The sequence below is a fragment of the Calliphora vicina genome, chromosome 1, assembly GCF_958450345.1.
Source record: "Calliphora vicina chromosome 1, idCalVici1.1, whole genome shotgun sequence".
In the NCBI taxonomy this organism is placed as follows: Eukaryota; Metazoa; Arthropoda; class Insecta; order Diptera; family Calliphoridae; genus Calliphora; species Calliphora vicina.
The window spans coordinates 26,999,670-27,576,385 of NC_088780.1; the positions used below are offsets into that span (position 1 = coordinate 26,999,670).

At 29.7% G+C, this 576,716-nt stretch overlaps 4 protein-coding genes across 4 annotated transcripts; 2 read left to right on the forward strand and 2 right to left on the reverse strand.

The window, feature by feature from the left end:
* Window positions 1-92,371: 92,371 nt before the first annotated feature.
* side-VI (sidestep VI) lies at window positions 92,372-219,801 on the reverse strand. The gene is made up of 9 exons (XM_065513607.1): window positions 219,771-219,801; window positions 205,668-205,798; window positions 174,353-174,512; window positions 158,137-158,345; window positions 116,621-116,783; window positions 110,763-110,984; window positions 102,552-102,857; window positions 96,528-96,652; window positions 92,372-93,313 (listed from the first exon to the last, which is right to left on the reverse strand). The coding sequence occupies exons 1-9, from the start codon at window positions 219,799-219,801 to the stop codon at window positions 92,480-92,482; spliced, it is 2,181 nt and encodes a 726-aa protein (XP_065369679.1). The 3' UTR covers window positions 92,372-92,479.
* A 2,717-nt stretch (window positions 219,802-222,518) lies between these two features.
* On the reverse strand, window positions 222,519-424,301 carry LOC135962012 (hemicentin-1-like). The gene is made up of 9 exons (XM_065513735.1): window positions 424,124-424,301; window positions 271,324-271,447; window positions 267,351-267,474; window positions 267,102-267,186; window positions 259,967-260,077; window positions 240,500-240,709; window positions 222,835-222,986; window positions 222,613-222,757; window positions 222,519-222,562 (listed from the first exon to the last, which is right to left on the reverse strand). Exons 1-9 carry the CDS (start codon window positions 424,215-424,217, stop codon window positions 222,519-222,521), a joined length of 1,089 nt encoding a protein of 362 aa, XP_065369807.1. The 5' UTR covers window positions 424,218-424,301.
* LOC135948836 (uncharacterized) lies at window positions 383,764-385,639 on the forward strand. Its single transcript, XM_065498291.1, has 2 exons — window positions 383,764-385,364; window positions 385,429-385,639. Exon 1 carries the CDS (start codon window positions 383,764-383,766, stop codon window positions 385,222-385,224), a length of 1,461 nt encoding a protein of 486 aa, XP_065354363.1. The 3' UTR covers window positions 385,225-385,364; window positions 385,429-385,639.
* Window positions 424,302-555,455: 131,154 nt separating the features above from the next.
* Window positions 555,456-560,588, forward strand: LOC135962080 (uncharacterized). The gene has a single exon (XM_065513853.1). The coding sequence runs from the start codon at window positions 555,456-555,458 to the stop codon at window positions 560,586-560,588; it is 5,133 nt and encodes a 1,710-aa protein (XP_065369925.1).
* Window positions 560,589-576,716: the final 16,128 nt, after the last annotated feature.

A 576,716-nucleotide genomic window follows, 5' to 3' on the forward strand; every position in this document is an offset into this window, starting at 1 on the left:
TTTTTTTTAATTAGCAATGTTTGGATAAGTCTGGAGGCGACTAGGTCCACATAAGTGAGCCAAGTTTTACTTTCTACGCTTTTGCATTAGGTTCTCTTTTCGAATCATGTACAAATTTTATATAGTCCCGAATAAATTTTTTTTCTACAAAAGAAAATATATAGGGATTTTTTTGGGAACAAACGTAAAAAAATACGGCCATTTTTATATGTACCAATTTTGGATGTTTATAACTTTTTAAAGGGACGACATGACTGTTATTAAGTTGTTTTTATAGTAATCGAATTTTTTTCGCGAATATAGGTGATATTTTAAAAAAACAATTTCGAACCACCCGACACAAACTGCTTTGTTCAATGGACAAAATTCAAAAACAAGATCATGTCTTTGATGTTAATGAAATTAATATTTTTCAATAGACAACTAAATAACTCATTCGTGTAAAAAAGACTTTTTTATAAATATCTCTTTTTGTCGTCACTAGAGTTCGCTAAAGTTAGTACATTTTCAACATAAATTTTATGGAGAAAAATATATTTTTTTTAAGGTTAACTAAAATCATTGTTAAAAGTTCGTTTTAAAAGATATAAACTCGCTATTGGCTGCAAATGAAAGAATATGAATGTAGAATTATGTTTTTCCCAAAAAAGGTTTAACAGTTTAATCTGCGCAATTTTTAATAATTAACATTTTTTTTATTGTAAGCCTGAAATTCTAGAACTTTGTTGGAATATTAGTAAAATATATGTTAATCGATTTTGATTATGTTTCACTACAGAATAGCCTTAATTATTATCTATAAGAAAATGTAAGCATTGGTTGTCATTTCGTATGAAAACTATTAAAATTTTGTTTTTGTTTAAATGTATAAATTACCATTTCGTAAATTTTCAATTTGATGGTTTGGGGAAATAGCTGCAGATTTTTGGGTTTTTATAAAATAATACCGTTTTTTCTTCTAAATAACTAAGAAATATTTCTTTATTTAACAAAAGTAGTTTAATGGCATAAAGTGTATTAATAGGTCTCTATTTGGTTCTTGATGTTGTATGTTTTTTTGCTGAAATCAAAAAAAAATTCCAAAGTTTGATTTAATTTTGAAAAAAAACATGTTAATCAATTTTAATTTTTCTTTAATTTTATCTAATGCCTATCTCTTATTTATTATAATGTGAAATCATTATTTGTCCGTTTTGACTAGAACTTTAAAAAAAATTTTGTTTTTGATGGCACCCATAAATAATACATTTTTACCGTAAATGTAAGTAACTCAATAATTGAATATAACCTACATATCCTTAGATTGAGATATTAATATGAGCTTCTGCTGATATTAGGAACACATAAAGTATAATCCAACATCCAGTTTCTAATATTACAGCTGAACCATAAGTCTATCAACATTTGAAAATGTCCGTCCATCCGTTCTTCCGAATTTAGAAAATATATACAATATTTCAGTATTTTTTTAAAAAAGGATATATGGCAGTTATGTAAATCCTTGCTAGAATTGAAATGTTAATAACTAAATTAATCTGATATTATAAGAGAACAATAATTTCTGAAAATGAATAATTTTATTCAGGTTTATAGGTTTTTTAAGGAAAAGGATGTATGGCAGCCACCCAAATACTTGCTGCGATTGTAATAAAAATTTTTCCAAACAACAATAACATTATTAAAATGATTATAACCAAATTGGTTCCAAAATAAGAAACGATTTTTACGAATTTTTTTAAAAAAAAAACTAGATGTTATACAGGATATTGAAATCTTGATGTCTTGGAATTATGAATATCCTTCCGATAAAATTTACATAATTTTTCATCTACTATTATAAGAGAACAATAATTTCTGAAAATTAATAATTTTGAAAACAAAGTACTGTGCGACATACCTAAAAAACTAAAAAAAGATCGAACAAAATTAAAAAAAGGAAATAAATAAACCTAAATAACTCTTGACCTCAAAGCGATAATCTACATATGTATATATATTTTTGTAGACCTTCTCTAGGGCTATTTATATTTTAAATATCCGCTCATTCGGATTATAAATAGATTTTTGGCCATTTTTTTAAAAAATGTGAGACCCAAGGTGTTGTGCAATTTTGCTAATTAAGCGTAAACTGCTTTACACAGAAAAAATTATATTTCAATTCAAAAATTTATCCCATATTGAACTGGTTTCAATTATTTCATAATTAGATCAGGTATTCATTTGCTCAAAAACAAATGAATACCTGATCAAAAACAAATGAATACCTGATATTTTCTATTAAATTTTGAATTTTGAATTTGATTATTTTGACAATTGAATATACAATTTTCGTTATTGGTTGAATTTCAAATACAAAAATTATTGAATAGATAATTTTCAATAATGATACACAAAAAATAACAAAAATGTGTTTTCAATTACGAAAATTATCTATTCAATAATTTTTGTATTTGAAATTCAACCAATAACGAAAATTGTAGATTCAAATTCAAAACTCAAAATTCAATAGAAAATATCAAGAAATTTAGTTTTTGAGCAAATGAGTACTTGATTTAATTATGAAATAATTGTAACCAGTTCAATATGTGACAAATATTTGAATTGAAACGGTTTAAGAAATAGTTTTTTCTGTGTTATCTACATCTTTGGTATCTTTGGTGACCCCCACTGAAATTTTTCGGCAAAAATTTTCGTCGAATATTTTAATCCTTAAATGTCCTTTTTGATTTTTTTTTCAAAATGGGCTCTAAATTTTTAGATGCGAGTTGGATATCTATCAAAATAAATATTTTGTAACGCAAAACATAAAACTTTTGACTTTATTTTGCAAAATCAAAAACTTTGTTGACTTTATTTTTTTCAAAATGTACTCTTTTTTATTTTTTTTTTTTGCTGAAAAGAAAGCTTAGGTCTTTTCATCCCGATCGGAAGACATCAAAAGTTGGTTAACTTGACATAAAATCTTCCATATATATTATTTGTCCTCATAAGATTCTAATACGCTCTTGCTATGTCCATCCGTCTGTTGAAAATACGATAGGGCTCAAACGAAAGGAGCTAGCTAGTAGAATGAGAAATTTTAGTTGTATGTATGTGTGGGTAAAAACTAAAATATCAGCAATACACCTACTTCGTTGAATTTCAAGCAACTGAATTGGAGTTGTGTAGTTCATGAATGACCTAGTTCAATTAAACTATTCACTCAACTGAGCGTTTTCAGCTCAGTAGTGCGATTCACTAACTTTTAACGAACCGACAATCGTAATGTTTATCGACATAAATAATCGCTTGCAGTAACGATAGTGTGATTCAGTAATTTATTTTTAACGATTGTTTAAGACATGACATCACTGTCTACAAAATATCAAAATAAGCGAAAAGTAGAAAACCATTATTTGACACACAATAAAATAATTAACCAGTGGTGTAGTGAGTACAACGTTGACTAGCAATCGGAAGGTTATTGGTTCGACACTTGGCTGCGACTTACTTTTTTTTATTTATTTTTTTTAGTAAATACATATTTTTATAAATAATTCTACTAACAAAACAACTTATTTCCTTCCAAAATGTAAAGGATTACTTTTGGGAAATCGCGAGCAAAAATAAGTACTTCTTCCAGGTGAATAATTAGTAGTATAATCTTAAAATTCCCCTATTTTTCAGCTTATTTTTTATATTTTATTGTAAATATTAATAAGTTAAGTAAACAAAATTGTGTTTCCATTATTTTTACGATAGTTCCAGCTACAAAAGATGAAGATGACGAAGAAAAAATTGTAAATACACTTTATCGATTAAATAAACACAACTTAAATTATTGTCGCTAACATAACGAAAAAAAACTGCTTTAAGTAACAGCTGACTTCAACCGACAGCGAATGTCGTTAAAAATGTTACTGAATAGCAAATTCGATAAATTTTCGTTATATTTATTTTAACGATACGATTATCGTTATAAAAGTTAGTGAATCGCACTACAGCACTGAGCGGTTTTGTAGTATGCACATAATCTTTTCAGTATTCATTAAAGGAAGCACTCGTCAATACTGTAAAATTCCTTCGCTTGTCTATATCATTTACTCCGTTCATAGGCAGAAAGAGAAAATTTAGCTGAAATAAAATATCAGCAACACACCTACTTCGTTGAATGCTGTCAAGCAACTGAATTACATATCTGTATTATTTACGCTCTTGTTGTGAGTATTGTATACGATCGTGTTGTGTACGTGTAAATTGCCGAAAGTCTTCGTAGTTTGAACAATATGATCGCGCATTACTGCTATAAAGCATGGCGAAAATCCTTAGTTCTCATATACTAAATTCTCCCTCAGAAAATGACTCGAACATTCGTAATTGTCTTACACAGAGAAAACAGATTCGTAGTAGCAACCGAATTTGTAGACAATCAAATTTTATACCTCAGTTTTTTTTTTTTTTTTAGTATCTTTTTTCTTTATTGAATCTTTCCTTTCAGAAATTTACAAATAAGTATTCAAATATTTACCTAAACTAAAACTAAAGTTAAAAGGTTATTCGGGAATACAAAATTAGAATTTAAGTAAGGGCAACTTTCTCGTCTTAACGTAAATGTAACGTGAATATATTTTGTTGCATTGACCTTAATTTTCCATTTGTCCAGCCATTTTTCCAAATCGCCAATGTGAGACTGGAGTTGTTCAGAAGCTATTACGGTTTTCATGTGTACTTAAAAAAGCGGTATCATCCGCAAATGTAGATGTGTGAGTCAGTGCGCTGATAGGCATATCTGCAGTATATAAAATATATAGCAATGGCCCTAGAATACTTCCCTGTGGTACACCAGCGGATATTTTTCGACGTGTTGAGATCACATCCTTTGATCTGATTTGGAAAGATCTTTCTTGTATGTAATTTTTAAGCAGTTTATGTACGTTCGCAGGTAGTAATCTAGTAATTTTGTGTATTAGTCCATCGTGCCAGACTTTATCGAAGGCTTGAGATATGTCAATAAATAATGCGGAACAATACTGCTTGCTCTCGAAGGTTTTCCGAATAAGTGCAGTTATCCGATGTACCTGTTCGATAGTACTATGTTTCCTTCTGAAACCAAATTGATGGTCAGGAATAATGCAATTTTCGTCAAGATGCACTATAAGTCTCTCAAGTAACAACTTTTCAAAAAGTTTTGAGAATATTGACAATAGGCTAATGGGACGGTATGATGTTACTTGAGTGACATCTTTTCGCGGTTTCGGTATCATAACTATATCAGATATTTTCCATGAGGATGGGAAATATCCAATACGTTGTATTGAGTTAAATATGAACAAAATAATTCTCAGTGCTGAGTTGGGCATCGTGGTAGTAATTTTATCTATACCAAGTGATTTTCCAGCCTTAAAACCTTTGACCGTCGTCCTCACGGCAGAGAACCGGAATTTTTGTGGGGCTGGCACCACATTATTTATGACATTATCTCTAATATATGAATTTGTATCATTTGGGGTAAATACATTCTCCAAGTGATTGGCAAATGTTTCGATTTTTTCTGAAGTATTCTCCGTTCTGAAGGCGTATGGGCGACTCATATACAATAGGGCATTGCATATTTTTTCACAGCTTTCCAGAGACTATATTCTGTGTTCTTAGTAGGGTCTAAGTTTTCTCAGGTTAGATTCTTTATTAATCTTTAAGGCGACGTGAAGTCTACCTCAGTGACCAAATTTCATGGGAGCAACGAAAATCCAAACATTTTTATTTAAGTCCACCCTAATACACACTTATATTTATGATAATTTATAAAGATATTTTCTTGGCTTTTTGACTTAATTAATATGCTTTCTCATATTGCATATATGCCTGTCGTTTCATGATGCCGTTGTCTTTTAATGCTGTTGACATTTTATTATTTCCCGTATTTTTATACCCTACACCATAAGTGGCAAGGGTATATATAAGTTTTGTCATACCGTTTGTAATTATAACTTACAGCAACACAGTGGGAAGGGTATTTTGCGTTTTTTCTGATGTTTTTAACCCAATTTATTTATAATTCTAACACTTTCTGAGTTTCGACCAAACTTGGGACATGCTTTTTTTCGGTCCAAGGGCGAAGCCTATTGAAATTAGTCCATTGTTTCACCTAGCCCCAATAAAAATTTCCTCCCGAAATAGGAATTTATTGGTAATAAATGTTTAATTTATACAGGTATCTATATAAATTACGTTCCAAATACATTTTATATATACAGAAGTCATGTCACCTAATTTTATGATGATCGGTCCATAACTAGTCATAGCTCCTATGTCCATGGACATTATATCACTCCATGGACATTATGTCACTCCAAAAGATGACATTATGTCCATGGACATTATGTCATTTTGGTAGTGTCATAATGTTCATGTGTAAAGTGTCGTAAAGTCCATGGACATAATGACACTTTTGGAGTGACATAATGTCCATGATATTTAAAAATTAATTTAAGAATTTATGTTTTAATTAACTTCTATCGAATTTACCGTTGTAAATTTAAAGTAGTAATAAGACGATAGCTGCGATTTTTAGTTATCTGTTATCTGAATTTTGTGGAGTTCAGACGTATGAAAGTTTAAAAAAGTAAAAGTGTTAAAGTTAAAGTGGGTAATGTAAAATATAAATATGAATTTAGGAATGAATTTGACAAAAAAATAGAAAGTTCAATCAAAAATTTAAGAACTTTCACTACAAAAAAAAAACTTTTTAATAATTTATTTACAAGAAAGGCTTTATTTATCGAAGCCACCTGTCGCGTTCTATGAAGGAGAAAGTTCCTAAGACCGGCCGTAGGCCTCCACGCAGAAAAACTTTATTTGCAAAGACAAGTTTTTTTACACTCAGAGCATGGCGAGCAACTATTCGGTAACGCAGAAAAACGTTTTTCTTATTAGCAGCCTGTGGCCGGTCTTAGAGAATGTCTCCTCCATGGAACGCGGCAGGCGGCTTCGCTACATGAAGTTTTCTAATATATGAAAATATAAACTGTTACCAGGATCATGATTTCTTCCAAAAATTTTATAAAAATTAGTTTTTCTAAAAAAAATTAATGTCCATGGACATAATGTCACTTTATGGGGTGTCATAATGTCTATGGACATTATGTCAATGGACACTGTGACATGCCACCAAAAAAAACTATCATATAGAAATAAATCACATGGCCTAATATCATGGTGGTCGGTCCATAAATACTCATAGCTCCCATATAAGGCCCACTTCCGAAAATCCCTCACGAAAATAAATTATTGAATTTTTAAAAGAAAAATGTTTATGCTCATTGACTCAGTGTAGATTATTATATGGTCCGGTTCGAACGGCTATATTTTCTTACTTGTTTCTATTCTGTCCGTATGTATGTTGAAATCAACTTTCCGAAAAAAACTTTCATTCATGATTATTACATAAATGTATCCGCTATAGTCCAACTTAGGTTGCTGTGTAAAATCAAGAGAATCGGCCCACAAATAGCTGAGCTATAAGTAAAGAATCGTGACTTAATCGATTTGTTCACCTGTTTTTAAATTTTTGTTTCCTTTCACCTAAATTAATTTGACCAATTTGTTTTTGACCAAATTTAGTTTTTTCACCAATTTCTATTTTGTCCGAATATAGTTTTTAATATTTATCTTAACCATCATAGTGTCTTCGGGTCAAATTTGATCCATTTTGAAATTGAAATTGAATTTTTCTAAGGCCCTAATTTTTATTATGGAAAGCAAAAACAAAATTCAAAAATTTGTTTTTGTTTTTTATAAAAATTCTCAACAGAACAAACGCACACAAATCCAAGCGTTGATTCGCCTTTAATAATTTGAAAAAAAAAAAACAAATTTTTAAAATTTTTGAAATTTTGTTTTTGCTTTCCACATAAATATCACTTTGGTGACGTGATTTACAAAGTTAAGGCCTAAGAGTGAGTGCTTGATATTTTTTATATTTTATGACTTGTATTTAATTTAAAATATCAACAAAAAAAAAAATATTTTCTATTTGGGTTAAATTTGACCCGAAGATCCATAACGTCAGTGATTTTGAAGACCTTATGAGGGTTAAAATATACTTTCATGAAGGGTATACGATCTTCGTTACAGCCGAATATATTTCTTATTTTATGTTGCTTTCATTCTTCCTACCAAAGACTTGCATGGTGTCGGTCTAATTGTTGCTGTTGCCGGAGCTACTGCTGCAACTGCCGCTACACTTGTGACTCCGGCTTCTGTGATATTTTTCATCTTTTTTTAAAAACAGCAATTTAACAATACATCAACACATTCATTAAGTAGATGCATGTTTAAATTGTAAGTAAGTGTGTCTGTATGGTTGAAAAGTGTTTTAACTTTATTTTCTTGCTGCTGCTGTTATTATTGTGTCTTTTTGTCACTATTTGACAACAGAAAAGTATATAAACATTAAATGTTGTTTTTAAAACAATGAGGCCAACAAATGTTGGCTCAGGGTGGAATTCATTTCGACGAAAAACTAGGCTTTTGCAGCAGGTCTCTGCTGATTGGTTACGATAATATAATAAAACAAGTAAGAAAGTATGGTCGGTCAAGCCCGACCATATAATACCCTACACTAAGTAAAAGAGCAACAAAATTTGTTTTTAAAATTTCAATAATTTGTATTTTTGAGTGATTTTCTGAAGTGGGCCTTATATGGGGGCTATGACCAATTATGGACCGATCACCATGAAATTAGGTCGTGCGATTTGTGTCTACATGAAAGTTTACTATGTTGAATTTTGTGAGTATACCAACATTTAAGCGATTTATGCACGTTAAAGTGTTTTTCGGAAGCGGGTCTATATGGGCGCTATGACTAAATATGGACCGATCGTAACAAAATTTGGTGACATGAATTTTGTATATACAAAACTTATTTGGAACCCAATTTGTGGAGATACATTTATAAATTAAACATTTATGACCGATAAAGTCTAATTTCGGAAGGACATTTGTATGGGGGCTAGGTGAAATAATGGACCGATTTCAGCCAGTTTCAATTGGCTTGGTCCTTGGCCGAAAAAATAATATGTACCAAATTTTATCGAAATATCTTCAAAATTGCGACCTGTACTCTGCGCACAAGGTTTACATGGACAGCCAGCCGACCAGACGGACGGACGGACATCGTTTAATCGACTCAGAAAGTGATTCTAAGTCGATCGGTATACTTTAAGGTGGGTTAGACTAATATGGTGGAGTAGGGTATAAATAGCATACAGAGTAGTATTACTTTAGGGCATTTTTGGCTTGAAAGGTAATAACAACATTTTCAACCCATTATGAATTATTAGGACATTATGACAATATGACATGATATGAGACCTTATGAGTTGACCATATAAGTATTTATTAACAATTATGTGAAACAGCTGAAAAGTGAAGAAAATTTTAGTGGTTATATTTCATCTCTATAGAATATGGTATTTTCCCCTAACCAATACACATATTAATATACATTTTATCAAAAAACAATGGCAACAACAAATGAGCATGAGCATCTTTCTTTATAAATTAAAAACAAAAAAAATAAAAGTATTTAATATAACGATTGCAAATAAAATCATAAGGATGAAAAACTTTTTTATTTTTACTTTTCTGCGAAACAAAAATGAAAAAAAAAATTATTACAAAAGTGAAAATAAAACGAACTGAACATAAAACAAACTTTTTATATGAATTCATTATTATTTGTTTGTTTGCAAAGGTCCTTATCATTTAACAACCACATTCAAAAATTATAAACAATTTTACGAAATTTTGTTTTTCTTGTTTTCTTGTTATAAAGGAAAAGTTCTTCTACAGCTGCTAACACACGGAAGTACGAGTGTAATAACCATTGAATTGCTGAGTTAAACCAAACCGAACACATTTATTTCAACTTCTTTTGCTTTTTATTTTTTCTTCAGTTATCTTTTGTTGTATTCAATTTTAATTGAAGTCTGCGTTTAATGTTTTTAATAATTTTCTCGGTGCGTGCTTACTTTTTAATTATTTTAACAGTACAATACATATGTATTCATACATTTACTCAAATATACACATACATGCTTCAACGCCTTCTAAATACGAGTACATACAGAGAGACACACAAAACAATTACAAATACAAATGTAAGTAAATACACAAATAAAACGCATACATGCTTTTTAATATTCGTAATAAAATATTCATATGTGTTTGTGACTTAAACACATTTACACATAAGCATGAAGAAAGTAGACAAAAGTACACTCCTCTGTATCTATAAATACAAACACATGATGACTGCCACTGATGCATGATGAGTTGAAGTTTATGGGGCATCCAACTTCTTGTTTGGTTGACTAAATGTGTTAAACGAGGGCAAACGGAAAGTTATTAGCAGAAATACGATAAATATATCTGGCAAGCCAAAAATCAAGTTCACTCGATGGCCTATTGTGATACTCTTAGAAAACTCAAAGCCTCTTCCCAGTAAAGTGGAACGAATTAATCAAAAATTTACAGAACTTTTAGCACTTTAACCCATTAACGCCAAATGGGTAAAAAAAATATCAAAAAATAGAGCAATATTAGGAAACATCTGTATTGAGTCCTTGTCGAGCTGCTGGTGGTGCAAAAAATTTTTCTGTCCTTTGGGTGTGTACGATTATGTTATATTTATTATCAATCAAAGACGACATTTTTCCATTCCTCATCAATTTGTTATTCATTTATGAAAATTTTACCAGTGCTCCATCCGCTTCAATGTGCGAGAGATAGTTTCATCGGTTCAGAAGTTTTAAGACCAAAATTGGAGACATTACTAAATAAAGAATGTTGTCAAACTCAACAAGAGCTTGCGAAATCATTGTCAGCTACTCAAGAAGCAACGTTTGAGAGCAGTAGGATTCATCCAAAAATAGGGAAATTGGGTACCATACGAATTGAAGCGGAGAGACCTTGAAAGACGATTTTGCATGTCCGAAATGATATTTGAACGTTTTAAAATAAAATAATTTTTTTAAATTTTGTTTCAATAGAAAGAGAAGGTTCTCTCTGGGATACGCTTGTCTTAGGAACTAATTTGAATAAATTTATGTTATACAAATGTTTCAAAATGAAAGCTAAAATTTTTAAAATATACCGCATTCTTAAGTCCCATACACCCATATAAACAAATTATTTATAGCATCTAGCTTATTAGAATAGAATACAGACAAGGTATCATTCAACACTGATGGCTCAAAGGTGGAAATGGGCACTGGTTTGGAAATTTTCTATGATGAAGTCGGACTCTCAGACACCCTCTTCCCGACAGTGGTCTACGCCATGGACACAGACGTGAGAAGATTTCGTGAAATCACATGCCCAACTTAGCTAATATTTGTTATATGTTATGTTGGCATATAGAGAAATTCAATCGTTGATGACTGCGCAGCAATCAGATTAAAGTTGAACGTGACCCTTGCGCAAAGGAACACCTCCTTGGCTGCGGAATTCAATTTGATAGATGAATGCGACGAGACTGAACTCAGAAGTTCCACTTTGGAAATTAAGCTTCTTAAAAGTACTATTAACTATGTGCATTGAAATTTACATACGTGGACACCATTTTATCAATTAAGATCTTCAGTTTCAACGTAATATTTTTTTATCAGCTTCACCAGTCGAAAATGCGTTGAAAGACAGAAATACTCTTGCACGGGGCTTTGGGTTGTAGTTCGAAGTAGAGTAATTGAACATTGTAGGAACATTGAGATCTCTATTAATGTTACAATTTCTAATATACCAAACTATCCGTTTTATAGTTCTTTTGACTGTCTTTTTGATATTAGAAGAGATGATGCTCTCCATAGCTGGCTGTCATACGACGATACTACATTTTGCCGAAGGCTAACTGAATATACACAGAGAAAACAGATTCACGATAGAAACCGACTTTGTTGCCAATCGAATGATTCTACCTTAGAAACCCAATTTTTCAGTTGTAGCACAGTGGGGGATCTGAAAAAAAGTGGAAATAAATCTGTAACTTCTAAACGAATAGCCCGATTTTAATAAAATTTCCAACGGCGATAAAGGAGGATTGACAAGATTAAGTTTTGAATTTGGACTTATAACAGCAAGCCGCCCCGACCCACAATGCCCCAAAGTGGGGCAACTTGGGTATATCAAAAATTTAAAATGATGCCAAAAATTTGTTTGCGATCCGATTTGAAAGACTTTTATATATATGGAATCTTCTAGACGAGATATACAAAAAGCATTGCTTTAGCCATATATTATCTCTTATAGTTTACGAGTGATTCGCATTTGAAAAGTAAAATTTTATTTTATTTGCCTACCTTGGTCTGGTTTTTTGCTAATAACGGATCCAATTCTTTCCCGATTTTCTGAAATATAATTTTTTGAATTAACAAGACATGTATTAATATTATTTAGAAATAATTGTTGAAAAACCTATACTGTGTCAAAAGTTATGTACATTCAAACTTAAAAAAAATAAAAAAGTAGATTTTTCGCCATTTTTTTTTTCGAAAAAAGGACTACATTAATTTTAAATTATACAGAAAATAAGAAATATATAAATAGTGTATTTATATTTTTCTGAAAGACAATATTTTGGGAAATATTATAAAAGCAAAACAATATCAAAATTCGTATTATTGCGTGGTCCAGAGCCTTCCGAAGTAGACCTATTTATACCCTACACCACCATAGTGGGGAGGGTATTATGCGTTTGTGCAGATGTTTGTAACGCCCAAAAATATTAGTCTAACACCCACCTTAAAGTATACCGATCGACTTAGAATCACTTTCTGAGTCGATTAAACGATGTCCGTCCGTCCGTCCGTCCGTCTGGTTGGCTGGCTGGCTGTCCATGTAAACCTTGTGCGCAGAGTACAGGTCGCAATTTCAAAGATATTTCGATCAAATTTGGTACATATTACTTTTTCGGCCCAAGGACCAAGCCTATTGAAACTGGCTGAAATCGGTCCATTATTTCACCTAGCCCCCATACAAAGTCCCCTCGAAATTGGACTTTATCGGTCATAAATGTTTAATTTATCTATGTATCTACACAAATTTCACTCCAAATAAGTTTTATATAAACAAAATTCATGTCACCAAATTTTGTTACGATCGGTCCATAATTAGTCATAGCTCCCATATAGACCCGCTTCCGAAAATCACTTTAACGTGCATAAATCGCTTAAAAATGTTGGTATACACACAAAATTCAACATAGTTAAATTTAATATAGACATAAATCACGCGACCTAATTTCAAGGTGATCGGTCCATAATTGGTCATAGCTCCCATATAAGACCCACTTCCGAAAATCACTCATGAATATAAATTATTGATATTTTAAAAGAAAAATATTTTTACTCATTTACTTGGTGTAGGGTATTATATGGTCGGGCTTGACCGACTTTCTTACTTGTTTTTATATAAATATCAACTTAAGACAACATTTTCTCAAATCGCATAGCTGCTTTCAAAAAATTAAGACTTGTTTTGTGTGTCCCAATATGTTCTTCAATATTGTGCAAAGGGATTTCATAGCCTTCAATAAATCAAAAAATCTAAAAAATCCCAATTTTGGGATAGTTGTGGAAAGTTTTTTGGGATTGTGGGATTGTCATTAACAATTCGCAAATATCTTTTTCACTTTTGGATTTGGATCGAAAGTTTCTATATAAGTGCAAAATTTAAAACGATTTATAGACAAAACTTTTATTGTATTTTAAAATTTAAAATTTTCCAAAAAAATCAGCTATAATTTTTTATTCGCATATTTTTGAAAAAAGTCTTCTATAATTTTTTTAATTCCTAAAATGTTTGTACCATAGCTGTAACTTGTGAATAAAATACAAAATATAAATATTTTTTATATTATTTTAGTTTTTGTTTCCAATTATAAATATTTATTTTCCAAATTATTTATTAGTTAAATAAAGTAACTGTCTAATTTATTAATAATATTTACAGTTAAATTTATGCATATTTATATATTTTAAAACCAAATAAATTATAAATAAAATCATTTTATATTAGTTTAATTAAATTATATTGATATTTTTTTAGAAAATATTAAAATTTTATATATTCAAATAAAATAAAGTTGAATAAAATTTAAATTTATTTCATTTAGATACAAACAAAATCAACTAATTTATTTAGAATATTTATTCAAACAAAATACAAAAAACTAAAATTATTCAAACAAAAAATTATTGAATAGAAATAATTCGAATAAAACTTTAGAAATATTTTTATTTCTCACAAATTTGAAACAAATAAATTTATTTTTCCAAAAATTACTGAATAGAAATAATTCTAATAAATATTACGGAATATTTTTATTTTATAATAATACTGATGTAAATTGTCTTCTGATGGCATTCTGAGTTGAAAAAGTTATTTTCGAAACAAATTAGAAATTTTTTCAGATTTAACTTGTTTTTTTCTTAGTTTGGGAATGGAAAAATTCCGGGAAATTCGGAACCCAAATTCTCTGATATCTATTATTATATTTTTAGAAACTACTACTTAATCATTGATTATCACTAGAATATGAAAACAGATTTATGGTTTCAATTGAAGGTTTATTATTAATTTAAATTATGAAGAACAAAATACTGTTTTTAAAGTAACTAGTTGTTAAAAATTATCCTCTGACATGTCATTCCTCCTAGGGCTATTTAATAATCCCACAAGTGATAATAGACGTTCAAAATATGGTTGAATTATTTTTGAGCATTGTTTTTGTTTTTCCATAGCAAACGAAGGATCTTTTTCATAATCATCGGAAGAAAAATCTTCGTCCGATCTCATTTTCACACACAAAAATATTTTTCTATAAAATTGTTCAAAAATTTGTTGTTAAATATTTGACTTTATTTTCACAAATAAAATTATTCAAAGAAAATTTCTATGAATAAAAGTATTAAAAAATTTTTTGTTGAATATTTAAATATCTTTCTTTTTTTTGGAGAAATATTATTATTCAAAGAAAATTGCTTTGAATAAAATCTATCAACAAATTTTCGAATAAGTAAAATAATATTTTATTCATAACTAGTTGAATAAATTAAATTAATATTTAATTTTAACTATAAAAATACAATTTGAAAATAATTGCATGTTTTCAAATTGATTAGAATATTTTCAAATCTATTCATTACATAATAAATAAAATACAACTTATTGTTACTATAATACAAATACTATTAGTATAATTTTATAAATGTTTATTAAAAACTTTTAAGTATAATTTATTTAATATCGTATTGTATTGAAATCGAATAATATTTAATGTTTTATATTCTAAATAGATATATGTTAATTAGTATCCTATTTTGAAAAATATAGAATGATATCAATATAAATATATTTTTTCAAATATAATTAAAATTCAAAAATAATTAAGTTTTTGGAAATATTTCGAATAAAAATATTCACAATTTACAGCTATGGTTTGTACATTTTTGAAAAGAGGACACGCTGATATATAATATGTATATCTTTTCTTTTCCGCTAATCGCATTAATGGCTTCAAAATACATAACTCACAGTAATTAGCTTCATCTTGTAGAGTTCACCGGTATTTGGTTATGCAGCAGTCGGCAAGTCAGTGCAAAAAAATGTATTACAAAACGGCAAGATTTTATAATTTTCGGTTTGTTATTGATTTTGAATCCATAAATGTGAAACAAGTTTTTAATACTGAACAGGGACCTTCAGTCCCTGTTCTATAAGGAGCGACTTATAGGCGAATTATAGTCGTTCCTTATAGAACGGACTTCTGTTATTGCATTTCCTGTGAAGTGTCTTCAAATCGCCTTGCACTAACTAACAAACCTAGCCAATTGTTAAGAGCTGCATTCTTGAGACTCTTTCCCCAAAAAATACAGTTGTTTGTATCCGTACAATTTCCGTATTAAAAAAAATAGTTTTTTGCTTCTACTGAACATTTTTAAATTTTGAGTTAACTCTCTTTAGAGGAACCAGTGCGATATATTATTTGCCGATTCATATTCCTCTTTTTTTAAATTTCGCTAGAAAGTATTTGTAAAGGTCTTCCAATAGGGTCTTCCGAACTTTGACAGTTGATAGATGCCTTATTGTTGAAGATACGTCGAATTGGGCGTCATTCATTCAATTTATTTTGTTAAATCACCGAAAATTGATATAGCGCTCAACAATAATGATGTCGATTCGATAATTGGGCCATGGATCAGTTGGTAACTGACCCAAAATTTTCATTCAGCGCCCATTTTAAAAACTGTTCAGTCTGACCTCCTATACATTTCAGTATGTATTTAATGCCAGTGACAATGACGTTGAAGTTTTTAATGATGTTTCGTATAAAATTGTCAAAGAGCAGAAAAATGCTGTAACAATATACTTAACTGAAAAAAAAACAAGTAAGAAAGTAAGACTGTCAAGCCCGACCATATAATACCCTATAATGAGCAACAATATGGGTATCATAATTTTGAAGAGTTTAATCTTCGATAAAGTAATTTTCGGATGTGGACCATATATGGTAGATTTTTCAATGACGATCCGATCGCAATGAAATTGGGTCGCATGACTTATTTCCATATGAAACTTCTTTCGTTAAATTTTATTACGAAACGAACAATTTTATTAGTTTTATGCTCGTTAAAGTGATTTTCGGAAGTGGACCTTATATGGGAGCTATGGTGAATTAGGAATCGATCTGCACAAAATTTTAGGTGTGATTTATTTTAATATAGAACTTATTTTTGGAAAAATGTGTGTGGATATCTAAGTAAATCATGCTATCTTGACCGATAAATACATATTTCGGGAGGATATATGTATGGGCACAAGCTTACATGGACAGCCAGACAGATGACAGATTTAATTGATTCAGAAAGTGATTCCAAGACGATAGGTTCACTATAAAGTGGGTATTAGAATAATATTTTTGGGCATTACAAACATCAGGACAAACACATAATACCCTCCCAACTATGGTGGTTTAGCGTATAATAATAAATACACATCCATGGTTGTGAATGTATTTATATCTTTATGAGTTTTTTTTATATGTGCTTTTATTTATAAGATCCCATATATAGCAAATCATAAAAATTCATTTATTATATTTTGTATTAAACGAGGAATATCGTCCTTAATATGTAAGTATGGGATTTTCATTATTTTAATCTCTTTTCTTTTTATTTGCTAATAAATTATGGCAATTAACTAAATGCGTAGGAGTGATTACAAATTATGACGTATTTTATGAGAGTTTCTGTTTTTTTTTTTCGTTTCCATAAATACATTTATCAAATGGAAACTTTCAAATGAAAAACGTTTATCATTAAGTTAGCTTAGCAGCTGAGTCTGTCTGGTTGGCATTAGTAATGTGTGATTAAATGTAACTTAATGAGAAAACTTTAAAGTAATATTAATTTGGAGAACTAAAGCTTGAAATAAAACTATTATAGGGAGGAATCCAAAACCAAACTATGGAGAACATGTACACCAAATATTATGGAAATCATAAGAATAAAGGTTAGAAAATTAATTTGTTTGTTTAAATGTTGGAGATAAATATAAATAGAGGTTATAGTAAGAATAATACAACCAAGATCCTCAGCATTAATTGCATTGGAATATGTAGAATCTACCCATTCCAAAAATGGAAATTAACCCCCAAATTGGTTAAATTGACCCCAAACTTTTAAAATCATAAAAACCTTGTCTATTTCAATAGTGTTGATCAAAATTTCATTTTTAAAGGAAGCAAACTTAAGAATATTGTAGTGTGTATTAGAAAGTAGTAAGTAAAACCATTTTAAATTTGTTTTTTTTTTCACAATTTTGTCCAGGCATTTTTTAAGCGACAAGACATTGTGTCTATACCTGATTTTTCCTTAATAAAGTAATTAATATTTTATTGAGGATTCTTGGATACAGACAAGATATCATTCAACACTGATGGCTCAAAGGTGGAAATGGGCAATGGTTCGGGTATTTTCTATGATGAAGTCGGACTCTCAGACACCGTCTTCCAGACAGTGGTCTACGCCATGGACACAGACGTAAGAAGATTTCGGGAAATCACATGCCCCACTTAGCTAATATTTGTTATATATTATGTTGGCATCCATAGAAATTCAATCGTTGATGACTGCGCAGCAATCAGATTGAAGTTGAATGTAACCCTTGCACAAAGGAACACCTCCTTGGCTGAGGAATTGAATTTGATAGATTTTAACCCTTTTGTGTACTTTTGACTTATTAAATATAAAAAATAACTTGAATGCTTCAGTTTATTTAATTATAAAAGGCATTTAAATTATCTTCATTCATATGAAGTGCCGCAGAAAAAAAGGTAGGTACTTTTTTGAAAATTTAAAAATTTTGGGAAATTGATTTTTTCTAGAATATTTCAACCCAAATATTATAAAAAAAGTAAAGTACATTTTGTTCTGCGGCTCCTCATATTGACTGTATTTTTAGTGATTTTAAAAGTTGAGTGTCAGTTTAACCCCAAGTGCCATTAAGGGTTAATTTCCATTTTTGAGCTATTATTATAAATACTAGACTTCGTGTTATATTTTTCTTAAGTTTCATCAAAATTGGTCCAAAAATATATAACATATTGAAAAATTTGATCTTTATGATTTAAGGTTTATCGTTCTTTAATTTTAGTAAAACTTTCAGAGTATATTTAGAATCATCTTGACTATAATATTCTGAATAGCTAGAACCTAATTCAAAACAGTAATTAAAATGAGTTTTTCTCGAAAATATCTAAATTTCCGCAGGTACGGAAAAACTGGTGAAGGTATTGACATACCTTTTTCACCCGGTGCGCTTGGCTACCCCTGCCTTAGTAAAATAAAAAATTATAAAAGGATTCTATACAAAAATAAATTAATATAATTAATACCGGAATTTCTTGTCTGTCTTTGAATGTACATTAGGCATATAACTAATTTTGGCGATATTTTTGGCATACCACCACGTGATGGCCAATGTTGTATAAGTAATGAAAATCATTTTTTAGGTCATTTGGAATCAAAAACATCACGCACCAACACCAATTTCTAAAATAAACCAAATTTTTTTCCTCTGAAAAATTATATAAATAATTTCATATTTTTTTTGCAAGTGTGTGGGATACTTCCCTTATTTAAAAATTATCTTTTGAAGTATGTCGGCAGTTATTAATAAAATATATTGTATTTCAAAATAATTGAAAAAATTTAATGAAAAACTTTATTGCGTTTGGTGCGTGAACTTTTTTAACAACCGCGAAAAAATAATACCGTAGTTTTTTTTTTATTTTTTAATACTCTATATGACTATGCTATGCCAATTTGCATATTTGCAAAAATTGTCAATAGTAATATCCCTAATGTACGTGTATATGTACAAATCTTGATAATTTTATTAAAACATTCGCTTTCAGTGATATGAAAGCAATTTATAAAAATTTATAAGACTCTACATATAACAGTTGTTTAGATATTCGATACCACAGTTACAAATGATCTGATACCACAAATTTGTAACTGTAGTAACGAAATAAATCCTTCAAAGTTTTACGACTTTCACTAATAAAGTTCATCAGATATTCGATAACATGTCTAGTTCCATGTCAACTATTAATAATTTTCAGCCAGACTATGTAAAACTATAAATGAGATATTCGGACAATGTTTGAAGTATATCGTTTGAATATGTTTGAAGTATATCGTAATTATAGTTCTCAAAATATTTAGAAATAGCTGTTTACTTTTTATGGAAGGTGACTTACCCCCAGTTCCGATCCATACTAATTTTCGTTGAACTTCATGCAGTGATAAGAAATTGATTCGTATGAAATTTGAAGACTTTCACAATTATAGTACTCCAGATAATCGAAAATAACTATTTATATTGTTTGATTGTGACTAATAATACAATCAGCCAAATTCCGTATAGTGATAAGAAATTAATGTGTTCAAAGTTTAAATACTTTTGCAATTATAGTTCTTCAGATGTTGGTAATAAACAATTTACATTGTATGGGAGGTGCCATGCCCACTAATTCAATACAGCCATGTAAAATGCTAAAGGTGCTCTTCGGACAAAGTTTAACGACTTCCACAATTATAGCTTTCCAGATATTTGAAAATAATAATTTACTTTGTATGGGTGATGTACACCCCCTGTTCCGATCCGTGCCGTTTTCGGTTAAACTTCATATAGTGATAAGAAATCGATTTCTACAAATTATTGAATATTGTCACAATTATAGTTCTGCAGATATTTGAAAATAACTATTTGCTATATATGGGTGGTGCTACGCCCATTTATACAATCCCGCCCATTTTAAGGAAAGCCGTACACATTGGTATCAAAGTAAATCCCGCGAAGTTTTGTGACTTTCACAATGTTAGTTCACCAGATATTCCATAATAACTTGGAGGTGCCACAGCCACTTAAAATTTTGAAAATAAAAGATAGTCTATTGGTCGTTTAAAACATATAAAAATATAGAGTAAAAATGTCAAGAGGGTTGGACTAGTGGTTTAGGCTCATATAAGGTACAAACAAACAATTAAATAGACATGAATATGGATCAACACAAAATTCCTAATTTTACCCGTTTTTAACCCCCTGCAGGTAGACTTTTGAAAAGGTACTTTCTAAATACAAATTTTTGTAACTATAGAGAGCTAAATTAAACGTTTTCCTTTTAAACAATTACAGCCATATGCATAAAAATTTAAAAAAGGTGTTTCCACATAGAAATTCATAAAATTTTGTTAAAATTTAACAAAATGTCAATAAAAATAAATTAATAAAACAAATTATAAAACAGTGATGCTTATTTTATCACAGAATATTCGTCATTCGAATACTTTTAATAATAATTGAAATGACCTATATAAAAATGTTTGTATATTAATATATTTTAACTTAATATTAATTTACTAGAATCAAATATAGATTTTTTTTCTCTAAATTTAGTTGTTATCTTCAAAAATGTATTATTACTCAATGAAAAAAAGAAAATTAACGAATATTTTATCCTAATTGAAAGCAACACTAACAACGAAAAAGGGGAAATAATTGAGAAGCATTGCCAGCTTAGACAAAAATCAGTACATTAGTTATTGTGCCTTTAACAAACGTTTATGAATACAATACTTTTATAACTGATTTTTAAAGCTAAAGTGTTCGTTAACAAAATTGTGTTTTAAATCTACAATAAGGTTTTTTTTATGCATATAGCCGTTATTCAATATTTCAAAATTAAAAACACCTATTTTTCCCGTTTTTCCCCTTTTTATCCCTTTATGGTCCAAGTTATGAAAAAGGGTATGGCATATTGATGCTCCAAGTAATAATCTATCTATGTTCGAAATTTCAATAAAATCCGTTCAGCCGTTTAGTATTTATTGTTTAAGAACTAAAGGTACAAATTTTACCGTTTTTCCCCCTGTTTATCCCTTTCTGGTCCAAATATTGAAAAGAGAAATATCCTATTGACGCTTCTAAGTAACGGTCTATCTATGTTCCAAATTTCAGTAAAATCGGTTTAGCCATTTAGGCGTGATGCTCAAACAAACCAACAAACAAACTTACAAAGACATTTATATATTTATATGGATATATGGATATGGATAAATCACAATATTATGATAAAAAAATTCTGAAATTTGTTTAACAAAATTTTTAAAATATAGTTTTGATACTGCGGTTAAACAAATTACATTTTTTGGTCATCCCTGAGAGTAGTTTACCGGTATTGTACAAATACAAAAACTCATATACAATTAAATATGGGTATGTTTTTTATAATGGTTCATTAGAACGACCATTATGTCCGCATTTCTATTCTTTAAAATTTTTTATTGGCAAAATTTTTACAAAAAATCAAAAAATTGCATTTTTCCCCTTATAAATGCATCTTAAAACCTCGGAGGGCTGGCGGCACGTCTTAACCCCAACCGATTTACCTAAAATTTGTTCAGGATAAAACACCAAACTGGGAGTTGAGACTGGCAAAAATTAATTAATCAAACACAAATTTATGAGAATCGATGTTTAGATTATTTAATTTGACTTAAATTTTCTGTTTTGCAGTTTTTTTACCAAGTATCATATTTACTCGACCTGTATTCCTCAAAATTCGATAAAGTAAAACCAATCTACCTAATATTTTTATTTACCTCTATACACGTTTTCCAAGTACATATTGCAGTCATTATTTAACAGAATTATGTCTAGACTTTGACAAATTTCCTTTTGCTACAGTTTAGTTGGACTTTCTCTTTGTAGTCGTTTAATTATTAAGTAAATTATCTTATGAAAATGTTTGTAAACGGCAGTTATCCCCCAAAAAAACGTAACTGCCATTGACAGCAACGTTGTTTATAAAAGAAACAGCAAACAACATAATTTCGAAAAATTTCAAACATTATTGTATATTTATCGTTTTTATTACAAATTAAGTCATTGACGAAAAGCGTGCAAATAAAATAAATGGTTTTATTTTCAATTTTATGCTCTTTATAACTTTGGTTTGTAATGTTTCGTTTTATTTTTGTTTGACTTCGAAGATGAATAAAAATAGCGATTATTTGTTGATTCTAATGGGGAAAAGTTAAATTAAGCAGCACAAAATACCCTCCTTAAATGCGTAGTTTTTTTACAAATTTTTTTTTTGGGTTCTTTCTTTCAAACAATTGACAAAATGCAAAAGTAAAAGCTAAAAAAATTGAAATTTTAACAAGAACTTTTTTTGCCATTACATGTTTTGCCCAATTAAGCAAAAGACCACATTTACATAAGGCATAACATATAAAATAATAAGATTACACAAGTTAAATTGTAAACAAGTAAGAAAGTATGGTCGGTCAAGCCCGACCATATAATACCCTACACTAAGTAAAAGAGCAAAAAAAATTTTTCTTTTAAAATTTCAATAATTTATATTTTTGAGTGATTTTCAGAAGTGGGGTTATATGGGGGCTATGACCAATTATGGACCGATCACCATGAAATTAGGTCGTATGATTTATGTCTATATTAAAGTTAACTATGTTGAATTTTGTGTGTTTACCAACATTTTTAAGCGATTTATGCACGTTAAAGTGATTTTCGGAAGCGGGTCTATATGGGAGCTATGACTAATTATGGACCGATCGTAACAAAATTTGGTGACATGAATTTTGTGTATATAAAACTTATTTGGAGCGGAATTTGTGGAGATACATATATAAATTAAACATTTATGACCGATAAAGTCCAATTTCGGGAGGACATTTGTATGGGGGCTAGGTGAAATAGTGGACCGATTTCAGCCAGTTTCAATAGGCTTGGTCCTTGGGCCGAAAAAATAATATGTACCAAATTTGATCGAAATATCTTCAAAATTGCGACCTGTACTCTGCGCACAAGGTTTACATGGACAGCCAGCCAGCCAGCCAGCCAACCAGACGGACGGACGGACGGACGGACGGACGGACGGACATCGCTTAATCGACTCAGAAAGTGATTCTAAGTCGATCGGTATACTTTAAGGTGGGTGTTAGACCAATATTTTTGGGCGTTACAAACATCTGCACAAACGCATAATACCCTCCCCACTATGGTGGTGTAGGGTATAAAAATGATACTCGTACGTTGTACGTACACAGTGGGAGTAATCCAAATAGTAAGAAGACAAAAAAAAAGAGGAAAACCAGCATTGTACAAGTGAAAATACCGGGCTAAGAATAACAAAGATGTAGAGGAGACAAATGATAAATTGTTGCAAATAAATTATAGTTATATATGTAATAAATATTCAAATACAGTTTCTGTTCTATTTCATCATCATCATCATCATTGGAATCATCATTATCAGAGCACCATCATCAGTGTATTCTATTTTTGCAACAAGCTTTGCATATGTTAAAATAACAACAACTCCATATATACAAGAACAAAAAGAATAACAAGTAATAGTGCTGTATTAGGCTAGGACGAATCTTATATACCCTGCACCTATGTTTGCATATCAGGAAAATACGTCCCAAATTTGTGGTATTTTTGGGACGATTTTCGTAGCGAAATAGGACTATAGCCCAGCTATGGTTAATCTTATATACCCTTCAACAAAGTATTTAAGAAAAATATTAAAATTTGGGGTGAAAAATTAATTTTTTTAAATTGCAACTGAACCGGATCTATAGCGGATATATTGATGTATCCATCATGTATATAAGTTATTTCGAGGCTTCGGAAATTTAATTTCAACAGACAGTCAGACATGGCTATATCGACTCTGCTATCTACAAGGATCCCGTAAATATGAAATTTGGAAATTACAAACGCAATGACAAACTTATATATACCCTTGCCACTCATGGTGAATGATAAAGGAACACAAACACAGACCTAGTCCTTTCTATGGCATCAATATGCGAATGTAAAACATTATAAGGGGATGATGTTTAAGCCGAAGAAATATGAGATAGTGTATGTTTTACATACACAAAAAAAAATAATAGGAAAAAATAACAAGTTACAATAATATTATTTTATACTCCAATAATAGGGGTGGTTCCATAACTAAATGAACAATTGCTTGTAGAATGATTTTCTCACATATCTAATACATAAGTAAATTATGTTTTAAATCAAAATTTAGAAATTTAAATATTTTATTGGAAAATTAACCCCTGTCAATACCTGATAAATTTTTATCATAATAAAAGTAAAAATGGTTGTCAAGATAAATAATTATCAGTTAGAGTCTCCATTTATTAGTATTATTGCTTCGTTATGACAAAATTGTTAGTGCTTTTGCTCAGACAACTTTGTCTACAACAAACGTAAATAATAAATATTTGTCAAGTATAGACAGGGGGTTAAGATTGACAAGAGAAAGAAATTAAAGTTATATAAATAAACCGTAGGGTGCGCCTTTTTTTGCATTTTTTGGATTTTCGATGATTTAGGATTAATAATTGTTCTTAGGGCCATTTTTTGAGATCGTATTTAAATATGAATTATTTTTAAGTTCTATTTAAATACGAAAATAAGTTTCTCTGTGATTTTTTAAATGATACTTAAATGGCCATTTAAATTCTATTTAAGTTTCATAAACTACCATTTGTTTTTGACAGCTGACTTTTGTTGTTTGTTTTTTTTCACTCTATTGCACTATAGGAAATTTTCCCCATTTCTTGGCCAAAATGTAAAATTTAAATTTTTGGAAAATAATTTTGAAAGTGAGTACTTTATTAATATATAGAGAAATCTTGGTGAACTCGGCTATTAGACCGATTAAATGGGAAAAATTACGATGAAATAATAAAATTATGAAACTGAATTTTATTTGGACTTACAAAAAAATGTTAGCAGATGTTATTTATAACATCATAACAGTTCTTTAGGACAGTCAATTACCTACAGAATTTTTCATATTTCAGCTGCATATATTTGCATACTTTTTCAAAAAACGAATTTTTTCAGGTAAATACAGTGTGAAAAACTCAGAATTATTTAATATATGGCATGAGAAATATGGTGAAAATGAAAAAAGAGCCGCTATATATGCATATTTCTTGTCACATATTGATGAAAGTGATTGTTCAGAAAATCTAAATCAATGTTTAGAGGAGCAGTCACGAATGTTTTGTGCATTCAAGGCAAATTATTGAATCAACTGTGCTTCCCGTTGGATGCTTCGGTGAAGACGCCTCTGAATCGCGTCATAAAATATATAAATCTGATAGATTGTTGCATGCACGAAAAAGCAGCCGTGTGAATAATTTGACCGACGTTTTTAATAGAGCATTGGATACATCTGATCCTTTCATTTCCAGTATTTCTCTGAACAAACGGATTAAAAAACAGAAGAAATTAAAGCTTCCTACAGAAGTAATCAATATGCTGAAATCTTATACTATTTCTTTAGCAAATTACCAAACAGATGAAGAGCAATCGGAAAGTGAAGATGAAGAAATAGAATCGAGCGTTCTTTTGAACCCTTTTTTTTAAATATGGTTGATAATTTAGAATTAGAAAATCAAATTGATGAATAAATTAAAATTGTAAACATAACTAAGTTTGTTTTATTATCAAAAGTTAGTTTACACTCAAAAAACAAAATAGAAGAAAAGAGTTTAGGCAAATACCTAAGAATTACAGGTATGGACTGGATCCAGGAACATACAACCCGGTAAACACAGTTTGGAAGAAATATTTAGTTAATTTTATTTTTATCTTTGAAATTTTTTTTTTCAGTGTATGGAAAGTTTTAATGGTCTCTCCCACTCTTTTAAGAGTCTTCAAAAATTCGAATCCAAAAAATTATTTAAATCGGTCCAGCAGTTTGGCTGTAATTAATTATTTTTTTAAAGCTGCCTAAAAGTATGCTTTAGTTTATAATAATTTAATAGTTTATGGCCCAAAACAATTAAATCTCTTATTTTTTCACACTAACTTTTATTGACCTACCTAAATAGTGTTAAGAATCGGTACCGTGAAATAACTCCCAAATGAAATAACTCCCCACGAAAAGATGAAATAACACCCAACAAATTTTTCATACAACTTAGGACTTATTTCATTATGAAACAACTCCTAACGCATAGGAAGTTATTTCATAATTTTTTGTTGGGATTTATTTCATAATGCAATAACTCCCAATGAATTTTTTGTTGGGTTTTATTTCATTTTATTTTGAGAATTAGGAGTTATTTCACCGTATTGGGAGTTATTTAATTTTTTTTGGGTTCTACTTTGCAAAAGCAGAACTCATAAATATCAAAAACTGGCTTCACTCAGAAAAGTTTTTTGCATTGCGGGCCTTTGGCCGGGCACAAAGGTTTTTCCTCTGGGGTGTATCAAAAACCGGCTTCGCTCAGAAAATATTCTTTTTACATCGTCGGCCTTTGTCAGGTTGCAACGATTTCTTAATCTGGTGCGAAATGAAAATCGGCTTTCTGAAATATTATGAAACCTTTATGCAATGAAAGAAATCTTTTCTAAGCGAAGCCAGATTTTGATACACCCCAGAGGAGAAAACATTAGCGCCCGGCCGAAGGCCGTTAATGCAAAAATCTTTTCTAAGTGAAGCCAGTTTTTGACACATCCCAGAGGAGTAAAACTTTGCGCTACGCCATATGCCCGCAATGCAAAAAATGTTTGGTAAGCGAAGAATAATTGCACTTCTGAAGTTCCTTATTTTAGATTACATAAATAAATTGCTTCGGATTGGGAATTATTTCATTTCTATTGGGATTTATTTCATTTGGAGTTATTTCGCTTTTTTGGGAGTAATATTTTTAAAATCATGAAACCGCCGATTATTGGGAGTAATTTCATTTTACCCTTTGGTAGTTATTTCATTTTTCAAGTTTGGGAATTATTTCATTTTTGATGAGAATTATTTCATAGGGAGTTATTTCATTGGGAGTTATTTCATTTGGGAGCTATTTCACGGTACCTTAATAATCATTCCTAGGAAGTTCATATGTTCCAGAAAGTTGTTTATTGAGATCTTGGGTATATTTTTGTAGTTGATTGTTTCCTTGAATTTTGAACAGACGTAAGACGTAAAAATAATCGAATTTTTTTAACTTTTTTGCGATTTTTATCTTGAAGATAAAGTTTTTTTGATCTTATATGTTCACAATTCTTTATGTTCACAGTTCTTTATGACTAGGGCTCAGAGAGTAAATCAAAATTCCGAAGTGTTTGCAAGATATGAGGCTGAGAAAATTATCACCTTTTTGCAAAAATTATACCGAGGCCACAAATCGTTGGCGGCCCTTAAAAAGTGCATGACTTTGGGCAAAACTAGGAGAAACGGGTCTTTTTTTTGGTCTTTTATAACGAAGTGGTGTCCGTATATGGTTGCAATGTGTTATTATGTTTAATGTCAATTATATTCACTTGTTATAAATCTGATTAAAATGAGTGACGAGAAAAAAGTGCATATTAAAATTATTAAATATTTTCAACAAAACCCAACTTAGTCCTACAAATAGTAGGCCAAACGATCAAAGGTCTGCCGTAAAACTGATTCCAATGATATTAAACAGTATCGGGAGAACTTGTATGTTGATAGAATACATGGTCCATGTAGGAGGAATGGAAATCATTTTCAAAAGAGCTCCCGAAACATCCGGTAGGAAATCGGTCCGGTTAGCTCAGTACTCTGAATATTTGGTACGAAAAGTTAAAACAAATGCAGGTTTAAAAACATGCAAGGAACTCTTCTAAAAAATTAGAGGATAAAGCCAGAGCACGGAAATTGAAGTCAAATTTTATACAAAAAATGTACCTGCTCCATAATGGATGACGAAAAATATGTTCTGGAAAATTTTTCGCAGCTTCCGGGTCAATATTTTTATATTGGTGATGCTCGAGAGAATGTTTTATAAAAGTTTAGGACCCAAAAGCAGACAATTTTACCAAAAAGTTCTTGGCATGGCAAGCAGTATGCACTTGCTCAATAAAAACCGTAATGAAAGGGTTTCCGGAAAAGGTTCATAAATTCATCACTACTGATTAGAACTATAAAAATAATATTTTTTGGGGAATTGAAATAATAGTAATAGCTTAGTGGTTTAATTTTTATTAAAATTTATGTTTGTTAAGATTTTTTCGATCTCACTTATAAACAAATTTTATTCGGAATTTTATCAAAATTATATTTAAAGAAAAATTGGCCTTCCGTATGTCCTTCATATCTAAAAAACGAGCAAAATAAAAAAAAAATTAACCTAAATTTCTCTTGAACTAACAGATATATCTAACTTTTATATGTATGAATGTTTTTATGTGGATCTTCTCACGGACTATTCACATTTTAAATTTTTGGCGATTGTTTTTTAAAAATGTCTTTCTTGACCTCCACTGAAATTGTCCGGCAAAAATTTTATTTTTGGAATATCTTAATCTTTAAATATCCCTTTTGAAAGTAATTTTTTTGATGTTCTCGAAAAAGGGGTCAAATTGTAGCCTAAAGAGAGCATGTGGAAGGTTAAGATCTTTCACAAAAATTATCCCAATAAAATTCCATAATATAATTCTGATAATAAGAATTCTCTCAGACATTGACTTACAACATTTTTTTCATTTGATATAATGCTGACTTCGATCAAAAAAATTAAAAATTTTACCCGCTGTAAAAAATCTCGGTCCAGCTAATCAACATCCGCTTTCAGTATCTATTATAGGGTCGATATTCTGTTCCAATCAAAAATTCTTAATTTGTTGGTTAGTTTAATTTATTTCAGATCAAATTTATTTTTATAAAATAATTGTCTTTAACAGTATGCCACGCCCATTATAATCAATATTTTGATCTAATATATAGGCATCCTTAGTTTCAATTTGTTTACTATTGAATGGTATTAACATTTTGGAAATCGGTATTAACAAAAATTTGGACATTTGGCCAAATGAATTAATATTAATAAAATAATAAAAACAAAAATACGAAAAGCTTCGAACATCAAAAAAGTTCTAAAAAAGTACCACCCTAACAAGCAGTATACAATGTATATATTTTCAAAATATTCTAAACAGCATCATTTTCCCAACTAATTTATATGAAACACCCCTAACATTATTTTGAAATACACACACGTATATTTAACATTCTATACATCCATATGGGTTTGCATGTAACATTTTTTTTCTATTCCAACTAAACATTTATCTTACTTTTATGTTGTTGTATACAGTTGGTTGTTTTTTAAAATATTTTGTTGTATTTTCTTTGTTTTTTTTCTATTTTAACAATTTTATTTTTTCTATTTTTAATGCACTCTTTTTGCATGCCAATGAACATGATGATAAGGATAATGACAATAAGCTGCTTGCTGGTTTTCTTTCTGATTACAATCAATTTGTCTTTTTACTAATGAATCCAATTTACTAAAGAATTATAATTTGAAATAAAAGCACCGAGTTAACCAACCAACTTCTATGGACTGGCTGACTGACTTACTAACATACCAAACAAAAACACTTATTTTAACAAACATTTGAAGCACAATAATAAATTGTCTAAGAATTCAAATAATTTACATGAATTATGGCTTAACATAAGTTCTATTTGAATTTAATGTCTCAAATTGTTAGCTCTCCAAATAGCTGGTATTTTCAATTGTATGATTAGGACAAGTTATATTGAAGTGCCAGATTTTATTACTTTGCTTACTAAATATTTATGGTCAGGTTTATGGTGGACTGACCTTGATAAATTAGTTAATCAAAATTTAATGAAAAAACAAATAGGCTAATATAGTGTCCTTTACAATTCTTTATTCCATGCATTAGGATAATTATAATTGGTTCATTTATTTGCAGATTTGTTTTATGTAATATATTCAATTATAATGTTCTAAATATATTAGATTATTTTAAGAATCCTACTAAAATATAATTATGCAAGTGTATTTTTAGAGAATTGACAGAATTTGCAACAGTAATAGAAATTACAACAAATAATTTGTTTGCAGCATTTATAAGCATTTAAGTGACTATTGCAAATCTAAAATTAAAAAATGGGTTTGCAAAATTTATCAAGCAGATAGCCTAGTAGATGAGAACGATGACATCCGAAATAATAACCTCACGACCCAAGAATCGCAAAGCTGAACAGTGGTATCAGCAGATGAGGAAAAATGAAACAAAGGGCTGGATCAGTTCTGCAACTTGAGTTCAGGCGTTGGAAAGTTGTGGCTTACAATCCGGTTTCTCACTGACTGAAGTTACAGTTGCAATAACCGTTGACAAGCCTATAGGAGTCGAATGCATGTTTGCGGATTTTAACCTGCCAGTAAGAAACTGGCAAACTGGCGAAAAAAATAAAATTTTGTACAAGGCGGCGCAAAAGAAGTCCTCCTATCAGAAAATGCTATAAATTTTGCGATTGGCTCCTAATGTCAGTTCTGTTTTGACATTTGCGTAGTAAACACATTCGAAATACACGTTAATAAACAATGTTACGCTACACTGATCCAGAACGCGGAATATTGCTGACTATTTATTTGACCAATAATCGGTCGGTGACTTCATCAAAAATAATCATGAGTTATGAGGCCCATTTCCATCTTAGCGGGGTAAATAAGCAAAATTTACGCTTCTGGGTCACTGAAGATCCGCGTGTAACCTACGAAGAGACATTACACTCGCTCAAAGTCACTGTATGGTGTGCTGTTTTCGCTGGACTCCTCCTTCGAAGACGTCGCGGGCCCAAACGGTTACTGTGAATGGTGAGCGCTACAGAGCAATGATCAACGAGTTCTTTTTGCCGCAACTTGATGAATTGGGATTGGAAAACATGTGGTTCCAACAGGACGGTGCAACGGCACACACTGCACGTGCCACAACCGATATGCTGAAAGATGCATTTCCCGGGCGCCTAATCTCCCGTTTTGGCGATTTGCACTGGCCAGCAAGATCGCCTGATTTGACCGCTCTAGACTTCTTTTTGTGGGGCTTTTTGAAGTCGCGGGTTTATGTCAACAAGCTTTAGACTCTTGCAGCTCTTAAAGACAATATACGTCAAGAATGTGAGGACCTTCGCCGGAAGTTTTGCCCAAAGTGATGGAAAATGTCATAAAAAGGGCAAAAAAAACATCGGAAGTTTAATTTTGCGCCACCTTGTATAAAAAGAGTGTGGTAAAGTTATTTAAATATTATGCAACGAAAACTGATGAAAACTTTACTACATTTCAGTTGTTTATACAATAAATATGGTTCAACTACAAATAGTTTTAGAGCATTTTTATTAAAATATAGTATTTAGAATTTAATAGGAAAGAACAAATAATTAAATTACATATATAGTTTAAGAGATCTGAGCAAATCAAAATTGCTCCAAAAAATTTAGCATTTGCAGTTTTCATTAGAAAAAAAATAAGTTAGCTCGGTCTACCTTCGTATTAATACTACAACTAAATGAAAGTTTGGAACATTTTCTTTCATTTTATGTAAAAAAATTCTGCGACTTTTTGCGATCGCTGAACAAACTTATAAATTTTGTGATAAAACTCACGTATTTTTATGAATATTTACAATAAATTGCAATGCATATTAATAATATAAGGTTTTGCATACTTATGGGCTTTTACTTTTACTTTTTATATGGGGGATATGAGCAATTATGCTCCTATCCTTATGAAACTTAACATATAAATTTGGGTTTATATAAATATTGTTTATGTCGAATTTCATAACGATGCTATTATTTTTATGGGAGTTTTGAACTATAAAAATATTTTCTGAAAGGGACCTATATGCGGACTAGGTTCAAATATGGACCGGTTTTCTTCATACTTTGTAGTATGATATCTGGGCACTTGGAAGTAACATATGCAAAATTTAAATAAGATCGCTGCATTATTTAAGAATTTATGACTATTACAACGTTATTTAGGAAGGACCCTTGTATGGGAGGTACCCCTTGGGACTATCCCATATGAACCATATTTAATATTTAGCTTTCCTATATGAAACTAGCCATGTGTACCAAATTTTATTATCATAGGAGCACTTCTTCTACTTTTTGCAAACAAATATATAAACCCATACCACTGTGCGGCATGTTGCTTAACAATTTCTTAAATAAACAGTTCATCTGCTTAAGAAAATAACTATAACTTTTGACATTTTTGATCCAGTTAATAAAAAAAAAACAATAATTAAAGTTAATTATAAATGAATATTGAAAATAAATTTATTATTATATAATAATAGTTCATAGCAGTAACTAGATGTCATTGACATAACTTAAATATTCTTGTTTTCAATATATACATATAAAAAAATGGCATTTTAATTAAAATTTTTTAGTAAATTTATGATGAAAAATATTTATGGAAATATTTTCATCATTATAGTAATACAAAGCTTTTGAGAAATATAAAAACTCTCGTACAACAAAAAAAAAGCAATACTATGTGCCACAGAAATTGTCACTTTTTTTTAACCATCTACAGAGACAGACATTTACAAATTCATGCACTTTGTGGCCCTCATAAAATGAAACGTTGAAAATGTCAAATAACAAAAAAAAAAAAAAAAAATGCAACGAATGAGATTCTACTGCAGTAACAGAAATAAATAATAATTTTTTTACTTTGCTATATATAGATGTATTTTACAGTGGCTGTAAGAGGTATATTTTATAGAAAATTCTAGCAGTTATGGGATATTAAAGTGTTTATATTAAATATAACGAATTCTGGATGAATTGATTGTGTGATTCCGTTTGTCACACTTTACAATGTTAATAATGTAACATACCTTGGTATTCATTTCGCGACGAAGAGACTTTACATGAATATAAAAGCCTCTAGCCTTCACTGGTTAATCAGTGACCAATCAAAATTCATCCCTGACTATAAAGTCATTCTATATAAAAGCGTTTTAAAAACATATCGAATGGGTAACGCCAAATAACACCAGTATTGATCTTATACAGAGGATCCAATGTAAAATTGTTAGTACATATCATGTCGGGTGCACCATCGTACATAAGAAGTGAAAACATCCACAGGGACTTGGAAGTATTACTAGTGAAGGATGAGTTTAAGAATATCCGTGATAAATATACGGGGCATTTCAATTTGCACCAAGGTTAGTTCTATTGGATAGTAACTCAGACACAATTTTTCAACAAGATCGGTCGAGAACTCTCTGAGTTATAGGGGGTCAAATTTTGACATTTTGGTCAAACAGGTGTTTTTTCGTATCCATGTAACTTATTACCTATTGTTCTTAGCAAAATGTGTCCCAAATGTGTCCCAAATATGTCCCAAATAGCCCTTTTTTTTTTTTTCTTAAAATAAATCTTAGATATTTTCCTTGCACACCTATTTGGTCGCTTAGTGGGATGCGAGTGGGATATCTATCAAAATAAATATTTTGTAACTCAAAACATACAATTTTTGACTTTTTTTGCAAAATCAAAAACTTTGTTGACTTTTTTTTTCAAAATAGACCCTTTTTTAATTTTTTTTTTTTAGCTCAAACAAAAGCTTAGATATTATCCTTGAAGACCCTTTTGGTCGCTTAGTGGGATGCGAGTGGGATATCTATCAAAATAAATATTTTTTAACTCAAGACTTACAATTTTTGACTTTATTTTGCAAAATCGAAATTTTCCAATATGGGCCCTTATTTTAAATTTTTTTTTTTCAAAATGGGCCCTTTTTTAAAAAATTTTTTTTTAGTCAAAAGAAAGCTTAGGTCCATTCCTTTAAGATATTTTTAGTCCCTTAGTGGAATGCGAGTGGGATATCTATCAAAATATGTAAATATTTTATAACTCAAGAAATACAATTTTTTACTTTTTTTTTGCAAAATCGAAATGGGCCCTTTTTTAAATTTTGTTTTGCTCAAAAGAAAGCCCATTTTAAAAAAAAGTCAAAAAAGTTTTTGATTTCGGAAAAAAAAATATTAAACTTTTTTTTTTTTAAATATTTTTTTTCGAAAGATTGAAGAAAGAGCTATCTAAACTATTTGGGACACATTTTGGTAAGAACAATAGGTAATAAGTTACATGGATAAGAAAAAACACCTGTCTGACCAAAATGTCAAAATTAGACCCCCTATAACTCAAAGGGTTCTCGACCGATCTTGTTGAAAAATTGTGTCTGAGTTACTATCCAATAGAACTAACTTTGGTGCAAATTTCATCCCGATCGGAAGACATCGATTTCAAAAGTTGGTTCACTTGACATGAAATGCCCCATATACTTAAACTAAAATGCCAACCGAATCCGCTTGATCGAATTCTCGCACAAAACCAAACCATATCAAGGCTTCGTAGAGCCGATATAACAACCCGCTAATATGAGGTTCATTTATCTCGTATGGGAGCAATTAGTTTTAATTTTAGTTATTTAAATACTTATTGTTAGGCATAATTATATAAGGCCTCACCCGCCTTATGGTCCAGACTAGAGTTTTCAAAAAACCGAAGAATTTTAAAACCGCGGTTTCGGTTTTAAAAAATTGAAAACCGATCGGTTGCGGTTTTATTTTGGTCTTGGGATAATTTGTTAATTATTAATAACATTGGAATCAGTTTGACGGCAGACGTTTGATTGTTTGGCCAACTTTTTGTAGGAAAGTTGTCGGGTTGTTTTATTGAAAATATTTAATAATTTTAGTACGCAATTTTTCTCGTCATAATTGACAATAAACATAATAACTGACATGCTTTATAAAAAAAATCAAATAATATTTGTGTTAAAAGTTTTAATGAAAATCGTGTGTTTAGGTTTTTGGCGATCTCAGTCTTTAGTATATTGTTTGATGCCTTCATGGCGTCAAAAAATTATCCTCTCTTTTGGCTCTGAATACATATGTTGCTAGAAAGATGGGAAAAGTTCATAGCTAACAATGACCAATACTTTGAATAAATTTATATGGTACAAATGTTTCAAAATAAATGCTAAAAAAATCCGCAATTTTTAAGTCATACATCCAATAAAGATTGTGTTTTAAATTCCGTTTGTAATGACCTCATAAAGTATAGACCTGTCTGTATGTTGAAATCATTTTTTCATAGCCCTCAAATAATTTACATACGTGATTCTTACTTCAATCTAACCGCTATAGTCCCGGTTCGGTTGGTATTTCAAATTGAGAAAATCGGCCCACAAATATCTGAGATATAAGCAAAAAACCACGAGTAGCTTTTTAAAACTTTAGAAAAATAACAAGAGATTCGTTTATGTATAAATACGGCAGTTTAATATGTTTCACTAAAGACTATGAATTCCCGTTTCTGTACCTTATCATTTATAATAAGAACATACTTAAAACGAAAATCTTCTAACACAAAACTATCCTTTGCGTGTGTGGGGCCATATCTCTATTGTTACTTTAACCATCAAGAAAAGTAAAAAACTAATGACAACTTCGTTCGCCCACACTTTCCAATTAACAATACTGTATGATTGTCCTTATAAAACTTTGTGAAAACAAATACAAACATTTAAACATTAAAAATTTTTTATGTTAAAATTGTTTACAAAAAAAAATGCATACTTTTATATAGATATCCATATTTTGCACTGCTGACTGCTACCGTTTAAAACAAATTCTACGAATTGTGTCATTGTAACATTTTGTTTGGTGTCCCTTTTTTACTATTTGCTCAATTTTTTATTTTATACCCTTCACCATGACTAGGTCTATATAAGTTGTCATTCCGTTTGTAATTTCTATTATTTCTATATTCTGGATCGTTATAGATAGCGGAGTAGATATAGCCATGTCCGGCTGTCTGTTGAAATCAACTTTCGAAAGCCCCCAAATGATTGATACATCAATATATCCGCTAAAGTCTAACTCAGGTTGCTATTTAAAATCAAGAAAATTGGGCCACAACTATTTTTTACCAAAATTTGTTTTAAATTTTTTTCCCCAAATTGTTTGTTGAAGGATTCATAAGATTCTACACAGCCGAACACAGTACTCTTACTCTTTTTTATTTATTTTTTTGTTGAAGAACACAAAAATGATGAAAATATCATCATGAGTACGAACGTATCTATAGCCATTCTTGTCGTCATCATCAGCAGCATCAAAACTGTCGCAAAATAACTTTATTGTAATAAAAATAAAAAGAATTCAACATTAAAAGAGCGCAGAGAAAGTGTAATGAAAATGCTTAAAAAAAATAAAAATTTGTTACTATAGAATCGAAAACATTTTGTAAACGATGACAATGTCCTCCTCTTCACTTTAGCTAAAGCTGATGTTCATCGTTCAACTTCCGTTTTTGAGTGGCATTTGTTATTGGCACATATCCAGGTCAAAAAGTTTTTTGCTTTTTTATTTTGCTCGATTTTTATAACAACTTATTTTTAAAGCCTTTTTTGTGTGTGATTTCTTTTTCATCATTTGCTTAACGTACAGAGAGATCAATCAAAATCAATGCGATTATTATATACAAACTTTTAATTCAACATAGGCAGACATAGTAATACAAATACACCTGCCTACATAGAGTCATTTATATGTAGTAATACGATTCTTCATACAGTGATTTCCTGATATGTAAGGAAGGTAATCAGTTAAATATAAATCGAAATAAAGTTATCATCCTATTCTTAAATACTCTACAACTAAGCCAATAATTACACACTAGATAAGCAAACCTATAATGTTAAAAATTATTTTCATTAAACTCAATTTTTAGCTTTTGTATATTATCTACAATATGGCTTCTAAATTTTTTTCTATATAACCGATTTGGCTGATTTTCAATACCCATCTGACTAGGACATAAACTAATATTACGGGATAATTTTATTCGTTTCGGATTTCTATTTTGTCAGTAGGAGTGTTTTACACAGACTAACTCGTATAGCCCGACTGATTTTTGATATAAAAAATATTTTGTTAAGCATTTTTTTTTCCACACAAAACCTGACTAATCTCAGTCCTTTTTAATACCTTTTTTCATACCAAATACATATGCCTACATATATCAACACACTTGAACATTACTCAGTATCATCAAACATACAAAAAAACCATCATTGTATTCATATGCCACATCATAAATGCCAACATCATCATCATTACTTTAAACCTCATAATCGTTGTTCAACAAAAATAACCACTCAATAGAGTATTAACACTTTAAGTAAGTGTTGGAATTTATTTGACGTTTTTTTTTTGTTGCATAAAGTAGGTTGTGTTGCAAGAATGTTTAAGTGTACGTAGGTTTTACTGGCAATACCCAGCAGTTAAGCAAATAGTCAATGTATCCCTTATATACAGTAATTGTCACTAATGCCTGATCACTTGGCTGACTCCAATTAATATATTTTAGGTAATTTTACACGTATGTGACTTTCTAGAGGGAAGTCAATTGATTACTTTACTTATGTGTCCCTAAGTAATCCAGAGTATAGTCACGTTAAACGTAATAGTTTACTGCATTTTTATACCATTCACCTTTGTGAGAAAGGTAATTTCCACAATAAAATTTTCCGACCCTATAAAGTATATACATATATTCTGGATCCTTATAGATAGCGGAGTCGATTAAGCCATGTCCGTCTGTTCGTCCGTCTGTTGAAATCAACATTTCGAAGCCCCCAAATAACTTACATACACGATTCATACATGAATATCTCCGGAATTCTTCCGCCTCGGTTACTATTTAAAATCGAGAAAATCGGTCCACAAAGGAAAACAATAGGACAGCCTCGATTTTTTACGTATATCTTGATTACTAAGTCATTAATATGGACAATAAGGATATTTAATGATAGGTATTTCAAAGACCTTTGCAACGACGTATGTACATAAGAGCATCATAGTAAGTTGCACCTACAAAGGGTAAAAATCGGAAAAAAATATTTTTTGTCCCGATTTTTTTTTCGCTAACAAATTAAAAAAAAAAAATTTAACTTTAAAAATTAAATTTAAAAAAAAAACAATTCGAAAATATTTCATTTCAAATAAATATTGTTTACCTTTAGGTCAAAAAAATAATCCTGAAAAAATTTTAGCCCTCTGAAGTTTTGAGATGCATTTACAAGGGGAAAAAATTAATTTTTTTTAGTTTTTGTAAAAATTTTGCCATTAAAAAATTACTTTTGTAATTTAATGTAAAAGAATAGAAATGTGTATGTAATTGTCGTTTTAATGAGACATAAAAAACTGAAATTTGTCAAAAAATGTTAAAGAAATGTTAGAACAAAAAATGTAGGAACAAAATTAACATATTTTGATAAATATTGAAATAAAAGCTAATTTTTACTTAAAAACAACTAAGAGTGTATGGTCGGTCAAGCCCGACCATATAATACCACTACACTAAGTAAAAGTACCCTACACGGAAGCGGGTCTATATGGGAGCTATGACTAATTATGGACCGATCGTAACAAAAATTTGATGACATGAATTTTGTGTATATAAGACTTATTTGGAGCGGAATTTGTGGAGATACATATATAAATTAAACATTTATGACCGATAAAGTCAAATTTCGGGAGGACATTTGTATGGGGGCTAGGTGAAATAATGGACCGATTTCAGCCAGTTTCAATAGGCTTGGTCCTTGGGCCGAAAAAAATAAGGTTTACATGGACAGCCAATCAGCCGACCAGACGGACGGAAGGACGGACGGACGGACATCGCTTAATCGACTCAGAAAGTGATTCTAAGTCGATCGGTATACTTTAAGGTGGGTGTTAGACTAATATTTTGGGGCGTTACAAAAATCTGCACAAACGCATAATACCCTCCCCACTATGGTGGTGTAGGGTATAAATATCCATATTTACTTGTATAAGAGTTTTTGTATTCGTAGGACACCGTTAACCTATTCCCAGGTATGACCAAAAAAATAAAATTTTTTTAACGGCAGATTCAAAACTCCATTTTCAAATTTTCAAAATTTTTTTTTAAACAAATTTCATCATCTCATTGAGATTTATTGAGAATATAATAGGGAATAAAACTGTGAAAAAATTATGAAAATATCTCTTATAGTTTTTTAAATTTTGAAATTTTCGAGAAAAACCAATTATTTGGCCATTTCTTGGCGAATGAGCTCTATTTTCTTACCGTTATGAATTTTAAGTATAACCTATTCGGAATATTATAGTCCAGATAATTCTAAATATATTCTTAAAGTTTTACTAAAATTGGAAAACTCTAAACCTTAAATCGTGAAGGTCAAAGGTCAAATTTTTCAATATTTGGAATTTCTCATGGAAAGATATCGAAATGTTGTATATTTTTGGCCCGATTTTGTTGAAACTTAACAAAAATATAACACAAAGCCTATTATTTACAAAAACAGCAGAAAAATTTAAATATACCCTATATAGCACTTGGGGTTAAAATGACCCCAAACTTCTAAAACCATAAAGAAAATTATGATTTTAAATGTTTGGGGTCATTTCAACCCCAAGTGTCATTAAGGGTTAATTTCCATTCTTGTGTTGTTATTACAAACCCTAGAGTTTATGTTATATTTTTCATATATTTCGGCCCAAAACTAAGTAACAAATCTATATATTAAAATTCGAAATTCCAAATTTTGAAAAATTTTACATTTGACCTTCACGATTTAAGGTTTAACGTTTTCCAATTTTAGTAAAACTTTCAGAGTATATTTAGAATTATCTGGACTATAATATTTTTAATAGGTTTTACTTAAAATTCATAACAGTAAGGAAATAGAGCTCATTCGCCATAAAATGGCCAAATAATTGGTTTTTCTTGAAAATTTCAAAATTTAAATCACAGGTACGGAAAAACTATAAGAGATATTTTCATAATTTTTTCACATTTTTATTCCCTATTATATTTTCAATAAATCCCAATGAGATGATCAAAAAATTCAGAAATTTTGTTTAACAAAATTTTTAAAAATTTAAAAATGGTGTTTTGAAGCTGCCGTTAAAAAACATTATATTTTTTTGGTTATCATTTTGGTCATGATAGGTATAATCACTAGTTCGAGACAGTCTCCTAGAACTGTTGGGTTTATATGGTTGCATATATTATTTATTATTTGTATGACTTAAACTTTGAATAATGCTGTTTTCTGCCATTGTTTGTCAGATGTACATTGATGAACATGTATGGGATTTTGTGTATGTGAATGTTGTTATATACAAATCATCATTAAAAATTATTATAGACATCATTCTATAGTTATTTACATATAATTCTGTATGTTTGTACACACATAACTACTGATACTTACTACAGAAAACGTGGGTTGTTTCAAAACTAAATGACTGTTTGGTAACAAAAGCATTAAACAAACTACTCAGAGTGGATAAGTGTATAAATTGTTGTTCCATCGGATGAACTTAAAAAAGTTTTAGAATTTTTCTTCAAACTTATGAAATCCTCTTTTAATACTTCACGTTGTCTGTATAAAAAACTCTCACGTCCAAAATACAAAACCGAAACTTCAGAGATAAACTTATGCTTTTCTATTTCCTAGAATTTTTGGTATTGCAAATTAACAAAAAGGCTTTAGTAGAAAATCTTATTTATTAACCACCAATATAAAATGATAACCAATTTTTGTATACATGAGGATTTTTGATGTCGAATTTCAAACTGATATGAAAGTCTACAGAGACCTGCTTGTACCTCCCATGGTTAAGAAATCCGGATCGAAAATTTCATCGTCGACTTCGTTAATATCGTCATAGTAATTTAATAAAAGAACAAGAAGTTCTATGAAAATATTACGTTAATTTTGATGTGGGGTAAATTTTTTTTCTACTAAATACTAACGCTAACTCTGACGTGGTGGTAAAATATTTTTAAAGGTAAGATTACATAAATGATGATGAGTAGAAATTCTTACACCAGCATATGCATAACTCCGCTCGTGATATGTCTAGCTCTGCCAAAACAGAACTTAGTTGGATGGTATGTAAGATCCAGTACAGTGAAATATAATCTTCATAATTATTTTACTGCAAATTCTAACTTATTCTTTAGACAAATCCACAAATTTCCACCATTTTTGTCTTACAATTATGAAACGTCCCTCTAACTTAATAAGGTACTTATACATTCCATTGTATCTTCGTTAAACTCAGAATGGAATTATGGTATTACTTATATTTAAAAAAAAGCACATTAAACAGAACTTAAAATTTGTGAAAAATATATCTTATTGCCGTTAGTGAAAAGATGTACACGAAATCATAAAAATAAAAGGAATTATCATTATAACTTAAAGGCTGACATCCCATCCTGAAGTCAGAACTATTGTTTCTATCTAGCCCGCGAAACAAATAATAATGTAAATATGGATAATGTATATATGAACGTTCTTGTTTTATTAAAATGTCTTAAGTCGTTCATCATATTGTCTCTTAACGCTTACTGCTCTCAGTTGGCCACTTTATTATGGAATATAATATAATTAAAAGAACCAACTGAGGTATATAAAAACATACGAGCTAGAAAAATCTTAAATCTTCTACTAATGACAGCAGTCTATTCACATTTAAATATGTGCAGGAGAGACAAAACACACAATTTTTAATCTAATATTTGATTAATGTTTAATAACACTGTCCAACTGCATTTTTGAAACAGATTAGTGACCCTATAATTGTGATTTAGGGTCAATTTTACCCTTTTTTCAAGAAAATCAAAAAAAAAATCCTTTTAAAATGGACATCTAAGGATTAAAATGTTCTACGGAAAGTTTTGCCGGAAAATTTCGTTGGGGATCGCCAAAGATACCAAAGTTGTAAATAAAGCTCTTTACTCGATTTTTTTTTTTGGGTTCTGAGATATGTCGGGCCTACAGAGTTTCGAATTTTTTTTTAAATATCATCCATATTTGCGATAAAATTTCGAATACAATAAAATCAACTGGCTAACATTTATCTCGTCAATATAAAAATTTACAAGCATCCAAATTTGGAACATGAGCAACAATCATATCACCATCGACAATCACCGAATAGAATACGTTGACTGCTTCTGCTTCTTAGGGTCCAAAATGTCATCAAGCGGTGGCATTAACGAGGACATCACGAAGATGCTCAATAATGCTAGAAGTGCATTTGGCAGACTAAAATATATATGGCGGGCACCACAAATCACGAGAACAACAAAGATCCGTATTTTGAACGCATGTGTCAAGTCGACCCTTTTATAGGGAAGTGAAACATGGCTGACCAGTGAATCGATCAGGCAGTGGTTACAAGTTTTTATAAATAAAAGCCTTCGCATTATATGTGGCATATACTGGCCCAACACTATAACAAACGAAAACTTCTGGATCTTGGCCAAAGAAAAGCCCATACACATACAGATAAAACGCAGAAAGTGGAAATAAATAGGTCACACCTTAAGAAAGCCAGTACATAATGTAACCAGGATGGCGCTGGAATGGAACCCACAAGGAAGCAGACAAAGAGGAAGACCCAAAAATACGTTGCGTAGGTCAGTAAGGAAGGAACTAGCTGACATCAATAAATCATGGGATGAGGCAAAAATAATTGCGAACAATAGATTAAGTTGGAAATATCTTGTTGAAGCCCTATGTTCCCCCGAGGAATAAATAAAGGAAAAAAAATGGTTGTATTTTTTAAGTTTTTCCCAAAACACATTTTGCATGGAATATATAAACAAACGTTAAATTTTTTTTCAAAAGTAAGCAAGGTTTGTAGTGCTCCCGATGAATACATATAAGATTTTTGTAGTTGGTATTGGTGAAAACTTAGGACTTGAGGATTAAGACTTTAGTGAAATTAAATAATTTCATGAATTTTTTGATGGTATTTACCTTAAGGTAGGGTTACACATGACAAATATTTGACGAAAAAGACGTAACCACTTAATAAAATATATTTGAATTCTTTTATTTATTCCAAAAACTTTCTTTACATTGGATGATTCAAAACTAAACAAAATTTTTTGGTTTATTTGATGCTGTTTGATCTTACAAAACAATTGTAAGAGTAAACACGTCAAACAAATTTGTGCTAATAAAAGTGGTTACGCTTTTTTGAGCAAATATTTGCCATGTGTGACCCTACCTTTAAAAACTAAATAATTACAGTATAGGGATTTTCCATGAACAAAAATATAAAATTTGAATTAATGTACAATTTAAACAGTTAAAGATATTATAACAAAATTTCGGTAATAATGTAGATGAAATTGTCCTAAGTCAATGGCATTATAAATTTTGAAATTTTTTATTTTCAAATACCGAAATTCCTAAAACGGGGAAAATGTGTTCCAAACACTGAGTCTTTTAGAAAAGTGCTGTGGCGTTATTTACCAAGAGATAGTAAAATTGCTTTGTAAATATGGTATAGGGTTATACAAATATGGAGTTCTTTTTTTTACTCAAACCTAATATTTTTTTTATTTAAATTGGCAAAATTTAGATAAGAATGGGGTCGACTAGGTCCGCTCAATTGAGCCAAGTTTTTCTTTACACGCTTTTGTTTTAGGTTCTCTTTTCTGAACATATACAAATTTTATATAGTCCCGAAAAAAAAATTATACAAAAGAAAAACAAGTACGAAAGTATGGTCGGGCTTGACCGACCATACTTTCGTACCCTACACTAAGTAAATGAGCAAAAACATTTTTCTTTTAAAATATCAAAAATTTATATTCGTGAGTGATTTTCGGAAGTGGACCTTATATGGGGCTATGATATATTATGAACCGATCACCATGAATTAGGTAGTGTGATTTATGTCTATTTGAAAGTTATTTATGCTGAATTTTGTGTGTATACCGACAGTTTTAAGAGATTTATGCAATTTAAAGTGATTTTGGGAAGCGGGTCTATACGGGAGCTATGACTAATTATGAACCGATCATAACAAAATTTGGTGACATGAATTTCGAATATATAAAACTTATTTGGAGCGAAATTTGTGTAGATACATATATAAATTAAACATTTATGACCGATAAAGTCCAAATTCGGGAGGACATTTGTATGGGGACAAGGTTAAATAATGGAGCGATTTCAGCCAGTTTCAATATGCTTAGTCCTTAGGCCGAAAAACCTATACGTACCAAATTCTATCGTAATATGTTCAAAATTGCGACTTGTACTTTGCGCACAAGGTTTACATGGACAGACACCCAGCCAGACGGACGGACGGACATCGTTTAATCGATTCAGAAAGTGATTATAAGTCGACCGTATACTTTTGGACTAGGTATACTGTTAGACTAATATTTTTGGGCGTTACAAACATCTGCACAAACCTATAATACCCTCCCCACTATGGTGGTGTTGGGTATAAAAATATAAGGACTTTTTTGGGAAAAATACGGCTATTTTTACATGTTCCAAACTTTTAATAGATACAAGATAACTGTTAGCAAGTTATTTTGATTTTGTTCAGAATTTGTTTTTTGTATATCTCCTTAAAGACTATTTATATTTTAAATTTCAGCTTATTCGGAGCATTCTTGGTGGCTTGTGATTTTGCTAATTATGCGTAAAGATCTTTATTTACAACTTTGGTATCTTTGGTGACCTCCACTACAATTTTCCGGCAAAATCGATAAGTTTATTCTACAAAAATAATCTACTCAACATGCACTTTCAGAATTATAGGGTCGCTATTCTGTTCCAGTCGAAAAGTCTCAATTTGTTAGACAGTGCAATTTAATAATTTCTTTGTGTTTATAAATAAATATTTCTGCATTCATTATTAAATTGTGAACACAATAAATAATATTATGCGATTAAGCTGATATTTATAACACCCAAAAGCATCCTTAAATTATACCTATCGACTCAGAATTATGATTCGATTTAAAGATGTCCGTCCCAGGGTTGGCAAACATGGTACAATTGTACTTTTTTTGGTACATTTTAGACTCAGTTGGTACCGTGGTACTACCGCGAGCCATTTGGTACAATTTTAAAATAGTCCACTTTTTATTGATATATGTTCATTAATGTTTTCTCTTAATTTGAAACATTTTCAAATACACAAACTGATGTATATTAAATAAATTATACATTTATGAGGGATTTAAATTACCATTTTTGTAATAGTTCAAGACAAAGAAATGATTTTATTAAATTTGAAGGATATTTTGGAACTGATGTCCATATCGTATTTTAATATCCATCTACAAGAAAGTTATCAGGGTAAGAAGTCGTTGGATGAATTATCGAGTGGGAGCCTTTTTCATATTAAATGATTTTGAGGCTGATTCCAAAAACGTGAGGTTGATTTTGTTCATTAGGACTTTCTATACAATCTAGTAAATTAGGAAATCTCATCGGAGGGACATAGAAACAAAGGCTGTAATCTGCTCTTTTTATAGTTTCTGTAATAAATAACAAAAACCAGTATCTCAAAAAATATCATATTTATGATGATATTGTTGTGTATGTTTGAGTGGATCCCTGGATGGGTTAGATTCACAATTGATCTATATAGGTACAATGGGCGTGGCACCTCCCATACGAAGTAAAAATTTATTATTGCATATCTGGAGTACTATTATAGTGGGAGTCTTCAAACTTTGTGTAATATATGGCACAACAACGTTAGCCGAGGCAGCTAGTTATATTATAAGTTTTTTAGAATTAAATTAAGATATGAAGCAAGTTTGAATCAAACTCATGTAGAGGCTTTCGGGCAAATACGATAAGAAGAGATTGCTTCAACCAAATTGACATTGCCAGGTTTTAGACAATTTAATTAGCTCTAAAATTAATAAAACAAAATCAATGTTTGTTTAAATTATACACATTTGATTCTAACATGGACAAAATATAAAAAACAAATATTATTCATATAACTATTTAACAAATACATACAGTAGTTTTCGCTTATAGTCCACAACAACAGTTGCACAATTTTTGTGGACTATAAGCGAATTAGAACTATGACCGAATTTCTTTTTAAGCCACTTTATGGATTATAACTGAATCCTGATATAATACACATTTTCGACTATATACAAATTATGTAATTTCTTCAATAAAACCACTTTTTAAACAAAATAAAATTTTATTTAAAATAAAATCAAATATTGATTTAAATATTTTTTCAAAAATTAAATTTTGCTCAATTTCCTTATTAGAACAAAATTTTCGCCATCAGAGAGGACTATATGAAATTTTTTTCTATACAATATTAGTTATGCATGCAAAGAAAATTGGGCCTTTAAACGAAAATGGACTATAGGCGAAGTGGACTTTAGAACAAATAATTTGTATGAAATTTGAAAAAACCTGCAAGTGAATAGTACTGTTTTGGCTTACATCCGTTTTTGGCCTTTAAGCGGAATGGACTATAAGCGAAAAGTACTGTAGTTACAAATATAACATTTGGCAAAATTAAGCCTTTTTAAAATTGAAATCAAAACTTTTTCAAAATACTTAGTAATATATAATTAGCAAAATGTGCAATTTTTTAAAATATGGTAAAATTGTTGATAGAATGAGCTATCTGTAACTATGTATATAAGGAGTGAGATCGAAAAATTCTTAACACACGTTTTTCATTACATTTTTTAACCCAAGTATTATTTGAATTTTTTTTTGATCAAGTTACCTTTGAAAAACATGTCAGTTATTATGTGTAATGTCAATTATATTAATTTTTTTGTTAATCTGATTAAAATGAGTGACCAGAAAAAAGTGCGTACTGAAATTATTAAATATTTTCAACAAAACCCAACTTGGTCTTACAAAAAGTTGGCCAAGCATACAAAGGTCTGCCGTCAAACTGTTTCCAATGTTATTAAACAGTACCGGGAGAACTTGTCAGTTGATAGAAAACCTGGTTCAGGTAGAAGGAATGATCCACATGATGTTTCTAAAGCCAAAAAAATAGAACGCATTTTCAAAAGAGCTCCCAACACATCCGGTAGGAAAGCAGCCCGGTTAGCTCAGTGCTCGGACTATTTGGTACGAAAAGTTAAAGCTAATGCAGGTTTAAAAACATACAAGGCTCAAAAAGTTCCTGACAGGAACGCTACTAAAAATTTAGAGGCCAAAAACAGAGCACGGAAATTGAAGTCAAGTTTTATAAAAAAATATTCTTGCTGCATAATGGATGACGAAACGTATGTTCTGGCAGATTTTTCGCAACTTCCAGGTCAAAAATTTTATGTTGCTGATGCTCGAGGGAATGTTGAAGAAAAGTTTAGGACCCAAAAGCAGACAAAATTTCCCAGAAAGTTCTTGGTATGGCAAGCAATATGCAGTTGCGGCAAAAGAAGCCACTCATTTGTTACAACGGGCTCTATAAATACCGAAATTTACATCAAGGAATGTTTACAAAAAAGGCTGCTTCCATTCATAAGACTTCATAATGTGTCCACTTATTTTTGGCCTGACTTGGCATCCTGTCACTATGGCAAACAAGCCCTTGAGTGGTACAAGAACAATAATGTGGTATTTGTACCAAGAGAGGCAAATCCTCCAAACTGCCCGGAGCTAAGGCCAGTGGAGAGATATTGGGCTCTTGTTAAAAGAGAATTGAAGAGTACAAAAAAGGTGTCCAAAAGTGTGGTAGATTTTAAACGGAGATGGACTACATGTTCGAGCAAAGTGACAGAAAGCACTATAAAAACGTTAATGGAAGGGTTTCCGAAAAAGGTTCAAAATTTCATCACTAGTGATTAAAACTATAAAAATAATTTTTTTTGTAAATTGTAATAATAATTTCAATCAAATAAAAAAAAATTAAAGCTGTAAGTTTAGTGGTTTCTTTTTTATAAACATATATGTATGTTAAGAATTTTTCGATCTCACTCCTTATATTTACATTGTTGTCAATGCATTAATCGGTAGCTTTTGGCAATTTTTTTGGGTATTTGTTATTGGCATATTGACTGATCGCGAGCATTCATCATTATACAATAATTATATGGAATTATTGACAAAGCCATTCAAAGAAAATACAAAAAAATTTACACTTCAATTTTTTATAAGTTTTTTTTTTTTGTTAAATTTTATTATTATTAAAAATGGTACAGTGAAGGTCCAAAAAGTACATTTTATTTATATAGTTGATACAAAATCGAAACAGCTATTTGCCATCACTGGTCCGTCCTTTGGGTTGGCTGATTGTCTACGTAGTCATTGAGCGCAAAATCTAGGTGGGAATTTTGAAGATATTTGGACCTGAATTAGATGTCCTCCCAAAATAGGACTTTATTGGCCATAAATATTTTAATTATGTGACCTTAAAATGGCATTAAAAAATGTCGATTTAATTTTGAAATATTTGTACAATCTAAATTTATTTGAAGTATTTCCCATTGTTAGCTACGAACTGTTCCCATCTTTCTGACAACATATGGATGCCGAGCCAAATGAACTGGTCATATTTTGAGGCCAAGAATGAATCAAACCAATAACGGATACTTTCTTCCAAAGTACAGCGTATCCCAGTCAGCCGGGCCACGGTGTGGACTATAAAGCGGGTGAAGAAAACCTTATCAACCACTTCATTCTAAATACTTTTTGACAGGTATTTCAACATGTAGCCGATAATTGTTATGATGGAATATTATTGTGTCATGTAACGGACGTTTTTCGTTTCATGATCGCTTCAAACGAATCAATTGGATACGGTACAGGTTCCCTGTGATAGTCTGTCAGATTTCAGCAGCTGATAATGGAATGGACTATTCTGTTCCCATCTCATACAGAGCATTATTTTTTCGCCATGGATATTTGGCATTGTTGTCGATTCGTCTGATTTGATTTGACTTCACATACGATCTCTTACGCTTCGTGTTATCGTAAGTGTTCAAAGTCTGTCAGATTCAGTTTGTATGATACCCAATTTCTCGCATACTTTGTGTAATAGCTATTTGCGTTGCTCCCAATGATTGTGCAAGCTCTTATTCAATCATGGTTTTCAAAATTTTTTGGCTGGCCTGGGCGATCTTTGTCTTCCGTGTCAAAATCACCACTTCTGAACTGCACAAACCATCTCTCGCACATTCAAACCGACTGAGCATATTCACCATAAGCTTTGGTGAGCAATCGGTGTGCTTCAGCTGTACTTTTTTTGCAAATTAAAGAAATAAATCAAAACTTCCCGCATATGATGATGCGTTTTTTTGCTTCGACATTTTTGAAGTAAAAAAAACTTTGTTTACTATATAAAATTCAATAAATAAGTAAAAATAAATGGCAGATATTTACCCTTCAATATGACATGTAAAAAAACCATACTACTAAATTTGTTTGCGATCGATCCATAATTCGCTAATATACTGCAGAATTTTAATTATCGACTATAATTTCCTACTTGTTTTTCATTTAAAAATATTTATTTAAAGCTGTTTAAATTATTTACATATCTTTCTATAATCATCGAATTTAGCATTCCAATCCATGCAGACACAAAAAACGTTAAAAATTAATTATTATTAAAAGTTGCCATTTCTGAATTTGAATATTTGACAGCACAAGTTTATTTATTTTCCTAACATTTCAATCGATCTGAGTGCAGTACGGGCAATAATATTATTTTCTTTTTCTACCGAAAATACAATATTATCTCTAACAGCAACAGCAAACAAAAAATAAATAAAAATAACCAAAAACAATGCTCATTATATTAAATGTTCCCAAGGCTATAAATTATGTATAAAACAACAACAGTTACAGCATTTGCAACAGCAAAAGCAACAACAAACAATATTAACAATAACACAACTGTCTGTATTTGTTTATCATTCTCAACCTCCCGGTCTTTCACTCTTTTCCTGCTCTGAACTCTTATTACCTTGATAAACATGACATATCTATGAGTAACTACAACAACAGCAACAACAATCACAACAAAATAGCATGATGAGCTTCAACCTCCAGCTTCTAGCACATTTCCTAGTACCTTCAATAAATTCACATCTATTTCCATTACATGCACCATCCTTTCCTTTCCCTTTTGCTTTCCCCGCTTGAGTGTTTTCCTCTTCCTTTTTTGCTGAGAATTTGTCAAAACATATGACAGTATGGGTAACGAGTGTGAGTGTATGAGTACGAATGAATGACTGACTGCCTGACTGAATGTCAGTCAGTGTGTGCTGGTCGTCGTATTTGAAAATAATTTAACATGTCACTTTTTGTGTTAGATGTAATATAAACACATGTAGTTGTACTGCTTGAATCTATGTTTGTACGTCGGTTGAAGTATTTACAAAATATTACCAAGTACTGCATTAAAAACAAAAATATAAAATAGGAAAGAAAATATAAAAATTTCTCGAGTAAAAAAAAAGAAACAAAATAAAATAAAAACTGAGAGAATGAACAAAATTACGAGACATCTTTAGATCTCTGGTTGGTTGAACATGTTAACGTTAGCGAAGCATAAAGTCACACAGAAAATAGAAAGTCCCTCTGCAGAACTTGACATACTCATCATCTTCAAATGTCTCCATATTTTTACGGCAACATACATCTTACTGAACATCACATCATACAGAATGAAGAGTTGAAAATATTTATGTTCGAGTATGTTTGTAATATTGTTATCACTACAGCGTTAGTGATGGCAAAGAATCGAATATAGTTTGGGAAATTTTTCTAATACACAGAAAAAACTATTTCTTAAACCGTTTCAATTCAAATATTTGTCACATATTGAACTGGTTTCAATTATTTCATAATTAAATCAAGTATTCATTTGCTCAAAAACAAAATTTCTTGATATTTTCTATTGAATTTTGAGTTTTGAATTTGATTATTTTGACAATTGAATATACAATTTTCGTTATTGGTTGAATTTCAAATACAAAAATTATTGAATAGATAATTTTCGTAATTGAAAACATATTTTTGTTATTTTTTGTGTTTCAATTACGAAAATTATCTATTCAATAATTTTTGTATTTGAAATTCAACCAATAACGAAAATTGTATATTCAATTGTCAAAATAATCAAATTCAATACTCAAAATTCAATAGAAAATATCAAGAAATTTTGTTTTTGAGCAAATGAAAACTTGATTTAATTATGAAATAATTGAAACCAGTTCAATATGGGTTAAATGTTTGAATCGAAATATAAGTTTTTCTGTGTACAAGTAAGTATCAAGAGTCAAGTGCCCTCCAGTGACAAACCCAATATCAGTATTTTTCATTAATATTTAACTAATAAATCTGATTAGTATTTTAAATATTCTAACACACGATTTAACGATTTAGTCATCCGATAATCTAGGTTAATTAAATTCGCTGTTGATCGTCACGACTATCCTATTCTTGGAAAGGTTACAGACTTCCTGCTGCAACCTCTATCTGATAATTGATGGTATGAAAGTTGAATTGATGACCTCAGCTGATATCAATCAATACACACTTTTGGGCAGAAGGACATTTTTTTGGAAATAAATCTTGCATTTCCAAATGTCTGGTCCGATCGGGATAACATTTGACTTGGGCATAGACATGGAGTATTGTGCAAAATTTTTGAAGGACGGACTTTTAAAGTGGCATATTTTTGAATCTAATTGAGATTGGTTAGGTTAGGTTATAAAGGCAGCTAATATCAACCGACTCACTTGGGTCCATAAATTGGTCCCTTTGTGTTACCCTAAAGGAGCATGATCAGGACCTCAAGAGGTCCTTCACATGTCAGAACTGGGTTCAATGCCGAACCAACCTGTCGCACGAATGAACGAATCCATCTTCCTGACATCCAGATAAGATAGATCCGTTAGGCCGTGCAAAAATGGACTACCTATTGTCGCAGTCCGAGCCCCTGCTAGGGAAGGGCAAAGGCAGAGGAGATGTTCAATCGTTTCATCCTCGTCTTCATCATGGCAACTCCTACAGAAGTCATTATATGGAGTATTCAGTCTCCTGGCATGTGCACCTATCAAGCAGTGCCCCATGAGCACTGATATCAGAGCTCGTAGCCTAGTCCGAGGTAGCGCCGTGAGGGACATTGACCTATTATGGTCAAAAACGGGCCAATCTAATTGAGATATTGACTAGACATTTTTTTGTAAGACCAAAAATTAACTTATCTAAAGTATTGTCGGTCAAGCCCGACAAAAACATCAAAAATTAATATTCGTGAGTGATTTTCGGAGGTGGCCCTTATATGGACCAATTATGGACCGATCACCATGAAATTAGGTCGTGTGATTTATGTCTATATGAAAGTTTTTTATGTTGAATTTTGTGTGTATACGTACACATCTGCTCAAAATAATAGATACACCAAAATTTATTTTTTAAAAACGAAAAAAAATAATGGTATATTGTAAAATTATAAAAAAAATTCAGTCGATTTTTATTTATAGTTAAAAGGAGAGTAAAAAACAAAAACAAAATATTTCATAATTAATAATAAATATTATAAAGTATATTAAATTTTTTAAATTTCGAAAAATTTGGTGCTCATAATAATAGATACATTTTTAAAAATTTTTATTAAACAAAAGCTAATAAATTTTATCTTAAAAAAATTTGTTTATTATTAAAGTAAAGCTAGTATCCAGTATATCCATCTTTGTTTTGTAAAACTTTCTCCACTCTTCTGGGCATACTGGATATCAAGTTCTGACACTTCTCCAATGGAATCTCGTACCATATTTTTTGCGTTTTCTCCCATAAATCGTCCTGCTGGAATGTCCATATTAATGGCATATTTTCCGATGCATATGGAAGCATTACGTTTTCCAATATGTCTCTATACCCACTAGCATTCATGGTATCTTCTATTCGGAATATCGGACCAACACCATTCCATGAAAAGCAACCCCAAACCATTATGTTTCCCCCGCCATGTTTTACCGTCTTTTTTGTAAATTTAACGTGGAATTCTTTTCCTTTTGGTCGGCGTACATTTCTTTGGCAGTCGTTTCCAAACAAATTTATTTTTGTTTCGTCGCTCCATAAAATATTTCTCCATTTTTTTTCGCCTTCACACCCGGACCATTGTAAGTGCTCTTTAGCAAATTCTAATCTTGTCTTGATATTTTTTTGGCGCATTAGTGGCACTTTTCTGGCAATTCTTCCCGGCAATTTAGCTTGTAAAAGACGACGACGAACTGTTTGTGGACTGATTTCGTTACATAGCTCCGCAGAAAAAGCTTTCGATGATATGAAAGGGTCTTTTTTAACCATAAGGACGATCCGCCTATCTGTTTCTGGACTGGTTTTCTTTGGTCTACCGCGAGTTTCTCTTTTTTGTTTTTTAGATAAAGCATTTTGGACAAAATGTAAAGATCTTCCTATGCTCTTTGCTATTTCTCGTAATGATTTTCCTTGATTTCTCATCGTTTGAAAAATTTTTTTCTCATCTTCGGTACAATGATGATTTCGTCCCATTTTCTTCAAAAGAGTCCTATTTTTTATAAAATTGTTGCTAAAATTTAAATTATACTTACTGTTTCACGTAAATAGGAACAAAAAATTGCACAAAAAAAAAATTGTATATAAACAAATTACAAATTACTGATGTGTATCTATTTTTATGAGCAAATAATTTTTTGTAATTCAAATAAATTCGTTTTTAAAAATCAACATGAAAGCAAATAGTTGCCAGATTTTTGACTGACATGACATTGCCAGATAGAAATTTTAATAATATGATGTATTCTTAACGCTTGCGAGGAAATTTTCAATTTAAATTTTTTCCAATTAGGTGTATCTATTATTTTGAGCAGATGTGTATATGTTTAAGAGATTTATGTTAAAGTGATTTTTGGAAGCGCGTCTATATGGGAGCTATGACTATCACAATTTGGTGATATGAATTTTGTATATATAAAACTTATTTGGAGCGGAATTTGTGGAGATACATTTATAAATTAAACATTTATGACCGATAAAGTCCAATTTCGGGAGGACATTTGTATGAGGGTTAGGTGAAATAATGGACCGATTTCAGCCAGTTTCAATAGGCTCGTTTGAAATATCTTCAAAATTCCGACCAGACAACCAGCCAGCCAGACCGACGGACATCGTTTAATCGACTCAGAAAGTGATTCTAAGTCGATCGGTATACTTTAAGATGGGTGTTAGACAAATATTTTTCGGCGTTACAAACATCTGCACAAAATTAATTCGGAATAAATGTGGATAAAATTTTTCCTACTATTTGCAATTCAATTAAAATTTTAGTTTCACAAACTCAATAAATATGTATTTTTTGAATTTCCCATTCTAAATAAAAATGTTTAAAAAAACTTGTCAAAAGACATCCCGCAATTCCTAAAAATTTGAGCAAAAATCCCAAAAATGGTATTTTTTAAAATTTTTCCATAGGGTCCACATATCTTTCGGTACTGGGAAAATACGTAGAGGATAAATAGAGAACACATCAAGGTTTTTAAAGCTGTTTTCCGTTTTCTGATCCCAGTTTTTAAATTTTAGAAAATGTGGGCCAAATTTGAAATTGATAAAAAATAGGTCAAATTCCAAAGGGCATATAACATGTTTTTTATACTAAAATGTTGTCCGTAAAGATACCTTACAGAAAATCATAAAATTGTTATAGATATATTCTTAAAGAAAGTTTTTTTTTATCAGAAAATAGCTAAGTCACCTCCTAGCCCAAAAAACAGCATAAATCTACTATTTTTTGAGTTTTTAAATTGAAAATCGTTTATTTTTGGATCCATAATTGATATTGCTTTGTTGTTGGTAATTTAGTTGTCTAACCAACATAAAAACGAGTCCATTCGTTTCAAAAGTAAGACCTATAAAAATTTTAAAATTTAAATTTTGAAATGCCTATAACTCGGAAATTGTAAGCGATAAATAGCACATGCAAACTTGTTTTTTCAAGACCTAGTAGAGCGTTTTTCAAAAATATAAATAAATACCTTTGAAATGGAATGAGAAAAAAAAAACATTTTACATGTCTTTGAGCCCCCAAGCGCCACCCCTGGATCATTAGTAGGGGCCATTTTAATAACTTAAACTCGAATAATCCTTGGCTATGCTCCAATGAAGAAATGTAAGATTTATTTAAAAAAAAAATATTTTGCCCCACTGTGCAACATTATGGGCCACATTGATCGAGTAGAGATTGAAATATCACTGACCTGGTTGATCTAATAATTCATAGGCTAATCTTGATAAATACTGTGGGAACTCTGCACGATATATTTCAATGGTAAAAAGTGACACGGAAGATGCCAAATGTTCTAGACGCCCAGTTGAGGCATGTCTACTGTAGAGATGTATCTACAGAGGAAACAATTGAAAAAATTCTCGATATGCTGCTGGACGATTGGAGATTGAAATTGAAAGAGATTGTGGAAGGCATAGGCATCTCGCATGACTCAGTAGTTTCAATGATCATGAGAAAGATTTCCCCGCGTTTGCTCACAATCGACCACAAACGCAATCGTTTGCCAACTTCTCAGGAGTATTTGGCGTTGTACAACCGCAATATGGAAGTATTTCTGTGCCGTTTCATAAATGTAGACGAAACGTGGATCTACCACAACACAGAAGAGTAACCAAACAGCAGTTTAACAGTGGGTTTATCGGTGTGAAACGGTTATCAAATGCCTATTTTGATGACCTCGATAAATATTATTTTTTAAAGGGAAAAACAAGTTGGAGAAACATTGGAAAAATTTTGTACACCTGAAAGAAGACATTGTTTAAAAATAAAATGATTTAAAATAAATGACCCGCTTTCGTAATAGTAGTAAAACTAGTGATGAAAATCCTGGGGTTTGTGAATTTGATATAGAATTCCGAAATCCCAATGCGCGAAATTACAAAAGACATCTCCAAGTTGTTCCATGGCGATATTTAATGGGGATCGATTTTTAATAGGGTTAATGACTAACAAATGGTATAATTCAACCTAAACAACTCTGAAATCTTCGAATTTTCTGACGATCGTGGCAACATTTGAATTTTATTACAATCTTGATATTGTTGTTATAAGGGAAATATATTTAGATATTATACTCAGTATCCATTTCCCTAACTGTACAGACGTAAATGATGATGGCTTGATGATGACAGTGATGTTGTAGAGAAACAAAAAAATCCTTCATTCACCCCGGTCCATAGAATATATAAACTCATTTCGTTTGATTTGCCAAGAATGGCAAAAATAACTCATGAGAATGCACAAGACTTTCGCCAAATAATCCTTTCCTTGGCTGGAATGCTCCTCACACTTCTCCAGCTCTCATCATGATTACCTCAAAGAGTTGTTAAACTTGCTTTTCAAGAGGTTGTAAGGACGATTTAGAGATGAAATAAATTTTAAATTAATACTATGAAATCTTTCTGGATATAGAAATAACTATTCTGACAATTCAAGAGACTCTAGAAGATCTACGTGTTGAAATATAGATCATCTACATGAAATCGAGAATTATCACTGAGTACCTTGGAAACAGCGAGAATTTGATATGAAATGGAATAAACTTTCCTCTACTGTAGCTAATTGTTGCTAATTCGAATCTTGTAGGGAAGAGCTTAGGTACCTAGCTTAAGACTACCACAGCCTTGGTAGGATCTTGAATTTGTTCTTAAATCAAAACTTCTCCTTACGGACTTTGATAGAATGTTTAAAGTTCTTATGCTGTCCAGGCTACAACGTCTATCTGATATCACCTAGTTTGGGTTAGACGGTCACCTAGTTGGGTACTACGGTAATAAGCAGCAGGCTGAGCTGGCCAGTGAAATATCCAGTATCTCTCACAATACTGATTGGTACTACTTATGGAAAAACTTCAAGCACTAACTACAGAAGGTTGACAATAGATGGTGAAAAATGAAAATATGAAGGACTGCCAATGAAAATCATAGTACAAAACTCCAGAATAGAAACCGGATGAAGATTTAAAGGCTAACAACAGTGTTGAAGGGTAATTGGGAGACTGGAAAGCATGTAAACAGGCTTTGTCTCCTTTTTGCTTTTAAATAACCAAACTAAATACTTGCGAATACTTCTATTGCCTCAGAAGTTATCAAACACATTTGTGTGTAGTTTTATAAACTAATTTTTTTACTTTCCTGAAATCTTGCTGAAAAACATATAACATTTATATTGGCTCAGCCATGATATGAATATATACCAGTTCCTGTCATTAACCAAATACCCTGGCAACTAAACACACAAATATTCTCAATACTTAACGGATGTAATAAACCGGAAGTGTATACAATTATAACTAACATTCTTGGTACTCACCCAATTAGCATCACTGACACAAGCCAAAAATTTTGTTTGGGGGGAATTTCGACAGCACTATAAAAGGGAAGAGTAAGTAAGAGTGCCTGTAGCTCTACTAGCACGAGTACATCTTCCCTGTCATCTACTACTTGCTATAAATACCAAAAATATTGTTGCTATTTAAAGAAAAAAAACTATATGTACATCTAACATTTAGGTGTTTTCTTCCAAGAACCATAGAGAAAGAGACAAATCAAACAAAACTGCAAATGACATTGTAATGTCTATAATTGTAAATGATTATGTTGTCAAAGACGTGAAAACATTTTGTTTCTTTAGAGATTGTCCAAAAACGAAGCGACCCAACGAACGAAATCCAATATTAAACGCAGGACATGAAAAGCAGCAAAATTGAAGAAAAATAACATAAAAGCCACACAAAATTACCTATAAATTTTTCTAAAGCTTTATAGCTGATAGAAAACAGTTGAGGGTAAATAAGTAGTAAGTACTCAATAAGCATTTTCGCTGGAATTCAAGTGTACAACTAATTGAATTCCAGTCATACACTTTTATTACGCTTTAATTCAATAGAATTCTCCAGTGAAAAGGAAACTTGAACATTACCGTGTTAATTTTTAAAGCCAAGTAAGAAAATCAATAATTATTTTCAATAGCAAAATTCATGGAAGCATACATTTTTCTTATGAGGAAAATTAACAATTTTGGAGAATCGTTCAAACTAAATTCAGATGGATTGTATATCATTTGAGTTTCGAAATAAAAAAAAAGTAAGAAAGTATTGTCGCTCAAGCCCGACCTTCACTGAGTAAATGAGTAAAAGCATTTCTCTTTTAAAATTTCAATAAATTATTTTCGTGAGTGATTTCGGATGGGAGCTATGGCCAATTATAGGAGGTATGACAAATTATGTGTCCATCGTCATCAAATTAAATCACGTGCATTATCTCTATATGAAACCTTTTTGTGTTGAATTTTATTTACAAACCAACATTTTTGCTCATTGAAGTCAATTTCGAAAGTTGACTATATATGCGAAATATGATTAACTCGAACAGTTTTTGCATACTCAAGTATCGGTATATAAAACTAAGAGACTTCTATTAAGCGCTTCCAATCTTTAAATTTAGATAAATCAAAGTGTGTATGTGACATTTTGTTTTCGTTCGAAAGAACTATTAATACGCTGGGTAGCGAAATGCCCAATTTCCCATGAATAAGGACGAATGTGAACAATAACATGGGTTTATTGCCTTTAAGAGCCGCTGTGGGTGTGGAAAACGTCGTTCTCAAAGATCAAAATATACACCAAACACATGTGAATTGGTATCGTCTCAAACCGATAATTTTGTTTGTTGACATACTAATTCATTCACTTCCATTTTGATAAAATAATTTAAAAATTTGCACGCTATATACGTCCATGGTGATTTGGTAAAACAAACTGAATAAATGACAGCCGATACTACAGATGTAGCTTCAACAATATTCGCTTCAACAAAACCCCTTACAAAAGAGCGTGCGTGTCATAGAAAAAAACGTGGAAAAATATTAATACCCTACACCATCATATTGGGAGGGTATATTGCGTTTATATTGATGTTTGTAACGCCCAAAAGTATTTTTCCAACACCTACCTTAAAGTAAACAGATTGACTCAGAGTAACTTTCAGAGTCTGTCCATCTGGCGGACAGGCTGACTCACAGCGCTTTAGAAACTTTTTTTGTTTTGGAAATAATTCGGTATCTCGGGAACTATTGGAGATACTGTTTCAAATGGTTAGAGCTGAGGTGTTTTCGAGTTGATTTACAGTTGTTAGCTTCCTAGGTGCGTGGCCCCTCAAAATTGGCATATTTTTTTAAAAAATCGTTTATGATCCGCAAGAGCTGAAATTTATACATGTGCAGTATCTATCTCTATTAGTTGAAGAGATATTTAGGTCTATTTATTTACAGTAGTTTTCCGATTTAACGAACGTATATGTTGTCAGCCCAGTTCGTTAAAGTGAATTGTTCGTTATATGCAGTACTAACTTAAAAGTGGGTTTTTGTCATGTGAATAATTAAAAAAATCATAAAATTGTTTATAAAAGTATATTTTATAAAAAAATGTATTTATTTAACAAAAACAAAAAAAGGAACAATTCATGTCACATTTAGAGTTACATATACAAAAAACATAAATAAAAGGCAATTCTTTTATAAAAGTAAAAAAATCTATTTAAAAAAACGATTTATCAATGTTTGTTTTATTTGCTTTTTAATAGCCTCTTCTTGAAGCTCTCTTAAAACCATTGCTTTTGAGAAATCTATATTATTTTGCTCTGTCCATTTAATGCAGGCTTCAAAATGTTTGACTGCATCAGCATGATTTATTTTTGGATCTAAGTTTTCGGCTTCGACAATATCCTCATCATTTTGAATTTCATCTTCATCGACGTCTTCAGGTGAGGTAATGTTTTCAACCCAGCTGTTTAAATCATCTATGTCTACCTGTAATTGTAAATCATAAAATTTTGTTATGGTTTGAGAAACTTTTTTAAATCTATGACTTACTGTAGGAAAAATTGATCTTAACAATTGAGCTCCAGTTCATCTTCGTCATGGCGTAAATACGAAGCTAAAGGGAGATCATCTTCTTCATCAAAGTGGTCATTTTCCCTTAAAATCTTGTTCCAGCATTTTGCCAAAGAGGACTCGACACACTTTTCCAAGCTGATGCTAATGTAATCGTTGCTTCAAATAAATTAAATTGCTTTAATAACAAGGATACATTTTTCTCCGGTGTTTAAAAGAGTCGAGACAATAGATTGTTTTTATAATGTAATTTAAGCAAGCGAATTGCATTCTGATCCATGGGTTGGATCAATGGGGGGCATATAATGCGCCCAAATTTTGCCACTCTGAGTTTGTTTTACCAATTCCTCTGCAGGAGATGAGAAAAGGAGAATAGCATTTAGAGGCAAATTGTTTTGTGCTAGAAACTCTTCTACCTAAAATTTAAAATAAAATAAGACTAAGTTATAAAAATGTATGTATCCAAGCTTTTTTCGAGTGGGTATAATCCACAGGCAACGTTTTATTCCGAAATGCATGAGGATTTCGTGATTTTCGAATAGAAAGGTTTAATTTTTTCGAACCACTGGCATTACTACAAACCAAGACTGTGATTCGTTCCTTTGATATTTTTCGGCCCGGCGCACATATGTTCATTCCTTTCTCCGGAATGAACATATGTTTTGTCAGGTAAAACTTTCTAAAATAACCCGGTTTCATCTGCATTGATAATTGCGTCTTTTAGCAAGTTATTTTCTAGAATAATTTTGTTTAATTTTCTTTTAAATGGCTCCACTTCTTGTGCATCTGACGAAAGTTTCTCTCCACTTTGTTTTAAAAGCCAAATGCCATACCTGTTTTTAAATCTGGTCAACCACCCGTGGCTGGCATCGAAATTGCCACCATATAATTTTTTATGAATTTCCTTGGCTTTGAATTGTAAAATTGCACCAGTTATGGGATTATGACAACGCCGCTGTCTTTGAAACCAAGAAAAGAGCCGGTTTTCCATTATGGGGAATTCACCCTGTTTAATAGTCTTTCTATTTTTGCTACCAAAATTTGTAGTTTCCGCATTTTTCAGAAGATTCTCCTTAGATTTTAAAATGGTACAAATTGTGGATTTTTTTATACCATACTTTTTATACAAATCTGTTACACGTTAACCATTTCGATGATCATCCACAATTTTTAATTTATCTTTTAAACAGAGTCTTTTTCTTGTACTCATTTTGATGTTTACCTTAGAAAGGAATACACATAACTAATCATCATATTTTAAAAAATAAACAAAAACATCAAAAGAAAACAAAAAAAAAAAACACCGCTTAAAACAAAGGTAAATTTTTTTTGCAACATAGTTTTTTTTTGGTAATTTTGTAAAATGTTCATTCAATTAATTTTATTAGTATTTGTTCGCTAAACTGAGTACAAAAAATAATTTTTGTTCGTTATATAAGGAGCTCAATAGAAAAAATTGGTCTGTTCGTTAAACGCGATTTTCGTTAAAACGAATGTTCGTTAAACCGGAAAACTACTGTATTTATTTTTTTTTAAATTTTTCCCGAGGTTTCGAAATTTTTTTAAAGTTGTTTAACCCGAATTTTTTTTCACCAAAAGTGTTTTTGGTTTTTAAAAAAAAAATTTAATTTAACAAAAAAAATATTTTTAAAATTTAAAAAAAAAATTTAAAGATAAAAACTTTTTTTTTTTTTGCTAAATGTTAAAAAAAATGAAAACACGAAAAAAAAATTGAAAATTTAAAAAAAAAAAAATTTTAAATTTTAAAAAAAATTTATTTAATTTAAAACAAATTTATTTAAATTTAAAAAAAAAATTTTTTTTGTTAAATTTTCAATTTTTTTTCGTGTTTTAAATTTTTTTTTAATATTTAGCAAAAAAAAACTTTCAATCTTTAAATTTTTTTTGTGAAATTTAAAATTTTTTTTTTCGTTTTTTAATTTTTTTTTTTAATATTTAGCAAAAAAAAAAAACTTTTGGTGAAAAAAAAATCGGGTTAAACTATTTATTTTCCGAGGAATTGGGGGGTACGGAGGGTCGAAATTTTTTTATTAAAAAATTTGTTATATTGACGATATACATAATTCTAAATAAACAAGTAAGAGAGCTATAATCGGCTGTGCCGAATCTTATATTCACCAAATTATACTTCCAAATAAAAATTATAAATATTTTTAGGTAAACAAAATTTATTTAAATTTTAAAAAAATTTTTTGTTAAATTTAATTTTTTTTTTCTTTTTTTTAATTTTTTTTATAGTATTTAGTAAAAAAAAACTTCCAAAGTTGATTTTTTATTTTTTTTTAAATTTTTTAAACTTACAAAAAAATTTTTTTGTAAAATTTTAATTTTTTTTTTAATATTTAGCAAAAGAAAACTTTTGGTGAAAAAAAAATTCGGGTTAAACAATTTATTTTCCGATTTTGACTCATTGTAGGTCCAACTTACTATGGTCTTATATTTTCTCCATTTTAAATAGCAACCGATCCAGAAAAATTCCGGAGATATTGATGTATGAATCGTGTATGTTAATTATTTGGGGTCTTCGGAAAGTTGATTTCAACAGACATGGCTTAATCGCCTCTGTTATCTTTTCACGAAGGGTATAATAAAAACAATATAATTTTTCCCATTTTTTTCGGTATTTGAAAATACAAAATGTCAAAAATTGCAATGCCGTTGATTTAAAGATATTCGAGTCTATATTAGTTTCAAATTTTGTTACGATATCTTTTTACATTAATTCAAATTTTATATTTTTCTTCTAGCTCTCCAAGTATTTTGTGCTGCTTCTCATCACTGAACTGTGGTTTTTAGCTTTGTTAGTTGAATAGTGATGCTCTGCTTGGCTTCTTCACTGCTCACAAATATTTTGTTAGTTAACAACCAAAATGATTGGTTTTAGCATTTCAATTTCGGGTTTTTTCTCTACTTTGGACTTTTTCCCTTCATTTCCTTTTCCGTCGAACAAAAAATGGAGTATGTGATATTCTACTATTGGAGTTAAACGAATTTTATAGGTCCTCTACTAAATTTCCTATATTTTTCAGTTACCAGCATTCAATTTCTGTCATAGTCCATGATGATGTATGATGATCCATTTAGGTAACATTATATTTTAAAATATTCCAAATTTCATTGATCATTGTAATAATGTAAGAAGCTTAGTAAATTAAAATGAATTTAGAAAACAGTATTAATTACAGTAATTTCAAATCAAGTGATGGAATACTTTAGGTTTTAGTCACAAGACATGTTTAAACATGCAGACAGATTTTATAAATTTTTCTTAGAAACATTTAGTAACAAAATTGAACTGTATCATACACGTCTTTTCCACCTTTCTTCGCAACCTAATATTGAAAATCATTCAAACATAAAAATTCGATTATGTCTTACAAACACCAGCCACCAACACTTGAGCATTATAATCTTTATTGTCTGTTATAGGGTATTGAAAAAAAAATCTTGAGATTAGTGTCCACTTCATTTCTATGTTTTGTATCTTCTCCTGCTTACTCTTTATAATCTTTGGCTGGTCGTGTTTTTTTTTCTCTAATTCCGTTCATTCATTCCTTCGATACTTTTCATTTTTTTTTTCATGTTTACTTGTCAACATACCTTTTGGTAAGTTTGCTTGTGACATTCCATACGTTACGGTTTACTTAACACATTATTTCATCATCTTTTCTTGAAGTCGACATTATAGTTGTCGTTGTCATCGTCATCATCATTATCATCGTAGTTCCTTTTAAAATGTGCTGAAATTCCTACGTTCTTTCAATTGTTTCTTTCTTTTGGCTGCAAAGAAATACTCACTCCTTCACATACACTTCTGTGAAGGAAATAATACCAGAATCCATTTAAATCTCACTATAGCACTTAAGTGGCATAATACCAGCACGTTAGGAATTTGTATACATATTTTTACACTGATATTTAAGTAGTATTGTAATAGACATTTTGCTTACCTTTAGTTATTCAGTCAGTCAGTTAGTAAGCCAGCCAACCAGTCAGACTTTATTTTAATATTTTGTGTATAAGTTTCTTTTATGACTACAAATCGTATACAAATGAAATTACGGACATTTTTGAAATTATTTAAGATTTAAGTTATGAATGGCTTTAAAAACTGTCTGCGTGTGAATATGATTTCATTTATTTAATTGTAATTTCAGTATGACTAGACTTACTCACAAACAAGTATTACAAATTGAATTTTGAATTCGAGTAGCTTCCAAACACCAATTCTAAGCTTGGTAACTTGGGTCCTTAACACGTTAATCGTTCACACGTTCATCTCCCCCAGACTTTTTAAAAATGGTCATCTCCTGGCCTCTAGTCTACAAATGTAGACACCATAGACAATGTATGAAAGTTCACATCACTCTTCTACTCAACTCAAATTTTTTTGAATGCAGGATATCGAATATGCCTTTCAGTATTTTGTTCTACTCTTTGAACGGCGTCTTGACGCGTTGGTTTCAAAAGACCTGGCCTACCAATCTGCCTAATCAAGCAATTCGAATGGATGCTCATAATATGTTTCGCGGATCATCTCCGGCTCATCGAGTCAGGCGTATTTGATTTAATTTTGAACTCATCGATGCTCAAACAAGTTCTGATAATAAGGTGACAAAAATAGAATTGAATGTATTCATTGGTCTTTTATTTTTGGCAGGCGTATATAAATCAAATGATATAGATGCAGATGTATTGTGGAGTACGAAAGTAGTTTGTTATTACCGTGCAGTAAGGCCGAAATCTCAGTTTAAGGAAATTTTACTATTTATTCGGTTTGATAGTGAGCGTACTAGAGCTGCTCGACTGGTTAACAATAAAGCTGCTCCAATTTCTGCACAATGGGCGATCAACAGTATTCGCCGGTACTATCAACCATCGGGAGAAATAACAGTTGACGAACAACTATTTGCATATCACGGAAGATCTAGATTTACGCAGTACATCATGTCCAAGCCTGCAAAGTATGGCATAAAATTATGGTTCTCATGTGTTGCAAAGTTTATCCTCTCAACTGCGAGATTTATACAGGAAAGTGTTCAAATACAAGTCGTGTAACCAATGAAGGAAAGAGTCCCGTACAAAGACTGGTCTAACTTTACTAAAAACACCGGAGAACCATAATCGCAATCAAAGGAGGAGACGATTCGATGGACAAAATGCTTTCTGCATATTAAACTAAACGTAAAACTTTGCGCTGAACTATGTCTTTTAACATGCTAGATATAAGTGCTAGATATTACTGGCTTCATGCCAGTAATTGAACAGCGCTCTGAAAATCCATGGATATTAGGTAATTCTTCAACACGCCTGGCTATTGAAATGGCACTCGCTAGTTCTCCTGTTTTTGGAACTAGTGGTAAAAAGTCGAGCGATTCTTAACGCAACCGTGTAAACTTTGATAATGTTTCATATCGCAAAATGTATGAAAAACAGGCAGTATGATAAGTTTCTTTTAAATTTTAACTATATGGGAGCAATGACTAATTATAGACCGATCGTCATGAAATTAGGTCACATTGTTTCCATAGTATAAAGTATTTCGGGAGGTTATTTGTATGGGAGTTAGGGGAAATAATGGACAAATTTCAGCTAGTTTCAATAGGCTTCGTCCTTGGGCCTAAAAAAGTGTATATACCACATTTTATCGAAATGTATTCAAAATTAATCGACTCATAGTGATTCTGAGTCTATCGGCATAATTTAAGGTGGGTGTTAGACTAATATTTTTGGGCGTTACAAACATCTATACAAACGCATTATAGCTATGTATATTCGGCTGTACCGAATTTTATATACCATTCACCAAATTGTACTTTAAAATACAAATTTTAAATATTTTTAAGTACACAAAATTTAAAAAAAAAATTTTCAAAATTGTTTTTTAAAATTTAAAAAAAAATTTTTTTTCCAAATTCTTTTTTTTCTATATCGTTTTTTTCAAGTTTTTATTTTTTTTTTAAAACTTTTTGTGAAAAACAAGAGCTATATTTGGCTGTGACGAATCTTATACATCCGTATTAAAAAAGTTTTTTCCAGTTTTTTTTAATTTTTTTTCCAATTTTTTTAAATTTTTTTTAATTTTTTAATTTTTAAAAAATTAAAAAAAAAATTTATGGCAAACAAATTTTTTGAAGAAAAAAAATGCTGGTTAAAATATATTTTTCCCGAGTTTGACCCATTGTAGGTCGAAATTACTGTAGCCTTATATACATCGTTGCAATGGACTTTGAAATTTCTATCATTAGATACCCATATTGTCTATATTAATGACTAGTAATCCAGATATACAAACTAGTAAATAAGAAATGAAAGACAAGTTCTAAGAAAAAGACCTTAGTCCTTAAACAAAATACAAACTAAGCAATAGAAAATGCTCTAAGTCCAAAAAACCTTTTATATCGGCAAATACTTATGTTATAATTTTGCTTTTCCGCACATAGAAAACAAAGAAAAATACAAAAAAATACTGAAAAATTTTAAAAAATGGACTTAGAGCCTTTGCTTGTTAAGCCAGCGATATGGTTTTGTGATTTATTTTGACATGAAACTGAAGTTGGTATGCACATTGCTATTCTATATGCATTTATGTACCAAATATCCTTATTCCGGGAAGAAATTTGTATGGCGGCTGAGAGAAATCATGGACCGATTCTTACCATTTTCATCAGAGCTTGTCTCTTTAACATCAATATATTAAAAGAAAATAAGCAAACAAATTTGGAGAAATATCAACTTTTTGGAGGTTGTCTTACACTTTTGCTCCATTTTCAATAACAAATATTTCTGATTCTCCCTCATGTCTCCACCGGACGAACGGAGAATGTTAGATAGTAGGGTATTCAATCGATTAACCGTTAATCGGTTAACCGATTAATTTTGGACGGTTAACTGTTCGAATAATTTAAAATTGACGATTTTCAAATAACAAATAAACCGATTAATTTGTGTCGATTAACCGATTAACCGAAATTCCTTTTTTTTTGCACTTTAACATATTTTTTTGTATTTATTTTTCCGTTTCAATTCAAATACAAATTAAAATTACATATTTTTTCGAACATCCAAAAAAATGTTTAGTGAGTCATATTTAATTTACATGTATTTGAAACTTTGTTTATATTTGTATTTTGAAATGAGTCTTTTATCAGAACTTAACAAAACTATTAAAAGTATTCACAATCTAAAACAATCCAAAAAGGACTCGAATAGAAAAAAATAAAAAAAGAACTGAGATTCTTTATCATGCTTTCGATTTCTCCAACATCTACAATCAGCAAGAAAGTTTTTTCCAAGTGAAGTTTTTTTAAATCTAAAGAAAAGATCATTTAATTTATATTCTTTTTTTAAAAAAAGATTATTTCAGAAGATCTTACTATAATCCTAAAAAACTCATATGTGTGTTTTGGTTCTCAAATACCATATTTGCTATTATTTTTTGGTAAAATTGTTTTTTTATTCGTGGTTGTATTTTCAATTTAATATTAAAATAGAGATTATTCGGTTAATCGAATAATTTTTAATTAACCGATTATTAACCGAATAAATCTAAGCCCCGATTAATTATTTGCTCGATTAACCGATTAAACCAGTAACCCGATTAATTGAATACCCTATTAGATAGTCTTTGAATTTTATACCTACAATATATGTAATTTTTGGTTCTACGACCAATATATCGATAAGTTACAAAGCCCCCATATAAAAATTATTTTAAAAAAAAGTAATGATCGGAATTTAAAGGGGGGGGACTAGGTAATCACTTATTGTCATTACCACAATATATTCATAATTGTTCATCTTGATATAAATTGTAGCTTGCTTTATCCAATTTAAACACAATAATCTATAATACATAATAATTGTATTTCCCAAAAAATATTTGCTCAAAACTAATTTAATCTTAAATACAATACACTTCCGAATATAAAACACTACAAATCCTACAAATTTCAAATAACATCCGGCAAAGATATTTTACCTTTAAAATGTTTTTATTAAAATTTCAATTTTTATATTTAAAATTTCCTATTTCAATAGAGCTCATCAAAACAAAACATAAAAAATGCAACTTCCTTTAGTAAATTGTCTACAGATTTTATTGTTGTGCAGCAATAATCAAGATGCTGACGATGATGATGACATGAAATGAAGAAAAAAAAAAACTGCTGATGTCTCGTCTTGATGCATCAAAAGTAAACAACCAGAAATTGTAAAAATATACAGAGAACAAAAAAAACTTGAAATAATAACAAATAAAATTTGGTTTTGTCAAGAAACAACGAATTTTTCGGCACTCTATACAATTTTTTAGGAAATTTAATTTAAACGTTTAAAAAAATAAATTGTTATAAATATTGCCCAACTACTCATTATCAAACTAACGTATGGTGAAAGAAATACGAACAAATATAAAATTAACGAAAACAGTTGAAAAAAAATTTATTAAAATTCAAATTGTAATTGTAATTAATATTTAAGCTTACATACTAAAGTATATTTACAAAAAAAATTAGCTCCTTCGCTATTTGCTTTTCTTATTTTTTTGGGAAGATTACACATTGAATCCTGAATTCCTTCTGTATTTATACTTTTCAGCTCCTTTTTTATTTTCAGAATTAGGGAATCAACTTTTTTGGCTCTGTATCCTCTTTCATAAACTTTTCGTTTCAAATTAGCCCAAAAAGTTTCAATAGGTCGCAATTGTGGAACATTTGGAGGGTTCATTTCCTTTGGGACAAATTCGATTTTTTTATTTTTCAAGTTTCCTATTGTGGATTTGGCATAGTGAGAGGACGCCAAATCTGGCCAAAAAATAATTTTTTGTTTTCGATGATATTTTTCGATAAAATTTTTAAGTGCTGGCACACATTTTTCATTGTAAACTTGGTCATTCACAGCTAATCCACCTTTAAAAAAAACTGGTTCATTGATACCACTTTCACTTATGGCTAACCATAACAAAAATTTTCCTGGGAACTTTGTCTTACGAATAAATTTAACTTTTTCGGTGGCGGCGTGACTAGAAGACTCAAAATAATGTTTTGGTTGCCATTCATTTCCTTCAACGGTAAAATATGTCTCGTCGTCCATTACACATTTGTACTCTGATGAGCAAAAAAAGTAATTTCTGGAAAGCTCCCGTAGTCTATGTTTAATTACCTTTTGTTGAGCTTCGGTGGTAAATGGTGCCGTTCTTTTCTTCCTTTTCTGTACTCCCATGGATTCTAAATATTTCTTAATTGTGTTTTTGTCACAATTATATTTCCTACCCAATTGACGATATGATTTTGCACTGGCACCTAATACTTCATTTTTTAATTTAGAGCGTAGTTTGGAGTCTTGTAAACTGCATTTTCGACCAGATCCACTTTTTCTTTCAATTGGCATATTGTTCTCATATAGGTTTACTGTCTTGTATATAAAGGTTTTTTGGAATCCCATGTCCTTAAAGTGCCAAAAAATTTCATTTTTGGTTTTATTTGGGTTTTCTTCACAAAATTTAACAATTAATTTTCGACGGTTCAGTTCGTTTAGTGCCATTTTCGAAACAAATATTAAATTGATCCGAACAATTTTATGTTTGATAAATAAAAAGACAGTACTCTTGAATTTACCGTATGTAATTTTTTTGTTAATGTCATGTGTCATTTTTAAATAGAGTGTTTTACTTGTTCGTATTTTATTCACCATACGTTATATAAAAAAAATAAATTTTGAGAACCTCAGTGTTACAAATTTTACAATTTGTATTCTGTGAGTCCCTCAATTTGTGAAGGGTACAACAAGAAACAAGCTAAAGTCAATATGACGAGACACTGTAAAGAACACAGAAATTATAAACAATAGTCAACAGCAACAAAGGCAGTAGCAGCAGCAAAATATAACAACAGTAAAACATACAAATAAACAACATTTTAGTATGCATTAATGTTGCACAAAATAGCAAAAAAAAAAAATCACAACCAAAACAATACACTCTGAACGATGAGGGATACCTTTATTCAAAAATATATGCAAATCAGCAGACAGACTGACAGACAGACGAAACACAATCCTTATACAAACAACATCAACCCTTTTCATTTTTAACATGAAAAAACAATAAACAGGGACCATCAAATAAAATAGCATTGTTGCCCACCCCTGTTGCTATATTATTTTTACAAAATATTCCTCGGGTGCGTTGTTCTCTTGCATAGAGTGAACAACTGTGAATGGAGCAGCACCCTCAGCAGTTTTACAGTGTTTTGTTTCACAACAAAAAAAAAGTTTATGCATCATAAAAATCACTAATATTAACACAAATTGCTTGTTTATAACATACTTTAACTTATAATATAAACAAAAAAAATTGTAAAATAAAATTGTAATAATAATAAAAACTACCAGCGAAATTTTAGAATAAAATACTCAACAACTTTCACAAGAAGAGAGCAAATGTCAATGAGTATGAAGCTATGGCGGGTACTCATATCAGCGCTATAGTTTACAAAACAATTTGCATGCAGATGCTTTGTGCAAATCCCAGAATAAATTAAAAGTTTTTAGAAACCTTTTTAAACTGAAATTATTTACAATGTTATTAAATAACGGAAAATACATAAAGTCCTTAAAATAGCAGCAATTATTATTAATATTAATGAGAATTAAAGTTCAAGGATTTATTGTTTCTATCGTAATTAATAAAATGTATTTTAAAATGTTAAAACAACTAACAACTTTTAAATGTTTGCAGATGCAGAGAAAATACACCAAATATAGTATAGATAACACAGGGCAACAAAATCAAAAAAATTTTGAAGGCTTTTTAAAACACTACACAATTTTGATGTATTGTGGTTTCAGTAGTACAAATATGGTCCAAATTATAAATTCTATGGATTAGTTTTTTTTAAAAAATTGTTTTTCTAAAAGTAAGAATTTTTGTAGATGCGTATCCACATAATTTATGATAACTCAAAAAGGGTTAGTACGATATTACTGAAATAAACTTGGAAAAGTTCAAATTTACATAACCTTTAATCTGAAAATAAGCGAATTCACTTAATTGTGAATTAATTCGAAAAGAATCCATCGATTTTTATAATCGATATCTTATTTTGTTCCTATTACACGTGGCTTTTCGACAATGTAATATATCTGAACCATTTCTGCCGATTTCGATTTTTCATGATTTTTTTAAAACAAAAAAATGCATTTTCAAAAAAAAGTAACATTTTGTAAAAATGAGCGAATTCACTTAATTGTGAATAAATTCGAAAAGAATCAATCGATTTTAATGACCGATATCTCATATTGTTGCTATTATATTTGGATTTGCGATAAAGCAATAAACCTGGCTCATTTCTGCTGTTTTCGATTTTTCATGAGTTTTTTAAAAACAAAAAAATTTGCTATTTTCACGCAAAAAATATATTATTTGCTTCAATTTGTTATTATATCTCCAAAACTACTAAGCCGATTAAAACGCAATATATAATCAGATTAAAGGCTATGTAAATTGGAACTTTTATAAGTTTACTTTAATAATATCGGACGTACCCTTTTTGAGTGATCATAAATTATGTGGATTAACATCTACAAAAATTCGCAATTTCATAAAAAAAAATTTAAAAAAAATCTATCCATAGAATTAAAAAATTTTACCATTTTTGTACTTAGGTTACCATGGTGCATCATATCTATATAGTGGTTAAGTTATAAAGGCAGCTAGTTATCAACCAGCTCACTTGGGTCCTTGAAATTGGTCCCTTTGTGTTACCCAAAGGATCATGCTCAGGACCTCAAGAGGTCCTTCACATATCAGAACTAGGTTCAATGCCGAACCAACCTGACGCACAAATGAACGAATCCATCCTCCTGACATCCAGAGTAGATAGATCCGCTAGGCCGTGCAAAAATGGACTACCTATTGTCGCAGTCCACACCCCTGCTAGGGCAGGGCAAAGATAGAGGAGATGTTCAATCGTCTCATCCTCGTCTTCATCATGTCAACTCTTACAGAAGTCATTATATGGAGTATTCACTATCCTAGCAGGTGCACCTATCAAGCAATGCCCCGTGAGCACTGATATCAGAGCTTGTAGCCCCGTGAGGGACATTGACCTATGATGGTCAAAAACGGGCCAAGTAAGTCTCCATATCAAGCAATTTGTGAGCTGAGCAGACTCAAATAATTTACGCTGTATGATTGACTTACAGCAATATAGCGGTAAATCGACCAAGTGATCAATCTCGTCAATTTGTAGACGTGAGCCTCTTTTGGCAATAGCATTGCCAGGTACACCAGAGTGACCAGGTACCCAGAATAACTCCAGGTTAGAATGTCTCGCCATCTCATTAAGAGATACACGGCATTCATGTACCAATCTGGATGTCGAGTAGACACCAGATAGGGATATTTACACCAAATAGCCTATAGTACTTCATCCAGTGTACCGCCCTTTTAATCGCTGAAATCTCAGCTTGAATTACACTACATTGATCATGTAGCCTGAAACACACTCTCTTCTGAAGAAGGGGAATATGAAAGACACCACCCACCCCAACCGCAGACTTGGAGCCATCTGTATATATGACAAACGTGTCCATAGGAGAAGGAGACTTGCCCGATAACGACACAGAGAATCGTCTGTCAAAAAGGGTAAGGGAGTGCAATAGTCAATGTTAACAGGGAGATAATATATACTTCCCAGAATAGACGCATGTCCAGTACAAATAGACCTCCATGCTCCTACAGTACTTAACCTAACCGCCGAATTTGAGGCCAATTGTTGGACCATTAGATTCCTAGGGCATATTCCCCAGCTACTCCCAATGGCCCTTCTGCAGGCATAAATGGCGATAGCCGCCTTGGACGCTCTCGCATGAATATTCTGGCTTCAGGATAGCGTAGGGTCTAGAATAATTCCCAGATACTTAGCACTATCCGAGAGCTTAAGTTCTACTAAAATTAAGGCGTGGTAGTGGGAACGAGGTGATTTTGTACCTTCTGGAAAAAAGCACAAGCTCCGTTTTCCCAGGATTCACACCAAGTCCACTAGCAGTGCTCCACTGGCTGAGTGTACTAAGTGAAGTTTGTAGGCATTATGATAGTGTGTCCAGGTGTTTCCCAGAAACAGCTACAGCAGCATTATCAGCATATGCAACAGTTTTGCACTTCATGGAATCTAATTTGATGAGTAATATATTTACAGCAAAATTCCACAAGAGTGGAGATAAAACCCCTACCTGTGGAGTGCCTCAGTTCGCTAATCTAAAAATAGTAGCAGTTCCCATAGAAGAGATAATAACTCTATTGGTCAGAAGTCTACCTATGAAGCAGATAATAGACTGATCTATATCCAGACCGCTTAGAGCCGAAAGGATCGTCTCTGGCGTCACATTATTAAAGGCCGCCTCAATATCCATGAAGGCCACCAATGCATATTCTTTGTGCTCGGGTGATTTCTCTACGAATCCCACAAGCGAATGTAAAGCCGTCTCAACAGATCTGCTCTTCATGTAGGCATGTTGAGATAAGGTCAATCGATGAACGAAGGTGCAGATCAATTAACCTTTCCATGGTTTTCAAGTGGAAGGACGATAGACTAATAGGCCTAAAGTCCTTGGGTCTAGTATGAGATGTAGTGGTTAGTAAAGTTTTTTTTGCTATTAGTGGATTCACAAGTTATCGTATCAGGTCATATTGTCATAATGTTCTAATATTTCGCAATGGTTTAAAAATTTGTTTTATTGCCTTTCAAGCAAGAACTGCCCTAAAATAATACTGCCCTGTATGTTTATTGTGCTATTGTAACCCAGCAGCAGAGACCTGCACCGAACGCCTGAGAGTCGGTTAAGCCGAGCCGCCGAGTCGTGAAATAATAGTACATTATTGACCACATATGTTTATTTTGGTGTCGTAACCAACCAGCAGAGATTTGCCAGGAACGCCTTAGAGTCGGATAAGCCAATCCGTCGAGTCGTAAAATATTAGAACATTATGACATGATGTGATACCTTGTGAATTCACTAAATATCTGCGGACTAGGTTAGGTTTCAAGGGCAACCACTCGTCAAGCAGCTCACTTGGGTCCATTCAAAACTGATCCCATTATGATACCCAAGGGGTAATAATACCTCCTTAGTCTCCGAGTTAAACAAACCAGATTCCCTGATGAAGGTGTATATTCGTCTAAGATTTATCATTGATAGCTCATCCAAGCATGATAGGAATGATATTCCGATGGTGCGTTCCCTCAGGTTTGTCAGAGACGGGCATTGGCGGAATAGGTGAGACAAAGTGTCCTCCTCTTCTACAGTAGTCGTTGTACCGTAGACCCAGTCTTATAGCATGTGTCCCAATTATACAGTGTCATGTAATAAAGGATACAATTAGCCTTATTTGATCATGACGTTATCCTAGAATGTCTCGCTATCCCATTTTGGGATACACGGCATTCCTCAGTTATCCTAGATGTCGCGGGGACACCAGTCATTCCGTTAACGGCAGCCTTGCTATCAGTAAATATACATATATCACCAGATATTTGTGAATACCTCAGCCAATTGGATGTACGTTTAATGGCAGTTATTTTCGCCTAAAGATCAGTACAAAAGTTAGGTAGCCCAAAGTAAGATTTTATACCATATCTCTTAATATAGAAACCACCAACGACTCTATTGCCCTATGACATTGTCAGGCGGGAATAGCCCGCGCTGCCATAAATCCCTGTTCGGGATTATAATATGGAAATGCCTATCGAAAAAGATTTTGCTATGGAATTATCGAAATTACTACTTATGTAAGTGTCCATAGTAATTCAGTATCTTAGAGTGCCCACGATCCTTACTAGAGCACGAACAGGAAGCATTCTGTCTCGCAGCAGAGTTTAGATCCATAAAATCAACTGGTAACCAGTTTAAATAGTAAAAAGTGCCTTAGAAGAGGTAGACCCTATAGTGCCTGTAATCAGTATCGCTATTGTCCTTAGAACTCGTTCTTCCGGTGTGTAGTATTCTCCAAGGCGTGCCACAACACCAGTGCTCCATAGAACATTATTAATCATATTATAAATATTTAGATTCCAGGATAATCTTTTATCTAGAATAATGCCAATGAACTTAGCTTTATCCCTGATTTCAAGACAAATTCCATTCAGTCTAGATTGTCTAAAGTCATCGATCTAGTACATCTTAGTGAACAGAACCATAGTATACCTCCACTTTTGGAACACTAATGCCACCTAAGGTACCACATATGACTCTACAATCGAATATCTTGCCGACTATTCGGCGTATACAAAGATCAATCCCAAGTTCATCAATCGCAGATAGGCAAAAAAGCTCCTTCATTGCAAAAAAGCTCCTTCAATATCGAGGAAGGCGAAAAATTAATACTCCTTATAACAAAGGTAAAGCTGTTTCCACAGATATGCCTTGGTATAGGCATGTTGGGACGGAATGGTCATTCTTGGGTATACGTCAATCGCCATTTCTAGGGATTTCAGCAGAAAGGATACAAGACTAATTGGTCTATAATTCTTTGGTTAAGTAGTTACCTTACATCCTTTCGGAATGAAGAATACTCTACACCTCGTCCACCATGTAGGAATATAAGTCCATCTGATACATGCTGTGTATATATTAGTGAGCCATGGTACAATAATTTCTTCATTCTTCTGAAGATCAGCAGAAATGATGACATCCGTCCTAGGGCATGTAATGCTTGATTGCCCACTGGACCAAGGACAATGAAACTTGGCACATAGGCATTTTTTGTTTGAATCAAGAAACAAATTGAAAAATCAAAATGATCCTCCCTTACAAAGTGAAAATTAAATTTTGACCTACGGCATTGATTTTTGGCACATGGCAATTTTAAACACTCAGAATCATTTGTGTGAAATTTGAAAAATATCCGCCCACTTTTACGCCCACTTCCCATACAACTTGTATTGAAAAAGTTTCAAAACTCTGATTTTTATTGCATCAACTCAATTTTCTCAAAAAATAAATATTATAATTGTAGAATGGGCTCCTGAAAATATATACTTGATCCGCCCTTTTTTATGCCCACTTCCTATACAACTTGTATTGAAAAAGTTTCATAACTCAATGATCTTTTGTTTTTCTTTGTCTCACCCTTTTACTTTCGTAATAACTCATGTTATCACTCAACTCTCATTTACTTCTTAAAATACCGTTAATCCTGTATTATTTTATTGATTTATTTTGAAGCTTAGCTATAAATATTTTTTAAATAAAATTCATTCGCTTATGAACTGTCCACTGGTAATGTTGACCAAATTAAAAAGCGGCGTTTTTTTAAATAATAAAAAATAATACTAAAGAGTACAAATTAAGACTTTTATAGTCCGATTTGTCCCTTTAAACAAATAAATAAATAAAATGTATTACCCACCTTTGACGTTGATCGACTGGCTTGGGTTTACTTAATAATTTAAGTATAAAAAATAATAAAATAACAAAACTCCCAGGAAAGGAGTTTTTTCCTTCCTACAACTAAAGAATTATGGCAACAACAACATGCATGAACGAAAATTCATGTTTTGTTACTTTATCACTATATCACTTTATAGTTTTTACTGTTTTTTTTTTGGAAAGGAGCAGGTAAGAGCAGCTGAATTTTTTTTAACTTTTAGCTGTAATTTGAAATCTTTCTTTAAACAGCGCTCCACAGCGCTAAAAAGATGCAGTCCACTGAAGATGATGAACATTGAATTCTTGATGTTGTTTATATTTTGTTCTACGAAATTTTTTATATGACAATTTTTCCAACTTTTTTTAATGCAAATCTCATCTATGGCAAATGTCATTTACGAAAATATACAACAAAGTCAAATGATAAGTTTACTGTGATTGTGCCAAAAGATTGAATATACAGTAAATTTGCATGCCATTTTAAACAAGCGAACAAATATGAACTTCGATCGTGTCTGTCCAAACAAAAAATAAATATATCAGCCTAATATTACGGTATCATAATACTCAGATATCTGACAACAAAATACCAAAAAATTATCCAAATCGGCGAACATGAAAAAACTTAATTTCGGCCACTCTTTAACCAATGTGCAACGTCCTCTTAAAATCACATTACGTTGGTGGACATATCATCAAATTCAGGCTAAAAGAAATTTGAAAGCATCGACCTATAGCGCTCGCCACTTTGATGGCCAGACCAATGTCGTTGGCCTTACCAATGTCGGTGTTTGGCAAAACAAACTGAATAAATGAAAACCAATTAAACAGATGTAATTTCAACAATATTTATTCTCAAAGTTCAGATGTCCCTACTGCCGACTATATTCCAGCGGAATTCTTAAATTGTTGCAGCATATCGAATTCTTTAAAAATAAAACACATTCCTTTATTTTTTTAATTATTAAATTTTTGTTATCATTTTTTATTTCATCTTTTTTGTTTTCCTCTTCTTCATTTATAATCTCAAATTATTCCTTGTTTTCCAGTTTTTTTTTTAAATTTATTTATTTTTATAATTATTATTCTTTAATTATTAACTTAACTAGTTTTATTATTAATATTAATTAATTAATTATTAATAAAGATGTGTGAGTGTTTGGTTTTTAAAATAACATTTACTTTTATTCATCAATTTTTTTAAATTTTTAAACATGAGTTTTTCCATTTTTTTTGTTTGTTACAGTTTTTTTATTCTTAAAGTGTTGCTTTTGTTTTTCAGTTTGCAATATTTATACATTAATTTAAATTATAATACAATTTCTGTTGTTTTGTCTTTTTTTTATCATTTAGTCTAAAATTGTTTTATTTATAATGAAATTTGATTTAATATTAAAAACTATTCTTTTATTAATTAACTAATTTTAAAACTAGAAATAGTTTAGCTTAAAAAAGTATTGATTTATTTAAATTTTATACATTGATTTGAAAAAGTTGAGTTTGGTTGTTTTGCAGGTTTTTTTACAATTTTTTTTTTGTTGTTGATTTTTAATTATTTTAATGATTTTTTTTTTTGTTGGAGAATAACATTTAAGAAAAAACATTAACATAAAATCAAGTGTATCTTAAATTGTAATTTGCTAAAAATTAGTTAAACATTGTTTTTTGCTTGTGGTGATTTATTTATAATACAATTATTTATATAGAGAAAAAAAGAAATAAATTTATAACAAACAAAAGAAAATATTAGCCTAAATTTATTTTAATTTTAAATAAGAAATTTCTAATTTTTAATTAATAACAAGTTTTATATTTATAGTGTTTCGGTTTTAATCAGTAGTTTTTTTTACAAAGTCTTAGATTTTTTGAGGAGAGTAAGAGAGAGTTAAAGAGATGTTCTTGTTAAGGTCCCAAAATAGTTTTACAAAATTATTTAATTGTAAAGAGAAAATATATGGTTTTAGAAATCATTGTTGCGTATACGATTTGGAATTTTAGTTTCTATTTGGTATTTTTAATTTTATTTGTCTTTTGCAAATAACTTAGTCAAAGGAAATTTGTTTAACAAAGACTCGGTAATTATCAATACATTTTTAAATGAATTTGAATCTGTCTGAAATATAATTTATATGAACTTTATGTTAGACTCTCTAGCACGTGGTACAATATCCGGCCTTTTTGCCCAGCAAGTTTGTTCAATAATATAACAAGTCTATAACTCCGATTGCAGTCTGCCTAGTTTGCACCACACAAATTATCAAACTCGAGCAAACACTTCCACGAGTTAATATGACTTAAATCTCCCAAAATATCGTTGTTATAATGTCATAAAGTTAGCATTTACTGGATTGGAACCACTTAATCAAACATGTCTACACTCGTTTTGACATCGATAACCATTTACACACACTTAATCCTAAATATTGTAAAAAATACAACAAAAATTAAAATCACAAAAACATATTTGATTATGTTGAAACGTTTGACTTATACACACATTACAACAACAAGTCAAGCATCAGTAACAATGTTGAAAATTATCATTGCTAAAAAATTTAAAAACATATGTTGGATTTTGATCGGTTAGTTATTTTCTACTTCACCGATTTTACTGGTTTTCAATACCAAACGATCTAGATATTTGTTCAATATTATACATGAATTTTATTAATTTTGGTTTTATATCTTGGAAGGGAGAATGTTTTAAACACACAAATTGAAGGAAATAGTTAAACTGACTCTACAATGAATCGAGTGACAGCTTATATAGGCCTATAGTACTTAGAAAAGGATTAAGTGTCAAACGAATTGTCATATTACACTCACTATTTGACATTTATGATCAGTATATTCTGTAAAATCATCATAAATAGATTGACACTTGAGCAATGCTACCAAATAATCCTAATTGACTTCGAAAATCAGTCATCGATTCGCACAAATTTTTTACAACTGTTTTATCGCAAAATTGTGTTCAGCCTGGTTTGTAATAAACAAAATTGACGCAACAACAGATCCTAAGGTCTCAATTACATCCAGAAAATATACCCCTTGGTGCAGTTTAGATGCTGGTGGAATCATTGGAACTTATTTCTTCAAAAATTAAGCTGGAGCTCGCGTTACGGTCAATTAAGGTCGTAACCACTTCATGATCAATGATTTTTTGTTCGAGAATATGGATGACATTGTAAAAATGGATCCACAACAGATCCTACAGACATAATTACATATATTTGGTGGAGTCTAAATGCTGGTGGAATCATTGGAAGTTATTTTTTCAAAACTTAAGCACGATCAATTGAGATCATTACCACATCATGATCGATGATTTTCTGTCTGAGAATATGGATCCACAGCAAATTCTACAGACTCAATTACATCCAGAAAACAACTAAGAACCATATAATACCCTACACCAAGTAAATGAGTAAAAATATTTTTCTTTTAAAATTTCAATAATTTATATTTTTGAGTGATTTTCGGAAGTGGGTCCTATATGGGGGCTATGACCAATTATGCACCGATCACCATGAAATTAGGTCGTGTGATTTATGTCTGTATGAAAGTTATTTATGTTGAATTTTGTGTATATACCAACATTTTTAAGAGATTTATGCATGTTAAAGTGATTTTCGTAAGCGGGTCTATATGAGAGCTATGACTAATTATGGACCGATCGGAACAAAATTTGGTGACATGAATTTGGTGTACATAAAACTTATTTGGAGCGAAATTTGTGTAGATACATAGATAAATTAAACATTTATGACCGATAAAGTCTAATTTCGTGAGGACATTTGTATGAGGCTAGGTGAAATAATGGACCGATTTCAGCCAGTTTCAATAGGCTTGGTCCTTGTACCAAATTTTATCGAAATATTTTCAAAATTGCGACCTGTACTCTGCACACAAGGTTTATATGGACAGCCAGCCAGCCAGCCAACCAGACGGACGGACAGACATCGTTTAATCGACTCAGAAATTGATTCTAAGTCGATCGGTATACTTTAAGGTGGATTTTAGGGCGTTACAAACATCTGCACAAACGCATTATACCCTCCCAACTATGGTGGTGTAGGGTATAAATACAACGTTTGGTCCTGTTTACACGCTGGTGGAATCATCGGTTTAGTTCTTCAAAAATGATACCGAAGCTTGCATAATGAGCAATGGTGATCGTTATCGCATCATGAGCAATGATTTTATGTTTAAAAATTTTGCACGAAATTGATCCGGGCGAACTGTGGTTTCAACAGGATGGCGCTACATGCCAAACAAAGATGTATTGAAATCAAAATTAACCTCTATATTATTTCCTGTGGGGCCACGTGATGTCACTGGTTTATGCTGACAATCCATCAACAATTGACGCCTTGGTGGTCAACATTGTTTGTGTTATTCGTCATTGATCGAAAAAGTGGCCCAAAATAGGACTGCAGAATGCTCGAAATTATTTTGAAGTCTTTTGAATAAAAATAATTTTTTATTAAAATTTACTTCTTTGTGTTAGTTTTTACAATTTCAAGTTCTATCGGGCTTAAAAAATACACTCCATAAATTACAATTAGTCCCGGTCCACACTGTGAAACATTTGCTGCAAAACATTTTTAAATTCTCCTTTGAAACTACATTCGTGTCCACACAGTGAAGTTTTTGCTTTTCAGTTTTTGACATTTCTGTACAGAACGAATATGAACGAATAAATGTGGATGACATACTCAACAAAAACTTCATGTACATGAAACAGAGTACCCTTTTCCATCCCTCTTTCCCCTTTCATCAACAAACTCAAATGTTTTGCAGCAAATGTTTCACAGTATGGATGGGGACTTACAATACTTAGGTTTTATGATATTCGATCATCGCTAACATCATAGATAAGAACTAGATAGGAAACTGAGAGTCAAAAACCTAAGTCTGTTGTCATGCTTTTTCTTATTATTTCACTCATATGTTTTAAAATAGAGTAAATTTGTCTAGTTTTTCTCATTGACATTACTCTCCCTTCCCTTCTAAGTATTTATTCCATTCCTGATATAAACATGGATGCGTATACTTAATATTGATAATTACAAATTAATCATACGTTCAGAATTTTTGCATTGATGTGCTTAAAAGTGGGCTAATTGGATTTGCAATTAATTTGTTTATGTTTATATAGAAGCTCTTTTGGGATCTCTTTTAAGAGCTTCTATAGAGTTTCAGTCATTTGCAACAAAAATAATGTTTTGAAAACTTTGATTTTATACACTAGTGATTTAAAGATCTAAAAACAAACATATTTTTGCAGTTTGTGGAAAAATTCTACAATTTCTTTACTAAATCATTTCTATAATTCACTTTAAAAATTTATATTCCTTAACATTTCTTTACAATAATTTCAATTCAAAAATAGAATGCAACAAACTAACAACAAAATTTCACCTTGAAAACAATGAAGATATGATTTTAATTATTTACTTTTGCTTTGTTTACGTAGCATTTAATCTATGTTATCAGGTCTTAAGAAATCATATTACCCACGTTTCATTTATTAAATCAATTCCTTTTAATTATATTTAATCCTGCTTTCTACTACTCCCCTAGTTTTTGCTTGATTCTTCTTATTATAATTATTTAATATTATACAAATATACTTACAAAGGATTTTAATTATTTAATAGTTAATACATATTTACAATAATAATTTACATTGCTATTTAATAATTTACAAAAGTTTATAAGGGGTTTGTGTTATAATTTATTTTAATAATATCTTTAGTTAAATTAAATTATTTTCAGTCTGGCATAAATATTTTGAGGAGTTGTTTGTTTATTTGTTTCTTTGTTGTTGCTTAAGGATTTTTGGAAATATTTAAACTCTTATATCGAAATTAATAAATAATAGTTATTTTAATAATTCAAGCAGATTAAAAGTTTATTGAAATATGTAAACTAACAAAATTTGTAAATGAAATGATTATGTAGACAAATTCTAGTTAACATTTTAAAAGTTTCTGGAAGCACCTTAGAAAAAAAGGTACATATTCTGGATCATTATAGATAGCGAAATCGATATAGCGATGTCTGTCTATTCAAATAACTTACATACATGATTCATATATCAATATATCCGCTAAGGACGCGGTTCTGTTGCTATTTAAAATTTAGAAAATCTGCCCTCAAATGACTGAAAAAAATTCGATTTTTTACAAATTTTTGATCTATGTCTGGATTACTAAATTCGGAATGTGTATCTAATGATAGTTATAATAAGGACCATTGCAAAGACCTTTATTAGGAAAATAATATGTATATAATTGTACTGCTGATTGATTTGTATTTGTCCAGGTAAATCGATATTTACCAACTATCAATTTTTTTAAATATTTCTCATCTTTGATGGAAAATAAAACAAGTAAGAAAGTATGGTCGGTCAAGCCCGACCATATAATATCCTACACTAAGTAAAAGAGCAAAAACATTTTTCTTTTAAAATTTCAATAATATATATTTTTGAGTGATTTTCGGAAGTGGGCTTAATATGGGGGCTATGACCAATTATGGACCGATCACCATGAAATTAGGTTGTGTGATTTATATCTATATTAAAGGTAACTATGCTAAATTTTGTGTGTATACCAACATTTTTAAGCGATTTATGCACGTTAAAGTGATTTTCGGAAGCGGTTCTATATGGGAGCTATGACTAATTATGGACCGATCGTAACAAAATTTTGTGACATGAATTTTGTGTATATAAGACTTATTTGGAGCGGAATTTGTGGAGATACATATATAAATTAAACATTTATGGCCGATAAAGTCCAATTTCGGAAGGACTTTGTATGGGGGCTAGGTGAAATAATGGACCGATTTCAGCCAGTTTCAATAGGCTTGGTCCTTAGGTCGAAAAAATAATATGTACAAAATTTGATCGAAATCTCTTCAAAATTGCGACCTGTACTCTGCGCAAAAGGTTTACATGGACAGCCAGCCAGCCAGCCGACCAGACGGACGGACGGACATCGCTTAATCGACTCAGAAAGTGATTCTAAGTCGATTGGTATACTTTAAGGTGGGTGTTAGACTAATATTTTTTCGCGTTACAAACATCTGCACAAACGCATAATACCCTCCCCACTATGGTGGTGTAGGGTATAAAAAAAACTATCAATTTCTATATTTTCCATATTTTAAAAATAATGAGGTAAAATTTTGAACGAAATATATGTTCCAAAAATGTGCTATTTTGGGCAATTTATGACATATAACCGTGAAAACCATTTTTCTAAGGATTATGAGCAATATTTTTCAAAAAATTTAAAAAGAATTTGTTTTTTAATCTGCTCTGGAATATTTTACAAAAAATTTAAAATCAAACTTGGAAAAAAAAATTAAATCTTTTCTGCAATAACACTGTGCAACACGATCATGACTGTATAGATTCAACTCTACTACCAAAGGGTAGTAAAACCCTATACTCAGTTTGTCCATTTTGGTGACCGATTTTTTTTATGGCCCCCAAAGTTTTTGAAAATCAGTGGGACCTCTAAAAAACGTGTCATCAGTTTTTGCTTAACAGCTAATTCAGACTTTGTAATACGGCTGAACGTTATATGGCAACAATATAGCTAAGAGCCCGCCAAATAAATTTTGTTAATTTTTTTTTTTTCAAAAAATTGCTTTTCCGTGATCTTTAGTTGAAAAAATACACGTAAAAATTTTTTTTTTTATTTTTTTTTGGAATAACTTCCAGGTCTCCTAATTTTTCACTAACAATATTTAGTAAAGTTGTAGCTACGGTAAAGTTGAACAAGTCTTGAGAACATATCAATACATTCTGAACGTGTCACTCTAAATAGCACATAAAAATCACTTTGTACCTTAACAATTTTCATTTTTACTATTTTTTGACGCTAAAACAAAGATTATTTTGTTAAAATAGTATGATCAAGTCCACACTTCTATGTTGTGCTGTATTATTTACTCGGCTGAGGTGTTCGGAATGGCGATCAGTGGGTGGACCCTCAATGTCACACATTTAAAAAAAAATCGACAAAAAGCCATTTGTGATCCCAATGAGCTGAAATTTAAAATATAGATAGACCTTGAGAAGGTCTATAAAAAATATGCTTTTATCTGTAAATTATCTCTTTTAGTTCAAGAGATATTTTGGTTTAATGTTTTTTTTAAATTTTGCTCGATATTTTTTTCGTATTTAATATATGATGGTCCTACGAAAGGTCGAACTTTTTTTTATATATGACGTATATTTGCGATAAAATTCTAAAGGAAATAAAACAAACCTTTTAACAATTATTTCGTCACTATAAAAAGTTACACGTATCCAAAGCTGAAGCATATTTTTATATATTTCAACTTTGCATGCGTATGTTTTTTAAGTTTTTTCCCAAAAAAAATTTCTTCGGGACTATATACATTTTTTTATGGACTGGAAAGAGAACTTAATGCAAAAACGTATAAAGTAAAATTTGACTTACTTGAGTGGACATTGTACCCCCCAGCCCTATCCAAACTTGCCCAATTTTAAAACAAAATTTTAGGTTTGAGTAAAAAATTCTAAAAACGCAAATCACCGATCCTCACAAATATGTCATATTTGTATAGCCCTATATGTTTTTACTATCATACTGTAAATAACGTCAAAGTGGGATATTTTCTAAAAAAAAAAACTCAGTTTTTGGAACACATGTTCCCCGTTTTAGGAATTTCGGTTTTTGAAAACAAAGAATGGCAACATTAGTGATTTGGTTGACTTAAGAACATTTAGATCTATATTACTTCCAAATTTTATTGTGATGTCTGTAACTGTTCAAATTTTACATTACTTCAAAGTTTTTATTTTTCTTGATGGAAAATCACCATTTTAAAATATTGTTAGTTTTTAAGTAAATGACGGCCGAAAAAGCACAAAATTAATGCATTTCACTAAAATTTCAATCTTCAAGTCATAGGGTCTCCACCGATATCAAAAACTTATATAAAATGCTTATATTTACTCATCAGCAGAAATCATAAAAAGAAACATAAAAAATCAAAAATTTTAAAAAAATATTTTATTTTACTTCCCATAAAATTGATTTTTCCACAAATTCCAACGTTGCTAACCCATAAGTAGGCAACTAAAAGGCACAGAACTATTTTCAAACACTCTTTTCATAGGTTGATCAATTGTCTATCATATGCCTTTTACATTTTTGGATTATCTCATTTCATTGCAACGAAAAAACGCCATAGTTCAAAATGGGGAAAAATAATTTTGAACCCATGTTTTTTTTTCTATAAAATTTTTTCACTATCAAATTAAAAAAAAAAAGATTTTAAAAAATTTTTAATTTTTTTTTCAAAATTTTAAAAATTAAAATTTTGCGGACCTGAAAATTATTCCCATAAAATTTTTTCACGATCAAATTAACAAAAAAAAACATTTTTTAAAAAATTTTTAATTTTTTTTTTCAAAATTTTAAAAAATTGAAATTTTGTAGGCCTGAAAATATTGATTTTACCTAATTTGGGAGTTATTTCATAATAAAATAAAGCCCAATTTTATTAGGACTTTTTTAATATTCCAAATTGGTCGTTATTTCATTAGGTGTTATTTTATGTCGCCGTTTGGATTTGCTAGGAATTTGTTCAGGATTTTAATATTCCTTTTAATGAATTGTAAATGAGTATTTACAACAAATATTGTATGAGGCCAAATGGAAAACTCGAAAATTTTACCCTGAAAATAGTGAAGAATCAAAAGTTTAAAATAATTATTAGTTTTCAATTCTATGGAAGTTCTTTTTAGTTATTACATAATACTGAGGAATATATTAAACAAATTAATTAGTGATCACTTCTTTTGATGATGTTTTTTTTTGTTGCTGATCATAGAACACAATGTCATTGGTTTTACTAATTTCTTTGAGAAAAATTTATTTTATAGTTGCTTTTAAACAATTCGTTCTAATTATTCTTTATTCATTACTTTGCCATTTCAATTAGTATATTTCATAATTTGTGATATAATTCATAATTGTATTTTTTTTTTTCGTTATAAATTTTTCTGTTGTATTGCCATATATTTTTATAATTGATTTTTATTAATTGCTCTTTAGTTAGTACAATAAAAAAAATATAACAATTTGTTTCTCTTTGTTGTATATTGTATTGTTTCAATATTATTTCATTTTTTTTTCGTAGCATTTTTATTAATTTTCAATAAAAATTTTATTCTATTTTGTTAACATTGCTTGAAATTTTTTGTGTTGCTGTGTTGCAGCAGCAGTAAACAAATATAAAAAAAATGAATTCATATAAATTAAATTTTTCTTGCTATATGACATGTGTTGACATTTTATACATTTACGTTGTTCAATCGTTAGCTAGCATATTTCATTTGCCTAAAGACACTGAAAGAAATATTTGTAAGACAAATAACGTAAATATTTAAAACTGCTTTAATTTGAAAATTTAAATTTGTTTAACAATTGGTATACATTTTTGGTTTTAAGTTGTTTATTTATTTTCACTAACAATATTTCTTTCAGTGTATTTTCTGTTTTATTTTTTTTTTGTTGTTTTTGTTTCATTGTTTTATTTCTGTTCTTTCTTGTTGCTTTAAAATTAATCATTATTGATTTATTGTATTGTATTGAGCCACAAAAAACAACCAACAAATGATTTTGATTGCTGGGATTTATGTATAAAACAGCAGCAAAATGTTTAAAGACAAATTTAAATTTTTTTATTTATCATGTCACTGTGTTTAAACACCATTATGTCATTTTATAAAATACTTGCGATTTAATATTTAAAAATTTTGCATAAAAATAACTACAAAAGAAAGAGTTTGTTGCTAGGGAAGCAAACAGAAAATATAAACTATGGGAATTAGCGCAATTGTTGTTGAGTAAATTGTAAGCAATAATAACAAAATTAACCGATTTCATTAAATTAGTTTGAAAATCATTTGAACGTTTTCCAGATTTCTTTAAAAAATTTTAACTTGTAATTTTTTCCGCATGAATCAACTCAGCGTATGAGTAATATTAAGAAATTATATATTACTCATACTTTCTGTTAACAAGAAAATGTTTAACCTGTTTAGTTACACAGGCCGACAACATTTGAAACAAGTCGAAACTTAGGGACCAGAGTTTACTTTTTAATGGTTTGAGTTGCGCTATGTCTTAATATAAAGTTTGAAGAAACTCAGTGTTTCACAAAATTCGAATATAGCTGTTTTTATAAAATGTGTTATGTTGTCTGAAGGTCCTACCTATTGGGTTCAAAATAATTGTTTAACTTCTATATATATTTGTTAAAAAATCCTAGTTTTTCACTATATTCTTGGTGTTTTCGCTATGACTGCAAAAATGTATATTTTTCGATACATTTTATAACAATCTTGCAGTCACGTGTATATTTCCATCAAAATGCTTTTCGAATTATATAGATACCTCTTCTATTCTCTTATATATCGTCTGTGAAATGTTCACGGTAAACACAGGACCACAATAAACAAGTAAGAGTGCTATATTCGGCTGTGCCGAATCTTATATACCCTTCACCAAATTATATTTCAAAATAAAAATTTTAAATATTTTTAGGTAAACAAAATTTATTTTTTTTCTAAAGTTGTTTTTTTAATTTTTTGGAAAAAAAAATTTCTAATTGTTATATTTTTAAAAATGTTTTTAAAATTTAAAATTTTAAATTTTAATTTTTTTTTTTTTTTTGTTTTTGTTTTTTCAATTTTTTTTTTGGTGAAAAACAAAAATTCGGCTTCAAAATTTTTTTCCGATTTTGACCCATAGTAGGTCCAACTTACTATGGTCTTATATAAGTCGTTGCAAATGTCTTCGAAATATCTATCATTAGATATCCATATTGTCTATGATAATGCCTTAGTAATCCAGATATAGGTAAAAAAATAGGTCAAAAATCGAGGTTGTCCTGGTTTTTTCCTCATATCTCAGCTATTTGTGGACCGATTTTGCTGATTTTAAACAGCAAACTTCTCGAAAGTATGTCTGACAGAATTATTGAAGATTTGGATCCCGAAGATATTTGGATCCCGAAGATAAAAATGTATTTCATTTATGTTTTATATTATTATTTTTTAATGAATCGTCAATGACTCAAACAAGTAAGAGATCTATATTCAAATTATACTTTAAAGCCATGGTAGGCGTTCATATTGTTCAGGTTACGATGATTTTCGTCAAACAACCCGAATGTGAACAAAAGAGCGTAATAGAGCGTAAAAATTCACACAATTCATTCAGTTTCTTGATGTTGTTGTGAATATTTTTTTTTTTACCCAAAAGAGCACACAAATTAAATGCCTCTTTTTGCCTACTAATGCTTTAAAATATAAATTTTAAATATTTTTAGGCAAACAAAATTTAAATTTTTTTTCGAAATTGTTTTTTAAAATTTTTTTCAAATTTTTTCAAAATAATTTTTTTAATATAAAAAAATATATATTTTTTTTAAATTTATTAGTGAAAAAAAATTCGGGTTACAAAATATTTTTCATGATTTTGACCCATTCCTGGTCCAACTTACTATAGCCTTATATACACCGTTGCAGTGGACTTCGAAATATCTATCATTAGATATCCATATTGTCTCAATTAATGACTTAGTAATCCAGATATAGATAAAAAATTGGCCAAAAATTGAGGTTGTCCCGGTTTTTCCGATTTCAAATAGCAACAGAGCGGGAGAATTCCCGATATACTGATGTTTCACTCATGTTTGTAAGTTATTTGGGGGCTACGGAAAGTTGATTTCAACAAACAGACGGATCGACGGACATGGCTATATCGATTCTGCTATCTACAATGATCCAGAATAAGTATACTTTGTGTCGCCAGTAAAAAAAGTAGAAATTACAAACGGAAAATAATAGAGTATTCAATGTAGAGATGGCTAAATGTTTCCATCAGCACTTTAAAGAAAAATAGCGCTGCTATCAAGGCAGATGTTACAAAATTTTGATGGACTATTGCTGATACCAACCTTCGGACTATATTACTCCATATACAGTTTTTTATAGGTTTTCCAAAGACCTGGTTCCCTACAGGAGTGAGTGCTGTAGGGATAATCTCGTATATGAATACGATACCAGGATATATACAGATAGATCTAAAATGAGCTGCGGTGTTGGCTCTAGTGTTTTCTGTGAAGGACATGGGACATGTATCTCATACCATCCTTCGAATGAATGTTGTGTTTTTCAGGCTGAAAGTTTTGGGATTACGGTAGCTTTTAGTACAGGCTGGCTAAGTTAATTTGACACTCTTTTAACAAAAAACTAATTATTCAACCGATAATCCGTTATAGAAGGGATATATCAAGGTTTCTGGCAGTATTAACGGGATTATTAACTCGGTGCTAGGTAAGCATGCATATCTTCTTGGACTACCCTTTAACGATCATTGTCGTAGCTGTAAGGATAAGGAAAAAATGATTTTCCACCTTCTCTGAGATATTTAACGGCAACAAGTTGGTTCTAAAAACTTCTTGTCGAAACACTGCCGTTTCAGCTCTATCACATAAACAAACCAATCTTAAAAAGAAATAATTGGGGTATTCACATGGTCTGCTATTAGTCGTATTTTCATAATGTCCTAATATATTATAATAGTTGTTGTTGTGTTTTAAACAAAAAAAGTATTATTTTATTATATAACAATAAACTTAGTTTAAATAGTGTTGTTAGTTTGAAACATTTTTGTTTGAAACACAACAAAAATTTGTTTAAACTACACAGAAAAAAGAAATTCATAATTGGAATGAATTTTGTAATAAATATTATTAATCGAACATGACATTTTTTTCCCAAACTTTTTCATTCAGAATAAGAACATGTTCATAAATATTATAAAATTGTTCATGACGGAAATTTTTGCTTTTTTTCCATAAATTTAATAATATTTTATAATAAATTGCATTATATTTGCATTACCTAATAAATTAATTCAAAACTATTTGCATAATAGCCATATATTGGCCAATATTTTAAGATGAATCAACAATATCTGAAACTTAAAAAAAATATCATTAAACATAATAAAATATCCATAAACATTAAGCATACATCCCCTTAAACAAATGTAATAAATTTCGCGCATATTTTCTCAGTTTGTATCTGAAAATCATAAAAATAAATAAAAAATTTTCCAAGGAAAATTTCTAACATTTTTCAATAACATAAAAATATAAATGAAATTGAAATTATATTTTTCAAGACTTCTAGATTTATTCAAAACATAAAATATGAAAAAAATCTTAATATTATTTATAAATGTTATGAATTGAAATCAATGAAATCAAATCATAATATTTATGTTGAAACTTTTTTCTGTGTATCATAATATATTAGAACATTATGACAATATGACCAAATAGTAGACCGTGTGAATACCCCAAAAAAATCTAGTAGTCATAAGCGTAAGTCTCTCCAACGACCATTTAAAACGATAATTTCAAATGAACTCATAAAACATATAATTTTAATAAATTTGAACGCATGATATCTCAGCAAATAGAAGAGAGGTCTTTTTAGCAATTCAGAAAACATGATAACTTCAAGTTGTGACTTAAAAGTTTTTCGTAAAATAAAGCCGAACAAATTTTAGGTTAAGATATCTTAAAGAATAATATATAACGGAAGGCAATTGTTAGAACTTTCAGACGACACAAAACAATTTTATAAATAACTTTGAACTTGAGCTGTAACGTCACGGATATTGTGAAGAATGCCGTTTCTTCAAACTTTAGGCTAAGATATCTCAAAAATCTGATGTGAGCAGCTCAAGACTTTAGACAATTATAAAATACTCTGGTCGCAGAATTAAAAAAAATCTGTTGTCCTGTATAATCTATGTACTCCAATTTCAATGTTAGTCGTAGGGATTTATGTATGTTGTCTTATATTAGCTTCAATGATAGGTTTTTGTGTTGTCCACTTTCAGCTTCAATCGTAGTTTCTTATTTTATTAAATCTTATATTCAATCGTAGTTGTTTATATTGTATAATTTTAACTTCAATTGAAAGGCTTAAATACTTAAAATTTAGCATTTCAATTACTTTTGGTGCCCCGATAGACTAGACGCTCGAGTTCTGGACTATCAATTTGAGGGTTGCGGGTTCGATTCCCGCAAGAAACTCTGGGTGTATCTGCATACAAGCAAAACGCTTCGCAGTTAGTGTGTCTATGCATAGCAAATTTAATATTAAAATTCTAGCAAAATTTTATATCTAAAAAAAAGAAATAATAGTGATTCACTCTCAAAAAAGACTAAAATGTGACTCCAATCAATTAATCGCACACTATAAATTGATATACTAAACGCAGGAGAAAACTTATAAAATGTCATTTCAACCTTTATTCAAAACTTAAATATGAATCTTAGGAAATATAAATGAATAAATCACAACTCTGAAACTCATGCCGAATCTTCTATTTTATACAAAATATTTAAATATTTAGAAAAAAAATTTTTAACTTTAACTTTAATAGAACCTTATAAAAAATCATAATCATTTTTATTACTCTTTAAACAATAATTTTATTTCTATGAAATATCAAATATACTCTGTGACAATTTTTTAGTTTTCATTTGCTTTTAATACTCTTTTAACTATTTTTACAACATCATCATTATCTTCGCCCCCCGCCATTAATCTTGTACTCTTATACTCTCTACTCTCACTCTTATATGTTTACTTACGCTCTAACTCTTAGCCTTAATAACTAAATTTCTATTATTCTTTTCCTTTTTACACTTAAACACAACTCTCCTGCTGCGAGTACATTAGTGGGGTGCGTACAGTGACGATTTCACGCGAGTACGATTTGCCCACGGCTGAAAGACCTGATATGGAGCTGGTGGGACTGGTGACAGCGGCAGTAGCTAAGCCACTGCTATTGCTGGACACTAGAATCTGTCCCAACTGAGCGGAGTTTGGATGCACTTGATGCAGCTGTTGCTGCTGCTGATGTTGCTGGTACGATGGAGGCATGGGCAGAGTGCCGTGATGATAAGCAGACGCTGATGTTGTGCTACTACTGCTGCCACTGCAGGTGGGCTGAGCATTAGCCATCATTTGCATCATGGATGTTGAGCTGTGTGGAGGCACATTTTGTGTTTGATGATTATGGGGCAGGGTGTGATAACCGCCGGGATGTGAAGGTAGCGTATACATTTGTACGGTGCCCGGCGACACGGTGGAAGGTGTGCCCTGGGACGCTGGTGAGGATATACAAGGCGGGAATGGTGACACAGAACTGGAATTGCTGGCGCTTGTATTTGTGGTCTTGTAATGATCTATTTGAGCATATATCGTCGGCTCCTCAAAGTAGTCGTACGAGGGCGGAGGAGCCATGGGTTTGTTGCGTTGCAGTGTACTCGTTGCCGGTATGGTAGGCAACAGTTTGCGCACACTGGAACCATGAGGTAAGGTACCAGCTGTCATGCCACTTAGATTGGGATTAATGCCGGCTCCCTGCAGCAACATGCTGCTGCTACAATCGACTGATATGGCTTTTTTAGGATTTGTGGTGCTGGCAACACCACCCCCCGTTGGCAAGGTAAGTTCAGCATAATGTAGTTCTTCATCCTGCAACGAAAGCAAAAACAAAAAATTATTATAAATTAAAAAATTCATTAGTATTTTTTTTTAAAGTTTTAATATTATTAAAATTTACACCTTGTTGTTAAATAACAGCAACAACAAAAACTTATCAAATAAAATAGTATTACACGTTGCGCTGCCAACTTGGCAATGGGGATGTTAAAAATGTTAATAATATCGTAGTGATGATGATAATGATGATGATGTTGTTATAATTTTTTTTTTTTTTGCTGATGTTGACAACACAACCTGACACAATAGGTTGCTTGTAAATTTGTGTTTATTTTAGTAAAACTTGTAGTTGTTTTTGGTTGTTTGTTTTAAGTATACAAAAAGTTAAGTCAGCACATTAAGCAAAACAAACTTTAAGCAATTAATGCAAAATAATTCCACAAAGTTATTAAACATTCAATTTCATTGTAAAACAAAGTAATCAAAACTTTTTTTTGGATTTTATTTTTGCTACATCTTCTTTATTTTGTTCTTGCAATATTATATTTACAAGGAAGCAACAACAACAACTGTAGCAGCAGCACAACAAAACAAACAAACATTGTCATCTTTGTCAAACTCATCATAAATATCAACATCATCATCACCAGCAACATTGTTGTCTCAATGGTTATGCTTCAAGACAGCCACTTTTTTAAAGCCTGCTCATCATCATCGTTGTCATCTTTTTTTTGTTTTGCACTTTTCCAACTAAAAACTTTTGTCTTAATTCATTGTTAAATTTTTTTGGGGCTGCCTTTTAAAAAGTGTGCTTAAGAATGTAACAGATGTGTTGTGGAGTTTTTCGCTGTGGTTTTATGTTTGCAAGCTCTTTTCTATTTAAAATTTTGTTTCAAGGTTTTCTTGGAAGAAATGTTTATTTCGATGAATATAGTGAATATAGTGAATTTGAGTTTTACTAGATTTACTAGACTTTGACAATTAATTAAATTAGAGGAACTGGTTTGTAGGCAAATCGATTTGAAAATTCCTATCGCTAGACTTATGTAATTATGTCAGAAATATAAAAGTGTATATACTTGGTTAAAAGAAACTTTAAGATGCAAAAACCTAATCGTAGGACTTTATTAAGTCAAATTTAATCTTCAATCATGGGTATTGATCAAGACAAATTTCATCTGCATTCGTGGGTCTAAAACAAGTTAAACTTTGACTTCAAAAGTAGGTCTTTCTTAAGTCAACTTAAATTTTCAATCGTGGATCCTTATCAAGTCAAATTTTAGCTTCAATCGTGGGTATTTACAAGTCAAATTTTAACTTCAAACATAGAACCTTTTCAAGTCAATTTTTAACGTGAATCATGGGTCCTTATCAAGTCAAATTTTAGCATCAAACGTTGGTCTTTATCGAGTCAAATTTTAACTTCAATCGTAGGTCTTTATCAAGTCAAATTTTAAATTCAATCGTAAAACTTTTCCAAAACAAAATTTCACTTCAATCGTAAGTCTTTATCAAGTCAAATTTTAACTTCGATCTTAGGTCTTTATCATGTCAAGTTTTAACTTCAATCGGATTTCTTTATCATGTCAAATTTTGGCTTCAATCATAGGTCTTAATCAAGTCAAATTTTAGCATATATCGTGGATGTTGATTTAGTCAAATTTTTACTTCAATCGTAAGGATTTTTCAAGTCAAATTTTAACTTCAATCGTGGATATTTACCAAGTAAATTTTAACATAAATCGCATGTCTATATGTTGTCAAATTTGAGCTCCAACCGTGGGTCTTTATGTTGCCAAATTTCAGATTCTATCGTGGATCTTTATGTTGTCAAATTTGAGCTTCAATCGGGGGTCTTTATATTGTCAAATTTGAGCTTCAATCGGGGGTCCTTATGTTGCCAAATTTCAGATTCAATCGTGGATCTTTATGTTGTCAAATTTGAGCTTCAATCGTGGGTCTTTATCAAGTCAAATAAGAGCTTAAATCATGGGTATTTATGTTGTCAATCATGGGTGTTTACGTTGTCAAATTTGAGCTTCAATCGTGGGTCTTTATCAAGTCAAATAAGAGCTTAAATCATGGGTATTTATGTTGTCAATCATGGGTCTTTATGTTGTCAAATTTGAGCTTCAATCGTGGGTCCTTATGTTGTCAAATTTGAGCTTAAATCGTGGGTCTTTTTTTTTGTTCTTATGTTGCCAAATTTTAGCTTCAATCGTGGGTCTTTATCAAGTCAAATTTGAGCTTCAATCATGGGTCTTTATGTTGTCAAATTTGAGTTTCAATCGTGGGTCTTTATGTTGTCAAATTTGAGTTTCAATCATGGGTCTTTTTCAAGTCAAATTTGAGCTACAATCGTGGGTCTTTCTCAAGTCAAATTTGAGCTTCAATCATGGGTCTTTATCAAGTCAAATTTGAGCTTCAATCATGGGTCTATATCAAGTCAAATTTGAGCCTCAATCATGGGTCTTTATCAAGTCAAATTTGAGCTTCAATTATGGGTCTTTATCAAGTCAAATTTGAGCTTCAATCATTGGTCTTTATGTTGTCAAATTTGGGCTTCAATCATGGGGTTTTATGTTGTCAAATATGGGCTTCAATCATGGCTCTTTAGCAAGTCAAATTTAAATTTCAATCGTAGGTCATTATCAAGTTATATTACAACTTCAGTCGTAGGATTTAGACCTTCAATCGTGGGTCTTTATCAAGTCAAATTTTAATCTTAATTGTGGGTCTTTATTAAGCAAAGTTTGAGCTTCAATCGTTGGTCTTTATCAAGTCAAATTTGAGCCTCAATCGTAGGTTTTTATGTTGTCAAATTTGAATATCAATCGTGGGTCTTTATCAAGTCAAATTTGAGCTTCACTCGTTTGACTTTATAATGTTAAATTTGAGCTTCAATCGTGGTCCTTTGTAATGTTAAATTTGAGATTCTATTGTTGGTCTTTATAATGTTAAATTTCAGCTTCAATCGTGGGTTTTTATAATAATAAATTTGAGCTTGAATCATAGGTCTCTATCAAGTCAAATTTTAACTTCAATCTTGGATCTTTATCAAGTAAAATTTTGGCTTCAAGCAAAGTTATGTTGTCAAATTTTATTAGATTTACCTTAACCTAACTCATGTGAAGCTTTAACTGATATCATTAAATATAATCTCCAAAGAAAATTATTTCAAATTATCTTATTTCACATATTTGAAAAAACAAAATTTATCATCTTTATAAACATTTGCTAAACTTACCTTACTGCTTTGATATAAAACACGTTCATCGTTTGTCGGTTTACAGCTGATTTCCGCTTCACTGGTAGTCGATAAATGACCGGATGGTGTTTGTGTTGCTGATTTTTGTTTGTATTCACCATCAACTGCATACATATATACAAAATTTATTTGATTTGGTGGATCATTAAAAACGTTAGCAATTAGTGTTGGCAAAATGAAAATAAAGAGAAGAGAAGAAAATTAAATCAATATTATTAGCACAATTATTGAAGAGTTTTTGTTTTCTTTCTACTAAAATTTACACAAATTATTTTAAACAATCTAAACTATTTTTTGTTTTTATATATTTTTAAGAAAATTAAGTAAGGAATACTTTTGTGTAGTGAAAATAAGCAATAAGTTATAGCTGTTAAATTTGTGTTTCAATTTTAAACTTTTAGGTATCGTAAATTCTATTGAATGCTTAAACTAATTAGCTTGTTATAAAAAAAAGTTCAACATATTCTTAAACTCTCATTAAACTATTTTCCTTATAGTTTAATTTTGTCAAAAGTAAAATCTTAACAATTGTTCTAGGAAAACTTTTATTCAAATCCTTTTGGTTCTTGTTGCTGTTTAGTTTTTGTTACACTGTAAGGTTTCATTCAGCTATGCTGCAGCCTGCTTTTGCAGCCTGTATTTAATTCATTTCTCAATTTAAACCAATTAATCTAAGTCTTTGGCTGTTGCTGTTGGTGTTGCTATTGCCGTTGTATGCATTTTAGTATGTGTTTTACTGCAATGCAATTGCTTGTTATCTTTAATTTCCCCAAATACCACATTAATTCCCACATGTTTATGCAAGATTTGTGCAAATATACCCTAAATTCATTCCCATTTAAATTTACTTTGAGTTTTTTTTTTTTAGTTTTGCAAACAACACCATATTCATTACAAAGATTTTTAAGGATGTGCATACATAGGTTCACATACCTACATTAACTATCATTATTTGACATACATACATTTAAGGTATTTGAGTGAATAATGTATAATATGTTTTTTTTTTTTGGGAACACATATAATTTTGAGGTGGCTGCATTGAAAATGGAACGGATGTTTTGTTTTGCTAAAAAAAACTGGGTTAGATTTGAATATGTCCAACTCACGACAAACAATTACATCTTGGAATGAAAATTTCATTTGAAAATCGAAAAAGTGTCAAACAAGTGTCAAACACCATGAAAAAAAGGGGGTGTATTGATTTTGTCATTAATATTATGTAACAGATCGAAGTATTCATCATAGATCCACATAAGTATATATATTTTGGGTGTTCATAAGATTCTAAGCTATGTTCGTCCGTCTGTCCGTCTATTGAAAACACGCTATAGCCCAAATACAAATACTGTCTGTTGATAAGGATTGAAAATGTCGATTTTGGTTCATGATTTTATCTAGCCCCCATACAAAGGTCCCCTCAGAATACTGTTTGAGCAGCCATAAATATGTTGATTATGCGGCAATCCTGATAAAATTGTGTACAGTTAGAAATACAGACGGACATAACTAGATCATTTTAGGATCTTATGAGGAGCCAGAATATATATGATAGTGTAGGTCTGTGACAAATAAAAATATGTGTGATAAACGGAAAGACAAAAACAGTATACTCCCATTTTTTTGTTGATGGTGGGTAGAAAAGATGTGTGAAAATTTTGAAAAGAATTTAGGGAAAATTCGAAATATTTTTATTGAAAATTAGTAGAAAATTTAGTGAATATTCAGAGGAATTTTTTAAAAAATTGGATACAAGTTTTTTGTAAAGATTTGAAGGGAATTTTGGTAAAAATGGTAATCAATTTGTAGTAAAAATAAATAAAGCAATTTGTAGTGAAAATTGAAGCAATCGATAATTGGAAATTTTTGTTAAAAATTGGAATAAATTTTTACTAAAAATTAGAATAAATTTTTACTAAAAATTGGAATAAATTTTTACTAAAAATTGGAATAAATTTTTACTAAAAATTGGAATAAATTTTTGCTAAAAATTGGAATAAATTTTTACTAAAAATTGGAATAAATTTTTACTAAAAATTGGAATAAATTTTTACTAAAAATTGGAATAAACTTTAACTAAAAATTGGAATAAATTTTTACAAGAAATTGGAATAAATGTTTACTAAAAATTCGAATAAATTTTTACTAAAAATTGGAAACTATTATTAGTGGAAATTGGCAAAAACTTTAAAACGAAATTTTTAAATTTTTCGTATGAAAATTTAAAACAATTTTAATTGAAAATTAAAAAGATAGTGAAATTGGAAAACAACTTTTAGTGAAAATTGGAAACTATACTTAATAAAAATCTAAGACAACTTTTAGCAAAAACTGGAATTAATTCTAAGTAAAAATTGCTATAATTTTTTAGTGAACTAAAGCCACTTTCTTTCTATACAAAAGTAGAAGACATTTATGGCGAAAATTTTAATAAATTTTATGTAAAAATTGAAATTGAATGCATATTTTATTGATAATAAATTGTAAAATAAAAATTTTTTCATTGACAATTTTTGGTAATGAAAAATTGTCTTTGAAAGATTTTAGTAAAATGGTTTCTTGTTGAAAAAACAAATTCTTAGTAAAAACAATATTTCAATTGTGTTAAACATTTCTTTAATACAAATAGAAAATAAATTTGCCTAAACGGGGATTTTTAAGTCCGATAGAACTGTAAAAATAACACAGAAAAGTGAACTTTTTTCAATACTTTTTCTTTATTCGAAATATTAACATTCGAAAATGATTTCAGGTATATGGCCGGCTGTTCTTGACGAAACGCAATCTGGGCGTCCAATTTTGGGCCAATTTTACGAGCATTTCTGACCATATGTCACAAATAACACAAACATTATTGGTCTTAATTGTTTATCAGAATAAACCAGTGACTTCACGTGGCCCTACAGGAAATAATCGAGAGGTATCAAATCGTACACCTTAGAGGCCAATTAACAGTTCCATTTGTCACAATAAAGTTTTTCCAAATTTTGATTTAAAAAAATCGATGGTTGCGGTCGCCGCGGCGCGCCGTATGGCACGTAGCACCATCCAGTTTAAAAGATATATATCCCGGATGAATGTCAACATTGATCGTGGTGTGCTAAAGATCTCTATTGACCGCAAGATGAACTCCGACTTTAGTTTTGAATAAATAAGATCCGATGATGCAACAAGCGTGTAAATTGCAACCAACTGTACATTCTGGATGTAATGGAGACTGACCCTACATTCTCCATTACATCCAAAATGTTGTGACTTGGTCTCATTCTTTAAACGGCAATTTTTTTTAACAAACCAGTTAAGCCAAAAATTAGCCATATCGCTGAACACAATTTTGCGATAAAACAGACGTCTATAACTGATTTTCAATGTTAATTTGAATAATTTGATAGTTTGCCAGAATATACTGATCATAAATGGCAAAAAGTGAGCGCTTTATGACAAATTGTTTGACAATTAACCCTTTCGTAAATTCTGTAGAGCTATATTGGAAACAGATTTTGGGGAGAATTTTTATTGAAAATTGCAGGTACTTTCTGATAAATCTTAAATATATTTTTACTACAATTTTGAGACAACCGCTTGGACAGTTGGATGCAGTCACAACAATTTTAGAGAAACCCGTTTTCAGTAAATATTTTATAAAAGAAAATTGTTGGTGAAATAAATTTTCATTGAAAATGTTTGTTGAATAAAATTTGTCATAACAAAGATATTTTTCAGTAATATTGATTGTTAAATTATTTTCATTGGATTTCGGCAAAGTATATTTATATACTTTGGATTTCGGGAACCGACAGTTTCAGTAAAATATGTTGTTGGTACAAAATTTCAGAAATAATTTTCAGCAAAAATTGCTTTTTTCAGTGATTTTTTTATACCCTACACCACCACAGTGGGGAAGGTATATTGGGTTAGTGCTGATGTTTATAACATGCCTAAATATTGTCCCAACACCCACCTTAAAGTATGCCAATCTACTCAGGATCACTTTCTGAGTCGATTTAGCGATGTCCGTCCGTCCGTAATCAAACTACAGTTCGCAACTTGAAAGATAAATTTGTAAAAATTTGGTACAAGCTCTTCTATTGACCCAAGGACGAAGCCTATTGAATTTGGTTAGAATCGGTATATTATTTCTCCTATCCCCCATACGATTGCATATCTGAAAATAGTTAAGCTCTCATAAATACCTCAGTTATAAAGATTTCCAAACCAAATTCCGCAAAAATAAGTTTTATATAAGTCAAACTCCCCTCACAAAATTATGTGCTGATCGGTCCACAATTAGTCATAGCTACCATGTAGACCCACTTCCGAAAATCACTTTAATTAGCATAAAACTCTTAAAAATATTGGTATTCTCATAAAACTCAACACAAATAATTTATATATATACAAAAGTCATGTCACTAAATTTTATAATGATCGGTCCATAATTAATCATAGCTTCCATATAATGCTCACTTCCGAAAATCGTTTTAATGAGCGTAGATTTCTTAAAAAAGTTGGTATTCAAACAAAATTTAATACAAATAGCTTTTATATACACAGAAGTCATGCCACCTAATTTTATGGCGATTAGTCCATATTTAGATTGGTGTAGAGTATCACATGGTCGGGCTTGAACTTTCAATGCAAAGTTTTAGTAAACATATTGTTGATGATTGAAAAGTTTTAGTGAGAAAAAAGATGTACAGTATAAGTTTTAAGTGAAATGAAAATTCGCAGTAATAGTTGCTGATGAAAATATTTTTTTTAAGTGAAAGTTTTTGAAGAAATAAATTTTTAGTGAAAATTTTTCGATGGTGGCCAAATTTTGAGCGAATTTTTTTTTTTGTGATACTCAAAATTGTATTGATTTTTTATTTAGGGAAAAACGAAGGGAAAATGTTTACTTGAATATAAATATTAAATCGTAGTAGAGTCATTATAATTAAAAAATGCTATATATTTTAAGAAAAAGATTGAAAGATTTTTGGAGAAAAAATTTTTTCTCTTTCTGAATAAAATTTTATTATTGAAAAATAATTTGGTGAAAAAAAAATGTAACCCATTTTAGGTCAGAACTAGTATGGCCTTATATAAATACTTCACTTCAAAGTTCTTAGAAATATCTATTATTAGATATCCATATTGTCTTCATTAATGACTCAGTATTCCAGATATTGATCAAAAATATATATCTCAGTCACTTGTTATCCGATTTTCCCAAATTTAAATAGCAACTGAAACGGGACTATAGCGGATGTATGAATCATGCATGCAAGTTGTTTGGGGGAAAGTAAGTTGTTCGTAAATTTGACTTCAACATACAGATAGATATAGGGATATGACTACATCGACTGCGCTATCTACAACGATCCGGAATATGTACAATTTAAGGGGTAGCTAAAGAAAATGTTTTAAATTATAAACGAAATGACAATCTTATAAAGTATTTTTCAATAACTTATAAATTTACCCGCTCTCCTTCTAACATCCTTTACATAGTTTGTCTACTAAATGTTAAAATATGTCACTTTAAGTTGGCTGCCTGCATATTTGCATAACCTCAGGTATAACGAAATGTAAAATAGAGAAATTGAGAGACACCGAGCAAACGAAAATAAAACACAAACACATTTCCTGTAGATCTTTCAAATAGTACCTACATAAATACAACAAAAACATTTCTACAAACAACACCATACCAGCAATTTAACAGCAACAAATACCTTTCACTAAGGCATCTCTCTAACTAATTCAGCATCTAACACACAAACAATGGCACAAAAAGGTGCTAGAGGTAAGGCGAACAGGAAGAGGTGAATAGAGCTGAATGTGGTAAAGGTAAAGCAAAAAGGGAATATGAAAGTAGAACAGGATTTGCTAAGGGTTAAAGTAATATTTGTCAAATAAATTCGACTGCACTTTTACCATGTAGTTTACAAGGAAAGGTAAAGAGATACATATATATATAAAAAAAGAAAGTTTGTATAGTATGAGTTTTGTATACATTACCGTCTTTGTAGGGCACCACATCTGGATTCTTTTCATCATTTTTCTTTTCATCGTATCTGGTATCCGTATCTGTATGACTTAATGGCAATGAGCTTTTATCTTTAATTTGCAAATTGTCAGGACGTGAGAATCTTTGATTTTGATGTTGATATTTTTGTTGCTGTTTGTGTGAGCGCAATTTCAATGCCGCAATTGTACCAATACCAATGCAAACTATTGCCACTAATATGCCCACAAATATGCCAACCGAGAGTATTGGTGTCAATTCAATATTTGTCTGTGATCCCTTGTACGAAGTCAAAGCCACTAAGGAATAAACCGAGAAAGAGAGAAAAGTTGAAATAGAAAAATGTATTAAAGTTGAGAATATTTCTTCTTTTTTTTTTTGCAAAATCAAGATGGATTTTTTATCTAAAAAAAAACAAAACAAACGAATGAAAATAGAAAAGAAAATAATTGAATTTTATTTTGTTTTAAGGCTAAAAAAGTATTCGTTTTATATTTTGAAGCATTTTCCATTTTGCCTTTAAGTATGAAAAATTAAATTCTTGTTCTTCGTTTTCCCCATATACAAGTATTTCTGTGTTTGTAGCATAATTGTGATTAGGGTGGCCTTAATTTTGTACTTTTTTGATTTTCGGTTCTGTAAAGTAGCTTCGTTTATAGGTTGCACATTTGATTTGAAATTTCGAGATTTGGATCAAAGTAGAAAAATTTTCCAAAAAAAAAATTAAAAGAAATAAATGTTGAAAAATAATTCCTCAAAAATTGTTTTTTATTTTATTTGCTCATAGTCTATACCTGATCAATTGTTATCATCATAAACGTCAAAATGGTTGTCAAGATATAAAATTAACAGGTATAGTCTTCATTTATTAGTATTATTGCTTTGTTATGACAAAACTGTTAGTGCTTTTGCACAGACAATTATGTCTAGACAACAAACGTCATTAATTGTTATGATAAATATTTGTCCAGTATAGACAGGGGGTTAAATTATAAAATAAAACATAACTTATTATAACATGCTACCAAAAAAAATCATAAAGTTTCAAATTCCAAAATTTCCAAAAAAAAAAAAAAAATTTGAAGAAAATTTAAAAAAATAAAAAAATTGTTTTCGATTTTATAATGCTGAATTAGGAAATTTCGTTTTTGGTCACAAAATTTTTAAATTTGTCCTTAACAACTTCAGATTGTTTCTTAGGATTGGTTTAAGGTGTTCGTAATTTTCCATTTCTAGGGAGTCAAATTTATCCAATACACCAAAACTAGACCTCTATTCTTTTTGATTTATAATTAAAAAATCACAAAATTTCAAAATCCAAAATTTCCAAAAAAAAAAATTTTAAGAAATTTTAAAAAATAAAAAAATTGTTTTCGATTTTATAACGCTAAATTAGTAAATAGGTTTTGGTCACAAAATTTTAAAATTTTTCCTTAACAACTTCAAATTGTTTCTTAGGATTGGTGTAAGGTGTTCGTAATTTTCAATTTCTAGGCGGCCAAATTTGTCCAATACACCAAAATTAGACCTCAATGCTTTTGGATATATGAAAATGCTCGATTTTTTAAAATTTGTATACCCTACACCACCATAGTGAGGAGGGTATAATGCGTTTGTGCAGATGTTTGTAACGCCCAAAAATATTGGTCTAACACCTACCTTAAAGTACACCGATCGACTTAGAATCACTTTCAGAGTCGATTAAACGATGTCCGTCCGTCCTTCTGGCTGGTTGGCTAGCATGTAAACCTTGTGCGCAGAGTACAGATCGCAATTTTGAAGATATTTCGATAAAATTTAGTACGTGTAATTTTTTCGGCCCAAGGACCAAGCCTATAGAAACTGGCTGAAATCGGTCCATTATTTCTCCTAGCCCCCATACAAATGTCCTATCGAAATTGGACTTTATCGGTCATAAATATTTAATTTATATATGTATCTCCACAAATTAAACTCCAAATAAGTTTTATATATACAAAATTCATCTCACCAAATTTTGTTACGATCGGTCCATAATAAGTCATAGCTCCCATATAGACCCGCTTCCGAAAATCACTTTAACTTGAAAATGTTGGTATACACACAAAATTCAACATACTTAACTTTAATATACACATAAATAACACGACCTAATTTCATGGTGATCGGTCCATAGTTGGTCATAGGTCCCATATAATGCCCACTTCCAAAAATCACTCAAAAATATAAATTATTGAATTTTTAAAAGAAAAATGTTTTTGCTCTTTTAGTAAGTGTAGGGTATTATATGGTCGGGTTTGACCGACCATACTTTCTTACTTGTTAGCTTTCATTTTGAAACTCTTATACAATTATTCAAATTATTGGCTATTGTAAGCTATAATCTTTTCCCAACTTTCTGTCAAAATATGGAGTCCGATCCCAAATAACTGCTTTCTTTTGAGGTCTAGAAAGTATCAAGCTAGTTTTGGATACTTTGTTCTGAAGTGAGAGGGCGTTCTGCTTCGATCAAAACAAATAGCATTCAACAGGGAAAGGTCTGGACTATAAAGCGGGTGAGACAAATGCAAATTCGGCCAATGCTCAATTCAAACAAATCAATTGCGTTCGGTACAGGTTCCCTGTGATGGTCTGGTCAGATTTTAGCAGCTCATAAGAGCATTAACTTAGCACTATAGATATTTGGCTTTGGTATCGATTCGGCTGGTTTACCGGTCTTCACATAAAATCTCTTACCCTTCGGGTTATCTTATAGGATCCATTTATCATCGCAAGTAATGATTCGGTGTAAAACTTATTTGCTTTTATAAAGTTCAAGCTGGATTTCAGACATATAAAGTCGTCTTTCAAGGTCTCTCGGCTTTAATTCGTATGGTACTCAATTTCCCTTATTATGGATGAATCTGGCTTCTCGCAAACATTTTAGAATTGCCGCTTGAGTAGCTTCCAATAATTTTACAAACTCTTGTTGAGTTTTGCAACAATCTTCATGGAGTAATATGCAAATTCTTGGCTGGCCTATGTGATCTTGGTCTTCCGTGTCAAACTCACCACCTCTAGCACGTCAAAACCGATGAATTCACCATAAACTTCGGTGAGCAATCGACATGCTTCAGCATCACTTTTTTCAAATTAAAGAAGTAAAACAAAACTTCCCAAATATGACGATACGTTGGTAGAAAATTCGATATTTTCGAAGAAAAAAAAAACATTGTTGTTTATGCTATAATATTCAATAACTAAGTGAGAATAAATGACAGATATATACCCTACAAAAAGATATATAGGTTATAAAAGATACGCCATCTTTCTAGTCTTGGAATTTTGTTTGGAAAATATTGACCCAAAACTCGAAACTTCAAATAAAATGGGCATCCTCTAACCGATGTTGCTCAAATTTTCAGCATTTGGTTTCTAGATGAAGGAAAACAATTTTGAATCTTGATAGTATCAAAACTCGTAAAAGTTTTAATTAAGTGCCACCCTAATGTAAGAGTGAATGGTATTATTATTCCTTACAATTGCCTTTTTATGTTAATTATTTGCTTTTTAAATGCTTGGCCTGTTTTTCTTTAGCTGCTTCATCTTTCTGTATATTTTGCTTGTTTTCTTGTTTTATTTTTTTCATTTTAATTTTTCGTTTCATTTCTATATTTTTTAGGTTGTGTTGATTGCTTTGCCTTAACAGCTTTTAAGCTAAATATCATTTTTTTTTTTCTTATGTTTGTAGCTTGCACAATTAGCTAAAGTGTGTCTAGTCTTCATTATAACCCTCCTGCTATCCTTTCGTTTCTCTAAGCTAGATACATTTTTATTCCTTAATGTCTTGGGGTAAGCAGTTAAATGCGAGTATGTATGTATTAGCTTGAGGATTTTGCAAAATGTTTCAGTTTTTAGCAATTTTTTTTTCCTTTTTGCTTTAACAAAATATGCTAATTTATCTTATTTTGCCTCTTGTGCTGCTTATTTTGATAAATTTTTGCTTTAAATTGTTTATAAAGTTTTCGTTGAAACAAATTATATTATATTTTTTTTTAAAGCAATTTCTTAAATAAATTTTATTTTTTCACATTCTTATACAGTAATTAACAACAGAAATTAACCCTTTAGTTTGAAATTTTTCTTAAATTGAAATTTTCAACAATTTCTTATATAAATGAATTAAAGTCGGTAATAAGAAGTTTTTCTAACAGGTTTTTCTTTTTGTTTAAAATCTACACCACTTTATAGTCTTTAATTTTCAACTTTCCCTCTTAAAGGGTTAAAAGGTCTTTTGCCTTAAACTGTCTTCTTTCATTATCTATTAGCTGTTTGCTTCCTCCCCCTTTTTGTTGCTTAGCTGCTGCCTTGTATTTCAATTTAATTTAATTATTTCAAATTTTTAGCATTATTTTGTATTCGCTTGTTAGATCTCATTTAACTGGCTGATTATTAAAAACAAGCTGAGAGAAAACAAAAAAAAAATGGTTAATAAATGGCAGCTAAATATAGCGCTAAATTCATAAAATTATTAAGAAACTTAAAAGGAAACAATTAGATATTCTTTTAGAAAAAATTAAACTTGTTTTAACACGCTATTTTGTTGTGGTAATGAATCCTTTAGTGGTGTTGGACAAACAGGATGTTTTAGTCCATGGAATTGAATTGTTGCCGGTATTTTTTTAAATACGGGACAGTATGTGTATATGTGTGGTAGAATTTGAACACTTGTGGGTAGGCTTTTTAAATTAATACAATATATTTTTTAAATTCACAATTTAAACTAAGAACTTCCACATAAATAAATTTAAATAATTGAAGTGATGAAAACTGTGCAACACGAAAATATATTTGCCCAATTCACAATTGATGTCGTAGTGTTGTAGCATTGTATGTCATAAATATTATTCAATTAATAAAAAAAATTACGACATACAACGACACCAATTGTGAATTGGGCAAATATATTTTTTAAATTCACAATTTAAACTAAGAACTTCTACATAAATAAATTTAAACAATTGGAGTGATGAAAACTGTAATTGGTTTAATAACACAGTGCAACACGAAAAAAAATAACCATATACGGACATCACTACCAAAGACCAAAAAAAAGACCCATGTCTCCCAGTTATTTCCAAATTCATGCACTTTTTCTATGGGCCCCCAAAGACTTGGGGCCTCGGTGTCATTTTTGGAAAAAAGTGATAATTTTCTCAGGCTCATTCTTGCGAACAGTTCGGAATTTTGATTTACTCTCTGAGGCAAAGTTGTAGCACTTGTCATAAAGAATAAAAATTGTAAACACATAAAATAAAAAACACTTCATCTTCAAGATTAAAATCGCAAAAAACTTAAAAAAATCTATTTTTTTAACCTTTTTTTACTGTTCAGGGCCATAGGTAGCAAACCGTTTAAAATTCAAGGAAACAATCAACTACAAAAATGTACCTAAGATCTCAGTAAACAACTTTCTAGAACATATGAACTTTCTAGGAATGATTCTTAACACCACGGTGCACCGTTTAGGTAGGTCAATGTAAGATAGTAAGAAAAAACTAAAGGAATTAAGTGTTTTTGGCCATAAACTGTTATTATAAACTAAAGCATACTTTTAGGATGCTCTAAAAAAATATATTTCTAAGGGCTTCATTTTATAAAACGAAAAGTTTGTAAGCGAAAACTATTTGTATGAAGAATATTGGGAAAAGGGTTTAAAACTTGAATATTTTCCATAGAATTTTATTTTAACGTTTGTCGTTTCGTTTTATAAAATTAGATCCTAAATTTATTTCGAATTTTTTAAAGTTTTTTGAGATTTTGATCTTGAAGATGAAGTTTTAGTTTTTTTAAATTTTTTGCGATTTTGATCTTGAAGATGATGTTTTTGTTGATATTATATGATCACAATTTTTGTTCTTTATGACATTTAGTTTGTGTTTGATAGTCGTATATAGCAGACTATCTAGTAAATTGAGGAGAAATTGGAAAATAGTGAATTTCGTTTGTTTTGTGGAAGAAAACCATCACTCGCATAAAGGCCAAGCTTGATAAATACTATGCGAACTCTACATCATAAAATAAATTTCAATGGTAACAAAGTGGTTTTCTGAATTTCGTTGTGGCCCAGTTGAGGTTACTACACGCGAAACAATTGAAAAAAAAAATCACGATATGGTGTTGACCGAGCTGAGATTGAAAGTTCGAGAGATTGTGGTAGCCATAGCAAAATCTGAAGGTTCAAAGGTTTCAATTTTGAATGATCACTTGGGTATGAGAAAGCTGGATGCCGCGTTTGCTCACAATCGGGTGCAAAAAAGGGTACGCAGATGTGCAGTTTCCAGGGCCAAAATCCACGAATTTGGCTACGAAATGCTCCCTCTTCCGCCCAATTCTCCAGATTTAGCCCCGAGTGACTATTACTTGCTTCCTAACCTGAAGAAGTGTCTCGACGGAAAGAGATTTGACACGAACGATGATGCAGTTTCCAAAGCCAAAATCCACGAATTAGGCTACGAAATGCTCCCTCTTCCGCCCTATTCTCCGGATTTAGCCACGAGTGACTATTACTTCTTTCTTAACCTGAAGAAGTGTCTCGAAGGAAAGAGATTTGACACGAACGATGAAAGCATCGCACAAAAAAAATATCTATTGTGATGACCTCGACAAATCTTATTCTTTTGGAGGGGATACAAAAATTGGAGATACGTTGGACAAAGTGCATAGAGATAATATTTTGAAAAATAAAATAATTTTTTTATCCAAAAGTCAGTGTTTTTCATTCAAAAAGGCACAGGTTATTTGACCCACCCTTTAAAATATATAAAAATTACTGAACATTTTTAATTGAATCACTTTATTTCAATACCGGATAATCTACGGACTGTCAAAGTCTCTAATTTTTCCTGAAAATAATTGTCTTGTAAACTATCAGTATGAGGATTGCGGGTTCGATTCCTACCAAAAGGTTTTGCATACAAAACTAATATCTACCCAGTTTGTGTATGTTTACAAAAAAAAACAAATTATAATTTTTAAAATACAATGAAAATATTTTTATTTTAAAATTCAATAATTTTTTTTAGTGAGTTATTTTCGTAAGTCGGCCTTTTATGAGAGCTATGTCTTTAGACACTGTACGAAGCGCTAATATGTTTAAAATAGAATGCATTTTAATGCTTCAAATTTACTCTTTCTGAGAGTAATGATTATTCCCCAACAAAGCTGTTCAAGATCTTGATGGGTGACTTTAATCCTCAGCTAAATTTATCGACTTGATAAAGGCCGTATATTGCGGCTCTATGATAACACTTATATTTGTCACCAATTTTCTGTGAGATAATCAAAAGAGACTCGTTTTAACAGGGGATACATATGGAGATTTCATAGAAAATTGTATTAAATTGTTTGTACCCTGTTAAGAAACTTGGATTTTCTCACATTTTCAACATACAGTAGACTTTTTTCATATAATTTCCCAAAAAAAAAAAAAACTTGTTAACCTTGTTCTACAAAAATGCTAGTTCTTCAAAATTAGCCAGCTACTCATCACTCCTATGCCTCAGGCCACCATTTCACAGCTTCATTTTTCTTTTCAATCAGCATACACAAAGATGAATGTCTTTAATAGTGAATTTCTTTTAAAATATATGCTTAAGGAAAATTATCAAGCAAAAAAAAAAAACCTAGAAATTTCCAAAAAATATGTTGACTTGAGAACAATTGAAATGTAAATAAAATATTATTTAACATATTCTAAAATGTTTTTTTTTTCGTTCTCTGCTTTGGTTCCTATTATTATTATTTGGGAAGCTCATGAAATATTCATAATTCTAAATTATATGCAAAAGAATAAGTCAGAGAAATTCGTTTTTCTCAAGAAACTTTTACAGAAATAAAAAAATACATACACACATACATACATATAAAATTATCTTCTACTTTACTCTGCACACATTTAGCTTTAAGCCTAAATGTATGCTATACACTATATCACTTAAAAGTAAGTGTACCAGCATATTATATGCTAAATTTTATGCTTGGTTTTAGCCCATCCTCACTAACCTAAAGGCCATAAAAATGTTGTTTAAAATAAAATTATTATTTCTTTAAAGTATCATAATAAAAATTCTTTGACAAATTTTCTATTTTATTATTTACATTTGGCTTCTGTGAAATAAAAATAAAATTTATTTTTAAGAAATAAAAACAGAATTTGTTTGTAGGTTATAAAAATGTAAACCGACCTGTTTGCTTTTCTGCGGCCTTTAAGGTGTAACCTTCCAGCAGCACTGGCTCACTGCGACCTCTTAAATTCACCGCATAAACAAAGATTTTGAAAAAACGTCCAGAATCCAAAGCATTTACACTTAAAACAGGATATTTGGAGGATATATTGGCCTGTAAAGTGGCAGTTTGTTGATCAAAGATTTCCAATAGAAACCATTGACGTAAGCCGCCATCGAAACCTGAAAAATAAATTAAATATATATTTTTTTTGTTAAACGTTGAATAAATATTTACATGTTTATTAATTTTATTATAATCACACAGATTTTTTCTTATGGCTGTATGCGTTTTGTTAAACAAACAAGTGATTTATAAAATGCTAATCTGTTTTGTTTATTTAAATAATAGAAATTTTAATTTGTTGAATTTTTATTGTTATTGACATAAATATTTCATTGTTTTTTATTCACCTTTTGTATTAAATATTTGTGTAGTAGTTTGTAAATAAATTCAGTTTGTTTTTTAAAATTTAATAAAAACAAAATAATTTATTGTTCCAACAGGAAATGTCGTGGGCTTATCTTTACATGCGTCATGTTGTCATGTCAAAAACAATAGCTTTCAGCACATTTTACTATGTATACGTGTGAGTGCTACTACGCTTAAATATATGCAAAGTCCACTTTGTGCGTCAAAAGAAGAAAATTATTTACATCAGAATGTTGAAGATAAAAATAGACTTTTCTGCTATTGCTGCATCAACAATGGGAATTGAATATTTTAAAAATTTATTTGAAATAAATTTGATGAAAACAAATTTTTATCCGTAGAGGATTTTTGTAACAAAAATTATATTCAAAAATTTGATTTCATTAAACCTACGTATTTGAGAGTTTAAATCTTGTTAAAAATGAGCAATGTATAAATCTCTGATGCATTGCAGAAAAATGAGTAAATGCTTATTCTTATAAGATAATGAAACACACTAGAGGCCGATCTAAAACTTTTTTTCAGAACCGAATCTAATATGTGGCCTAATTTGCAAGAAACCGAAACTTTTAAATTTTAGTCAATGAATGGATTTTATGATTTTCGTTATCTTAAAAAATTCAAATATTTACTGGTATTTACTTATTTTTGCGGCTATTAGCATGACTTACGGATTTATATTTTAGAAAAATCTAGCAATTGTACTCGGCGAATTATCGTTAAGGAATTGGAGAAAAATTGCGCTGAGATATAAAAGATTTAAAAAAAAAATCATTCAAATAAAAATACTTTTCTATGAAAAAGGCTTTTTCAAGCTTTCACAAAGTTTTTTGTTTAAACACAAACTGTTTTCAAAATTAAAGCTTTTTGCTATACTTTTACTATGCTATTCTATGAAAAAGACTTTTTTCATTTTCTTTTCACAAAGCTTTTTGTTTAAAAACAAAGTATTTTCATAATTAAAGCTTTTTTGCTACAAGAGATCGTTAAAAACTATTTTGACAAAAAATTTACTGAGATCTTTCATACAAAAATAATTTTAACCGACAGTATAGCAGCTAATTAACAAATAACCAGAATTCGTGTTAATGGAGGTTAGTTGGTTTTACGTAAACAAAGCTTTTTCTCAATAAAAAACAGCTTTTTACTTTTTTCTCAAAAATTATGTTATAAATAAAATTTTATTCTCAAAATACTTATTTTTAACAAAAATTCTTTTAAATTGTTACACAAAAAAAATATATTTTACGAAAGCCCTTTTTCTTGAAAAAGCTTTTGTACAAAAATACCATTTTCACCATTTTATTTACGAAAATATTTTTTTCACAAAAATAGAGCTTTGTTATCAAAAAACAATAACGACTTTTAAAAAATTGCTATCTTAACAAGCTGCTAGAACGTTATTTACAAAAAAGGTTTTTTTATGTGGACACTTTAGCAAGTCCTAGGACTGGAAGCATCCTCTATTGTAAACATTCCTTGATATAAATTTCGGTATTTATAGAGCCCTTTGTAACAAATGTTTCGCTTCTTTTGCCGCAACTGCATATTGCTTGCCATACCAAGAAATTTTTGGGAAAATGTTCTGCTTTTTGGTCCCAAACTTTTCTACAATATTCCCTCAAGCATCAGCAACATATAAATATTGACCCGGAAGCAGCAGGTATATTTGTTGTATAAAATTTGACTTTAATTTCCGTGCTCTGTTTTTGTCCTCTAAATTTTTAGCAGAGTTCCTGTCAGGAACTTTTTGAGCCATATACGTTTTTAAAACTACATTGGCTTTAACTATTCGTACCAATGCTTTCCTAATGGATATGTTGGGAGGTCTTTTGAAAATTCTTTTATTGACTTCAGAAACATCATGTGGTCCATTTCTTCTACATGAACCAGGTTTTCCATCAACGGACAGGTTATCACAAAACTCTTTGACAGCAGGCCTTTGATTGTTTGGCCAAGTTGGGTTTTGTTGAAAATCTATCTATTTATACAACAAATAAGAGAGCTATATTCGGCTGTGCCGAATCTTATATATCCTTCACCAAATTATACTTCAAAATAAAAATGTTAAATATTTTTAGGTAAACAAATTTTTTTTTTTCCAAATTGTTTTTTTCATTTTTTTTAAAAAATTTTTTTTCGAATTATTTTAGATTTTTTTTTTTTAAATTAAAATTAAATTAAAAAATTTTTTTTTTTTCAATTTCCTTTTTTTTTTGGTGAAAAAAAATTTCGGGTTAAAAATATTTTTTTTCGATTTTGTCACACTGTAGGTCCAACTGACTATGGTCTTATCGTCGTTACAAAGGTCTTTGAAATATCTATCATTAGATATGGATATATTATCTATGTTAATGTCTTAGTACTCCAGATATAGGTTAAAAATAGCTCAAAAATCGAGGTTGTCCTGGTTTTTTCCTCATATCTCAGCCATTTGTGGACCGATTTTGCTGATTTTAAATATGAAACTTCTCGAAGGCATGTCCGACAGAATTATTGAATATTTGTATCCTGAAGATATCTAGGGTCTTCAGAAAATTGATTTCAACAGACAGACAGACGGACATGGCTTAATCGACTCCGCTATATATAAGAATCCAGAATATATATACTTTATAGGATGGGAAAATTATATTGTGGAAATTACAAACGTAATGACAAAATTATATATACCCTTCTCACGAAGGTATAAAAATTAAATGGTCCATGTATGTAATGGCATAATGTGAGAACGGCTGGATCGATTTGGCTGATTTTTTTTATTCGATTCGAAATATTCAGGAGATGGTTTGTAAAGAAAAACAAGTAAGAAAGTATGGTCGGGCTTGACCGATATATAATACCCTGCACTAATTAAAAGAGCAAAAACATTTTTCTTTTAAAATGTCAATAATTTAAATTGTTGAGTGATTTTCGGAAATGGGCCTTATATGGGAGCTATGACCAATTATAGACCGATCACCATGATATTAGGTCGTGTGATTTATGTCTATATGAAAGTTATTTATGTTGAATTTTGTTTATATACCAAAATTTTTAAGAGATTTATGCATGTTAAAGTGATTTTCGGAAGCGGGTCTATATGGGAGCTATGACTAATTATGGACCGATCGTAACAAAATTTGGTGATATGAATTTTGTATATATGAAACTTATTTGGAGCGAAATTTGTGTAGATACATATATATATGAAACATTTATGACCGATAAAGTCCAATTTCGAGAGGACATTTGTATGGGGCCTAGGTGAAATAATTAACCGATTTCAGCCAGTTTGAATGGGCATGGTCCTTGGGCAGAAAAAATGATATGTACCAAATTTTATCGAAATATCTTCAAAATTTCTACCTGTACTCTGCGCACAAGTTTTACATGGACAGCCAGCCAGACGGACATCGTTTAATCGACTCAGAAAGTGATTCTAAGTCGATCGGTATACTTTAAGGTTTAAGGATTATACCCTCGTCACTATGGTGGTGTAGGGTATAAAAATTCAAAAATTCCGTGTGAAACTCTGAATTTTGTTTCTGGGTCCAGTCAACTGTAATAAAAAAGCTCCCTAAAGTATGCAGTACAAATTTAGATATTTTATTTGCAAATAAATAAGAACAGGCAGGTGTATGTGGGTTGGAAGAACTAACATTAGTAAATGCTACCGGGCGAAGCCTGGGCGGTCAGCTTGTATTTAATAAAAAAGCTTTTATATGTTTTACAAAAAAAGCTTTCGTTTTTATAAGAAAAATATTCTCCTTTATTATAAAAAATATTTGTTTTTATTTAGAAAAATAACATTTTCATAAAAAGGCTTTTATTAAAAAAAGTCCAGTTTTCACAAAATTCTATTTTTTGGCTAAAAAGCTTATATAAAAAAAGAAAACTTTTTTCACTAACAAGCTAAAACTTTTTTCAAAAAGCTTTTGTTTTTATAACATATTTCGTAAAAAAAGCTATTTTCTACAAACAAATTTTTTCACATAAAAATATTTTTTTCATATAAAATCTTTTAATTCTAATTTATTGAGCTTGAGGTCAGGTTTACAAAGTTTATTATTAGTTATTTATATCCGATATCTCTTCACTTCTTTTCAAATAATGTTGCCCTAAAACCCCGAAAATATGCTACGCGTTTCAGCCTCAAGTTCATCAAAGGATTTGAAAGGCAGCACTTTGCTTGTTATTGTTTTTGAAGCTCGTTTGTGATAATGAAATAGTTCATGTATTTTTTGATTAAAAATGTTGAAATGGAAGGAAGAATTATAGTTCCTTCAGGAATGATTCAAAATATGTTGACAACATTTTGTGTCAGACAAGAAAATGTTTTTCTTCTAAAAAAAACACTACTCTACAAATTTTAAATTACTCTTAGAAATTCCCCTGTAAGTCAACTTTACATTTCACTATTTTCACATACATAGCTTTTTTAGATCATAAATCCGGAGAGCTCACAAGTTTTTCTTTAAGCTTTGTCTTTGATATCATAACATTTATCAAGCAACTATACATTTCTCTCAACTAAACCTGGCTCACTACGCCATCATATACATTTCCTAAAATTCTTCTAAATTTATGTAATTTAAAAAATTCAATAGAATACTTACAGTATTTTTTTCTTGTTATATAAGCAATTGTTTCTATTTATCCCTTAGATTTAATTTTGATTTAATTTTGATTTAAAATTCATTTGGCTTCTCAGGAAAAGCAATGCTAAGTTCTCACCACCCTCTTAGCTTACTGTCTGCCATTTTAATCTACAACACAAAATTTGGAATTTTTATTAAATTATTCTATTAAGCCAATATATCTATTTTTGACATGTCTACCAGGTATCAAGAGAAATTTTTTGTTGTTTTGGGAATGAAGGTGACTCTTTGTAAACAAAACAAAAATTATTAACCGACAATTGTTTGGGTGTTTTTCTTTGGCAGAATAGACAAGAACATAGATAAAAAAAGGAAAACAAAAAAGATGAGAATTGATTGTTAGATAGAGAGAAAAACCACTAAACAAAAAATGTCAATCAACTTGTTAGAAGAGATTTTTATAAGCATAATTTTCACCCAACCATTTGATTTTCAGTGCAACGTTTTTTTTTTATTTTATTTGCTTTTCTATGGAGTGTGTTGGTAATAGGAGAAATAAAAAATAAAATTCCTAAAAAAGGTCACTTATTTATTGTGCTGCTTTTTCTTTTTTTTGCGTTGTATAGTTATTGTTGTTTTTTTATCAGATTCTATCCAAAATTTTATGAACTTGACTTGTTTTTTTTTTTGTGTTAGGTTTGGTTTATTTCTTATTATTATATTCATTTTGAGCTATTGTTGTTGAAGTTTTTTGTTGTTGTTCCCTTCATTATTATTTATTTTTTTGCTTTATTTTAAAAACTTACCTTCAATGCAGTAGACCTCCAGAGAATCTGATGTTTGATTTACTACCGTACAATTGGAAGGCATTTCAGGTTTGCCAGCTGCTATTAAATGAAAAACACAGGGTTCCTTTTGTTGTCCAACATTATTATCAGCCCAGCACATTATAGTACCAAAGTCCATTTCCTATAAAAAATGAACAATAACACACACATTTATAAAAACTCAGAACAATGAAAATTAAAAAAAAAATGTTAAAAAAATCATATTAAATTTTTGTTATATTTTTGTAAAATTTATTTAAGTATGGTTGCTTTTCAAAAAGTTATTCATGTAGAAATTGTTTGTGTTGTCGTATAATTATATTATTAAAGAGTTTATATTGAAGTTTAGACGGATATGGTTTTTATTGAAGCATTAAGTCCCAGCACGTGCTGAATGAAAAAAGAACGTTCCTAAGTAAATTAAATAAATAAAAGAAATTGTGTATGTTATGCAGTTGATTACTGGAGAGTTGTTTGTTTTTTGAACGGAAGTCGTTCTCATTTTTGTGGGATAACAACTCATTAAAAATTTTTGCAGTAATAAAATTTTAATTGGTCAGTAATTTGTGAATACAATTTATTAAAAATATCTACTAAAGAAATATTTTATCATTTCTCAAGGTGAAAAGTTCTATCCTGGAGAAAGAACTTCACAACAAGAAAAAAGTGCGTACTAAAATTATTAAATATTTTCAACAAAACTCAACTTTGTCCTACAAAAATTTGGCCAAACTATCAAAGGTCTGCCGTTAAACTGATTCCAGTGTTATTAAACTGCTAAAAATGTAGAGTCCAAAGACAGAGCACGGAAATTGAAGTAAAGTTTTATAATATATTTTTTTTTGCATATTAGATGACGAAATGTATGTTCTGGAAAATTTTTCGCTGCTTTCGAGTCAATATTTTTATGATGCTCGAGGGAATATTGTGGAAAAGTTTAGGATGCAAAAGCAGAAATTTTCCCAAAAAGTTCTTGGGAAAACTAACAAAAACATTTGTTACAAAGGGCTCTATTAATACCGAAATTTACATCAAGGAATGTTTATAAAAAATGATGTTTCCATTTGTAAGACTTCTTAAGGTGTCCACTTATTTTTGGCCCGATTTGGCATCCTGGCACTATGGTAAGCAAAGTCTTGAATGGTACAAGAATAATAATGTGGTATTTGTATCAAGCTGCCAGCAAACTGCCTGGAGCTAAGCCCAGTGGAGATATTTTGGAATCTTGTTAAAAAAGAATTGAAGAGATGTCCAAAAGTGTGGTAGATTTTAAATGGATATGGATTACCTGTTCGAACAAAGTGACAGAAACCACTATAAAAACCTTAATCTTGGATGGATTGTTTAGATGGCGGTTAATTTTAAAAACTCAAAAACCATTATGAAAATTTTTCGTCCTCTGCCAGCGATCGAACCTGGGCTGCTTTAACTGCTACAACATATCGTCATTGGCGATATTTTAATTATTCTTAAACAAAATGTTCATGTAATTTTCTGATGTGGATTTTGTATGGAACTTCGTCCGATTTTCGCCATACTTTAGAGTATAATTTCAGAGTACTTAGAAGTGATTTGTGCAAAATATTATCAGGATTGCGGAGTAATCAAAAATATTTATGACTGCAAAAACAGTATTAAGGTGCTCAATGCCAAACAAATCCTATCATTAAAAAGTTTTTGTGGAAAATTTCAGCCAGCTAGCTCCTTTTGTTTGGGTCCATCCTATTTTCAACAGACAGACGGACGGCCATAGCTAGATCGTCTTAGAATCTTATGAGGACCCAAGATCCACATTTTGGTTCTACGACCAACATTTATGTTACAAAAGTAATGTCAAATATTATCAGATTCACAAGAGTAAAAGTTCAAAAATTAATTTTTATCCCAATTTTACATTCCGACCCTATATTTTGTACTAGTTGTGGCAATTATGTTGTCTAAATGTTTATGAAGATTTTGTCAAACAATATACAATGTAGCGAGGTGCTAAATATTTCTTGAATTATCATTCAAGCATTGAAAAATTCTCACAGTTTATTCTGGTAACTTTGATTATTTATGATTTATCATAAATTTTACTCAAAATATCTGACATTTTGCTAAATTTCCGCAAGTCATCTGGCTCATTTAATTTTAAATTATTATGTTTAATGCACACAATTTGATCTATATATTTTATAACAAAACATATATAAAAAAAAACTTTTCCAAAATAAAAAAACCAACACAAGGCCAGTTTGTATTGTTAATTTTATATTTTACGAGTGTTAGAAAAACTTATTGACAGTTGACAATCAATCAATGAGACAATGGATGTCAAACAATGTTTTTAATAAGCTATAAACAGAAAAATTGTACATAAATAGTATATAGAGCCACAAATACAGAAACACGACACCAATATAAAACATCTAAAACCACTAAAGTTTTTTGTTTGGATGTGTTGCAACAATCTGTACAAAGTTTTTACTTACGCTTAACAAAACACAAACTTACGCACAAATCTATAATAGGGTGGCCTATAATTTTAAATTTTTGGATTTTCGATGGTCTAAAACGGTTAACCGTTTACTGAATTTAGTAAAAGAAAAACTGGATACAAAATTATACTAATAGGAATACATATTACATACTAACATATCCTTTAAATTTATTTTGATTTTAAAGTTACAGCGAAAATTATATTTTTCCGAAAAACAAAAAACAGGTAAAAAATTTTTTTCCATTTTTTTTAAAGCTGTGTTTTTATGTATTTATGATTATTCATTACAAAAATTTATAATATTCTCTTTTGTGACTTTTTTAAAAAAAATATACCATTTATAAAAATTTGTGAAAAACAAAAATTAAAATTTAAATTAAATTTATACTAATACACCGTACGATACTCATTATTAGACACGAACCTCATGATATACGTCTGAAACAATAAATTAGATGGAGAAAAACTGCGTTTTAAAAGGACTTAAAATTTTCAGAGGAGTACATTTTTAAAAAAATGTTTTAAAATACTTCTGATCATCCTACTATGTCAAATTTGGCGTCAAATGATTAAGAAGAGTTATTAAATATTTCGTATTATTTATATTTTATCCTGTAAGGATCAAAAAATGTCCTTTAAATTTTTTTTCCTTGAATATCCTTTTAGATTTCCAATAATTTTTTTTTTTAAAAATAGTGAGTTAAAGATCCAAATATTGAATACCACATGCCAAAATTTCATTCTTCTATCTTAACTACTGAAGTGTTAAAAAGTATTTTAAATTTGAATTATTTGATTTTTTATATTTTATTTTAATATTTCATTATTTCACATAGTTGGGCAAGCCCTACCTTATGATACCCTACACCAGGTATATGATTATAAAGAGTTTTCTTTTGATATGAAACTTATTTGTGCTGAATCATATTTGAATACACACATTTTCAGTAGTGGGCCTTATATGGGAGCTATGACTATTTATGGACCAATAGTCACAAAATTTGGTGGGATGAATTGCGAAAATATGAAACATATTTGTGTTGATTTTTGTTTGGATACTGACATATTTCAGAGTTTTATGTATATTAATGACATTTTCGAGAATGTTGCTTATATGGGAGCTATGGAATATTGTTGACCGATCGTCACTTAATTGTGCTGAATTTGGTTTTAATATGTTTATAATTAAGATATTTATGAGAGCTTAACTATTTTCAAATAGGCCAATTGTATGGGGGCTAGGATAAATAATGGGCTGATTATAATCAAACTCAATAGCCTGCAACCTGCAGTTTCATTACAAGGTTTAAATGGATGGACGGACAGACGGACGGACATCGCTTAGTCGACTCAGAAAGTGACCCTGAGCAGATTGGTATACTTAAAGGTGGGTGTTGGGACAATATTTTTGTATGTTGCAAACAACAGCACTAATCCATTATACCTCCCCCACTATGGCGTTGTAGTTTATAAACAAGCACTTTTCTTAATAAAACTTTTTTGGTTACTAATAGATTTTTTTTTATACTTTAATTTGACCTTTATATATATATATAAAGGATGACATTTTTACATTTAGTATAGAATATTTGGGTATTTATATTATTTTTTTAAAAGGAATTTATTGGCAAAGGATATTAAAGGATAAACATTTTAAAGGACATTTTTGACATCTTTTGATCCTTACAGGATAAAATAAAGATAATACAAGATATTTTACAACTCTTCTTGTTCTTTTGACATACAATTTGTCATTGTTGGAATAGCAGTAGTATTTTTAAATATTTTTTGAAAAATGTACTTCTTTGAAACTTTGAAGTCCTTAAAAAAGGACACAGGATTACGAAATGAAAAACTGAAAACACAGTTTTTCTCCATTAAATTTATAGTTATAGACGTACATATATCATTTAGTTCGTGTCTAACGAATTTTTACACTATTTGTCGGACGGTGTATTCTGGGTTCTTACTAAATTCTAACATGATTTAGCTTTGTCCTTCTGTTTTTTCATGATAGGTCTTTGAGGGAATGACCTGAAATGTTTGATATTGAAAATGGGAAAAAATCTTTTTTGTTTTTGTGAACATTGAAAATCTTAAAAGCGCAAAATACGGATCTCCCTAATGTACATTTATACACACATTTAGGTTTTATATGAAATCAAGTTGGTTGGCATGAACTTCCTGTGTAAATTTTCGCTTTTTCTCTCATTTTGATTTGGCCATACATGACATCAGTGTAAATAGATATTGATTGTTTTATTTCATTGTCTGTCTGTCTGTTTTTGTATGTAGAGATGGTGGGTAAGGTGGTTAGTAGCTTTATAAATAGCACGTTTTCATTGTAAAATATATGTATTTGTCTTTTTGGAATTTTTTCTTTTTACCATTATGATGATGATGAATTGTAATGCTAATTAAATAATGGTTTTCGTGTGAAAGAGATTGTTAAATAATATCTACCATATGCTGCAAACAACTAAAATTCTATGTGTGAAGGATATATAGTTCAATGCATAAATATTATATTTAGAACATCATCGTTTAGTATTTCCAATATCGATATTTATTGCCTGAATGAAACGTCGAAATAAAGATGATAGGCAGTAAAAACTTGCAAATTTATTTATTTTTTTTAGGGAAAAATTAATATTCCACATAATAAAACACTTTAATTGTTTATTATAAGGTTTTTTATAATTATTTTATCTATCCTTAATATCTAACCTATATTTGTTTGAATTAAATAAAAAGTTTTCTAAAGCTTGTTCTTAGGCATAAATTTTGTTCACAAGTTTGAATTTTTGTTTCCATTTCTTTTAATCCAACAACCCATTTTCTCTACCAAGCTCTTTTCATTAATAAATATTTAATGTTAAGCTAATCTTTACTACAAGCAAAAAACAAACATCATATAAACATTTTAATAATTTACAACATTTAAATAAACTTTATTTGAACCCATCAATTTTTAACTAAATAAATAAATAATAATAAAAAAACAGCAAACAAAAAAATACATTTAATGCATGCTAATTTGTACAGGATGTGAAAAAGTCAACAAAAGACAAGCATACTAAAAGCAACTCTTGTCAGCAGCAAGATTTTCGAAAATAATTTATAACACAACTCAACTCGTCTTCATTTTCTTTGGCAATTCTCTATGACGACTAACCATTTTAGTTGCAGCTACTTACTACAGCCAGGCTGATGTTCAACTTCTAGTTGATTTTGTTAAATCAAGATGAGAGACTTCAAATGAGTTACATTTAACATTTTTAAAACAAACTTAAGGACGAACGTGGCTAGAAGCAATGGAGATGGGAAGCCTAGAGATAGTAGAGGGTGAGGGAGAGAGAGTGTGATTGAGAGTGAGCAGCGGGTGGTGTAAAAGGCGAAACAAATAAAGTTTTTCTTTTCGGAAAATATATAAACACATACAACAGGCATCTATCAAGTTGAATAATATAACAAAAAGGACAAATTTTGTTTAAAAAGTGATGAGAGGAAACAGTGAATAACAAATTAAATAATTTAAACAAATTTAAATATTGTTTAAGATAAAGATATTCTGAGAAAAAAGCTCATCTTTTTCAGAACAAAATGTATTTTAGAAAATTTTTGTGAACGAAAACCTTTCCTAGAAAACTATTGATTTTTCTCTAAAAAAAGTTTGTTTTTTTTTAGAGAAAAATCATTTTAAAAATGTTTTTATGAAAAGGTACATATTTGAATATTATAATGTAAACTATAAAGCATTTTTTGCTTCGAAAATGTCGAATTTTGTACCAAACAAACCGTCATATGTAAGAAGTTTTGCTTTTTTGCACACCGATTGGTCACTAAAGCTTATGGTGTATGTGGTTCATCGGTTTAAGCGTGCGTGATATGGTTTGTTCGCTTTAGAAGTGGTGATTTTTATACGGAAGACAAAGACCGCCCAGCCCAGCCCTGCCAAAAAGACTGAAGCGCACGAATTGGAGGCATAACTCCATGAAGATTTTTGTAAAACTAGACTAGAGCTTGCAAAATCATTGGGAGCTACAGCAATTTCAAAATGTTTTCTAGCAGCAAGATTCATCCAAAAGCAGGGAAATTGGGAATCTAATTGAAGCAGAGAGACCTTGAAATACGATTTTGCATGTCCGAAATGCTGCTTGTACGATATAAAAGAATATCATTTTTGCACCGAATCATTATTTGCGATGAAAAATGGCTCCGTTACGATAAACCGAAATGTAAGAGAGCGTATATGAGCCAAATATCCAGGCGCTAAGGTAAGTCTCTGTATTTGGTGGGAGTAAAACAGTCCAAACTATTATGAGCTGCTGAAATTTGACCAGACAATCACAAGGAACCTGTCCCGAATGCAACTGATTCGTTTGAATCGAAGCCCAGAATATGCCGCCAGACATATAATCGTAATATTCCACCATAACAACGCTCGACCGCATGTTTCAATACCTGTTAAAAATTCCCGTATTTAAAAAAAAATTGTTTTGGTGAATAACGCTTTTGCTTTTCGTGAAAAATCATGTAAGAATGTTTCTGATGAAAACAGTTTTTTGAGAATTTATTTTCTGTATAATGATTTGCACAGTATTTTTAAAACAAAAAAGTTTTATAATTTTTTTTTTGGGGAAAACCAATTTTTTTTTATTTTCTGATCTGCAAAAAGCTTTTTCAGATTTCTTTAAGTTTTAGTAAAAGCTATTTTGTTTTTTTGGAAAACCATGTTTTTGGTTAAATTTTAGTCGGTTTTAAATAAAATAAAAAAAAGCTTTTCATAAAAACATTTTTGGTTTTATTTTTATTAAGGAAAAAACTTTTTATAACAAAAGAGTAAAAAAACTTTTTAAATCAAAAAAATCTTTTAACAAAGCTTTTTGGTAAAAAAAGTTTTTTTAGAATTTCAATTTAATGATTTTCAGATTTTTTTGTAGTCTATTTAAAACAAAAAATATCTTATGGATTTTTTTGGTAAAACCAAGCTTTTGATTTGATTTTCAGCACAAAAAACTCTTTTTTAATAAAACTTTTTTAAAATAAAAAAAATGTGAAAATACCATTTTTGTGAAAAATAATTTGAAAAAATCAATTTTAATAGTTATTTTTCAAATAAAATTTTTTTTGAAAAACTTTTTTGTGAAAAATCATTTAGAGAATTCTTTGTGGTTTGAGCTTTTCATAAAAAACTTTTTTTGTTTTATTTTAGCAAGTAAAAAATTTTTGTAACAAAAGAGTAGAAAACTTTTTAAATCAAAAAAATCTTTTGACAAAAACAGTTTTTTATTAAAATTTTTTTAAAAAATTTGAAGTTTTTTTAGAATTTCAATATAATGATTTTCAGAATTTTTTGTAGTCTTTTTAAAACAAAAAATATCTTGTTGACTTTTTTTTGGTAAAACCAGGATTTTGATTTGATTTTCAGCACAAAAAAAAATTTTTTAAGCTTTGTTAAGCTTTTTTTTAAATAAAAAAAAATTTGAAAAAAGCTTAAATAAAAAAAATATGAAAAAAGCTTTTTTAAAGTAAAAAAATGTGAATAAGCTTTTTTGTGAAAAATCAGTTAGAGAATTCTTTGTGGAAAAATCTATTTTAAAGATCTTCAGATTTTTTGTTGTTTAAAAGTATTTATTGAATAAAGAAAAGTTCTTGTGATAAAAGCTTTTTGTGTAGAACCAAGATTTGTTTTGTATTATTAGTAAAAAACCGCTATTTTCATTTCATAAGTAAAAATTTTGAATAAAAAAATTTTTTCTGTAAAATTGTATTTTGTTAAAAAAAATTTTCGTGAAAAGGATTTTTTTTTTAAATAGACATTCTTACTAATAAAAAGATTTTTGCCAAAAATATATTTTTTGTAAAAATATTTTTTTCAAAAAAAAAATTTGATTTTTTACCAAATTATTTTTTCAAATTTTTTACCAAATTATTTTTTCAAACTCTCACTTTTCCAAAATTTTTTTTTTTTTTTAAATTCAGTGTTAATGACAATCTTGTCTAAAAAGCTTTAAAAAAAATATTTTTAGTAAAGCTGTTTAGTGAGTAGATACATATTTTTCGTAAATATTTTTAGTATATAAAATTTATTGGAAAATGCTTTCAGTTGAAATAGATTTAGTATTATTTTCAAGAAACAATTTGTAAAAATTTTTTAAACTAAAAATATTTTTTTGGTAAAAATGTTTTGTGAAAGAAAAGCTTCTTGAGCTTGAAAAAATAGAAAATTAAAAAGCTGTTTACTGAAAAAGGTTTAAAAATTATTTTTATCTGTCACCATTTTTAAAAAAAAAGTTCAATAAACTTGAAATAACAAATACCAGCAGTTTTATGCTTTACTGTCAGCAAATACATACTTATAAAATTTTATACACCAGCAACATGCATTAGAGCCAGCAACAACTGAATAGTATGTCAACTGAATAAAGAAAACAGACTAGAGAAAAAACAGCAACAACAACATCATCATAGCAGATAGCTAAAGAAGTCTTTAGAGAATTTCATGTTTAACTTTCAAGTCGATGCTCATTAAAAATTAAAATCACTTTTTCGTAAAAATGTCAACACAAATTGCTGCTTATTTATCACTTTACAACATAGAATAATAACAGCAGCAGTAGCAACAACTTTGGCAACAGAAAAACATTAAAAGGAATATACAAAATAACAAAATTGCTATAACAACTTTTTTTTTTTTTGCTTTGGCCAAACAAAATATAAAGTAAGAATGACAAAAAAAACAAACATTTAAAAAAGGGACATTACAACCAACAACAAATAAAAACAAGTTATAACAGGCAATGGTCTCATTGCCTTCATTTACCAAACAGAAAATGGGAACCTACAAACAAAAAACATTATAAAGTCAAGCCATGAAAGGCATTTGGAAAAAAATTGAAGAGAAATTGTTTGAATAAAAAATTTTCAACCTACACTTAAGCTTTAACTTTTTGCCAACCATGTCATTTAATTAACGCTCCAAAAATTGTTAACAAAACTTTGAGGGAGAGGGAGTGTGATAGCAAGTGCTTTAAAAATAAAATTGTTTTGAGACTTTTTCTTATCGTAGGAAAAAAAATTGGCCAAGATTTCGTTATATATAAAAATATATTAGTAGATTAAAGGCAATATGTTTAAATTAAAAATCAATTTCTGAAAACTATTATCTTTCGAAAACTTTTTTTTTTAAATCAAAGTAATATTATAAGCCAAGTCTTGCTGGAATATGCAATTAATTAGCTAAATAGCTTGGCTGTAACAAAATTCTACGCCACAAAATTTACATATAAAATTATAGTTAGTTGTCTGTTTTTACTCCACTCTTGTAAAAGCTGTTTGTGAAAGCTTAAATCCTTTTCAAAATAACAACATTTATGTACAATTATTAAATGTGAAAACAAACAGCACTTTACCATCAATCTTCATGAAAGGCAAAAATCCAAAAATGTTCTTCATAAAACTTAAACAGAACTGTAAAACCTGTAGGGCGTTATAAAATAATAAACTGTCAGAGGCAACACCTTATCATTTGCATGCTTTATGAAATAAAATAATACACATAGTAAATTTACAACAATTTGCAATTTAACAATATATAACATAGTAAATACACACTCTCATACAACATTTTCTTACTGGAAAAGGATTATTTTGTATTAGTGTTTGTAGGTACATATGTATGTACGTGCTGGAGTAGAAAACATTTGAATGACAGTTATACAGAATATATGTAAGTAGAATGTAAGTAAAATGATAATAAATATTTATTTATATGTAGAAATGTATGTTAAATACAATAGAAATACAATACATCAACCGGAGTTTTATAATCGTAAAAACTTCCGCCTTAAAACATGTTCAAAACACTGTGATAAAGGGATGGGAGAGCGAGTGAGACGAGCGAGAGACACATGAAGGACATACTTATGAGCTGGTTGATATATACTCGTAATATAAATACATATTTATAAATAAATAATAATGTTGCATATTTTTAGTTTACAGTAAGGTATTTTAAATAAATTTTGGTATATTTTTTGTTAGCAAAAGGGGGAGTTTCATATTTGAGAGTGAATAATATCAGAATAAGGATTTCCGAACTTTGACAGTTGATAGAGAACATATTGTTGAATTCGATGACTGTTCTGTTCAGATCCTAATTTTCATCAGAAAATTATCTTCATCGAATTTTCTCATTCTATTTCCAGTTTTCTTCGTGGTCGAACTGTAAGGGTAGTAATATATGGGGTTTGTTCCGAGAACATGATCTGATATATCCTTTATCAAAATAGGTGATCTGTTCAGATCCTAAATTTCATCAGAAAATTTTCTTCAGCGAGTTTTCTCGTCTAATTTCTAGTTTCTATAAGGGAGTCCACCAGGGCTCTGTCCTTTCTCCTTTCCGTTTTTTTAATTCTCATGGATTATTTGCTAGCAATCACTTCAACTCTAATTTAGACTTTCGCGGATGACAGTAATTTCTGACACTCATGTTGATTAGAGATTAAACTCTTAATAATACAGTGTAATTTTTTAACTCACGGAATTATAACCATATACGGACACCAAAAAATAAAAGACCCGTGTCTCCCAGTTTTGCCCAAAGTCATGCAAATTTTTTATGGGCCCCCAAAGATTTGGGGCCTCGGTGTAATTTTTTGCAAAAAAGTGATCACTTTATCAGGCTCATATTTTGCAAACAGTTCGGAATTTTGATTTACTCTCTGAGGAAAGGCTGTGGCCTTTGTCATAATGAACAAAAATTGTGAACATATAAAATCCAAAAACTTCATCTTCAAGATCAAAATCGCAAAAAATTTTAAAAAATTCGAAATAAATTTTTTTAATCTGCCTAAAAGTATGCTTTAGTTTATAATAATTTAATAGTTTATGGACAAAACACTTAATTCCTTTAGCTATTTCTTACTAACTTATACTGACCTACCTAAACGGTGTTAAGAATCATTCCTAGGAAGTTCGTATGTTCTAGAAAGTTGTTTACTGAGATCTTAGGTACATTTTTGTAGTTGATTGTTTTCTTGAATTTTGAGCGGTTTGCTACCTATGGACCTGAACAGGGGAAAAAGGTAAAAAAATCTAATTTTTTAAAGTTTTTTGCGGATTTGACATTGAAGATGAAATTTTTTTGATTTGGGCAAAACCGGGAAGTTTTTTTTTGGTCTTTTGTCACGTAGTGGTGTCCAACTATGGTTATATTTTTCTGTGTTGCACTGTGTGATGAATATGGATACTCGATAAATCATAACCTTACATGGGGTGAATTGAACCCAGTTAATAACAAAGCACGCAAAAAAAAGTTTTGCCTATTGACAGACAAACGTCTTAAGAGCAAGTCTTCGTATGGGTAACAAAACTGTTGGAGCTTCAGATAAACTTTTGATTATAGGTACGAAAATACTATGTGACGTCCTTTGCAATCGTCATATGTTTGGTGTTGAGGGGGAAACTTTTAGGTGCTTTGGTTTCTTGTGATAGTATCGGACATATTTTTTTCCTTTCTGACCTTCTTCGTATAAACACCATCTTCATTTGTCCAAAATTGGAATATAATTCTCACTTATGGACCGGAGCTGCAAGGCCAAGTCTAGAGCTGCTGGACCTGGTGCAAAGAAGGGTTGTCGATCTTATAGGGGATTGAACTTTTACCTGGTTTATCAGTACTTTAGAGCATCGTCGTTATTTTACAGACTGTCACGCAGATCGCACTCATTTCCTATTAATGTGGAATCTACTAACTGCCAACGTATTCCCAGCGGAATATAGTATTTATCAATTCAAGTCAAATGCTCCTCCATCTTATAAATTTATTTCGTAACATCAACACAATGCACTGCATATATGGGGGTGTCCCCTGCATCCCGAAAAAGTTCATGTTAGCTGTTTTTGGTTGGCGGGCAAGCCATCAAATCAAAGTTATGAGTCGATGATTAACAACTTCTTTTGGTCTGAGTTTGATGATATGTGGCTTCAATAAGACGAAACTACGTACTACATAACTCATGCTACATTGTATATTATGCACGAGAGATTAAAGGCCATGGTCTTCTAACATGCAGGTGATTAGAATTAGCATCATGCAATTTGATCCCGTTAGACTTTTTGTTGCGGGGTTTTCTCTGATAAACTTACTAGAAGTTACTAATCCCTCCCAGCCAGTCTTGTCTTCATCGATACGTTTAAGTCCCGGTCAAATAGGTTTTGAATATTTGTAGTCAATGTTCTCTGCAAGTTCACTAAGCCATCAAAAGGCCATATGGAGTTACTCTGGTTCAATGCACGGACTTTGAAGCAACCAGCTATCTGGGGCGAGATGAGCCCAGACATGCATAACTTACCACTAGTGGAAATCATTTAAATAACTGATATTGCAAATAATATTGAAAACTCACTGCAGCAAGCAAAATTTGCTTTCGTGCATACTAAGTTGAAAGGTTTTAAATTGTTCCCATTCATATGGACAACTTTCATATGATCAAGCCAATTTTAAAGCATTGAAATTCCTAAGATATGTCTTTCATTATATGTCTTTCATTATACAAGCCAGATTGAGGAAAATTTGATTATTAAATGTTTTAAAGTTCAGCTCATGTACTCGATGATATAAGTATTCGTTAAATATCAAACTCTCCCATTTTTATTATTTCATATTCTATTAAAAGTTATTTTTCTATTTTATATTTTACATTTGCTAAACGAACAACAGCTAGATTTTATACTTGATGTTTGCCGACGTTGCTATTATTGTTGTTATTGCTGTTGTTTGTTGCATTTTAACTTAACAAATGCATTTTAAATAGACATTCATCATAAATCAGGAAATGTTTTGTATAATTTATTTATACTTAAATAACACCTTGTTTTCTTGTGTTGCTCTTTACAAAATCTTTTTAACATGATTTACAATGTGTGTTTGCAAATAGATATTTAGAAAAAGGAAGAAATACATATAAGTGAATCTGAAGAGAGTAATCATGAAGAATGTGAGTGTTTGCACATAAATGCAAATCATGTAGCATATTTTTAAGATGCAAACAAATTTTAACGATGATTTTTATAAATGTGTAAAAGGTGTATTTAAATATTTTATGCAAATTCTTTTTTATTTAATAATAAAATTTTGTTGCTTTAATTTAAGAGAAAAAAAACTTTTGATTGTATCATTTCTTGTAGCAGTTCATATGTAAATCAAAAATTTTTGGTAAATAAATTCTTCATTAAATTTAATAAGTAATTTTTAAAATTTAGTAATTAATGTAAAATAAATTAAATTTTCATAAAGTAAATATAACTTAATAATAGTAATGAAATTTCTAATTCTGTTACAATTGTTTGTTATTGAATGTTATCAGCTATTCCTGATTGTTTAGATGCAGAGGGCTATCAATTATCTTTAATCTTTGCTTAATAAACTTTAAATGGAACATCTATTTTAAATTGCATTTTTAAATTAATAAGCTTCAATTTCAATAATTTTGTTAACAATACCTATTTTATTGAAATTTTATATACGTCTTTGTTTCACCATTTTTTCTTTTCACCTTGGACATAAAACGTTATCCGATAAAAAAAAGCTACACTTTCGACATTTCAATAGAGCACTACTTGATAGCCAAAAAGGGCTCCTCGATCAAACAATTTTTTTATAAAATTTTGGCTAGGGGCCCTCTTCAAAAAAATTATTTTGTGTAGTAGTGTTATCAGAAATAATCTGATTTCTATATTTTTATCATCGACACCAATGTTTAAGCATCGTTTCTTTATAAGAAAAACGTATACTTTTTAAATTAAATAAATATTAATCATACGTGCAGCTACTTAAATTTGCTCCCAAAAATATGCTACATATTCACTAACCAAAAGCTATGTATGTCGATATTAAGCGTATACTTAATATTTGCAATTAATTAATAATCATGCGCATACATAGTCTATGTATATTAATGCGCTGAAAAGTATGCTACTAATTTATTGTCAAATTATTTATGCATATTACTGCTAATTAGTGAGCCGATTTTCATGCATTTATTATTGAAAAATTCGACTAAAATATGCTTAAACAAAATCGAAATATGAAACAAAAATTTTAAAAATAAGCATATAAATATATGGGGACCAAAAATGGAATGGACCTAAGCTTTCATTTGAGCAAAAAAAAAAAATTTAAAAAGAGCGCCCATTTTGGAAAAAAGTTATATTTTGCTTAGTGGGATATCCCACTCGTATCCCACTAAGCAACCAAATAGGTCTTAAAGGAATAGACCCAAGCTGTCTTTTAAAAAAGTTAGATTTTGCAACAAAAAGAGTAAAAAATTGCATATTTTGAGTTACAAAACATTTATTTTGATAGATATCCCACTCGCGTCCCACTAAGCGACTAAATAGGTCTTCAAGGAAAATATCTGAGCTTTCTGTTGAGCGAAAAAAAAATTATTTGGAAAAAGTCAACAAAGTTTTTGATTTTGCAAGAAAGTCAAAAATTGCATGTTTTGAGTTACAAAACCTTTTTTTTGATAGATATCGAACTCGCATCCCATTAAGCGACCAAATAGGTCCTCAAGAAAAATATCTAAGCTTTATTTTAAGAAAAAAAGGGCCCAAAAAATTAAAAAAAAGTTTTTGATTTTGGAAAAAAAATATTAAAAATTTTCTATTTTTTTTTTAAATATTTTTCTTTCGAAAGATTGAAGAAATAGCTATGTAAACTATTTGGGACACATTTTGCTAAGAACAATAGGTAATAAATTACATGGATGATAAAAATCACATGTTTGGTCAAAATTCCAAATTGTGTCTGAATTACTATCCAATAGGTCAAACCTTGGTGCAAATTTCATTCCGATCGGAAGACATCGATTTTAAAAGTTGGTTCACTTGACATGAAATCCTTCATATTTTTATAGTAACATAAAATATGCCCAAAATTTAGTCAAAAAGTTCCCATTTATTAATCTTAAGCAGATTTGACTATTTTAATTATTTTAACAATTGAAGAGTTAAATTTGAAAATTATAATTGTCCTTCAGAGATAACGGTGGACATATTAATTCTAATATTTTTTTTTAATGTTCTTTAAAGGCGCCATCTAAAAGTAGAATCGACCTCTAAAGTAGAATCCAGCCACGATTTTCATTTCGTAATAAATTGCTGCAATTAGTGGTAACTGTGGAAATACCCAATCTTTAAGGAACAAACTCTCTTATAGATCGAAATACACACGACAATTCCTGATATGAAAATTGCTTAATAATTTTCAATGTCGAAAGAAGTTTGTCGACAATATTTGTTTGAAAACCATACAGTTTTTAATATTCACACTATTAATACGTATCATTTGTATGATTTTTCTATAACAAATTCGTCAACAAAAATTTTGTTGGGAGAAACAATGACAAAAATTAAAATTTTTAAGTATTTTGCATTAAAAATAATTTAAGCGAAAATATAAACTAGCAGAAAAATGTGTGATTTAGATAAATAATTATCAACATGCTATTTACTTTAACAAAAAATTACTTTTACAAACAATTTAGCTATATTTGGCCATAAATAGTAACTAATATTCCTATATGTATTTAAATTTCCAAAATTTTCTGAATTTTATAACATATGAAATTCATTAAAATTATTAGTTTTAAGCTAAACTAGCACCCATCAAACCATTAAATTAATCTCATATTACTCATATGAGTTTTCCTGGAAACCTTTTTTAAACAAATCTATTGTCAATCTGTCAAAATAAACTTAACCTCATATTAAAAAGTAAAATGTAAATAAATATAAAAATACATACATCAATTTAAGGGAAAAAACTGAAGAATAAATAATAAAAAGCTGGAAATCCCTTTTATATTCCCCTAGAAAAAACACTTCAATGTCAGGTTTATAATCAGCAAAACACTCACTCACTCTTTTTAAACCTTGAAAAAAACTTCACACAAGAGGCGTTCTATGTATGATAAAAAAAAGTAGAAGAAACACGCCCTCGTTATAACCTTCAATTTTAAACAAATTCATACAAATCATATACTCATACATATTATACTAATATACAACTTTTATACGTATTATGTGTGTACAATTTATTTTGAATATGAAACAGTTTTTCCCTTCAATTGAATGCACAAAAATCCCTTCCGTTTAGCTGTCATATTTGCTGTTTCCGGCATCCGGTTTAAAAATAAGAGGGTGGCAAACTTGTTGAAAATAATATATAGATAAAGACTACATATTTTCCTTTACTACTTTATATTTTTTTTTGGGAGGAAAAACTGCGTTTATATGTATGTTTTTAGCATAATCTGCTGATTTTTTTTATATTTAAAAAATATATTTTTTATTTCCTTTACAACAACCAGCTCATTAGTCAGCATATACTAACATACTTACAAAAAGAAGAAACATATAACAAGGAAAAACAGAAAAAAATATACAAAACATCTTTATGCAAACTAAATTTAACATACCTACTTTTCTAACTCAGAAACTTTTTCGAAAGTATTCTTTGCACAAAAAATATTGTATAAAAAGATATAAAATACAAATACTGTATTTAAAAAAGATTTTCTTGTATTTTATTTTTAAGCAATTTCCGTTGCTGTAAGTGACATTTCGACTTTTATATGCTGAACAGAAAAACACAGCAAAAAGAAAAAAAAAGAAAATCACTGTGTTTTGTGAAAAAAAGTAAAATAAAATAAAATAGTTTTTCGTTTCTGCCAACATATGAGTTGAATAACTTCGTTACAAACAAAACAATTTAAATAAATAAATATAAAAAACACACACATATTTTAAGGATGAATACATAAATTTATATTTTAAATATGTGTGGGTTTGAGTATACATATTTATGCTTAAAGTTAACTTGTATTTGTTTGTGATTGTAGTGTTTGGGTGTGAGAGTGTAGTTTAGTTTAGCATGTTAAACGGATGCAGAATAAACGGAAAACGGAAGTGACAAAATATTTACTGTGTACATGAGTGTAAAATTTTTGTTGATAATGTGAATTTATAAATTTGATTAGATACAATGTTTTGAGGAAGAAAATAGTTTTTAAATAGAATTTTTTTAATAGAATTTATATGCTAAACATTTTTATAAAACAAATTTCATTTTGATATTTGGAGTGGTTGCAATGAGAAATTCTTTAGAATTAATTTTTCCTTAAAATCTGAAATTGTATTTTTCAACGAATAATATAACAATCAAATGTCATATTTAATTAATGCAAATAAAGACTATCTTAGATCTCCTATAATATTGTTTAAACAAATAAATAACTCTTCTATTAAGCGCAGCGGCAATATAAATAAAAGTAGCACACTTTTGAGCGTATCAGTATACAGTTTTTACTCGTATGATTATTATTTAATTAAATATTAAGTATACGCCTTACTAGCAGCATTTGGTAGAGACTTGAAAATATGTTGCATATTTTTTGGGGGCAAATTCAATAAAAATGTATGCACTGTGTACGTATGATTAACATATTATTTATTTATTTATAAAGTATACGATTGTGTTATGGAGAAACATTTGCAGTCGATCGTAAAAAAGTTGCACTTTGCACTCGATATAAGGAAAATTTAACTTTTGGAGAATCATTGACACTTAATTCTAATAGCTTGTATTTCTTTTGTGCTTAGAAATGAAAAATATCAGTAACATATATCGGTAAACCATATCAAAATTCTGAAAAATTGGATATCGGTACTCACACTCACTAACTAAGAAACGCTACAATTTCGTAAAATTTCGTAAATAAAATTGTGTTAATACTTTTTGTGGTAAAGTTGTTTAGTGATTTTTTTTAATTTTTATAGTATTTTTATAAAGATCAACAGTTGAACAAAATTTTGACATCAGCATTTTAAAGATGTTGTAATTTGCAATAGATTAAGGTAGAGCTTGTTTCTCAAACTTTCAAAGAATTGCAGTAAATTTATCGAAAATGATATACATTTCCTTATCGAGGGACATTCACAGACTTTTTGAATTTGGCTATGATATTTATAAACAACACTGCCGAGTCAGATAAGCTTTAAAATATTTAAAAATGCAAAAACTTTATTAAATTTTTAAACATTTTCGGAAAGTTAGAAATGTTTTATTTCTTTTTTTTTTTTAAATAGGAAAAAATTTAAGAAATGGTGGAAATCATGAAAAATATGTTTTTCAGCAGCAACAACTGTCGCTATGTAGAGATATTATCAAACTTGATTTAAAATAAGGATATAATTTAGCTTGATTCCAATATCCTTTGGAAATTTAAATACTTTAAAGACCTAAAATTTTTGCAAACCAAAATATACTATTTTAATATTTCACATTTGGGGTATTTACTAGGGTATTCGAATTATTCGATTTTTCTCTTGTTCGAATAAAACGAATAATTCGAATAAGAGATTTTAACTTGTTCGAATAATTCGATCACACGTTTAAAATTAATCGAATTATTCGAATAATTAATTTTTTTTTAAAAAAGTAAATAATGATGTTTTGATGTCGGTTTTTTAATATTTATTGTTAAAGAATAACCAAAAATAACGTTTAAGTTAACAATTCAAGTATTGATAATGTTAAAATACATTCGAAAACAAATTCCATCATTAAATTTTCATTAGAAATATTCTAACCGTTTTGGAGCTAATGCTTTAAAAAATTTGAGCTAGTTGGACATGATCCTGAATTCAAATACAATATAAACGTATTAAGGACTTTGTTATGTCGTTCATTAATTCGGGTCTTAAATTGAGTAACTAATTTATAACAAATTGTATTATACATACATCAAGCTCTATCAACGTTGCCAACTCTTTGCTTTATAAAGTGGGAAATTATACAATAAAGGGAATCTGTTTGATATCATTGTCAGTGAACGTGGCTAATTTGAAGTCAGGCAGTGCATGATAGACACATTTACAAATACGCAAAAAGTTTATTACCATGTTAGACAAAGATGTTCAACAATGTTCAAAACCATGCTTTTCTTGCAACAAAACGTTAGTTTGCAATATTTGTGTTTATCATTCGATTTATTAAATATTTTGCAACACTAACGTATGCGGTTAATCACATCACTTATATACATATATTTTAAGATCATGGCCTTCATCTATTTCAATGTAATCATTATAAATGTCATCCTCAATATCACTTTCGACGACCGTTTCAAAATCACATTCTTCATCACATTCAACTCCACTTTAATCTAAGTAAATATTTTGATGATTAATTGCGATTCTTCAAATATTTCGCCAGCTAAATAACAAATATTTTATTCCGTACCTTTTATTTTTATTGGTTTAAGTCCAAAGTTAAACATTTTGAAAGATTTGTTTTTAGAATTGTAACTTCTTGCAGTATTATTTATATATTTATAGAAGGAGCTATCGGAACACTCATCTACAGTGACCGAAAGTTCCTTTGTCTTTAGTTATTTGTCGAATTTCAGAAACAATACAATTTTTGTGAGTCATTATTACTTATTTAAATTTGGAATTATGAACAATTTTAAGCAATTTAATAAATTTAAATATATATGAACATTTATTCGTTTTATTCGATTATTCTACATAAAATTGTTCGAATTATTCGTTATTCGAAAATGGCCATTTTTAAATTGTTCGAATAATTATTCGTAAGAAATTATTCGATTAATCGAACGATCATTAGTCGAATGAATACCCTAGTATTTACACGGCCATGATAGTTTAAACAAATTTTTGTTGTGTTTCAAACAAAAAAGTTCTAAACTAATAAAACTATTTGAATTATATTTATTATTTTGTCATAAAATAAATTTTTTTTTATTTAAAACACAACAAGAACTTTTATAATTGTTCAATTCACAACTGACGTTGTACAGTCGTATGAGTTATAAGTCGTCTGAATCTAAAATAGTTGTACAAATGTTGTTGATGATTTCTATATAAATATTTTGTACAACACCTACAACATTTTTATATATGTTTTTCGAATGTTGTATGAAAATTTAAGTGTTACCAAAAGTTCATATTTATACATAAACAAAAAAATTTGTTCATTTTAGTGTAAAATAACAACCAAATGGTAACACTGAAATCAGTTGATTTATTTAATTTATGAAAAACCATAATTTGTTTTAAATATTTGTCAATTGTTTGCATTTTGAAACAATTCAGACATTAGTTTGCTATTGGTACATATTAATAGACTTTTGGATGTTTTGTTTTTATCTGTTTCTTTTGGCATTTTCAAGGTGTCCAAGGGTAAACTTACGACTTTGCAAATTTGCGTTCACAACCACAATAGTTGTATCATACAACGTACAACATACAACTACGTTGTGAATTGGACAAATATATTAGGGCATTATGACAATATGACTAAGAGCAGACCGTGTGAATACCCCAATTGTATTTCGAATATGTATTGTATACCGCCTGCTGCATTAAAATAGCATTGAATTAAAATACATATAATTTTAAAAACTATTAGGAAAATCCGAGATTAGATGGCGTATATTATGAACGCGGTTTTGGTTTTTAATAGCACATGTGTCTTTTTGAATAGTACATATCTATCATTTATTTACACTTAGTCACTTCATATAATAGTGTGAACAATAAAGTTATTTTTTTGCTTCGAATATTTCGAATTTTGTGTCAACAAAGCGTCATATGCGAGAAGTTTTGATTTACTTCTATAATTTAAATAGAAGTGCCAGTGCAATATTCCATGAAGATTGATGTAAAACTCAACAAGAATCTTCAAAATCATTTGAAACTACTCAAGAAGAAATTTTAAACGTTTGCGCGCAGCAGGATTCATCCAAAAGCAGGGAAATTGGGAACCATACGAATTGAAGTAGAGAGACCTTAATAGACGATTTTGCATGCCGGAATGATGCTGGAACGCTATAAAAGAAAATCAGTTTTGCAAAAATAGAACCTCTACAATAATCCGAATTGTAAGGAATCGTAAGTGAATCGAAACCAAAGCAAAATATCCATGGCGCCAAGGTATGCATTTGAAGGAAGCAAAAAGGTCCTATCTATTATAAGCTGCTGGGAACTAGCCAGACTATTACAGGGAACTTATACTGAACGCAACTGATTCGTTTGAAATGATCATTGACCGTAGTATGCACAAACTATGCGGCCAAATATGAAAACCGTAATATTCCATAATGCAACGCTCGACGACATATTGCAATGCCTGCTAATAAGTATTTTTAATGAAGTGCTTGGGAAGTTATGCCTTACCCGTTTCATAGTCCAGACCGTACCCCGTCCGAGTACTATTTGTTTCAATGGATACAATACGCTGTCTCTTGGATACGCTTCACTTCACAGCAGAGTATCCGATATTAGTTTGATTCGTTCTTGGCCTCAAAAGATGAACAGTTCTTGTGGCTCGGAATCAATATGATGCCAGCATGATGGGAACAGTTCACAGCTAACAATGACAATGTTTGAATAAATTGATATTGTACAAATGTTTCAAAATAATGGCTAAAACTTTTAAAAATCCCGTTAGGTTAATGTACCATTTAGTACATATAAACAGCTAATGAAAAAACAATTGAAGCATTTTTTTAATCATCATAGTTTAGATATGTAGTTGCTAATTGTGGGATTCCCATTTTTTGATTTTTATACCCTACACCAGCATAGCGGGAGGGTATAATGCGTTGTTCAGATGTGCAGATGTTTGTAATGCCCAAAAATATTAGTCTAACACCACAGTATACCGATCGACTTAGAATCACTTTCTGAGATTAAACGATGTTCGTCCGTCTGGTCGGCTGGCTGGCAATTTTGAAGATATTTCGATGAAATTTGATACATACCTATTGAAGGACCTATTGAAACTGGCTGAAATCGGTTCATTATTTCACCAAGCCCCCATACAAATGTCCTCCCGAAATTGGACTTTATCGGTCATAAATGTTTAATTTATATATGTATCTCCACAAATTCCGGTCCAAATAAGTTTCAAATATACAAAATTCATGTCACCAAATTTTGTTACGATCGGTCCATAATTAGTCATAGCTCCCATATAGACCCGCTTCCGAAAATCACTTTAACGTGCATAAATCGCTTAAAAATGTTTGTATACACACAAAATTCAACATAGTTAACTTTAATATAGACATAAATCACACGACCTAATTTCATGGTGATCGGTCCATAAGGGGTCATAGCCCCCATATAAGGCCCACTTCCGAAAAAAACTCAAAAATATAAATTATTGAAATTTTAAAAGAAAAATGTTTTTGCTCTTTTACTTAGTGTAGGGTATTATATGGTCAGGCTTGACCGACCATACTTCCTTACTTGTTTTTTTTTTGATTTTTTATTAGAAGGACAATTATTTGCAAATGATTGGTTCACTATGTTTGCAGTTTTTAATAGAATATACATGTTTTACTTACATAGAAAACTTGAAAGAAGATGAAACACGAGAACTGCAGAAAGTGACTCCGATATTCAGGAAGTTGATTATATTTCAGAAAACATATAAAACAAACTAATAAATACTAATTATTTTTTTTAAATAAATGTAAGTAAAAACAAAGAAAACCGAGGAAAATATACTATGGATCAAATGGTCCCTTAACCTAAGATTCGTAATTTTTTATTTTTTCTTTGTCCTGTTTTAAGTAAGAACCAGAAGAGTTAATAAAACAACATTTACTTAATCAAATATCATTCATGTTTATTAATTTTATATCTTTTCTATATAAAGAGGTGGAAGTATTGACATTATAACATTTACCCCCGTTAACACGAAGCCTGGTTATGCCTTAACTAATAGTTATACTGTCGGTTAAAATTATTTTTGTATGAAAACTGTCAGTATAACTATTAGTTAAAACATAACCAGACTTCGTGTTACTGGGGGTTAAAATTTGGTTTTCATACAATAGTGTTAAAAAATTTTTAAGGGTAGTGTTTCTAAGTCAGGCCCGAACTAGATTCCATTCAGATTTTCCAGTATTAAATAATCAAATTGAGCATTTGATTTATTCTCCTGATAATAAAAGTATCAAATTACTTTAAGAAAAGTTATATGAAAAACTGTCCCTAACTATTCCACATAAAGGGCTGGACAATTTGTAATAAATCATTTATTATTGTTCCTTACAATGCAGGCAGTTTAGTGTGTTTAAATTTAATTATACTTTCCTACCTTTCCAATGTAAAAAACTAAAAATTTGCTTAGATTTATTAAGATAAAAACTACATTCCTTCATATAAACCAAAACCGTACCTCTGCTTACAAATTTAAACAAATACTACAAAAACTAAATCAAATATTATTTTCCATTTAGATTTATCTTGGCACAAAGATATTTGTGGAATTTTTCATTAAATATTTTACAAAATAAAATTTCATAATTTTAATATTTTAGTTTTATTGTGTCAACAATAAAAATAACCTTACATATGAAACTAGAATAATAAAAAAAAATAATGGACATCAAATTTAATTAAAATTTTTAAAATAGAAGCACATACAAAAATGGAATTTGTTTTGGTATTTGTTTATGGTAGATATGTATGTATGTAAGTGTGTGTTTTTATTTTTCTACAATAACAAAACATGTATTTATTTATTTACTTACTTATGTGTATTGTATGACATGTTAATAAAAACATAAAATAGTTAGTTTTTATTAACAAAAAAAAAAAATTCCAAAAAAATAATAATAGCAATATATAATAACAGGCAACTAGAAAAACAAATCTTTACATTTAGAAATGTCAACATCAACACTTTTGTATTTAATTTAACATTTAAACGTAAGAGCAAAAGAGACAGAGAGCGACAGCAAGTTGTAAGTAAATAGAAAATTTTTTGTTTTGTTTTCATTTATGAAAAATAAAGAATATAAATGTTTATAAACATTTGTCATGTTTTCACACATTATATCATAAACACTCAGATACCAAAAAAATCCACATATATACACACTCACTTACAATTTACTTAACTCTCCCTAACCATTCAAAACTCTCTCTCTATATATGCATGCACGTGTGTGTGTGCATAGATGTGTATGTTTACATTATTTTTTAGGAAATGTGTTTTTGTTGTTATTACTATTCTTGTGACAACAATAACAATAATAAGAGTCAACATGAACATCATAATTGCTTGACCGGAAATATTCATAAAATTTAATATTCCTGTTAGTTTTTCTACTGTTTTTTTATTTTTTGCTATGTGTGTAGTCTCTTTCTCGTCCATCTAGTTTTCTCTTGCTTTTTATATAAACTATGCAAATACTAGTTCACATTTCACAGATTTTTTTTTCGTATTTTATATTAAATGTGCATATCATCCATAAACTACAAATGAGTTGTCCAGAGTAATTTTCTGAGTGTCATTCACACAATTACTTTTTTTTTTGTTAAAAGTGGCTTTCAAAAAATCCTCATTACTACAAAATCTTGAACAAATTCTAATAACTATACAAACATTTTAATGAATTTTATTAAAAATAGCTACTAATTTGTCCTGTGCCCCAAAATTCTGGGAATTCATCTTGAAAATATAAGTATATAAATAAAATAAAAAAAAATTATCTCTTGATATTTATACATTAATTTGACCTCGCAAAAATAAATTGAAAATTTACTTCGTTTTCGAATTAAATTTTTTGGTAAACATTTCGATGAGGGCAATTAACTCTGTTGTTAGAATAAGCCCATTTGGTCCAATTTTTTAATTGTTCCCAATGTAATTTTTGAACAGTAATATATACTGACTTAGTTTTTTAGCTCACGTGGTCTTTTTATAGACTAACTTCCATATGCATAAACAATTTTTAAATTTATCAAAGGTTTATAAAACAAAATTTTCATTCAAAATTTGTTTTATAAACCTTTGACAAATTTAAAAACTTTTTATGCATATGGGGGTAATTCTTTATATGGGCAATTCCACGAGAATCGCTACCAAGACTGAACACAAAAACCCATGAAACTTTTTTCAAGATGATTTGAATAGAAGAAAATAATAAAATGTTACTTGTGAAAGTATTTAGATCATATTAAAACATTTTAATGTCAAGAATAATAGTTTAAACAGATTATATTTAATTTTTTAATGTTTTAGATATGTTTAGGGCTAAAAATGAGGCAAAAACTAGGCCCCCAATTAGCTTCTAGAATGAAATGAATTTGATTCTGATTGTTTTTTTGCTATTGTCAATTGTTTATTGAATCCGAATATATATTTTCTATTAAATTTTTTAGTTTTTGTATACATATATTTACAGAATATATATACTGTTTTATTATAAGAGAAAAATCTGTCACGTACGGTATGTCACGTACGATACTAAATTGTATTTATTATAAAATCATCCAAAGATAGTTTTTATTCAAATATGAAGTTACAAAATATTTCGTTAAGTGTAAGAAATTAAAATAAAACATAACCTCTCTCACGATTCGAATATTTTCGCATATTTCTACAAGTACCTCAAAATGAGTTCCGTTTTATGTCACGTACGATATACCCTTATTTCGCTCAATATTTTGGATAACAATATTTCGAAAGAACTTTTTATTATTTTAAAACATAGCACCCTATATTTTGGACAACAATATTTCGAAAGAACTTTTTATTATTTTAAAACATAGCACCCTCTGAGTGGAACATAAAGACCAAATTATTTTTTAGATACTTTTATTTTTGCAAAATCTAGTCCACTCTATAGGCGTACAAATGTCACGTACGATGATATGGAATTGCCCATATGCGAAAAATAAAAAAATACGAATCATAGGTTAATTGACCATTTGCTCCATAGTATATTTCTGATATATTGTCTGAATCTGAAATAAAGGAGTTACATTCTGCATTGAGCAGTTCTCATTTTCGTTCAAGTTTGCAATGTCTTAAGTAAAACACTTTTTATACCCTACACCACCATAGTGGGGAGGGTATAATGCGTTTGTGCAGATGTTTGTAAAGCCCAAAAATATTAGTCTAGCACCCACCTTAAAGTATATCGATCGACTAAAAAGCACTTCCTGAGTCAATTAAACGATATCAGTCCGTCCGTCCGTCCGTCTGGCTGGCTGGTTGTCCATGTAAAACTTGTGCGCAGAGCACAGGCAGCAATTTTGAAGATATTGCGATCAAATTTGGTACATATTATTTTATCGGCACAAGGAGCAAGCCTGTTGAAACTGTCTGTAATCGGTCCATTATTTCACCTAGCCCCCATATAAATGTCCTTCCGAAATTAGACTTTATCGGTCATAAATGTTTAATTTATATATGTATCTCCACAAATTCCGCTCCAAATAAGTTTTATATATATAAAATTTATGTCACCAAATTTTGTTACGATCGGTCCACAATTAGTCATAGCTCCCATATAGACCCGCTTCAGAAATTCACTTTAACGTGTATGAATCTCTTAAAAATATTGGTATACACACAAAATTCAACACAGATAACTTTTATATAGGCATAAATCACATGACCTAATTTCATGGTGATCGGTCCATAATTGGTCATAGCTCCCATATAAGGCCCACTTCCGAAAATCACTCAAAAATATAAATTATTGAAATCTTAAAAGAAAAATGTTTTTGCTCTTTTACTAAGTGTAGGGTATTATATGGTCGAGCTTGACCGACCATACTTTCTTACTTGTTTTCTATTACTGCACACAAAGAGAACCAAGCATTTGCAAATATTTGTGCTTCTTTACAACAAAAATTAAAAAGGCCGATTCCACAATTATCTTTTAAAGGTTAAAGTTATTAACAGATATGTTGCATACTTTTGTGAGTAGCAGTTCAAATACTTTGTGCGTATGATTATTATTTAATTCAATATAGCATTAGTTCGAGTGTCGCAAATGTGTAGCATATTTTTGGGCTGCAAGCTCAATAAATATTTATGTACTGTGGACGTGTAAATAATATTTGATTTATTTATAAAGTACACGTTTGTATTCAACAGCTTAAGTCAGAATCAAAATAATTCCACCATTTATTCCACAATTTCATTCCCAGCATCTAATTATTTAGCTTAATTTTTTAAATGCATGATGAAGTTGATATACATATAGTAGAATTCATTCAACATTCGAACGATTAAATTTTTTTTTATTCAAAGATATCAAATACATATTTTTTCAAATATTTAGTTTTTATTTTGAAACATTTGTAAAATATAAATTTATTCAAAGTATTGGCCATTGTTAGCTATGACCTTTTTCATGTTTCTGGTAACTTTCGCATTTCGAGCCAAAAGAACTGCTCATCTTTCGAGGCCAGGAAGGAATTAAGCCAATTTTGGATACTCTCTTTCTACGAAACAAATAGTAGTCGGGATGGACAAGGTCTGCAGTGAGATGGAGTTTAGGCAAATAGATTAAATAGATTTTAACAGGTATAGTAACATGTGGCCTAACGTTGTCATAAAGGAATATTACGGTTTCATGTTTGGCCGCATATTCTGTGCATTTTTCGGTCTATACTGGCTTTAAGTTAATCAGTTGCATAACTCTATAAAGAATATTTTTAATACATTTCTTTAAAATTTGTTATTTAACTACTACAGAACATTTTATTCTTTGAAAAACACACACTTTTGGTAATTTTTCCCATTTAATTGTGACTGTCAGTTGAAACAGGTAGTGAATACCTCAAAAGCAAATATAAATTCTCATTACTATGCCAAAATCATTCTAATTGATATTTTGTGTACGATTTCCAAAATGAAACCTTGACAACAGAATTTCAATTTTCTCTAATAACAATATTGCCTTTCAGCAGCAGCAGCAGCAGCAACTAAAAAGCAAGGAACACGAAAACGTGAACATTTTAGCCAACCATAAAAGAAAGAAACTAAACGTACATAATCACAAACGAATCCATAAAATTTTAGCGCATACGATTATGTCATTAACGTTTTTTTTTTTATTTTGAGTTGGTGTGCATTAATTTCCTACATAATACACGTAGCTGCAGAGTATGCTTAAAACAAACTAACTATGTAGCAGTAATCAGGTACATATGTATGTCCTTAAGCACTTGAGTGTATATATATAAAATTTTATTCTAGCAACTTACATAATTGTTACTAGAAATAATTTTGTTTTTAGCTTTTTTTTGTTACAAACCCTAACAAAAGGCCCAACAAAAATCTAATAACTAGAAAATGACAATGACGACTGGCACTTGTACGTTTACCGCGACTTGCACACAGTAATGCACTTATGTAGGGCCAACATGCATGCAAAACTAACTTGACTAAATAAAACCACACACCTACAGATACATTTGTACATATATAGTCACTAGGATGGCCCTTATTTTGCATTTTGATATTTTCTAAGTCTAAAATAGTTCTCCGTCATCCCTCTTACAAATAAAATGTTGAAAATTTGAGCTAAATCGCATAATCTTTAGTTTCGAGTTTTGGGACAAAGTAGCAATATTTTAAAAAATAATGAAGGGAATTTCAGAAAGCACTTCTTAGAATTAAATTAAAATATAACAAAACATGTTTGAAATATCATCTAAATTTTGTATTCTTTTGAAAGGCCTATCGATGTAAATGTCCACCGAGACCTCGGTTAGTGGCTCCCTAACGTAATTTTGAATTTTCCTTGTCTTTTTCGCCTAAATCAGGCTGAATTTGCCCGATGACATAGGCTAAATGTTATGTTGACTTTGGGAATCTATGTGCTTTGTGGCTTATTCGCATAGACCTACGACTTAAGAAAAGCCTTGAAGAAAATGTCTAACAGGGTTGGTGGCCAGTTCTCATCACTTCCACGTGAAATGACCAATGACCAATGAGCTGTGTGGCACGTAGCATGTTGCACTTTTTCGCGATGCATTAGACACTATATTATGTTTGTTGGTATCTTCCCAAATTCAACAACTTTGTTTGTTGACAGAAATGGGACTCATCTTTGAAGTTGAATTTTGATAAAAAAAAAACAAACAGAACAGTACAGTACAGCCATTTTGATAAAACAATATAGTCATTGGCACATGTTGTTAAAGAAACTTAAATATAAAATGAACATTTTCTAACAAAGATAACAGATTTTTTTTACTGATAGATTATATCCAAGACTATTAAACACATGGAAGGCACTGGTCATTTCCACTCCCCCCGTTTTCTGGAGCTGTTTATTTTCAAATTTAATGATTTTGTAAAATTGATCTAATTTGGTTTGCTAATTCCCCACCAAGCCATGACCTAATATTATCGGAAAAACTATTTTAAATAGTTCGATTTTTACTTTATCTCTTCCAAAAGAAGATTTTTGATATCGCTCTCCTAAAATTTTTCAAAAACTTTTGGGTAGTTTACTTTTTATTTTCTACCCATTCGGCGTTAATATTTTAAACCCAAAACTCGAAACTTTAAAGAAAATGTGCAACCTCTACACGTTATCAGATTTTGCCAAAATAAATCAGCATTTTAGTAGCCTAAGAACCATTTTAGACCTTGTGAACATCGAAAATCACAAAAGCGCGTAATAAGGGCCTCCTAATACTCACTCACAATCACTTACGGCTGCAATCAACCAAACAACTAACATACCAATGCCAGTTTTGGAAAACATCAAATGAGTGTGTGTTTGTCCTTTTGTAACAAAAAATTTACTTTTGCACTCTTATTATTACAGTTTTTTTTCACTGTTGCTGTTGTCAAGTTACGTCTTTGTGTGTTTGGTAGTTTTTTTTTTACTAAAGCTTTCCTCAAAACCCCTACAAAACAAGTCATTTATTGTTTTTCGCAGTGTTATATAAGTATTAAATAGTTTTACACCATTTTCAATTTAGCATAGTGTCATTTATTTAATTGCAGCGTTCTTCATGTCATTAATTAATGCACTTACTTCATTTCCCAGGAAAGGGTGAGATTTTTTATTGTAAAATCGAAAAATTTATAAAGTTTGATGTTGTAGCCACCAAATAACCTACAAACATGATTCATACATCAATATATCGTTAATTCTTCCGACTCGGTTGCTATTTAAAATCGAGAAAATCGGCTCACAAATGGCTGATATATAAAAAAAACGGGAAAACCTTGATTTTTGGCCTAGTTATACCCTACACCACCATAGAGGGCAGGGTATAATGCGTTTGTGCAAATGTATGTAAAGCCCACAAATATTGGTATAACACCCACCTTAAAGTATATCGATCGTAGTATAGTATATCGATCCAAAGTATATGAGTCGAGTAAAAGATGTGCGTCCGTCCGTCCATCTGGCTGGCTGTCCATGTAAAACTTGTGCACAAAGTACAGGTCGCAATTTTGAAGATATTTCGATCAACTTTGGTACATATGATTTTTTCGACCCATGGACCAAGCCTATTGAAATCGCCTGATATTAGTCCCTTATTTCATCTAGCCCACATACAAATGTCCTCCCGAAATTGGACTTTATCGGTCATAAATGTTTAATTTATGTATGTATTCAATTCAACATGAATAACTTTCATATAGACATAAATCACACGGCCTAATTTCATAGTGATCGGTCCATTATTGGTCATAGATCCCATATAAGGTCCATTTCGAAAATCACTCACGAATAAAAATTATTGATATTTTAAAAGAAAAATGTTCCTCATGTACTTAGTTTAGGGTATTGTATGGTCGAGCTTGACCGACCATACTTTCTTACTTGTTTTTATCTATCTGAATTACTAAGTTATTAATGTAGTCAATATGGATATCTAATGATAGATATTTCAAAGTCCATTGCAACGATGTCTATAAGGCTATAGTAAGTTGGACCTACAATGGGTGAAAATCGCGAAAAAAATTTTGTAATTTTTTTTCACTAAAATTTCAAAATTTTAAAAAATTAAAAAAAAAAATTAAAAATTTTTTTTTAATTTTTGTTTACCTAAAAATTCTTTTTTTGTTATAAATTTTTTCTTCACAATAAATTTTAAAAATTTAAAAAATTAAAAAAAAATTTTAAAAAAATTAATTTTTTTTTAAATTTTTGTTTACCTAATTTTTGGATTTTCGGTGCTAGCTTCATTAGTTCCGGGGATGTAGAGGTACCTTTGATGTACATTTTTTATAGGCTTTCAGTATAAAGCTGGGTTTCCGCATACACCGCAATCGGCGCCGATAACGAAAATTGAAAAACGTTTCAGTTGGGTGCGTTGCGGCATAAAACAGAAACGAAATTATTTTTTAATTTTGGATGTCGCACATTAAATAGAATTTCATTATTTTTGTTAAAATCTATTATTGTTTCCTCTTCCAATAAAGAAAATTTATTTTTGTTATTCATTTTGATTTTCTTTAAATTTTAACTAAAAAAATAATTTAAATAATTTCGTTTATACAGCACCGAAAAAAACCTACTTGAATTTGTTTTCGTGACAGGTTTTTCGTTACTGATCGGTGCCGTTTCATTCCCAATTTTCGTTGCCGATTTCTGAAACAAACTTTTTTCGCTGCAAATGTATGGAATTTCGTTTTCGGCGCCGATTACGGTGTATGCGGAAACGGCTTAAGTATAATTTACAAAATCGAAAACGTGATTTTCTCGATTTGTGACACTTCTCGTTTACTATACTGTATTGCTTCCTGTATTTTTTATAGCTACTTTTAAAAATAAGTTTTTTTTTCTGTTCCACTTACGCTATTCGCCACAACTACACCGAGAAAACAGATTCGTGATAGCAACCGAATTTGTTGCCAATCGAATGATTCTACCTTAGTGACCGAATTTTACAGTTGTAGCTATAGAATTTTAAAAGGGGTAACAAACTTTTGGTTGCTTTGATCGAAATTCTTCTTTGTCAACTGTCTTTCTATTGATATAACCGAAAAATTCTATGTGTACAACCGAATCATTCGATTGGCAACAAATTCGGTTGCTATTACGAATCTGTATTCTCTGTGTACTTTTTTAATTAAATTGCAGTAAAATTATATTGTTTTTATAAAAAGTATAAAAAACAACATATTGGAAATAGTGTAACATAAAGTAACATTAACTCGGCCAGTAGTAGTAGTAGTAATAACAAACAGCAACAATAACAATAGCAGCAGAAAGCTATAACAACAATAACATGATTCAACAAAACTTTTTAATATTAGCTGACACAAAACATGGAGGAACAGTTGCAAATAGTACTTTCGCTAGAATTCATACGAGTAGTTTTAATAGTAGTTGTAAATATTCACACACATCTACATAAGCAAACAACTCATGTATACACACATACAATAGATGAATGTATGTATGTATGTGTGGAGTAATTTTAGCATTTGTTGCGGTCGTAAAAGTGTTAGTAGTAGTATTTTTTATTTTTTTGTTTTTGTATGTTTTATAACGTTGTTTTTTTTTAGTTTAGTTTTTGCTTATATACGTTTTTTGGTAAAATTTGTGTATGTTTGATAAAATTTCGTAATATGCATGTCCCTATGTACGTACATATGTATATTATGGTGGCCCTTATTTTATTTTTTTTTTTTTTTTTCAATAAAGTTCTGTATTTCAAAAATACTGCATTTTTTCATATTTTAATTTTAATAAGTCATTGAAATGTTTTCTATTAAAATTTTTATACAAATCTTAGTTTTAGAAACTCCATAAATATGTAATAAAATCTTTATTTATTAATAGAACTCAATGAAATTTTCAACGTTTTTTAAATTTGTTTTCTAATTAACAATGTGTAAAAAAACTTGTCAAAAGGTCAAAGAGATCCCTCAAATTCTAAAAACTAGAGCGTAAATTCCCAGTATTGTATTTTTTTTATAATTTCGTCCATTGGGTCCACATTTCCTTTGAGGTTGGGAAAATGCTTTGGGGATAAATAGGAAACACATCAAGATTTCCAAAACTAGGAAATGCTTTTTATGCGAAAATGTTTTCCGTAAAGATACCTTACAGAAAAACAGAAAATTGTTATATAAAAAAAGAATTAAGTCACCTTTTCGCCCAAAAAACAGCAAAAATCTACTAATTTTTTTTAATTTTTAAATTGAAAATCATTTATTTTTGGATCCATAATTGATATTGCTCCGACATCTTCTGTATATTACTGACAATTTAATTGTCAAACTAAAAAAAATCGATTCAATTTTTTAAAATTTAATTTTTGTAATGCCTATAACTCGGAAATTATAAGAGATAAATAGCACACGCAGCATGATTTTTCAAGATCTGAAAGCTTTCACAAAATATAAAAATCTATGAAATCAGGTGGGAAAAAAAATTACACGTTTTTAAAAATGTTACATGTCGAAGGTACCCTAATTTGAACCTCTATAACGCCGCCCCTGGAGCATTTGTAGCGCCCATTTTATTAAATATAACTTGAAAACTCCTTTGCTACTCCCGCGTCAAATTTTATACCATTCGAACCAGCCGTTTAGAAATGCCAGATTTATATCCAAAAAATTTTGTAAATATAATCTGTTCCAAAGTGAACCGTATCCTAGAGAGAGCGTTCTCCATCGGTCTAAACTAATAGTAGTGGGACGGGGAATGGTCTGGACTATAAAGCGGGTGATGCAAAACATTCCAACCACTTCATTCTAAATATTTTTTTAACAGGCATTGTTACATATGGCCTAGCGATGTCGAATAGAATATTACGGTTTCCTGTCTGACCGCAGTTGCATTCGATACAGGTTCCCTGTGATGGTCTGGCCAGACTCATAATAGATAGGACATTTTTGGTCCCAACAAATACAGAGCATTAACTTGATCCCTTTCGTCGAAAGTAATGCTTCGGTGCAAAAATCATTTTCTTTTATAGCGTTCAATCATCATTTCGGACATGCAAAATCCTCATTCTAGGTCTCTCGGCTTTAATTCGCATGGTACCCAATTTCCCTGCTTTTGGATAGATCCTGCTGCTCGCAAAATTTATGAAATTGCTCCTTGAGTAGCTACCAATAAATCTCCAAGCTCTTGTTGGGTTTTACCACAATCTTCGTGGATTAATGTCTCCTATTCATGGTCTTAAAAGTTTGTTTACTGGCCTTCCGTGTCAAAATCACCACTTCTGAACCACCAGCAAATCTAAGACAAAATTTACCCTTTGTCGACCACTAACCCTTCAGAAGTAAAGGAAATAAATTCGTAGCTTTTGATTGGAAAAAATGTATTTCATATTAGTTTTCAGTCAAATTATTGGAATCAGTTAACAGTAATTAATTTTTTAAACACCTTTGATTTAAAATATTAATTGAAGTAGCAGATAAAACTTCGTTTCCTTCGTAGTCATCGTTAAGATTCTCTGTTGGGTAATTACAACTTAAGAGCTTGATAACCTAAGGTGGAGGGCTTAGAAGTTTATGTTGTCGCATTGATCTGCTTAAATATTTCGCAGATAGAACATGATCAGATTTGTCAAAAGCTCTATTAGAAATGTCCAGAAGATTATTAACTCTACTGTTTTTCCAAGAGTGATGCAATCTATCGACTTTATAAAGTTTATGCTAAAGAAACCAATTGCAATAACTGTGTTTTCTATGATATGCTTCGAATGTATCAATAGCTTGTATACTGTGAATGTCATTAGTAACCAAGAATACAAATTTTGTATTAATTTTGCTGTTTGGAAGCAGAACATTTGAAACTTGCTAGGATTTATTTTGATGTGCTGTAAATACCGCATTTTTAAGTCATACACCCTATAAAATCTGCAATATTTAGTTTTGGATGACTGAAAAGAGATTGTTTCAACCGAAATTCTTCATTATCAAATGACTTTCTGTTGATAGAACCGATAAATTCCATAAGTGCAACTGAATCATTCGATTGGCAACAAATTCGGTTGCTACAACGAATCTGTTTTCTCTGTGTAGGTGGCGCGAATCGATGACTGATTTTCAAAGTAAAAGATAATTTGGTAGAGTAATTCATGCTGATTTAATTTTTACAGAATAGCTGTAACGGAGTCTAGAGGTAACGGCATTTACGATTCTATCAGTAATGATTTTTCAGCAGTAAAGGTAATTTCAGTTATTTCAGTAACGGTTGCTTAGTAGTAACGGTAGCCAACCTTGATAAAAAGTACAAACTAAAGTCCAACCTAATGCATGTGTTTTACTGTATTGTGTATGTGTAATTTTTGCAATAAGTATGGCCAGTAAGTACTTTTCGCAAATAGTAGTAGTAGCTGTAGTAGTATTTTTTTATTGCTTTTTTGTTGTAGCTGTTGCTCGTATTCGTTTGTTTGTTGTACTCAAATATCCACCTAAAATCGCGGTAATCGCATACAACAACTGTCAAGTCAAAATGGTTTTTTTTTTTTTTTTGTTTTTCTAGTGTTTTGGGCTTTCTCTTGCTTCTAGTGTAGTTTATTCCTGGCTTTACGTTAGTTTTTATTGTTTTCTGACCCAGTTTGTTTTAGTTCTTGTATTTTGGTTGTTGGTTGGATAATGTGGGTGGAATTTTCGAAAACGAAGATATTCTAAAAAGTCCTTCAGTATGCAGGAATTTAAGTTTGTGTTTGAAATAGGTAAGTGGCTGGAGATAATCTTTATTCTAATAAGCTTAGAAGGCTCCAATGTTCTCGAAATCCAGTCATATTATTTGGAAAGACTCAGATATCTCAAACATTCTGAACTAAATAATTTATATATAAGCAATTTCCTAATTTGGCCTAAATTTTTAAGCCCTTTCCGGTCTGTCTACTTCCTTGAAACAAAGCTCCCACAAAAACTACATCCATTAAGGCTTAAAGTATGTTAAATTTTAGCTATTTTATGTAGACCTTGTAACTAGTCATACCATTACGTTTTGCTTGTCTTTGTTGCTGCCTTACACCGACATTGTAATAAAAACCAAATGTGGTCACCAGCCATTTTCACAAAATTATACACTCATATTTAAACTGAAAATCTATGGGTAGGTAGGTAGGTGAGTGGGCGTTTTAACTACAGCCGAAATTTGTTTAGTTGCAATTTTTATGTTTGACTGTTTTTATTGACTTTTTTTTTTTGGGTTAAAGTAAGAGTTACTAGTGTCAGTTAAATATTAAAATATCACTTCTGGTGTGTTTAACTATACAACCTGGGGAGTTATTTAAATATTTATTACTTGTTCTGTTCAAGGTAGTTCACATTAAATTAGTACCACTCGTAGTTTTATGTCAATCACAGACAGTAAATAATAAATACTAGACCGACACTCATTAGAGACGCCTGGCATATAGATATATGTATGTATCTACAATATTTTTAATGTCAAGATTTTATCAAAAACCAAAAGTCGATTAAAGAATTATTTGAACCCAGCAAACGTCAGTAAAACAGACAACCATATATCATTATTCAGTGGGTGTTAAATGTTATATAAGATATATATTGTAGAATAAAATAAGTTGTTTTGTTTAATTGGCCGATTGCTGTGAAAACATGTAGACTGTTTTATATAAACAAAATTTCAAGTATGTCTACGTACTTACTTGTGTGGTGATTACAATTTATTTGCATTGTAGTGCGTTTTCAGGCGGTACATGTTGATTTTTCCTCCCATATTCAAATACTAACGATATTGATCTTCACTTTATACCTATATTACCCTTAATGTTGTCATTTTGTTTTTTGTATAATTATTGTGTAATTTATTGAACTGGCAAATGTTTGTTAATTTTCTGATTGATGTTAATTTATATGACTACGATATGAATTTAGAGAATCAAGAAAAGTTTGCTTAAATATTTGTTTAGAAATATTTCAAGTTGGTAAAATTAAATTTAATTGTTCCATCAAGTTGATGTATTTTTCCAGTTAAGTCTATAGCTTAGAAGTAGTACTATTCAGTACTATTTAGGCTACTGCACATTGCTTTTTTGAGACAAAACAATATCTAAAAATATGAAAATATGTGGAAAGTAAGAAGTATAATGGTCATATTTTAGTAATTATGAACGTTTTCATATGTAAATAGCAGTTATTAGAGAGTACTCAGAAGTACGTCGAATTTTCGTGAATCTTGGAACTAATACTAATCGCCCATTCTCAGTATGATGATTTTCTGGTACCCACATCTCAAATACTTCAGAAGAAACACATCTCTGAGGCTCATACGAAGATTAACCGGTGGTCTATGGGATAGTGGGTACTTATTACTGCAGGCAGATAATTCAAGCAGAAAAGTTTCAGTAATAGAGTATTATTAGCAATGCTGAGCCAGCAGAAGATTATACACACAAAGTCTGCTGTAGAGTATCAACAGGGAGTACCCAGAAATGTGTGGGCTCAGAGCCAATGGAGGAATATAAGCCAGGAAATTATGCCGAAGACAGGTAACGCTGAGAAGACTTTAATAGGCCACAAATTATTCAGCAGTAGAGGCAACATCATTTGGAACCAAATATTAACAATGTAAAGGGGCATACAGGGATCAACAAGCCACAAACATTAGATCAGGTTATTTTACGCCTGGAAAATGGGGTAGATATTATTCAGACTTTAAAGATTACAAAAGGATAAGGTTATCAACAAAAGCACGAACTTTGAACCAACCACAATGCACGATTTTAGTTGTGAGTCACACCTTAACATCAAGTTTTATGGCCAACTTAATTTGACATTTCTTTGTTTCAGTGTTTGAAAAATTCAACCATGGAAAGGTATACAATTTAGCAGCGCGTTAAGATTGTTGAAGCCTTTTACGAAAATGGGCGTTCAAATGGTCAGAGTAATCGACCAGATGTGTCTGGAGAATTGTGAGCAAATTTCAGCAAACCGAGTTTGTAGGAAATGTTCGTTCTGGGGCTTACTTCGAAACTTCTTCGAAAATGAGTTTAGCCAAGCAGTTATCGTGAATAGTGTTTGCTATCGCGTGATGATAATGGACTTCTTGTGGTCAGAAATTGAGGATATGGATTTGAACGATATGTGATTCCAACATTATGATGGCACTTGCCACCCAGCCAACGAATCAATGGCTCTTTTGCGCGATAAATTCAACGGCCGTGACGATGTCAACTGACCGCCACATCATCACCAAAGGTATACAATTTAGCAGCGCGTTAAGATTGTTGAAGCCTTTTACGAAAATGGGGGTTCAAATGGTCAGAGTAATCGATCAGATGTGTCTGGAGAATTGTGAGCAAATTTCAGCAAACCGAGTTTGTAGGAAATGTTCGTACTGGGGCTTACTTCGAAACTTCTTCGAAAATGAGTTTAGCCAAGCAGTTATCGTGAATAGTGTTTGCTATCGCGTGATGATAATGGACTTCTTGTGGTCAGAAATTGAGGATATGGATTTGAACGATATGTGATTCCAACATTATGATGGCACTTGCCACCCAGCCAACGAATCAATGGCTCTTTTGCGTGATAAATTCAACGGCCGTGACGATGTCAACTGACCGCCACATCATCTGTTTGACACCGTTGGACTTCTTTCTTTGAAGATATTTAAAGGGAAATATGTACGCCAATAAGCCAAGAATAATTCAAGAGCTAAAGGATGAGATAATTAGGCACATTAACGATATTAAACCTTAATTACGTCTCAGCGGCATGGTGTAGTGGTTAAAGAGCTTGCTTACAAAACGATCCCTGGCAGAGGACGAACAATTTAAATCATGGTTTTCGAGTTTTTAAAATTAACCTCCCTTTAAACAATCTATCCAAGAAGCCCCCTGACCACTTCTCCACCTGGAAAAGAGGATAACATCATGGAAAAGGTCAGGCAGCCCGCCACCCCCTGGGAGAAAAAGGTAGGAATCAAAGATCAGCAAGGTTCCCCACCACTACACCAAATATACAGAGGGCGCTGTTTCTAGGCAACGACAGATGGCAGCTCCATTATCCTAGAGCAGCTACAGCAGACCAATCATCTACTTAGCTGGATCAACAACCGATTAACGAAACTGACACAAGGCAATAATAACAATTGCTTGAATCCTCATGGTAACATCATACATGTATCCGAAGACCCGCTACAATAGATCAATCATCTACTTAGCTGGAACAACAACCGTTTAAACTGATATAAACAATAACAATGGATTTAATGGCAACATCGTACATGGAGACGCACGATACTCCAATAGTTAGGAAGGACAGTGCAATCTACATGGGAAATACGCGAAAAACAACTACTTCAACGTATAAGATGCTTTGTGGAAGCCAAATGCCCCCAAGTGGGGTAATGGAGAAAAAAACTGTCTCATCGGATAGATAGTATTAGGATTAGTCTCTGAAAGCCTTTTGTTTTATTTATAATTAATATCATGTATTTTGTAGTTATGCACTGAATGAATTACAAACGATAACTAAAATACAATTTCCAAAGAGGCTGTAATTAATTCGAATGTAACTTTGAACGATGAAACTGCACAGAATGGGTGGACTACTGAATCCACCTGTGCTACCGGGAGGTCGACCTTCTCCGTATACGATGTCGACAGGTCAAGCCTATTTATAGATTTACATCGTGAGCAAGGAAGACTAATTTCTTATTTTATTACTGCGTAATTGAAAAAAATCGTAGAAGGATGGGTCTACGGTTTATCGATTACTGTAGAAACTGCCGAAATGAAAAAAGAGAAGGAGCTTGTGTGTTCTGATATAACTTTGAGCCTATGCGACTGGGAGGACGGCCTGCAATGCGGGCAGGACGAACGAACTTATAGAATTCCGTCGTGAGCAAAAAAGGCTAATTGTGTGTTTTATTACAGGATGCTGCATAATTGAAACACATCCTAGAAGGATGGGCTTTCGGTTTAATGATTACTGCAGAAGCTGTCGAAGTGAAAATGAAGAGGATACTATGTCTCACATATTCTGCAATGTCCGGCTCTGACAAATTTGAGGAGCCGTACTTTTGGATGAGTTATCAAGGATGACACTGGGACGCATCCATTCCTTCATAAGATAATGTGGTTGGTTCATCCGGGAAACGACGGGTGTGGTATAAATATCCTGCTGTTTGCATCTGAATTGGTCACATTGGGATCAGCTATGAATGAACCCAAGTGAGTTGCTGGATGTGTAGCTGCCCATGGAATCTAACCTAACTTTGAGCGATAAAATTAATTTTTCCTACTGTAAAGAGTTTGAAATATGTATAAATTTTAGGGCACTGCTACACGTTCAATATATATTGTGATATTTAAGTTGCGATCTGGACTTCAGAATATTAGTCTATTCCGCGATCCATCAAAGCTACACGTTCAATAAATATCATCGAGACTCGATCGCGGTCAATATACATTGAATGTGCAGCAGTGCCCTTAAGGCTTTCATAGTGTTAAAGAAGAGATTTTAGTATGCGACTTTTTAGATAGTGATAAGAAGCAAAGATATGCATATGTTTTCTATACAATATGCAACATTTCTCCTTTTTCTTCCGATAATATCCAAAATTAACTTAAACTTAATTTGTTAAGCTAATTTTAATATAGTTTTATTTTTAGCTTTTTCAACAGAAATTCAATTAACAAACATTCCACCATATAATGACCAAGAAAAGTGCGATGTTATAATTACAGTTACAGTTCATAGCATTTCATTTAAAAACAAAGCAAATCAAATGACCTTTTTAAATGTATCAATTAAAGTATAATATCGTGGACATACAAATATAATTCGTGGAGGACATTTTCAGTTGAGTGCTTTAATTTGCTACATTTCTACAATACAAAATTATCATTTTCAATTTCGTTTTATTTTGTATATGTATGTACTCTACTTAAAAACATCCTTGGCATTTTATGGCCTTGTAAATTGTTAACAAAATTCTGCTTATTTTCTGGTCTTTGATATTAATAACAGTTATTTATAATAGAAAAAATATTTAGTGCCTGTATTCATACATTTATATTTCATTTTGTATTTTTGTGTCTTTTGTGTTTTGTTCTAATTACTATAATCATAGCCATTTGAAATTCATAATTTGTTTGTTTTTTTGATTTTTTCCCCCTCATAATATACAGAATTTGGTTTTTGGTTGTACTATGTATTTTATTGGTTGGTTGGTTTTATTGTACATACCTTGACCGGGGTGTATGTCAATGTTGAGCCTTGTGCTGAATGTGCTCGAAAACCACTTTGTGGCATGTCAAATGTTTCAGCTGTATTATTAAATGACCATTTAAAATTTTCGGGAGGAGGAAAGGCATCCACTTCACATAAAATTTCGGCCGCTTCATTGCGAGCCACACCATAGATTTTCTTTTGATCCGGTCGACAAATGGGTTTATCTGTAAATAGAAACAAAACAGAAAATGAATTAATTTATTGCTTTTTTCAATTAATTTTAAATGAAAAAATTTTTTATTGAAATGATTTTTAACTGATGGCGTATGATTAATTTTAATTTATTTTATTTCAATATTCAGTATAACTCTTACATCCTTTTTTTAATTTTTGTTAAATTTTTTAATTTAAATTCTATAAATATTGAAATACTCATTATCTCTTCTAGACATTTTATACTTTCAAGAATTCTTACTTGACCTCATGCCTTGCTTCTATACAGCAATATGAGAAATCCTTAAGAATGAATTTCCTAAGAAATTTTTTTGTACAGCTTGTCATTTTATTTTCTATATCTGTACTATTTCTTCTTTTTTTTTATTCTAGACCAAGATTTTTTTTGTATAAAAAAACCAGGAAAAACTTATTCACACCACGTCAACACACAAGATAAAAAAAAAAAAGAAAAAACTAAATGGGAAACTTTACGGCTATTGCACAGTTATTGACAAGAAGAGTTTGAAAAATGTCAAAATAAAATAAAGGATATTTTTTTTGCTTCAGCTTCTATATGGCCACAGTAGTTCAAGGAGCAGCTCACGAGAAAGACAACAAAATTGTTTTGCTGCAAAAAAAAACTTTTTCATACAGATAAAAGAGTAGAAAAAAAACTTTACTAAACCTAAATGATAAAACTTGAAGAATTCTAAAAGATTTGTTTTAGTATAAAATTGTGTTTGTCTTTAAGTACCAAAATGTCTATTGCTTTTCTCCATTTCTTTTATTAAATTCAATAAACGCCAAGAACGCTTTATGGGAGTAAAAACCAAAAAATTTAATTTAATTTGCTTTTTTTAAAGAAAAATATAGTTGGCAAAAATAATGGCTTTTTTAAAGTTTAAACATAAATTAATTATGGCAAGAGAGTAACAGAAATTTTATAAATTGAGGTCGTTTATAGGAAACTGTTAAATGAAAGAAGTTGTTTGTTAAAAAATCAATGATTCGGAAATGAAAAGATTTGAAATAGAAAATTCCTATTTGCTGAACTAACCAGAACATAAACAATTGGACACATGTTGGGAAACAAATAGATAATTATCGAAGCAAATGACACAAAAATAAGAGACAGGGTATGTAGAGAAAGTCCACAAGGTATTATCTTATCTCCTTTGATACTGGTAAGAAATGGTTTCTATAGAGAAAAACAATTGTAATATCCATTCAATTATTTGTTTATAGAGAAAAACGATTTGTTTTTATTAATTATATAATTCTTTGGCATAAATGTTTAATATATTGTGCTTCCTTTGAAATTGTCGTTACTATAGATCCTTCTTGTATCTTTGCGATAAGAATTTAATGGACGAAGCTTCTAATAGAGGATTCGAGAGCTCCCGTATTCCGCGACCTCAGTAAGCTAGGTCGACACCGTTCTGAAATGGCTCACGGGTAAATGCTGGGGCCACCTCCGTCCCGTTAAAACCCTGGCATGGCTCGTGGAACGCTCGAAGTCTGCAGTCTAATATTGTGTCCGATCTGGCTCTGAACGCTAACTCTCATAAGGATTGGAGTCAACCCTCGCGAGAACCTCACTGTTTTTCAAAGGGACCCTCATATTAATGAGGACAACTACACAAATGTAGACGGAGATAACGGCTACGAGCGGGGACCCAATAGCACGAACATGAACCAACAATTCAACAATGAAAGAGTAAACCCTTTCCAATCTAACGGAAATACACCGAAATCACCACTTAAGGGAGATGAAAAAACGTCAACAGTGAGGGCAAATGAGCCAACAGAAGAAGAAATAAATGCATATATCTGCATAGAGCAGACCCCATGCACCACGCACGAGAAGACATCCGAAGTCGATTTCAACACTGTCGATCCCCTTGCAGAGAAAGCTTCTTCAACCTACAACTAACCTAGGCAAGAATTCATCATCAAAATGAGACTTTCAGAGGAAGAATCCTTGACGAAGTGCCGAAGCATTCTAGGAAAGATGAGAGCGACCATGAGTTTTAGAGTTGACGAACTACTGGACATAATCGCCGACTACCGAAGAAACTGGAAAACAGCAGAGGAGGAAAGGGAAGTGATTAAACCCAACAAGGTGCTGCAGATCTGCCAAGATACTCCAACGATATTACGCAACAAAAGAAGCACACTTAGTCCAGCGGAAACTAACCCAAAGAAAAAACATAAGAAGAAAACTAGCGGAAACCTTACAGCAGTAGCACCTACAGAAACTCAAACCGAGGACGCACCAGAAACAAGAAGAGGCAAAAAAGATCGAAGAAACCTAAGAAACGACCCGATGCTGTTGTTATAAAACCTCGAGACGGTCACAGCTACGCGGATGTCTTGAAAAAGCTCAAAACAGTATCAAAATTAGTATTAGTATTAGTATTAGTATTAGTATTAGTATTAGTATTAGTATTAGTATTAGTATTAGTATTAGTATTAGTATTAGTATTAGTATTAGTATTAGTATTAGTATTAGTATTAGTATTAGTATTAGTATTAGTATTAGTATTAGTATTAGTATTAGTATTAGTATTAGTATTAGTATTAGTATTAGTATTAGTATTAGTATTAGTATTAGTATTAGTATTAGTATTAGTATTAGTATTAGTATTAGTATTAGTATTAGTATTAGTATTAGTATTAGTATTAGTATTAGTATTAGTATTAGTATTAGTATTAGTATTAGTATTAGTATTAGTATTAGTATTAGTATTAGTATTAGTATTAGTATTAAGGAGTGAGATCGAAAAATTCTTAACATACATATATGTTTATAAAAAAGAAACCACTAAACTTACAGCTTTAATTTTTTTTTTATTTGATTGAAATTATTATTACAATTTACAAAAAAAATTATTTTTATAGTTTTAATCACTATCACTAGTGATGAAATTTTGAACCTTTTTCGGAAACCCTTCCATTAACGTTTTTATAGTGCTTTCTGTCACTTTGCTCGAACATGTAGTCCATCTCCGTTTAAAATCTACCACACTTTTGGACACCTTTTTTGTACTCTTCAATTCTCTTTTAACAAGAGCCCAATATCTCTCCACTGGCCTTAGCTCCGGGCAGTTTGGAGGATTTGCCTCTCTTGGTACAAATACCACATTATTGTTCTTGTACCACTCAAGGGCTTGTTTGCCATAGTGACAGGATGCCAAGTCAGGCCAAAAATAAGTGGACACATTATGAAGTCTTATGAATGGAAGCAGCCTTTTTTGTAAACATTCCTTGATGTAAATTTCGGTATTTATAGAGCCCGTTGTAACAAATGAGTGGCTTCTTTTGCCGCAACTGCATATTGCTTGCCATACCAAGAACTTTCTGGGAAATTTTGTCTGCTTTTGGGTCCTAAACTTTTCTTCAACATTCCCTCGAGCATCAGCAACATAAAATTTTTGACCTGGAAGTTGCGAAAAATCTGCCAGAACATACGTTTCGTCATCCATTATGCAGCAAGAATATTTTTTTATAAAACTTGACTTCAATTTCCGTGCTCTGTTTTTGGCCTCTAAATTTTTAGTAGCGTTCCTGTCAGGAACTTTTTGAGCCTTGTATGTTTTTAAACCTGCATTAGCTTTAACTTTTCGTACCAAATAGTCCGAGCACTGAGCTAACCGGGCTGCTTTCCTACCGGATGTGTTAGGAGCTCTTTTGAAAATGCGTTCTATTTTTTTGGCTTTAGAAACATCATGTGGACCATTCCTTCTACCTGAACCAGGTTTTCTATCAACTGACAAGTTCTCCCGGTACTGTTTAATAACATTGGAAACAGTTTGACGGCAGACCTTTGTATGCTTGGCCAACTTTTTGTAAGACCAAGTTGGGTTTTGTTGAAAATATTTAATAATTTCAGTACGCACTTTTTTCTGGTCACTCATTTTAATCAGATTAACAAAAAAATTAATATAATTGACATTACACATAATAACTGACATGTTTTTCAAAGGTAACTTGATCAAAAAAAAATTCAAATAATACTTGGGTTAAAAAATGTAATGAAAAACGTGTGTTAAGAATTTTTCGATCTCACTCCTTAGTATTAGTATTAGTATTAGTATTAGTATTAGTATTAGTATTAGTATTAGTATTAGTATTAGTATTAGTATTAGTATTAGTATTAGTATTAGTATTAGTATTAGTATTAGTATTAGTATTAGTATTAGTATTAGTATTAGTATTAGTATTAGTATTAGTATTAGTATTAGTATTAGTATTAGTATTAGTATTAGTATTAGTATTAGTATTAGTATTAGTATTAGTATTAGTATTAGTATTAGTATTAGTATTAGTATTAGTATTAGTATTAGTATTAGTATTAGTATTAGTATTAGTATTAGTATTAGTATTAGTATTAGTATTAGTATTAGTATTAGTATTAGTATTAGTATTAGTATTAGTATTAGTATTAGTATTAGTATTAGTATTAGTATTAGTATTAGTATTAGTATTAGTATTAGTATTAGTATTAGTATTAGTATTAGTATTAGTATTAGTATTAGTATTAGTATTAGTATTAGTATTAGTATTAGTATTAGTATTAGTATTAGTATTAGTATTAGTATTAGTATTAGTATTAGTATTAGTATTAGTATTAGTATTAGTATTAGTATTAGTATTAGTATTAGTATTAGTATTAGTATTAGTATTAGTATTAGTATTAGTATTAGTATTAGTATTAGTATTAGTATTAGTATTAGTATTAGTATTAGTATTAGTATTAGTATTAGTATTAGTATTAGTATTAGTATTAGTATTAGTATTAGTATTAGTATTAGTATTAGTATTAGTATTAGTATTAGTATTAGTATTAGTATTAGTATTAGTATTAGTATTAGTATTAGTATTAGTATTAGTATTAGTATTAGTATTAGTATTAGTATTAGTATTAGTATTAGTATTAGTATTAGTATTAGTATTAGTATTAGTATTAGTATTAGTATTAGTATTAGTATTAGTATTAGTATTAGTATTAGTATTAGTATTAGTATTAGTATTAGTATTAGTATTAGTATTAGTATTAGTATTAGTATTAGTATTAGTATTAGTATTAGTATTAGTATTAGTATTAGTATTAGTATTAGTATTAGTATTAGTATTAGTATTAGTATTAGTATTAGTATTAGTATTAGTATTAGTATTAGTATTAGTATTAGTATTAGTATTAGTATTAGTATTAGTATTAGTATTAGTATTAGTATTAGTATTAGTATTAGTATTAGTATTAGTATTAGTATTAGTATTAGTATTAGTATTAGTATTAGTATTAGTATTAGTATTAGTATTAGTATTAGTATTAGTATTAGTATTAGTATTAGTATTAGTATTAGTATTAGTATTAGTATTAGTATTAGTATTAGTATTAGTATTAGTATTAGTATTAGTATTAGTATTAGTATTAGTATTAGTATTAGTATTAGTATTAGTATTAGTATTAGTATTAGTATTAGTATTAGTATTAGTATTAGTATTAGTATTAGTATTAGTATTAGTATTAGTATTAGTATTAGTATTAGTATTAGTATTAGTATTAGTATTAGTATTAGTATTAGTATTAGTATTAGTATTAGTATTAGTATTAGTATTAGTATTAGTATTAGTATTAGTATTAGTATTAGTATTAGTATTAGTATTAGTATTAGTATTAGTATTAGTATTAGTATTAGTATTAGTATTAGTATTAGTATTAGTATTAGTATTAGTATTAGTATTAGTATTAGTATTAGTATTAGTATTAGTATTAGTATTAGTATTAGTATTAGTATTAGTATTAGTATTAGTATTAGTATTAGTATTAGTATTAGTATTAGTATTAGTATTAGTATTAGTATTAGTATTAGTATTAGTATTAGTATTAGTATTAGTATTAGTATTAGTATTAGTATTAGTATTAGTATTAGTATTAGTGTTAGTATTAGTGTTAGTATTAGTATTAGTATTAGTATTAGTATTAGTATTAGTATTAGTATTAGTATTAGTATTAGTATTAGTAATGTTGATGGATTGAATTTTAAACCTGCAAGTTACAATATGATTTCGGTCGTGTGACCGCCGAGGCCATGACGAAACCTGGAGGCCCCATATTCACACACCCTTGTTATGAAAAATTCATATTGAATGATATCTACAAAAACTAAATGTTTGGTGCGCTTTATGGGCTGGCGGACTCATTGCACCACATATATTCACAAATAACGATGATCAGAACCTTACAGTTAACGGTGAGCGGTATCTTTTGCATGCCTTAATTGCAAGGTATTAGTATTGCAGACATGTGACTTCAGCACGATGGTGCTGCATGTCACGCAGCTAGAAATATTTGGCGAACGAATAATTTCACGAAATGGACCTGTTAACCGGCTATAATGCGTTAAAGTATGAAGTACAAAGTATGTATGGGTAGCCCACAAGGTGGTATTTTATCTCCCCTAAAATTGTTAACTTCCGTATATAGTCTAATTAGTTTTATATACAATGAAAGTTTCAAATGCATTTGTTATGCAGCTGATGTTACGATATAGATTAAACGAAGGATCGCAGCATATTATGTGAAAGAGCAAAAAGATATCTCAAAATATCATGCGATGGTGGGTGACTTTTTGGATAAAAAATTATTTTCCTTTTCAACATTGTCTGCTTTGAACTCTATGCAATTTGTCCTACGTTTCTCCAGTATTATTATCCATTTAAAAAAATAAGATTTGTCCAGGTCATCAAAATCGGTATTTTATATTAGATGCTTTCATCGTTGGAGTCAAAACTGTTTTCGCAGAGAGTTTTCTTCAGGCTTGGAAACAATAAAAAGTCACTCGGTGATAAATCCGAAAAATAGGGTTGATTTTTTACATGGAAACTGCACATGTCTGTACTCCAAAGTGATCATTCAAAATTGAAGCCGCTGAGTCATGCATATGAAATCCACAAACTCTCGTACTTTCAATCTGCACTTGGCCAATAACAAATCGTGAATTTTTAAGGTAGTAGGATGTCAAACACAAATTAATGACGCAGGTTATTCAAATTTTGACAGGAGTCAACTGACAAATGCCTGCTGACTGGTGAAATATGTAGCAGCCCTAGCCGAAATAAAATATTTGAAAATAGCTACGAAATGTTTTAATAATTCCAACAAATTTTTTGGCCAAAAGCTGAATTTCCTTGAAGTTCGTCAATTTGAAATCATCCCCCATGATAAGATTTTAATTTTGTTGGTTATGAAGCTTTACTCTCATTTCTCGAGTGGTGGCAAACTAAAGTCTTGTTTGAATTTTTGGACACTCTTTACAATATCTGTTGACAAACACCAAAATAGTTTTTCTCTCCGTTTTAGCAAGGAGTGCACCAAGTGCTATTTTGTAACAGAGCATTAATATTAAATTATAATTTTCCCACAATTTTACTTTTTTGCAATCAAACACTTTAAAACATAAAACTCATCAAAGTTAATCACCAACAGGATAAAGATGTTGTATACAAAAGAGTGTACCTACCACCCAAAGTAAATTTGCATGACCACATAATGGCAGATAAATAAGAAAGCGAAAAAAAAAATGAGAAATAAAATCTCATCTAAGTAACAGGAAAAATAATGTAAATTTACAAAACAAAGCACAAACAGCGGAATTAATACAGCTTTTTGAACAATTTCAATTTGCCACCTAGTGCAATTTGCTTATAGCGCTGCAGCTAACAACAACGTATCAGTCACACCAGCAACAGCAACTACTACAACTCATTTGCCAACAAACTGTGTACGTTTAACTCCATCAAGGAATAAGTTGACAATGTTGAGATTCATTTTTTTTTTTCGTTTTTGTTGCTGCTGTGTTGAACACTAGATTCTGTTTATGCTTAAAGCTGGAATGATGAGGATAATGTTGTTATTGCTGTCTTTTCTGTTGCAGCTGATAAGGAAGGAATGAGTGAGTGAATGAATGAGTGAATGAATGTAGGAACGAACGTACAAACAACTGAATGCTTTAAGCTAAAGATGTCATTGTTAGTGTTTGTTTGCTAATACCAATTGTTGTTTAAGTTGATGCGATGCTGTATAGTTGTTGTTGGTTAAGGAAGATATTTACATTAAAATCCGTGGCAGGTAGATATTGTAGTTGCTTAACTATAGCTGAAGGTAAAAAGGGTATTTTTTGTTGCTTATTACAACTACGTTTCGGTTTTTTATAGTTAATGCTGTTGTTAGTTATTATTTTAAAGTATAGCTCTATGTTTGAGAATAAATTCCAAAAAAAATTATTAAAATTTTTAGTATTAAAACTTCTATGGAATTTTTTAAACTTTAAACTTATATTTCATATTTTTTAAATGAGTATTTCAATTTCAATTTTACTTTTTTTTTCTTTTTAACGGTCATTTACAATTCAACCTACTAAGTCGAGTTCTTTGTCATTTGCATGCTGCTTTATATTTTTCTTCATTCTCTTAAAATTAAGCAAAAATTAAAATATGCTAAAGAATACAATACTGAAAAGCTGCAGTTTTATTACAATACAGTAGTGACAAGTATGCTAAAATAACAACTACAACATGCTACTTGTATATTTACAATGCTTTTGTTATCGCTGCTGTTATTCAGCATTTAAAACAAATGTTGGCTTTTGGAAAAAACAAGAAACTAAACTACTTTTTATGCACAAAAGAATACGACAACAAAATAAAACAAACATTTTATTTTATGAGCACTTAATAATGAAAAAAAAACAAACATAGTCAAACCCTTAACATACATACAAATATTCAAATTAAAAATTCTGTTTAGTAGGCCAAGATCAACGTAATATTTTTTAAGGCGAAATAAGCAATTTCTGTAAAATTATGTGTTAAAGCCAAATAATAATCACACAGTGTTACAAAGTTATACTTTTTCTGGAAATTTAAAAAATGAGCTTCAGTGTATAGCAGAATATTCTAAAAGTTTCTACTGAAAGCGATGTGTGAAATGCTTTAGTTTTTTACCTACATAAAAATGCAGGATTTACAATAGATGCCGTATCCCTTGAATGTGGTTTTGGTTTTTAATAACTTATACGTAATTTTTAAGGCAACATATCTGTCATTTATTCTCAATTAATTACACTGTCCAACAACAATTTTGGAACAGAATAGCGACCCTATAATTCTGAAAGGGCATGTTGAGTAGATCATTTTTGTGGAATAAACTTATAGCCCAGCTGATCTTAATTATAACCTACACCACCATAGTGGGAAGGGTATTATGCATTTGTGCAGATGTTTGTAACGCCCAAAAATATTAGTCTAACAACCACCTTAAAGTATATTTAGAATTACTTTCTAAGTCAATTAAACGATGTCCTTCCGTCCGTCGGTCTGGTTGGCTGGCTGTCCATGTAAACATTGTGCGCAGAGTACAGGTCGCAATTTTGAAGATATTTCGATCAAATTTGGTACATATTATTTCTTCGGTCCAAGAACCCAGTCTATTGAAACTGACTGAAATCGGTCCATTATTTCACCTAGCCTACATACAAATGTCCTTCCGAAATTGGACTTTATCGGTCATAAATGTTTAATTTATAAACGTATCTCCACAAATTGCGCTCCAAATAAGTTTTATATATACAAAATTCATGTCACCAAATTTTGTTACGATCGGTCCATAACTAGTCATAGCTCCCATATAGACCCGCTTCCAAAAATCACTTTAACGTGCATAAATCGTTTAAAAATGTTGGTATACTCACAAAACTCAACATAGTAAACTTTCATATAGACATAAATCACACGACCCAATTTCATGGTGATCGGTCCATAATTGGTCATAGCCCCCATATAAGGTTTTTGCTCTTTTACTTAGTGTAGGGTATTATATGGTCTGGCTTGACCGACCAAACTTTCTTACTTGTTTTTTGTACTGTGGGTAAAATTTTTTTGTTCGAAGTTAGCATTATACTAAGTGCAAAAAATTTTGTAAGTTAATATCTGAGACAATTCTAATTGTCAGAGTTATATTGTAGAATTTTATGGGGATCATTTTTGTGGAAGATCTTACCCCTCTATCTTCTCTCTTTAGGGTCAATTTAAATGATATTCTACGAACATTTTGACGGAATATTTCAGGGCCACCAAAGATATAAAAGTTGAAAATAAAATAGAGGAGATGGAGGGTTAAGATCTTCCACTAAAATGATCCCCATAAAATTCCCCAATACAACTCTGGTAATAAGAATTCTCTCAGAGAATTCCAGTTAGTATAATGCAACCTTCAATAAAAAAATTAAAACTGTAAAAACAATTCAGACCAGCTGGACTATAAGTTTGTTCTACAAGAATGATCTAGTCAATGTGGTCTTTCCGAATAATAGGGTCATTCTTCTGTTCCAATCAAAAATTCTCAATTTGTTGGACAGTTTTATTAAAGTCTTTGCACTATGTTTTGTTTCTTCGAAAATGCTGAATTTTGTAACAACGAATCGTCATATGCGGGAAGTTTTTCTTCACTTCTTTTACTTTGAAAAAAGTGCCGCTGAAGCACACCGATTGCTCACAAAACCTTATGGAGATGGTTTCATCGTTTTTAATGTTCTAGAGATGGTTTGTTTGGTTCAGAAGTGGTAACTTTGACAGGGAAGGCAAAGATCATCCATGTAAGCCAAAACATGTTGAAGACCAAGAATTGGAGGCACTACTCCATGAAGATTGTTGTCAAACTCAACATCAGCGTACAAAATCATTTAGAGCTACCTAGACAGCAATAAAAAACATTTGCGAGCAGCAGGATTCAACCAAAAGCAGAGAAATTGGGTACCACAGTCCGAAGCGTAAAAGATCATATGTGTAGCCCGGCCAACCAGCTGAAGCGACACCAAAGCCAAATATCCGTGGCGCTAAGGTAATCCTCTGTATTTGGTGCGAGCCAAAGAATCCTATCTATTATGAGATGCTGATATCTGACCAGACTATTACAGGAAACCTGTATCATTTGGAGCTACCTAGGCAGCAATAAAAAAACATTTGCGAGCAGCAGGATTCAACTAAAAGCAGGAAAATTGGGTACCATAAGCCGAAGCGTAAAAGATCATATGTGAAGCCCGGCCAACCAGCTGAAGCGACACCAACGCCAAATATCCGTGGCGCTAAGGTAATCCTCTATATTTGGTGGGATCCAAAGAGTCCTATCTATTATGAGATGCTGATATCTGACCAGACTATTACAGGAAACCTGTATTGAATGCAACTAATACGTTTGAAGTGAACAATGAACGAAAAACAGCCAGAATATGGGGCCAGACACCAAACCGTAATATTCCATCATGACGGTGTTCGGCCACTCAATACCTGTTAAAAACTATTTAACATGAAGTGGCTGGGAAGTTTTGCCTCACCCCATCCGACTACTATTTGTTGGATGCGCTTTGGAACAGAGTAACCAATATTAGCTGGGTTCGTTGTTGGCCTCAAAAAATGAGCAGTTCTTTTGCCTTGGAATCCATATTGTTACGAAATTGTACTTGAATTCAAATATAACGATATTAAGGGCTGATTTAAAAGTAGCATAATGCTTTCAAATAACAGTGCTGTAATAGCAAACTGTAACATATCTGTGGGCATTATTAAATAAAAGCTTTCAGTTGATTTGATCGTAAGTTGACAACGCTGTATTCGAATTCGAATATTCAGTCAAAGAACATTGTAGAAAGTACACCACAGATGGCGTATGTATTAGTAAGATCTAGAATATTCGAATTTAGACAGTTAAAGAACAATCTAGAGTGCAGATGGCAGTATTATAAATAGTGGCAGAGGTTGCAGTCGTCAGTGAGTTTATCAGAGACGCTATTCAAATAAACATCAAAGTATGTCTTTATTTCTGCAAATTTAAAAACGTGTATAAAAAAACACTGAGTGACTATTTAATTCTGTTGTTATACATTTTAAATAAATAAAGAGTTGTTACAATTTTTAAACTACTAAACGGCTTTTATTTGCAATCAAAAGTATCCGGTTTATTTAAAGGAAATAAACCAGCGTTTTAAAAAGGTTAAAACGTAACAATTTGTTGCCAGAAAGATGTGAACATGTCATATCTAACAATGGCCAATACTTGGAATAAATTTATATTAAAATTATGTCAGCCACGACTAAAAACCCTTGAAACGTTTTCAAGAGTTCAAGAAGTAAAAAAACTCTCTAATTTTACTCCACCCCAAAGCGGGTAGCAGCCGGATTTGTCATCTCTGATTTTAACGAAATTTAGCACAGCTATTATGCGTTCTAAGTGATTATCAAATCATAGAATTTTTGGACCTTTACCATTCCAAAATTGTTACCTTACTAGCTAGCTAACTGGTTACTTGATCTGACCTAAAATAGTCAGCTAAAAAGATGTATCATAGACAGCCGAATAAACAATTGCGTGTAAGCAAACCAATATATTGTTTTTGGTGGTTATAATAACTACTTTATTAAGTGCAGTAAAAATAAACATTTAAAATGACTTCACTATAGTCTATTCAGAGACACTAAAGTGACTATTGACTTCGCGCTATATTACATGGGATATCAGTATACTTAAGCTAAAATAAAAATTAACTGTATGAGAAATATATCAACACAATTTGTATAAAACCAATTACTCATAAAATGTTTAAAGTGACTACACTCTAGATTACTTATAGACCATTAAGTGACAATTGTCTTCATTCTAGATAACTTGGGATGTATAAAGTAACCCAATGTCTTTTCTCTGCACTACGAAGAGCACATAAGTGTCAAATGACCCCAAGTGGAGTCAGCCAAGTGATTGGACATTAGTGACAATTATTGTCTATAAGGGCTACATTGACTAATTGCTTAACTGCTGGGTGGTTTAGAATTGATGAAAAGCATTAGTAAATGGATTGTAATTTTTGAGAAAAAAAAATTACATAAAAAATATTATTTAAACTTCAATTTAAAATGCTTAAATTTAAAGTTCAACACCTCTGCTCATATGAATATCACTCACTTGGATATGCAACATAATATTTATTTCAAGTGTGCATGATGTTTTAACACATACTCTTTCATACATACATATGTATGTGGATATGAAATACAGTAACAACAATTGAATAAAGAAACAAGAAAACTCGTACTTCAACTTGTTAAATTGCAGCTGAGTACATGTAAACATGTGGCATAAATACTACGTGTTGTAACGAATCTATCTACAAATACTTACTTACATACATACATACTTTCAGACATATTGTATGCAAAGTTATTTCTGTAAATACATAAATACATTAAGACGTACATACATCAGCAACAGCACTAAAATGTTATACATTTATATGTACAAACATACATCCAACGTATTGTTTGGTGTGTCATCTTTATTTGTAACAATGATTTTTATCTACAAAATGTGTTGCTTTAAAGGAAATTTAAAAGGAAACAAAAATATGTATATAATACATTGAAGAATATTCATATGCTACAATTCACACATCTACAAATGTAAGTACAGGCTCTCAAACTTATACACATATTTATAGTTACAGTCGCAATAATGCTAAAATATCTAGAAGAAATTTTTGTTTGGTTCGTAGACTATTCTTGTAAATGTATGAAGGGTGGCTGCTATGGAAATGAAGGGTAGTTAAAACGAGAAATTATTGTATTTTGAAGAAAAACTCAGACAAAGTAACCCAGCGTTATGTCTAGAGAGGTTTGGATGGTAATTTTATATTTCTTAAAATTTGTTTGGATGCAAGTTTATTGAATGATTTTTTCACAAAAACAAAAGTTTAAAAACAGAATTTAACTGAAAATCTTTATTTAGAAAAACAGTTTTTTACGAAAAAAGGCTTATAAAATAAACTCGTTTTAAATAAAGCTTTTAATAAAGGTTTTTTATAGCCTTTTTATGTAAATCTTGTTTGTTTGTAAAAAAAAAAAATTTATTTCAAGAATCCATTGTTCAGTTTTATACAAAATAGCTTTTACAGAACAAATGTTATCCAAAAATGCTTTATTTTTGAAAGCTTTTTTTTAAATAATAAATTTTTTTTTAAAAACAAACAAGATTTACATGTAAAGGCTATAAAAAACCTTTATTAAAAGCTTTATTTAAAACGAGTTTATTTTATAAGCCATTTTTCAAAATTTTCAACTTCATACAAAAAAGCTTTGATAAAAACGCACTTTATCCAAAAATGATTTTTTTGGAAAGCTAGTTTATAAAAAACTTGATACCAAAAAGCTTCATAAAAAGGTTCATACTCACAAGATTCACACAGAAAAGCTATATACACAAATTTGTTTAAATAAGCTTTTTTAAAAGGCTTTATTAAATCTATTTTTTTAATAAGCTTTTTTAACAAAAAGTTTAATAAAATTACAACTTTATACCACAAAGCTCTCTTAAAAATACTTTTGTTTTTAAAGCTTTTTAATACAAAAATTTTCTTAACAAAAAAAAACTTTATAAAAATCATATGTATAAAAAGGACCACACTAACAAAATTCTAACAGAAATGCAAATTTTTTAAATAAGATTTTTTAAAACAATTTTTAATAAGCTTTTTTCACAAAAAGTTTTATACATTTTAAACTTTATACTACAGAGCTTTCTAAAAAATACTTTATACTACAGAGCTTTCTAAAAAATACTTTTGTTTTTAAAGCTTTTTAATAAAAAACTTTATACCATAAATATTTTTTTAACAAAAAATCTTTTTTAAAGTCATTTTGATACTAAAAATTTGTTTAAAAATACAAGTGCTTTTCTGCAAAGCTTTTTTCACATAAAGTGAAAAAATTTTCTAATAAAAGCCCTTAATCCACAAAAGCTTTTTTATAAAGAAACTCTGTACAAAACCTCTATCTAAAAGAATTTCTTTTCAAAAGCCTTTTTTATTAAAAAACGTTATAGAAAGTGTTTAATAAATAATGAATATTTTCTTACAACTTCATTTCTCGAATTTGTTTTGTTTTGCAAATATTCCAGATAAATGCTGGGCTAAAAAATCTTTCCAGCCTGCTATTTAATTCATTTTCCAATGTTCTTTGAACTATTTTTGAAAAAATTAATCCGCAGCCTAACTAATTGTATAATTTAGTTCAGATAAAAATGTTTTATTACAAAAAGGCATAATAAAATTATATTTTTAAAGAGAAACTTTGAGAAAAAGCTTTTAAATAAATAACCTTCTTAAAAAAAAATCATTCAAATGTATAATATAAAATTTTCATAAAAGACCTTAATACAAAAAAGCTTTTTTATAAAATAAACTTTGTAAAAAACCTCTATGTAAAATATTTTTACAGAGAAGCTTTGAGAAAAAGCCTCAATATAAATAACGTTCTAAAAAAACAATAAAAGCTTTATTCAAAATAACTGTCTTCTTCCAAACCAGAAAAAATCAAAAAATGCTTCTAAAATAATACCTAAGTCACAAGAAGTTTTCTTACCAAAGTTTACTTTAAAAATCGTATGTACAAAAAGCTTTCTATAAAAAGCTTAATTACGAAAAGCTTACTTACAAAAAGCTTTGTATAAAATCTTATTTATAAAAAGCTTTTTACAAAATTTTTTTTACATAAAACTTATTTACAAATGGTTTATATAGAAAGCTTATTTATTAAGCTTAAGCTACATATATTTAAAAGCTTCTATACAAAAAAAGATTTTTCGATAGTGAAATATACTTCTTTACCATTCCAACATACAAAATGTCACTGTGTTATATCCCTAAAACTTCTTTCGAAAATTGTCATGTCTCTCTTTTTCTATTTGCAACTTTGCCTTCATTCAAGTTCATTAGCGGAAATTGAGAAATGAGAAAAAAAAAACTCATTCATTGTTTAAGATTTCCTCCAGCTACACAAAACTATGTGCATAGCAGAACATACATACGTACACACATACTTATATAGAATATCTCAATTTAATTTAAACATTTTATGCAAATTTTGCATTGCTAATAAATATACAAGTAAATGAGTATTTTGTACTTACACATCACTTTCAATTCGACCACATTACTGTCACCATCACCTTCCACATTTGAGGCTGTACATGTATAATTGCCCGCTTGGTGGCGTGTTACACCCTGCAGTGCTAAATCACCACTGCTAACAATAACACCTGCACGTTGATTATGCTGGATGATTTGATTCTGCAATTAGATAAAAGATGGGTGGAGCGAAAGGTGTTAGAAATTAGTGTGTTTAAACATATGTAAATTAAGCTTAAGATATGTAGTTGCTAAAGAGAATTGTTTTAAATTTATATATTGTGAGTTTTAATTTAAAGACAAATAGAAATTCTAGTTAAAACTTATTTTAGTTATAATTATAATTCGATTTCCTGTCTGTTTTATATGTCAATGTCAGTTCAATATAACACAGTTTCATCATTTGACTTAATTAATGATATAAGAATTAATATTCTTGTCATTACCCAGAAAACTAAATAATTTCTTGGTTTTTTCTCTATAATATTTAACTAAAAATATAATAGGCAACAAAAAGTCAACTACATGCTGATAGCCTACTAATGACCTTCCAACTAACATAAACAATGGCCACAAAAACTAAGCTTTAGAAATTAACCAAACATTTTTGTGGTCATTTAGTTGATGACCATAAATTTGTGATGACATTGCATGTGATAAACTAAATATGTTTTAAACACTCAACTACAAAAACCAGCCCTATCAAACACACGAACTCTTAAGAACTGCTATATAATACAATATACTGTAATAAAACAACAAAATAAAATCAACTAAAACAAAATTAATTAGTATCATAACATCAACAATAAAACCAGAAACAAACAAAAGAAACATTTCTGAAAAAACCTCAAATTAAACGCATGTTTATTAAAAGTAAAAAAAAACAAAAATCCAGTAAGAAACATTTGCTAATAAAATGACAAGAAACTGAAATCTCAGTAATGAAACTATTCGCAGAGAAAATTGCCACAAAAAAAACGAATTTCTGGTTAAACAAATAAAACAAAGTTAAATAAATCTCGCAAAAAAATAAAGACAATGAACAACTGTAAATGAAAAACGTGCAAAAATCTTAACAAATGAGAGAGCAAAAGTCTGAAAAAAAATTACGAAGCAAAAAAAAAACCAAAGTTATAACGAGCGAAATTTACTAATGACAATAATAATGATGATGACGAGAACTACAGCATTTACTGATGATGATGAGTGTGGAATGTTGATAATACAATACATTGAAAAGTAACAAACATGACAAGAATAATAAATAAAACATTTGAGTTAAAAAAAAGGAAAAAAAAAACACATACTAAAAGACAAACATTACAAATACACGCAGGAATATAAATAAGTAGGTACACGCAGAGAAAGAATATAGTTGTGCATGTTTACTGTAATCATTTCAACAGTGTTACAAGTTTTTTTAACAATATTATAGTCACAGTAACTATTTACATGATTGTGATAACCATAATATGGTTAATGTACGATTCATATGATTGTCTCATCCATATATATGAATATCATAATCAGAGAACAGAATATTATGATACAATAATTCATCACAAAAATGATTGTCACAAACATATACTTGTTTACTGGTACATATAGTGTAAACAACAAAGTTTTTTTTTTGCTTTGAAAATGTCGAATTTTGTACCAACAAATTTGAAAAAACGTGCCTCTGCAGCACACCGATTCACTTATATTGAATGTGTTCCATCGGTTTTAACTCTTTCAGCCACGCTTCTTTATATATAAGTTTAAAATCAAAACAATTGCATTTTTACTATAATCAAGGTTAGTTTTCTTACTTTTTCATTTACAAAAATTAAGAAACAATAAATCAAAACATAAAAAAACCATCCCATTCCAAGGGTTTTTGTGGAGAGAAGTGGTTAGTTTACTAACCACCGTGGCGGTTGGCATTAAAAATAGTTATAATAACAATTTAAGTTTTGCATAAAATTTTTTACAAAATTTTCTGACCAAACAAACAAAATACTGAATTCGATGAACAATTGAATGCGTGTGTGCTTTTTTTATTGAATGCGTGAAAGTCTCTTAAAAAATTATTTTTACAATATTTTCAAATTCATATATTTATCTAACCAGAGCATCCTGACGGCAATGTTTTGCAAAAAAAAAAAAACAATAAACGATGGTTTCAAAAAATATAATTATTTAGCAAAATGTCAGTTGATGCCAATAAGCTGTGTTTTAAAGACTGTAGAAAAGGTGGTTAATAAAGTGACCACCCAACCGCAAAGAGTTAAGTATTGAGTAATTCAAAAACACACGGACTTATTAACCCGTTATCGTATTTATGCTCGTTAAACTGCTTGTCGTAAGTGAGAACTGTGACCAATTATGGACCTATTGCCAGGAAATTTGGTCACGATATTATATTATATCTATATAAAATTTATTTTACTCGATTTGTATGTGGATACCATAATTTTTAAGAAATTTATGCTCGTTAAGGTGTCTTTCAGAAGTGACCCCAATTATGGACCGATCGTTATGAAATTAGGTAATTTAATGAAACAACTAGTTATTGCAGATGTTGGTTGAACCAATAAGATGGGAAATCGGTCCGTTCTACAGGAGCGTTAACTATAAACAGGCCTCTTTCATGATCTGGTCTGTCTCAGGGATGTACCAGTTGATTCTTACGGGAACCAAAATGTGGAGTACGAAGAGCCATTTTTATTTTATTCTCCATAGCTCTGAGATAACTAGAGCAAGTTCGGGTAATAAGGCTATTAATTTTTAAAATCTTAATTAGATTGGAACAGTTCTCATCCATGTAAAGTAAAAAAGTCTTTTAAGTTAAAATTTTAGAGAAATTTGGGAAATTTTAATTTGTAAATGAGTTGCGTTTTATGTAAATCATCTTCAATGGGTTCGGTTAAAGTTGGCGGCTAACCAAGCTTACCTCCTCGATACATTCTTCGCTTCGTAGGAGACATTTGTTGTTGTTTTAACCCTAGTTAGATAAGGTACGCCTGGAGACGTAGGCCTTTTCAATTTTGTGCTATTACTCTCACATTTGTAAACTTAGAACTTTCTCACGCTCAATTATCTCAGGCGTTAGCAGCAGCTTATTAGTGAGTTATTTTGTTTTTGAGAAATAAACGAAAATAAACACAACATACGTCACACAGACGTATCGTTATCTTTAGTGTAACTTTGTAGCAAAAATAAATTTTTGTTTTGGTTGAATTTTAAGGTATCATTTTGTTTAAACTAGCTTTAAAAATGGCTTTTAAGCGCTGTTTGGCTTACGAAGAAATTGCTACTCTTTTGCAAATCATTTTAGACTACTCGGATTCACTGGAAAATGTGAGCGAATCGAAAAATGAATTAATTGAGGATGGCGTCTAAAGTGTTGTAAAAGATGAGCTTGACCACCGATTCAGGAAAAACCTTAAGAACCTGATAATTTTATTATTTCTTTCGATAGCCAGGTTATTACGGTATTTGACCTGCTATAAGAAGTAAAAGTACTGCTGGACTACACCAAGGGTTCAGAACACTTTACGAAACTATGAATGTAGTTCGTACGGAAAGAAAACCAACTCGGGAATGCAAATCACTGTACGACCCAATTTCATGCTGCTATATTTTTTATCACCGAAATAATTTCGGAAATTTTCCAATGGACCAATACCGAAATTTCCATAAATCGTTAAAAAAAAACTTTTAAAGACACAAATTCAAAAGAAATTTTTGCTCTAATAGGCAGACTTTCTCAATCAGCAGCATTGGAGAATAATTATTAATTTACTGAAGAATTTTTCAACTCTACCTACAGTGGAACACGATTTACAGCAACCGACCACAAAAATTAAGTTGGTAAATCTTGCATATAATGCTTATCGAATTTATTTGTTTTTGGTTTATATAAGTGAATACAGATATATTATTATCTAAACAAAGTACAAAGAAAATATTTATTTTAGTTTTTGGAACCGAATTGAAGAAGTCCTTCATAAAAATGTCTTTAAATTGTCATATTTTTTATAAGGCTAATTTAATTTTATTTTTATTATTATTTTATGTATAAAGATGCCTTTATTTTAAAAAAAAATTAATAAATAAATGATTTGAACCAAAAAAAATTGCAATATTATTTTCGGTGATATCCTTTCAAGGGTATAAACTACTTCTTAAACCGTTTCAATTCAATTATTTGTCACATATTGAACTAGTTTCAATTATTTCATAATTAAATAAAGTATTTATTTGCTCAAAAACTAAATTTCTTGATATTTTCTATTGAATTTGATTATTTTGACAATACAATTTTCGTTATTGGTTGAATTTCAAATACAAAAATTATTGAATAGATAATTTTCGTAATTGAAAACACATTTTTGTTATTTTTTGTATTTCAATTACGAAAATTATCTATTCAATCATTTTTGTATTTGAAATTCAACCAATAACTAAAATTGTATATTCAATTGTCAAAATAATCAAATTCAAAACTCAAAATTCAATAGAAAATATCAAGAAATTTTGTTTTTGAGCAAATGAATACTTGATTTAATTATGAAATAATTGAAACCAGTTCAATATGGGATAAATGTTTGAATTGAAATATAATTTTTTCTGTGTACGTCATTCAGACGTATCGTTATCTTTTCTGTACAAAAAAATAACGGTATCTAACTAGGGTTAATAGCTCTGATAGCGTTCTTCAATTCATCTGCTGCCCATTTTCATACTTCATATATCTTTGGCATATTATTTGCTTGAAATTCTTTAGCTATAACACAATAGCCGACTACGTGGTTTATTGAAATTATTATAAAATTAAACATATACACTAAATATGCTATATTATTTCATATGTTCTTCAATAGCAAACAAATATTCCTATTTGACTTTAAAATTAAATTAATGAAGTTTTAGAAAAAAATTAATTTTTAACAGATCACAAAAAAAAGTCTACCACAAGATAATGCTGATGTTTTACAATTGACTATTTCCATGACCTGCAAAAATGAAGTACACTCACCTAATGTTAATTTTCTAAGATCATAAAAGTCTTAAGCTTGGTACCGTTACTCCTATGCTCTTAGTTTTAGCAGCTATGCCACATTACCCGCTTATACCACATTATCCGAACTTACTCTATATAGTTTTACGATGCTGTGTCATGTTCAAGTGTAGAAGTGGTTAAACTATCACAAATAGCCAAATCAGAAGTGTATATCAAATAAACTGCTAGTCCTAGAACAATTCAATGTAAAATATCAGCTTAGCTTTATAACGAATAGCTAAGATTGTATGCAGCTTGTTTTAACCCTGTAATAGACTTCATGTCAAAACTTTGTTAAAGGACTATTTATTTTTAACGAGTTTTTTTAGCCTAACGAAAAACGTAATTTATATTTAGAATATTTTACATTTATATTTAGATACATATTGAAAATAGCATGATTTGTTTATTTTATTGCACACTATTTCTTAAATAAAAATGCATATTTATATTTGAGGTCACTCTTTATTAAAAAAAAACCACCAACTTAATCAAAATCAACATTTGTAGGAAAATATATTATTTAAACTGTTTGCAACCACACAAACACATAATCAGCCACAAAACTATTTGTTGTTTCTAAGTAATGACAGTAAATTGACAACTATCAGACAATGTTTTTTAGTTTGTCGTTTTTTTGTTTTAGCTTTAACTCAACATTTTTTTGTTTAAGGCAGTAAAGCGTATAATGAAAAAACAGCATAATTGCCAAAAAAAAAAGAAACAAACAAAAAACCATATAAAGAGAGGAAGCGGGTTTATAAAAACAAATCGACAAACTGAAAATAAATGTTTTCATCAGAGTGACTACAACAGACAACAGGAAAAATATAAAAAAACGTCTTCTCTATAAGTAGACACACAAAGTTAGTTTATAAAATTCATATTATGGTGTGTATAAGTCACTAATTAACTAGCATTTCATTTATTCCTTTGACTGCTTAACTTCATGCTGTTTTCCAATTTGTATTTGTTTCATTTGGTCGTTTTTTTTTCTGTTCCCACTACTTATGTATTTTGCCTTTCACTGAGTGAGTGTTGTGCCCCAACAATCAACATTTTGCGAGACACTTTTTTTTTGTGTTGTATTGTTGATATGTTTAATAGGGTGGTCACAGAAACCAAACATTACAAAATATTGAAAATTTTTGGACTTGCACGAGAATTCATCAGAATTCTAACGATACCAAAAACTATAAAATCCTTATAAAAGGACCTTTGATCCCTCTCATTAAATACTGAAGGCAGAACAAACATTTTGAGAAGTGGTCTCCCCAGACAAACTAAATTTTCATTTCAGTCGCGAACATCGACCCCTTATTTTTCTCCATTCAAACGGGGCCATCCTAATATACATAGTTGTACAATTTCTTTGTGAATTTAGCAGAAAGTAAGGAAGAAAAAAAAACGTTACGGAATAGAAACATGTGTAGCAGACGTGAATATTATTGTTATTAAGTCTTTCTATACAAATACGATAACACATACACATCCATATATACAAAAACACGGACAATAAAAAAAATTTTCAGTTCATACCGAAATAAAAAGAAAAACAAAACATGTCAAACATGCTTGATAACTAACAAGTGAGTTTAGGTGGTGAGGTGGGGGATTGGGGCCTTCATACGTGCAGCATATTAAACCTGGTAGGGGATAAGGAGTTGTGCAGAAGGTGGGTGCCTTCACAATAGGAGTCAATAATGTCATGTTTTTTGTGAGTTAGCAAAATAGGAAGGAGGAAATGAAAACAAGTAAGAGTATAAAAAGCAACACTAACTGTTTGTGTAGTCAAATACTCATTAGCAATGTTAAACTAAAGAAAAACATACATACTAATTTTCTTTTCAAAATTTTTTCGTATTTAACTTTTACACATACACATGCTGTCTTATGTTTATTATTACTGGAAATTTGTTACTCCAAAGAAAAAAGTATCCTATATGTCTTAGACATGTAAATACCTTTAAGCTTTTTGTTTTTTTCTTTTTTGTGTTTGTCTGTCTTTTTTGTAAATAAATAACAGGTGACAGTGAGTGACATTTTAATGAAAACTTTAAAAATAATTACTTTCTACTTGATTTGTTAAAGGGCAATGTTGGAAGCTTTATAAAGTTTGGCTAATATCTACGTTTTATCAGCTATTCAACAGAAAATTAACTTCCAAAGAAGCGAATATGAATTAGAATTCTTCCCCGTCGAAAGTAGAGACCTCCTTACCTCAAAATATAATTTTGATGAACTTTTAAATTAAAACGGTTTTTGAAATATTTTAAGCTGTAGTGAAAGGATTGAAATAAATTTTAATTATAAAATGAACATCTTATTTTATTATTCTGTTAATTTAAAATCTTTTAGGTAAATTCTAAGGTTTGAAAAATTTCCATATAGAGGAAATACAAATGGTTAGTTTGATGTGAAATTGAAAAATAATTGTTATAAAAAATGTTTGTCACAGGTTTTTTCTTCATCATGAGTGAGTTCAATTTGTAATTTCTAAATTTTTTCATTTGCGACCCCATAAAGTATACATATATTGTTACGTTTTTACCTTTTAAAAACGAGGTTTATTCCTTTAAATAAACCGGATACTTTTGATTGCAAATAAAAGCAATTTATCACTTTAAAATTTGTAACAAACCTTATTTATTAAAATGTACAACCACAACCAAATAGTCACTCAGTGTTTTTATACATGTTTAAAAATTCGCAGAAATTCACACACTTTATGATGTACAAGTATACATTGGTAATGCAGTTGATGTCTTTACTTAACAATATTTCAAATTAGACTCATCCACTACTGCAACAGCAGTCAGTATTTATAAACACTGCCATCTGCCTGGATTGTTCTTAAAGGGCAAAACTAGTATATTCGAATTCTAGAGGTTTCGATGTTAATGTCAATGCTAATCAACAGCATGCTATCAACAATGTTGATAAGTAGAAGCTTCTACTGATGGACATGTTTATAAACATGATGAAAACAACTGTATGTTGAAAACTATTTTCCGTAGCATTCACTTAAATTACAATATATTCTCATACCGGTTCGGTAGCCTGAGATATAAGAAAAACAGCTGAACAACCTGGATTTTTCACCAATTCTTTATCTCTACCTGGATTATGAAGTCATTAATATAGACAATATGGACATCTACTGATAGACATTTCAAAGACCTTTGCAACAGCGAATATAAGGACGGACCTACAATAGGTCAAAATCGGGAAAAATATTTTTTAACTCAAATTTTTTTTTATAAAATTTGTTTCAATAAAAAATTAAAAATAAAAAATTTTCCCATACATTTTTTCACTTCAAAAATTTAAAAAAAAAATAATTTTTTAACAAAATTTTCAATTTTTTTTTACTTTTTAGTGAAACAAATTTTTTGGTAAAAAAAAAGATCGGGAAAAAAATTTATTTCACAATTTTTTTATTTGAAAGCATAATTTGCTGAAGGGTATATATGATTCACCACAGCCGAAAATAGCTATCGCACTTGTTCTAGTTTAAAATTGTTCGGTTCGAAGGACCATTTTGTTAAAAATTTTAATTCAAACGATTTTTAAAATATCTTTGGCTGTAGTAATAGGCTTTAGGAATTTTGAATAATAATAAAACAAATAATTTGTTTAATCGACCTTTCATATTTAAAATTTTAAGATTTGAAGGACCATTTTTGTAAAATATCCATAAAAAGTAAATGAAAAAGAGCATTTTATTAAGAAATTCCAAATTTTTGTTATAAATAAATTTATATCGCTCTGATGGTATTCTTTGGTATTAAATGAAATTTAAATATTTTTAAGTTCGAAGGCCCATTATGTTATACATTTTAATTTAAAAGATTTTTCAAATATTTTGAGCTGTATTTTTATTTCATATATTATATTTAAATAAATTTTTCATTTAATTAGTACATATCTTTTATTTTAAAATTTTTTATCTCAATTTTAAGGTTCGAAGGACCATATTTTGAAATTTCCATTTAAAAGAAATGTTCGAAATTTAAAAATTTTGTTATAAACAAATTTGTAACTTTAAACATTTTAGTTTCTAAGAACTATTTTTAGTAATTTTTCCAATATGGTATATTCAAGTCAGTTATGAATGTCCATAAAGATTAAATGAAAAATGGAATTTAAAAAAAAAAACATTGGTAAAAAAATTTAATTTAAAGGAATTTTCAAATGTTTTAAGCTGCAGTTAAATGCTGTAGGAATTTCGAATAATAATAAAATAAACCATTTGTTTAATTCTTCATTGATATTTAAAAATGTTTATGTAGATTTTAAGAAAAGAAGGACCATTTATAAAAACGACCATAAAAAGTAAATGAGTTTATTGTAATAAGAAATTGCTAATTTTTTGTTATAAAGAAATTTATATAGTTTTCTGAAGGTTTTCTCTGATATATAGAGACATTTTAAAATTGTTCGGTTCGAAGGACCATTTTTGTAAAAACGATTTTTAAAATATTTTGAGCTGTATTAAATGTCTGGATTTTTATTTGTTAGCATAAATATTCTACTTAAATTTTAAAGTTGAGAATTTTTGTTATAAAGATGTTGGTAACGCTTGCTGAAGGTATTTTCTCATAGAAATCAAACCTTATTCGAAATTTGCTTTTCAAAGAACTATTTTGATGACCTTTTTCCTTTCAATAATTTTTTAAATTTGAAATATTCTATTGAATATTAAATCTAATACAAATGCAATTTTATTATTTAAATCTTTGTAATTTTTACATAAATTTTAGGGTTCGAAGGACCATTGCTTAAAATATCTGTTACTGCAAATGAAAAGTAACTAATTAAAATAAAATTTAAAATGCATTGTTTAAATGTTATTAATGCTTTCAATTCTCTGTTTTCGAGTGTATTTTGCTATAATTTCAATACCAACCATCAAAAAATATGGGGGTACATAAAAATCATATTATTACAACAATTAGTTATAGGCTATATAAATTTCCAAAATCTATCGGCTCTGAATTATATTGGATATAATTATACCCTGCACCACCATAGTGGGGAGGGTATTTCGCGTTGGTGCAGATGTTTGTAACGCCCAAAAATATTAGTCTAACACCCACCTTAAAGTATACCGATCGACTTAGAATCACTTTCTGAGTCGATTAAACGATGTCCGTCCGTCCGTCTGGTCGGCTGGCTGACTGTCCATGTAAACCTTGTGCGCAGAGTACAGGTCGCAATTTTGAAGATATTTCGATCAAATTTAGTACATATTAATTTTTCGGCCCAAGGACCAAGCTTATTGAAACTGGCTGAAATCGGTCCATTATTTCACCTAGCCCCCATACAAATGTCCTTCCGAAATTGGACTTTATCGGTCATAAATGTTTAATTTATAAATGTATCTCCACAAATTTCTCTCCAAATAAGTTTTATATATACAAAACTCATGTCACCAAATTTTGTTACGATCGGTCCATAATTAGTCATAGCTCTCATATAGACCCACTTCCGAAAATCACTTTAACGTGCATAAATCGCTTAAAAATGTTGGTATACTCACAAAATTCAACATAGTAAACTTTCATATAGACACAAATCACACGACCTAATTTCATGGTGATCGGACCATAATTGGTCATAGCCCCCATATAAGGCCCACTTCCGAAAATCACTTAAAAATACAAATTATTTAAATTTTAAAGAAAAATGTTTTTACTCTTTTACTTAGTGTAGGGTATTATATTTATTATGGGCTTGACCGACCATACTTTCTTACTTGTTTTTTAGATATAAATGAATAGAAAACTACAATTTTGTTAACGATTTTTTAAATTTCGAAACTTAGCAGAAATTCAAAGCTACTGAATTCCGTTTAATTTTTTTTTATGTTCATCGTACATGTTTTCATAAAAATGTTGGCTTTTCCTCATATACGTGCAATGAAAAAAATTTTAAATAATAATACCAAAGAATCAGACTTATCGCATAGATGAATATCTCGCTTTGAGAACGCACTATAGATCAGTATTTATCTATACATATGGTCCTATAAATACACACAGATTTCTGTATTGTCCTTTACTAACCTAACCTCATTTATAGCCTTATCACCCATAAATAGTATAAAAATCTATAGCCTACTTTTCTGCAACTATCTATTTAATATATTCGTTTAACATTCCCTTATAATCAGCCTTAATTAAATTAGCAATAATTGTCTATTAGTAAATGTAATTATTGTTTTCTGCGAATTTTAATACTTAATGCAATTAAAACAATTAATTGCGCTATAATTAAACTTTGCAACAAATTAATTGCATACACTTGAAACAACAACGAAAAAAGGAAAAAAAAAATAAATAAACAACAACAACGCCAACAGAAAAACACATTCAACAATTAAAGCAAAAAAAAAAAACAAAGGCAACAACCATAATAACGTTCCAACAAATTGCACAAAAACAAAGAAAAACTAATAAAACGCATACAATTTATGACCCTCTCTCTCTCTCTTGCTCAGTATAACAAACAAACGCCAGCCATTTCTCTTAATGCATTTAAACAACTCAAGCGTTATTTTTGTGATAGAAATGGCACAAAAACGAAACCAAGAACAAAAAGAAAGGAAACCAATAAAATTTCAAATAAACACAAATAACAATAAACATTTAAAAGAAACTTTATTTTCTTGTTTGTTAGATTGTTTAAGCAATTTCTTTATATTTTTTTTTTTGTAGCTGATGTCTTTGGCTATATTAGCAACGACATCCAAACAAATGTTTATAACATTTAGCTTTAGCTAAACCCCACATAATAGTTAAACCGCAATTAAACTAGGAAATCCCCTTTCAATATCAATGTTTATATGTTTAAATAGAAAATTGAGTTTAAATGTTTCTTTGTGGAAATTTGAGTGGAGGAGAGTAAAGAGTGTTTATTGGTTTGTGTGCACTTGTGTTTGTTTCTAATGCCATTGTCAGGTTATAAAGAAAAAGAGCTTTAAGCCTTGAACTCAATTTCCCGTTTGCTATTTTTTATTTTTTATTTTTCTATTTCGTTTTTTTGCTTTAACCCACAAACTGATGCTGTTTGAGTATGTGTTTACGTATACATTTTTCTATTTTTATTCAATAACGATTGTAATTTATTTTATATTTGTAAATATAACTAAATGTTAAAGCATTATAGATTGTAGGGTAGGATTTGTAACACAATATATTAGAACCAGTTGCAAATTATATGTTAAAATAAAGAAAATTGCAGAAGACATTAGTATTGAACTGAAAATATATTCAAAGCTATAAAATTTGAACACATCATAGTTTAAGCCTTATCTCATCATAGAGTGGGAAATCACACAAAATTAATATTTTTCATTCATTTAAAATGAAAATTAATAAGGTAAGTCATAAAATTTCTTGAAAATTCCAGCAATTTAGAATAGAAAACCCATTGTTGACCATTTGTGTGGTTTTCCACACAAACTAACTTTCGTTTAAATATATGCATAAAATATGTTGTTGGTAGAAAATCTACAAAAAATTGCAAAAAAATATGTTGCTAGTGTAAAATACGTAGATATATCGTATGTGTGGAAAATAACGCACGAGATTAAGATGAGGGTGAGATGAAAGTTAAATACTTTTTGGCATACATGTGATCAAACTTTCGTATTTTATAACTCTTACCATTTTATACCAATTCTCATGATCTTTCTCATGATGTTTGCTTGCAGAAAGTACAAATATTTATTTAATATCAAGGCTACAATCTTCATTTATAGCCTTGATTTTTTTACATTTATGGCTATTAACTTTTTCTTGAAATTCAACTGTATTGAGTACTTTTACCTAAATATTTTTTTCTGTTCTGCTTTTGAGGGCTATTGTTTAAACTCCCCCTTGCTACAAATCAAATTTCAACCGTCACCATTTAGGGGAACAATTAAGCCAGCCTTGGCCTACTATAAAATGTTTACAAGTTTTTTAAACTTTTATTCTTCCATATTTTTTTTACATTTAAGCAAAACCATTGTTATATGCTTTAAGTAAACATACATATACACCCCTACAAACTAAGTATTACACTAAATGTTATTGTTTTTCTATGTATATTATTTTCATATGTATGTGTTTGGTATATTTTTTTTGTTGTTTTTATATGTTACCACCATTCTGAATAGTAATGATCATTTTTATAGTAATTTTCTCATTTATGTTATTTTACGCTAAACTTAAATATTGTTTACTTAACACAATGTTTTTAGTTCATTTGCATATAACATTGGCTTTTTCTGCTGAATACTATTTTCATAGAATGCAAGAAAGAAAAAAAACTAACTGCCAACAATAGAGTAAAGAAAAAAGAAAACAGCCTTGTTTATAGTGAACGAAACAGAAGAAGAAAAAAAACAAACTGTAGTAATTACACTTACATAAACACACATACACTTTGTTCACAAGTATAAGCAGGAAGGCAATTCGAAAAGTTTATATAAACAAGATAGTTTTCTTATTGCAAGTAGCCTTATAATGGGTTTACTCCCCCAAAGAATTATCTGTCAACCCTGGACAGAATATTCCTCAATGTTCTGATTACTCACAAGAACCTGTTCAATTCTTTGTGTAAAAAGGGTTTTTTGTGTAAAAATGTATTTTGATGTAAAAATTTATTTTTGTGTAAAACTGTATTTTTGTATAAAACTGTATTTTTGTGTAAAAATGTATTTTTGTGTAAAATTTATTTTTGTGTAAAAATTTATTTTTGTGTAAAAATGTATTTCTGTGTAAAAATGCATTTCTGTGAAAAAATTTATTTTTGTGTAAAAATTTATTTTTCTGTAAAAATGTATTTTGATGTAGAAATGTATTTTTGTGTAAAAATGTATTTTTGTGTAAAAATTTATTTTTGTGTAGAAATTTATTTTAGTTTTGTGTAAAAATGTATTTCTGTGTAAAAATTTATTTTTGTGTAAAAATCTATTTTTGTGTAAAAATGTATTTTTGTCTAAGGAATTGACATTTTTGTTTAAAATATATTGTTATTGGTGTAGAATTTTATTTTTGTGTAAAACGTAATTTTGTCTAAACAATGGAGATTTCAGTGTAAAAATGTATTTTTATGTAAAACGTAATTTTGTCTAGAAATTGAGATTTTTGTGTAAAAATATTTTGTTATTGGTGTAAAATTGTATTTTTGTGTAAAACGTAATTTTGTCTAAACAATGGAAATTTCAGTGTAAAAATTTATTTTTGTTTGTGTGGAAAAGTATTTTTGTGTAAAACTTTATATTTGTGTAAAAATGTATTTTGGTGTATAAGATAATTTTGTCTAAAGAATTGGAAGTTTTGTGTAAAATTGTATTTTTGCTTGTGTAGAAATGTATTTATGTGAAAATATTTGGTATAAAAAATTTATTTTTGTGTCAAAATTTATTTTTGTGTAAAAATATAGTTTTCTGTAAAAAATTAGTTTTTGTGTAAAAATGTAAAAAAGATGTTTATGTAAAAAATGTATTTTGGAGTAAAACATAATTTTGTTTTATTTAAAAAATTAATTCATGAAAATATGTTTTTATGAAAACATTTTATTTTTGTGTAAAAAAATTAGGAGTAATTTTTTGAAAAAAAAATTATTTTTGAGTAAGAAATTTGGTTTTGTGTAAATTTTTTGTGTTAATTTTTATACCCTTCACCATGAGTGGCAAGGGTATATATAAGTTTGTCATTCCGTAATTTCTACATTTTTCATTTGCGACCCACAAAGTATATATATTCTGAATCGTTATAGATATCGGAGTCGATATAGCCTGTCCGTCTGTGTGTTGAAATCAACTTTCTGAAGCCCCCAAATAACTTACATACATTAATATCTCCGAAATTCTTCCGGCTCGGTTGCTATTTAAAATCGAGAAAATAGGTCCACAAATGGCTGAGATATAAGGAAAAAACCAGAACAACCTCGATTTTTGACCCATATCTGGATTACTAAATCATTAATATAGACAATATGGATATCTAATGATAGATATTTCAAAGACCTGTGCAACGACGTATATAATACCATAGTAAGTTGGACCTACAATGGGTCAAAATCGGAAAAAATATTTTTTAACCCGAATTTTTTTTTTACAAAATTTTTTTTCACTAAATATAAAAAAAAAAAATTAAAAACCAAAAAAAAAATTTTTTAAAATTAAAAAAAAATTATAAAATTTAAAAAAAAATTAAAAAACAATTTCGAAAAAAGAACTGGAAAAAAAATTTAAATTTTGTTTACCTAAAAATATTTAAAATTTTTATTTTAAAGTATAACTTGGTGAAGGGTATATAAGATTCGGCACAGCCGAATATAGCTCTCCTACTTATTTTTTTTTTATTTCTTAAAAAAACAAATTTATTGATTTTAGAAATTTCAACAATACATACACTCAAAGTCATTGTATGATGCGCACTTTAAGCTGAAGTTCCCATTGGGTCTTATTTTATCGAAGGCGCCCTGAATAACATGGTTTTTATGTCTCGCTTTGCTGATTTATAGTAGCCGCTGTAATTGTACGGTTTGAGCGATCCATTTTTTTTTCCTTAGGTTTTATTTTAATCGGGGCTCTATGTGAAACCTATCATTCGAATTTGTCTACAAAACAATATTTTTTTTACCCTGATGGCCTTGTTGGTCGTCAAGCTTGCCGTATTTTGAGTTCAGAACCCACATGTGTTTACCGAAAAACTAATTCGTCCAACAAGTGGTGTCGACTTTGGGCTGGGCCATACGTCTCCAAAAATAAGCAGTGACTGTTGAATTACAGAATGAGACATTTCTGATCATCGAAATGAGGAAGTATACCATCCTCATTTCGATGATCAGAATTGGCTCCCTAGAACAAGTGACTGACCGCCATTTAATTACTTTTTTTGGGCCAAGCTACAAAATTCAAACATATAATGATAATTTCTACTACCATAATATAACATATTATGATCAAATATAGTCGTAATATCATTGTATAAAATGTTCTGAAGTAATCATATCCAAAGCAATCATATTATGATCCAAAGTAATCATATTATGACACAATAAAATTATATTATGAATAATATAATGTAATATTTGGGAATATTACATTTTATTTTTAGTTATAACGTACTTAATTCCCGATTAAAATATGATAAATTCACCGAAATTTATTTCACAACAGACTTACCATTTCAAACCATGTTTTTTCTCTGCTTGTGAGGATGCCATTTTGGTCGATGTGCTATTCCATCCTGTGTTTTCTATTTAGCTCAAATCTTGCATTATTTTTGTCTAGCCTTCTTTTAAAAAGTATACAATTTTTTGCAAAAACCTTATTTGTTTTTTATTTATTCTAAAGAATTTTTCTAACTACTCGCGCAAAAACACATACATTTTCCATTGGGTTTTTAACCCCTTGTATGGTAATAATTGTTTAACTTTTATACAACAGCAACTCAAAAAAAAAATACACAACTTTTCGTTTCTTTTATGATTCTACAACATTTTTAGCATAATAAAAATAAAAAAAAAATCCGAAAAAAAATAAGTTTTTATTGTTATAGTTTTCACAGTAAATGAAAGTATGGGTAGGAAGAAGAGTGTAACGAGTACTCGCATACAATATTTTTGCCTATTGTTTTCATTTTAACTCTTTCTCAATGTTTCGCTCATTTGCTCTTGCTTTCTTTTTGTGTGTACGGTTGTCTGTGTTTGTATCATACACTCCCTTCAATCCTTATTGACTTTACAAATGAAAACAAAAATTCAATTATGCATGTCTGTTTTCACATTTGTGTTTTGACTTAAATTTTTCTCACCAACCAAAAAAAAAATACAAAACAAAAGAAAAAGTTAATTTAAATTGGGTGTGAGTAGATACATATATGAGAGTGGGTATGTGTATTCTAGTCCTGAGGGGGTTAACTGTGGTTGAATGTATGTGGGAGACTGTTAATGAGTGTGTTTTTTATTTTTGTTTTAGAAATGTAAACAAAACAGGAGAAGTTTTTGCTACAGAAACAAAATAAGAGAAAAAAATCTTTTTAGTTTAGGTTCAAGTATGTGTTTAATTGCCGTTCAATAGGAATGTAGTTTGATCACAGACACACAGCCACATATATTTCTCATACACAAAGTTATATGAGGGAAATCAAAAAGTTTGGAAAATCGTTGAAACTAAATTCAGATGGCTGGGTATTGCAGTTAGTTTTCGAACCACAAAATGGCATTCGTGTAACAAGAAAAAAAATATTTTTTTAATATTTTTATTCAAATCCTCCAAAACTTTTGATTTTTCTCATATAAACTTTTAAATTCAAACACATTCATACATATTTAATTAATTTAGCGAAATTTTTTGAAGGGGTTGAAATAAAATTGGGCTGGATGATGTTAGGCAGCAGGGGGATGATGTCGTCGAACCATTAACAGTCTTGATAAATGATAATGATCCAAACAGTTATTGTTAATTTTAATATTCATTAGTTGGAAAAACTTTAATAATTGCCACAACAAAGGGGTTGTGTGTTTTCCCGTATGTCTGGGGGTGGTTGTGTTAATGCAAAATATAAAGAAAAAGTTTTTAATAACAGACTTAAAAGTGGCTTGACAGCGGTAGTAATTAGGAAAGAAGTCAAGGTGTTTTGTTACATAAGATACATTTTGTAGCTACACAAAAAATCTTGTGAATTACGATGGAAACAGATAATTTTGAAGAATTTAAAAAAGCATTTTGTTTGTGACATAGTAGAAAAATTTTAAGGGGTGAGAGAGTCAAAGGAAAATAATGAATTTATATTTAACAACCAATTTTATAAGTTTAAGTAAACTTAGAAATGTGAGATTTATATTAGATGGCGTATCTTTTGAAGGTGGTTTTTACTTTTAATAACTTATATGTCATCTGTCATTTATTCTCTCTTAGTTATTGAACATTATAGTTTAAACAACAAAGTATTTTTTGCTTCAAAAATTTCGAATTTTGTACCAACAAAGCGGCATATGCGGGAAGTTTTATTTTACTTCATTAATTTTAAAAAAAAAGTGCCTCTGAAGCACAACGATTGGTCACCAAAGCTTAAGGTGAATATGTTCTATCGGTTTCACTGTGCGACCGATGTTTCGTATGGCTCAGAAGTGATGATTTTGATACGGAAGATAAAGATTTGGTGACATTACCCCATGGGGATTGTTGTAAAACTCAAGAAGAGCTCGCAAAACTAATGGGAACTATTCAAGCTGTAATTTCAAAGCATTTGCATGCCGAAAAGTAATTGGATACCATACGAATCTCGTCCAGGCCAGCCAAAAAGTTTAAAGACCAAGAATTGGAGGTATAAGGAGGTGAAGGTTGTTGTCAAACTCTACAAGGGCTTGCAAAATAATTGGAAGCTACTCCAAGAAATTTCAAATCGTTTGCAAGCTGAAGGATTTGTCTAACTTGTGAGGAAAAATGGCTCCATTACGATAACCCGAAGCGTAAGAGATCATACGTGAAGCTCGGCCAACCACCAAGGCCAAACATCAATGACACTAAGGACACACAGACCATAACAGGGAACATGTACCTGTGCAATTTTTTTCAAAATTTTATTTTTTTTTTAAATTATTTTTTAATTTGTTTAAAAAAAGTTTTTTCAAATTTTTTTAATTGTAATTTAAATTTTTTTTTTTTTTTTAAAAACAATTTATGACAAAAAAAAATTTTGATAAAAAAAAATTCGGGTTAAAAAACATTTTTCTCGATTTTGACCCATTTGTCCGACAAATAGAGAAAAAAATCCTTAGACACGAACCGGATGATATACGTCTGAAACTATAAAACTAATGAAGAAAAACTGTGTTTTCAGTTTTTCATTTCGTGATCCTGTGTCCTTTTTTAAGGACTTCAAAATTTCAAAAAAGTACATTTTTCAAAAAATATTTAAAAATACTCCTGCTATTCCAACAATGACAAATTGTTTGTCAAAAGAACAAGAAGAGTTGTAAAATATTTTGTATTATCTTTATTTTATCCTGCAAGGATAAATGTCAAAATTTCATTCTTTATATATAAAGGTCAAATTAAAATATAAAAAAAATTTACTAGTATACACAAAAGTTTTATTAAGAAAAGTGCATGTTTATAAACTACACCACCATAGTGGGGGGGGGTATAATGGGTTAGGGCTGTTGTTTGCAACATACAAAGATATTGTCCCAACACCCAGCTAAAGTATACCAATCTGCTCAGGATCGCTTTCTGAGTCGACTAAGCGATGTGCGTCCGTCTGTCTGTCCGTCCGTCTGTCCGTCCATACATGTAAACCTTGTAATCAAAGTATAGGTTTAAGATAATTCAACAACATTTGTCACAAACCTATTGCCCCAAGGACAAAGGCTATTGAATTTAGTTAGAATCAGCCCATTATTTATCCCCATACAATTGGCATATTTGAAAATAGTTAAGCTCTCATAAATATCTTAATTATAAACATATTCAAACCAAACTCAGCACAATTAAGTTGTAAGCCGAAGTCTCACTACCAAATTTCGTGACGATCGGTCAACAATATTCCATAGCTCCCATATAAGCAACATTCTCGAAAATGTCATTAATATACATAAATTTCTGAAGTATATCAGTATCCAAACAAAATTCAACACAAATATGTTTCATATATTCGCAATTATCCCACCAAATTTTGTGACGATTGGTCCATAATTAGCTCCCATATAAGGCCCACTACCGAAAATGTATGTATTCAAATAAGATTTAACACAAATAAGTTTCATATCAAGAGAAAACTTTTTATAATCATATACCCGGTGTAGGGTATCATAAGGTCGGGCTTGCCCGACTATACCATTTTACTTGTTTATTAAAAAGTCTTTTTCGTTGCTTTTCACAACGGATTTTGTTATATATTTTTCGAATGAATAAAATATAAAAAATCAAATAATTCAAATTTAAAATATTTTTTAACACTTAAGTAGTTAAGATAGAAGGATGAAATTTTGGCATGTGGTAGTCAATATTTGGGTTTTAACTTATTATTAAAAAAAAAAAAATTATTGGAAATCTAATATCCTTATCTGAATATCCTTATTCAAGGATAAAAATTTAAAAGGTAATTTTTGACATCTTTTGATCCTTACAGGATAAAATAAAAATAATACGAAACATTTTAAAACTCTTCTTAATCATTTGACTTCAAATTTGACATAGTAGGATGATCAGAAGTTTTTTAAAACATTTTTTTAAAAATGTACTTCTTAAATGAAAACAGGATCCCTAAATGAAAAACTGAAAACGCAGTTTTTCTAAATTTAATTTATTGTTTCAGACGTATATCATCCGGTTCGTGTCTAATATTGAGTGTCGTACGGTGTTATCAACCATAACATGTACATGTGCAATTTTTTTCAAAAAAAAGTTTTTTTTTTAAATTATTTTTTAATTTTTCCAAATTATTTTTTAAAAATTTTTTTAATTTATCTTGAAAAACAATTTATGACAAAAGAAATTTTTGATAAAAAAAAATTCGGGTTAAAAAATATTTTTCCCGATTTTGACCCATTGTGGGTCCAACTTACATAGTTGCAATAAAATTTGAAATATCTATTATTAGATATCCAATATTGTCTATATTAATAAGTTAGTAATCCAGATATAGAACAAAAATAGACCAAAAATCGAGGTTGTCCCGGTTTTTTCCATATATATTATCTATTTGTGGCCCGATTTTGTCGATTTTAAATAGCAACTTAGCCGGAAGAATTCCCGATTTATTGATTTATGAATCATGTATGTAAGTTATTTGGAGGCTGCGGAAAGTTGATTTCAACATACAGATGGACATAGCTATATCGACTTCGCTACATATAACGATCCAGAATATATTTACTTTGTGGGGTCGCAAATGCAAAATGTAGAAATTACAAACGGAATGACAAACTTATATATACCCTTTCCACTCATTGTGAAGGGTATAATAAATGGTTAGGAAGTTTTGCCTCACCCGCATTATAGTCCATACATTTCCCGGTCCGACTACAATTTGTTTCAATCGATGGGATATGCTTCATTCAGAGTATTCGGAATTGGTATGACTCGTTCTTGGCCTCAAATGATAAGCAGATCTGTTTGGAATCCATATGTTGCCAGAAAGATGGAAAAAGTTCACAGCTAACAATGGCCAATATTTTGGATAAATTTATATTGTGCAAATGTTTCAAAATAAAGGCTTAAAATTTTGCAAAAATCCCGAATCTTTAATTCATACTCCCAATATTAAGAAATTTATGCAGCTAAAACTATTAATTGTGTTGTAGTATTTATAAATTTTTCCCAGTTTTTCAACACTTATATTTATTTATTTACTTAACACACATTCCTCAATTAAAAATAAAACTCAATTAATATCAACTAATTTATGCAACATTTTATGTTGAAATATCTAATCTAAAACTCTGTTTTCAATTTTCTCCTCAAACATTCCATTTCTTCGCTCCTTTTTCTCCAATGAGCCTTCATTAACACCTTTCACACTAAAACACAAAACAGTTTGTCTACCTTTTTCTCTCAATATCCATTTAACATACATACATTAATATGAAATTGTATTGGCTGTAGAAAACTATTGCATTATTCAGCACAACACTTGTAGAGGGTCCTTCATTTTTCTTCACGTTTGCCATTAATAACTTCTAGAGCACAAACACATATACATACAGTTTTATATATGGAATCAAGTAGAACACACATTTTGCTGAACTCTTTTTCATTTTCAAGTTTTTATCAATTATGTTGTCTAGGTGAACATATACAGCAGGATGCCAAAACGTACAAACATTAAGTCAGCCAATCAGCCAGTCAGGCACCATCTTGCTGATGTTTGTGAAGACAACTTTAATCAAACTAATTATTAATTTAAGTTGCGTGCTCCTTTTGTTAATTGTCAATGTTAATGAATAATTCAATGGAAAACATTGTAACTCAAACAAAAATTGAGGCTTGAATTCATTCATATTCGTACTTACAACCATAGCTGTATATATGTGAGAGTTGGCGTTACGAGGGTTACTATGTGTGTTTTAAGATATGATTGAAATTTGTAAAAAGAGCAAATCGATGTTTGTAGCAAAAAAAAAAAATCGTAAAGTTTGTTGAAATCTTTTAAATAAAATTGTGACATATTTTAAAAATTTTATGAAACGCTGCACAATCAATATTATTATATGAGGAGCCGCAGAACAAAAGGTACTTTTTCGCACATTTAAAATTTTTGGGAAAATGAGTTTTATTTATTTCGCCCCTTAAAAAACAGCATGAACCTGGAAATGGTAACAAGTTTCATACTTATCAATAGAAACAACTAACTGCCATAAGTCACTATATTAAATATTAAGGATGTTTGATATAAAACCATTTTAATTTCGGAAAAAGAACCTTTTGTTAAAAAATAAAGAAAAAAAGTACGTTTTGTTAAAAACAAAATTAAAAAGAATGTTTTTTATGAGTTTTTTTTTAAGATAATATTTTAAATGAATGTTTTTAATCCTGATCTAATATATAAACAAATTACACATGGAAATTAAATAATTTTTTTAGTATTATTAAGTACAAATTTTTTTAGAGCCCCATTTAATTAGTAAAAAAATTTAAAAAATTATGCTGACTTGATTGTTTCTAGAAGATTTCAACCGAAATATTATAAAATATTGTCCATAAACTTTTTAGAAACAGTAAAAAAGGAATATGAAGTGATATTTTTAATTTTAACAAATCTGTATATTAAAATTTATATATTTCCATTGCAACTACGGACGGAAAGCAGTTTTGGTGGCAAAATTTGTCCTTAAATATCAGATCCGTCAAATTAACATTCATTATCAGTGTTTTTGAATATCAATCAAGACGGCTAATGAATGGGATTCAGTTTAAATGAAATTTTTCCAGAAAAAATTGTTAAAAAGCCTTTTTTTTAAATAAAAAATGTTGGAAGAAATCTCTTTCATAAAAAAATACTTTTATTAAATATATTTTACCAAAAGAGCTTAAATTTTTCAAAATAAAGATTTTTAAAAACTTTTTTCTTTCGAAAATATCAAAAATGTAATTCTTATCCTTCCACCATAAAAGATTTTTTTTACAAAAAAATGCTTTTACATTAAAAGCTTTCTTACGAAGGGACTAAAGAAAAACTTCCACCAAGAAAGCTTTTTTTACAAAAAATTTACAAAAGCTAAAGAAAAATTTATAAATTTTTCATTAAATCTTTCTTTCAAAAACTTTGTTTTATAAAAGCTTTCATTCAAAAGACTTTTTGATAAATGCTATTTCTCAAACAAAAAAATTTTTACATAAAAATTTTTTAAATTTTTTTTTTAAAGTATAATTTGGTGAAGAGTATAAAAGATTCGGCACACCCGAATAGAGCTCTTTGACATGTTATCTATATCTGAATTACGAAGTCATTAATATGAATATATAATGACAGATATTTCAAAGACCTTTGCAACTGCGTATATAAGCCAATATTAAGTCGGAGGTACAATGGGTGAAACCTGGAATTTTTTTTTTTATTTCACAATTTTTTTTTCATAAAATTTTTTCACTAATAAATATTTTAAAAATAAAAAAACTAATAAAAAAAATTTCGAATAAATTAAACTAATAAATTCAATTTTTTTAATATTTTGTTTTTAAAATTGAGAATTATATATTTAAAACAAATTTTAAAAAGATTTACTTGATAAAAGCTTTCTTTCGAAAAGATTTATTGATAAAACTCTCTATAAATAAATTTTTTTTTCAGGAAGCTTTATTTCAAAGCTTTTTTTGAAAATAAATCAAAACTATTTTTACATAAAGTATTCCTTTCAAAAAAACATTTTTACACAAAATCTTTCTTTCAAAAATGCTTTCGTTCAAAACTGCTTTTTTAAATGTTGTTACAAAAATATTTTTTCGTTATAAGTTCACATCATATTTTTTCATTATAATTTCATATTTTTTTTATAAAAAGTGTTTTCTTACAAATGAACCATTTCCAAGCTATTTGTCAAATGAATCTGTTCTATATATAAAGCATTTTGAAAAATTATACATCCCAAAAGAAAAGCTTTTGTGAATTATTTTTTGAAAAGCATTTTCAAAAATGAAGCTTTTTTTAAAGGTATTTTCCCCTATAAAGCTTGTTTCTAAAAAAACTTTATTCACAAATAAATAAAATTTATTTATGCAGAAAAACTTTCAATAACAAATATTCATTATTCGTTTCTTTAAACACAAGCAGTGACCCTCGTTATAACTACTACAATACCCCATAAAATTGGAATGAAAAGCAACTCCTTGCTGTTGCTGTTAAGTGTGTGTGTTGGTTAAAGTGTTTCCGTATCATAACGGTTAAATTTTACCACTTTAATTTCGGTTTTGTTTTCAAGTGTAAATTTATTTTATGTTTTTACGGTTATAAAAAGGAAAATATTAATGTCAGTTATTACAACTAAAATAAAAACACAAGGGCTACAACGTAAAAGGGTTCTGGTTTTATAGTAAATATATTCAAATAAAGGAAATAATTAATAAGGCAAATGAATGTTAATAACAGGATGAAAAGGTGAGACAATAAGACAAAACGACAGCTATGACGAGTAAGTAAATCAACGAAATATTTAATTGTTTTGTTTTAGTCACTTGACTTTTGGTAATTGGTAGTATTTATACATGCAGCTATAAGGAAATTTGTATTAAATAATTAAGTAGTTAATGAAATTGATAAATATTAATTAGTTTGGCAGTGTTTAGTTGTTGGCGTGGGCACAATGTTCTTTTGAGTTTTATTTGAAAAGTTTGAAGAGGTTTATAATTCAATGCAAAGGAACACAAACTTTTGTTTAGAAAATTTAAAGCTTAAAAATCCACTAAATTAAATTTATAGGGGGAAAAAATACAAATTTTAAAATTTTTACTACTTGGTTTTCCTCCAAAATAAAATTTGTCTTTATTTTATCTTTTTTTAATACATTATTTAAAAAATAAAACTATATTAAAAACTCTTAAATTAGACAAGATTTTTTGTTTGTTATACACTTTATTTAACTTCATTTAATTTTAATTTTTGTAATGCCACAACATACAAATTTTTGCTAGTGTTTTGTTCTGTGTCTTTTAGTTTCTGTTTTAACCCAATTTCAAAACAAGGTTATTTTAACCTAAATTTATATTCAACATTAACACTATCTCTCCGTATCTAATCCCTTGTCAGTGGTTGGCTAATGTTTTATGATAGTGCTTGTGTTGCTATATTCTCTGTTAACTTTTTTCTGTTATTGCAACAAAAGGAAATGAGATCTACGCTACAAGAAAAATTAAGCCAGCTAGTATTATGAAGAAATAGAGAAAGAAGCCTTGGTTACTAGTAACGCAAATAAAAAAAAAACTTATACATATAAAATTCCCAAATGGACCACAAAAACCAACCTTAAATGTGACCCTTCTGACTAAAACAAACTAACCTTCGCCTGACATTTTTTTTTTTTTTTTTTTTATTTTTTCGTTAGTTTTTATTTTGGCAAATAATGAAATATACACAGAGAGAGAGATAGAAAAAAAAGAAAACTATTTAAACAACGTATTATTACAATTAGCTATACATAGCTATGTATTTACATACTATAGTAGATATATACATTTTAAAAGCTAGGAAGAAAAATAGAGACACACAAAATAGTTGTACTAAATACACATTAAAGTTCAAGGTTGTTATTTATTTTATTTTAAAATTCAAAAAGTTTGCAATGTGTACGTGTTTGGTTTTGCTAAACTAGTAAATGTCCAGATGGTTGACGTTTTTTTTTTTCCTTTTTCCGCTTTAGTTTTTTTTTATATTTTTAAATAAACCCTCAACTGTTGTAGCTATGAGAACAGTGGAAATGTTTAATATTTTTAAAACTACTAATTTAAAATTAAAATCAGCAACATATCCAAATCAGTCCATATTTGCAGACTTATTTATATTTAATTATATCAAAGCAGTATTTCTAGGTGTACACAAAAACAATTTCATTGTTTTTAACTGAAATTATGGGGGGCTATGTAAAACGATATTGCCCATTTTCAATACAGAAACAACAGATAGTATTTGTGAACAATTTCAGCCATCTAGCTCCTTTCGTATGTGACCTATTGTGTTTTCAACAGACAGACAGATGGACAGAGCTAGATCCCCTTAGAATCATATGAGGATCCAAAATATATGTCAGCAAAAAATATTTTGATGTGTTACAGACGAAATGGAAAAAAATCAATATAAACCCCCTTTTTGATGGTGGCTATAATAATATTAATCATACGACCAGTTACTTATACAATTCGCACCCAAAACTATGCTACATATTTCTACGAAAAAAGTCATGTGTATACTCAGGCGTATGTTTAACATTGAAATATAATAATAAACATACGTATATAAATACGTTGATAAATTTTTGAGGATTCTTGAAACTGAATTCAAGGGGCTTGTACTTTTTTGGTATTCGAAACGAAAAAATCAATGACACATATCATTAGACCCAAAAAGTTCGGTATGCGATATGCTATGATCATTTAAATGTTGAAAAATTAAAAATATACGATGAACTTTACAATTTTTCTAGAGTTTTTTTTTTCTCTAATTTCATATCTGTACTCACAGTATTTATTAAGATTCAATTCAACATAAATTAGAGCCTTTAGACTTTGAAAATTTGTATAGGAAGATTATAAATAATTGTGGTATAAATATAAAATCAAGAATATTGTTTTTTCAAATTTTGCATTTTTTTTAACAGTTCGTTCAAATTAAATTTTAATAACAGCATTTAAAAGACGTATTAATTTGCTGAAATCTTAGGTATATGTCTTTAATGTCAAAGCACCTTTTTGTGAATACAAATATCCTAAAGCCTTGCGAACATTTTTGGGAAAAATTTTTTTCTGATAAGCTTTCTCAAGGATAATATGGACACAGCTGTAGAGAGGATTGCAAAAACTTTATGTGGGGGATAAAAATCTTCCTAACAATAGACAGGAGGAAAATCAAAAGTAAACCGAAGTTCAGATATTGGTTTATCAGAACATATCAAGATATAAAAAATATATGGATTATCTCAAGAAGAAATATCTCGACATAGAGCAGCACCATATACAGACAAGAATTAATTATGTTAGAGTACTTGATGGCGAGAGGCTTAGGTATGAGCATAGCGTAAAAGTGGTGTTCAGACGTGTGAAAAAGATAGTGGAAAAAGTTGTTCCACAAAAATTCAAAAAAAACTAATCACGCAAGAATTTTTTTATAAAAATTTAATTTTACTAAAAATTTCAGATAAGAAAATGAAATAATGATTGCAAAACTTAAAAAAAAAATTATTTTATGTGAGGAATTTCATGAACACAATGTTGCTTATAGGCAACATTTGTCCATAGTAGAAATTATATTTTTTTGAAATGCGCCCAAAAGGTCTCACAGAATCAGTAATAAAACAAATAATCGATTTCGACTGGAATATTCTGATGATGCAGAATATGAAGAAGAGTTATATGATTCCAATTTGGAGAGAGTAATTCAATCAACAATTGATCACTTAGATGAAAATCCAATTTCAGAATGCATTCGCTGGTATCGTAAATAAAAGGAGTATATGAACATACCTCGATCAAGACATAAAAAAGAAACATATGTCATTGTTGAATTTTCAACTGACGATAGCAACCGAGATTCTACATGCATCTGATATTACGCCAAGAAACCATTGCAAAAGTGATCGCCCATCGGCAATCCTTTCAAGCGTGCAATCAGATTTACCATCACCATCATCTCCAGCACCATCAAACATATCAAACGTTTCATCACAAAGTTCATCGTTGTCAACAAAACGATCATACATATCAGAACCTACAAAATCCATTCGTCTTGATCAAGCTGGTCATTGGGTTGAATGGCATAAGGAAGGTGTAGATTATCCGGTATTCCAAAATCAAAATTTTCAAAATGTAAGGCACACTTATGTTGTAACCCACAAAAAATGGTTTTGTTTCATATAACAAATGAAATGTATTAAAAATTAATAAAAATAACATGACATATCAATATTTGTTTGTGTTTTAAAATTTACCAAAATGGCGCAAAGTTGCTTATAAGCAATATCTCATAACGATAAAACCATAAGTGATAAAGTCTTGAAATTGATATCAGTTTATATTGAAGGCTCAACCAATGATCTAATGTATTCAAAATATTTTCAAGCACGACAACTTTAATTCTGACATCAAAGGGTTAATTTGCCACCGCTTGTTCAGTAAAGTGTTGCCAACAAATAGCAAGAGTTTTCTGAAAAACATTTGATGGCAACAGTTCGAAAACTTCGTGCAAAAATGTGTTCGGGATATTGATTTAACTTCGACAACTGCAAATAGTGCAATTGAAACTTTAATTAAATTGTTGTTGATAAACACACTGGTCGTTCAAAACTAAACTATTCATATGTCAAGATGTAAGCAGCGCTTAATAATAAAAATTCTGTATTGTGTACAAGAATTCTGTATCCATGCTTCTATGGTTCAATTGACATAAGAACTGGAGAACATACACAAGAAAGAAAGTTCATTACATGATTTCATGAGCATCAACTAGAGGATGCTGCTTTGGTTTTCGTAAAAATTTTCACTTTTTGGATTTTAGAGTAACCAAACTACGCACTGTTTAGTGCGTATTTAATATCACACACACTTTATATTGACACACGGTGAATGGTGAACAAGCTAAATATGAAATTTCTCAATTTAAAATTAAAAGAAATTAATGAGGAGGACTCACATAATCCTGACCTCATAAAAATGTCCAGATGGACTAAATTGAACCGGGTTAATTCTAACGCACTTGCGAATCAGTGTTACTTATTGTCACACAAACTATCCCGGAGTTCACAACTGGTATGTCTTTGCATGGAAAATTTTCGGAGTTGCAGATGCAGATGCTCTGTTGATTCGAGGTAGAAGAATACTGCTAAATAATTGTCGAAATGCTTGGACTTTTTGAAACGTTGACAGACATACTACGTCTCTTTCAATCTTTTTCGTATATGAATTACCAATATTCGAATAGAAAAACAATACAATTCCTTTAAATAGACCGAAGCTGCAAGCTCTAGTCTGTAGCAGCTGCCGGTGAAAATTATAAGTGATGAAGCTGCAACACGTTCTACTTTCGGGCTTGGTCTGCTTTGGCCTTATTTTACAGATTTTATTAAGGGGTTGTTAGAAATTGAAAACTAACCTTTATATGTTGTAAATTAACGCTTTTATTTATATTGTTACGAAATTGTACTTGAATTCAAATATAACGATTTTAACGGCTGATTTAAAAGTAGCATAATGTTTTCAAATAGCAGTGCTGTAATAGCAAACTGTAATATATCTATGGGCATTATTAACATTGAATAAAAGCTGTCAGTTGACCATTGATCGTAAGTATGGCAACGCTGTTTGCTGCGACCGTATATTCGAATTCGAATATTCAGTTAAAGAACATTGTAGAAAGTCCACCACAGATGGCGTATGTATTAGAAAGCTCTAGACAGTTAAAGAGCAATCTAGAGTGCAGATGGCAGTGTTATAAATAGTGGCAGAGGTTGCAGTCGTTAGTTAGTTTATCAGAGACGCTATTCGAAACATCAACTGAGTGCCTTAAAGTTTGCTGTATTTTTCAAGTGAATTCGTTTACATTATAAAGGGTGTCTGTTGTTCTGCGAATTTATAAACGTGTATAAAAAAAACATTGAGTGACTATTTAATTCTGTTGTTGTTGTTCATTTTAAATAAATAAAGAGTTGTTACAATTTTTAAACTACTAAACAGCTTTTATTTGCAATCAAAAGTATCCGGTTTATTTAAAGGAAATAAACTAACGTTTTGAAAAGGTTAAAACGTAACAATACGGAACAAAATGGACCAATTAAAATATTAGACATTACAGTTTAGAATTGTTTGCCATCCATTGCATCTATATTAAATATTTTAGAAAATATTGATATTGCATAAACTTCTTTTGGAATATATATCGAAATACTCCATAAAAACTTTTCCATTCCAATATAAAGTGTAAACAAAATTTATAGTCTACTTTAAGGCTTCATTTTTATTACTTTCCATAATAATTTAATTTCAATTACTATTCCTTTTTTATTGATTTATTTTTATTTTCAATAATTGTTCTGGATAAATTGTATGTTGTTGATGCATTTAAATAGTTTTCTTTGGTATGCTATTAAATTTTAATTTTTATTGCAATTGTATAGAAATTTAAATTCAAAATTGCATAGGTAAATTTTATTATCTCTAAAGGAAAAATATAAAGAAATTTTATATCACTAACAATTGATACTATTTTAATTCATACATATATTTTATAAATTTTTAAAGATAGATATCACAAAAGGAAGTTTTATAGTATTGAGGTAAAAGAAAATACAACATTTAATATAATTAAAAGTGTGTCAATTTATATATGGCTGTAATTTTTTGCAGTTTTCTTATAAACATTATTGTTAAATAGATTTTTTAGGTCAACAAATAAATAAACAAATGTTGGTATGGAGATATAGTCAGTAGTTTTATATTAGATCGGATCTATGTACCTTGATTTTTCAATGTTGGCTCTCATAAGTAAATTAGTGTATCCGTTTCGTAATCTTAAAGTTTAGAAAACCTATGACAGACTTAGTGAGGAACACGAATTTTGATTAAGATGGCGATCAAGGCCCTGGGTTCCAAACATTGTACGTAAAGTGTGTAGTGAACATTCAGGACAGTGGGAAAGCTATAAACGTAGTCAGAACTGAAAAACCATTTAACACTTTCGTAAGTTCGGTAGAGACTATAATATTCATTACTACAGATTTTTCCTATCATTTCTCATTAACCTAGAAAAGCACATTTTACAACTGTCGTGTATCAAGAATTTTTAATTAACTTATTTACAAAATCTACCATTTGTTGTTACATACATTGAACTTTAAACTTGCTTTTACGGTAAACCAAAAATTAATTTGTTAACAAATTTTCTTTAGCAAGTAAATTGAAAATTTCGACAACAAAAAAAAGTACATCAATAATAGTTTTTGTGAAAACTTAATTTAAAATACATATTATTACACACTCACATGTAAGTTATATATTTAAAATATATATTATGTATAACAAAAAAACAAAATAAAAAATTTTAAAGTAAAAGGCATCTACTTACGTTATGTTTCCAAATAACTTTATAAGCTGCTGGATTTGCATGAACTTTACACTCGAAATACACATCATCACCTTCTTCGATATCTTCAGGATTAAGATTTGAACCCAAATCTAATTGTAAGGTGGGTATAACTATAATAAAAGACAAGAGCATATAGACATGTGTGTTATATTTGGTTTTTGCTTAAAGAAGTTATTAATATAAACAAGAAAATTAATTAAAACAAAATACACTTGTATCTTAAGGACTAAAAATCACACACATCCATACTTACTTACACATACACTCTCTAACTTAAATCTAAGCATTCAAAATTCATACATGTGTATTTTTGTTTAGTAACGTATCTTGGTTACATACATATGTTTGTAAAATGGTTTTGTTTGCTTAAAATTAAAATTTAAAGATTTTATGCTCAAAATACATTATGGATTTTATTTTTATTTTTCTTTATATTAACATTTCTATTCTTTAGAGATTTTATTTTTATTTAATTAAGGATTTTGCTTTCTTTTAAAATATAAAATCCTTAAAGAACGCGATTTTTTCAATTAAATATTATTTGTTAAAAATAATGTGATTCCCTTGACGAAAATTGGGGGAAAGTATAAAGTATATTTTTGTTTAAGATTTTATTTTAATTTTTTTAAAACATATATTTTTGTAACAGCATTCATTAGAAAAATTAACCTTGATTTGGCAAATCCTGCATAATCTAAAGGAGTTGGAGGGAGTGGCTCCATTTAAAACAGTTAATATAAAATAACTCTTTGTAATACATGAAATGAAAATCTTTCGCAGTAGGAATAAAGAAACTAAAAGGAAAATAAAAGACCGTGGAAAACCAGAGAAAGTGGTCAATAAACTGATCGGTAGCTTTGGAAGACGTCACTGCAAGGAGACGTCTGATAAGTAGCCCAGATCTACAATGCCGCAAATTTTTATAGCTTTACTATGTTGGCCTTTTTTGTTTACACATTCTGTAAAATCCGATACCCATTCCACCCTGTTTACTCCTGGAAGTCATTCTAGATGGGCTTTGCTTCTCCTTCTAAAAACCTTCATACACATTCTAAATTGCATTGTAAAATCTAGTCTAGCAAACGTTTATTTAAAATTATTCCTACATATTGTTTCTCTATAATAAAATTTATGTTGCTCTCTTTATTATAAACCATTACATTAAACCAGAATAAGGAATAAAATCTATAAAAAAAATCTACTTAAACTCGAATCGTCCTTGGCTAAACTTAGATTTATTTGCAAATTTTAATTCTGTCCCACTGTGTATTCTTGTGTATATGTTTATAAGCGTTGAGCTGCGTATAATATCCGTGGTAGGTAAAAGATATTTATGATTCTTTAAAGTTGAATATAGAATGCGAAATTGATTTTACATAATTTTATTTTGTTATTAAAATTATTCATGAAATAAGGCATCAGAATTTATTTGTATTATTGTTATCAAATTCTTTACTACAAAAACATGAAATTTTCTTTTGTCCTTATGTTTCATAATAATTTCTTAAGAAACATTTGAAAGAGAATATTGTTTTCTTTTAACTCTATTATTATGAAAATAAAAGTATATATTTAATAAATTTCCTGTATACAATTTGTATTTTATCACTTATTTAAATCCACTTATATTATTTATTTCATTTGTCTCCCTGTATTTTTAAATAATTCCTTATGACGCAAAAACACTTTCAATATTTATTTGACACATGAATATATACATATTTATACATAAGTATGTATAATAGCTATGCTTATGTACACGTGCCGTATACTCAAACACAAAATATACAATGTAATGTTCATTATACACAAAAGGGTTAATCTGTGATTATCTGAGTATTAGTGTCACTTTCCTCTATTCACACACATTCTTTACTTCCTTTTACCTAGTGTTTTTTTTTCTATTTGTTGGTAAATTTGTTTTATTTTTAACTCATGCCATCCATTCCATTGTATTTATTCATTTGTTAATTCTTTAAGGATCTTTAATTATTTTTGGTTTCTATTCAGCTCCTCTTTCCCCTCTATTTCGTGTTGTGTAATGCTTAATATTCAATGCTTTTGAGTATTTTCAATAGCTATAAGGAAATATTTTTGTTTCTTTTAATATTCCCTAAGCTGATTTAGTATTTTGTTTTATCTTTTTTCCCCTCCGCTTCAATAAACAAACAAAAAAAACAATATCTAAGTATTCGAGGGTATATGGTGAAGGTACTAAGTATTGTAATAATGAGTAAGAGAATAAAATAAAAGAAATAATTGTGGCGATTATGGTCGTAAAGATTAGTATTATTATAATAATAACAACAGCAACAATTATAATTATTATTGTTATTAAATGTATGGAAAAATTAAAGAAAATTATATAAATATCATAAACAAATTTAATGCACCATTTGCTTTTAACAGATAGTAGTAATGGTGGTAATATAGAGAGAAAAATCAATATTAGATTATTGTATAATTCATTTAACTTTGAAGTATTTTTTGATACTTGTTTTGTTTGTTTACTATTAAAGACATTTGTTCTGCTTTGTTAAGCATTTAATTGCGTTATTTTGTTTATTTAATCACATACTTTTAGGCTGAAAATCAATACATATAAAATTGTTTCATATTCACTAATTAATTGAGACTTTCTTTGGTTTTCTGTTAATTATGAAATTAAAAACTACAGATCGTGAAACAAAATAATTAATATAACAAGGAATTGAACCTTACCCGCTTCAAATTTGTTAAAAATTGGTACACAGGTTCTCTATGATCATATAAAATTTAAAGCTGTAAAAAAAATTTAAGTCCCTTTTTTTGTTTTTTATCGAAATTTTAAGTTCAAATTTAAGTAAGAATGGTGTAAGATCGCTCAATTTCAATTGCGTATAACTTTTTAACTTTGGAATTTAACAAAATTGGATATTGAGGTTCAATATTCTGTATTCAAAGGAGACGAATTTTTATGCCATATTCTGTTTTGATGAGAAACGGATTTCTAGTAAAAAACCCCAAAGAAAAAATTATGACAGGGACAAATCGCACGACCTCGGTTGAAAGTTCATATCACCTCTACTTGAGATGATCGTACCCTCAAATTGCTTGTGCAGAATTTTCAGTGGCATGAGACGAGTGGCATGTAGCGCCAATCTGTTGAAACCACATGGATTGGATGGTCTGGGATCTCATGTAGATTGGTATTGACCCAAATTCGACAATTTTGTTTGTTGACGTAATGTTTTCTTGACAAAAATTAGGGTCGGAAGAGAACACCACTTTTGGTAAAATAATGTTATCATTTACACGTGTTGTTGAACACTATATCTGTTTATGTGATCTAGCAAAACTGAATAAACGACAGCCAATTCGACAGATGTTGCTTCACCAATATGGCTGCTATCAACTGTAAAAGATCGGAAGTACCTATTGGAAGATCTTGTACATACTGAACATTTACCTATAGCAATATAAACGAATACTTAAATACAGTTTTTCAAACATAGAAATTTAAATTTTAATGCTTCGAAAATATCGAATTTAGTACCAACGAATCGTCATATGCCGAAAGTTTTGATTTAAATTAAATCAATCAATTTAAATAGATTGCTCAACAAAGCTTATAGTGAATTGATTCCATCGATTTCAACATGCGATAGAGTTTGAGGGATTCAGAAGTGGTGATTTTGACATTGAAGACTAAGAAGAATTGGAGGCATTACTCCATGAAGATTGTTGTAAATCTCAACAAGAGCTAGCAAAATCATTTGGAGCTACTCAGGCAGCAATTTAAAAATGGTTGAGAGCAGCAGGATTCATTCAAAAGCAGGGAAAATGGATAACATACGAATTGAAGCCGAGATATCTTGAAAGCCTATTTTAAATATCCGAAAATATGCTTGAACTTTTTGTTATGTTTATTTTTTATAATGGACACTTTTGTGTCTCGACTTCGGAGGGAGTGGTAAATCATTTTACACCCTTAACAGGGTAACAGGGCACCCGGGTACCACATACAAATTATATGGAAAATATTACTCATACTCTCACAACACAATACTGAGTAGTCTGTCTTTCTACTTGCTGAGTTTATTTATTTTAGTACTGTGTATATATTTGGGAATCCCCATTTATTGAATTGACGTTAGGCTATACTTAAATTTCTTTTTTTGCATTTCATAATATGGAGCATTTGTATATATTGTGCAATTATATGTAACTTCAACATACAGGTACCTGCGTACCCTGTCACCCTGTTAAATGTGTTTTTTTTTTTTGTCACACACATAAGAGTTATGAGCGTAAGAGATCATATGTGAAGCCCGGTCAACAATCCTAATGGACACCCATGCTAAATATCCATGGTAATTCTCTGTATTTGTTGGAAGTAAAGGGGTCTTATTTTTATGAGCTGCTCAATCTGCAGTTGATTCGTTTGGAGGGAGAATTGGTCGAAAAACGCCCAAAAAATATACCTGCAGCATAATGAATAAAGAAAAAATTTACGCAGCTTCTGGGTCAAAATTTTTATGTTGTTGATGCTCAAGGGAATGTTGTTGAAAGTTTTAGGGCCCAAAAGCAGACAATTTTCCCAAGCAATATGAAGAAGCCAAACATTTGTTATAAAGGGCTCTATAAATACTGAAATTTATATTCCTTGATATACAAAAGAAGACTTCTTAATGTGTCCACTTATTTTTGGCCTGATTTGACATTATGTCACTGTGGTAAGCAAGATCTTGAGTAGGGTATTCAATTAATCGGGTTTCTGGTTTAATCAGTTAATCGAGCAAATAATTAATCGAGGTTTAGATTTATTCGGTTAATAATCGGTTTATTTAAAATTATTCGATTAACCGAATAATTTATATTTTCATTTTAAATTGAAAATACAACAACGAATTTTGTGTACAAAATCATCAAATAAGGTGTTTGAGATCATTTTTGTAAACATATCGCCTATTTACTGCAACAACGTCATAACTCAAAATCCGCGTTTTATGAACTGAGTAATACAAAATATGCGATGTTCTATAATTTTTCATATAGTTTCATCAGTTTTCAAAAAAAGTCAATTTTTTTTTGTATGAGAGTGTTTTTTTGTTGTAAACATCAAAATTAAAATTCATGTTTTAAAAATTTGGGTTAAATACAGATTAGAAAGATATTAGCATCAACTACATATTTATATTTCTGAAATCGCATGATTTGTTGAAAATTTATGTATTTAAGAAATAGTAAAATGTCATAAAATATTCAAAGACGTTTTTTGTGTGAGTTTTTTAAGATTTTAGTGAGATCTTCTGAAATAATCTTTAATAAAACGAATATAATTTAAACTATTTTTTTCTTTAGATTTAATAAAACTTTTCTGGGAAAAAACTCTCTCGCTGATTGCATATGTTGGAGAAATCAAAAGCATGATAAAGAATATTCCTTTTTGGATTGTTTTAGATTTTGATTAATTTAATAGTTTTGTTTAGTTATGATAAACGACTCATTTCCAAAACAAATTTTCTTTACATATAAAAACAAAGTTTCAAATACATGTAAATTAAATATGTCAGTTGTTGTACATACTCACTAATCATGTTTATTGGATGTTCAAAAAATCTAATTTTAATTTCAAATTTCTGTTTGAATTTAAACGGAAAAATAAATACAAACAAATTTTTTAAAGTGCAAAAAAAGGGATTTCGGTTAATCGGTTAATCGATACAAAGTAATCGGTTTATTTGTTATTTCAAAATCGGCAATTTTAAATTATTCGAACAGTTAACCATCCAAAATTAATCGGTTAACCGTCCAAAATTAATCGCTTATCCGATTAACGGTTAATCGATTGAATACCCTAGTTTTTAGTGATACAAGAACAATAATGAGATATTTGTACCAAGAGAGGCAAATCCTCCAAAATGCCTGAGGCTAAGGCCTGAGGAGAGATATTGGGCTCTTAATAAAAGAGACTTGAAGAGCAAAAAAAGTGACTCCAAAAGCGTGATCGATTTCAAACGGAGATGGGCTACTTGTTCGAGCAAAATGACAGAAAGCTCAATAAAAACCATAATGGAAGGGTTTCCGGAAAAGGTTCATAAATTTATCACTATAGATTAGAACTATAAAAATAATATTTATAGTAAATTGTAATAATAATTTCAATCAAATAAAAAAAACAAAACAGTAAGTTTAGTGGTTTGATTTTTATTAACGTATGTATATGTAAATTAAAATTTTTACAATCTCAGTCCTTAGCATAAAATTTAAAACTAACACGAATTTCGAAATTCTCTATATTAAATATGATCAATATCAGAAGATTAAAGGTTCAAAATTTATTTTATTTTTGTTCCAGCTTTAACAATTTCTTACTATATCTTAAAGATTCCAATAAAATTATTTAAACATATATTTTCATTAAAGCTTTTTCCTTTAAATATTCAATTTTAAAATATTATTTAATATGTATTTATAAGCATGAGTGTCAATCCTTTCTCCAAAACAATGGCGATAATATAAAAATTGAAAGACGTTTTCTTATTTTTGCAAAAAAAAAAAAGAAAAAACTTCTACTGTTGCTGGTGGTATTATGTCTGCATCTATATACATTACATAAACACACATACTACGAATATGTAATACATAGATATGTTGACACATACAAAAAAACTTTTAAATTGTTATAACTTTATGCCAAAATGCATATGTTTAGGTATGTGTACGATTTTCTAAGCATGTATTTACAGCCCTTTTTTTATCAATATGTCTACATTTTCTTAAGTGCGTCGTTGTTGTCCTCCAAAACTTTCTACTTTTCCAACAGACATACACACAGTTTTTTACACACAAGTATTAGAGAAAAGATAACATTTTCAATTTCCACGCTTATTTACATAAAAATGGCGTGTTTGTAAAAGACAGTTTCGCAAGCAGAAAAAAAAAAACGAAAAAGGAAAGAATATTTACAATAAGTTTATGTTATTACCCCCCTACAAAATAACATACAAAGAAACAAACAAAAAAAGACGAAAGAAATTGTTATCATAACCAAATTGAAAATATACATTTTTTTACTTGCTTTCCAAAAAAAAAAAAGATTCCAAAGGCGTGTTATAAGAGTAATAAACCCCACAGCTCTCTCCTTAACTCAACTATATTTTACAAGTAAATATATAGAAGAATACATTGTTAAATATAGAAATTTATCTGTACATACAATATTCAATAAAGACATTGTTATTTTTTACACAAACATTTACACAGCTTCAGAAATAACTGTATCTTTATGTATCTGTTGGTTTGTTTTTTAGGGAAACTAGTAGGAATATCTATAAAATTTTATTCTTTTGCTTGATTATTTTTTTAAGCTTAAAGCAAGAATTTTCAAAACAATTTTAAGAATGCTACAAATATTGTGGTTTATACATTATTTAGTTATTTTTATTTAGTTTAATAGGTTTTTTGGAAAAAAGATAAAAAATATGAAAATATTTGTCTAAATAAACAAAGTTTATAAAATTTTAATTAGTTCGATTCGTTTAAGTAAGTAGTTTTACTTTTATGTTGTTTGCATAACAGGCTATATATATTTTGGGCGATAAATTCCATTTCAATAAAGTAAAATGTTTATTAAGGAAATTTGTTTAAGAGTTAGTTATTTCCAGTTGAGTGCATTCTAAGATGAAGTCTGTTATTTTTTATGTAGAAAAAACAATAAATGAACTTAATTGAATGAATAAACTAAATTGGGTTAGTTTTTAAGTAACACGATGTGGAGGTTTTAAACTATATATAAAATTTTATATTTTTCAAATTATAAACTGGAGTGTAAGGAAAATCTGTATAACATTCGTATTTTGTATAAAATAAATAGTTTTACCCCCGTTAACATGTAAACTTTGTGCGCAGAGTACAGGTCGCAATTTTGAAGATATTTCGATAAAATTTGGTACATGTTACTTTTTCGGCCCAAAGACCAAGCCTATTGAAACTGGCTGAAATCGGTCCATTATTTCACCTAGCCCCCATACAAATGTCCCCTCGAAATTGGACTTTATCGGTCATAAATGTTTAATTTATCTATGTATCTACACAAATTTCGCTCCAAATAAGTTTTATATATACAAAATTCATGTCACCAAATTTTGTTACGATCGGTCCATAATTAGTCATAGCTCCCATATAGACCCGCTTCCGAAAATCGCTTTAACGTGCATAAATCGCTTAAAAATGTTGGTATACACACAAAATTCAACATAGTTAACTTTAATATAGACATAAACCACACGACCTAATTTCATGGTGATCGGTCCATAATTGGTCATAGCCCCCATATAAGGCCCACTTCCGAAAATCACTCAAAAATATAAATTATTGAAATTTTAAAAGAAAAAGGTTTTTGCTCTTTTACTTAGTTAGGGTATTATATGGTCGGGCTTGACCGACCATACTTTCTTACTTGTTTTTAGTTATTATTGAATGAAAATTTAAAACAAAAAAAAATTTGGTGAAAAAAATTTCGGTTTAAAAACTATATTTTTTCCGATTTTGATCCATTGTAGGTTCATCTTACTAAGGCTTTATATACAACGTTGCAAAGGACTTTGAAATATCTATCATTATATATCCATATTTTCTATATTAATATGTAGATCAAAAATAGGCCAATAGACCTACAATGGTTCAAAATCGAGAAAAAAAATTTTTAACCCGAATTTTTTTTTCTTCAAAAAAATTTGGAAAAATTTAAAAAAATGGAAAAAAAAACTTATTAAAATAAAATTCAAAAACAATTTTGAAAAACAATAAAAAAAATTTAAATTTTGTTTATCTAAAAATATGAAAGTATAATTTGGTTAAGGGTATATAAGATTCGGCATATATAGCTCTCTTACTGGTTAATTTATTTAAACAAAATCATCCGCAACTAATAAATATAACACCAAAAATCCAATATAATCTGAATTTATTCAAAAAAAAAAATGGACATGTGAAAGGTACTTTTTGATGGTTGTAATTTTAAGGGCACAAAATGAGCGAAAACCCAGTTTTGGTACTTTTTTGTATCCCATATTTCAGAAATTAAATTAAAACAAAATGGTAAATGGATTTTTACACTTTTTTGTAATTTTGATACTTTTTTTAACAAAGATACTTTTAACGAAAAATAGAAGTTTTTTATAAAAATAAAGAATAAATAATATACAAATGTGTTTTTTTTTACAGAGCTCTATAGTTCAAAGTATCACTTTTTCCGTGCGAAATTCAAATTTCGAAGTTGTTATTACTCATTATTTTTTGTTGTCAACCTGTTACTAAAACTCCAATGCAATAAAATTCGCAATTGGTTTTTGTAAAATACAAAATACTGCTTGACAGCACGCATTCAAGTTCAAAGTTTCGAAACATTTTTAAAAATTTGTGAATAGTATCAATATAAGTAATATTGTAACTTTTAACCGTTAATTGTGGAAAGTGTGTGAAAAATTTAAATAAAGTTTAAAATGGAAAACAATGAGACGTCTAAGTACTTCACTTTTCTTTCCTAAATGTTTGGAAACTATTTCCCTTTATATTAAAAATTAAAATTTTTAAACATAACCTTAAAGTAATTTATTTTGATTACAAAACTTTAAATTTATAGAAGCTTTTAAAAATATTTTAACGTTTGTTAAACTTGAAATAAAAATAAATAAATATATTGAAATGTTGTGAATTCATTTCACTTTATATCATACTGCGCATTCTTAAGCTTTCGGAGTAATTTAATTTTTTCTAGGTAGACCCCTTTCACACTAGGCAATTTAGTTGCGCAAGTCTCTTGCCCAACAACAAAACAGCATGCAAAATTTTCTTCTCCTTAACCCGACATTTCCTCTACCATCTACAAACACAAGAGACTTGCGCAACTAAATTGCCTAGTGTGAAAGGGGTCTTACTGTGCTATAAAAAATTAACTTTTTGAAATTTGGATAAAAGAACACCCAAAAGACACAAAGTATGATGCTATTATTAAATATATTGTGAAGAAAATTAGTTCTCCTTTTATTCCCAAGGGTTGTAAGAAATTATTGGATAAAAAAGACCGCCTTTTTGTTGACAATTACTTAAAAGAAAAATGTCAAAAATGCAGATAATTTTCGAAATGAAAACACTATATGGCTTAATGGTGATATACATACACAGAGAAAACAGATTCGTGATAGCAACCGAATTTGTTGCTAATCGAATGATTCTATCTTAGTGACCGAATTTTACAGTTGTGGCTACAATATTTTGGAATGTGTAACTAAAATTTGGTTGCCTCAACTGAAATTCTTCTTTATCAACTGAATTGTTAGAACTGAAAAATGCTATGTGTGCAACCGAATCATTCGATTGGCAACAAATTCGGTTGCTATCACGAATCTGTTTTCTCTGTGTATGCTTTCATATTTGTATCTTTACCCGGGGTGCCCTGCTATGGGACCCCTGGCCGCACTCCTGGTGGGCGCATGCGGTCAAAATTGAAAATTTAAACTCGTCAACACTTCTTTGCGCATGTCAAATTTTATTCAAATCTAATTAAGGATTTAGAAATTACAGACTTATTTCCCTTTTTTTCCACTGTGCGAAGTTTTATCTTCAGTTAATATTTTGAATCAAATGTCAAATAAATTTTTTCTAATCAAAAGCAACGAATTTACTTTATTTTTCTCCTGATAGGTTAATGGTCAACAAAGGGTTAAGTTTTTCTTAAATTTGTTGCAAATATAAGTATTTTTACTTATGTTCCAATTTTGGTATCAAACAGTAGAATACTTTAATAGTTATTTATTTCGCACGGAAAAAATGATACTTTGAACTACAGTGCAGAGGGACAAAAAATTTACCCAAAACGGTTAAATTGTACCTGGACCTTATTTTTTTATTTTCAATTATTCAAAAACAAAGGGTAGTTTTATATTAGGATAAAAAAAATTTGATTTAAGCTCGGTGGGTTAAAAATTGGTGTGTTGCACGAGTGTGTTGCACAAGTGAAAAATGCTATTTTTTTTTAATTTTTCTAATAATTTTGCCATTAAATAATTACTTTTGCAATTTAGTATAAAAGTATAGAAATATTTACGTAACTTATTAAAAATTTCCTAGGCCATTAACGTGGCTCAGGCCACTAGAACAAGAAATGTGGGATCAAAATTAAATATTTTGATAAATATTTAAATAAAAGCTAAATTTTACTTAAAATATATCCATAGTTACTTGTAAATGAGTTTTTGCCTTCGAAGAATATCGTTCAGCTATTCACAGGTATCACCAAAAACGGCAGTTTAAAACTCCATTTTCAAATTTTTTTAAACTTTTGTTTAACACTTTTCAGAATTTTTTTATCATCAAATTGGGATTTATTTAGAACACAATAGGAAATAAAAATATGGAAAAACTATGACAATACCTCCCATATTTTTTCCGTTCCTGCGATATAAACTTTGCGATTTTTGAGAAAAAATTATTTTTTGGCCATATTCTCAAAAAGAATTATTGCTAAAATATTGCCAAAAAATCGCCTGTCTGAAACTAATTTTATTTTGTATAAATATTTTTATACAGTCTATTAATGTTTTTGTTTGATTTTATTTTCACTACGATACTTAGGATACAACAACAAAACAAACATTTAAATAATAGTGTTTGTTCTAATCATGCTCATCTTACCCACATTCGATAATTTCTTTTGCAAGCGTGTTTTTATTATGAGTTGAAATAATTCTCATTGGGTTTAAAATATTTATTAAATAAGTAGTTTATTTTTGTCAAAGGCTTTGCAAAAAAATGTGAATTGTATGATGTATGATAAACATCTAAAAACATTAAACAATGTTCTTAGATTTTTATTTATTATTTTTTTTTTCTTTCTTTATTTTCTTATTTGCAGTTTTTTCCTCATTGTTTCCGTATTTTTGTTGTCTTTTTTATTTTCTTACGTTTTACTGATTTAAACAAATTTTTGTTTGAAATTGTGTTGTAAATACAAATAACTTTTTTATCATCCTTTTTGTAATTGATAAAATATTATTTTTTTCAATTAAATTTCATGTTTGAATTTACAAAATTTGTGATAGGTCCTAATTCAAATAAAATTTTGTCGGATTGAGCAAATTTCTTGATTGAATCGGAAATTTAATTCTTTCTGTGTTTTGGCGAATGAGCCGAGAAAAGAATTATTTAAAAATTGAAGAAAAATTCAAACTTATTAAGTATGGATCTCAAATAACATCTGTACACCATAATGCTAAAAATTATAAGCATAATAATTTGGACTGCAATATTTTAATTTAATCACTTTTAATTATTTATGCTTTACACCTTTAATATGCGACTTGCTAAACCTGGTATAGTAATTCCTGGAATTTCCGTATTTTATATTCCTGTATTATCTACATTGAGTTAAAACCATCATCAATATCATTTTTTTTATTAATTCCTATAAAAAAAAGGAAATGTGCGAAGCTGTAGCCAAAACTCTGTTTTAATAACTTTTCACTTTAAATTAAATCTACACTTATCAACACATTACTAACACTAAGCCGTTAAGAGCGGCAAATTTAACGTATATTGTTATTTTTCTTCACTTTTCCTTGTATTTTTTTCTCTTTTACTTAAACAAAATCTTTTTTTTAATTTTAAAAATGAATATACAATGTACTATAAATACCCAAAGTGCTTTCATAGCTAGCAGGATTTTCATCCTTTTTTTTCACAACTATCACTGCTACTTGGCTTTACTGAAATAAGCTCAAAATAACAAGAGAAAAAGGAAACAAACAAAAAAAAAAATGTCTAACAAAAATACTTCTGTTTTTGACCACAGGATTTAAACAGACTTTACCCTTGAATTTAGTGTTACCAAACAGCTCAGTGCTGTGTTAAATGATATAGCTGGCGTCTAAGAACCAGCTACGGCAGAAGTTATAAACACTTTTATATATATATATTTAGTAACACCCTTCATTTTCAATTTATATGTTTATAAACCAACAAAAGCCCATTAAAAACATCAACCAGCTCGTACAAGGATACAAGCTTATGCACACCAGGATAATACAGACACCCACACGTTTGGTGGCTATAATGGGACTAAATCATTACAGTTTTATATACGTCTGTATTCTTTATATAGTGACATTTTGCACTAAAGAATTTTGAGCAGCAAGTTAATACAAAGTATTAAAGTAAAAACAAACAAAAAATTACAACGCAAAAAGGATTCCTTAGCTATACAGTAACAGAGAAGAGTTCTTTTGGTATATAAAAGTTTAAAGCGAATTATTGTGGTGCTACTTCAAAGGGGGCTATATAGAAGTACCTTGGATCCTGATCCATGAATTTGTTTTATGACCAGAAAGTCCTTGAGATTCAAATAGCAAATCTAAGAAACTATGTATATTGTAGGGACTGAGTTCTCAACCTACCGATATTGTCTTTACTGTGCTTATGTAAATGAGAAAATATATGTCGTTCGGAACGCACAACATATCGAAAGAGTGATATATATTAGTGGTCACTTTTCTAACCACCTTTTCTAGAGTCTTTAAATAATGTTTAATGACATCTATTGGCATTTTGCTAAACAACTAAATATTTTTAAGTCATGGCGTAAGATTTTTGGCAAAACTTTGCCGTCAGGTTGCTCTGGTTAGATTAATATTTCAATTTGAAAATATTGTAAACCGCTTTTTTTCTCAGAGGTTTTCCGCATTCAATAAAAAAAAGATCAGAGTATTTATTGTTCATCAAATGGGCCCCCAAAGATTTGGGGCCTTGGTCTTATTTTTGCATAATTTTCATATCTTGCCTCTCTGAGGCAAAAATGTAGCCTTTTTCATAAAAAACTAAAATTATGAAAATATAAAATATATAAAAAAAACTTCATCTTCAAGATCAAAATCGCAAAAAACTTTAAAAAATTCGATTTTATTTACCTTTTTTCCCCTGTTCAGGTCATAAAAAAGGGTTCCAAGATAAGGGCTACAGCTTTGCCTCAGAGAGTAAATCAAAATTCCAAACTATTTGAAAGATATGAGCCAGGGAAAACGATCACATTTTTTCAAAACTTACATTCATAAAAGTGGGCATAACTGGGAGACATGGGTCTTTATTATTTTGGTAATAGAGTGGTTAGATTACTAACCAATTAGATTGAAATAGCTTCTATATAATGTATTTATCTACATAATATTATATTATTTTGTAAGGATGTCGCGTGTACTCAATGAACATTAAATTGAAGATATTTTGTTCGAAGTTATGCCTTCGGATAAGCAAAGTGTCTGCTGTCTTGAATCCGACAAAAAACAGAATTATTATGAGCAAGTCGATCTGATGATGGTACTCGGTGACATACCTCCGATGTTCCCAGTCAAAAAATGAAGGAGATTTTGATTCGGATGATCACATACCTCTATAAATTTTGGCTAACACTTCTGGTAGTGACTCAAATAACCAAACTGCTGTGGTGGAACCGAAATGGTGAAAAAATTGTCAATTGGAAGAGCTGGTTGATTACACAGAAGGTGGGGTATGCCAAATGATTTAAAAGAACTGGAGAATGTCTCATCTACACAGCTATTTCGTTAGTTTTGTTCAGAAAATTTAGTCAAAATGACAAATATTATGGATTAAGATGGTTAATAAACTAACCACCTTATTCCATAAATACGTTTAGCTGTATTTTTATTTTAAACTAGTTGAGCGCCCCGGCTTCGCGCGCTAGCATTTACTAATGTTCTTCTTCAAGTTTCCCCAACCCACATACACCTGCCTGTTCTTATTTATTTCCAAATATAATATCTAAATTTTTACTGCATACTTTAGGGATTTTTCTTTTATTACAGTTGACTGGACTCAAAAAAGAAAAAAAATCCGAGATTTACCCGGAATTTTTGAATTTTTTTCTTTACAAACCTTCTCCTGAAAATTTCGAATCAAATAAAAAAAAATCAGCCAAATCGCTCCAGCCGTTCTCACGTGATGGCATTACATCATATACCGGCGGATAGAGGGGATTAACTACGTGGATGTGTATAGGTAACACTAAACAGAGAGAAATAACATGTAATGTTAAAATAAACCTGAATTAAAAATTCGTTTGTTATTTTGTTTAATTTCATCATGCATGTGATCCCTGCCTCTCAGTGTACTGAAAACAACAACAAAAATGAAATATTTGTATTTTTCTACGCTCTTGTACTGAGAAATTAATAAAAAAAAGTTAAAAAAGAACAAACATGCGGCATAGACCTGCTTTGTTGAATGTTGTCTAACAAGTGAATGAAATATATATATTTTTACGTTCTTTATGAGTATTGTTTGAGTATTGCTGTGGGTATTGCTTCCGATAGTGTTGTGTGAAGTTAGAAGTAAACAAGTGAAACTTAGTGGTACTTTCTTATATCTTCTTCATTCATTCTTATCTTTGCAGTTTGTAGTCTTAGTATTGAATTTCCTGATCCCCAAAAAGTTACTATCAAAAGCAATGAATAATAATTACTATTGAATAGCCAATTGCGGCTAATAAATCATCTCACAGTTACAACTTTGAGTTTCGGGGCACAGCTAGCATAGCGCAAGGTATCGATCATTTCATTGGAAAGGATCAATAAAAAGTTACTTTTTTCATTTGGTTCTTCTATGTATGTCGAGAGGCAAAGTACATATATCCTTCAAAGTGGACCTTATTGATACGTTTTATTTCTTCTAATGGTATTTTTCAACTCTCCGTTATTAAATAGACCTGCAAACCTAAAAATACTCATATGTTTCCCAATGCGAGCTAACAAAATACCGATATTTATATATATACATTTTCCATTGCCTATGGTAGGGCGTTTTCTCCAAACAAATTTATATATGTCTTGTCTAAACCACTATTTACAAAAAAAACAAAACAATAGTAACTAATAGTATTATAGAGCAAGCAAATAAATGCAAAAGGTTATAAAACCAACATTTTTTGTACAAACCAGAAAAAGTTCAAAAACTTTTTGGTACAAAGCAACAAATATTCGTAATAATAAACTTTTATTTAGCAATAATGTGGTTAAAATAATGTAAAATTGTTGTTTATGTCTACAGTAGCAACAACAATTACACAGCTACAACAATAAATGAAACATTTAAAACTATATATCGTTACATTTATATAGAAAGGCCCTAACTCGTGTTTTTTTAAGTTGAGAATTGTTTGGCTAATTTGGGCCATTTATCGAAATAAACGAAAATTTGGGCTTACAAAAAACATGAATTAGGGTCTTTCTATATTAAGGTAACGATATAAACAGACTTTAGCTTAGAATAATACAAATTTCCCAATAAGTTATAGATATCTATCTACACAATGATATAAAATTCATTGAATTCATTTGTATTATTGACTTTACAACTGCTACTTAAATAAGCTTACAAATACATTGTTCCATTGAACAATTTTTGTTATTAATACTATTTTGGTATTAGAAAGACTTATTTAGTACTTTGTCAACCCTTAAATTAAATTGTTTCTTTATTTTTTGTAAAGTTTTACTTGATTTTGGATTTTAATTTAATTACAAACAAATATTTGAAATGTTTGTTAAAAGAAAAAACAGCAAAGAAAACTACCCCATTATAGTAAGAGTATGGTAATGCTTTGTCAAAAGGGATGAAAGAAAATACATTGATTTGTAGTTTAAATCAGTTTAATTTAAGGTTGTAAATAATACCTTAGGCATTTGCCAAGTATTTATAATGTTTTTCTAAAGAAATAACAATCGAAATTAGATATTTATGACTTAAAACTACATTGTAGTAACTACTTAATTTGAAATTCTACAAAGACCAATACAAGTCTGAAACTTTGTAAGCACAGTTAACTAAAATTTCGTTAATAATATAATAAACCTTAAAGGCTATGAATACTTACAAAACACATTTAATTTCATGGCCGTTTCCCGTATGCCATTTCTCACTAGTTCATTGGTGGCTCGACAGGATAAAGCCTTACCATGGTCCTCTCGTGTGGGTGTAATAGAAAGCACTGATGTACTAACATTGCCATCCTCTGATACCTAAAATAACAAAACCAGTATTTAATTCACACATACTTAAGCTACATAAATAATAGAATATTATTTAAAATATTTACCTTTTGGCTATGGCCATTCAACTCCACATTGCCCATCCACCAGGTAATTTTTGCCGGTGGCCTAGAACCAATGGCCTGGCATTCAATTTCATATTTACGATCTGCTGACATGGGTTGATTATTAAATGAGATTTCTACTAATAAAGGACGCACTGGAAAATTAAAAAAAAAATAAAACACCAAGTAAATCATGTTTAATTGTTATATTATAAAAATAGACAAGCTGTTTAAAAATGTTGCAATTTATAATTTAATATCTGTTTCTAGATTTAATAATAAATTCTGTTTCATATTATCAACTACATAAATACATAAACTGTTTTTATGATAATTATTAAAACAAATTGTTTTTAATTTTTTAACCGCAACAAATAAATTTTTATTGCTAAAAAGTGTTTTTAATAAGCTTAATAAAACATTGTATTAAATAAAAAAAGTTTAAATAAATAAAACAAAAAACGATTAAAAGCAAAACCTGCAAATCATATGCCAGAGTCGAGAAAAAAATTATTAAAAAATAAGGTTGTATTTATGTCATTGCACAGCTCTTTTTTTTTGCTTAATAATTTTAATTAATTGCTAAGTGAGATTTTCAAATAGTATTAACGTGTTATGTTTGTTGTATTTGTGCAAAAGTAACAGCAAAAACCTTGTGTTTTTTATAACGATATCATTACGTTTTAATAATTTAAAGAATAATGATTATGATAAAAATAAAGTTTAAACATTATTTTATATCATTTCTAGTTCAGGTTATAGTTTATGTTCTACTTCAGGTTCTAGTTCAAGTTCTAGTTCAGGTCCAAGTTCAGGTCATAGTTCAGGACCCAGTTCGGGTTCTAGTTCAGGTTTTATTCCAGGTTCTAGTTCAGGTTTTAGTTTAGGTTCTAGTTCAGGTTTTAGTTTAGGTTCTAGTTCAGGTTCTAGTTCAAGTTCAAGTTCTACTTTTAGTTCAGGTCCTAGTTCAGGTTCTAGTTCAGGTTCTAGTTCAGGTTCTAGTTCAGGTTCTAGTTCAGGTCCTAGTGCAGGTTCCAGTTCAGGTTCTAGTTCAGGTTCTAGTTCAGGTTCTAGTTCACGTCCTAGTGCAGGTTCCAGCTCAGGTTCTAGATCAGGTTCTGGTTCAGGTTCTAGTTAAGGTTCTAGTTCAGGTTCTAGTTCAGGTTCTAGTTCAGTTCCTAGTTCAGGTTCTGTTTCAGGTTCTAGTTCAGGTTCTGTTTCAGGTTCTAGTTCAGGTTCTAGTTCAGGTTCTAGTTCAGGTTCTAGTTCAGGTTCTAGTTCAGTTCCTAGTTCAGGTTCTGTTTCAGGTTCTAGTTCAGGTTCTGTTTCAGGTTCTAGTTCAGGTTCTAGTTCAGGTTCTAGTTCAGGTTCTAGTTCAGGTTCTAGTTCAGTTCCTAGTTCAGGTTCTGTTTCAGGTTCTAGTTCAGGTTCTGTTTCAGGTTCTAGTTCAGGTTCTAGTTCAGGTTCTAGTTCAGGTTCTAGTTCAGTTCCTAGTTCAGGTTCTGTTTCAGGTTCTAGTTCAGGTTCTAGTTCAGGTTCTAGTTCAAGTTCTAGTTCTGGCTCTAGTTCATGTTCTAGTTCAGGTTCTATTTAAGGTTCTATTTAAGGTTCTATTTAAGGTTCTATTTAAGGTTCTACTTCAGGTTCTATTTAAGGTTCTACTTCAGGTTCCAGTTCAGGTTCTAGTTCAGATTCTAGTTCAGGTGTCAGTTCAGGTTCTAGTTCAGGTTCTAGTTCAGGTTTTAGTTCAGGTTCTAGTTCAGGTTCTATTTAAGGTTCTAGTTCAGGTTCTAGTTTAGGTTCTAGTTCAGATTCTTGTTCAGGTTCTAGTTCAGGTTCTAGTTCTGGTTCTATTTCAGGATCTAGTTCAGGATCTAGTTCGGGTTCTAGTTCAGGTTCTAGTTAAGGTTCTTGTTCTTGTTCAGGTTCTAGTTCTGGTTCCAGTTCAGGTTCTAGTTCAGGTTCTAGTTCAGGTCCTAGTGCAGGTTCCAGTTCAGGTTCTAGTTCAGGTTCAGGTTCTAGTTCAGGTTCTAGTTCAGGTCCTAGTGCAGGTTCCAGCTCAGGTTCTAGATCAGGTTCTAGTTCAGGTTCTAGTTCAGGTTCTAGTTCAGGTTCTAGTTCAGGTTCTAGTTCAGGTTCTAGTTCAGTTCCTAGTTCAGGTTCTGTTTCAGGTTCTAGTTCAGGTTCTAGTTCAGGTTTTAGTTCAAGTTCAAGTTCTAGTTCTGGCTCTAGTTCATGTTCTAGTTCAGGTTCTATTTAAGGTTCTATTTAAGGTTCTATTTAAGGTTCTACTTCAGGTTCCAGTTCAGGTTCTAGTTCAGATTCTAGTTCAGGTGTCAGTTCAGGTTTTGTTCAGGTTCTAGTTCAGGTTCTAGTTAAGGTTCTAGTTCAGGTTCTATTTAAGGTTCTATTTAAGGTTCTAGTTCAGGTTCTAGTTTAGGTTCTAGTTCAGATTCTATTTCAGGTGTCAGTTCAGGTTCTAGTTCAGGTTCTAGTTCAGGTTCTAGTTCAGATTCTAGTTCAGGTGTCAGTTCAGGTTCTAGTTCAGGTTTTAGTTCAGGTTCTAGTTGAGGTTCTATTTAAGATTCTATTTAAGGTTCTAGTTCAGCTTCTAGTTCAGGTTCTAGTTCAGATTCTAGTTCAGGTGTCAGTTCAGGTTTCAGTTCAGGTTCTAGTTCAGGTTCTAGTTCAGGTTCTATTTAAGGTTCTAGTTCAGTTCTTGTTCAGTTTTAGTTCAGTTCTAGTTCAGTTCTAGTTCTAGTTCAGATCTAGTTCAGTTCTAGTTCAGTTCTAGTTCAGTTCTAGTTCAATTCTAGTTCAGTTCTAGTTCAGTTCTAGTTCAGTTCTAGTTCAGTTCTAGTTCAGTTCTAGTTCAGTTCTAGTTCAGTTCTAGTTCAGTTCTAGTTCAGTTCTAGTTCAGTTCTAGTTCAGTTCTAGTTCAGTTCTAGTTCAGTTCTAGTTCAGTTCTAGTTCAGTTCTAGTTCAGTTCTAGTTCAGTTCTAGTTCAGTTCTAGTTTAGTTCTAGTTCAGTTCTAGTTCAGTTCTAGTTCAGTTCTAGTTCAGTTCTAGTTCAGTTCTAGTTCAGTTCTAGTTCAGTTCTAGTTCAGTTCTAGTTCAGTTCTAGTTCAGTTCTAGTTCAGTTCTAGTTCAGTTCTAGTTCAGTTCTAGTTCAGTTCTAGTTCAGTTCTAGTTCAGTTCTAGTTCAGTTCTAGTTCAGTTCTAGTTCAGTTCTAGTTCAGTTCTAGTTCAGTTCTAGTTCAGTTCTAGTTCAGTTCTAGTTCAGTTCTAGTTCAGTTCTAGTTCAGTTCTAGTTCAGTTCTAGTTCAGTTCTAGTTCAGTTCTAGTTCAGTTCTAGTTCAGTTCTAGTTCAGTTCTAGTTCAGTTCTAGTTCAGTTCTAGTTCAGTTCAGTTCAGTTCTAGTTCAGTTCTAGTTCAGTTTTAGTTCTTCATTCTGTTTAAATGTCACACACTTTTCAATCTCACATTATAGCAGTTCGAGTAGCCCTGTCTAAAGTGTCATGCAAACTTACTAGGTTGGTGCTAACAAATTTTCATACATTTGGAGAGTGGCAAAATAAAGTAATAAATTAAGTTGAGTTTTCTTAATTTTAAAAAAAAATATATATTTAGTAAATTTTTTTCTGACAAACCCTAATAACTAGACTCTAAGCAGATGTTTAATGTTATTGTTATTTTTTAATATTTAAAAATTTTATTTTTTCAACAAAACCGCATAGTATTCCATTTAATATTTCTTTTTTTTGTAACAATTTTTGCTGCAACCACATTTTCCCTTTTGTTATTTTTTTAATTTTTTCTGCTTTTTTGGTGTAAATTTATTTTAAACAACATTTTTAATATTTAATTTGCTATTACAATTATTTTAATTATGCGTTTGAGTGTATGCAATAAGAATGGCTCTTTAACTAAAACGATTAAGTGCACTTTATGAATTTTTGTTTAAATTTGAATTGTCTGCCTCCCGTGACAAAATATTGTGGCCATAATTAATAAAATATTTAGTTAAAAGATATATTATTAATAACTAGCTGACCCGGTGCGCTTCGCCACCCCAATTAGAAGAAAGAAATAGTACTATCAAGTCTCACTTTGTGAATCTAATTGTAAATGTCTAATTTCATATTTCTGGGTCCATTATTATAGAAAATGCAAAATGTGTTCCTAATTTTAAATTTTAATGTTTATTATTATAAAATATTCAAAAAGCACCATTGCAATAAGGAAATAGTACCATTGATTATCACTTTTAAAATCGCATTCACTAAACCATAACCCGTCAAGCCTGAATTTTAGATTTGTATATCATTTCCTATATTATCAACTAATTTTGTTTCTATAATACTTAAGATTTAATAAATTATCACAAAACCGAAATCGATCGGTTTTTAATTTTTTAAAACCGAAACCGCGGTTTTGAAATTCTTCGATTTTTTGGAAAGTCTAGGTCCATTATTATAGGAAATTCAAAAAAAGTACCATTAGAATATATAAAAAGTACCAAAAATCCCCCACTTGTGGTTTCCCACTCACTCGGGTCCATATAAGCTTAATTTCATGGCTTTAGGTTCATTGGTGTAGAAATTACAAAAAGTACCATTCGAATAAAGAAAAAGTACCAAAAAGTCTCCCCTAGAATTCTAACTCACTTAGGACCATGTATGCTTAATTTCATGTTTTTAAGTCCATTGCTATAGAAAATTAAAAAAAAGTACCATTAGAATAAACAAAAGGTACCATGAGGTATCCGCTTGAATTTTCAATCACTTAGGACCATATACGCTTAATTTCATATTTCTAGGTCCTTTATGTTATAGAAAATTCAAAAAGTACCATTAGAATATAGAAAAAGTACCAAAAAGCACCCACTTGTAGTTGCTCACCCACTCGGGTCCGTATAACCTTTATTTAATGTTTCTAGGTTCATTGGTGAAGAAATTACAAAAAGTACCATTTGAATAAAGAATAAGTACCAAAAATTCTCCCCCTAGACTTCTCACTCACTTAGGACCATATATGTTTAATTTCGTGTTTCTAAGTCCATTGTTATAGAAAATTCAAAAAAGTACCATTATAATATAGAAAAAGTACTAAAAAGTATACACTTGTGGTTTTCCAGTCACTCGGGTTCATATAAGCTTTATTTCATGATTCTAGGTTCATTGGTGAAGAAATTACAAAAAGTACCATTCGAATAAAGAAAAAGTACCAAAAAGTCTCCCCTTAGAATTCTCACTCACTTAGGACCACATATGTTTAATTTCATGTTTATAAGTCCATTGTTATAGAAAATTCAAAAAGTACCATTAGAATATAGAAAAAGTACCAAAAAGCAGCCACTTGCGGATTCCCACTCACTCTGGTCCATATAACCTTTATTTTATATTTCAAGGTTCATTGGTGCAGAAATTACAAAAAGTACCATTCGAATAAAGAAAAAGTACCAAAAACTCTCCCCTAGAATTGTAACTCACTTAGGACCATGTATGCTTAATTTCATGTTTTTAAGTCCATTGCTATAGAAAATTAAAAAAAAGTACCATTAGAATAAACAAAAGGTACCATGAGGTATCCGCTTGAATTTTCAATCACTTAGGACCATATACGCTTAGTTTCATATTTAGGTCCATTATATTATAGAAAATTCAAAAAGTACCATTAGAATATAGAAAAAGTACCAAAAAGCACCCACTTGTAGTTTCCCACTCACTCGGTTCCATATAAGCTTTATTTCATGTTTCTAGGTTCATTGGTGAAGAAATTACAAAAAGTACCAATCGAATAAAGAAAAAGTACCACAAAGTCTCCCCATAGAATTCTCACTTACTTAGGACCATATATGCTTAATTTCATGTTTCTAAGTTCATTGTTATAGAAAATTCAAAAAAGTACTATTAGAATAAACAAAAAGTACCAAAAAGTCTCCCCTAGAATTCTAACTCACTTAGGACCATATATGCTTAACTTCATATTTCTATGTCCATTATTACAGAAAATTCAAAAAGTACCATTCGAATATAGAAAAAGTACCAAAAAGCAGTCACTTGTAGATTCCCACTCACTCCGGTCTTAATTTCATGTTTTTAGGTTCATTGGTGAAGAAATTACAAAAAGTACCATTCGAATAAAGAAAAAGTACCAAAAAGTCTCCCCCTAGAATTCTCACTCACTTAGGACCATATATGCTTAATTTCATGTCTCTAAGTCCATTGTTATAGAAAAATCAAAAAAGTACCATTATAATATAGAAAAAGGACCAAAAAGCCCACACTTGTGGTTTCCCACTCACTCGGTTCCATATAAGCTTTATTTCATGTTTCTAGGTTCATTGGTGAAGAAATTACAAAAAGTACCAATCGAATAAAGAAAAAGTACCAAAAAGTCTCCCCCTAGAATTCTCACTCACTTATGACCATATATGCTTAATTTCATGTTTCTAAGTCCATAGTTATAGAAAATTCAAAAAAGTACCATTAGAATATAGAAAAAGTACCAAAAAACCCACACTTGTGGTTTTCCACTCACTCGGTTTATATATAAGCTTTATTTCATGTTTCTAGGTTCATTGGTGAAGAAATTACAAAAAGTACCATTCCAATAAAGAAAAAGTACCAAAAAGTCTCCCGCTAGAATTCTCACTCACTTAGGACCATATATGTTTAATTTCATGTTTCTAAGTCCATTATTATAGAAATTTCAAAAAAGTACCATTAGATGAACAAAAAAGTACCTATAGTACAGTTCACACATTTTGGTACCTAAATATTATCCCCTATTCCTAACACTAACTTCACTCAAATAAATATCAGCTAACTTTAATGTCGATAACTGAAATAATTTAAAATTTTAAAAAAGTACCATTAGGAGAAAAGTACCAATTTCCCTTTTCTTACTTGAACACCCCTCAAGTTTGAAATTTAAAAATATTCCATTTTGCCAAAATTGTTTATGCTATAGGCATGTATCAAAATATTAAAATCTGTGTTAATGTGCCCAAGAATAAATATGTTTTAAAAAAGTACCAAACTGTTTACCCGGATTTGGCCCAATATACACCTTGGTACTCGAGTTCCAAATAACACGCTGTTAGTTAATTTTTGTATGAATCCAGGAACCAACGTTAAAAAAATTATCAAAATTGGCTTAATAATTTCAAATATAATGTATTTTCCCGATTTTATCCCCATTTTGGTACCTTTTTTATCCCCATTGAGGTGGTACAATTTCATTCAAATAAATTTCTGTAACGTGGTGGGAGCTCATAATAAAATATACGTATGTCTATGTCAAATTATAGAAAAACATATTTTATGAAAAAGTACCAAAAATTAACACAATTTTTATCCCTTAAAGGTTCGAATTTCCAAAAAGTACCAAACTTATATTTTTTATTTTTTGTTTATTAAAGAATACGATTTAAAATTTGTTTCTATGTTTATTGGTTTAAAAGATACATAGGGTGCAAAAAAAGTACCAAAATACAGTTTTTACCCGTTTTCTCCCCTAAAAGTTTCGAATTTCCAAAAAGTACGAAACACCTGTCAGCTTATTTTTGAAATGGAGTAACATGCTATTTTAAGTTTTTTTGTATCTTTATTAGTTTTGAAGATATAAGGTTACCGAATTTACCCGTTTTTACCCTTTTTTACCCCCTAAACGTTCGAATTTCCAAAAATCCCTTCTTATCGGATCGTTTTGGGGAGGGAGGAACCCACAGTTAAAATTTCGTGATTCTAGCTTCAGCCGTTTGGGCTGTGCGATGATGAATCAGTCAGTCAGTCAGTCAGTCAGTCAGTCAGTCAGTCAGTAACGTTACTCTTTTATATATATAGAGAAGATATAAGTATTACATGATAGATTAAAAGCATGATTTATATTCCAATACTTTTTTCAATTTAAGTTATTACATAGTTAAGCTATTTAGCACTTGAGCTCCTCATATAAGTGCATATTTATATTGTGCATATTTCCATTTATATAAATAGATAATTTGTAATGTTTTCAGGATTATATACTGTCATTTAAATGTTCAATTAATTATGTATTTAAGTAAATTTAAAAATGTGCACACACATGTATTAATAATAAATATCATATAGTTTAGTTTATAACACAAAAAAAAACAAACAACAAAACATTTTATAATAATAGAATTATAATTAAAATAAAATCACCAAAAATTAAAAAAAAATAGATTTTTTAATGAAATAATGTCTGACTGGTTATTGAACACAAGCGGTAAAGTGGTTAGATGAATTGGTTGCATTAAATTAGACACAATTTTAATCTAATTTATGGTGTTGAGGGGAATTAGATGGAATTTTATGCACAAATTTAAAGGCAGATTTATTGTGTTAATTTTTTTTCAGAAATTTTTTAATAATCTGATTTTTGTAGCTTATTACACAACTAATACTCATTGTTGTTTGATTGTGTAATTATTTTAAGCTAACTTCAATTTTAAAGGAGATTTAAAATTGTTGTTTTATTTAAGTTTTTCTAAATTAACAAAATTTAAATAACTTATAAGGGTATAAAAAATATATGTAACTGATAACCCGTAATAGAAGGGATTTCTAGGCAACTAGCTATTAACCAACCTTGATGAGGTATCTGGATCTAAACTTAATGCCTACTGAGATATCTTACAGCTAAAGTTTGGGTTTAACAATTGACGAGTGGTGTGGTCTAGTCAAACTGTTCCCATGAAGGTATCTAGCCTGGAATTGCATAAGCCTTCAAACCATGCTTATATGAGCATAAATGTGTACTACGTTTGGGAAGTTTGTTTAAGCGTAAGGTCTGTGCTGAAAACAAGAATTGAATTTTCTGGTACCTAATAAAACCTATAACACTCAAACTATATCACATTTTAAGTATACGGTAACACAGTTTAAATAATGAATATTTTGTCTTGTTTTTGCTGCACCAGAAACTATTTTTATCCACAAAATTTCCATATAAAATTAGGAAAACATTGCAAAAACTACAGCGATAATAAATTCAAATATATTGGACACTATAATGAAAATGCACAGGTGCACAATTTTATATACAAACATTTCTACGACTATTTAAATAGTCCATGAAGCTGTATTTAGTTTGAAAAATAATTTTGTATACAATACATTTATAATGAACACAATAAACCCCCTTCAATATTTATCATAATAATAATGATAATGATCAACATAATTATCATCTTTATTGATGTTGATAAAATTTTGGTACAAACAGAACATGTATGAATATTATTAGCTATAAATGAATGCAAATATTCGTTTAGATAGAAATACATTTTATTTTATTTTGTATGCTTTAAACACATGTATCTATTGAAATAATTTCAAAGCCTCTGTAGTGGTAGTGGCTGTCAAATTTTTCCGGTTGTTGCCAAAAAGTTTGAGACTATTTCATTAGGCCTTTATTAGGCAGTTATTTGAAATACAATATTTAATTTGTTTATAGTGCTGGCGAACATTATGCCTAGTTGGTTTGTATAGATTTTGAAAATAAGCTTGATTTTTAGACCGTGCATAAATGTCAATAAACATTTGTAAATGTTGTATAAACTAGGGCATGAAATGTAAAGGCAAATGGATATAAAGGTTAATGAATTGAAATAATGTGGGGTTTTTTTTTAAATAATTAAGGGTTTATGTAAAAACATAGCAAATATTATCGAAGTCAGAAGAGTAAATGTTCAAAACTGCATGTTTTTTTATTGAAATTTTTCATCCCTGTATAAAAAACAATCTACTTTCTTGTTTAAAGCAAATAAATTGCTTTCTTTATATTGCAAAATTCCATTTGTATTTGTGGCCTCAAATGTCATGAACATGACACTCTTTAATAAATGAAAATTAAAAAAAATATTTTAAAACTTCTAACTATAAAAAAGATATTTTTATTTTAACTAAGAGGGGGTTATTTTGTAATTCGATTCGTAAAGGAAATCCTTTGAACTCACAAGCTTTTTTAATACATTAAATGAGGGTTTAAAAGTGACACTGTCACAAGTCATGTTAATTATTTAATTAGAAAATAACAAAAAAAAATATTAATATTTAGTCAACGTGTTATAAATCAATTTTTAATTGAATAAGTCATTAATGTTTAAAACTATTAATTGAATTATTGTTTTTTTTTACAAGTTTTAATAAAATTTATTATATTTTTTTTTAATTTGCAATAGAAAAAATGACATTTCATATAAATCCCTGAAATATATATGAATTTTTTATATAAATCAAGTATTTAATAGAGTTTATAAAAACCATTGCCTACTTTTAGTAGCAGCTTAAATAAAAATATCCGCTCATTTGTTAACCACTGGTCGTATGATTTATTTTTAGCATATAAAAAATTAAGTAACACTCATACGCCTTGAACTGTTTAAAATGTGTATTTTATTATACCATTCACCTTCGTGAGAAGGGTATACATTAGGGTATTCAATCGATTAACCGTTAATCGGTTAACCGATTAATTTTGGACGGTTAACTGTTCGAATAATTTAAAATTGCCGATTTTCAAATAACAAATAAACCGATTCATTTGTCTCGGTTAACCGATTAACCGAAATTCCTTTTTTTTTGCACTTTAACATATTTTTTTTGTATTTTTTTCCTGTTTTGATTCAAATACAAATTTCAAATTAAAATATTTGCTTGTATTTACATGTATAGACGAAACTTTTTTTCAAACGAGTCTTTTATCAGAACTTAACGAAACTATTAAAAGTATTCAAAATTTAAAACAATCCATAAAGGATTTCAATGGTATAACAAAGGATTTTATATATAATGAATATTCTTTATCATGTTTTCGATTTCTCCAACATCTACAGTAAGAGAGAGAGTTTTTTTTCAAGTATTGTTTTATTCTAAAATAAAAATCGTTTAAAAGAATATTTAAATTATATTCTTTTTTTAAAAGATGATTTCTGAAGATCTCACTAAAATCATGAAAAAATCACATGTGTATACAAAATGTATCTCAAATACCATATTTGCTATTATTATTCCTGTGTAACTTTGAGAAATATTCATCTGAGACCCAACAAAGTATATATTTTCTTGATTCTATTGAAATTCTAAATCGATTGAGCCATGTCCGTCTGTCTGTCCGTCTGTGTGTCTATGTAAAACACGCTCACGGCCAAAATACGCAAAAAAAAAATTGGTAGACTTGCAAAAAATATGGTTATTTTTGTCCTAAGTAGTTTGGTATTGAAAATCAGCAAAATCGGTTCAGTAGAACCAGAGCTATAAACCAAAATGTGAGACAACCAAAAAAAAAATTTACAATTTTCACATATTTTTGGTTATTTGTGTAAATGTATTGCAGATAATACCATAAAACTGTACACACTTTATCTTTATAATAAAAGAACTAACTCTAGTAAAAATTATAAGAATCGGTTCATGATTTCTCTTAGCCCCCATACAAATTTCTTCCCGAAATATGGTTCTATGGTCTATAAATGCCTTCAGAATTGCAGTATCCATACAAAATTCAGCAACAATAAGTTTCGTTCTAAAAGAAATCACAACACTAAATTTTTTGTGGATCGGCCGATATTTGACCATAGCCCCCATAAACTTGTTTTTTGGTTGAATTGTTATGTTTTGTTTGTTTTTTATGTTTTTGTACACAAAATTCGTTGTTGTATTTTCAATTTAAAATTAAAATACAAATTATTCGGTTAATCGAATAATTTTAAATTAACCGATTATTAACCGATTAAATCCAAACCCCGATTAATTATTTGCTCGATTAACCGATTAAACCAGAAACCCGATTAATTGAATACCCTAGTATATATAAGTTTGTCATTCCGTTTGTAATTTCCACAATATAATTTTCCGACCCTATAAAGTATATATATTCTGGATCCTTATAGATAGCGGAGTCGATTAAGCCATGTCCGTCTGTCCGTCTGTATGTTTAAATCAATTTTCTGAAGACCCCAGATATCTTCGGGATATAAATCTTCAATAACTCTGTCAGACATGCTTTGGAGAAGTTTCCTATTTTAAATCCTATTTAAAATCAAAATCGGTCCACAAATGGCTGAGTGGAGCCCGTAGAACAAGTGAGGTTTGCAAATATCAAAATTTGTGCCCCTAAAAAATATTGAATAAACCTTTTTTACAGTAAATTATCCAACGATTTTAAAAATGCTACTCTTATTACAATCAGATTTTTGGTTCAGAAAATATAGCCCTTCAAAATTGACTGATTTTCAGTTTCCAAAAAAACAGGCAATTTTTAGGTCCGCTTTCAGATACAATATATCGAAAACTATGTAACTGATCGTCATTATTTTTGATTCTTTTGATAGATAGAAAAAATTGTACAGTTTGCTTTGTATTTGTCCAGGTAAATCTATATTTACCAAATATCCATTTTTTCAATATATCTCAACTTTGAAGGAAATTAAAAAAAACTATCAATTTCTATATTTGCCATCTTTTCAGAATAAGTTCTTTGATTACTTCTTTACCTAATGCAAAAATTCCCAGCTGCCCGTCCATCCTCCATTTTTTGCTAGAGTTAAAATTATTGAAAAAAGACATGGTTCAAAACGATATTTACCAAATATACATTTTTTCAATATTTCTCAACTTTGATGGAAAATAAAAAAAAAACTATAAAGAGGTAAAATTTTGAAAAAAGACATGGTTTCAAAAATGGCATATGACCGTGAAAAACCTACCAAAAATTTTTTTTTCAATTTTTTCTGGAATAGTTTTAAATCAGATAGCAATAAAAATAATTCTTTTTATTTTTAATACTATATTACGACTTGAATATTATCCTCCAGAATGGAAGGTTTCACTGGTTGCCATGATACCCAAGCCGGGTAAAGATCACACAAAGGTGGAATCATACAGACCAGACCCATCAGCCTATTGTCTAATATATCAAAGCTATTTGAGAAGATACTTATGAACAAGTTGTACCCAATGTTAACTGAAAGCAATTGCATTCCGAATCATCAATTTGGATTTAGAAGAAAACACAGTACTATCGAACAAACCCATAGACTTGTAAATATGGTGAGAAAAGCGTTTGAAGAAAAGAAATACTATTCCGCACTCTTTCTCGACATCTCTCATTAATTGGCTTATTGGCAGAAACTCTACGCTTAGTTTAGATTGTAAACTTCTACTTTATAACATGATCATAAAACCGATATGGTGTTATGGCATACAGTTATGGGGCACGGCCTCAGCGTCAAATGTAGCAAAAAATCCAAAGACGCCAAAACAAGTTTCTAAGACCTAATCGAGAAGGAAGAATGCCAATTTAACCAAAACAACCATAAATACAAAAATTGTTCGTCCGGCAATGGCTGGACTTATTAAATAATAATTATTAGATCTGTACCACTTATTGTTAGTTAATTAAATAATGAAGATACAATAAATAAATGAAAAAAAAAAAAAAAAAAATATGACTGTGAAAAACCTACCAAAAATCAGTGTTTTAATCTTTTTTGGAATAATTTTAAATCATAATAGCCTTTAAAAGAAACATAAAAAATTAAAAAAATTTAGAAAATATTTTATTTTACTTCCCATAAAATTGATTTTCCCACAAATTTCACCTGAAAGGCGTAGAGCCATTTTCAAACACTCATTTAATATCCTGATCCTGATATGCCTTTTAAATTTTTTGATTATCTCATTTGGTTCAAAAGTTACAATTTTTGCAACGAAAAAACTCAAATGGCGCCACTGTGCGATGTACGATATAAGACAATAGGTCAAAATCGGAAAAACTATTTTTAATTCGATTTTTTTTTCACAAAAAAAAAAAAAATATTAAAAAACCATAAAAATTAAAAAAAAAAAAAATTTGAATTTAAAAATAAAAATTGCAAAACATGAAAAAAAAAATACTTTGGAAAAAAATGTTTGTTTACCTAAAAATATTTAAAATTTGTATCTGAAGTATAATTTGGTGAAGGGTATATAAGATTCGGCACAGCCGAATAATTTGTTAATTTTTAAAACTAAAGAAAGGGAAATTAAAAAATTTCATAATATTTTTGGGTAAACATTTAAAATCCCCTAACAAGAGAGAAATTCAAACTTAATGTATTTTTCTTGTAACTCCTACACTAAAATAAACAACAAAAATCCCATTTGCTTGTTATTTAAAGTATTCAACAATTCAAACACAATTCAAAATTTTGTTGACTTATTCCATTACCTCCATTGTCGTGTCTTTTGTGTTGTTTTATATTTTTTTTTTGTTCACAACCAATATTTACTTTTTCCATTGATATCTGAAAAGCTATTTGTTAAAATGATTATCGTTTAAAAATTTTGTCCACCTTCACTGTTCAACTAAACCCGCAAATAAAATACCACCAAAATAAATGAATGTATCTGCTGTATAAATATAAAATGAATGATGTTTGTATAACTAACTTTTATTTATTTGTTTCGATTATTGTTTCTTTTTTTTTTTTTTTGCTACCTCCATATACCTTTCAAAAATTATACCAAATATATTTTGTATTTTTTTTTAATAAATGTTGACTATATTTTTTAAATAAAAAACTAAATTTTTACCAAAAAAAATAACAATCCCATTTTTCGTCCTTAAAGATTCTTTTGCTAGGAAGCTAGCAAGCTAAATATATGATTGTTACTGCAATATTTTACTATTATATTTGTATAAAAATATATTTATACGAATGTATGTATTTGTATTATCATATATTGGTTATAAATTTAGTAAAAATTTTAGCTGTTGTTGCTACTGCATATATATTTGTAGCAGCAGATAAAGTTTTTGGCATAAAACCATAAATAAAGTCAAACAAATTGTTATAACAAAAAGTGTGAGACTAACAACAAAACAGCAAAAAAGTATCACGAAACGAAATTCTGTTACTTATATTTATGTTCGAAATATAAATACCCAAATATTGTTATAGAAAAGAAAAAATAATAAAAAAAAAAAAAAATGTAACAACACATTGCAGGAGTATTGTTTTGTACTAGTATTTTATTTATTTAGCTAAATCCCTAGAAATATTGTATGAGTTTACTTGTGTTGCATGTATTAACTTGGATTTACTATTTTCCATACATCGATTTATAATACAACACGAATTTTCACGCTCACAGTTATTTGTATGAATTATAATTTGAATGTTGAATTAGATGTGTAACTTTTGGTATACAAAAATTTTTGATGGCATTTTTGGTAAAAAATTAATGAAAAGAAATGTTTACCAATCACAGTCACAGTTCGAAAAAAAAGACTAAGTGATGAAAAAATTTTAAAACATGATGGCTTTGTTCAGCATCAAAACTGCAGAAATTAGAGTACAGAAAACTCACAATTGATTGTCAGAAACCACAACGACAGACTTCTAAACTACTGGTCCAGTTATAAAATGATGTATAAACTAATCGTAGAGGAGGAATAAGACTTTATGAATATTAAATTTTTGACCAGCCTGTTGTAACATATGAACAGATTTCAATGTTTCAAAGTTCGTTTTTCTTATCTTCTAACAATTTATCTAAAAATATCCTCTTATTTCGAAAAAAAATTCCCAAATATGAAAACAGTAGAAAATATTATTTTTTTTTTAACAAAATTCTAAGTTTATCTATCAACTAAAAACAGTCACAACGTGTTCTTCATAAATCTTTACAAATTATGCAATAATATACATTTTCGTTTGATTTAATCTGCCATATAATTGTTACCCTCCGTTCTAAAACATGGACAGGCATTTTAGTCAACTGCATATAGAACAAGTAAGAGAGCTATATTCGGCTGTGCCAAATTATACTTTAAAATACATTATATTACATAATTATTTTTAGGTAAACAAAATTTAAAAAATTTTAAATTTTTTTTTTTCGAAATTTTTTTAAAATTTTTTTTTCAATTTTTTTTTTAATTTTTTTTTGGAAAAAGAATTTATGACAAAAAAATTTTTTTGATGAAAAAAAAATTTGGGTTAAAAAATATTTTTCCCGATTTTGACCCATTGTAGGTCCAACGTACTATATATAGACTTATATGTATACATCGTTGCAATGGACTTTGAAATATCTATCAGTAGATATCAATATAGTCTATACTAATGACTTAGTAATTCAGATATAGATTAATAATAGGCCACAAATCGAGGTTGTCCCGGTTTTTTCCTTATGTCTCAGCCATTTGTAGGCCGATTTTGTCGATTTTAACCCTCGGAGGTATAACCAGGTCTGTGCACACCTTTTGCGTATAAAAGTGTGTATAACTTTATTGTTTTTCGTGTTAAACACAAATCCTTTCATGACTTCCTGGAGCAACATTCACCGGGCACAATGAGAAAAAAATCAAACCGATTGTGGTTCTAGATTCGGTTTAATCCACATTTTCAAATATTTTGGTTCAAACGATATAACCAGGTCTGTGCAGACCTGTGAACAAATTGTGTGTTAATTGCAGTGACGGAAAACGAAATATATGATTTTATTTGCCTTACTTTGTTTTCCGGCATGTATGGGTCAAACAATCAGCCTGCTCCTGAGTTGTGGAGCAGTAATGAAAACCTAATCTACCAGGTGACGATGTCTGTTATCCGATATAAACAGATTCTCAAGTACCATCGATTTGACAATAGCAGTACAAGATCCGCTCGACTAGGAGAAAGTATATCGGCCGCCATTGACGACGTTTGGAACATGCTCAAGAACAACTTGGAGCGTCGATATGTTCCGGATAGCCAGATAACAGTTGATGAGCAATTGTTTCCGTACAGAGGCCGCACGCACTTCTTCTAACATATTCCATCAAAACCAGCCAAATACGGCATAGAAATTTGGTGGATATTCGACTCCAACTGCAATTACCCACTGAAAGGAATAATTTATATTGGAAAAACAAGCAAACGAAGTACATGCGGTAAATCTAGGTGATAACGTTGTTCTGAAATTGTTTGGAAAAGATTGTGGTTCTGGACGAACAATATATGCTGATACATTTTTCTGGTAAATGATTTGGCCACGATTTTGATTACATAACGGTTGGGTTATGTAGGAACCAAGCGAAGAAACAAAGCATGCATACCGAAGGAGATGTTGGATCTTTAAAGAGAGATATTGAGAACTTTATTATGTTACCACAACAATGTCGCACTCATGTCGCAATCGTAGATTCATCGAGAATCCATTTAAAATATTCGATTAAAATATGTATAAATCCTGAGTGGACACCATGGATCAGATGGTTGGTGCTTAGACTTGCAAACGATCCACAAACCGATGGCCGTTAACCTTGTTTTTAAATATGTTTTACGTTGCAATGCCGTTATTCGGTGTATATGACCAATTGTGTTATAAATTGGACAAAAACCAGCGAAAAAGTACGGTTTCATTGCATATATTGCAAAAAGCAGGTTCGTTTACAGCATTCACATGCCAGGTATTCGCATATAATATGCCGTACATAATATTAGTTTTGTTGCCTTTAAAATAAAATAGCGTATGTAGCTACCTAAGATGTATTAAAATACATTTAGTTAACATAAGTTTATGTAAATTTTTATAAAAAATAAAATCTTACTTTAAATAATCGTGTTTATAACTACAAAATTAATATATGAAAATCACTTCATACTTACAGTACAGTTCAATTGTTACATTCGTGGCGACATATTTCTTGTGAAAATTACTGGCCTGGCACGTATAAACCGCATGCTGGTGTATTCGTGACAAATTTCGTACCACTAATTTGCTATTTATCGTACTTATGCTATCGATATACGTGTAATCGACAACGCTGTTCTGTATTTGTCCATTCATAAGCCATGTAACGGTGGGAGGCGGTGAACCTAGGAAAATGTGAAAAAAGAAAAGACAAAGAATTTAATACAAAATTTTAAAACACTAACTGGGTATTATTATTAAATAGAATTTTGATTTATTCTGCAGGAAATTTGTTAAGGTTTTCTTTAAAATTGTTTTAATTGGTAAATTTGAATTTGCTGAATAATAATAAAAATATGAATTATTCCATTTAAAAATAATAAAGTTGTTTTGTGCTTCAATAAAGCATCTGACTTTTAATTTATTTAATTGATGTTATTAATGTAGATGTTTTTCCAAGTGAATTTAATTAAGATATCTGAACTAATATTTACTTAAAAGACATATTGTTTTGTAGAGACGTTATGCAATACAATTTAATATAAATATATTGCATATATTTAGGAGTAATTTTATTTTATTAATAAAATTATTTCCACTTTGAAATATTATTAAACAAATTTAAATTATATTCTTTTGTTAAAAATTTATGCATTTTAAATATAGGTCAAATAACTATACTCCATCTTCAGATTTTTTTGTTTTTATTTAAATTTTTACTCAGCCTTTTTTTATTATTTTTTTTTTTTTCAAACAATTTATTAGGCTTGAAGCACTTATAATTTTCTGAGTATTGTTTTCCTTATTAAATAATTCATTTAAAAAAAATTGTAATATCATTAAATGGAAATATAAATGATAAAGGAAAAAGAACCATACACAAACTAAATAATGCAATTAACCTAAAGCAATATACAAAAAAAGAAAATAAATGTATATAAAATAACAAAAGAATTTATAAATAGAGTTTAAGAATTTATAGCTAACAAATAAATAAATAAATAAAAATTAATATTTGTTTAAGTTTAGTTTGGAAAATTCCTTTACTCATACTTAAAATTTAAATATTACATATACAATTTTAAGTCCACTTTAAAAAATAAATAAATAAATTGATTTATTTATTTTAGTTTACTTGTATTGTCTGCTTAATTTTTGTTTGTTTATTTGTTGCATAGTTTCAGGCTTTATTTATTTTTCTTTTATAAGTTATATTGCTTTTATGCACATTTTATCAATTATATGAGAAATAAAGATTATTTTACAAAAAATTTTTAATTGCAAATGAAGTTTTGACAAATATAATACAAACAAGAGAGCTCTATATTTGCATTTAATATTGATGGAAAAAAGTATTTAAATAATATATTTTTTTGAAAAAATACTTTTAATTGTTTTAGGGAATAGCTATTTTATTAGGAGTATGACTTAAAAATGCAGGAGTTTTTCAAATTGGTAGCAATTATTTTGAAACATCTGTACAATAATAATGTTAGCTAAGACATTTACCCATATTTCTGGCCAGATATGGATTTTACGCTATAAGAACTGCTCATCTTTTGAGGCCAAGAGCGAATAAAGCCAATATCGAATACTTTGTTCTGAAGTGAAGCGTATACCAGAGAGAGCATTCTGCTTCGATCGAAACAAATAGCAGTCGGACAGGTAAAGATTATTAGCTTTTTTGTAACAATACTTGTTTTAAAAGTTTAGCATTTTGAAAAAATCTCTTTCCTAAAAAGTTTTTAAAGATGTTTTTTAAAAAGAAAATTAAAGAAGCTCCTTATTAAAAATGTCCTACAAATAAGATCCCAAAAAAGTTTTCTAAATTTAATTTTATAGTAAAAGCTTTTATCTGATGGATTTTTAAATTAGCCATTCCAAAAAGCTTTCTAAAAAACGTTTTCTTAAAAAGCTTTTCAAAAAGTAGTTTTAAAACAGATTTCTCATAAGAAAAGAAAGAAACGCTAACTTAAATTCCTCATATTCATAAGAAAACATACAAAACAATCAGTAAAGAAATGTTCTTTATGAGAATTTAAACACAAAAGACCCTCGATGTATAGAAATTTATAATAGGAAAGAAATAAAAAAATATCATGTAACAATAATTGTTTATTGCCTACTTTAAGGCAGCTCAATAAACGGACACCGTTAAATTACAAATTGTCTAATAAACCCAGTTTTTCGTACAATTAAACGTTGATATTGTTTTTATATTGTTAGTATTTCATAGAATTTTTTAGTGGAAAATTTATACTAAATCGTATTTTATTAATTGAGCAATAAATTCTATACATATTTGCTATACAAACTACATCAAATAAAAAAAGGCAATTGTAATATAATACTTTTTTGTTGGTTAGTTTGTTTTTTCTTTATTATATTTCAAAAAAAAAAAATAATATTTGTTATAATTGCGTGCTAAGTGTAACGAATGTAATTACTTAATAGTGTAGTGTTCTTTTGGAGTTTGCCTAAATTAAGTTATTAACAGAATTTGTACATTTAAGGGATAGATTGTAAGTTTTGTTATTTAGCTTGTAAAACATGAAATTAATGGTTAGTGACCTCAAAAGTCTTATTGAAATAGGGAAGTGATCATAAGTAAAGTTATACAGTTTTTTAAAACAAGGGCAGAACTAGAATCAAAAGGCATGGGAAATTAACTATTACATATTTTTAAATAAATTTATACATATATTGCGAAATTGTAGGTTAACGAAATGATTTCAAGATGACAGAATAGAGCAACATTTTCCACTAGCCTTTGCAAACATTTTTTGATAGCCCTCGTAGCTAAAGGTCATCAAACGTGAAACATTTTAATCATACAAATCAATATAATAAAATTGCTTTTTCAAACCACCCACCACCACTTTCCATTGTGACAATATTACAGCAAACAATGTTGTTTGTATTACCTTGCAAATCGTTAAATTTTCTACATTTAACATTATTATGATTTTTCTAATGACTATTATTTTATTTTTATACTCTGAACAACAACAAAAAAAAACATATACAAACGAAATAGTAATAAACTAAGAAGACATAAAAAAAATGTGTTGTATTGTTGAATTTCATTGGCAGTACATAGAATTTTATATCCTAGATTCTATAACAACAATTTTGTATGAGACACATAAACTTTATTACCTGTTTTACTCAAGTTCACATATTAAAACCAAAAAAAAAAAAAATCAATTACTGTTTTTAAGGAAGTTAATAATCTATAGGTATGTTGAGTTGTTGTAAAAATACACGTGTATGTTTTAGATTTATATATATAGATATGTATTTATTTTTGATATACTAATATACACAAGCAATATATAATTTTATTTTACCTTTTTTTGAACACGTTTTAAAGAATAATGTTAGATTTTTAGACAAGCCAGACAATAAAAAAAAAGCAAAACAACATTTGCTATAAAAATGTTATAGAGAAATTTAGATTGATTGATAATAAATAATTTAGAAAATTTCTTTTGTATTGTATACTCTTCACCAAGGTGATACGGTATATAAGATCTATTAAAACGTATGTCATTTACATAAAACTTATTTGATATAGTAAAATAACAAAAAATTGAAATTATTCGATTCAAAATAATTAACTTTTTAGACTTTGGATAAATGTACTAATGCAAAGTTCTCTAAATAAGAGCAAAAGTCTTTCTAGACCAGAGCAGGCTTTAATAAACAAAGTTATTGTAGACCAGGGCAAGTTTTTCTAGAGTAGAGCAAGTTTTTATAAAAAAAGTTGCTCTTGGCTAGAGCAAGTTTTTATAGAAAAAGTTGCTCTGGACTAGAGAAAGTTTTTATAGATAAAGGAGCAATTTTTTATAGAAAACTTTGCTCTAGACTAGAGCAAGTTTTTATAGAAAACTTTGCTCTAGACTAGAGCAAGTTTTTATAGAAAACTTTGCTCTAGACTAGAGCAAGTTTTTATAGAAAACTTTGCTCTAGACTAGAGCAAGTTTTTATAGAAAACTTTGCTCTAGACTAGAGCAAGTTTTTATAGAAAACTTTGCTCTAGACTAGAGCAAGTTTTTATAGAAAACTTTGCTCTAGACTAGAGCAAGTTTTTATAGAAAACTTTGCTCTAGACTAGAGCAAGTTTTTATAGAAAACTTTGCTCTAGACTAGAGCAAGTTTTTATAGAAAACTTTGCTCTAGACTAGAGCAAGTTTTTATAGAAATCTTTGCTCTAGACTAGAGCAAGTTTTTATAGAAAACTTTGCTCTAGACTAGAGCAAGTTTTTATAGAAAACTTTGCTCTAGACTAGAGCAAGTTTTTATAGAAAACTTTGCTCTAGACTAGAGCAAGTTTTTATAGAAAACTTTGCTCTAGACTAGAGCAAGTTTTTATAGAAAACTTTGCTTTAGACTAGAGCAAGTTTTTATAGAAAACTTTGCTTTAGACTAGAGCAAGTTTTTATAGAAAACTTTGCTCTAGACTAGAGCAAGTTTTTATAGAAAACTTTGCTCTAGACTAGAGCAAGTTTTTATAGAAAACTTTGCTCTAGACTAGAGCAAGTTTTTATAGAAAACTTTGCTCTAGACTAGAGCAAGTTTTTATAGAAAACTTTGCTCTAGACTAGAGCAAGTTTTTATAGAAAACTTTGCTCTAGACTAGAGCAAGTTTTTATAGAAAACTTTGCTCTAGACTAGAGCAAGTTTTTATAGAAAACTTTGCTCTAGACTAGAGCAAGTTTTTATAGAAAACTTTGCTCTAGACTAGAGCAAGTTTTTATAGAAAACTTTGCTCTAGACTAGAGCAAGTTTTTATAGAAAACTTTGCTCTAGACTAGAGCAAGTTTTTATAGAAAAAGTTGCTCTGGACTAGAGCAAGAAAACTTTGCTCTGGACTAGAGCAAGTTTTTATAGAAAACTTTGCTCTTGACTAGAAAAAGTTGCTCTGGACTAGAGCAAGTTTTTATAGAAAAAGTTGCTCTGGACTAGAGCAAGTTTTTATAGAAAAAGTTGCTCTGCTCTAGAGCAAGTTTTTATAGAAAAAGTTGCTCTGCTCTAGAGCAAGTTTTTATAGAAAAAGTAGCTCTGCTCTAGAGCAAGTTTTTATAGAAAAAGTTGCTCTGCTCTAGAGCAAGTTTTTATAGAAAAAGTTGCTCTGCTCTAGAGCAAGTTTTTATAGAAAAAGTTGATCTGCTCTAGAGAAAGTTGTTATAGAAAAAGTTGCTCTGCTCTAGAGCAAGTTTTTATAGAAAAAGTTGCTCTGCTCTAGAGCAAGTTTTTATTGAAAACTTTGCTCTGGACTAGAGCAAGATATTATACAAAAATTTGCTCTGGACTAGAGTAAGTTTTTATAGAAAACTTTGCTCTGGACTGGAACAAGTTTTCTATAAAAACTTGCTACAGACCAGAGCAGAGCAAGTTTTTATAGAAAAAGTTGCTCTGCTCTAGAGCATGTTTTTATAGAAAAAGTTGCTCTGCTCTAGAGCATGTTTTTATAGAAAAAGTTGCTCTGGTCTAGAGAAAGGAAATTAAATTTTTTAGTGAAAATATTTTTACTGAATTGAAAGTTACCAATTTAGTGTAGCTCCATGACATATTTTCTTTTTTCAGTGATTTAATATATCAGTTTTTGAAACAAAAACCAAATGAGTGGGAAAATTGTTTAAGTTTGTTCTACAAGTTTAAATTGAATATATATCAAAGAAAATGGATTGTTGTGAAGGCATTTGAGTGACAATAACAATTAATTAAGAAATTCTGTGTAATAAAAACTTCAAGACATGTTATTTGTTTTAATTAAAGTAATTAAAAAAGGGTTTGATTTTATTTAAGGAAAAGAAAGCAGCAGCTGCTGCTTAAAGGTTTAATTAGATTGTCAGATTTTGTAAAGCAATTACTCAATCTTTTAGTACAATGTGTGAGTTGCAATAGTTCTAATAAACCAATTGTATGAGTGCCCACTTACACCATATTATTGAATTAGATACAAAATTATCAATTTCCACATCATTGTTCTTCATAATTAGAGTTGAATATACGTGTATCTGGCATACAGTTTTTCTGTTCAAGTGGGCTCAATATTGAGTAATAATACTGCTACTTCTAGCTTTTTTTACTTATCTACTTAAGTATTCTTAAGTTGGTTGATTTATAGAGTGTTTTGTACAACAAACACTTAAAAATACAAAATAATGACAACTCCAAAGATACTCAGACAGTTTAAGTACTATCTCCATTTAAGTGTTAAATACTAAAACCATAATAACAATAAAAATAATGACAAAATGGTGTCTGGTAAAAATATGCATAATAAATTAATATTTTTCAGAATAGCTATATTACAAGCTAGTGCAATGAATAAAATTCTTAGTAATTTTAAATATTTATAAACTAGGTTATTGGAACACTATTTCACTGACATTACACACATTTTAATACAATTAAATTTATATTTTAATAAAAAATTATAAAATGCACGCAAGCTTTAATAATCAAAACACCATACAAAAGATGTAAAGCAAAAACATAGCACTACTATTGTTTAAAAATATTCCTGCTTCTAATTGTTAGAATAACTTGCGACATTAAAAACCAGAAGAAAGCCGGTGAAAAAAACTGCTCTAGAAATTAAAAATGAAAAAATTTCAACAATGACAACCCCAGTGCTATGTAAAAGTCAATATTTGTAGACACGCAACAAAGTTAAATTAAAATTTCAATATTTACACACATTGAAACACTCACATACATATACAATACAAAATTCAACAAAAGCTTAAAACATGAGCCAAAGGAAGCACGTTGTATCAAAACAGAGAGATTTTTTTTTTTTTGCAAAATGACTTAAGAAATAATGTAAATTTATGTGTTAAATACACGCACAACTACCGAATGGCAAAAAGTGAGTAAAGAACTTGAAACGTCACACCAAATGACAATAAAGTCTGAGATTTCTGTTTGTATATGTCGGTGTGTAAACATCAGATAAAAAGGGGTGAATTTAAATTTGAACAACAATATGAGCAACAATTTAAATATGGCCATTAACAGAATGAAAGAAAACGCCTTCACTAATTAATTATATTCACATTTACAATATTAAAGACTTTCTCTTATGGTTTTGTTTATAAATCCAATAAATGTGTATGTGTTTTTTTTAATTAGCGAGGCGTATGAGTGATATTTATTTATTAAAGCAAATAAATAATACTCATACGTAAAGGTGAGTGTGCATATTCTTGGAAAAATTAACTTTCTTTAAATAATACTTTCCGTGCAAACAACGTAATTTTAATAATTTTTTATCAAAAGGATAATCTTTTGTAGAACAAGTATTTTATTGAAAAGGTTTAAAAAAAAAAAAAATTTCATATTTGTTTTTTTTTGCCAGAAACTTTTTTATATATTGTGACAAGAATATCCTGACAAGTTTCTTGTGAAAAGGTTTCCAAGTTTTTTTTATTAAACCATTAAAGCATTAGACAAGAGCAGGATTTTCTAGAGAAAGTGGCTTTAGAAAAGAGCAGGATTTTCTGGAAAAAGTTACTCCAGACAAGAGCTAATTTTTCTGAAGAAAGTTGCTCTAGACAAGAGAAGGTTTATCTATAAAAAGTTGCCCTAGACAAGAGCAGGTTTTCTAGAACAAGTTGCTCTAGAATATCGCAGGTTTTTCTAGAAAAAGTTGCTCTAGACAAGAACCGGTTTTCTAGAAAAAGTTTCTCTAGAAAATTGTAGGTTTTTCTAGAAAAATTGCAGGTTTTTACAGAAAAATTTACTCTAGACAAGAACAGGTTTTTCTAGAAAAAGTTGCTCCATACAAGAATAAGATTTTCTAGAGAAAGTCGCTCTAGACAAAAGCAGGTTTTTATAGAAAAACTTGCTCTAGCAAATTGCATTTTTTCCAGAAAAAGTTGCTCTAGCCAAGAGCAGGTTTTTATAGAAAAAGCTTCTCTACTCAAGAGCATGTTTTTCTATAAAATTTTGCTGCAGACTAGACTGGAAAAAGATGCTCTAGATAAGAGCCTGTTTTTCTGCAGAAAATTACTCTACACAAGAGTAGGTTTTTCCAGAAAAATTTTCTCTAAACAACAGAAGGTTTTTCTAGAAAAAGTTGTCCTTAACAAGAGCAGGTTTTCTTATAAAAATTTGCTGTAGACAACAACATGTTTTCCTAGAAAAAGTTGTTCAAGAAAGGATTCGAGTTTTCTAGAAACATTTACCCTAGACAAGGCCAGGTTTTTCTAGAAAAAGCTGATCTCTAAGAAAAAGTTGCTCTAAACTAGAGCAGGTTTTTATAGAAAAAGCTTCTCTACTCAAGAGCATGTTTTTCTATAAAATTTTTGCTGTAGACTAGACAGAAAAAATATGCTCTAGATAAGAGCCTGTTTTTCTGCAGAAAATTGCTCTACACAAGAGTAGATTTTTCCAGAAAAATTTTCTCTAAACAACAGAAGGTTTTTCTAGAAAAAGTTGCGCAAGACAACAGAAAGTTTTCCTAGAAAAAGTTGTCCTTAACAAGAGCAGGTTTTCTTATAAAAATTTTTTGTAGACAACAACATGTTTTCCTAGAAAAAGTTGTTCAAGAAAAAATTCGAGTTTTCTAGAAACATTTACTCTAGACAAGGCCAGGTTTTTCTAGAAAAAGCTGATCTAGACAAGGCCAGGTTTTTCTAGAAAAAGTTGATCTAGACAAGAGCAGGTTTTTCTAGAAAAAATTGCTCTAGACAAGAGCAGGGTTTTCTGGAAAACGTTGCTGTAGACAATTCTGAATTTTACTACGAAAAGTTTATTCAGACTGCAGGAGTTTTTCAAATTGGTAGCAATTATTTTGAAACATCTGTACAATAATAATGTTAGCTAAGACATTTACCCATATTTCTGGCCAGATATGGATTTTACGCTATAAGAACTGCTCATCTTTTGAGGCCAAGAGCGAATAAAGCCAATATCGAATACTTTGTTCTGAAGTGAAGCGTATACCAGAGAGAGCATTCTGCTTCGATCGAAACAAATAGCAGTCGGACAGGTAAAGATTATTAGCTTTTTTGTAACAATACTTGTTTTAAAAGTTTAGCATTTTGAAAAAATCTCTTTCCTAAAAAGTTTTTAAAGATGTTTTTTAAAAAGAAAATTAAAGAAGCTCCTTATTAAAAATGTCCTACAAATAAGATCCCAAAAAAGTTTTCTAAATTTAATTTTATAGTAAAAGCTTTTATCTGATGGATTTTTAAATTAGCCATTCCAAAAAGCTTTCTAAAAAACGTTTTCTTAAAAAGCTTTTCAAAAAGTAGTTTTAAAACAGATTTCTCATAAGAAAAGAAAGAAACGCTAACTTAAATTCCTCATATTCATAAGAAAACATACAAAACAATCAGTAAAGAAATGTTCTTTATGAGAATTTAAACACAAAAGACCCTCGATGTATAGAAATTTATAATAGGAAAGAAATAAAAAAATATCATGTAACAATAATTGTTTATTGCCTACTTTAAGGCAGCTCAATAAACGGACACCGTTAAATTACAAATTGTCTAATAAACCCAGTTTTTCGTACAATTAAACGTTGATATTGTTTTTATATTGTTAGTATTTCATAGAATTTTTTAGTGGAAAATTTATACTAAATCGTATTTTATTAATTGAGCAATAAATTCTATACATATTTGCTATACAAACTACATCAAATAAAAAAAGGCAATTGTAATATAATACTTTTTTGTTGGTTAGTTTGTTTTTTCTTTATTATATTTCAAAAAAAAAAAATAATATTTGTTATAATTGCGTGCTAAGTGTAACGAATGTAATTACTTAATAGTGTAGTGTTCTTTTGGAGTTTGCCTAAATTAAGTTATTAACAGAATTTGTACATTTAAGGGATAGATTGTAAGTTTTGTTATTTAGCTTGTAAAACATGAAATTAATGGTTAGTGACCTCAAAAGTCTTATTGAAATAGGGAAGTGATCATAAGTAAAGTTATACAGTTTTTTAAAACAAGGGCAGAACTAGAATCAAAAGGCATGGGAAATTAACTATTACATATTTTTAAATAAATTTATACATATATTGCGAAATTGTAGGTTAACGAAATGATTTCAAGATGACAGAATAGAGCAACATTTTCCACTAGCCTTTGCAAACATTTTTTGATAGCCCTCGTAGCTAAAGGTCATCAAACGTGAAACATTTTAATCATACAAATCAATATAATAAAATTGCTTTTTCAAACCACCCACCACCACTTTCCATTGTGACAATATTACAGCAAACAATGTTGTTTGTATTACCTTGCAAATCGTTAAATTTTCTACATTTAACATTATTATGATTTTTCTAATGACTATTATTTTATTTTTATACTCTGAACAACAACAAAAAAAAACATATACAAACGAAATAGTAATAAACTAAGAAGACATAAAAAAAATGTGTTGTATTGTTGAATTTCATTGGCAGTACATAGAATTTTATATCCTAGATTCTATAACAACAATTTTGTATGAGACACATAAACTTTATTACCTGTTTTACTCAAGTTCACATATTAAAACCAAAAAAAAAAAAAATCAATTACTGTTTTTAAGGAAGTTAATAATCTATAGGTATGTTGAGTTGTTGTAAAAATACACGTGTATGTTTTAGATTTATATATATAGATATGTATTTATTTTTGATATACTAATATACACAAGCAATATATAATTTTATTTTACCTTTTTTTGAACACGTTTTAAAGAATAATGTTAGATTTTTAGACAAGCCAGACAATAAAAAAAAAGCAAAACAACATTTGCTATAAAAATGTTATAGAGAAATTTAGATTGATTGATAATAAATAATTTAGAAAATTTCTTTTGTATTGTATACTCTTCACCAAGGTGATACGGTATATAAGATCTATTAAAACGTATGTCATTTACATAAAACTTATTTGATATAGTAAAATAACAAAAAATTGAAATTATTCGATTCAAAATAATTAACTTTTTAGACTTTGGATAAATGTACTAATGCAAAGTTCTCTAAATAAGAGCAAAAGTCTTTCTAGACCAGAGCAGGCTTTAATAAACAAAGTTATTGTAGACCAGGGCAAGTTTTTCTAGAGTAGAGCAAGTTTTTATAAAAAAAGTTGCTCTTGGCTAGAGCAAGTTTTTATAGAAAAAGTTGCTCTGGACTAGAGAAAGTTTTTATAGATAAAGGAGCAATTTTTTATAGAAAACTTTGCTCTAGACTAGAGCAAGTTTTTATAGAAAACTTTGCTCTAGACTAGAGCAAGTTTTTATAGAAAACTTTGCTCTAGACTAGAGCAAGTTTTTATAGAAAACTTTGCTCTAGACTAGAGCAAGTTTTTATAGAAAACTTTGCTCTAGACTAGAGCAAGTTTTTATAGAAAACTTTGCTCTAGACTAGAGCAAGTTTTTATAGAAAACTTTGCTCTAGACTAGAGCAAGTTTTTATAGAAAACTTTGCTCTAGACTAGAGCAAGTTTTTATAGAAAACTTTGCTCTAGACTAGAGCAAGTTTTTATAGAAAACTTTGCTCTAGACTAGAGCAAGTTTTTATAGAAATCTTTGCTCTAGACTAGAGCAAGTTTTTATAGAAAACTTTGCTCTAGACTAGAGCAAGTTTTTATAGAAAACTTTGCTCTAGACTAGAGCAAGTTTTTATAGAAAACTTTGCTCTAGACTAGAGCAAGTTTTTATAGAAAACTTTGCTCTAGACTAGAGCAAGTTTTTATAGAAAACTTTGCTTTAGACTAGAGCAAGTTTTTATAGAAAACTTTGCTTTAGACTAGAGCAAGTTTTTATAGAAAACTTTGCTCTAGACTAGAGCAAGTTTTTATAGAAAACTTTGCTCTAGACTAGAGCAAGTTTTTATAGAAAACTTTGCTCTAGACTAGAGCAAGTTTTTATAGAAAACTTTGCTCTAGACTAGAGCAAGTTTTTATAGAAAACTTTGCTCTAGACTAGAGCAAGTTTTTATAGAAAACTTTGCTCTAGACTAGAGCAAGTTTTTATAGAAAACTTTGCTCTAGACTAGAGCAAGTTTTTATAGAAAACTTTGCTCTAGACTAGAGCAAGTTTTTATAGAAAACTTTGCTCTAGACTAGAGCAAGTTTTTATAGAAAACTTTGCTCTAGACTAGAGCAAGTTTTTATAGAAAACTTTGCTCTAGACTAGAGCAAGTTTTTATAGAAAAAGTTGCTCTGGACTAGAGCAAGAAAACTTTGCTCTGGACTAGAGCAAGTTTTTATAGAAAACTTTGCTCTTGACTAGAAAAAGTTGCTCTGGACTAGAGCAAGTTTTTATAGAAAAAGTTGCTCTGGACTAGAGCAAGTTTTTATAGAAAAAGTTGCTCTGCTCTAGAGCAAGTTTTTATAGAAAAAGTTGCTCTGCTCTAGAGCAAGTTTTTATAGAAAAAGTAGCTCTGCTCTAGAGCAAGTTTTTATAGAAAAAGTTGCTCTGCTCTAGAGCAAGTTTTTATAGAAAAAGTTGCTCTGCTCTAGAGCAAGTTTTTATAGAAAAAGTTGATCTGCTCTAGAGAAAGTTGTTATAGAAAAAGTTGCTCTGCTCTAGAGCAAGTTTTTATAGAAAAAGTTGCTCTGCTCTAGAGCAAGTTTTTATTGAAAACTTTGCTCTGGACTAGAGCAAGATATTATACAAAAATTTGCTCTGGACTAGAGTAAGTTTTTATAGAAAACTTTGCTCTGGACTGGAACAAGTTTTCTATAAAAACTTGCTACAGACCAGAGCAGAGCAAGTTTTTATAGAAAAAGTTGCTCTGCTCTAGAGCATGTTTTTATAGAAAAAGTTGCTCTGCTCTAGAGCATGTTTTTATAGAAAAAGTTGCTCTGGTCTAGAGAAAGGAAATTAAATTTTTTAGTGAAAATATTTTTACTGAATTGAAAGTTACCAATTTAGTGTAGCTCCATGACATATTTTCTTTTTTCAGTGATTTAATATATCAGTTTTTGAAACAAAAACCAAATGAGTGGGAAAATTGTTTAAGTTTGTTCTACAAGTTTAAATTGAATATATATCAAAGAAAATGGATTGTTGTGAAGGCATTTGAGTGACAATAACAATTAATTAAGAAATTCTGTGTAATAAAAACTTCAAGACATGTTATTTGTTTTAATTAAAGTAATTAAAAAAGGGTTTGATTTTATTTAAGGAAAAGAAAGCAGCAGCTGCTGCTTAAAGGTTTAATTAGATTGTCAGATTTTGTAAAGCAATTACTCAATCTTTTAGTACAATGTGTGAGTTGCAATAGTTCTAATAAACCAATTGTATGAGTGCCCACTTACACCATATTATTGAATTAGATACAAAATTATCAATTTCCACATCATTGTTCTTCATAATTAGAGTTGAATATACGTGTATCTGGCATACAGTTTTTCTGTTCAAGTGGGCTCAATATTGAGTAATAATACTGCTACTTCTAGCTTTTTTTACTTATCTACTTAAGTATTCTTAAGTTGGTTGATTTATAGAGTGTTTTGTACAACAAACACTTAAAAATACAAAATAATGACAACTCCAAAGATACTCAGACAGTTTAAGTACTATCTCCATTTAAGTGTTAAATACTAAAACCATAATAACAATAAAAATAATGACAAAATGGTGTCTGGTAAAAATATGCATAATAAATTAATATTTTTCAGAATAGCTATATTACAAGCTAGTGCAATGAATAAAATTCTTAGTAATTTTAAATATTTATAAACTAGGTTATTGGAACACTATTTCACTGACATTACACACATTTTAATACAATTAAATTTATATTTTAATAAAAAATTATAAAATGCACGCAAGCTTTAATAATCAAAACACCATACAAAAGATGTAAAGCAAAAACATAGCACTACTATTGTTTAAAAATATTCCTGCTTCTAATTGTTAGAATAACTTGCGACATTAAAAACCAGAAGAAAGCCGGTGAAAAAAACTGCTCTAGAAATTAAAAATGAAAAAATTTCAACAATGACAACCCCAGTGCTATGTAAAAGTCAATATTTGTAGACACGCAACAAAGTTAAATTAAAATTTCAATATTTACACACATTGAAACACTCACATACATATACAATACAAAATTCAACAAAAGCTTAAAACATGAGCCAAAGGAAGCACGTTGTATCAAAACAGAGAGATTTTTTTTTTTTTGCAAAATGACTTAAGAAATAATGTAAATTTATGTGTTAAATACACGCACAACTACCGAATGGCAAAAAGTGAGTAAAGAACTTGAAACGTCACACCAAATGACAATAAAGTCTGAGATTTCTGTTTGTATATGTCGGTGTGTAAACATCAGATAAAAAGGGGTGAATTTAAATTTGAACAACAATATGAGCAACAATTTAAATATGGCCATTAACAGAATGAAAGAAAACGCCTTCACTAATTAATTATATTCACATTTACAATATTAAAGACTTTCTCTTATGGTTTTGTTTATAAATCCAATAAATGTGTATGTGTTTTTTTTAATTAGCGAGGCGTATGAGTGATATTTATTTATTAAAGCAAATAAATAATACTCATACGTAAAGGTGAGTGTGCATATTCTTGGAAAAATTAACTTTCTTTAAATAATACTTTCCGTGCAAACAACGTAATTTTAATAATTTTTTATCAAAAGGATAATCTTTTGTAGAACAAGTATTTTATTGAAAAGGTTTAAAAAAAAAAAAAATTTCATATTTGTTTTTTTTTGCCAGAAACTTTTTTATATATTGTGACAAGAATATCCTGACAAGTTTCTTGTGAAAAGGTTTCCAAGTTTTTTTTATTAAACCATTAAAGCATTAGACAAGAGCAGGATTTTCTAGAGAAAGTGGCTTTAGAAAAGAGCAGGATTTTCTGGAAAAAGTTACTCCAGACAAGAGCTAATTTTTCTGAAGAAAGTTGCTCTAGACAAGAGAAGGTTTATCTATAAAAAGTTGCCCTAGACAAGAGCAGGTTTTCTAGAACAAGTTGCTCTAGAATATCGCAGGTTTTTCTAGAAAAAGTTGCTCTAGACAAGAACCGGTTTTCTAGAAAAAGTTTCTCTAGAAAATTGTAGGTTTTTCTAGAAAAATTGCAGGTTTTTACAGAAAAATTTACTCTAGACAAGAACAGGTTTTTCTAGAAAAAGTTGCTCCATACAAGAATAAGATTTTCTAGAGAAAGTCGCTCTAGACAAAAGCAGGTTTTTATAGAAAAACTTGCTCTAGCAAATTGCATTTTTTCCAGAAAAAGTTGCTCTAGCCAAGAGCAGGTTTTTATAGAAAAAGCTTCTCTACTCAAGAGCATGTTTTTCTATAAAATTTTGCTGCAGACTAGACTGGAAAAAGATGCTCTAGATAAGAGCCTGTTTTTCTGCAGAAAATTACTCTACACAAGAGTAGGTTTTTCCAGAAAAATTTTCTCTAAACAACAGAAGGTTTTTCTAGAAAAAGTTGTCCTTAACAAGAGCAGGTTTTCTTATAAAAATTTGCTGTAGACAACAACATGTTTTCCTAGAAAAAGTTGTTCAAGAAAGGATTCGAGTTTTCTAGAAACATTTACCCTAGACAAGGCCAGGTTTTTCTAGAAAAAGCTGATCTCTAAGAAAAAGTTGCTCTAAACTAGAGCAGGTTTTTATAGAAAAAGCTTCTCTACTCAAGAGCATGTTTTTCTATAAAATTTTTGCTGTAGACTAGACAGAAAAAATATGCTCTAGATAAGAGCCTGTTTTTCTGCAGAAAATTGCTCTACACAAGAGTAGATTTTTCCAGAAAAATTTTCTCTAAACAACAGAAGGTTTTTCTAGAAAAAGTTGCGCAAGACAACAGAAAGTTTTCCTAGAAAAAGTTGTCCTTAACAAGAGCAGGTTTTCTTATAAAAATTTTTTGTAGACAACAACATGTTTTCCTAGAAAAAGTTGTTCAAGAAAAAATTCGAGTTTTCTAGAAACATTTACTCTAGACAAGGCCAGGTTTTTCTAGAAAAAGCTGATCTAGACAAGGCCAGGTTTTTCTAGAAAAAGTTGATCTAGACAAGAGCAGGTTTTTCTAGAAAAAATTGCTCTAGACAAGAGCAGGGTTTTCTGGAAAACGTTGCTGTAGACAATTCTGAATTTTACTACGAAAAGTTTATTCAGACAAGAACAAGATTTTATAGAATAAGCTGCTTTAGACAAGATCGTGTCTTAATAAAAAAATTAGTATATCATCTTTCTTGCAAGCATGCTTAGAATTATATTTGTTATTTTAGTAGTGTTTTCTAGAAAATGTTGCTCTAGACAATGGCAGATTTTTCTAGAAAAACTTGCGCTAGACAGGAGCAAATTTTTCTAGAAAAAGTTTCTCAAGACACAAACAGTTTTTTGTAAATCGTGGCCCTAATAGAAAAACAAGTAAGAAAGTATGGTCGGTCAAGCCCTACCATATAATAAACTACACCAAGTAAATGAGCAAAAGCAGTTTTCTTTTAAAATATCAATAATTTATATTCGTGAGTGATTTTTCTAGAAAAAGTTTCTCAAGACACAAACAGTTTTAGATCGTGGCCCTAATAGAAAAACAAGTAAGAAAGTATGGTTGGTCAAGCCCGACCATATAATACCCTATACCAAGTAATTGAGCAAAAGCATTTTTCTTTTAAAATAGCAATAATTTATTTTCGTGAGTGATTTTCGGAAGTGGGCCTTATACGGGACCTATGACCAATTATGGACCGATCACCTTGAAATTAGGTCGTGTGATTTATGTCTTAATCAAAGTTATTTATGTTGAATTTTGTGTATATACCAAAATTTTTAGGAGATTTATGCACGTTTAAGTGATTTTCGGAAGCGGGTCTATATGGTAGCTATGACTAATTATAGACCGATCGTAACAAAATTTGGTGACATGAATTTTGTATATATGAAAGTTATTTGGAGCGAAATTTGTGTAGATACAGGTATAAATTAAACATTTATGACCGATAAAGTCCAATTTCGAGAGGACATTTGTATGAGGGCTAGGTGAAATAATGGACCGATTTCATCCAGTTTCAATAGGCTTCGTCGGTTTTCCGAAAAAATTATATTTACCAAATTTTATCGAAATATATTCAAAATTGCGACCTGTATCCTGCGCACAAAGTTTACATGGACAGCCAGCCAGACGGACGGACGGACATCGTTTAATCTACTCAGAAAGTGATTCTAAGTCGATCGGTATACTTAAAAGTGTGTGTTAGACCAATATTTTTGGGCGTTACAAACATCTGCACACTATGGTGGTGTAGGGTATAATAAATAATTTGTAATCAACATCTTTCTTACAAACATCCTTATAAATATATTTGTTATTGTTTTAAAATTTTACAATAAAAATCCTATAAATAGGTTTCATTCAATGATTGAGCCGATTTTTCAAATACTAGTCATTAATTTGCAATAACAAAAAAACTAACAATAATATTGACCCAATTTTTCCAAAACTAGCAGTAAATTTGCAAAAACCCACAACTAAAAATGAATGAAAACTTTTCGTTTATTTTTATACACTTTCCTTTACATTTAAGCCTTTACTAAAGCTTATGTTTGCTTTTCATTTTCATTTATTTATTTTGCTTTAACATATTTAACAAATTATTTCCTTTAAAAGTTTTTAAAGGACCTAAAAACTAAAAAAAAACAGCAGCCTCTGCATAAACTTTCAATCTTTACAAAAGACAACAAAACCAAATAGTAAATTAATACAAAGTAGCAACTCAAAACAAAAAGTCCTTCACAAAAAGATGATTTTAAGAAAATTTCCACAAACAACTATGTAGGACATTTTTTGGTTTTCCTTTATACAACTATATAAAAAGTTATCCCTTTTTTATAGTTTTTGTTTTAAAATTTTATTTAAAGTTTAATTTCTGAATGTTGTGTGTATGTAGTTTTTATTCTCCACTTTGGTTTCTTTTTTTTTGTATTTTGGTCTCGTGGCAACAAAATTACATTTTGAGGTTAGTTTTTGGACAAATTGTTAACAAAAACTATGGTCGTCTGTATTGTAGTAGAAGAAAAAAGCCTTTAAAAAATGGCAAATATGCCTGAAAGTAGTAGTTATAGTTTTGCTAATAAAACTTAACGAACTGCAATCAAGTCATAAGACAACACAGAAAGCGAGTGTTTACAAACAAAAAGTAGAAATAGAATTTCAGGAAACAAAATGTTACCATAAAACCAGGCCATAGTAACAATGGTATTAATAAAATAAAGTAATTTTCTATAAGGTTTTGTTTTTTTTTTGCTTTATTTTTGAAACAAAATGAAAAAGAAACCATGAAAGTTACATTGTGGTATATTTATTTGAGTACCCTACAAATGGTATGAAAATTATAAATAAAAGCTTTAGAGGTCCTAGCTAAAATATATATTGACAATTTAAAGCAACTTTTATTGGAAGAAATTCTTTAAAATTAAGTAAAGACAACATTATTTTTGTGGACTATGGATTGTATGAGCAATATTTTTGAAAATATAGAATTTAGGACACAAAGATATTTTTATTTTTGCTATTTAATCGGAATATAAAGGGCTTTCCATTAAGGCTTATCATAAGACCTTGGAAGCAATATAATTTTACCCAATTGTTATGAAATGTTAATGTTACAAACCACTTTATCATACCTAGTAATTTTTATTCACTTACAATATTATTTTAAAAACCCTTTTAAGCCTAAAAGCAGCAATATAATAATTTATTTTTTTTTCTATTTTTGTTACTTCAATTTCCTCTGCTACAGTTTTGCATAGCCCAAAGGCTTTTGGGGCTTAAACTTGTAGGGCATTTATTTTTGAAATATAGTTATAGCAAATTAAAAGCGAAAAGTAAATTTAAAGTAGAATTATTTGCCAACCATAAGTGCATTATTATCATTATTGGCAATAACACGCCATCGTTGAATCACTGTAATTGCCATGATTGTGTATGATGTCTATATATCAAATGGAATTTGTTTAAAACTTTCTTTTACACAGGGGAAACAGGTGGCACAAAGTAGTTTAATAAATTAATTCTTTAAACAGACAGACAAGCAAAAATAAAATAAGAATTTGTGGTTAACTAAAGTAGGTTTTCGTTTACCCCAAAAAACAGTAAATTCTTTGAACAATTAAATCTTTTATGGTTTAAAACAAAGACATTAAATGACCTTTTTTAATATTAAGTAAACAATTTTATCTTCGATTTTTGCACACTTACAAATAAAATGTCTAGTATTGACATTTGGTTTCAATGTGTTAATTTGTAAGCAATTTAAAAAATGTCTAGGCTTTGGTTTCACTTTTTTAAGGTTTTGTGTAAAAAAAAAAATATTTAAAATGTCTGCAATTTTTTCCTTTTTTTTAAGAAAGACTTGTCCCTTTTTTCATTACCTTTAACAAATGACCCTGAACGTTTTAGATTTAGCAAAATAAAATTGTGTTTTTTGTAAATCATGCCACTTACCACCAGAAACCACACATATCACCTCCAGACTGCCACCCTCTTCATAGGGGCCAGCACGTGAATCAATGACATCACGACGTTCATTTAAAATTATGGGTAGTTGTGGTGGCACTGTAAAAAAAAAGAGAAATGTTATTATTTGTTTAACAAAGGAATGTAAATAGAACTATTAGCAGTAATTTATGGTAATTTTAAAACAAATAAGGCTAAAGATAATAACAAAAACAAGTTATATAAAGGAATTTAAAAAAGAGAACTAATGGATTAAAAAATAAAATAGAAAAGCAGCTTTTTTCAATAGAAAATGCTTCTTTTTACAAGCTTCTTATTTCAAGGAATTTCATAATAAATTATTTAATTATTTGAGTTAAAGAAGCTTCTTGTATAAAGACGTTTTATTGAATATTTGATTTTGAATATATATAGTGAGCCTCAAAAGTGCGTATACACCAAAACTTATTTGATTTTTTTATGGCAATGAAAATTCTAAAATTTATCTATCGATTAAAATTTAAATGTTTCGGTTTGTTGGAGAATGGGTTGAATAATAGATTCGGTTGTGAAAAAAAGATTTAAGTCGGACTATTATGCTTTTCGTGATCTTAAAAAAAATCTAAAAATTCGTTGGTGGTTTACTCACTTATGAGGCTGTGTGTATATTGCAAAAACTTTTTAATAAAAAATTTTATTGAAGAACTATTTACTGGTAAATATTATTTGGAAGAGCTTTCTCTGAAAAATTATTAACGGTTTTTATTATAATTTTTTTTTTTACAAAAAAGACTAACTTTGTGTTTTGCTCATTTTTTTTTGTAGAAAAAGCTTTTTAATACCAAAAGAACTCTTTATTGAAAAAGTTGTTTATAGATAAAGTTCCATATAATATTTTTTTATTGCAACTTCAGTTTTTAGAAAATTTTCCTTTGAGAAAGCTTTTTGAAACGAATATATTTTACTTAAAAAACTTTATTTAAGAATCGATTTTCCATTTTAAAAATTAATTTCTTGGAAAAAGCTTTCTTTGAGAATTATAACTAGTTGAATGGAAAGAGCTTTGAAAAAGAGAAAAAGCTTTCTTGGCACATTTATTGGAAAAGCTCTTTGTTTAAAAAATATTTTATTGAAATGATTTTTATTTAAAAAATATTTTATGGAATGATTTAAAGAAAAAAATGCTTATTATTGTAAAAGACTTTTATTTGCCTTAGCAAATTATTATTTGAGAAAGCTTTAAAGAAATAGTTTTTCTTAATTTTAATTTTTGTATTTTAGAGAAAAATATTTATTGGAAAAGAATAAATATTGTATTGAAAATTTCTTTATTTAAAAAAAATTTAATTTGAATGCTTAAGAAAAAAGCTATTTATTGTAAAATACTTTTATTTGCTTTGGTAAATTATTATTTGAGAATGCTTAACATTAGGAAAAATTTCATTAAAAAAGATTTTTTAGTATCAATATTTTAAACAAAAATTAAGATGATTTAAGGAAAAAAGCTCTTTATTGTAACAGACTTTTATTTGCTTTGGCAAATTTTATGGGAAAATTATTGTTTAAGAACGCTTTAAAAAAATTCATTAAAAAAGCTTATTTTATTATAATTACACTGTCCAACAGCATTTATAATTCTAAAAGCGCATGTTGAGTAGATTTTTTTTGTGGAATAAAATAAAATCCAGCTGGTCTGAATTTATTTTTACAGTTGGTCAAAGTTTTCATTTTTCGATCAAAGGGAGCATAATACTAACAGAAAAAAATGGTGTAAGTTAATATCTGAGAGAATTCTTATGGTCAGAGTTATATTATGGAATTTTATGGGGATCATTATTGTGGAAGATCTTTACCCTCTAGCTGCTCTCTTTAGGGGTAAATTTTACCCTTTTTTTGATTTTTTTAAAAAATGTGAGACCCAAGGTGGCATGTAATTTTGCTAATTAAGCGTAAAGAGCTTTATTTACAACTTTGGTATCTTTGGTGACTCACACTGAAATTTTCCGGCAAACATGTTCGTAGAATATTTGAATCTTTAAATGTTCTTTTTGAAAGGACTTTTTTGATTTTCTCAAAAGATCTTCCACAAAAATGATCCCCATCAAATTCCATATGGGAGGAACCATAAGAATTCTCGCAGATAATAACTTACAACATTTTTCCCTTCGATCAAAAAATGAAAGCTTTGACCAACTGTAAAAAAAATTCAGACCAGTTGGACTATAAGTTTATTCTACAAAAATGATCTACTCAACATGCTCTTTCAGAATTATGGGGCCACTGAATGTGTTTTTCGAGATTTTAAAAGTTCAGTATCATTTGGACCCCAAGTGCTATTAAGGGTTAATTTCCATTTTTGTACTGCTATTGTAAATTATGGACTTCATGTTATATTTCTCTTAAGTTTCATCAAAATCAGCCAAAAAATATATAACATTTCGCTATCTTGCCATTATAAATTCAAAATATTGAAAAATTTTACCTTTGACCTTTACGTTTTAAGGGTTAACGTTTTCCGATTTAAGAAAACTTTCAGACTATATTTAAAATTGCCTGAACTATAATATTCTGAACAGATTTTACTTAAAATTGATAACAGTAAGGAAATTGGGCTCATTCGCCATAATATGACCAAAAAATTAGTTTTTCTCGAAAATCGAAAATTTTTATCGCAGGTACGGAAAAACTATAGGAGGTATTGACATACTTTTTTCACATTTTTATTATGTTGTAAAAAAATCCCCATGTGATGATCAAAAAAATTTTGAAATTTGTTTAACAAAATTTTTAAAAATTTGAAATTGGAGTTTTGAAACTGCCGTTAAAAAATATTTTTTTTTTGGTTATACCTGCGAATAGGTTAACTGTATCCTATCAGTTCAGGCTCTAGTGGCCTGAGACACGTTAATGGCCTGGCGATTTTTTAATAACCCTAACATTTTTTAAAAAATTTTTGACTTTTATTTCTCACTAGAACGACAAATAACGTACATATTTCGATTCTTTTAAATTAAATTGCAAAAGTAATTACTTAATAGCAAAATTTACCCTTGTAAATGCAACTCAAAACTAAATCAAAAGTCGGCACGGGTTGCCCTTCTTAGAACAAGGTAAACATTTTTTTGGTGGTACTTTAGGTCATTACGAAAGTTTTCAGCGGGTACCGTCTCAACATTTCAAAAAATTTTATTCTGAGGGCCACTCCAATATTCACCTATCATTTGTCACTACCTACAATAACTATAAAAATTATTGAAGTTAATTTTGAACAGAAGGCTGAAATCAATAAAATTACCTGGCTATTGCTGACATTCCAATTTACAAAAGTTTTTCTTTACTTTTAACCCAAGCTGGAAGCATTCACTTAAACGGAAAAAACCTATCAAAAAACTTTTTTACAAATAGTTTTTATTTTAGAGTTTATCCTGTTTTAATTAAAAAAGCTATGGTAGGGGTTGTAAGTTAATATAAATTTTGTGGTTAAAATATACCTCTCCAACCCACAAAAACCATTAGTTTTTTTTATGTAAAAAAAAATATTTCAGGATTAAAGTTTTAAAACAAAAAACTAGTAATAATAACAAAAGTAACATAATATAACATAAAAAATAATTTCACATAAAATATTTATAACTTTAAAATTACCACAATCTACATAGATACATGCATACCTAAATAAATTATGTTACTATATAGAAAATCATATATATAAGAACAGCTCATTTTAATGGAAGAGGAAAAAAAACATGTCTAAAGGTATGTTCACATTGATTAAATAGTTGAAGAATAAAAACGTAACACATGTTTATTGGATGTTAGTCGTCGACTTCTACAATATCAAATAATGATCTTATATTGTGATATTTTCTAAACTGAAATATGTTTTTATACTCCTCACCATAAGTTGCAAGGTTGTATTCAAGTTTGTCATTCCGTTTGTAATTTCCAATGCTTGTGGTGAATATGTTCCATCGGTTTTAAGGTGCTAGAGATGGTTTGTTCGGTTCAAAAGAAGCTTCGACTTACCAATATTGTGGATAGCATGCGTTTGCTTTGCATTGTTTTTAAATATGGCAACACTAAATGTTTAAGCTGCTAACATTAATATCGAAAGCTCTAGAATTCGAATATACGAGTTTTGACCGTTAAGATCAATCTAGGCTACTCAAAGGAAGATGGCAGTGTTTATAAATAGTGACAGAGGTTGCTGTGGTAAGTGAGTCTAATTTGAAGTATCGTTAAGTAAAGACAAAAACTGCACTACCAGTGTACACTGGTGCATATTCCTATAAACGCTCACTACTTTTTTGTAAAAAGATTTTAAAAATTAAACATGAACATATTTAGGGGGCTACAGATTTGTTTGTTAAATTAGTTAAGACTTCATTTAAAATATTGTTTACAAAAAAAATTCATTTGTACTTTATTTATTTTGTTTACTTAATTTTCGAGATTAACAGCCATTTTCAAGGGTATTTTCTAGGGTATTCGTTCGACTAATGAACGTTCGATTAATCGAATAATTTCTTACGAATAATTATTCGAACAATTTAACAATGGCCATTTTCGAATAATGAATAATTCGAACAATTTTATGTAGATTAATCGAATAAAACGAATAAATTTTCATATATATTTAAATTTATTAAAGTGCTTAAAATTTTTCATAATTCCAAATTTAAATAAGTAATAATGACTCACAAAAATTATATTGTTTCTGAAATTCAACAAATAACTAAAGACAAAGGGACTTTCGATCACTGTAGATGAGAGTACCGATAGTTTCTTCTATAAATATATAAATATTACTGCAAGAAGTTACAATTCAAAAGAAAAATCTTTAAAAATTTTTAACTTAGGACTTGAACCAATGAAAATAAAAGGTACGGAATAAAATATTTGTTATTTAGATGGCGAAATATTAGAAGAATCGAAATTAATAATCAAAATTTTAACTTAGAGTAAAAGGAGTTGAATATGATTGAGAACGTGATTTTGAAACGGTCGTCGAAAGTGATATTGAGGATGACATTTATAATGATTACATTGAAATAGATGAAGGCCGTGATCTTAAAATATATGTATATAAGTGATGTTATTAACCGCGTACGTAAGTGTTGCAAAATATTTAATAAATCGAATGATAAACACAAATATTGGAAACTAACGTTTTGTTGCAAGAAAAGCTGGAGTTCCTCTTATACATGATTTTGAACATCGTTGAACATCTTTGTCTAACATGGTAATAAACTTTTTGCGTATTTGTAAATACGTCAATCATGCACTGCCTGACTACGAATTAGCCACGTTCACTGACAATGATATCAAACTTTGGACAGATTCCCTTTATTGTGTAATTCTCCAAGATCAGTTTATTAAGCAAAGATTCGGCAACGTTGATAGAGCTTTATGTACATATAATACAATTTGTTATAAATAATTTAGAAATAGTGAATAATTAATTTACTAACTAATTAGTTACTCAATTTAAAACCCGAATTAATGAACGACATAAAAAAGTTCTTAATACGTTTATATTGTATTTGAATTCAGCATCATGTCCAACTAGCTCGAATTTTTTAAAGCATAGCTGCAAAACGGAAACTAAAGGGTTTGCTAGTCAATTGTTTTGTAGATTGTTCGGGAGTTAATCTGATCAGAATATTTCTGTTGAAAATTTAATGATGGACTTTGATTTCGAATGTTTTTAACATTATCAATACTCGAATTGTTAACTTTAACGTTACTTTTTGTTTTTCTTTACTTTTTTAAAAGAAATTTAAATTATTCGAATAATTCGATTAATTTTAAATGTGTGATCGAATTATTCGAACAAGTTAAAATCTCTTATTCGAATTATTCGTTTTATTCGAACAAGAGAAAAATCGAATAATTCGAATACCCTAGTATTTTCCTATAAACGCACTTTAATTTATGGGACACTGTAGCATTATTAATAATGTGTGGATGATCCTTTGTTATGGATTGTTTCAAAAATTCGGTCTGGCATTGATTCCTCTATTTTTTTAAGCAGATTGGAATCAATTTTCTCTTAGACTTGTTTAATTCTTAGTTTCAGGTCTGTCACAGTCATTATGCTTTCATTCTGGGCATTATTTGCATAAACTTTACGGGCCATGTATCCCCACAAGTTCTCCATCGGGCTTAAGTGCGGACTACAAACCGGCCAGTCCAACAGAGGAATGCTATGTTCATTAAACAAAGATTTCGATTACTTGGAAACATGGATTGCAGCATTATCTTGTTGGAATATGCAATCTTCATCCATAAAGGAGAGAAGAGCATCTTCCAACAGTTCGTTATAAATCGCACTATTCATTTTTGTCGGAACAAAACATATTTTCGACTTGCCAATTGCAGAAAACCCTACCCAAACCTAACACTGCCACCACCGAAATTTCGTTTTGACATCCGAATATCGTGTCAAATCGTGCCAATAGCATGAGTATGAGTCAGGATCGTCTAAATTAATTTTTTTTTCGTCAGAGGAAATCACTTTTTTCCACTTATCTATCCATTTCATATATTTTCTTGCGAATTTTAGACGAATTTATGAATGTATATAAAAACACCCAGTGACTACTAAAATTGTTGTTTTTGTACATTTTAAATAAATAAAGAGTTGTTACAAATTTTAAACTACTAAACTGCTTTTATTTGCAATCAAAAGTATCCGGTTTATTTAAAGGAAATAAGCCACGATTTTAAAAGGTAAAAACGTAACTATATTATACTTTTTAGAGGGTATATACAGCCGACTTGTTTTAAATAAGTATTGAAAAGAAAAATATCGATTCTGTAATGGTTACGGTTTTTTCGTTAAACGTTTCAACAATGTGCATGTAACTTAAGTTTCAAAAATTTTAAAGGTTTGTAAAAACTGTAAAATTTCAAATTTAAAACTTTCGTTTTTTTAATGGTTACATTTTTTTTTTGTTAAACGTTTCAACAATGTGAATGTATCTTAAGTTTCACAAATTTTAAAGGTTTGTAAAAACTGTAAAATTTCAAATTTAAAACTTTCGTTTTTTTTGGAAAATCTAAAACATTATTGAGCCATCCTTATACATATGTATCTACTTATGTGCTTTTATTTGTTACATTATATGTTTATAATACTTACCAACCACCTCCAAATTGACATTGCTGTTGCGAGTTTGAGAAAGTTTAAAATCTACTCTACACCGAAAATTGCCAGCATCTTTTATCTGCAAAAAATTTATGAAAAAAAAATATATATAAAATATTTTTCCCATATAATGAAATGTTTTTGTGTAATAGCAAAAAAGTTTAATTTGTTCATTGTTCGTTTTTATTTTTTTTTTCACTTTTTAATTAAATTATTTTTATATTTTTCCTTTTTATATATTACCTGCACAGGATTTAAAATCAATTCAGCTGGCTCACGATGTGTATGAAATACAGCACGATCTTCTAAAACTTCTTCATCACGCCAGTGTGACGGTGTCCCCGCATGGGCACCACGTGTATCATAACTAATTTTAGATGGTGGGTTTTGTTTTTTTTTTTTGCAAAATATTTGAAAATATGGAATAGAATGAAAAAATAGTTATTTAGTAAAATGCTGTTGTTAATAAATATAGTTAAGAGCACAAAGGTTGTTAGAGTTTGATGTATTCTGTAGTTTTTAACAATGTGTAACTGGTGGGAACATTCTTTGTTTTATGTGTTATACGAAAAATATTTGAAAATAAATAGGAATTTTTTTATACCCTACACCACCATAGTGGGGAGGGTATAATGCATTTGTGCAGATGTTTGTAACGTCCAAAAATATTAGTCTAACACCCTCCTTAAAGTATACCGATCGACTTAGAATCACTTTCTGAGTCGATTAAATGTCCGTCCGTCCATCTGGCTGGCTGTCCATGTATACCTTGTGCGCAGAGTACAGGTCGCATTTTTAAAGATATTTCGATAAAATTTGGTACATATTATTTTTTCGGCCAAAGTACCAATCCTATTGAAACTGGCTGAAATCGGTCGATTATTTCACCTAGCCCCCATACAAATGTCCTTCCGAAATTGAACTTTATCGGTCATAAATGTTTTATAAGTTTTATATATATAAAATACATGTCACCAAATTTTGTTACGATCGGTCCATAATTAGTCATAGGTCCTATATAGACCTGCTTCCGAAAATCACTTTAGCGTGCATAAATCGCTTAAAAATGTTGGTATACACACAAAATTCAACATAGTTAACTTTCATGGTGATCGGTCTATAATTGGTCATAGCTCCCATATAAGGCCCACTTCCGAAAATCCCTCAAAAATATATATTATTGAAATTTTAAAAGAAAAGTGTTTTTGCTCTTTTACTTAGTGTAGGGAAAGTATGGTCGGTCAAGCCCGACCATATAATATTCTTACATGTTTTTCTTTGAAAAAGTTGCCTTTTAATAAATAGTTTTATTTTTACTCTACATAAAAAGTAATTTTTGAAAATGTAATTCTTGAAAAAGTATTTTTTTAAAAAGTATAATTATCATTATAAAAAGTACATTTAGCAAAAGTACTCTTTTTAAAAGTACCTTTCAAAACTAACACATTTAAGAAGCAGCATTTCAAATGAACTACCTTTATTAAATGTTTCAAAAATTTTAAAAGCACTTCTTCGAATAGTACCCTAAAGAGTACTTTTTCAAAAGGTTATTTTTTAAATAGAACTTTTTCAAAAAGTTACGTTTGAAAAGTTTCCCTTTTCCATTTTAAATATGATTCTTTTAGAAAGAATTCTTTTAAAACTACATTTTAAAATGTAGCTGCATAAAAATTGTTCTTTTAAAATATACGGTGTATAAAATAGTGGTTTTAAAAAGTATTTTTTTTAAAGCAGCAATTTTAAAATTATCCAGTTCTTACTTTTTAAAAAGTTCCTTTTGAAATGTAGTTTTTATTTTTTTTTGAAAAAGTTGTCATTTTACTTTATATAAAAAGTACTTTATGAAAAGTACTTTTTTTTAATAAATATTATTATAAAAAGTACATTTAAAAAAAGTACTATTTTAAAATGTACCTTTCAAAAATAATACACTTGAAAAGCAGGATTTCAAAAAGTGTTTTTTAAAGTACCTTTATTAAATGTATCACACATTTCAAATCACTTCTTTGAAAAGTGCATTTTCAAAAAGTACCCTAATAAAGAGTACTTTTTAAAAAAGATTATCTTTTAAAACTTAGCCTTATAAAAAAAACGCATTTGAAAAAAACCCTTCTGAATAGAAAACACATTTAACCTTTAACTGTTGAGGCGTGGTAATTTTACCCTCTCTTTACATTTTTTAAAATACTCTCTCCTATTGCACTCTATCAATTAAATTCTCTTAGTATCTTCTCATATCGTGATCGTTGTTACTCAGTTGTGTTTTGGCAGAGCTAGAAATTTCACGAGTGGAGCTGCAGACATCCTGGTGTAAAAATTACCACTCGTTAGCATTTAGGTAATTTTGTGTTTGAAAATATTTTACCACCACGTCAGAGTTAGCGTAAGTATTCAGTAGAAAAAAATGTACCCCACATCGAAATTAACGTAATATTTTCATAGAATTATTATTTTGGATATTTGTTGTGTCAACTCTTACATTATTTTTCAGACTTTTTAAGAAAGCTTGCAAGGCAAATGATTTTACCACATTTGAAAAACGTGCGAGCACAGATTTTGATGAGTAAAATCCTCCAAAATGGATGACCTGTAGTTTCTACACTTGATTATTTTTGTTTATGATCTCTCTTATATCTTTAAATGTATACATTTGGCTGTTAGAAAATGTCCTTTAAGTTTTTGATTTTCTTTAAATTCTTATTTTTTTTATAAGTTTTTGATATATCGTTTTTGTTATACTAACAAGTAAGAAAGTATGGTCGGTCAAGCCCGACCATATAATACCCTACACTAAGTAAAAGAGCAAAAACATTTTTCTTTTAAAATTTCAATAATTTATATTTTTGAGTGATTTTCGGAAGTGGTCCTCATATGGGAGCTATGACCAATTATAAACCGATCACCATGAAATTAGGTCGTGTAATTTATGTCTATATTAAAGTTAACTATGTTAAATTTTGTGTGTATACCAACATTTTTAAGCGACTTATGCACGTTAAGTGATTTTCGGAAGCGGGTCTATATGGGAGCTATGACTAATTATGGACCGATCGTAACAAAATCTGGTGATATGAATTTTGTATTTGTAACTTATTTGGAGTGCAATTTGTGGAGATACATTTATAAATTTAACATTTATGACCGATAAAGTCCAATTTCGGAAGGACATTTGTATGGGGGCTAGGTGAAATAATGGACCGATTTCAGTCAGTTTTAATAGGTTTCGTCCTTGGGCTGAAAAAATAATATGTGCCTAATTTTATCGAAATATCTTCAAAATTGCGACCTGTACTCTGCACACAAGGTTTACATGGACAGCCAGCCGACCTGCCAGACGGACGGACATCGTTTAATCGACTCAGAAAGTGATTCTAAGTCGATCGGTATACTTTAAGGTGGGCGTTAGACTAATATTTTTGAGCGTTTCAAACATCTGCACAAACGCATTATACCATCCCCACTATGGTGGTGTAGGGTTTAAAAAAAAGGTTTGTGAAGTACTATTTTGTTTAAACAAATAAAAATATTTCTTGTTTTCTTTATTTATTGTAATTAAAAATGTGGTAGCGTGTTAATTTTAAAAAGCTAATAAATAAAAAATAATTTTTTTTACAAAATTTTTTTTAATAAAATTAAAATTTCACCTCGACAGTTAAAGGTTAAAAAGTACTTTTTTAAAAAGTACCCTTATAAAAAGGGTAATAACACATTTCGAAAGTGCTGTTTTAAAAAATATCCTTAAAAAAGCTGAACTTTTTAAATCTACCGTTTAAAAATTTACTCTTTTTACAGTATCGTTTATCAAAGTAGAATTTTAAAAGTGTAAAAATATTATTTTTATTTAATAGCAAATATCTCTTTAAATATTCTTCTTTAAAAAGTTTTCTTCAATAACACTATTTTACTGATAATTTCAAATACATCACTTTAAAAGATACCATTTCACTTGAAACGCACAACTATTATACTGCAGTTTAATAAAACTGCATTACAAAATCCTTTTTGTTTCAATAATTTGTTTGCAAATAGTTCACAGTAAGTTTTATTTATACTTTAATAACATAATTTTTTTCACTAAAAACCACTTTAGTGCTCTTAACTATTACAAACATTAGTCTATTTTATTGTTAGCAAACATTTTGTAGAAAATATCTTTATTTAATAATAAAAAAAAAGAATACATATACACATAGAATTTCTTTCTTTGGTTACTTACCTATATATGGGTAAATTATTTTTATACCATACAACTAAAAGTACTTTATCATCTGGTAAACTTGAGCCAACATCACATTTAATTTGAGCAGAACTATTAACCAACACACGTAGTATTTCACCATCTGCAATGAGAACAAGAGCACAGGAAAATGAACAAAAAATTTAGATGAGTTATAAATATGTATAAAGAAAAAAATATATAAAAAATATTTCTTATATAGAATAAAAATTGTTAAGTAAAATATTTCATGATACTGTTGTTGTTGTTGGCACACAAACGAACGCACGTAGAGAATGAAGGGCGTAAATCTAGAAATGGGTTGCAATACAACATAGATTGCCCCACAATGGCTTGGTATAAGTTACAGAAGAAAACAAGTGAGAGCCAAATTCAAAAAAAAACTCCTAGATTTATTATTTAGCAACAATTTTATTTATGACTTTATTCCTTAAAGCAACACAACAGCACAACACAAAAATCCCTCTACTTTTTTCTTTTTGTGTATGAATATAGAAGAAGAAACAGAATACTTACTACAAATATAGGATACTTACATACAAACTATACTTTACTCGAATAAATAAATTGAAAAAGTTAAAAAAAACAACAACAACAACAACGACGAAAGTAGAAAAAAAATGCAGAGATAAATAAAAATTGTAAAGTATTAATATTACATAAACAGTATGTGGTAAAAGTAAAAATACACCTGGGTGTAATCATATAAATATTAGGAGTTTACAGCAAAAGCCTTGGCAGAGTTATAAATTGTTTTAGAATTTTAAAAATAAAGAAAAAAAGAGAAAAAATAAATTCTTATATAAATGAAATATATAATAAATTTTAAGTAAAGTATAGGGACGAAACGACAAATGTCGATCAAAAAAATACATTTTCTGAACCACAGAAGACAAATATATGGGTAACTGAGATCTAAAGCCCCAAGTTTGTTGTAAAAAACTTATTGTATGAGAAGGTATTGCCATGTAGTTTGTTATTGTATCTCCTATATGCGAAATGAGAGTAATTTTGTTTATTCTATTTTTTGAATCATTATTCTTCTAAATTCGATAATATATGGTATATATACTTTTCCATGTCCATATCAAATTTGGAATTCTCCATAATTTCTCAAATATAGGTCAAACTTTCATATTTTTTAATAGATCAAGCAAAATAACTAAAGTATACTAATAAATCGAAGCTCTAAATTTTTTTAACACTCCGTTAGTCGCAACTGATCTGGTTGATACAGCCAAACATTTTTTTATTGTACATTTTTTAAACTCCCTAAGTTTTAAGCTATTTTTTGATAAAAATATATTTTTACTGCAATTTTAATTCTATTATTCTTTTAAATAAAATTTTCATTTAATATATGAGCCATCGCACGATTAAATACGTTTAGAATGGGACCACTAAAGATTAACGTGATAACTGAAATTTAGTGATTTTTTTGAAAAAACGTATTTACGTTTTTGTGTATATTTTGATAACTAATTGTGCAATTTTTATAAATTTGGTTAATGAAAAATGCTTGAATATTTTTTATTCTAATGAATTACTCAAAAACATTTTAGTCAGAAAGAGGATAGTTATTTGATTAGGGTTGTTTAAGGAAGGATATCTCGAAATTCATGAACTTAATTTTTGTATTTAGTTTTCATAAACATTAGTTTATACTGTTGGAAAAAACATGCCAAAAATTGGAAATGGGATTCTAATGATGTCCTCAGATATTAGATTTAGATTTGATTGTACATAGGATTTTTTTTTTAAAAAATAAGTAACAACTCATATATATTAAAGGCAACATGAGGCCGAGCGTTATCATGTTGGTATATTACGATTTCATGTCTGACCGCATATTCTGGACGTTTTTCGGCAAATGCTCGCTTCAAACGAATCAGTTGTCTTCAGTAAAAGTTCCCATGTGATGTTCTGACCAGAGTTCAGTAGCTTATAATAGATAGTATCCTCTAGCACCCAGCAAATAAAGAGCGCCATGTATATTTGGATTTGAAGTCGATGTGGGGGGTTTGGCCGGGCTTCAAGTACGATCTGTTAAGCTTTTGGTTATCATAATAGATCAGTTTTTCATCGCTAGTAATGATTCGGTGCAAAAATTATTTTCTTTTATAGCGTTCAAACATAATTTCGGATATGCAAAATCGTCTTAAAATGTCTCACGGATTTAATTCGTATGGTACCAATATTGCATACTTTGTTCTAAAGTGAAACGTATACCAGACAGAGCATTCAGCGTCGATCGAAACAAATAGTATTAGGAGGAAGCAAGATGTGGATTAGAAGATGGGTGAAGCAAAACTTCGCAACCACTTCTTTCTTAAAAAGTTTTTAGCAGGTATTGCATTATGTGGCCTAGCGTTATCGTGATGGAATATTACGATGTCATGTATGGCCGCACATTTTGGGCAAATGGTCGCTTTAAACGAATCTGTTGCGATCGGTACAGGTTCCACTGGTTGGACTGGCCTGATTTCAGAAGCTCATAATGGATATTTGGCTTTTATGTCGATTCGGGGAGTTTGGCCGGGCTTCAAATATGATCTCTTACGCTTCGGATTATGGCAATCGATCAGTTCTTCATCGCAAATAATGATTCGGTGCAAAATTGATTTTCTCCTAAAGAGTTCAAACATCATTTCGGACATGCAAAATCGTCTTTCAAGGTCTCTTGGTTTCAATTGGTACGTTACCCAATTTCCCTGCTTTTGAATGAATCTTGATGTTTTGAAATTTCTGCTTGAGTGGCTTCCAATGATTTTTCGAGCTCCTGTTCAGTTTGACACCAATCTCTATTAAGCAGTGCCTCCAATTCTTGGTCTCCAAACTGTTTTGGCTGGCATGGTCGATCATTGTCGTCCGTTTCAAAATCACCACTTCTAAGCCAAACAAACCATCTCTCGTACGTTGAAAAAGTTGGAAAACATTCACCATAAGCTTTGATGAGCCTTCAAATTAAAGAAATAAAATATATGACGCTTTGTAGGCACAAAATTCGACATTTTTGAAGAAAAAAAAACCTAATGTTCAATATCTAAGTGAAAATAAATGATAGATCAAAAAACTACGCCGTTCAGAAGGCGTATCTTCTGTAAATATCGAATTTTTAAGTCATTGGTATATTAATTACTATCATAAACTGATATTGTTGAGTGGCAGCGGCTAGGAATCGAATCCAGACTGCAAACAACAAAACATGCTAGGCAGGCTAACCAAGTAACCTACATAGATATGCCTAAAAATGTATTTAACGTTTTTTGATTATTCTTCGAAATATTAGCAAGTTTTACTAAATGTTTATTATCTCGTCAAAGAATTTTAAAATCATTGTCCCATTCCGAATTATATGTTGTTAACCATAATAATTTTTATAATTGGAAGATACGTTTTTTTTGAGATATCCTTTGCAGAAGGACATATTTTTGGTTAAATATCCTGTGTTCAAAAGAAAAGGATTTTTAGGGAAGTATGTTGAAACTAGGCTACTCTCATATCACTATGAGACCAATATTGTAAAACTTGGATAGGTAGTTAAGAAGGTTCATTCAATTGAGATTTGACGAGTCTGCTTTTACATACAGCAAGTTTACTGGAATCAAGTCTCTTCGATTCCCTTTCCAACAAGACTGTGTTCAATTTTGTATGTCAATATCTAATAGACGCCATAGTAAAAATGAGATAACAAAAGAGAATTGAAGAGACTTGCCAGTACAAGCAAGTGTGTAACCCTCCTCTTTCTTCTTGCCTCTCTCTTCTATAAACTCAAACTTGCACTGTGTAAAAGCAGACAAAGATAATTTTAAATTTTTAAGCAACTCCAAATTGTCTATTACCTGTGTACAAAGTTTTATCAAATTTGGAACAAGGCATCGTCGAAAATATTTGAGATATAACTGTTTTCATAGTTATGACAAAATCTTAAGCCCTGTTTATTATAAAATGTCTATAATTCGATTTTACAAATATTTTCTTTACCCACTGTAATATCGTATAGATATTCTAGATTTTTTTTACCGTATTGGGCATAAGAAACAATTTGGCTCAATTGATTTTATATTCAATTTTTTTTTATTTTTCAAAAAGTAAGAAAAAGGAAAAGAACCTTTCAATTTTTAGCAATTGTTGTTAAGCTGGTATATTGTCTTGCATGTATATGTATATATAAGAATATGTGTAAAAATAAGCTTATACATACATACCCTACAAATTTATATATACCCTGCAGTTCATTCAACTAGTTCCATTAAGTTTGATAGCTACTAAGAACCTACACTAGAGAATTTTCAAACCACACGCAATGTTACTGAATAGTGTATTTAGCATGGGGATGTCATAGCAAGATGCCGATAGCCAGACTCCAGACTCTGCATAACACTTCACTATTAAATTCAATAGTACAAATAGTCCAGCATTTGAGAAAAAATTAAAAAAAAACTATTTTTTAGAGAGTGGCCTTAAACTCTCTCTTTTTATAGTAAAATGCCTTAGTTACTAAACCACAGAGCTCGTATTTGAACTGCTCTCTATTTGGTACTAATAATTGCATGTGAGTCTACTCTCAATTTTTGCATTTTCTGCATCATCAGTGAGTACCAAAATACCAACGGCCACATTCAGCATTACATGTGGCCAATGAAGTGGTATATTTAATTTTACTTGAATCTATTTTCAAAAACTTAAGAAGAATATCTAACTACTGCTTGTTACTGAATACGCTGCAGAAATGTACTGAAAATTTAGCACTTTAGCAGCCACAGCGAACTAGTTTGTTGAACAAATAGTAATATAGCTAGTATAAGGTTTCCAATTGATACTTTTCAAACTACTGGGTACTTACATAGAGTAGTTTGTAATATTATTAAATATTAAGTTCAATTGAACAACATTACAGTACTGTATTGCACAAAAACAACCTATAACAAATAATTGCTTACTATATGCAGCAGTAGCAGCAACAACTGTACAACATATTCAATTTGAAAATGTAAGAGGGAAAAACAACTACAACATATACCAGATAAAATAACAAACAATAATAGAACAACAACAAAAAAACACAAAAAACTGCAACAACAAATCAAGTTTAAATTTTTAATAAATAGAAATTGTAACAAGGGATGTATTCGGAACAGCATTGACTGACTGTGTAGAGGTTATATCAGTTCAAAGTGTTATTGATATTGATTGTGTTCAAATTGTAAAACACAGGTTTTATATTGTTCGAAACACAATAAAATAAATTAATTTTAGGAAAATTGATTTTTAGGAAATTCAAAGAGGCAAGACACTGCAGGTTCTTAGTTTGGAATATTGTAATTACACAGTGCAACATTTTTGAAGTCATGGAGTGCAAGTTCTTCGATGTACTTATCGAAACTAATAAAATCCCATTTGGGCTTTGCTAGATTTTGCTGCTCTTCGGATTTTATGGCCTCCTGTATATTTTGGCTAAAACTTGATTTTTTCGAAAAACTTGGAATTTTTCTCAAGGGTAAATCTCGGAAACTAATTGGAATTTTGGTTTCCTGTCTTTAGTACAATTGTAGTTAAATACTATTAGAATAAAACTACACCATTTCCAATTGTATTTCAGAAATTTCTAATTGTATTTCAGAAATTTCTAATTATATTTCAGAAAATTCCAATTGAAGTTCAGAAATTTCCAATTATATTTCAGAATTTTCCATTTATATTTCAGAATTTTCCAATTATATTTCAGAAATTTCCAATTATATTTCAGAATTTTCCATTTATATTTCAGAATTTTCCAATTATATTTCAGAAATTTCCATTTATATTTCAGAAATTTCTAATTGTATTTCAGAAATTTCCAATTGTATTTCAGAATTTTCCAATTGTATTTCAGAAATTTCCATTTGTATTTCAGAATTTTTAATTTATACTTAAAAAGTTTCTAATTGTATTTCAGAATTTTCCAATTGTATTTCAGAAATTTCCATTTGTATTTCAGAAAATTCTAATAGCAATACAAAAGAAAATTTCTGAAATACAAATAGAAATTTCTGAAATACAATTGGAAAATTCTGAAATACAATTAGAAATTTCTGAAATATAAATGGAAATTTCTGAAATATAATTGGAAAATTCTAAAATATAATTGGAATATTCTGAAATATAATTGGAAAATTCTGAAATATAAATTTCTTAAATATAATTGGAAAATTCTGAAATATAAATGGAAAATTCTGAAATATAATTGGAAATTTCTGAAATTCAATTGGAATTTTCTGAAATATAATTAGAAATTTCTGAAATACAATTGGAAATGGTGTAGAAAACAAATTAACCCGAAAAAACTGAATCTAGTGCCTCGGATTGTCGGAAACTTTTTAGTTCTTATATCTTTTATTACAATTTTTGGCCCATAGCTGCCAAACTGTGGGAAATCCAGTAAAGTAATCTACAAATACCTTATGATATAATTCATAATTCCTCAGAACATTATAATACTGAGATGCACTAAATGCTGTAATCGAAGGCGTTCTAGAAAATAATCCTTTACAGACAGAAGAAGCAAAGAAATTGGTAAAAACGATGCTCAATTACTTTCGATTTCATGACATTAAAATTATATTTCCTGCATCACCAGTTTGATGACTTCTTACACCAATTGCACAACGAATCGGACGAACAAGAACAAGGATTTGTTGGTGGAATCGTAATTTATCCCAATATGAAGAGAAAGGCGCGAAGAATGATACATTTGAAGGACACACTGCTAATGAATGTGATATCAAGCTCAGATGGTGCGTAAAATTCAGTGGATATTGATTAATTAAATTTTTTTTTGGCTTTAAAAACTGTTTTCATAGATTTCTTGAAATTTCGATGTAAAATACAGCTGGAAAATGTAAAAAAACACTTTTTCCAGTATTCTAATGTTCTGAAAACTTATGAAGAAATATTTTTTCTGAAGATCATTTCACTGAATTTCCCATAGTTTGGCAGCTATGAGCCAAAAATGGTGAAAAAAAAATGGGAAATTTCCTCTCCTAAAACCAAAAACTTGAAATCGCCCACGTTCTGCAAAACCTTGTTCAACTAGTAGCTACTAAAAATTTTAATGAATTTTAATTTGTTATAAAGCAAATAATAGAATAAAGAAAATTTAGATTATTTCTTTTTTTATCTTTCATACCTTAAAATTGGCAAAGAAGCCATTTATACTTGACTTTATTATGGTTTCGCAAATTCTTTTAATTGCAATATACTCCAAACTAATACGAAAGTTGTTTTTTTTAGCAATATGCCAATGCGTCTAGTCGTGAAAAATAATCAAATTAAAAACTTATGAAAGAGAGTATGAAAAATAACGAACATTTTTTTAAAAATTACTTTAAATTTATAAATCGCAAGGACTGCTTACACTTCATTCCTAATTACTTTCCTAAATCCCAACCACTAAGATTGGAAAAGTATATTTTTCAAACTTAGTAGATTTCATATGTCTAACGTTTAGGCCCCATCTTAATGTTGTGTGGAAAACCACACAAAAATTTTTTTTTTCTATTTTCATGAAATTTACTTTACTTATCCTTCCTCATCAATTTAACACAGAAAATTGATTAATTTATTTAAAAAAATGTTGATAACAAGATTTTGAAAAAGTTACGTTTCTTACCCTGATGTGTTGTTATCCACACAGATGTATTTTATTTGTATGTATTTTAAAAAATGTAACAATAAATATGTTATTGATCGTTTTTTTTATATTTCGAACGTTTATGCTCAACTTACTCTTGTGTGGAAAACCACACAAAATTAAAATTATTTTTTTTATAAAGTTACAAAATAAGATAATTTTGTATGTTTTTGTGGAAATATTGATGATTTTTTTCAGCAAATAGATTTTACAGAGATGAAGAGAGGTAAATTTAGTGGTGTTTAGGAATGAAAGCTGTTATTTTAACTATGAATAGCTTTCATTCACGGACAGATTAATTTATTTATAATTTCTTTGGATGATTGGATTGGATTCTCGTAATATAAGGAGTTTGTATTTCAGACATGCTGGACCGTCAATATATTTTCGCTGATTGTTTGCTTGTGGCCATGAAAATGTAAGCGAGCGTGTGATATTTAAAAAAAAATTAAAGCAGAGTTTGAAGTTTTAATTGTTTATTTACAATTTCATTCATTTAACCAATATTTTGTCAAAAATTTCATTCTCTATTTTGAATAGTTTGTTTTACTGAAAGTCAGAGTGATTTACCACTGTGAAATTGACTAAAAATTAAATTGTGTGAAATACAACACATAAGGGAAAACAACGTAAGTTAAGATTCAGACATTCTAAATTAATGTACAGACATTAAATTAGTATTTCTACTCTGCGTTTCATACGCAATTATAAATTCTTCCCACATCCTCCTACACTGTTATCGAATTATCTTTATAAGATGGATAATTTTTAAAAACTAAGACCCAATTAGAGCATTATCTATCCTATCATCACATAGTATTAGACCAATTATAATTTTCTGAAAGCTTTGCAGTAAATTATTCATACAATTTGCTGGTGAGATAATAAATTTAGAGTCCTATATAGCAAACAGTGATAAAGCTATAAATTTAAATATATATCAATTGTTTTTTCTTATATTGCTCTTAAATTAATACCATACTCCAACTTAAAATATAATTTAATTAATTACCACAACAAACAAATCTAAAAGAAAAAAAATAGTCATTTAAATCCACCGCACTTATTTTAATGGTATTGACAAAAAACACACAAACCTAATCTATTTACAACAAAAATTAATTTAATTATAAATATTGATTACCCATGTAAAAAAGCCAGCTTTTCGAAACCAATAATTAATATTAAAAAACAAAAAAAATGTTCCCCTATTTCATGTGATACTTACTACTGACAACATTTATCTAAATAAATATAAAAAAACAAAACAGCTAATTTTGTTTAGAACTCAACACAGCAACCATTGATTTCATTACACTTGTCATGTTGGGTATAATGATTGATTAACAAAATTATCATATATAATCTTGAAAACAATTAACTAAATTAATAATAAAAAAAAGTATGTTTCTCTATAAAGTACCTACTTTGAACAAAAAGCAGGAGTTATAGAGACAGGGATGAGAAAAGCCAATCATAAAAACACGTAATTATGTCAGAACTTGTCGCATGTCAGTTACGATATACTATACAGACATAAAACAGCTGGCTTAAATGAAGTAATGTATGTAGGAGAAGTATATAAATATAGTTATAGCAGCAATATGAGGTTTAACCCATATGAAGCATATAATGTATGACTATAGCAGTTTGATATGAACGGCAAAATTTCGATGAAAAATAAAAATTTATTTTTTTTAGCTGGAATTTCCATAAAGAATTTTTTTAAATTAATATTTGCATAATCTGTGTTTGTTCACCCTCAACTCGTCCTTGTGTGGGAAACCACACAAAATTAATCTTTCTTATACCCTTTAAAAAAAAAGTTTGTGCATAAATTTGGCACAGTAAACTCATAAATAGAATATTTAGAGGAGATAAACTCATTCTACGCTGATGTGTGGTTTACCACACATATGTAAAATTAGTTTTTTACCTGGAATTTCCATCAAGAAATATTTTAAAATTAATATATCCTGTTTTTGTTAACCCTCAACTTACCCTTGTGTGGGAAACCACACAAAATTTCATATAGCCTTTAAAAAAATTGTTTGTGCATAAATTTATTAACTCATTAACAGAATATTTTTTGATAGCGAAATATTTAGAAAGTGACATTGTTTACGCGTTGTGTGGTTTTCCACACATATGGAAATTTATTTTTTTTACCTGGAATTTCCATCAAGAAATATTTTAAAATTAATATTTGTATATCCACTTTTTGTTAACCCTCAATTTACCCTTGTGTGGGAAACCACACAAAAGTCTTTAATATAGCCTATGAAAACATTATTTGTATATAAATTTATCACGCATTAATAGAATATTTGTTTGATAATGAGATATTCAAAAAGTGACGTTGTTTACGCTGTTGTGGGGTTTTCCACACATATGCAATTTTTATGTATTTTGCACTAGGAACTGTATTTCAAAAAATAGTTTGTCCATAAATTTAGCATAGTAAACTCGTTAGTAAATTTATATGAATATTTAGTTTTTTTCCTGGAATTTCCACCAAGAAATATTTTAAAATTAATATTTGTATATCTGTTTTTGGTAGTCCTCAACTGACCCTTGTGTGGGAAACCGCACAAAAAAATTCTTTCATATAGCCTTTGAAAAAATGGTTTTGTGCATAAATGTATCACGCCTTAATATAATATTTGTTTGATAATGAGATGTTTAAAAAATTTACTCTGTTGTGTGGTTTTCCACACATATGTAATTTCTATGTATTTTGCACTAGGAACAGTATTTCTTGTCCGCAAATGTGTCTTTTATGCCAGAAATGTATTTTAAGCTCATTCATAACCGAAAGGTTAGCGTAGAACGTGTCAAAGATAAGCCAATTGGATGTAGCAGATACAAATAAATAGTTATTGATGATAAATCATGATTCACAAAATATATTGCTAGTGGCGAATATGTAGGCAGATCGTATGTGTGGAAATCCACACACCACATTAAGTTATGTAACATTTGTTGAGCATGAGATTATCACCCACATTTCTTAATGGGTTAATCAACAACTAACATTTGTGCAAAAAAAAAAATATAAAAATCATGACTGACTGAATCAAACAAAACTAAACTTAACTACACAGCACAACAAACGCCAAAAGTAAAAGAAATACTGGTAGAAGAAGTAGAGTGAAGAAAAAAAGTTAAATTAATTAGACTGCTTAGCTGTCAAAATAAGCAAGTGGCATTAAGTACTCAACAGAAATAAAAAAGAAAAAAAAAAACTGGTAAAGAAGAAAAGAATCAGCAGAAGTAGAATATGGAAAAATGATATGAGTCACGATGGAAACCAAGCGATACGAGTATAAAGAAGAAATTAAATATAAAAGTGAATTTTCATAAAAGTACTAAACAACACAACTTTATCAACATACGTTTGTGGCAAAAAGAAAACTATAATTCTACAGAGAAAGGTCTTTAGAAAGGATAAGCAAAATGCAAAAACAATAACTTTTTATGTAAAATAAACATTTTTCTGATGCATCTATTTTACACAGAAAATGCATTAACTTATTCAGCCATATTGAAGAAGATTTTTTAAACAGTAACGTTTATTTCCCCTGGTGTGTAGTTTCTCACACAGATGTGGCTTCAACAATATGTTAAACATCATAAATCCCTATAGGAAAACCCTTTATATTGTCCCTTACATAAAGCACTCACTGTTCCATTTATATTAAAACACAAAATTCCCAGTGTTTAATTAAGAAACAAAGTAGAAATAAAAAAGTTGAATTGCATGAATTGCAACTTAACAAGTGAGTGTAGAAAACTCACAACAAAAACTATATTAGAGTACTTTGGTTAAGTTTTCGTTGCCATGTAGGGTGAAAGAAACTAGGAGAAATAAAACTCTAAACTATAATTTTACAAAAGTTTTGCTTTTGAACACTTTTACAAGTAACACCACATAGTATATGAAATTATGAAACTCATAGTTAAACTATTTATAAATATGTTCATATGTATATGAATTATGTGTGAGAAATGTAGAAACTTGTGCATTAAGTGTCAAGACAATAGAACAGTTTTGAAATAAAAAATAATGGTTTTTTTATAACTTTAATGAATTGTCAGAAAAAAAAGCAGTGCAGTAGTAATTAATATATTTTTGAAAAACTAATGCAGTGAACATTTTTAAATTTTTTACTTTGATTAATATAGGAGGGGTATGTAATTTGTAAGTTTTAGTTTCCTTTTAACGCTATACAGATTTTGTGTTAAAGATAATAATTTCAAATTAAAGAGAATCTCATTAAAAACTTCCTATATTTAAATTTAAATAAAACCGGTAACCCCCATTAACACGAACTCTGGTTATGCGTTAACTAATAGTTATACTGTCGGTTAAAATTATTTTTGTATGAAAACTGTCAGTATAACTATTAGTTAATACATAACCAGCCTTTGTGTTACTGGGGGTATGAGATATATAAAAAAACACAAATCTTATATTTTTATGTAAACAAAATTGAAAAAGAGTTTTTTTTGGAAAATTTGAAACAAAAAAATTTTATTTCGAAATTTTTTTTAAATTCTTTTTAGTAAAAAAAATTTATGCAAACAAAAATTTTGTTGTTAAAAAAAAAAATTCGGGTTATAAAATATTTTTACCGATTTTGACCCATTGTGCATAGGCCTTATATACATCGCTGCAATGCTTTTTGAAATATCTATCATTAGATATCCATATTGTCTATATTAATTACTTAGTAATCCAGATATAGATCAAAAATAGGCCAAAAATCGAGGTTTTCCCGGTCTCAGCCATATCTCAGCCATTTGTGGGTCGATTTGGTCGATTTTAAATAGCAACCGAGCCGGAAGAATTCCCGATGTATTGATGTATCATTCATGTTTGTAAGTTATTTGGGGGCTACCGAAAGTTGATTTCAACATACAGACGGACATGGCTATATCGACTTCACTATTTATAACGATCCAGAATATATATACTTTGTGGGGTCGCAAATGAAAAATGTAGAAATTGCAAACGGAATGACAAACTTATTTGCCAATTTTGCCACTCATGTTGAAGTGTATTAAAAGTGTGTATGAGATATAATCAACATATTTTATTGGTTTGAAAGGCCTATCGGTTTTTCATCAGAAATGTTTAATTTTCCAAGACTCTGACGCATAAATCAGGCTGAATTTGATGATGTCATGTCATATGTTGCCTCTGAAGGCCTCGGTGATTTGTAGCTTATTTGAGTAGACCTGCAATTTAAGAAACCTCACAAGAAAAAGTCCATCGGGTCTAATTGTGTAGAGTGAAAACAAATCACCAAAATTACTTTCTTTTCATACATAAGGAGTGAGATCGAAAAAAGCTTAACAAACATAAATATTAATAAAAAAGAGACCACTAAACCTACAGTTTTGGTTTTTTTTTATTTGCTTGAAATTATTATTACAACTTACAAAAAATATTAATTTTTTATTTCTAATCAATAGTGATGAATTCAAGAACCCTTTTTCATAAACCCTTCCATTAAGGTTATTGTGGAGTTCTCAAACACTTTGTTCGAACAGGCAGTCCATCTCGGTTTAAAATCTACCGTACTTTTGGACACATTTTTGTGCTCTTCTGTTATCTTTTAACAAAATCCAAACATCAATCCACAGGTCTTAGCTAAAGGCAGTTTGGAGGATTTGCTTCTCTTGGTACAAATACCACATTATTGTTCTTGTACCACTCTTTGCTTACGCTGTGTGTAATTTTTTGAGTCATGGAAATATAACCATATCAAACCAAATCAGGCCAAACATAAGTGTACACATTAAGAAATCTTATGAATATGCTTCCATTCATTTTTGTAAACATTTCTTGATGTAAATTTTGGTATTTATAGAGCCTTTTGTAACAAATGTTTGGCTTCTTTCGCCGCAACTGCATATTGCTTGCCATACCAAGAAGTTTTTGGGAAAATTTTCTGCTTTTGGGTCCTAAACTTTTCGACAACATTCCCTCGGGCATAAACAACATAAAAATATTGACCCGAAATTTTTCAGAACATAATTTTCTTCATCCTTTATGTAGCACACATATTTTTTTTACAAAATTATACTTCAATTTCCGAGCTCTTTCTGTGGCCTCAAAATTTTTAGCAGTCATTAACTTTTTGAGCCTTGAATGTTTCTAAACATGGTACGAAAAGTTGAAGTTAACCTTTCGTACCAAATAGTCCGAGTACTGAGCACCGGATTTCTTTCCTATCGGATGTGTTGGGAGCTCTTTTGAAAATGCTTTTTATTTATTGGCTTTAGAAACATCATGTCGACCACTCCTTCTACTTGCACCAGGTTTTCTATCAACCGACAAATTCTACTGATACTCTTTAATAATACTGGAATCCAATTGACGGCAGGTATATTTTTTTTATAAAATTTTACTTCTATTTCCTTGCTCTTTCTTTCTTTGGCTTTTAAATTTTTAGCAGAATTCCTGTCAGGATGTTTTTGTACCTTGTATGTTTTTAGACCTGCTTTAAGTTTTCGTACCAAAATTGTCCGACTACTTAGCTAAATATACTGATTTCCTACCGGATGTGTTGGAAGCTCTTTTGCAAAATTATTTCTATTTATTGGCTACAGTTTTGTTTTTTTTTTTGGCATCATGTCGACAATTCCTTCTACCGGAACTAGGTCTTTCTATCAACGGACAAGTTCTCCTGATACTGACGGCACACCTTTGATTGTTTGGCCAGTTATTTGCAGGACCAATTTGGGTTTTGTTAAAAATATTGAACAATTTTAATACGCACTTTTTTCTCGTCACTCATTTTAATCAGATTAATAACAAATGATTATAACAGTCTGCTACAAAATTACACTTTTTGTCAGAACTTGAAAAGCCACCTAGTGGAGGTTGTAGGTCTAGGTGAGGACATACTAAAACCGTTTTCAAAGATTTTGAAACACACTCAAAATTTTTAGTTATTTTTAAAAAACTGTTTTATGGTAGGTCGTAGTACTTTAGTTCCTCCAACTCACACATTTTTAGACCGATTTCAAAATTTTAAACAATTATACTTAGGTAAAGAATTAAGCCTAGAAATTGTTTAAGTTTTTATAAATAGTTTGGCTTTCTTTATTATTTTTTTCCTAATTTTTCAAATTCAACAATAGTTATTTTAATTTTTGTCTATGAAACTCTATTTTTTTTGTTAAAATCGGTTTATACTTGCAAAAGTTATTAAACTTTTTCGAAAAAAGTTCCATAAAATTTACCTTGTAAATTAAAAATTGTAGAAAAAATTTTTTTTTTGATAGTTTTTTATTTTTTTATTCATATGGGCTGGGGGAGAAAATACTAAAAAAGGTGTTAATGAAAACTTGAGTAACTTTAATAATTTTAATTCGATTTGAATTATTAAAACGATGGTTTGTTAAGAACTGAATTTCCTTAATACATTGGTATAAATTTGTATAAGCTTCCGTATCAAAATAAGCAATGAAAAGCCATTAAAATCAAAAAAGTTGATACATTTTGTTTTTCTTTTATTCTTAACAAAAACAATACTTATAACCAGGGAAACCAAAATATGCAAATGCATCTTTTTTCTGGTGAGTCTAATGAGCACATGGATAAGATATTTACACGTTTCAGAACTATTTAAGAATTTTGGCATCGATTTGTTAGTGCATATTTTTGCATATTTTACCCTTAAATACATATTTTTGCATATATTTGTTTTAAGAGCATATTTATGTCATATTTTGCGTTTTTAGAACATATTTTACTGTTTAATAGCATATTTTGAGTTTATCAAAAACAAATTTTGTCTTACTTATTTTTCGCTGTTGTGTTACAGGTTTTTACTTCCTTTGTTTAAAATTCAAAATTGAAAAATAGATGGCTTTTCACCAAAAGAAAAATTTAAAAAACAGAATTTTATTTTTAAAATTTAAAATAACAATTCGAAAAATTTTTTTATCCAAAAAATTAAAAAACTGAAAAAAAAAAATTTTTTCACCTAAAAATATTTAAATTTTTTATTTTGAAGTATAATTAGGTGAAGGGTATATAAGATTCGGCACAGCTCTCTTACTTGTTTTAATATAAAATAAGCACTATTTTAATAATAGCTCCATCTAAATATCAAATTTTAGGTCTAATTCAAACTTAACCGTTCTAAGTGTTAAAGAAATATTGTCTTTTAAATTTGCTCCTGTAACATCAGTTGATGTCGAAAGAACATTTTCTATGTTTAAAAATGTTTTCAGATCCAATAGACAACGATTTTTATTTGAAAATTTAAGTAAATTTTTTTTGGTTAAAAATTATGTAAAAGTTTGTTTTTTTAAGAGCATATTTTTTAAATTTTAAGAGCATATTTTAAAGTTTTTACTGCATATTTAAAGCGCCTAAAACGCTTTTTTTAGAGCATATTTCCGGTTTCCCTGCTTATAACTAAGAAATGTATCAAAAAATGCACATCATTTTAAAGCGTAATCAGTTTTCTTTTTAACCCCGTTAAAAAATTTAAAGTCGGACAGAGACTGACTGAGTTACAAATCGATAAGTTCACGGACATAACTGAAAACGGTTTTTTCAGAATAACTTCTGAATTTGAGGGTGTTTTGGAAATTTTTTGACATAATTTCTTATGTACTCAGCAAGCCCTATAACCTACGCTGGGTCGTTTTCCAAGATTTTTTCCATCGGTAACTTGATAAAAAAAACTCAAATAATTGTTTGGTTTAAAGTTTTAAGAAAAAATGTGTGTTAAGGTTTTCTCTATATCACTCCTTATATGTGAGACAATAGTAAAATACATGCCAATAATGAATTAGGTTTTTGACAATAGACTTAGGTTGTTGGCTCTCAGTTATCTATATTATTGTCATATATGCCTTCAGGCAAAAAATAAATATCAAAATTTCAATTAAATTAAAATACATGAAACTATATCGACCATGCAAACTTAGTTAAGCAAATATCAAAATACACCAGCTATTAACAGAAATAGTTGCAAATGTTTAAAGCAATTTTTTAGCAACTTTGTTTTTAATTTCAACAATTCCTAGGCGACATTGAAAGATTGTGAGTTTTAACAGCAAAAGAGCTGGTGTTTTTCACCAAGTAGAATATATTTTTCTTAAACAACAAAAACATATTAAGCAACATTTCTGTGTTTGTGTGGGGTTTAAATTAATGTTTGTAAGTGCCAGTGTTTTTAACTATATAAGTTTCTTTCATTACCCTTAATAAAATACCGCAAATTTATTTGTCGCCATAGACACAATGCCACACTTGCCACATTACTTACTGCTGGGCTGTCGTTTTTCTTATTTCTGTCGTATTTTTTTTTTATTATTATTTTGTATTACGCTGTTATTTTTCAGTTTTTGTGTATTTGTTTCCTTTTTTCGTATTAAATTTTTTTTTTTTGCTTTTTTTTATTCCACGATAAGCTCATGATGTACAACTACAATGTATTTTATTCATTGCATTTATGTATATAGAACCACTACCAGCACCATTTCATGTTGTTTTTTTTTCCTTTTGATATTTTTCCGCTGCATTTCTTTTTCCCTTGAAATCATGAATCTCGCCACGCTGAAGAGGACACAGCATAACAAATAAATGTGTTTACATTTGTTAAAAAGTCCTGGTAAAAATATGAGTTGTTATATTTTTGCCTTTTGTAGAATTTCATAACAACAATTTCCATTGTTTGTTTGTATTTATGCTGTAGGATATTCTTAAATAAATATTGTTTGCAACTTTAAAGAATTTTCAAAGGAAATTGTATGCGAATGTAAATATTGTTAAGAATGGCGTAATTTACGCGTAAATCTTTTTCAATTAACTAAGATGGTGTACCACAGCGTATGATTATTTTTTTATTTAATAATATTACACATACGATGTGTGGTGCAGTTGGGTATTTTTATACCCTTCACCTTCGTGAGAAGGGTATATACATATAAGTTTGTCATTCCGTTTATAATTTCTACATTTTTCATTTGCGACCCTATAAAGTATATAAATTCTGGATCCTTATAGATAGCGGAGTCGATTAAGCCATGTCCGTCTGTCTGTCCGTCTGTCTGTTGAAATCAATTTTCTGAAGACCCCAGATATCTTCGGGATCCAAATCTTCAATAATTCTGTCAGACATGCTTTCGAGAAATTTGCTATTTAAAATCAGCAAAATCGGTCCACAAATGGCTGAGATATAAGGAAAAAACCAGGACAACCTCGATTTTAGACCTATTTTTGACATATACATATACAGTGGTGGCCACCAATTTAAGACAAATACTTGAATTTTTTTCATCAACTGAATTTTAAGTGCGATAGAGCCAAAATAAAAGGACCTCTAAGGGTATGAAATTTATTATTAATGTTTCTAGTTTCTGAAAAATGTTTGGAAAAATCGGTAGAACATATTTGGACAAAGATATGTGGAAATACGTTGACCCACCTCAGCGAACATCCGCTGTTAATAACATGATATGAGCGAAACTAATGGAACTAAAAACACGAAATTTGGTCCGAATATTTTATAATAATAAAAATATAACGATATAAATGTGAGAAAATATTTTTATTCAAAAAAAAAATTTTTTGGTCAAGTTGTAGAAAAATTTTATGTGTTCGTGGTGAATATGTATGAATTGACACAGTCGAATAAATCACACTTGTGTGTTAAAACAGTCCTCATGCATACATATTTGTGGAAATATTTGAAAAAATAATTGACAACCACGTGGAATTTAGCAAAAAATGTTTGTCTTAAATTCCTGGTCACCACTGTATATCTGGATTACTAAGTCATTAATATAGACAGTATGGATATTTAATGATAGATATTTCAAAAACCTTTGCAACGACGTATATAAGACCATAGTAAGTTGGACCTACAATGGGTCAAAGTCGGAAAAAAATATTTTTTAACACAAAATTTTTTTTTTTAAATTTAAAAAAAAAATCCGACAAATTTTTTTTACAAAAAATGAAAAAAAAAATTTTTCTTCACCTAAAAATATTTAAATTTTTTATTTTGAAATATAATTTGGTGAAGGTTATATAAGATTCGGCACAGCTGAATATAGCTCTCTTACTTGTATATAAAATTTCTTGGAAAATATTTTATTTTATGAAGAATACTGGGAAAAGGTTTTAAACTTGAATTTTTTCCATACAAAATTTGTTTAACGTTAGTCGTTGTGTTTTATAAAATCAGGTCCTAGAAACTGAAAATACATGAAATTTGTTTGTTTGTAAAAAATTATGTACTCTATTGTATGACTTCAAAATGCGGGATATTTTCAAATGTTTAGCATTTATTTAGAACCATTTGTACAACATAAATTTATTCAAAGCATTGTGCATTGTTAGCTATGAGCTTTTCCCATCTTTCACATGGATTTCGAGCCAAAAGAACTTCTCATCTTTTGAGGCCAAAAACGAATGAAACCAATGTCGGATTCTCTGTTCTGAATTAATGTGTATCCCAGAGAGTGTCGAATGTGTATCCCAGAGAGGTCTGGACTACAAGAGAGGTGAGGCAAAACTTCCCAACAATTTATTTCTATATATTTTTTAACAGGTATTGCAACATGTGGCCTAGAGTTGTCATCATGAACTATTATGGTTTCATGTGTTTTTCGGTCAATGTTCGCTTCAAAATAATCAGTTACATTCGGTACAGGGTTTCAGCAGCTCTTAAAAAGGTCTGAGTTCGAAAAAACCATAACACACGTTTTTCGTTAAAACTTTAAAAAAAATGTTACCTTTGAAAATTATATCAGTTACTATGTTTAATGTCAATAGTGTTAATATGGTGTTAATCTGAATAAAATGAGTGACGAGAAAAAAGTGAGTACTAAAATTATTAAATATTTTTTTAACAAAACCCAACTTGGTCCTACAAAAATTGGGCAAACAATCAATGGTCTTCCGTCAAACTGTTTCCAATGTTATTAAACAGTATCGGGAGAACTTGTATGTTGATATAAAAAATGGTTCATGTAGAAGGAACTTGATTTTTCTAAAGCCAATAAATATAAAGCATTTTCAAATTAGCTCACAACACATCCGGTAGGAATGTATCTCAGTACTCTGTATATTTGGTATGAAAAAATAAAGCCAATGCAGGTTTGAAAACATACAAGACTCAGAAAGATCCTGACAGGAACTCTGCTAAACATTTAGAGGCACGGAAATTGAAGTCAAGTTTTACAAAAAAATATATCTGCTGTATAATAGATGAAGAAACGTATGTTCTGGAACATTTTTCGCAGTTTTTATGTTGCTGATGCTCAAAGGAATGTTGTAGAAAGTTTTAGACACAAAACCAGAAAATTTTCCCAAAAAGTTCTTGGTGTGGCAAACAATATGCAGTTGCTACAAAAGAAGCCAAACATTTGTTAAAAAGGGATCTATAAATACCGAAATTAATATCAAGGAATGTTTGCAAAAAAGGCTGCTTCCATTCATAAGACTTCTTAATGTATTCACTTATTTTTGGCCTAATGGCATCCTGTCACTAATGGTAAGCAAAGTCTTGAGTGGTATTAGAACAATAATGTGGAACTGCCTGGAGCTAAGACAAGTGGAGCGATATTGGACTTGTGTGGTATAAGAACAATAATGTGTTACTAGTACCAAGAGAGGCAAATCCTCCGAACTGGCTGGAGCTAAGGCTAGTGGAGAGATATTGGGCTCTTGTTAAAAGAGAATTGAAGAGCACAAAAAAGGTGTCCAAAGTGTGGTAGATTTTAAACGGAGATGGACTACCTGTTCGAACAAAGTGACAGAAAGCTCAATGAAAACCTTAATAGAAGGGTCTCCGGAAAAGGTTCATAAATTCATTGCTATTAATTGATTAGAACTATAAAGATGTTAAAGATTTTTTCCATCTCACTCCTTAGATAGGAACCTTTTGATCCTCTTGATAATATTGTCTTTGTTCGCACTTTTGTCAGGTTTTAATATCTTTAGTAATATAAAGAAAATTCTCATTTTATCAAGACCAAATTCATATATCAAAATGTTGTGGTTTATTTAACACCCCAGTAATTTCGTCCCATTGTTCAGTGTAATAGCACAAACATATAATTTAAAATACGATGACTTCATTATAGTTATTTCTGTTGAAACTTAATGCTTTATCTCTTTCTATTGCGATACAAAATTTAAATGTGATGACTGTTTCTGTAGAATCCTGTTTCAAGTTGTTTCACTCAGTTCTTTGGAATTGCAGATTACTGCACAATTTCAAACCATGAAAATTCTCAGGAATTTTGCTATTACTTAAACGGACAAAGTATGGATTCTACTATTAATATTAAGCACATGATGCTAAGAATGTTATGGAAAAAGTATTGCTGGAAAAACCATAACTTGTGTGATATGTGTAAAAGTAAGCCAATAATATTTAGATTTAGTGTGTAGCTGGCTTTACTTAAATAGAAATTGTTGAGAATTTTCTTATTAAACAATTTTATTTACTAAACTAATAAACAAAATGTTGTACTTTGTATTATTGGTAATTTATGTGGGAATGTTTTGTGTTACCTTTACATGTGTATAAATTATGTTTCTTTTGTTTAAACATTCTAAAGTACGCCTATTTTATGTTTGTGTTTGAAATGAAAACATAAAAAAAGTATGTAACAACATACAATATCTCATTTTTACTATATTTATTTATTTATTCTTTCTTTCTCTTCTCCTGTAATTTTTTGACAAATGAATGTATGTGCGATATTGTTGTTTTCAATGACAACAACAATGAATCCTAACGTATTTGAAACTGATACACTCTTTCCTATATCAATCACCGCAACATATAAATCGATAAATTATGTGGACACATGTTAAATCTACCATGAAATGGAATCATTTCCCTTCAATTTATTCACTGGGTCAGATTAAAAAAAAAACAAAATATTAAAAAAAAAAATTTAGCAAAAAATGAAGCATGAAAATGACACAAACCTTAATTCCTGACAACACTGAGAATCAATTTGAAAAGGGCGAAAGAATTTAGAAATATTTGAAATAAATGGACATCAGATTATATGATTTTGTTTATTAGTTCGTAACTGGAAATGTTTGGCTAGTTTTATATACAAATATTTGTAGTTAAGTCTTGCTTGAAACAAATAAAATCAGTAAGAAATTTTTAGTGCGAGTATAAATCCCTAGCTTTATCACACTGTAACACATAGAGATTTAAAATTTTAGACATTTCCCAGCAGTTCTAACAGACTGTACCGAACTAGTGATCTTTGCTATCATTTAGGGTGACAACTAGTTACATAACTGGCTACATGTACTCAATTGACCCTTTTGGATTACAATGGGATTAGAACGCATTGGATTTACGTACCGGTTACGTGGAGTCACTTACCATACTAGCTCTGAACTAGTTACTAGATCAGCTATATAACAAGTTATTATAACCTACACCACCATATTGGTTTTTGCAAATGTTTGTAACGCCCAAAAATATTAGTCTAACAGCCACCTTAAAGTATACCGACCGACTTAGAATCACTTTCTGAGTCGATTAAATGATGTCCGTCCGTCTGGTTGGCTGGCTGACTGGCTGGTTGTCCATGTAATCCTTGTGCGCAGAGTACAGGTCGTAATTTTGAAGATATTTGGATCAAATTTGGTACGCATTATTTTTTCGGTCCACGAACTAAGTCTATTGAAAATGGCTGAAATCGATCCATTATTTCACCTAGCCCCCATACAAATATCTTTCCGAAATTGGACTTTATCGGTCATAATTGTTTAATTATACCCTACACCACCATAGTGGGGAGGGTATAATGCGTTTTTGCAGATGTTTGTAACGCCCAAAAATATTAGTCTAACAGCCACCTTAAAGTATACCGACCGACTTAGAATCACTTTCTGAGTCGATTAAATGATGTCCGTCGGTCCGTCTGGTTGGCTGGCTGGTTGTCCATGTAAACCTTGTGCGCAGAGTACAGGTCGTAATTTTCAAGATATTTCGATCAAATTTGGTGCCAAGGACCAAGCCTGTTGAAAATGGCTGAAATGCGTTCATTATTTCACATAGCCCCCATACACATGTCCTTCCGAAATTGGATTTTATCGGTCATAAATGTTTAATTTATAAATGTATCTCCACAAATTGCGCTCCAAATAAGTTTTATATATACAAAATTCATGTCACCAAATTTTGTTACGATCGGTTCACAATTAGTCATAGCTCCAATATAGACCCGCTTCTGAAAATCACTTTAACGAGCATAAATCGCTTAAAAATGTTGGTATACTCACAAAATTCAACATAGTAAACTTTCATAGAGACATAAATCCATTATTGGTCATAGCCTACATATAGGGCCCACTTCCGAAAATCACTCAAAAATATAAATTATTGAAATTTTAAAAGAAAAATGTTTTTGCTCTTTTACTTAGTGTAGGGTATTATATGGTCGGGCTTGACCGACCATACTTTCTTACTTGTTTTAATATGTACAAGTGCTAATTGGCATCGAATAGCCAGTTAAAAGGACATCTCATAGACAGTCCAAAACCGATTCCTTCCCATAATTGTCCAATAGATTACGTCTGTGCTGAACAAAATTCAAGTTTTAGGTGACTACACTCTAGGTTACTTAGGGACACTTAAGTGGCTATTAACTTCGCGCTAGGTTAAATGGTATATCTTTATACTTAAGCAAAAATAAACCGTATGAGAATTATATCAACAGAATTTGTATAAAACCAGTTTGTCGAATTATTCACAAACAAGTGCACTACAAAGCAAATAATAGAACTATATTCGGCTGTGCCGAATCTTTTATACACTGCACCAAACTAAACACACTCAATTTTTTTTTTCAAAATTGCTTTGAAAATTTAAAAATTTTTTTTTTCAAAATTTGTGTAAAAAATTTGTAATTTATTAGTAAAAAAAAAATTTATGACCAAAAAATTTTTTTTGGAAAAAAAAATTTGGGTTAAAAAATATTTTTCCCGATTTTGTCCCATTTTAGGTCCAAATTACTATAGCCTTATATACATCGTTGCAATGGACTTTGAAATATCTGTCATAAAATATCCATATTGTCTATATAGATAAAAAATAGGCCAAAAATCGAGGTTGTCCCGATTTCCTTATATTTCAGCCATTTGTAAGCCGATTTACTCGATTTTAAATAGCAACCGAGCCGGAAGAATCCCCGATATACTGATGTATCAATCATGTTTGTAAATTATTTGGGGGCTACGGAAAGTTGATTTCAACATACAGATGGAAAGACGGACATGGCTATATCGACTTCGCTATTTATAACGATCCAGAATATATAACTTGTAGGGTCGCAAATGAAAAATGCAGAAATTACAAACGGAATGAAAAACTTGTATATACCCTTGCCACTCGTTGTGAAGGGTATACTAAACGGTTAACGTGACTACACTATAGATTACGTAGAGACACTTAAGTGACAATTGTCTTCACGTTAGATTACCAGGAAATATATAGAGTAACCAATTGACTTATTTCTGCACTACAAAGAGCAAAAACGTGTCAAATAACCCAAATAATATAAATTCGAGCCAGCCAAATGATCAGATATTATTGACAATTACTGTCTAATTGCTTAACTGCTGGGTTACTTGAAACCCACACAAACTCATTCATACTATATTGAAATAAAAAACCATTCATATTTGAACGGAACTGAAATATGAGACATTAATACAGCTTAAGTTAACATTTCCAAATGGTTTTTTTCTAGATTTGTCAGACAATGATGTCGGCAAAAAAAAAATCTGCTTATAAAGCAAAATAAATTGTAAAATCAATAAAACGTATTTATTTTTTTCCACTATTGTTTGGTCAACTTTTAGAAAATACCACTTGCGGTATTATATTTCATATTTCTTTATTTTATTTTTTTGGTATTTCCTCTTTAAAACCGGAAATACACAAAAAGTGTAGTAGGTACCATTTTGATTAAAACCATCTATACAATCACTTCAAATATAAAATATAAAATATATATGTACCTACGTCAATGTTTAAAGTTGTTTATTTTCTAAATAAAGAAATTATGATGAATTTGTCAATTGCCTTGTCAATTCAATTCAGTTGCTAAACGTAATCAAACAAAAAAAAAGCAACAAAAAATACGAAAATAACAAATCATACAATGTTATGATGAAATAAAATGAGTTGTAATCACTGAAGTGAAATGAGTAGTAAATGATATTGATAATAATTTCTTTATACACAAGTAACATGTTTTGTTAGATTTCTTTTTCAGCTCTTTTTTTCGACAGAAGTGGTACTATAAATATAAATAAATCTCTAAATAAATTGAAAGCATATAACCTGGCAACAGCTGTAAATGGTAATAATAGCTAACGATGGTAAATTAATACAAAAGAATTGAAATTGATATTTTAATAATATTAAATTATGGAAATTTGTTTTGTAATTTGTATAATATCTTAACAAATTTTATTTTTATTGGGAAAATTGTAATCCATACCGAAAATTATGAACTCAAGGGTACGGCAGGGCTCAGTTCTTTGTCCTATTCTATTCCTTATTTTTCTAAAATGCCTTACATGTCAAACATCCAACATTATCTATTCTTTTGCAGATGACGGCAACAACGATACAGCATGTCGAAGATTCGAGCAATAAGGCAAAACTTGAATGATACCCATAATCATCGGGCGAATAGGGTCGCTTTCAACGCTCATAAGACTGAGTTTTGCATATTGATAAATATTGTGGAATAAGACGCTCTTGATGTTTTGGGCATGAGAATACAGTGTGATGTCCGCTGGTCTAAATACATTTTTCAAGTGTCGAAAGAAGCAAGACACTTGGATTTCTGAAAAGGTGTAGGAATAACTTCACTTAAGCTGATTCCTTCACTATTTACACCACGGCCGAAAATAGAATACAACTCCTATGAGCCAGTGCTTCAGAGTATATTTTGGAGCTTCTTTACCACGTACAGGGGAGAGCGAAGGTGATAGGTTATGCAACTCTATTGATTCGCTGGAGCAACGGTAGCTACTCAAACAGAAATTTCAAAACGTTTGCGAGCAGCAGCATAAATCCAAAAGATGCGAAATTGAGTACTATACGAATTGTAACCAAGATACCTAGAAAGACGATTTTAAATGTCCAAAATTGTGTTTGAACACTGCAAAAGAAAATCAGTTTTGCACTGAACCATTACTTGCGATGAAAAATTTATTTTGTATGATAACCCGAAGCGTAAGATATCGTGAAGCCCAGCCAACAAGCCGAAGCGACACCAAAGCCCACCCAATTCTTTGCTTTGGGTGGAAGCTAATTACGAGCTGCTGAAATCTGACCAGACCATCACATGGATACTGCACCGAATTGACCAATTATGGACCGATCACCATGAAATTAGGTCGTGGATTTATGTCTATATTAAAGTTAAGTATGTTAAATTTTGTGTGTGTAGCAAAATTTTTAAGCGATTTATGCACGTTAAAGGGATTTTCGGAAGCGGGTCTATATGGGAGCTATGACTAATTATGGACCGATCGTAACAAAATTTGGTGACATGAATTTTGTGTATATAAAACTTATTTGGAGCGGAATTTGTGGAGATACATATATAAATTAAACAGTTATGACCGATAAAGTCCAATTTCATTAGGACATTTCAGCCAGTTTCAATAGGCTTGGTCCTTGAGCCGAAAAAATAATATGCACCACATTTCATCGAAATATCTTGAAAATTGCGACCTGTACTCTGCGTAAAAGGTTTACATGGACAGCCAGCCAGCTGACCAGACGGACGGACGGACGGACATCGTTTAAGAAAGTGATTCTAAGTCGATCGCTATACTTGAAGGTGGGTATTAGGCTAATATTTTTGGGCGTTATAAACATCTGCACAAACGCATAATACCCTCCCCACTATGGTGGTGTGGGGTATAATTATAAAAATAGTAGATTTTTGCTGTTTTTTAAGAACATATAACAATTTTATATTTTTCTGTAAGGTATTTAAGGAGAACATTTTGATATAAAAAATATGTTCTATTTTTGAATATGTTGGACTCACGCCCTTCGGAAATTGACTTATTTTTTATCAAAATTTCAACATTGCGCCACATTTTCTAAAATCTCAAAGCTGGGATCAGAAAAAGGAAAGCATTTTGAAATCATAAATTTTTTAGAAAACGTGAACTTTCTTGCTTTATGTATGATATTTGAATCGGCGCCGTGATTTGATTTGAGCCCTTTGGATTATTTTCTGTGGGGAGCCATTGAGGATAAATGTTAGGCAAACCATTGAATAGATTCGAGCCGAAACAATCGAAAATGTTCTGAAAAATTAAGTTGATCGGATGAGGTACTGCCATGCCAGTCGTGGTAGTCATATGAATGATATTGTGTTCCATTTTAAATTGCAAAGTTCAACCTATCTAATAAAACCAGAAATTTTAAAAAATAATCAGTACTTTTTTATGGCCCATTCAAATTTAAACATTTTAAATGTCTCACCTAATACGTATTATCGATAATTAGGCAAATTAAATATCACTCATACGTCATGAAGTATTAGTACAAGTAGCTTTTTTTGTGGACTCCGAATGTTTTCTTTATTTTTTATCTCTGCTATTAGATTTGAAATTTCTAGTGTCTCTAAATTATCTCTCATAAGGCTACGTAGCAAGATTTTTTATGCACAGTAAGCTAACGATTTACCGAATATTTTAAAGTTCTAGTAGCCTAATATAGTCAGATTGAATGAATTGTTTAAAGTAGATCCAAGAAAACTTAAATGCTCACAATTCTTAACGAAAACAAAAAATCATTTAACGTACTCATATATAATGTGGCAGAGATATAAACAGATATAAATTCTATGAACATATCATATGTAATGTTTAATAGGAAATCAACAAAGCATGTTGTATCACAAATTTAAAACTAATTATTATATTTTTATAAATAGAAGACACCATTTTATAATAATTTCCATGACAAATTTTCAATTATTTTCACATAAAATTTCTTTTTAACATTTCATAATTTCTTTATAATTATAAGTCCTTACAATTATTATTCATTTAAAACAAATATTTCACATATAATTAATTACAATTTAATAACTCATATCTATTTGTATTCAGCACAGTACTAATTATTTCCTACTTACAGCACAACTTTACAAAATCTAACACACCCCCTTTAAGAACACAAAGTGATAAAACTGTTTTCTCTTGAAATAAAAAAAAAAAAAAAAAAAAAAAAACAAAAACAGAGAATATAAAAAACAATAAAAACAAAAAACAGGCTAATTAAAAATAAATCATTTAAGATTCTAGAGAAATAGAAAAATGTACAAATACAACAACAATAACAACAGCAAATAAATACATTTGTAGAAAAATGTTCCAAAAATATAAATTATATCATTCATCATGGATGCTACACCCTGAACATTAACTTTGTCTACAACAACAATAAAAACAACTACACACGTACAATTTGTTGTTTTGTTGTAGTAATTTAAGTTTTTACTAATTGCCATACTTTTTTTATCTTGTTCTTTTTCTTTTACTTTCTTCTCTGCTTCTCTGAACTCTCCGATGCTCTACTCTCTCTAAAGTGTGTTTTATGGATAAGTTTGTGTATGTCCCTACCAGTATTTGTAAGAGCTCTTGGCACAATTGTGACTAACGCGTCACATCAACAAGTTAAAAGGATGATGTAAGTAAATTTAGCAACAAGAAAATTCATTAGTATCGTACATTGATCTTCCCTTTGTTACTTCTTCATTAATATTAGTAGCTAAAAGAATAACAGGAACTGTTATACGAAATCAAAAAAACACTAATGCCGGATACTTTTCTTCTAAAGCTAACTTAATCGCTACTACCAGATGATATTTAGTCGATAGTACGAGAGGAAGACAATTTTTTAAAATGAGAGTTTCGAGCAGTTTTTTTTTAATTTATGTACGTTATAAAGTATTTTTGCAGTTTTATTAGAAATATTGATAAAAGTTTTTTTTAATGTAAAAATTAATGAAATATTTCATACATAATAGAAAACATTGTTATTGAATTTAGTGAACTTGGAGTTTGTTGATGTATTTATTGGAATTTGAATGAAATTTTTACTTACAAATTAAGATACTAGGTATGTTATAAAAATGACAATTGAATAGGAAATTCTGTACCTCGGAAACAGAAGTGAAAATTTATTGGTTAATACTTTTCTGACCCACCCGAAAGTGTCGTATTCTTTACTTTTAGAAGTCACTAAAAAGTATCGCCTTAGGTGTATAACTGTAGTTGCGTAATTTTGTATTGAAAGGAATATGATACGAAACGAGGCAGAAACTCGTAAGATATAAAATGCTAGCTGGGTTGCTATGTGTTGCTGTTTGTAAACAATTGAGATCTTTGTGAGACATTTACTAACTTAATTTCAACGCATTTACACTAACATTTATTTCAATTTTCACAAAAAAAAGAGAAGAGACAACCACACTACTACAATGATAAAAATGTAAATATAAACATTTAAGTAAGGACTGAGTTCAACAAATTAGTGAATGAATTAAATAATAAACCAGCAGTTTTTTGATTTTTTACACTAATAATATAATAGAGAGGACACAAAAATGTTTACTATATCACCGTACGACACTAAATATGAGATACGATCCGGATGATACGCGTCTGAAACAATAAACTAAATGGAGAAAAACTGCGTGTTCAGTTTTTCGATTCGTGAAACTGTTTCCTTTTAAAAGGACTTCAAATTTCAGAGCAGTACATTTTTAAAAAAATGTTTTAAAATACTTCTGACCATCCTACTACGTCAAATTTAGTGTCGAATTATCAAGAAGAGTTGTAAAATATTTCGTATTACTTTTATTTTATCCTGTAGGGATCAAAAGATGTCAAAAATGTCCTTTCAAGTTTTTATCCTTGAATATCCTTTTATATTTCAATAATTTTTTTTTTAAAAAAATAGTGGGTTAAAGATCCAAACATTGAATACCACATGCCAAAATTTCATCCTTCTATCTTAACTAGTTAAGTGTTATTTTAAATTTGATTTTTTATATTTTATTTGAATATTTCATTCAAAAAAAATATAACAAAATCCGTTGTGAAAAGCAACGAAGAAGACTTTTTAATAAACAAGTAAAATGGTATAGTCGGGCAAGCCCGACCTTATGATATCCTACACCGGGTATAAGATTATAAAGAGTTTTCCTTTGATATGAAACTTATTTATGTTGAATCTTATTTGAATACACACATTTTCGGTAGTGGGCCTTATATGGGAACTATGACTAATTATGGACAAATCGTCACAAAATTTGGTGGGATGAATTGCGAATATATGAAACATATTTGTGTTGAATTTTGTTTGGATACTAACATATTTCAGAGATTTATGTACATTAATGACATTTTGGAGAATGTTGCTTATATGGGAGCTATGGAATATTGTTGACCGATCTTAACGAAATTTGGTCGTGAGAGTTTGGGTTACATAAAACTTAATTGTGCTGAATTTGGTTTGAATATGCTTATAATTAAGATATTTATGAGAGCTTAACTATTTTCAAATAGGCCAATTGTATGGGGACTAGGATAAATAATGGGCTGATTCTAACCAAATTCAATAGCCTTTGTCCTTGGGGCAATATAAAGGTTTGTGCCAAAATTCGAATTATCTTTAAACCTGCGACCTGTAGTTTGATTACAAGGTTTACATGGATGGACGGACAGACGGACGGACATCGCTTAGGCGACTCAGAAAGTGATCTTAAGCAGATTGGTATACTTTAAGGTGGGTGTTGGGACAATATTTTTGTATGTTGCAAACAACAGCCCTAGCCCATTATACATCTCCCACTATGGTGGTGTAGTTTTTCTTAATAAAACTTTTTTGTATATGTACTAATAAATATTTTTTTTATATTTTAATTTGACCTTTGGAGGATAAAATTTTGACATTTAGTATAGATCATTTGGGTCTTTATCATATTATTTTTTTAAAAGGAATTTATTGGCAATCTTAAAGGATATTAAAAGATAAACATTTTAAAGGACATTTTTGACATATTTTGATCCTTACAAGATAAAATAAAAATAATACAAAATATTCTACAACTCTTCTTGTTCTTTTGACATACAATTTGTCAGTGTTGGAGTAGCAGGAATATTTTTTGAAAAATGTACTTCTTTGAAACTTTGAAGTCCTTAAAAAAGGACACAGGATCACAAAATGAAAAACTGAAAACACAGTTTTTCTCCATTAAATTTATAGTTTCATACGTAAATCATCCGGTTCGTGCCTAACTAATTTTTTCTCTGTTTGTCGGACGGTGTATTAGTCAAATGTTGGAAAACGAAAGAAAAAGTACATTGGTCTAGTGAAATCGAAAGTTATCGGCTTTGTATTCGATCTAGAATTCAATTTTTTATCGATTAAAAATTACATTGGGATTCATAAGTCAACTGTACCTTTTTTGTTGTTTTCAAAACTTATTCCGACAATGATTGGATGATAATCCCGTTTGCCGAGTGTTGTCATGATGGAATACACGGTTTCATGTCTGACCGCATAATTATTCTCGGCTTTTTTCGGCTAATGCTTGCTTGAAATAAATCAGTTGCATTCGCGACAGGCCAGATTTCAGATAGGACCCAAATGCAGAGCATTAACATAGAGCAATTGATATTTGGCTCTGGTGTCTATTTGGCTATTTGCCCGGGATCACATACGATCTCTTATGTTTCAGGTTATTTGAATGGATCCATTTTCCATAGCGAGTTATAATTTGGTTCAAAAATTATTTTATTTTGTAGCGTTCAACCAGAATTTTAGACAATTCAATTCGTTTGGTAACAGATTTCCCTGCTACTGAATGAATCCTACTGCTTGCAAACATTTTGAAATAGCTCCCACTGATTTTGCAAGCTCTTGATGAGTTTAACAGAAATCTTCATGGTATAATGCCTCCTTTAGAAACACCCAAACTATCTATCGCACGTTGAAATTGATGAAATACATTCATCATAAGGTTTGGTGAGCAGTAGGAGTGTTTCAGCTGCACTTTTTTTGAAACTAAAATAGTAAAGCAAAAATTCCAACAAATGACGCTTTATTGGTTCAAACAATAACTTTGTTGTTTACATTATAATGTTCAATTAGTAAGAAAGACGTATAAGTTTGTAAAGACGATTTTGAACCAAATGAGATCAGATAATCAATAAATTTAAAAATTATATGATAGATAATTGATCAACCTATGAAATGAGTGTTTGAAAAGGGTTCTGCGCCTTTTATGTGCCTACTTATGGGTTAGCAAAGTTGAGATTTGTGGAAAAATAGGTTTTATGGTCACTAAAATAAAATATTTTTTAAAATTTTAGATTTTGTTGTGTTTGTTTTTATAGGCTTTTATGTTATAAAATTATTTTAGAAAAGATTTAAAACATTTTTTTAAAATTTATTTCGAAATTTTTTGTAAAATATTCCAGAAAAGATTTAATTTTTTTTTGAATTTTTTTTTTTAAATCCACCACATTTTTGGAACCATGTCTTTTTTAATTTTCAGCGATGAGGCCTATTTCTGGTTGAATGCGCACGTCAACAGACAATTAGGGATAATACAGTACATCTCAAGACCGGCCATTACATCCCGAGAAAGTCACTGTTTGCTAAGGATTTTTGCGTCATCGGTTCATATTTCTTTGAGAACTACTATCGCCATCAAAGGCAAGCGCTATAGATAGACCATTACCAACTAATTTTAGGCTGAATTGAATAATATGGACACCAACGACATGTGGTTTCTGGAAGTGCAATTTGTGGACATGGCCATTTAAATTATTAGTTTCGTCCCAATTTTTTGGAATCTGTAGGATATATGCAAATTAAAAAGAACTAGATTGCCTTTTTTCGAGATTATTCCAAGATCTCTTTTGAACTATTTTTATTGTAGAATACAATTAAACATTTTCTAATGCCATTTACTTAACTAATCTTCGTCCTTACTTGCAATTCACAACAAAATAGAAAAGTAGCACAAGAAATCAGTTAAATAAACCACAGATAAAAAGGACACTACTCACATACACAACATAACTAACTAACACAGCAAGAACAACAGCTACAACCAGGAATTACTTATGTTTTGTTACTTTATTACACTGTGATAAATACTCGTTCACATACAAACAGACTTCACCATATGAAGATACCAAAATTACATTACTTAGCCCTACATAGTTACGACTTCCTGTGTATATATGTGTAAATATGTGAATGTATCTGTATTAATGTAGCCATAGAGTATCCAAAAACAACTAAAATACACCACTTATACAAGTACAGTGACAATAGTAAAGCTGTTTTGAAAAATTATTGCATTAGTTGTACATGCAAAATAAACCACATGAAGTAAATAGACATTAGTTCAGGGAGTAACAACACAGCAATGGCAACTTCAATAACCGCAATTTTCACAATTACAACAACATACCGCTCTTCTTGTTGTTATATGTATCTATCTAACTGTCTGTTTTGTCTATCACTGGGCTGGTGTGTGTGACACAGAAAACAAAAAAAAAAAAATACCCCAGAAAAAAGGTAATATTTTGGTTTTAGTCTACTAGTTTTTACTTTTTTTCATTCTTTTATATTCCTGCTAGAAACAAACTTAAAGTCAGTGGAGTGTGAAATGTCTTTGTATCCCAATGGGCGGGGTGGTTTGATGGAGTTAAACATAAATATATGTAAGTACTTTTATATATAGTTTGTTTGTTTTGCTTTGACTCTGCAGGGTCTTGCTGTTAAGATTCCTGGTAACATTTCTTTGGAGAATTTATATTGGGGGAGTAAACCACGTGACAATGGACAAATCACTTGAGACCTTTTGCATACATTTACATGAAATGTATGAAGAATTTTTCTGTTGAATTATAATTTTTTTTCGAAAACATATAAAGAAAATTCTATATAAACTGAGAAGAAAAGCAAAACGGTGGACAGAATCTGATTTATTGAAGCAGAGAAAGTGTTAACAAATTATTGTAACATTTGCATAACCATCGACCATTGAAACTTTATAATTTGTGATTCGATCCAATGTGCATTTTGTCAATTGTCAAATAAATTCCATTTTTTATAACAACCAATTTTAAAAATTGGCCAAAACATAAAAATTTAAGTTTAACAAGTAAGAAAGTATGGTCGGTCAAGCCCGACCATATGATACCCTACTTTAAGTAAAAGAGCAAAAACATTTTTCTTTTAAAATTGCAATAATTTATATTTTTGAGTGGTTTTTGTAAGTGGGCCTTATATGGGGGCTATGACCAATTATGGACCGATCACCATGAAATTAGGTCGTGCGTTTTGTATCTACATGAAAGTTTACTATGTTGAATTTTGTGAGTATACCAACATTTTTAAGCGATTGATGAATGTTAATGTGATTTTCGGAAGCGGGTCTATATGAGAGCTATGACTAATTATGGACCGATCGTAAACAAATTTGGTGACATGAATTTCGTATATATAAAACTTATTTGGAGCGCAATTTGTGGAGATACATTTATAAATTAAATATCTATGACCGATAAAGTCCAATTTCGGAAGGACATTTGTATGGGGGCTAGGTGAAATAATGGACCGATTTTAGTCAGTTTCAACAAGCTTGGTCCAAATTTGAGCGAAATATCTTCAAAATTGCGACCTGTAGTCTGCGCACAAGGTTTTGGACCGCCAGCCAACCAGACGGACGAATGGACATCGTTTAATCGACTTAGAAAGTGATTCTAAGTCGATCGGTATACTCTAAGGTGAATGTTAGACTGATATTTTTGGGCGTTATAAACATCTGCACAAACGCATAATACCCTCCCCACTATGGTGGTGTGGGGTATAAAAATGGAAAAAAGGTTTTTACCTTTAATCGAACTTTTTAAAGTTTTTTGCGATTTTGATCTTGAAGATGAAGTTATTTTGATTTTATATGTTAACAATTTTTGTTCTTTATGAGAAGGGCTACAACTTTGCATCATAGGGTGAATCAAAATTCCGAACTGCTTGCATCATATGAGTCTAAGAAAATGATCACTTTTTTGCAAAAATGACACCGAGGCCCCAAATCTTTGGTAGCAAACCGATCAAAATTCAACGAAACTACCAACTACAAAAATGTACCTAAGATTTCAATTAACAACTCTCTGGAACAAATGAACTTCCTAGGAATGATCCTTAACACCTTATAATATATTGTGCTTGTGCTGAAATTTAAATTTAACTAAAGCATACTTTTAGGCAGCTTTAAAAAAATTTATTTCGAATTTTTGAAATTTGTTAGGGATTTTGATCATGAAGATGAAGCTGTTTTGATTTTATATGTTCACAATTTTTGTTCTTTATGACAAGAGCTACAAGTTTGGCTCAGAGAGTAAGTCAAAATTCCGAACTGTTTGCAAGATATGAGTATGATAAAATGATCACTTTTTTGCAAAAATTAGGTTATTTACGGTGTGATAGTAAAAACGCTTTCCCCCATATGCATAAACAATTTTTAAATTTATCAAAGGTTTATAAAACAAAATTTCTATACAAAATTTGATTCATAAACCTTTGATAAATTTAAAAATTGTTTATGCATAGAGCTATACAAATATGGAGCTTTTTCGACGATTGGTGCTTTGCGTTTTTAGAACTTTTTGTGGAAAAACTTGAAACCTGTAAAAAAATGTTTCAAATTTGAATGAGTGTAACTCCTTATTGGGACGAGATAATTGTTATCAAGTTTGGTTCAAGTTCGACCCTCTGTAAGCCCTTCAAATCTAAAAAATTAAAAAAAAGATAGACCAAAATTTAAAAACAAAAATTAAACCTAAATATCTTTTGAACTACAAGAGACAGGCTACATGTATAATCATATTTATTGTAGACCTTCTCAAGAACTATCTATATTTTAAATTTCAACTCATTCGGATCATAACTGGAATTTTGCCGATTTTGTTTAAAAAAAATGTGAGACTTTCAGGGGCCACCCACTGATCATCATTCCGCCTACAAAGCTGAAAAACTGTAAATCAACTCTAAAATATCTCAGCCAAGTAAATAATACAGTACAACATACAAGTGTAGTCTAGGTCATACTATTTTAACAAAAAAAAATTGTTTTAGCGTCAAAAAATAGTAAAAAACTTAAATATTTAAGATACAAAGTGATTTTTATGTGCTAATTAGAGTACCTAGGTACGTTCAGATTTCATTGATGTATTCACAAGAGTTATTCAGCTTTACCCTAGCTACAACTTTGCTTAATATTGTTAGTGAAAAATTAGGAGTTCTTGGAAGTTATTCTAAAAAAAGTGAAAACAAAAATTTCTCATATTTTTGTTTCAAAAAAGTACACGAAAATGCTACTTTTTTGAACAAATTGTTGATGGACTCTTAGCTATATTATTGCCTTATATAGTTAAACGGTATTACCAAGTCTGCATTAGCTGTTGGACACCTTTTTTTGAGGGCCCACTGATTTACAGAATCTTTGGAGGACTATAAAAAAATTGACAAACTGACTATAGGGTTTTACTACCCTTTGGAAGTAGAGTCATGACTGTGTGTTTTATGCACTGTGTTATCTTACTCAAATCTTATCTGCAATTACAAATAATAACAAAAGTCATTGTCTCCTATAAAATACTTATTTAGTTACTTTGAAAGTATTACATTATTCTTTTACATAGAAAACGTACACAAATCTCCCCAGGGTGGTAACATAAAAAAGAAACCCAACAAAAATAAGTCATTCCCCCTTGTGACACATAATTTTTTTTTGTCATAATCTACAATTGTTTATGTCTAAGGTAAATGTAACTCGTCAAAGGTGTGTGTTCGTTTTTACTCATATCGTTAGCTTAATATAGAAAGGCCCCAACTCGTGTTTTTTTAAGACTAGATTTTTTGGCTAAATATGATATATGAGCTAACCATTTATCAAAATAAACGAAAATCTGGGCTTACTTAAAAAACACGAGGGCCTTTCTATATTAAGCTAACGATATACTTTTTTTGCTGCTATTTTAGCCTTTAAACAATAGCAACACATTATAATGATTTTTAAATAAAACTGAACTTGTTTATTATAAATTCAGTGATGGTCATTTATTATTTTTAGTTGTGTTCAAAGGAGGGTAATAAAAAATACAAAAGCAAATAGCAAGAAAGCAACAAAAATCCTTCAACTTTTAAAAAAATGTTTTAGAATTTATTTCTACTTGTTGTTTTGTTTGTGTATTTTATTTGTTGTAGTTGTTGTCTGTTTAGATCTATCACTGTTATCATTGCTGCTGTTGTTGCTGTTGTTTTTTTTTTAATATAATAGTCATGATTTTCATGTCAACTGTCAAGTAAAGTTAACTTGACAAACATACAGTCAAATGGATAGACAACAGAAAACATTGCAATACAGATCGCAGATATGAGTATAAAATAGAACTGGCAGTGAGACAAACAGACATTTATACTTACTTACCTTCATTTCTGTGTACATATGTATCTATGTGTGTGTTAGATACATAGAAATGAAAACAAACTAACACTCTTTCAAATACATTCACTTTATTTGTGTATGTGTGTGTGTGTGCAACTTATAAACGTATGTTTAGATACATTCACAGACAAATATTTATACTGACAAAACAGACAGTTAGAAAGACAGTTGAACATGGTATTTTTTTCATTAAGTTTTATTATTGTATATAAAATAATATAAAATACTGTTACACACTAAGGTGGCCCTTAGTTTCTACTACTCCGTTGCTCTCAAAATTGTATCTTGTATTTCGAAAACTAAATGCAATAAAACATTTAAAACTAATATTGAATAAACTTATTTTTCAGTAAATTTTCCAGCGATTTCAAATATGCTACCCTTATTACAATCAGATTTTTGGTTCAGAAGCTATAGCTTTTTAAAGTTGACTGATTTTCAGTGTAACAAGGTAACGGATCATTATGTTGATAGATCTATTTATTAAGAAAATAATAAAAAAATTGTACTGTTTGCTAGTGTTTCTCCACGAAAACCGATATTTACAAAACATCCAATTTTTTAATATTTCTCAACTTTGATGGAAAATAAAAAAAAAACTATAAATTTCTATATTTGCAATATTTTCAAAATAAGTTCTTTGATTATTCCTTTACCTAACGCAAACATTTCCTGCTGAACGTCATTACCCCATTTCTAGCTAGAGGTTTTTTGAAAAAAGCTAAAATTTTCCAAAATGTGTTGCATGCTTTTTTGGGCAACTTATGACATATAACCGTGAAAACCCTTTAGATGTACCTTCTTTTACGGATTAAAACAAATTTAAAAATAAATTTAAAAGAAAAAACAATTATTGAATCTTTTCTGGAATAATTTAAAAGCATAAAAGCTTTTTAGAAATATAAAAAATCAAAAATTTTAAAAAATATTTTATTTTACTTCCCGTAATTGATTTTTTTGATTTTTCCCCCAAATTTCAATTTTGCTAACCCATAAGTAGGCAGCTAAGTGGCGTAGAATACTTTCCCAACACTCATTTCATTGGCTGATCAATTATATATAATATGCCTTTTATATTTGTTGGTTACCTTATTTAATTCAAGAGTTATGATTTTTGCAATGAAAAAACTCAAATGACGACTGAAACAGACGGACGGAAGTACGGACATCGCTTAGTCGACTCAAAAAGTGAGCCTGATAAATTAAAAACAAATCTTTTCTGGAATAATTTTAAATCATAAAATCCTTAAAAAAAGAAATATAAAAAATCCAAGATTTTGAAAATTATTTTATTTTACTTCCCATAAAAATGATTTTTCCAAAACTTTCAAATTTGCTAACCCATAAGTAGGCACCTAAAAGACGTAGAACCATTTCCAAATACTCATTTCATAAGCTGATCAATTATCTATCATATGCCTTTTAAATTTTTTGGTTATCTCATTTGGTTCAAAAGTTATGATTTTTGTAACGGAAAAACTCAAATGACGCCACTGTGGCGTCTTGTCAGACAGACGGACGGAAGGACGGATATCATATAGTCGACTCAGAAAGTGAGCCTGAGTAAATTGTTATACTTTGAGGTTGGTGTTGGGAAAATATATTTTCACGTTATAAACATCAGCAATATACCCTGCCCACCATGATTTTGAATACAAATTTTCTGACATCGATAACCCACTATAATTTGATACAATAAGAAATCTGAAAATTTCATGCATATCACATATCCAAAATTTTACATTTTCAAAATTTTTCTCAAATTTGATTGTTTATATTTAAATATAAAAAATACAAGGTGGCGCAAAAGTAATCCTCCTATCAGAAAATGCTATAAATTTTGCAATTGGCCCCTAATGTCAGTTCTATTTTGACATTTGTGTAGGAAACACATGCGAAATACACGTTAATAAACAATGTTACGCTACACTGCTCCAGAACGCGGAATATTGCTGACTATTTATTTGACCAATAACCGGTCGATTTTTTCATCAAAAATAATCATGAGTGATGAGGCCCATTTCCATTTTAGCGGGTAAGTAAATAAGCAAAATTTACGCTTCTGGGACACTCCGCGTGTAACCCACGAAGGAGTTATCGGTCCTTTTTCTTCGAAGACGTCCCGGGCCAAACGGTTACTGTGAATGGTGAGCGATACAGAGCAATGATCAACGAGTTCTTTTTGCCGCAACTTGATGAATTGGGATTGGAAAACATGTGGTTCCAACAGGACGGTGCAACGGCACACACTGCACGTGCCACTACCGATATGTTGAAGGATGCATTCCCCGGGCGTCTAATCTTCCGTTTTGGAGATTTGCACTGGCCAGCAAGATCGCCTGATTTGACCGCTCCAGACTTCTTTTTGTGGGGCATTTTGAAGTCGCGGTTTTATGTCAACAAGCCTTATACTCTTGCAGCTCTTAAAGACCATATCCGTCAAGCATGTGAGCACCTATCGCCGGAAGTTTTGGTCAAAGTGATGGAAAATGCCATAAAAAGGGCTCAAATGACAATCAACTGTGGCGGCGGCCATTTACATGACATCATATTCTCGACTTGATGTAAAAAAAATTAAAAGACCAAATAAAAATAATCCACAAGAAGAATCAAAGTTTTTTATTTTTTTTTAATTACAGCAAAAAAACATTGGAACTTTACTTTTGCGCCACCTTGTATTTTGAATTGGAAATTTTCAAAATTTGTTTTTATTTTTTTTTTTAATATTCAAATAAAATATGCAAACTCTAAACGTTAACTGGTTTCGTCTTTAATGTTCAGCCTTCCAGGTTTAGTTAATAAAGACCAATTTCATATCCTGAAAGTGTCGTAAATCCAAAATTTGCAAAATCAGGGCCAGCTTATTATACAGCTGCAAACGTATGTATAGATACGTTTGCAGCAATTTAAACACAACTGACAAGCAGGACATATAGACCAACAACATTGACCTAGAACAACAAAATAATCATATAACAGAAGTGGTAATTCCTATTTAAATCAAAGAAATAAATATGAGTTTTTCTTGTAGTTGTCTATTGGTTTTATAGTGCATTTGATGGGCGAAGGTTGTAAGATATAAAGAATTTTCAAGGCTTAATTTTAAAAGGCTTAAATTGAAATTAAAAACTACTGATTGGTTGAATTAGTTTTTAGTAAAACCAAAGCACCAATTAAATAACCAAACTTATTTAAAATATTTAACATTGCATTTAAAATTATTCACTTGAATAATTATAATACTATTCAAATTATATTATCATGAATTTTAATTCCATATTATAATTTGCCAAATGCTTTTATGAGTACATTTTCCTCTTGAAAACCCCGTTTTTGTACTTGTCTGCTTAACAATAAATAACAATTGTTGTTAATTTATCATTTCGCACAAAACCATATAATACTTACTCATACCAGGCCCCTTGCCCCCTCCTTCGGCAACGATTTATTAACAAACAACTAATAATTTGTTTAAAGTGTCTTGTTAAACATGAAAATTTACTCATTTAATAACCCATTGTGGGCAAAAAGGGTGCGTCAATTGTAAATGTGATGGGGAAAAAAGTAGAAATTTAATAAAAATTAAGTGAAAATTGCACACTTACATTTTTACAATTGTATACGAATGCTGCTAACACAGACATGCATCATTAATAGAGTAAATGTTTATTTATATACATATATGTATGTGGATGTAAGTAAAGAGTGCTTATTTGTTTATGGTATGTGTGTAAATATGCATGTGTATTGTATGTATTTGTATTTGTTTGTAACCACCTTGTATTATGGTCATATGGTAGTAACCTGTTTTGCATAATTAATCGTACAACGCAAACCGCATGTAATATTTTTACATTGAATTATAAAGTCACAGTATGTTAGGCAATAAATGGAAACAGTTCAAATATTAAAACAAAAAGTGACAATTTTTTGTTTAAACAAATTAAAAATAAGTTTTTGTGAAATTTGCTATTCTGAGGAAATTTGCTATTTATAGCAAACTTTTGGGAAATTTGCTATTAATGGGAAATTTTTGCAAAATTTTTTATTTATAAAAAAATGTGAAATTTTCTATTTATAGGAAAATTTTGAGAAATTCGCTATTTATATGAAATTTTTTGGAGATTTGATATTTATAGGTAATTTATTGAACATTTCGTGCCAAGTCACTTTTTTTGAATTATACAGGAGAGGCAAAAAACGTTCTATCTTTTTTTGCTTTCAATATTTTTTAGATCTGTAAACGCAGTTCTCTCCTTTGATCTGTTGGCATTAAGCATCAGTTGAAAAAATAAAATAATTAAAATGACTTAAGAAACTGAAGCCATTTTTAGGGACTGAGCTCTTTTGATTTTAATGATATTGTGTTTTTTGGCTGGACTTAGCACATTTTCTTATAATAAATTTTAATTTCTCGTTTTATTATTTTACAAGTTGGTTTTATTATTTTATATTATTTAAATACATAAAAAAACTGTATTATTTCATTGCGGTAAAACAAAATAACTCAAAATCTTAAATAAATTAGTTTTTTTATTATTATTTCTTCAAAATTTAATTATTTTTTTATTTTACAGTGAATTGTGTAACGATACTATAGTGATTATATCGAAAAATGTTAATCTTCAAAGTATTATAGCAAATTGTATTGAAAAAGTAGATTCGAATAGCATATTCAATGTTTTTTGCTGGACTTAGAATGTTTTCTTATTATTATTTTTTTTGTGGAGTTAGCACTTTTGCGTATCAATGAAAAATCATCAGTTAGAAATAAAATAACTAAATTTTTTATTGCAAAATATGTATCTTATGTTTTACTATCTTTCTACATCAAAATCTTAATTTCAATCAAAAGGACTTGTTACGTTTGCGTACTAAGCTAACGATTTGCTATTTATAGGAATTTTTGGGAAATTTTCTATTTTTACGAAATTTTTGGGAAATTTGCTATTTATAGGAAACTTTGGGAAAATTAGCTATTTATAGCTAACATCGTTGCAATGGACTTTGAAATATCTATCATTAGATATCCATATTGTCAATATTAATGACTTAGTAATCCAGATATAGATCAAAAACAGGTCAAAAATCAAGGTTGTCCCGGTTTTTTGCTCATATCTCCGTTATATATGGACCGATTTTGCTGATATTAAATAGCAAACTTCTCGAAAGCATGTCTGACAGAATTATTGAAGATTTGGATCCCGAAGATATCTGGGGTCTTCAGAAAATTGATTTCAACAGACAGACGGACAGGCAGACAGACGGACATGGCTTAATCGACTCCGCTATCTATAAGGATCCAGAATATATATACTTTATAGGGTCGGAAATGAAAAATGTATAAATTACAAACGGAATGACAAACTTATATATACCCTTCTCACGAAGGTGAAGGGTATAAAAACTATAGAGTAAATGAGAATTACAGACAGAAGCTTTATTTGAAAAAACCAAAGCTTAAAGAAAACATCAACTTTTCTTTTCTTACATTCCCTAGTACAACTGGTTGGATTCTTGCCGACTCGAACTGTAGTTTGAGAAATTTGGTATTTATAGGAATTTTTCAGCAAATAGGCATTTTTCATTTATAGGAAATATTGCTCTGGTATTTATAGTAATTTTCTCTTCAAGTCTGCTTTTCATATTAAATTTTTAAGAAATTTGCTATCTATGCCACATTTTTCACAATTTTGCTTTTTATAATCTGAACTTTATTACAAAATTTTAAAAAACTGAAAACTTTTGTATGGAAATTTTTAATAAAAATATTTGTGATATAGCTTTGTCATTGTCATAAAGTTCATGGACATATAGTAAATTTTCCGCAAATTTTCTCTTTATAGATTACTAATTTTTCCTTGTAGGATGATTTCCCTAAATATGCTGTTTATAATAAATTTTCCCTAAATATGATATTTATAGGAAAATTTCGCTAAATGTGCTGTTTATTGGAAGCTGTCCCTAAATTGCACAAATTGGTGTTTATAGTAAATTTTCTCTATATGATATTTATAGGAAAATTTCCCTAAATATGGTGGAAGCCCTCCCCAAATTGCTTTTTACAGTAAATTTTCCCTGAAAATGCTATTTATAGTAAACTTTCAGTAAATTTAATTTGATAGTTTTGCTCTTATTTAAGAATTTATAATATTCCTTCTTACCTTTTTGTTCTAAAAAAAACCTAAGCAGAGTCCTCAATCAATTTCCCTCTGTCTGTATTAACACATGCATGTATGCCACTTCACCTACTTAACAGTTTGTTCGAGTTGAAGCAGTTGTAGTCGTAGTAAGTAGCAGCAGTTGTTATATTTTTAAATGCACTTTATTGTATACTCATTCATATACCATTATGTACTTGTATATACAAATTTTTTATTTATATTAGTACATATGTTAATACATATGTATTTGTTAAATATAATAAAAAGCAAGTATGTATACATTTTTTTTTATTTATTACATATTCTAGGTGTTTTATAAATATTGAGAGTACATGTTAAAATATAATTGCAGCAATCAATGAATTATTAAAATGGCCATTCATATAAGCTTTAATATTTTATTATAAATTATATTGTACATATATCCAGACATATTTAATCAAATGTACATACGTATGTTAAATATAAAGGACATAAAAAATGCTTTAACTGAACCCAGTTAACAATTTTCTAGGTATGCTAACTATATAAAGAAGGTTAAAAATAAAACAAATTTTCAAGACCAAAAAATTAGATATACTGATTAGAATAATATTACTCATACCACCTGTTGTAGTCTAGTAAATGATAACATTTCTTTACTTAACGTTTTGATTTATAATCTATTTTATATTCTTTCTTTTTCTATTAATGTGAGCCCAAATTAAAGCTGCATTGTTAGTAAATTTATCACAATTTATATATAATTTTTGTTAAACGTTAATAAGGTTTTCATAAATACATAAGGCCATCACAAAAAGATACAAATAAAAAACAGAAATTCCCAAATAAAATCTTAAATAACAGAAAAAAATATAAAACATTGAACGTGATTGGTTACTATCTTTATTAAGCAAAAGTAAAGTAAACTAAATATTAACTAACAACAACTTTTATATAAAAAAAGAAGAAAAAAACACCAACCACATTTATCAAGTCTTTACACATAGACACAGAATTTGTTACTGTAACTAACTGAGAATTGCATGAATGGTAAGTAAGCCATGCCTTATTATACAATATACAAGGGAAAAGTATAAAAATATGGTTAGCGAAAAATTGGTAATTTTACGACAGCCAAAAGATGTTATCAAACTAATACATTATTGCTAAGTTATGACTTCAATAACCAGCATAAATCAGCTAAATGTAGAAGAAAGAAAAAATAAATAAAAACGAAATAAAAAAATAAAACGACATTGAAAATAAACCATAAAAATGTACGAGCAGAGTAAGTATATGAATCTTTATGAAAATTTAACAAAAAAAAAAATACTGCAGCAAAATATTGCCAAGTAATTGTAGGAAAAAATGTTGGTAAAGAAAGGGAGAGGTCGACCTTATAAAATGTTAAAACGAAAAAAATTACTATAAATAGCAAATTTAGTCAAAATTTACAGTAAATAGCAACTTTTTAGAAAATTTACTATTAAGAGGAAATTTGGAAAAAATTTACTATAAATAGCTAATTTGGGGAACATTTGCTAAATATAGCTAATTTGGTGAAAATTTACTATAATTTGCAAATTTTTGATAAATTACTATGAGTAGCAAAGTTTAGGAACATTTACTATAAATAGCAAGTTTAGGGAAAATTTACTATAAATAGCAAATTTAGGGGAAATTTATTATAAATAGCAAATTTAGGGAAAATTACTATAAATACAAATTTAGGGAAAATTTACTAAAAATATCAAATTTACGGAAAATTTACTATAAATAGCAAATTTGGGGAAAATTTATTATAAATAGCAAATTTAGGGAAAATTTACTATAAATAGCAAATTTAGGGAAAATTTACTATAAATAGCAATGTTAGGGAAAATTTACTATAAATAGCAAATTTAGGGAAAATTTACTATAAATAGCAAATTTAGGGAAAATTTACTATAAATAGCAAATTTAGGGAAAATTTACTATAAATAGAAAATTGCTATAGATAGCAAATTTACTATAAATAGCAAATTTTGGGAAAATTTCCTATAAATAGCAAATTTTGGGAAAATTTACTATAAATAGCAAATTTAGGGAAAATTTACTATAAATAGCAAATTTGGGGAAAATTTACTACATATAAATAGCAAATTTATGGAAAAGTTACTACATATAAATAGCAAATTTATGGAAAAGTTACTACATAAAAATAGCAAATTTAGGAAAAATTTAATACATGAAAATAGCAAATTTAGGGAAAATTTAATACATGAAAATAGCAAATTTAGGGAAAATTTAATACATATAAATAGCAAATTTAGGGAAAATTTACTATAAATATCAAATTTGGGGAAAATTTACTATAAATAGCAAATTTAGGGAAAATTTACTATAAATAGCAATGTTAGGGAAAATTTACTATAAATAGCAATGTTAGGGAAAATTTACCATAAATAGCAAATTTAGGGAAAATTTACTATAAATAGCAAATTTAGGGAAAATTCACTATAAATATCAAATTTAGGGAAAATTTACTATAAATAGCAAATTTAGGGAAAATTTACTATAAATAGCATATTTAGGGAAAATTTACTATAAATAGCAAATTTCGGGAAAATTTACTATAAATAGCAAATTAGGGAAAATTTACTATAATTAGCAAATTTAGGGAAAATTTACTATAAATAGCAAATTTAGGGAAAATTTACTATAAAAAGCAAATTCAGGGAAAATTTACTATAAATAGCAAATTTAGGGAAAATTTACTATAAATAGCAAAATTAGGGAAAATTTACTATAAATAGCAAATTTAGGGAAAATTTGGGGAAAATTTACTATAAATAGCTAATTTAGGTAAAATTTACTATAAATAGCAAAATTAGGGAAAATTTCCTATAAATAACATAATTAGGGAAAATTTCCTATAAATAGCAAATTTAGGGAAAATTTACTATAAATTTAGGGAAATTTTCCTATAAATAGCAAAATTAGGGAAAATTTACTATAAATAGCAAAATTAGGGAAAATTTCCTATAAATAGCAAAATTAGGGAAAATTTCCTATAAATAGCAAATTTAGGGAAAATTTACTATAAATAGAAAATTTAGGGAAATTTACTATAAATAGCAAATTTAGGGAAAATTTCCTATAAATAGCAAATTTAGGGAAAATTTCCTATAAATAGCAAATTTAGGAAAAATTTACTATAAATAGCAAATTTGGGGAAAATTTACTATAAATAGCAAATTTAGGGAAAATTTTCTATAAATAGCAAATTTAGGGAAAATTTTCTATAAATAGCAAATTTAGGGAAAATTTTCTATAAATAGCAAATTTAGGGAAAATTTTCTATAAATAGCAAATTTAGGGAAAATTTTCTATAAATAGCAAATTTAGGGGAAATTTACTGTAAATAGCAAATTTAGGGAAAATTTACTAAAAATATCAAATTTACGGAAAATTTACTATAAATAGCAAATTTGGGGAAAATTTATTATAAATAGCAAATTTGGGGAAAATTTATTATAAATAGCAAATTTAGGGAAAATTTACTATAAATAGCAAATTTAGGGAAAATTTGCTATAAATAGCAAATTTAGGGAAAATTTCCTATAAATAGCAAATTTAGGAAAAATTTACTATAAATAGCAAATTTGGGGAAAATTTACTATAAATAGCAAATTTAGGGAAATTTTTCTATAAATAGCTAATTTAGGAAAAATTTTCTATAAATAGCAAATTTAGGGGAAATTTACTGTAAATAGCAAATTTAGGGAAAATTTACTAAAAATATCAAATTTACGGAAAATTTACTATAAATAGCAAATTTGGGGAAAATTTATTATAAATAGCAAATTTGGGGAAAATTTATTATAAATAGCAAATTTAGGGAAAATTTCCTATAAATAGCAAATTTAGGGAAAATTTCCTATAAATAGCAAATTTACGGAAAATTTACTATAAATAGCAAATTTGGGGAAAATTTATTATAAATAGCAAATTTAGGGAAAATTTATTATAAATAGCAAATTTAGGGAAAATTTACTATAAATAGCAAATTTAGGGAAAATTTACTATAAATAGCAAATTTGAGTAAAATTTACTATAAATTGCAAAACTTGGTGAAAATTTACTGTAAATAGCTTAATTTGGAAAAATTTGCTATAAATAGCGAATTAGTGAAAAACTACTACTAATAAAAAAATTGAGAATAATTTACTATAAATAGCAAATTTGGTAAAAAATTTATTACAAATAGCTAATTTGTTAAAAATTTTCTATAAATACCAAATTTGGGAAAAATTTCCTTATACAATGGCAATAATTGGTGTAAATTTCCTAATACAATGCAAATTGTTGAAAAATTTTCTAATAAATAGGAATTTCTGGGCAAATTTTCTATAAGTAGCAAAATTATAAGGAAGCGAAATTTCCTATAAATTGAAATACCTAAAGTAGAGTGTGTTATTTACTATAAATAGCAAATTTAGGGAAAATTTGGGGAAAATTTACTATAAATAGCTAATTTAGGTAAAATTTACTATAAATAGCAAAATTAGGGAAAATTTCCTATAAATAACATAATTAGGGAAAATTTCCTATAAATAGCAAATTTAGGGAAAATTTACTATAAATTTAGGGAAATTTTCCTATAAATAGCAAAATTAGGGAAAATTTACTATAAATAGCAAAATTAGGGAAAATTTCCTATAAATAGCAAATTTAGGGAAAATTAACTATAAATAGAAAATTTAGGGAAATTTACTATAAATAGCAAATTTAGGGAAAATTTCCTATAAATAGCAAATTTAGGGAAAATTTCCTATAAATAGCAAATTTAGGAAAAATTTACTATAAATAGCAAATTTGGGGAAAATTTACTATAAATAGCAAATTTAGGGAAAATTTTCTATAAATAGCAAATTTAGGGAAAATTTTCTATAAATAGCAAATTTAGGGGAAATTTACTGTAAATAGCAAATTTAGGGAAAATTTACTAAAAATATCAAATTTACGGAAAATTTACTATAAATAGCAAATTTGGGGAAAATTTATTATAAATAGCAAATTTGGGGAAAATTTATTATAAATAGCAAATTTAGGGAAAATTTACTATAAATAGCAAATTTAGGGAAAATTTGCTATAAATAGCAAATTTAGGGAAAATTTCCTATAAATAGCAAATTTAGGAAAAATTTACTATAAATAGCAAATTTGGGGAAAATTTACTATAAATAGCAAATTTAGGGAAATTTTTCTATAAATAGCTAATTTAGGAAAAATTTTCTATAAATAGCAAATTTAGGGGAAATTTACTGTAAATAGCAAATTTGGGGAAAATTTATTATAAATAGCAAATTTAGGGAAAATTTCCTATAAATAGCAAATTTAGGGAAAATTTCCTATAAATAGCAAATTTACGGAAAATTTACTATAAATAGCAAATTTGGGGAAAATTTATTATAAATAGCAAATTTAGGGAAAATTTATTATAAATAGCAAATTTAGGGAAAATTTACTATAAATAGCAAATTTAGGGAAAATTTACTATAAATAGCAAATTTGAGTAAAATTTACTATAAATTGCAAAACTTGGTGAAAATTTACTGTAAATAGCTTAATTTGGAAAAATTTGCTATAAATAGCGAATTAGTGAAAAACTACTACTAATAAAAAAATTGAGAATAATTTACTATAAATAGCAAATTTGGTAAAAAATTTATTACAAATAGCTAATTTGTTAAAAATTTTCTATAAATACCAAATTTGGGAAAAATTTCCTTATACAATGGCAATAATTGGTGTAAATTTCCTAATACAATGCAAATTGTTGAAAAATTTTCTAATAAATAGGAATTTCTGGGCAAATTTTCTATAAGTAGCAAAATTATAAGGAAGCGAAATTTCCTATAAATTGAAATACCTAAAGTAGAGTGTGTTATTCAACAACTAATATTCCAATATATAACGAAGTAAATATGCTGAAGAAAATTATTTTTCCTCAAAGAAAAACTGAAAAAATAATAAATTTTTACCGTGAAGAAAAAAACTGAAAAAAACCTTGTTTATAAGGATAAATGTTTTTATTACTTTTGCTCAAAAAAATATTTGTTTTTTTCTTTTTTCACTTCAAATCGAAGTTGTTGTATATAACATGATTTCGTTTGGCAGCAGAAAGAAAAAAAAATCATTCAGCAATAAATTTTATTAAATGTGCAATTTATAGAACACCATTTAATTAGTTTGATAGTGAATGAATGTGTGTTTGTGTGAGAAAATACAGAAAACTTTTAATATTTTACTGTTCAGTAAATATATATGTATGTATGTATGTAGGTGCTTACTACAAATGTATGTTTCGATGTGTAACTAACTTTATATGCCATAATATTTCTTTGTATATCTTTAAGATACTTATTACTTTAGCAATATATTGTATTGTATGAGTGTATTTTTCTGCTGTTGCTTTTTATCGCATTATTTCTTGTCGCACTCGCAAATTGATGTTGACAAAAGATTACCCCAGCTCTGCGCCAAATAATAAACTTAATGTAAAATACATACCTACATACAAAATATTTTATTGTTTGCTAAATTTTCTGTTGGAAAATACCACGAGTAGTTTTCGTGCAGGGGCAGTAGCCTAAAAGTATGCCGTTATTTACTTTTCTGCTCTGCTGTATTTATTTATAACCTTTGTGTGTGAGTTTGTGTGAGTTAAGCCCTAAGTTTATTTATTGATAAAAATTTGTAGACATTAAATTAAATGATAAAGCAAAGTCTGACCTTAAGTTCATTTATTTATTTCCCTTTATGGTGTGTGTGTGTTAGTTTGTGTCCTGAATGTCCTGATGAAGGTGTTTTTTATGTAATAGGAACTGTTTACTTTTTCTGTTTGCTGTACATTATTGTTTTTGTCAAGCCAGGAAGTGTTAAGGAAGCAATAACAAGTAGCTATAAATAAATTCACCGAATTTTTGGTAAAACATTTAGTAGGAAACCGAAAATTATGGTCAATGTTATTGTTGTTTTAATTATGAGAAAGTTTTGGTAGTAGCAGAAGTAGGTGTACAAATGCTAGTAATAGCAAAAGTAATGTTAGTAATGGCAGAAACATTAATAGAAGTGTCATCAAGTGTCATAGAATTATCTATAGCAGTAGACAGTTTTATTATAGCCTACACAAAGCATTAGATGGGTAGGATATGAAGATTTATGGTGTTGTTTAAAACCAAAATAATATAGTCCAGCTTTAAGTATTTCCTTCGACTCAGAATCTCTTGCAGAAATGATTTAATGAACATCTATCCATCTTCATTACAATCAAACATCCAATCGCAATTTTAAAGAGGATTTATCCGCCTGGAGTGGGTACATCAGTTTGACTCTGGAAGTATTTTCAAGCTTGGCTCTACTTTTTTTGAGATACTGATTTCATAAGTCAACAGTAGAGGCAAAAAGTTTTTTTTAGTACATTACAATGAAAGTTGAAGACGGATACAACTGTATTTTTGGTGGAAGAATAGAGAAAATAATGTAAGATTGTATATCCACTTCTTGCAACAAAAATTTAAAATTTTTGAGTTGATTTTCTTTAGAGTAACCAGTGCGATATACTGAAATCTATCAATCTGAGCTGTCGGGTGATAGAGTTTATGAACTTATTAAATACATAAGTAAATGCGATGGCTGAGATGTAGTAATATTTTTCTTTCCACTTAAACTTGATCTAGTTTTACCGATCCCATTCAGAGGTGTGATCTTGTTCAAACGGAATCATTTTAATTCCACTTGATTGCTTGAATTCTTATATTTCATTTTCATGATATTTATTCTCACTCAGTTAATGGAAATTATAGTGTAAACATCAAAGTTTGTTTTTGTTTCGAAAATATTGTTTGCTCATTGAAAAGGTGTGAAAACCCAGAATTGGAGGCATTGCTTCATGAAGATTATTGCAAAATTAAGCACCAGCTTACAAAATCATTGGCAGCTACTCAAGCAGCAATTTCAAACGGTTTGAGTGCAGCAGGATTCATCCAAAAGCAGGGAAATTGAAGCCGAGAGATCATGAAAGATTTTGCATGTCCGAAATGATGCTTAAACGCTATAAATTATTATAATTATAAGTTATTTTTGCAGCGCGTCATTACTGGATCCACTAAAATAAGCCGAAGAGTTAGAGATTGTAACTGAAGCCAGGCAAACCAGCCGAATCGACACCAATGCCAAATATCCATGGCGGTAATGTAATTCTCTTTATTTGGGTGGGAAAAAAGGAAGGCTATATATTGCGAACTGATGAAATCTGACCAGACCATCACAGGGAACCTGTACCGAATGCAACTGATTCATCTGAAGCGAGCATTAGCCGAAAAACGCCCAGAATATGCGGCCTGACATGAAATTTCATGAATATTCCATCATGACAACACCCAGTCTCATGCACAGTGGATTATATAAAAGATGAAACTCCCGCATATTTAATTCATACACCCAATATGCATAAATATATACAGCAAATAAACACTTTAAGGTCTACAAATAAATTTTTATTGAATATACAATTAAAATTTGTTTAAAGATTTTAAAGTGTTTTCCTTTAAACTCAATTTTAAACTAGCAATATAAACATTATTCCCATTATCACTGAAAAGAAGTCCTTTCTCTTTCGATTTTTAATCACAGCAAATATAAAGTATAACAACAGCAACAACAAATTAAAACAGAAAATGAAATTCCTACAAAAAATATACAACATTTATATGCAGACTCCTTTTACACATTCTGAACAATTACTCACACACAACACTATTGTTGAAGAGTGTTGGTTGGTTGGTTGGCTGGCTGGGAGTAGAACGCACCCAAACATTTACACACACTCAAAATGAATACACACCAACAACAGAAACAAAACTAAAATAATAAGAGCAATAGTAGTAGTAGTGGCAGTAGCAGTAGTAGAAAAAATCACAATTTCAATTTAAGTAGAACAACTTTAATCACTTTCATTTAAATGCTTATGACATTCTTTTAACATTTGCTTTTTCGTAACACATTTTTTGTCATTGTCGTTTTTTGTTGTTGTTGCTGCTGTTGTTTGTTGCTCTACTCTACTACTGCTACAATTACTATTCTTGTTGTTGCTTTGGCCGTATGTAACTTTTGTGTTGCTGTTGTTGTTGTTGTTATTATTCTTGTTTTCATTTTGCAAAACTTTGTGGATTGTTTTCTACACACGCACCCGTACAGACACACCCATTCAACCATTTCAGTTGGTAGTTGATGACGATGATGATGGTGCTGTTAGCACTCAACATTTTAATATGTGTTTTTTTTTCTTCATTTCTGTTTTTTTGTTGCTTTATTCATTTGTTGTTGTTGCTTTTGTTACAGCTGAGATTCCTTTTTTTTTGCACCCATAAGCATGTTAAAGTTGGGTGCAAAGAAAAAAAAGGAAACTATGGCAAAGCCAAAGAAGCACAAATTTGTGACACACATTAAGTTGGGAGAAAAAAAATCTAGGAACAATTAAACGAAAATATTTAAAGGTTTTATAACAGTCTGAGCCGATTTAATTTTACCCTTTTCTTTGCTCAATTTTTTTTTGGACCCTTGTCATTTAGCTCATTAAATTATAAATGTGAGTGGATTTAAGTTTTCGCCGGTATTTTTCTGTGCTGGTTTTTGAGAATTATAAAAAATAGAAAGAAGTTATTTATAGTTGTTAGAGAAAGAAATATTTATGTAAATTTTTTATTTTTGAGATTTATTGAATTCGACAGTGAAATGAAAAACAAAATATTTTTGGCAGATTTTAATTGATTAAAAAATGCCTCATAACAGGACTACGGGTGATATGATTACAATATTTCACAAGTATACGTTCTGGTGTAAGAAAATCGAGACTTGATTTCAATCTCTTGTAAGGATGGTGTCTATATGTTTGCAGAATACAATATAAATTGCGCTGTCCTTTTAGCACATAATGCCTAAATTCATACGTCAAAATGTCTAAAGTTTGTTTTCGTTTTGTCCAAAACTTATTCATTGTTCAGTAGTAGAAACAACAGGTAACCTGTATAATATCCAATAAATCGTTTCCAACAAAATGCTACTTCCTTTGTTTTTTATTTGGTTATAATTTCCTATTGGGGTTTTGTATTGGATGTAAGACTTAAAAATGAGGGCTTTTAGCTTATATTTTGAATCATTTGTACAATATAAATTTATAAATTGGAACCCGAGCCCAAAGAACTGCTAATTTTTTGAGGCCAGGAACGAATTTAGCCAATTTCAGATACTCTGTTCTAAAGTGAAGAGTATCCAAGAGACAGCGTTCAATATCGATAAATGCAAATACCATTCGGTCTGGCCTATAAGTTTTGCCTGGCGTGAGGCAAAACTTTCCAACCACTTCATCTATTTAAATAAAAATCAAATGTCGTTCGTTGGTAATTGCATCAGTTGAGAACGGCCGGACCGATTTAGACAAATTTTATTTTTAAATGTTTGAAAAAAAATTAAAAATTTACCATGCCCACTTTTTACGATTTATCCAAAATAGAAAAACGGCTGCCCCGATTTGAGTAATTCTTTGTTCAGTGTTCATAGTAATCCAATTTAAGCTTTTACTGAAAGGAAAATTTACAAACCCAATTTTTTTTCGATATATCCAAAATCGCAGGACACCTGGACCGATTTGGCAAATTTTTTTTTTAATGTTCGCAATAGTCCGAAAAGCTTTTTGCAGAAATAAAAATTGTCCACGTCCACTAACAATTTTTATATAAAAACCCAAAATATATAAATTCGCTAATAACTTGGCCAATAAGCGTTTAATCAAGAAAATGAGCTCGATCTGTGATCATTCGTGTTACTGACAAAAAATCGATTTTTTATATAAAAACTCAAAATATATAAATTCTCTAATAACTTGGGCAATAAGCGTTGAATCAAGAAAAGGATTTCGATCTGTGATCACTCATGTTTCTGACCAAAAATCGATTTTTTATATAAAAACTCAAAATTTCTAAATTCTCTAATAACTTGGCCAATAAGCGTTTAATCAAGAAAAAGAGCTCGATCTGTGATCTCTCATATTTCTGATAAAAAATCGATTTTTTATATAAATTCGCTAATAACTTGGCCAATAAGCGTTTAAATAAGAAAAAGAGCTCGATCTGTGATCACTCATATTTCTGACCAAAAATCGTTTTTTATATAAAAACTCAAAATATCTAAATTCTCTAATAACTTGGGCAATAAGCGTTGAATCAAGAAAAGGATTTCGATCTGTGATCTCTCATATTTCTGAACAAAAATCGTTTTTTAATATAAAAACTCAAAATATGTACATTGCTTTACATGTATTCTGCTGTTGCAAGACATTTCAAACCGCTTCTCACAAATCGAACACAAGCATTATTTAATTTGGACAGGACAACGTCTGACGGGTCAGCTAGTTGTAAATAGTTTTTAACAGGTAATGTCATGATACAATTTCAGTCTGGTCGCATATTCTGGGCGATTTTTTGGCAAGTTCTGGCTTGATCAGTTGAGTTTGGTACGGTTTGGTTTCGTCAGATTTCAGCAGCTCATTTCACCAAATAGAGAGCATTACCTTAGAGCCATGGATATTTGGCTTTGGTGTAGATTCGGCTGGTAGGCCAGGCTTCACGTAATATTTCATACGCTACGGATTATCTTAATGGATTTATTTTCATCACAGGTAATGATTCGAAACAAAAATAATGTTATTTTATAGCGTTCGTCTTTCAAGATCTCTCAACTTCAATTTGAATGGTACCGAATTCCCCTGCTTTTGGCAAATATTTGGAAATTGCTGCTTGATTTTGCAAGCTCTTGTTGTGTTTGACAACAATCCTCATGGAGGAATGCATCCTATTCTTGGTCTTAAAACTTTTATGGCTGGCTTGGGCGAACTACAACTTCCGTGTCAAAATCACCACTTGTGAACCGCGCAAACCATTTGCTGCACCGCAAACCAACACTATCACCATAATCTTCGTTGAGCAATCGGTGTGCTTCTTGAGCACTTTGCTTTGAAATTAAAGAAGTAAATCAGAACTTCCAGTATTTGGAGCTTTGTTGGCACAAAATTCGTCAGGGTGCACTCTAGGAACCACTTCCGATTCTTGTGTGGATAACGAAGCATAGACTCTGTTATTTTGATTGTTGAAAAACTCCTCAGCTATGAAAATGAATTTTCCAATGAGCGTTACTTCAGTACTAACGAAGGAAGCAGTGCTTTAGATTTTCGCTTGTATTTCAGGGTCTCGCCGCAACTAGATGAAAGGTATTTTTCTTGAAAGTCCGTGGCCTTGAGTCGTAAAAATAAAATTCCAGCTATATTATTTGCTGCTTTCGGAGTAGATTTTTTTTTTAAACTAGGTTTCCCAAAGCTTTCGTAGCTCTGGGAGTTCGCACGCTAAGTACTTAAGTATATCCTTAAGTATATTCAAATAATTTAACGGTATAATTCACAAAATTGCGTGTAACCCCTAGCAACAAAAATATTCGATAAATATCAACTGTTTCCAAGACAAAAATTACAATACGATTTTCAGTTTTGTAGTTGTAAATAATGCAAGCCAACAAATGTTAATGCATAAATGAAGTATAAATGTCACTTATAAAAAAAAGCTTTAAAGATGACGATTTTATGTTCAGGACATTTCTTACAGTAGGAGCAATAATTACTGCACCAGAATTTATTTGTTGTTTGAAATCACAGGTCTGTGTCAAAAAGCCACTCATGCATTGAAGGAGGAAAGTTAGCGATGCATCAATGAAATTCTGCCCCATTTATGCAAAATATGCCTGACAATGATTGCCAGAATTTCTTTCTGTATCTACCTTTGTCAAGCTGTTCAGATTGAAACACTGAATAATAAGAAATAATTAATTTTGCATGAAATTTACTATATTTGTAAATTAAAATAATGCAAGTTTCAAAGTTTACTCCACTTTCATTTGATAGAGAACATCTACCAAAATAATCTTAGAAATACCCTGAAATACAACTCTCACAAAATTTTATATTTGAATGGCACATTTTTCTGGGTCAAACTTTCAGATTTCAACTCCAATATCACGAATATAACAAAACTTTCGGAGTACTTGTATATTTAAAATTATTTAAGGTTAAGTTTCCTTTTCCATAGATTCCATGAAATTTTTCTTTCAAATAGATCTTGAAGTTGTGTAAATATTTGATGTGATTATTTGCTCTTAAAACCATACCCGCTAAAATACTCATCATATTTACTCCAAAACCATTTGAAGGGTACACCAAAATTCCAGCACACTCCCTTTCAGTTGCTAGTAAGTGTAACTAGTTAACAATACAATACAAAAATCTTTAAAAAAAATCAAACAAAAAACTCACAAACCAAAAAATGTCTCTACCAACACGTGAGATGGCGAAACTGTATAAATGTATGGAAATATTATATGGAAAGTAAGCATCAACGGCCTTAAAGAACGCAAGCAAAATGTGTTGTGTTCCAATTTTTTATGTTGGCAAGTAATCCCTTTATATATAAAAAAAAACAGTATGTAGTAGGAGAGAAAAACCATGAGCATCTCTAAAGGCAAGCAAGCCAGTCAAACACATAAAAAGTAAAAAGTATAATGAAAAAAAAAGAAGAAAAATTCAACCAAATACAAATTGAAATGCCACACCCACTGGGGACAAACTACCAGCAGTATACATAAGTATGAAAACAAACAGAACTACATAAAGGAATTCAGCTTAACAGGAGGGGAATTTCAAAAGGAGTTTAAAAATATAATGGGAATCGATTTGAACATAGGCTGTTTAAAGTACATCCTGTTTTCTTATTTTATTAGGATATTATTAAAACTTGGGTCGTCCATCTGATTTCCTCTAAGTTGAACAAATGGTTAGATGGAAAGAGATTCTTTGCTTCAGAAATATTTGTGTATCGATTATGCCTTCTGTTTCTGGAAACATGTGCGATACATGAACTAGCCATAGGTGACGTGACAATCGAAATTCCATTCAGAACCAAATTGATAAATTCTGTATAACGAGAATATGTCTGAAAATACTACAAGTTGACAGCTACTTAGTGCTGATATAGCTTCCGACCACTATCTATTGATAGCCGAGCTAAACCTAATGCTTCGCAAACACAAAGACGTCCCGGAATCGAATCAACTAAATCGATGAACCTGCAGCATCAACAAGCTGAAAGCCGAAGACGTTAACAGAAGATTAGTTTCTTGCATTGTTGAAAAACAACAAAGTATTCCATCAATCCCTCAACTAAGCTCTGACTTAGATGAAGATTAAGGCCATTATCAGTGACTAAAGAAATTTTTGGTTTTTCCAGCAAGAAAAATAAAGAAGGGCTTTCCGTTTACTTTTGGAACATATTGGAAGAAGGGCGTAAAACCAGAGATACGATGATATCAGAAAAACTATCCTCTCGTAAAAACGAGCTGTAAGATAAACTATCAACCCTTATCAAGAAAGTTAAGAGACAAGCCAGAAACGATAAATGATATGTTTGAACAACCTCACCACACAAGCTGAAAATGCTGCACATCAAGGTAACATTAAACCGATTTTCAACGTAATCAGAAAACTTTCCGGTAAGAAATCCAACACAAATGTACCAATATAGGATAAAAATGGAAATATGCTAACTTCTTTGATTAACAGCTGATAAGATGGAAGGAATATTTTGCGAAAATCCTAAACCATCCCTTTAATGCAAATGCTCCTCTCAAAGTTATGAAGCAACCGATACCAGAACCCCACTCTCATTAACAACAATATGTAAGATACCCCATTCCATTCTTAGCTTCCATTTCTTAGCTGTGTAATCTGTGCCTACTACCATCGCTTCGATATGAATGACTGATACTATCACCCAGGAATGGAAAGAAAGTTTTATAATTAAAATACCTAAAAAGTAGATTTAAAATCATCTCAATCACCCAAAACCGTTTGCCAATTCTGAGAAATCATAGAATACTTTGAATATTATGACACTGACAAATAAGCTATCATAAAACTGTATTTACTTTTTATTACTTTGAAAACTCTTTCTATCCTTCCCTCGTATTCATGCCAACTTACACAAACACATTTGTTAAAACTTATTCAGCAACATAACGACTTTTACTATGTAAACACATTTTGTACTCGTAATACCAGGAGAGAATAATTTTTCCAGCAGTGAATTTGTTTTCTGTTGGTATTTTCTTCCCTTGAAATGTGATGCGGTTTTCACAAACTCATTCATTCATTCATACGTTCACTCACTCATTCATGCTTTAACATTTTTTTTACCTAAAATTATTTGTATTAAAAAAACCAAGATCTTTTTCGTTCTTTCTTTTGTATAAAAAAAAAACTAATGTCTGAATTATGAAATTTGTAGTGGATTTAAATTTTTCTTCTTGCAGTTTTATTATGACAGTAATTTACAATATTGATGCTGGCTTTAAAATCTTTAGTGTACAAAGAAAACATATTCGTGATAGCAACCGAATTTGTTGTCAATCGAATGATTCTATCTTAGTGACCGATTTTTACAGTTGTAGCAACAAAAATTTAGAAGGGATAACACAAATTTGGTTACTTTAACCGAAATTCTTTATTAACAACTGACTTTCTGTTGACAGAACCGAAAAGTTCTCTGTGTGCAACCGAATCATTCGATTGGCAGCAAATTCGGTTGCTACTACGAATCTGTATTCTCTGTGTGGGTTCCCATAAATAATGAGTCTTTCAATAGGGTCTGTCGAAGTATGACAGTGATGGCGGCCATTTTGTTGAAGATACAACTGGCTAATAAGCTCTTACTTATTTAGCTTGTTTTGCCAAATCATCCTGGACAGATATAGCGTTCAGCAGCACTTGCAACTGATATAAAAAAAGTTGTCGAATTTGGGACGATACTAATGATGATACATGAGATCCAAAAGCGTCCAATGCATACCGAAAAATTCACTATTTGGTGTCGATTTCGAGAAGCCGGCGTCGCATATTGGTTGAAGAGTTTCATTTTTTCATGTTAGCCGATTTGGATAATTTTTGGGTTGTTTGTTGTCAGATATCTGAATATTATGATTCCGTAATATTAGGCTGATATATTTATTATTTTTTTGGACAGACACGCTCGAAGTTCATATATGTTCGCTTGTTTGAAATGGCATGCAAATTTACTGTAAATTCAATCCTTTGGTACAATCACAGTGAACTTATCATTTGACTTTGGTGTATATTTTCGTAAATGACAATTGTCATAGATGAGATTTACATTAAAAAAGGTTGCAAAAAGTGCCATATAAAAAATTTCGTAGAACAAAATATAAACAACATCAAAATTTCAATGTTCATCAACTTCAGTGGACTGCATCTTTTTAGCGCTGTGGAGCGCTGTTTAACTAAAGATGTTAAATTACAGCTTGAAGCCTCAGCTAAAAGTTCAGCTGCTCCTACCTGCACCTTTACAAAAAAAACAGCAAAAACTATAAAGTGATAAATGCCTGTAGCTGTGCATAAGATTCTGGTGCATGGTAGCAAAATTATAGCAGAAGCTATTCTGCCAATAGGTGTGTCTCTATCTAAAGGTCCTTATTCAATGATTAAATTTTTATTTTTTACATTTTAATTGATTATTTTTATCAGGTATGCTGTCCGAGGAAGCTCAGGAAGAATTGGACGTGCAGCCACTAATGAAGACGTAATGCATAATCTTTTATCGTCTTCAGATCCATTTATAAATAGATTTCGTTCAAAGGTGCAAATCAAAAAATTGGAGTACGATAATGATGTTAAAAAATATTAAGACTATTTTTAAATTACTTATTCATGTTTTTTCTATTTGTTTTTTCTATGGGAGATGGGCGTAAAAGAGGGTGGATCAGGTATATATTGTCAGGAGCTCATTCTACGATTATAATATTTATTTCTTGTGAAAATTGACTTAATGCTTTAAAAATCAAGGCAGTTATGCCACTTTTTCAATACAAGTTGTATGGGAAGTGGGCGTAAAATTGGGCGGATCAAATTTCACACAAATGATTCTGAGTGTTTAAAAATTCTATGTGCCAAAAAACAATGACGTAGGTCAAAATTTAATTTACACTTTGTATGGGAGGTGGGCGTAAAAGTGGGCGGATCATTTTGATTTTCCATTTTTTCTTGATTCAAACAAAAAATGCCTATGTGCCAAGTTTCATTGTCCTTTTACAACTTCTTCTATTTTTAGCCGCTCGTTCTATGAACTTCAACCAATGTGCGTCGTCGCTCCATATTTCTATGAGATTGGTATGGTCGATTACCAACTTCTTTTAAAACGAATTGGTTTCAAGAGGACGGCGCTAAATCCCACACAGTTTATGCCAAATTGGACATTCTGCACCAGCGATTTGAGGACAAGTTAACTTCACGTGGAGGAGATGTGAACTGGCATCCGAGATCGTGAGATTTGACCCCGTTAGACTTTATCTTGTGGGCTTTTCTTAAGTCACAGGTCTATGCGAATAAGCCACAAAACCACCGCGCCACTCAAAGCCAACATAACCAATGCCATCAGTCAAATTCAGCCTAATTTATGAGCCAGAGTTATGAAAAACGGCCCACCATCCAGATAAGCCGTGGTGGGCGTATTCATGATCATATATTCCATACAAAAAATGTGGATAATATATCACAAACACTTTGTTTTATTTAAATATAAAGATAGAAACCACTTAATAAAACACCCTTTTGCATGTACTGCTTTAAGTTTCCTTTAATGTTTTACCTGACTTTTTCTTATACCTTTTCTTACTGCTTTTTAATTTGTTTTTAAAGTTATACAGATTTCTATTTTCATTGGTTGTTAGCTAATGCTTTGTTGTGTGGTTATTTACTAGTATATTCTAATCCTTGCCATTTTGTCTTGCTTTCTTGTGTTTTTTTGAGAAACTTCTTGTGAAATTAATTACAAAAAAAAATCTCTTTTATGAGGCTATTACTTTGATGTTTAATGAAAATGTGTCTTAAAGCCTACCGCTTCAATTTCAACTAAGATTATCTCCCCTAGCAATGATAGTAGAATGGAAATATTATGCTGCAAATTGAAGTGTTTCTGGTTAAAAGATTTTTGTGCTTTATAATAGTGTCAACAGGCTTTAGTAGATGCTAGTATTTTCTTTGTTAGTAGGAACTCGTAGGAAGTATTTAAAAAAGTTTAGTTTTTTAAATATTCTAAGAGTAGGAGTAAGATTAAAAGTCAAACAGTGAGAAATAAAGCGGTATTTGCATTTAAAGTTGAGCAAAAGGAAAGAAAATAAATATTGTATTAACCCATTAATGCGGAGAAAAATAAGAAGAATAAATAAGCATAATTTTGGAAAAGCGCCAAATACTCTGGTGAGAATTACGATTGTGGTAATCAAAGTTCTGAAAAATAGCCAAAGAAAGCCTTCATAGGATAGGCCGCTTAAATAATAACATTTCTGAGTCATAGAAAGTCAAACCGATTAAAATCGCAGCAGAGTAAACAATTTAAAAAAAACAGCTAAGAGCGCTATTTTCGGCTATGCCGAATCTTATATACCCTTCACCAAATTATACTCTAAAATTAATATCTTAAATATTTTTAGGTAAAAAAAATTTTAAAAAAATTTAGTTTTTCAAAATATAAAAAAAAAATTATATAAAAAAATATTTTTCCCGATTTTGTCCCATTGTAGGTCCAATTTACTGTAACCTTGTATACATCGCACAGTGGCTCATTTTCGTTTTTCATCGGCCAAAACTCTGTAACTTTTGAACCGATATAGATATTTTCAAAATTTTTGTTGATGGGCAGATATCTTCTTGAATTTTTCTCCAGTTTTAATTTTATTTTCGTGAATGATTTTCGGTAGAGGGCATTATATGGGAGCTATGACTAATTATGGACCTATAGCCATGAAATTAGGTCGTGTGATTTATGTCTATATGAATGTTATTTTTGTTCAATTTTATGTTTATACCAACGTTTTTAAGAGATTTATGCTCGTGAAAGTGATTTTCGGAAGCGGGCCTTATATGGGAGCTATGACTAATTATGGACCGATAATCATAAAATTAGGTGACATTAATTAAATTTTTACAAAACTTATTTGAAGCAAAACTTGTGTAGATTCTACATAAATTAACCCTTTACGACCGATAAAGTATAATTTCGGGAGAACATTTGTATGGGTGCTAAGTGAAATAATGGACCGATTTCAGTCAGTTTCAATAGGTTTCGTTCTCGGGCCGAAAAAAATGTATGTACCAAATTTTATCGCAATATCTTCAAAATTGCGATATGTACTTTGCGACAGTCATATGAAAATGTAAAATAAAAATAGAAACACAATTTGGGAATAATTTCATTCAAATGAAAAAAGTGTTCAACAAACAAGACAAAAGGTATATATGAACTAAAAGAGGACACTTTGGTCTTTCTTCTGGTAGTAAAATTTGTTTAACCCCTTTTGACCCTAAGCACTTTCATTCCACTGAAATTCAAATTTGACTAAAATATAGTACCTGAGAAAAAAATTAATAACACATCAGGTATAAACGGTACAGTGACAAATCATACCAGTTATTAAAGACTATTACCCTACCAACTTAACAACAAAAAAATCAATCAATTGTCGATGATAGTTTGCGAGTAATGATAATTTACTTCTGATCAAATTTACAAAAATCAAATTTTTTATAAAAATGACATAAAATATTTGACTTTAACAGCATGCCATTCACACAATTAACAATATTTTTATGTAATCTTTCGGCTACCTTAGTTTCAATTTGTTTACTGTTGAATGCCATTAAAATTTTTGAAATCGTAGTTAGCAAAAAGTTGAACTTTTGGCCGATGAAATTGAGATATGAGCCAACGTGCATCGTTGCAATGGGATTTGAAATATCTATCATTAGATACTCACATTGTCTATATTAATGACTTAGTAATCCAGATATACATCAAAAATAGACCAAAAATCGAGGCGGAAGAATTTCCAATATATTGATGTATCAACCATCTTTGTATGTTATTTGGGGGCGACGGAAAGTTGATTTCAACATACCATTTGTTTTAGAAAATGTTTATTTTAACAAGAATTGTAACAAAAACCAATCACATGTATAATTTACACTCAAAGTTCACGCTGGTAAGCACATACAATTTTCTGAAACTGAGCGAATTCACTTAATTGTGAATAAATTCGAAAATAATCCATCGATTTTTATGATCGATGTACCATTTTGTTCCCATTAAATGTGGCTTTTCGATAAAGTAATAAATCTTAACAATTTCTGCAGTCTTCGATTTTTCATGATTTTTTTTAAAAACAAAAAAATTGCTATTTTATAACTCCGAAACTACTGAGCCGATTGATATGCAATGTATATGTGAAAATTTGTACATAGCACGGGAAAAATGTTTTCAAAATTCGATCATTCAAAAGAAGAACATTAATTACTTAGTTTTATGTATATCAAACAAAAACCAAAATTTTGTGAAAATGAGCGAATTCACTTAATTGTGCATAAATTGGAAAAGAATCAATTGATTTTTATGATCTATATCTAATTTTGTTGCTATGATATGTGGTTTTGCGATAAAGTAATAAACTTGCAGTTTTAAATTTTTCATGAGTTTTTTAAAACTCATTTCCACGCAAAAAATATATTTTTTGCTTTAATTTGTTATTATAACTCCGAAACTACTGAGCCTATTGAAACTCAAAATATAAACGGATTAAATTTTGTGGAAATATCAACTTTTCTAAGTTTATTTTAATAATATCGAACTAACCATTTTTGAGTTATCATTAACCCTCCGTTACTCGCAACTGATCAGGTTGATACAGGCAAAAATTTTTTTATTCTAAATTTTTTAAACACCCTAAATTTTAAGCTATTTTTTGATAAAATAATATTTTTATTGCAATTTTGTTTGTATTACTCTTTTAAGTACATTGCATTTAATATTGTTTTTATGTTTTTGAAATAAAAACTGAAGAGATTATTTTCAAACGCGCCTTTTTTTATTGAGATCAATTTGATACATTGCCGCTAGTCTCGATTGAAAATGATTGCGACTAACGGAGGGTTAATTATGTGGAGAAATGTTTAACAAAATTTATAATTTTACTTAAGCATTTTAAAAATAAAATCTATCCATAGAATTGAAAAATTTTACCATTTTTGTACTCAGGTAGCCATGATGAATTAAATCTATATAATGGTTAGTCAAGCCTTTTTATACCCTACACCTGTAACGCCCAAAAATATTAGTCTAACACCCACCTTAAACTATACCGATCGACTTGGAATCACTTTCTGAGTCGATTAAACGATGTCCATCCGTCCGTCCGTCCATCTGGTTGGCTGGCTGGCTGTCCATGTAAACTTTTTGCGCAGAGTACAGGTCTCAATTTTGAAGATATTTCGATCAAATTTGGTACATATTATTTTTTCGGCTCAGGGACCAAGCCTATGGAAACTAGCTGAAATCGGTCCATTATTTCACCTAGCCCCCATACAAATGTCCTCCCGAAATTGGACTTTATTGGTCATAAATGTTTAATTTATATATTAATCTCCACAAATTCCGCTCCGAATAAGTTTTATATATACAAAATTCATGTCACCAAATTTTGTTACGATCGGTCCATAATTAGTCATAGCTCCCATATAGACCCGCTTCCGAAAATCACTTTAACGTTCATAAATCGCTTAAAAATGTTGGTATACTCACAAAATTCAACATATTAAACTTTCATATAGACTTGAATCACACGACATAATTTAATGGTGATCGGTGCGTAACTGTTCATAGCCCCCATATAAGGCCCACTTTCGAAAATCACTCAAAAATATAAATTATTGATATTTTAAAAGAAAAATGTTTTTGCTATTTTACTTAGTGTAGGGTATTATATGGTCGGGCTTGACCGACCATACTTTTTTACTTGTTTTGCTGTAGACCTGTGTAATAGGAAACAACACTATTAACAAATTCGAAAATATAGTCAAACAAACCCGACCCTACACCGAGAATATGATTATAAACAGTTTTCTTTTAAAATGTTTATGACAACTGTGACCAATTATGGACTGATCGACATATAATTTGGTGACACATCTTATCTATAATTGTGGAAATTATTTCGATTTCTCAGAAGTGATACCTAAAAGTAATGGTAATTAAATGTGTTCATTTTGCCATCATTTATAAAATCCAAAACGAAATTTAATTATATATTTACAAAACCAAAAAACCTTTAAAAAACTGTTAACAATGAAAAAAGATTATATATAGATATTTTAAGCTTAAAATTTAGCACAAATAAAACTATAAATGACTAATTTGTGTTGCATGTTAACGAATATGAAATAAACTGAAACAAAAATAATAAAAAAGAAAAACACAAAAAAATATTGTACATAAAGTTGAACTTGTTTTCATTAGTAACCTCAAGTACTTAGTGTTCATGTTTTATGCAATTGGTTTTAGTCATTAAATGAGCTATTTTCTAAAACGTGATTACAAACGTAAGCCAAACTACAATGACGATAACAACTAACTACAAGTAGTAGTAGTAAGTAGTTGTAGTAGTAACACTACAACAAATCTAACAAATACCACTTTACTACTCGAACACATACACACAAAACTACTTAGAGAGAGAGAGTAAAACAACATGGCAGTTAGTGTGAGAGAGTGCAAGAGTTTCAATAAGTAGATATTTTAGCGTGTTTTAGCTACCTACTATGTATGGATGTATGACTACAAATACCATTAAGAGTTTTCATTTAGGATAAAACCTAATATTACGTGTAAAATGTACGTTTATTCAGGCAATTGTTTGTTTGTGCAGTTGAGTATAAATGTGTGTGCGTGTATTTGTTGTTTTCTCTAAGTGTTTACAGGCTTTTCCAATCTATATACAATAGGTTGGCCCTTAATTGGAACTTGTTTGGTATTCGGTAAGTTTATCCGTCATCTAAAAACCAAATGCTGAAAATTTGTAATGATCGTATTTCCACTATTGGATCAAAGTGTTATTCGATTTGCTAAAATTTTCAGCATTTGCTTTTTAAATGAGGGAAATAAATTTCAGATCTTGATATACAAATCTAATATAAGATCCACCCTACTATGCAAGTAGGTATGTTTCGTAATTATTTACCAAACATAGTTGTATCTGAAAACACTTTAGGTCACATAAACGAAACGTAACGAGACGAGACGACTCAAAACAAAAAAACAATTCTAAAAACAAACCACTTAACTTGGTGGCATTAAAAACCTACTAAATAATTGTATTATTGACTGTGGCTGTTCTCCACTTTTTAGAAAGCAATTAAAAAAAATACATGTATGTAGATATCAGTTAAATAGCATGATAAATAATTGAATAATTCTAATGAAAACATCAGCTTAGATACATTTAAATAATCATGACATCAAAAGAACAATTGTTCTAAAGTAGGTATTGTTATTCCTATTTAAAGCACCTTATAATTATTTTAGTTAAAAACCTTTTATATTTTATATTTAAAAATTCTGTTTAATATTATAAATATGTTTAAAAATACTGCAATTAGTGTATTTTCACTTCAAAATAAGTAAATATTATTTTATTCCCATAAGCTTGTGGCATATATGATTGATGACAAAAAGCTTTTGCTTTTTTACAGAAACTATACAAAATAAACACACTAATGTATTAAAAAACTATTGACAATATTTCCCACCCGACCAAATAATTAAGAATATTTATGTGTAAATATTGTTGTAAAACTCAACAAGAGCTCGCAGAATCATTGGAAGCTACGCAAGCTGTAATCTAAAAATATTTGCGAGCAGCAGGATTCAACCAAAATCAGGAGAATTGGGTACCATACGAATTGAAGCCGAGAGACCTTGGAAGACAATTTTGCATGTCCAAAATGATGCTTGAATGCTATAATAGAAATGTTCACGGAGTCATTACCTGTTATGTAAAATGGATTCATTACGAAAACCTGGACAATCAGCCAAATCGGTACCAAAGCCAAATATCCATAGCTCTGAGGTAATGCAAAAGCTGCTGCACATCATCACAGAGAACTTGTACAGATCGCAACTGATTCGCTTTAAGCGAGCATTGCCGAAAAACGGCCAGATGCACAGTGGCGCCCGTAGAACAAGTGAGGTTGCAAAAATCAAAATTTAATGTGCACCTAAAAAATATTGAATAAAGCTCTTTTACAGTAAATTGTTCAACGATTTCAAAAATGCTACTTTTATTACAATCAGATTTTTGGTTCAGAAAATATAGCCCTTCAAAGTTGACTGATTTTCAGTTTTCAAAAAAAACAGACAAAGTTTAGGTAATTTGGTCGGCTTTCAGATACAATATATGGAAAACTATGTAACTGATCGTCATTATTTTTGATTCTTTTGATAGATATATTTATAAAATTGTACTGTTTGCTTTGTATTTGTCTAGGTAAATCAATATTTACCAACTATCCATTTTTCAATATTTCTCAACTTTGAAGGAAAATAAAGAAAAACTATCAATTTCTATATCTGCCACATTTTCAAAATAAGTTCTTTGATTACTCCTTTACCTAATGCAAAAATTCCCAGCTGCCCGACCTTGCTCCATTTTTTGCTAAAGGTAAAATTTTGAAAAAAGACATGGTTTCAAAAATGACATATGATCGTGAAAAAACAACCAAATTATTTTTTTTTCAAAAAAAAAAATTTTTTAATATTTTCTGGAATAATTTTAAATCATAAAAGCCTTTAAAAGAAACGTCAAAAAATTAAAAAAATATTTTATCTTACTTCACCTAAAATTGATTTTTCCACAAATTTCAACTTTGCTAACCCATAAGTAGGCGCCTGAAAGGGGTAGGACCATTTTCAAACACTCATTTTATAGGCTAATCAATTATCTATCATATGCCTTTTAAAGTTTTTGATTATCTCATATGGTTCAAAAGTTATGATTTTTGCAACGAAAAAACTCAAATGGCACCAATGCTGGAATTGACCACCGTGCACTGTGAGACGTGAATCTGTAATATTCCATCATGACAACGCTCGGCAACATGTAGCAATGCCTGCTAAAAGTATTGATAGTGAAGTGATTGGGAAGTTTTGCCTCAATCGCTTTATAGTCCGGACAGCATTTAAAGTGAAGTGTTGGGGAAATTTTATCAAACCCGCTTTATAGTTCAGACCATGTGCCGTTCGACTACTGCTTGTATCGATCGATGCACTAGACTCCTTTTCGGATATATTTCACTTTGGAACAGAGTATCCGTTCTGGGTCTCTAAATATGAGCATTTCTTTTAGCTCGGAATCCATATGTTGCCAGAAAGATGGGAAAAGGTCATAGATAAAAATTGTCAATTCGTTGAATTAATTTATATTGTACAAATGTTTCAAACTAAAGGCTAAAAAATTTAAAAAAATTACGAATTTTTAAGTCATACCAAATAATTTTCCACAATTTTACGAAATGCAAATCTAAGAAATTCAATAGCATTTTCAAAAAATAACGATACTGTGTAATTGAAAACAAATCTCAATCGATATTGCCTATGATTCATTATTAATATCGTTCCCGGACCTTCAAGAAAAAAGATTTTTCTGCCATGAACTTAGTTACAGGCGAACATTTTTCGATCATCTTTTGCGGATGTTTATATACCCTTCACCATGAGTGGCAAGGGTATATTTAAGTTTGTTATTCCGTTTGTAATTTCAACATTATTCAATTGCGACCTCACAAAGTATATATATTCTGAATCATTATAGATAGTGGAGTCGATATAGCCATGTCCGTCGGTCTGTCCGTCTATATGTTGAAATCAACTTTCCGTAGCCCCCAAATAACTTACGTATATGATTCGTACATCAATATATCGGGAATTTTTCCGTCTCGGATTTTTGGTTTATTTTTGATATATATTTGGATTACTAAGTCGTTAATGTAGACAATATTGGATATCTAATTATAGATATTTCAAAGTCCATTGTAACGGTATATATAATGCTATAGTAACTTGGACCTGCAATGGGTCAAAATCGGGAAAAATATTTTTTAACCCGAATTTTTTTCATCAAAAAAATTTTTTGTCATAAATTCTTTTTCCAAAAAAAAAATATTTTAAAAATTAAAAAAAAATTAAACAAAAATTTAAAAAAAAATTGAAAAACAAAAAATTTTTAAAAACCAATTTTGAAAAAAAAAAAATTAAAATTTCGTTTACCTAAAAATATTAAAAAAAAATTATTTTCAAGTATAATTTGGTAAAGGGTATATAAGATTCGACACAGCCGAATAGAGCTCTCTTACTTATTTTTTTTAAATATATGAAAGAAATATTTCATAAAAGTTATTTATTTTAAATTTATGGAACATTGATAATATTTTTGTTTTGTGGAGACCCTTAAAAGAGTAGCAGATGGTATAAAAGTCCTGGAAAATAATAGAACTTAGAGAAAGAAAAGAACTTATAACCAATTATTGAGCATTCATTAAATAGCTTGGTATAGTGAATATTTATATTGAATAATTCAGGATAGTTTTGTGAAAGGTAAATTCAATAAATTGAAATAGTACCAAATGTTGATCAATATTTCCTATAGGATTCTTTATTTATATCGTTCTCGATCATTCGAGAATGAAGGTTTTGTTTGCAATAATCGTTCACAAATATTTGTAAGAGAAACTCTCAAATAAAGTTTGATGCGCAAAACATTTTCGTATGCTCTGGTCAGATGGGTTGCCGAACGTTGTCATAGACAAACACGCACACACACACACATGCATTCATATTTTTATGAGTCACCTAAAAGATGTAAGTTGAAGAAAACGAAGTAATTCTTAATGTGCTCTAAATAAGTAGCAACAACTTTTCAGCTGGTAACACACAATTTATGGTAAAGTATGAAATAAAAAGTGTACATGACAGATGCAGTAAAAACAATAAGAATAAGTAAGCAACCTTTAAAAGCTTTAAATAACCCAGCAGATGTTTAAGCATAAATTTAAAAATATGTCGCAATACAATTTTTTTAAAATCCAGCAAGTTACATAGCTACATATGCATGATTATAAGTCATTAGTGAACAACTGTTCGTTATTAAATTTTTTGCTGGGTTTTTTAATAGTTTCTTATGCATTTATTCTTTAGTTTCTCTGTTTACATTGATAGTTTTGTGCCATACTTAGTAATAGTAATGCAAAAAGTACGTTCAAATTATTGTCTGTTAAAGATACAATAACTACAGACTTGATATGCACTTACTCGTAGACAGACAGACACTGTGTCTTGTTATAGATTTTTCATAAAAGTGTTGCACCAGCCATTATACTTATAAACAAAAACAGACACCATTTATAATGCCAAAGCATCAACGTGTTGTGGCAGCAATAATACAATACAAACACATATTAAAATTAAAAGCTTGCTAGTGTATCTGTGTGGCTGTGTAAGCATTTATTTACTCATTTACAAAAACAAACAAAACTACACCTGAGTTGATTGTGCTGTTAATGTAGTGGTTTATTGTTTTCATTGAAAAATATTTAATGTGCGAAACTATGAAAAGAATGAATGAATTTTTTTTTATGTAAAGGGAATTTATGTTTTAAAATATTAAGATAAAATTTAACAGAAGCTCAATTTATGGAACATTTAGAATATTTTTGTTTACAAAAATACAGCATAAGTTATAATAGCTTTGGAGTATTTAGCGACCAAAAAAAATGGGTACAAATAAGAGAAATGTTTACCAAAACTATTTCAATATTTTTAGCAATATTATGGTCACTGTAATTATGTATATTATTGCGGTAACCATAATCTGTTTATATTACTATTCACATGATCAATTTGGATTAATTTCCATTTTTGTGCTGTTATTATAATAACTAGACTTCATGTTATATTTTTAAAACATTTCGCTATCTTTCCTTTAGAAATTCCAAATATTGAAAAATTTTACCTTTGACCTTCAAGATTTAAGGTTTAATGCTTTCCAATTTTAGTAAAAGAATTATAATATTATGAGTAGATTCTGATTCTGCTTAAAATTCATAACAGTAAGGAATTGTATATGCTCAATAAATACATAAAAGTATAAGAGGTATTAAGTAAAAAAAGAAATTAAGTAAAAAAAAGAAAGTTTAAAAATTTAAGTCTAAGAAAAACTTTTTTCAAAAATTCTTATTAATTTTTAGAAATATAAATGAATTAATATGATTAAAAACGTTTATTAACATTACTTAGAATGAAGCATTGTTATTTTTGTAATCTAGTACTTTGTGAACAATAATGGGACAAATTTCAGAAATTTAATATTTGGACCACATAACGTATGATTAATATTTATTTAAGGGTTATGTAGAAAAAATCTAAATAACTTTGCAAGTATAAAAGCTATTAAATAGTTTTGAAATGATAATAAAAGCCAACTCTTACAAGGTTTCTAGAAAATAGAAACAAGTTAATTCTAAATATTTTAGATAAAAGAAAAAACTTATTTTCAAAATGGAAAAAAAATGAATATGAATATTTACTATTAATACTATAAACATATAAATTTGATATAGAATGGACCACAACGATGAATTGGTATTAGTTCTCTAGAAACTTTATTAATAACAAAATGTCTAAACTTTCCATTATTTCTAAAACTAATTAGTTCAATAAATGTATTTTTGCTATACATAACGTATGATTAAAATTAATTTAAAGGTTATAAAAGAAAAACCGATATAACTTTTAAAGTATAAGAGCTATTAAATATTTTTGAAATGCTGATAAAAGTCAACTATTTCACAATATTTGTATCATAAATGACTAAAGTGATAAAAAAGGTAAAGCAGCTTGATGTAGATTTACATAATAACCCAAAAAACTGTAGAAACATCATTAATAAAAAATGGTTAAACCTTCCATTATTTTTGATTACTGAATAAATTTATTTGGAATAACGCTAAAACATTTGTTTTAAGATGAAAAATCTAGCACTTTGTTTAGAAAAATTAGCAAAATTTAAAAAGTTTTAAAATGTGAACCACATAACGTATGATTAATATTAAATTATGGGTGATGAAGAAAAAAGCCATATAACTTTAAAAGTATAAGAGATATTAATTAGTTTTAAATTGGAAATTAAAGTCAATTATTACAAGCACAGAAAAAAGTTTCAACATAAATATTATGATTTGATTTCATTGATTTCAATTCTAGAATTTATAAATAATTTCTTAAATATTAAGATTTTGTTCATATTTTATATTTTCAAATTAAATCTAGAAGCATAGTGTAACATAGAGACTGGACGTAATTGTCAAAAACCTAACTCTTGCAACAACAAAATACATGCTATTCAATGTATATTGTTATTGTATCAGACATATTGTATTTGTTGTATTTTTGTTTGACAAATCGGAGTGTCTCGTCTCTATGTTGAAAAATATAATTTCAATTTCATTTATATTTTTATATTGTTGAAAAATGTTTGAAATTTTCTTTGGAAAATTTTTTATTTATTTTTATAATTTTCAGCTACAAAATGAGCAAATATGCGCGAAATTGCTTAAATTAAAGGGGATGATATGCTTAATGATTATTTATATTTTATTATGTTTAATGATATTTTTGATTTTCAGATATTGTTGATTCATCTTAAAATACTGTCCAATATATGGCTATTATGTAAATAGTTTTGAATTGGTTCATTAGATAATGCAATATATTATAAAATATTATTAAATTTATGCAAAAAAAAACAAAAATTTCCGTCATGAACAATTTTATAATATTTATGAACATGTTCTTATTCTGAATGAAAAAAGTTTGGGAAAAAAAGTCAAGTTCGATTAATAATAGGTATGTTCATTTACTTTCCCAGTAACTACTTGCAACGAGAGAGTAAAATCAAAATTTACAAAATTCCTCTCTTAAATTCTCAATAATAGTAAAAAGTAAATGAACGCTTTTCCAGTAACAATTATTTTATACACACAATTTTCTTATTTTATTCCTTTTAAAATGTATAAATACTCACATTTTCTTCAATTTTATTGATAATTCTTTTTTTTTACATTTTTTCACCACAAAAATAAAATTGTAAATAAATAAACAATAATACAAAACATTTGAAATATAAGCTGCTAACTATTACGAGTTCCAAATAGAACTTGTAATAGTTTGCAACGAGAGAATACTCTCTAAAATTTATACGCTCTTGATTTTTTCTCTACTTGCAAGTTTTTTGTGTTAATGAACGCTTTTCCAGTAACAATTGTAGTAACAACTTTTAGTTATTGAACAGAGCTAATATTTATTACAAAATTCATTCCAATTATGAATTTCTTTATTTTGTGAGGTTTTAAGTAAATTTAAATGAATCAATTCTACAAACTTATGTTAAAGAAAAAGTTTTTTTAAAAAAAAATTTTCAAGAAATTAATATGATTAAAAAAGTTTTATAGAGCTTAAGGCCCTAATTTTGTAAATCACGTCACAAAGTGATACTTATATGAAAAGCAAAAACAAAACTTCAAAAATTTGAAAAATTTGTTTTTGTTTAAAATTAAATTCAACAAGGTTTTAAGAAAGGATAAATAAAGATATTCTATAAATTTAAGTAAAGGAAAGAATTCATTCAAAAAAAATAATTTTAAACAAATTAGTATGATCAAAAAACGTGTCCAAAAAAAAACTTTTTGCTTTTTTCTGAATGCCCCGCTATAAAGGCAGACCTCACAAGTGTTTGAGCGCTTCATATTACTAAAATATATCAAGATATTGATTTAGATTTCATAGAATATTCAACAATGTTATTGTATTTTAGGAGAGAAAATGTGGGGATAATGTTGAAGCAACCTTTTTGGTCTCTATGGACACTGCCTCTTAATTGAACTAATTCTAGCCTAACCTCACCAGGAAGCTCAATGATAATAATTATCGTTTTCCGAAAGCTTAAATTCTGTTTTATAATTATTGTGTACATTGAATTTAATTATATTACTTAGTATTTTTTTCACATAAACTCTCAAATCGACTTTAATCGATTATAATCATTATTATTTTCAAAATGTTAAAAACAAATCTAAAATCAAATAGAATTTAATACGCAAACTCATTTCGAGGCGTGTGCAAGTTGAACAGTTCAAAAATAAATATTAATTAAAATTGCTACATTATCATAATGAAAATGTGATGGTAGACTTTTTTTTACTGCTGATTATTGAACATTTTTAGTGCTGTTGGTGTAGTTGACATCAACATTAAAATTATAATAATAATAGGGTGGTAGCTAAGGAACTGTAAACAATATTTGAATATATTATATCACTTTGTTAGCAACTGCTAAGAAATGTTAAGATTTCTTAGTTTTACAATATTAAATTTTAAGTAAATTTCACATTACTTTCTGTTTTAGAATTTTTGCTGTAACTTTTCTGTTAACTTGCTTTTTTAGATACCATCCTATTTTTTCAATATTTACTGAACCAGCCATTCGTATTCGTATATAAATAATCTTTTCTGTCTGACTGATTTTAAAATCACAATCAAAATGAGAAAATAATAATAAAAAAAAAATCAGAAATCATTATCATTATTATTCTTATCAAATGAGTTTGTTCATTATCATTAGATAATGGTGTTTGTATTATATATGTATTTACTTATGAATAGAAATTGATTTAAACATTTAAATTCATTTAAGTATATCAAATTTTATACCCACATGAAGTTTGAAGAAAAAAAACAGTTTTATTTGAAAGCTCGTTGATATGGATTTGGACGGAAACATATCAAATTAACCAATATTAATAAGAAAATTCAGAAAATGATAAGTAATTAAATACGTTTGTATTTCAGTTAAGCTGGCCACACACGGAGAATGATTTGTTCTCCTGATTTTGGATTGAAAATTTTCAATTACTTGTGATTTTGCCCCATTAACAACTCGAACACAAATCAGCCGTGTGTGTGCAGCTGAAGACAAAAATAAGTTTTGAAACTTATTGAAGTATTTTAGTGTCAAAATATTAAGGCAAGAATTATAGAGGGGTTTTTAGGGGCAGCTCTTTTAAACTTTAACAATTGATTCGACAGTTCTCAATTGTCTTGAGTTTGGTTTGGCAATTTATAATAAATAGACTCGCGCCAGAGCAAAGTTTGCAATACAAACAATTTACTAAGAGAGCAACATTTGGCTAACGCATAATTTCAAGAAATGAATCTGTTCATTTGATTTGATCCCAAGACATTATTTTCTTATGATTTATGTAAGATCCCAGGTTTATGCAGATAAACTATGTAGAAACGATCAAGCATTTGTATTGGAATCTCCGAAGGGTTAGTGCCGAAATACAGGCTGATTTACTGCGAAGGGTATATAAAAATTGGACCATCAGGTTATGTCCTGTGTGCGCAAGTCGTGACGGCCATAAGTTTTACTCTATTGCTGCTCAATGTAAAGTTCTCCGCCTCTATAAAAAACAACTATTATTTGTGCCGGAATTGTTAAAAAAATACAGATTTTAAGGTTAAACAAATTAGATTTTTCATCCTTTAAATGAATTTTCTTATTTCTGCAATAGATAAATCCATAAAATAGTCATCTGTTGTCAACCATCTCTTGTTAAAATTACTTTTACTTTAAATTGATTTATTTTACCAAGAGTTATGCTAAAATATTTGTTTTCTGACAAAAACTCTTCCAATTATTAAATTTTTTGGACCACACGTAACGTATGATTAATATTAATTTAAGGGTTCTTAAGAAGAAATAAAAATAGCTTGAAAACTGTAAAAGCTATTAAGTATTCTTGAATCAGGAAAAAAAGCCAATATTCGATGTCTGGTTATATTTAATTTATGATAATTTTTGTATGAAAACTGTCAGTATAAATTTAGCTTAAAACTTAACTATACAAAGTTTTGTTTGAAAAAGTTTCTGTTTTTTTGAAAAAAAAAAATATTTTTTAAAAATTTCATTTATTCATATTTTAAAAATTATTAAAATCAACCTGCTTATTTTATTATATTTATATAAAACATAAAAACATCTTTGTTTTAGAAAAGTAATTTGAATATTTTGCTATTAGGAATTCCAAAAATTTGCAAATTTTATGTTTAAGACCACAGGACGTATGATTATTAATAATTTCAAGGTATCAGTGGTAAAATCTATATATTTATTTAACTAATAAAGGTACAAACACAATTGAAACTGAAAATGAAAGCCAACACATTGAGGATTTGTTGCAGATATAAAGAAACTATAGGCTGACTACTTAATTAAATAAACAAATTATTTTAATAAATAATTTTTAATTAGCAAAATTTTATTTTTACAAATTAGTCAAGAATAATTTCCAAAAATACTTGTGATGCTATTACATTTAATAATCTTGACTAGGTGTATTTGTGGGAATCGCTAAAAATCTCAATTTCGAAAAAAATCGAGTTTTTTCCTTTCCAAATGAGACCATAAATATATTTCTTATGAAATATTATTTTTCTTCTTAAACATAGTTTATGAGGTTGATTTAGTAATGTTTACAATTCTAAAGAATAGTTATTGAGTTAATGAGTGCTGACCTTTAATATAGTGTATTTCCCAAAAAATATGAATTTTCATTCCAAAAGTCTTAAAAAAGAATTATGGTTATGCCTGTAAGTGCTAACCTTTTATAAAATGTAATTCACTTTAAATATTAATTTGCATTCCAAAAATTCTGTTCTGCTTTACTCAAACCAAATACATAATTAGCTTTAACATCATCATATCTTATACCATACAATCAATTCCCTTTAATTGTAATCTTCCCAAGATTTCTTGAAAATTTCAACATTTCATTCTAATAATACATTGACTACGTGTAATCTTCTACTGCAAACAAATTCATTAAGTACTTTGGCATTTAGCTAAATCCCAAAAAATTAATTCCTTTATTATTCATTTACGTCTTATTAATTTTGTTATTAAAATTGTTTTCTAACATTTAAAGCTCACAAAATGAAGAGGCAAATCCATAAAACATTTATAATTGTTTTGGGCAAAAAAAAAATTTAATTTAAATTCTAAGAAAACCTTCAAAAAGTAATGAGACTTCAATACAGAAACACAAACATAACAAAAACGAATGACTTAATAATAGAAACCATATAAAAATTGAGATAATTTCTCTGAAAAAAATCAAAAAGTTGTTTAAAAAAAAAATAAATTTAAGATTCTCCTATACAAAAACAGTTTTTAAAAGTTTTTATTTTGCATTTATTCTTTTTACTCCCATTTTTTATTTATAATAAATATGTAGATTCATTAAAAGTTTTCATTTTACTTTGCTGATGATGTATTTCCAACCACAACTTCTTCTACTTATTTAAACTACGACTTCTCTGAGTGACTGACTGCAACGTGTACTTAACGAAAGCAATTATTGTTAATCTAAAGATTAGAAAAGTTAACAAGTTTTCGTTGTATATTTTTCTTATTTCTTCATTTTTGTTTTTTGTTGCTTCTAACAGAGTGATGAATAAATATTTAGTTGCAAGTAAGTGTGTATTAGCAGTGAGTGCCAAAGTGTGTACTGGCATAAATTCATGAACTCATGATTTAGTTGTTTGAATAAATTTACATTTGTGGATTTAAGGTTTGTGCTAGATGCTGCTGCTTTTAATGCTTTGGCTCGCCAAGTTTAAATATTTTAATTTGTTATTGATTTTTTTCGCCTGAAGATTTAGGTTTTGAGAAGAAATCTTACAACATTTTTGTATAAACTATATGCGAAGGCGTCAGTGAATTTAACTAAAAAGGTGACACCGACCCTTTTACCAGTTATCTGTGTGTTGAATCCTGTCATATTTAAAAGATCGGCAGACTTTAGTTTGAGTTTGACAGCCATTGATAGCAGATTTATTTCGTTCAATTTCAATGGTAAACAAAGAGGTTTATTAAATATCCTTGTGGCCGCAAAAGCAAGGAAGATACTGAACGTTCTGGACGCCCAGTTCTCTACAGCCGAAACAATTTAAAAACAGAACGTATGGTGTTGGCCGATCGGAGAATGAAAGAGAGGGAGATTGTGGAAGCCATATGCATCTCATATGGCTCAGAGGTTTAAAGTTTGAATGATCATTTGTTTATGATACAGTTTTCCGCAAGATAGGTGACGCATTTGCTCACAATCGAATACAAACGCAATCGTGCGACAACTTGGCAGGCGTGTTCAACCTCAATATGGAAAAATATTTGTGCCGTTTCTCAACCATGTTTCCAGAGTGCAAATAGCTTTAAAAATAGTGGGTTTCTCGGGTGAAGCGGAGCCAAAGAAGAACAAGATTGTTTTGTCATCCAACAAAGTCATATATAATCCACATGGACTACTCTATTGGGTCGATTTAATGAGGATTTGACCAGAAACTACCGCATTTGGCAAAAAAAGTTTTTTTTCCAAGATAATACAAGGGAAAACACATGTGCAATTTTCATGGCAAAAATCACTGAATTCTTCTTCCTCCATATTCTTCGAATTTAACCCCGAGTGACTAGTTTTTGTTTCCAAACCTGAGAAAATGGCTCGACGGAAAGAGATTTAACTCCTACGATGAAAGTAATGTTTACTCAGTTTTGGTGTCTCACTCTACCTATCTATATATAATAATAAAGTTATTCAGTCTACTGACTCAACGTCGTCCCACACAAATATCAAAGGTGAACCACAGGTTTCTTCTCTATGTTTAAATCCATTTAGTAGGGAATTTTGGAAATTCTAAAATTAGGGGGTAGAAACGGTAACTATCTATCATCTGAACTAATACAGATACCAAAAACAATTTTGAATGCATCTTCATCTACATAAAAAAAGGGCCGTTGTTTGGTACTATTTTCAAATTCGAATATTTTATGGGATCAAACAGCTATATTTTGGTACTTGTTTGGAACCCTATGTATATTTTGAACAAATAAACGTATAAAAAATTATAAATCATATTCTTTTTAAAAAAAAAATAAAAAATATACTCATTAAAAAATATATGAATTTGGTTCTTTTTCAAAATTTAAATATGTAATAACAGCTTAACTCAACATATGCCAAGCAACAATCAAAACACTTGTTTTCAACAAACGCCTACTCAGACATTAGCACTTTCAATTTAATATTTCTGAGTTGCATTATGCGATGATATTTGTTTTTATTAAATATTTCTCTAATAAATAAAGCTTTTGTTATAATTTTTCATTTTAGCATTGTAAGGGTAAGAAGTTTTGATTCTGCATTCTACTTTTTCTAATGCATTCTTTTATTTTTCGCAGAAACGCTTTTATAACTATAAATTGCTTTTTCTCAAAAACATGTTTTTTTAATTAGGCGGTTATTGCTTGTGACCACAGAAATATGATTTTCTATAAATTGATATAGACATCTGAATATCTTGGTATGAACTCTCACTACGATACTAAAATACTAACAGTACAAGAAAAAAAGGGTAAAAACCGAAAAATACAGTACATTTTATAAGAAATTATTAAGCTAATTTTTATAAAATTTTAAATATTGGTTCCACAAGTCATACAAAAACTAACTAACAGGTTTTTATTTAGAACTCGATTGCGAAAGTGTATGTTGGTCTAAATACGTGTAAATAATTTGGTACTTTAGCACAAGAACACAAAGCTGAATCGTTTGAGACATGTCTGATTCACAAAAAATTTACGCAAAATAAAATATTTCATATTTCAAACTTGAGGCGTATTCAAGATGGAATAGAAAATTTGTAATATTCTAAATTATTTAATTTATCGACACAACAGAATTAAGGATATGATATATATGATATATAGAGGATATGTGAGCAAATGGTAATTTTTCATTCCTCTAATGGTTCTTTTTTTTAATTATCTATAACAGTTGACCTAGACACACAAAGTTATGCATATATGGTAATAAATGAATCAGAGTCCCTGAAGGATCCTTTATTGGAACTTTTTATTATTTTAATAATACTTTCTTACTATTTTATAATAATTAATATGAAATTAAATACACATAAACCAAAACTGGGAAAATGTTATACTAATTGAGTGAGAATTCACAAAAAGGGACTTACTAACACGTTTTCTCTCTTCTGTGAACACAAACTTAATCACAGAGAAGTGAGAACTCAAAAATTTTAACTGAATGCTGCATTTTGTATTTGTCACTGTTAGCTTTTGCATTTTCTATTATGAGAAAATGAAATTATATTTTTTATATTTATAAATCTAGATTTTAGAATCATGAAACAAACTCATGCTTTTCTATTTTAATTACTATTTAGAGACTTAAAGCCACTCTTATGTTTTAGTTAATTTGCTTTTTTAAAATTGATTTTTGCTTGCGAAGATTAATGTCCATTTTCCGTTTGGGCCACTATTTACGAACTTACAGCCAGGTTTCTGTTTTAGTAAACGCTTTGTGTAAAAACTAGATTTTGGTTGACCACTTTGGACCACTTTTTAATGACTACAGCCACGTTTATATTTCAGTACATTTTAATTTTACTACAATTGTGCGGCGTAGCTTATTGCGTTATCTAGTAAAATATAAAACTTATATTGCAGAAAATCTGACTGAGAACAGATCCTCGTATCGTGCCTTTATCTCAGATACATTTGATAAAACTTCTTAACAGCGTAATCATTCGTTTATGGAAGTATTTTCGTTGAAACTTTATTAGCTCATGAATATTATACGATTACCTTTTATTCGTCTTAACGTTTTAACACAAAATATGTTAATTAATTGTATTTACCTGAAATTAGAAAGAAAAAAAATTTGTTAATTACAAAAATTTCCTATTAATAGTTACGAATATATTATGAATTGTTTTTATTTAAACCGAAAACATAGTACCCACAATTTTCAAAATATCAGCTATACTAGATTCTACTAAGCAAACTATTTTTTGCGCCAATTTCAGCTTTAATACTCTACTATCTTAAACGCAACTCCATTTTAAATTACAATCTATCTTCTCCTTCTATATAAATAAAAATCAAATGCCGTTCGTTGGTAATTGCATTAGTTGAGAACGGCAGGACCGATTTAGACAAATTTGTTTTTAGAATGTTGGTCATAGTCCAACTTAGGTTCTTACGAAATGAAAAATTCACCACGCCCGATTTGGTTAATTTTTTGTTTTAATGTTCATAGTAATACAATATAAGGTTTTACTGAAAGAAAAATTTACCACCCCAATTTTTTTCGATATATCCAAAATCGCAACGCCTTGGCCGATTTGGCTAATTTTTTTTTAATGTTTGCAATAGTCTTATAAAGTTTTTACAGAAATAAAAATTGTCCACGTCCACTTATTAAATACATTTGCAAAATACATCGATCTGTGATCTCTCATATTTCAGACCAAGATTATTTATATAAAAACTAAAAATATCTTAAATCAATAATAATTGGCCAATAACCGTTTAATCAAGAAAAGGAGCTCGATCTGTGATCATTCATATTTATGAACAAAAATCGATTTTTAATATAAAAACTCAAAATATCTAAATTCGATAATAATTTGGCCAATAAGCGTTTAATCAAAAAAAGGAGCTCGATCTGTGATCACTCGTATTTCTGACAAAAAATCAGTTTTTTATATAGAAACTCAAAATATCTTGTTTCCCATAATTTTTTATAATTACTGTGGATAACATATGATTTCATCGAGACTTTGCAACATACAGCCCACGAGACATTTAAATTACTGCATGAGACAATTCCTGTCCCGAAACTTTGTCGTTTTGGTTATATATATTCATTGGAATTATTAACCCATTTCGCTCCGCTGTTCGATTTTTCGAACAGTAAAAATAAAAGTTTTCCAAAAAATGTTTGTATGTGAAAAAGGTGGAATTTCTGAAAAATGTTTGTATGAGTGTTAGGTCTCATCTTTTAGCTAATAAAAAACTATATCCCGACGTGACCGTGCCCCTCCCCCCCGTTGATAGGGGCAAATTTCTGCAATTACATTGAATTAAAAAAATGTCTAAAAAGCACTTTTTAAATTAATTTTTAAAAATAGTAAAAAAAATAAAATTAAAATAATAAACATGAGAAATTATTTGCCAACATATGTAGCTGTTACATGCAAATGCAGGAGATCACATGTGTGTAAACTTAACTGTTCCAAATTTGGAACTGGCTTTTCTGGGAAAACGAAAAATAGGAAATTTTTTGACCAGATATTTGCAATCAGGGGGTCATATTATCCTAAAAAAGTTTTTTTTTTAAAAAAAAATAAATAAAATCTTTATCTCGTAGCCTAATTTTAAATTTAATAAATTTTCACAATATCTATGATCAACTTTGGTACACTGTAACTCATTCTCTCTATAGAATTATGCAATGTCTTGTACAAATCACACTAAAAGTCTAGATGTTTAATTTCAATGTACTTTATATACCTTAAGACTTGTTCGAAAAGAAAACAAATTAAATATTCATAAAAATAACAAAATTACAGTCAATAAATCTTTAATATTATATGAGATTTTTTTGCCAGACTTGTTTGCTAGTTACTTGAAATGACCAACTTTTCTGCTGTCATAATAAAAGTTGTCAAAAAAGTCTAATCATTGTCTTGTTATAAGACAAACATTAAAAAGTAGCAAAAAGTTTATCATTATTAGGCACTCTATAATACAACACCTTAATTTAAAAGTAAAATTGTATATAGGGTGTCTAAGGCAGTTGGCCTTTTGCTTTATAATACTAACAACTTATTTTCTATTCTTATTACAGCCATAAACTAAACTCAGGTGTCTTATTATCAGACAATGTCATTCATTCATACATTTTTTATATCGTTGAAAGTTGAAAGTAACACAAAAATTTAAGACAAACAAAGTTTAAATTGAAAATTCTTCAAAACATCAACCAAAATAGACTTTTCTTTTTCCTTATAAGTTGAAATAACAACACCCAAATGAATTATTGGTCTTAGTTTTATTATTTTCAATTTAAAGTTTTTTTCCTTAGCTGTTCGTGGGCAACTGTAGATATGTACAGGTTTTTGACAGTAAATGACCTGAGCCACAAAAGCCTCAGAAAATTTAGCACAATGTTAAGTAAGCATTTAAGATATATTCAAGTTGTTTTCTTTTCTATGATTTTTTTTTTTTTGTTTTCTTATTTAGCTTAGACAAGCATTCTATTCTTTTTGGTGCTTTTTTTGTTTTTCTATTCATTCTATAGAAATTGTTGTTTTTTTGTCTTATTTTTCTTTTGTGTTTTTAACTACCCTCTCTTCCAGGTAAGAAATACAACAAGAAAAACGTCAATCTTATACTCAACCTCAAGGTAAAGACATATTTCTTTATATATTTTAAGTAGTAGAAACTACAATGTGGTTGGGGTGAGAGAAAAGCACAGGCAAATAAAACGAGGAATAGAGCTATGGTTGTAGAAAGGTACAGTGGGCTCGATTATACAGGAGTTGGAAATAAACACCAAAAGTAAAAGATCATTTGGAATAGTCACATCACTCTTTCGTACCTTTGAATAACTCTTTCGTTCAATGAATAACAATTACAAAAATCTGATCATCGAAATGAGAGATTACTCGAGCAGAAAATTTACAGCTGTAATTGAATTATTTTGCACTGATTTGTTGAAACTACATTTCGTCCACATCAACATCATGCTATTTAATTGGAAAGATATCAAACTATGTCGCTATGTCAAGCACCAGAAAAGTATTTTTTAAATCAATTAATACATTTTCTGTACTATATATTGTTTTTTGCTGTTCCTAGTATAAAATACATAGAAATAACATATGTGTTGAAAACCACACACCAAGGTTGACAGTAAAGCATTTATATATCAATATATTTTTTAATAAATTCATAAATATTCTGTGCTAACCACTGTTTTTTACTAATACTAGTTCAAATACATAGAAATTTCATATGAGTGAAAAACCACACACCAGGGTAAACAATGTAATTTTTGAAATATCTCGTTATTAAAAAATATTTTTGAATCAATTAATACATTTTCTGTACTAAGCCCTGTTTTTTATGTTCCTAGTGAAAAATACATAGAAATAGCATATGTGTGGAAAACCACACACCACGATAAACAGTGTAGCATTAAATATCAACATATTTATGAATTAATTAATGCATTTTCTGAGCTGAGTAATTTTTTTACTGTTCCTATTGCAACATAGAAATTTCATATGTGTGGAAAACCACACACCTGGGTAAACAATATAAATTTTTGAAAAATCACGTTTTTTATAAATATTTTCTAATCAATTAATGCATTTTCTGTACTATGCCCAGTTTTTTATGTTCCTAGTGCAAAATACATTGAAATAACATATGTGTGGAAAACCACACACCACGATAAACAGTGTAGCATTTAAATATCAACATATTTTTGAATCAATTAATGTATTTTCTGTGCTAAATCCTGTTTTTGCTGTTTCTAGTACAAAATACATTGATATATCATATGTGTGGAAAACCACACACCAGGGTAAACAATGTAAATTTTTAAAGAAAAAACCTATTTATTTATTTCATGAGCATTGCTGAACAGTTTTTTTAATGTATAAAAAAAGAGTAAGTTTGTGTGGTTTCAAACACAAGGGTGAGAAGAATATTAAACAAAATCTGACCTTCTAAACTTTCCAAAAATTTTAACATGCCATAAATTATACTTTCCTTCCTCCAATTTAACTTTAACACTAATTCAAAGATAATCTTTTAATTTGGGAACGTTTTAAGATAAAAATGTCAGCCTTATTAGATTTGAGTTCATTTTTCCGGTTGCTAGCCAGCTTTTTTTTAATTTTAATTTGAATGAAGAAAAAAAAATATAATTGCAAATTTAGATATAAAAATCAGACAAAAACTTTTCGGTTTTTTTACTGGCTAAGGCAATAAATTGTAGGATACTTTTTGTAACCGAAATCACCTTCATCACCGGAAGTATATTACAAGGCCAACGAACAAAACCACTTTAGAAAGCAACAAATATAAAAAACCCAAAAAAAAAATAGAAAACAAAACAAAAGAAAAGAAACAATATTAAATATCTTTGGAATAACAGCCAGCTAAAAGAAAAAGAAACTGTAAAGAAAATATTCGTTTAAAAATAACAAGTCAGTGTGTTGGAAAATTTATTTCATCAATTTAAAAGTAAATTGCTTGGAGTTTTGTATTTCATCCTGTCATTTTCCAGCTGAACGTTTCACAAAAAAACATCACAAGCAAGAAATATTTCCCCAGAAATTGTTAACATGTTTCTTACTTTCTCTGCTATACTAAATGTATGAGAAGAAAATTCTTACCAGTTTTAGCCATTAGCTTGTCTTCTTATTTTCTTTACTCCTTGCCCTACTTTTCAACTAACAGGCAGCATATATTCTTTTAGAAATATTTTCTAAATAATTATTTTTGGAAAATATTCACACACATTTATTACTTGAGGTTTTGTGCTGAAAGGTGTTTTACTTTATTTTCTTATTTTCTCTGATTGTTTTGTCTTGTATTTTCAATTTGAAACGAAAAATCGATTAACAAGTTCGATTACCTAGAAAATGAAAATAGTCTTAAGGGACTAATTGAATATATTTCTTTTTCGGCATTTTGTTTGATTTAACCACAAAAAAAAATTAATGTTATAGAAAATGATTTAAAAGTGAAAGGTGAATTTTTATATTTTCCGTAACTCTTGGTATACGATTTAAATTTTTGTTCAATATTTTAATAATCCTTTATTTTATAAGATGTTTTAGCGGAAATTGTATTGTAGTAAAAATATATGGAATGGAATTTCAATAACAAGGAACTTCCAGAAAATATAAATACAACATAAAACAATATTGAAGAATTTTTCGGAACTTGTTTTGGGAAACAAAGAAATATTAAATTCCACGCTTGTGTGATTTTCGTGCAACATTTTTTATTATAAAGAAATATACGTGGAATTCAAATTAAACTACAAAATATACTTTTTTGAACAATAAAAATACGAAGAATAAAATTATTTCTAAGGAACAGTAAATAAAGCATACTTTAATATTTATAGGTTTTTTTTTAAGTTTAAGTTTTTATTTATAAAACATGAATATGTTTAACCCTTTATGGCAGTCGGATTGACAGTAAATAAAGCATACTTTAATATTTATAGGTTTTTTTTTAAGTTTAAGTTTTTATTTATAAAACATGAATATGTTTAACCCTTTATGGCAGTCGGAAGCATATACGTATTAACTAGAATCATATATATGATTGATACAATGATGTGAAACGTAACTTTAATATATGGTTACGTTTTTACCTTATAAAAACGGGGGTTTATTTCCTTTAAATAAATCGGATGCTATAACAACTCCTTACATTTTTGAATTTACACAACATCAATTAAAATTGTCACTATGTGTTTTTATACAAATACACGTTTATAATTCAAATTAATACACCTAAATTACAATTTATAATGTACAAGGATGCAGTTGATGTTAGCTCTAACAGTGAATATGTTAAACTAACCCATCGACTGCAACCTCTGCCTCTATTTATAAACAGAGCCATCTTCCTTCCAGTAGCTTCATGAAAGATTTACATCTACTATGATCAAATCAAACCTTTATTCAATGTTGTATGGTCCATAGCGATGTTAATAATGTTCACAGTTAAGTTAACTAATGTTAAACCGCCAGTAAACAATATTGTCCACAATTAGAACTTGAGAAACATGATGCAATATTATGGATATCGCAATCATATAAATAATTGCAGTAAACATGTAAAACTATATTTTTTCTCTGCGCGATATTGAAGGCATACTTTTAGGCAGAACTAATGCAGAAGCATGTACTTAATTTATATCAAGCAAAGAACTTGCAATTTAATTTTTCTATTTTAGAAAAATCACTTAATGTTTACCCAAGTCGAATAGGCTTCGAAGCTTAAAAGGGCAAAAATATTGTTTTCCTTTTTTTTTAAATTTTTAGCAATTGCACTCTCCATCAATTTGAGACTTTTTGATTGGAACAGAACAGCGACTCTACAATTCTGAATGGACATGTTAAGTAGATAATTTTTGTAGAATAAACTGATAATTCAGCTGGTTTTAATTTTTTAATCGAAGGAGATACTAACCCCCATTAACACAAAGTCTGTCTATGCCTTAACTAATAGTTATACTGTCTGTTAAAATTATTTTTGTATTAAAACTGTCAGTATAACTATTAGTTAAAACATAACAAGGCTTCGTGTTACTGGGGGTAACTGAAAAAAATGTTATCTAATATCTGAGAGAATTTTTATTGTCAGAGTTATATTGTGGAATTTTATGGAGATCACTTTTGTGGAAGATCTTAACCATATATATCCCCTCTTTAGGGGTTAATTTGAAACTTTTTTCGAGAAAATAAAAAAAAAAATTTTCAAAGAGGTCATTTAAGGATTAAAATATTCTACAATAAAAATTCTCTTTTCTTTAAGTTAGTATAATGCTCCCTTCGATTAATAAATTTAAGCTTTGTTAAAAAAACTGTAAAAAAATCAGATCAGCTGGACTATTAGTTTATTCTACAAAAATTATATACTCAACATGCCCATTCAGTATTATAGGGTCGGTATTCTTTTCCAAAAATGCTGTTGGACAGTGTTATTAATTTTTGAATTTAGTTTTTACGGAAATGTTAAGTGTTTAAAAATATATTTATTTACAGCCCAAAAAAAAAACAGAAATATGAGACAACCTAACAACTAATGCGTGCTGCATGCAACTGATACCAAACAAACAAAAAAAAAACACTTGAACAAACTTAAGCAAGCCACCGCTAAGAAGGCTAAGTCTTAACAGAAAATTGTTGAATGTATTTAATCTTTTAATTCAATTAATTAAATTGCTTGAAACTTTATATTGTTAAAGGTGCTGGATTTATGATATATTTTCAATCGTTTTATGACAAAAATAAAACACAATACCGGAGCATAGAAAATTTTAAAAACAGCTTTAAAGAGCTCAAAAATTCAAATTTAGTTATGTGTTACACAATGCTCAACAAATAGTCCGACTCTTTGACAGCAGTACCAAGCCCTGTATATGAGCAATTCCATGTCATCGTACGTGACATTTGTACGCCTATAGAGTGGAATAGGTTATGCTAAAATAAGAGTATCTGAAAAATAATTTTTTTTTTATGTTCCATTCAGAAGGTACTATATTTTAAAAAAATAATACGAACTTTCGAAACATTGATCGTAATAATGGTATATCGTACGTGACATAAAACTGAACTAATTTTGTGGTACATGTAGAAATATGTGAAAAGTTCGAATCGAGAGAGGCGTTATATTTTCTATTAATTTCTTACACTAATCCAAATAATTTTCTCTTTACAATCCGTCACATTTAAATACAATAATCTTTGGACGATTTTATAATAAATAAATTTTAATATATTACGTGACATACCATACGTAACAGATTTTTCTCTTATAATAAAACATGTATAGAAAAACTAAAAAATTATATAGAAAATATATATTGGGTTTCAATAAACAATTTGATAATAGCAAAGAAAAACAATCAGAATCAAATTCATTTCATATTGCATGCTAATTGGGAGCTTAGTTTTCGCCGCAATTTTAGCCTAAAATATACTAATTAATTTAAAAAAAACAAGTAAGAGAGATATATTCGGCTGTGCCGAATCTTATATACCCTTCACCAAATTATACTTAACAAATTTTTTTTTTTAAATTTTTTTTTAAAAAAGTTTTTTTCATTTTTTAAAATTATAAAAGAAAAATTTTTTGGGAAAAAAATTTATGCCAAAAAAATTTTTTGGATGAAAAAAAATTCCGGTTAAAAAATATTTTTCCTGATTTTGACCCATTGTAGGTCCAATATATTGTAGCCTTATATACATCGTTGCAATGGTCTTTGAAATATATATCATTAGATATCCGTATTTTCTATATTAATGACTTAGTAATCCAGATATAGATAAAAAATAGGGCAAAAATCGAGGTTGTCCCGGTTTTTTATTATATCTCAGTCATTTGTGGGCCGATTTAGTCGATTGTAAATAGAAACCGAGTCGGAAGAATTCCCGATATATTGATGTATGAATCATGTATGTAAGTTATTTGGGGGCTACGGAAAGTTGATTTCAACATACAGACGGACATGCCTATATCGACTTCGCTATCTATAACGATCAAGAATTTGTGGGGTGCCACTCAAAAAATGTAGAAATTACAAACGGAATGACAAACTTACATATCGTCACCTAAAAAAATTCGAAATTAATTTTATTATTGATTACGATTCACTACATCATGTTACATATGTGTACAAAATTTTAAACTTTTACTATCAAAAATAACCAAGTTATAACCAAAATTGAAACTAAAGTATCATCAAGTATATGATTTTCTTGAACAAAATAACGTTTACGCTTTGAGTAATTAATAAATAAATCGTTTTTATCTTTTTTAGTTTAAAAAAGTAGTCGTTAGTAATTAAAATAAAAAAACATAATAAAATTAAAAATGTATATATAAACAGCTTTTATTTAAAATAAAAAAAATATTTTTATTTAAGTTTTTCTTTTTTCATAAAAATTTATATTGATGGTTTTTTTGTTTCAGAAAATAACAATTCAAAAAAATGTAAACCAAATATCTTAAAGTGTGCTTTGAAAAAATAATTTTTTATAACCTACACCAGTGGGGAGGATATTATGCGTTTGTGCAGATGTGTGTAACGCCCAAAAATATTGGTCTAATACCCACCTTAAAGTATATCGATCGACTTAGAATCACTTTCTGAGTCGATTAAACGATGTCCGTGCGTCTGTCTGGCTGGTTGTCTGTCCATGTAAACCTTGTGCGCAGAGTACAGGTCGCAATTTTGAAGATATTTCGATAAAGTTTGGTACATATAATTTTTTTTCCTATTGAAACTGGCTTAAATCGGTCCATTATTTCACCTAGCCCCCATACAAATGTCCTCTCGAAATTGGACTTTATCGGTCATAAATCTTTAATTTATACATGTATCTACACAAATTTCGCTCCAAATAAGTTTTATATATACAAAATTCATGTCACCAAATTTTGTTACGATCGGTTCATAATTAGTCATAGATCCCATATAGACCCGCTTCTGAAAATCACTTTAACGTGCTTAAATCACTTAAAAATCTTGGTATATACACCAAATTCAACATAAATAACTTTCATATAGACATAAATCACACGACCTAATTTTATGGTGATCGGTCCATAATTAGTCATAGCTCCATATAGACCCGCTTCTGAAAATCACTCACGAATATAAATTATTGATATTTTAAAAGATAAATATTTTTACTCATTTACTTAGTGTAGGGTATTATATCGTCGGGCTTGACCGACCATACTTTCTTACTTGTTTTTTCATAAAATATATTTCTAGAGTCAATGTAATTCAAATTTGAAAATTTTGCTTCAAAATCTCAAGTAGTTTTCATTTTATATCGTTTTTTGCTTCTCCTATAAACTTATGAAAAGTAATGTTACATTGTTTTGCATTTTAGGTGACGTTACAGAGAAAAAAGATTCGTGATACCAACCGAATTTGTTGCCAATCAAATGATAACGTGGTTTCTTCTATTCAAATCATCTTGAAAAAAAGTTTGAAGGTTTTTTGTTTTTTCAGTCGTGGTTGTCACTCTCGTTTAATTGCCGGTATACAGAAGTCTGGTGATCTAATTTTATGATGATCGGTCCATAATTAGTCATAGCTCCGTATAAGGCTCACTTCCGGAAATCACTCAGGAAAATATATTATTGAAATTTTGAAAGAAAAATGTTTTGATCACATATTCAGTGTAAGGTATTATTTCTTCTTCCTTTTTATATTTCATTCATGGAATGAATGAAATTTATATTACTGTGACTCTTATAATGCAACCCTTTAAATGTTATTACTTAATAACTTAAAAAGAAACATAATAATCAAAATAACCAAAGAATTTAATTAACTTTTCAACAAGTGGTTTAATATACACATTTAGCAGCCCACTAAATTTAGCAACATAATATTAAAATTAAAAAATATTACAGTTTTAAAATAAACCTCCCTGATCAAATATTTCGCTGAGAAATCGTCGTTTGTCTAACAAAGAGCTCGACATTTAAGCCCAGAAATGAATTGAATTTCATGCTAGAATTATTACCAAATTATACCTTTTTTTTGGGTGGTCAGCAATAAAGCAACAAAATTATAATTTTCTTTGCAGGGTAATTGAAAAAAAAAAAAATCTTCAAAAAAGGCAGAAGCTGTATTTGAAAACAGATAGATATATTTGTAATGCCGGAAAAAATAATAAAGGAGAGAAAAAGAATTAGGTTAAGAACCTTTTAACAATTTAAATGCAATTTAGTTGTTAAATTGGTTTTAAGTACTTTTCTTTTTAATTTTTTTTTTATTTTTTGCTTTACAATAATTTGGTTGCTTTCCTTAGATCTTTTTTTTTTTTTTTTGTTAAGATGGTAAGGGTGAGTTGCGAGTGTGTGTGTCTTTTTGTGGCTGAAATTTTAAGGAAAATACCTTAATATAGCAGTAAATTTACACACACCGATACTTTTGCACATAAACAGCAAAGTAGCTTAAAATATTTAGATATAATTTTTGTTGAAATATTTCATTCAACTAAAAAAATGTTGTTCTTTTTTTTTTTCTTCAAATTTTTGTTTCTTTGTGGGTTGTTTTAACGTTGGCAGTGTTGTCTTTTCTTTTTCCCAGGTTTTTGGTTTCGCTTTTCTTATTTTCGGTGTTTAAAACATGAATTTATTTTAAGTGTGGGAAACTTTTTTTATGTTAACATTTGTAATTCCTTTAACATCAAGTATTTGTAACAATTTCGGTTCGTTTTTTTTCACTTTTCGTTTTTCTTTTATTTTGTTAAATAAAACATTTTTTTGGTAGTGTAGCTTCCTTTTTTGTAGCGTTTTTTTTGGTATATTTTTGTTAAATAACTGAAGACCCTCGCAGCTTACATATGTATTTCAAAGAGAATTTATATTGCTTAAGCTGCGCTGTATGGTTGTTGCATGTAGTGGTGTGGTTGTATTAGTTGTAGTGGCAGTTGTGCTACTGGTTGTCACATTCATTGTGGCAGTACCCACCGGTTAACCAAGTAGTCAATGTATCCCTTATAGACAGGAATTGTCACTAATGTTTGATCATTTGGCTGACTCCAATTTATATATTTTGGGTCATTTATAGTGGAGGGATAAGTGAATTGGTTACTTTATACATCCCAGGTAATGTAGCATGAAGACCATTGTCACTTAAGTGTCTCTAAGTATTCTAGAGTGTATTCCTTGTAAACCCTTTATGTGAATCCAATGCGTTGAATACTTTGGACCAGCAATCGGACAGGCTGATTGTAATGCAAAAATGTCAATTGACCCCATAGGATAGGAACCTGCTAAAATAACTAGCCACGTAGCTAGTTATGTAACTAGTTGTCACCCTAAATGGTAGATAAAATCACTAGTTCGGGACAGTCTCCTAGAACTGCAGGTTACTGCTAGAGTAGTACAATGATGTTTGAAAATATTTACACTCCTACATCTGTACATGTAAAATTGACGATGACATTACACAGATACTTGTGTAGTTTGGTAGATGTGTAAAGAAACAAGTAAATTTCATTCATGAAAATAACAGTAGAGCATTTGAGGAGAAAAGCCAACAAACTTTCAAAAGATTAATTAAGAGAATTGCAACACCATGTTACAAATTAAGCTCAAAGTTTATAATAAAATAACAAATTTTCTAAACCAACGTAAAATGTTAAAATGCAAAGATTAAAAACTATGGAAACACCCATGTTTCTTTATTTATTGATTTATATAGTGGTATTTATCATATTGCAATTATATTTAATAAAAAGCAGTTTGTAATAATTTATATTTTATTCAACTTTTGCCCTACTGTTTATTAAAAAGCTAGTATGTATTTTCTTTTTCATTTTCTTCTCACATAAAAGGTTTCATTCATTTGCTCTATAAATGTCTGTGCTTATCTTCCTTTTTAAATTTAACCATGATTCTATATGACATTTTTGACATTATCTGACTGTTTGGAGAGTTTTAACCACCAAAAACGTTTATACAGCTGTTTTTTATATGGATATAGGTATGAATGAATGTATAAATATTAGACTTCTGCTATATTGAGTGCAGAAAAAACTAAATTTTTCTTTAATTTATATTCCCGATTTAACATATTTAAGGATAAAATAAAACATATGAATCTTAGGCTTATGAATAAATTTTGACAATTATTGTCCATTACATTATGTTAGACAACATGAAGTATATTATTTTATAAAACGCAACGACAAACGTAAAACAATTTTTTTATGGAAAAAATTCAAGTTTCAAACCTTTTTCCCAGTATTCTTCATAAAATTTGTTTATGTTCCTGAACACTACATTTTATAAAATGAAGCCCTTAATATATTTTTTTTAAAGCAAAAGTCTACTGTCGATGAGTTTACTCATATTCACGATTCGTGTCAGCGTTAAAAAGTTCTCTCAGTGTAATCCAACTGCCACAAAAATATGATTATTGAAGCACAACTAGTGGTAACCACAATCATTTTTTGACACTCTTCAAAAAATAAAAATAGAAAATAAAATAAATTGTAATGTTAAACAAATTATTTAGTAACATAGCAAAATTAATACCGACGGCCTATATTCAAAACCCTCTATCTTTTATTATCACGAAAATGAATTTTTGATGCTCAAATGTTCAGAAAAATAGCCCTCATCTATGGTGTGAATTCCAAACATATTTGTTTTGCTGTTTATTTGAATGCAAAACCCTCTATCTTTTCAAATAATTAATTCTAAAATATTTTTTTGGAATAACTTCTTCTTGCAATTCATGTTTTCTTAATAATTTTTGCATGCTGAACATGAATTTTACATTTTTCAAAATAACAAATGCCGATTTAGAATTGAATTACCATGAAAATATTTTACCTTTTTGTTTTTGGAAAATATAATGTCGACGGCATAAAAATAAATGGTTAAAGTTGGAATGTTACACAAATCAAACTCCATAAATACATAATACAATTTTTTCTTTAATATTTTTTATCTTATGTTGTATTATTAGCCGTTATCTTAAATAAAAACTGACAGATGGCATAAATGAAATCAAAGTTCAAACAATATTCAGTAACTTTGAAAACACCGGTAGAGTTAAAAACAAGCTGCAAATAAACTACATCGTAGAGATGTAATTTTCATTTTAAAAGAAGTCAACAAAAACTCAAAACTAAATACCACAAAATTGGCCAAAGAACTCGCAACAAGATCAGAATTTATTGTTCATCCACGAACAATTCAAAGAACCTTAAATAATAATGGTAATTAAAGCAGAACTCCTCGTAAATTAGCGAACGGATCGCAAACTTCGTTTGGAATTCGCCCAAACGCACTTTGAAAAGGATATGTAATTCTGGAAGCGAGTTTTTTTCACTGATGAGTTGAAGTATAACATATTTGGAAGTGATGGGAGAGATAAAGTATGGCGCAAAACAAATACAGCAATGGATCCGAAAAACTTACTCGCTACAGTTAAGCATAGTGTTGGCGGTGTGATGGTTTGGGGTACTGTCGCTGCTTCTGGAGCGGGAAAGTTAGTGTTCCAAAATCAATTTTGGAACAAAATTTGAGTGCATCCGTTGATATTTTAACTCTTGGTTAAAGTTGCATTTTTCAGCCAGATAACGGTCAAAACATTGGTCTCAAATTGTCAATGATTGGCTACTACACCATGCCCCATGACAATTGTACACACCACCCCAAAGCCCGGACTTAAATGCTATTGAGCACGTGTGCGAAATTCTACAACGGAAGATACGAAAACATCTTATTACTTGTGCACCAATGTTAAAGGAGAACCTTCCAGAAGAAAGGCAAAATATAACGTCCGCAGAATTGGAAAATTTAGTTGCCCAACGAAATATTGACATATTGGGTTTTTGGAACTATTTTTAAGGATTCAAAAAACATCAATTGTATTAATTTTTGATGCACAATCGACTAGTGAAATCAGATTTGCAATATATTCAAACGTTTTTGCTCTACAAAAAAATGTGCTCAAAATGCGCGTATTTAGGTGCGTTGAACCACCACAAGGAGTGAAAATTTTCCAAAAAAAAGGACGCCGTTATTTTTATTTGCACAAAATCCTTCAGAAAAATTATGATACCCGAAATCAAATGAAGTGACCTGGTCACAAACGAACTCTAATATACATACATATATATTGTTTGCGATAACATATGAATGCAGGTTTTAGCATTTTCTGCTAAATGTTATTTTTGTGAAGCAATTTCTGTGACTATTTAGCAAAAATTCGTAAATACTTTTTCTATACATTTCCCTTATAAGGAGCTATCTAATGTATATTTAAGTACACATACAGGAATGATGACTCTAGCTAAGAATGAATAAATATATATAAATACATAGATATAGTGAGAGTAAACTTATACATTAAAAGAATATATTTACATATAAGATTTACTCAGTTACATATACATCTTTTACATATGTACATATATATTTAAAATATATGAAATGCATATACAAATACATGCTTTCTTCTAGCTCATTTTAAAAGAGTCTCATATACACAAAAGGCATGGAAAATATTTAGAATAAAAAAAAAAAAACTGCATTTAATCTTGTCACACACAACTAACTCTTCTTTCTTATTACAGAACGTACTACATAATGCTAAATGGAAAAGGAGAAGATGAAAACTTTCCATGCTGGCTGTCTAAGTCAATGAATAGCTGAGATTTTTTCTATAGAAAATGTTTAAGTTTCTTACAATTTTTAGAATCAAATTTTTTGTACAAAGCTAAAGAAAAGAAATGTTAGCTTTAACAGACATTATTATACCCTAAAGTAGAAAGAAGCCAAATATTTTTTTCATACCAATGAAATCAAGAGCCACACACGTTTGCCATAAAACGAAATAAAAATCCTTCATATTATAGAAGAAAATTTGCCTGGATTTAAAAAGTCATGTTTTATTAGATGATTTCTTATTATGAAAAGAGAACAAGAGCCAAAAATTTAAGAAAAAAAAATAAATAAACATAAAAACATACACAACAATATCAATATAAGTAAGCTAATGTTTTTTATATTAAGGATATACATATTTACTGATATACATACATTAGGGGCATACTTATTTTACACTTGGATTATAGATGCTCCCAAAATCTAAAATTCTTTTCCTTATTCTAAAAACCAAATGCTGAAATTTCGAACAACATCGTAAATCGAAATTTCATGTATGGATTTTTGGGTCTGAAATTCCTCCAAATCTGCCAAATTCAAATCGGTGTCCAAGCTAGCCCATAATAGGTACAGCTGTTAATATTTATATTTTTGTACCCACCACCAACCAGAAGGGGGGTATTTTGATTTTGTCAATCAGTTTGTAATACTTCGAAATATTCATCGTATATACAAAAATGTATATACATTAGAGTGCTCCAAGATTGTATGGACGAAAAAAACTTTTTAGGTACAGGCCGTCCCCCCCTCTAGAATTGTTCTATGTATTGTAGAAACACGTTGTGTAAAATATTAGGATGATAGGATAACGTTAACTGGTGGCGCAACGACGCTGAAGTTTTGAGGTGCATTTACAAGGGGAAAATATGCAATTTTTTCAGTTTTTGTAAAAAGTTTGCCATTAAATAATGACTTTTACAATTTAATTTAAAAGAATCGAAATGTGTACGTAATTGTCGTTATAATAAGATATAAAAGACAAAAATTGGTGAAAAAATGTTAAAGTTATTAAAAATCGCCAGGCCATTAACGTGTCTCAGGCCACTAGAACAAGAAATTTATGAACAAAATTAACATATTTTGAGAAATATTAAAATAAAAGCTTATTTTTACTTAAAATAAATCCATATTTACTTGTATATGAGTTTTTGTCCTCGTAGGATACCGTTAACCTATTCGCAGGTATGACCAACAAAATTTAATTTTTTTAACGGCAGTTTCAAAACTCCAATTTCAAATTTTTACAAATTTTGTTGAACAAATTTCAGAATTTTTTGATCGGCACATGGGGCTTTATTGACAACATAATAGGGAATAAAAATGTGAAAAAAGTATGTCAATACCTCCTATAGTTTTTCCGTACCTGCGATATAAATTTTGCGATTTTCGAGAAAAACTAATTTTTTGGCCATATTTTGGGGAATGACCAGAATTTCCTTACTGTAATGATTTTTAAGTAAAAGCTATTCATAATATAGTCCAGATAATTTTAAATATAGTGTGAAAATTTTACTAAAATCGGAAAACTTTAACCCTTAAATCGTGAAGGTCAAAGGTCAATTTTTTCAATATTTGGAATTTATCATGGAAAGATAGCGAAATATTATATATTTTTGGGCCGATTTTGATGAAACTTAAGAAAAATATAAAATGAAGTCTAGTATTCACAATAACAGTACAAAAGTGGAAATTAACCCTTAAGAGTACTTGGGGTCAAAATGAATGTGTTTTTCGTGATTTTAAAAGTTGAGGGTCATTTGGACCCCAAGTGATATTAAGGGTTAATTTCCATTTTTGTACTGTTATTGTGAATACTAGACTTCATTTTATATTTTTCTTAAGTTTCATCAAAATCGGCCCAAAAATATATAATATTTCGCTATCTTTCCATGATAAATTCCAAATATTGAAAAAATTTACCTTTGACCTTCACGATTTAAGGGTTAAAGTTTTCCGATTTTAGTAAAATTTTCACACTATATTTAAAATTACCTGGACTATATTATGAATAGCTTTTACTTAAAAATCATTACAGTAAGGAAATTCTGGTCATTCCCCAAAATATGGCCAAAAAATTAGTTTTTCTCGAAAATCGCAAAATTTATATCGCAGGTACGGAAAAACTATAGGAGGTATTGACATACTTTTTTCACATTTTTATTCCCTATTATGTTGTCAATAAAGCCCCATGTGACGATCAAAAAATTCTGAAATTTGTTCAACAAAATTTGTAAAAATTTGAAATTGGAGTTTTGAAACTGCCGTTAAAAAAATTAAATTTTGTTGGTCATACCTGCGAATAGGTTAACGGTATCCTACGAGGACAAAAACTTATATACAAGTAAATATGGACATATTTTAAGTAAAAATATGCTTTTATTTTAATATTTCTCAAAATATGTTAATTTTGTTCATAAATTTCTTGTTCTAGTGGCCTAAGACACGTTAATGGCCTGGCGATTTTTTAATAACTTTAACATTTTTTCACCAATTTTTGTCTTTTATATCTTATTATAACGACAATTACATACACATGTCGATTCTTTTAAATTAAGTTGTAAAAGTCATTATTTAATGGCAAAATTTTTACAAAAACTGAAAAAATTGCATATTTTCCCCTTGTAAATGCACCTCAAAACTTCAGCGTCGTTGCGCCACCAGTTAACATTATCCTATCATCCTAATATTTTACACAACGTGTTTCTACAATACATAGAACAATTCTAGAGGGGGGGACGGCCTGTACCTAGAAAGTTTTTTTCGTCCATACAATCTTGGAGCACTATAATGTACATATATTCGGTTATATGACCTTCACCAAATTGTACTTTAAAATACAAATTTTAAATATTTTTAGACAAACAAAATGTTTTTTTCAAATTGTTTTTTTTTAGTTTTTTTCCAAATTTTTTTTAAATAATTTTCAAAAACCAAACGTGAAAATAAACAAAAATCGAAACCAGAATTCAATTTATTATAAAAATAAGAGAGCTATATTCGGCTGTGAAAAATCTTATCAACCCTTCATCAAGATATATTTTAAAATAAAAATTTGAAATATTTCTGAGTAAAAAAAATTAAAAATTTTATTTTTATATTTTTTTAAAATAAATTTTTTTTTAATTTATTCATGAACAAAATGTTATGATAATTTTGTTTTAGAAAAAGAAATCTGGTTGAAAAATATTTTTCCATATTTTGACCAATTGTAAGGCCAACTTACTATGGCGTTGCAAAGGACATTGAAATAGCTATCACTAGATATCCATATTGTCTTTATTAATGATTTTGTAATCCAGATATAAATAAAAAATATGCCAAAAATCTAGATAGGCTTGGTTTATAGCTTATACTTATATCATCCATTTGTGTGCCGATTTTCTAGATTTTAAATACCAACCGAACCGGGACTGTAGCGGATATATTGGTGTATAATCATGTTTGTAAGTTATTCGGGGGCTACTGAAAGTTGATTTCAACATACAATCAAAGAACAATTTTGAACCTTAGAAGAATTTAAAGTCAAATAACTGCACAATAAAGACCACCCTAATATAAAGATATACATACATATATAATTAGGTATGTGTGAGGATTATTGTATGCGTATGTATTTATACATACATATATGCATGCTTTTCATTTATATGTGTTGGGTATAATAAAAGGTAATCCTTAATAACGTGAGCTTTAATAGCTTTGATTTCATTTTTCATTTTCTCTTTCTTTTACTTATAGCTAAAGCATTTGCAAATTTATTTATACAGCACAACATACATATTATGCTTAACATTCACCTCAATCCCTGCTACAACATCATTTAAAACATTTAATAGAGGTATTTCCCAAAATGAAAAAAAAGAAAAGAAGGAACATGTACGTAGCACTCAAATAAAAATAAAATAAAAAAAAACATTGTCATAAAAAAGGTACTGATTGAAAACAGTATACGGTGTACTAAATCAACACTTAGAGCAAGAAGTTAGAGTGTAGGGCTAGGGTTTAAATGAATTTTATTACAGCATATAAGAAGGGTAGAGGCAATTTCTATAATACAATTGTCAATTTTAATTAAAATGTTATGAGCAGTAAGTTATACTGACTATATGTACAATATTATTGATGTTTATTATCAATGTCTTATAAGGGTGTCCAAAAATGTATGCTTGCTTTGAACTAAATAGAAAACATCGGTTTTTTCGATTTAAATTAAATAGAAAATATAGTTTTATTCTTGCTCGTTTGAGAAAATTTTCGAAATTTGAAAACCAACAAGTAAAAGTGTTCCATTCGGCTGTACCCAATCTTGTATACCCAGCAATTTATGCTAAAAATAAAATTATAGACCGATCCTCATACTAGTCATATGGGCAATTCCACGAGAATCACTACCATGACTGAAAACACAAAAACCCTTGAAACTTTTCTTCAAGATGATTTGAATAGAAGAAAATAATAAAATGTGAAAGTATTTAGATCATATTACAAAATTTTAAAGACAAAAATACTAGTTTAAAAAGATTATTTTTAATTTTTTAATGTTTTAGTTATGTTTTATGTTTAAAATTGCGGCGAAAACTAGGCTCCCAATTAGCTTGTAGTATTGAATGAATTTGACTCTGACTGTTTTTTTGCCATTGTCAAATTGTTTATTGATACCGAATGTATATTTTCTATTAATTTTTGTATACACAAATTTACAGAATATATATTGTTTTATTATAAAAGAAAAATCTGTCACGTACGGTATGTCACGTACGATATTAAATTTTATTTATTATAAAATCATCCAAAGATTATTTTTATTTAAATATGATGGATTGTAAAGGAAAAATATTTCGTTTAGTGTAAGAAATTAAAAGAAAATATAACGCCTCTCACGACTCGAATATTTTTGCATATTTCTACATGTACCTCAAAATTAGTGCAGTTTTATGTCACGTACGATATACTCTTATTTCGCTCAATATTTTGAACAGCAATATTTCGATGGAACTTTTTATTATTTTAATATATAGTACCCTCCGAAGACCAAATTATTTTTCTAATACTCTTATTTTTGCAAAATCTATTCCACTCTATAGGCGTACAAATGTCACTTACGATGATATGTAAATGCCCATATAAAACTTGTTATGTCTAAATTCATCACGGTATTAATTTTATTATTATTAATAGGCAACTCGATTTCTTTAGGCCCCTTTTACGCTCCCATTATACATTCAGTTTGGGCAAGGAATATACCATTTTAAAGGGATTTATTCACAGAAGTGCAGAATATATATTTTATTGAAATCGGTTCAGTTTTTTAGGAGTTATAAGCGTTTAAATATGTTACTAACACATGTGAAAAAACGTGTACATGTGAACCTTAAGCTAAAATGTAAACAAAGCAATGCGTGTTTGTCCAATTTGTAGTTGTAAATAAATAAGAGAAACAATTAAACAGTTGAATTCGCTCTGTTTTAAGTGAGAGTTGTTATCGAAAACAAAGAAGAATACTTTAGTAATTCAAAGTCATTTAAAAAACTATATTTTGAAGGTGTTTTTTGTTTGTTTTCTAACTCCCATATGCATAAACAATTTTTAAATTTATCAAAGGTTTATAAAACAAAATTTTATAAACCTTTGACAAATTTAAAAAACTGTTTATGCATATGGGGGTAAATACTTCATACGAATCAATTTCTTATCACGGCATGAATTTTAATAAAAAAATCGGACGGGTCGGAATAAATGGTGAGTCACCTCCCATATAAATTAAATGGTTATTTTGTGAACTATAATTGCAAGATTCTTCAAACTAGACTAATTTTATAATTTTGCATAGTTTCGATGAAATTGCTCGGGATTTGAATAGTGGGCGTGGCCCTATACAAAGTAAATAATTAATTTCGAATATCTGTAGAACTATAATTGTAGAAGTGTTTAAACATTTTACGAATTAATTTCTTATTATTGTGCGGAGTTTAGCTGAATATAGACGGCATTAGATTAGAGGGCGTAGCACCTCCCATACAGAGTAAATATTGATTTCGAATATCTGAGGAACCAAAATGGGAGGGGTCGGAAAAGGAGGTGAATCACCTTCCATACAAAGTAATGACTGCAAGGTTATTCAAACTTTGTCCGCATAGCTCTTTTACCATTTTACAGAGATTGTCTGAAAATGGTCAATTTATTACCATTCTACGGAGGTTAGCAAAAAACGAATTTATTCCTGATCCCTGTGCGAATCCCTGCCGATCACGCCGAAGCTAAGCGTGATCGGCGTATTAGGAATGACACCTTCCTTATAAATGAAAGTTAAAGTAAAGCTTGATATGAGTAATTTTTTTACACAAAGATTTAAAAATGGGTGGATCAGAACAGTGGAGTAGTATCTCGCATACCAAATTTGTTATATTTTGTATGTGTTATTTTCGTACCATTGTACGTAGTTAGGTTGTACCAGAAATCATTCATATTTTTTGATTTTACTAGGGTAGGGGTAGCGAAGTGCACCGGGTTATGCTAGTTAATTATTAGGTAGACCTTATATGTGTATTAGTGAAAAATATTGCCCGATTTTCGCCATACTTTACGGAATTTTGATTTGCTCTCTGAGGCAAAGTTGTAGCTCTTGTCATAAAGAAAAAAATTTGAAGCATAAAGAATCAAAATCGCAAAAAAATTTACAAAATTCGATTTGTTTACCTTTTTCCCCCTGTTCAGGTCCATTGTTAGCAAACCGTTCAAAATTCAAGGAAACAATAAACCACAGAAATGTACCTAAGATCTCAATAAACAACTTTCTAGAATATATGAACATCCTAGGAATGATTTTTAACACCTTTTAGTAGGTCAGTATAAGGGTCTCATTTTGTAAAACGAAACGTTTGGAAGCGTAAGTAATTTGTATGAAGAATACTGGGAAAAGGGTTTGAAACTTGAATATTTTCCATACACAATTTTGTTAACGTTTGTCGTTTCGTTTTATAAAATTAGACTCTAAGTTAGTAAGAAAAAACTAATGGTCTAATTTTATAAAACGAAACGACAAACGTTAAAAAAAATTTGTATGGAAAATATTCAAGTTTCAAACCCTTTTCCCACTATTGTTCATACAAATTGCTTACGTTTCTGAACGCTTCGTTTTAGAAAATGAGGCCCTAAAGGTATTAGATGTTTTCGGTTATGAACTATTAAATTATTATAAACTAAAGCATACTTTTATGCAGCTTTAAAAAATTTTATTTCGAATTTTTTTTAAGTTTTTTGCGATTTTGATCTTGAAGTTTTTCACAATTTTTGTTCTTTATGACTAGGACTACAACTTTGCGTCAGAGAGTAAATCAAAATTCAGAACTGTTTGCAAGATATGAGCCTGAGAAAATTATCACTTTTTTGCAAAAATTACACAGAGACCCCAAATCTTTGGGGGCCCATAAAAAACAAGTGCATGAGTTTGGGCAAAACTGGGAGGGTCTATTTTTTGTCTTTTATCACGTAGTGTTGTCCGTATATGGTTATATTTCCATGACTCAAAAAAATACACACAATGTTAGTAACACATGTGTTCTGTAAAAGAATCTGTTATGTTCTAAAAGGAATCTGCTAGACGGACAAAGAATCTGTTAGCAAGCAGTACTCAAAATTCCTAATATAGAAGGATATAAAAATATAAATGCTCAATTGTACTGCGTAATATAGAACTTTCGATAAACAGTTATGTCTCAAGTACTGGCATAATCGTTTATCAACCCCTCCTGTTTGGCTAATGCTATTATAACAAAGAAAGTTATAAAATACTTTTAAGAAAACGAAATTTTAGAATTTATTTTATTAATAAAATGTATGAGCTTTACATCATTAAAGCAATTATTATTTAATTCATATAACTTCTTAAAATCCATGCTCTTTAAAATCTCATCTATTTGAAGAACAGAAGAGCACGTTAGACATTGAAGTGAGTTCAAATAAAGTCCCATAACACCATGGCGACGTGTTATGACTTGCAGTGTTTTGCAGCTGCCTTCATAGATTCTACTTATATATTTTTTTATATTTGTCCCCTCACTTTGAGGGTGATGATGATGATGACAATAGTAGTAAAAAAAGCAGTTCAATTATTTTTGTTGTCTGACAAAATGTACTGCAAAAAAAAAAATAAGAAAATATAAGACAAGCACCTGACTCTCAATAAGCTGGATTAAATGTTCATTGCCTGTCTGTGAGTTCATGCAGTCATACATATGAATTTTAGTGCCAGATTGAGCTAAGGCACCTGAACCTGTATGTTGTTTTGTAGAGATTTCTAAGAAATATGATGTTAATTAGACAAGTGCTAGAAATAATGCCAAAGAGTTAAGTTTTTAAGAAATTTTATTATTTTCAATTAGCAAGGTGTTTATTTAATAAAAATATTATAAGATTATTTCATAATTTTATAAATTGTGGAAACAAATTGCAAGTGGTTTTTAATTTCAGATCCATGAGTTTCTTTTTTAGCTTATTTTCATAATTTTACCAACTTGTTTATTTCGATTAGCCAGGGAACAAAAACTCCAACAATTTGTTAAGGAATTCAAAATAGACATTGCTGCAATGTTGACAATATACCCCAGCAATATTGTGCGTGTCACACGCAATAAATTTCAACACAAACATAAGCAAAACGTGGTCAATGAAGGCTAGACAATTGAGTAATTAACTTTTAAATCGAATCTTCAAACAAAAATAATTAAAAGTGATTTACATTTTAATTGTGAAATGTTGACACTACATTTATGCAGAATATGCAACGATGTCACTGTCAAACTGTACAAGTCAGAAAACAACCAATTGTTTTCATTAGAGTATAAAAACTACACAAACAATTTGAAATCATTACGTCATACTAAAAAAATGTAATAAAATTTATATTTCCTTTAACCTTTTTCACAATTTTAATTCTTTTACAAGCTTTTGTTTCCCTTCCATTTTAAAACTTTAATACTCTAACTGCAAAAAAAAGTGAATTTTAATTAAGAAAAATTATTAACAACAAATGTAGCAATTTTACAATTATATATGACAAGCTTTAACATATACTAGCATTTGAATACATTTATGTACTTTGTACATAAAAAAAAATAAACTATTTATTGTATAAACCCTCGCTCGGTAAGACCATATGAAATTCTCTAATGTGCCAGTGTATAAATTTTCATTTTCCTTTTGCACACACACCCACACAGAGAGTTTTATCCAATGATTCATGGTGATATATTTGGTTCATATACAAACATATATGAGCATGAGAAGATATAAAACTAAAATGCAGTAGTTGGTGTTTGGATGTACAGCCAGAGTAATGGTTGGTTATTACAGATGAATGCAGACATACATATGTATCTCTGTATATATGTATATTTGATATTTTGTTTCATATTCTCTTATGATAAACAAACAGAAAGCAAATTGTAATTCTTGCATAGGGGAGTTTTCACATGCAGAATTTTCAGATTTAAAATACTGTAAAAGTTTAGTCTTAAGGCGTATAATCCATACTAAACTTACAATATGAGGAAAATATTAATTTTTGGCGAATTTTACTAAAAATACTTACGTTGTTTACCCTCGTGTGCTGTTTTCCACACCAACGTTATGTCAAAATCAAATTTTTATTTTAAATATTATACATTTATAGTTCTTTTACTGTTTCTCATCAAATTAGTTTAAATTAACACGTCTTTATATACTTAATACACCTTTTTGGAAGAAACAGCTACAAAAAATATGTTCCTAGTACAAAATACATAGAAATTCTATATGTGTGGAAAACCACACAAAATGGTAAGCAATGTCAATTGAATATACAGGTATATTTAACCCATTAATGCCTGACCCCAGAATCCGTTGTCCGATTTCGATGAAATTTTATACAGACAGTACTTAAGGCATTTATATTGCCGTGGATATTGTAAATTTTTTTATCTGCCATGTCTGAGCCTACAGGGTATGGGTACTTTTCTACCCACTTCGGCATATATGGGTTCTAAAAGCCTTTAACGCATTTTTTTGATGTTTTGATGATTACGTTGTAGATTTATCAATACCTAACTACAGGCGCGGATCCAGAGGGGGTAATAGGAAATCCCCCTCCCCCAAAACCGAAAATTGTTCATATAAAAAAGGAAAAAAAAAGAAAAATGTAGAACAAATTTTAAATTCCAAAAACTAACCATACACCCCCAATGGCTGATCTTGATCCGCGTCTGCCTAGCTTTATCCAGATGGTGAAAAGTTGAAACCACATATCTAACTAGCTGTGTTATGTTAACCATTTAACATCAATAGATCTACATAAGTCTGGCTTGATAAAAAATATTGTTAAATTTTTCGATAGAGTAAAAGAAATTTAATAATAAGTCGGTAAAAATTGACAAAGTTCTAAAATTTATCGAAAATTCTTCAACATCTTAAAGTTTTAACAGTTGTTGGCTAACAATTATAAATAGATGAGGAAAATAATGATCAAACCACAGATATTTTTCATTAGATAAGGTTGATACTTTTAGAAAATATTATAATGTCTGATGAAATTCAAATAACTAATGAAAATACTGGTAAGTCTGAGATGGAGTGTATTTATTAGATATAGAGTTGTATCTTGACATTGAAAATAATGAAAAAATGGTCTCCATAATATAGGAATATATTTTGGTTAATGAAGAGAAAGTGTAGGAAACTTTTCTATGACTCTCTAACACTACCCAGTAGTTCGACAAGGACTCAATACAACCGTAAAGTACACTAATTTTCACTATTGTCTAAACACCTGGTTGACTCTATTTTGTATGTATTGGGTCATTCGTCAAGAATTTACTCGTTGTAATGTAGACTGAAGACAGTTGTTACTTAAACATTCCCAGGTATTGCATTGCGGAGGCAGTCTTCACTTTACTGGTCCAAAGAAATCTAGAGATGGGGACATTTGATACTTGTTTTTTTGTATTGTACTTCAGAAAGCAGTTATTCAACCTATTATGATAGGTTCGAATGCAGAGTAAATTATCCATTTGCAATCGACAAAATGTAGCTATTGTCCCCAAAGAGTCAACTGACTTCCTCCTAGGATAAGTCGACTAATTCTGTGGCTATTGGTAACCTGAAAGTTGATTAGATTGCTAGTTTCAGATTGCAACCACGAACTGTGGGGTCTAAAAACCCCTACACACATAACTACTTTTTTTCAATGGTGGTAATCACCGTCAATATAAAAGAACAGGTTTGGCATCATTATTTCATGGTTGAAAAAAATTTAGTAAGGTTGTGTCAACCTTTCACCATCTAAATATTTTATATAGTCATGTATTCTCATATCTTTAAATGTTTTTTTATTATTTTCTAAAGAAAAAACTAAATTTTTACTTGAGAAATTAAATTCATATTTCATATGCTTCAGAACACACATATGCCGAAGTGGGTATTTTTATACCCAATCCACAAAATCGTACTTGTAGCTTAGGAAAGTGGGTCTAATCACTTGGTTATTTTGTTTACTGATAGAGGACATCCAAGACTACTAGACACATGGAGGGCATGGGGAACTTCTACTCCCTCCGTTTTCTAGAGCCGTTTATTTTCGAATTCTGTGATTTTGTAAAATTGCTCAACTCTGGCCCACTAGTTCCCCACCAAGGAATGACCTAATATTACCGAAAAAAATATTTTAAGTAGTTTGGTTCTTACTTTATCTTTTCCAAAAAAAAGTTGATATCGCTCTCCTAGAGTTTTCTAGAATTTTTCGAAAATTGATCTATTTTTGGGTATTTTTCTACCCATTCGGCGTTAATGGGTTAAAGTAATAATTATCGAAATATGTTAATTTTTATATCCTACATCAGCATAGTGGGGAGGGTACTACTCTTTATAACATTGAAAAATACTAGTCTAACACCCACCTTCAAGTATATTAATAGACTGAGAATCATTTTCGATTAAACGATGTCCTTCCGACAGTCTGGCTGTCCATGTAACCGTTTTGTTGTTGCTACTTTAATTATTCTATTATATTCATATCTTTAATTTTTTTTTTTACCACAAAATTTGTTTTCATAAATTTTTTTTAACTAATAAATCTATATAAATAAAAATCAAATGACGTGCGTTGGTAATTGCATCAGTTGAGAACGGCCGGACCGATTTAGACAATTTTTTTTTTAAATGTTGGTCACAGTCCATCTTAGGTTCTTACGAAATGAAAAATTGACCACGCCCACTTTTATCGGAAAACGGCTGCACCGATTTGGCTATTTTTTGTTTCAATGTTCATAGAAAAAGTTTTTACAGAAACAAAAATTGTCCACTTCTTAAATACATTTGCAAAATACATTAATCTGTGATAACTCATATTTCAGACCAAAATTCGATTACTTATATTAAAACTCAAAATATCTTAAATCATTAATAATTGGCCAATAAGCGTTTAATAAAGAAAAGGAGCTCGATCTGTGATAACACACATTTCTGACAAAAAATCGATTTTTTATATAAAAACTCAAAATATCTAAATTCCCTAATAACTTGGACAATAAGCGTTTAATCAAGAAAAGGAGCTCGATCTGTGATCACTCATATTTCTGAAAAAAAAATTTATATTTTTTATACAAAAACTCAAAATATCTAAATTTCCTAATAACTTGCACAATAAGCGTTTAAATAAGAAAAAGGCTCGATCTTTGATCACTCATATTTTTGACCAAAAATCGATTTTTTAAAAAACTCAAGATATCTAAATTCCCTAATAACTTAGACAATAAGCGTTTAATAAAGAAAAGGAGCTCGATCTGTGATCACTCATATTTCTGACAAAAAATCGATTTTTTATATAAAAACTCAAATTATCTAAATTCGCTAATAACTTGGACAATAAGCGTTTAATCAAGAAAAGGAGCTCCATCTGTGATCATTCATATTTCTGACCAATAATCGATTTTTTATATAAAAATTCATAATATCTAAATTCTCTAATAACTTGGCCAATAAGCGTTTAAATAAGAAAAGGGCTCGATCTTTGATCACTTATATTTGAGAAACCGCTTCTCACAAATCGAACACAAGCATTTTTTTTAATTTGGACAGGACAACGTCTTTCGGGTTAGCTAGTTTAAAATAAATTGCCCAATTCAGAATTGGTGTCGTAGCGTTGTATGTCGTAATTTTTTTATTAATGTTTTGTTTGGAAAATTTTGTTTGAACAATATTTATGACATACAATGCTACAACACTACGACATCAATTGTGAATTGGGCAAATGTTTTTTAAAATATTAAAAAAAAAAAAATTAAAAATTTGTAAAAAAAAATTGGAAAAAATTTTATTTTTTGTTCAAAAACAATTTTGAAAATAAATTTTTTTTTAAATTTTGTTTAATTAAAAATATTTAAAATTTGTAGTTTAAAGTATAATTTGGTGAAGGTTATATAAGATTCGGCACATTTCTTATTCAAGTGGCCTGATATCCGTTAATAGCCAGGCGAATTTTTTATAATTTTAATATTTTTTTAACCAGTTTTTGTTTTTTTTAACTCTTGAGATCGATAATTGTCCATGTAAATGCATCACCAAACTTCAGAGCAGTTGCAACATCAGTTAGCATTATCCTATCATTTTAATATTTTATAGGATGTGTTTCTACAATCCATAGAACAATTTCAGAGGGATTGATAGCTTGTACCTTGATATTTTTGCGGCCAATTTGCACAGTTATGGGTTTAAATTTTTAATTTTGGTAATTCTTTCAAATTATTAATGATTTATGACATATAAAAATACATAATTTGTTAAACTATAAAATGCTTATGTTACAAATAAGAAAAACCGACTTATATCATGATTTTCCCTTAAAAGACAATGCAATAATAACAATAATATTTCAATATTAACTAAATTTGTAACACCCAGTTTATAAAATTCGTTACACAGTTAAAACATGATGAAAAAATATATTGCATATTTTTCATCTTTATACAAAACACCCCTTATACAGTTTTGTGTTGCATAGTTTTCGGCGAACAAATGTGTTACAGTTATAGTTACAGTAGTCTCTTCATGTGGGTATGTGTAATGTTTAGCACATGTGTTTACAATTTTTGTTGCTATTGTAACTATATACTAGTTGGATATTCCGGTAATTGATATAACCCAACTCTAAAGCCCAAGTCCCAAGTGTCCTATAAAAAATATGTTGGTAAAAATGTTTTATATTTATATATATTTCGTTTTTTTTACACTTTTGTTTTATTATTTTTTACATTATTTTTACACTGTTTCTGCTATTGTTTGTTATGTGGGTTGGTTGTATTATAAATGTATGTATGTTTGTAGTTTTGTTGTTATATCTGTATAAATTTCATACTTTATTTTAACATTTTTCATACGCGTTTTTTTTGTTATTATAACAATTTTTCTTGCAGTATATGTATGAGTATTTGCTTGGGTTTGTTTTCCTTTACATACAAAACATTAATGTTTCAAAAAGTTTCAATTTTTTGTGGATTTTTTTTTCACCATTTTGGTGTAAAAAATATGATGCATATATACAGTGTAAGTAAATATTCATGTATTTATGTATAGGTACAAAAATATTCACATGTATATGCATGTGTGTATTCATATACATTTTATATACATATGTTTGTTAGTATATCTATTTTTACTCTATATGCACATTTGTACAGATGTGTCACTTTGTTATGTTTTGCGACATTTGTGTCATGCTGTGGTTTTTAAGCTAATATTAAATAAAGTTTGTTTTTTATACTTTATGCGCTTTGTTTAATATAAAATGAAAAAAAAAACTGTATTACCACATGAAATATTTCATGTGTACATTAGTTACCACATATAGTGGTACTAAGGGAATTTTATTCGTTTTTTTTGTTTTGTTCTCAATCACATAAAATGATATATGAGTTTTTTTTAACGAAAAATTTAAAATTCAGCTCGTATTGCTTTAAAAAAAATTTAATTTTATCAATATAATTCGTCTGGCTGTTGATTGATATAGTACATGACCTAAATGTTAGCTGGAAAAAAAGAAAATAAAACATTTTCTTTAAAACTATTAAGCGTGTGTTATTTATAGCATTATTCAATTTGACAAAATCCTTTTATAAATTGGCTGTCTATGGCTTAAAGTTTAGAGAAGCAACAATCATATTGACATTTAAATGAAAGCAACATATAGAAGATTTGTTGGTTTACATTTGGTTTGCCTATAAAAACATGTTAAGTGTGGAGGATATTTGTAAATGAGACAAGTAACTGTGGACCAAATAAAAATATTGCCCCAATTTTGAAATATAGGGTGTATGAAATTAAAATGCAGGATTAACCTTTCAAAACTATTTTTCAAAATTTAAAAAAAAAAATATTTTCCAAATTTTTTTTTAACCCTCTAACCCTCGGACTTTCCGTGTGGAGTTCTCAGTCTCCCATCGGACGCGTCCCAGGTGGCGGATAGGGGGAGCAACTGCCTAGTCTAGTGATACTGTTTTGACAACAGGTCACTAGCCTTGACAAATGCTCAAGCGATGTCAATATCTTAAGATGCATTTTTAACAAATGGTCTGAACTTCTTGACATAGCTAGGTCGGTAAACGGAAATGTGTCAGCCGACTATCATAATACTGTGATGCATTTTATAACAAATGGTCACAGTAGGATGTAATTGGTGTTAGGATACTGTTATTACTGGTGATACATTTTTGACAAATGGTTACCTAGTGCTAACACATTCTCTCTCTCTTCTAGTGTTACTACCCGCGGACCAAAACTGTTCTTTCTCTCTCTACTCTTTCTTTCCCCCCCACTTGTAAGGTCAAGGTGATGGTAGCAGTGCCGAAGACCTGAATGGCTAGTAAGTGGTTAAAGATAACTAGTCGCTAACAGCTCCCCTCCGACGCCAGGGCACGGGTCGGTTGTAATACAGTTTTCGCCTAATCCATGTACGCCGTCCCTGCATGGAGTGTCCATCCCCTTACGCGCTCACTCGTGGGAACAAAAATGAATAACACAATACAAAACAATAACAATAACAAAAAACAAACAGCAAAAGGCCAGCAGGGGAAACCTATGCTGGCTGATTGCAAACAGTCGACTGTCCAACCTTCTGGTGACAGTTTGACTAAAAGCAGCGAGGTAGCCTTGGACTTTAAGCCAAGCACCTCAAAAGCTGCATTAGCCCTCGCTGGTAATATACCAGCAACAGCCCCTGCATTGGACACTGTCGAGAAGACAGTTGTCCCTGCGAAAATGCTACAGGTTGGATCGTCGAACCAGAAGTCGGGTCCAACCACCGTAGCCCCACCCGCCACTACGGCAGAACCGAACGCCCCCATTCGCAAAGAACCATCCAGGAGGGCTTTCGTGCAAAGGCGTGCCGCCATGCGCATTATCGACCGGCTTGGATCCAAGTCGGCCGATGCGCTTAACATCGACGAATTGTCGAAACTAAGTTGGGCTAAGGCTCAACTGGCTGAACTGGACAGCTCAAACACTCCTCCAAGCGCAGATGCAGCGAACCAAGGCGCATCTGCTGGGCCCAAACGGCAACGCTCAGAGGAGGAGCTGCTCCAGCAGCAAAACACACAGCCGAAGACTAAACGTCCGAAGCAAGAGGCTCGTGTGATAAGAAGGCCTTACAGTGAAGTTGCTCGCAATCCACTTGTAAGGGCTATTATCGACAGGAGTGTTGATGACGGAGCTATCTCCCAGGAGAAATGGCTGAAAATCCGTCAGGGTATGCTGGGGGTATACTGGAAGATTCTCAAGGAGAATCCCGGTCCATCCCCGCAAAACGACGATGCTGGCTGGTATCAAGGCCATGTAAAACTGCTAGCGTGTACCAATGACCGCTCAGCTCTACTGCTAAAATTAGCAATTGCGTCCCTAGGGGAATTGTGGCCTGGCGCGAAACTGGACGTGATCCCGGTAAACGAGATACCTCGTAGACCGAGATCAGTCACAGTTATTCCGGCGGAGCCACATGAACCTGAGGAGATTCTGGCATACATTCAGAGCGGTAATCCCGATCTACCAACCCATAACTGGAAGGTGGTTAAGGTTTCCGCTCCTGAAGGTGCGCATAGAAAGGTGGTCGTAGTCCTTAACAAGGAATCCTTGGCGCCACTACGTGAGAGGCAAAGCAAGATTTACTATGGTTTCGATAGTATCAAGCTGCGCATCTACCGTGGTGACGACAAGCTCGACCCCGAAACTTCTGGTGTTAAACTGGAAGCTCCGCAGGATATGGACTGCAAAATTAAACTGGACGACCCCGCAAGCTCTGAGGACAAAATGGAGACCCAATCACACTCCAGTATGGTTGGGGACCTATTCTGCGCTCTGGGTGATGTGGAGGATGAAGATGTTCTTCTGGAATCAGACCCAGAAGACATCGACGTTACGGTCATATATGATCCAGACCATGGTGAAGGCGATCCAAGTGAACCTTCACCACTCTAAGGCAGCTTCGGCTGCCCTGCTCCTCCACATTGCTAAATATGGGGAGGACATTGCGTTGGTCCAGGAGCCGTGGATACACAATGGCGAAATTCGTGGACTCAACGCCAAAAAGTACAAACTTTTGTACATAAGACGCACAGGTAAAATAAGATCTTGCATTTTGGTTAAGAACCATCTTAATATCTTCATTCTTCCTGATTACAGCGATGAAGATACAGTAGCTGCTGCTTGGGAGACAGGTGCAGGTAAGGTGTGGCTGCTCTCGAGCTATATGGCGCACGACCAGGTTGAACCACCACCGAATAACCTGGTATCTAATATGATGCGTGCCGCAAATAGGGCCAGAACTCCTGTAATTATCGGAGCTGATGCAAATGCTCACCACACAATCTGGGGTAGCTCAGATAGAAACGAACGAGGTGAGTACATTCTAGACTTCATATTAGACTTTAATCTGGTAGTTGTCAATCGAGGTTCAGAACCTACTTTTGTGGTAGCAAATAGGCAAGAAGTTCTGGACATTACGCTTGTTAGTGCAAGCCACTCGCAACTCATAAGGAATTGGAAGGTTTCAGATGATTGCTCTCTGTCTGATCACAGGTATCTGACATTCTTAATAGAATTGGAAGTTGAGAAGGAAAAGCCTTTTCTAAATAGGAGGAAAACCAATTGGGATGATCACAGGCGGATCCTTGATGGTTTACTTCCCTCACCCCCTCTCATAGGTGACACTAGGGACATTGAAAGCGCTGTGGAAAAGCTCACACTTTCTCTCAGTGAGGCCACAAGACGTACATGCACTCCCTCTGCTCGCAGAGGAAAGGTAAGACCTCCATGGTGGTCTTTAGACATAGCGAACACTAGGCGTAATTGTCGTAAACTATTCAACGAGGCGAAAAGATCAGGCAACTGGTCAATGTATAAGTCTATGTTGAACAAATTTAAGAATATGGTCAGGAGCGCGAAACGTAAGTCCTGGAGGAATTTCTGCAGCGGCGTCGAAAGTTCCTCTGAGACAAATCGTCTGCGCAAGATCTTATCGAAAACACCAACTGTTCAGGGTTATATTCAGAAACAGGATGGTAGGTGGACTACTGATGGACGTGAGACACTAGAAGTACTCATGGACACTCATTTTCCGGGGAATTTGCCTCCGGATATTGCTAGTGCATCCCAACCGAACAATCGGACAACTTCGTCAATTATACTTGACGAACATTTGATAAAATGGGCCATACGGAGTTTTGACTCTTACAAGTCTCCGGGCCCAGATGGTATAATACCCGCTGATCTACAGAATAATATAGATCTAGTCACTCCTTGGCTGATAACTATCTATCATGCCTGTCTTGCATGGTCCTACATACCAAAACGGTGGACCGAATGCACTGTGACATTCATTCCGAAAGGGGGGAAAGCGTCACACACCAAAGCAAAAGATTTCAGACCGATAAGTCTATCATCATTCTTGCTGAAAACCCTTGAAAGAATCATCGACATCCACATACGAGTGTCTTTGAAACAAGGATCAGTATCTCCCTCTCAACACGCCTACATGAAAGGCAAATCCGTTGAGACAGCACTTCACTCCTTAGTGGGATATATAGAGAAATCCCTTGAATTTGGTAATTTCTCGTTAGTGGCCTTTCTGGATATAGAAGGAGCCTTCAATAACGTAGAATCTGCAACTATCGTTTCAGCTCTACAGGATCTTGGTTTAGACCAATCAACTGTAAGGTTCATCACAAACCTTCTACGATACAGGATCATTCGCTCCGAAAAGGGAACGGCAGTGATCACGAGAATGGCCACTAGGGGTACACCTCAGGGAGGTGTCTTATCGCCACTTCTGTGGAATTTGGCCATAAATTGTCTGCTCAGGAAATTGGATCTCTTAGGTTATAAAACTGTCGCCTACGCGGATGACGTCGCGGTGGCAGTCTCTGGGATCCACTTGGACACGATATCACAACGCCTGGAACATGCACTCAGTATACTGAGTCGGTGGAGTACGGACAGTGGATTGAGTGTAAACCCAGGCAAAACTGAACTTGTACTGTTCACAAGGAGGTACAAGATTCCTCATTTCTCGCTTCCCCGATTAAATGGTGTTGAACTAACACTATCGGACAGTGCGAAATACTTAGGAGTTATTCTGGATAGTAAACTATCCTGGAAACCCAATACCCTTTCAAGGACGTCAAAAGCCTTGACGGCTATGTATGTCTGTAAGAGGGCGATAGGTACGCAATGGGGTATTAGACCCCAGTTTGTCAACTGGCTATGTGATGCGGTCATTAAGCCGACACTATTTTATGGAGTTTCTGTCTGGTGGAAGGCACTAGACAGTGGCTCGACGTGTATGCTATTCGAGAGAGTGTTAAGGAGAATGGCAATCCTGATAACAGGAGCTTTAAGAACGACCGCAACAAAGTCGCTCTTTACTATATTGAACTGGATCCCTGTGGATCTTATGGCAAGAAAAATGGCATTTACTTCTGCCTTTAGGCTAAACGCGATTGGTGCGTGGAAACACGCTCCATATGGTCACGCCAGCATAATAGGTAGTATTCAGACTCTTCCGGAGAATATCGATTACTGCATTTCTAGGCCCTTCTTAGCGAGGAATTTCGATTTCTCAATTCCGTGTGGTACGGAAGCAATGAACGGGCCCTTACATGACACAATGGGTCTCTCAGTCTATACGGACGGTTCTGTGAAGGGAGATCGAGTTGGCGTAGGTGTCTATATTCGGGAACTCGATATTAGGTTATCTTTCAGACTTCCGAATGAATGTAGCATTATTCAGGCTGAATTATCGGCCATCAAAAGGGCGGCTAACTGGCTTAGTTATAACAAGATATCTGACAGGGATATTTGTATATATACTGACAGTCAGGCAGCTATAAAATCCCTGACAGGTGTATACACAACATCTAACTTAGTCCAGGAATGCCGGGCATCCTTAAACAGGATGGCGAGACATTCAATAGTCGTACTCAAGTGGGTACGGGGACACGGGGATATTACTATTACGGGCAACTGTGTTGCCGATGATCTGGCGAGAAAAGGCGCCATGTTACCTGACGGAGACATAGATTTCCTATGTGGGATTCCGTTATCCAAATGCAAGCTACAAATTAGTAACTTCTACTATGAGCTCGCTCAGGCAAGATGGGACTGTGAACCCACATGCACTATGACCAGGACGATATGGCCCCGACTAAATCGGGGACGGACAATTCATCTTCTTGGCTTTACACGCTCACAATTGAGTGGTGTAGTGGCGGTCATAACTGGACACTGCACCTTTGGTAACCACGCTAGGAGACTTGGTTTGCCGTACCACGACTTCTGCAGAAGTTGTCAAAATGAGGAGGAGGATGAAACTATTTTTCATCTTCTTTGTCATTGTCCGGCATTAGGAGATCTACGCCTAAGGTTTCTGGGGCATCGTTCCCTTGATAGTCTCTCTGAGCTCTCGAATATGAGGCTTGAGGGCATTAGTGCCTTTATAGGTAGAAGTAATTGGTTGAAAAGACCAGACACGGGGATCACTTTAGAGTGACCCAATGATCGCCGACTCATTGGCACGTAAATTCTCCAAGATCTCCTCCCTCCTCCCTCTCTTTTTCTTCTTACATCTCCTCCTTAACTTCTTCAATCTTCTTCTTCTCCCTTTTCACTTATATCTGTCCCTCTTTCTTCTTCTTTCTTCTACTTTCAGGTAACACAAAAGGACCATTGATGGACCCATGTGAGCTGCTCTTTCTATCTTCCTTATTTCGTGGCTGCCTGGAAAACCTAACCTAACCTAACCCTCGGACTTTAAAAAGCTAAAAAAGTTGACAAATAATTTTTTTAGGGTAATTATGCACAAATAATCTCAGCCATCATAAACTAATTTGCAAATTGAGTTTAGAAAACAAGTACAAAAAGGTGAAGAGTGCCTCAGGGCATTGTTGCCGGTTTAGGTGTAAAAATCAATAATTATGATACGATTATATTGAAAAGCTAATGAAAAAGAACTTATAAAAAATCATTTGAATAGATCGTGCGACTAAAAGTTAGTAAATCTTTGATTTAAAAAAAAAATCACACACAAAATTTCACGTGCTAAAATTATAACATCACTCACAAAACAACTGACAGAACAAAAACTAAAAGTCGGAATGCATTTCAAACTTCGAGGGACATGTTAACAAATATGTAACTACATTCCAAAAAAATATATAAATACTTTTTGAGATAATTGGTGTTTTATTTAAAACAATACTGTTTTGTAATGCATGCCTTGAGGCAGTCTTGCGTGTTAGAAGGTTAAATTGAAAACAAAATTTTAATTTTTTCGAAATTTTTTTTTAATGTTTCAGATATTTTTTTTTTTAATTTATTAGTAAACAAAATTATGACAAAAAAAATTTTTTTGGTAAAAAAAAAAATTCGAATTAAAAAATATTTTTCCCGATTTTGACCTATTGTAGGTCCAACTATATAGCCTTATATACATCGTTGCAATAGACTTTGAAATATATATCACTGGATATCCATATAGTCTATATTAATGACTTAGTAATGCAGATATAGATCAAAAATAAGCCTAAAATCGAGAGAGTCCCTGTTTTTCCCTATATCTCTGCCATTTATGGGCCGATTTCTTAGATTTTATAAAGCAACCGAGCCGGGAGAATTCCCAATATATTGATGTACCAATCATGCTTGCACTATGCAACAAACGAAGATTTTTGGAAAAACACAAGATCATGACAGCATAGGTTCGACTCTACTACAAAAGGGTAGTAAAACCCTATACTCGGTTTGACCATTTTGGTGACCGATTTTTTTTTATGGGCCCTCAAAGTTTCTGAAAATCAGTGGGGGCCCATAAAAAAGGTGTCATCAGTTTTTGGTTAACAGCTAATTCAAACTTTGTGATACGGCTTAACTTTATATGGCAATAATATAGCTAAGAGTCCGCCAAATTAATTTAGTTTTTTAAATTATTTTAGAATAATTTCCAGGGACTCCTAATTTTTCAATAACAATATTTTGTAAAGTTGTAGCTACGGTAAATCTGAATAACTCTTGTGAGCATATCAATGTAATCCGAACATATCTAGGCATTCTAAATAGCTGTCAAAAATCACTTTGTAGCTTAAAAATTTTAGTTTTTTACTATTTTTTGAATATAAAACAAAATTTTTTTGTTAAAAATGTATATTCGAGTGTATACTTTTCTATTGTACTGGAATAAGGAAAAATAGGCAAATCAGTATCAGTGTGATCCGGGCGCATCACTTTATCCAATCTTGATCACGCAAGACCGGCTTGATGCAAGATATGAAAAAACATTAAAATTTTTGAAAGTGGGCTAGGTTTATGGAGCTTCTGAAGAGTAAATGTAAGCTTTTTATATAAGTTTTTGATATCGATGGTAACCTTATGACTTGAAGATTGACATTTTAGTGAAATGAATTAATTTTGTGTTTTTTCGGACGTATTTTACCTTAAAAACTAACAATATTCTAAAATGGTAATTTTCCATCTAGAAAAATAAAAACTTTGAATTAATATAAAATTTGAACTCTTACAGATGTCACAACAAAATTTGGAAATAATATAGATCTAAATGTTCTGAAGTCAATGGCATCACTAATGTTGTCATTCTTTGTTTTTAAACATCAAAATTCCTAAAACGGTTAAAATTTGTTCCAAAAACTGAGTTCTTTTTAGAAAATAGCCCACTTTGACTTTATTTACAGTATGATAGTAAAAACGTTTTGTATATATATAAACAAAATATAGGGCTATAAAAATCTGACGAGTTTTTGAAGATCGGTGCTTTCCGTTTTCAGAATTTTTTACTCAAACCTAAAATTTAGTTTCAAAATTGGCCAAGTTTGGATAGAGCTGGGAGGTACAATGTCCGCTTAAGTTAGTCAAATTTTACTTTATACGTTTTTGCATTAAGTTCTCTTTCCAGATCATAAAAAATGTATATAGCCACGAAGAAAATTAGTTTTTTATTAAAGAAAAAAATATGGGGAATTGTTTGGGAAAAAACTTAAAAAAAAACACAAGCATACAAAGTTGAAATATATAAAAAGAGGTAACTATTTATAGGGAAGAAATAATTGTTATAAAGTTGGTTTTATTTTCTTTAGAATTTTATCGGAAATATACGTCATATATAAAAAACAAATTTGGACCTTTCGTAGGCCCATCATATATTAAATACAAAAAGAAGATCGAGCAATTAAAATATCTCTTGAACTAAAACCTACAGATAAAAGCATATTTTTGTAGACCTTCTCAAGGACTATCTATATTTTAAATTTCACCTCATTCGGATAAATGGCTTTTTGGCGATTTTTTAAATGTGTGACATTGAGGGTCCACTCACTGATCCCCATTCCGAACACTTCAGCCGAGTAAATAATACAGCACAACATAGAACTGTGGACTTGATCATACTATTTTAACAAAAAATATTTGTTTTAGCGTAAAAAAATAGTAAAAACGAAAAATATTAAGGTACAATATGATATTTATGTGCTATTTAGAGTGACTAGACATAATTGAATCAAGTATTCATGTGCTCAAAATCAAAATTTTCTGATATTTTCTATTGAATTTTGAGTTTTGAATTTGATAATTTTGATATTTGAATATACAATTTTCGTTATTGGTGGAACTTTAAATACAAAAATTATTGAATAGATAATTTTCGTAATTGAAAACACATTTTTGTTATTTTTTGTTTTTTCAATTACGAAAATTATCTGTTCAATAATTTTTGTATTTGAAGTTCTACCAATAACAAAAATTGTATATTAAAATATCAAAATTATCAAATTCAAAACTCAAAATTTAATAGAAAATATCAGAAAATTATGATATTGAGCACATGAGTACTTGATTCAATTATGAAATAATTGAAACCAGTTGAATATGTGATAAATGTTTGAATTGAAATATAGGGTCTAATTTTATAAAACGAAACGACAAACGTTAACAAAATTTTGTATGGTAAATATTCAAGTTTCAAACCCTTTTCCCAGTATTCTTCATACAAATTGCTTACGCTTCCAAACGTTTCGTTTTACAAAATGAGACCCATAGTTTTTTTCTGTGTAAGTGATCTCATGTGAAGCCTGAACAACCAGCCAAATCGAAACCAAAGTCCAATATCCATTGCGCTAACATAATGCTCTATATTTGTTGGGAGCAAAAGGGTCGTATCTACTATGAGCTGCTGAAATCTGGCCAGATCATCACTGAGAACATGTTAATAAAATAAAATTCACATTTAAATATATGTTATATACTGAAGTGTAAACTACTTTACAAGATAAATGATGTCAGGAATCGGCCCTCGCTTTGGCGATATTTGCTTACTTGTATCTCTCAGGCTATCAAATGTGAAGGCATTAAACAAATATGTACATCTCTGTTAAATGTTAATTGTTCATATTTTTATTGCTTATTACGCATTTTATTTAAATTAATTTAGTTCACTTACCGCTACATATAAATACTACTCAACATATAATTCAATTGTTTATTTGTAACCCATTTTCTATATAAATAAACTCATCATTTTAATTTAATTTTTATTTAAAACAATACTGTTTCTTTTTTCCTCTAGTCTTTTACTTTTGCTCATTCCACTTACTTCACTCATCATGCTCGTTCGTCATCATCATCATCATCATGCTACCTTGTCTTTTGTTAACTTAGGGCATTGTTTAATGCTGCCTTCCTTTATAATTTTATTTTTTTTTTGCTACCATATATCTACTGCGCTTTTTCTGTAACGACTGCCAAGTTCATTTTATTTAAATGACAATTCTTGTGTTCACTACTTGAGTTTCAAATTATTTACACATTTTAAGCAAAAAAAAAAAAAAGTTTGTTGTGTTTTACTTGCTGAGGCAGGAAAAACCAAACAGAAAAAGTTCAAGGTGAGTAAAAGATAATAAAGAAAAGGAAATGAACATTGCAAGTTTAATACAGATTCAATTTGCTGTTAAAAAAAAACATACATATGTTTAGAAGAGCTATGTCATAGAAATTAAGTAAGGTTTAATTTAAATCTGAAAATTATATTTTCCTGTGGTTGATTTATTTTTTCATTTCAGGCCTTCTAGTAGGAAATTCCTTAAATACTTAATGGCGTGCCAAATTCGGGTTATTCAACATACAACTTTAAAATTTTTGATATCCAATTTTATTAACAACTAGCTGACCGCTCCGGCTTCGCTCGGTAGCTATTGACTAATGTTAGTTCTTCAAGTTTCTCCAACCCGCATATTCCTGCCTGTTATTATTTATTTGCAAATAAAATATCTAAATATGTACTGCATACTTTAGGGAGCTTTTTTTTATTACAGTTGACTGGAATAAAAAAAAAAAATCGAGTTTTACCCGGAATTTTTTAATTTTTTTTCTTTACAAACCATCTAAGGAAAATTTCGAAACGAAAAAAGAAAAATCAGCCAAATCGCTTCAGCCGTTCTCACGTGATGCCATTACATACATGGACCATTTAATTTTTATATATATAGATATATATGTTAATTTAGTCCACGATATCTGACCAACGCTATAATATCCTTTGGTCTCATTCGCTGATGATGTAAAGAGAAAATTTCATTAACGATAAGTGATCTCGTGGATTTAGCATTACATGCTGAATATATTTTAAACAATAAATGAATAAACTAAGATAAAATATTTCTAGATTTGAATACAAATTAACACATTAATTGACGTATGAGTAATATTTCTGTGAATAGTGGAATAATTATTACTCATACGCATGTTAAATGTAAGTAAACTGACCCAATTCTATTTTTATGAGTCAGGAACTGCAACTAGTTATAATATTTTATATGAAGTTCTGAATTATAACATGATTTGGCCTAGGTGGGGGTAAATTATTATTAAATTATAAAATTATTGTTCAGAATGACGATTATTCATCCCGCCGAATAACAGGTAATTTCATTTAAATCTGTATTTTTCTTAAAACTTAAAAAACTAAATTTTCACTTTTCATTTTTCAAAACAATTCCCTTTTTAATACCTCACATGCATCACAACTATTTACAACTTATACAATTTTTCTTTATTTTTATTTTTTAAATTGCGCTTTTTGGTTTTTTTGTTATTTTCTGACATGTTGTTCAAGAAAGAAAAAAAAACTCTATAAATTGTATATCTCCAGTTACCATTTGGAGATACAATATTTTAATATTTTATTTACCTTTGTTTAACAATCATCAACAATAAACTTTTTAAATTATAGTAAACTTAAATAAACTGTAGATGTAGGTAGGTAGGTTTAGGGTGGGCAGAGCGTTAGAAAACATACCGCAATAACATAGAAATTTATCAAAAAGTTTTTAAAAACTTTTTAACGAATACTTGTGCTGTTGCGTGTGGTAATATGAAATTGAAAAAAAAAATGAAAACACAACCTTAAGTAGAAATGAAGTGAGGAAAGGAAAGAAAGAAAAAAACATTAGGAGAAATGGAAAACTAAGGTGCACAGTGTGCCTTTCAAGATAATATGCAAAAATATAATCTGAAAACTGTAATAGCCAGATACTGGAATTGAAGCTAAATTATAAGAAAAATTTAATTTTTTAAAATGTTATCCCACACTCAGGGAAAACATGTAACTTAAAATTAAGAACACGTGATATTAACACCATAATTTTCAATATAATAGACAAATTATATTAAAATTAACGTATTTCAATATAATTTTTCTATATATATTTCAATAATTTTCAACTTTAAATTAATATTTGGGGGATTCAAACGGTCTCCTATTAGTTCGTATTGTCATAATGTCATAAAATATATTTTTAGTTTAAACTAATTTTTGTTGGGTTTCAAACAAAAAAGTTATGAACTAATAAGACTTTTTGAACTATGTTTATTAGTTGTCATATAATAACACTTTTTTTGTTTGCAGGACAACAAGAATTTTTTTAAACTAAAAAAATATTTTACGACATTATGACAATACGACATAATAGCAGACCGTTTGAATCCCTCAAATGTTTCATATTGAAATACAAAATTTCAACATTACTAGACTTTTGTTAATATTTCTTATTGATTCAATATGGTTTTTATTGATTTTAAGCTGTTTTTTCTCTGGATGTACTATATTTTATATACAAATTTAAAGTATTTTAACTGTTCTCTATTCGAATAATATATAAATATGGCAATAAATGTTGTTTGTGTAAGAGTGTGTGCTTTTATATGTATGAATGGTATTCATATAATATGATGAACCTGATTGTATGAAGCCAAAATGTGGTTGATGTTAACAACTATGACGAATGTACTTTATTATAAATTAAATATTCAATCAATACTGAATTCTATCAATAAGTTATACCAGGAACACTAAAATTAACTAATAGTATAACATGGGAAATTGACACCTTTTCTTTCTTTTAGTCTTGTTAAGTAAAATATTAGAACTGTAATATAGTATAATGGTATAATAGTGTAATAGAATAATAGTATGATAGTACAATAGTATAACAGTATAATAGTATAATAGTATAACAGTATAATAGTATAATAGTATAATAGTATAATAGTATAATAGTATAATAGTATAATAGTATAATAGTATAATAGTATAATAGTATAATAGTATAATAGTATAATAGTATAATAGTGTAATAGTATAATATTATAATAGAATAATAGTATAATAGTATAACAGTATAATAGTATAATAGTATAATAGTATAATAGTATAATAGTATAATAGTATAATAGTATAATAGTATAATAGTATAATAGTATAATAGTATAATAGTATAATAGTATAATAGTATAATAGTATAATAGTATAATAGTATAATAGTATAATAGTATAATAGTATAATAGTATAATAGTATAATAGTATAATAGTATAATAGTATAATAGTATAATAGTATAATAGTATAATAGTATAATAGTATAATAGTATAATAGTATAATAGTATAATAGTATAATAGTATAATAGTATAATAGTATAATAGTATAATAGTATAATAGTATAATAGTATAATAGTATAATAGTATAATAGTATAATAGTATAATAGTATAATAGTATAATAGTATAATAGTATAATAGTATAATAGTATAATAGTATAATAGTATAATAGTATAATAGTATAATAGTATAATAGTATAATAGTATAATAGTATAATAGTATAATAGTATAATAGTATAATAGTATAATAGTATAATAGTATAATAGTATAATAGTATAATAGTATAATAGTATAATAGTATAATAGTATAATAGTATAATAGTATAATAGTATAATAGTATAATAGTAAAATAGTACAATAGTTTCAATTATTAGATAATTGAAACAAGTAAGTATTCACGTGCTCAATATTTTATGCTGAATTTTAAGTTTTGAATTTGATAATTATGATAACTGAATACACAATTATCGTTATTTATTCATCATTAATAAAAAAAATATTAAAAATACAGTTTTCGTTATCGAAATCACATTTTTATTTTGTTTTGTGTTTTCAAATACGAAACCTTACTTTCACTATTTTTTTAATTAAAGTTCAACCAATAACATAAATTTTATATTCAGTTATCAAAATTATCAAATTCAAAACTTAAAATTCAGTAGAAAATTTTGTTTTTGAGCACATGAATAGTGAAACTAGTTCAATAATACTGTACATAATTATTCGATTATTCGATTATTCGATTATACCATTATTCTATTATACTATTATACTATTAAACTATTATACTATTATACTATTATACTATTATACTATTATACTATTATACTATTATACTATTATACTATTATACTATTATACTATTATACTATTATACTATTATACTATTATACTATTATACTATTATACTATTATACTATTATACTATTATACTATTATACTATTATACTATTATACTATTATACTATTATACTATTATACTATTATACTATTATACTATTATACTATTATACTATTATACTATTATACTATTATACTATTATACTATTATACTATTATACTATTATACTATTATACTATTATACTATTATACTATTATACTATTATACTATTATACTATTATACTATTATACTATTATACTATTATACTATTATACTATTATACTATTATACTATTATACTATTATACTATTATACTATTATACTATTATACTATTATACTATTATACTATTATACTATTATACTATTATACTATTATACTATTATACTATTATACTATTATACTATTATACTATTATACTATTATACTATTATACTATTATACTATTATACTATTATACTATTATACTATTATACTATTATACTATTATACTATTATACTATTATAATATTATACTATTATACTATTATACTATTATACTATTATACTATTATACTATTATACTATTATACTATTATACTATTATACTATTATACTATTATACTATTATACTATTATACTATTATACTATTATACTATTATACTATTATACTATTATACTATTATACTATTATACTATTATACTATTATACTATTATACTATTATACTATTATACTATTATACTATTATACTATTATACTATTATACTATTATACTATTATACTATTATACTATTATACTATTATACTATTATACTATTATACTATTATACTATTATACTATTATACTATTATACTATTATACTATTATACTATTATACTATTATACGATTATACGATTATACGATTATACGATTATACTATTATACTATTATTCTATTATACTATTATACTATTTTACTATTATACTTTTATTCTATTATACTATTATACTATTAAACTATTATACTATTATACTATTATACTATTATGCTATTATACTATTATACTATTAAACTATTATACTATTATACTATTATACTATTATACTATTATACTATTATACTATTATACTATTATACTATTATACTATTATACTATTATACTATTATACTATTAATCTGTTATACTATTATACTATTATACTATTAATCTGTTATACTATTATACTATTATACTATTATACTATTATACTATTATACTATTATACTATTATACTATTATACTATTATACTATTATACTATTATACTATTATACTATTATACTATTATACTATTATACTATTATACTATTATACTATTATACTATTATACTATTATACTATTATACTATTATACTATTATACTATTATACTATTATACTATTATACTATTATACTATTATACTATTATACTATTATACTATTATACTATTATACTATTATACTATTATACTATTATACTATTATACTATTATACTATTATACGATTATACTATTATACTATTATTCTATTATACTATTATACTATTATACTATTTTACTATTATACTTTTATTCTATTATACTATTATACTATTAACTATTATACTATTATACTATTATACTATTATGCTATTATACTATTATACTATTATACTATTATACTATTATACTATTATACTATTATACTATTATAGTATTATACTATTATACTATTATACTATTATACTATTATACTATTATACTATTATACTATTATACTATTATACTATTATACTATTATACTATTATACTATTATACTATTATACTTCAATATGTGATAAATATTTGAATTGAAACTATTGAAAAAGTAGTTTTTTATGTGTAAGTCTCTACTTTTAAATTTTAGAGTTTAAAAAAATAGAATTTCTAAACTTTTTACTCCAAAAGTAACACTGTGCATTCTAAAATAAAGAGCAAAATAATACCATAATGTATTATATGCTCTTAGGATAACAAATCAAAAAGACATTTTATTATAAAACGTATGTATAAAAGTTTTGAATAAAAAAAACTAACATGAAAAACACATCTAATACTCAAATAGCGAAACTACAAATAATGAAAATAATAAGGAGAACTTGTTTAAAACGAATATAAATTTAAAATATGATTTACAACAAACTTCAGCCGTTTAAAAACTCATTGGTGTTCACAGAACTCATCAAAAAACTAAATTTTTTAAACAACATTTTTGTTGGTTATTTAAGAAAACAGAACAAACAAAAACCGGCACCAGTAACCAAACAAAAAAAGGATAATTTTTTAATCTAACAAAACAAACACAGGCACGAGTATAAATTTGTACATACAAAAATAGCCTGAAACTCTTACTCAAACTCTATTGTACATTTATATGTGTATGTATATTAGGCTGGCCCTTACTTCTGGATTTTTTATGCAAAACGTGCAACCTCTAAACGTAATCCGATCTTGCTAAAATTTTTAGTATTTTGTCATTGGATGACGGAGAAAAATGTTAGGCCTTGATAGCATCGAAAGTCGACAAAGTTCAAAATAAAGTCACCCTAATTTATATGACCATATACATAAACTTTATATAAATTACCTACCCAAAAACTATACTAATATGTTTCTATGTAGCTAAAGTCACAACAAAAAACATCTGTTACTACTCTTCGTATACGGGCAATTCCATGTCATCGTACGTGACATTTGTACGCCAATAGAGTGAAATAGATTTTGCAAAAATAAGAAAATCTGAAAAATAATTTAGTCTTTATGTTTCATTTAGAGGATACTATATTTAAAAAAAAATAATACGAACTTTCGAAACATTGCTGTCCAAAATATGGATCGAAATAAGGTTATATCGTATGTTACATAAAACGGAAGTAATTTTTTTTTGCTTGGACCAGCAGTCAGGGGATGACCCTAAAATATAGTTAGTTTAAACTATTATTTTTTCAGTTTAAACTATTAAAATGTTGTAATAACCTCGAAATACTTTCACATAGTAACAGTGTTTTCTTCTACTCAAATCATCTTGAAAAAAGTTTCAAGGGTTTTCGGTTTTCTCGTGGAATTGCCCATACATAGTCGTTTATTGCCAAATGACAAAAAACGTTACTGAAATCTATTACTTTTTTGTTGGCCTGTTTATAATTTAACAAGGTTTCATTGTTATTAGGATTTTTTTCCTCTGTTAGTCTTTGCCATTTTTTTTCGAGTCCTGTTATCACTACAAAGTTTAAAACATCAAGAATAAAGAAAATCTTGAGAAAAATGGCTACAAGAAAAGAAAAATGTAGTGACTTATAAACACATATGTTTTTTATTGTATTAGTATGTGTTACCTAAATTTATTTATGTATTTTTTATGTACATATGTGTGTTAGTAGACAAGTTTGTCACTCATTTTTCATAAGAAAATAAACAAAAGTTATATAAAGTGAGGAAAAAAACTTCATTATTATACTATTTCAGAGTCAATGAAAAAAAATATGAAAAGTAAGGGAAACTTTTAAGGTATTAACCCAGTCAGGAGTGGCAAAGATTTAGTAAATAAAAGCAATTTGGAAATTATATATGTATATATATATCTACCCCAAATTTCTATAACTTTTTAAAATTTTAATAAAACACAAAATAGAGCTGGGTAAATTTCGTCGTAAGTCATCGAAAGCAGATCCATATATTAGCCAATGGTGATAGTTTGACAAATTATTTGAACTAATGAACTTCTTAATGCCAACCAATGTTTTTAATCAATGATGTTTGATATCAAAAATATTGTTTGATATCGAGATATTAATAAAGTACAGTTGCTTATTCTAGTGAGTGGTACCACACATCTGTAATTTCCAAGTATTTGCACTATAAACTACAACAAAAAAATATGTTCTTAGTGTAAATGACGTGGAAATCATGTGTGTGGAAAACAACACAAACCACTTTGTAAGTTTGTTTGATGCCGAAATGAGGTTTAAGAAAAAATTCTATCCCTATTTCTTACTGTCCCCTAAATAAGGGTTAATATATACAATAATACAACTTTTTCTGCCTAAAAAAACAACATAAGAGGGAATTACAAATGACTTTTGTAACTAACATTAAATTTATTACTAGAATTGTACAGAGTATTTGCTTAGGATTCAACAATGCAATGGTTACTTGTTGTACAATATATAAGCCTCTGTTTGAGTAAATGGTTGATATTTGTCATTAGGTTATTTTTTTTTCATAGTTGTTCTTATTTTTGTTATAAATTGTTGTAACATTTTTGTTGTGTCAATACACGTACACTTTATGTGCTGCTGTAACTCCCTTACTTTGACTTTTGAAATGTTTTAATACGATTTTATCTTGATTTCTCTTACTTATAAGTAAATTTATACATCACTGGAATTTATATGCGTTACACATATTTTATGTGATTATGTATGCGTGTGTCTGTGTTTTGCTTAAAATATTATGATGAGTTTTTTACCTTTTTCCCTTGAATACGATATTTTGTATAAAAAAATTAAAATATTTCTACTGTTCTATATTCGAATAATATATAAATATAGGAATAAATATTGTTGTGTGTGTGCTTTTATATGTATTTATATGTATAATAGGATGAACCAGAATAGTCAAAATGTGGCTGATGTTAACATACTACTATGACGAATATTCTTTATTATAAATTAAAGAGTCAATCAATACTGAATTCGATCAATAAGTTACACCAGGCACACTGAAATGAACTACAGTATAAAATGGGTAATAGTATAACAGTATAATAGTACAATAGTATAATATAATAATAGTATAATAGTATAACAGTATAATCGAATAATAGTATAATAGTATAAAAGTATAATAGTATAATAGTATAATAGTATAATAGTATAATAGTATAATAGTATAATAGTATAATAGTATAATAGTATAATAGTATAATAGTATAATAGTATAATAGTATAATAGTATAATAGTATAATAGTATAATAGTATAATAGTATAATAGTATAATAGTATAATAGTATAATAGTACAATAGTATAATAGTATAATAGTATAATAGTATAATAGTATAATAGTATAATAGTATAATAGTATAATAGTATAATAGTATAATAGTATAATAGTATAATAGTATAATAGTATAATAGTATAATAGTATAATAGTATAATAGTATAATAGTATAATAGTATAATAGTATAATAGTATAATAGTATAATAGTATAATAGTATAATAGTATAATAGTATAATAGTATAATAGTATAATAGTATAATAGTATAATAGTATAATAGTATAATAGTATAATAGTATAATAGTATAATAGTATAATAGTATAATAGTATAATAGTATAATAGTATAATAGTATAATAGTATAATAGTATAATAGTATAATAGTATAATAGTATAATAGTATAATAGTATAATAGTATAATAGTATAATAGTATAATAGTATAATAGTATAATAGTATAATAGTATAATAGTATAATAGTATAATAGTATAATAGTATAATAGTATAATAGTATAATAGTATAATAGTATAATAGTATAATAGTATAATAGTATAATAGTATAATAGTATAATAGTATAATAGTATAATAGTATAATAGTATAATAGTATAATAGTATAATAGTATAATAGTATAATAGTATAATAGTATAATAGTATAATAGTATAATAGTATAATAGTATAATAGTATAATAGTATAATAGTATAATAGTATAATAGTATAATAGTATAATAGTATAATAGTATAATAGTATAATAGTATAATAGTATAATAGTATAATAGTATAATAGTATAATAGTATAATAGTATAATAGTATAATAGTATAATAGTATAATAGTATAATAGTATAATAGTATAATAGTATAATAGTATAATAGTATAATAGTATAATAGTATAATAGTATAATAGTATAATAGTATAATAGTATAATAGTATAATAGTATAATAGTATAATAGTATAATAGTATAATAGTATAATAGTATAATAGTATAATAGTATAATAGTATAATTGAATTATAATAGTATTATAGTAAATTAGTATAATTATATGTTTTACCAATATTTTTATAGCTCAATGAATAAATACATAATTTCAAATCTGACCCAAAAACAAATTTTCAGCGGTATCATCACTTATGGGTCTTAAACTTGAAAACTATGAAAAGTTCCCTGCTACGTTTAAAATTTCAACTTTCATATCTTTTTAGTGGTGGACGATTTCGTGTTCCTGAGACATACAGTTCTGTCCAAATAAATCTCTACATAAAACCTGATGCTGGATAAAACAAATTTCTAATATAGGGATTTTATATGGGGGTAGGGTCAATTATGTACTGATCCTTTCAAAAGTTCGAAAAAGGATTTAGGTTCATATAAGACTTGTATAAGTCCAAAAACATGATGATATTAATTATTATAAGACAATTATGAAGTCCGAGTGCCGCATAATCATAATATTTATGACTGCGTTAACAATATTCCGGGGGGATATTTGTATGGGGCTAGGTGCAAACATGCACCAATATTGTCTATTTTCAATACCAAACAAACCTAATCAACAGAGTATTTGTGGAAAATTTAACCCAGCTAGCTCCTTTCGTTTGGGCCCTATCGTATTTTGAACAGATAGACAGACATACGGATAACATTGCTAGATCGTCTTAGAATTGTAAGAAGCCACAGAGAATGCATACTTATGTGGGTCTGCGACAAATATTTTTTTCTTGGACTTAGGAGCAAGGCATTGAGTTGGAGTTAGGAAATTATGTTATGGGAGAGAGGATAGAGGGTGTAGTATTTGTGGACATTTGACTTGAATTTTCCTATATTGAAAGTGACAGGATAGACTTCAGGCGGAAGCTTATTCGACATACGGCGAAAGAACGAATTTTTCCTGTAATGTGTTGTGCGGTCCACTGTCCAGTCGATAACGAATTGATGAGCACTGGCCTAGGAACGTTTGTTGCTTAAAAAACTACGAGTTTCGGGAACAATTTCCCTAATTTCAGCAGAGCACATACTATTGTAGTATCTGTAGAATATGAAACACAACCCACACTGCGACGATTTTCCAGTGACGATTCTCTACTGTCACCGATAACCACTTTCGTCCTCTCCTGTACGCTGTCGATTGACTCCAAAATAGGCTTCGAAGCTCCGGCCCACACATGAGAGTTGTATTCCATATTGGGTCGGATAGAAGTAGATATGGTTAGGCAAAAGAGTAGATATGGTTGGAAGCATAATACTTGCCATTTTTTATCATTCCCTGTAGTAAGAAAGCAAATGGGTGTGAACAGAAGTTTGGGCAGGACACCTTCAATATAAAGTTCTTAAGTGTTTATTTTCGAATGTCTGGAGGAGCACAATTGTAGTAAGAGTCTTCAGACTAAGTCGTTTAGAACAATTTTTTCCACTTTGTCTCAGAACAACTCATATATCTCGGGACCTACCTAATGCATATTTATATGTGTAACTCTGGGGGGCTCCCTTTGGTACGTGTGCGAGTGTGCAATTGTACGTGTTTTTTATGTTTATTGTTATTTACACACATGAAACTTTTGAATGCATTTACAAATTTACATGTCTGTATGTGTGAATATATTTTGCGTTAATATTATATTTTTTCTTCTTTTGTTGTACGCTTTTCTTTACGCGTTTATTTTATTTACACAAAGCTACCAAAAAATGAAAAATTTATGTATATATTTGTTATTGTGTTTTTTCCATACATTCTCCAATACTTGAAAACCTTATTTTTCGTTTATTTATTTATATATTTATATACATACTGGCAAAGTCCTTGTTATTTATATATGGGCAATTCCATGTCATTGTACGTGACATTTGTACGCCTATAGAGTGGTATAGATTTTGCAAAAACAAGTGTATCTGAAAAATAATTTTCAGATATGTACCATTCAGAGGATACTATATTTTCAAAAATAAATAAGAATTTTCGAAACATTGTTGCGCAAAATATCGATTGAAATAAGAGTATATCGTACGCGATATAAAATGGAAGTAATTTTGTGGTACATATGGAAATATGCTAAAATTTTCGAATGGTGAGAGGGTTATGTTTTCTTCTAATTTCTTACACTAAACCAAATATTTTGCTCTTTACAAATTTTAATAAAAATAATCTGGGAATAATTTTATATTCAATAGAATTTAATATCGTACGTGATATACCGAAAGTGGCAGATTTTTCTCTTATAGTAAAACAATGTATATTCTGTAGATATATGTATACAAAAACTAAAAAAAATAAATAGAAAATATATATTCGGTTTCAGTGATAATAGCAAAAAAAACAAAACAATCAGAGTCAAATTCATTTCATACTACATGCTAATTGGAAGCTTAGTTTTCGCCGCAATCATCTTGGAAAAAAGTTTCAAGGATTTTTGTTTTTTCAGTCGTGGTTGTCATTCTCGTGGAATTGCCCATATGTATGTAGGTAGGTATGTAGGTAAGTATGAATTGGTATAAAGAATATGTAATTGTATGTAGGGATGTATAAATACATACAATCAGAATTGTACATTCATAAACATCAACGACATTGTCATGGTGAATTTTTAAAAATACATTCACAAACATACATACCTACATTCCATCATATAATAATGTCCCAGCAGTTTGAGGACACAGTCCCGAACTAGTGATTTTACATATAATTTAGGGTAGGAACTAGTTACTTCAGTAGCTACGTGACCAGTTATTTTAACACGTGCGTGTCCCAAGCAGAGGGTCAATTGTCCCTTTTTGATTACAATGAGACTGTCTAATAGCTGGTTCAAAGTAGTCAACGAATTGGATTCACATACTGGTTAAATAGCGTCAGTTACCTTACTACCTAACAAACTGTTTATTTGACACTAAAGTGACTATTGACTCCATGCTATGTTACATGGGATATCAGTATACTTAAGCAAAAATAAAAATAAACTGTGTGGGAATTATAACAAAACAATTTGTATAAAACCAGTTTGTACACTCCAGATAACTTAGAGACACTTAAGTGACAATTGTCTATACGCTAGATTACTTGGGATGTATAAAGTAACCAATTGTCTTCTCTCTACATTAAAAAGAGAACATACGTGTCAAATAACCAACCATATAAATTGGAGTCTGCCAAGTGATAAGAAATTTTAGGGATACATTGGCTACTTGCTTAACTGCTGGGTTATGCCACAATGGTATCTTCAAATGTTATGTGCTGCTGCTTTTTGTGGCATGATTGTATTGTATTGAGTATGTGGTTGAAAGGATATCAATATTTACAGTTTTGTATTCACATAATTTTAATTATCTTCTCCAAAAGTAAAAATAAAGCGAAAATCATAATAAAAACTTGATGATAAAGAGGAAAATAAGAATATTTTTATAGACGTGTAAGACAGGCACAAATAAAGCCAACTGATATTGTAATTGTGTCTGCGCTGTAAATTCGTAAAGAAATTTTCTTGTGCTTTCTATATTTATTTCAGATTTAATGAAAAAGTGTAAATAAGTGAATTAAAATAAATATATGGATTTTGTTGTTAACATTGTGTTAAAAATTGTTATTTTTTTACTGAAAAGAATAATGTGCTGTAGTGGGTTCAAAAATTGATTGAGTTTTAATTAAATTTTTTAAAAAATAAAAAGGTAATAATAAAGTTTTGCTTTATATGAAACTGTTAACATTATTTGTTTAATTATCTTTTGTAGTTACTCATATTAATTTTATTAAATTTAATAAAATTTAAAGCCTTTATAGCAAAAATTTTGCTAAATTTCGAATTACATTAAGGCATAATATTTCATGTTATTTTTTCTATATTTTTTAACAAAATTTTAATATAAAATCCACACAAAGAACAAAAAAAAATCAAGCAAGAGCGCTAGACATTGTGACACACAAAACATTTTAAAAAAATACCTAAAATACCAGCATAAAATATTCATCGTGACAATTATTTGTGAGTTAAACAACAAAATACTATTAAAATAACTTTTGATATCAAAAATGTTTTGTATTTTGTTGTGTTTAGCACAGATAACTCTGCATCAATATTTACTTAATCACTTTAGCCTTCATTGTGGATAAAAAAGCAGACAAAAAAAAAAAACTAAAAATAAAACAGTACAAAAATCCTTTGAAATACCTCACATTAAATGCCAGCCATACTCGTTCCACAAAAAATATTCACTAACAAATCACTGTATTGCGTGATTATATGAAAATATAATTGACAAAAATGGTAGAAAAAGAAAAACTAAATTATACATAAAATAACATTCTTTAAATCAACAACAATCAGAATTTTGATTTTTTTTATATATTTTTTTTTTTTTGGTATTTTTAACAGAGTGAAAAACACTGATTGAGTGAATGCATAAAACAAATAGATAGACAAACACAAAAACAAACACAAAATAAAAAGAAAAACAGTAGACATAAAATGACATGATAAATAAATATAAATGACAGTAAATTTTTTAGTTTTTTTGAAAAATGTTGATAGGTTATAATATAAACAAAAAGTAAAGATTTATAACCCTAAATAGTGGTGAAATAGAACAAATACTTTTCTATGACAGAGTTCATGGGAGTCATTTCATAGAAACCTACTTATTTGCGGCTAGTCTAGGCAAATACAGAAGCATATATCACCATGATAGATGAAAACCTGGGAGTGAAGTGTCGATACAATGCCAAAGAGACAAATACCTGAGAAGGCAATGAATTATAAAAAAACATGCCTAAATAAAGGAAGTTGTAACCAGAATGATTTATATAATCATATTTATTGATATAGAAAGACTTTTCAATAATAATGGCAAACATATAAATACACATCACCCCTTTAAAATAGATTGATCCAATGAAACACAAACCTGTAAACCATAGAATAAACGCAGTGAGAAATATCAATGTAAAAAATTAATCAGAGAAGCAGAATATAAACAAGTAGAGAGCACCGAATTATACTTAAATATATTTTTAGTTAAACAAAATTAAAATTTTTTTTAAATTGTTTTTTAATTTCTTTCTTAAATTTTTTTTAAAAAAATTTTTTTTATTTATAAAACAAAATTTAATTGGGAAAAAATTTCTGCCAAAAAAATTTTTTTTATGAAAAAAAAATCGGGTTAAAAAATATTTTTACCCATTGTGGGTCCAACTTACTATAGCCTTATATACATCGTTGCAATGGACTTTGAAATATCTATCATTAGATATCCATATTGTCTATATTAATGAGTCAGTAATCCAGATATAGATAAAAAATAGGGTAAAAACCGAGGTTGTCCCGATTTTTTCCTTATATCTCAGCCATTTGTGTGCCCAATTTGTCGATTTTATAGCAACCGAGCCGGAAGAATTCCCGATATATTGATGTATTATGAATAGAGAAGCTAATCGGGACTGATTTTTGAAAATCCCGGGGATCGGGATTTGGTAAAGAATTTCGGGAAATCTAAAACACCGAAAATTATAAAAAAGAAACGTACATAATTATGTCTTTACAAAGCATACTATTGCATCTATGGTTTCGTCTGCCTTTCTGGAAAGAATTTTGTTTCCGACATATGCTGCTACCGAAAAACATCTTTCATATTGGAAAAACCGTTTGCAAATACTTATAACAAACCTGCAAGTATTTTCCTCTTGTTCCTTCAGAAATAAAATTATCTATTTCTTTTGCAAGTTGCAATTCTACATTATAATTTTGTTTCGTTATTGTTATTTGGGTTTTTTACATTTATTAATAATATCTTTTAGCCTTTTAGCAATCGAGATAAAATCAGTTTCATTTGAAGAGGATTTAAATTGAGTTTTGTTAGATAACTTACAAAAAAATGTGAAGAATTGATTTTCCAGAGCCCCACTCTAGGAAAACAAAAAATACCGCTTTCCTTTATTAACTCTGTTGTAGCAGGAGTTGAGCTTAACAACTTTGCTGAACATCACTTTGCGATATTCGGGCATGTAGAATGTCAAAATGCATAAAAAAGGCACACAAAAATGACAATTTACCCTATTTATTTATGAAAACCGGGATTTGGAAAATCCCGAAAATCCCAGGATTTAAAATTAAAAAATCCCGGGCTTCGGGGTTTAAGAAATCCCGAAAACCCCGGGATTTTCGGGAACGGGATTCCCCGTTTGGCATCACTAATTATGAATCATGTATTTAAGTTATTTGCGGCCTATGTAAAGTCGATTTCAACATACAGGCGGACAGACGGACATGACTATATCGATTTCACTATCTATAACGATCCAGAATATATATATACTTTGTGGGGTCGCAAATGAAAAATTTAGAAATTACAAACGGAATGAAATTACAAACATGGCGAAGGGTATAAAAAGCTTGGTCAATATTAGATTTGTGGTAGACATTTTTAGAGAAGTTTAATATTTTAAAAAATACGGAACTGTTCTTCATAAATAAGCAAAGTTTTTTTTATCAATACTATCGATCGAAATACAATTGAAATATAAAGCAGCTTTAGCTATAGCTAGATTGATTGCAATGACATAATTACTAGTAAATTATTATGCAAACCAAGCAACAATGGACAACAAATATCCTGACGTAACTACTGAAGAATGTGACAGAATTCAAACTTAATATGCAAGACTAATCTGCATCACAATAACACGAGAAGGTGAACAATGGCAAGAAGTAACAAGATTAAGGAATGATCACAGAACCGATTTATGTGTTGGGTGTCTGACTTAAAAATGCAAGATTTTTTCAAACTTTTAACTTTTATTTTGAAACATTTGTACAATATAAATTTATACAAGTTATTGGACATTGTTAGGTATGAACCTTTCCCATGTTTCTGGTAACATATGGATTCCGAGCCAAAATAACTGTTCATCTTTAGAGGCCAAGAACGAATCAAGCCAATATCGGATACTCTGTTATAAAGTGAAGCGTATGCCAAAGAGATCGTCGAATCAAATAGAAGTTGGACGGGTCACAGTTTGGTCTATAAAGCGGGTGGGGAAAACATCCCAACCATTTCTTTTTAAATAGTTTTTAACAGGTATTGTAACATTCGGCCGAGCGTTGTCATGATGAAATATTACGGTTTCATGTCAATGCTCGCTTCAAGGGAATCAATTGCATTCTTTATAGGGTTCCTGTGATGATCTGGTCAGATTTTAGCAGCTCTTGGTAGATAGGACCCTTCTTGTACCACCAAATACAGAGCAGTACCTTACTGTAACTAAAGAAATTTAAATTTATAATAAGTTTTTAATAATAAATTATAAAACTTTCAATTTAAAACTATATACAAAAAACAAAAGAAGGAAAATATGAAACTCTCCTCAATAATCATAAATACTTACTTTAATAATGTTTGTTGAACTCTACACAAAGGGACCCATATTATTATAGAAAATACACTTAAACGATTATAATGTTACACCCACACTTAATACAATCATTATATAAAACAGACACTCTAACATACAACTACTCAGAACATAGATACATACAACATGTGTATGTATAAATAAATAAATACTTACAACTAACCACAAAAGGGCTCAGGAGTCTAGTACAATATAATACAAAAAGCAACCAAATAAGAATAGAAAGGAGTACTATTACGATACAACCAGTATGTCTATAGTCTAGGAAAAAAAATATTCTCATATACTTATAAATACATACTTATACCAGTATACATATATGTATACTTGTACAAGTATAATAAAGCATTAGATTGACTGGTTGGTATGTACTAAAATTATATTTTGTTACTCTTTTTCTATTAACCCTATTGGAATGGAGTAGGTATAATTGTACCTTTTAAGTTTTTAAATTGCAATAACTATATTTCCATAAGTCACAGATATCTAAAGTTCTTTGATACCTTCAAATGTTTAGTTACAATTAAATATTGGAAATTTCACCCTAAAAAGGCTGAAGAGGTACAATTGCACCTTCATTTATTTTGTATGACATGTGATTAATGAAACAAATTACTAGACAATTCATTAACCATAATGAGTCTAATTTATAATGATAAGTATATTGTACCTTTGCCAACTTTTAACGTTGTAAAATTCTTTCGTTCAACAAGGGGTTAAAACATAATATTTATATGAAAAAATTGCATAAACTGAATGATGGTAACAGTTATAGAAAACCTTTAAAGTATTAAAACCAACCATTCAACCACACCGACCAAAAACCCTATACTAGAACAAACTCTCTCTTTGTGCAGTTTCAGCATATAAAATAAATCCAAAACGAACAATCTTACATGCATATCGTCACCTAAAGTGCTAAAGGGCCTATCAACACTTTCTTAAATTTTACAGGAGGGACAAAAACAAAGTGTTGTGATTAAAAAAAAATGATTTTTTCTGCAATAAAGTTGTTATTTTTAAAAAGAGAAAGCTAAAAATTTGCGAAGTCGTGTGACTTCATGCGCTGTACCAATATCCATTAAAAACTAAATTTTGAATTTGTTGGTTATTACGGTCTTTTGCATTTCAGCTGACGATATATATGGATAATATACAGTTTTGTTCATATTATGCAAACGATATTCTTTGCCATAATATTAATAAAAACAGCAAAAATCTATTTGGCCACGTTCTACTACAAACTGTTGGAACATACGATATATGGATACAGTTATATATATGGATGTTGTTGCCTTTAGTCTAACTAAATTGTATTATATTTATGTTTTGTATGCATTTTGTTATATTAGAGGGATATCTTAATAGCTGGACAAGAGACCAGAATTAAAGACTGGAGACTAGACTAGAGACTAGACTAGAGACTAGACTAGAGACTAGACTAGAGACTAGAGACTAGACTAGAGACTAGACTAGAGACTAGACTAGAGACTAGACTAGAGACTAGACTAGAGACTAGACTAGAGACTAGACTAGAGACTAGACTAGAGACTAGACTAGAGACTAGACTAGAGACTAGACTAGAGACTAGACTAGAGACTAGACTAGAGACTAGACTAGAGACTAGACTAGAGACTAGACTAGAGACTAGACTAGAGACTAGACTAGAGACTAGACTAGAGACTAGACTAGAGACTAGACTAGAGACTAGACTAGAGACTAGACTAGAGACTAGACTAGAGACTAGACTAGAGACTAGACTAGAGACTAGACTAGAGACTAGACTAGAGACTAGACTATAGACTAGACTAGAGACTAGACTAGAGACTAGACTAGAGACTAGACTAGAGACTAGACTAGAGACTAGACTAGAGACTAGACTAGAGACTAGACTAGAGACTAGACTAGAGACTAGACTAGAGACTAGACTAGAGACTAGACTAGAGACTAGACTAGAGACTAGACTAGAGACTAGACTAGAGACTAGACTATAGACTAGACTAGAGACTAGACTATAGACTAGACTAGAGACTATACTAGAGACTAGACTAGAGACTAGACTAGAGACTAGACTAGAGACTAGACTAGAGACTAGACTAGAGACTAGACTAGAGACTAGACTAGAGACTAGACTAGAGACTAGACTAGAGACTAGACTAGAGACTAGACTAGAGACTAGACTAGAGACTAGACTAGAGACTAGACTAGAGACTAGACTAGAGACTAGACTATAGACTAGACTAGAGACTAGACTAGAGACTAGACTTGAGACTAGACTAGAGACTAGACTAGAGACTAGACTAGAGACTAGACTAGAGACTAGACTAGAGACTAGACTAGAGACTAGACTAGAGACTAGATTAGAGACTAGATTAGAGACTAGACTAGAGACTAGACTAGAGACTAGACTAGAGACTAGACTAGAGACTAGACTAGAGACTAGACTAGAGACTAGACTAGAGACTAGACTAGAGACTAGACTAGAGACTAGACTAGAGACTAGACTAGAGACTAGACTAGAGACTAGACTAGAGACTAGACTAGAGACTAGACTAGAGACTAGACTAGAGACTAGACTAGAGACTAGACTAGAGACTAGACTAGAGACTAGACTAGAGACTAGACTAGAGACTAGACTAGAGACTAGACTAGAGACTAGACTAGAGACTAGATTAGAGACTAGACTAGAGACTAGACTAGAGACTAGACTAGAGACTAGACTAGAGACTAGACTAGAGACTAGACTAGAGACTAGACTAGAGACTAGACTAGAGACTAGACTTGAGACTAGACTAGAGACTAGACTAGAGACTAGACTAGAGACTAGACTAGAGACTAGACTAGAGACTAGACTAGAGACTAGACTAGAGACTAGACTAGAGACTAGACTAGAGACTAGACTAGAGACTAGACTAGAGACTAGACTAGAGACTAGACTAGAGACTAGACTAGAGACTAGACTAGAGACTAGACTAGAGACTAGACTAGAGACTAGACTAGAGACTAGACTAGAGACTAGACTAGAGACTAGACTAGAGACTAGACTAGAGACTAGACTAGAGACTAGACTAGAGACTAGACTAGAGACTAGACTAGAGACTAGACTAGAGACTAGACTAGAGACTAGACTAGAGACTAGACTAGAGACTAGACTAGAGACTAGACTAGAGACTAGACTAGAGACTAGACTAGAGACTAGACTAGAGACTAGACTAGAGACTAGACTAGAGACTAGACTAGAGACTAGACTAGAGACTAGACTAGAGACTAGACTAGAGACTAGACTAGAGACTAGACTAGAGACTAGACTAGAGACTAGACTAGAGACTAGACTAGAGACTAGACTAGAGACTAGACTAGAGACTAGACTAGAGACTAGACTAGAGACTAGACTAGAGACTAGACTAGAGACTAGACTAGAGACTAGACTAGAGACTAGACTAGATACTAGACTAGAGACAGTTGGCAGCAAAGTTTGGAGATTACACAAAATAGAAAATGGACTTTCAATAATTCTACCAGCTGAAAGCACCGGGAGATGAACTACATGAACTATATTACAGAAGTTACCTATACAGATTTGGCCATGATAGTACACCTAGATGCTCGGAATACACAAACGAAGATGTAACTGCGCAACACATCGTTTTCAAATGTCCGCGATTTATAAACCAAAGGCATCAGCTATAGCTATGTGATGGCAAAACTCTGTCGAACGAAACATAACTGGGAGGCAGTGAAAATATTTAAAGACACTGTGAACCACTCGCTAGTGTTAGCTGAAAGAAGTGGCAAGCGGAAACAGGGTGCCCTGAATTAGTATGAGTAATACAATAAGTTCAGCATTTTGATGAAACCCTTGCGATGTAATGCCGGGGAGTAAGGGTCTGAAGAATGAGGGTGTGTTTTAGTACGTAGACTGTGAATCGTGCATGATTTTAAATACGGGTTGCGTACATTTATAAAATTTTTATGGAAAAAAAAAACGAGTGACTAGACTAAAGACATGATTTGTTTCGGATTTTATAAATATATTCTTGAAATTATTTATATTTAAACAATTAAATATAGAAAACCCAGCTCCATTATGCTTTCATCCAATATAATATTATTTATAAATATATTTGTGTATAAATAAAATGTGAAAATATCTGCATGCAAAAATGTCACTTCATATGTGTAGACTCGCACATACACATCGTCCATAAATACAAAAATAAACATATTTAGATATGAGTACCATCATAGAAAAATACACTATTCTATGTCTGTATACCCTAGTGCTAAAAATTTGTTAGGAAAACACCCTTTGGCTTTTGTGTATTTTAAATTTTATAGGGGAAAAAAAACAAGAAAAAACCCGTTAAATTCTATACATTATGTTTATAATCATTACTAAATTTGCCTGGACTCTACTCCTCCACTCATGTGTTGTTTGGTATTCGCCCTTACCACTTATGCTAACTCTTTCTCTCACTGGTGTTTTGTTTCCTGTAATAATCGTTTATATGCAACAAATATTACTATAAATTGTTGGATAATATTCCAAACACCATGACACCATCATACCCTAATCATATGTAGGTTTTATTCTGCACTCAGAGAAAAAATATAGTTGTACAAGTTATTTAACAATATTATGGTCGCTTTAATTGGTTATATGGTAGCACAATCATAATATGTTACAGTTACGATTCATATGATTGCAGCAATTGTTGTAGCGATTAAATATATGACAATCATGTATATCAGATTATGATACCCACAACTTGAGAGTGGAAGTATAATCCTTTTACTACAACCATATATATGATTGCTCCAATCAAGTCTCACAACTATAATTAACTATAATTATAATCACTTATTAATTGTCATGTTTTATTATCATATACATCCATATTATTTCTCTGGGTGTGCTAGTGTGTGAGTATGTGGAAATGTGTGTGTTTGAGTTGGTATCTATTAGGTTTTCTAATGCATACTATTAACCCCATGATATTTAATAATGTCAATATCTATTTAAAATGCTGACTCAAATTTAAACACTTACAAACTCATAGGGGTAAGTGGTGTTATATGAAGTATAATATTTATTTTAAGAAAGATTTGTTTGTATAAAAAGGGGAGATGGTAGTCAAATTAAATTGCATGTGATTTGAATAATTTGAAAAAACATTTTAAATTTAATTTTGGCAGATTTAAACGTATTTAAATAACAAACACAGGTCAACTTTAAGGAATTCTTAAAGAATCTGTTTAATGTTTATGGAGAAAATCAAAAATGTTGATGAATTTGAGGTATATGATTATGACAAGATTTAATTTTGTAGATATTTCAGTATGCTCAAACTGTTAGAGTTCATAATTTTTATTTAAACAAGTAAGAAGATATGGTCTGTCAAGCCCGACCATATAATACCCTACACTAAGTAAAAGAGCAAAAATATTTTTCTTTTAAAATTTCAATAATTTATATTTTTGAGTGATTTTCGGAAGTGGGCCTTATATGGGAGATATGACCAAATATGGACCGATCACCATGAAATTAGGTCGTGTGATTTATGTCTATATTAGAGTTAACTATGTTAAATTTTGTGTGTATACCAACATTATTAAGCGATTTATGCATGTTAAAGTGATTTTCGGAAGCGTGTCTATATGGGAGCTATGACTAATTATGGACCGATCGTAACAAAATTTGGTGACATGAATTTTGTATATATAAAACTTTTTTGGAGCGGAATTTGTGGAGATACATATATAAATTAAACATTTATGACCGATAAAGTCCAATTTCGGAAAGACATTTGTATGGGGGCTAGGTGAAATAATTTACCGATTTCAGCCAGTTTCAATAGGCTTGGTTCCTGGGCCGAAAGAATAATATGTACCAAATTTGATCGAAATATCTTCAAAATAGCGACCTGTACTCTGCGAACAATGTTTACATGGACAGCCAGCCAGCCGACCAGACGGACGGACGGACATCGCTTAATCGACTCAGAAAATGATTCTAAGTCGATCGGTATACTTTAAGGTATAATATTTTTGGGCGTTACAACTATCTGCACAAACGCATTATACCCTCCCTGTGTATAAATACAGCTTTTGCTTAATTGAGACTAAAATGTTACCGGTAACACAGGCCAAAAAAATCGAAAAAAATGTTAGAGGCTTTTTAAACTACTACAAAGTTAGTGAGCTAGGCCCTTAGAAAACTGAATTTACATAGCATTTAATCCGTGTATATAGTGCGCTTCAATCGGTTCAGTAGTTTCGGAGTTATAATAATAAATTGAAGCTAAAAATATATTTTTTACGTGAAGATTCGATTTTTTTTTGTTTTAAAAAAATCATGAAAAATCGAAAACTGCAGATTTATTGATTTATCGCAAAGCCGCATGTAATAGGAATAAAACGGGATATCGATCATAAAAATCGATGGATTTGTTTCGTATTTATTCACAAGTAAGTGAATTCGCTAATTTGCACAAAATTGTATGTGCTTACAAGAGTGTACTTTGAGTGAAAATTTTACATGAGTTTTGTTTTTGTTACAATAACAAAAATTTTGGAGAAAATTAATTTTGGTGACAGAAAAAATTGGTGAAAAAATGTTTGACGAAAAAGTCGTGGTGACACAAAAATGAGAAAATAAAAAAAGTTTTTTGTTAGAAAATCGGGTAAATTGCGTTTACGCAGGATTTTTTTTTAAATTATTAGCTTTTATTTTGAAACATTTTTAATATATAAAATTATTTAAATTTTCTGACAACATATGGATTCCGAGCCAAAAGAACTGCTCATCTTTTGAGGACAAGAACGGATCAATGAAATTTCTAATACTCTGTTCCAAAGTAATGCATATCCCAGACAGAAAGCGTTCTGCATTGATGTAAACACATAGTAGTTGGACGGGACACGGTCTGGACTATAAAGTGGGTGAAGCAAAACTTCCCAACTTCTTTATTCTAAATACTTTTTAAAAGGTATTTCAATATTTGGCCTAGCGTTGTCGTGATGGAATATTACACAGAGAAAACTGATTAGCAACCGAATTAGTTGCAAAGCAAATGATTCGGTTGCACACATATAATTTGTCGGTTCTATCAAAATAAAGTCAGTTGATAAAGAAGAATTTCGGTTGAAGCAACCAAACTTTTGTTACTTCTTCCAATATTTTATAGCCACAATTGTAAAATTCGGTAATTAAGGTAGAATCATTCGATTGGCAACAAATTCGGTTGAATCTGTTTTCTTTCTGTATGTTTTAATATCCGACCGCAAATTCTGATTTCAGCAGCTCATAATAGATAATAGATAGGATAGATAGATAGGACCCTTTTGCGCCCACCAAATACAGAGCTTACCGCCATGCATATTTGGCTTTGGTGTCAATTCGGCTGGTTGGCCGGGCTACATATACAATATCTTAGGCTTTGGGTTACTGTAATGGATCCATTTTTCATCGCATATTTCGGTGAAAAATTATTTTCTTTTCTAGCGTTCAAGCATCATTTTGGACAATGCAAAATCGTCTTTCAATTCGTATGATACCCTGTTTTTGGAGGAATCCTACTGCTCGCAAACATTTTAAAATTGTTGCTTCTGTAGCTCCAAATTATTTTGCAAGCTCTTGTTGAGTTTGACTACAATCTTCATGGAATACTGCCTCCAATTCTTGGTCTGCAAACTTTTTTGGCTGACCTGAGCGATGTTTGTCTTCCGTGTCAAAATCATTACAACTGAACCGCTCAAACCATCTCTTGCGCGTTGAAAACATGCATTCACCATAAGCTTTTGTGAGCAATCGGTTTAAAGAAGTAACGCAAAACTTCCCACATATGACGCTTTATTGGTACAAAATTGGATATTTTCGAAGAAAAAAAAAATTTTTTTTTACACTATAATGTTCGATAACTGAGTGAGAATAAATAGAAGATATGTACCCTTCAAAATGATATATAAGTTATTTAAAACAAAAACAGCTTTCGAAAGATACGCCATCTGTTATAAGTTCAGTGTTTTTAAGTCATTCACCCAATATCTCAGCCATTTGCAGGGCGATTTTAAACAGCAACCTAAGTTGGACTGTACCGGAAATGATGTATCAATCAGGTATGAAAGCTTATTACAACAGACAGACGAAAATGACTATATCGACTCCGCTATCTATAACGATCCAGAATTTATATGGAGTCGCAAATGAAAATGTATCAATTACAAACGGAATTAAAAACTGATATATACCCTTGTCACTTATGGTGAAGGGTTTAAAAATGTTGGTGAACAACTCGATGTAGTCAGTCATTTGTATACCGATTTGCTTGACTTTAAATAGCATATTAAGTTGGACTATAGCAGATATATTGCAAGATGTTTGCATAGACAACTTAGTTAAATTGATTTCTGCATTACTACTGACAGAGGTGGACGGAAAAAAGTGGTTATTACACATTTTAATGTTCAAGTGTGAAGGTCCCTCGAAAAAAAGCAAAATTTTCGAAAGATCTTGTTCTATTGCTAAAGATCTGACACAAAAAACTCTAGTTTATATTCAAAAAATCTTAAATTTAAAAAGCTATGAGTATGTTTGATTTTCCTTATCAATTCTTTCGTTTTTTGTTTCATTGTTTTAATATTGAATATTGATACACACAATAAATCATTATAATTCCTTAACTAAAACATTTGCTTTTTCGAATGTGCTTAATCACTTCAAATTCTGTATAATATCACATTTTTTCTGAATAAAAGAATTATCAAAAAATGCCTTTAATTAATACCAATTAAAACAAATTACACAATCAATTCCCAGAAAATCACATTAAAGAAATTTTAGTTTATAATGGATAAATAAACTCATATTTCTGTGAACAAATAATAATATGTAATACTTTGAAATTGTACAGCATGTGAACATAAACCAAAAAAAAACAAAGCCTAAGATATAAGCCAAAATTTCTTAGAATTATTCGTTAAGAAATTTATATAACGAATTACATACTACATAAAATCAATCAGTTGTAAATTTAACAAAATGCTAAAACTAACACCCAAGGCGTATAAGTGGTAAAACATTTTGATATGAATTAAAAATTAATCATACGCCATGACTAAGGTTTTTCACATTAAATAATAAATATTTTCGATTGTAAGTCTTTAATTTACTAAAAATCAATCATTACAACATATATGCACATAAATATAAATAAAAATAAATCATTTAAGCGTATGTGAAATGTATTTGTTCTACATGCTTGTAAAACAATATCAATCATACGCCCAAGTACTTAGTCTATATAGTTAATTGTACATGAATAATATTTTAACAGAGCTACACATGTATGCGGTTTTTGTTTTGTATATTTAAATTTATTAATTGCTGTTAAACAAGTTTAGAGTTTATTATCTGTACTCGTTTAATGCATTTATAAAATTGCTATAAAAAAAAACACTTTGGTATGTACTACAGATGTATATATGTGTAATAATATATTTATTTTGTATTGTTTATTTTGCACCTCATTTTTATTTATTATATACTCTACATATTTATGTATATAATATAATATATTATAGTTTATATAATATAAATGTACAAACACATGTTTTAAATGTGTAATTGCACAAAATTTTTAATTAAATTATACTCTTTACAATACTTTATAAAATTGCTGTTGATGAACAATAAAAACAATACAGTTTTACAAGGCTTTTTCACAACCGCAGTTTTAATTAAAATAATAACAATATTTTTATTTAATATGTTGTATGTTTGTATTGAGAATTTACAAAAATAATAATAATAATAATATGTATAGGTGTATAAAAATAAATAATGTTTAAATTTAGTGCAACTATTTAAGAGAAATTTACAGTAGAAAATATTTTGCCAAACAATACAGAATAATGTTAGCTATGTAAATGTGTGCAATTGAGCTTAGTCCCTTTTCACAAATTTTACAAGAGACAAAAAATGAAATTTTTTGAGTTGCAATTTCTACATTTTTCATTTGCGACCCCACAAAGTATATATAATCTGGATCGTTATAGATAGCTTAGTTGATATAGCCATGGCCGTCTTTATATTGAAATCAACTTTCCGTAACCCACAAATAACTTACAAACATGATTGATATATCAATATAATGGGAATAACCTCGATTTTTTGCCTATTTTTTATCTATTGGTAAATTCACAATGTCTCTTATCAGTCATATTGTCATAATTTCCTAATTTATAACGCCTCGGCGCATGTTGGTTACGATAATACAAATTAGTATTATTTGAGGTCATTTTTTGATTGAAAAGCAACAAAAACCATTGTGAAATATTAGGACATTATGACAATATGACATGATAAGAGACCTTGTGAATTGACCATATATCTGGATAACGAAGTCATAAAAAGAGGCAATGTGGTTATCTAATGATAGATATTTCCAAGTCCATTGCAACGATGTACATAAGGCTATAGTAATGTGGACCTACAATCCAGAACAAAAATTTTTTTGCCATAAATTGTGTTCACTAAAAATAATAAAAAAAAAATTTGGAAAAAATTTAAATTTGGAATTTTTTTTAAAAAAAATTTTAATTTTCAAAAACAGTTATTTTTATTTTAAAGTATAATATGTCATAAAATTACTACATTAATAAATTTAAAAAAAAAAAAAATATTTTTTTTTAAATTTTGAAAAACAATTAAAAAAAAATTAAAGATTTTGTTTCCCTAAACATATTTAAAATTTTTGTATTTTTGGTGAAGGCTATAATATAAGATTTGGTACAGTTTTTACTAATTTGGAACGATTTGAGTTTTTCAGTGGATTTGATATTTGACCGTTTTAACTTTATTATTGAATTTAAAATATCTATTATCACATAGTTAGAAGTGAAGTTTTAGGCACATTTTAATCTATGGTGTATGATTTAAAACTGCGGGATGTTTCTTTAGATTTTTTAGAATTTATTTTGAAGTATTTTTACAATATAAATTTATTTAAAATATTGGCCATTAATAGCTATAACCTTTTCCCATCATTCTAGCAACACAAGGATTCCGAGCCAAAAGAACTGTTCATATTTTGAGGCCAAGATCGAATCAAGCCAATATCGAATAATCTGCGTATCCCAGTTCTGCTCAATCGAAACAAATAGTCACCGGACGGATCAAGGTCTAGACTATAAAGCGGGACAGGTATTGCATAATGTGGCCGACTGTTGCCATTATGGAATATTACGGTTTCATGCCGCATATTCTGTATGTTTTTCGGCAAATGCTCGCTACAATCCAATCAGCTGCATCCAAGATAGATAGGACCCTTTTGCTCCCATACAGAGCTTTACCTTATTGCCATGTATATTTGGCTTCGGTGTCGATTAGGCTTTTGTTGAGTTTGACAGCAACTTTCATGTAGTAGTGCCTACAATTCTTAGTCTTTAAACTTTTTTGGCTGACCTGGGTGATCTTTAGCTTCCGTATCAAAATCACCACTTCAGAACCAAACAAATCATCTGTCGCTCATTGAAAGCAATTCAACACATTCACCATTAGTTTTGCTGAGCATTCTTCGGTGTGCTTCAGTGCCACTTTTTTTTTCAAATTAAAAAATGAAGCAAAACTTTCCGCATAGGACGCTTTGTTGGCACAAAATTCGACATTTTCGAAGCAAAAAAATCTTTGCCAAAATGAAATATAAATCAAAAACAAGTAAGAAAGTATGGTCGGTCAAGCCCGACCATATAATACCCTACATTAAGTAAAAGAGCAAAAACATTTTTCTTTTAAAATTTCAATAATTTATATTTTTGAGTGATTTTCGGAAGTGGGCCTTATATGGGAGCTATGACCAATTATGGACCGATCACCATGAAAATAGGTCGTGTGATTTACGTCTATATGAAAGTTTACTATGTTGAATTTTGTGAGTATACCAAAATTTTTAAGCGATTTATGCACCTTAAAGTGATTTTCGGAAGCGGGTCTATATGGGAGCTATGACTAATTATGGACCGATCGTAACAAAATTTGGTGACATGAATTTTGTATATATAAAACTTATTTGGAGCGAAACTTGTGTAGATACATAGATAAATTAAACATGTATGACCGATAAAGTCCAATTTCGAGGGGACATTTGTATGGGGGCTAGGTGAAATAATGGACCGATTTCTGCCAGTTTCAATAGGCTTGGTCCTTGAGCCGAAAGTAATATGTACCAAATTTGATCGAAATATCTTCAAAATTGCGACCTGTACTCTGCGCACAAGGTTTACATGGACAGCCAGCCAGCCAGCCGACCAGACGGACGGACGGACATCGCCTAATCGACTCAGAAAGTGATTCTAAGTCGATCGGTATACTTTAAGGTGGGTGTTAGACTAATATTTTTGGGCGTTACAAACATCTGCACAAACGCATAATACCCTCCCCACTATGGTGGTGTAGGGTATAAATACATTTCTCTATCTGTTTTGTACTCAAATGTACGATTGTAACGATAAATTAAATAATGTAGATGAGTGAAAAGCTAATCGTTTCGTTTTATCTCTTTGTCACTTAAAAAGTTTTTGTTCTGTTTTTGCTCATGTACAATACAATATAAAAATTTTGATTTGTTTTGTACATTTTGCAAACGTTTGCGAAATGTTTTGTTTGTTTTCATACTCTGATTTTTATAGCCTTCACCATTAGTGGCAAGGGTAGATAGCGAATGCTTCCGGCTCGGTTGCTAATTATAATCTACGAAATCGGCCTATAAATGGCTGAGATATAAGAAAAAATCTGGGATAACTTAGATTTTTGGTCTATTTTTGAAGTACATATATCTGGATTGCTAAGTCATTAATATCCAATGATAGATATTTCAAAGTCCTTTGCAACGATGTATATAAGGCTATAGTAAGTTAGACCTACAGTGGGTCAAAAGCGACAAAAATATTTTGTAACCAAAAATATTTTTCACCAAAAATATTTTTGTTATAAATTTTTTTTCAATAAAATTAAAAAAAAAAATTTTTAAAATAAATTAAAAAACAATTTAGAAAAAAAAATTTCAAAAAAAAAATCAAATTTTGTTTACCTAAAAAGTAAAAAAAAAAATGTTAAAGTATGATTTGGTGAAGGGTATATAAGATTCGTCACAGCCGAATATAGCACTTTTACTTGTTAAAGTCTTAATTTTCTCAAGTTTTTATAACTTTTTTTTAATTTTTTATAGCGAAAAAGCGGATTTTTTCACGTTACCGCAAATTTTAAATATAAATTCGACCCAGGTTATTGATAAAAAAAACTATTTTCGTTTTTTGGATAAAAAAAAAATAAAAAAATTATCTACAAACTTTATCGCGCTCTGTGGGTGAACTTTTTTGACATCCGCGAAAAAGGAATATCACTTTTTTAAATAACTTTCAATGGTATATTCGACTTTGCTAAAAAACCTTACAAATAATACAAAACTATGTTTATTTTTCACTGATGACCTCTTCGTGAAAAAAATGGATTTAATTAAGAAAATCTGTCCAAACTACAGGTGATGTAGGTTGGAATTAATATTTTTTAAATTTAATAAATTAAGAGAAAAAACAACTTACCTGGCTTAAAACCATCCGTATGCTCGTGTGTATTGGAGAAATGCAGTATGGTGACTAGTAGACTAATGCTGATGTAATGATAAAAAGGCTCCATGTTTGATTTGGTTTAGGATTATTTCTGTTTGTAAATTTCTATGTATTTAAGAAATTCGGACGGGTTTTTTTTCTATAAATTTATTTGACACTTGCTAATTAAGCTTTAAAATTTATTTGATTTGATATCTTTTCGTATTTGTTTTAAAATCTGTTCGGCAATAACTTCTAAAATGTTGCTCTTTGGTAAATTTGTTTGGATAATTTTATTTTCTTTGGCAACATTTAAACAACGTTGCCTTGTTGCTCATTTGGCTTTAGTAGACTTGATATTTTTCCTTTGCTTTTGGTTTTACACAATGGTAGGAGTAGGTATAACCTTGATGTTTGTAGATGTATGAGTAGGCTTTTATGAGGGTTTGTGTGCGAGAGAGTGTATGTATGAAAGTGTTTTACGTTTTAGCTGAATTTACGAAAAGGAAACATTAAAAATTCGTTTTGATGTGTTAATGCAAACGTTTGCAATTTGCTTGAGAGTATGTAAATAACAGTATTAGACATACATACAATATTTTTTGTTAAAATCATTCGTTATTTATATGTGTGTCTGCAGTTTGCTGTTTGTGTTGGATATGGAATATGCATAAAACATGCTAAATTGTGTTGAAATTTTTAGCACTATTAATCTTAATTTCATAGCTGAAAACATTTAAACACACACGTATTTATTTGTAAAAAAAACATGCACACAAACGAAATCAAGCCACCTTTTATTTATTAAAACGCATTTTTTTTTTGTTGATTTTTTATAATTTCTGTTTTTCTTTGTATTTCTAAATATTATTTTTTTTTTCTTTAACTTTCAGCTTTGTAGTTGTTTTTATTATTGCTTTAAATTTATAACGCCTTAAGCAAATAGAGAAAAAACCCAGCACATACAATATTGTTATTTATGAATGCTGTTTATTTCTACAGCAACAAACAATATATTTTTTTCTTTTGCATAATTTAAGGCGTTTACACGTTTTTTTTTTTCTTATTTTTTCTTTATTTTATTTATTTATTTAATACTTGTTGTTGTTCTTGTGCTACAGCTTGCTGATGACAACTTGAAAAACACTTGTAGTTTGTTTGAGCCATTTAATAGAAATTAACTTTATTATTGCACAACGTTTGTTCTCAGCTCTCAGCATTTAATTTGTATCTGCAAGTAGAAGAGCAAAAAAACATAGATAAAGAAATAAAATTAATGAAAAACTGATTGTCAAAGATGAAAGAGCTAGAAATAAGAGTAAATGAAAAAAAAGAGGTGGCAAACAAGTCAAGTACACATGTATTTACAAACATTTCTGAGAGCAAGTGTAAGTATTTGTGTTGCCATGTAAAACAAAAGGAATTTTAAATTTGCCTTTTTAATTGAAAGAAAAATAAAATCGTAGTTAAATGTTAGACAAGGCGGCAGACAGACCCTAAAGGTTAGTAAAAGAATCTACGCATTATAGGGGTATGAGAAATTTGTATTTAAATATTTGCTAATTTTTCAAAAGGAACTTAAAATTTTTCTCAAGTTGTAGTTAAGAAAATTTAAAAAAATTATTCAAAAACATTTAATATATCGATCAAAATAAAAGCGGTACTAAATCTGCCGTGAATATTTTTTCAGAAATTTCAGAGACATTTTTATCGGGTAATTTCGGTACTTTTTACCTAAGTTTACTTCTTAAAAGCTAGAGTATTGTTTCCGCACAGATAAAACTGATTCTATGAAGAAGAACTCTCTAAGTAAGAAGCAGTGTTGCCAGTTTAGCCTTTTTGAGGCTAAATTTAGCCTTTTTATTTACTCTTTAGCCTCAAAATTTTGGGTTTAGCTTCTAGCCTTTTCTTAATTTCAAAATAGCCTTTTTTGAAATTAAAAAAGGCTAAAAATTTCGAGACTAAAGAGTAAATAACCCTAAATTTATATTTGTGAACCATTTTCATTTTAATTCATTACTGATTTTCATTTAGCTTTTCAACATACTCAAGAATTGTGCAGTATTAAAAGAACAAATAACAATTGCCAATATCAAGTGGTTCAAAATGAAATAGAGTATTTTATATCTGAAAGCTTAAATGTCTAGCAAATTCTCTTTCAAGACAAAATTGTTATTACACATTATATTCATCATTATATAATGGACAAGAGCCCCACAAACTCTTGAAGGCTTGTGATACTCGATGGCGATCAATAGCCGTTAAACGTCTTGTGAATCTATGCTTCGAGTTAAAACCCATTTTATTTTAATTTCGTCAAACCAGCAATTCTAAAAAGCCAAACTTTTAAGTAATTAATACACTGATTATAATTTGGCGTACCATCTTTTTTTAAAACCAGTATTGCACAAAGTACAAAAAATAAATAAATCATTTGCTGTTTTCTGATTTAAAATTCAAGGAATGAGATCCATTATCGTCGCCAATTGAAAATTGTTTAATGTTTTTGACACATTTTTCATACTAGTTTGATGAATGAGAGATAAAATAAAGAACGTTTTAATTAGTGAAGATTATGACAAAAATAATACGACAAATTAAACTAATTGAGCAATTGCGACAAAGATTACCATATGAAAACTCTACGCAAAATCAATTTTTTTCCCGTTGATAATACAGTAGTAAAACCAAAAAAAATATATTATGTCATATTGATAGTGAAAAATTAAAGTGCTAATAAAATTACGAAGCTTAAGGCTCAGGGGCAGAATATATTAAACTACAAATGGACAAATATAGAACCAACAATGTCCATTTTCTGACATGGTTAATCTAGTATTTAATTTTTTAGTACTTCCTTTAAATAAAGCAGATGAATTTTATGAACATATTTTCTAATTTTTTATTTAAAAATAAATATAAACCAAAATTCTTAATTTATAATATTTTAGCTTTTTTTTTGGCTTTTTTTCTAAAGCGGTTTAGCTTTTTCTGGCCTTTTTTTGAAGCCAATATAGCTTCTTTTTTCGCCAGCTCCTGGCAATACTGGTAAGAAGAATTATACATTTTGGCCAAACAGGATTTTTTTCTCCTGCATGTTACTTACTACCTATTGTTCTGTCCCAAATAGTTAAGATAGTTATTTCTTCAATCATTCTAAAATTTAAAAAAATAAAATTTTGACATTTTTTTTCCAAAATCATAACTTTTTTCAAAATGGGAAAAAGTTGGTTCACTTGACATGGAATCCCCCAAATATATTATTGAATTTACACAGATTATTTGAAAATGACCGATCCTTACAAACTTTGGTAGAAAGATTTAGGTTCATATAAAACTTATTTACATTAAATTTTATAGCGATATTAATTACACTGTCCAACAGCATTTTTGGAACAGACTAGCGACCCTATAATTCTGAAAGTGCATGTTGAGTAGGGAATTTTTGTAGAATAAACTTATAGTCCAGCTGGTCTGGATGTATAAAGCAGCAGAATTAAAAAAATAAATAAATAAACCTAAATATATCTTGAACTAAAAGAGATAACTTACATATATTTGTATATATTTTGTAGATCTCCTTATGGACTATTTATGTTTTAAATTTCAGCTCATTCGGATCATAGTTGTATTTTTGGAGATATTTTTAAAAAATGTGAGACCCGATATAGTGTGTAATTTTGCTAATTAAGCGTAAAGGGCTCTATTTACAACTTTTGTGCCTTTGGTGACTCCCAATGAAATTTTACGGCAAAAAATGTCGTAGAATATTTTAATCCTTAAATGTCCTATTTGAAAGGACTTTTTTCGATTTTCTCAAAAAAGGGGTCAAATTGACCCCTAACGAGAGGAGCTAGGGGGTTAAGATCTTCCACAAAAATGATCCCCATAGAATTCAACAATATAACTCTGACAATAAGAATTCTCTCAGATATTAACTTACAACATTTTTTCAGTTAGTATGATGCTGCCTTCGATCAAAAAATTAAAAAATTCAGACCAGCTGGACTATAAGTTTAAAATAAAACTCATTTGAGGAGTTTTATTTTTCATTTCAGAAACTCTTTTTATGTAAATTAAAATCTAAATTTGTAAAACACCTTGCATTGGAATTGTAGAAATCGACATTAAAATAAAAACAAATGGGATTTAAGTTTTTATACCCTCCACCACCACAATTGGTGACGGTATATATAAGTTTGTCATTCCGTCTGTAACATTGAGAAGTATTCATCTGAGACCCAACTAAGTATATATTTTATATTTTCTTGATCCTTATGAAATTCTAAGTCGATTGAGCCATGTCCGTCCGTCTGTGTAAAACACGCTCACGTCCAAAATACGCAAACAAAATTGGTAGACTTGCAAAAAATATGTTTATTGTTGTCCTAAGCAGTTTGGTATTGCGAATCAGCAAAATCGGTTTAGTAGAACCAGAGCCATGAACCAAAATGTAAGACAACCTTACAAAATTTACAATTTTCACATATTTTTGGTTATTTGTTTAAATATATTGCAGATAATACCATGAAACTTTACACACGTTTTTTTTATAATAAAAGGACTAACTCTAGTGAAAATTATAAGAATCGGTTCATGATTTCTCATAGCTGCCATACAAATTTCTTCCCGAAATATGGTTCTATGGTCTGTAAATGCCTACAAAATTGCAGTATCCTACAAAATTCAGGAAAAATAAGTTTCGTGCTAAAAGAAATCACAACACTAACTTTTGTGGATCGGCCCATATTTGACCATAGCACCCATATAAAGTTCACTTCCGAAAATCACTTAAATTAGCACAAATATCTTATAAATATCGCTATTAAGTTGAAATTCTTCATAAATAATCCCCATAAATACCAAAATCGCTATATATAATTCTATGATGATCGGCGTATAATTTTAGAACTTTGTCAATTTTTACCGACTTTTACTCTATCTAAATCTATTGATGGTAAATGGTTAATATAACAGTTAGATATGTGGTTTCAACTTTTCACCATCTGTATGAAAGCTAGGGAGGCGCGGATCCAGATCAACCATTTTGGGGGTGGGGGTGTGTGGTTAGTTTTTGGAATTTAAAATTTGTTCTACATTTTTCTCTTTTTTTCCTTTTTTATATGAAGGGGGATTTCCTATTACCCCCCTCTGGATCCGCGCCAGGTATTGATAAATCTACAACGTAATCATCAAAACATCGAAAAAAATGCGTTAAGGGCTTTCTTTTTCTAATTAGCTATTTAAAAAAAAACATATATTTTAGAACCCATATATGCCGAAGTGGGTAGAAAAGTACCCATGACCTGCAGGCTCAGGTATGGCAGATAAAAACAATTAAAAATATCCACGGCAATATAAATACCTTAAGTACTGTCTGTATAAAATTTCATCCAAATCGGACAACGGATTCTGGGGTCAGACATTAATGGGTTAAACTCTATTTTATAGCAGCTTTCTACTAAAATTTTTATTTCCTATCCCTGTCACCAGGTCATTTAAAAAACACTTTAATAAATTATGGATTTTATACTTTATAAACCTAATGTAAAATAAGCTTGTGTCACATATAAAATTCTATTGTAAACCTACATATCAAATAAATTTTAAATATTTAAATTAACAGAATTTTATGTAGTTTTTTTTTTACCTAACAAAGAACCCCTTTCCCTTAGAATTTTCATAACACAAAACACAAACTTTCCTTTACTGAACAACAAATGCTCTTAATAATATTAAATTTTATATAAACGAATTAGAACACAAATCATCAAAAGATTTTATTGAAATATTTATATCTAACAGCAAACGAATGATGTTGCTAAGTCCTTTACACTTTACACACATACACTTGTATAAAACGAAAAAAAATCTTAAAATGTTTGAATCCTTTAATAACAACAGCTTGTTTTTCATTATATTGTTAGTGAGTTGCCATGACCAAAAAAACTTTATTTTATTTTCCATCATTTTATAACGACCCCTATAAAATGTAAAAGTTTTCTACATTTTGTATTAAAGTAAATAATAGTAAGTTGTGTGTGTGGGTTTTTGCCTAAAAAGGATTGTATTCCTTTTTGTTTAATATCTATAATTTCCATTAACTTGATTATTTTGTTTGTATTTTGAAAACAATATGAATAATAAAATGAATGTGTATCAAATAAAATAATTAATTAAATGGCCTCTTTTTTATTATTATAATCATTGTTATTATATTCAGTTTGTTTGTATTTAATTTGTAATTAACTGGGATTTGTTTGATTATGATCTTAATGTTTGGATGTTATTAAATATTGATGTCTAATAAAGTTTCTTAACTTTGTTGCTTTTTTGAGGGGGCTGGCCGGTCGATCTTTGTTAATTATAATTGAAAATATGAAATGTTTTTTGAGCTTCATTTCGATTGATTTATTTTATGGATTTGAGTAGTTGTTTTAATGTAATTTTATGTATAAAATATGATAATTGTTAGTGCTAAGGTTTTCAAAAAGTTTAACACATTTGGATTTGCAGTTAATTGACATTACAGTAACGATTTTGTAGATTTTCAATACCAAACTGCTTAGAAGAGTGACAAATATTGTTTGACTCAGAAAAGTAATTTCTATTCTTTTGAATAATTCAAATAAATTTCTCTGTTTGCTACAAACAGAACTCCAAACCTGTTTATACCATAAAAAACATAGAGCGGAAACTAGAAAAAAACTCAAACTAAAAAATTACTCAAAATAATCACACATACGAGTATTGTTTTTGTTTTCACATAGTTTTTTCTACTAATACTTTCTCATCACTTAGGTTTTTGACAACTGAGTTAGGTCTTTGACAGGAGAGTTTCCGCTCTATGTCTATTCTCTATGGTTTATACCCTTATTCAACTTACGTAATAGTAAAGTTTATAAAAACTATAGAAATTTCACAATTTTAATTTTTACAAAAACTTTACAAACCCACAAAATTTAAGCATTGCAATTTACTTAAACTGACATGATTGTCAAAAATTTTTTTTTCTGTTGATTCATGCTGAAAATGCCCATGGAGTAATAAATTTTATAAAGATATTTTCCAGCTAAACTAAATGAAAACAATGATTTTATTTTTTGCTGCATTTTTTTTTTTTTGTTAATTGCACCAATTTGTTGTTATTGTTTTAAAAATACACATGGTTTGTGTGGATCTACATAAAAAAACACCAAAATTGCGTTAAACTGTGATTGTTTTATAGAAATTCAATAAGGGCCCACCAACATTGCAGATTAAAACAATAGACTATCATTGTGGCCAGTGATTTTGTTAGTGGTTTGTCATCAAAAAAAAAAAAAACAAAAAAAACTATTGACTAGAGTACAATTTGAACCAGTTACAGTTGAAGTCTATTGTTTAAGCTGAATTGGGAGAGAATATGTTGAAAAAAGTGCATACCACAGATAAACGATCATAAAGTTGTATAAATCTATGCATAGCAGTGATATTTACTTGAACAGTCAAGTAGTTTTATTCATGCATAACCGTGGGATATCAAATAAAATGCCCTTTTTATACCACAATTGTATCATAGATTGCTGATTACCATTTCTAATCCCATTCATTCGTTATTTCAGTTTAAATTTAAGAATATTGTTTACACAAATGTCCACAAATTCAATATGATAGACAGACAGCAACTAAATAGGAAGCAAGTCTCACCAGAGTAAAATAGAGTCTAGTCGAACAAGAGTTCGCTCTGTTGTGACTAGAGTATAATTGACTCTAGCCAGACTAGAATACAGTTGACTGAAGTCTTGACTAAAGCAGAGCTTTCTCTATTCTGACCAGTATAGACTTAAGTGTAGTAAGACTTGAGTTAAACTGAGTCTAGCGAGAGTGCAGTTGACTCCATTCTGAACAGAATAGAGCTTAATATAGTCTGACTACAGTACAGTAGAGTCTAGCCTGCCTGGAGTACATTTGACTATAGTCTGCCTAGAGTTGAGTTGACTTTAGTCTGACTAGAGTACAGCTGACTTTAGTCTGACTAGAGTACAGCTGATTTTAGTCTGACTAGAGTACAGCTGACTTTAGTCTGACTAGAGTACAGTTGACTTTAGTCTGACTAGAGTACAGCTGACTTTAGTCTGACTAGAGTACAGCTGTTTTATTTTTTTTATGATATTTAATGACTAGAGTACAGCTGACTTTAGTCTGACTAGAGTACAGCTGACTTTAGTCTGACTAGAGTACAGCTGACTTTAGTCTGACTAGAGTACAGTTGACTCTAGTCTGACTAGAGTACAGTTGACTCTAGTCTGACTAGAGTACAGTTGACTCTAGTCTGACTAGAGTACAGTTAACTCTAGTCTGACTAGAGTACAGTTAACTCTAGTCTGACTAGAGTACAGTTAACTCTAGTCTGACTAGAGTACAGTAGATTCTAGTCTGAATAGAGTACAGTAGATTCTAGCCTGACTAGAGTACAATTGACTGTAGTCTGACTAGAGTACAGTTAACTCTAGTCTGAATAGAGTACAGTTTACTCTAGTCTGAATAGAGTACAGTTAACTCTAGTCTGAATAGAGTACAGTAGATTTTAGCCTGACTAGAATACAATTGACTGTAGTCTGACTAGAGTACTAGAGTACAGTTGACTCTAGTCTGACTAGAGTACAGTTGACTCTAGTTTGACTACAGTACAGTCTGACATTTCTCTATCCTTCCTTCCTATGTATTCATTCTATGTTCAATATCATATGCCTTTAAAAACTACCTAAAATTTTAAATGAAAAAATAGCCATATGCAAATATTAAACCAAAATATGTTTTTCAGCATTTTTTGTTTTTGATTGTAAATATTTAAAAAGGAAGTTGACACAAAAAACGTGTATAAATATTCAAACATATTTTCAGTTTTCCATTTGGCATGCAAACATTAAATATCATGAAAAAAAAATAAAACAAATGTTGACAAACACGTCCAATATTTATAAAAATGTTTGCATTTAGGAATTAGTTCTAAAGAGATTTGTTAAAATTTTGTAAATGTATAAATAAAAGGCGTCAATTTAATGATTAATAGGTATAACTAACAAAACTGAAATAATGAAAAATTTATTGCTAAAAAACTTGTAGACTTATTTTCCACTTTTTTTTAATTTAGTTTAACAAAATTTTTTAAAACAATTTAGCTGAATTTCTATATAAATTATAATAATTAAATTTAAATTATTTCCTGTTATTTATTTTCACTCTTGCGTATTTTCTTTCACTAATGACAATATTCAACAATTTTAATCTCACATTAAATTGTTCTTTTAAAATCATTAAAAAACTTTAATAATTTTGTCGTTTATTAAAGGAAATTTAACCTATTTTTAATGGTTTCCACAAAATTTGCATTGAATGGCCGGCCGCCTTTGACTCACATTTTGTTATAAAAAGAAATTTCTTAAAAAAAAATAAATATTATAAAATATTATACTCATATTTTATTTAGTACAATCAACTTCCGTTTAATTTAAATATTGTTGCTTTTATATTTTTTTTTTATTTTGCCACTAATTGACGTTATTTTCAACAACAATACTCATGTCTCATTTGCATAATTTTCTTTTAAATAGTACCATGTTTAATGAAAAAATAAATATTTTAAATAAAGAAAAAATCTAAAGAAAATATACAAGAAATCCACTAACTTTTCTTTTATAATTTCTCAGCTGTACTAGTAAAAAACACCCCTTTAAAAAAAAATAAAAAAAACCTTTCATTTTCCCCTTTCGCTGCTATAAAAATCTGCGTGTTCTTTTATGCATGCTCAAAATGCAAAGCTTTCATGGGAGACTTGATTTAGCAAAAAAAAAAAAAAACACCTTAAGAGGAATTTTATTAAATAAAAACCCAAGAACAACTTAAGTATTGTAAAATTAAAAATAAAACACACTCAACAACATGTTGAAAAACGAAACTTTAAATAACATTTTAAGTATTTATTCATACATATAAGCAAGTAAGTTTAAGATATATTTAGTTGCTAGTCTTGGATATAAATAAAAACACTTTTAAACATATCCTTACAGACTCAAGCGACCAACTTATTTCAAGCAGTTTTTTTCCTTTTTGCTCGTTTAATATTTTTAAGTTACAATTACTAGCACCTTTATGTAAAGCTCATGAGTGTTAGTGTTTACTTGTAGACGTCTACAAAAACTACTCCAAAATATTAACTAACTTACAACAACTATAACGTGCATTATTTGTCGTTTTACTTGAACATGCGAGTGCTTACATTAATGTCTTACATCCTACAAAATATAAATAAAATAAAAAAATATATAAGTAAAACCCAGCAGTTCTAGGATACGGTCCCGAACTAGAGATTTTATTCATCATGTAGCTTGGGAACTAGTTACATCAATAGCTACTTGACTAGCTATTTTAACAGTTGCATGTTGTAAGAAAAACTTTTAAAGTGACTGCACTCTAGATTACTTAGAGACACTTAAGCGGCAATTGTCTTCACTCTACATTACCTGGGATGTATAAAATGATCAATTGTCTTTTCGCTGCACTACAAATATCACATACGTGGCAAATGACCAAAAATATATATTGGAGTCAGCCAAGTGATAAGACATTAGTGACAATTACTGTATATAAGGGATACATTACTGCTTGCTTAATCTGATACAAACAAGCAGTTAAGTAGTCAATATATCCCTTATATATAATAATTGTTACTAATGTCTGATCAGTGATCACTTGGCTGACTCCAATTTATATATTTTGGATAATTTGTACTTTATAAACCCCATGTAATCTATTGTGAAGACAATTGTCACTTCAGTGTCTCTAAGTAATCTAGATTGTAGTGACTTTAAACTTTTATTTTATATTTAAACTTTTTTGTGAGTAATTCGTACAAACTGTGTTAATATAATTCTCATACAGTTTATTTTATTTTTGCCTAAGCATACTGACATCGCATGTAACTTAGACTGAAGTCAATTGTCACCATAGTGTCCCTAAGTAAACAAGAGTGTAGTCACTGTAAACGTTTATGTTTTTAATGCACTTTACAGAGTATTTATTTTACCCACCAGAAGTAATGTATTGAAAAGATGTCGGGCTACTGTTTGCCTACAAGCAATTGGTTATTGTACTGTCTATGATATGTCTTTTTAACAGACTTTTTGAGGTTAATTAACACCCGGAAGTGATTAATGTTTTAGTTGTGTAGCTGCTCAAGTAACCAGTTAAGTAGCTAGTAAGGAAATTGGCTCTATGTAACCGGTATGTGAATCCAATGCGTTGGCTATTTTAAACCAGCAACATAAGTGATAGATAAAACCATTAGTTCGGGACAGTCACCAAGAGCTGCTGGGAGTATGTAAGGAGTGAGATCGAAAAATTCTTAACACACGTTTTTCATTACATTTTTTAACCCAAGTATTATTTGAATTTTTTTTTGATCAAGTTACCTTTGAAAAACATGTCAGTTATTATGTGTAATGTCAATTATATTAATTTTTTTGTTAATCTGATTAAAATGAGTGACCAGAAAAAAGTGCGTACTGAAATTATTAAATATTTTCAACAAAACCCAACTTGGTCTTACAAAAAGTTGGCCAAGCATACAAAGGTCTGCCGTCAAACTGTTTCCAATGTTATTAAACAGTACCGGGAGAACTTGTCAGTTGATAGAAAACCTGGTTCAGGTAGAAGGAATGGTCCACATGATGTTTCTAAAGCCAAAAAAATAGAACGCATTTTCAAAAGAGCTCCCAACACATCCGGTAGGAAAGCAGCCCGGTTAGCTCAGTGCTCGGACTATTTGGTACGAAAAGTTAAAGCTAATGCAGGTTTAAAAACATACAAGGCTCAAAAAGTTCCTGACAGGAACGCTACTAAAAATTTAGAGGCCAAAAACAGAGCACGGAAATTGAAGTCAAGTTTTATAAAAAAATATTCTTGCTGCATAATGGATGACGAAACGTATGTTCTGGCAGATTTTTCGCAACTTCCAGGTCAAAAATTTTATGTTGCTGATGCTCGAGGGAATGTTGAAGAAAAGTTTAGGACCCAAAAGCAGACAAAATTTCCCAGAAAGTTCTTGGTATGGCAAGCAATATGCAGTTGCGGCAAAAGAAGCCACTCATTTGTTACAACGGGCTCTATAAATACCGAAATTTACATCAAGGAATGTTTACAAAAAAGGCTGCTTCCATTCATAAGACTTCATAATGTGTCCACTTATTTTTGGCCTGACTTGGCATCCTGTCACTATGGCAAACAAGCCCTTGAGTGGTACAAGAACAATAATGTGGTATTTGTACCAAGAGAGGCAAATCCTCCAAACTGCCCGGAGCTAAGGCCAGTGGAGAGATATTGGGCTCTTGTTAAAAGAGAATTGAAGAGTACAAAAAAGGTGTCCAAAAGTGTGGTAGATTTTAAACGGAGATGGACTACATGTTCGAGCAAAGTGACAGAAAGCACTATAAAAACGTTAATGGAAGGGTTTCCGAAAAAGGTTCAAAATTTCATCACTAGTGATTAAAACTATAAAAATAATTTTTTTTGTAAATTGTAATAATAATTTCAATCAAATAAAAAAAAAATTAAAGCTGTAAGTTTAGTGGTTTCTTTTTTATAAACATATATGTATGTTAAGAATTTTTCGATCTCACTCCTTATGTAGCACTCGGTCTTTCAAACTCTTATTTTCTTTGAATTTTTATAAAAATGTTTGTATTATACTTCCACAACTCGTGGGGAATGAGGGCGTTGACTATGTAACACAGCAAATATTTATATAAAACAAGTAAGAGAACTATATTCGGCTGTGCCAAAACTTATATACCTTTCACAAAGTTATACATAAAAGTATTTTTAAATAAACAAAATTAAAATTTTTTTTTTAAAAATATTTTTTTTTCCGTATTGTTTTTTTTCAAAATTTTTTCTTATTTTGCAAAAAAAATTGTTTGATGATAAAAATTTTATTATTGAATATTTTTTAACAAAATTTTACAGTAATATAGATTTTTCGATTTAAAATGAAAAACTGAACACCAATTTTTAAATTTGTAATCATGTATCCCGCAATTCCCAAAAAAGTGTTGAAAAATCTCAAAAATGGAATTTTTTAGTTTTTAAGCTATAATATCCATACCAGGGGCGGGGTTATCGGAACCCTTTACAAAATAAGTAAGAACATATTGGGCCATGTAAAATGGGTTACTATATTTTGATATCGAGTATGCGATTTGAGAATTTTTGCACTAAAGTTGAATTTTACATAAAAAATAGGCGTTCTTTGAATGGACCTGGTCCCCTCGGTATTAAAAATTTAAATTTTTTTTTAATTTAAAACATTCGATGCAAAGTTAGCTTTTTAAAAAGTATAAATTCTTTATACATCCTTTTAGAAATTTTTTGGATAACTTAAAAAGAATAATAGTACTTTTTTCCCAAAAAAATAGCGAAAAATCGCTTTTTAAAATTCAAATGCATGTAACTTTGGACTCAGACATGATTTTTAAACAATTCTGTCTATATTTCATACATACATTTATTGCTAGTCCAACAAAAGAAAAATGGAGAAAATCGGGAAATATTTGGATCCGCTGTTATCAAAAAACTGGAGTAGGGTGGGTAAAAATGATGAAAATTTAATTTTCAAATGCGAATATCTCCTAAGTTATAAGAGATAATTGATAGCTACTTTTTGTAGTGCTCGACGAGAAAATTCTATATAAATGTGATCGTTTTGAAATCGGAACACAGCCGAAGAAATAGGATCGTTTTAAAAATTGTACATGCCCGAGGTGTCCTACTTTGGGAAACCCTGGCCGCACCCCCGGTGAGCTCATGCGGTCAAAATTCAAAACTTAAACTACAGATTTATTTCCCTCTTTTTTTTCTCATACCACTGTGCATCGTTGCAATGGACTTTGAAATATCTATCATTAGATATCCCCAGAAATTCTTTTTTTTCAGAAAATTTTTTTTTCTATTTTTAAAAAAAGAATTTACGATCAAAAAAAAAATTTTTGATGAAAAAAAAAATCTGGTCATAAAATATTTTTCCCGATTTTGACTTATTTTAGGTCCAACTTTTTTAACCAGAATTTTTTTTTTTCAACAAAAATTTTTTTTTTCTTAAATCCTTTTTTAAAAATAGAAAAAAAATTTTTGGGAAAAAAAAAAGTTCCTTATATATATCGTTGCAATGGACTTTGAAATATCTATCATTAGATTGTCTATATTAATGACTTAATAATCCAGATGTATATCAAAAATAGGTAAAAAATCTGGGTTGTCTCGGTTTTTTCCTTATATCTCAGCCATTTATTTGCCGATTTGAAATAGCAATCGAGCCGAAAGAATTCCCGATATACTGATGTATGAATCGTGTATTTAAGTTATTTGGGGACTACGGAAAGATGATTTCAACATACAGACGGACATGGCTATATCGACTTCGCTATTTATAACGATCCAGAATATATATACTTTATATAGGATCGCAAATGAAAAATTTTTAAATAACAAATGGAATGACAAACTTATATATACCCTTGCCACTCATGGCGAAGGGTATAATAATGCAATTTATGGCATTTGTCTATGTTTGTGTAAAACATGCTCATATTCAAAATACCAAACAAAAATTTATGAGATTATCCTGAAATACTTATCATTGACCTAGGAAATTTGATGTTTAAAATAAACAAGATCGGTTAGGTGAAAAAGAAGTTATAAACCAAAATACAAGATCACTTTGAAAAATTTATGTAGCTTCTAATATACTACACAGATCCATTCGAGAGTTCATTTTATTTTCATGAATTATGTCAAGATCCTGGCCGCATGACAGGATTTAATTTACCTCATAAAAAAGTTAAATTATTTTGAAGTAAAAATTAACTTACGCCACTTTATAAATAATCACTGCATATGTATAATAGGCAATCATAATATTCCCCCAAAAAAAGTTATAACAATAACCAAGGACATATAGAACTCATGCCGAATTGTTGATAAATTGTTAATAAAAAAAATTAAATTAATTTAGCTTCACTTATGTGAAAGAAAACATAAAAAATGCATATAAAATTTACTTTAATTGAAATTGACCAAATATCACGTTTTAATAAATTTTTACGTAAAATATACTATATAAAAACAAATATCAATTAAATTGCGACATAAATACATTTGTTGAATTTTAAATTATTTACCTTTTTTCTGCATTGTATTTGTCAAAGAGAAATGCGCACAAAACAAAAAATATCTTTAAATTATGGTATTGTATAAATTTTTTATATAATAAAAGGTGAAAGACAGTAATGGGAGTGTTTAATTGGTAAAAGTGTTTAAGAAAAATCGGCAAAGAAAATAGAAGAAATTGTGGTATTAAAAAGTCAAAAATTTTGTCTAAATATTATTGCTTCTGTAACTTCAGCCACTATTTACACACAGCGCCATCTTCCTTCCAGTAGCTTCTTGAAAGTTCTATCTCTACAATGATCAACGAAATATATACATTTTCAACAATTACATATAAGTACTCGGAAACTTGTTATTGTTATTACTAAAAACGTTTACTATTGTTTAGTCCCATGTCTGCTAAATTCACATGAAATACTTTATTTATTAAATACCTCGATGAAAACGTTTTCTAGTTAAATATTTGTTAATTTTTTTCTGTTTGTCGAATATTTATTGTTATGAACAGCATCAACTGGCATGTTTTATTTCCAGTTTTTTTTCAACAGTACGCAGTGTATTTATTAAACATTATTTATATGGAAACAAATTTAAATATGATTTTTGAATTAAAATTTAAATATTTATAGAATTTTTAATGAAAAACTAAGCAACAGTTAACAGTTCAATAATCTAAATAATTTGAAAAAACACAACTTAAAATGTATCTAATTAAAAACTAAGAGATACAAAATCAATTTTATAATTTAAAACATTTTGATTCATAACTTTTTTTCTACAATAATTCAATGATTATCCAAAATGTTTGAATGTCCTCTTATATATATTTCTTAGCACACTTTTAAGTAACTCTACTTATTTCATCTACCCACAATTATAATGTATTTTTAATGTGCTTAAAACAACAAACAAATATTCAAACAAAATTCCGGCTGACTCTTAAACAAATCCCAAAGGTCGAAAAATAAAAATTCCATTTACACCAGCAACAACAACAAAAAAATATATAGCTTATTTACAAATTTTAACACAAACAAATAAAAAGGAAAAACCCGTAAATAAAAAGCATTTATTTAAATTGAAGATTATAAACCAAAACTAAAATCATTCATTAAAATAATTAATTTTAAATGCATAAATTAAAACCCTCTACTTTTAACCATAATTTTAATACAAGCATACAAATGGAAAATAATTCACAAAAATACCAAAAAAAATAAAATTCCATACAATAAATTATAAATTTACTTTACAGTCCAACTTGTATGCATATAAATTTATATATATAAGGAAGAATTTCAGTTAAACTTTATTTAAATTTCTTAAAAAATTTTTGGTTTTGAGCTTAACCTTCCTTACTTAACATTTTGTGTTGTTTGCCACACATAAGGTATGTCTAAGTATTTTACTCAAGCAACATAATTGTTTTTTTTATAGTCAAAAAATTCTGTTCCTATATGCAATATATAGAAATTACATATGTGTGGAAAACCACACACTAACTCTACTTTTTTTATATATCGTCATCAAACCATATTTTTGAATCAATTAATGCGTTATCGCAGAAAATATCAAGAAATGTGTTGAATATCGCTATCGAAATTTGTGTCACTAATACTGATGACAACTTGTCAACGGAAATATTATTGAATGACATTATCGAATATTATATTTTTCCACGAATTGTCATCATCGTTGGACTCACCTTGGTTGGTTTTTCGTATAGAATTGTTGAAAGTAATATAAATAGCATGGTTGCTAGCTTTGGGAATATCACCCTCCCTATTTTGCATGATGTAAAATCTAATTGTATTTATTCGATGTATCTTTGCGGGGTTTAGCTTTAATTTAAGCACAGTATATAGTACATATATTATTATTAAAAAATTTAATTATTTTTCCAATTATTTTTGTGACATAATTTTGTGTGGTTTTCCACACAAAGCTGTGATGGAGGTAAAAAACTGTATTTATACCCTACAACACCATAGTGGGGAGGGTAAATGCGTTTGTGCAGATGTTTGTAACGCCCAAAAATATTATAACTTTCTGAGTCGATTAAAGGATGTCCGTCCGCCCGTCCGTTTGGTCGGCTAGCTGGCCGGCTGTCCATGTAAACCTTGTGCGCAGAGTACAGGTCTCAATTTTGAAGATATTTCGATGAAATTTGGTACATATTATTTTTTTGGTTCAAAGACCAAGCCTATTGAAACTGGCTGAAATCGGTCCATTATTTCAAATAGCCCCCATACAAATGTCCTCCCGAAAGTGGACTTTATCGGTCATAAATGTTTAATTTATATATGTATCTCCACAACTTCCAAATAAGTTTTATATATACAAAATTCATGTCACCAAATTTTGTTACGATCGGTCCATAATTAGTCATAGCTCCCATATAGACCCCCTTCCGAAAATCACTTTAACGTGCATAAATCTCTTAAAAATGTTGGCAAACACTCAAAATTCAACATAAATAACTATCGTATAGACATAAATCACACGACCTAATTTCATGGTGATCGGTCCATAATTGGTCATAGCCCCCATATAAGGCCCACTTCCGAAAATCACTCAAAAATATAAATTATTGAAATTTTAAAAGAAAAATGTTTTTGCTCTTTTACTTAGTGTAGGGTATTATATGGTCGGGCTTGACTGATCATACTTTCATACTTGTTTTGATATTTAGTTAAGAAAAATAACCCAAGTGCTATTAAGGGTTAATTTCGTTTTGTGTACTGTTATTGTAAATACTAGACTTCATGTTATATTTTTCTTAAGTTTCATCAAAATCGGTCCAAAAATATATAACATTTCGTTATCTTTCCATTAGAAATTCCAAATATTGAAAAATTTTACCTTTGACCTTCACGATTTAAGGGTTAACGTTTTCCGATTTTAGGAAAACTTTCAGACTATATTTAGAATTACCTGGACCATAATATTCTGAACAGATTTTAGTTAACATTTAAAATTTTAGTTAAACAGTAAGGAAATTGGGCTCATTCGCCAAAATATGACCAAAAAACTAGTTTTTCTCGAAAATCTCAAAATTTATATCGCAAGTACGGAAAAACTATAGGAGGTATTGACATATTTTTTTCACATTTTTATTTCCTATTATGCTGTAAATAAATCCCCATGTCATGATCAAAAAATTCTGAAATTTGTTTAACAAGATTTTTAAAAATTTGAAATTGGAGTTTTGAAACTGCAATTAAAAAAATATTTTTTTTTTGGTTATACCTGCGAATAGGTTAACTGTATCATATGAAGATAAAAACTCATATACAAGTAAATATGGATATATTTTAAGTAAGAATAAACTTTTGTTTTAATATTTCTCAAAATATGTTAGTTTTGTTCCTACATTTCTTGTCTAGTGGCCTGAGACACGTTAATGGCCTGTCGATTTTTTAATAACTTGAAAATTTTTTAACCAATTTTTGTATTTTGTATCTTATTAGAACGACAATTACGTACAGATTTCGATTCTATTAAATTAAATTGCAAATGTAATTATTTAATGGCAAAAATTTTTTAAAAAAAACTGAAAAAATGCATTTTTCCCCTTGTAAATGCACCTCAAAACTAAATCGAAAGTCGGCACAAGCTAACAGCGGGCACCGTTTCGATATTTCAAAAAATTTAATTCTAAGGGATACTCTACTGTACATTTATTAAAACTTGTATTATTAATGCTAATTTAACATTTATTAGAATCAAAGACAACTTGATTTATTTTATGAAAATTCTGGAATTTGAAATATCCATGTAATTTTATGCTTTACTTTTTTGGTTTACAATTATAATGAATTACACAGTGCAACAGGAAAACAAGTAAGAAAGTATGATCGGTCAAGCCCAACCATATAATACCCTACACTAAGTAAACGAGCAAAAACATTTTTCTTTTAAAATTTCAATAATTTCTATTTTTGAGTGATTTTCGGGCCTTATATGGGGGCTATGACCAATTATGGACCGATCACCATGAAATTATGTCTATGCGAAAGTTATTTATGTTGAATTTTGAGTGTTTGCCAACATTTTTAAGAGATTTATGCACGTTAAAGTGATTTTAGGAAGCGGGTCTATATGGGAGCTATGACTAATTATGGATATGACTAATTATGGATGTGGATATAAAACTTATTTGGAGCGGAATTTGTGGAGATACATATATAAATTAAACATTTATGACCGATAAGGCTTGGTCCTTGAGCCGACAAAACAATATGTACCAAATTTCATCGAAATATCTTCAAAATTGCGACCTGTACTCTGCGCACAAGGTTTACATGGACATCCAGCCGACCAGACCAGACGGACGGACATCGTTTAATCGTAGGGTATAAAAATTACCATATACAAACACCACTACGTGATAAAGAACAAAAATTGTGAACATATAAAATCAAAAAAACTTCATCTTCAAGATCAAAATCGCAAAAAACTTTAAAAAACTCGAATAAATAAATTTAGAAAAAAAAACATTTTTAAAGCTACCTAAAAGTATGCTTCAGTTTACAATAATTTAATTTATGTTTATGATTAACACCTACATAAAGGGTGTTAAGAACAATTCCTAGGAAGTGCATATGTTTTAGAAAGTTGTTTACTGAGATTTTGGCTACATTTGTTACCTATGGACCTGAAGGTAAAAAAGGTAAAAAAAACAAATTTTTTAAAGTTTTTTGCGATTTTGATCTATAATATGAAGTTTTTTTGATTCTTCATTTTGATTCTTCACAATTTTTGTTTTTTTATGATAAGGGCTACAACTTTGCCTCAGAGAGTAAATCAAAATTGCGAACTATCTACAAGATATGAGCCTGAAAAAAGTATCACCTTTTTACACCGAGGCCCCAAATCTTTGGGGTCCCATAAAAAAAACTGCATGACTTTGGGCAAAACTGGGAGACACGGGTCTTTTTTTTTGGTCTTTTATCACATACTGGTGTCCGTATATGGTTATATTTCCATGACTTAAAAAATTATACTCTGTGTTATCGATGTCATAAAATGTTTATATTTTATAAACATCTATTGGTAAATAAAATACAAATTTAACTTTCTTAGAATTTTGTTTTCAACCATATAGAAAATATATCGCTACCTTAATATAGAAAGGCCCTAACTAACATTTTCCTTTCTTTAGAGGAGAAGGAAACAACTTAATAAAACTTAAAGATCTGTAGTTGCAATTTTTTTTTAACACAGACTTTTATGAAGGTCTTCAACCAATTTAATGTTGTGACATTTTATTTTATTAATGGTGTATTACGGGATTATCTATCGAAGTTTGGAAAAAAATAAAATTTGGGAAAATCAAGTTAGGGCGTTTCTATATGTAACGATATGTACATATGTACATAAGCAGAAACTCTCCTGTCAAAGACCTAACTCAGTTGTCAAGAACCTAAGTGGTAAAAAAAACTATGTGAAAACAAAATCAATACTCGTATGTGTATCTTTTTTTGAGTATTTTTGATTTTTTTTATTTTCCGCTGTATCATTTAGTTTTTTTTTTTTTGAAAATATTTCTACTATGACCCAAACCCGAAATTGCAGATAAACTGTAAAACCTCTAAATATTACCGGATTTGCTTAAATTCTCAGCATTTAGATTTTATAAGACGGATTCAAGTTTTACATGCTCAAATTCTAAATCTACATATTTTCAGAACTTTATTTTTCAATGTAAATTACCTGTTCTCACTCCTTCTATAATCTAACATAGAAAAGTGTAAATGTAAAATGTAGAGTAGCAGCCAACAAACATCAACCTAATTTTCATATTTTTTTTCTAAATTTTTTATTTTTTTTCATTTTATTTATTACAACAGAGCAAGGTTGCTGTTCAGCGTTTTGGGTTTTTGTAGTAAACTACTACAAAATTTTTGCACACCAAAATTTGTATATATGATTTTAACAAAAGCAGCAGCTACAGCAATGAAAACAAATTTAAAAACGCTTGAAAAAAATTCGTTAAAAAAATCCTTAACTGAGGAAAATGTTTAGAGGGGTACAGAAAAAAAAAACTCACACAGTCATTCAATTTAACACAAGAGATAATCATTTCAGCGCCCCTTGTACAGCCACAGGGCAAATTGCCGACAAATTATGGGCCACCTGGAATTGAGTGCATTAGGAAGCCAGCCTTATTTTTTCATAAATACAAAAATACACACAAGCAAATTCTATATACATTACTTACCAACATACACAGCCATAAAAATATGTAAAAGTGTATGTAAAAATGAATGAAAATATGAATAAATGAATACAAAAAGCGAGAAAAAAAAATTACTTGGCATAATACTGTATTTTCATTTAACCTTTTTTTCAGTTAAGCTCACACACAAACACATAAATGCCATATGCCTACTTATGGTTAGTAAGGTTTATTTTTACCTTACTTACTATTTCCGGTTAATAGCAAGCTACCTTTCGCTGTGTATTTATGTTAAATCCTTTTTTTTATGCTTTCATATATGTAGGTATGTTTGTGTATTCTTGAAAACGCTTCATAAAGGAAATTTTAAATGAATATGATATGAGCTGTTATTTTTTTTTTGCCTCTGCTTTTCGCCTTCATTATTTAATGTATGTTTTTTTTGATATTGTTTATGAATGTCAGAGTTTATGTATTTAAAGTGAATACAACACTGCTCACAGAGAGTGAGACAGAGAAAGAGCGATCATCATCATTGTAACTAGCGCTAATTCCGGTATAAACATTTTAACACATACGCACACATTCCTACGCATATTTACAGGTGAGAATGTGAAAAGGATGTGCTTTCGAGGGGTATTAGGAAAATTAACAAATAAGGGAAGTTAACTTATGAAAGTTGTGAGATGTTTGGATTTTTTCTGTGTAAAATTCATATTAAAAATATATACATGAAATATTATTAACAAATAAAAGGAGAAATTATGTTGATGTAAAAAAATATTTCAACTATTTCCCAATTCTATACTTCCCTATATATTCATAATTTCGGTTAAATACACAAGGTCCTTTATACCTACATGTTTGTGCTGAAATAAATAAAACAAAAACCTGCCTCAATTTATACATTTAAGTCTGCTGAATGAATGGAAATCAACATAGTGTTTATTTTGGTATTATAAGAGAAAGTATTACATTTGAAGACGGTGAGAAAAGGAACCAAAAAATGTAAGAAAAAACAAACATCAGTACTGAAACATTAGGATTTGTTTAGGTAAGTATTTTAGACCATATAGGTTATAATATTACTTTTTGTCCCACTTACTGTTTTCCCCTTTTTTATTTTATTTTTGATTATCCTTGAGCATATTAATGCGAATGTACATTTAAAGCTTAAGGTATTAAAGTTTCATTTGCGTAGAAAAAGAAAAATAACAAAAAAGAGTATTTGGTGTGTTTTTTTTAACGCCATCATAAAACCAAGAGTATATTAAAATAATTTCTATACAACAGCGCAAAACATGGACTTGCATACAATATGTCTTAAGCTTCAATTGTCAGCGCTTTACAAAATAAAAAAAAAACTACAGCAGCAAAAAACCAGCAAAAACCAGCCAGCATCTAAAGCAAATACTCACACTCATTCAGAGGCGATATGAATGTATACATAAACAAACGCAAAAAAAAAATAAAAAATGGCCAAACAAATAAACGGAAATATTTTGAACGGATGAGTTCTATACTAACGGAAATTGATGCAAATCCTTTTGGATGCCTATGTTTTATTTATATGTATACACAACATACAAAAGCATTTTCACACACAAACATATCCTCACTGTGGAAGTATGGTTGAAAACATTTAAACAGTGGGTAATAAAATTGAGAAAATTTTAAGATATTTTTTTATTTTACATATGAGAAAAATCAAACGTTTTGGAAGTCTAACCTTTCTGTCTTGGATAACTTTGACCATTGGTTTCAAAGAGTAAATAATGGTCTATAATTTAAAAAATTTTTATAGGAAAATGAATTTTTCTCACTGTATAATCTATATAATTCTCAAAATTTTTATAATATAATTTCTCAATTCACAATCGTGTCGTAGCGTTGTAAGTTGTTTGTCATAAATAGTTTTCAAACAAAATATTTTTAGGTAATTTTTGTTGTTATCAACAACATGTCGCGTTCGGGTACCTAAATCATCGTTTGTTATCAGTAAAACGCCCTGTAAAAATTTTGAGTTTAATGATTTCTTGCGAGCTTCCATTTTATGATATTAGGGTGTTACATTTGGATGAAAGGAAAATATATCTGGTGGATAAAAACTAGAACGGGACATAACAATAATGAAATTCAGATCTTTCGCAAGAATATAGCAAAAAAAAAATAGTTTTTCTATAAAATCGCAAAATTTAAATCGCTGGTACGGAAAAACTATAGGAGGTATTATCATAATTTTTTCATATTTTTATTCCCTATTATATTCTCAATAAATCTCAATGTTATGATCAAAAAATTCTGAAATTTGTAAAAAAATTTTGAAAAATTTAAAAATGGAGTTTTGAAACTGCCGTTAAAAAATCGAATTCTACGAAGACAAAAACTCTTATACAATCAAACATGGATATATTTTAAGTAAAACAAGTAAGTAAGTATGGTCGGTCAAGCCCGACCATATAAAATACCGTAATACCCACCAAGTAAATGAGCAAAAAGATTTTTCTTTTAAAATTTTAATAAATTATATTTTTGAGTGATTTTCGGAAGTGGGCTTTTATGAGAGCTATGACCAATTATGGACCGATCACCTTGAAATTAGGTCCCACGTTATGATGATTTTCGGAAGCGGGTCTATATGGCTAATAATGTACCGATTTCAGCCAGTTTCAATAGGCTTGATCCAGCCAGTTTCAATAGGCTATATGTTTTTGATCGATATATCTTCAAAATTGCGACCTGTACTCTGTGCACAAGGTTTACATGGACAGCCAACCAGCCAGACGGACGGACATCGTTTAGTCGACTCAGAAAGTGATTCTAAGTCGATCGGTATACTTTAAGGTGGGTGTTAGACCAATATTTTTGGGCGTTACAAACATCTGCACAAACGCATTATATCCTCCCACTATGGTGGTGTAGGGTATAAATATGCTGAGAATTTTTAATAACTTATACCCTTCACCATGAGCGGCAAGGGTATATATAAGTTTGTCATTCCGTTTGTAATTTCTACATTTTTCATTTGCGACCCCACAAAGTATATCTATTCTGGATCGTTATAGATAGCGTAGTCGATATATTCATGCCCGTCTATCCGTCTATCCGTCTGTTCGTCTGTTCGTCTGTATGTTGAAACCAAATTTCCGTAGCCCCCAAATGACTTACATACATGATTCATCAATATATCGAGAATTCTTCCGAATCGGTTGCTATTTAAAATCAACAAAATCGGCCCACAAATGGCTGAGATAATTTTTCATAACTGCCTTGCAGAAATACTTTATATTTTTTCTTTGATGTAATGTTTCTATGTTTGATCTCTACTTTCACATATGCATAAATTTGTTCTTGTGTAAAAATTAATGCTGCAGGTTGTAATAGTCTCCCTAAACATTTTATTATGTTTTTCAAAATGTGTCACGTTCGTGATCGTGTATGTATGTAATATAAATCAAGATAACAACAGCTTGTATTATAATAATTTATTAGTGTTAATAGCTCCCTTAATAATAAGTATAAAAACGTTGACGTTTTGGTCTACTCTCTTTTAGTTGGAGAGTTATATGACTTCAAAGTCATTATTTATAATAGTAACAATCTCCTATAATTAATAAATTATCTGAATTATCTTATATATAAAAAAGTTTATGAAATATGCAGTTCTTTTTAGTTTACCACTAATCTGAATTATAAATGTGACGGGAAAATGTGTCGTGAGAAATAAAGCCTAAGGCTGTAAACCAGTGCATTGATAGCTACATTATGCCATTTTAATTTAAAAAGAAACGTGAATGTAAAATTATGTTCCACTTCGCTGATTTTTTCATTTTTCTAGAGCATATCGAAATCGAATTCTATTTTTGGTCACGTTCGAGACACCATGTTTATTGCTAATATATTGGAAATAACTAATCGACTAAAGTTATATTTTGTCGGATAATGGGAATAATAATTTTATTTTGTCCAGAATTCTTTATTTTATTTTCATTTGAAAATCATACGAATGTCACGTTCCGGACAGTGGAAATGCCCTTATGAAATATTTTGTTTGTATCAAATTATAATGGGTTATACTTAAGCATCTATGGATAAACAAATTTTTTCAACATTTAATTTTTAAATATATTTTGTAAATATTGTAAATACTTTGACTCAAAACTGACAAATTTAAATAAAATAAGCAACCTGTAAATGTTTTCCGATTTTGTTAAATTTTTCATCATTTACTTTAAGTATGGTACATGGTTGATGGAGAAAAATTTCCAAAAAGTGACAAAAAGGGCCTACGTTGTAAGATGTATGGGTAAAAAACTAGCCTATTCAAATTACACAGTTCATTGCTTTGGGTCTCAATTCTGACAATTGCACGTGAAAGTAGCCCCAAAAATGAGAACTTCTGCATCATTAGTTTTGTCAAATTGGCTGCCGTAATAATTTAATAGCCATACGAATTTTTTTTCCTCAAGGTGGATTTTTATCACTTTTTCTATATTTTAGCACGGTTATATCTCGTATACCATACGGAATATCTCGTTTGTGACTGAAGCAAATTTGTAAATATTGAATAGTAGAAGAAAAGTACGGAACATACCTACCCGAAAAAGGTGCATCGCAAAAACGCTAATTTTTTTTAAATTTTTTACCAATTTTTCACCTTTTTAGTCAATAACTGGATACAAATCCAATTATGGACCGATCACCATGAAATTAGGTCGTGCGATTTGTGTCTATATGAAAGTTATTTATCATGAATTTTGTATATATACCATAATTTTTAATAGATTTATGCAGTTATTATAACCGTGCTAAAATATAGAAAAAGTGATAAAAATCCACCTTGAGGAAAAAAATTCATATGGCCATTAAATTATTACGGCAGCCAACTTGACAAAACTAATGATGCAGAAGTTCTTATTTTTGGGGCTACTTTCACGTACAATTGTCAGAATTGAGTCCCAAAATCGTGTGTTGTACTGTGTTATTCGATTTTTCTCTTGTTCGAATATAACGAATAATTCGACTAAGAGATTTTAAGTTGTTCGAATTATTCGATCTCACCTTTAAAATTAATCGAATTATTGGAATAATTTAATTTTTTTTTAAAAAAGTAAAGTATGAAGTTTTGATGTAGCTTTTTTTTAATATTTTAGTGTTAAATAAAAACAAAAAATAATGTTAAAGTTAACAATTCAAATATTGATATAGAAATATTCTGATCAGATTCCCTCCAAAATAATCTGCAAAATATTTTTTTTAGTTAGTTTCGGTTTTGGAGCTTTGCTTTAAAAAAATTGAGTTAGTTGGACATGATCCTGAATTCAAGTACAATATAAACGTATCAAGAACTTTTTAATTTCGTTCACTAATTCTGATTTTAAAATGAGTAACTAATTCTTTAGTAAATTAATTTTTGACTTTTTCTTAAATATTTATAAGAAATTGTATTATACCCTCAAGCTATATCAACGTTACCGAATCTTTGCTTAATAAAGTGGTCTTAGGAAATTACAGAAATCTATGCAAAGTTTGATATCATTGTCATTGTCAGAACATGGCTAATTTGAAGTCAGATAGTGCATGATTGATGCATTTATAAATTCGGAAAAAGTTTATTACCATGTTAGACAAAGATGTCCAACGATGTCTAACATGTTTTTCTTGCAACAAAACGTAAGTTTGCAATATTTTGTGTTTATCATTAGATTTATTAAATATTTTGCAACACTTACATACGCGTACATTACTATATATATTTTAAGAACATGGCCTTCGTCTATTTCAACGTAGTCATTATAAATGTCATCCTTAATATCACTTTCGTGTGTCCCCGGATGGTTTAGATTCACAATTGACCTATATAGGAACAATGGGCATGGCACCTCCCATACAAAGTAAAAATTTATTATTGCATATCTGGGGTACTATTATAGTGAGAGTCTTCAAACTTTGTGTGAGCTATGGCAGAACAACGTGTGCCGGGACAACTAGTTACTTATATAAATTTGGAATTATGAAAAAGTTTAAGTAATTTAACAAATTTAAATATGTAAATTTATTCGTTTTATTCTATATAAAATTGTTCGAATTATTCGTTATTCGAAAAAAGTAATTTTTGAGACGTTCGAATAATTATTCGTAAGAAATTATCCGATAAATCGAACGATCATTATTCGTATGAATACTCTAGTAAAAATATTAAGCAATGGTTACTAAAATCGACAATATTTGCGTTTTGTTGAATGTTTTGTATGAAATAATGTTTAGAATAAAAATTATACCAATTTACTTTTCTCAGTTTTTGGTATACTTTATTAAACATTTATATAAAGGATATTTGACATCGAGGACATGATTAATATTTTAAAAAAGAGCCTACAAAAAATTTATTTGCATAATTTCTTCACCAAATGGAAATTTCAAATTCTATTGATGCCTACTGTAAATCTGATTGCCTATGTATGAGTGTAATTGAGTACTGTATACATACAAAGCTACACTTAATACTCGCTTTCAGCCTTACAGCATACGAGAGAGCGACAGAGAGAGAAAGAGGAAGTGTAAACAAAACGGGACCTATTTCTCAATGTTTGTCTGTATGTATGTACTTGTATAAAAATGAAGCTTTATGCTTAAACATAATGTTGGTATTGAATGGTTGGTTGGTTGGTCGTTTGGTTAGTTGCTCTGAATGTCTGTCTGTCGTTGGGTTAGTTGGTTTGGCTCTCTGCTTATTTGTTTGAGTATATTTTTATTTTGTTTTGTTGTTGCTGTTTTGTTTGTTAGTGTTGGTAGTATTGAATAATGCATATAATCTGCTTTTGGGGTTAATAGTACTTGGAAATCATTTCACAGTGCGGTTGTTATTTTTTCTTTCCCTCTCGTGTTTTTTTTGTTGTTTATGGTACAGAACCACGTTACTTGTATTTTATTTTTTATTATAAATTCTACAGCATTGCCCAGTTTATTAAAAATTTAATATTTAAAACTTTGTTGGGAAAAAGTTTGTTTATTTGTAATTGAATATGTAAAAGCTTAAAACAAATAAAGTGGTATTTTTCCTATATATATTTTTTTTTGGTTTAGCATAAGCATTAAAAAGAAATCTTTTTGTATTGTATTATATAAATTAACAGCAAATAACCAGCAAACAATTTAATAGTCTTAAAAAAAATTATTATTTTGAAATTGTATACTAGCATTAAGGGAATTGCTGGAAGGTTGTTGAAGATTAAGTTTGTAAAAAGTTTGTTAATTTAGAGGACCTTAAGAAATTATTAGAAAAAATAAAGGGATATTGTAACAATTGTTAGAGAAGTTTCAAGTGAATATTATAGGCTATACATATATTTTTTTCAAGTAGGTTTTAAACAAATACGATATTTTTTAAATTAAAATGGAAAAATAGGTTGACGGATATTGTCTTTAAGAGCTGCAAGAGTCTGAGGTTTGTTGACATAAACCCGCGACTTCAAAAAGCCCCACAAAAGAGCGGTCAAATCTGGCGATCTTTGCTGGCCAGTGCAAATCGCCAAAACGGGAGATTAGGCGCCAGGGAAATGCATCCTTCAGCATATCGGTTGTGGCACGTGCAGTGTGTGCCGTTGCACCGTCCTGTTGGAACCACATGTTTTCCAATCCCAATTCATCAAGTTGCGGCAAAAAGAACTCTTTGATTGCTCTGTAGCGCTCACCATTCACAGTAACCGTTTGGCCTGCGACGTCTTCGAAGAAAAAAGGTCCGATGTCTCCTCCAGCGAAAACAGCACACCATACAGTGACTTTGAGCGGGTGTAATGGCTCTTCGTGGGTTACACGCAGATTTTCAGTGCCCCAGATGAGTAAATTTTGCTTATTTACGTACCTGCTATGATGGAAATGGGCATCATCACTCATGATTATTTTTGATGAAAAAACCGACCGATTACACTATGCAACAAATGAAGACTTTTGGAAAAACACAAGATCATTACAGTATAGGTTCGACTCTACTACCAAAGGGTAGTAAAACCCTATACTCAGTTTGTCCATTTTGGTGGCCGATTTTTTTTTTATGGGCCCCCATATTTTCTGAAAATCAGTGGGGCCTCTAAAAAAGGTGTCATCAGCTTTTGGTTAACAGCTAATTCAGACATTGTGATACGTCTTAACTTTATATGTCAATAATATAGCTAAGAGTCCGCCAAATAAATTTTGTTACAATTTGATTCCAAAAAATAGCTTCTTCGTGTACTTTTGTTGAAAAAATATAGGAAGAAAACATTTTTTTTTACTTTTTTAGAATAACTTCCGGGGACTCCTAATTTTTCAATAACAATATTTTGCAAAGTTGTAGCTACGGTAAATCTAAATAACTCTTGTAATTCGGTGAAGTTATTATTTTATTTTATAGCCCTCAAGCATCATTTCGGACATGTAAAATCGTCTTTGAAGGTCTCTCGACTTCTCAAGGCCTATTTAGATTTTAAATTTAAGCTCATTTGGCTGATAAATTGATTTTTGATGATTTTTTTTTTAAATGTTAGAAAAAAGGTAGCGTGTAATTTTGCTAATTAAACGTAAAGAGAATTATTTACAACTTTGGTATTATTGGTGATCCCAACTAAAATTTTTCAGCAAACATTTTTAAGGAATATTTTAATCGCAAAAAAGGGGTCAAATTGACCAATACACAGAGGAGTTAGAGGGTTAAGATCTTCCACAAATATGATCCCCATAAAATTCCATAATGTAAACCTGACGATAAGAATTCTCTCAGGCATTAACTTACAAATTGTTTTTCATTCGATCAAAAAATTAACTTTGAGCCAGTGTAAAAAAAATCAGATCAGACAAAAAAAATGGACTACAAGTTTATTCTACAAAACTGATATATTCCAAATGACCTTTGAGAAATATAAGGTCGCTATTCTGTTCCAACCAAAAAGTCTCAATTTGTTGGACAGTGTTATTAGTCATTAAACTTAATATGTTAATGACTTGTAATTTGTTCTCAATCTGACAAATGAAAAGAAACCGATACTATTGTACATATCTATGAAAAAACACATGTATTTTATTCTTTTAAGTATAATTGCTGTCTATAATTTTAATTTATTAAATTACAAACCATTATTGCTAAGTAATTATTAATTTTATATACTTACATTAACTATAAACAAATTTTTATAACCAGCTATAATATAAAAACACAAATATCTGTATATAAGTTGGTTGGTATGTATATCATTCTCATCATCATCAAAATATTTTATAAGTATTTATATGGACGCATTCAAAATGATTGTTTACTGTCTGCTAGACAACCATAAAATACAACAGCTACACAGTTAGGTAGATACTCACTGGCAGTTTTATTATTTTCATTATTGTTATTATTATTATTATCATTATATGGAACATAAAATAAAACAAAAATGTTTCGTGTTGTTCAATATCCATCAATCAAGGTGATTAAATGTTGTCGATTTTAATTAACGAAATATGTACAAACAGATACAACAACAACTACAACTCACATACACTTTTGTACAAAATTTACTTGTGCACACTGCCACCATAAAAACGACAATATTTCACAATGTAAACAGTCATGGTTATGGCAGACATAAAATGCTATACATTTTCTGCTTTATATACAAAGGAATATAATGAAGCCGGAAAAAAAATTTATAATTTAATGAGAAACAAAAGCTTACTGCAAGAGGAATAAGAACAACAACAACAAAAAAAAACGTATTTAATGAGAAAACCGCTGAATTTAATTTCAATTTAAGATTTCCATAGTAAATTAAATTGGAAAAAGTAGAAGACCTTTTAATTTAAGAAGTCTATAGAAATATTTACAAGTTAAGTAAAAAGGATAAATTTTAATAAAACAGGACTATATATTTACATTTAACGGCTTTAAGATTTTAAAGCAAAAAAATAATTACTACAAGTGGTATGCGTAATATTCTTACAAATACATATTCATTTTCATTCTGAGCAAGAAAAATAATTAATCTAGAGAAACAATTTTTAGACAATATCCACTATCCTTATCTACTGACACAAGAAATGTTGGCAAAACCAATAGACCGGAATTCCACAATACCAAAAACGTGTGGAAAAAAGGTACTAGTTATCTGGATCTTCATGTAGACTACACAATGTTTGAATCGTTTTCGATACAGCTGTTATTAAAAATAAACCGGATAATTCTGACTACCACAATAGATTGCATTTTCCGTACTATGTTCTTAAAATATTCGTCGACAGATCGGGATCACGCGAATGGATCCGGTGTGTCATATATTCGAACCACTTTAGTTTAAGAATGTTCGTTAGGCTACCAGTTCACTTTAGTAAAATTGTGTCCAGGAAACAGCAACAAAACGCCAATTTCATTACTAGAAAATGTGAATCTCACATCGAAATAGCAACAAAACGGAAATTTCATTACTAGAAAATTTAAATCTCACATCGAAAATCTACCCATAATGACGAATGTATCTGGAGAAGATAGACTATAATTCATCCGTTATCTTCATATGGGTTGCTGGACATGGAAATATTGATGGAAATTGCAGAGCTGACGCCCTTGAGAATGCAGGCTTCTCACGTGATTTGAATGACTTCAACTGTGATATTGACATTTCTCTAAAAAAGGAGGACTAAAGTCCTACCTCCTAAGAAATATGGGAAAATAAGGGATTAATTTCATGGAGAGCAGAAAAACCTGGCGCTTTTACGTTTAACATGGAAATTTAAGAGCTGACGCTCTTGATAATGCCGGCTTGAATGACATCAGTTGTGATATTGACATTCCTCTAAACAATGGGTGCCTAAATTCCTACCTCCTAAGAAAATATGGGAGAATAATGAATAAATTTCATGGAGACCAGAAAAATCTAGAGACTTGCAATAAATCAGTCTGGCCTCTAGTTACAAACGTTCACATGTTTCGGTCCACTTACAACGACTTTTCAATAAATTGCAAAAACTAAAATGAAAGATACAAATTGTAGGAGATTTGGGGAATCGTTTGAGAAATTATTGCTCTACAAATACATATTGACAATACTCGTCTTTCATAGGATGATTTGCCCAAAATCTCCAACTTCATTTGTCTAGAATCCAAAATATGTTGGCTGATTCCAAACAAAAGACCAGGGTATAAGATCAGCGTATCGCAAAGGGATTTATGTTTAGATTCAAGTTATAGGCGGGTGCCAATCAAATCTTACCTAACCCATTATTTGAGCGGATAATTGCAAGAAAATTAAATGCGAACTTCCTTAGTTGGTATAGGATTTAATTTAGCCAACGTCTTGAAAGTTTCATATCATATTGTAGGCATATGAGCTGTATATAAAGATTGTCTCACAATCTACGTTTTAAATAGAAAAATAAAAAAACTTCTTATGAAACTTGAATTCAAATAAATTCATTAAATGAAATCCAATGTTGTTAAATCATACGATCTAGGGTGCCAATTCTGACATTGATTCTTATTGGCTATATGATTTAAAAATGCTTGATTTACAATATATGGCGTATCATTTGATGCAAAACAAAATTTTGTTTTGCTTCGAAAATGTCGAATTTTGTACGAACAAAGCGTTATATGTGGGAAGTTTTGCTTTATCTCTTTAATTTGAAAAAGAGTGCCGCTGAAGTACACCGATTGCTCACCAAAGCTTATGGTGAATTTGTCCAATGGGGAAGTGGTGATTTTGACACGGAAGACAAAATCTCTGCGACCAGCAGAATTTATCAAAAAGCAGGGACATTGGAAACCATAAGAATTGAAGCTGAGAGACCTTGAAAGACGATTTTGCATGTACGAAATGATGCTTGAACTCTATAAAAGAAAATAATTTTTGCAATTGTAAATATATACAGAACGATAACCCGAAGCGTAAGATATTGTATGTGAAGCCCGGCCAACAAGCCGAATCGGTATCAAAGCCAAATATCCATAGCGCTAGGTAATGCTCTGTAGTTGGTGGGAGCTAAAGGGTCCTATATATTATGAGCTGCTGAAATAGCAACAGACCTGCACAGGGAACCTGCGAGAGCATGCAAAATTATTAGGAGATACTCAAGCAGCAATTTCGAAGCGTTTGCGAGCAGCAAGATTCATCTAAATGCAGGGAAATTGGATACCATAAGAACTGAAACCGAGATACCCTGAATGACGATTTAACTTGACCGAAATGATGTTGGAACTCAATAAAACTAAATTATTTTTGCACTGAATAATTATTTGCGATGAAAACTGAATCCGTTACGATAAGCCGAGAAGTAAGAGATCGTATGTGAAGCTCAGCCTAATCGACACCATAAACAAATATCCTAAGGTAATGCTGTATATTTGATGGGACCAGACCGGGAACCTGTGTCGGATGTAAGTGATTCATTTGAAGCGAGCATTGGCTAAAACGCCTAGAATTTGCGGCCAGGCATGGAACCGTTATAGTCCATTACAACGCTAGGCCACATGTTGCACTACCTGTTAAAACTATTTAGAAAGAAGTGGTTGGGAAGTTTTTTCTCACTCTCTGAACTATAAGACCTTGCCCCGTGCAACTACTATTAGTTCTTGGCCTCAAAACATGAGCAGTTCTTTTGGCTCGGAATCCATATGTTGCCGGAAAGATGGGAAAAGGTCATAGTTAAAATTAATTTATATTGTACAAATGTTTAAACATAAAAGCTGAAAATTTGATAAAATCCAATATTTTTCGAAATTTCGTTAAAAAATGATTTCGAAAAGTAAAATTTTGAGATATCCATGAAATTTTATGATTTTTTTGGTATCAAATATTTATATTTAAATACCTACATATGGGCAAATGAAATAAAAAAGTTATTTTAAATTGAATTTTTAAATATGGCAATATCTAAACCGTAGGGTAGAAAACTATAGGCTCAACTGGAGTAAGCTGATAGTAAAAATAATCACACTCTTCCATATTTTATGGCTGACAACAAAATATATTGATTTACACGTATTTTGTTGCTGCAAGTCATAGGATTTTGACACCAGAATTAGGTTTTTTGTCTCTCAGTAACGCATCTATATATATTTTATTCTATTGTCTAAACGTTATCTGGTTTTATAAAATTGTCAGTATTTGATATTTGAATGACGGAAAAGAATTTTAGAATATTTTAGTCCATATAGATCTAAAATAAGAGCCACTCTAACCAGCCTCATTTTCGAGGTCCAAAATTCGCACCTAACAGTGATAGTTTGATTGATGAATTTATTTTGTAACAATCACATGAGGGTTCTGTGAACCTCAAATATTTTGACGACTAATAAATCCATCATCGCTGAACATAATTTTGATATTTTATCATTTAGAAACGCCCTTCATAACTATAATATTATTAAACATTATTTAAGCAATTAAACAAATTGGCTCTACTCTAGATATAAGTATGTTACATCATAAACTTTACATCAAACTATGACAGAAGGACAACAGGGAATAGAACTTTTTTGTACACTATTGGAAATAGAAGTCTGGAAAAAAACACTGACTTTATATGTAAATTGATTAGTAATAAAGAATATTATAATTGAAAATGACAACTATAATGAAAAACACTTTTAGCTATAAGAAATTAAATAATTTACCAACAACAATTAAGTTGCAAATGCCTGTGATGCATTAAAATAACTGTGTTATAGACAACTTTAATGAAAATTGAAAGTAACACAAATAAAATTCTTCCATTGTGAAACATCTACTGTCAATTGCCTTGTTCTAATAAAATAAAAGAAAATAACTTTGTTTTTGTTTTGTTTTCCTCTACAAACCACCTCAAATCAATTAAAAAAATATGTCAGTAGAAACCATAAAATAAATAAATTGAACTGAACTGAACTGCAAAAAAAAAAAAAACTTGTTTGTATGTTTTTGATTTGTATGTTCATTAAAATATTTTCCATGTTTTTTGTTTGGTTTTTTTGCATTACTTCTTGTTCGACAGGCAAGTATAAAGAATAAAACTGAAATTGAAAATAACAGCAGCAGCAGCAGCACCAGCAGGAAAACAAAAACATCCTTGTAGTCATACTATTGATAGAATTTGATTGATGGATATTATTGTGAAGTGTTGTATTATGTTTACTGACTGATTCCCAAGAAACTTTTAACCCAAACAGCTTGGGAATTGGTTGTTCTATAACAGTAACAAACTTTTTTTCCACTCTCTCTCTGTTTTTTTTTGTTGCTGGTTGATACAAATAAAAATTTGTTTTATTTAGAATGCTAAAGTAACAACTTTTATTTTATGTTTGTTTGTTTAAGCCTAGATTTTTTTTCCCCTATAAGCCAATATATTGTGGTTGGTTTAGCTGTCTCTCTCTCTCTCTCTAGTCTTCGGCATTCTTTTTCTAAAGCAAGCAGTAAAAATTGAAAAAAGGGTTATTCTAGGCCATTGCACACAACATGTTGTATACAGTGTGTTTTATAGAAAATAGAGGAGTAAACTGTATTGAGTACAAAAACAAAATCTCAGTAGTTGTTGTATGAGTTTAAAAATAAAACAAAATGTATCTAGAAATATAAATAGACTAACAACCCATATATCATTTCTAAAGCAGAGATATGAAAAAAATACTAACACTCTAACTTACATATGCAACAAAGCCAACCGCAATTTGTAGGAAACAGCAGCACACAGATATATGAAGGAGTGTTAAATACAGCTGAGGTTACTTATGTAGCATCCTAGCATTTAAGCCAGTAGTCAATGTATCCCTTATAGATAGGATTCTCATTAATGTCCGATCTTTTGGCTGACTCTAATTTCTATATTTTGGGTCATTTGTATGTTCTCTTTGTAGTGCAATGATAAGTCAATTGTTTACTTAATACATCCCAAGCATGAAGATAATTTTTACTTAAGTGTCTCTCAGTAATCTAGGGTGTAGTGACTTTAAGCGATTTTTTGTGAGTAATTCATACAAACTAGATTTATACACATTGCGGTCATATAATTCTCATATATTTTATTAAAATTTTTGCTTTATTAAGGACTGAGATCGAAAAAACCTTAACACATGTTTTTTGTAAAAACTTTTAATCCAAGTATTATTTAATTTATTTTTTTGTTCAAGTTACCTTTGTAAAGCATGTAAGTTATTATTATGATTAATGTCAATTATGTGCATTTGCTGTTAATCTGATTAAAATGAGTGACGTGAAAAAAGTGCGTACTAAAATTATTAAATATTTTCAACAAAACCCAACTTGGTCCTACAAAAAGTTGGCCAAACAATCAAAGGTCTGCCGTCAAACTGATTCCACTGTTATTAAACAGTATCGGGAAAACTTGTCCGTAGATAGAAAACCTGGTTCATATAGAAGGAATGATCCACATGATGTTTCTAAAGCCAATAAATAGAAGGCAATATTCGGACCTTTTGGTACGAAAAGTTAATGCCAATACAAGTCTAAAAAGATCCTGAAAGGAACTTTACTAAAGAAGGAGCACGGAAATTGAAGTCAAATTTTTATAAAAAAAACAAGTAAGAGAGTTATATTCGGCTGTGCTTGGAAAAAGAATTTTTGACAAAAAAAAAATTTTTAGATGAAAAAAAATTCGTGTTAAAAAATATTTTTCAAGATTTTGATGATGCTCTAGGGAATGTTGTAGAAAAAGCAAAAAAAAATTTCAAAAAGGTTCTTGGCATGGAGAGGATGCTTCCATTCATAAGACTTCTTTATGTGTTTTGTACCAAGAGAGGCAAATTCTACAAACTGCCCAAAAATATACAACATTTCGCTATATTTCCAAGAGAAATTCCAAATATTGAAAAATTTGACCTTGACCTTCACGATTTTTTCACATTTTTATTCGCTATTATATTCTCAATAAATCTCAATGGGATCATCAAAAAATTGTGAAATTTGTTTAACCTTCGCTTTCATAGTATCTACCGAGGTAGATATTTGTACCCAAGGAGTTCACGAGTAATCTACATCCAGAGTAATATATTTCCGTACTTTGTGTGTTGTTTTTGTCATATACTTTAAGCTGCTAGGGCTGACTAATCCAATGAATTGAAAAAAATCGCCACAGGCCAACGTATTGTTGCTCTTTTGTTTGGATATTGAGACTCATGTTTTTCCCGTATCAACGCCTCATTTAGTTTTATTGCAAAATTGGATGACTTCAGACTTCTGTTTTTTACCCGAAATATACGAATCGCGATGCATAGATGGCTGTAAAACTACTTCTTGTAATATGTATTAGATACTTTGATACAAAAAATTAGTATATAAATGTCTTAACCCCAACTGATTTACCTAAAATTTTTTCAGTATGATTTTTATACCCTTCAGTTTCGTGAGAAGGGTATATATAAGTTTGTCATTCCGTTTGTAATTTCTACATTTTTCATTTCCGACCCTATAAAGTATATATATTCTGGATCCTTATAGATAGCGGAGTCGATTAAGCCATGTCCGTCTGTCTGTCTGTCTGTCTGTCTGTCTGTCTGTCTGTCTGTCTGTCTGTCTGTCTGTCTGTCTGTCTGTCTGTCTGTCTGTCTGTCTGTCTGTCTGTCTGTCTGTCTGTCTGTCTGTCTGTCTGTCTGTCTGTCTGTCTGTCTGTCTGTCTGTCTGTCTGTCTGTCTGTCTGTCTGTCTGTCTGTCTGTCTGTCTGTCTGTCTGTCTGTCTGTCTGTCTGTCTGTCTGTCTGTCTGTCTGTCTGTCTGTCTGTCTGTCTGTCTGTCTGTCTGTCTGTCTGTCTGTCTGTCTGTCTGTCTGTCTGTCTGTCTGTCTGTCTGTCTGTCTGTCTGTCTGTCTGTCTGTCTGTCTGTCTGTCTGTCTGTCTGTCTGTCTGTCTGTCTGTCTGTCTGTCTGTCTGTCTGTCTGTCTGTCTGTCTGTCTGTCTGTCTGTCTGTCTGTCTGTCTGTCCGTCTGTCTGTTGAAATCAATTTTCTGAAGGCCCCAGATATCTCCGGGATCCAAATCTTCAACAATTCTGTCAGACATACTTTCGAGAATTTTGCTATTTAAAATCAGCAAAATCCGTCCATAAATAACGGAGATATGAGCAAAAATCCGAGACAACCTCTGAAAATTTCATCAAAAAACACAATGTATTGCATGCTTTGACAAAAAAACAACAAAACGTATGCATGGATGTGCAAGCTTTGTGTATTTGGTTTTTTTTTGTGTTTTGTTTCTTTTGGCGTTGTTGTTGTTTTTTATACAACTAAAGTTTAGTTTGGTTGTGTGTTGGTTTTTTTGACAAAAAAACAACAAATCGTATGTTTGGGTGTGCATGCTTTGCGTTTTTTTGTTTTTTCTGTGTTTTGTTTCTTTTGGCGTTGTGGTTGTTTTTTTTTATACAATTAAACGTATGTTTGGATGTGTGTTGGTTTCATTGCCTTGCGTATTTTGTTTTTGTTTTTTCTTTTGGTGTTTTGTTTCGTTTGGCGTTGTTGTTGTTTTTTGTGTTCTTGATAAATTTAGGATGCTGTACGCTGAAAGTGGGCAATGTACATACATATGTATATACTAATTATAAAAAATAATAATGCATCCACAACAAAGGTGAAGGGTATATAAGATTCGGCATAGCCGAATATAGCACTCTTACTTGTTTTTACTAATATTCACCAAACTGGGTGGGTGAGAATGGCCAAAATCCAAGTTTCGTTTATTAAGGGCCACCCTAATATATATGTTAAGATTTTTTCGATATTATTCCTTATACTGAAATTCCATGTAACATACAGTGAAGTCTCTCTAAAGTTGAATTTGTTACTGCACTTTAAAAAGTATTTATTTTATCCTCTAGAAGAAATCTAAGTATTAGATAGTTGTCGGAGGAGGGTATGTTTAGAAGCAATTTGTTATTGGACTGTCTATGATATATTGTTATGACTGAATATTTGAGATTCTTGTTAAAATAATTAGATATGTAGCTGATCAAGTAACCAGTGAGGTAGCTAGTAAGGTAACTAATTTTATGCAACCGGCAAGTTAATCTAAGCGTTGACTACTTTGGACGAGCTATTAGAAATTCTCAATCAAAAGGTTACTAGTTGCTTTAAAACATGCACGTGTTAAAGGTACTTGTCAGGTAGGTAATTATATAACTAATGATAGGTAAAACACTTTAAAAGCTGTGATATTGTGCTTTGGAATGCATAAAATTGTTTCTGTATTGAACAAAGTTGTATGGAATTTACGTTCAATAGTATTCTATACAGTCGTATGATTAATATTTAATGCATACAAATATACACAATATTACTCCTACGTTAAGGATTTTTTAAAAATACCTGAATTTTATGCAAAATATTAAAAACTATGCAGGCCTATGATTAATATTTAATTTATGTGAATATAAACAATATTAGTCATACGTTAGGTGTTTTGTTATTCATTCTTTAATCCACTAATGCCTGATCAGTTGTCCGATTTTGATGAAATTTTATACAGACAGTATTTAGGGCATTTATATTGCAGTGACAATTTTTATTTTTTTTATCTGCCATACCTAAGCCTGCAGTGCCTGGGTATTTTTTTACGCACTTCGGTATATATGGGTTCTAAAATGTTTTTTTTTACATACGTACTTAGAAAAATTAAGCCCTAAATGCATTTTTTTTTTGATGTTTTGATACGTTGTAGACTTATCAACACAATACTTAGCTATGGATAACATAGATGAATAGCAAATTGAGGAGGAATGAAAAATGTCCTCTTTTATTGGTAAGAAACATAACATAAACGAACACACACAAAGGACAGAAAAGTTTTAACACTCCTCAGCAGTTCGACGTGGACTCTCTACATCTCTACATCATTTTCTAAGCAATCGATGTTCGTCCGTCTGGCTTGTTGGCTGGTCGGCTGGCTGTCCATGTAAACCTTGTGCGCAGAGTACAGCTCGCAATTTTGAAGATATTTCGATAACATTTGGTACATATAATTTCTTCGGCCCAAGGCCTATTGCCTATTGAAACTGGCTGAAATCGGTGCATTATTTCACCTAGCCGCCATACAAATGTTCTTCCAAAATTGGACTTTATCGGTCATAAATGTTTAATTTATATATTTATCTCCACAAATTCCACTCCAAATAAGTTTTATATATACAAAATTCATGTCACCAAATTTTGTTACGATCGGTCCATAATTAGTCATAGCTCCCATATAGACCCGCTTCCGAAAATCAATTTAACGTGCATAATTCGCTTAAAAATGTTGGTATACACACAAAATTCAACATAGTTAGCTTTAATATAGGCATAAATCACATGACCTGATTATATGGTTATCGGTCCATAATTGGTCATAGCTCCCATATAAGGCCCACTTCCGAAAAACACTCAAAAATATAAATTATTGAAATTCTAAAAGAAAAATGATTTTGCTGTGTTACTTAGTGTAGGGTATTATATGGTCGGGCTTGACCGACCATACTTTGTTATTTGTTTTTTTTTTGTATTTTACTTCAGAAAATGGTTAATAGAAAATCATAGAAAATCGAATTTGTAACCAACAAAATGTAGTTACTGTCTCCAAAGATTTAATTGAATTCCTCCTGGAATAAGTCTATGTTAATATAACTGGTCACCTAAATAATACTGTGGCTAGTGGTAAACCAAAGTAGGTGAGATTGCTAGTTCCGGACTGTCACCTCGAATTGTGGGGTCTTAAAACTCCTATCCACACATAACTAAAATTTTGTCCAACATAAGATAATTGTAGTAATCATCATCAGTATAAAAGAACAGCTTTGGCATCATTATTTCATGATCGAAAAAATTTAAGTTAGGTTATGTCAACCTTTCACCATCTAAATATTTTATATACTCATATATTCTGATACTCTTTTTATACCCTTCACCTTCGTGAGCAGGGTATATATAAGTTTGTCATTCCGTTTGTAATTTCTACATTTATCATTTCCGACCCTATAAGGTATATATATTCTGGATCCTTACAGATAGCGGAGTCGATTAAGCCATGTCCGTCTGTCTGTCTGTCCGTCTGTCTGTTGAAATCAATTTTCTAAAGACCCCAGATATCTTCGGGATCCAAATCTTCAATAATTCTGTCAGACATGCTTTCGGGAAGTTTGCTATTTAAAATCAGCAAAATCGGTCCACAAATGGCTGAGATATGAGGAAAAAACCAGGACAACCTTGATTTTTGAGCTATTTTTTACCTATATCTGGATTACTAAGACATTAACAGTTATATGTATTTATATAATTTTCTAGTGAATACCCCTAATATACATTATGTTATTAGTTACTAAGTGTTTATTTTCATCAATTGCATTCGCAATTATTGCATTTATTTTACTGTTACCAATTGTCATAATTGGGCATGCAGAATCTTATATTGTTGCTATGAGTAAAACAGAATGTTATTATATTAATTCATTAATTTGCTTTCGCTTTTGTGTACCTATTTATATTGTTACTAAGCGTAAAGCAGTTATCATGTTTCGGGCATGCAGCATTTTACATACGTTTGTTATAACAAACAATAATATACGTATGTAAATTCATACACACATGTAGCTACATACATTTGTCATTTGTCTTCCCTACTTACGCACATTGCGTAAGTATGATGAAGACATGATAGATCATGCTTTTGCTTGCTCGATCATGTTTTTAACTCTTACAATATATACCTGCATTGATTGCAAATAAGTAGTCAGTGTAAATCTATTGGTAAAACCAAACACTTCATTTAACCTACGACATTTTTCAATTGAGTCCTTAAAGTACTTTAATTAAAAAATAAAAACTTATAATAAATAAAATTTTATTAAAAAACAAAAGAAAGTGTTTTCATTTAAAACGAATAACAAAACTATTAACATAGGCAATATGGATATCTAATGATAGATATTTCGAAGACATTTGCAACGACGTATATAAGACCATAGTAAGTTGGACCTACAATGGGTCAAAAACGGAAAAAAAAATTTTGAACAGAAAAAAAATGTTATCTATTCAAAAAATGGATTTTTAAAGTTTCTCTGTTTTTGGATATTTTTCTACCCATTTGGCGTTAATGGGTTAAACGTATGAGTGTTGTACAGCAGCTACAAAACAATTACAAAACTACAATACTACAAAAATTATGTCTTATTTTGACTATTCATAACTTACCTATCTTTACACTCACAAATGTACCCTACAACACTGTTCGAACCATTTTCCATACAGTTGGTTTCTTGCACGAATAACGAATGGCAACAATATTTTACTATAGTTTTTTTCTATATTTATGCACATGTGTTGGTGTTAGTGTATGTGAGTGTGTATGAGCATGGAGTGTTTATTAAAAAAACACAATAAAAACAACAGTAAACAACATCAAAGTCATTTTGCCGTTACAAAATGTATGAAGTTTTGTTAATGTTTAAAGCTAAAAACAAACTAGTACTCCATACAGCAAAGAAGAGTTATATATTTGTAAGAAAGTAAGTGTAATGTTTTATTAAAACACCAACACTTTTACAATATAAATAAAAAAAAAAAATTGTTCTAAACACACAAATGCTTAACTCACTATACCACATATTATATGGAAAATTGTAGCAGTTTTTCCTATATGTAGAGTTATTATATGAGTCTTAATACAAAAAAATGGAAAAAAACTAAAACAAAAATAAAAATAAGCATAAAAGAAAAGCTAGTACGTAGAAGAAAGAGAAATCTAGTCTATATTGTAAGTGTGACATATCAACACAATCTGCCTTTGTGCATTTTGTATTCTAATATCTTCGGGGTTAACAAACACAGCAAATACTTAGTAAAAGACGACAACAATGACTGTAGGTATAAAAAATATAAACAAGAATTAAATAAATATAAATTTGTTGTGTTCTTAAAGCAGAAAAGAATTCTAGAGATACAGTTGTTGTTGATAGAGACTTTATCATACAGTACTACCTAAAACTATGCTACACATTTAGCTAGCTTTGTATAGCTCGACTATAGCTGTTGCTGTTATTATTCTAGCTGTTGCCTTGTATTTATATAAAGATTGTTATAAATATCCCGAGGTTACTGGTAAAAATAATACTACAAAAATATTTACATAACGCAAAGGTAAGAAATATTTTAAAATAACAGAAAAACCTATAGCAGCAAATAGAAAGAAAAAATGCCAAGATGTGAAAAAGATAAACTTTGAATACTAGGAAAAAGATAAACTTGTAAAACAATATTTTGTTGGTTTTAAATAAAGTAGTTTTTATTTTTAGGTAATACTTTAATACAAAGTTTTTAAAATTTCAGCAAAATATTTAAGAAATTTTGTTCACTTTTATATGAAATAGAGTTAAATTTAGCAGTAAATTTAAATGATTGATTTTCACACACAAATAAAGAATATTTTTATAAAATAGTTAAATATGGGTTAATATTATTTTATTTGTGTTAATTAAATATATAAGAATTTGCTAAAGAATACTTTAATTTTAAGCATATTATTAAAAATTATGCAGACGTATGATTAATATTTAATTAATACGAATGTATACATTATTACTCATACGATATAGTGCATAATCCATTATTTTCAAGCAAATGAGAATGAACACGATGCAATTGTGGTAGCAGTTTTTTATTTAACTACAGTGTGAGCCAACATCGATTGACTGACTAATTGGGAATGCTTAAAACTTTTTTTATTTTTATATCCTTCACCATGAGTAGAGATGCTAATCGGGACTGAATTTTGAAATGCCCGGGGATCGGGATTTGGTAAAGAATGCCGACCCGGGTTTTCGGGATTTTCGGGAAATCTAAAATCCCGAAAATTATAAGAAAGAAACGTACATAATTATGTCTTTACAATTAAAAGTAATTTTTTTATTTAGCAATTAATTTTTATTAGACACTAAAAAGCATACTATTGCATCTATGGTTTCGTTTGCCATTCTGGAACGAATTTTGTTTCCGAAAAACATCTTTCACATTAAATCCTTCACATTGGCGAAACCGTTTGCAAATACTTATAACAAATCTGGAAATAGTTTCCTCTTGCTCCTTCAGAATTAATGTGATATTCTTTTGCAAGTTGCAAATCTAAATTATAACTTGGTTTCGTTATTATTATTTGGGTTTTTAACATTTATTAATAATACATTTTAGTATTTGAACAATCGAAATATTTTCTTTTTGTTCGAGCTCCTCATCTGAGATAAAATCAAAATCAAAACCAAAACCGTTTGCAAATACTTATAACAAATCTGGAAGTAGTTTCATTTTGTTCCTTCAGAATTAAAGTGATATTCTTTTGCAAGTTGCAAATCTAAATTATAACTTGGTTTCGTTATTCATTTTAGCATTTGAGCAATCGAAATATTTTCATTTTGTTCGAGCTCATCATCTGAGATAAAATCAATTTCGTTTGAAGAGGATTTAAATTGAGATTTGTTAGATAACTTACAAAAAAAGGCGAAGAATTTATTTTCCAGAGCCCCACTCTAGGAAAACCAAAAATACCGCTTTCCTTTATTAGTTATGTTTTAGCAGGAGTTGAGCTTAACAACTTTCCTGAACATCACTTTGCGATATTCGGGGATGTAGAATGTCAAAATGCATGAATAAGGCACATAAAAATTGCAATTTCCCCTATTTATGAAAAACGGGATTTGGAAAATCCCGAAAATCTCACGATTTAAAAATAAAAAATCCCGGGTTTCGGGATTTAAGAAATAACTAAAACCCCGGGATTTTCGAGAACGGAATTCCCCGTTTGGCATCTCTAACCATGAGTGACATGGGTATATATAAGTTTGCCATTCCGTTTGTAATTTCTACATTTTTCAATTGCGACCCCACAACGTATATATATTCTGGATCGTTATAGCTAACGAAGTCGATATAGCCATGTCCACCTGTATGTTGAAATCAACTTTCCGTAGCCCCAAAATAACTTTTGGGGCTACGGTTGCTATTTAAAATCGAGACAACCTCGATTTTTGGCTTATTTTTGATCTATATCTGGATTACTAAATCATTAATATAGACAATATGGATATCTAATGATAGATATTTCAAATACCTATGCAACGACGTATATAAAACCATAGTAAGTTGGACCTACAATGGGTCAAAATCGGAACAAATATTTTTTAACCCGAATTTTTTTTTTTACCAAAATTTTTTTCACTAAATATTAAAAAAAAAAAATTTAAAAACTAAAAAAACAAATTTTTTAAAATCAAAAAAAATTATAAAATTTAAAAAAAAATTTAAAAACAATTTCGAAAAAGCAATATGGATATCTAATGATAAATATTTCAAAGTCCATTGCAACGTTGTATATAAAGCTATATATATTTGGACTCATAATGGCTCAAAATCGGGAAAAAAATTTAAACCGAATTTTTTTTTTACCAAAAAAATTTGTCATAATTTTTTTTCATTAATAAAATTTAAGAAATTTTATTTTGTAAAAATTAAAAAAAAAATCAAAATGAAGTTCAGTAATAGAGTTATAATCGGTGATAATTCAATAAATTTGCATTGCAGTTGATTTCGTTTCAATATGGACAAATTTTCAATGCATTGGCCTATTTCTTGCATTTGTCCCAGGTCGGAAATTATTGACTTTATGTAATAACGCAATGCAGTAAATATGCAAGCAATTAATTAAAATAGGTAAATATGGTTAAATATTAATTTATAAGCAATTTGCTTATAAATACTTTTAAGGAAAATATTAAAACTATTGCAGGCGTATGATTAATATTAAATTTATAGGAGTATATTAAATATTACTCGTACGTTAAGGATTTAGAGCTCATAACATTTTTCAAGCAATTTTGTAAACAAAATAGTGATTTGCTTGGAAATACTTGAATTGTAGCAAAATAATAAAAACTATGCAGGCGTATGAGTAATATTTAGTAAATATGAAAATATACATTATCACTCATATGTTAAGCAGTCGTACATAAACATTACCAATACGATAAAAGCTACGAATTAGTTAAAAAAACTACAGACATTTCTTGTTTAGTGTATGATACACTATAACAATATTCCTAGTGTTTTTGATTCTATCTTAATTTTATTACTTTCTTCAACATTTATATTATTTGGATTTTAATTTAAAAATTAAATATGTTATCACAAAAATGTTAAACAATATATTATGACAAAACAACATAACACAATTTATTACTACTATTACATAATATATACCAGCGACCCCTTAAGATTCAACTAATTATTTACCATTATATTGTACACTGTCTGTGTGACTTTGGGAGAACCAAACAAAAACGAATTATATAATGGTGAATAACATAAATTTTTAATAAAAATAAATTTTCTAAAGTTTATTATGTCAAATTACACACAAGTCTAATAAGCTGTTAATGAAAAATTAACATTAAAAATTTTTTTTTTTTTTTTTGGAAAACAAAAAACCTAAATAAATAAGTGGGGCAAAAACAGGCTAAAAATTAAAACAAACACACATGAAAACACATGAGAATGGTGGTGGTAGTATGCTTTACACAAAAACGTAAAACACATTTTTAATTTCCCAATAGGCATTTGTATACATGTTACTCTATTTTATATATAAACATGAGCAAAACGAGTGGAAAATTGTACGTACCAGTAATGAAAACAAAAAACTTTTTCTGTTCAACATATTTGTAAAAACCATACATATATGTTTGAAAACATAAATGCACATACTGACAAAGTTAAACAAATACCACAGACAAAAATGGAAAACGCAGTCATATAACAGAATCATATGTGAGCATATGAAAAGACTTTTTGTATTAGAAATGAGTTTTAGTAAGGGTAGACTTAGAAGTTCTTTCAAATAAGTTTAAAGAAAAAGTAATCAATTTGGTAAATTCTTTTGTTTCTTCTATTGTGTCCACCCTTTTTGTCTTACATAGACTGACACAACACCTTAACGTATGCGTAATATTGTAGATATTCGAATGTATTAAATATTAATCGTACGTCTGTACAGCTTATAAAAAAGTAAGGAGTCGAGTCGAGGAGACGCAGAACAAAAGGTACTTTTTTTGAAAATTTAAAAATTTTGCGAAATTAAAAATATTATAAAAATACCAAACAATCAATTTGTAAAAAAAATCAAAAAAGTACCTTTTGTTCTGCGGCTCCTCAATTAATGTTATTTTAAGCAAATTGCAAATAAATAATACAATTTTTTAAAAAATATTATGAACTTTAAATAACTTACATAAACAGAATAGCATTTGGCCGTCTTCACCACTTTTTTACCAATTTCCATAATTGTTTTCATTGTACATATTAAAGATTAAAGTCAATAACATAAGCAAATTGCTTTTAGATGGGCAATTCCATGAGAACGACAACCACGACTAATAAAACAAAAACCTTTCAAACTTTTTTTCAAGATGATTTCAATAGCAGAAAACAAAATATATTGAATAATAAGACTTAAATAATGTACATTAATTTAATTGGAATTACCCATATTGACCCCTTAAGGGAAAGCTTCCTTACTCTTCCACATATTATCATTACTTAAAGTCAATCATGTAAATGTACAGCAAAGATAGCAATTACCTTTAGTGACACATATTATATTTTCCTGCACGGAAGTGAAATTTACGTAGTATGTCCCAGCCGGGACCCTAATAATAATTGTCTTAAGGGATAAGTGGCAGTTGTCCTTTTTAGAAATTAGAGTTCCAAGAACCTAGACTCTCAAAGCTGTTATGGGGACGACATTCAATAACAGCCAGTCCATAACTTTCTTAGTTTTCAGAATATCTTCCTAAAAAATACTGAGATTATATACTGAGATTAGGAATAAGTATCTGGTATTTCCACTTTAATGCGAAGTACAGTGAGTTGTTATTCTCCAAAACGAGGACTTGAAGTATCCAAACATTGTGGATGTTATGGATACGACATTGAATTCTTGCGAGACTTTATTATTTCCAATATCTACGTAAAAAATACTGAAGTAATCTTACATAGAAAAAACAGTTTTGATTCTGATAAACGAATTTGTAGCTAATCGAATTATTCAGTCTTTTTTTCAACCGACTTTCTTTTGATAGAACGGTTTGCTACACGATTGGCTACAAATTTGGCCATCACAATGAATCTATTTTCTCTGTGTAGTAATCAAAAACGAGGATTCTAAATGTCCAGACCCTCATGGCGGTTATGGAATCGACATTCAGCCAAAAACATTCCGCAACTTTCTTAGTTGTCAAAAATTCAAATTTTTTACTTGGTTTACAAATTTTAATATAAACCTGAAGATCTAATTTTTTAAATGATCATCTTCTAGCCAGCTCTTGGCTGTAGTCACCATATAATGGAGATTGATGAAGAAGAAATGTAGGGACGAGATGTTGATAATGAATTTCGTAAAATAAACAATCTGATACCGTCTGCCTGGCTGCTGATGATATGATAATAGACGAAGATGAAATTGCATTATTCGAAGCACATTATGAGGCAATTTGAGATGATGAGGGAGTGCCAGTGATCTGATGCTTTCATAATAAATTTCGTGGTACCAATTTTGAATCCATCTCGAGCTACTAAAGGCCATAATTAGATCACCATATTTGATCGTACATTCACCCAAGTGATGCTCAAACAGACTTTGATTGATACTAACGGAGAAGTCTGTCTCTTTTTACTTTTAACAATATGCGTTCTCAGCAGCCAGGCAGACGGACGGTCATAGCAAGATCAACTTAGAATTATATTCGGACCCAGAATATATATACTTTTTGATGGTGATGATCATACAGGAAGATGATATTTGATGCAACGATCAGGAATAATAGTAGTAGATCTACGCAACTTTATTAAGTAAATTTGCAGCAAGCTAAAATATTGACATCCAACCAAGCACTGACGCTTTCAATCTCTTGTACATGAAGGTAAATAGGACTCTACGGATTTGACTAATTTTGAACTGAGCCTTTGAGTTTAGAGACTTTGCTAGTTTCGGTATTTTTAACAGAGATTATGTTGGCTTCAATTTATGAAAGCTATCTGATGATTACTTCGGACATTTAAATAGTACTTTTTAGTAATTTCCTAACGTTATTCATTACAAAATTTCACCATGTAAAAACTGAAAAATTTAGTATGTATTTTTATACAGTGTCCATTTGTAAAATAGATATTTTTCCACTAGAAAGTGAAGGACGCTACTGAGGACTTAGCCCAGTTTTCTTTTCAGGAAGTTTTATTTAAATTGTAATCGAAAGGTAAGCTAAGGAGCAACTGATTATGCCATTGATACATATTAAATAATATTGTCTTAATCATGTATGACAATTTCATCTTGTCAGCAGGCACTCATAGCAGTGCCTACTTAGAAATTTTTTAAACATCCTGTTGGAAACATCCTTGCTATGAGTGCCACATTAGACATTTTTTAAACATCTTTCCCAATTGCCTTCGTACGTGCGTCTTTTTCATATTTACATAACATTTTACTATTTAAATATCCACATTAGGCTGGTACATGCCCAGGACACTAGCACTCTATGAATTTTTAATAAATTCATATTTAAATAATATCCATTAAATAACACACCCTTAAGTCATAAAATCTAGAAACCAGTTTTATGTCTCTTATCTGGTTTTTAGACGGCACCTTAAGTTTCAATTTATATTCATATTAATATTGTTTAAATTTTATGAAAACAAATTTGTGTTAATTTGCCATAAAGCTTTTTAATGTAGGGATTTAACCTTTTTTCAACGCTTTCTCTTACACTGTTTTTCTTACAACACAATAAATTTTGTTTAAAAATTTTAAATTAACTTGATTTGTTTTAATATTTGAACATTATAAGGGAGACAAACAAAAAATAAATCAGTTTTGAGAAATGGAACTCAATTTGTTAAGGCGTTAAGGAAGAAGGGAATTTTTAAGAATATTTCGAAATGTTAGCTTTCAACGTGTTAGCTTTCATCATGGACAGACACAGCATTCATAAACAAGTAAAATTATAAAAAAAAATTTTATCAGAATTGGTGTTCTGTGAGGCTTATTTCTGGAAGAATGCTTACCACAACAAACAAAATTGTCCAATTTGGGACACACAAGATCCAAGATCTTCCAATGCATCCCAAAAAAAGTCACTGTTTAGTGTGGATTTTCAGCTATCCATATTTCTTTGAGAACGACGTTGGCCAGTACATCAACGTGAATAGCGAGCGGTGTAGGTCGATGTTTACCAACATATTTTGGTCTGAATCGGATGATATGGACACCAAGAAGATGCAGTTGAAACAGAAGAGAGCTCATGCAACATTTGGCATTCTGCATGAACTATTTGAGGGCATGGTAATCTCTCACGGAGGTGATGTGAAGTGGCTACTGATCTCGCGCGGTTTGATCCCGATAGACTCTTTCTTGTATAGTTTTCTTAATAACACAAACCACAGCGACCTTCAAAGCCAACAACCTATGCCATCGATCTAATGCAGCCTTATTTATGTGCCAGAGTCTTGAGCAATTAGATATTTCGACTCTGCTCCAACCAGCGAAGCCGCGGGGGATATTTACATGATATTATATTCTATATATAATGGCATCGATAAGCCTTTCAAACGAATACAAAATTTCGATGATGCATACACCCTAGTTTATGTTGTAATCATCTAATTTTCAATGCCAATTTTTTGCACCTTTTCCCAAACAATTTTTGAATTCCCTGTTGCTTTTCTGTTTAATATTTATGTCTTAATATTCTAAGAACGTTTTATTAATGTTTATATTGCATATAAGTGTATTATTTCCATAATAAATATAAATGTTTTGTAAATATTTTTTTCATAAAGGAAAATGTTTGCTACTACGGTTTTATTTTTCAACTCATATGACTAAATGATGCAAGTAATTTTTGTTTGGTTAAAGACTTTTCTTTTTGCCAGCTCATATGTTTTGATTTTTAATGTATTAAATGTTACCAAAATATGGCGGGGAAAAATAGCAAAAAATGTATGATGATGATGATGAGTACTAAATTATAAATTATATAAAAAGTCGTATAAAAAACCATTTTATATAAAACATACCCACATACATATGAAATCATATATTGCTCTCACATAGCTCTCTTTATATATACACATTTATACTACCGTCATAAATTACTTAAGGGCAAAACATTAATTCTTTTTTTTATATATGATTTTGTTGGCAGTTCTTTTAATGTGTGAATGTAAATGTGGGTTGGCTTTTTTATATATATTTTTTTTAAGTTTATTATAAGCTTGATAATATGTAACAGTATATGAGAAAGTGAATGAGTGCAGTTATAAATTTAATGTCGGCTTTTATACGATATCATCTGTTAACGCCAATAATCAAACAAAAGAAACAGATAAAAGTCTATTCGTTGTGTACTTAACAAAGCTGCCAAAAAAATATACATATATTTTGATTGTTCCAAAAAAAAAAAAAATAAGAGAACACAAATTAAGCCATATCATATTTGCTGTATTAAAAGTAATCACCTCATTTTGATGGTTTGGCTAAAAGTAAAAAAGATAGGATAAAGAATTTGAAACTGTCGCTTTATTTTAGGATGAATAAGTATTTGTGATTAAAAGCTGTAAATTTAAAAAGTAATTTTAAATTTTATATTCCATATTCCAACATACTTTGGAATATGTACAAGTTTTAACTAGTTCGTGTCATTTCTTCCCTTAAGAAAGTAGTCCATGTTCACAAATACTATAAGAGCGTTCATTATTGCAAATGTTTGTCAATGCTCAATAGAATTTATTACAAATTTCAATGCAAAAGCTACTTTAATACCGAATTCATGTCATTAGTGTAAAAGGCTGTACTTCATGCGTTGCAGTGTTGTATTAGCGATCTTCTAAGGAAGAATTTAGTAATATTATTGCTATTCAAATTGTCTTGGAAACTAACCATCCAAATGATTGACGCATTTACAAATACGCAAAAAGTTTATTACCATGTTAGACAAAGATGTTCAACGATGTTCAAAATCATATATAAGACGAACTCCATGCTTTTCTTGCATCAAAACGGTAGTTTGCAATATTTGTGTTTATCTTTTGATTTATTAAATATTTTGCAACACTTACGTACGCGGTATATCACTTATATACATATATTTCAAGATCATGGCCTTCATCTATTTCAATGTAATCATTAAAAATGTCATCCTCAAAATCACTTTCTCTATCACATTCAACTCCACTTTAATCTAAGTTAATATTTTGATTATTAATTGTGATTCTTCGAATATTTCGCCAGCTAAATAACAAATATTTTATTCAGTACCTTTTATTTTCATTGGTTCAAGTCCTAAGTTAAAAATTTTGAAAGATTTTCGAATTTCAGAAACAATACAATTTTTGTGAGTCATTATTCATTATTTAAATTTGAAATTATGAAAAATTTTAAGCAATTTAATAATTTTAATATATATGAACATTTATTCGTTTTATTCGATTATTCTACATAAAATTGTTCGAATTATTCGTTATTGGAAAATGGCCATTTTTTAAATTGTTCGAATAATTATTCGTAAGAAAATATTCGATTAATCGAACGATCATTAGTCGAATGATTCTAAAGATACATGTGAGTGCACGAAAGGCATTTATTTCCATAAATGTATGCCGAAAGGGAGGACCTGAACTATTAATCCAAGGAACATAAAATGTCTTTGTGACTTGTTTATCAGGTCTATGTGCTGAATTGATGGATGGTACTTGGTAATTTTACTTATTTTGTAACTTTCGAACAGATTTTTTCGTCTTCTGCAAATCGACATCAAGACCAAATATTTAGCGGAAGACCCAGAAATCATGCCCAGTACTTGCAATAGTATGCAGACCTGCAAATATCGACTTCAAGAAACCATATTGTCATGTTTTTCTAATGAATGCTGGCTGCTGCATTCGACACTTCTTCATTGGTAGACGATTTTATGTATCGATCGCGTGTGATCATATTATCTAGGCAAAGGTTTCCTCCAATGGTTGTAATGCTGCAAGATATAATGTGAGAATCTTCGAATATATCAGAAATGTTACCTTAAATAATGTTGTGAATGTGTTGAAGAGAAGGAAGGGTCAATTCAATTATCTCAGCATCGATTTGGGATATTCGCACAGGACATGTTTGATTCACAATCACTTATATATTTCCTGTATTTCAGGTAAGTTTAGTGATACATCCTTCCTTAAACCACTAATGACTGACCGCATACGTTGTCCAATTTTGATGAAATTTTACATAAACAGTACTTGAGGCATTTATATTGCTGTCACAATTTTAAATTTTTATTATATCTGCCATACCTGAGCCTGCAGGGTATTATTATTATTTACTTTTTATAAATTGACAAAGTTCAAAACTTTAGCGAAAATTCTTCTACATTTTAAACTTTTAACAATTGTTGCCTAACAATTATAAATATATGAGGCAAATAATGACTCAAATCACAGGTAGATGGATATTGTCCATCAGATAAGTCTAATAATTTAGAAAATGTTATTTATAATGCCTGATGAATTTCAAATAACTAATGAAATGACTAGTAAGTCTGACAAAAAGTAATAGTGGTTCTGTTAAAGTTTTCACAAATGAATAACACATTGAGGAGGATTGGAAAAATTTCGTCTTTGATTGCTAAGAAATATAAACATAAACGTTCACATCCAAAGGACAGAAAAGTTTTAACACTCCCCAGCAGTTCGGCAAGGACTCAATACACCTGTAAAGCACAGTAATTTTCACAACTGTTTAAACACCTGGTTGAATCTCACTTGTAAGTATTGGGGTCCCAGATGTACTCATTGTAATGCAGAGTGGAGACAGTCGTTACTTAAGCATTACCAGATATTGCAAGGTGGAGGCAGTCGTCACTTTACTGGTCCTAAGTAATCTGGCGATGGAGACATTTGAAACTTGTTTTTTGTATTGTACTTCAGAAAGAGTTATTTATAAAAAATAAATCGAGTGCAGAGTAAATTTTCCATTTTTAATCGACAAAATATAGATACTGTCTCCAAAGAGTCAATTGACTTCATCTTAGGACAAGCCGATGTTTTCTTGAAAAATTAAATTCATATTTCATATGTTTTAGAACCCACATATGAAATTAAATTTGAGAGAATTCTGATATAGGCAGACATTTTCCTCTAAACACCAGATTCATTAAATATACTAAGTATTAGTTGGATGGATATTTACAACAGATTGGCGCAAACTAACTAACACAATTGTATTTACGGAATATATAACTTTTGAAGTTGCCAAACTGAAAACAACTAAAGTCAAACATTTTAAAGTAAAAGTGAAAATAGAGATGCTACTTTTGAAAGCATAGATTGGTTGATTCAAACATATTTCGTTTAACTTGTTTCTCTTTTTCAGTTTTACTACGTATACTTTAATAATATTTTACTTTGTTAATATTAACAAATTAAACAAACTAACATATAGCTGTCTCGCACCTGTAGTGACCATTATAAATAAAATGCAAAATTACAGCCAAAAGTCAATGCCCAACACAATTAGCAAATAAACGCCCTACAAATTACGCTTCATTATTCTTTTTCTTTATAACAATTTGTATTTTTATGTAGTTCACAAACCTTTTTTTTCTTGCTCTTCAATGAAATATAGAATTCGTTTAAAATACATTTTTTTTTGGGGGAAATTTTTTTTATAAATGATTTTGCTGTTTTCTTTTATTTTTTGTTTAATATATTCTTTAGCTATCATATGTAGAGATGTATGAAAGGATTTCATTCATTCATCCATTCATACAAACAGACATTGTTAAAGTCAAAGTGAAAAGGAGTGAAAGAAAAATCTGAATTCGTTGGTTTTATTTCACTACCACATATATTATATATCTATGAGAATATGTATGAATATCTGTATGTATGTTTATTTGGCTGACCGTCGTCTGTTAGTGAATGTAGCTGTATGTTTGTTTAAAATAAAGGCTTGGCATGCAATCAGCTGGCATTTGTTACTGATTCGTTTAATTAAAGCTTGTTAAATGCTGCCATCAGCATATATACAAATACGTACATATTTTATTTTTTATACATTAAGATGGCCCTTATTTTGCAATATGATTCGATACGAAAATACGAAAAAATCTAAATTAAATGTTGAAAATTTTATCAAAATCAAATCTAATTTACAGGTGGCACATTTCATGGTTTTTCACTCTTAGTTGTGAATTTTGTTGATACTCGTGTTGTGTGCCTGTAGGCAATGCGCTTGATTAAAGTGGTAAAATGGTGGATGTTCGTGATTCGAATCGAGTCTCAGTCAAAAATAATTGTTCTTCAAAGTACATAAGTCGTGCACAAAAATACGTTCTTTTTCCATTATTTTGTATCAAGTATTGCTAAAAAATAGCTTTGGAATTTGGTGGTCTGATGAATACAACTGTATTATCGCGTGGTCTACCTGGCCCATATAATATGCCAGCAGGAGGAATCTATTTATAGAATTTCGTCGTGAGCAAATAATGCTAATTGTTTCTTCTATTTCAAGACACTGCTTAATTGGAACATATGCTGGAAGTGGGGGCCTACGGACTACTGTACACGCAGCGAAAAAACATGGTTGTGGTAACCATAATCTAAGAGCAACATATTATTTTTGATTGTAGTCCAAAACATATTATGATCATTATTATTATCATAATATGTTTTGAAATTATCATATTATGATTCAAATCAATCATAATATGTTGTGGACCCAACCCAATGAAATCATATTATGATCCAAAGTAATCATATTATTATTGAAATTTATTTTTAGAAATACAAAATTTTATTCTTATAGGTTTTAGTTTTGAGGTACTAAAATCCCAATTAAAATATTATTAATAAATTCACTGAAATTTATTGTTATCCGCTGTAGGAAAGTTAAAAATAATATACGAATAAAACTATAGAATTACAGACACTCAAAATTTATTTGTAGAAGCAACATAGCTTAGACAAAAACCAACACTCACAAATGCACTGTAGTTCCAAATCAAAATCTAGGTGCACAAAATTATGAAAATCGGTATCTTCAGAATTTTGAAAAACTAAGTTTTTTCGGAAGCTGAAAATCTGTTCTCCTCCAATACAAATGGGTTTTTCAATTGAACATTTCGTTTTCTCGACAGAAGAGCCAGCAATTCAACAAATTTTGAATCATATTTTCGTTAATTTTTTTAATATTTTACTGATTTACTAAATTTGCTACATCTCAATTGTTTTACCATATAGAAATTCATACTTCAAAACATAGATAAACATTTATATAGGCTTTTACTAAGTGTATATCTTATATTTATGGGCCTCTTCATTTTCCTGTTATAGTCCTTTAAACCTAAATCTCAAATATACTGATATTTTTTTTTCTAAGATGTTATATAGCTTGCCAAAAAAAAGAGACCGTCGAAGTCCGTCCAAGGACTATATACATCATTTAAAGAAACTTCTGGGGAATGTCCTTGTAAAAAATTGTAGCCGCCAGCACCCGCCGAAATATTTTTTTTTTTAATTTTTACGGAATGGAATTTTTAGAAATATTTCTTTATTTATTATTGATTTTTATATATCTAGACCCTACTGTAACTTGAAATATAGTAAATACAGATCTTTTTAAAAATTTAGTTTCAGAAACACATGAAAACGTATTTTTTTATTAATGATTTTTTCTTCAAAAAAAGTTTATATTGATCTTTTAAACATTTTTTTTTGGAATCGTATATACCAATTCTATATAAAAAAGGCGCCAAATAATTTTGTCCACCTAGATTATGATTTGGAACCACAGTGAAATGGTGAGAAAATAGACTACTAAAAGTAAACATATTTTGTTTGCATCTTAAACATATTATGACTACGTATATAGAAACTTAACATTTAATGGTCGTACACAATAATAATAATAATTGGTCAATTCACATGGTATCTTATCATGTCATATTGTCATAATGTCCTAATATTTCACAATGCTTTTTATTGCTTTTCAAGCTAAAAATGTCCTAAAATAATACTACTCTGTATGCTATGTTTATTGGGTTATTGTAACCAACCAACAGAGACCTGCGCCGAATGCCAAAGAGTCGGTTAAGCCGAGCTGCTAAGTCGTGATATATTAGGACATTATGAAAATATGATTAATAAGAGACCTTGTGAATTGACCAAATATGTTTACCTATTTATCATTATTTAGTTGTCCGAAAAATAATTCCGATTCGGTAATTTCGATGAAAATATAAATGTTTACAGTAACTAAAATAATATATTGTTACAAAGAACATAGTATAGTTGTCGTAACCATGTCGAACAATGTTTTTTCTCTGCGTGTAGAAACAGTCAAAACGAAGAAGAGGAAGAGACTGTGTCCCACCTATTCTGCCATTGCTCGGCTCTTTCGAGGTAACGTATTCGGCAAATTCGAGGTAACGTATTCTTGGATGAATCTGACACGCATTCCTTCATCAGATAATCTGGTTGACTCACCTAGGAAAAAATGGATGTCGAATAAGTATGCTGCTGTTTACTTCGTGTGTGTAACAGTTTTGAATGAACCCAATTGAGCTGCTTGATTGGTTGCTGCCCATGGATCCTATTATAATACAGTGCAAATTTCCAACTTTGATGTCTTGGACAATTTTGATCCCAGATTTAAATGAGTAACCATGTCCAAGATATTCAAATTTACGAAATCTTAAATTAGCAGTCCAGACAATCCATCTGAAATTAAATATTAGCAAATAGTCGGAGAAATGTTTTTTTAAGAAATAGTTTCAAAAAATGTGTGACCAAAAACTGAATATCCTCGAAATTCAACAATTTGAAATGGGTCACCATGTTAGCCCATAATAGTTACAATCGATATTTGTAGTTGATTAGAACCGTAAATATTTTTAAATTTTATGAAATTTTTAAAAAAAAAAATTTGATATTTGGGAAGTGTGAAATAAGGGTCACTCTAGTATGCATGTGCAAATGGATAAAAAAGGCAATTTATTGCAAAAAAATTTACACATAAATAAATATATGTATGTAAGTATGTAACAAAACTTACACACAGTAAAATAAACTAGTACATGTTTGCACAAACGTATGTATATTAGGGTGGGGAGATTTTTTCACGTAAAATCGTATAGCAGAAACGCATTCTACGGAAAATTCTAACAAATTTTCCCAAGAAACCATAGGTCTAAAATCAAATCCTATCTTGCACATTTCTTCTTTTATCCAATGATATTTCAGTATATATTTTTGTTAATACTTTTTGTATTAAATAAAAGACGAAATGCTAGGATTTTGTTTTAGACCTATGGTCTCTTGAGGAAACTTTCTTTTTCTGCTATACGATATTTTACTTTTTGATCGTCCATACAAATCGACCCAGCCTAATGAATATAATATAAAAATGTATAAGATATGTATTTTTATAAAAGTACATCCGTTTGTATATATATTTCATTGTATATACATATATTATTTTAATGTATATGGGAAATATACATTGTATATATATATATACTGGTCTATAAACTATAAAACCACAAAACTATATATATATAAAAAAATAAGAACATTTTCCTTACTTACTTTCATGCACTCACATGTTGGCTTTTTAAATACATTTGCAGAGTATTTTTCAGAGAAAGGGATAAAAATGCAATAAAATATTAATACTTGCATAAAAGTGTGTGTCGAAATTGCAATATAAATATTTAACAAATTTCTTATTTGCTAAAGAAGAACAAAATTGCATTTAAAAGAAAATAAATTCTTTAAGTTTTGAAAGAAGTCAAAGTGAAATTTTATAATATTTTACTAGCTTCAAAAGGAATACATTTTTTCTGTCATCTATAAGACAAAATTTGTGCTCTTTTAGGAAAGCGATATATTTTGATGCCATACATATCCCAAAAGGAACTGCAGAACTAATGGATTGTCATAGCTTTTAGGCTATTGATAATTTGCTAAAAGTGTCACTGAGATATTGTTTATTTAAGGTAGATATACATTCTCCCATAGCTGCAGAACAAGACAGATCTTATAGCTCATAGGCTATTGATGATCTACACAAACAGCCTTGAGATATAGTATATATTTGCTAGATGAAGGGCAAATATTGGCCTCATTCCTATAATTTGGCGTGCACCTATATGATTTGGTGTGCACTCAATAATTCGCCACATTTTAAGGAACATGTCATGAATTCTAGGCCTCTTGTACATCTAGGGAATGTTCTAGAACAAAAATTCATACTCAATGAAATAATTGCAACTTACAAAAAATATGAATTTATGAACGTTTCCGGAAACCCTTACATTAAGGTTTTTTTGGAACAGGTAGTCAATCTCCATTTAAAATCGACCACTCCTTTGGACACCTTTTTTGTGCTCTTCAATTCTCTTTTAACAAGAGCTCAATATCTCTACACTGGCCTTAGCTCCAGGCAGTTTGGAGGATTTGTCTCTCTTGGTACAAATACCACATTATTGTTCTTGAACCACACAAGACCTTGCTTACCCTAGCGACAGAATGCCAAATCAGGCCAAAAATAAGTAGATATATTAAGAAGTCTTATGAATGGAAGCAGCCTCTTTTGTAAACATTCCTTGATGTAAATGTCGGCATTTATAGAGCCACTGCATATTGCTTGACATACCAAACATTTTTGGGAAAATTTTCTGCTTTTGGGTCTTAAACTTTTCTACAACATTCCCTTAAGCATCAGCAACATAAAACTATTGACCAGGAAGCTGCCAAAAATTTGCAGGAACATACGTTCTGTCATCCATAATGCAGCAGGTATAAATTTTTTTAAAAAAATTTTACTTCAATTTCCGTGCTCTGTCTTTGGCATCTAAATTTTTAGCAGAGTTCCTGTCAGGAACTTTTTGACCTTTGTATGTGTTTAAACCTGCATTGGCTTTAACTTTTCGTACCAAATAGTCTGAGTACTAATCTAACCGAACTGCTTTCATACCGGATGTGTTGGGAGTTCTTTTGAAAATGGTTTCTATTTATTGTTTTTAGAAACATCTTGTGGAGAACAGACAAATTCTCCCGATACTATGTAATAACATTGGAATTAGTTTGGCGGCAAACCATTTATTGATTGGCCAACCATTTGTAGGACCAACTTGAGGTTTCTTGAAAATATTTAATAATATTAGTACGTACTTTTTTCTCGTCACTCATTTTAATCAGATTAAGAAATGAACATAATTGACATAATAACTGATATAGTTTTCAAAGGTAACTTGGTTAAAAGTTTCAAGGAAAAACGTGTGTTAAGGTTTTTTTTACCTCACTCCTTACTAGAAGATAAAAGATAAATGACCGATCCATCTTTTTAAACAACATCAGAATTAATCATACAAAAAGTTTAGTTTCAAACTTAATGTCATGGAATGGGTAAAGATGCTCTTTACTACTGAGAGAGGGCCACTGAGAAGAGAATGGGGCCCAGCAGTAAGTATATATATATGAATAAGCCTTTTAATGTATTATATTTTATTGAATCTCCTGTAGTCCTAGAATTACGTTGATATAAGTTGCTAAAGTCAGGCAAGGATGCGTAGTTTTGCCTTTGCTATTCAACATTGTGCTTGACGTTATCATACGGAATGCAACTCGGACTAGCAGAGGAATAATATGGGGCCTCAATAAACGTCTTGAATGGCTTGAATATGCAGACGATATCTGCTTACTGTCATATAGCCACAGAGACATGGTATCAAAACTAAAGGCTCTAAAGATTTAAGCAGCAAAGGCTGGTCTAACCAACAGGTGGCATACCGAATATCAAGGACCAATCAAGCATTCGGCATGTTAAGTCCAATACGGAAATCAGTCATTATATCTTTCAACACCAAAATAAAGTTGTTCAACAGCTGTGTCAAATTCGTGTTCCCATATGCCAGTGAGACGTGGAATGAGCTACGACGTGACATAAATGCTGTGCCAACCGATGCTTGCAAAGAACTCTTCGGATATGCTGGCCTGCAACAATATCCAACGCAAATCTATGGAGCTTAACAAATCAACGCCCAATCCAGACAGAAATATTCAATCGAAAATGGCGATGGATTGGCCATGGATGGATTACGCAGGCCCACAGGAGACATAGCAAAAACCGCCATTGGCTGGAAACCCCAGGGTAATACCCGAAGAAGAGGTCGTCCATTGCATACATGTTGTTGCCAATCGAATCATTCTACCTTAGTAACCGAATTTTAAAATTGTGGCTACACTATTTTAGAAGGCGTAACAAAAGTTTGGTTGCTCCAACCGACTTTCTGTTGATAGAACCGAAAAATTCTATGTGTGCAATCGAATAATTCGATTGGCAACCAATTCGGTTGCTATTACGAATCTGTTTTCTCTGTGTAGGCGTCAACTTGAATGCGAGATAACGCAAAGCCGTCTTAGCTGGGGGGAAATCAAGTATAAATCATCTAACAGAACTGAATACAATCAGTTTGTGGTGGTCCTTTGTGCCTTATAGGAACCACAGGACATAATAATAAGGTTGTGGCGATATATAAATGAAAATATATGCAGCTATTGCAATATTTTTTAAACTAAAGATTCTAAGGGAATAATGGCCTTGTACGGATTTGCTGGAAAAAAAGAGAGCTGAATGACCTTTCGGACATTAAGTTTTATAAGCTTTATAATGTTTTTTTTTTGACGAAGATAAAGTTTTTCATCAGCGAGAACATTATATGTACAAAATTATTAATGTAATTATCAATTAAAAACAGATTTGTATTAGCAATTTTCTAACTGAAAAGTATTGTGATCAAATGCTAGAATACAGTTGCAAAAAGTGTATATTTTATTAAATTTAAATCTATACAAAGTTGCAGAAATACTTATGCAGGTTTCAAAGAATTTTCTTAAGTAATACTCGAAAACCTTTTACCAAGCAATAGTAGATGTTTTCAACAGAAAACACATCAATCTATTAATTGCAATATATTTTTCTTTTCTCCAAAAAAATAAGCTTTTAAAATCATCTCAAACAAATAACCCTACAGTCAGTTTATATATAAATTCCCCCAAAAAAAAAAAAATAAATACATTTTTATATTGCATCACACTAATCTGCTCAGAGAAAAAAAAGAAAACACCAACAAGAAAAATCCCATCCAACTCTTAAAATACCCAAAACCTATGGCAACTGAAAGTTTAAAATGATTCAACATAAAATATAGTATATTTATATTGACAGCAACCAAAAAAATAAAAATCTGAAAAAAGAAATGTGTCAAAGTAAGAGAGTGATGAAAAATAAGGGCTATTGTGCAATGCAGATACTCAGTTTTATTTTACAGATTTTTTTTCGTTTTTTCCTTTTCACAAACATATTGACACATACCAAAGCAAACAGTAAAGGACACATGAAGCAAAGGGATATACATATATTGTGTGTATAAAATATATACGAAATCCTAAAAAAAAACGCACAAACACTCACTGGCATAAAGGCAGTTCTTATCTACACAAACGTTTACAGAATTGCATACACACTTGCCTGTTACATTCAAATAATATAAAAATTTAAAACTGAAAAAAAGTGTGAGTACAGATACTATATATTTTGGGATATATGTAAGTGTATGTACAAAAACATTGGCGTTTGAGAGTTGCTGTAAAAGAAAGAATGAACGTTTGATAACAATAGCAAACGGAAAAGGGTGCCAGCGCAAATAGCAACTAAAACAAAAACCCTAAAACGAAGAGCTCTTAATAAAAAAATTTATATTTTTTTTTTTGCTGTTTTATCCTTTTTGATGTTTTTTGTTGCTATTGCTGTTATTTTTCTGTTTTATAACAATAATGGTAGCTGCAATTGTTTTATACGACAAACAAAATTTTAATACAACAAAGATAGAAATATCTAAAAATTTGGGGAACCAAAATGAACACACCCCCCCCATAAAAAAGTAAAGAATTTTGCAAAAAAAAAAAAGTTTATCAGTTAAAGTCACACAAGGCGAAAAGGTGAACACAGGTACTATGGGCTTGATTGTCAAATAAAAATCAATCAATATAGTTAAAAATGTTTGGAGTCATTAACAAAAGATCGTAATATTCATTTTTAATGAATATTCATAAGTTTGGCAGAATTTACAGTCATACTTCTGCATGATATTGTTCATAGCTGTCCCATACCAAAGTTCGTTGAATCTTTTACATTACCCCTACGATTTTTGGTATAAAAATCTCATCATGTGACCGCATGTAAATATATTCTACCACAAAGCAGCTTATTGGTGGTGAATACAGTGATTGAAATTATTTCTTTGAAATCTTACTATTCTATGATGTTTTTCTTAATGGAAGGATCCATTTTTAAACCTCTTCGACTTTATTGTCATCATCAGCTATTATAAATTTTGTAAAAATAAGCTAAATCGTTCAACATTTCAATTATTGTTCTCACTCGACTAAATTTTGGCGGCATTTAGCTCATTTTTTGTGTAAGCAAGTTTGTTTAAAGTTAAATTTTATGAAATTTTCATCTATTTTCTATAGTTTTCATATACATTTCATTTCAATGGGATTTGTAACTCAAAAGATATATAGTACATATGTTTATGAACCCCTTAAAAGCACCTGGTTTCACATGACGTATGATTATTATTTAATTTTCGGTATGATGAAAATATTGCGTATACGTAACTTATTCATATAGGAACAAAACTTGAGTATCCAAAACCGAAAACCCGTCAAATGGTTTTTTCATCTTTGTAAAATCCACCTGTTTCGGTTCTTTTAACTTTTCGGTTTTTTGACAAACCGGTTTTTGTTAGACGGTTAACCGGTTTTAAAGAATTATATTTTCTAAAGCTCATTCAGACATATTTAAGAAATACTTTGATACCATTTTTAAAAATATTGATTTATTTTATACAAAATTATAGCATTTGACAATATTTCGTAAAAGATATAAAATAATCGCATAAAGATAGAGCCTTAAGGATTCAAAAATGCTAAATTTCCGAAGATTTAGTACACAATGCTTAACACATTTTCTATTAGCGTCCACAAATAAAAATAAATTTTAGGAGACCTTTTTCATATTAAATAAAAATTTAATATAAACCGGTTAATCGGTTTTTTGAAAGCTAAATCCAACCCCGTTTTTTTAAAACCCGGTTTATTCAAAAACACACTTTTTCGGTTAAACCGGAAACAAAACGAAAAATTTCGATCAAAAAAAATAATTTTTCTTCATTCGATAATATTTGGTATGCATGGCCACATAAAATTTAAAGTTCGCCAGAATTTCCAAATTCGCTTTAGTTTGGTTTTATAGTTATAAAGTTCGTAGTTTTTAATAGATGCTTGCAAAATACCTAAAATAAAACTGTTGATAACTGCTAGTCAGATTTAGCATACATTTCTGATCTTATATTAAAGCTAAGAGATCGAAAATACCTTAACACATGTTCTTCATTAAAACTTTTAACCCTAATTTGTTTCTTTTGATCAAGTGCTTTAAAAAGGCATGTCAGATATTACGTTCAATTATGTTCATTTGCAGTTAATCTGATTAAAATGAGTGACTAGAAAAAAGCGCTTACTAAAATTATTAAATATTTTCAACAAAACCCAATTTGGTGCTATCAAAAGATGGCCAAACAATCAAAGGTCTGCCGTCAAACTGATTCCAATGTTATTAGGCAGTATCAGGAGAACTTGTCCGTTGATTGAAAATATGGCTCAGGTAGAATCAATGGTCCGCATGATGTTTTTAAAGCCAATAATTAGAAAACATTTTCAAAAGAGCTCCCAACACATCCGGAAGGAAAGCTGTCTGGTTAGCTCATTACTCTGACTATTTGGTACGAAAAGTTAAAGCCAATGCAGGCTTAAAAATATATAAGGCTCAAAAAATTCCTAACAGGAACTCTCCTAAAATTTTAGAAGCCAAAGAAAGAGCACTGAATTTGAAGTTAAATTTTATAAAAAAATATACCTGCTGCATAATGAATGAGGAAACGTACGTATGGAAAATGTTTCGCAGCCTCCGGGTCAATATTTTTATATTGCAGACAAATTTAGGACTCAAAAGCAGAAAATTTTCCCAAAGTTTTTGGCATGGTAAGCAAAATGCAGTTGCGGCAAAAGAAGCCAAACTCTTGTTACGAAGTGCTCTATAAATATCGAAATTTACATCAAGGAATATTTAAAAAAGATGATGGTTCCATTCGTAAGACTTCTTAAAGTGTCCACTTATATTTGGCATCCTGTCGCTATGATAAGCAAGGTTTTATGTGGTGCTAACAAGAATGTGTTATTAGCTAAGGCCAATGGAGAGATAATGTGCTTTTGTTAAAAGAGTATTGTGGAGAATGCACTGTAGAAAGCAAGGTTTTATGTGGTGCTAGAACAAGAATGTGTTATTAGCTAAGGCCAATGGAGAGATAATGTGATTTTGTTACAAGAGTATTGTGGAGAATGCACTGTAAAAACTTTAATGAAAGGGTTTCTGGAAAACGTTCTTAAATTCATCACTCTTTAGTAGAACTATAAAAATAATACTCTTTGTAAGTTTTAATAATAATTTCATTCAAATAAACAAAAAATCAAAACTGTAGGTTTAGTGCTTTCTTGTTATAACCTTCACCTTCGTGAGAAGGGTATTTGAAAAATTCCGTTTGTAATTTCCACAACATAATTTTCCGATAGACATGTCCTTCTGTGTGTTGAAATCAACTTTCCGAAGCCCCCAAATAACTTACAAACCCGATTCATACATCAGTATCTCCAGAATTCTTCCGGCTCGGTTTCTATTTAAAATCTGCTAAGAAAATCGGTCCATAAATGGCTGCGATATAAGGAAAAAACCAGGACAACCTCGATTTTTGACCTATATCTGGATTACTAAGTCATTAATATAGACAATATGGATATCTAATGATAGATATTTCAAAGACCTTTGCAACGACGTTTACAAGACCATAGTAAGTTGGACCTATAATGGGCCAAAATCGGAAAAAATATTTTTTAACTCGAATATTTTTTTTCACCAAAAATTTTATTTTCGCTAAATATAAAAAAAAAATTAAAAAACAAAAAAAAAAAATTTTAAATTTAATAAAAAAAAAATTTTAAAAAAATAATTCGAAATCTTTTTTTTTCCAAAAATTTAAAAAACATCTGGAAAAAAAATAAATTTTGTTTACCTAAAAATATTTAAAATGTTTATTTTAAAGTATAATTTGGTGAAGGGTATATAAGATTCGGCACAGCCGAATATAGCTCTCTTACTTGTTTTTTCATTAATTTGTTTACGGTGTTCTCATGTTTTAATATATTTGAAATATAGAGAAAATTCTCTTTTCAGCGAAATCAAAAACTTATAACAAAATTTTGTGATTTATTTATCCAACATACGCATTCTAGAAAACTCCTAACTATGAGCCAGTTTTGGAAATATATCACTTCCTTTCAAAGGCCAGCTATTTCGAACACACTAAACTTTTAGGCTACATCCAACCCATAGTGCACTATACTTCAAATAAAAGGTGATGCAATTTAAACGTGATACCGGTGCAAACAATTGTTTTCAATTTCTTTTTTTTTTTTTTTTTGTTATTTTTGGTGTATGTTCTCAGCAGTGAGATTAATTCAGTTTACTTTCGTGTAAAACAAAAGTTGGCTTAAATTTTTCCCATATCGCTTCAAATGACACAAGCATACAAACGAACACTTACACACACCCATTTACATATCCATAAGAGCACTCAACATGCACTGACCTTTTACCCGTAATAAACGAAATTTTTCGCGATTCTGTTGTTGTTAGTTTTATTCCACTGAGCAAGTATGTAATCGTATTCATGTGTATGTGAGCATGTTTGTTCTTTTGATGTGTTACATGCACACATCATGTCTCTCCCCTTTATTGTCTCTCAAGCTCTCCCTCTAACTCTTTTTCATATTCCTAGTAGAATCATAAAAGTTTTATGTAAAAACTACACACTCTTACGTGTGGTATATGTATGGATGTGACTGTAAATGTAAATGTAAAATGTGCATGTATTATTGGTATGTTTTTGTTAGTTGTACTATCAAACAACTACAACAAAAACAACAGCAAGTTAATTAAAACAAAACATTTTCAATTATAACGCTTTTGCACCCGCAAGGTTTTCAAATGTATAAAATGTTTGTACCTACATATCTGTAAACATTAGGGAGGCTTCGAGTTTCCACTTTTTCGTTGCTTTTAAAGGTAAAATGGTTTTGCGTTATCAAAAATGATGAGCATTTGAGCTAAATCGATTAACATTTAAATGTTGCATATTCTATTCAAATAGTGCAAAATGAAAGTCACCCTAATATAGATATAGAAATGTATAGGCTTTATTTCATATACGTATATTGTATAAAACACAAACACTTGCATAAAAGGATCTGGAAAAAACAATTGTAAAATACACTAGAAATTAAGGTGAATTTTGTAAATAAAAAAAATCCATATAAAGTGTCTCTTGACATTTCCACGATTGCTACTAAATGTCACTTTTTTAATTTCCTTTAAAATCATTTTAAAACTAGTTTAAAGCTGGCATTTAGTATCAGCTTTTGAAACGGCAACTAATATAAATGAAGCAATTCGACAATCTATAAACTAGTTCAACTCATCACAGTCCTTTGTTAAACAATTAACTTTTCCTAGCCTTAATTTTTATATTAAATTTTATAAATTTTTATTACCAAAAAAATATTGAATACCATTCAAAATGTTTTTTTTTTTTTTTCTAAAGCAAATAAGTATGTATTTCTTTTTTATTGTATTTATTTTATTTGTTATATTTTCAACAATTGCCAGAGATTTGTAAATATTTAGGTTATTTTTTTTATTGTTTTTTACAATATTTGTTCATAGCAACAATTTCAATTTAAACATTTATCGACACAAACTGTAGTAGGTGTAACTGACAAAATATTCTGGCTTTTTCTGGGTTTTAATATTTGCAAGTAGTGTTTTATATGCACTTTTTTTAGAATTTTATTTAGATTTTTTTTTTATTTTAACACCTTTTTGTTGAAATCAAAAATCAAGTTTTGTTAAAAAAAAGTAATATTGCAAATTGAATTTTAATTACAAAAGTTAAATCTATGTCACATATATTTTTGGGAAATTTTCAATAAAATAGTTTAATGCAAATATGGGGAAGAATTTTTAGGTCATGATTTTTATGTTGTATTTAATTAAATATTGTAATTTTTGCTAAAAAACCTATACTTTTAATTATTTATATATGTTGTTAACAAAATAGGACATCTTAATATTGTGCAGTTATTTTTTAAACTAAATTTATATTTTTTAAACTAAAGTCATAGTGAAAGTTTTCATACTTTAGGTTAAAAAATAACCAAACATTGGGACAATTTTAGTTAGAACATGTAACATCTACAGGATGTTGCTGTAAGGTTCAGTTCAGAGTATTAATTTAGAATTTGAATGGTTGAACTTAAAAATAGACTACAGACTGGACTTCAGACAATAATACATACTAGACTACATACTTGACTGCAGACTAAATTACAAACTAATACGAACTAAACTACGGACTAGACTGCATTCTAGTATGTAGACTACATACGAGACTACAGACGAGACTACGGACTAGAATACAGATGAGACTATATACATGACTTCAGACTAGACTACAGACTAGACTATAGACTAGCCTACAGACTAGACTAAAGACTATACCACAGACTAGACTACAAACTAGACTACATAATAGACTACAGAATAGACTAGAGACTAGACTAGAGACTAGATACTGGACTAGAAACTAGACTAGAGACTGGGCTAGAGACTAGACTAGAGACTAGACTAGAGACTAGACTAGAGACTAGACTAGAGGCTAGACTAGAGCCTAGACTAGAGACTAGACGAGAGACTAGACTAGAGATTAGACTAGAGACTAGACTAGAGACTAGACTAGAGACTAGACTAGAGACTAGACTAGAGACTAGACTAGAGACTAGACTAGAGACTAGACTAGAGACTAGACTAGAGACTAGACTAGAGACTAGACTAGAGACTAGACTAGAGACTAGACTAGAGACTAGACTAGAGACTAGACTAGAGACTAGACTAGAGACTAGACTAGAGACTAGACTAGAGACTAGACTAGAGACTAGACTAGAGACTAGACTAGAGACTAGACTAGAGACTAGACTAGAGACTAGACTAGAGACTAGACTAGAGACTAGACTAGAGACTAGACTAGAGACTAGACTAGAGACTAGACTAGAGACTAGACTAGAGACTAGACTAGAGACTAGACTAGAGACTAGACTAGAGACTAGACTAGAGACTAGACTAGAGACTAGACTAGAGACTAGACTAGAGACTAGACTAGAGACTAGACTAGAGACTAGACTAGAGACTAGACTAGAGACTAGACTAGAGACTAGACTAGAGACTAGACTAGAGACTAGACTAGAGACTAGACTAGAGACTAGACTAGAGACTAGACTAGAGACTAGACTAGAGACTAGACTAGAGACTAGACTAGAGACTAGACTAGAGACTAGACTAGAGACTAGACTAGACTAGAGACTAGACTAGACTAGAGACTAGACTAGACTAGACTAGAGACTAGACTAGACTAGAGACTAGACTAGAGACTAGATTAGAGACTAGACTAGAGACTAGACTAGAGTCTAGACTAGAGACTAGACTAGAGACTAGACTAGAGACTAGACTAGAGTCTAGACTAGAGACTAGACTAGAGACTAGACTAGAGACTAGACTAGAGACTAGACTAGAGACTAGACTAGAGACTAGACTAGAGACTAGACTAGAGACTAGACTAGAGACTAGACTAGAGACTAGACTAGAGACTAGACTAGAGACTAGACGAGAGACTAGACTAGAGACTAGACTAGAGACTAGACTAGAGACTAGACTAGAGAATAGACTAGAGACTAGACTAGAGACTAGACTAGAGACTAGACCAGAGACTAGACTAGAGACTAGACTAGAGACTAGACTAGAGACTAGACTAGAGACTAGACTAGAGACTAGACTAGAGACTAGACTAGAGACTAGACAATAGAGACTAGACTAGAGACTAGACTAGAGACTAGACTAGAGACTAGACTAGAGACTAGACTAGAGACTAGACTAGAGACTAGACTAGAGACTAGACTAGAGACTAGACTAGAGACTAGACTAGAGACTAGACTAGAGACTAGACTAGAGACTAGACTAGAGACTAGACTAGAGACTAGACTAGAGACTAGACTAGAGACTAGACTAGAGACTAGACTAGAGACTAGACTAGAGACTAGACTAGAGACTAGACTAGAGACTAGACTAGAGACTAGACTAGAGACTAGACTAGAGACTAGACTAGAGACTAGACTAGAGACTAGACTAGAGACTAGACTAGAGACTAGACTAGACTAGACTACAGACTAGACTAGAGACTAGACTAGAGACTAGACTAGAGCCTAGACTAGAGCCTAGACTAGAGACTAGACTAGAGACTAGACTAGAGACTAGACTAGAGACTAGACTAGAGACTAGACTAGAGACTAGACTAGAGACTAGACTAGAGTCTAGACTAGAGACTAGACTAGAGACTAGACTAGAGACTAGACTAGAGACTAGACTACAGAGTGTATGTAGCAAAGGAAAGGAATACGAAAAAAACAGACGCGATGGGAAGACGCTCTAGAGAAGGAAAACTATATAACTATAACTAACTAGACTAAGAACAAGACTATAGATTAGACTACGGAATAGACTACAGACTAGACAACAGACTAAGCTACAAACTAGACTTCATAGTAGATTATAAACTTGACTACAGAGTTAAGTGTGCAGAATAAATTTCCCTTGAGCAATTTAGCAAACTATTAAATTTTTCTAGCAATAGTGAAGGGCAAACTGGTAAAACATTAGAAACTTTTGTAGTCCTTACCACGTTTTGCTTAGTGGATTAGATTATATAAGATTAAAATTTTCCTCACAAATCTGATCCAACAATTTCGAAAGCACAACACACAAATTTAAATTGTACATCCCATAGACTTCTTGAAACTCTTAAGTTTAGTATTTTGGTTTATAACCCTGAAGCAATTAAATTATTTTTCCAATGTATGACAACGTGATGTAGGTTATGCAAATACAGAAACTTTGCAAACAAACAAACCTTCTACTTCCTATGCATGGCATGTGTTAATACCAACACTTTCAATGAACTGTAATTTTTTTTCTCTGATGCAATTGCAGTTGCAAAATCCATTTAAAATGCACACAGTTTTACAATCATACACTACTAAACTGCAGCTGGTTGCAGCATTTAAATCTGCATCTGCAGTGAGTGTGACACAACTGAGTCACAGTCTCATACAATACAGAATTTAATATACATAAATATGTATGCATGAATGTGTTCAGTGACAGAATGAAAATCTATATTTATAAAATATTTATATGTTTGTAAAACACTAAAAGATACTGATGAAGAGAAAAGGGATGGAGGTGCAGAAACAAACACCCATAAAGTTAGGCAGTGAGTGTGAGAGCATATAAATTGTGATTTAATGCATTGAGCAAAAAATACACATAAAAAGTGGTTTTCATTTCGGTTTTCCCCTTTTTTTCATTACTACGTTTTTTTTATTTTGGAATAAAATCAAAATAAAAGGAAATAAATTTAAAATGCTGCAGCTGATTGTAACAAACATGTTTCAATTTTGAAAAATGAACGATGAGCAATGATGACAATGTATTTGCAATATCTATACACGCACTCACAAACACTTAGTTACTTGCAAAAGCATTTGATTGGAATTGTTATAGAAAGGAAAACGGAAATGAAGGGAATAGACAAGAGGAAATACTTGAAAATAAGTAATCATAAATAAAATCACGTAACACGTAACTAAAAATGTAAATGTGCGCTTTTGGCAAAAAGTAAAGAAAAATATTGACAGTCATATAGACAAATAGTCAGCAAAAAGCTATAGAAGGAGATAGGTGTTGCAACCAGCTTTAAGCTAGAAAACCAGGTGAACAGGAATACACAATTTGCTTTAGTACATGTATTCCCGTATGCGCTACAGTGTGAGAAGAATAAAGGAAATGGTTTGATACAGGGAATATAATTAAAAAAACTGGTACTCAATTGTTTAACTTCGTCTTATGTTTGAAATAGTATTATTTTTTATTCCATAAAGAATATTGTCTTTATTTGAATCTAAAACATTTTAATATAGTAAACAATCTTGCTTGCCAACCAATCCATAGTAAAGCCTGTAAAAAAAAAATCGGTTGTGTAGCTGCTATTCCAGTCTCTAGTATAATCTTTAGTGTAGTCTCTAGTGTATCCTCTGTTATAGTCTATAGTGTAGTCCTAGTGCAGTCTCTAGTGTAGTCTCTAGTGTAGTCTCTAGTATAGTCTCTAGTGTAGTCTCTAGTGTAGTCTCTAGTGTAGTCTCTAGAGTAGTCTCTAGTGTAGTCTCTAGTGTAGTCTCTAGTGCAGTCTCTAGTGTAGTCTCTAGTGTAGTATCTAGTGTAGTCTCTAGTGTAGGCTCTAGTGTAGTCTCTAGTCTAGTCTCTAGTGTAGGCTCTAGTGTAGTCTCTAGTGTAGTCTCTAGTGTAGTCTCTAGTGTAGTCTCTACTGCAGTCTCTAATGTAGTCTCTAGTTTAGGCTCTAGTCTGTAGTCTAGTTTCTAGTCTATTATAGTCTCTAGTCTAGTATAGTCTCTAGTCTAGTCTCTATTCTGGTCTCTAGGCTAGTCTTTAATCTATTATCTAGTCTAGTCGCTATTCTAGTCTCTAGTCTGGTCTCTAGGCCAGTCTTTAATCTATTATCTAGTCTAGTCGCTATTCTAGTATCTAGACGATACTAGCGACTAGACTAGTGGTCTAGTCTCTACTTTCGTATCTAGTCGGGTTTCTAGTCTAGTCTCTAGTATAATATCTAGTGTAGTCTCTAGTGCAGTCTCTAGTGTAGTCCCTAGTTTAGGCTCTAGTCTAGACTCTAGTCTAGTTTCTAGTCTAGTTTCTAGTCTAGTATAGTCTCTAGTCTAGACTCTAGTCTAGTTTCTAGTCTAGTATAGTCTCTAGTCTAGACTCTAGTCTGGTCTATAGGCTAGTCTTTAATCTATTATCTAAACTAGTCGCTATTCTAGTATCTATTATCGTATGTATTCTAGTATCTATTCGGGTTACTAGTCTAGTCTATAGTCTACACCATTTCCAATTGTATTTCAGAAGTTTCTAATTGTATTTCAGAAATTTCCAATTGAATTTCAGAAATTTCTAATTATATTTCAGAAAATTCCAATTCAATTTCAGAAATTTCCATTTATATTTCAGAAATTTCCATTTATATTTCAGAAATTTCTAATTGTATTTCAGAAATTTCCAATTGTATTTCAGAATTTTGCAATTGTATTTCAGAAATTTCCATTTGTATTTCAGAATTTTTATTTTATACTTAAAAAGTTTCCAATTGTATTTCAGAATTTTCCAATTGTATTTCAGAAATATCTATTTGTATTTCAGAAAATTCTCATAGCAATACCAATGGATATTTCTGAAATACAAATAGAAAATTCTGAAATACAATTGGAAAATTCTGAAATACAATTAGAAACATTTTAAATATAAATTAAAAATTCTGAAATACAAATGGAAATTTCTGAAATACAATTGGAAAATTCTGAAATACAATTAGAAAATTCTGAAATACAATTAGAAAGTTCTGAAATATAATTGGAATATTCTGAAATATAATTAGCAAATTCTGAAATATAATTAGAAATTTCTGAAATATAATTGGAAATTTCTGAAATATAAATGGAAATTTCTGAAATATAAATGGAAATTTCTGAAATTGAATTGGAATTTTCTGAAATACAATTAGAAACTTCTGAAATACAATTGGAAATGGTGTAGTCTATAGTCTAGTCTATAGTCTAGTCTATAGTCTAGTCTATAGTCTAGTCTCTGATGTAGTCTCTAGTCTAGTCTCTAGTCTAGTCTCTAGTCTAGTCTCTAGTCTAGTCTCTAGTCTAGTCTCTAGTCTAGTCTCTAGTCTAGTCTCTAGTCTAGTCTCTAGTCTAGTCTCTAGTCTAGTCTCTAGTCTAGTCTCTAGTCTAGTCTCTAGTCTAGTCTCTAGTCTAGTCTCTAGTCTAGTCTCTAGTCTAGTCTCTAGTCTAGTCTCTAGTCTAGTCTCTAGTCTAGTCTTTAGTCTAGTCTCTAGTCTAGTCTCTAGTCTAGTCTCTAGTCTAGTCTCTAGTCTAGTCTCTAGTCTAGTCTCTAGTCTAGTCTCTAGTCTAGTCTTTAGTCTAGTCTCTAGTCTAGTCTCTAGTCTAGTCTCTAGTCTAGTCTCTAGTCTAGTCTCTAGTCTAGTCTCTAGTCTAGTCTCTAGTCTAGTCTCTAGTCTAGTCTCTAGTCTAGTCTCTAGTCTAGTCTCTAGTCTAGTCTCTAGTCTAGTCTCTAGTCTAGTCTCTAGTCTAGTCTCTAGTCTAGTCTCTAGTCTAGTCTCTAGTCTAGTCTCTAGTCTAGTCTCTAGTCTAGTCTCTAGTCTAGTCTCTAGTCTAGTCTCTAGTCTAGTCTCTAGTCTAGTCTCTAGTCTAGTCTCTAGTCTAGTCTCTAGTCTAGTCTCTAGTCTAGTCTCTAGTCTAGTCTCTAGTCTAGTCTCTAGTCTAGTCTCTAGTCTAGTCTCTAGTCTAGTCTCTAGTCTAGTCTCTAGTCTAGTCTCTAGTCTAGTCTCTAGTCTAGTCTCTAGTCTAGTCTCTAGTCTAGTCTCTAGTCTAGTCTCTAGTCTAGTCTCTAGTCTAGTCTCTAGTCTAGTCTCTAGTCTAGTCTCTAGTCTATTCTCTAGTCTAGTCTCTAGTCTAGTCTCTAGTCAAGTCTCTAGTCTCTAGTCTAGTCTCTAGTCTAGTCTCTAGTTTAGTCTCTAGTCTAGTCTCTAGTCTAGTATCTAGTCTAGTCTCTAGTCTAGTCTCTAGTCTAGTCTCTAGTCTAGTCTCTAGTCTAGTCTCTAGTCTAGTCTCTAATCTAGTCTCTAGTCTAGTCTCTAGTCTAGTCTCTAGTCTAGTCTCTAGTCTAGTCTCTAGTCTAGTCTCTTGTCTAGTCTCTAGTCTAGTTTCCAGTCTGGTATCTAGTCTGGTTTCTAGTCTAGTCTATAAGCAAGTCTCTAATCTATTATCTAGTCTAGTCGCTATTCTAGTATCTAGTATCATTTCTGGTGTAGTCTCTGTTCTCGTCGCTAGTTTCTATTCTAGTCTCTAGTCTAATATCTAGTGTAGTCCCTATTCTAGTCCAGTCTCTAGTCTATTATCTAGTATCGTCTCAGGTATAGCCTCTGTTCTCGTCTCTAGTGCCGTTTCTAGTCTCTAGTCTAATATCTAGTGTAGTCGCTATTATTGAGTCTAGTCCCTAGTCTAGTATCTAGTCACGTCTCTAGTCTAATTTCTAAACTAGTCTCTATTCTATTCTCAAGTGTAATCTCCATTCTGTCTCTAGTTTAGTTCCGGTCTAGTCTCTATTCTAAGATCTACCTAATTCCCAAATCTGTTTTCAGGTTGAGGCTCTGCTATAGTTTTTAATCTGAATTCAAAATGTTTACATTAAAAACTCATCATATAGAGTACTTTAAATTCACAGCAAATGATTATTTCTCAAGAAATCTCCTACCCCAATATTTACCCAGACCTCTTGAAAGCAACAATACCATGATGTTGTACTTATCAGCACTTCTTTCGTTTTCTCACTGATTATAATTGTATTGTGTGTGCTTATTCATATAGAATTATATATGTATAAATGTCTGTCTTTCCTCCGTACTTATATTTCCTGTTTTACAGGTAATATACTATAAGTGTGTATTTGTTGCAATGATTTTCAGTTTTTATTTTTTGCTACCAATAGCCTGAATTCCATTTTCATTTATACATAGCATTTTTTGTTGAGTTTGTTACGTTTTTTTCTCGTTTGCTTTCAGGCTGTTGCTTTACAATTTTTAGCATTTTTATTTTGCTTCCTACAAATATGCTTTATTTTTTTGTTATTTTATTTTCATATATTTAAGCAAACGATACGAAAAATATAGATATTTTTGCTTGTTGTTGTATTTTATTTTCTGTTTGTTTTTTGGTGTAAGTGTGTTTTTCTTGATATTGATAATGATAATGTGCAGGAAATTGCTGCTTTTGTGTGCCATAATGACGTTGATGTTTTTGGTTCTTTGTTGTTTGATTGTGTTTTTTTTGCATCTTTCTTTTTGAGTGTTTGTTTGTGTGTAGGTTGAAGATTGTTATTTTTGTGTTGTTGCTTTTGTTGTCTGAAGTATTACTTTCATGTTTGAATGTGTATAGAAGGGGTTTCAATCTATCAAATAAGACATCTGTTTTTCTTTATGTTTCTTAAGAACAATTTGTAAAAACAAATTATGTTTCTGTTTAGGTATAACAAATGATGATACATATTTTAAATACAATTTAATTATATTTTTAGAAATATAAAGTTCCAAATAGATTAACGTGTTGCTTTTTATAGCAAATGAAAAAAGAACAATCAACACTAATGCTTGCATTTGATAATTATGAAATATTTATTGTATTTGTATACCATTTTGAATTTTTTACATAATTACAGAACTTTGCAATGAATCTTTAATAATTTTCATTCGCTTTATAACTTTCCTGGAACAAGAGTTTCACATTAAATGCCTCACAGTTATTAACAGCTGACTGTAAATGCAGAGCAATAATTTTTCTTACTTTCTTTTCTGTATTTCCAGCTATACATTTCATATCAAACAGACCACAACTTTAATTTTAAGGTGGTCGTTATATTATTGACATTTTTCACTGCCATACATACATTTATTAATACACGTTTATTGTTTATTTAATTTTCATTCGTTTTTTCTCACTTTTCTTAATCCTGGGCCTTAAAATAATTACATTAAAGCGCTTTTAATTAAAAACACGCAGTCGCCTATAGGTAGTCAACAACAAAAAGGTTGCTGCAGCGATAATAAAAAAGGTAAAGATACACATTAATATGAGTTTGTATTATAGGGTGGTTAAAAAAGGGTTTCTTGAAAATATGAGAAATTGGATATTTCAAATTTTGAAATTAATGATTTCACTTTCATTGAGATATTCTTATGTTTCAAAATATCGTTAATCCGAAAAAAAATCACTCATACCACCAGTAGGCCAAAATGTGATTTTTCTGTACATTTGTCATACGAGTCGTATGAGTAATTTTTAATAGTTGAAAAATAATGAAGTCTATTTTTAGGAAAACCTTAGTTTTTTACACAAAAATAACTGCAATATATGCAATTAAATGTGATTCCTTTTTCTATGCTACATATTTTATTTAACAAAATTTATGTCTCTTTTTGTTCGACCCTTTTATTTTTTAAAATACTTTTAGTCCTTTTTGTCAATGTACACTCGTGGAAATTGTATGTGTACTTATAAATATGTGTGAATCTGCATACGTTTGTATGTCAATACTAGATGTTTATGCTATTGTATGCAATATAGTAGAGCAATAATATAATAAAGTCTATATGATTGTTGTTTTTATATGTTTTGTATTTCACAAGTCAATTGTGGATGAAAATATAGCAGGGATTTTGAAAAGTGAAAGAATTTAATACACATGAATTTTTTCCTTAAAGATTGTTGAAATTTTATTTTGCAACATTTGTAAAATAAGAATTTATTCCAAATATTGGCCATTCCCATATTTCTGGCAAAAAATGGATTCCGAGCCAAAAGAACTGCTCACCTTCAGGCAACAAATGGATTCCGAGCTAAAAGAGCTGCTCACATTTCGAGGTCAAGAACAAAACAAATCAATATCAGATACTCTGCTCCAAAGAGAAACAAATAGTAGTCGGACGGGGCACGGTCTGCACTATAAAGCGGGTGAGATAAAACTTCCCAACCTCTTCATTCTAAATACTTTTTTAACCGGTATTGCAACATATTGCCGAGCGCTGTCATGATGGAATATTACGGTTTGATGTCTGGTCGTATATTCTGGATCAGTGTTATAGTATTTCAACCCATTACTTGTTAAATAAAGTTTATTAGTTAGGAACTGTATCCAAGTTTAATAACGTAAACGATTTTCAAATGAGATACAAAAATAAAAGAAAAAAACATGAGATAAATATGCCTGTAATTCCTAAATTGTTATGTTATTAATAATTTAATTTTTAAAATAGGCCTGCTTAGAAATTTCCTACTGAAACTGTGCTAAAATTTCCAACATTGCTTAAAATTTTATTTATACTCGTACTTCTATGTAAGGCTCTCATGACATTCATTTAAAACTGAAATATAAAAACAGACACTCTTAAACACACCCATACACAAATATATGCAGTGACACATGAGAAAAAAAAGTCGTTATATGAATGTAATGAAGAAAAAACCACAAGTTTATGTACAACGATAACGTTGACGTTGATGTCGAAAAGGGAATAAAAAGCAAAAATTTCAAAAACAAACCAAAAAAAAAAAAAAATACAATAAAAACAAGTAAGAGTGCTCTATGTGGCAGTGTCGAATCATATATACCCAATATGAATAAAATATTTTTCTGATATCGGGGTCAGTTATGGACCGATAATCACAAATATTGTTAGAAATATTTAGGTTTATCTGGTTTATGTCAAATTTCATTACGATATTAATTATTACAAGACAATTATGAATATTCAAGTCATTTTCTGAGGTGGCTCCTGTATTAGGCAGATTTTCGTCATACCTTACAGTTTAATTTCAGAATACTTAGAGCTAATTTTAGCAAAATTTATTAGGATTGCCGCATAATCTATATAACTATGACTGCTCAAACAGTATTACTGGGGGATATTTGTACACACAGAGAAAAAATATAGTTGGGCATGGTTACTGTAACCATTTCAATATTGTTACAAGTTTTTTAACTATATTATAGTCACAGTAACCATTTACATGATTGTGGTAACCATAATATGGTTAACTTACGATTCACATGATTATATCAACCATATATATGGTTACAGTAAACATATATATGTTTGTGACAACCAAATTTGTGTAGATACATATATAAATTACACATTTATGACCGATAAAGTCCAATTTCGAGAGGACATTTGTATGGGGGCTAGGTGAAATAATGAACCGATTTCAGCCAGTTTCAATAGGCTTTGTTCTTGGGCCGAAAAAATTATATGTACCAAATTTTATCGAAATATCTTTAAAATTGCTACCTGTACTCTGCGCACAAGGTTTACATGGACAGCCAGCCAGCCAGACGTACGGACGGACGGACATCAGAAAGTGATTCTAAGTCGAACGGTATACTTTAAGGTGGGTGTTAGACCAATATTCTTGGGCGTTACACACATCTGCACAAACGCATTATACCCTCCCCACTATGGTGTTGTAGGGTATAAAAATCGATCCTCTAGAGCTGCCATATCTAAAAAACCATAAAAAGATATAGCGAAATTTAAAAAAAAAAACAAGTAAGAGAGCAATATTTGGCTGTGCCGAATCTTATATATCCTTCACCAAATTATACTTTAAAATAATTTTTTTTAAATATTTTTGGATAAACAAAATTTTTTTTTTTTTTTTTCAAAATTGTTTTTTAATTTTTCAAAAATTAATTTTTTCATTTTTTTTTTTTTCATTTTTATGACAAAAAAATGGACGTTACACACATCTGCACAAACGCATTATACCCTCTCCACTATGGTGTTGTAGGGTATACAAATCGATCCTCTAGAGCCGCCATATCTAAAAAACCATAAAAAGATAGAGCGAAATTTAAAAAAAAAAACAAGTAAGAGAGCAATATTTTTCTGTGCCGAATCTTATATACCCTTCACCAAATGATACTTTAAAATAATTTTTTTTTAATATTTTTGGGTAAACAAAATTATTTTTTTTTTTCAAAATTGTTTTTTAATTTTTCAAAAATTAATTTTTTCATTTTTATGACAAAAAAATTGTTTGATGAAAAAAAAAATTCAGGTAAAAAAATATTATTCCCGATTTTGACCCATTGTACGTCCAACCTAATATAGCCATATATATATCGTTACAATGGACTATGAAATTAGATATCATTAGATATCCATATTGTCTATATTAATAATGACTTAGTAATCCAGATATAGATCAAAATAGGCCAAAAATCGAGGTTATCCAGGGTTTTTACTTATATCTTAGCCATTTGTTGGCCGATTTTTTCGATTTTAAATAGCAACCGAGCCGGAAGAATTTCCGATATATTGATGTATGAATCATGTATGTTAGTTATTTGGGGGCAACGGAAAATTGATTTCAACATACAGACTTTGAGGAGTCGCAAATGAAAAATGTGTAAATTACAAACGGAATGACAAACTTATATATACTCTTGCCACTTATGGCGAAGGGTATAATCAATCAATAAACCTAAATATCTCTTCAACTAAAAGAGATAACCCACATATGTAATCACATATTATGTAGATCTTCTCAGGGACTATTTATGTTTTGAAATTCAGATCATAAATGGAAATTTCTTAACAATATCTCCAAAAGTTCCCGAGATACCGAATAATTTCCAAAAAAAAGTTTTTAAACCACAAACGGAATAACAAACTTATATATACCCATACAACTCATGGTGAAGGGTATATGTATGCATGTATGTCCTATGTGTTTGAGTAAGTGAGAATATCCTCCAAATACTTTACAATCATTTTAATACAACACCCAGCTCCCATTTTATTCCAAAGCAGATTCGTTATTGTATATTTCTACTGATTGCAGACGGAAATTAGTGCACATTAAAATGAATAAAAGAAGAAAGAACTGAAAGGAATATTATAAATGAAAGACAATAAATAAACAACAAATTCAGAATTGAAATGAAATGAAAAGGGAAAGAAAATCAGCGAAAATAAAACTGAATTAAAGAATGATTATATAACCTCAAAATATGTGTTTTTTATATGGATGGTTTTTTGTTAGTAAATAATGGTTGATAAGAATTAATTTTAAAGAATTATTTTTTTTGAATATCTTAACAGATTTAATTTAAGCTTTTCAAAACTGTCGCTGTTTAATTATAAATTTTAATTCAAATAAAATTCTACTTAATTTTACGATATTTCTTCTCAAGTTTATTTTGATTTAAAATATCCCTTTATATCAATATGGTCTCCTACTCTTTAAGCTCATTACAGTACAAAAAAAAAATAAAACTATTAACAATTATTTTTCATAACACTTCATCAATTACTCATATCCATTCTATTTAATGTGTGGCAATAATTTTCTCAATAAAAATTGAAAACCATTTCAAAACGATAGCAATACTTATTTAAATATGATTTTCCTTTGATATACAGAAAAAAAATAAACTAAAATTGTCATAAAAAGTATAATGATACTATAATAAAATAAAAATTATAATAAATTGCGAACAATCACATGATTTACGTTTGCTTAATAGACAAAACACTTAGCATGTTTTAAGCATAAAAAATATAAATATACAAGAACAAAATCTATAACCATAAATATTAAAGAAAAGAAAATTATAAAAAATAAAACTGCAAAGCAATACAAAAAGGAAATATTAAGTTTTGATATAAACAATATTATGGTTAATAAATCTATTTAACAGACAGAAAATATAGATCAATGCACACATAAACTCGTATGTAAACTCAAACATACAAATGTATATATTTAAATGTTTAAGGAAAAAAGCATATCCTTCATATAATAACCTACACATGTTGGTACTCTTTGTGTCTATACTTAAACAACAAAATATACTTATGCTTAAAATTATGCATATACATTAGGCTGGCCCTTATGTTGCAATTTTATGGATTGATGATCCCGAGGTCTAAAATTATTCTGAGTCATCTTAAAAATATGCTGAAAATTTTAGCAAAATTGTTTGATGATTCGTGTTTATGATGAAAAAAATATACTTGAAATACAGCCTAACCACAAAAGCCTTAAAGTCGATTTTAAGTCCATTAAGATGACTATTATTAAATTTCAAATATTATTTAAAATGTTGTTTTATTATTTAAAAATAAGCTTTTTGTTTTGAACTTTTATGTACATATTTGAGGGATTCAAACGGTCTCCTATTAGGTCGTATTGTCATAATGTCGTAAACTATTTTTTTAGTTTAAACAAATTCTTGTTGTGCTGCAAACAAAAAAAGTGTTATTTTATGACAAACCAATAAACATAGTTCAAAAAGTCTTATTAGTTTATAACTTTTTTGTTTGAAACCCAACAAAAATTTGTTTAAACTAAAAAAATATTTTACGACATTATGACAATACGACCTAATGGAGACCGTTTGAATCCCCCAATTGTTTTTTTAATTTTTTGAAATTTCTTTTTTTTTTATTTACTTTCCTTGAACAATATTTTCATTTATTTGAATGTATGAGTTGGAAAAAGTTTTGAAAGATGTTTTAAAATATTTCTTATGGTACGAAAAATAAAAACAAAAGTTGTATTTTAAAATAAATTCGACTTTAACAAAAATTAACTTTAAAATTTATTTTATTCAAACATCGTTAACCCATTATAATTTGATACAAATAATCATAAAATTGCATGCTATCTCATTTCATGCATAATTCGTTATAGTCGCAAACTACACTCTAATAAATTTTCATGTAAATTTCCTACATTAATAGTAGGAAACTTTTCTCCTTCTATTATGACACTCAATATTAAACACGAACCGGATGATATACGTCTGAAAAAATAAATTAAATGGAGAAAAACTGCGTTTTCAGTTTTTCCTTTTAAAAAGACTTCAAATTTTCAGAGGAGTACATTTAAAAAAAAAATGTTTTAAAATACTTGTGATCATCCTACTATGTCAAATTTGGTGTCAAATGATCAAGAAGAGTTGTAAAATATTTCACATTATTTTTATTTTATCCTGTAGGATCAGAAGATGTCAAAAATGTCCTTTCAAATTTTTATCCTTGAATATCCTTTTAGATTTCCAATAATTTTTTTTTAAAAAAATAGTGAGTTAAAGATCCAAATATTGAATACCACATGCCACAATTTCATCCTTCTATCTTAACTACTTAGTCCCGGTCCACACTGTGAAACATTTGCTGCAAAACATTTGAGTTTGTTGATGAAAGGGGAAAGAGGAATGAAAAAGGAAACTTTTTTTCATTTACATGAAGTTTTTGTTGAGTATGTCATTCACATTTATTCGTTCGTATCCATACAGTACAGAAATGTCAAAAACTAAAAAGCAAAAACTTCACTGTGTGGACACGAATGCAGTTTCAAAGGAGAATTTAAAAATGTTTTGCAGCAAATGTTTCACAGTGTGGACCGGGACTTAAGTGTTAAAAAATATTTTAAATTTGAATTATTTGATTTTTTATATTTTATTTTAATATTTAATTCGAAAAAAAATATAACAAAATCCGTTGTGAAAAGTAACGAAGAAGACTTTTTAATAAACAAGTAAAATGGTATAGTCGGGCAAGCCCGACCTTATGATAGCCTACACCGGGTATATGCTTATAAAAAGTTTTCTTTTGATATGAAACTTGAATGGATACTGACATATTTCAGAGATTTATGTTTATTAACGACATTTTCCAGAATGTTGCTTATATGGGAGCTATGGAATATTGTTGACCGATCGAATTGATCACGAAATTTGGTTCTGAGAGTTCGGCTACATAAAACTTAATTGTGCTGAATTTGGTTTGAATATGTTTATAATTAAGATATTTATGTGAGCCAAACTATTTTCAAATAGGCAAACTGTATGGGGACTTGGATATATAATGGGCTGATTCTAACCAAATTCAATAGCCTTTATGCTTGGGGCAATATAAAGGTTTGTGCCAAATTTTGTCGAATTATCTTTAAACCTGCGACCTGTAGTTTGATTACAAGGTTTACATGGATGGACGGACAGACGGACGGACATCGCTTAGTCGACTCAGAAAGTGATCCTGAGCAGATTGGCATACTTTAAGGTGGGTGTTGGGACAATATTTTTGTATGTTGCAAACAACAGCCCTAACCCATTATACCTCCCCCACTATGGTGGTGTAGTTTATAAACATGCACTTTTCTTAATAAAACTTTTTTGTATACTAATAATTTTTTTTTTTATATTTTAATTTGACCTTTATATATATAAAGGATGACATTTTGACATTTAGTATAGAATATTTGGGTCATTAATGCACTATTTTTTTAAAAGGAGTTTATAAACATTTTAAAGTTAATTTTTGACATCTTCTGATCCTTAAAGGATAAAATAAAGATAAAACGAAATATTTTACAACTCTTCTTGTTCATTTGACATACAATTTGTCATTGTTGGAATAGCAGGAGTATTTTTAAATATTTTTTGAAAAATGTACTTCTTTGAAACTTTGAAGTCCTTAAAAAAGGACACAGAATCACGAAATGAAAAACTGAAAACACAGATTTTCTCCATTAAACTTATAGTTTCATACGTATATCATCCGGTTCGTGTCTAACGAATTTTTTTTCTATTTGTGGGACGGTGTAATGTATGCAAAATCTGTTACTCCAAAATTTCTGTTAATTCAGTATGTATTTGAATTCAAAATTAACATTTGATATGTTAGTAACATTTTGCATGAAATTTGACCGAAAACCCGAAATTTCAAGTAAAATATACACCCTTTAAACATTATCGGATTATGCAAAAAATCCAAAAAGTGTTAAATTAGAACCAGCGTAATACACATATACATATGTATGCATAAATATTATAAACATAAACACACTTTTAAGAAGCACCAGCAAGAAATAAAAATATAAAAAACACTTCATACTCACACACGTTATAAATTTGTATCTATGTACGAGTATGTTTATATATTTGTATGTTTTATTGTGAGAGTCATTAAGAATGTCCTTGCCAGTTATGTATACAAAAAACAGAAAAACAAAACTAGAAATACTATCTATACATACTTATACAAACAAAATCGCATGAAAATTTCTAAACATGCATACAGACTCATTTAAACGTTTATTCTAAAATAACAAAACAATATTCAGTCTGTATTTTTTCTCTCACTCTTTTCTGTCTCTATAGGTTCACTGCTTACTCACATGTATGTTGAAAGAGAAACTAGTAAAATAAACAATAACAAAAACTAAGAAAAAAAAGTTAGCATGTTTAACCGACACTTTAGCACGCATATATAAATAGTATGAGGGCAGTTTCATATTAAGGAAAAATAGTTTATGTATTTAGTATTAAGTGAAAGTTCCAAGTTAGTTTTAAAGATTACACGGTGCTACAGTGAAAAAAAATGGAAAATGACCTAGCGTAATTTTTAATTTTAAGATAACTTCCAACAAAACATAAAACTCCCCCTTATCTTTGAAAATTCATACAAAAAAAAAATACTTTCATTTTCTTTATATAAAAGCATTTTCTACTTTATATCTAATGGTTATGAAAATATACGTAATAGGTGATTTCAAAACAAACAAAAAAAAAATAACGAAATGAAATAAAATCTACCAAAGACAGACAGATAATACTTATCATAAGAATTTGTTTGTTCTTACATATCAAATGTATACAACAAACTATTATAGATACTCATATAGATAAGTACAGGAAAAAAGAAATGAAAACAAAAACTTTCAGTTTTTTCCATAAACATATGTACATATGTACGTACAATATTAAAAATGAATATGTATATAAATACAAATGTTTATGAATTTTCATGAATGTCACTACTATATTTGTGTTGGCAAGATGTTAAAAAACTTACATTGCGTGACTTTTGTCTATAGTTTTGTGTTGTTTCACTGTTTTCTTCTTTGGTTTTAATGTTTGTCATCTACAAACTTATATTTTTCGCTTTTGTGTTTAGCTTTCCGTTTCCGTTATGATGATAGTTTTTCAGAACAACAAATGCCTTTAAAGACAAATGCAATTATGATATTTAAATGAAAGCATTTATTGTTTAATGTGTGCTATAAGTTTTGTGTTTTTTGATTTTTTTTTTTAGCTTTTTTACTTTTTTGTGGCATAATTACACAATATGAAAATGATAATCGCAGACATTAAACATGAAATAAAAACAAAAGTTAAAATGGGGTGTGTTTATGCGAAATTGAAAACTATTTTGGAAATAAGACACTGAGAGGAATAATATTAGATGTAAATTTGGGTGATACTTATTTTGGAATTTTTGAATTTTTGATACTCTCAGGAACTAAATTTTCCCTTCCTACCTGCCAGCTTAACCCTTAAATGCATATTGTTGCCAATTGTCTACATTCCAGTTCGACTTAATTTTAGACGAATATAAGCTTGATGCTAATTCAGATTCTCCTTTAGTAAAATCAAATGAAGTACGATAAGTCTGAGCTAAAGAAATTATAAATCAAATTAAAGCTATAGGAAATATCTATATATATAACAAGTAAGAAAGTATGGTCGGTCAAGCCCGACCATATAATACCCTACACCAAGTAAATGAGTAAAAATATTTTTCTTTTAAAATATCAATAATTTATATTCATGAGTAATTTTCGGAAGTGGGCCTTATATGGGAGCTATGACCAATTATGGACCGATCACCTTGAAATTAGGTCGAGTGATTTATGTCTATATTAAATTTAACTATGTTGAATTTTGTGTGTATACCAACATTTTTAAGCGATTTATGCACGTTAAAGTGATTTTCGGGAGCTATGACTAATTATGGACCGATCATAACAAAATTTGGTGACATGAATTTTGTATATATAAAACTTATTTGGAGCGAAATTTGTGTAGATACATAGATAAATTAAACATTTATGACCAATAAAGTCCAATTTCGAGGGGACTTTGTATGGGGGCTAGGTGAAATAATGGACCGATTTCAACCAGTTTCAATAGGCTTTTTCCTTGGGCCGAAAAAGTAATATGTACCAAATTTCATCGAAATATCTTCAAAATTGCGACCTGTACTCTGCGCACAATGGACAGCCAGCCAGCCGGCTAGCCAACCAGACGGACGGACGGACATCGTTTAATCAACTCAGAAAGTGATTCTGTGTCGATTAATCGACTCAGAAGTGATTCGATCGGTATACTTTAAGGTGGGTGTTAGACTAGTATTTTTGGGCGTTACAAACATCTGCACAAACGCATAATACCCTCCCCACTATGGTGGTGTAGGGTATAAAAATGAAATGGTCCATGTATGTAATACCATCACGTGAGAACGGCTGGAGCGATTTGGCTGATTTTTATACCCTACACCACCAAACAAAGGTTTCTTCGAAAATATCGTATTTTGTTCCAACGAAGCGTTATATGCGGGAAATTTTGCTTTACTTCTTTAATTTGATTCCTCACCAAAGCTCATGGTGAATTTGTTCCATCGGTATCAATGTGTGAGAGATGGTTTTTGAGGTTCAGAAGTTGAGATTTTGACACGGAAGACAATGATTGCCCAGTCCAGCCAAAAAAGTATGAAGAACAAGAATTGGAGGTATTACTCTATGAAGATTGTTATAAAACTCAACAGGAGCTTGCAAAATTATTGGAATTGAGTAGCTTGCAATAATTTTTCAGCTATTTTAAAACGTTTTGTACCATGGCTGTAGTGTAATTTTCGGTATTTGGTGGGAGCTAAAAGGTTCTATCTATTATGAGCTGCTGAAATCTGACCAGACCATCACAGGGAACTTGTACCGAACACAACTGATTCCAGTTGTGTACCATACGAATTAAAAACGGGAACCTTGAAATACGATTTTGTATGTCCGAAATGATGATTGAACGCTATAAAAGAAAATCATTTTTTAACTGAATCATTACTTTCAATCAAAAATAGATCCACTAGAAATAACCCGAAGCGTAAGTGATCATATGTTAATCACGGCCAACCAACCGAACCGATACCGATGCCAAATATTCATGGCACTAAGGCAATTATCTGTATTTGGTGTGAGCAAACGGGTCCTATTTTGAGCTGCAGAAAACTGACCTTGTACCGAACCCGACTGAAGCGATCGTTGTATGATAAACGACCAGAATATGCGGCCACACATGAAATCGTATTATTTTATCATGACAACACTGGGCCACATTATGCAATATCCGACTGCTGTTTGTTACGATCAATGCAGAAAGCTCACTCTGGGATACGCTTCACTTTGTAAGAGAGTATCCGAAATTGTCTTGATTCGTTATTGGTATCAGAAAATAAACAATTCTTTTGGCTCAGAATCCACATGTTGCCAGAAATATGGGAAGGGGTCATAGGCAACAATGGCAAATACTGTGAATAAGTTAATGTTCTACAAATATTTCAAAATAAAAGCTAAAAATTTAAAAAAAAATTCGAATTTTTAAGCCATACACTCAATAGTAAACATATTTTTACAGTTTCAGAAAGAAGACACAATTCCCTATCTATTGATTTACCATATGTCTAGCTCTTATATTTCCACATGGCAAAAATAAAGGAAATAATCTCAACGAATCATATTTCGATTTTTTTACAAAAAAACAATTTTTATAAAAAAAAACTGCAATTAGTTGCTCGAAAAAGCTGCATAAATTCTTTGCAATTCTGTCTCTTTTCTCAATTTTTCTAAATATTTTTCAATTTCTCCCAATTCACCCCAATTTTTCTTTCAGTGTTAATTACCATAGATTTTCTTCCTGAAAAACAATATTAAATAGAAATTCTTTTACTATTTTCCTGCTCTTGTATTATAGTTTTGTTAACATTAGCATGTATATTGGGTGTGTGCTTAAATGTTACTGATAATTTTTATATTGTTTTTGTCTTAAATTATGTATTAATAAAAACATTAAAACACAAAACTCTTAAAACTCTTTAGTAGCTAAAATGCAAAAGTTTTACCCACACCACAGTTTAGCAAACCATAAAATTGACTAAGTCATGCTCTTATCTTAAAACACAAACTCCTGGCAACAAAAAGCGAAAAAAAAAACAGAAAACTTTTGTTTTAACATTTAAATAAAAAGACAAACAAAGAACACGCACAAACACAACATTGCTAGGTGGAAGAAATAAACTGAAGAAAAAAAATAAAATAATAAAAAGTTGTCGTATTGTATTGCAAAGCAATTATTAAATTCATTATAGTATAAAATGCATATTTTATTATTTAATAATTTATAGAAAAACTTTTAACTACTTCAATTCTATTATAAAGTAGCAGGAAACTCCTACAACGACAACGAGTTTATTAGAAGAAATAATCCAAATATAAAAAATAAAAGAAATACGTAATGAACATGAACATGATTATAAACGTTTCCAATTGCCGTAAGAAAATAAAATATTGACATAGTAGATACACACACACACACCCGCACACTGTAACACAAATTGAGTTTCCAGAATTAATGGTTGTTGTTGCAAGAAAATCTTGGGGTAAGCAGCAACCATGAAAAGTTAAAAGAGAAACGTGACTTTAGGAGTTGTTAACAATATATATGTAGCACAGAAATACAATAACAAATGAGGCAAAATCGAATGCCATTACAATAACTATGAACAAAAAAAGAACAATAAAAAATAAAATATGTAACAAGTTAGGAAAATCTTTCGAACTACACTGCACTGGGTTTGAATAGATTAAAGTCAAAATGAATAATTCTATCTATATAAAATACAAACAATTTTTCTTCATATGTCCGTTATAGACTCTGAAACCATCCGATGAGCGCCAAATCAGTTTAATTATCACCAAAGTATACTTTAAAATTAAGTTGTTTTAATATTTTTAGGTAAACTAAATTACATTTTTTTTTTAAATTTTTTGAAAAAAGTTGTTTCAAATTTTTTTTTCCAAATTTTCTTTTTTTTAAATTGAAAAAGAATTTATGAAAAAAAATATTGTTGATGAAAAAAAAATATAAAAATAGGCCAAAAATCGAGGTTGACCCGGTTTGGGCCGATTTTTTCGATTTTAAATAAACTGAACCAGAATAATTGCCGATATATTGATATAAGAATCATGTATGTAAGTTATTAGGGGGCTACGGAAATTTAATTTCAGGGGCGAAAACCGATTTTTGTAATTCATTTTATCATATCCCAAAAATTAAATTTAAATTTTAGTCCCTCTCAAAATATTTCAAATGGATTTTATCACTCTTTTTTAAATTTGAACATATAAAGGGTCAAATTGATGTCTCTTTTTGGTACTTTTTTACAAAAATATTTTTTATAAAAAAATTTTTTTTACGAAACCCCTCCATTAATAAATAATTTTTAGCATAGTGGCACATTCTGGGTTTCCGCTTGTATTTAATATAAGACAGATACTCTAATAATAAAGTATGTGCCTTTCTTTAGTCATAAGCTATGAAAATCCATAGACTTCCCTTACTAGTCGGAAAAAGCTATCAATTGGAGTTTTCAAAATGTATATGCTTCCACATTTAAGCTTTTAATTTCAAGGAAATATCTAATAAGAAATTAAACAACTAGGTTGGCAGTGTCCCAATTTGAAGTCTTTTCGAACCTATAATAAGCTATTTTACAGCTACAAATCAACATAATTTGGGGCATTGTTGTAAATCTTGGTGAAAATCCGCACCTTGAAGTTATGCTCCGAAGGTTCAAATGGGGCGAATCCAGGGTCCCGAGGAGCATGGATTTCATTTCTGGAAAGAATTTAATTTTGGTTTAAATTCGAAACTGACTGGAGTATTTATTTAGTACATCGGGGCTACAGTGAGCCCCTGGACTTTATTCTGTCTGGATAATTAGTGAGTTGAGCACGCTGTGGCTGTAGTAGATCGTTGGTTAAAGAACTGATATTTGGGCTAGAGACAAAATTCGGTCCACCAATTGTATCTTATTAGGTTTTGTTGTCGAAACAACAAGGCCATTAAAAGTAGCAGATATCAACTGGCTGAAAGCTCAGGAAACGAAGTCGAGGTTCATTGTGTGTGAAGCCAGAACCGCACATAATATATCGGACTGGTTTAAAAGGCCGGATGTTTCAGTTTCGATTTTGCTAATTAGTTAGCCAGCTATGATGGCATTGATTAGATAGCCTGACCTCGCGAGCAAGGTCACTGCACTGACATTGGTCAATGTACGAAAATTTTACAATTCTGTGTTCCTTGCAAGTCACGCAATGGCGGAGATAGACACATTAATTTTATCCAGTGTTAAGAGCACCGTGACGTATGGCCTTCGCGGTAATTACACACATTAATCTTAGACACATTAATTTTCTTTAGTGAGACTTGAACTTGTGTCTACTTTTCTACATTTATTTTTGAGTTGGCAACGAAATAACGCATGAACAAAGTTCTTGCAGTTAACCTTCTACGTAAAACAGATCTGTAAATGAATCACTCATATATGAATTAATTCGCGAATTATTCATGCAGTAAATTAGCAAATTTTTAATTAATTTTTTTAACACAAAAAAAAATAATTGAGTGAAATATTGCAATTCATTTCCCATTAAAATGAATTTGTCAAATTGGAATTCGTTTTCAACTCCATTGAATACATCAAAGTGAATTGCAATTCATTTGAATTAATTTTGAGTTAATTCAAATGAATTGGAAAAAAGAATCAGCAATTCATTTCCAACTCATTTGAATTGAATTGGTTGAAATTTGAATTATAAATAAAATTTGTAAGTAAATCAACAATATTCACTGCCTTTCTGATATTCAGCTAATTTTTTATGTAAAAGACAGCAAGCATTACTCTCGTTTGGTTATCACTTAGTCTAAAGAAAAAAATTCTTAGACTTGAAATTCCCTTGAATTGTCAGGTAGCAGCAGAATAGAAATTGAATTTTTAGGTATCAGAAAAAATCCTATTTGATAAAGTAAACTTAAATTGTTATTTTTCTACTCTTGAATTTGATTGATTGCTCACTTTTGATTTCATTCATTTCAATTGCAATTCATTGTTCTAATTTATTTGAATGAATTCAAAATCAATTCAAACGAATTGGAAATTAATTGCAATTCAATTTAACCAATTCATTTGAATTGAAAACGAATTTCAACTTCTTTTTACAAATTCATTAGAATTGGAAATGAATTGAAATTCGTTCGTTTGAATTGATTCAAATTTCATTTAATTCGTAACGAATTAAATTCAAAGAAGAATGCAGAAGAACTGCTTTACAGATAGCTTTAAAAATATCAAAAACACAGTTCAAGAAATAGAGAAACGAATTTTGGTGCCGAGCTCAAATAATTGTTATTTTAAAGTGTTATAAATGTTTGATAATAGGAAGAATGGTTTATAAAAATCGGGATCGTTGTATTTCCTTAAAAAATATATTATTGTTTTACCCTATTCCCTTATTTCAGTATATAAATATAAATATTTTAAGATAAATATTTCTCAAGACTGTTGCCACATAATTTCAAAAGTTGTATATTTTTATATAATGGTAACAATATACATAATGTACTAGGAAAAATACATACAAAATATGCTCCCATTTTTATAAAAAAAATATTCTTAAAATAGAAAAACTCCATGAGAATTTTAGCCTACATTTATTTATATAACAGATTATATATTTAACTTCCTTTTTTAAACAAAGAAAATTTAAATATTAATGTAAGCTAAATTTTAAATTGATTTTATTTAAAACCTTTAAAGCTAAAAAATAAATGTTCAATTTGTTATAACAAATAAGAATTGTATATAGATCACATTACAAGCAAAATCTTAAAGAATTTTTGTGAGAATTTATCCTACTATCAACAGTTTTATTTTTGTCTTAAAATTTTCTATTTAAATCACTCTAAAACTTTATATCATTTGTGTTATTTTTTTTTAAATTACAACCCACAAGACTTGTGTGTAACTTGAGTAATTCTTCTCTCGTTTCTTTGCTCTGTACATTGTGGTTTTTTGTACTTTTTCTACTTCCTGCCTGGAAACTTTCACACACACAAACCCAGGGCACAAACTTACTCAAACACAGACTTAAGCAAATACAAATGAAACCATTAAGGCTTAAAGTTTACCTTGAATAATAACTACAAACACGTGTGTTGTAGTTATAGTTGGGTTACGAAGATGAATACATAAATATGTTATATTAGGGTGGTCATGTTGATATGAAGGAAAAATAAGCTGTCGATGTTCCCAACTTAAATCAAAGTTTATTTTGTTTGAGAAGACCATTTCTTAAAATGTTTGTCAAAATGTTTTCAATGATTTTTTTTAAATTTCTCGGAAGGGAGTCATATGAAATATTATATTAGAACTGAAAACAATTTTGTTCATATTTTGAAATTTCGTTTAAACAAGTAAGAGAGCTATATTCCCTTCCCTTCACCAACTTATACTTCAAAATAAAAATTTTAAATATTTTTAGGTAAACAAAATTTATTTTTTTTTCTTTTTTAAATTTTTTAATTTTTTTTTAATTTTTAGCAAAAAAAACTTTTGGTGAAAAAAAAATGCGGTTTAAAAAATATTTTTTCCGATTTTGACCCATTGTAGGTCCAACTTACTATGGTCATTGCCAAGGTCTATGAAATATCTATCATTGGATATCCATATTCAAAAATCGAGGTTGTCCTGGTTTTTTCCTTATATCTCAGCCATTTGTGGACCGATTTTCTCGATTTTAAATAGCAGCCGAGCCGGAAGAATTTCAGAGATACTGATGTAAGTATTGTGTATGTAAGTTATTTGGGGGCTTCGGAAAGTGGATTTCAACAGACTCCACTATCTATAAGGATCCAGAATATATATACTTTATAGGGCCGCAAATGAAAAATGTAGAAATTACAAACGGAATGACAAACTTATATATACCCTTCTCACGTAGGTTAAGGGTATAAACAAAGTTTGGAAAATGTAGAATTTGCGATTTAAAATACGCATGAAATTTTGTATTTCATTTTTGGTATCAAATAATAAAAGTTTATCGATGTCATATTTTATATTTAAACATCTATAAAAGCCAAAAACTATTTTGATTTAGATTTTCTTTTACATTTATTTTTTTAATTTTTTTGGTCAATATTTTGACCCAAAAAACGAAACTGCAAATAAAATGTGCCTTATCCGATTTTGCTAAAATCTTTAGCTTTTGGTTTTTAGATTGCGAAGAACAATTTTAGACCTTGGGAGCATCAAAAATCCAAAAACTCCTAAATAGGGGCCACCTTAACGTGTATATGTAAATGGGAGGGAGTGTTGGTGTATGACTTTTTCTGTATTGGAGTGTGCACGTGTTTGTTTGGGTGTGTGTGTGAGTTCGTATATTTGTCTTGCAATTTTCTTAGTTATCCCCCATAGTTTAAGTCAAATAAAATAAAGAAAATACGTTTCAATTTTTTCTTCTTCTTCTTGTGTATATGCCAGATTATTCTTTGTTGTACGTACGAAGAAAAAGGAGTACGTGCCTGTGTTAATATTTTCCTTGCGGGAAATTGATGACAACGCACAATATAAAACCAAAAAGAAAATGTAGAAATTTCTTATTTAAATGAATTTGGAATTTAAGCATAACCTAGTTTAGTTTTGGTTTTTGGATTAAGAATTTACTTTGGAAAGACATTTTCAAGGAAACTAAACACACTTAATAGAACTTAAAGTTTGTGATTGATTGCAACATTAATTCTAGAATTGTAATATAAAAAATGTTAATTATTTGGAAAATTATAAACTTCTATTTCCTAATATCGCAAAATGTGAAAATATAAAAAAAACATATTGCTTTTGTTACCTTTTGTTATTGTATATATAAGCTAGCTAAAATTGATATTTAAACAAATTTTCTTTTAAATTTTTCCCACCAATTTAGCACTTAAAGATCATTTTATATTTTAAATGAAATTAACTTCCCCGCCAATTTTGGTTTTTCAAAAATGTAAAAATTCATATTTTAACTCCTTGTTCATTATACCCTACACCACCATAGTGGGGAGGGTATTATGCGTTTGTGCAGATGTTTGTAACGCCCAAAAATATTAGTCTAACACCCACCTTAAAGTATACCGATCGACTTAGAATCACTTTCTGAGTCGATTAAACGATGTCCGTCCGTCCGTCCGTCCGTCCGTCTGGTTGGCTGGCTGGCTGGCTGGCTGGCTGGCTGGCTGGCTGTCCATGTAAACCTTGTGCGCAGAGTACAGGTCGCAATTTTGAAGATATTTCGATCAAATTTGGTACATATTATTTTTTCGGCTCAAGGACCAAGCCTATTGAAACTGGCTGAAATCGGTCCACTATTTCACCTAGCCCCCATACGAATGTCCTCCCGAAATTGGACTTTATCGGTCATAAATGTTTAATTTACATATGTATCTCCACAAATTCCGCTCCAAATAAGTTTTATATACGCAAAATTCATGTCACCAAATTTTGTTACGATCGGTCCATAATTAGTCATAGCTCCCATATAGACCCGCTTCCGAAAATCACTTTAACGTGCATAAATCGCTTAAAAATGTTGGTAAACACACAAAATTCAACATAGTTAACTTTAATATAGACATAAATCACAAGACCTAATTTCATGGTGATCGGTCCATAATTGGTAATAGCTCCCATATAAGGCCCACTTCCGAAAATCACTAAAAAATATTAATTATTGAAATTTTAAAAGAAAAATGTGTTTGCTCTTTTACTTAGTGTAGGGTATTATATGGTCGGGCTTGACCGACCATACTTTCTTACTTGTTTTTTTTTTAATTTCTTTCAAATTATGAATAATCTGAACAACTATTATAATTTTATAAAAATATTTACAAAAAAAAAAAATATTTTTTAAAAAATTTATATTCGAAAATATTGCAAAATGTTAAAAATTATAAAATTTTGTATCATGTTTGTTATTTTTTGTTATACTCGTAAAATATGAGCTGATGCTTAAATTATAGCATTGAATATTTGATCAATTGAATTGAACAATAAACAGTAGCCTCTATTCGATCGAAAGCGATGTGTCGACCTTAAGACCGAATCTCCTAAAATGTATTTGTATTAAACTGTCTACACTAAAAGAAATCATCGTATTGGACCGTTCACTGAATACCAACAGTATTAAACAGTTTTCCAATTGAGCAGAGTCATCTGTTGATCTATTGAATCGTCGAACAAACAAGTTGCTGTATTGAATAACAGACAGATAGCTGTGTTCTGGACAGTTGTTTAAAATCGCTGTATTGAACAAGTAGTGCCTGTTTTGAAAAGTGGAGCTAATTCGATTTATTAAGCTGTTAAATTATTGATTTGTCGATCAAAGTATCTATATTTAACGTTTGTCTTAAAACTTTCTATACTAAACTATTGACCGAAGTTATTGTATTGACAGTCTTCCAAAACTGGGGTATTCAAGAAACGTCAGCAGCCATTGCTTTTAACAGTCAACAGAAATCGTAGATGTGCTTTCTCCTTGAAGCATTACATTATTAGTATTTACAATTCTAAGCCACCATTTATTTGAATTTAAGTTTATTTTTACATAACTTTTGAGCGGAAACGTGGTAACATTAAGATTTCCAAAATATGTATTCATATTTTGCGTGTATACCAAAATGAATATTTGTAAGATAAGTCGTGCATAACTAACTTCATTTAAATAATACCAAATTTTGTTGGAAATTGTAAAAAAAAAACTTTACAAAAATTACTTGCAATAAAAAAAACAAACAACTTTTGTGGTTTTGAACTAAATTATTTCTATACTCATGAAGACTTGCAGGCTTTTAAATAGCCAACATATTTTACATTGTTCATAATAAATTAAGCAATGTGATATTTACCGCAATATTTTTGTGGTTTATTTCAAGGAAGTGGTTAATAAAAGTTATTAACAATAATAGTTTTGCAACAATATGTAAAAATGTTTTTTAAAACTCCATTAAATACATGCACAGTAAATGAAATATATAACTTACCGTCAGCTGGAATGAAAATGAAAAAAAAATTATACAATTAATTGATTGCTTTTCCAAAGAGATTTATATAAAGGCTTAAAATAGAATTTTAAATTAACCAAGCATTTAATAGCTATTACTAACATAATCTTATGTAGATTAAATACATTTTACCTTAATAACCAATGGCATTAATTTTACATAAGTTTTACTCCTTCCCCCATAAAACTTAAACAAAATGTAATCAGTCACCTGCAGAGAAATATTATCATTGTCTTCCCCTGCTGCTGGATTGTCATTAAAATACCAAAACTATTTACTTAAACTAATAAATCACTGTTCATTTCATACATCAATTATGAATATTAAAACAATTTTAATTATACAGAAAAAAACCTCAAAATGTCTATTAAACAAAATACTTGCTTTTTGTATGTATTTATGTAATTAGATAATTAAACAAAATTATTATACATATAAAACTACATTCAGATACTTTGGTATATAAAAAACACATTTAAATAAAATCAAATATATGTTTACCCACAAAAACATAAAGTTTTTACTTCTCGCGTGTCTTGTTGCCACACAAATTACTCGATAACTATTCATGCTTCATGTATGTATTTATTTATTTCTGTTTATATAAGGAGTGAGATCGAAAAATTCTTAACATACATATATGTTTATAAAAAAGAAACCACTAAACTTACAGCTTTAATTTTTTTTTTATTTGATTGAAATTATTATTACAATTTACAAAAAAAATTATTTTTATAGTTTTAATCACTAGTGATGAAATTTTGAACCTTTTTCGGAAACCCTTCCATTAACGTTTTTATAGTGCTTTCTGTCACTTTGCTCGAACATGTAGTCCATCTCCGTTTAAAATCTACCACACTTTTGGACACCTTTTTTGTACTCTTCAATTCTCTTTTAACAAGAGCCCAATATCTCTCCACTGGCCTTAGCTCCGGGCAGTTTGGAGGATTTGCCTCTCTTGGTACAAATACCACATTATTGTTCTTGTACCACTCAAGGGCTTGTTTGCCATAGTGACAGGATGCCAAGTCAGGCCAAAAATAAGTGGACACATTATGAAGTCTTATGAATGGAAGCAGCCTTTTTTGTAAACATTCCTTGATGTAAATTTCGGTATTTATAGAGCCCGTTGTAACAAATGAGTGGCTTCTTTTGCCGCAACTGCATATTGCTTGCCATACCAAGAACTTTCTGGGAAATTTTGTCTGCTTTTGGGTCCTAAACTTTTCTTCAACATTCCCTCGAGCATCAGCAACATAAAATTTTTGACCTGGAAGTTGCGAAAAATCTGCCAGAACATACGTTTCGTCATCCATTATGCAGCAAGAATATTTTTTTATAAAACTTGACTTCAATTTCCGTGCTCTGTTTTTGGCCTCTAAATTTTTAGTAGCGTTCCTGTCAGGAACTTTTTGAGCCTTGTATGTTTTTAAACCTGCATTAGCTTTAACTTTTCGTACCAAATAGTCCGAGCACTGAGCTAACCGGGCTGCTTTCCTACCGGATGTGTTGGGAGCTCTTTTGAAAATGCGTTCTATTTTTTTGGCTTTAGAAACATCATGTGGACCATTCCTTCTACCTGAACCAGGTTTTCTATCAACTGACAAGTTCTCCCGGTACTGTTTAATAACATTGGAAACAGTTTGACGGCAGACCTTTGTATGCTTGGCCAACTTTTTGTAAGACCAAGTTGGGTTTTGTTGAAAATATTTAATAATTTCAGTACGCACTTTTTTCTGGTCACTCATTTTAATCAGATTAACAAAAAAATTAATATAATTGACATTACACATAATAACTGACATGTTTTTCAAAGGTAACTTGATCAAAAAAAAATTCAAATAATACTTGGGTTAAAAAATGTAATGAAAAACGTGTGTTAAGAATTTTTCGATCTCACTCCTTATTACGAAAAAAAATCCTTTGAAATTGAAACAAATGAATGCAATTCGTATTGAAATTAATTCAACAACTTTCACAATTCACTTTAAAGTCAAAACAAATAATTGTATCAATATGTCAAATAAACAATACAAGGAAAGAAACAGAAAACGTATAAGGAAAACGAAAACTTCAATGAAACTGAAATAAATTAGAACATGCTATAATAAATAGTAGGTAGTTGTAGCTAAGAAAACATGTACGACTTCAGACATAAATTAAGTCAAATATGTAAAGAATTTTCGAATATTATATACATAGCTATATAAATACTAAAAATGTATTACGGTAGTTCATTTTAATTTATTTTCACATTCATAGACGAGCAAGTAGTGAGAATGGCATATAACTGCAACGCTGGACTGTTCAGTCAAAGAATATAAGACAAAGCTTTATAGATCATCCATATTTTGGTTTCTTATTTACTGTTTTTCTTTTTTTTTAATTTATTTTAAATTAGAATAGTATGAATTATTCAAAAAATATACTTAAACAAAAAAAATTATTTGGAAAATTTTAAATTTCTATTTCCTAAGTATTGCAAAATGAGAAAATATTAAAAAAAATGTATCGCTTTTGATACTTTTTGTTAATGTACATATATAATATGAGCTAAAACTAACATTTAAACATATTATTTTTAAGTTTTTTCCACCAATTTAGTATTTAAGGAGCACTTTATATTTTGAATGAAATTAACTTCCCCGCCAATTTTGGTTTTTCAAAAATGTAAAAATATATATTTCGGCTTCTTATTAATTTTTTTTTAAATTATGAATAATCTGAATTACTATAATAATTTTATAGAAATATTTACAAAAAAAAAAATATTTTTTGAAAAAGTATTAAATTTTGTATCATGTTTGTTATTATTTTTAATATTCGTAAAATATGAGCTGAAACTAAAATTTTGTCTATTTTCTTTTACGTTTCTTCAACCAATTTTACACCTTTACTAATTTAAATTAAATGAACTTCCCCGCCAATTTTGGTTTTACAAAAATTTTAAAATCACTATTTTGGCTTCTTATTTATTTTTTTTAAATATATTTTAGTTTACGAATGATAATTTAAAAAAAAAAAATATTTTTTTTATTTCCGATTTGTTTTTCCAAAAATGTGAAAAAATTAATAAAATTTTTTGTGGGTTTTTGTTATTTTTTTTTTTTGTAAATTCACATAATGAGCTAAAAATTACAACTAAACACATTTTCTTTTAATTTTTTCCAACCAGTATTGCTTTTGCATACCATTTAATAATTTTCATGAAATCAACTTCCCCGCCAATTTTGGTTTTTAAAAAATTTAAAAATACATATATTGGCTCCTTACAACTTTATTTAAAATTTATTTTTGTTAATAAATATTATAAATTGCTGTTATAATTTTAAGTAAACATTAAAGTTTTTTTTTAAAATTTTTGGAAATTTGTATATCTCATTAATGCACAATTTAATCAAAAATAATAAAATTTTATTTTTTTCCGAAAAATTTACAATTTTATTTTTTCCAATTTTTTTTAAATTAACATAGCATGAATAATTCAAAAAATATACTTAAAAAGTTTTGGTTTTTCAAGAATTAAATATTCATAGTTTGGCTTCCTATTTTTTTAATTTCTTTCAAATTATCAATAATGAGAACAATTATTATAATTTTGTAGAAATATTTAAAAATTTATATTTCCAAATACATATTGCAAAATGTTAATAAATATAAAATTTTTTATAATGTTTGTTATTTTTGCTGTTATTTTGCTGAATAAAATCAACTTCCCCGCCAATTTTGGTTTTTCAAAAATTTAAAAATCACTATTTCGGCATCTTTTTTTATTTTTTTAAAATTTTATTTTATGAATCATAATGTTAAAAAATAATTTTGATTTTTTGTTCCCTTCGAATTTTTGTTTTCCAAAAATGTGAAAAAAATTAATACATTTTTTTGGGGTTTTTTTATTATTAATTTTTTTTTTGTAAATTCATATATGAGCTAATAATTACAACTAAACACATTTCTTTTAGTTTTTTCCAACCAATTTTGCTTTTACATAGCATTTACTCTTTTGAATGAAATCAACTTCCCCGCCAATTTTGTTTTTTTAAAAATTTAAAAGCCCATATCTTGGATTCTTAACAACTTTCCTTAAAATTTATTTTTGTTATTAAATATTAGAAACTACTGTTATAATTGGAAGTAAACATTAAAGTTTTTTTAAAATTTTTGGAAATTTGTATTTTTAATAATAAAATTTAATTTTAAATCTTAAATCTTTATTGTAGAGTTAACAATTCAAATCCAACCACCCTAATATGAATTAAAAATATCTTTAAAGAAAATATATATTTTTTTTAATTATTAGTTTTATTTAAATGTTTTAAAAGAAAAATCTTATTATAAATTTACTTCTACGCAGACATATTTACCACACACAAAAACTTTAATTATTTTCAATTGTAATTTAATTACTTTATTTTTAAATATTACAATACATAAATTAATTAATTGCTAAGTATTTATTGATTTTTATAGAAAAACAAAATTCCTACACATGTTACTACTTACATACATACATGAGTCAATGTATAGACATAAATTATTCTGCTACATTTTATGATTAATTGTTTAAAACATATTTCTGTGGTATTTTCATTACTTTGTAGAGGTTGTTGAAAATATGTATTAAAATTAAAAAAATATACATTAAATAGAAAATATTTTGTTATAGTTTTTGTTTGAAATATTTGTGTAACCAAATATTTATTTAACCCACATAAATATAAATAACAAAATGTATTACATATATTTTTGTTATAAATTAAAATGTATAAATAACATAATGTTATATTATTAAATCGATTGATTTAATTTGTAATATATTTAAATAAATATTTCTATTTTTATGGTATATTTTCTTTTCATTAAAACAGTTAAATAAATTATATTCTTTTAATTTTGTTAAGGTTAAAACAGATTGATTTTCAAACACATTGCTAAAGAATATTTTACTCCTGTTCAATTTGCGAGCATACGTTTGTGGGTGTTATATTTCATGTGTGTATTCAAATAAAATCACAGCAAATTCAGTTATTTTATTGTGAAATGTTAAATTTAAAATATAGGTTTATAAATAACTCAAGTTATTATTAAATTTGACTTTATACATTTTAGTTTAACATGTGCCTTTTAAAATAATTAGATTATTGTTACCAGCATACGCGTGCCAACTTAATTAAACAAAAATAATAGGTTTGTTCCTTATAATAATGTAAAAACACAAATTATTGCTACTCCTACACTCCCCATAACTTTGGTTTCCTTTAAGCAAATATTTGCCTATAATCTATAGCTTCGTTTTCATATGCCAACCCTATTAATATTTCCTTTAAACACTCAATCATATTTAAATTATAATTTAAAAAATAATAAAACCATTTATTTTCCTTTAGCATATTTACAGTCAAAAATAAAAACAGTATATAAATTTTACTATATAAACAAATCAATTCAATGTAATAAATTATCAAAAAGTCAAATGCTTTATAGACAAACCATCAATACATCTTAGACATAAACTCAATAAACAAACAGAAAAAATATACACATTTTACGAAAGACACTGACAATGAGACAATTTCCAACTAAAAAACCAAAAGAAAAATTATATACTTTATAATTTACAGCGTTTAATCAAATTGCGCTCTACAAAACATCCGAAAAAATAAAATTTTAACAATGGAAAAATCTGTTACAAATACCTTTAAGTAGGAAACAAAAGCCAAATAAAGAAAATAATAAAAATAAACTCGAAACGCGAAAAATCTCAAAAAAAAAAATTACGCAAGAAATTTCTAACAATAAAAATTCAAATAAAATGAACCTGATTTTCTTTTATTTTTTTTTATAAAGAAGTACACAAAATAAAACAATTCATCAAGTGGCATTAGTTGCCAGAAAAAAACACAATAAATTATAAACACTTGTTAAATATACATATAAACACATCGACAGCAAAAATGAAATCAAATACTTTTTACATAAAATAAATGAACAGATTTTTGTTTATTTCAAATACTATATTTATTTCTTGTTTTTTAAGACTTTTGTCATAAATAAATACTGGCAAATATTTGAAATATGAAAGTATTTCAAAGAAATATCTGTACTTATTATCTTTAAGGTCAATTAAGATAAATGTTAGAAAATAAATTTGTTTTGCTTTTTTGTTTTAATAGAAATATCAATAACAATAATAGAGAATAATAAATAAGTAAGCAGTAAGGACAAAGATATTTTGGAAATAAAAATAGTTGGTCAAGGCCGACATTATTTGTAGTATAGTTAATGAAAAGCTGTATTGAATAGTTAGCTAGGTTAAGGAAAGGGTGATTGTCACATTAAATTCTTATATTGTGATGATATGGTAAAATGCATAAGAAGCCACTTCAACTCTTTATAATGCTAATAATACACTAAAATTCAATGGTTGGTTAGTCAAGCATTTTGTTGAAAACGGCCAATCCCATAAAGAACATTCGTTTCCTCAGCAAAGCGATACAGTGACATAAGAAGTGTTTAATTTGCATCTGCCAAACTCAAGTACTTAGCTCCCACAGATAACATTGTAAGCAATAGTCACTTCACTACTGAGATACTCATAGCTTCCAGTCATTGAATGAAATGACGTACATACTTTGACTTGTGTTCAGGTTTTGGCACAGCTTGTTATCTATAATTACTTATATCACCAACACTCCAGTTCAATTCTATGCAAAATTCTACATTTGCAAGAGAATAGGAAATTGCTAATGATTTCTCAATTTAGTGGATCCTATAATGTAGTGTTCATTCTAGCAATTTATTTTTGCCTAATATGGCTTTATGTTTTCTAATGCCACTGAGACTCAAATAATCCTTATGCTTAACTGTTCAGCTAGAGTCAAGTGATACATATTTTCGTTCCCAAAAAACTAGGATTGTAAAATTCTAAATGTTTGTAGAATGATATTTGTCAAAAGACCAATGATTCGAAATAAACCATGACTGCAACAAACTATGACTGAATGGGTCAACGATTGAAGCTAAGTTAAGTCTGTACTACTACTATTGAAGCTAATCAAAATCGTAATACAGAACTACGATTGAAGCTAAACTAAGTCTGTATACTGACCTACGATTGGAACTAAACTATGACTGTCAAAGGATCAATGGTTGAAGATAAATTAAATCTGTATACACACCTACGATTGAAACTGAACTATGACTGTATACACACCTACGATTGAAACTGAACTATGACTGTATACAGACCTACGATTGAAGCTATTTATGATATGACGATTGAAGAGCTATGATACGACTGTATAGAGACCTACGATTGAAGCTCTGTATGCTATGGCAATTGAAGTTATGACATGACTTTATACAGAGCTACGATTGAAGCTATGATATGACTGTATACAGACCTACGATTGACGCTATGATACGACTGTATACAGACCTACGATTTAAGCTATGATATGACTGTATACAGACCTACGATTGAAGCTATGATATGACTGTATACAGACCTACGATTGAAGCTATGATATGACTGTATACAGACCTACGATTGAAGCTATGATATGACTGTATACAGACCTACGATTGAAGCTATGATATGACTGTATACAGACCTACGATTGAAGCTATGATATGACTGTATACAGACCTACGATTGAAGCTATGATATGACTGTATACAGACCTACGATTGAAGCTATGATATGACTGTATACAGACCTACGATTGAAGCTATGATATGACTGTATACAGACCTACGATTGAAGCTATGATATGACTGTATACAGACCTACGATTGAAGCTATGATATGACTGTATACAGACCTACGATTGAAGCTATGATATGACTGTATACAGACCTACGATTGAAGCTATGATATGACTGTATACAGACCTACGATTGAAGCTATGATATGACTGTATACAGACCTACGATTGAAGCTATGATATGACTGTATACAGACCTACGATTGAAGATTTGATATGACTGTATACAGACCTACGATTGAAGCTATGATATGACTGTATAGAGACCTACGATTGAAGCTATGATATGACTGTATAGAGACCTACGATTGACGCTATGATATGACTGTATACAGACCTACGATTGAAGCTATGATATGACTGTATACAGACCAACGATTGAAGATTTGATATGACTGTATACAGACCTACGATTGAAGCTATGATATGACTGTATACAGACCAACGATTGAAGATTTGATATGACTGTATACAGACCTACGATTGAAGCTATGATATGACTGTATAGAGACCTACTATTGAAGCTATGATATGACTGTATACAGACCTACGATTGAAGCTATGATATGACTGTATACAGACCTACGATTGAAGATTTGATATGACTGTATACAGACTTACGACTGAAGCTATGATATGACTGTATACAGACCTACGATTAAAGCTCTGATACGACTGTATACAGACCTACGATTGAAGATATGATATGACTGTATACAGACCTACGATTGAAGCTATGATATGACTGTATACAGACTTACGATTGAAGCTATGATATGACTGTATACAGACCTACGATTGAAGCTATGATATGACTGTATACAGACTTACGACTGAAGCTATGATATGACTGTATACAGACCTACGATTAAAGCTCTGATACGACTGTATACAGACCTACGATTGAAGATATGATATGACTGTATACAGACCTACGATTGAAGCTATGATATGACTGTATACAGCCCCAAGATAGCAAAAGGCTCTATAATTGAAAATAAACTATGAAACGTCCAATGATTAAAGCTAAACTATGGCTGTAATGACTTCTTGAAGTTTAACTATGAGCTAATCTATGACTTATGAAAACGTATGATTGGAGGGAGGTTATAAAAATCAAGAATTTAAGCTAAACTATGGCTTATAATGACCTACGATTGAAGCGGCAATATTGTTGCAACAGATAGATATTCGTGAAATTGATTATCGATAAGTTGGATCAGTTATCAACTATACATTTTTTCAATAAATTTCTACATTTGTCATATTTTCAAAATAAGTTCTTTGATTATAAATTTCCAGCTTCCCGTTTTTGCCGCATTTTTTGCTAGAGGTAAAATTTTGAAAAAAGACATGGTTCCAAAAATTACATATAACCGCGAAAAACCAACCAACAATTTTTTTTATCATAAAAGCCGTTAAAAAGAAACATAAAAAAGCAAAAATTTTAAAAAATATTTTATTTTACTTCCCATATAATTGATTTTTCCACAAATTTCAACTTTACTAACCCATAAGTAGGCAACTGAAGGCGTAGAACCCTTTTCAAACACTCATTTCATAGGCTGTTCTATCATATGCTTTTACATTTTTTTCTTTTTGGTTCAAAAATTATGATTTTTGCAACGAAAAAGCTCAAATGGCGCCACTGTGCGTCGACCAAAGCTGCTAAGTTGCTCATTGCATAGCGCGCTCTATTGAAATTTAAACAAATGTCATTGCATTGAAAAGTTGGCCAATGACGGTGATTGAAACCATCGTCTGAATCCAGTCAGTGTTGGATATTCCACTGAATTTGCTGTATTGGACAGTTTTTCAAAATATCTTACTAAATATGAGACTGAAATTGCTGTCAATTGAATCTGCATTGAACAGGCGACAAAAGTAGTTGTGTTACATATTTATTTGAATTTTGCTATATGAAACTATGAATTATAACCTAAGTTATTGTATTGTAGTATATTTGATCGTATTCTCCGTACTAAACAACTGATCTTACACTGAACAGTCGATCCTTAATAAAACTGAATTGCTTGCCAATTGATTACAGTCTCCGTATTCAAACTTTGTCATATTAGATGTACCAAACAGTTGACCATATTCGATGTTGGACTAATGAAGTTGCTACCAAATTCCTTGTCAACTACAGAATTAAGTGTGTTGAATACTCATCAAAATTATTGTATTCAAAAGTTAACTGAAGTCGCTATTTTTATTGAATAACTGAAGGAAGCCACCACATGAATGGAGCGGTGTTGAAGGAAATTACTATATTGACCAGTCAACCAAAATGCTGAATAATTTATCTGTTTCACTATTGAAAGGTAGACTCAAGTCTATGTGTCTATACTGAACTGTCGACAGAATTTGTTGTCATAAACAGTCAACCAAATTCTCTGTATTGACAGGCTTATAAAGCTGACATATTGAAGAATCGTCTGAAGCTACTATATTTAACAGTCGACCGATATCGTTTTATTGCAATGTCGTCAAAACTCGGTGTATTTAACGCTTGACCGGGTTCACCTTACTGAGTTGTCGACAAAAATATCTACCTACCGTAGTCGTTGAAATAATTAATCGATTGACGTCATTGTATTCAATGGTCAACAGAAGTCATTTTATTGAGAAATCCTTCGAGGTTTATTGAGAAATCCTTCGAGGTCGAATCCTTTGTAGTCGCTATATGGATTACCAGATTAACTACACAGAATAGTCGACTAATAAGCCGCCCTGTTGAAGACCGATGTCGGTGCATTGACAAATTTCGATTGAATATTCTGTTTTGAACTCTCGAAAAGTCAACCAATTTATAATTGACTGAAAACGTTTCATAGATTCCCTCAAAGCGTGTTTTGAACTATTTATCAAGGTCGCTGTAATTAACATTTGACCGGAGTCCTTGAAATTACTCAATTTTAAGAACGATATACGTCGTCTTATTAAACCTCGAGTCCTTTGACGCGTAAAAATTAGCTGTCAACTAAAATTGTTATATTGAAGAGTCGATCAAAGCCTTTGTATTTATTAATTGACTAAACTCATTGAATTTCTAACAAAAACTTCTGTTTCAAAGAGTTGGTCATTATTTAACAATGTACTGGATTTACTATTGACTAAAATCATCATATTAAATGGCCTATCTCAACTCATGTCTACCATGTAATTTGATAAATTATTTAAAATATCACAGATTTTAAAAGAATTTATTTTATTAATTTTTAAGATGAAAACTATACTGTATATTATTTTACAAACAATATAAAAATTCCACAATCTTTCATTTTAAATTTACCTTGATGAAACATTAATATCTCACTTTAACAATTTTTAATTTAAATGCATTTTATATGTATTTTTCTCCTCATGCATTTTTATGCACAACTACTTTCCACAATTTTACTAAAAAAAATGGGCAAAGAACTCTTGAAAACAACAACCTTTTGTAATACATAATTTTTTATTTTTTTTTTCTGAACAACATCGTAACTGAACTATTTAATTTTATTAAATAATTTTTTTTCTGTATTTTTTTCACAACGACAAAGTTTTTCTGATGTTGTTTTTTCTGTAATATTATTTTCATTTTATTATTTATTTTTTTCTCTTTTTTTTTGCTTGCCTTGCAGTTCTACAGTAGTGAAAAATCAACAGAAAAAAAAGCAAAGTTCTTATATAAAAGAATGAATGAAAGAATGAAATACAGAAAAAAAAATTGAGAGCCAGGTCAGTTTTTAGAACAATACTGAACTACTTACTAACTCAAGCATCAGTTTCTAGCAGTTTTGTTTACAAAAAAAAATATTCTTTATACGAGTAATACCGCTTTTGTTGTTAAATTTTTATTAAGGATTTTTATGTTTTAAAGGATTTTATTTTGTTCTCAAGGGATGCTTTAAAAAATAGAAAAGTTCAAATATACAAAACTGTAACGACGATCAATATTGTGACATGTGCAAATGAATTCTTCAGTGGATGTGACAAAAGTTTCAAAGCAACAATATTTTCCAAAAATAACAACCAATAAGGGAAAATTTCAATAATTTTGCTTTTCAATACTTTTTGTTTCAAAAATTTGTATCCAAAATTTTAAATCAAATTTTTTGACACTGTTTCTTAGGTAGGAATGTAATTTCCTTGAGATTATTTTATATCCACATCCAAATCTTCATCGCAGACCCTCAAAAGTATGTATAATCTGGGTCCCTGTGAAATTATAAAACATCTAGCTATGTCCGTCCGTCTGTCTGCCTGTTGAAAACACGATAGGGCCAAACGAATGGAGCTGGCTGGCTGAAATTTTTCACAAATACTCTCAGTTGATAAGGTTTGTTTGGTATTGAAAATGGGCAATATCATGATTTAGTCTAGCCCTCATACAAATGTCCCCTCGAAATACTGTTTGAGCAGTCATAAATATATTGATTATGCATCACTCTTGATTAAATTTTACACAAATTAGTCATAAGTTCTCTGGAATTATACTTTAAAGTATGGCGAAAATCGGTCAACATTTTTTCCTAGTGCCCATACAAGGCCCCCCTCTGAAAAGGTCTTAAACATTCATAATTGTCTTACAACGATTAATATCGTGATGAAATTGGACATAAACAAGTTTTATATCAACCTTTAGCCATCTTTTGTGAGGATCGGTCTAAAATTGGACCTACCCCCCTTTCTGTCTGTCTGTCTATCCGCCTGTCAGTTTAAAACGCGATAGGGCCCAAACGAAAGGAGTTAGATGGCTGAAAATGGGCAATATCATGATTTAATCTAGCCCCCATACAAATGTCCCCCCGAAATACAGTTTGAGCAGTCATAAATATGTTGATTATGCATCACTCTTGATTAAATTTTGCACAAATCAGTCCTAAGTTCTCAGGAATTATACTTTAAGGTATGACGAAAATCGGTCAACATTTTTCCCTAGTCCCCATACAAGGCCCCCCTCTGAAAAGGTCTTGAACATTCATAATTGTCTTATAACAATTAATATCGTGATGAAATTGGACATAAACATGTTTTATATCAACCTTTAGCTTTCTACCATTTTTTGTGAGGATCGGTCTAAAATTGGCCCTACCCACCCACTATATCAGACAAGTATTTTATTGTCCCATATTGAAGGTATTCATTACAGTAGAATATAACACGTTTTCTTGTTTTTCAACAGAACGTTTTATTTTTGGAACTACAGAGGAATTTATCATTACTAATTACAAATTTATAATCAAATCTGTAATAAAACTTTAATAATTCTATGTGGCTCTCTGCATCTTGTGTAGGGTATCTATTAGTTGATCTCCTTTACTTATGTTTATCTGATTTTTATAAAATACTCCAAACTGAGTACTTCTTGCTGGAAAACTAAAACCAAACCACATGCACATACGTCTCAGTACAATATTTATGTAGGTCGAGTATTTGAATACATTTTTTACGTTTTATTTCTATAAACTACACATAAAAAACCAAAAAACTAAATTCAAAACTTAAACAACAACTGAAAAATACATATAATCCAATAAATTTTCTACACAAATTTGCTTAAATTTAAAAAAAAAATTCTCCAAAAAATATAAACCAAAAGCATAACAACACACACACAAAAATTTGTTTACCATGCAGCTTAAATTTAAAATTACTTTTAAATAAATTCTAAACATAAATGGCTAAAATGCCATAAATTACCATTTTATGGTCAGTTAGGAAGAAAAAAACTGCCTATAATTTAAAGTAATTTTACAAAACAACCTTACAGTTACGTCTATTACATTTGTTAGATATTCAATGAGGTTTTTGCCTAAGTCTAAAAGAAAAAAAGCAATGTTTAAATTGGGTTTCCATAATAAACTCGTTGAGTTGTTTTTGCAAAAAATTTCTCTTCTTTTTTTTTGTTTAAACTGTTTTGCTTATAAGCTTATTTTTAATATATTCCTACTTTTTGCCATTAGAACAATATATTTGGCCATGTGATTTATTTGTTAGACTTTCTTTTATAACCTCCATTATCATTTAATGGTGGTATACACAAAATTAGTTTGACTTGACGTTTGTTATTTGGGCAATAAATATTTAAAACAGTGATAAGCTGAGTAAAAGTCAGGAAAAAAAATCAATTTAGTGAGATTTTTAAGCACGGGGTAAGAGTTTTTTGTTTTAAATGTTGAAATTTAAGCAACAAATATATTTAAGGCTGTAGAAAGTGAAAATATATAATGTTTGGTAGGATTTGTAAACCTTTTTTAAATAACTTTATAAAAATTAATGAAAAATTAAATAAAAAATTTGCCCATTACACTGGGCAACAAATGAAGACATTTTTAAAAACACACAAAATGAGCAGTATAGATTCGACAGTATTATAAATTGGTAGTAAAACCCTATACTCAGTTTGGCGAATTTGGTGACCAATTTTATTTTATGGACCTCCAAAGATTCTGAAAATCAGTGGGCCCTCAAAACAATAGTGTCATCAGTTTTTCGCCAATAGCTAATTCTTTATTGGTAATAGCGCTTAAATTTATATGGCAATAATATAGCTCAGAGGACATCAAACAAATTTTGTTTTTATTTTTTGCCAATTTTTCGTGTCCTTTTACTGAAAATAAAATTTTTCACTTTTTTTACAATAACTTATTGGGACTCCTAATTTTTCACTAATAACACCGTCCGACAAATAGAGAATAAATTCGTTAGAGACGAACCGGATGAAATAAGTCTGAAACTATAAATTTAATGGAGTAAAACTGTGTTTTCAGTTTTTCATTTTGAGATCCTGTGTCCTTTTTTAAGGACTTCAAAGTTTCAAAGAAGTACATTTTTCAAAAAATATTCAAAAATACTCCTGCTATTCCAACAACGACAGATTGTATGTCAAAAGAACAAGAAGAGCTGTGAAATATTTTGTATTATCTTTATTTTGTCCTGTAGGGATCAAAAGATGTCAAAAATGTCCTTTAAAATGTTTATCCTCTAATATCCTTTAAGATTGCCAATAAATTCCTTTAAAAAAAATAGTGCGTTAAAAACCCAAATATTCAATACTAAATGTCAAAATTTCATCCTTTATATATATAAAGGTCAAATTAAAATATAAAAAAAAATTTACTAGTATACAAAAAAGTTTTATTAAGAAAAGTGCATGTTTATAAACTACACCACCAGTAGGGGAGGTACAACAGGTTAGGGCTGTTGTTTGCAACATACAAAAATATTCTCCCAACACCCACCTTAAAGTATACCAATCTGCTCAGGATCACTTTATGAGTCGACTAAGCGATGTCCCTCCGTCTGTCCGTCCATCCATGAAAACCTTGTAATCAAACTACAGGTCGCTGGTTTAAAGCTAATTCGACACAATTTGGCACAAACCTTTATATTTCCCCAAGGACAAAGGCTATTGAATTTAGTTAGAATCAGCCCATTATTTATCCTAGGCTCTATACAATTGGCCTATTTGAAAATAGTTAAGCTCTCATAAATATCTTAATTATAAACATATTCAAACCAAATTCAGCACAATTAAGTTTTATGTAAGCTGAACTCTCTCGATCAAATTTCGTGACGATGATTCAAGAATATTCCATAGCTCCCATATAAGCAACATTCTCCAAAATGTCATTAATATACATAAATCTATGAAATATGCCAGTATCCAAACAAAATTCAACACAAATATGTTTCATATATTCGCAATTCATCCCACCAAAATTTGTGACGATTGGTCCATAATTAGTCATAGCATAGGCCCACTACCGAAAATGTGTGTATTCAAATAAGATTCAACACAAATAAGTTTCATATCAAAAGAAAACTCTTTATAATTCTATACCAGGTGTAGGGTATTATAAGGTCGGTCTTGCCCGGCTACACCATTTTACTTGTTTATTAAAAAGTCTTCTTCGTTGCTTTTCACAACGAATTTTTTTATATTTTTTTCGAATGAAATATTAAAATAAAATATAAAAAATCAAATAATTCAAATTTAAAATATTAATATTAAGATAGAAGGACGAAATTTTGGCACGTGGTATTCAATATTTGGATCTTTAACTCACTATTTTTTTTAAAAAAAATATTTGAAATATAAAAGGACATTCAAGGATAAAAATTTGAAGGACATTTTCGGCATCTTTTGATCCTTAAAGGAATACGAAATATTTTACAACTCTTCTTGATCATTTTACACCAAATTTTACATAGTAGGATGATCAGAAATATTTTAAAACATTTTTTTAAAATGTACTCCTCTTAAAATTTCCTTTTAAAAGGAAACAGGATCACGAAATGAAAAACTCTCCATTTAATTTATTGTTTCAGACGAATATCATCCGGTTCGTGTCTAATATTGAGTGTCGTACGGTGAAATATATCTTTGAGGGATTCAAACGGTCTCCTATTACGTCGTATTGTCATAATGTCCTATAATATTTTTTTAGTTTAAAAAAAATTTTGTTGGGTTTGAAACAAAAAATTTATAAACTAATAAGACCTTTTGAACTTTTATTGGTTTGTCATAAAATAACTCTTTTTTTGTAAATGCAGCACAACAAGAATTTGTTTAAACTAAAAAAATATTTTAGGACATTATGACAATACGACCTAATAGGAGACCGTTGGAATCCTCCAATTATATTTTATAAAAAACACTTTTAATATTTTTTATATACACGAATATTTCATATGCTATAACACTTTTTTACTAACAAAATAAATTGTGTGTTAGATAATATCACAATACAAATTTTATGAAAAAAACCATTGGAAATATTTTTTTTTAAAATTTAAATGACAGATGACAAATTAGTCAAACAAATTTTAATATAAACCCCCGACATGCTAATTGGGAACTTATTTTTAAAAAATTAAATATAGTCAGTTTAAACGATTATTTTTGCCCTTAAGATGTTGTAATAAGCTCTAAATATTTTCTCATAGTAACATTTTAGTGTTTTCTCCTATTCAAATCATATTGAAAAAAGTTTCAAGGGTTTTTGGTTTTTCGGTCGTGGTTGTCATTCTCGTGGAATTACCCATATTACATGCTTGTATAAATATATTTCAAGGACTACTGGAAAAATCATCTCACAATATATTTTCATTATATTACCTCAGTTGTTATTTCAATACCTTTCCATCAGATAAAATATATGATTTTACGAAAATATTATAAGGATTCCTAGAACAATTCTCTAATAATTTCCTTTTTAAAAACAAAAATCCTTTATAATTTTCCCCAACTTTTCTGTATGCTGCAAAGAAGCTTTATAAATTACCTTATTAGCTATTTTTAAGTTAAACTTTGTTCTTTGTCCAATTCATTTTTATTTAAAATTAGAAAATAATTAATTGTAAATTTACTTTGTTTTATATATATTTTTTGTTATTTAACCAAAGCCAGATCCTTCCTAATTTAAAATGTATGTAAAATATGTAAGAGTGTTTGTAAAAATATACATAATAATTTTATAATGAGTTTTCTCTCCTTTTCACTCACTCTGTGCCTGGCAAATGATTTTCATAAATAGTCATCAGCAAATTTAATGTATTCAAAAATGTCTGAGGCATAAATTATTGTGGCTGTAAGATGTATTACATGAATTTCTTTGTTGGTTCTTTGGTTGGCTTCTGTGTGCTGGTTTAGAAAATAATTTCAAAATTTTTGCTAGGCTTTTCTTAAGGTTTAAACAGAATTTCAATATATGCTAAATATATGGATATTGTTTTAAAGTGTCATTAAGATATATTTTTTTATAGAACTTTAAAATCTATGTTTATTAAAATGCTTAAAATGTTTTTGTTTAGGGAAATTGAAATTGTGTAAATTAAAAATATTTAGTAACTTTTAAACACAGTTTTTTTTGGTTAGGTTTTGTATTTTTATTTTAAAGAAAAAGTTTAGCATCTGGTTAACTGGAAACCCCAGAGCTTTGGCACGCAGTATAATCAATTTTAATCAACACAAGCCATGTTTTTTTCTTTGTAAGCCTAAGGAAATATTTTGTGGCGAGATGAAATATGCTTTAGCGAGAGAGTTGTTTGCGTGTGACATGAAAACAAGGATATGAAGTTAAGTGTTGGAAAATACCACAAGGACACATCCTGTGAAAGTTAAATTACGTCCAGGTTAAATTGAATTTTCTTTATACATAGCTGCAAGTATTTATGAAATTATTATGGAAATTTATATTTTTCCAACGAAAAGTTAAAATTGTATTTTAAACAACAATCCTTTTTAGTTTTTATAAAAGGAAGAAAATTGACAAATGAAACCCAACAATTGAACAAATTCGAAAATAACCACATATCAATATAAAAAGCTGGAGATAAAATTTAAATTTTGAAATTATCAAATTGTTCTCCGTCATCAAGTAGCCAAATACAGAAAATTTGTGAAAACAAAAATTTTAAATAACATTGAAGTTTATTTGAAGTTTCGAAAAATTAAATATTGAACAAAAAATTGCAATTAAAAATTGTTTTTCCATATCTCTAGTGGATACCCAGCGTTTGCTACTATGCTAAAAATTATTTATTAATGGAGGGGTTTTGTAATAAACATTTTTGTAAAAAAGTACCAAAAAGAGGAATCAATTCATTCAAATTTATAAAAAAAGTGCTAAAATCCATTTGTAATATTTTTAGAGGGACTAAAATTCCATTTAAATTTAATTTCTGGGATATGTGACACAAAAAAGGACAAAAATTCGGTTTTTGGCCGTTTTATCCCCTTAGAGTACAAAAACCAAAAACTACCACACATTTATTTTTTGCATAAATTCAGATTAAGTTGGATTTTTGGTGATAGCTGGATTAACTATTTTCGGAGATGTAGAGATACCAATTTGACTCGTTTTTACCCCCTTCAAATTCTAATTTCCAAAAATCCCTTCTTGGTGGATCTACATACAAAATTTCTAGACATACAAATTTTCAAAAGTTCAAAAATAGAAAATTGGGAAAATTCCAAAATTTCACGAAGGGACCTAATGCAAGGTGCCTAAAACCTTCTTCACAAAATTTCCTTTCTAATTTCAAAAAAAAAATTTTTACTAAAAATTTTTTTTATAAATTTAAAAATAATTTTTTTTTCATTTAAATTTATTTGTGAAAAAAATTGTATAACAAAAAAAAATTCTGGGTAAAAAATATTTTTTTCCCGATTTTGACCTATTGCACAATGGTTCCGAACATAGGCCAAAAATAAATAAAACGATTTTTGCTAGAAATCTTACGGGACTTTTGCAAAGCGTAGCTGAACGCTGGAAGAATAATTCAAAGCAAAAGTGCACTTCAAAACGGTCTTGCAAAACAAAATTTAATTATTTTCAATGGATTTTGAAGTTAAAGGTATGTATTTTATCTTTAGAAAATAATAAAAACCAGTGTTTAAAAAACTACACTACAAGTAGCAGTAGCAACGAGTAGCAACAAACACAAGTAGTCTAGTTAAAAAATTAATAAAAACTCGGAGTCAATCAAAATGTGTTGTAGTAGTACCAATAAAAGAAAAATTTAAAAGTAGCAGAGTAATTTATTTTCTATTGCTACCTTAAAAAAGAAAAAGTTTTGATGTAGCAGAGTCATTAGTTTTTTTTATTAATTCTGCTACTTTTAAAATTAGGAGTAATAGAAGTAGCAGTTGAGGTAGTAGAAGAAGTAGCAGTTAAGTAGCAGTTGAAGTAGCAGCTAAGTAGCAGTTGAGGTAGCAATAAAATAAGTCAAAAATAAAAATCTTCAGCCAAAAAAGTATATTTGTGTAAGTTGGTCGTGTTATAAACAAAAGTTCGGCTTTTTTGTTATACACACAGACAACACCATCTTTCTGTTAGCAACAAGAACAACTGAGACGAATAAAAACGAATAATTCTTTCAAACACTCTCAAAACAAAAACAACATACAGTGTTTAATTCAGTCAATTTTGGTGTTATGACTGAAGATTTTCTTTTTTGACTACTTTTATTGCTACCTTAACTGCTGCATCAACTGCTACTTAACTGCTACCTTATTTCTAAATAATAAAAATTAAAACTCGATATAGAGCAATAGCAATGATTTGTATTTTTATGCTACTACTTCATTTACAATTCATGTTTTATTACTACTGCTCTGTTAAGAGTTTTATATTTTGAAGGTAGCAGTAGTTTTTAAAAAAACAAGAAAACGAAACAAGACAAATGCTATGCTACCGCTACATACACTTTTTTGAAGCAGTAGTTGTAGCAACAGTTAAAAATTTGTTAGTTATCGTAGCTTTTTAAACACTGATAAAAACTATCTTGTGTTGTAATTCTTGTGAAATTAATGTTTTGGTTAACCTATTTGTTTGTTACTTTTTTGTAAAACTTCATTATGTTTACTTAAAGTTTAAGTTGTGTTCCCCCAAGTTTCCCCGTAGGTTTCTTTTTCATTGTATTAATCTGATTCTTAAGATAATAAAAGTGCTGAAGTTAGTTGCGGAAATTTGCGGATGGGCATGTAATCTGTAATATACTAACCCACCGTTTTATTTTTGCATCGATACATAAAAATCTGATCCATGGAGCTGAGATAAGCAAGCATGTAGTAGTGTCAATAGGTGAATTATCGGAGGAAGCAGCTGAAGCGAAAAATAAGCATATATCCGAAAAATATTGCGCAATGCTACAAATACTGAACTTTTGAATAGGCTGTTTTAAGTTCAGATCCATTTACTTCTGGAGGCCAAACTTTCCAACAAAGAAAAGAAGTAGTTAAAGTCAAGGAGTTTTAATTTTGATTAATATTTGATATATATTAATGTCTTATTTTACCTTACTACCTAATATTACTTAGTAATACCTCATATTGCATCATATAACTTTGTATAACTTTTTAATCTATTTAAATGAATTAAAATGGAATACAAATTTACTAAAATTGTTTAGAACAAACGAATTTTCATACTGAAATACTTTATTTAAAAAATTCATAAAACAAATCTAAAAGCCAATTAACCCTTCGAAGATCAAAGGGCTACTGTGGCTACACTTGTTAATATTTTTTTTCAAGCTTTAAGCTCTTCGGACATGCTATGAGGTGACAAATTTTGAAGACCCTAGCTTTTTTAGTTTCGGAGATATTTGTTTTTCCATATAATGAAAAATCTCATATAAGGGAAACCATTGTGGATTGGAGCCAAATTTGGTTGTGCTTATGAATCAGTTTTCTATGTGTATTAGAGTGGGTCAATTTTTTTCACTAAAAATCCTATAGCAGAAACGCATTCTACGGAAAATTCTAATTTGAAGACCCTAGCTTTTTTAGTTTTGGAGATATTAATTTTTGACCGCTTGTCCATATAAGGGAAACCACTGTGCATTGTAGGTCCGGCATACCTTGGCATTATATACTCCATTGCAAAGGTCTTTGAAATATCTATTATTGTATATCCTTATTGTCCATATTATTGACATAGTAATAGATAAAAAATAGGTGAAAAATCGAGGTTTTCCTGGTCTCAGCAATTACCGATATATTGATGTATGAATCAAGTATTTAAGTTATTTGGGTTACGGAAAGTTGATTTCAACATACAGACGGTCAGATGGACATGGCTATATCGACTGATCTATCTATAACGATCCACAATATATATATTTTGTGGGATCGCAAATGAAAAATGTAGAAATTACAAATTAAATGACAAAGTTATACCCTTGGCACTCATGGTGAAGGGTATAAAAATATATTAGAGAACGAAATTGTTTATAGCAAACAAACATCATGCATTTTAAATTTTTAATAATTTTTAGTTTGATTTTGGGGAATATATCTAAATAAAAACAAGTAAGAAAGTATGGTCGGTCACTAAGTAAAAGAGCAAAAACATTTTTCTTTTAAAATTTCAATAATTTATATTTTTGAGTGATTTTCGGAAGTGGGCCTTATATGGGGGCTATGACCAACTATGGACCGATCACCATGAAATTAGGTGGTGTGATTTATGTCTATATGAAAGTTTACTGTGTTGAATTTTGTGAGTATACCAACATTTTTAAGCGATTTATGCACGTTAAAGTGATTTTCGGAAGCGGGTCTATATGGGAGCTATGACTAATTATTTACCGATCGTAACAAAATTTGGTGACATGCATTTTGTATATATAAAACTTATTTGAAGCGCAATTTGTGGAGATACATTTATAAATTAAACATTTATGACCGATAAAGTCCAATTTCGGAAGGACATTTGTATGGGGGCTAGGTGAAATAATGGACCGATTTCAGCCAGTTTCAACAGGCTTGGTCCTTGGGCCGAAATATAAACGAAATATCTTCAAAATTGCGATCTGTACTCTGCGCACAAGGTTTACATGGACAGCCAGCAAGCCAGACGAAAGGACGTACATCGTTTAATCGACTCAGAAATTGATTCTAAGTCGATCGGTATACTTTAAGGTGGCTGTTAGACTAATATTTTTGGGCGTTACAAACATCTCCACAAACGCATTATACCCTCCCCACTATGGTGGTGTAGGGTATAAATATTGTTATATAATTTCGAAAAAGGCAAAATTATGAAATAATTTTCCTTTTTTTTCCTTTTCAAATTTATTCCAAAATCTGAATGGATTTCAATTTAAAACGGAAACAGACCAATAACCACAATGCATAATATTACAATACAAATTTAAAGTTACAAATTTCTATATAAGTATATATTTTAAACTTCTTTAAAAGTGCCCCTGTTTTCTGTTGTTAAATAAACACTTGTTTTGTTTAACATTTGCCTTATACTTATTGTCTTGTTTGCATTTTTTCGTATGACCCCAATTGCCTAAATGGCTAAATAAACTACACTTTAGACCTTAAGTTTATACACACAGAACATATCAAGTAAGAAAACTGTAAACCAAGAAAAAAATAAAAAATATGAACATAATTCTTCTATATGGAAAAGAGAGTGAAAAGAAAATAAACTTTAACCATCAAAATCCACTTTTAAACAAGGTTAACAACAACTAAAATATAATGGTCCCCCAGGAACACTTTAAATAAGAGCAAGAAACTCGACTATATTCTCCGCTTGCAAATAATTCAACCAACCAACCATGCCAACCCAAACACTAACATACTTACTTACATTTACTCTTACTGTATCTGTGTCTTTGCATACACACACTCACTTACATAACCTTACTCACACTTAAATTTTAAATGCTGCTCTATCTCTACTTTATATAAAAAACTCTCTCTCTATAAGTTGTTAAAACAATGGGGAAAACTTTAAGTTAAATTTATTTTTAACCTAAAAACAAAAGAAAAAATACACAAAAAAAAAATAAAAATAAAATAAGAAAAACATTAAGAAAATCTTAAGAAAGTAAAATGAGAATTCTTGTATTTTATACATCACTGACTGGCTGGCTGAGTGGCGTTCCTATAACCACCAGACATTTTCTACTTGTTGGGTTAGATTTTTCTTATTTTCCCACGCATTTGCGTTTTATTTAAACAAAAACAAACAATAAATCAATACAGAGTTGAAATGGTATAAAGTATAAACAAAAAAATAAAAAAAAACCCTAAGAATTTATGTATATAAAATTCCACGAATGGCCTTAAAGATTTGTTTCCATATAGCTGGTGTTTTTACATCACTATAAAATAAAACTATATAAACACTAGTGCTGCAGCAGACGGCTGATATTTAAAGATAATTATGTGGTGACAAATTATGTCCCTGAAAGTATGCAACATTTTAAGTGATTATGATTTCTATTTAAAAATATGAAGAACTTTTCAAAATTAAATTAAAAATAGCTTTGGAAATGTTTGTCGTAAAATAGGCAATATTTTTTAAAGAAATTATTCACCCGAAAATATGTAACATTTTTTAAAACATACATTTACCTAAAAATATGCAACATATTTTAATAGTTTTTTTAGATAGGAACAATTTAAAAAACATTTAAACATGGTGGCCTGAAAATTATGTTTCACAAAACAAAAACATAATTTTCAGGCCACCATATATATAAATTTTTATTAAAATATTGGCCGGAAAATTTGAACTTTTTTCAACAATTTTTTTTCGCATATTTTTTATTCTATAAAAATGAATTTTTTCATAATTTTAAGCAGATTTACTAATTTCAAAAATTTAAAAAAATTTGTAAAATTCCAAAATTAATAGAATAGTATACATCGGTCAAGCCCTACCATATAATACCCTACACTAAGTAAATGAGCAAACACATTTTTCATTTAAAATCTCAATAATTTATATTCGATTTGTGTCTATACGAAAATTATTTATGTTGAATTTTATATGTATACCAACATTTTTAAAAGATTTATGCACGTTAAAGTGATTTTTGTAAGCGGGTTTAAATGGAAGTTATGAATAATTATGGACTTATTTGGAGCATAGCATGTGTAGATACCTATGTAACTTAAACATATATGACCGATAAAGTCCAATTTCGAGAGGACATTTGTATGGGGCTAGGTGAAATAGTGGAGCGATTTCAGCCAGTTTCAATAGGCATGGTTATTGATACGAAAAAATTATAAGTACCAAATTCTATTGAAAAATCTTCAAAATTGCGACCTGTACTTTGCGCACAAGGTTTACATGGACAGTCAGCCAGCCAGCAAGACGAACGGACGGACATCATTTAATCGACTCACAAAGTGATTCTGAGTCGATCGGTATACTTTAAAGTGGGTGTTAGACTAATATTTTCGCGTTACAAAAATTTGCACAAATCCAATATACCCTCACTATGGTGGTGTAGGTTATAAAGCGATTGGATGATTTTACTTATGTTCTTGCTGCTGGATAACATTAAGATTTACAATACTATCTATTCATCGTCCTGTTCTAAAGTCAGACATTGTACATACTTTTTTATATTTTTTTTTACTAGCTTCATGTACCGATCCCTGGCATTTTTTGGTTAAACTTTATGCAGTGATACGAAATTGATTCATGTAAATTTTGGAGACTTTCACAATTATAGTTTTCGAAATATGGGAAAATAACTATTTACTTTGTATGATAGGTGCCACGCCCACTAATACAATCCCGCCCTTTTCAAGTTTGCGAGTATAAATTTCAATTTTTCACACTTCATTTGCGAGAGTGTAAAAACGCACGCAGAGAAATGAAAATGTATATAACCATTTTTAAAAGTTGTTTAACCCTTTCACGACCACGGGAACACCGTTGTCCCAACACAAAAATATTGAAGTTCGGTTAAAGCATTTATTTTTTATTGTCTTTGAGAATTTGCAGTTTTATTTTGGTCCTGTGTTCAAGAATTGTGCAAAAGTGTTTTTAAGTGTGAAACTGATTTTTTAAACTTTATATTGCGATATATGTATATTAGGTTTGGTAAGTGCATTTTTGTTACACAAAGTTATAAATCATTATTTATGTTGCGTGTATTGATATGTAGACAATAAACATGCGTATGTGGAACGAAAATTTTCACTTTACGACCAAAAATTCAGTAAATCCGCTAAAAAATCTTTTGTTTTAATTTTAAAATATTTTTTTTTGGCGCTAACTGATTCACATTATATGGTCGTGAAAAATGTTAACAATATTATGCTCAGTGTAATTATGTATATGATTGCGGTAACCATAATATGTTTAGGTTACTACTTACATGATTGAATCAATCATATATATGATGACAGTAATTAAATATATTTTTGTGACAATCATTATACCCTACACCACCATAGTGGGGAGGGTATTATGCGTTTGTGCAGATGTTTGTAAACGCCCAAAAATATACCGATATACTTTCTGAGTCGATTAAACGATGTCCGTCCGTCTGGTCGGCTGGCTGTCCATGTAAACCTTGTGCGCAGAGTACAGGTCGCAATTTTGAAGATATTTCGATCAAATTTGGTACATATTATATTTTCGGCCCAAGGACCAAGCCTATTGAAACTGGCTGAAATCGGTCCATTATTTCACCTAGCCCCCATACAAATGTCCTTCCGAAATTGGACTTTATCGGTCATAAATGTTTAATTTATATATGTATCTACACAAATTCCGCTCCAAATAAGTTTTGTATACACAAAATTAATATCACCAAATTTTGTTACGATCGGTCCATAATTAGTCATAGCTCCCATATAGACCCGCTTCCGAAAATCACTTTAACGTGCATAAATCGCTTAAAAATGTTAGTATACACAGAAAATTCAACATATTTAACTTGAATATAGACATAAATCACACGACATAATTACATGGTGATCGGTCCATAATTGGTCATAGCTCCCATGTTGGGCCCACCTTCGAAAATCACTTTTACGTGCATAAATCGCTTAAAAATGTTGGTATACACACAAAATTCAAGATAGCTAACTTTAATATAGACATAAATCACACGACATAATTACATCGTGATCGGTCCATAATTGGTCATAGCTCCCATGTTAGGCCCACCTTCGAAAATCACTCAAAAATATAAATTATTGAAATTTTAAAAGAAAAATGTTTTTGCTCTTTTACTTAGTGTAGGGTATTATATGGTCGGGCTTGACCGACCATACTTTCTTACTTGTTTTTATGATGTAATCCTTCATTATATTGTGTTGTTATCGGATTATGGGAACAATATATTATGGTTATGGTAAACATGTATAATTATATTTTTTCTCTGAGCGTGCACAGATTGTATAGTTTGCGAGGCATTTAAGCGTTTACTTGGGGACCCTTAATATTAATTAAATGATTGTATTGATATTTGATTGATTATTTTATAAAATCTGAAAATTTGGTTTGTTCTATGATATTTTGAGTCTAGTAATAACTGTTCGTGAGCTTTTTTATTTTTTAAAATATTTGTATTTTTACTCAAAGCACCATATATAAGTAATATCGGGTATCATTTAGAATGACGACTCTACATTTCTATATTTGTCTTGTCCAAGCCTTTTCTTAATATAGATATATGCCATAATTTATTAGATTTTTTAATTTTTATTGTAATTTCGAACAAGTAAATTAAAAAATTTAAAAACATACTTGACTTAAGAAATAGTTTATTAATTTTATTTTCAATATCAACTATCAAGAGTTCCCATGTTATCGGATAAACATCATGTTTGAAACATGGTCAATATGGGTAACATTAACACGCTATTTATTAAATCAAATACATTTTGAAATATTTCAATTTAATTTGAAAATATGTAATAAACATTTTCATACATAATTCTTGACAAATCTTATATAATGTTAATAAAAAAGAAACCACTAAACCTAAAGCTTTGATTTTTTCTTTTATTTGATTGAAATTATTATTACAACTTTAATAAAATTTTTATAGTTCTAATCAATAGTGATGAATTTACGAACCTTTTCCGAAGACCCTTCCATTAAGGTTTTTATAGAGTATTTTGTCAGGGTAAAAAAAATAGTTTTAAAGTTTTTTGCGATTTTGATCTTGAAGATGCAATTTTTTTATTTTTATATGTTCACAATTGTTCTTTATGACAAGGGCTACAACTTTGCCTCAGAGAGTAAATCAAAATTCCAAACTGTTTGCAAGATATGAGCCTGAGAAAATTATCACCTTTTTGCAAAAAGGTGGCCCCAAATCTTTGGGGGCCCATAACAAAAAGTGCATGACTTTGGGGAAATTCGGAGGCACAGGTCTTTTTTTTTTTGGTCTTTTATCACGTACTGGTGTCGGTATATGGTTATATTTTCATGACGTAAATTGCACAGAGTGCCATTATCTTAATAGGGTATAGGTACAAGACAAATTTCTTGTTTCCATTTGTCATAATCGAAAGTGAATTAGTAGTTTGTCTAAGTACGATAAACAAGTAATACAATATTGGTTTATCAAGATTTTCCACTCTCAATAAAGCCATCCGTCTATAGTGTCCTTAGTATAATTAAACCTAAGTAAATTGTATATATGTTACAATTTTCTACTTATTTTTTTTGTTGTTGTTGTCTTATTTACAACTAAAATGTCTGTAGTATTTACTTACTAACAGTTATGAGTTGTTTGCACCACAAAAAAAAATATAAATAATATATATAAAAAAATGCTGCATGTAAAACGAAAGACCTTGGTTGTTAAACAATGCTAGCCTTTGTGTTTTATATTTAAGATAAAATACATTTTTAAAGCAGCCGCAGCTACAGAATGAATCCTTAGAAAGCAAAAAAATAAAACATAAAAAATAAGAAAAATAAATGTATCAAACAGAACAGAGAAAAAATAAGAGAAAAACATCTTATAAACTTGGCCGTAAAAATAAGAAAAATACTACTTACATTCATTTATTTATTTTTTACAATTCTTTTCAGTTGGTTTTTTTTAATATTTTCTTCTACTTTTGCTTTTAAAGGAAATGTACATTCATTACTAAAAACGGAAATGTATTTTCTTATTTTTCTACTCTGCTCCTTTTATAAGTATTGTTAACGTACATATGTTACTTTAGTTGAATGTTAAAATATATAAAAATAAGAAGAAAACTGTAACAACCCAGTTAAATTTTTATTTGCCATGAATTTGTATATTTCTTTTATAGTTTAGTTCAGTTTAGTTTTATTTTAGAACGAGTTAAAGTTCTGGGATTAAATTGTTAAACTTGGAGTAAAATGCTTTTCAGTTGAAAGAATTTTATTTCATATATATGGTTAAAAGCATTTGAAAGAGAAATGTATGTGTGTGTATGTTTTATTGAGGTTTTTTATATAAAATCTAGATTAGAAATTATTTAAAATACATTATTACATACATAGAAAAAAAGAGTTGAAAGGACTTTATTACACCAGTAACAAAATGAATTGCTGAAGTTTATTAAAATCCAAAGTCAGAAGCAATAAAATAATATTAAAAATTATATATAAAAAAAGTTTTATTTAAATGCTGTAAAAAGAAGAAAATAAACTTTAATTTAAATCAAACTATTTATTACATTATACAATTTAAATGATATAAAAGCTTGCTGTGACAAGCCGAGTATCAGCAGAATATCTATTATGCTTTGAATTTGTAACTTTAAAACTACCGTTCTTTCACTAAAAGAAAGTGATCGAGAAAAAACAAAAAGTGGTTTTGTAATCTATTGTCCTCAGCAGAATTGTCACATGAGAATCCCAGAATATTTTTATCGTTCACTTCAGAGACGCTGTGTTATAGTAATAAATAACAAACACGTGCATTTAGATTTTTATTATAAATTGTCTTTATAAATATTAGAGCTGTAAGAACCCCAGCAGTTAAGCAAGTAGTCAGTGTATCCTAGGGTATTCGAATTACTCGATTTTTCTCTTGTTCGCATAAAACGAATAATTCGAATAATTCGATCACACGTTTAAAATTAATAGAATTATTCGAATAACTTAAATTTGTTTAAAAAAGTAAAGATTGAAGTTTTGATGTCGGTTTTTAATATTTTATTGTTAAAAAAAAAACAAAAAATAACTTTAAAGTTAACAATTCAAGTATTGATAATGTTAAAAAACATTCGAAAACAAAGTCCATTATTAAATTTTTATCAGAAATATTCCGATCAGATTAACTCCCGAACAATCTACAAAAAAAATTTACCCTGTAGTTACCATTTTGGATCAATGCTTTAAAAAATCTTAGCTAAGAAGTTGGATATGATCCTGAATTCAAGTGCATACAATATAAACGTATTAAGAACTTTTTATGTCGTTCATCAATTCGGGTTTTAAATTGAGTAACTAATTCTTTAGTAAATTAATTATTCACTATTTTTAAATTATTTATAACAAATTGTATTATACATCAAGCTCTATAAACGTTGCTTAATAAATAAATAATTTTTTTTTGAGCAGAAAGAGGTCAATTATTTTCTTTATATATCTCATGTAATCTAGCGTGAAAAAAATTGTCACTTAAGTGTCTCCAAAGTCTAGAGAGTAGTCACTTTTAACGTTTATTATGTTCTCCATTTTTTTTTGAGTATTTAAATAGTGAGTAAAAAGAAACTATTCCAGCCAAAATTTATCCTTGGTCCAACAAATTATTACTTTTTTTAATCTCGTTAGATTTTAAAGAAATATCAGATATCTATCACCTTTTTTAATTCACTAATTTTCAATTGTTATTTCGGACATGAACCGGGATCAGGAAGAAAAAAGGTCTAACAGATATTCGTAAGGAAAAACCAGCACGTAAAGTTAAATGCTATTACACTTTTCTTTTCAGAAAGTTCCAGATCGCAATGGGGTTAAGAACTTAGAAGCAAAAGAACGAGCGAAAAAATTGAAGACAAATTTTATAAAAAAAAATTCATCTGTTGTGTTATGGATGATGATAGTTATGTACTAGCAGACTTTTCACAACTTCCGGATCAAGCTTTTTATGTAACTGAGGGACGAGGTAATGTCAAGAACAATACCGGATAAAAAAACAAACAAAATTCCTCAAGAAGTTTCTTGTGTGGTAAGCCATTTGCAATTGTGATAAAAGAAGCCAATCATTTGTGAAATCAGGCGCGATAAAAGCAGAAAAATATATTACGAAAAACGGCTTTTATCTTTCATTAAATAGTACAGGGTGCCTTCATATTTCTGGCCCGATTTGGCATCATCTGGCCCGATTTGGCATCATACCAAAACGCCCTTGAGTGGTATTCAAACAATAATGTCAGTTTTGTACCACTGGGGCAAATTCACCCAACTGTCTTCATCTTCGGCTTGTCGAAAGATACTGGGCTCTTGTGAAGAAATAACTAAAGAACACAGGAAAGGTATAACAGGACATGGCCGATTTTAATCGTAAATGGACAACCTCGTCCAAAATGGCAATGGAAGTAATTTTTTTTGCTCACTCTTTCGTACAAACTGCTTCTACACAAATTGCGTTGATATAATTGTCCATTTTTCTTAAGTATACTGATATCCCATGTAAAATAGCATGAAGTCAATTGTCACTTTAGTGTCTCCAATTAACCTAGAGTGTAGTCACTTTAAACCTTTATTTTGTACTGCACTTTAGAAAGTAGTTATTTTTTGCACCAGAGGATATTTTGTTTACAAGCAATCGGTTATTGGGCTGTCTTATGTCTTTTTAACTGGCTACTTGAGATCAATTATCACCCGTATATGTTAAAACAACTAGTTATGTAGCTGATCAAGTAACCAATTAGGTAGCTGACTCTATATAACCGGTATGTGAATCCAATGCATTGACAAATTTGGACCAGCTATCAGATAATCTCATTGTAATCCAAAAGGGTCAATTGACTTCCATCTAAAACAATTATTTTAAATATATCTAATAAACTCTAAACTAAGACGTAAAAACTTTTTTTACAAAATCTCAATCGGCCCCTTCGTGATAAATACAAAGCTCAATTTCAAAATAGCCGATTCTTATGTATTTTTTGCTGACGACGCTAACGTCATTAGTTTTTCCCTACCAGCACTATATAGCACAATACAGTGACATTTATTATTTGCATAATTTACACCATTTTTTATATTATTCGGTCAGAATTTAGCGAACGGTCCTGCAAAACTCCACAAAAATCTCTTTCAGTTGACTAGAATCACATTATTGAATATATCATGATATCTAACTGTTATTGCAAGGCTTTACGGTTTAGTCAGAATCAAAATAACTGATCCTTATGAATTTTAGTCCGCTGATTATGAATACTACATATGGTTTTTTTCACATCCTCTTGTTTTAGAGTTAATGTATGTACATTAATTTAAAAAAACTAACTTTAAATTTCCCTTCTTGACTCTATCCCAAATAATTTGGTTTTTATGTAAAATTTATCATAAATAAAATCATGGCTACGAAGAAAAGATGTTGCACAAATAATCCAGATAGTTTTTGTATTGTTTGTGGTTACTATATTCATAAAATAAATTTTGTAAAAATATTTTATTTTTATGAGCTATTTAAAATGAAAAATGCACACGTTTTGACAAAAATGTAACTAAATTTTTTATATTTTTCTTAAACCTCCGGCGGGTGAGAAGGTCCCTAAGGACCTTTTTCATTTTCAGACTGAAATTACTCCTTGATAGTCCATGGGAAGTATACCCGCCCCCACATGTATTCCAAGGAAATTTTATCTAGAATCGTTAAAAAAAATCAAAGCGATCCAACCAATAGTTTAGTTTCTATTGAGATTTAAATGTGTTTAAATCTGAAAAGGTAAAAAGGTCCCTGTGGACCTTGTACTTCGTATAAGGGCAACGGATGACTCAAGATTTTAGAAAATTACTACTTAATTATAAATTTTTATATCTTCTTCTGACGATGGTCGCAATAGTAACTGTTTCTAGAAAAATTTTAAAAAAAAGAAACAAGTATGGTCGCCGACCATATAATATCATACACTAAGTAAATGAGCAAAAAAAAATTTTTTTCTTTTAAAATTTCAAAAATTTATTTTCGTGACTGATTTTCGGAAGAGGACCTTATATGGGAGCTATGACTACTTACACTGTCCAACAGCATTTTTGGAACAGACTAGCGACGCTATAGTTCTGAAAGGGCATGTTAAGTAGATCATTTTTGTAAAATAAATTAAAGTTTTAATTTTTTGATCGAAGGTAGCATTATACTAACGGAAAAAAATGTTGTAAGTTAATATCTGAGAGAATTCTTAATGTTAGAGTTATATTGTGGAATTTTATGGGGATCATTTTTGTGGAAGATCTTAAGCCCCTATCTCCTCTCTTTAGGGGTCAATTTGACCCAATTTTTGAGAAAATCGAAAAAAGTCTGTTAGGTCACCGTATCATATTTACTAATAATCTTTATTGTTATTATTTATAGTTATTATTCATTTGATTCATTTGTTTTATTTTCCATTTTTTATTGTATTAAATTTGTTCATATTTTTGTCTCACTGTTGTCACTGTAATTTGTTAGCATTTTTGTTCATACTAACCACTGTAACTTATTTTGTTAATGACCCGTTAGTTTTTATTATATGTTTCTCACTTCAATTCTTGTAACAAGTATGTTGTTGTTGTTCTTAAAAATGCAATATATTTAGTATTTTGTTTTTGCATACATTCATATACATATAGGTACATACTTATTAGTAATAAGTTGAATTGGTACATTGGAAGTGAGAGACAAATAATAATACATACAACAACAACAGTGTAGCCCTTATTTACATGATCAATTGTTAGGCTTAAGAACTTTAATTTTAAATAAAGAAAACATTGTCATAGTTGAATTCAAGCAAGAATCATCTCCTCTTTTATTTTGTCGGTACCACGGTCGCAATTTCTTTTAGTTTCGGTTTATATCACTGCCCAACAAACCTTTTCAGCAACATATAGACAACAATTCGAAATATACAGAATTGCTCTATATCGTTGCCGGTGAAGAAAAAGCTCTTCATCGTACATTTTGGCGCCCAACGTGGGGCAAGAAGTTTATCCAAACTTTTGCTAAATTTGTCGTCCTGCCGGTCCGTGGTACATTCCAATTTGTTCGTTGAAGTACATCTTAAATCTACAAGTGTACAGGTCGTGCGTGAGTGGATTGTTCGTTGTTAAACAAACAAAAAAGAAAAACAATTTTGTTAAAAAAGAAACTTTGTGGTACAAACTAAAAATAAAAAACAATTTTATTAAAATAAAAACTTTTGTGAAAAATTAAGAGACAGTGTATTTAAAAACATTTTGGAACAAATTGTTGTGGCATAAATTGAACAAACATATAAATTAAAAATATTTTTGTGAGCTCTTTAAAAATAAATTTTTGTTAAAGCATAAACATATTACAGTTGCATTAATTGAGATTTAATCTAACCAAATATAAAATTTGTTGGCTCGGTACATAAAAACAGTTTTTGTGGAAAAATAAATAAATGACTTTAATTTTTGCCGCTTATCGTTATATACAAAAATACATAAACAGTGCGTGATTTATTTGGTTCCAGTATATAGTGTAATATTTTCTGTACATCAATATTTTTGTCGCTCGCAATATTGCGGTACATATATAAAATAAATATATAAGGCTTGTATATAATCATTTTTTGGCGTAAATTATTGGCGTCGATTACAGTGCTAATCACAAATTGTGTCTCCATTTTGTGAATTCTTTTTGGAAATTTTTTGGCTCTCCTAACCCAACTTTTTGAAACTTTCGAGATGACTTTGGAAGAAGTTAAGCAGCAACGGGCTAATACTAAGAAAAGTATAACCCGCATCAAAAACCAAGTTGAAGCCAATGGAAGGGGTGAAGGTAAGACACTTTCGTCAGCCGAGTTGAAGTGCCGTTTGGGGATTTTGGAGTCATATTTCAAGCAGATACTGACGTATCAAACCCAAATTGAGAAATATGATCCTGATGACAATGGTAGGCCCGAAATTGAAGACTTGTACATCGCAGCGAAGATGAATATTCAAGCGCAACTTGGTGAGGATGTCCACAATACAACCATGTCCGACTCTACAATTTGTTTTCCTGTTAACAACAATAAATTGCCTCAGCTCAAATTGCCCACATTTAGTGGTAAGTACAGTGAGTACAAAAATTTTATAACGTCGTTCAACCAAGTTATCGATCGTGAGTTTGGTCTATCGAATATCGAAAAATTTAACCATTTGCTGAACTGCCTCCAAGGCCAAGCATTGGAAACGGTCAAGGCTTTCCAGATTACTAATGAAAATTACCCAAAGGCTCTGGAAAGGCTGAAAACGCGTTACGACAATAGTTCACTGATTTTTATGGAAAATATTACCACTCTATTTGAACTTCCAGCCATGTCCAAATACAATTGCGCACAATTACGAAGTCTCGTTGATAATGTTTCTGCTCTTTATAGCTCCCTTTTGTCTCTAGGCTCAGATAGTGACATTGCTAATTCGATGCTGATCTACATAGTTTTGGAAAAGGTTGATGATGAGACAAAAAGAAAATGGAAAGACTCTTTGGATTTCACTGAACTGCCATCATGGGATGATTGCTCCAAGGTTCTTGAAAGGCATTGCCAATTTTTGGAATCGGTTGACACCAGCCATACAAATGTGGCCCACCGTAAGCCTGACAATCATCAATCTGGTAAGTCCAAATATAAAAGCTCAAAAACTGGCTATTCTTTTTCGGTTTCGAAACGTGTTTGTGTTCTTTGCACAAAAACTGACCACACAATTACTCGTTGCCCTCGCTTCAAAGATATGGATGTCGGTCAACGTTTTGAAAATGTCAAACGACTAGGGCTTTGTCTTAATTGTTTGTCAAAAGGGCATCAAGTTAACAGCTGTTCCTCTACATTCAAGTGCAAATCTTGTTCTCGCTTGCATCACAGTTTGCTTCATCGGTCTCAGTCAGCTTCTAGGCCCTCGTCCCCGACTGCTGAACCATCTACTTCTCGTGCTGCCTTGAATGACTCTCATGCCTCGGTCCATACTCATATGGAAAAATCCTCACCGGAACAGGTGCTTCTTGCTACTGCCATGGTTCTAGTTCGTGACGCTACAGGTCACTATCAATTCGGACGTGCTTTGTTGGATTCTTGCTCTCAATTGAATTTCATTACGGATGAATTTTCTCAAAAATTGCACTTGCCTCGTAGAAAACAAACTACAGAAGTCGCTAGCATTGGTAATACTCATAGTAAAACGAAATATAGGTCGTCAACAAATGTGAAATCTCGAGTTACTGATTTTGAAGTGTCCCTTTCATTTTGTGTCACACCTCATATTTCTTATCAACCTGATGCTGAATTAGACGTCTCAACCTGGAATTTGCCCCCAAATACTCAGCTTGCAGATGAAAACTTTTTCAAATCAAAACGAATTGACTTGCTTATTGGTACAGAAACTTTCTTTGATATTTTGTCAGTTGGTCAAATTAAACTTGGTCCGAATTTGCCAAAATTACATAAAACTCTATTTGGATGGATTGTAGCTGGTCGTTATTTATCAAACCAATCGAACGATACTGGTTCTTCTTGTATGCTCTCGATAGAAGAGGAAGTTGATTTAAAATTACAACGATTGTGGGAAATCGAAGAAATTCCATCTGGCTCAAATACTTTGACTCCAGAACAAGCTGATTGTGAATCGTTTTTCAATAATACTGTCCATCGTGAATCTTCCGGTAGAATTGTTGTTAAATTACCCTTCAAAGAATCCGCTGACACTTTAGGTCTCTCGCGAAATATGGCTCTTAAAAGATTTGCATCTCAAGAGAGACGATTTGCTCGTGACAGCAATCTCAAATCACAATATGTGAGTTTTATGAAGGAGTATGAAGATTGTGGACATATGAGTCTTGTTCGTAGTCCCCGCTTAGATGAGCCTCATTATTTCATCCCTCACCATTGTGTTTTCAAACCTAATAGTACTTCAACAAAATTAAGGGTGGTCTTCGATGCGTCCTGTCCGTCATCATTTCAAAGGTCTCTCAATGACATTCTTATGGTTGGTCCAACGATTCAAGATGAGCTGTACAAAATTTTACTTCGTTTTCGTCTTCATCGTTTCGTTATAACAGCTGATATAGTAAAAATGTATCGGCAAGTGCTTATTGACTCTTCCCATAGAAAATTCCAGTACATTTTGTGGAGAAATTCTGAAGAAGAAGAAATTCGCACTTATCAGTTGAATACAGTTACCTATGGAATGTCTGCTGCTCCCTACCTAGCTATTAAAAGTCTTCACTATCTCGCAGACCAGTACATGGACCAATTCGAACTTGGTGCAAAAACTATAAAGTCATCATTTTATGTTGATGATTTTATCGGTGGTGCAGATTCAATAGAAGAATTGACTAAAATTAAGACAGAGGTGAATGAAATTCTAATTCGTGGTTCGTTTCAATTGGACAAATGGCACTCAAATCATAGAAGTTTTCAAGACGACAAAACTATAAAAGATCTAAATATTGATGAATTAGCTGTGACCAATGCTCTTGGTATTACTTGGGATCAACAAAAAGATGTATTTCTATTTTCGTTTACACCTAAAGTTCAAATTGATGGAAAAATCACCAAAAGAACAATTTTGTCGCTCTCGTCATCACTTTTCGATCCCTTAGGACTCTTAGCTCCGCTTATTATAAAATCCAAAATCATCATGCAAGAATTGTGGATTCTCAAAATTGGCTGGGATGAATCTATCCCTCAAGAACTACATTTGGCTTGGGAATATTTTGTTTCTGATCTCAAAACGTTAAATTCCCTTGAAATCCCTCGTTTTTGTCTCGCTGCTGAATCTCAATCAGTTCAACTTCATGGCTTTTGTGACTCATCAATTCGCGCTTATGGATGCTGTTTCTACTTTCGTGTTAAAACTTATTCAGGAAATGTCTCTGTTCGTCTTTTTACTGCCAAGTCTAGAGTTGCCCCGACGAAAAGAAAATCATTGCCAAAACTTGAACTTTGTGGCGCACAACTTTTGGCTAAATTATACTCTAAAGTCAAAAATCTTTTCGCAATACCAAATCTTGAAGTATTTCTATGGACAGATTCTCAAATAGTTCTTCACTGGTTAAAGCAACATTCTTCTACGTTATCCGTTTTTGTTGGCAACAGAGTATCGGAAATTCAGGATCTAACTACTGGCTGTATTTGGCGACATGTTCCAACGCATTTTAATCCTGCTGATATCGTGTCTCCTGGTTCAACTGTAGAAGAACTCGCTTCATCTATCTGGTTCAATGGACCAGCATTTCTCACTCTCGGTGCTAGTAAATGGCCTCCTAATAAAATAGATCAACTATCCATAGAAAATCAACAAGATATCGACCGAGAAAAACGCAAAACTGTACTCTCCCTGGAAGCAACATCTAATTACATTCTGGATTCGGTTGAAAATTATAGCTCATATTTAAAAATTATTCGTATTGTTGCGTGGATGCTCCGTTTTTCTCAAAAAACAAAAACTAATATTTTCCATTCTGATTCTTTACAGCCCCAAGAATTAGAAAACGCCTTGCTCAGAATAGTTTTTAATCTACAGCAACATCATTTTCAAGATGATATACAACGAGCTCTGAAGAAAAACGATCCTCAAGGTGCACTAAAGTGTCTCAATCCCTTCATCGATTCATCAAATGGATTCAACTTGCTCAAAGTCGGTGGTCGCTTGGAATTCGCAGCAATTTTTGAAGGTCAAAAGCACCCTATAATCTTGCCCAGCAAAAATCATTTCGTCGACTGTTACGTGCGTCATCTACACATCAGCAACTACCACGCAGGACCCAAGGCTTTAATGTCGTTAATCCGCCAGAGATTTTGGATCATCAATTCAAGAAACCTATGTCGTCGTATCGTTAATTCGTGCCCACAATGCATTCGTTATCGCCCAAGGTTGCTTCAACAAATGATGGGCAATTTGCCCGTAGAACGACTTAACCCTTCAAGGCCCTTTGCCAGATGTGCTGTTGATTTTTGTGGTCCAGTAAACACTTACCTAAGAATTAGAGGGAAGGTACCATACAAGACATATATTGCTGTTTTTGTTTGTCTCGCAACTAAAGCAGTCCATCTAGAAGTTGTATCAGACTTATCAACAGATGCCTTTATTGCTGCTCTTAAAAGGATGATTGGACGAAGAGGTCTACCCACAGATATATTCTGTGACAATGCCACCAATTTTGTTGGTGCAAACTCTAAGTTGGCTCAACTAAAATCGTTCCTTTTTGATCCTAAAAATTCCAATTTTATAATAAATTATTGCTCAAATCAATTTATTAATTTTCGCTTTATTCCCCCCAGGGCACCACATTTTGGCGGATTGTGGGAGGCGGCCGTCAAATCGGCCAAGGGACACCTAACCAGGACCCTCGATAACACAAGGCTCACATATGAGGAACTTGCAACTGCAATGATTGATATAGAAGCAATTCTAAATTCGAGGCCTATTTCGCCCCTATCATCCGATCCCAGTGACTTTGAAGCCCTTACACCAGGCCATTTCCTGGTAGGCGCTCCCTTACGCAGTTTGCCAGAACGTGATGTCCCTCCAATTGAAATCAATAAACTTGAGTATTGGGCCCGAATAAGCGCCATAAAACAACATTTTTGGAAGAAGTGGTCCCACGACTACATAAACGAGCTCCAGACCCGCAATAAATGGACTAGCACCAACTCAAATATTTGTACTGGCTCCCTAGTAATCATTAAAGAAGATAATTTACCACCGCAGCGTTGGCTCATGGGTAAAATCATCAATATTGTTCGTGGTAGAGATGATCGAGTTCGAGTTGTCGACATCAAAACAACAAAGGGAATTATACGTCGCCCTATCCACAGACTGGCTTTACTATTTTCTTGAAAGTGTCCTTTCAATGGGGCCGGAATGTTAGGTCACCGTATCATATTTACTAATAATCTTTATTGTTATTATTTATAGTTATTATTCATTTGATTCATTTGTTTTATTTTCCATTTTTTATTGTATTAAATTTGTTCATATTTTTGTCTCACTGTTGTCACTGTAATTTGTTAGCATTTTTGTTCATACTAACCACTGTAACTTATTTTGTTAATGACCCGTTAGTTTTTATTATATGTTTCTCACTTCAATTCTTGTAACAAGTATGTTGTTGTTGTTCTTAAAAATGCAATATATTTAGTATTTTGTTTTTGCATACATTCATATACATATAGGTACATACTTATTAGTAATAAGTTGAATTGGTACATTGGAAGTGAGAGACAAATAATAATACATACAACAACAACAGTGTAGCCCTTATTTACATGATCAATTGTTAGGCTTAAGAACTTTAATTTTAAATAAAGAAAACATTGTCATAGTTGAATTCAAGCAAGAATCATCTCCTCTTTTATTTTGTCGGTACCACGGTCGCAATTTCTTTTAGTTTCGGTTTATATCACTGCCCAACAAACCTTTTCAGCAACATATAGACAACAATTCGAAATAAACAGAATTGCTCTATATCGTTGCCGGTGAAGAAAAAGCTCTTCATCGTACAAAGTCCTTTCAGAAAGGACATTTAAGGACCAAAATATTTTACGAAATTTTTTGCCGTAAAATTTCATTGGGGGTCACCAAAGACACAAAAGTTGTAAATAGCAAAATTGCACGCCATATCGGGTCTGACAATTTTTATAAATATCTCCAAAAATTCAAGTATGATCTGAATGAGCTGAAATTTAAAATGTAAATAGACCATAAGGACATTTACAAAATATATGTAATAATATGTAAGTTATCTCTTTTAGTTCAAGAGATATTTAGGTTTATTTATTTATTTTTTTTTAATTCTGCTCGATCTTTTTTTTGGTTTTTTAGATATGGCGGGCCTACGAAGGTTCGCATTTTTTTTAAATATTATCTATATTTGCTATAAAATTTCGAAAACAATAAAAATAACATGCTAACATTTATCTCATCCAAAGTTGGAACATGAAAAAATTGCCATATTTTTTACGATTTTTTCAAAAACATATTTTGCATGGAATGTAAAAAAAAATTTTAAATTTTTCAAAAGGGAGCAAGGTTTATGGAGCTCCTGGTGAATAAATATAAGCTTTTTGCATAAGTGGTTGGTATTGTTGAAAACCTTAGGACTTGAAGCTTAATAGCATGGTGAAGTGAAATAATTTTATCAATTTTTCGGACGTCATTTATCTTAGAAACTAAAAAATTATAATATAGGGATTTTTCATGAACAAAAATTAATTAATTTAAAATTTCAACTGTTAAGGATAATATATCAAAAATTGGAAATAGTGTAAATCCAAATGTCCTTAAATCAATGGCGTTACAATTTTTGACACTTTTTATTTTAAAATACCAAAATTCCTAAAACGGGGAAAATGTATTCCAAAAACTGAGTTTTTTAGAAAATACCCAACTGTGAAGTTATTTACCGTGTTATAGCAAAATAACTCTGCACGTATTTGAGTAATGTATAGGGCTATATAAGCATGATGCCTTTTCGAGGATCGGTGCTTTGCCTTTTTTTGTTTTTTTAATAAGTAAAAATTTGTATAAGTCTGGCGACTAGGTCCACTTAAGTGAGCCAAGTTTTACTTTAAACGCTTTTGCATTAGGTTCTCTTTTCGGGTCATATACAAATTTTATATAGTCCCGAAGAACATTTTTTTCTACAAAAGAAAAAATATAGGGACTTTTTTGGAAAAAAAACGTAAAAAATATGACAATTTTTTCATGTTCCAACTTTGGATGCATCAGGAAACATTTTCCCAAAAGGATTTAGAAAAACTAATGATATTATACAAAAAATACCATAGAGTGATTGAGAATTACTTTAAGCTTTATTTGTAAAAATAAAAACCACAAAAATAAACACTGATTTTATTTTTTCTTACATTTCCTTATTAAATTTTTAAAAATGTCTTATATTTTAAAACTGATTTGAATTTTTACATACGAATATTCTACTTATTCTAAAGCTTATTGTATATTCATAACTTACACATTATTGATATTAAAAATACGAACATTGAATAACCTTTCATAGTTTCGCTTGTAAAATGTGTTCAAATTAAGGTAGGGTCACACATGGCAAATATTTTATCAAAAAAGCGTAACCACTTTTTTTAGCACAAATTTGTTTGACGTGTTTACCCTTACAACTGATTTGTAAGATCAAACAGCATCAAATAAAATAAAACTAAATGTTTTGTTTTGCATCATCATAAGTAGAGTAAGTTTTTAAAATAAATAAAAGAATTCAAATGTATTTTATTTAGTGGTGACGTCTTTTTCTTCAAATATTTGTCATTAGTTTTACCTAAAATTTAAAAAAAAAATCCCAGAAAGAAATCAAGATAGATAAAATTCCTTATAATCCTTTAAGTAGGCTATACATTTGCACTTTTTTGTTTTTTATATGTAAAAAGGACTTGTTTTTTGTATTTTACAAAAATAGGCCCAACCAATTACTGAATTATTGTAATTCATTTCATTTTACTTTGAGACACTTTTGGTATATATTCAAAGAAACCAATTTTGAAAACTGAATATTTCCTTAAAATTTTGTTTAAACTATTGTCAACTCATTTTATAACATAAGATCTAATCCTTTATGTATTTGATATGCCCTAAAGTATGCAGCACTTTATTACTAACTTACTTGTTCTATTGAGTATTAAGTTAATTTTAACCTGATTTATTTATTTGCTTACATTAAACACTTTTTACATAATTTCAAACATTCTTCCCAATTTCAAACGTTTAAATTTTTCTTGTTACTATTTACCAATATTATATTTTCTAATTAAATAACTTACCTTTTTTCCATGAATTTATATTCTAAATATTTTGCCTTAAAATTTTGTTTTCTTCGTTTTGGTATTTATCCTTTTTTTGTGGTTGTTATATGTTAGCCATAAAAGTAATCAGGTTAATTTATGCTGGGTTATTTGATTAGACATTTTTTTCAACACTTTTTCTTATATACTTTTGAAAATATTTTTAATACTTTAACATTTTTATGATGATATTTAAGTGTATTTAAGGTAAACAGTATAAATAAAGTCTTGGCACCAGAGGTTAAACAGAAATTGTAAGGAAAATATAAAAAATACCAAAAAAATTATTATAAAACACTTTTTATAAAGGTATATTTTTCAGTTATTTTTGAAAATGAACAAAAAAAACACTTCACTTGATTTTTATGGCTTTAAGGTAAGGAAAAAAATCAATAAGTAACTGCTATAAAACAGCAGCAGTCTTAGCTGTAGAGTGCTTGTATTTGAGTATTAAATTTATTTTTAAAATGGCCTAAAAGTATGCTATATATTATCAATATTTCTTTATTTTTTATGGATTTAAACGTAAAAATTTCTTTGTTGTTAGAGTTTTGTTGTTTTTTTTTTAAGGTATTATTTATAGAGCCATAAAAAAGGCTGGAGCCATAAGCATGATTGAAGAAAACAAACAGTTAGTTTAAAAGCTAAAGGCCAAACAACATTTTAATGTTGTGTGTGTTTAGGTAAAATGTATGATAAGTTGTTATATTATGCAGCAACAACATTTAATTTATGGCTTGATATATTTATTTTCAATTATATTTTTTGTGTAACAAACTTTTTTTTAAACACTTGACAACGAAACTTTTCCTTATGTTTTTCTCAAGCTGTTGTTGCTCTTTTTTTATTAACGTGCTAAATTTTATACTTCATTAGTTTAAACACTTTTTAAATGACACTATTTTGTAACTTTTTTTTGTATGTAACTTGAACTTTTTCTTTATTTCTTTTAGCTTGTAATATTTGTAAAGATTTTTGCTTTTTTTATTATTATTATTTTCCTGTCACAATTTTTCTTATGGTTTTAATACGTTTTTTTTTTTGCTTCTCGCGTTAGCCGGAAATGCTTAATTTTGCGTAAAACTGGTAAATTCAATGGCGCAAAGCCATATTAAAATCATTATCTTTCGTAAGGAAACTAAAACAAAAACGTAGAGAAACACCAAGACCACCCAAAAATAAACATTAATAGATTTTCACAAAACCACACGAATTTGGGTTACACCACACACCGTCCGTCGTTATCATTCAGTATACAGGACTGAGGAAATTGTATATGTATGTTTAAAGATTTTGCTGTTTTACGACCAGCACGAAAGAATTTTCCTTTAAATTTATTTTTAACAATTTGAAATTTCAATATTTCTTTTTATGATTTTATTTTACATTTATTTATGTTTGATATTATTTGTTTTTCTTTTAAAATCTTAAAGAAAAACTGTAAACGTTACTTCGTTTAACCGTCGCTCGTTTTTTTTTCTTTATTTTTTTTTAATTTCAATAAATAGAACCGTTTTAATGTAAGAACGACGAACCTTACAAAACCACGACCTTTTCAATACTAAAGGATTTTTCATTCATTTTCAGCCATCGTTTCTGCACGAAGTTCGAAAGTTTTTTCTTAGCTTCTTCTTTAATACAATGCGTTCATACACTGAACTGAGTGTATTTGTTTTGGGGGAGAAAAAGTGAGCAAAGAAATAAAACTGAATTGCTCATTTATAACGGTAAAGGCTGTTTAACGAATATTTAACGAAACATTTTCTATTCAAAAGAAACAACACATGTGATGGGTGTTAAAACAGGGTAAACCGAATGTAAGCAAATACAAATAATAACTTCAACAAGAGAGCCAGATAATGAGAGAGCAACAGCAAACCAGTTAATGCTCTTTTAAACAAAACATATTCAAATATTGCTCTCTTTAAGCCACAACCTTACACGAAGTACCACCAAAGAGACAGAGAGGAAGAGAGAGCATACGAATCATCTCAAATATATTGTAATATATTTCATATCACTATTAAAATCAAAATGCCAAAAAGGTACATACATATGTACATATAAATGTAAAAGAAAAAAATTAAAAGAAAAAAATATACAAACACTCTCAAAAACGTAAAACCCCTCCACATGCACGAATTGTTGAATATTCAATCAAAGTAATATACAATCATTGATGGTTCAGGTCAATGAATTAATGTGTCAAACTTTGAATCTTTTAACATGAAGGTAGTCAAATCACAAATATACAAAAACTAAACGAAATGAAATGAATATCTTCAAGAAAATAAAAGGTAAAAAAAATGAAAATTCAATAAATTGAATCAATCATATAGAAGAGGTATAATCTTTTGATGATTTTCCAAAAAACAAAATACAAAATACTTGAAAAAACGCTACAAGATTTTTACATAATGAAACTCATTGAGATTATTTTAAACTCAAATAAATTTAATACTTTTGTTGGGTAGTATTTAAGTAGATTCAAGTAGAAAATGTAAAATTCAATTAATTTTTATTAAGTTCTCTCTCGCACTCATATAACTGTTGTTCTAAATTGATGTGGAGATTCTATTATTCTATTCTAGCATATCTTTAATTCAACCCTCATCTTTGTTATTGAAATATTTAAAAAGTAATGTTGTTTACCCTGATGTGTGGTTTTCCACACATAGGTAATTTCAATATATTTTCCACTACAGCACCTTTTGTTGTCTAATGTAATTATATACAAATTAATATGTACGAGTGTGTTGAAAAAAACACACGAGGAAAAACAACGTTAGTTTTTTTGAAGGCGAGATGATGATTAATCAAATTATGATGATGATGTATTCTCGAGAAAACAATACAGCTGATCTAAAATACGTCATAAACAGGGCAACCAAAAATATGTAATATCATATTTTTTTCCGTGCGTCGTGTAAACATATGAGTTAGTTATTTATCCATTTCAGACAATTTTAAGAATTTTGGCATCGATTTATTAGTGCATATTTTTGCATATTTTGCCCTTTACTGCATATTTTAGCATATTTTGCGTTTTATAGCATATTTAACTCATAACTGCATATTTTTGTTGGATATTTTCTTTTATTTTTCATTATTTTATTTTCCTAATATAATTTTATTGTTTGTATTGTAATTTTTTATTTCTATATTTTACTATTTTGTTAAGGTCCAATGATAATTGGCCTAAGTTACTTAAATAAAAACTAGAGTACCCATAATCACTTATATTCATAGAGTTTTCGTTGATTTAAGGGAGCTTAGTTTCCATATATTTCAATTAAATTAAAAATATACACACAAATATTAAAATTTAACAAATAGTAAAAATACGTAAAAAAATAAAATAAAATTCCAAAATTGTATGTTATTATGGGCAACTTCTTAAAAAATTGTTGGATACATTTAAAAGAAGGAATTTTAGTCAGCTTGAGATTGAGACAGTTATGTTTGGGCATTAATAGTTTACCACTAATGTAAAATTAAACAAGTATTCAACAGACGTTCAGAATATTAAGATCTATCGAAAATCTCGCGTTCAAAACTCGTTGATATATTTACACAACTTGTAAAAAAATTTATTAAGAAATCGTTAAAAAAGTATATACGTGGATATCGATAAACGATACAATGGATGAGAAAGGAAGAAACATAGGAAATGTCACGGTATTTTGAGTCCCAGTGATAAAACTTGAACAAAAAGTTGTTTTTAATTGCCGCAGTCTTAAATAGAACTAATCATTCCACTATTGTAAGGCTCTTTTATAATTCTATTTAAATTTTTAGAAGACGAATTCAGATGTTAATCTAGATACATGATGAATGCTCCAAAATCCTTTCCAATTTTTTACCAAAAAATTATACGCTATTCACAGAGTTTTTGAAACATTATTAAAATGATAAAAAGGAGAATTATTGTGTACATCCTCAGTAGGGATCCTATAAACATTGGGACACATGGATTGAGAATGTAAAATATTCAGCCCAATTATGAATAAAAATTCCCTTTTCTCATTTTTCCTATTCAAATTCAATGTGAAAAAAATCCCGGGGAACAAACTCCCGCGGAATTTTTTATTCATAATTGGGCTGATTATGCCACTAATTACTTAAAAAAGTTTGAAGTATTAAGCAGTTTAAAAGATGGGACAAATCAATTGGCTATGATTGTCTAAGAAACTCGGAAATCTAAAACAAAGATTTAGTTAAAAAAAATTAAAACTTAAGTATACACATAGTAATTTATTGCTAAATATAATAAAATGAATTGAATCTAACTATTTTCATGTAGTGCCAAATTCCCTAAAATCGATATTTAATCCTATAATAACCAATTTTAATTTATGAGCTCAATATTTTATTTACTTCATATACATATATTTTTTTAATGAAATTTTGAAATCAAACAATACCAACAATTTTTAAGTGCATATTTTTTATATTTTTAAATTATTAAAATATTGACAAATATTCCGGAAATTATCCCATTAAAGATTTTATAGTTGCTTCCGTTAGCATTTCGGGCAAGGTGGTCCAGTTACGCTTAAAATCGAAGATGTCCTGGGATACTTTTCCTCAAAAGAAAGCTTAGGTCTATTCCTTTAAGAGCTTTTTGGTCTCGTAGTGGGATGCGAGTGGGATAGTATCAAAATAAATGTTCTAACAAATAAATTGTATGTCTTATCCAGTGTTGCCAGTTTAGCCTTTTTGAGGCTAAATTTAGCCTTTTTATTTACTCTTTAGCCTCGAAATTTTGGTTTTAGCTTCGTGGCTTTTTTCTAGCCTTTTCTTAATTTCAAAATAGCCTTTTTTGAAATTAAAAAAGGCTAAAAATTTCGAGACTAAAGAGTAAATAAAAAGGCTAAATTTATATTTGTGAACCATTTTCATTTTAATTCATTACTGATTTTCATTTAGCTTTTCAACATACTCAAGAATTGTGCAGTATTAAAAGAACAAATAACAATTGCCAATATCAAGTGGTTCAAAATGAAATAGAGTATTTTATATCTGAAAGCTTAAATGTCTAGCAAATTCTCTTTCAAGACAAAATTGTTATTACATATAATATTCATCATTATATAATGGACAAGAGCCCCACAAACTCTTGAAGGCTTGTGATACTCGATGGCGATCAATAGCCGTTAAACGTCTTGTGGATCTATGCTTCGAGTTAAAACCCATTTTGTTTTAATTTCGTCAAACCAGCAATTCTAAAAAGCCAAACTTTTAAGTAATTAATACACTGATTATAATTTGGCGTACCATCTTTTTTTAAAACCAGTATTGCACAAAGTACAAAAAGTAAATAAATCATTTGCTGTTTTCTGATTTAAAATTCAAGGAATTTGATCCATTATCGTCGCCAATTGAAAATTGTTTAATGTTTTTGACACATTTTTCATACTAAGGAGTGAGATCGAAAAATTCTTAACACACGTTTTTCATTACATTTTTTAACCCAAGTATTATTTGAATTTTTTTTTGATCAAGTTACCTTTGAAAAACATGTCAGTTATTATGTGTAATGTCAATTATATTAATTTTTTTGTTAATCTGATTAAAATGAGTGACCAGAAAAAAGTGCGTACTGAAATTATTAAATATTTTCAACAAAACCCAACTTGGTCTTACAAAAAGTTGGCCAAGCATACAAAGGTCTGCCGTCAAACTGTTTCCAATGTTATTAAACAGTACCGGGAGAACTTGTCAGTTGATAGAAAACCTGGTTCAGGTAGAAGGAATGGTCCACATGATGTTTCTAAAGCCAAAAAAATAGAACGCATTTTCAAAAGAGCTCCCAACACATCCGGTAGGAAAGCAGCCCGGTTAGCTCAGTGCTCGGACTATTTGGTACGAAAAGTTAAAGCTAATGCAGGTTTAAAAACATACAAGGCTCAAAAAGTTCCTGACAGGAACGCTACTAAAAATTTAGAGGCCAAAAACAGAGCACGGAAATTGAAGTCAAGTTTTATAAAAAAATATTCTTGCTGCATAATGGATGACGAAACGTATGTTCTGGCAGATTTTTCGCAACTTCCAGGTCAAAAATTTTATGTTGCTGATGCTCGAGGGAATGTTGAAGAAAAGTTTAGGACCCAAAAGCAGACAAAATTTCCCAGAAAGTTCTTGGTATGGCAAGCAATATGCAGTTGCGGCAAAAGAAGCCACTCATTTGTTACAACGGGCTCTATAAATACCGAAATTTACATCAAGGAATGTTTACAAAAAAGGCTGCTTCCATTCATAAGACTTCATAATGTGTCCACTTATTTTTGGCCTGACTTGGCATCCTGTCACTATGGCAAACAAGCCCTTGAGTGGTACAAGAACAATAATGTGGTATTTGTACCAAGAGAGGCAAATCCTCCAAACTGCCCGGAGCTAAGGCCAGTGGAGAGATATTGGGCTCTTGTTAAAAGAGAATTGAAGAGTACAAAAAAGGTGTCCAAAAGTGTGGTAGATTTTAAACGGAGATGGACTACATGTTCGAGCAAAGTGACAGAAAGCACTATAAAAACGTTAATGGAAGGGTTTCCGAAAAAGGTTCAAAATTTCATCACTAGTGATTAAAACTATAAAAATAATTTTTTTTGTAAATTGTAATAATAATTTCAATCAAATAAAAAAAAAATTAAAGCTGTAAGTTTAGTGGTTTCTTTTTTATAAACATATATGTATGTTAAGAATTTTTCGATCTCACTCCTTAGTTTGATGAATGAGAGATAAAATAAAGAACGTTTTAATTAGTGAAGATTGAGCAATTGCGACAAAGATTACCACATGAAAACTCTACGCAAAATCAATTTTTTTCCCGTTGATAATAAAGTAGTAAAACCAAAAAAAATATATTATGTCATATTGATAGTGAAAAATTAAAGTGCTAATAAAATTACGAAGTTTAAGGCTCAGGGGCAGAATATATTGAACTACAAATGGACAAATATAGAACCAACAATGTCCATTTTCTGACATGGTTAATCTAGTATTTAACTTTTTAGTACTTCCTTTAAGTAAAGCAGATGAATTTTATGAACATATTTTCTAATTTTTTATTTAAAAATAAATATAAACCAAAATTCTTAATTTATAATATTTTAGCTTTTTTTTGGCTTTTTTTCTAAAGCGGTTTAGCTTTTTCTGGCCTTTTTTTGAAGCCAATATAGCTTCTTTTTTCGCCATCTCCTGGCAACACTGGTCTTATCTTACAAAATACTTATTTTGATAGATATTCCACTCGCATCCCACTACGAGACCAAAAAACTCTTAAAGGAATAGACCTAAGCTTTCTTTTGAGCAAAAAATAAAAAAAGGGCCCCTTTTGAAAAAAAGTTCGATTTTGCAAAAAAAAATCAAAAATTGTATATCTTGAGTTACAAAACATTTATTTTGCTATAGATCCCACTCCCATCCCACTAAGCGACCAAATAGATCTTAAAGGACTAGACCCAAGCTTTCTTTTGAGTAAAAAAAAAAATTTTAAAAAATGCCCATTTTGGAAAAAAACGTTCGATTTTGATATCCCACTCGCATCCCACTAAGCCACCAAATAGGTCTGAAAGGAATATATCCAAGCTTTCTTTTGAGCATAAAAAAAATTAAAAAAAGGGTCCATTTTGAAAAAAAAAAATCAACAATATTTTTAATCTTGCAAAAAAAGTAAAAAATTGCATGTTTTGAGTTACAAAACATTTTTTTTGATAGATATCAAACTCGCATCTCACTAAGCGACCAAATAGGTCTTCAAGGAAACTATCTAAGCTTTATTTTAAGAAAAAAAGAAACCATTTTGAAAAAAAAGTTAAAAACAAGTTACATGGATGAGAAAAATCACATGTTTGGCCAAAATGTCAAATGTCAGAGAGTTCTGGACCGATCTTGTTGAAAAATTGTGTCTGAATTACTATCCAATAGGTCTAACCTTGGTGTAAATTTCATTCCGATCGGAATACATCGATTTTAAAAGTTGGTTCACTTGACGTGAAATCCCCCCATATTTTTTTTTTAAATTATTAAAAATATTGTTTTCCAATTGTTTTTTAATTTTTTTTTAAAAAGTTTTTTCCAAATTTTTTTTTTTAATTTTTAAAAATTTTTTTTTTTTGGAAAATGAATTTAAGAAAAATAAAAAAATTTTGATGAAAATCAAAAATTCGGGTTAAAAAATATTTTTCCCGATTTTGACCCATTTGTAGGTCCAACTTACTATAGCCTGTATTGCAATGGACTTTGAAATATCTATCATTAGATATTAATATTGTCTATATTAATGGCTTAGAAATCCAGATATACATAACAAATTGAGCAAAAATCGAGGTTGTTCCAGGTTTATCCTTATATCTCAGCCATTTATGGGCCGATTTTAAATAGCAACCAAGCCGGAAGAATTCCCGATGTATCGATGTATGAATCATGTTTGAAAGTTACAGACAGACGGACATTGCTATATCGACTTCGCTATCTATAACGATCCAGAATATATATACTTTGTGGGGTCGCAAATGAAAAATGTAGATATTACTAACGGAATGACAAAATATCCTTGCGAAGGTACATATTTTAAACGAAGAAGTAGTTTTGAGGGAATATAATTTGTATCAATCGAAAAAAATAAAAGTGTCCAGAAATGTTTAAACAGCAATGAAAGTTGTAGCAAATTATTAAGTTTACACAGCAATAATTTCGCTTTTTTTTTCTCATATGAAGGAACAATCATCCCCATCACGAATCAATATTTCACATGATATATGCTCCCTTTTCCCATTTTTCGTCCATAAAATTTGTTCACGTGAAAAAATTCCCCATGTTGTGAAAATTTTAGATGGAATTTTGTAAACAATAAACAATAGCTGTTACGAACAAAATCAACTATTGTGAATGAAAAGTTCATGGGAATATCACGATAGCAATTTCCTTCGAGGGAAATGGATTTTTCATTAAAACATAAATTTCACATGTTTTTAACGATAGGGGTGATTATATTAGACTTGATTGGGAACTATCCAGTTATTCTCTAGGATTGAAGGAGATATGTTTAAAATGTTTTTAGGAAAGTAAAGATTTTTAGAGTTTTTATGCAATTGATGAAGTTATGAACGGAGGAATTCGGAACAAGTTTGATTTTTATAAAGCACAAAATTTTATTTCTATGATGGACTGCACAGTGAGGTATTATCAAAATTTTTGAAAAATAATTCTGTCATTTCTAAACCGCTAGCCTGATCGGAACAAAAATTGACATGAGCATAGCCAAGGAGTATTCGTTATTAAAATGGGATCTAATTGGGGTACCTTCGATATATAAAATTTCTAAGCACATTCCATTGTTTTGTTTTCCGTCCGATTTCAAAGATTTTTATATTTTTGGAAAGTGCTCGTCAGGTTTGCCTGTGATATTTATCTCTCATAATTTCAGAGTTATAGGCATTTCAAAATCCACTTTTTTTAAAATTATAGGCCGTGGTTTTGGACCGAATGGACTCGAATTTAGATAGACAATTAAATTGCTAATAATATACAAAAGATTTCAGCCCAATATCAATTATGCATAAAAAAATTAATGATTTTCAGTCAAAAAATTCAAAAAGTAGTAGATTTTTGTTGTTTTTTGGGCGAAAGGGTGACTTAAATCTTTTTATACCCTCCACCACCACAAGTGGTGAATGAGGATATATATAAGTTTGTCATTCCGTGTGTAACATTTAGAAATATTCATCTGAGACCCAACAAAGTATATATTTTCTGGATCCTTATGAAATTCTAAGTCGATTGAGCCATGTCCGTCTGTCTGTGTGTCTGTGTAAAACACGCTCACGTCCAAAATACGCAAACGAAATTGGTATACTTGCAAAAAATAAGTTTACTGTTATCCTAAGCAGTTTGGTATTGAAAATCAGCAAAATCGGTTCAGTAGAGCCAGAGCTATGAACCAAAATCTGAGAAAAAAAATTGACAATTTTCACATATTTTTGGTTATTTGTGTAAATATATTGCAGATAATACCATAACATTTTAAACACGTTATTTTTATAATAAAAGGACTAACTCTAGTGAAAGTTATAAGAATCAGTTTATGATTTCTCCTAACCCCCATACAAATTTCTTCCCTAAATATGGTTCCATGGTCTATAAATGCCTTCAGAATTGCAGTTCCATACAAAATTCAGCAACAATAAGTTTCGTGCTAAATGAATCACAACACTAAATTTTTTGTGGATCGGCCCATATTTGACCATAGCCCTCATATAAAGTTCACTTCCGAAAATCACTTAAATTAGCACAAATATCTTATAAGTATCGCTATTAAGTTGAAATTCGTCAGAAATAATCCCCATATATATCAAAATCGCCATACCTAATTCTATGTAGATCGGCCTATAATTGGTTATAGCTCCCATATATATCAACCTAAAAATTATGTATGCAGTTGGAGGTATTTAAAATTTTACCTTTGACCTTCACGATTTAAGGGTTAACGTCTTCCGATTTTAGTAAAAGTTTCAGAGTATATTTAGAATTATCTGGACTATAATATTCTAATTAAGTTTTGCTTAAAATTCATAAGAGTAAGAAAATAGAGCTCATTGGCCTAAAAATTGCCAAATAATTGGTTTTTCTCGAAAATTTCAAAATTTAAATCGCAGGTACGGAAAAACTATAAGAGATATTTTCATAATTTTTTCACGATTTAATTCCCTATTATACTCTTAATAAATCCCAATGAGATGATCAAAAAATTCTGAAATTTGTTTAACAAAATTTTTAAAAATTTGAAAATGGAGTTTTGAAACTGCCGTTAAAAAAATTAATTTTTTTTGTTCATACCTAAGAGTAGGTTAACGGTATCCTACGAAGACAAAAACTCATATACAAGTAAATATGGACATATTTTAAGTAAAAATGAGCTTTTATTTTAATATTTCTCAAAATATGTTAATTTTGTTCCAACATTTCTTGTTCTAGTGGCCTGAGACACGTTAATGGCCTGGCGAATTTTTAATAACTTTAAAATTTTTTAACCGATTTCCGTTTTTTATGTCTCATTAGAACGACAATTACGTACACATTTCGATTCTTTTAAATTGAATTACAAAAGTAATTTTTTAATGGCAAAATTTTTACAAAAACTGAAAAAAATGAATTTTTTCCCCTTGTAAATGCATCTCAAAATTTCAGAGGGCTTGCGGCACGTCTTAACCCCAACCGATTTACCTAAAATTTTTTCAGGATGATTTTTTTTCTAATGTTCACCAAACTGGGGGGAGAGAATGGCCAAAATCCAACTTTCGTTTATTAAGGGCCACCCTAATGGGAGCTATGACCAATTATGAACCGATCACCATGAAATTAGGTCGTGTGATTTATGTCTATATGAACGTTTACTATGTTGAATTTTGTAAGTATGCCAATATTTTTAAGCGATTTATGCACGTTAAAGTGATTTTCGGAAGCGGGTCTATATGGGAGCTATGACAAATTATGGACCGATCGTAACAAAATTTGGTGACATGAATTTTGTATATACAAAACTTATTTCGAGCGCAATTTGTGGAGATACATATACAAATTAAACATTTATGACCGATAAAGTCCAATTTCGGAAGGACATTTGTATGGGGGTAAGGTGAAATAATGGACCGATTTCAGCCAGTTTCAATAGGCTTAGTCCTTGGGCCGAAAAAATAATATGCGCCAAATTTGATCGAAATATCTTCAAAAGTGCGACCTGTACTCTGCCCACAAAGTTTACATTGACAGCCAGCCAGACGGACGGACATCGTTTAATCGACTCAGAAAGTGATTCTAAGTCGATCGATAGACTAATAATTATTAGTCTACCGATTATAATTAGTGTTAGACTAATATTATTGGGCGTTACAAACATCTGCACAAACGCATTATACCCTCCCCACTATGGTGGTGTAGGGTATAAAAAATGGCATATGTTTAAAAGTATTACATATCGAAAGTATCCTACCATAGCGCCGCCCATGGTGTATATGTAGGGAACATTTTAATAACTAAATCTTGAATATTCCTTGGCTACGCTCACGTCAAATTCTTTTCCAATTCGAGCAGCGGTTTAGAAATTGAGATTTATTTTCAAATGCGGTATATGTTTCGGATTTTTGTTTACATTTCAGTTTCAAAGATTCTCCAACATTGTAGATTTTCCTCAAATAAGAAAACTATTTCGGAAGGACATTTGTAAAAAGGATATCTGAAAACATGAAACGATTCTACCTGGAATTAATCGAATTTTTATTATAACAAAACTTGATTATTAATCGAATGTTATACATAAAAGTTTTCCAAGACAACAAGTAAATTGTATAATAATAGACCATACAATATCCTTTACTGGCTACTTTACTTATTTTTATAACCAAATCTAAGTGATTTCAATTGAATATGCTCAATCTGTATATATTTCATTATATTAAGAGAAATTAAACTAATTTACCAATACCTGATTATGTGTCCATTTAATTACATATTATGAAAATCTTATTTATTTAATATCGTACTTGAAATGTATTTTTTTTAGTATTTTCTTTAGACTTAACGTGTGTATATTAAATTCAGCTGATAGTGTTATTATGTTATTGAATTATGATTGATTTTATGGCTTATTGTATGATTTACTCATCAATGCACAGATTCTATCGATATTAAAACAAAACATACAAAAAACAATAACAGCTAAAGAAATAACAACAATGAAAATATTACTCATACGTATAGATTCAACAATGTATGAAAATATAACAGTTAAATGCTCTTTAGTATATAAAAGAGTTTTCCTTCTTTGTTTACTACTCTCTGTTATTTAAATTATTGTTTTCTTTTACATCTCTCTTTGGTTTACTCACTTTTTTCTTAGCTATTTGCATCGACATTTGTGTATTGTTTCCTTATTGTGTTTTTTTCTTTAGACAACTACAGTTTGTTGTTATTTTCAAATATAAAGGATTACATTTGTGCTCTTTTATTTCGTGTATATATGGGATAGCGAGAGAGAGAGTTAAAGTGAGAGTATGTGTGTTGTCGGCAAAGTTCCTTCTCATAGCGATGGTGGTATTACACATTTAAACAATACTTGCTCAATGTTTAACGCGACCTTACCCAAATAAAAACGACCATA

Bases quoted from the DNA above. Each gene is read 5' to 3' on its own strand.
- side-VI (XM_065513607.1), bottom strand. From the start codon at position 219,801: ATGTCTCCCAGTTATGCCCACTTTTATGAAT. The intron at 158,346-174,352 runs GTAAGTACAAAA...TTCTATTTACAG, and splicing joins GGTCGAATTGAAAGTGATGT to ATAAACCCATTTGTCGACCG. The intron at 110,985-116,620 runs GTAAGTTTTTAA...TTTATTTTTCAG, and splicing joins GGAGGTCTACTGCATTGAAG to GTTTCGATGGCGGCTTACGT.
- LOC135962080 (XM_065513853.1), top strand. From the start codon at position 555,456: ATGACTTTGGAAGAAGTTAAGCAGCAACGGGCTAATACTAAGAAAAGT.
- LOC135948836 (XM_065498291.1), top strand. From the start codon at position 383,764: ATGAATAACACAATACAAAACAATAACAATAACAAAAAACAAACAGCA.
- LOC135962012 (XM_065513735.1), bottom strand. From the start codon at position 424,217: ATGGAGCCTTTTTATCATTACATCAGCATTAGTCTACTAGTCACCATA. The intron at 267,475-271,323 runs GTAAGTAACCAA...ATCTAAAATTAG, and splicing joins AATAATTTACCCATATATAG to TTATGATACACGTGGTGCCC. The intron at 267,187-267,350 runs GTAATATATAAA...AATTTTTTGCAG, and splicing joins TGATTTTAAATCCTGTGCAG to ATAAAAGATGCTGGCAATTT.